Raw genomic sequence first — 548,756 nt, forward strand, 5'->3', positions numbered from 1 at the left:
CGCGCGTTACAGATGCGCTCCGCCTAGCCTTTCGAATCTGCTTACCCTCCCTCATTTGCATTCTCTACCAACAAATAAAATTCCCCTCCCTCCTCTTCCGTCTTTATAACCTCTGACTATCCTACATTACCTGTAAACTCGACAATACCCACCCTCTAATTTCCTCCCTACTCAGTGCTCCTGGGACTCTGCTGTGCCTCTACCACCACATTCCCCGAATGCTGCACCTCCACACTCTCCACATTCTGCTCCCAAGAAATTTTAGTCACCTTCCCTTACCTGATCATGAAATCTTCTCTCCACCCACATCCTATGCCTTTGTCCGGAAAAGCATTGCTCTTCACTCTCCTGAATTCCTCCTCTAAACATCTGCCCAAACAAACACCCTCTTACTATCGCAACTGCTACATTCCCACGATACCCTCCTTCCTAGCAGTCTAGGCACACTCATCACTTCACTCATCAATGTGTCAATTTTGATCACTCAACACACTGGCTTTTCACTTTTTTAATTTACGCACTTGTTTGTCTTTTATTTTTTGTGAAACATTCACTTGCATTTCTTCTGTGTCAAACTTTTAATTAACAACAAATCCACCTTTTATATTTTAAATTATGAAACTGAATCTATGTTTATTATTTCAAACATTCGTTTTGGGAATTGCTGTGTCCAACTGTATGCTGTGTTTTAAAATTCTTACTCTCATATGGCTGAAGAGTGGTGACTTGCATCACTGACAGCCCACCCCAATCATTGTGGGGCAAGAGGAATGAAATAACAATAAAGAAAAAAAATAACAGAACAGGGGTCGTAGGCTCTCCTCTCCCCCCCCCCCCTTCCCCCCCTCCCCATACACACACAAAATCACGAATTTTTTGTGCGAGCTATGGCTGTAATGCTGTCACTAGTGTTGGAAATCAGAGCTTCCATACTCCACTTTGGAATCTCACTTCACGTTTGATGTCTACAACTTGGAGACAACCACCAGCTGGGTTGCAGGGTCATAGCACAGCATTTTCCCTACATGTAGAGATCTATTTCCATGCGGTACAGTGTGGTGGCTGTTCGCTACCAGACACAGACCTCCTGAGGTGGCTGGTGCATGCAGACGGATCGCAGGGGTGGTTGTGTTTCCAGGGGGTCCTTTCCCTCCCAAGGTGAGAGATGCAGATTGAAAAATGTTTGGTTGTCAAGAGAGCAACATATGAAGCCTTCAGTGACTACTGTAGTAGAATACTGTAGATAGATCTTTCACAAAACCCAAATAAATTCTGGTCTTATACAATCGCTGTTAATGGTGCCAGAGTTAGTGTTCAGTCATCCACAGACAAGATGAGAACCAAAATTGAGGCTGGTAAAATAAAAGCAGAAATGCTTAACTCCTCCACTCGATTTTCAAGTGTTCCTCTATAAAGGAAAGTCCAAAAATCCAATACTATTGACCCAATTTAATTCTTGTACTATTGAAAAGATGTGTGAAATATATATTAGTGTCGGTGGTTTTGAGAAACAGTTGAAGTCACTAAAACTGAGGAGAGCTTCAGTGCTCGATGACTTCCTTATCAGATTCCATACTGAAATGCGTCTGAGTTAGTCTCTATCCATCATAGATCCATTGAACAAAAAACTGTGACCTGTAGCTGGAAGAACGCACAAGTTATACCCATCTACAAGATGAATAGCAGAAGTGACCCACAAAACTATCGTCTAATATCCTTGACATCCATTTCTTGTACAATATCAGTTCATATCCTGAACTCAAACGTGATGATAGAACAAAAGTAGGAAGGCAGAGCTGCCACAAGCACAGTTTGCGATGTTGCCAAATTTACTGCCCCTCCCCCACCTTGGTACAAGGTTGTAGTGGTAAATGTGGGAACATCGGAATTTAATAATGCAAATTAATGAATTCAGTTATGCAAATTAGCCCTTCTCTGACCCTCTCTCTCCCCTCCCCTTCCTCATCCCCACTACCCCACCTGTCCTATTCACAGGAACTTCGAATTTTGGCGGGAATTTCTAATTTTGTTAGGAAATTAAAAATCATGAGGGTTTCGAAATGGTAGGAATTGCTTTGTCCCAAGGCTGTGCTGACGTCACACCCCCACAGCCCACCCGCGAATTGCCAGGATTTTCAAAATGGTAGGTGACCTTTTTGGGATTCAAACCCCAGGCCTTCTGAGCAGAAAGCCCAAGTGCGCACCCCCCCCCCCCCTCTCCCCGAACACAAGGACACAAGGAAATGGACAGTCTGTATCCAGCTGTACGAGATGAAGGTTAGGTTAGTGAACTTCATTTATTTTGGGTGGGAAACTGAAGTAAAGATTGGTGATAATTACGTAATTAATCATAAAAATCGGTCCTAATTACACATGTACATGCATAACGCTACACAAGAAGCACCTAAAGTCGCAATACAGCTCAAAAATTGACGATGTCCCCTTCCTTTCCTCTCCTGTTCCCCCAAAAGTGAGCCGGCCGCGGTGGACGAGCGGTTCTAGGCGCTTCAGTCCGGAACCGCGCGACTGCTACGGTCGCAGGTTCGAATCCTGCCTCGGGCATGGATGTGTGTGATGTCCTTAGGTTAGTTAGGATTAAGTAGTTCTAAGTCAAGGGGACTGATGACCTCATATGTTAAGTCCAGTAGTGCTCAGAGCCATTTGAGTCATTTCCCCCATATGCCCTATTAGCGAGAATTTCGAATTTTGGTGGGAAATTCAAAAAAAATTGTAGCAATTTCAATATCGCAGCAATTTCTTTGACCCAAGGCTGTGCTGACGCCACACCCCACCGCCCACTCGGGAATTGTCGGGAAATTCAAAATGCCGGGTGCCCTTTGCGTGATTCAAACCCCGGGAGTTCTGGGCGAAAAGCTCTTGTGCATCCGCATACACAGGGAAAAGATCAATCTGTATCCAGCTGAAGGTGAGGAAGGTTAGGTTAGTATACATTATTTATTTTGGGTGGGAAACTGAAGTAAAGGTCAGTCCTAATTACGCAATTAATCATGAAGATCGGTCCTAATTACACATCTATGGGCATGGCGCTACACAAGGTGCACCTAAAATTGCAATACATCTCAAAAATTGACCATGTCATACAACTGGTATTATCGTACAGGAAAAAAGCTCACAATACCACTCGAAACAAGTGGCAGATGTACTCAAAATAAATAGTAACTTTATATAGGATGATCCCTTTACCTACAAGTTGAAATAAATCTCTATGCTCCACTTGTGAATTGGTGGGAGAAAGGCTGGAGTGGAAGGTAATATCTTTATTTTTGGCGGGGAAACCTTTTCAACTCACGGGCCGAGGTTGGAGGCTGTGTCCCTGGCTGAGCACACGGTCGGGAGCCCACGCTATCGATTCAGACCAACGTTACTCACACAATAGCCCGCGACTCCAGCAGAGCACTGAGCAAAGCTATCCCAAACAAAGACGACTATGTGTTGTTTGTCTAAACGTGCAGCTGCAGCTGAGATACACTACATGCCACCAACAGCGGCTCCTGCCATGGCACGCTGTTCTGAGAGAAAACATTTCAGTGTAACCACTACATTTAACGGCAACACACCTCGTATAAGTGAGCATCTATTTAAAAAAAAACACAATCTCACCGATAATAAAACAGTCCTGTTGCCACGAAAATAGGTGTCGTCCATTTTTTATTTTTTAGTTTTATGAGCAAAATCAGTATGATTTGAAATCATTCGTTATGCACGAGAATATTACACTAATTTGAGACAGTCAACTTATCAGTATAGAATGGCATCTACACAGCCATTTTTACGTTCGACTGCAGGATACAATTCACATCTCTCTCTCTCTCTCTCCCTCTTTCTCTCTCTCTCTCTCTCTCTCTCTCTCTCTCTCTCTCTCTCTCTCTCTACCTCCCTCTAGTTTGTTACAGCTCACGATGTGAAAATAAGAACTACAGCACTGGCGCCTAGTACAGATAAGCAAGCTGCAGAGACCGTAGCTCTATAGTGATAAATCTGACTGATGCATTAACTTATCTCACATCTCCTATATATGTCCACCTTACGTAAGATCGAAAGAGCTTCTACTATTTTGCTGGTAAAACTACCAATCACCGCACAATGTGCTTGTTATTTGGAAACTTTCATTGGAGGAAAAGTGAGAATTTAAACTCCAAGGAAAAAAAAACATGCAGTCTAACGAAACATCTATGTTAACCGATTTCTTCCAGTTTGATGGACAAAATTGCATGCTTTGAGAGTGTCCTGGCATTCAGATCAGTGTCCGTAAATAATCTGTCATGCGTGTGGGTACTACGAACATTTGAGAGATATGAAATAACATTACAGAATTCAGCCTTTCACACTATCTGTTTACATGTCGGAAAAAATACAATCATTTTTCGTTTGGCAACAAGAAGTTACAATTCAAGAGCACGTTCTTGTTTAATACACTATGGCAGATCCCATTTTACCAATGCTATGGTATATCATCCTGGCATTTACGTAACGTAAAAACCAAGTCGTGAGAGCATTCCTTGTCGAAGAACCTCCTAACGTCATCTGGTAGAGAACTTTATAAGATTTCACCGATACATCAAAAACAAATACCGTCTGCGTGCTTGCATCCAACACATTAGCTCCATAACTCGCCTCTACCGACCTGTGTGTAAAATTCCTGTCACTAGTACTTGAAGAAGAAGACCGCACCCAGCAGACCATCATTTGCAATAGCAGCAGATTCTTGTGTTGAAGTTTCGCAAGCAATTTGGTCATCACACAACAACCTGTTTCATGCAAGCCACACACATGTCTGGAAAAACACTACCATATCTAGGTTCCACGACAGCTATAACTCAGCTGGAGGAAGCTTTGTAATTAGAGGTTACGAAGTATGAAATAACACAGGACTTGCGGTAATACAAATTTTTAAACACACAATCGTGACCATAATAATAAAAACACTCATGATTCCACTAGAATAGACACAGTCGATTTCTGTTAGTTTTATGAGAAAATCGGCATAGTTTGAGTATGTTCCTCATGTTAAAATTACAAATTGTCATGCATGAGGACATTGCATTCATTTCAGACGTATGAATTAACGATACAGATCAGCATCTATACAGTCATTTATTACGTTCGAGCGCATTCCTCTTCGTTATTTTGTAACTCCAGAGAGGGTAAAAAAGTCTGCGAATTATCTGCAGCTGAACTTTAACTTGCCATACCGCTCCTTGTAATAGAATCACCTAACGTCATCATATAACATTTTACAGTATCTCTCTTCAGATACATCAAATACCGTCAGCGTCCCGACATCGACTATTTTGCTAAATAAGGCGCTTTCACAGACCTACATGTGTGTGTAAAGTTTCGTCACCTGTGCGGGAAAGAAGCGATACTGCTGGATACATCCAGCAGTATCACTCGTAATAGATGACTCTTGTATTACAGTGACAGGTCATAGATACCCATGTGTTCCATCTCGAAGAGGCCCTGAGCACTACTGCCTCATATTACAGACATGTGCATAATCACTGTTCCGGTGTTGACCACCCTCAGAAAGTGCGGCTCACAACATGCACAGCGCAGTATAAAACAAAAAGGGAGGTACTGTTATCTTGTTGCTGTTGTGGTCTTCAGTCCAGAGACTGGTTTGATGCAGGTCTCCATACTGCTCTATCCTATGCAAGCCTCTTCATCTCCCAGTACCTACTGCAACCTACATCCTTCTGAATCTGTTTAGTGTATTCATCTCTTGGTCTCCCTCTACAATTTTTACCCTCCACGCTGCCCTCCAATACTAAATTGGTGATCCCTTGGTGCCTCAGAATATGCCCTACCAACCGATGCCTTCTTGTAGAAAAGTTGTGCCACAAATTTCTCTTCTCTCCAATTCTATTCAATACCTCCTCATTAGTAATATGATCTACCCATCTAATCTTCAGCATTCTTCTGTAGCACTACATTTCGAAAGCTTCTATTCTCTTCTTGTCTAAACTATTTATCGTCCACGTTTCACTTCCATACATAGCTACACTCCATATAAATACTTTCAAAAACGACTTCCTGGCACTTAAATCTATACTCGATGTTAACAAATTTCTCTTATTCAGAAACGCTTTCATTGCCATTGCCAGTCTACATTTTATATCCTCTGTACTGGTTCATGGTGTGGGTTCCTGTAGCCATGTCCTAGTTCATGAACCACGGGCAACGTATGAGTGGCCAAGTAAGTGGTCCCGACAGTCGGGATACCAGTTACTTTGGAATAAGGCTGGGCATCTCGGACATATTCTGAGTCGTGGTCACCTTTGTGCTCATACGGCAAAGACTACCAAATCCACCGGTTAGTCCCTCAGCCGTTAGGGGTAAAACCCAATGGGACTCGGGGCAAGTAAGGCTAGCAACCTGCTTCCCTGGTACTTTAAATATGATGCTGGCAACATTCAGAGCAAAATGCCTCGGACCCTTGGAGGTGACGGAGTCCCACCTCTAACTGACAAACCAGGGACTCCTAAGATACGACTTGGCAAACAAATGGTAATGAGATGGGGAGCTATTAATATCAATGGGGGCTACTCTTGGAAGAAGGTAGAGCTGGCAGAGGCTGCAAGTAAGATGGGGCTGGACGTTTTAGCTGTTAGTGACATTCGGGTAAGGGGTGAGAAAGAAGCAGAAGTGGGAGAATACAAGGTCTACTTGTCAGGAGTCAAAGCAGGAATAGCACAATGGGGTGTAGGGCTTTACATCAGGTAAGAAATGGAACCCAGCGTAGTTGCAATAAGGTATGTAAACGAACGACTGATGTGGATAGATTTGACAGTGTCTAGCAAGAAAATTAGGATTGTGTCAGTATATTCGCATTGTGAAGGGACTGATCAAGATAAGATGGATAGTTTTTATGAGACACTCAGTGATGTAGTTGTTAGAGTAAAGGACAAGGACAGTGTTCTGCTCATGGGTGATTTTAACGCCAGGATTGGAAATTGAACAGAAAGGTATGAAAAGGTTATGTGTAAATTTGGAGAGGATATGGAGGCCAAAAGGAACGGGCAGCAACTCTTGGATTTCTGTGCCAGTATGGGCTTAGTAATCACAAACTCCTTTTTTAAACATAAGAACATTCACCGGTATACTTGGGAAAGCAGGGGAACCAGATCTGTCATTGACTATATAATAACAGATCAGGAATTCAGGAAGGCTGTGAGGGACACACGTGTATTCAGGGGATTCTTTGATGACACTGATCATTATTTAATCTGCAGTGAAATTGGGATTGCGAGGCCGAAAGTGCAGGAGGTCAGGTCCATATGTAGGAGGATAAGAGTGGAGAAACTTCAGGATAAGGAAATCAGGCACAAGTACATAACAGCGATCTCAGAAAGGTACCAGTTAGTTGAATGTAGTCAATTACAGTCATTGGAAAAGGAATGGACAAGGTACAGGGACACAGTACTAGAAGTGGCTAAAGAATGTCTTGGAACAGTAGTGTGTAAAAGTAGGAGGAAGCAAACAGCTTGGTGGAATGACACAGTCAAGGAAAAAGAAGGCGTATAAAAAATGGCTACATACTAGAACTCAGGTAGACAGAGAAAGTTATGTTGAAGAAAGAAACAAAGCCAAACAGATAATTGCAGCATCCAAGAAGAAATCTTGCGAAGACTTTGGAAACAGGTTGGAGACATTGGGTCAAGCTGCTGGAAAACCATTCTGGAGTGTAATTAGCAGTCTTCGAAAGGGAGGTAAGAAGGAAATGACAAGTATTTTGGACAGGTCAGGAAAACTGCTGGTGAATCCTGTGGATGCCTTGGGCAGATGGAGGGAATATTTTGAAGAGTTGCTCAATGTAGGTGAAAATACGATCAGTAATGTTTCAGATTTCGAGGTAGAATGGGATAGGAATGATGATGGAAATAGGATCACGTTTGAGGAAGTGGAGAAAATGGTCAATAGATTGCAGTGCAATAAAGCAGCTGGGGTGGATGAAATTAAGTCGGAACTCATCAAGTACAGTGGAATGTCAGGTCTTAAATGGCTACACAGGATAATTGAAATGGCCTGGGAGTCGGGACAGGTTCCATCAGACTGGACAAAAGCAGTAATCACACCAATCTTTAAACATGGAAACAGAAAAGATTGTAACAACTACAGAGGTATCTCTTTAATCAGCGTTGTGGGTAAAATCTTCTCAGGTATTGTTGAAAGGAAATTGCGAGTATTAGTTGAGGAGCAATTGGATGAAAATCAGTGTGGGTTTAGGCCTCTTAGAGGTTGTCAGGACCAGATCTTTAGCTTACGACAAATAATGGAGAAGTGTTATGAGTGGAACAGGGAATTGTATCTATGCTTTATAGATCTAGAAAAGGCATATGACCGGGTTCCTAGGAGGAAGTTATTGTCTGCTCTACAAGATTATGGAATAGGAGGCAAACTTTTGCAAGCAATTAAAGGTCTTTACATGGATAGTCAGGCAGCAGTTAGAGTTGACGGTAAACTGAGTTCATGGTTCAGAGTAGTTTCAGGGGTAAGACAAGGCTGCAACCTGTCTCCACTGTTGTTCATATTATTTATGGATCATATGTTGAAAACAATAGACTGGCTGGGTGAGATTAAGATATGTGAACACAAAATAAGCAGTCTTGCATATGCGGATGACTTAGTTGTGATGGCAGATTCGATTGAAAGTTTGCAGAGTAATATTTCAGAGCTAGATCAGAAATGTAAGGACTATGGTATGAAGATTAGCATCTCCAAAACGAAAGTAATGTCAGTGGGAAAGAAATATAAACGGATTGAGTGCCAAATAGGAGGAACAAAGTTAGAACAGGTGGACGGTTTCAAGTACTTAGGATGCATATTCTCACAGGATGGCAACATAGTGAAAGAACTGGAAGCGAGGTGTAGCAAGGCTAATGCAGTGAGCGCTCAGCTACGATCTACTCTCTTCTGCAAGAAGGAAGTCAGTACCAAGACTAAGTTATCTGTGCATCGTTCAATCTTTCGACCAACTTTGTTGTATGGGAGCGAAAGCTGGGTGGATTCAGGTTACCTTATCAATAAGATTGAGGTTACGGATATGAAAGTAGCTAGGATGATTGCAGGTACTAGTAGATGGGAACAATGGCAGGAGGGTGTCCACAATGAGGAAATCAAAGAAAAACTGGGAATGAACTCTATAGATGTAGCAGTCAGGGCGAACATGCTTAGATGGTGGGGTCATGTTACACGCATGGGAGAAGCAAGGTTACCCAAGAGACTCATGGGTTCAACAGTAGAGGGTAGGAGGAGTCGGGGCAGACCAAGGAGAAGGTACCTGGATTCGGTTAAGAATGATTTTGAAGTAATAGGTTTAACATCAGAAGAGGCACCAATGTTAGCACTGAATAGGGGATCATGGAGAAATTTTATAAGGGGGGCTATGCTCCAGACTGAACGCTGAAAGGCATAATCAGTCTTAAATGATGATGATGATGATGATGATGTACTTCGACCATCATCAGTTATTTTGCTCCCCAAATAGCAAAACTCGTTTACTACTTTAAGCGTCTCATTTCCTAATATAATTCCCAGAGCATCACGCGGTTTAATTCGACTACATTCCATTATCCTCGTTTTTCTTTTGTTGATGTTCATCTTATATCCTGCTTTGAAGACACTGTCCATTCCGTTCAGCTGCTCTTCCAGGTCCTTTGCTGTCTCTGACAGAATTACACTGTCATCGGCGAACGTCAAAGTTTTTATTTCTTCTCCATGGGTTGTAATTCCTACCCCGAATTTTTCTTTTGTTTCCTTTACTGCTTGCTCAATATACAGATTGAATAACATCGGGGATAGTCTATAACCCTGTCTCACTCCCTTCCCAACCGCTGCTTCCCTTTCATGCCCCTCGACTCTTATAACTGCCATCTGGTTGCTGTACAAATTGTAAATAGGCTTTTGCTCCCTGCATTTTACCCCTGCCACCTTTAGAATTTGAAAGAGAGTATTCCAGTCAATATTGTCAAAAGTTTTCTCCAAGTCTACAAATGCTAGAAACATAGGTTTGCCTTTCCTTAATGTATTTTCTAAGATAAGTCGTAGGGTCAGTATTGCCTCACGTGTTCCAATATTTCTACGGAATCCAAACTGATCTTCCCCGAGGTCGGTTTATACCCGTTTTTCCATCCGTCTGTAAAGAATTCGTGTTACTATTTTGCAGACGTGGCTTATTAAACTGACAGTTCGGTAATTTTCACATCAAAATAACTGTCATCTTATCGGTAAGAAAAAAATTTGGCGGGCATCGGAGCATATGGAATCACAATTAGTCTCCAGCATTGAGGAACGTCATCAAACAGCTGTCTCAAGGTGATGACCTCTTCATTTAATCCCATGTTACACAGTGACAAGCGGCTGGTGTCCAGTGGTCCACCAAGGCTGTCTCTATCTCAAACAAGTGATGTCAGTCAATCACAGCGTATCAGTGGATAGATTGGATGGAAAAGACACTGTCGGTACGGAATAATCAAATGTAACAAGCACCGCAGTTGACAGCATGATCAGCTTTACCAGTTTTCCGTAATTTCAACGCCAGACAATGACGCTGCAGAATGCTTCCTAATTTCTGTACCACCACTAGACTGCAAATGTAGATAGATGGTGTGGTACGTTCATATGGCCACATACACCAAAGTATTCCAGACAGCATCCTACACAGATGCAGTTAGGTTATATACATATTTCTGGCACATCGATCATAGTGCGGAATTTACAATTACGACTGGCCATCTTTCCTTATGTGAATGGGAGTCACAGAGCATTCCTGCATTCATAGGATAAAGTCAGAGATTGCAAGATGTCCCCGCATTATCCTTGACCAGCCACCCCTGAAACACTGTCGCTGATTTAATTTGCAACTGCCCGCCGGCCGGAGTGGCCGAGCGGTTCTAAGCGCTACAGTCTGGAACCGCGCGACCGCTACGGTCGCAGGTTCGAATCCTGCCTCGGGCATTGATGTGTGTGATGTCCTTAGGTTAGTTAGGTTTAAGTAGTTCTAAGTTCTAGGGGGATGATGACCTCAGAAGTTAAGTCCCATAGTGCTCAGAGCCATTTTGCAACTGCCCAGAAGTAGGAGGGTTTTTTGCCCGCTACATTCCAAGTCTCGTGAAGGAACAGAGCGAGCTGAGTCCATAACTGCTACTCAGACGACTGCCCCTCATCAGTCTTACTCATGGCACCCATCCAACAGCACAAGATCTCTCCAGATATGCGTATTCGAGGAGGTTGTGGTTTATGCACGATGGAGCTCTAGATTGACGGAGTTCGAAACATTTTACGTAAATCAACAGTGCTATCAATTCTGGAGTATTGAAATGAAATGAGCGTATGGCATTGCTGGCCGGGAGGCCCCATCCGGGGACGTTCGGCCACCGAGTGCGAGTCTTATTTCAGTCGACGCCACATTGAGCGACTCGCGTGCCGGTGATGAGAATGAAATGATGGTGAAGACAGCACAACACCCAGTCCACGAGCGGAGAAAATCTCCAACTCGACAAGGAATCGAACCTGGGCCCTCTGCATGGTAGGCATGCACGTAACCACTCAGCTAAGCAGGCAGACTCTGGAGTTGTATTCCACTGAAGTCAGTACCAAGAAGGTACTGGCAAGAGGCAAATGATCGTAGAACATAGACACGCGCACTCCTAAGGCTACACTGTTCTGCGATTAAAAAACGGTGTAATGCTAAAGCCATATGGTTTCTGAAGTATTAGTCGTGCAGAATGCCATGCTCTTAATACTCTAATGCAGGACGTAGATGTCCATCAGATATTAATGCCAGCCTACAAGTTCTCTATCGCAATTACTACGGTGACAAACTTTAAGATGATGAAGCTGCTTCGTTCTACACTATTCAGATGACCAAGGAAGTGACAGAGCTGTTCCTCACTACGAATGTATCGTCGGTGTATATCTGTAGCTCGAACTGCTTGTAAACAAACTGGAACGAAGTTAGGCGACTGCTGATCTGTCTCTTAGAAGGTAATGGATTTCATACGTCTTTTTTACGTGGGAAACGTATGTATCCTCAATCACATTTCCCATGTCAGTCGCGCTTATCAGAAGTAGTAGTGGTTTTGATGGATGCGGCCATACCTCACTAGGAAATAGAGCGAGGAAAGAAGACATGAATATCTTCGTTAGTTGATCCAATGAGTTACTTACTGTCCACGTCTTGCTGTATGAAAAGACACATCTAGAAACAGCGACTTCTTATGAGTGAGTTAACACAACGATCATCTACATCTACATCCACACTCCGCAAGCCACCTGACGGTGTGTGGCGGAGGGTACCTTGAGTACCTCTATCGGTTCTCCCTTCTATTCCAGTCTCGTATTGTTCGTGGAAAGAAGGATTGTCGGTATGCTTCTGTGTGGGCTCTAATCTCTCTGATTTTATCCTCATGGTCTCTTCGCGAGATATACGTAGGAGGGAGCAATATACTGCTTGACTCTTCGGTGAAGGTATGTTCTCGAAACTTCAACAAAAGCCCGTACCGAGCTACTGAGCGTCTCTCCTGCAGAGTCTTACACTGGAGTTTATCTATCATCTCCGTAACCCTTTCGCGATTACTAAATGATCCTGTAACGAAACGTTCTGCTCTCCGTTGGATCTTCTCTATCTCTTCTATCAACCCTATCTGGTACGGATCCCACACTGCTGAGCAGTATTCAAGCAGTGGGCGAACAAGCGTACTGTAACCTACTTCCTTTGTTTTCGGATTGCGTTTCCTTAGGATTCTTCCAATGAATCTCAGTCTTGCATCTGCTTTACCAATGATCAACTTTATATGATCATTCCATTTTAAATCACTCCTAATGCGTACTCCCAAATAATTTATGGAAGTAACTGCTTCCAGTTGCTGACCTGCTAAATTGTAGCTAAATGATAAGGGATCTATCTTTCTATGTAGTCACAGCACATTACACTTGTCTACACTCAGATTGAATTGCCATTCCCTGTCAATTCGCTGCAGATCCTCCTGCATTTCAGTACAATTTTCCATTGTTACAACCTCTCGATACACCACAGCATCATCTGCAAAAAGCCTCAGTGAACTTCCGATGTCATCCACAAGGTCATTTATGTATATTGTGAATAGCAACGGTCCTACGACACTCCCCTGCGGCACTCCTGAAATCACTCTTACTTCGGAAGACTTCTCTCCATTGAGATGACATGCTGCGTTCTGTTACATAGGAACTCTTCAATCCAATCACACAATTGGTCTGATAGTCCATATGCTCTTTGTTCATTAAAGGACTGTGGGGAATTGTATCGAACGCCTTGCGGAAGTCAAGAAACACGGCATCTACCTGTGAACCCCTGTCTATGGCCCTCTGAGTCTCGTGGACGAATAGCGCGAGCTGGGTTTCACACGACCGTCTTTTTCGAAACCCATGTTGATTCCTACAGAGTAGATTTCTAGTTTCCAGAAAAGTCATTATACTCGAACGTAATACGTGTTCCAAAATTCTGCAACTGATCGACGTTAGAGACATAGGTCTATAGTTCTGCACATCTGTTCGACGTCCCTTCTTGAAAACGGGGATGACCTGTGCCCTTTTCCAATCCTTTGGAACGCTACGCTCTTCTAGAGACCTACGGTACACCGCTGCAAGAAGGGGGGCAAGTTCCTTGGCGTACTCTGTGTAAAATCGAACTGGTATCCCATCAGGTCCAGCGGCCTTTCCTCTTTTGAGCGATTTTAATTGTTTCTCTATCCCTCTGTCGTCTATTTCGATATCTACCATTTTGTCATCTGTACGACAATCTAGACAAGGAACTACAGTGCAGTCTTCCTCTGTGAAACAGCTATGGAAAAAGACATTTAGTATTTCGGCCTTTAGTCTGTCATCCTCTGTTTCAGTACCATTTAGGTCACAGAGTGTCTGGACATTTTGTTTTGATCCACCTACCGCTTTGATATAAGACCAAAATTTATTAGGATTTTCTGTCAAGTCACTACATAGAACTTTACTTTTGAATTCATTGAACGCCTCTCACATAGCCCTCCTCACAGTACATTTCGCTTCGCGTAATTTTTGTTTGTCTGCAAGGCTTTGGCTATGTTTATGTTTGCTGTGAAGTTCCCTTTGCTTCCGCAGCAGTTTTGTAACTCGGTTGTTGTACCACGGTGGCTCTTTTCATCTCTTACGATCTTGCTTGGCACATACTCATCTAACGCATATTGTACGATGGTTTTGAACTTTGTACACTGATCCTCAACACTATCTGTACTTGAGACAAAACTTTTGTGTTGAGCCGTCAGGTACTCTGTAATCTGCTTTTTGTCACTTTTGCTAAACAGAAAAATCTTCCTACCTTTTTTAATATTTCTATATACGGCTGAAATCATCGATGCAGTAACCGCTTTATGATCGCTGATTCCCTGTTCTGCGTTAACTGTTTCAAATAGTTCGGGTCTGTTTGTCACCAGAAGGTCTAATATGTTATCGCCTCGAGTCGGTTCTCTGTTTAACTGCCCAAGGTAGATTTCAGATAAAGCACTTAAAGAAATTTCACTGGATTCTTTGTCCCTGCTACCCGTTATGAACGTTTGAGTCTCCCAGTCTATATCCGGCAAATTAAAATCTCCACCCAGAACTATAATATGGTGGGGAAATCTACTTGAAGTCGCCAAAGGAGATATAACAGTCTTACTACTGTTTCACAGTAGCATCTCCAAGGCCCTGGTAGCCTTCCTCTTGCACACAGAAGTCATGGTCTGATGTTAGGTAGTTTTGCTCATGTGCTGGATAATATAGCAATTTCGTCCTAACACCACATCTCTAGAGTACCTCCTCCTCACACTATTAAATAGGAAATATGTGGCATAAGTCTACTATCCTACACAATACGTTAGGAAATGGCTTAACTCTGTTAAACACATTGATTTTTCTCCTTAATACTTGTGGAACAACATTGCTTGTGAGAACCAGCCTCAATTCGGTAATATCTGTATTCCACTTCATGTGTGAGAACACTGTCTTGGAATGGGATACATATGTTTCGCCTGCTTTACTATAGCGCTTCTGTGTGATATTTATTTCGCCTTTGTTGAAGTATGCGTTACGACCGCCCACATGGTTTATAAGTGAGGAGAATTGAAACTGAATATAGTTTGCGCTCAATTTTTAGACTTTTCTAGGTCTTGAGCGTCCGGGTACACCTAACTCACCTCAATTCCCAGCATTTCATGGTATTTTTTCTCTAATTTTATGTATCATCAGCCAGTATACGCAATTTCGCTAGGTTTTCACGATTTTATGTATTTCGTCGTTATTTCCCACGATTTTACGTATTTACCACCCATTTGTCATATTTACACAACCCTTTCCTCGAATTTTAGCGATTTTACGTATTTCATGTATTTTTCGATAGTTTTCCGTGTGCATATGTTCTTATTGTTGACATACCCACGCGTTGTTTGATTATATACGAGGATATTTGCGTGTCTCGTACACCAACCTACTAAAAAACCTTAAGCAGACCGCTCTTCCCGATGATCTACATGCATACATTTTGGATAGGACGATCATAGTAAGTAACACCCGCTTCATACCTAAATGAGGCTCAATGAATTGTGCAGACGAAGGATACATTGGCAACTCGAAGTCTGGAAACAATTCTGGGTACCGCTACGACAGAGAGAGCTTGTCTGCAGACTCGTGTAGTGATGCACTTGATGGAAACTCAGTCTGGAAACAGTTCTACACGTTTGACTTCCACTCTGTCGTGCAGGGATCTGCAACAGGGAGCTGACATGTATACAGAGTTGATTTCTGTTGTTGCTCACATATGTTTTCCTTAAGTATATGCTCTTATTGCTTACCAGATGAGCTTCGCTACTTCTGTTTATACCTTCCAACTTTGATACGTACCCACAACCCTGTCAGAACATCTACAAACTGTAGATTTCATGTTTTTTTTACCCTAGTAATAAGTTATTCGTTAGTTGACAGTGTGTTGACTGTACTTGGCATCCTGAGCCGTAACAGTTTCCCTTCTCTCTACCTACAGAGTGCGTCTCCCAAGCAGCGTCATTTATACACGAACAGTTAGCAAGTTACGTATTCTAATCGCAACCATCGGCCGCTGATAGCTCTACACACACACACACATACTCTGGATACATATTACCTATCACGAATTCGCGATTTCAACCACTTGCACGTTATTTTCGACAATGCTACAGCTCTGCAAATTGCGAAATACTCTTCGCAAATCAATTCTGTACGGCGTGTGAGCACATTTAAATTTCTACTCCTAAAAAGTATAACATCTTCTGTATAAGTTATATTACCAATATTTGTAACAAGGTTGTCTAGATTCTACAGTAATAGCAACAAACCAAGACGTCCTGCTGCGCCTATCGCACCTCCTTTTATCCTCTTAAAGATCCACAATGATGGCACATGATCATCCCAGTTCCGATATTTTGTGTGCAAGACGCATGCTGGATGGAGGGAGACAGTCCTTTGTGAGTATTATCCTTGTGTACGGGATAGAACAACACATTAGTCGGATGGTATAGCATAGCACTCCACTTGAATGCACCCAGTCACTTACAATCATATATTCTACGGATGCAGTGCATTTGCTGTATTTTCTGTGTGTCTGTTCATGCATGTGTCTCAAATGGCTCCCATAAACCTGACCTAGTCTTCTCACTGATGGATCCACCTTCCAACACTGACCCAGATGTAGTGCATTACGGATCTCCTCCAGTCACCATTCTGGATATAATGCATGGTGGATCCCCCTTCGAACCCTGTCTCAGACATTATGCATTGTGTATCCACCTCTAGACACCGTTCCATATATAATGTGTGGTGGATCCTCCTTCAAACGCTGCCCCGGGGCGTAACAGATTGTGGATCCACCTCTAGACACTGTTCTGGATATAGCGCAGGGTAGATTCACATTCGAACGCTAACTCAGGCCTACTCTGGGTCATGGCAGCCATCCGTGACACATCTATTGACATAGACATACAGAAAATAGAGATAATGCACTGTATCTGTAGAATATATATTTGTAAGGCCGGCCGCTGTGGTCGAGCGGTTTTAGGCGCTACAGTCCGGAACCATGCGACTGCTACGGTCGCAGGTTCGAATCCTGCCTCGGGGATGGATGTGTGTGATGTCCTTAGGTTAGTTAGGTTTAAGTAGTTCTAAGTTCTAGGGGACTGATGACCTCAGAAGTTAAGTCCCATAGTGCTCAGAGCCATTTGAACCATTTTTTTATATTTGTAAGTGACTGGGTGCATTCGACTAGAGTGCTATATTATACTGTCTGACTAATGTGCTGTTCTATCTCATACATAAGAGTAATGAGCACAAAGGACTGTCTCCCTCCATCCAAAGGACGTCTAGCACACATAATAGCGGAATTGGGATGATCATGTGCCATCATCGTGGATCATTAAGAGTATAAAAGGAGGTGTGATAGGCGCTACAGGTCGCTTTGGTGGTGTTACTGGATAATCTAGACAATCTTGTCACAAATATTGGCAATATAACTTGTATGGATGATGTTACCTGCCTTTGCAGGAGGATTGTTTCAAATGGCTCTGAGCACTATGGGATTTAACTTCTGTACAAAACCGATTTACAAAAAGTATTTCGCTATTTGCAGGGTTGTAGCACTGTCGAAATTAACATGTAAGTGATTGAAATCTAGACTTTGTGATTGGTAACATGCATGCAGAGCCTCTATGTGTTTGTGCGTAGAGCTATCAGCGGCAGATGGTTGCAGTTCGAACGCATAACTTGCTAGCTGTTCATCTATAAGTGACACTGCCGGCGAGAAGGGAAACTATTACGGCTCAGGATGCTAAGTGTAGTCGACACACTGTCAACTAACGAATAACTTATTACAAGGGTAAAAGAAACCTGAAATCTACAGTTTTTAGATGTCCTGACAGGGTTTTAGGTACGTATCAGAGTTGGAAGGTATAAACAGAAGTAGCGAAACTCATCTGGTAAGCCATATGAGCATATAGTTGAAGAAAAGGTATCTGAGCAGCAACAGAAATCAACTCTGTACACATGTGAACTCCCTGTTGCAGATCCCTACACGATGGAGTGGAAATCAAATGAACATGTAGAGCTGTTTCCAGACTTTCAGTTTCCATCAAGTGCATCACTACATGAGTCTGCAGACAAGCCTTCTGTGTCGTATCAGTACACAGAATTGTTTCCAGACTTCGAGTTTCCAATTTATTCTTCATCCGCACCATTTGTTGAGCCTCATTTAGATACAAAGAGAGTGTTACTATAATTTTCATGATCATCCTATCCAAAATATATGCATGTAGCTCATCTGGAAGAGGGGAATTCTTAAGATTTTTTAGTAGACTGGTGTATAAGACACGCAAGTATCCTCATATAAAATCAAACAACGCGTGGGTATGTCAGCAATATGACCATATACATATCGAAAACTATCGAAAAAACATGAAAGGACATAAAATCGGTAAAAGTCGAGGAAAACTAGGTGTAATTACGACAAATTGAAGGGAAATAAGTGAAATTGAAGGAAGTATGAGGGAATACGTAAAATCGTGAAAACATAGGAACAATATGTAAATTGACTGAGAATACATAAGCATAAAATTAGAGAAAAAATACCATGAAATGCGGAGAATTGAGCTGGGTTGGGGGTACCTGAACGTCTCAAGACCGAGAAAAGCTTAAAATTTATGCTCTCCTGCATTAATTTTCGTTAGGGTCCCAGAGGACGGTGGGACACTATTTGTCCTTAGCTAAAGAGCGTTGTATTACCAGCTGCCGGGCTGGAATATAGAACTACACAATGGATGGCGTGTTTGACCCTGTGCAGGACTGTTTAGCTGTTATAAACCCTAACAAACAGCGTCTATAATGTGCTTCTCTATGCTCTCCGCCAGTCACAACCTGACGGTGTCAGCTAACAAATGCCTCACAAACGGTTGCTGTAAGATTTCTTTTAACAATATTCTACTTTATGTCTACTGAGGTAATAGTCATACATGCAAGTTGACTGCTGTCTTTGATGCTTTCCTGGAAAAGAGAACCATCTGCCTCTAAATTGACTTGTATCTGCTTAAAGGATGGTAGAAAGTGGATAGAGTGACCTGTTGAGATGAGGCTGTAATGACATATGATTTAATGGTAGACTGATGATGCATTCTAGAGAGAGGGAGACGTTGCTACAGGCCATTTATCACACATTCTCATGTGGTTTATCAGTTGTGTGGTATAACCAGCGTTCGACCTGTATACAATTGCGGTTTTGGTGTGTCACTTAGGGCATTGTCTACCTGCGACCGTTAACAGCAAACCTCTCCATACCCCAGTCATCACAGTGCTTCCACCTTATGTGTGATGAAACATGTCATCGACGAAAAACCTTTTTTTCACCCTCCTCTAGACGAACAGAGATTTATTCGACGTACTCCATTCCTCGGCCGCATCTTGGGGCATGGAATCTCGTCTTCAGTTTCGTAACTACAAGTTAGTGGCAGGTGTCTTACTGTAAGGTACTGCAATCCCTGTGTATGCATCTGCTTGACAGATGTCCTGGTTACAGAGTAAGTGGTAGCACGTCGTGTTATTTCTCATGTCGAAGAGCGCTGCTATGCCTTTGCTGTTTCCTTGTAAGAGGCATTCTCCATTGCTGATGATCATTATATAGGACCGATGCGTGTGTAGTATAATTTCTGAACTGTGATTGGATGTGAACAGTGGGCAGTACACACCTCTGTAAAGCTATATTGTTCATGTATGACAAAGACTTTTTTTTATTTGGCATAGAAGGAAGTAGATTTATCTTCCTAAACTTTGCCACCATAGTGAGTGGGATAGAAATCTTGCAGGGTGGATAGATGGCAGATGTTGGACATCTATGTCCTGCATTAGAGTGCATATGTTTATGTTCTACAATCATTTCTCCCTTACCAATACCTTTACAGTACTGACCCCAGACACTAGAACAACACTTTAGAATTGACAGTGCACTTGATTTACGTAAAATGCTTCAAGCTCCATCCGTCTGGAGCTCCATCATGCACAAAACCACACATTCCTTGATCACCATCTGTTAGATCATAACACACTCATATGTACTATACACAGATAAGGGGTACTAACTGCATCGACATGTGCGCATCTGGAGAGATCTTGTGTACTAGCATGGGTGTCTTGATTAAGACTGGCGTGGAACAGTCTTTGCTGATCAGCAGTTACGGACTCAGCTCGCTCTGTTCCTTCACGAGACATGGAATGTAGCACGTATAGTACCCTCCTACTCCTGGTCAGCTGCAAATTAAATTGGTGACAGCGTGTCAGGGAGGCGTGGTCAAAGAAGATGCGAGGAGATCTTTCAATCCCTAAATTTCTTATAAGAATGCAAGAATGCTCTGTGACTCCCATCTGCATAGGAAAAAAAGGGGCAATCGTAATCGAAAGTCCCCAAGAGTGTGCGTTTACGTTTCTGTGTAACCTGACACATCGTTTAATAGCAGTTACATAACATCTCTTTGCGTATTTGTTTATCGCATACAGGCTACAACGAGGTTACTCATCGTTACAAATAATGGCGTTAGATCATCAATTAGAGCGTTACTGCAGTGGTGCAAACCTCCATAATGTTGACCGGCCAGGGTTAGGCGAGCACGGAGCGGGAATCAATAGGCTCCGGGTCGTCGCCCGGGCAACACGTCACCAGCCTCCGGCTCGCGTGTTTGCCTTTCGAGCACACGCTGGCCGCGCCAGGGCTCGCCTAACAAGGTAAACCTCATATACGAGATTCAGTGGAGCCTTTATTGCCATCAGTCTTCCCAGCGTCTTCCAGACCAATCTTAATGAAAATATTGCAGGCCTGTGAAGCAAACATGGTTGTGGTGTGACCTTGCGGGGCATTTGAAGCATGATATAATTATAAACATTTGAATTGTAGACTGGTAGCTAGTTCAGCAGAGCCTTCCGAACAGCGGTGTCAGGCGTGAATATAAAAATCTTCAAAGGAGATTTGAAGGTGTTGCATGTCTATCAATGACAAACGGTGTACACCGAGATGACAAAAGTCAAGTCCTAATATGGTGTCGGACCTTCTTTTGCCCCACGTAGTGCAGCTACTCGACGTGGCATGGACTCAACAAGTCGTTGGAAGTCCTCTGCAGAAATGCTGAACCGTGCTCCCTCTACAGGGTGGTCCATTGATCGTGACCGGGCCAAACATCTCACGAAATAAGCGTCAAACGAAAAAACTACAAAGAACGAAACTTGTCTAACTTGAAGGGGGAAACCAGATGGCGCTATGGTTGGCCCGCTAGATGGCGCTGACATAGGTCAAACGGATATGAACTGCGTTTTTTTAAAAATAGGAACCCCCATTTTTATTGCATATTCGTGTAGTACGTAAAGAGATATGAATGTTTTAGTTGGACCACATTTTTCGCTTTGTGATAGATGGCGCTGTAATAGTCACGAACATATGGCTCACAATTTCAGACGAACAGTTGGTAACAGGTAGGTTTTTTAAATTAAAATACAGAACGTAGGCACGTTTGAACATTTTATTTCGGTTGTTCCAATGTGATACATGTACCTTTGTGAACTTATCATATATGAGAACGTATGCTGTTACAGCGTGATTACCTGTAAATACCACATTAATGTAATAAATGCTCAAAATGATGTCCGTCAACCTCAATGCATTTGGCGATAGGTCTAACGACTTCCTCTCAACAGCGAGTAGTTCGCCTTCCGTAATGTTCGCACATGCATTGACAATGCTCTGACGCATGTTGTCAGGCGTTGTCGGTGGATCACTATAGCAAACAGCCTTCAACTTTCCCCACAGAAAGAAATCCGGGGACGTCAGATCCGGTGAACGTGCGGGCCATGGGATGGTGCTTTGACGAAGAATCCACCTGTCATGAAATATGCTATTCAATACCGCTTCAACCGCACACGAGCTATGTGCCGGACATCCATCGTGTTCGAAGTACATCGCCATTCTGTCATGCAGTGAAACATCTTATAGTAGCATCGGCAGAACATTACGTAGGAAATCAGCATACATTGCACCATTTAGATAGCCATCGATAAAATGGGGGCCAATCATCCTTCCTCCCATAATGCCGCACCGTACATTAACCCGCCAAGGGCGCTGATGTTTCACTTGTTGCAGCCATCGTGGATTTTCCGTTGCCCAATAGTGCATATTATGCCGGTTTACGTTACCGCTGTTGGTGACTGACGCTTCGTCGCCAAATAGAACGCGTGCAAAAAAATCTATCATCGTCCCGTAATTTCTCTTGTGCCCAGTGGCAGAACTGTACACGACGTTCAAAGTCGTCGTCATGCAATTCCTGGGGCAAAGAAATATGGTACGGGTGCAATCGATGTTGATGTAGCATTCTCAACACCGACGTTTTTCAGATTCCCGATTCTCGCGCAATTTGTCTGCTACTGATGTGCGGATTAGCCGCGACAGCAGGTAAAGCACCTACTTGGGCATCATCATTTGTTGCAGGTCGTGGTTGACGTTTCACATGTGGCTGAACACTTCCTATTTCCTTAAATAACGTAACTATCCGGCGAACGGTCCGGACACTTGGATGATGTCGTCCAGGATACCGAGCAGCATACATAGCACACGCCCGTTGGGCATTTTGACCACAATAGCCATACATCAAGACGATATCAACCTTTTCCGCAATTGGTAAACGATCCATTTTAACACGGGTAATGTATCACGAAGCAAATACCGTCCGCACTGGCGCAATGTTACGTGATATCAGATACTTATATGTTTGTGACAATTACAGCGCCATCTATCACAAAGAGAAAAAGTGGTCCAACTAAAACATTCATATTTCGTGAGATATTTGGCCCTGTCACGATCAGTGGACCATCCTGTATACAAACGAAGTTTCATAGAGTTTCACGTCACGTGTTGAGACGCTGTAACACTAGTACACGTGTGCCATCGTCAGCCTTCACAACTGACAGGTTTCCTTCCAACTGCGGATTGTTTTTCCTCGCTCAGTGTAATCTTGATCCTAAGCAACAAATGCCCCTCAGTGAACGGTTTCGTTGAAACAATTTACGCATTGAGAACCTATCGTTTTTTCCAATGAGTTTCACATTGTTGTGGAGTACACCTGGAATGCTGAAGTGGTTAAGAAACTTCCTGGCAGATTAAAACTGTGTGTCAGACCAGGACGCAAACCTTGCAGCTTTACTAAACAGTGAGGCTGGGTTGTGAGTCGTGCCAGACAAACGTTTCATCTGTCAAAAGAGTTTTCAAATCAGCGCACACTCCGCTGCAGAGTGAAAAATCATTCTTGTGGTTGTAGAGATTGCTATATATCGTCCCAAATTGGACTCCTAAACGGTATCTTTCGCTCAACGTTCGGCACTAAATGTGTCTATTATACAGAAAAACATAGTCTAATTTAATGAAGTGGATGTCGAAGGTAGTGGAGTTCATTTGTATGGGGTTAGCTTATTCTTATGTGGTTCATTTAATTTATCTCGGCGCCATGCTGCTTACTCCAAGCCAATTAAAACTCTCATCAGTGTACACACAATCCTGAAAGAGAATATATCAGGAAAGTGATATGGAAATGTAGGGTACCAGGCAGTGAAATATTAAATTGCCAAGTAGATGTTTTGATCCACTGGAAATGAGCGTAAACAAAATCACTACCATGGAACGACTGACTGAGAGAAACAAATAAAATGCCTGACAAAAGAAGTGAAACATTCATAAGGGGAGAGGAAACGTGTTGAGACGATATGTGATGTTATTTCAGTGATTCCAAAATCGAGTCAAATTTTTAAAGAACTTCGCAGTAGGAGCCCACTTATAAGTATGACATTGCTTACCCCTGGCCCAGATGCATACACTGATTCGATAGGGTGGGGCATCATAAGACCGTTGTATCCTCTCATGAGGCAAGTTGGCCCACAACTGCTGTAACTGGTCCTCGATATCCAGGATATTAGCACTGGGACGGAGTTAACGACAGAGCTGGTCCCAAGAATGTTCTGTCGTGGACAGATTGGGGGTCTTGTTGGCCACTGGATTGCCTCAACATCACGCAGACAGCTCATAGATAAGCAGTGTCCAGGTGAAAAATGGCACAACGTTACAGTCGCTTGAGGGGCAGCACATCAAGATGCAGGCTGTCTGTTGTGCCATCAGAGTTCCCACAATCACTATCAGACGTGGCCTGAAGTCATATCCGATGGCTCCCCACACAATGACGCCAAGGGTGACACTGCTCCGCCTCTCTGAAACGTTGGAATAATGGAACCTCTCCAGAAGTACCTGCTACACTCATCCTGGGTAGTGCAGACGGCGATTAGTCCCTGCACACAATGAGATCCCATTCGTCAGTAATCTATACTTCCCCGTCATGGCACCACTACAAATGCAGTCAGACTGATGGTGCAGGATGACACATACGATTTCAGGAAGTCCATTACTTATTCTGTAAAGGCAGCGTGGATGTGGATGGCCTATGATGTGCTTGATACACAATATGGCGATCCTCGCTTGTTGAGGTCAGACTTGGTAGAGCAGAACTTCGACAACGAGTATATCTGCCCTCACGTTCCCATGCAGTCGCACACTGGGCCAGTCCAACACATGAACGCCTCATAAATCTTTTACTGCATCACTCAACCAGCCAGCCAAATAGAGACCCACAATGAGACCCCTCTCAAACTCTGTCAGTGCTGATAATGCTGTCTCATACGATTGCATCGCATCTCTGTGTCCTTCATCTACATCTACGTACATACTCCGCAATCCACCATACGGTGCGGGGATGGTGGGTACCTCGTACCACATCTAGCATCTTCTCTCCCTGTTCCACTCCCAAACAGAACGAGGGAAAAATGATTGCCTATATGCCTCTGTACGAGCCCTAATCTCTCTTATCTTATCTTTGTGGTCTTTCCGCGAAATGTAAGTTGGCGGCAGTAAAATTGTACTGCAGTCAGCCTCAAATGCTGGTTCTCTAAATTTCCTCAGTAACGATTCACGAAAAGAACGCCTCCTTTCCTCTAGAGACTCCCACCCGATTTCCTGAAGCATTTCTGTAACACTCGCGTGATGATCAAACCTACCAGTAACAAATCTAGCAGCCCGCCTCTGAATTGCTTCTATGTCCTCCCTCAATCCGACCTGATAGGGATCCCAAACGCTCGAGCAGTCCTCAAGAATAGGTCGTATTAGTGTTTTATAAGCGGTCTCCTTTACAGATGAACCACATCTTCCCAAAATTCTACCAATGAACCGAAGACGACTATCCGCTTTCCCCACAACTGCCATTACATGCTTGTCCCACTTCACATCGCTCTGCAATGTTACGCGCAAATATTTAATCGACGTGATTGTGTCAAGCGCTACACTACTAATGGAGTATTCAAACATTACAGGATTCTTTCTCCTATTCATCTGCATTAATTTACATTTATCTATATTTAGAGTTAGCTGCCATTCTTTACACCAATCACAAATCTTGTCCAAGTGATCTTGTATCCTCCTACAGTCACTCAACGACGACACCTTCCCGTACACCACAGCATCATCAGCAAACAACCGCACATTGCTATCCACCCTATCCAAAAGATCATTTATGTAGATAGAAAACAACGGCGGACCTACCACACTTCCCTGGGGCACTCCATTACAGTGATCACTCAACATCTAACAAAGTCCACGCCCCATATATACTCTACCGGGCATGGGAACAACAGCAAACACCAATAACACTAACGCGCTATGGTGGCCGTTCTACCTGTCACAGAAAACTGCATCTCTGGTCGTTTAGATACCCGCTGATGATGTATACTTGTACGAAGTTATATTGAAATCCGACCATGTATTCTAGTGCTTCACTTTTTTTGTGCAGGCATTGTAGTTATCATCTGCTCATGGTGCAAAATTCTCATACTTCATTTTGATTGTTATACACTAGAGACATGTGCTATATGATATTACAAGTTCATGTCTATAGTCATAAGACCTAGAGTTACTGCCTCCCGACTGGACTATGGTGAGGTGTGACTCAGTTGAGGCAATCAGGCCCATCACGTCCTTGGCTAGCTGTCATCTCGGACCGTTATAATGATCCGTGACGCCGCCAGCAGCGCAGTGACGACAGAGCGGAAGTGGCGGGCATTGAAAGAGCTACCATCTAAAGCAGCAGCGGCTAGTGAGGCGCCAGGACTTCTCCAAGAGCCCAAAATAACAGAAGTGTTTCCAATTCTCCTGCCAAACAGCGCTGCGTTCTCCCGCTCTTGCTCTTATTTTGTCATTATTAACTGTCAGTGATTCGTCCTTTGAAGTTCTCCAACCAGTGGGGGTGTGACGTTAAGAACTCACGGCCTGCAATAAGTTTTCTTGGTGTCTGCTGCAACCACGGCTGTTGTCTACATCACAGCCACTGACTACACAGTCAGGTGACATCACCATGTCCTCCCTAGGAAAAAGGGATATGGTATCCGTGACTGGCACCATAAAATCCAGCTACCATCCACACAGCAGAGAACCAGGAGTTACTGCCCTGCCAAGGCACCCGCAGTTCAATCACAGCTTATCTTGCCGGCAACAGCCGCCGCGGTGTCTGGGAGCATCATAGCATCGCTGTTAGCAATATTATCTCGTCGGGCCAATTGATACAAGCACGATTTCCCAGCATTCCTCCGCCGGATACCTTCATAAGATGCCACCCAGCAGCTCGCCAGTCAGTCTGCGAGTTCCAGTTCCAGTTCGCGAGTTCGAAATCGACGATCACTGACTGCCATTTGTCAGAGCGCAGAGCATGCCAGTCGGAACCTAGACATCAGTAGTGTAGCAGATATTGGCTTTGCACATGCACTGTTTCCCTACTGTAACAGACAGTGAGCAGACATTCCCCTTCAAGAACTGTTATGGGTATCCAGTTTCTCATCAACTCAGAATGACCATTTGGTTTCAGTCGTTCACAAACTGTTCATTTTCTATTTAGAACTCAGTTATGCTGTATTCTCTGTGTCAGTGATAACGTTCTAGTGTTCTTGGTTGCCTGGGCACATCTCTTTTTTTGCATGCATCACCCACATCAAAGGATAAAAATGTGTTACTTTATTCATCTGGCAAATTTACCCAGAAACATGCTGTGATTGTAATTTCCATGTTTCGCTGGCATTTGCTTTGGGTCACGTGAAAGTTCCTTTTGTGATGGACATGCTCCCACCGACTTGCTATTTCGTAGTGGCGTCTTTGATGGCGTTGTTCCACTCCGGTGCAGTCGTTATTCATGAACTCAATTCACTGTGAATGGCATAAAGCTCTGAGAGGTATGTCAAGTCTTCCGTTGACAAGCAGCTAATGAAAAATTTCTTGGAAGATTTCTTCATCTAGTAACATTATTACTACCTTCCCCACCAACTGTCGTTATGGAACTGAATCGTATACAGTGATCAGAATCAAGTCATACATTTCTGTTGCAGGAGCAGAGAATCTCTACAAAGTGCATTTTCCGTCAGTATAACAGACGAATTTGGGGCGCAACCATCCATTCTACGGATAGTCTCGTCGGAAAATATTCTGCCCGGATAGTTGTCGGCGACGAAATGTAAGTCTCCCTTCGACACATTCTTGTTTCTGTATTCCGAAACGACTAATCCTTTTCACATGTTGCAAAAAATGTGAGAGATTTTATCTCTTCATGACGGATAACGCTTCTTCTCTGCTCTGATTATTCACCTGTTGTTTTGTCTCGTGATTGAGGGAGATTTTTGTCGGTCTCCTCCTCACTCATAATTGTCAGTCGTTGCCAGAACCGGAATATTGTTGAGGCGGCACTGTGCGAGACTGGAGTCTGCCGCAGTAGCAAGCTGAATTACATCAGGCCGCGGCCTGATGTTACAACACGGACAGGGCCCAATTAGTATAAAGATGGGCATATCTGCCATAAACATTCGCCACTCAAACGTAGCAGTATATTGTCCCAGACCGTACCGACACTGAGGCGTACTCCGCACCAGCAGACAGCCCGATGTTCGTCCCTCAGTCTGGTCTGCATCTGTCTGCCACCTACGCTGCTTTCTGCTCTATGAGCCGCTGCTGGAACCGATGATGCCGGTGCTTGGACTGGCACCATCCAACTGGGGCCATCTCCAGGTGACTCCAACCATTGTCTAATGTCAACATTGGGTCTCGGGACCAGCCCGCCAGAGCTATTTTCAAAGTGTTTCCATGGTTAGTGCTCAGGCAAAAGGGTTAAGTAGTGTTTGTAAAGGTGTAATAGTGTTACTAATACTAAGTATTTCTCTGTATTTGTCCTATTATTTTTTGCTAGTGTTGTAGATACAGGCCTTACAACGAGCAAACCATGGGAACAAGTGATTACCACCACAGAGCCGGTTCAGTCTTTGCTAGAGCAAGTGTCTCAGATAAGAACAGATAACATAGACTTGGGTAGGCAATTAGGTAGTTAGAAGAGGATTGTACCTCGTCCAGTTTATCAGTACATATCCTAGATACTAACACCACTACCTCAGTTTCTCCTTTTTCATGTAAAGTAGGAGAGCTTCTGTTAGCATTTGTGGACAACCTGTTGACAGCTGCAAAACTGAGTTCTTGGTAAAAGGTACAGTTGTTACGTATGGCTATGTTACATATAGTACGAGATCCGAAAACGTATGTGATGTATGATGAGGAATTGATATTTTTATTCTCGAATCAGAAACATACAAATTTACAGTAGCCATACACATCAATAAATATGTACATATATATACACAAATTGTATTTATATTACATGTGCCCAGTACTTTGCAACCTCCAAGGCGCTTGGAGTGGCTTGCAGGAGATCAGTCTTCGTGCAGGATGTAGGGCACAAAAGGCACTGGAGCATGTGGCTTGTGGTTTGTTCTTGTCCATAATCACAGGACGTATCTTCTGTTATGAAGCCCCATCCCTTCAGGTTGTCTCTGGATCGTCCAACTCCTGATCGTAATCTGTTTAAGGATTTCCACACCAGCCAGCTCTCGTTGTGTACAGGTGGTAGTTCTTCAGCTTTTGGCGTCTGCAGGTGACGAATTAAGAAATGCCGAGACATTTGAAATTCTGAGGGAAAAGTTCTGGCTGCGTTGTAGAAGATTGAATAGGAGCAATATAGCAGTATGATAGCCGGCCGGAGTGGCCGAGCGGTTCTAGGCGCTACAGTCTGAACTGCGCGACCGCTACGGTCACAGGTTCGAATCCTGCCTCGGGCATGGATGTATGTAATGTCCTTAGGTTAGTTAGGTTTAAGTAGTTCTAAGTTCTAGGGGACTGATGACCTCAGATGTTAAGTCCCATAGTGCTCAGAGCCATTTGACCATTAGCAGTGTGATACAAAGACAGGGTGAGTCTGCCGAAAGTTTCTTACACAGAATTAGGAAACTTAATGTCAATATGTATAAGGTAATGGATAGTGATGACACACACACTCCTTCTGAACGTAGCAGAACAAAGGATGTTCGACACATTTTGCGGGGAATGCCTACTGCTGCGACCCGAATCCACAATACAGGGTGAAAAGTATTTAAACCGACAAACTCTGGGAGGTTGTAGGGGACATCAAAACAAATATTTTTCCCTAATTTCATTTTTTCCTATAAGGATTATTTTAACCGGTGGAGGCCGTATTTCGCTCTTCAGTTCTTAGAGCCCGTATTACGCTCTTCAGTTGTAGGCAACTGCTGTCCACCAGTGTAGTAGTGCATTGTCTCTGTTTACTAATGGAGCGATACCTGGAGTGAGTACACTGATATGGTTGGTGCGTACTACGTAGCGCACCACAACGGACGAACTGCACAGCGGGTTTATCAACAACAATATCCTAATCGCCGTATTACGCATCATACAACCTTAGGTGCTGTGTCCCAACGTCTGTGTGAGACCGGGTCATTTAGCAGGTTACCTGGACAGGGACGCCGTCGCACGGTAAGTACGCTGCAATTTGAGGAAGCTGTCTTGCAGCAGGTGGAGCGGGATCCTTTAATCAGCACTCGTGCAATTGCACGTCACATGGTGACGAATCAGACGAATGTAAGAACAGGCTTCGAGAGCAATTGTTACGTCCATTTCACTTACAGCGTGTCCACAACCTGGAACAAGTTGATTACCCGCCTAGAGCACAGTTTTCGTAGTGGTACCTGGAACATTTCCATCCTCCGTGTTGTTTACCGATGAAGCAACGTTCGGGCGTGATGGAGTCTTCAACACGCACAGTTCGCATGTTTGGAGTGAGGATAACCCACATGCCACAGTTACTAGCGCTCATCAAGTGCGGTTCTTCGTTAATGTGTGGGTCGGTGTTGTTGGGGACTGTTTAATTGGGCCGTATTTGCTACCTAGGTCATTAAATGGCAGACACTATTACAATTTTCTTTGTCAGAGCATTGCCAGAATTGCTGGAAGACGTCCCACTCCCTACAAGACAACGCATGTGGTTCCAACATGACAGGGAGCCGGCACACTTTAGCCGTCCTGCGTGTCGATTCCTGGACCGACGGTTCCCAGAAACGTGGATTGGCAGTGGTGGTTCTGTACCATGGCCTGCTCGATCCCCAGATATGTGCCCTCTGGACTTTTTGTGTTGGGAGAGATGCGCAACCTTGTTTACGCAACCCCTGTTGCATCGGATGAGGATCTGGTTGCCCGGATAGTAGCAGCAGCAGCAACAATTCAAGATACTCCTGGGGTTATTGCCCGTGTCAGACAGAACATGATCCGATGTTGTAACCTTTGTTTACGTGTCAATAGAAGCATTTTTGAAAATCCACTGTAATTGAAATTGGGTTGTGTTACTGTGTTGTCTCTTGGTCATAAAAAAATGGAAAAGTGTTTGTTGTTTTAATTAATTTGGCGCCAGCAAAATCGTCCTCTACCGATTTAAATACTCCTCGTAGGAAAAAATAACATTAGGGAAAATATTTGTTTTGATGTCCCCTACACCCTCCCAGTGTTTGTCGGTTTAAATACTTTTCACCCTGTAAAAAGGCAGTTTTTTTTCCGCTGACGTCAAATATTACTGATGTGGTCGATCAGGCCACATACGGCGAGACTGCCGTCAGCTGCTGAGTAGGAAATGTAGCAGGATTGGGCATTGGGGACAGGACTGCAGGAAGAATAGAGGTGAGGATAGGAATACATGGAATGGGAAACGTAACCTACCGTTAAGCAACAACGTGACCTCCAGGGCCCCCAAGCGGTGTTCCTAGTAAATTTTCGCACGAGTCAAATGTGTGCACAGGCAGAATTTTGCACAATGGCGTAATGGGTGGAAGGGAAAATAAATTTTTATTGGATACAGCTGCGCACACGTCTCTGGCAAGCTTTGACCTCGTGGTAAAGAGGTGGTTAGGCCCACCACGATACAATGTGTGGTGGTTTGTAATGGAGTGTATGGTATCAGCGATACTGAATTTTTAGGTGGGGACAAAATACTTCCGGTAATTTAGGGAAGTCTTACCTCGTATAGGCGATGGTTATTGCGCAGTGTTGGGGCTATATTTACTATATAAACATCATGCTAAAATTGCCTTGGACAACGTATAGTAAAATTTAGTGGGACACCGTTTCGACTTGGGAAAATTGTTGTCGGTGCTACACTGCCGCAAGATTCATTCATGGCACAATGGGGGCCAATTTAACTGCGTGAAAGATCATTAAGAATTAATATGTGCCATGAAATAATGCAAGGTACGAGAAAACTGCTGTATGTGGGCACAGGAGCCAGTTTGCAAGTAATTAAGTTACGTATGCTTGAGACACTGAGAGAGAGTAAGGAATTAGATAAAGTACCGTGTTTTTTATGCAGGAGTGTTGTACACATGTGGGAGATAGATGATGAACAGGTGGTGCCTGCCAGTGTAATTGTTTTATTGGAGAAACTAAAAATACTGAAAGGAATCGAAAAATTAGCAATGGAGGAGCTGAAGATGGGGTTTGAGAACCTGTTTAATCCTCATTGGGTTTCAGAGTGACCCTGGTGACACAACACAGTACCCCAAATGGGAATGAGCCACCTGTGTATTGGAAGTCATACTGTGTACCTCATCTACAGGTGGTGATGGAGGAATTCATTAGCAAACAGTTACACGGTGGCATTATTTGGTGAAGTACCAGTCCTTGAGGAATACCAGTGGGACTGTGCAGAAAAAAAATAGAGGTGGATGCAAAGCTTAAAATTTTAGCTGTGACTGCAGATATCTTATTTGTCCTATGACTATAGATGGTTATCCAGGACTGAATATGATGGCGACTTTGGAAAATTTGGGGCAGTGCAGATACCTATCTACTGTAGATCTGCAGTGTGACTATCGTCAATTGGAAATAGCACTGGAGTACCAGCTGAAACCGCATTAACGGTTCCTTCAATTCACTATCAATATCACTGTATGCCATTTGGGTTGAAAAATCCATTTTATCGTTTGTTAGATGGAGTTCTGCGAGGTTAAAACCAAAGCAATGTGTGGTATATTTGTATGACATTATTGTCTTTGCAAAACATGTGGAGGAGCATGTGCTGCGATTAAAACAGGCATCCTATTTAAGACTAAGTATAGAGAAGTGTCAATTCACCCAATGAGATGTACGGTATTTGGGCCATGTGATTAGTCGTGATGGATTTCAGACGGAGCCTAGATTAGAGAAGGCCATACAGGATTTTCCTATTCCTCATATGGGGAAGGACCTATGGTTATATTTGGGCTCAGAGAACTACTATAAAAAGTTCATCCCAAAATCTGCAGAAATAGCATGAACTCATACTGTCTTCTGACACAAGTAATCATGTGCTTGGTTCATCCCAATACAATACGGATCACCACACAAGGTAGCGGGAAAGCGGGAAGGAAGATAAAGAGTTCAATGTTCCGTTGACAGCACAGTCATTTCAGAAGGAGCACAAGTTAGGATTACGAAAAGATGGGGAAGGATGTTGGCCATGCTGTTTTCAAATGCACCATCCTGGCAGTTGCCTGGAGCAGTATGTCGAAATCGCAGAAAACTTAAATCTGAATGTCCAGATACGGATTAGAACCATCATTCTCCCACATGGGGATCCAGGGTGCAACCATCATGCCACCTCACTCAGTGTATAAAGTTGTGCCACACTGGAAAATGCCGTCACCATTTGAGACAGTAAAGCTTAAATTAGGGAAGAATAGGGAATTGGTGCATAATTTTCCAAGAACGCTATGGGAAGTACGGAAGCCAGTACAAGAAGCTAATACAAAGGCCTTCGACACATCAGGGACATATGGGACAGTGGAATGGAAAGCTACCTGAGTACCAAATAGAACAGTGGGTGATGTTAATTAGTCCATACATCCCAAAAGGAAAAAGAAGAAATTTTTCATGCAATATCAGGGTCCAAGTCAAATAGCTGAAATGATCTCACTGGTAAATGTGAAACTGCCTGTACTACAGTTGGCCATATGAGGCATATACTTCTGTTTCAGAGATCGCCAGACTCTTTATTGCTGTTCCCAGCACTACTCCTGAATAAGGGAGTAGGAGAAAACAAGCCACACCTGCACAAGCACAACATAGAATCCTTTGTCTGTCTGATACGAAAAACCATCAACACTCCCATTCTGCCAACCTAATGTCTAAGTTGGTCACCCCTAGGATTTAAGTAGACGTAAGTGTGCTCGCCTCCATGCAATATGAGTTAGATTGGTCTAAGACGAAAGACAGTTGGTGTGAAAAGTGTAAATGCGTATGTAAAAAAAATGTAAATAGTATTGTGTTGTTTCTAAGTGGCCCAACAATATAGCAGCAAAACGGTTTCAATGGCCTAAATCCTAATATGGGACAAGAAGTTTCACCAAGAACCCTTTGATAGGATTTCACAACACATCGCCAGGTGAGCCAGCTAGCTGCCTTTGTAATTTAGTTGCCAGAGCCATAATGTTGCTGATGTAGCATGATACAAGAACTCACTCTGTTACAATGGCAAGTTGAATTACTTCACACTATGGCCTGAGACAGGTCATAACAAAGGTTGACAAATCTACCATAAATTCTCGCCACCCAAACTTAGCAGTATGTTGTCCTCAACGGCTACTAACACAGAGACATACTCCGCACCAGCTGCCACTCTGGTGTGGTTCATCGAGCCTGGTCTACATCTCCATGCAACCCCCATTAGCTACTGGTCAATGGTCCGCTGCTATACCTAATGCTACTGAGGATTGTACTTGCACCATCCAGCTGGGGCACCTCCCAGCTACCTCCCGTCAGCTTCTAGGTGTCATCAGGGGGTCAGGTTTCAGGGCCACGCCTGACCATCCGCACATGTGCCTGGCTGTTTAACACATGCACCTATGGCTTGCCAGGTGGTTGTGACTTGCGAGGTGCCTGATGTCAGCCGTGACTCAGCAAGGCTTATTGCTGCCATTCTTCACCAAGGCAGCACACAGACACCTTTGCGTCCTCGCTTGCTGTCAGCAGAGAGCAATGTCTCGCACTTTGTTGAGGCAGGCTCGGCTGCCTGGGGATGAATGCACGCTGCCAGCAACCATTGTATGAAAGTCTCGACACACAAAGATTGTAACTGTTGACGCAGAATTTCTGATTTCGCGACCGCTGAGAAACTGGTAGTACTTACCTATCCTACGCGAATCAATACCACCACAGACTTTGAATGCAAGAACACATTCTAGAAAATGCCTCACATATTTCTTCTATCATTATACTTACAATTAAATCTTACGATCTAGGTCTCAACTGAACGGTATTCGGCAATGAGGGAAGTATTGGAAATAAACTCTGTTGAACGCTGTGGCTCTGGAAATACCTGTACCCTCCTTGGCACTAGACATACTCTTCCCTTCGCTATCACAGTACCCCAAGTCAAATCCACACCCACCCTACAACAGCACATAGACATTTCCTTTAGACAGACAGATATACTTTATAAACCTGATCCTCAAATGCAGATATATCACACACCCGCCCGATGAATTTTGAAAGTCATTCGGCTAAGGAACGTAGTATGTGACCGGTATTTGCAACTCCCTCATGCCGCTAGATATTTATCCAGTATGTTTAACATATTCTGTCTCGATACCATGTCAGATGTACCGTTATATATCCACTGAGTTAAAGGCGATGACTCATTGAGAAGGCTCACAGCCACAAGTGAATCATATCTCGAAACGAGTCACCTTTCTCGAACCTATCTGCCACAGTAAAAATCCTACATGGTCTTAGTCAGTCCCTACACATCTTGCAACTGCTCCCATTTATACAGCTTTGAACATGTTATCATACCATTTTAAGTTCGGACTGAGCAGAAGTTGGACAAAGCCATATCCACAACCTTCTGCAGCCCGTCTAGAAACAGAGTGAACTGAGTTACTGTGACAGGACCCTGTTTTGACCATTCGCCGGAAATGAGCGCATTGTGGTGCGCCTACAAACTACATACAAGTACTACAGATCCACACCCATTCAAATCTATAAGCCCAACATCCTGTCATCGTTATTCTCTAGCACCCCCCCTCCCCAGTAGACAAAAATTAACAACTATAGAAGCTCAAATAACTTCATCCGAAATAGAGCTCACATAGACACCATTACTCGCGCGTTGAAGCAAAGCTGCGTTGGAGGTACAGCGCGGAGGGAGACAGAGAGAGAGTGGGAGACAGAGAGAGAGGGAGACACAGAGAGAGGGTGACAGAGAGAAATACACACTTATTGATACACTACAGAGGGTAGTTTAAAGATTCATCACCTCTACTCTAGGAAAATGATCGTATCCCACGTACTATACTGTAAATCGCAAGAAACGCCCACTGTGACCCTGCTTACTTGTTCGAAACACTGTTTTTTACACTGTACACTGCCAAACATTTCTTTTTTTCTGCCACGACTTCGATCACTGTCACATTCTAAACTGGCATTAAGACGCTCTGATCCACTACCTCTCACAGAAAACTAGCTATCACATTATGTAAATCATATTCTTACCACGGATAGCATAGAACTGAATTATTTTTAAATAAAACACACTTAAAACATAAGGAAACTAGAAGAGTTTGGCAGCGTTGTGGAGAGGTTCCTAACTACCGTGCGAAAGTCTTTCATGGCCCCTACATTTAAGTTCATATGTCGCCGTGACGAAACAGATGATAGCTCGGCCTTCCATTTCGAGTTATTTGTAATTCTGCACTCACGTACGCGATCGCTGTTTAGCTGCTAGCAACCCCCAGAAGTGGTCTCCCACCCGCAAAACTTCTCCCCCCAACTCCAACAGGCTATCTCGCTCAATCATTATATGGTAACCGATGCGCGGATGTGATGCAAACGACACCTTCGATGTACTGTAATATTAAGCAACAGACCTGATAGTTCGAAGAATTTTACACTAAGCTCAGCACCGGTCATTGATGTGACATCATGGCCCCTCAATTTCAAATGGCTCTGAGCACTATGCGACTTAACTTCTGAGGTCATCAGTCGCCTAGAACTTAGAACTAATTAAACCTAACTAACCTAAGGACATCACACACATCCATGTCCGAGCCAGGATTCGAACCTGCGACCGTGGCGGTCGCTCGGTTCCAGACTGTAGCGCCTAGAACCGCACGGCCACTCCGGCCGGCCCTCAATTTCAGTATCACAGCTAAACAGCCCCTTTTACATCACTTTGCGAGTATGATTGCGAATGTGGGCAGATTACTGTGCAGTATGTCCATTAATTGTTAATTCTCGAACACAGACGTGATCAAAGTACATCAGACAATACTCTACATATTTGTAACACTTCGAGCATAATGTTTAATTTACGATCTATCTCTCAGCGTATGGGAGTCACAGAGCATTCTCTCCATCTTAGGGTAAAAGACCAACCACACACGCTCATTGACATACACACCCTGCAGCACCGTTAGAGAATTAATCTCCAAGCGATCAGAAGAAGAGCGCTACACTTCACGTCTCGTGAATGAATATAGCTCTCAAAGTGCCAACCCATCCAAGTGCGCGAGATTTCTCGAGATGTTACCATGTCGAGGAGCTTAGCACTCCTTATCCATGTATAGTAACACATTTTAAAGTGCCGTAATGTAATAGCATTCAGTTAACAATAATGAGAAAAGACTTATGGTTTTACGCGATGGAGTTAGAGACGAATTGAGTTCGATACATTTTTACCTAAATCAATGAAGTTATCAAGTCTAAATTATTGTTCTAGGGTCTAGGATCTGTACTTGGAAGGTATTGATAAGATAGAGAACATAAACACACACACGACTACGACTGCGACGATCTGCACTTGAAAACTGGCTATAATGTTAGATCGAAAACCTTTCTCCCCTATCAGATATACATCCTTCTTCACAGTTTCTCTGCGCTGAACTATCTTATCGAATGGTAAAACATTTCCTGTGCATCATACGAGCACAATATAGCTTTGCAGAGACACATAGTGTCCACTGTTCACATCCGATCATGGTCCAGAAATTATACGGTGCCAGCATGAGGCCTACATAAAATGATAGTTACTATCGGGGGATACATACTACAATGAAACAGATAAACGCAAAGCAGCAGCGTCTGACATGTGAAAATTGATTCCGTCACTAACTCTGTAATAAACAGTGCATCAGCCGGGCAATGCCTACAGAGGGATTGCAGCGCATCACAAGCTCTTACCGCTAAGTTGTGTGTGTGTGTGTGTGTGTGTGTGTGTGTGTGTGTGTGTGTGTGTGTGTCTCAACACGCCTTGAATTCAACAGCAGAGACGAGCCTCGAATGTGAGACTGGTGTGAGTGCTATTTCGAATGCAACTTTCACCGGTGTTTAGTGGCGGTGGCTGGCGTGTGCGAGCTATGGCTGCCTCACTTCGCAGGGGTTGTGGCGCTCGCGGTGAAGCGTCAGTCAATCGTCACTTATGGTCCGTTAGAATCGATAAGGGGGCACATAAGGTTCTGCTATTGTGGAATGGAATTCCGAAGAGTCTTCGCCGGACCGCAGTTAGAGTGAGAAAGGCCGACGCGCGCAGCTCTGCTTGGAGTGCGCGTTGTGTGTGTAAATAAACGCTCGGTCATTAAGAGTGCCTACATACAACTTTGGCCTGCGTTCGGCTGAAGCTCGGGTTTGCATTCCCGCCCAATTACATCAGTGCGTGTGTGTGTAGGTGAACACGTATTTGGATAGGAATTTCACAGGTGTCATGTATGAGGGAGGTGCCGCCACCTCATGTTTGCGGAAGCCGAGCAGGGGCTGTGCTCGGTTCGACATCTGAGGTATACGTTACTTATCGCTACCACCTGTCTACTCAATGGACTGTGCTTGCGAGCGTACATTGCATTATTTCGGTATCGGGTCGGTAGGCCTTCATATGCGCTATTTGAATAGTTTACGAGTACTTTGCGTGTCTACACATCGTTGTGCTGTATTATTTAGGAGCAGTTTGCAGGTCTGCACTGATATTATTTCCGAAAATTAGGAGTTGGTTCAAACGGTTCTAAGCACTATAGGACTTAACTTCGGAGGTCATCAGTCCCCTAGAACTTAGAACTACTTAAACCTAACTAACCTAAGGACATCACACACATCCACGCCCGAGTCTGGATTCGAACCTGCGACCGCAGCAGTCACGCAGTTCCAGAATGTAGTGCCTAGAACCGCTCGTCCACCCAGGCCGGCATTTAGAGTTGTTCGGCTATTTGGACGTAAATGTTTTTCTTTATTTACGAGCGGTTCGCATGTCTGTAGGCTGTGCTATGTGTTATTTTTAACTGTTTACAATATCAAGCGGATGTCTCGACCGTTATAAATGAGTTATGTAGGAGTGGTTTGCAGGTCTGTATGGTGTGGGATATGTCGGTGCGTGTGTTCTGTGATACATATACTCCATCCCTAAATAAAGTACATTCGTTCCTCCATCCATTGGCCTAGTGCAAGGTGAGTCCTTTTACCTAAAACTTGTAGGAAGGGGTTGTGTCCTAGAGGCTTAGGTTAGTGGTGATGAGCTTCGTTTGCCACAATTCTCTTAGGTTGGCGGTGGAAGCGCTAGTGACTTCTCTTTACTGGCAGAATTCAAACTTGGCGCTGGTTCCTAGGAGGAAGTGGCGGTTGGGTGGCTGAGGTTAGTACAAGTGTCCTTTCTTTCCAACAATTTTCTTAGATTGGTAGAGAAAGGGCAAGTGACTTTTCTTTACTGCCAGAATTCAAACTCGGCGCTGGTTCCTAGGAAAAGGTGGCGGTCTCGACCTTGAAAGTGGTTGAAATTAGATAATTAAACCGCTTTTCATACTTATATGAAATTGTAAATTGAATTATTTAATATGATTAAAACTGAAATGCAATTAAGTGCTTAGGCAATTGATAGTTTAGATGCGCGATGTGGGTGTTAGCATATTTACAGAAGACTATGCCCGGCGCGTGTATGCAGGCGGCGTTCGAGGGTGTGTGACATAAGTAGTCGGACGGCCACGGGGCGGCGGCGCTTGTCCGGTTATAACGCGCGCAATAGAGCATACGGTCTTAAGTCGGTTAGCGAGAGCGTTCTTTGTCGAGCACGCCGCTTGCTGTACCGAACGGCCGACCGTTGTGTGATGCGGTGGAAGATTCCACTCCCAGGCAAACAATTTTGCTGCGAAACGTGTGGGAGGGACGAATACATGTGGTGGACGGACAAACTACGGTTGTGACGTCAGAATCGGCAGGTTCTAGCGTGACGATTTGAACTAAATCAGTTGGAGTCTGAACCTAGTGGCGAGCGCACTGGGTGTTGCTGCGATCTCGAGGATGTGTACTAAGTTTGTTGGAGAACATGTGATGACTGTACTGCTTGAAATAAAGACTTCAGTCCTTTTTCCTTGCAAAATCAGAGAATGTGAATCAGGTTAGTACAAGTGCAGTTTATTATTTGAAGCAATTTTGATAGGTTATCAGTGAAAAAAAGATAAGTGACATTCAAGGTTCGTAGGATGTGGTCTATTTCGTACGTGTGATCGATTATGGTGTTGGAATTTGAACTTGTGACAGATTTTTGCTATGGATGTAAGGCAAATGGCTTTCTTCCTGCTGAAATCGGACATCTTGAATAAATAATACATGATTATAATAATAATAATAAATAGAAGTACATTTTCCGAGACATCTTGTTGGAATTTTAACTTGGCGCAATTTTCTAATGGATGTAGGCCAATAATGGATGATGATGGTGGATGATGGATGATGGTGGACAGAAGGATGGATGATGATGGTGGACGGATGGATGGATGATGATGGTGGACGGATGGATGGATGATGGTGGTGGATGGATGGATGGTTGATGATGGTGGACAGATGGATGGATGTATGGATGATGGATGGATGGATGGATGGATGGATGGATGGATGGATGGATGGATGGATGGATGATGGATGATGATGGTGGATGGATGGATGGATGATGATGGTGGACGGATGGATGGATGGATGGATGATGGATGATGATGGTGGACGGATGGATGGATGATGATGGTGGTGGATGGACATACAGACGGATGGATGGTGGATGATGATGATGATGATGATGATGATGATGGATGGTGGTGGACAGATGGACGGACAGACGGATGGGAGAGCGGGCAGACAGACAGACGGGCAGGCGGACGGACGGACGGACGGACGATAATAAAGACAAGTACGGTTGTTTGCAGCCATTATCCTATTTGAATTTGGCGTAATTTTCTAGTGGAGGTAGGCCAATAATAATACCGGGTCATCAAAATGTCAGTATAAATTTGGACACTGAATAAATCACGGAATAATGTAGATAGATGCAAATTGACACACATGCTTGGAATGACATGGGGTTCTAATACAACCAAAAAAATACAAAAGTTCAAGAAATGTCCGACAGATGGTGCTTCAGCTGGTCAGAATAGCAATAATTAGCATAACGAAGTAAGACAAAGCAAAGATGATGATCTTTACAGCGAATGCTCAATATGTACAACATCATTCCTCAACAATAGCTGTAGTCGAGGAATAATGTTGTGAATACCACTGCAAAACATGTCCGGAGTTATGGTGAGGCATTGGCTTCGGATGTTGTCTTTCAGCAATCCTAGAGATGTCAGTCTATCACGATACACTTGTGACTTCAGGTAACTTCAAAGCCAATAATCGCACGGACTGAGGTCTGGGGACCTGGGAGGCCAAGCATGACGAAAGTGGCGGCTGAGCACACGATCATCACCAAACGACGCTCGCAAGAGATCTTTCACACGTCTAGCAATACTTCCCCCCCCCCCCCTCCCCTAGAAACACCCCATGTCATGTGTGTCAATTTTTACCTCTCTATCTATATTTTTCCGTGGTTTATTTAGTTTTCAAATTTGTACTGACTTTTTGATCACCCAGTAAATAATAATAATAAAAAATATAATAGTGAATGATAATGAATGATGATAAATGATAATGAATAATAATGAACAATAATAAAGACAAGTAAGGTTTTTGCAACCATTATCGTGTTGGAATTTGAATTTGGGGCCAATTTTTTCTGGAGGGTTAGTTTAGTGGACATAGCACAATTAAATCTATTTTCACGCCAAAATTCAAATTTCGCACCAATTTTCTTGGGGGTTAGGTTAATGGAGGTAGCCCAGTTGGCTTTCTTCCCGCCAAAATCCGCCATCTTGAATGACATCACAGTGGCGCTCTCTGGTGGCAGGGGTATGAACTAACACACAGTTGGACTCCGGACCTCTTAGCGAACACACGTGCATCGTATAAGTGGTGGTGGTGGTGGTGGTGACAAGTACAGTTTTGCAGGCATTATCCTGTTGGAATTTGAATTTGCTGCCAATTTTTTCTGGTGGGTTAGGTTAATGGACATAGCCTAACTGGCCTATTTTCCCGCCATAATCCGCCATCTTGGATGACGTCATGCGCTGTTGCCAAGTCCACACGCCGCCATCTTGGATGACGTCTATGGCGCCATCTTGAATAAATTTGGCAACAATGCAGAGTGGAACAGTACACATGTTGTCTTACTACTGGCGATACTGTCGAAGAAGCCAATACAAACATTACCGCAATATTCCACACACTTGAACGACCACAATCACAATCGTCTACAATGACAGGTTAAGCGTTTCTACGCTTTCCGGTCAACGATTTCGCGTGAATTAACATTACTAACCTTCTCGTGGTCTCACAGTGATACGAATTTTCGGAAAAACACCCAATTGATATATGACAAAACATTCTGAACTCATTGTATTAAATACCGTAGAATTTCTCTTCTCCCCACACTCATGCAGATGTCTGCAAATGATTCGATTTCAGCGTCACATGAGAAATTTTGAGTTGAGATCCCATATCGAACACCACAGTTTCAGAAGACAGTTACGAAAGTCCTATTGTATTCCCGAACTTAAACAAACAGTCCACTTAACACATAAAGGCTCTAGTTCAGTTCAAAAGGTTTATGATATGCCTATCGCAATATCACCAGTGATTCTGCATAAAAGTCTCCTGTCAACAGTCAAATACAGCGTTAAAACTGTTGGTCAAATATTATTAACAAGTTGTCAGCACATGGAGTATAAATACCACAGCTATTATATGTTATGCTAAATATTTCACTTAATTAGAAGTGTTATGTCTGTGCTAATAGCAAGGGTAACGCAGGCGACATCAGTTGTCTGTTGCTATTTTTAATGTTACTGCTTCTGCGTTTCTGGTACAGCGATGTGTGAACCAGCAAACAACGCATCTGGTTATGATTTAAAGTGAGACTTTCACTTTTCCTGCCAGAAAAATTATTTCATTGAAAGGGTGTTAAGTTTACCTCTGCAAAGTTTAATCGGTGAACAAATGACGCGAGTAGTGTTTGAAATCCTAATAGAACGAAGCTCCTGAGTTTCTGTTAATGAAACCTGAAATGACACATTCATGATGTTGCTGGAATCCATACGAGATATAATTCGAGTAATTCATTTTAGCCCCAGGCTATCTTAATCAAAGCAGTTCTACGCTCATTAATATGCCAAACCACAAATACCGAATCCAATTTTTAGTTCCACGTTGCGTGGAAATTTCACCATTTCGCTCTGATATTCGTTTCGAGGCGAAATTAGCTATTTACATGTAATACAATACAGTGACCTTGACGAAGCCACCAACATGATCATATTGTGGACATTTCGTCCTTCCACTAATCAAATACCTCTCAGAATTCGATGAACCCATTCACAATTAAAACTCCTGCTCTCATAGTCCCAGTCATTGTGAGCAGTGGTTTATTATTGCAGCGTCCGTTTTTAGCCTTCAGGTACAGCTGACAGCACAGAAATAAAATATTAACGCTCTCACCGTTCCGTTGGTCAGCTATCGTACTTATGAATCTGTACAAAGAGTTTACTGTTCTCTGTTGGCGCAGGTCCCGTTGTAATACAAATATTACCATTTACGTCATAAAACAGAGCTGACAACTTTTATATAAAAAACTTCACATTCTATTAAAATTAAATATGAAAGGTACACAGTACATTAGCTTGCCGAAACAAAGCTTCCATGATCATTAAAAACACGCCATACACTATTTTTAAAGCCACATTTTTGTTACTACGGCAAGCAGTGTCTCAGTTGGGTAATAATGAGTACAGCCAGCTAGGAGTTTTAAGTAGGATCAACATGCAAAATATGTACATACTTATACAGTAAAAATGGGCGAAATATGTAGTAACATATGATATTTTATCAAATATTTAACATAAAACAATAATTTCAAATTAAATCTATTACTGAATTATACTATATTATTTTAATATGCCCTTAAATGTACTATAGACAAGAAAACCACATTAAGAAGCTACACTTTACATTAATTAATGTTTTTATTTTAAAAGACTGTACTGTGCAAATAAAAGAAAATTATTTTTGCCCACATTTGTTAAACAAAACGTACATCTTAACTAAATTTCTAAGGTGCCCAGTAAAGATGATACGAGAGTTCTGGCGCAATTCTGAAACTGTTTACATAAGAGTTAGAAGGGTTGACCTATAATTCCTTCCTCCCCCTCCCCCTCCCTTGATTTATTATCAGCCTTCCCTCCTATCCCCTTGTGAATCACAAAGAAAACAATAGGGTCCAAGATAATTTATTACCCTGCTGTAACTGGTCCTTATTCTCCTGGCTGACAGCTGAATTGTTTAAAGAGAAACAGTAGAGTCCTGCTTAATTTACTACCATGCTGTATCCCAGTCCTTACCCCCTGGCAGGCAGCTTAATTATGATCCCACGAGTTCTTGTGTGTGTCAAAATCCAGACCGGCAGGATCATATACAAAGGCCAAGATCAACCCTCCAGGCCAATTGCATTACATGTAGAATTATGGGAAATTCAAAGTGGGTGATGGGCTTTTGTGGTATTCATTGTCGATACTGTCACAGATGGCACGGTTGCCAGTTTTTTTCCAAGATGAAAGTCCAGGATGGCAGCCATTATGATATCACAATCCAAGATGGTCGAACTAGCTCACTTGCCCTTGACAGTTGTAAAGGATTTCACTGCTTCTTACTCTCCCCAAGTTCAAGGTTAAGGACATACAGGCCTTGTCACACACTTGCACCTGCCACAATGATTTATTTTTATTACGTGATACAACAGGGAATCTCCAGCACACCTGTGGAGCATCCAGGATGATTCATTATTATAACAGACATATTTTGAACAAGGATGAAAAGGATGGTGGGTCCAACCTAATTTTATGTGTGAGAGAGTTATTTTTAACAATTACACTCTTGCTATGTGACAATTACACTGTGGAGGAGCTGGATTCATTTTTTAACAAAGTAAAATCTTGCTATATAACAGTTGTGCTCTGGAGGTGATGGGTTCATTTCTAAGCAAAGTATACACTTGTTACTATACAGTTACACTGTGGACATTCATCTTTTATAAAAGGTAAATTCTTGCAATTTAACAATTACACTGTGAAGGTGCATGGTTTACTTTTATAAACTAATTGCATTGGCAGTCCCTCGTTCTATGTTTAACAATTACCACCAGCTCCAGAGGACGTTTTCCGTGTTTTCACCGTGTACTGTCGCGAATGGTGTTATTACAAACAATTGCAGCCGCTTTACATCACTGTACCACACAGTGAGCCCTAATGGCTGAGCGCCAGTTGCCTACAGCCTAATCTCAGTACAGATCACCAGGGGCACGTTCACCATACCGTTGACAGTGCACCCAGCAGCATGTGCCATGTGGTGCACACTAAGGCTTGATATGATGCACTTGCTTGCACTCAGGTGCATGAACTGAAGACCATGCTGCACAGCTATGGCTGTATGAGTTCATGTTTCTCATTCGTTTAGTGGTTTATAAAATCAGTTGCAGTAACACTATGATTTAAAACAGCATTAAGAGTTTATTTTCAGAATTTAAATACCAGAAACAAATTTAAAGAACTGAGTAATGTACCGCCGCCTATACCACCACAACCAGAAGCTTCTGGCTTCGACCACACACATGTGTAATTCTCTTAAAATTCATTACTTTTCAACACACACAATGTGCACTACTTATTACACGATCATGAGTTGCATTATTGTCACTTAAAACAATTCCACTACTTTATTTTAGCACAACCCACTCGGTAGCGGTTGTCTAAAATTTATATAAAAACTATAATTTACATTTTATTGAAGATATGACACTGGCTATAGAAGTTAGCGTACAAGCTTAGGCATTAGCTCACGACACCACGAATCTATCCCTGACAACTAAGTACCAAACGGGGTCAAATGTGTAACATAGATGTAATCCAGTCCATTAAGTGATATCCTCCCATTGACGGTGGATAGTGCGGTAACTTCAACTGTTCAGTAATAATTATACATTTCTAAGCAGCATCTGTCCATTCTGACGAAATATCATGACTGTCCTCTACAATTGTCATGTGGAAGGGTTAACCAATGACTGTCTCCTCTTGCCAGAACATTTCCAGGGTGTTGCAGATCTACTAAACAGACTCCTTCTCTATGCTGGACATGTCTCTTCTACAGTATTACTGAATGGTATGAAATCCTTACCAGATAGGACAGGTTGTTCCTTATGAGAAGGCATGCAAAACTCACCTCCTCGACCTTACCTAACCTTTGATTGGCTCCCTCCATTGATTATAACAGATCATGTCAGGTGCATTGTGCTGCCACGTCCTGCCAGGTACTCCATATCAGCGATCTCAGTAGTCATTAGACATCGTGAGAGAGCAGAATGTGGCGCTCCGTGGAACTCACGGACTTTGAATGTGGTCAGGTGATTGGGTGTCACTTGTCATATGTCTGTATGCGAGATTTCCACGCTCCTAAACATCCCTAGTCCACTGTTTCCGATGTGATAGTGAAGTGGAAACGTGAAGGGACACGTACAGCACAAAAGTGTACAGGCTGAGCTCGTCTGTTGACTGACAGAGGGTCGTAATTTGTAGTAGGCAGACATCTATCCATACCATCACACAGGAATTCCAAACTGCATCAGGATCCAATGCAAGTACTATGACAGTAAGGCGGGACGTGAGAAAACGTGGATTTCATGGTCGAGCGGCTGCTCATAAGCCACACATCACGCTGGTAAATGCCAAACGACGTCTGGCTTGGTGTAAGAAGCGTAAACATTGGACGACTGAACAGTGGAAAAACATTGTGTGGAGTGACGAATCAAGGTATACAATGTGGCGATCCGATGACAGGGTGTGGGTACGGCGAATGCCTGGTGAACATCATCTGCCAGTGTGTGTAGTGCCAACAGTAAAATTCGGAGGTGGTGGTGTTACGGTGTGGTCGTGTTTTACATGGAGGGGACTTGCACTCCTTGTTATTTTGCGTGGCACTATCACAACACAGGCCTACATTGATGTTTTAACCACATTCTTGCTTCCCACTGTTGAAGAGCAATTCGGGGATGGCGATTGCGTCTTTCTACATGATCGAGCTCCTGTTCATAATGCATGGCCTGTCGTGGAGTGCTTACACGACAATAACATCCCTGTAATGGGCTGACCTGCACAGAGTCCTGACCTGAATCCTATAGCACACCTTTGGGACGTTTTGGAACGCCGTCTTCGTGTCAGGCCCCACCGACCGACATCGATACCTCTCAGTGCAGCACTTCGTGAAGAATGGGCTGCCATTCCCCAAGAAACCTTCCAGCACCAGATTGAACGTATGCCAGCGAAAGTGGAAGCTTTCATCAAGGCTAAAGATGGGCCAACACAATATTGAATTCCAGCATTACCGATGGAGGGCGCCATGAACTCGCAAGCCATTTTCAGCCAGGTGTCCGGATATCACATAGTGTATATAAAGGCTGCAATGTCAAAGACTGTATCGAAAGACCTGAAGAGGATCAATGAGTTGTGCAGTTGACCCTAGAACGTAAATACACGCAACATATTGTGCATAAAACTAGATAAAGAGATCCATTACAGTTAGATGATGCGAGTGGAAGTAGTATCACACATAAATCTTCAGCAATACGTGGTTTGCGGCAGTGACTTGCTCAGTTTCCATCAGGGTACGGGCAAAGAAAGACGAACAGATACAGTTACTGTGTGTTCCTTATACCCTTCATCTTTTCAGCTTCCCGTCATTCTGAAGCTTCTATATGGAAACATTTTCTTGAATCCCTCCTACATAGGGGGAAATGTTTTACTGAAACATGAGGCGATTTGCTACAGTTTTGTTGTAACATGGTGAGGTATGGGGGGATTTGCTGCAATTTTGTGTGATGCTTATTTGTAACTTAGAATACTGTTTCTGATCAGGCGGCTGACATTATGGGGAAGTTTGTTACAAATTGGCTGTAAAATATCCATGAGTCGTATAGTCTCCAATATGTGATAGCATTAACAGCAGAAGACGACAAACGTTTTGTATTGCAAGACAATTTTTTTGCCGTAGCATGGGAGGCACTGTATCTACAGATGACTTCAATATCGGTCTTAGCAGGGAGTTTTTAACAATAATACAGACAGTTTAGATATGAGAATAACATTATTTACTGTGATACAAAGATCGGACTATTGTCATTGCCAAGCGCACTTTAAGCTGTAAGACAGCTCAGCAGCAGTGCCATATGTCTTTTTAAATGTTACAGAAGAAATCTTTATGGATTTTGATAAATACTACTGTTTGTTTCTTTAGTGTGTCGTACAAAACTTATCGACAAGTGCTGCTTGACCTGAAAGTAATATCCTTAGTGCCAATATGAGAGCTATTCGTGTGGTTTTTTTTTCTGCTGCTGTAGAACAATTACGTTACGACACTAGTGCAACATGGGAACAATATTGATTTTTTCGTTCAAATCAGAGATCTGCAATTAGAGGTATGTATTAAGATAAGCAAGCTGTTTGGTATTTGTACACATATTGTTTTTGTTTCATGGTTTTCTGTAACCAAGAACACTATTTCGAGCCAACAGTTGACATTGTATGGTGCAGTACGATACAATTTCGCTGTAAAATGTCGATGTATGGGGTGAAGTAGTAGTCTCCAATGTGGGATAGGAGTACCAGCAGAAGGCATACAGCCCAATGAGGAAGTATAACAGACTTGCTCAGTGAACTTTAAGTGGGATAATATGGAAAAAGTACAGCGTAGTTCTCGCGAATCCACGTTAGTTAAATTTCTAGGGCGATTTCTGAGTACACATTGGGTGCTGACTTGGTCCTGTAGTTCTCACTGTGTCTGCTACCTTTATGGTGGTGTTCATAAGCTGTAATATAGGACATAAAAGATTTACAACTAGAGCAAATCGTCAAATTGCCACAAATCTACTAGACGCATAAAGAGCTTCCGTATTTAGCGTTAATAACGTATTCGGCTCACATATGGTAGGTAAATTTTGATCGTAATTTCTCAATACATATTATGTGCAGACTAGGTCCCATAACTGTCACTGATTCTGCTTTCATTCCAGTATTGTTAATAAGCTGTAATATATGACATAACGGACACTAAATGAAGGCAAATCGTCACTAAATAGGATAAGATTGCCACAAATCCACTATAGACATAGCGAGATATTGTTTTTAGTGATATGGCAGCATACGTGGCTGACATACAGGCTACAACGGATTTTTTAACTGTGTGGAAGTAGAGGACAGCACCCAGGAGCCTTCTAAATTTTCGAGGTATAAATGAAATGGACATCTTGAACGTTTAGAGTTTATCGATAGCCGCGACTGATCTACATTGTACCGCAATAACGTATGAGAAAGTAAAATGGGAATCACGTTTGTTAGGTAGAGATCCTGTCAGAACAGTGGTGACAGTCTGGGTAAGAGGTGTTCTGAGAATCAGTAAATATAAATCTGTACTTAAAGTGGCTAAAGTCAACAGTCACCTATGATGCAGTAACTAACATTGTAACACACTCCACCTCCACCACAATCCATACACTGGAGTGCATATAGGGGCTTGCTTTGACAGCTAGCATTGTGTTGATGGAGGTTTTTCTGGGTACAGCTGAACCACACAGTTTGTATGTGGGTGGGAGGCTGCCGTTTGTTAGTGCCCCCACATGTACAGGATAATACGGCACATTACGACAATAATGCAGCATGGAACGAAAATGGTGCTCAGTTTGTGTAACACGCTAGCTGGATTACGTGAACGCACCAAGTTTCCACATTCTTGCAGTGAGCACTACCGGATTGCCACATTCTTGCAGTGAGTACATGCAGTTTCTGATCGTTTACCTCAGGGAACTACTTTATCTCTGTCGTAGTTCAATGTGTTAATAAGTCTGCTCTAAAGTGCTTAGCATCCATCAACTAAAAAACGCTTTGGTCTGTGGTTATTATTGGAGAAATTTGGAAACTGTGATACTGACTTTGGTTGTATAAATTACATTGTGTTCCTACGAGTGAACGACAACGTTGCAGCAAGAGGAATACAGATATAAAAATCGACTGGAAGGCGCCTAAAAATCCTGTGACCTTGCCATATGAACTGGAAGTGGCTGAGTTTAAAATGGGTGTTCTGATGAACCAATTTCCTGGAATATTGTAGCAGCTTCAAGTATGTGACTGTTACCTTATGCGTCTGGATATGAAACAAGATTTTGCTGGTACTGCTTAACAAATTGGGGACATATGACTACTAACATCAAACTATGATCCTGTGTGCAAGGAGACGGTCAAGGATGTAGCAATTTATGCACCCTAGTCTGTTGGATTCAGTGGAAGACTCTTTAACACCCACAAAATAATATTAGTGATTCTGATGTGAAATTCACTAATGTAGACACTGAATTAGTTGATTTCAACTCAAAAGTCGGTGATTACGACACAAAATTCGCTGATTTCGACAAAACATTTACTGATTTCGATCCATAGTTCACATGGCTTAAAATCTATGGTGTAACTGCGTTTAACGACTGTTCGTTCTCTTAAGTGGTAAACTCATACGTAAACTATATGGAAATGAACAGCACAGACAACAACTCTCTTTGGCTCTGCAGAAAAACAGATCCACTGGTATGGGAGAGGGGGTGTTTGGACTCCATCCTTTTCTCACCTCATTTCAGTCCGAGCACTTCTATTTAAGACATTCTTATGGTTCCATATTACATTTTGTACAAGAATATTTGTATCCTTATTCGTTACCCTACCAGGTAAGGGTCAGTTTATTCTGTATTCAACAGTGCTTCAGATTCACAATCAAATTCAGCCCGGGTATCTAAAAAGTATTTACAGGAATACTTGCTCTTCCAAATGTCTAGCCATAAAAACTTCCATCAACACAATGCTAGCTCTCAAAGCGAGACCTTATATATACTCAAATGCCTGGATTATGGTGGAGGTGGAGTGCGTTACTATGTTAGTATGTCATTTGCGAATAAAGCTTTATGGTTACGGATTCTTATAAAGTCTCACACCGTGACTATCGCCATTGCTCTAACAAGATCTCCACCTAACACTGGTGATATCCATTTTACTTTTTCGTATATTGACACCACAGAATACAAATCAGTTGCAGCTATCGTGACTTCTTACATACTCTAAAGATTCAAGATGGCTACATTTCAGGTCATATGAACATGTCACTTTCAAACATACTTCCTAAATTTAGAAAGCTCCTGGGTGCTGTTCCCTAGTTCCACATAGTTCAAAAAACTGTTACATACTGTATGTGAGCCATGTATGCTGGCAATACCTAAAAACAGTATTAAAATTATAAACAGCCGACCAGTTGCAATGGATAAAGAATTCTTTACCCAGTTTTCGACAGATGTAAATTTGTCTTCTTCAGAAGGTGGCCTAAGGACAATGAACATCATAGATTACATTACGGAAGGCACGGCGGGACCCGCGGAGAGGCCCGCGAACAACAACAAAACGGAAAACGACGGACACGACCAACGTAGGACAGAACGAATACAACAAGACCGAACAACAGAGTCACAAGGAAACAAACTCGTACACGAACCAGGAAGAAAGCAGTCTAGCGCAAGCGAGGTGTAAACCGACGTAAGCGAGATTAGACTGACTCGCTGAGCTCTTTTCTTTTTCCTTTATTGTATTTCTATTCCCCCCGAAGGGGGCGGGCTGGCAGCAGCTTATTACGCTGCTCTGCAGCCTACAGACTTTTTAAAACGTTAGAAAGAAGATAAGAAACAATAAAAGCAGGCGATAAAACGGTGACAAATTGTAAAACGGCGGAAAATTGTGGAAAGTTAAAACAAAAAGCAAAGGGTTGGCTAAGCTAATAAAATACACAGGAAGCAGGCAGGGAACATGGTAGATAGACAATTAAAAAAACATGGCGACAGACTGGTTTCTGTTCGCAAGAGGTATAAAAATCACCCCCAGCAACAGTATGATGGTCGTTCGCAACACTTTGGAGAGGACACGCAACACTGAACACTCACTGTAAAAACTGTACTAAAATTCCAGCACAAAGATAACACACCATAGCCGAGGGCAGATGGGAGGGGGGGGGGACCTGGGCAGATGGGGGGAGGGGGAAACAAGGAGGGAGGAGAGGAAAAACGAAAGAGGGGGAACCAAAGGAGGGAGAGGACTCATAAGGGGGGAGAAGGGGCAGGGCAGACGTGAGAGGGAATGGGAAAAGGCAGAGGAGGGAAATGCAAAAGGACTCGGGGGAGAGAAGGGGGCAGACAGACGGTAGACGGGGAAAAAAGAGGATGGAAGGGGGGGAGAGGAAGCCCAGGAAAAGGACAGAGGAAAGGAGGGGGAGTGAGGATCAGAGTTGATAGGAGGGATAAATGGAGGGAGAGAGGGCATCATCCGGGAGGGGGAGTTGATGGAAGCCACCATGGGAAAGGAGATGAGGTTGTAGAGATGGAGGGTAGGGAAGACACAACAGTGAAGACGTGGCAGGGGGTGGGCATGGGAGGGGAGAGGAGCAACTAGGGGGTGAGGGGGATCAAGGCGGTGGGAGGTGTAGAGTATGCGGATATGTTCAAGGAACAGGAGCAGATAGTGGAAAGGAATGAGGTCATGGAGGATCCGCACGGGGGACGGGAGGCGCATACGGAAGGTGAGGCGGAGTGCTTGACGCTCAAGGATCTGGAGAGACTTACAGAATTTGGGGGGGGGGGGGGCAGATATCCAGGTGGGAATGGCATAACAGAGGATGGGGCGGATTAAGGATTTGTAGGTGTGGAGGATGGTAGAGGGCCAGAGAGGAGTTTGAGGAGTCGGAGGTGGTTGTGGGCTTTGGATTGGATGGAACGGAGATGAGGGATCCAGGTGAGGTGACGGTCAATGGTGACGCCAAGGTAGGTGAGTGTGGGGGTAAGGCGGTCAGGACGGGCGCAGACGGTAAGGGAGAAATCCAGGAGCCGGAAGGAGCGAGTCGTATGACCTACAATGATTGCCTGGGTCTTGGAAGGATTGATTTTCAGGAGCCACTGGTTACACCATGCAGCAGAAAGGTCAAGGTGATTCTGGAGAAGGCGTTGGGACCGTTGGAGGGTCGGAGCGAGGGCGAGGAATGCGGTGTCATCGGCATATTGCAAAAGGTGTACTGGAGGGGGGTCTCGCTGAGCGAGTGGCCGGCGCTTAAGTACGCTCTCGGGGGCGCCGCTATTGGCCGCTGGGACCACGTGTTCCACTGTGGCGCCCCCACACTAAAAGCGGGACAGGAGGCGCGCGCCGCCACAGCTTAAGGCGCGATGGTGCAGAGACCTCTATGGGTCTTCGACGTCCATGAGGTCTGGCGCGGATTCAAATTCCGCGGCGCGCGGTACCAGACTTGTGGCAATTGTCTCCTATTTATTGATGCTCTCCTTGTTGGAAGCCTGTTAGGCCTGTATTACAGCTTATTAACATCACCATAAAGGTAGAAGACACCCTGACAGCTACAGAAGCAAGTCTGCACCTAACATGTAGTCAAATATTAAGCTAGAAATTTACCTAACGTGAATTCTCGAGAACTGCACTGTATGTTTTTCCATAGAATCCTATTTAAGATTCACTAAGAGTGTCTGCTAGACTTTCTCACGGGGCTGCACGCCTTCTGCTGGTAATCCTATTGCACATTGGAGATGACATGACACATCATCTAGTACGTTGAAATTTAACAGCGAAATTGTATCAGACTTCGCCATACAATGTCAACTGTTGGATCGCAAAGAATATTTTTGCGTACAGAAAACCATCAAACGGAAACAGTATGCAAACAAATCTCAACGGGTTGCTTATCTTAATACACAACTATAATGGCAGATCTCTGATTGTGAACGAAAATATCGATATGATACACAAAATAAATTCGTGTGCAGTATTTATCAAAAGATTTCGAGGACCAAACTCATGTTACACAACTTTCGTAACTTAATTGATCTACAGCAGTAAAAAACACACGAGGTACTCACATTGGCACTAAGGATATAATTTACAGGTTAAGCAGCACTTTTCGATGAGGTTTCTATGCTGTAGTAATTCTCAAAACATATAAAGATTTCTTCAATAACATTTAAAAACACGAATGACACTATTGTTCAAATGGCTCTGAGCACTATGGGACTCAACTGCTGTGGTCATCAGTCCCCTAGAACTTAGAACTACTTGAACCTAACTAACCTAAGGACATCACACACATTCATGCCCGAGGCAGGATTCGAACCTGCGACCGTAGCAGTCGCACAGTTCCGGACTGCGCGCCTAGAACCGCGAGACCACCGCGGCCGGCTGACACTATTGCTGAGCTGTATTACAGCTTAAATTGCACTTGGCAATGAGAGTAGTCTGATCTTTGTATCATATTAAATAATGTTATTCTCATGCCTTGTCTGTATTATTGTCAAAAACTCGCTTCTAAAACCGATATTGAAGTCATCTAAACATTATAGTGTTTCCCATGCTACGGCAAAAAAAATTACCTTGCAATGCATAACCCCTTTGTCATCTTCTGCTGATAACGCTAGCACAGTGAACACTACATGACACGTCAAATTTTACGCCAAATTGTAACAAATTGTCGCATAAAGTATCAGCTACTGGACCACAAACAGTATTCTAAGTTACGAACAGACATTAAGCAAAATTGTAACAAATCGCTCCACACCGTGTTACAACAAAACCGTAGCTAATCGCTGCACTCTACAGTAAAACATATCATCCTATGTAGGAGGGAGTCAACAAAATATTTCCATACAAGACTTTCAGAATGATGGGAAGCTGAAATGACATACAGATGATCGGTATAAGGAGCACACAATAATAGTAATTGATCGTCGTTTTCGTCTGTAGCTTGATACAAACTATGCAAGTAACTGCCGCAAAACCACGTATTGCTGACGAAGTTTTACACGGTTGATACTGTTTCCACTAGGATAATCTAACAGTAATGGATCTCTCTTCCAATTTTTGATTTACGTTCCAGGGTCAACTACACCAGTCATCGATCCTCTGCAGGCCTTCCTGTATTTCGTCAGTCTTTGACATTGCAGACTTCGTATAGACGATGGCATTGTCCGGGGAAAGCTTTACGGGCTTCCAACGTCATCTATTGTAAATGGTACAGACAGTGGATTAGGTAACGATGGCGATATAAATTGGTCTTGACCTTCTCTAAAGAACCAATCAGCCCAGTGAGAAAAGGACTCCATACCACGCATCAGTACCCTACAACAGAAGTGACAAGTGTAGTGCAAGCAGTCTCTTTAGTAGATCCGCTACATCTCCTAAGTGATCTGGTAATAAATATCTTTGGTTCACCCTTTCACATGATGTAAACAGTGTTGGAGAGGATAATCACGATATTTCACCAGATCTGTGTATGCCAAAATGCTATTTAGAATTGTATGATTATTACTAACTTAAACAATGAAAGTTACTGCACAATCAACACTTGACGAGAGTATACACTCTTAACAGGATGGATAACATCTGCTTTCCGCATCTGACCCTATATGGTAATCTGCTGTTGCGGATAGGTTATTGGTGTAAGGTGTTAATATATAAGCTTGTGTGGTAACTGCTATATACCATACCGTGTTTTAAATAAAGTGTAAGTTATGTGTTATCATATGCACTTTAGCCTACCACTGTCAAGCGTGCTGAACTAAATTAAAGTGATGGTGTTTTAAGTACAACTCTGCAGCACATGATTGTTTACTGACATGTTTCCATGTAATATCTAAATTTTTTATACATTACACATTAGTTGTGTTGAAAGAAGATGAAGATGTGGTGGTGGAGGAGGTGGAGCATTACTCCCTTCTTGAAACTTATCTCTAGATTTCAATAACCTAAAATTGCGCTTGATGCAATGTTATCTATGTTACTGTAACTGACTTTATAAACCACTAAACAAATGAGAAACATGAACTTGCCTTACTGAAACTGCGTAGCTTGGGTCTTCCGCTCGTGCATCTGTGTGGAAACAAGTGAACTGTGTTGGCACTGCCCCTGTTATGCCAGGCGCACAAGGCAGGGTGTTCTGAAGCCATACCTGGAAGGCTGCTCTGTTGCTTTGCTGGTGGCTGCAGAAACTCAGGAGTCACGACACTTGTGCAGCACTGTGGCTGCAGTTGTTTACAATAACACCATTCCTGGTGGTACATTGTTACTGCATAACAAATGCTCTCTGTAGGCAGCGGTAACTGTCAAACACACAACCAGTGGGTACCAGTGTAATTTGTTTAAAAATGAACTCTGAAACTCGATTGTGTGATGTTATATAGCGAGAGTGTAATTTATTTAAAAAATTAACGCAGCACTTCCACAGTGTAGCTGTTGCACGGCAAGAGTGTAATTGTAAAAAACAAGTCTCTCTCACGTACAAATTGGCTAGAACCGCCATCTTGTTTATCTATGTTCAAGAAAACACTCTGTAATAATAAACCTTTCTGAACACTGCACAGGAGTGACAAAAATTGCCTCCCTATTGTCATGTAATAACAATAAATCAGAGAGGCAGGTGCATCATGAGTGTGCTAGGAGCTGTCCCCCTTGAGCTTGAACTTGGCGGGGGGGGGGGGGGGGGGGGGAGAGCGGGTGTAATCCTTTTGAACCGACAATGGAAAGTGGACTAATTCCTCCATCTTGGCTTGTGAGATCATATTGGCCACCCTCTTATATAGCCATCCTGGAAAACATGAAGACTGTGCCAGTTCAAAAATGGTTGAAATGGCTCTAAGCACTATGGGACTTAACATCTGACCGAGCGAGGTGGCGCAGTGGTTAGACACTGGAGTCGCATTCGGGAGGACGACGGTTCAATCCCGCCCCCGGCCATCCTGATTTAGGTTTTCCGTGATTTCCCTAAATCGCTCCAGGCAAATGCCGGGATGGTTCCTTTGAAAGGGCACGGCCGACTTCCTTCCCCATCCTTCCCTAAATCGATGAGACAGATGACCTCGCTGTCTGGTCTCCTTCCCCAAACCACCTGAACCACCTGAACTTAACATCTGAGGCCATCAGTCCCCTACACTTAAATAGTTATTTAAACCTAACTAACCTAAGGACATCACACACATCCATGTCTGACGCAGGATTCGAATCTGCGACCGTAGCAGCAGCGCGGTTCCGGACTGAAGCGCCTATAACCTCTCGGCCACAGCGGCCGGCCCGTAGTGTCATCCATAAGAAAGAAGTTAAGGCCGAGTGCATCCATAAAAAGACGCACATGCGGAATGAGTACAGTGTGTCACAATAACGTTGACCGGCGAGAGAACCGTGTCCAAGGATTGTGGTTCGGTACACCCGGGTCACATTATGCCTCCTCACACCGTAACATTTGGACCACCAAAACGATCGTGTTCGACAGTGCTGGACGTAGCCTCATATAGACAGAGGAGGCAACATGCAATGCAACAAGGGTCGTGGGTGTATTCTGCCCTGACTTCCTGTTTGTGGATGCCAATGGTCGAGTCCATCGAAATGCGTAGTTGGAGCAGCTCTTGGCACAAAAGGATATTCGGAGGATTGACTGGCCTGCCAGTTCCACCGACTCAAATCCCATTAATTACGTGCGGAATGTCGAGGGATGAAATACTGCACCACGTTCACGAGCACCAGTGACCATCCAACATTTGTCATCCAGACTGCTGGAGAAACAGAACGCCCTACCACAAGAACTCCTTATCAACGTTGTGCATGGGAGCACACTGCAGACCACGCATTGTCGTCCGTGGTGATGACGCACACTATTAAAAACCCTGTCTCGCCTCTTTTAATGTCCAGGGGATCATTATAAATCACAGTGTCTACAGTTTAATTATTGTCTTTCAATAAAAATGTCATTTCTCTTCGGCCGGCTCTTTGCGTATTTCTTTCAGTTAGCTTCTGCATCTTTCTATGTATTGTCCAAGTTTCGCCGAGCTATGTTACTCGGCAGTGACACATCATGCGAAACTTATTTTCGTCCTTTAGTTCTGCGTACCAGTGCACCTTCCGACTTTGATGAATACTTCAGGGGAGCATGTACTTGGCTAAATGTTACTCTTCTTTAAATAACTAACTTAAATTATATTAATCTCAAATATACCATAATACTTCCACTCTGAAAACAAATCTTTGATATTTGTTTTTTCACAGGATATGGCATGTTTAGGATTCAAAAGTCTACTTTTAGCTCCAAAGTTTTTCAACAACTATCAGCTGGTCATATGAGTATAATTTTGCTCGCCTTTAAGTGTAAAGTTCTGGCAGAGCTAAGCTCGCCAGGCGGTATTTCACGTAGGCTGCACACAGAAGTTGAAGCAAATATTGAGATATCAGACGCATTTAATCCAAGTCACTTCAAGTCTCGTTCAAAATTCACACGACAAATAATGGATAACTATAACATAGTTGCCTCAGCGATACACTAGATTAATAATGCAGTCCAGGAACGTTACGAGCAACGCTCACGGACATGGACGGCAGAGGGAGCAGCCGTCATTGTCAAGGCGCTCAACTGACTAGACAATAAGAAGGGCCTACAGTGTAATCTAAAATCACGCATTACTTTTCCAGTTGAGACTCTAAATAGATGTCAGTTTGTGGCGCGGTGGAGCGTGTTTCTACGCCGAAGTTGATATAATTTCAGGCCTCTACTTTTATACACACATCAAAAAAATTTTTGTATCACCTCGGTTTCGAGACTTCCGGAACCTGTAAAGAAAACTGGAATAGAGATCAACATAAACACCATTTCTGCCCTTTTTATTCCTCATGAAAATCACACACTGCATATTGTACCACCAAACAGCGAGACCGTCAGAGACGGTGGTCCAGATTGCTGTATACACCAGTACCTCTAATACCCAGTTGCCCGTCTTTTTGCATTGATGCATGCCTGTATTCGTCGTGACATACTATCCACAAGTTCAAGGCACTGTTGGTCCAGATTGTCCCACTCCTCAACTCCGACTCGGCGTAGATCCCTCAGAGTGGTTGGTGGGCCACATCCTCCATAGACAGCCCGTTTCAATCTATCCCAGACATGTTCGATAGGGTTCATGTCTGGAGAACACCCTGGCCACTCTAGTCGAGCGATGTTGTTATCCTGAAGGTAGTTATTCACAAGATGTGCACGATGGGGGCGCGAATATTCGTCCATGAAGACAAATGCCTCGCCAATATGCTGCCGGAAAGGTTGCACTATCGGTTGGAGGATAGCATTCACGTATCGTTCAACCGTTACGGCGCCTTCCATGACCACCGGCGGCGTACGTCGGCCCCACATAATGCCACCCCAGAAGAGCAGGGAACCTCCACCTTGCTGCACTCGCTGGACAGTGTGCCTAAGGCGTTCAGCCTGACCGGGTTTCCTCCAAACACGTCTCCGACGATTGTCTGGTTCACGGCATATGCGACACTCATCGGTGAAGAGAAAGTGATGCCAATTCTGAACGGTCCATTCGGCATGTTGTTGGGCCCATCTGTACCGCGCTGCATGATGTCGTGGTTCCCAAGATGGACCTCGCCATAGACGTCGGGAGTGAAGTTGCGTATCATGCAGCCTATTGTCCACAGTTTGAGTCGTAACATGACGTCCTGTGACTGCCGAAAAGCATTATTCAACATGGTGGCGTTGCTGTCAGGGTTCCTCCGAGCCATAATCCGTAGGTAGCGGTCATCCACTGCAGTAGTAGCCCATGGGCGGCCTGAGTGAGGCACATCATTGGCAGTTCCTGTCTTTCTGTATCTCCTCCATGTCCAAACAACATCGCTTTGGTTCACTACGAGACGTCTGGACACTTCCGTTGTTGAGAGCCCTTCTCGGCACAAAGTAACAATGCGGACGCGATCGAACCGTGGTATTGACTGTCTAGGCATGCCTGAACTACAGACAACACGAGCTGTGTATCCCCTTCCTGGTGGAATGATCGGCTGTCGGACCCCCCACCGTATAATACGCGCTGTTCATGTATGGTTGTTTACATCTTTTGGCGGATTTAGTGACATCTCTGGTCTGTGAAAGGGACTGTGTCTGTGATACAATATCCACAGTCGACGTCTATCTTCAGGAGTTCTGGGAACCTGGGTGATGCAAAGCTTTTTTGATGTGTGTAAACACAGATACTAGAATTATTTACTCGGAGCTGTTTTTAATCTTCCAACTCCAAAGTGGCCTATCTTAATTTGACTGTCACTCAGTGTATTACAACTACGAAGATGACAATTGGTACAGCTTCATTAATTTACTGACTGAATGTGGTGCCAAAATTTCTAATTTCTAGGGTAATTTAAAGGGCTAGCTAAATTTTCAGTTTTACAGCCGAACTTTACGTTTTCCTTAATAATTCAGAAAACAGGGTAGATACCTTGAAATTACTTTCAGGGCAATGTTTTTTGCATTTAATTATAACTACCATGCAAGGTTTAATTTGATAGCTGATATTTGCAGCTCACTTCATAATTAGGAAAATAGTTTAATTACTCGAAAATTACTTACTTGGTTGACCTAAAACTCATCATTCTTCATTTTTACATCAGTCTGAACAGAATGAAATATATGTTGATATATATCGTCAAAAGAACTGCCTGATTGATTGATTGAACATGGTCTCCTGAAGTGATTTTTTTTTACACTTCCAGCTGCCTTCTCTGCATGTCTGCACATAGTAGCTACTGAAGTACCAAGTATTATCTCTCAAAATGTTACATAACTTCTCCATATTTTATAGATGGAAGAAATAATGTGTGTTATACGCTCCCCAGGTATTCTTCATACTTAGGCACGTTCTGCAATAGGAAATGGTGAAAAGTTCCGGTTTTGGGATTTTAGTAGTGATGAAACCTATTGCTTGCATTCATGTAGTACACTTAGGCTTTACAATAGCAAAAATACTAGGAATGTCTTGATTTTTGTAGCTCCTGTCACCATATTTTCGGTGATATTGTTTTATTGGGAAACATTGAGTTCATCAGTCACAATAATACTTCAACTCCAACCTGACAAGCAGTAAGTCAAATTTTCCCTGCACTCTGCGTTCACAGTCAACGCTTTTCCGTGACAGCTGTTTATGTTGCCATGACACTAGATAGAACAAATCGAACAATAAAACGTTTGGAAAAAGTAAAGTGTTGTCACATGTAACATTTCCGCAAATTAATCGGGATAACGCTAAGCTGTTACGTACAGTGCTTACATTTCATAAACCATAAAACTCTCTCACTGGTCTGCAGTGTGAACACAATGTTCGATGGATCTATAGATGCACGCGCGTGACGCTTCTGGTCTCAACCTTCTGTTGTCTTCCATATTTACGTCAAAACTTTGCTTTTTTGTCATCAATCTCTGTACACCACAAATACCGCTCACAAACACGCCAAGAGCAAAACAGTTTGCGAGATCGACGTACGACACTAGCAGCCCCTGCGACTTATCGTTTATCACATACCGTTAAATGGCTTCGTTTCCTCATCGAAAACTTAACACCTGCTTTCTACTGTTCCCGACGCTGTGTGTTACGGTCTTGCGAACGTCATGTGGCCGTATGCCAAACTTACGTACTCCCGCGAACGTCATGTGGCCGTATGCCAAACTTACATACTACGAAGGAGCCTATAGTAGTAGCTTTATTCATCCGTAGATCTCTTTTTACAAGGATATGACATGTCAAAGTATTTACAAGTTTAGACCAATTTAAAATAGGCTAATTCGTACACACATATATTTACAGACTTCTAGTTAGAGGCAATCATTAGATTTACTCCTGGTATACAATACTTTTTTTTAGAAATAACTTATTATATTAAGTAATGTAATGCCACACTGTTCACTCATATCTCACTATCAGTCACTGCACAAACTATGCGGACATTGTTTCACACACACACACACACACACACACACACACACACACACACACACACTGGTGATCTCTGGACCATTTTCTGTATCGCAACTTCCCATTTGCTAAACTGAAAAACTGAGTCAGCATCCCTCCACAATGAGTGAGATGTTGAGCTCAGAATGAGGAAGAGGTGTTAGTATTGTGCTATGCATAGCTTGGGGGTAAGTATGCGCAGAAAGGAAAAAAACATAAAGTGAAGGTGTTATGTGGAATGTTGGATATTTTATAATCATTATTATTATTTATTTGTATAACATTGTTTTATCAAACCCCTACTCTGTTTTATCTAAGTAATCCTTCAATGTATAAAATGTAATGTATAACAGGTACTTTCTAGACCCCTTTTTAAATAACTGTATTTTTGCAGTTTCTTTAATCTCTTTTGCTAATTTATTGTATAGTTTTATTCCTTGGTAGAAAATGCTGTTTTGACTTTTATGTTTATTTTTCCTTGGTAAATGTGAGTTTATCTCTTGTTGCATGGACATGGACAGAGCTCTTTGTGCAGTAATTACCAGTGTTATTTTTGATGTGTAAAGCTGATTGGTAAATGTATTCACATGGAGCAGTTAAAATCCCCAGTGTTTTGAACAGATCTTTACAATGAGCTCGACTAGTATTATTGGTTATTATTCTCATGGCTCTTTTCTGGAGTTTGAAAATTGTGTTCATCTTTTGTGCGTTTGTTCCCCAAAAAAGAATGCCATAGCTAAGAACTGAGTCTACATATGAATAATATGTAACTAAAAGACGCTACACTGATGACATTTTGTTTGCAAGTACCTTTGTGTGTTCACACCACTTCAACTGAGAATCAGCATTCATTCCTAGAAATTTTGCATTTGTTACACAGTCTACATTTAACACTGTCATTTTTCCTCTTCAAACTCATATTCATGGCATTTGTTTTCTTTATCTTCAGTGTCACTTTATTGCTTATTGACCAATCATTAATTTCCTTGAGAGTTTCATTTGCTTCCTCAGCAAGGTATGATCGAAACCAGTCATTAGCTACCCCTCTAACTCCTAATGCTTCTAATTTATTTAAGAGAATCTTGTGGTCGACTGTATCAAACGCCTTAGAAAGATCCAAAAATATGCCTGTGACACACTCATCTTTATCAAGAGCATCAAGTACAATTTTTGCGAATTCTACTACGGATGAATCTGTAGTTTTGACACTTCGGAAACCAAACGGTTATTCGCTTAAAAGATTGTATTTATTCAGATAATTCATTAATCTGTCTTTCATAACTGCTTCTGTTACTTTTAAGAATGCTGACAGCAGGGAAATGGGCCAGTAATTTTCTGTGTCTTCTGCATTACTTTTCTTAAGCAAAGGTACAACTCTTGCCTGTTTTAACTGCTCTGGAAATGTCCCTGATGTGAAAGATTCATTTATTTTGTTTGTTAAGGGGCCTTGTATAATCCCCATGCATTGTTTAAGTTCACACATTGGTACTTCATCGAAGCCTGCTGACTTTTTATTTTTTAGTTTTTGAACAGTTTTATTGACTTCTTTCTCTGTGGTTGGAAGTACCATCATTGTAGTTAGTGCAACATTATTTACAGGTCTGCGACAACTTAGTGTGTTTCTCTAGCACACGTGTTGAAACATGATCTCTCCTAAGAATCATCAGAAGCATTTTCTCTGTTGTTCCGGCAGATATTTTCAATTTAGTTTCTGAAGTGTGTAGATAGAATCGGTCCAAACGAACGCTCTCGTCACATTTTTCATTTGGAGCCCAACGTCAACGGGAAGCGAAGGTTTGTTTCTGGTTACAAACGAAATTGTTGTTAAAGTGGAATTGTATGCGGCAGTTCGATAGAGCGGTCCCGCATTAGTCTGGTGCGACATTCAATTTAGCGGTATGTCTTCACAGTAAAACACGAGGAACGACCAGTAGCGGTATTTCGGCGGAGACTCAGTAGTGCTGCTACATGGCGGTAGCAGACAGCGCGGGTCAGCGCGACACACGAGGCGAAGACATGGTGCACAAAAGTTCTACTGTCTTTCACAGGCCCTGTCAATACATATTTCTAAACCTAATATCGCACTAGACTAATCTGAGACCGCTTTATCGAAGGGGAACCTAAAATTTCGATTTAAAAATCATTTTGGTGGTAACGGCAGACAAACCGACGCTTTCCGTTGACACTGGGAGTTGCATGAAAGACTTGATGAGTAGTTTTTGTTGTAAAAACGAAACTATGAATATTTGCCGAAACACCACAGAAAATGCGCTTGAGGACTCTTAGGAGAGACGTTGGTACATAGGGTGTAAAAAAAAGGCTGCCTAGAGATCGTTTAAGTGTTTGTCGCTGTACTTATCCTATGCTGACGCCCATAGTTGTGAATGCTACTATTCGGCACTAGAATCCGATATGCATCACAATTACATCATCAACAGTGATTTTCCAAATATGTGGACATCTGACTGGGCCGCATCTTCTGCCTAACACGCACTGTGGAGAAACTTACGGTATTTTTCTCCATGAAGTACTACCGGAAATGAGAGAAATGTTGGAGAATATCCCGACTACATTCAGGAAACGAGCATGGTTCCAGCATTACGGGGCCCAACAGCACTTTTTCTCTGATATCACAGAACGTTAGACAATGTTTACCACAATTGTTGGATTGGGAGAGCTACGCCAGCGCGGTGGTCAATATGTTCTCCCGACCTCACTCCTATGAATGAGTGTGTGTGTGGGGGGGGGGGGGGGGGGGGCATGTAGCGTTTGGTGTACGAGACACCGACAGGCACTCCAGAAGAGGTCATTTCCCGTTTGGCTGAAGCTACAGCCATTTTCGCGAAACGCTTCGTTGTTCTGAGAGCGTTAGACGATCATCAGCACACGAATACCATTTGTGCGTTAGTGTAAACGTACTACATTATCGGCCACATCTCACAATATTCATCACACGGCAGTCTGAACTCCCTTCCTGAACATCAGCAGCGTCGAAACTACCTTGGGGTCCCATCGGGAAAACAGCGTACCTGTTACATTTTTGTCACATAAAAAACTGTTTCTTTTTATCTCCTCTAAAAACTCTAAAACGTTGTACATGTATTTTTTAGACACTGTATATTAGTAAAAGCTGTGTTAAATAGATATAGTATAGAAAATAGCTGCATTAAATATGTCTGTCTTCTTTTTTCAACAGATGCAGAGATTTTTGTTACAAAAACGAACTGCTGATACAACCCCAAAATGTTACTTTTTATCGCATCAGCAGTAACGACTGTGATATTTTTTGGATATATTCCATTGCAAGCAGACTGCGGCAATCCTACGTATTTTAATATTGGCGGCGTCTTAAGCAATAACGACAGTATATTTAACTTCCAGCAGACTATTTCCGTAAGTAAACTTTTCACAAAAACTGGACATTATAACTGTAAACTAGTTGTAAGTATTGGTAAGGACTTTTTCTCCAAGGGACAAAAATAAAAAGATAAGTGATGTGTTGTTTCCTTTGTAATTCAACCATATGAAATATTATTTACTGCACGATAGTCCACAAGTGTGATGTGTGACTGAGGGAGCTAATCGTGAGGCGACGTCTAACTCTGGGGCTTCCGCGACTTGAACAATGTTAACATGTGTGTGGAATAACAGGTATAATAAAGGACTCTACTAATAACATAAAATGTTTAGTGTACTCTGTGGATTTGAAGTACGTAAAAGATTAAATAAAATTCATTAAAAGAACCTTTTAATAATACACGACAAGAGCCTTACACCAATATTATTTGCGGATGATTTGCTAATCGTGAGCGGTTCAGAATCTCTACATATTATAAATATTGATGTATGTATGTACGTTCGGCATCACCTCCTAAGCTACTAGATAGATTTGAACCAAACTTGACATACATATCACTTCTCTCACGAAAGAAGCTCAGGGCGGGCAAGAACCACCACCCTCTGAAAGAGGTGGGGATGGGAATAAAATAGAAACACTACGCTCCACACGCAAATACCCAGAGTGTATTCATCCAGTATTTGAGAATGAGAGCACTTAGCGACTTGCTACAAACTTCACACATAATTTCAAACTTCCACGAAACTTTTTCTCTCTCGCTAGTCCCCCCCCCCCCCCGCCACCCCCCCCCCCCCCCCCCACCCCGCAATAGCTCTATTCGTAACACGTTTCGCAGAGAGTACTCACATTTACTACTGAATGTACCTCCGCACATAGGTCAGCAGGAGATATGACGTCATAAACACTGATACACATGATAGCAATGAAGCATATGCTAGGATACTATCATATCCACCAAACAATATTTGTGTAATACATTATTCTCGGTCAATTAATGTTTTCGCAATTATAATCGCCCGTCATTCAAATTAAAGTTAGAAGAACAGTGATTGCACTAGCAGAAAGGAGAGGTAATTTCCTATTAGAATAATAGAATTATCTACACAAAAGAATGCATAATCCTACTTAATTAGGCTTAAGCTACCATAAGGATAACTTTCTCCTGGGATAATTTGAGACTAATGATAAGTAATTTTAGGAAATGCACGCACAGGTTATTTAAGAGCCAGCATGATGCTAAAGAGGGGTCTCAGTTTGTGACAACGACAATCCTAGCTTCACATTAACGATATAGAAATTGTAATTTTCTTATGTGGCATATTGTGAGATCAATGACGGGTAATTTCGGAAAGTAGAACCCGAGGGTATTTGCAGGATCTGTGGCCAACGTTAAGATGGCTCCTCTATCTTTTTCCCTTGAGGAGCAAGGGATATTAAACGCCGGCCAAGTCCTGCGGTCCATCATTCGGAACTATCCAGCTGGGTCCATTCCTGGGGACCGCATCTACACTGCAACGTGGCGTCGCTCCAGCAGCCGTCAGCGATAATACTCAACAGCAGCCGCACCGAGTTTCCACCCATCTCCCTCGGAATCCTTGCCTCCACCGACACTGGCCTCCCTATGACACAGTGACACTAGACAGGTAGTGCTTCTGTGGAATTTAAGCTGTGTGCTTGTGCCACATACTAACCACCGCGACCCACATCACTACAGACTGATTCTGTCATACTAATATCAGATCAGGACGATCTTTCAGTAGCGTTACTCAGAATCTGCCTTATATTAAACTTCGCCTTTGTGTATTGTCCAAATGAAAGTGTACTTAAATGCTACCTTGGAATTCTCACTCAATAATTAATTGTTTGCATGTGCACTACGAAGGACGTAACAGTTGGCGATGAGGGTAGAAAGTCACCATCCCCAGTATAGTCGTCTGTCGTCACAGCAACTGGCTCGAGCTGCTGCCGTGTCCCGCCCATATACTGCCCTCATACGGCTCAGCCTGGTGCTACCCCAGCCACTTTGCGCCTTCACCAGGAAGTTGCAGCTACGCGCGGCCTTTCTCATGAAGACGGTGTAGCACTTAATGCCTCTTCTCTTCTTGGTGACTTGCGACAACTCGATATTTTCGTCTATCCCCTTGATGCTTCTCCTACTCTCCTTCATTTCCTGTGGTATAAATAACTTTAGTACCCCTTCACATGGATCACCTCTTTTGCATTTCATTCTGACAGTGTAGATCATTGCTTGTGTTCCACCATACACTTTTCATTGTGTCTTTCACATCCGCCGAGGTTCTTCTGGTCTTTTTACTCGTGTCCTCTTACGCATGTCACGTTTTCTGGGCCATCAATCCTGACTCTGGGGAAGCCCTTGCAGTTCTTTCCATGCGCTTCTCGCGCCCAGTTTTGTAGCTCAGGAAAAATCCACCAGTGTCCGCCCTCTGGGCCCTTGCAGGGTCTTCAACATGCATTCCATTTTGTGTCGTCATCCATGGCGTTTCAGGCCTCTTGGCCATTCTTTCTGTCAACACGCGCAGTCCTTCTGCCACCCATCCCCATCTCCACCCTCTTGGCATGTCACTCACCATTTTTTTTGCTTTTTTTCTGGTGACCACTGTCACATGGGATTAGTGACCATATCAAGTGTCAGGTGGCCACATTGGTCGAGCCCTATCTCCTAGTGCCACCTCGCACCGTCACACCTCAGGTGGTCTCATAGGCTGAGCCCTATCCCCCAGTAGTGCCATGCCAGCAGTACCGGGAGACAGGGCTCAGCTACTCTAGCTACTGACGCTACTCTAGCCTTGGCACTGTTGCGCCTCAAGTGGTTTCATTGGTTGAGCCCTGCCCCAGTACTGCCAGCGCCATGCTGGCGCTATGCTATCCTTTGCATCACTGTACCTCAGTCAGTCACATTGGTTGAGCCCTGTCTCCGAGTACCAACACCACCTCACCGACGCCACGTCTGCCATTGTCACCGTAACTCCTCCGGCAGCCACATTGGTCATGCCTTTCCTTCCATCTCTGCTGGAACACCACCAATGCCATTCCAGCCCTTCAGCAACATTACACCCTCAGTGGCGGCATTTATCAACTCTTGCGTTCCAGTGCTGTTGGCATCTGGCCAACTGCATGCTGGCCCATTGGCACCATCATGCCCCTGGCAGCTGCATTGATCAAGCCTTGCCTTTTACTGCCACCAGCACCCCAACGATGCCACGCCAGCCTGTCAGCATCATGGTACTGCAGGCAGATGGGTTGATGATGGAGCCTCTCAATGCTTCCAGCACCCCACCTAAACTGCACTGGCACATCAGGACCATGAACTCTGCCCCCAGCTGCACTGATTGGGTCTTGCCTTCCTTTGCCTATACAAAGACCGTGCAGATTTTTCTATAGGACAGCTGATCTACTTATGTTGTCGGTTAATGTATGGACATGTCTGAGTTTTGCATTTCTCACAGCTTGAGTTACACTGTTCAGCTCCTGCTTGAAGCCGGCCGAAGCGGCCGTGCGGTTCTAGGCGCTGCAGTCTGGAACCGCGAGACCGCTACGGTCGCAGGTTCGAATCCTGCCTCGGGCATGGATGTGTGTGCTGTCCTTAGGTTAGTTAGGTTTAACTAGTTCTAAGTTCTAGGGGACTAATGACCTTAGAAGTTGAGTCCCATAGTGCTCAGAACCATTTTTTTTCCTGCTTGAAGCAATACGATTTTCAGGTGTGGAGCACAGTTTGTATGCCCGATATTCAGTGTTTGAGATTCATGATCTGTTTCAGTTCTTCAGTTACCCAAGGTTCAGGGTTCCTTCTTATTTTTCCAATCTTTAGGGGAGCATATTTGTCATATAGTTGAATAAGTTTTTTAGTAAATCCATACAGTCTTTAGTTGTGCCTTAAAGGGAGTAGATGATGTCCCCCCACACTACTTCTTGGACGTCAGTTGCAAGTTCAGATAAATTAATGCGTTTTAAGTCACCGTCTACAGTCAGATGTAATTTTTTTCTGGGACATTCTACTCGTAGTGAGTACGTCACGGACAGATATTCCAGGTGAAGATATCTGAGAGGAATGAGTTGCTCTGTTGGGGGATTTCATTGCGAATATATCTATGTGAGTGTGATTCTTTGTATGATAGGTGGGAGAAAGTTAAAGTAGTGACACTTTTGCAGAAAAAAGCATCTGCTTAAATTTCACACTGGAACGACTATTGTGTAGAAAATTTTCTCGCATGTCGATCCGAGACTTGAAAGAGCAGTTAAGAAGCAGGCAAACCTGCTTGCTTTACCGTATTTGTAGAGTACACACATCAGGTACTTTCTGTTAAGGAATTTGATCTCTATGAACATATTTTTCAATCAGACCATAAGTACGCCCCTACTCCACTCTGTTATACGTGTCGTGTCTTAGGAAGATGTAGTTCAAAAATGGCTCTGAGCACTATGGGACTTGACATCTATGGTCATCAGTCCCCTTGAACTTAGAACTACTTAAACCTAACTAACCTAAGGACATCACACAACACCCAGTCATCACGAGGCAGATAAAATCCTTGACCCCGCCGGGAATCAAACCCGGGAACCCGGGCGCGGGAAGTGAGAACGCTACCGCACGACCACGAGCTGCGGACGAAGATGTAATCTTTTGGATTTCCTGAACTTGTGGGAATACTTGGTTTGAGCCTGGTTTCCCACTGAAGTATTACGTGGATGTCTGTCTCGAGATACATGGCAGAACTCGTCGATATCAGCTGACAATAACTGGATATTTGCGTGCGCAGTGTGGAGCTTGGTAAGTTCAGATGCAAAGCTCACGAGAATGCCGCTGCTAGATACTAGCTGTGCAAGTGCTGGCGAGGAAACAGAGCATAGCGAAGCTCGCTGCGCTAGGGGCGTGGGTTCGCAGAAGTGAGTGTGGCACGTACAAGGGACAAGGGAGGTTTAGTTGCCAAATCCAGCGGGCTTTGCAGCGGTCGTCAGGAAAAGACAGGAAAAGAAACACAGTAAACAGAGCTGGAATAATCTGTGCCCAACGGTACTGAATGCAAGATAAATGGAACAAAAACAGTGTCCTATTAATGGCGCTACTGATCAGTAGCAATAATAATACAATAATAAATTGTTAAAATAAAAATGGAAGTAGCCTTAAGTTGGTACAGTAAGTGACAAAGTAAATAAGAAATGATAAAAAACAGGACTTAGTAATGGAGCGGCAAACAAAAGTTAACATATTAGTTATGTTTAATTATAATGTACAATAACAGTATAGACACACAAACTACCAGCAGAAAGTTTTGACATATTCGTAGCTCCTAAATCACAGGTTTTCGAATTCATTTGTACTGCAAATTGATCTTTTTTCCATTTTCAGTCTTCACCATTATCATGCCATTATTTGTCCGTACGTTTTGTAGCCTAAATCTCGAAATCACGTTGTTGAAAATGCTTACTCTTTCAGATGCGAGATCCTCTCTTATTATCGGACTTCTTCGCTTAAAAATGAACACAAACACACAAACTTCTATTGTATGGTAACCGGCTTCAGTTAGTTTTTGACCATCTTCAGACTCTTGTACCATGACTGTCAGCGGTGCTGGTGATTGGTGCGGGTGTTATAACTCCACGGAAGTCAACTGCTCAACTGTTATAACACCCACTTCAGTCACCGCCACCACCTGACATCCAGGTATGAGGGTCTGAAGATGGTCAAAAACTGACCGAAACCGGTTACTACAAAATAAATTTTTTTTACTGTCGAGCCTGTTTGTGTTCATTTTTAAAGCACTTTATACCAGACCGCTGTTCTCCACGAGAAATGTTCTCAGAAATTACCTTCTTCTTCGCTCTTAAGATTTCGGATCTTTTCCTTCATGACACGAATTTCACTATTAGTGGCCTAGGTTTTGTAGACCCTGGTGTCCTACATCACACTCTGACTTCTATCAAAATCATGCAGTGTCACCTGCAGACGTAGCTTCTTCGCACAAGATTCGTCACTAACTCGTCTGTACTCTCTGCTATTCTTCGAAATCCCGAACAGTCTGAGATTATTGCTTCTCTGTTATAGTTATAGTTCGTCAGACTGTTAGACCAGTTTCTCTTCGAGCAATGGTCTTCCATCTCCAATTTCTTTTAGTGATTCGTTCAGAGCACGGTTCTCGCTCGCATTCGCCCACAAAGTTTGCTGTATTTTGTCCATCACTGCTGCAGCGACAGCATCAGTGATGGTCTGGACAGCAGTTCCAAACGTGTCCTGTGGTTGTAGAGCGGCACTAACCTCAGCCTTGACGAGTGCGGCGACTTCAGCGATGCTGGGCGATGCGGCCGCAACTGCTGGTGTCGGCTCGCCCCAGCATTCTGGGCGGCCTGGCCATTGACGGTGCTGCGCATTGCCCGACGCTTTTCCATTATGAGAGCAGATTCAGGTAACATACAGTCAAAATGAATTAATAATGTGACACAAGGCACTCGTAACACGAATCCTGAATATAGAAAACAGCCTAACTGCTTAATAACACCTCCAAATTTCAGGTAAATTTGCGAACTGAGCTAGGACAGATCACCCACTTGCCGCCATCTTATAAATCTAGGCCATTTTTAAGGGACCGGAAGAGTGATAATCGCATGGGGAGAGACTAGGACTACAGGGAGGGGGGGGGGGGGGGGTTGGATGTGTTCGAGTGTCCCCCCTCTTGAGTTGGCGCAACTTCTGCAGTATGGTGACGCGCGTTAGCATAACAGCAGCCGTTGTCTCATGGAACTTGTCGCACTATTTCACAAAGATGGTTTTCGACAGCCATGTTTCCCCCATACACGTTCTCCAATTTCCTATGGATGTCTCCCAGTGTTTGTTCTTCGGCAGCCAAGAAAAGAATAGCGGCATTCTGGTGCGGTTTGGACGAATTTGGTAATGACGTCACCATAGTTCAAGTTTCTCCATATTCCTCACGCACGTCGGAAAGATTAGATTCCCACACCAGTCCCTTGCTTGGTGCTTATACTCTATACCCGCATTGGCGTCGCGCTACATTGCATACATGCTGCAGCAACTTCCTCAAACGGAAACTTTTGTTTGCCCGTTACAGTGAGAAATGGGAAAGCCCAGAACAGATGTACATGTTGTTGCTTTCTGAGGCAGGCCTTTTCATTTCTTCACAGTAGTGCTGCGGGTCCGGAAATGGACTTTCAGAATCTAGATTTAATAATTTAACACAGTACTCTTCCGAATGTGAGTGACAAAATAAGCAAAATAAGTTGTGTGTAATAATTATCCCCGATAGAACACTTCACTCAACATATTGTAACGTAATACTGCTTCTGAGTACGGCATACACAGTAAGCATCGAGATGCACTTCTTAATTTCTTAGTTTATTGTATGGCTCCATATTTATATATGGTCCTTTTTTGTAGTTTTAATATCGAACCATAGGGAATCCTACAGAGCGGTACGCATATTCCACGGGTCGGGATCGATTATCTCCATGTGTAACGTTGTTCATTGCTTTCACTAACGTGAATGCTAGTATTTGGGAAAAGAAAAAGATTATCGCAGCGAGGATAAAACTACAATTAGTTCTTTCATTTTTTCTATTGTTCATTAACATTAGAAAGTACAATAACACCATACTGATGATGGTTAGGATTAGGAGGTTAAACACGCCTTCTGTTGAGTATAAATATTTGGTTACAGGCTCAATCCTGATACAACGTGACAACAGCATAACTGAGAACAAATATTTACTATTAATACCCAGTAACTTCTGTTTTCAGAACCTGAACTTCGCGGAGCATATAGTGCCGAAAGGCATCACGTACTATGCGACTGCAATGCAGATGGATCCAAATCCAATACGAACAGCCCTTAGCGTGTGCAACCTCCTCATAGCACAAAGAGTAAGTAAGAAATGACAATAATATGACTTTCTCTGTAATTTTGTATGTTAGACATCAAAAGAATAGACTGCAATCAGTTGTTTCGGAGGAATGGATCTCGCGTGCACATTTCAATTCTCTGTGCGTATTACGCAATTTAGTTAGCGCATTTGCCAATCACAGCTTTTTCTCTTTTAAAAATGTGGTTCGGAGCGAGAGAGGACACAATGGAAGTAACACAAAACGTAGAGCGAGCACTTCAAAATACGAATGTTGTGTTGTTAAGCACTCAAGCACAGCGAAAATCCATATTCAAAAATGGTTCAAATGGTTCTGAGCACTATGGGACTTAACTGCTGTGGTCATCAGTCCCCCAGAACTTAGAACTACTTAAACCTAATTAACCTAAGGACATCACACACATCGATGCCCGAGGCAGGATTCGAACCTGCGACCGTAGCGGTCACGCGGTTCCAGACTGTAGTGCCTAGAACCGCACGGCCACTCCGACCGGCAATCCATGTTCTCTCTCCTCTCTCTCTCTCTCTCTCTCTCTCTCTCTCTCTCTCTCTCTCTCTGTGTGTGTGTGTGTGTGTGTGTGTGTGTGTGTGTGTGTGTGTGTGTGTGTGTGTGTGTGAAACAGAGGTTACAGAAGTAAACAATGAGATGAATATAAAAATGTTGAGGAAATTTCTTCTGGATAAATTAATGTTTATTTCTATTCCGTCAAAAATTAGATACGAGGATTGGAACTTTAATAGTGGCAACAACTTATTTACAGCTCGTACAAAACAGGTACGTGTTTCAAAGTTTTACTGACCTTTAAAGTAGTCACCGGCATTGTGTATAACCCGTTTCCAACTAGGTGGAAGTCATAGGCTAGTCTTAGCAGAGCCAGTTGTGTTGACAGTTCGAGCGGCGCGGTCTATTGCCAAACGAATTTGTAGCAGTTCTGAAGCGAATGCCGTGAAGTGTTTCCTTCAGTTTAGAAATCGCGTTGAACTCACGAGGGCTTAATTCAGCGAAGTTCAGTAGGTTGTATAGCACTTAGCAGCCCAATCAGTCAAACAAATCAGTAACAGCTTGCACTGTACGTGCTTGAGCATTGTCCTGCAAAATGGCCAGGTCCTGCAGAAAGTGTCATCACTTCTGTCTCTAAGCTAGTCGTAGGTTGTGTTCCAAAAGTGATTAGCATAGAGACAGAAGTGATTACACTTTCTGCAGGACCTGACCATCATTTTGCAGGACAATGCTCAAGCATGTACAGTGCAAGCTGTTACTGATTTGTTTGACTGATGGGGCTGCTAAGTGCTGTACCACCTACTGCACTCCCCTGACGTAAGCCCCCGTGAGTTCAACTCGATTTCTAAACTGAAGGGAACAATTCACGGAATTCGCTTCAGAACTGCTACAAATTCGTCGGGAATAGACCGCGCCGCTCGAACTGTCAACACAACCGGCACTGCTAAGAGTATCCTACGACTTCCACATCGCTGGCAACGGGTTATACACAATGTTGGTGATTACTTTGAAAGTCAGTAAAACTTTGAAACACGTATATGTTTTGTAGATAAATAGTTGCCACTATTAAAGTTCCAACCCTCGTAGATTAGAAAAACACATACCTCAGAACTGACAGACTTAGACGCAGACGCAAACCAGTTTCTGTGAAATCTTCTAAACTTACAGAAATTTAATTTTTTCTGGATCAAAAATGGCTCTGAGCACTATGGGACTTAACTTCTGAGGTCATCAGTCCCATAGAACTTAGAACTACTTAAACCTAACTAACCTAAGGATGTCACACACATTTATGCCCAAGGCAGTATTCGAACCTGCGACCGTAGCGGTCGCGCGGTTCCAGACTGTAGCGCCTAGAACCGCTCGGCCACTCCGGCCGGCTTTTCTGGATCGAGGTAGGATGTTCAGTATGGTTCAACATTAATGTCTAATATTTTAGCCCTGCCCAAGATCTCTACTCATGAGATATAATGCCATCATTCCCGTAAGACAGCAGTACAAAATCGTTTCATCTGCCAATTCCACCCTTTGTAGCAGATTTGAATGTAAAAGAAATCCCGACATCAGCTATGCCGACTTTCCTAATACTCAAAAATAAGCTTGATGAATAACTGCCTCTGCCTATAAACAAGTTAAATGAACATTTCGATTCAGTCACCAGCAGACATTCACCACGGTCTGCTTCCTTGAAAGGCGTTATCAGTGAGAGATTAGACCACCAGCCTATTCAGCTGAATACTTAACGCTTCTGGCAGGAAAATTGGCAAGGAAGGACAGAGAATGGGAATTCTTCGCCTTCTGCAAAGTTGACTGTCAAGCCCCCATCAGATTAGTAGTTTACAGTTGCGAAGGCGAATGTTGGTAACTTGTGGGGTAGGAGAGAATTTCTTAGAAACGTGATGGACAAGAGAAATGAGCGAGGATTTACAACAATTTCTAATTTGTCATAAATACAGAACAGTTCCAACCAGTATTGCAAGGTGTATCATTGCCGGCTGCCGAAAGATTGCAGGAGTAAGAGCACTGAAGAATGAATATTCCCGAAACAGAAAAGAATTGGTTTTATTCTGCTGTTTTCATGTATTCCACCAACTTGTAATATTCCACCTGTTCATGGAAATTATCGCCTGAGTTGCTTGACTCTATGAGCACCAATGACACCGTCTGTCACACAACACATCAGGTCCACCAGCACTTACGCATCTTAACGCGATGCGCAATCCTATACCACAGGAAATAAAACCGAAAGCCACCACCGCCCATCGATCGCGTGCGTTTTCTCGAGCTCATTTGCAGAAGCAATCATCAGAAGTTTTCCTTGAGAGTGAGTTCCGAAGTCCTCGCCATCTCTGGGGATACTGATATTCGCTAAAATCCATCAAATTCGAATACAGCGTCCACTGCAGTACATATGTTTTATTTCGGCCATCCAACATACTCTTTTCAAAGCAATCTAACTGGCACACACAGTGTAAACAACACTGAGATTGCCTGACGAGACTCTAATGTGGTTGTTTCTTTTTTTATTTAAAATTAAAGATTTGTTTATACCATAAATATGTTTAGTTCGTTGTTGATCGCTGGAAAATCCCATCATTTTTCCCTCTCACTACAAATTCGACCACCAGTGACTTAAATCCCACACTCTGCTGTTCAGTATAACAACTGATTGTAGGAGACTGAACTGGAAATCCATGCGCAGGAGTGACATTTTTCTTCAAATAACTGGAAATCCGCAAGGGAGAGGGTGGGGATATAATATCTTTCTTCAAAAACTGCTTGAGCATAATTCTTTATTTCCAGGTCCATACTTGATTTCCATACTTACTACATTTTTGGCACTCTATGAATGGCTATATTTTGTGTTCATTATGTGACCTCTGTGTAATGTCTGCCGTGGCTCTCGGAGTCATAACCTATGTGAAATTAGTTTTTCCTCTCCATGTGGGATTAGTGGACGTGACAACTGTCATGTTACGAATAAAATACTTAACTCATATACATTTATTGTCGATTATAACCGCAAATGACAGTTCAGTATGAAATTACAACCAAACCTGTCTTCACATACAGAAGAGCGGAATTTGACGAACACACAAAATGGTTCAAATGGCTCTAAGCACTATGGGACTTAACATCTGAGGTCATCAGTCCCCTAGACTTAGAATTACGTAAACCTGACTAACCTAAGGACATCACACACATCCATGCCCGAGGCAAGATTCGAACCTGCGACCGTTGCAGCAGCGCGGTTCCGGACTGAAGCGCCTACAATCGCTCGGCCACAGTGGCCGGCACGAATACACAAGTTCAATGTGTAACCCTTGACCCGTCATTTCTGTGTAGTTGAGCTATCCAGTCCTTTCACTAGAGCTACAACGACGTTAGGTACATTAGGAGGCTTATACCATTTTGGTACCACCCACTGCCGGCCAATAATAATCTGATCGAGATGGAGATAATTTGTCATGAACTTCCTGGTGTAGAACATTTTATTTTAACGAGAATTTTTCTTGTGCCTTCACACTCAAAAGAAAACATTAAATGTTTACCCAGCACTGAATGGAGGCTTGGCTCATGATCCAAGCTAATTTCGATAACATCCATTGCCATACAGTACTGAAAAGAGTCAGAGTACATAATGACTCCACAATAAAATGAATTTTGTCCATAATGTTACGGTTGAACTCCGTGACCGTTTCTTTTTAGGGTGTAGAATAATAACCGCTACCATGCATTTTATTTAACACACCACCAGAGTCTGGTTTCTGCCCATCTTCAAGTAGTTTACATTCAATTAAATGTTTACGTACTCAAGGTTGGATATAATTGTTCAGATAAAAACCAAACCCGGTTGGCCACATAGATTTAGATTTTCTGTGATTTCCCTAAATTGCACCGGCCAGAGTGGCCGAGCGGTTCTAGGCGCTACAGTCTGGAACCGCGCGACCGTTACGGTCGCAGGTTCGAATCCTGCCTCGGGCATGGATGTGTGTGATGTCGTTAGATTAGATTAGATTAGATTAGATTAGATTAATACTAGGTCCATGGATCATGAATACGATATTTCGTAATGATGTGGAACGAGTCGAATTTTCCAATACATGACATAATTAGGTTAATTTAACAACATACTTAAGTTAATATAACAACTTTATTTTTTGTGTTTTTTCTTTATTTTTTATTTTTATTTTTTTATTTTTTATATTTTTGTTTTGTTTTTTTTTCTTAATTTATATCTAAAAATTCCTCTATGGAGTAGAAGGAGTTGTCATTCAGAAATTCTTTTAATTTCTTCTTAAATACTTGTTGGTTATCTGTCAGACTTTTGATACTATTTGGTAAGTGACCAAAGACTTTAGTGCCAGTATAATTCACCCCTTTCTGTGCCAAAGTTAGATTTAATCTTGAATAGTGAAGATTGTCCTTTCTCCTAGTATTGTAGTTATGCACACTGCTATTACTTTTGAATTGGGTTTGGTTGTTAATAACAAATTTCATAAGAGAGTATATATACTGAGAAGCTACTGTGAATACCCCTAGATCCTTAAATAAATGTCTGCAGGATGATCTTGGGTGGACTCCAGCTATTATTCTGATTACACGCTTTTGTGCAATAAATACTTTATTCCTCAGTGATGAACTACCCCAAAATATGATGCCATATGAAAGCAATGAGTGAAAATAGGCGTAGTAAGCTAATTTACTAAGATGTTTATCACCAAAATTTGCAATGACCCTTATTGCATAAGTAGCTGAACTCAAACGTTTCAGCAGATCATCAATGTGTTTCTTCCAATTTAATCTCTCATCAATGGACATACCTAAAAATTTGGAATATTCTACCTTAGCTATATGCTTCTGATTAAGGTCTATATTTATTAATGGCGTCATACCATTCACTGTACGGAACTGTATGTACTGTGTCTTATCAAAATTCAGTGAGAGTCCGTTTACAAGGAACCACTTAGTAATTTTCTGAAAGACAGTATTGACAATTTCATCAGTTAATTCTTGTTTCTCAGGTGTGATTACTATACTTGTATCATCAGCAAAGAGAACTAACTTTGCCTCTTCATGAATATAGAATGGCAAGTCATTAATATATAATAAGAACAACAAAGGACCCAAGACTGACCCTTGTGGAACCCCATTCTTGATAGTTCCCCAGTTTGAGGAATGTGCTGATCTTTTCATGTTACGAGAACTACTTATTTCAACTTTCTGCACTCTTCCAGTTAGGTACGAATTAAACCATTTGTGCACTGTCCCACTTATGCCACAATACTTGAGCTTGTCTAGCAGAATTTCATGATTTACACAATCAAAAGCCTTTGAGAGATCACAAAAAATCCCAATGGGTGGTTTTCGGTTATTCAGATCATTCAAAATTTGACTGGTGAAAGCAAATATGGCATTTTCTGTTGAAAAACCTTTCTGGAAACCAAACTGACATTTTGTTAGTACTTCATTTTTACAGATATGTGAAGCTACTCTTGAATACATTACTTTCTCAAAAATTTTGGATAAAGCTGTTAGAAGGGAGATTGGAGGTTAGGTTAGTTAGGTTTAAGTAGTTCTATGTTATAGGGGACTGATGACCTCAGCAGTTAAGTCCCATAGTGCTCAGAGCCATTTGAACCATTTTGAACCCTAAATTGCTCCTGGTAAGTTAAGGAATGATTCCTTTGAAAAGGTCAGGGGAGATTTCCTTCCCCATCCTTTTGTAATCCGAGCTTGTGCTCCGTCTCTAACAATCGAATTGTCGACAGGAAATTAAACTCTAATCTTCCTTGCTTTTAAAACGTTTGAAAGAAGAGTACAGAACGGACGAGTACAGAACGGACGAGTACAGAACGGACGAGTACGAGTACAGAAATTTAACGGTTGTTGATTTTGGTGTTCGCGTAAGGACCACGAAGATAAGATGAGAGAAATCAGGCTTCGTACGGAGGCTCGTAGATAGTGGTTTTTCCGTCGCTCTATTTGCGAGTGGAACAAGAATGAGATGCCTTGAAGTACTACGTCTGCCATTACCCCACGGTAGCTTGCAATGTATGTATGTAGATGCGGATGTAAAACGAGCACGAGAACCCCAATTTGTGGTATTTACACAGCAATAGGACGTTCCCGCCGCCTTGACTGTTAATTTTAGCACATTTCTCGAATACTTTTGTGAAAAGACTCAGCGCTAACAGTAACAAGAGTCATATGATTGTGATGAGACTGTACTCATCTTTCAAGAGCTTTCGAAGCCCCCAAAAAGTATACTGTAACATTTCAGTAAAACAAATACACTTCATTCAGCATCTCGATTGTCACAAAAGTTGAAGGTTTAACATGCAAGAAAATTACGTGCCCATCAGCGTACTTTCACTTGCCGAAAACCTCGTTTAGGTATCTTGAACTATTCAAGAAGTAAAATGAGCACTTCATCTTAATACAGTTGAGAAAGCATAATGATGTTCACAATTCAAAATCTGTAAAAACGGTGATCCAAATTAATCTTCATTAAACATTGTTGTCCAGGGGCATCTTCTGAGTAAATTGGTATGAGGAACTAGTGGTCTCCGGTGGTTCGCTGAGAGCTAATGATTTAATGGTTATTTATTTCGTACGTTACCTTTGCTTCTGTGAAAATAACTACACAACAGTGCAAAAGTCTATGTTACGCAATTATCTAAACGTATAACATAAAACAGAGTGAAATACAAGAGAACTCTCAGATGAAACACGAACACAGTTCGGCATGGCGTCGTCGTATCCATGTCCATACTGTTGTGCATCGTTGTTAAGTACGACTAATACCTAATGAAGAGTAGACCTAAGACAGAACCGAGCAATACTGAATCCAAGATTTCGGCCGAATAGTGACATGGGCGTTCATGCTGACAGCAGTAAGCACCGTGGATGAATGGAATATGTTCGATTTCACAGAGCGCATGCCGTCGACATTTGCACCGTTTTGCATTAGTTTTAGTGGAATAAAGATACGAACCAAAGTGGGGCAAGAAGCCAAACGAAGTCTAATAACTTCGCAACGAGCCACAGAGGACTGTGAGTCCTTCATATCAAAATACTTAAAAGGTATCCCTGACAAACGCTGAAAGTTTCTGTTTAGAAAACGATCAACACTACTGTTGATAAACATTTTAATGACTTGCCTAATAATATAAACTGCCTGACGGATAGCAAAGCTAAATTTGAAAGTCAGTAAAGTTTTCCCTTTTCAATACCTGTCTCATAGAATAATCTTTATTTACGTGAGCTTATTTTTAATTGGTAAATATGAAACTATATTCAAATATGAATAAAGATAATTAACTAGTAAAGTAGCTCTTTTGCGACTTTACTAGCTGGTGTAGTACTAAACTAAATTAATGCTTCTGTACTCGTGCAACATTCCACTATATACTGTAACATAGCTATTCATTACAATTTTCCGGCGTTGGTGATAATTTTGTGCTTAAAATTAGTTACTTTATTCTTAACTTTTCAAACGTGTTATAGTTAGCCGAAGTTATCCTGAATGTATTTAATATTTTAAGAGATGCAACTTTTCAAGATATAATTAAATTTAATAATTAAGAAAAGCTGATTAAAACGAAAAGCCTGAAATGTAACATTTGAGCTTTATCTCTTTCTTTTAGTGCAGAAAAAGACCAAAAAACGGTTCAGTATCATGTCATCTTTATTTAACTTCAAATTAATCTATATAAAGTGTTAATCTGAACGAGGAACGGGTATTAGTCAAGACCTACTGCTATAATATTATCTTGGAACTCTTCCATTTGGTCCGTGTTTGCATAGAAAAACAGTAATATCACAAAGCGAGTCCGCCTTGATACAAAACACCTTGTTATTCGTTTATTTCTTTATTATCCCAAACTAGTTTCGGCAACAAATATCACCATCATCAATGGGGTTTTTTAAATCTAAAACATGCAGAAAATGGTATGGTTGTACAAACACAGTAAAACATTATTACATTTTTACAAATCGTCAGCTGCTGACGTACGAAGTTCACCTTTGAGTATTTGTTTACTAACAGCCGCTCACATGGTTGCAGATGACATGATATTCGCTAAGTAAAAAGACGGCAACAGAAAAAAGAGAACAGAAAATACGTCACAAACAGCGCCAATAATTGCTTAAAACATGCTGTAGCGTACAATAAATAAGGTAGTATGAAAGTATCAATATAAAACTATATTTCAAGAAACGATTTATAAAAATGTAATAATGTTTTGCTGTGTTTGTACAACCATACCATTTTCTGCATGTTTTAGATTTTAAAAAACCCACTGATAGTGATATTTGTCGCCGAAACTAGTTTGGGATAATAAAGAAATAAACGAATAACAAGGTGTTTTACATCAAGGCGGACTCAGTTTGTAATATTACTGTTAGTCCTACTACTATAAAGAAAATTGGATTTACAGCTTCTAGATATGCCTTTTTGTGCACTCAGGTGTATGCAGTAATTGTCTCTCACCCGTTAACTGGTGACCTTTCTCCTGCTGCCGTGTCCTATACAAGTGGATTTTATCACATTCCTGTGATTGGAATTTCTTCAAGAGATTCAGCATTCTCCGACAAGGTAAAACTGTTCACATGCTTCAACTTTTCGTTTTAAAATATCAGTATATAGATGGAATAGTGACATGTTTCTCTCTGCATCTCGGTTCTACTTGTCGTTGCAGAGAAATTTGTTTCTTCTTCGATACAGTGTTCGGTGCCATACTATAATTATTAATAGTGTTACAAAGCAGAACCTGCCTCTGTTAAGTAAAGGAATAAAACACTTAATTTTCCGTTTCTATTTTAGTGTTTTTAAGAGCATTCTTCCGTACTGGAAACGGAGGTTTAAGTATGCAAGCTGCAAGTACTGCCATACATACGTGTTCGTCAGATCTTCACGTCAGCGATTAACCAATTCTTTGCATGTTTAGAAAGTACACTGATTACAATTTATTCAGCGTGAGTTTTGATATGATAAATTTTGTATGGTCACGCATAGGTGAGTGGCATTGCACGGCATCGCGTATGTAATCTCAAATGGGAAAATTTTACTTGATTTGTCTCTCACGCCGCCAACAAGTACCACAGTTTGGTCGACTTGATATCTGATAGATTTCTGGTAACGGTACAACCATTAGGATTTAGCCTCTGTACGTCCGACTTTTTAGAGATGGTTGCAGGACTCGGCTGTCCGATACAGGATGCCAAATTAAACACCTTTCAGTCGCCTGCTGTCCAACCTTATTTTATTTGGCAACCAGTTTCAGCGTTTTACTACGCCATCTTCAGGCCTCTGACCGACGTGTAGGAAGATTCTACCTCGGTTGTGATCAAAACAGTGGCCAGCAAATACTGGTATTAGTAGATTTTTGCTTTAGCGATCACTTCAACTATCATCTACCGACTGTCGGTAGTTGATGGTTGAAGTCATCACTATAGCAAAAATCTATTAATACCAGTATTTGCTGGCCACTGTTTTGATCACAATCAGGGTAGAATCTTCCTACATGTCGGTCAGGGGCCTGAAGATGGCGTAGTAAAACGCTGAAACTGGTTGCCAAATAAGATAAGGCGGGAAACTAGACGGCTGAAAGGTGTTTAATTTGATATCCTATTAGAAATTATGACGGCCCAGTGTTAAGATGCTAGAATTGTACTCTGCCTGACAGAAAAAAAGGAAAGCGTCCAGAAAGGGAGATGGAAACTGTTGTGTCGGTAGCTGTGCCGACACCGTGAAGTTAATTGCTGAAAATGAACTCTAGACTAACGCTGTAGCCGATAGTGCACGCACGGCATAAAGCAGACGGGCGTGAAGTCTGGAACATGAGAACTTATAAATGAATAAGAAGAAAAGTATGTAGATGCTTATTACTTATCTTTTAATTGTTCTTTGGAATACATCTCTCTTGAATACTCGTAAACTATAGGCACTGATACAAATGGCGCCTTGCTAGTTCGTTGCCATTAACTTAGCTGATGGCTATTCTGTCTCTCGGCTAATGAGAGAGAAAGGCTTCGTACAACTGGGCGGTAGCTAGGTTCTCGTACAACTGGGCGGTAGCTTGGTTCTCGTACAACTGGGGCGAGTCCACTCTCGTATCACGAGACCTGCCTTGGTGGTGGCGCTAGGTCTGCGATTACAGTGGCGACACGCGGGTCCGACATGTACTACATGGACCGCGGCCGATTTAAGCTACCACCTAGCAAGTGTGGTGTCTGGCGGTGACACCACATTCCTCCCCCGCAAATCGGCGAACGGTCGTGAGATAAGGCTTCCGCCCGCCGTGGGGAGGACCACATGTTGACGTATGCGATGAGGTGGGGAGCCTAACAACAGGCGAGGCTGTGCCACCCGCACCCGGCCATCCGGTCCGAGGGGAGCTAGGAAACGCCTGCAAAACTAGTCCAGGGTGCACGTCAACATGCGGTGTATGCGCCCGTAATAAGACAGGAGGGACCGAAGGGTCGATTTCCATGGCGTCGGGGTAGCCGACGCGCGATGACGTCATGTGGTCCGGAGCGGGCGGGAGTTCCATGGCGGAGGACAGCTGGTCACGGGAAGCGATCGGCGGCGCGTGACCCTGGGAGGCGCTTGGCGGCTGCAGCGAAGCGTCTAATGCTGGCGGCGCCGGCGGGAGAACAAGCGGCGGCGGCGGCGGCGGCTGCTGCTGCTGCTGCGGCGGCGGCGGCGCGTCGCCATGGGGCAAAATGGAAGGCATCGTCGGTAACACCTGGGGATGAGGCGAGCCAGTAGATGGGTCCCCAGGGCGCTGACCGGACGGCACCGTCGCTGAAAGCAGACGGGGAGCGGCAGAACCCGAGCGACGACAGAGGCGCAGCTGATTGAGATGCCGACGCACCTCACCAGAGGCCCCCAAAACCAAATACAACGCGCGGCCGAGGCAGCGAAGAATGCGCCCTGCGAGCCAACGCCGTGAACCTCGATAGTTGCGATAAAATACAACGTCGCCTGGAGCAAAAGCAGGAGTCTGCCGCTGCACAGGAACCTGATGCGGCGGATGCAGCAAAGACATCAAGGTGCGATGAGGACGACCGTGGAGCAACTCAGCCGGCGAGCGACCATCTCGGGGCTGAGAGCGATACGAAGACAAAAAGAGCAACAATGCGTCCTCCCGAGAATGCGACTCTTTCAATTTCAACATCTGTGACTGGAAAGTCCGGACCAATCGTTCAGCGGCACCGTTGGACTGAGGCGAAAACGGCGCGGATGTCAGATGTTGAATACCATTGGCCTGGCAGAATGACTGAAATTCTGCGGACATGAATTGTGGGCCATTGTCGGAAACAATAGTCTGCGGAAGACCTTCAATGCAAAAGATAGCAGACAACGCTTGGATGGTGGCGGAGGACGTCGTGGAAGACATCCGGACAACAAAAGGAAAATTACTGAAGGCGTCGACCAGAACCAACCATCGAGCATTCCAGAATGGACCAGCAAAATCAATGTGCAAGCGTTGCCAAGGGGAAGTGGCTTTTGGCCACGCAAAGACTTTCCGCGGCGGTGCGGACTGTTGTTCGGCACACGCCGGGCACGAAGAACACATAGTCGTAATCGCAGCATCGATTCCGAACCAAGTACAGTGCTGACGAGCAAGTTGTTTCGTTCGCACTATACCCCAATGTCCTTGGTGAAGAAGCCGTAAAACAGAGGACTGTAACGAACGTGGGACCACGACTCGGGACTGATCATTATCAGAACGCAACAACAAAACACCACGTCGAACAAAAAGTCTCTCCTTGTGAGCAAAAAATCGGCGAACCAACGGATCCTCGATCCGAGACTTTGACAAAGGCCATTGCGTAGCAACAAAACGTAAAACAGTAGCAAGGACAGGGTCAGCAGCTGTGGCTGTAGCTACACGACGAAAATCAATCGGAAACGATTCGACCACTTCATCGGTTTCCGAATCAATGAACATGCAAGCAAGTTCGGAAGAATCGAATGCTTTATCCTCAGCAACAGGCAAACGGGACAACGCATCGGCGTTGCCGTGCTTAGCAGTGGACCGATACAAGATATCGTAGCGGTACTGCGAGAGGAAAATAGACCAGCGAATGAATTTCTGCGCTGTACGTGGAGGTACAGGCTTGGTCGGATGAAAAAGCGATGTCAAAGGTTTGTGGTCTGTGATGATGGTAAAGCGACGACCATACAAGAAATCATGGAACTTAGTAACACCAAACACGAGAGCCAAAGCCTCTTTCTCTATCTGTGAATAATTGCTTTGCGCAGACGAGAGCAATTTGGACGCAAAGGCAATAGGGCGATCATGGGAGCCACTTTTGTGCGCAAGCACAGCACCGATCCCGAAATCCGATGCATCTACCATCAACAAAAGGGGTTTCTGGTGATCGAATGACGTAAGGCAAATATTAGAAAGCAACGCCGATTGCAACTGGCGAAAGGCGCGTTCGCATTCCGTCGTCCAGAGAAACGGAACACCTGCACGGCGTAAGCGATGAAGCGGAGCTGAAATGAAAGAGGCATTGCGCACATTCACTCACACCTTGGGATTCTACATTGTTCAATGTTCTTGCGACCTCCTGACGCAAAGCGTGGGGAACATTGCGCGCTCTGAAAATTTTCGGTTGCGCGTTTCCTTCCAGTTCCAAATGTGCTTCATAGTTTGTAGCGCAACCGAAGCCCGGTGCAAAAATGTCTGCAAATTCTTCACATACACTAGAAACACTGTCTGTAGGCACAGTCTGATTCACTGATAGGACCTGATGTACAATAGACATGTTAAACAACTTAAATAAATCTAGACCAAACAAGTTCACTGCAGAAGAAGAACGAAGAACGTAAAATGACACAAGTTTTGTTTGTCCCTTGTATGTTGCAAGAAGGCTGCACTGTCCTAACACAGGAATTTTCTGTCCGGAATATGTAGTTAGCTTAACATTTGCGGAACGCAACGGAGGTTTGCCCAGTTGTTTGTACGTGTCTTGATTGAGCAATGAAACTGCAGCTCCGGTATCGAGCTGGAATGGTATCACTTGGCCGTCAAAGTCTAAGTCCACAAAAAGTTTATTGTCCTGCTGACGACAAGAGCGACTGTTTTGTGCAATTGGAACAGACACTGGTACAGAATCACTTGCTAATTGACGTGATTTCCGGCGACGTCGACGCACAGTTTTTGTGGGACGAACACTGTTACTGTTAGAGACAGTGTCACCGGACGAAGTGGAATTAACGACATGAATGTCCATAGGCGAAGGTCCACGAGCCTGAGCGTCCTTGGTTCGATTCCGGCGCGAAGCAAAGGGCCTGGAATGATTGTGATTGTCTGATCTGAGCTTTTTCTGGCAAACACTTTGAACATGTCCTTTCTTATTGCAGAAAAAGCAAATAGCTTGGTGTGACGGGCAATGTTCACGCGAATGTCTAGTAGCACACCGCGGGCATGATTTCACTGCATTTGTGGGCTGGCGCGGCACACCTGGGTTAGCACGCGGCGGCAGCTGTGCGGACGGCCGCGAGGGCAGTTGACCGGGCCGCGTTGCGCGAGCGCGCCCGGCGGGCCGGTTAATGTTACACACGGCTGGCGAAGTTTCAAAAGATTCCTGAGCACAGTCAAGTGTGTCCTGTCTATCCAATATGTCTATCACTTGTTGAAGGGAGGGATTAACTAGTTTCAAAATTTGCTCCCGTATGCGAACATCAGAAACGTTCTGTGCAATTGCATCACGCACCATTGTATCTGAATAAGAAAGACCACAGTCACATTCAAAGGCACAGTCCCTAGTAAGTCCTTGCAATGTTGCTACCCACTCCCTATTAGTTTGACCGGCCGTACGTTTTGTACGAAAGAACGTATACCGTTTTGCAACCACATTAACTGTTTCTTTGAAATAGGCATCTAATGCAGACAAAATTTCCTCGTAGGACAGAGTTGCTACGTCTCGTCGGGGAAACAATTTCACTATCACACGGTATGTGGACACACCGACACAAGAAAGCAAAAACGGCTGCCGCTCATTACCTTGAATTCTGTAGGCAGCGAGGTGGAAGGCAAACTGGCGGGACCACTCTTGCCAGGTCTCTTGGTTCGGGTCGTAGTGCCTAAAAGGCGGTGCAACGGCAGGTTGTGGCTGCGGTAGCGGTGAAGCGGCTGCGGCCGCATCGGTGTGCAGCGCACGTTGACCCTGGACGAGCTGTCCAAGGGCATCCAGTAACGCCTGCGTCTGCTGATTCTGCAAGCGATAAAATTCGGACAGTACATCTGGAGAATGTGGCGAAGCCATGACACAATTAAATGTAAGCAATCAGAAAAAGTTCACTTTTCCCTCGTCGCCAATAAATGTTGTGTCGGTAGCTGTGCCGACACCGTGAAGTTAATTGCTGAAAATGAACTCTAGACTAACGCTGTAGCCGATAGTGCACGCACGGCATAAAGCAGACGGGCGTGAAGTCTGGAACATGAGAACTTATAAATGAATAAGAAGAAAAGTATGTAGATGCTTATTACTTATCTTTTAATTGTTCTTTGGAATACATCTCTCTTGAATACTCGTAAACTATAGGCACTGATACAAATGGCGCCTTGCTAGTTCGTTGCCATTAACTTAGCTGATGGCTATTCTGTCTCTCGGCTAATGAGAGAGAAAGGCTTCGTACAACTGGGCGGTAGCTAGGTTCTCGTACAACTGGGCGGTAGCTAGGTTCTCGTACAACTGGGGCGAGTCCACTCTCGTATCACGAGACCTGCCTTGGTGGTGGCGCTAGGTCTGCGATTACAGTGGCGACACGCGGGTCCGACATGTACTACATGGACCGCGGCCGATTTAAGCTACCACCTAGCAAGTGTGGTGTCTGGCGGTGACACCACAGAAACAAAATGCAACTTCACAGACAGTGTGTGTAGATGATAGTATTGCAGTGATTACAAAATCGATTCAAACTGACTAAGAAATAGGCAGATGGAGACCTCTTATCAGTATGACGTTGCAGCCATTCCGGCGTGGATGCATGCACTGATACGGTTGGGAAGGGTGCAGGGAATAGCAATTGAATCTCAAGGTAGAAAAGTGTAATGTGCTGCGAATACATAGAAAGAAAGATTCCTTATCATTTAGCTACAATATAGCAGGTCAGCAACTAGAAGCAGTTAATTCCATAAATCATCTGGGAGTACGCATTAGTAGTGATTTAAAATGGAATGATCATATAAAGTTGATCGTCGGTAAAGCAGATGCAAGACTGAGATTCATTGGAAGAATCCTAAGGAAATGCAATCCGAAAACAAAGGAAGTAGGTTACAGTACGCTTGTTCACCCACTGCTTGAATACTGCTCAGCAGTGTGGGATGCGTACCAGATAGGGTTGATAGAAGAGAGAGAGAAGATCCAACGGAGAGCAGCGCGCTTCGTTACAGGATCATTTAGTAGCTGCGAAAGCGTTAAGAAGATGATAGATAAACTCCAGTGGAAGACTCTGCAGGAGAGCGTTCAGTAGCTCGGTACTGGCTTTTGTTGAAGTTTCGAGAACATACCTTCACCGAGGAGTCAAGCAGTATATTGCTCCCTCCTACGTATATCTCGCGATATACACTTGGCGAATGGGTAAAAAGATTCTTCTACCTTGCTCGATTTAGGTTTTCTTGTGGATGTGATAATCACTCCCAAAAAAGTGATGAAAACATAAGAGTTTGTCACATAAACTGAAAATAAAAATTAAACTTCTCACTTGAGGGAAGACTTGAACCTAGGACCTCTCGTTCCGTAGCTACTCTCGCTAACCACGGGACCACGGAGCTCCTTGACACCCATTGTCCTTGATGTTGCCTATCTTCGCTTGGACTACTCAGTTTGTATATTTTACTAATTTTTTTCATAGTTCCACACAACTTCTTCCTGTTTTCTCGATTGATCTGTGTTCAGTTTTTCAAGGTCTATCCACTGTGCCAACTTATAACTAAATCTGAGGGGGGTGCGATGGGGAGGTTCCCTTGTAAGTTCTAGGGGACTGATGACCTCAGATGTTAAGTCCCATAGTGCTCAGAGCCATTTTGAATACTCAAACACCGCATCCCCCGGTACGTCAGCCTCTGGCTGCTGGCCATACGCACTCTGCTGGTGCGAGAGGCCCATATTGCCCGCTCGGAGTATGGAGGCCAGGCGGTGGTAGCTGTGTTTACGTCCGGTTACGTCACGCTCCAAAGCCCTAGAGCGAAGAAGTCATCCGTTGACACCACGGCTGAGACGGGTATGGCCAGGCGCTCGAATCGTACTCCCTAAACGGCGGTGAAGTACTGAGCTGCTCGAGCGTCCAGGTGCTCAGGCGACGGGCAGGGGAATCGTGACTCCATCGGCACGGCTCCGGCCGACGCAGACTGGACGTCAGGTAACGGCACCAGCTGTTCGACGATAACGAACTTGTTTCGTTAGGTTTAAATGCTGCTGCTGCTTGCTGATTTAATGATAGTACCTGTGTTTGTATGTCAAACCGAACAATTTGGAACAGACGCAACGACCAACTGGCCTGGTCATTGGTATGCGAAGGCCTGATGATACAGAGGGCGGTTACTTCCGCTGATTATGCAATTCAATGATCAGCACTGACCGGTTTTAGCTGTGGCCTGTTTACAGCTCTCAGGTCTCTAATAGTCATGGGCGACTGGAATGCAGTTGTAGGGGAAGGAGTAGAAGAAAAGGTTACAGGAGAATATGGGCTTGGGACAAGGAATGAAAGAGGAGAAAGACTAATTGAGTTCTGTAACAAGTTTCAGCTAGTAATAGCGAATACCCTGTTCAAGAATCACAAGAGGAGGAGGTATACTTGGAAAAGGCCGGGAGATACGGGAAGATTTCAATTAGATTACATCATGGTCAGACAGAAATTCCGAAATCAGATACTGGATTGTAAGGCATACCCAGGAGCAGATATAGACTCAGATCACAATATAGTAGTGATGAAGAGTAGGCTGAAGTTCAAGACATTAGTCAGGAAGAATCAATACGCAAAGAAGTGGGATACGGAAGTACTAAGGAATGACGGGATACGTTTGAAGTTCTCTAACGCTATAGATACAGCAATAAGGAATAGCGCAGTAGGCAGTACAGTTGAAGAGGAATGGACATCTCTAAAAAGGGCCATCACAGAAGTTGGCAAGGAAAACATAGGTACAAAGAAGGTAGCTGCGAAGAAACCATGGGTAACAGAAGAAATACTTCAGTTGATTGATGAAAGGAGGAAGTACAAACATGTTCCGGGAAAATCAGGAATACAGAAATACATGTCGCTGAGGAACGAAATAAATAGGAAGGGCAGGGAAGCTAAGACGAAATGGCTGCAGGAAAAATGTGAAGACATCGAAAAAGATATGATTGTCGGAAGGACAGACTCAGCATACAGGAAAGTCAAAACAACCTTTGGTGACATTAAAAGCAACGGTGGTAACATTAAGAGTGCAACGGGAATTCCACTGTTAAAGGCAGAGGAGAGAGCAGATAGGTGGAAAGAATACATTGAAAGCCTCTATGAGGGTGAAGTTTTGTCTGATGTGATAGAAGAAGAAACAGGAGTCGATTTAGAAGAGATAGGGGATCCAGTATTAGAATCGGAATTTAAAAGAGCTTTGGAGGACTTACGGTCAAATAAGGCAGAAGGGATAGATAACATTCCATCAGAATTTCTAAAATCATTGGGGGAAGTGGCAACAAAACGACCATTCACGTTGGTGTGTAGAATATATGAGTCTGGCGATATACCATCTGACTTTCGGAAAAGCATCATCCACACAATTCCGGAGACGGCAAGAGCTGACATGTGCGAGAATTATCGCACAATCAGCTTAACAGCTCATGCATCGAAGCTGCTTACAAGAATAATATACAGAAGAATGGAAAAGAAAATTGAGAATGCGCTAGGTGACGATCAGTTTGGCTTTAGGAAAAGTAAAGGGACGAGAGAGGCAATTCTGACGTTACGGCTAATAATGGAAGCAAGGCTAAAGAAAAATCAAGACACTTTCATAGGATTTGTCGACCTGGAAAAAGCGTTCGACAATATAAAATGGTGCAAGCTGTTCGAGATTCTGAAAAAAGTAGGTGTAAGCTATAGGAAGAGACGGGTCATATACATACAATCTGTACAACAACCAAGAGGGAATAATAAGAGTGGACGATCAAGAACGAAGTGCTCGTATTAAGAAGGGTGTAAGACAAGGCTGTAGCCTTTCGCCCCTACTCTTCAATCTGTACATCGAGGAAGCAATGATGAAAATAAAAGAAAGGTTCAGGAGTGGAATTAAAATACAAGGTGAAAGGATATCAATGATACGATTCGCTGATGACATTGCTATCCTGAGTGAAAGTGAAGAAGAATTAAATGATCTGCTGAACGGAATGGACAGTCTAAAGAGTACACAGTATGGTTTGATAGTAAATCGGAGAAAGACGAAGGTAATGAGAAGTAGTAGAAATGAGAACAGCGAGAAACTTAACATCAGGATTGATGGTCACGAAGTCAATGAAGTTAAGGAATTCTGCTACCTAGGCAGTAAAATAACCAATGACGGACGGAGCAAGGAGGACATCAAAAGCAGACTCGCTATGGCAAAAAAGGCATTTCTGGCCAAGAGAAGTCTACTAATATCAAATACCGGCCTTAATTTGAGGAAGAAATTTCTGAGGATGTACGTCTGGAGTACAGCGTTGTATGGTAGTGAAACATGGACTGTGGGAAAACCGGAACAGAAGAGAATCGAAGCATTTGAGATGTGGTGCTATAGACGAATGTTGAAAATTAGGTGGACTGATAAGGTAAGGAATGAGGAGGTTCTACACAGAATCGGAGAGGAAAGGAATATGTGGAAAACACTGATAAGGAGAAGGGACAGGATGATAGGACATCTGCTAAGACATGAGGGAATGACTTCCATGGTACTAGAGGGAGCTGTAGAGGGCAAAAACTGTAGAGGAAGACAGAGATTGGAATACGTCAAGCAAATAATTGAGGACGTAGGTTGCAAGTGCTACTCTGAGATGAAGAGGTTAGCACAGGAAAGGAATTCGTGGCGGGCCGCATCAAACCAGTCAGTAGACTGATGACAAAAAAATAAGGTCTATCTTCTGCTCCAGGTTCTGCTATTGTTTTATTCTCTTATACCGGCAATTCTCCCCTTCTAAGAAAATAAATCCGCTCATGGATTTCTGTTGAATAGTTTACTGTAACGTAGGCACTAATTAATTTAAAAGTCTTTACAGTTTCCATTTTCAACTTTACTCGTGTTGACAATGGGTTCTACACGATTTATATTTCTTTTTCAAACAAACTAAAGTTGGAGTCACGAACGATGGCTGTCGTGTTTACGCTTGATGTCTGACAGCCAATGACCTGTCAACAGTGTTTTGAGCGCTGCTATGTGAACGCCGTAGCCGGTATGAGCATCAGACACGAATGCAGGGAGTTGTTCAGTGAATTCATATTCCATTTTCCGTGATTTGGCATCACCGATGCTGGTGGCAAGTGAAAAATTCTACATAAATAACCGAAAGATATAATTTGCAGGATACTAGCTTCCTTAAAGCGCAGAGCAGGTGTATGCGCGTATCACAATTGTTGCTTGGAACCGGCAACAATGCAGTCCCCGTCAGTGGCTCGACCTATGAGAACGGTCATTGAGAGGTTTTGCTCTGTTCTTTGTTAGATTGTTTCTCACTGGTGCCGTTCTGATTGGTTGGAGGTTGGCAGGAATGGGATTTGGGTTACCATTCACTTGAACTGGTAGTAAGCAGTACTTATTACGGCAAAAATTATGCAAGTAGCTGAGATTAAAGTTCCAGTAGTTACGAGTTGGGATGATGTTCAGTACTGTACTTTGCCACGTGGTCTAGAAGGTGCGCCATTGAAATGCGGCCATTTTGCGCCGATAATATTTGATCTAGGGAGGCTAGCAGAGTCGGGTGTAGCGCGTTATGTAAGTAGGTCATGTTTTCCACAGGTAGAGTTTCAAGAGGTAGTTCGCTTAGGTTAATCAGTGGGTGGGAGATGTTCAAGGTGATAGTTCGAGTTACAGTGAAGAGCAATTGGGTGCGTGGTCCAGGGATATCACATCGGATGCCATTGACAAATAACCCTTATTCCTGCAGCTCTATGCGCTGTGCGACATCGTTTCGTCCTTGCTGGAAAGAAGTAACAATAATAACTACTGGATTTGCTACAGAGAATAACCAATGCAAACTTATTCTTTGGATGAATTCTGTTGTTAAGTTATTATTCTTGTTTGTGGCTTAAGTGCGTAGTGATGTGTAAGGATAACTGTGGAAGATAGTGGAGGCAGTGCATCTATAGTTCCCTTTAAAAAAACGAATGTGACTTGTTTGAACAACTGTGCCACGAGTTGGAAGTCATAATTTGATATTGAAAGGTGAGGTCATTTTGATCACTTCAAATCGTTGCTGATAAAGCGTCACGAACATTTTTGACTTTCCCCTAGTACATAGGGGTTGGTCAACATAATCCACTGCTTTCTTATTAGGAGTTCTTTCTTGGCATTTCAAAGTTTTAATGTTCATCTTTTTCATCTCACTGACAATATATCCTTTTCTGGCAGGAGGGGGGTGGGAGGAGGGGAGGGGAGAAGGGTAGGGCAGTTACAAAGTTCAAATGGAGAAGACTTCTTTTTTGAAGTTATTGTAATGTTAATGTAATATCTTAACATTTTTGCAGTCGTTCAATGGACTCTGCTTTAGATTGTTTGTCAGTGGGTGTAATGCACTAATCATAAGTTTCTTAATCTGCAATACCCAGCACAATCCCTTTGTTAAATCGCACATACATGCTAAGTCTTGTGCTGGTAGAGGTGCAATGAGAACACAGCGCAGATAAACAATGTAGAACAGTTTGACTGAGAAGCACATAAACCAAAATACTACTCCTTTGAAGAAAAGTAAGTCACTACAATAGTTGAGCTCGCCCGTCTAGCCGTGCGGTCTAGCGCGCTGCTTCCCGAGCGGGAAGGCGTGCCGGTCCCTGGCATGAATCCGCCAGGCGGATTAGTGTCGCGGTCCGGTGAGCCACCCAGCCTGTGGATGGTTTTTAAGGCGGTTTTCCATCTATCTCGGCGAATGCGGGTTGGTTCCCCTTATTTCGCCTCAGTTACTCTATGTCGGCGATTGCTGCGCAAACACTGTCTCCACATATGCGTACACCATCATTACTCTACCACACAGACATTTGGGGTTACTCTCGTCTGGTATCAAACTTTCCCGGGGTAGGAGGGGAGGGGGGAAGATGAGTCGGGGGGGGGGGGGCATCCCCTGGGGGCCGAACCACACAATAACCCTGGGTTTGGTTTGGTGTGGGGTGGTGGTGAGGTGGGTGGAATGCTGTGGCCTGTTGTGGGGATGTGAACCACTGAGGGCTATGGCAGGACGAAGTCTCCCTGTCGTTTCTAGGTCTTCGGTTTAATACACAATACACACACTACAATAGCTTGCGGAAATTCGTGATGGGCACCAAATTTATATGAGCCTGAACTTTGACTGTTTTATCATCATGGCCTTCAGTCTAAGTTTAATATTCATTAGGAAGTAGAACAAAATAATGGGTGAAGGTCAATGGCTGATACCAAATTCCCTGTCATCTGCGACACAGAGGCCACATCTTGATGATGGTGAAGGCAGACACTGGTGGCTCCCACAGTCAGCAGTGGCTGGCATGGCATTTCGTCATACATAGCAAAGGTTCGTATTGAGATTTTGGTGGAAGCACTGTGGGTGCAGTCAATGCCAGGCCCAGAGATCTACAGAAGGTCACTTGCATTAACTTTTTGCGGCCTTAAATACCCAGGACACACAGAAATAGTAGAGGAACTATTTGTGATCACGTGGACTGCAGAGGCAAACAGGTCCAGAGGGCCAGTTACCTCTGGCAGCACTCGCTGTGCCACCTGCTGGCCTAGGGAACCTGCATGATTAAAGATCTGTCATCTACTGATGTAATCCCTTTTAGGTTAGGCCGTTGGTACACCACTGCTGTGAGAAGGGTTACCAATCTGTTGGGTGTACACACCAAACACAGCTTCCCTCCTCTCCTAGTAGGGTGAGAGGGTGTGGCACATCTCGATGTCCAACGAACATGGCTCTTCGTAACTGGCTTCCCGTGAAACTGGTGAGCCCAGTGGGCTAAAGTCAGTGTCTATAGAAGCTGGTGTCTCGACCAGCGATGGGCTGATCTCCCTAGAGGCCAGAGAATGCGTACCCTGTGGGTGCTGTGGTTGTGCTGTGTTGTCAAAGGTTCTCCGATGGGGCATGTCCGACTCTAAAGCAAAAATTCATGACAATCCACTGCTAGGAGGCGTCGCTGCTTCCTGTGGGCACACCTGGTTGACATGCTTGCGACAAATGGATGATCCTTATGTAGTCATACTTCCACCATGGCCTGTTGCAGTAAATGGATGACTACAGTCAGGGCCCATTGGCGGCGATTTTTGGAGAAAACTAAAACTAACGTCACCTTTGACGGAACAATAGCTGCATTGAGACTGTGGAAGGCGAGACGGAGTTCTTGCAGGATAAAAAGCTCGGACTCAGGTTGCCATCCATGAAGTTTTCTGGTGGGTTTGATGCTGTCCAGAGGGGTGGACAAAAATAGAGTGAGGGCTTATTCTAAATCATGATGGTGGTGTAACTTTGCTAACTGAGACTTGAATATGTGGACAAAACATTCTGCTAATCCATCCAGTAGAAGGTATGAACTGAGGCCCATTGTTGGTAACCATGATTTCCCAGAGTCCTTCTATGGAGAAGATCAGTGGCAGAGCCTGGATAGTCTGTGCTGAGGATGTTCATGACATCTGAGAAACGTAGGGGAATCTGTTTCCCATATAAACCATAATAAATCATGTATAGCTAAGGAAGGGGCCTGCAAAGTCTAAATGGAGTCACAACGAAGGTGCTGAAGCATATGAACAAGGGAAGTATCTGTGAGTAACCACTGCCTGTTTGCTTTGGTGGGTCTCACATACCACCACCATGTTGGCAATGTGTGTATCAGTCCATCACCAATACACATGTTGATTGGGCAGCCTCTTCATGAACACAACTGCGCAGTGGCCCAGATGTAGGAGAGACAGGATGCGGTGTTGCAATACAGATGGAATCATGACGCGAATGTGGCGATTTTCTCTATGTAACTAGAGGACTGCATTGAGGGTGGAGGGTGGCACCTGTGCCAGAATGCATATATGTCTGGATAATCTGTTTCTGATCTGTTGGCCACCTTCAGTGCACCAGATGGAACATTTCCCAGATAACTGGGTCCTCCGAGGAGTGATAGGCGATGTTCTTTGCATCCAGGGGAAGGGTAGCTACAGCTTCTTCAGCTTCTGTGTCCATTCGTCAACAGACCTCTGATCCCGAATTGGAGGTCCGCAGCTCGTAGTCGTGCGGTCGCGTACTCGCTTCCCGCGCCCTGGTTCCCGGGTTCGATTCCCGGCGGGGTCAGGGATTTTCTCTGCCTCGTGATGACTGGGTGTTGTGTGATGTCCGTAGGTTAGTTAGGTTTAAGTAGTTCTAAGTTCTAGGGGACTGATGACCATAGCTGTTAAGTCCCATATTGCTCAGAGCCATTTGAACCATTTGAACCCGAATTGAATTGCATGTCCTGTCCCAATGGTAACCAGGAAAGAATGCTGAGCTGTGGAGCAATGTCTGACATATGAATAGCCAGACAGAAACAGTGTCCACCTCCAAAGGTAACACGCCAATTTGGTCTGAATGTTTGAGTCTTCCTCGAATAATGGTAAAAGAGGTTTGCGGTCAGTCGAGTGACATTAAACATTGGTAGTACACATAAGCATGGTATTTCTTGAGTGTAAACACAATAGCTAGGGCCTCCTTTTTTATCTGGCTGTAGTTGCATTGTGCCTGTGTCAGAGTTTTGAGTGTGAATGCAATAGCAAGTTGCACACCATCTACTTCATGAGATAACACCGCACACAAGCTGTAAACAGAGGCATCATCTGCTACAATTAAAGGTTTTGCTGGGTCGTTGGCCATAAGGTATATTGCACGGAACAGGGCTTCCTTGAGATCTCGAAGGGTGAGAGTCCAATCCCACTTCACACTTTTGCATAGCAAATGATGAAGTGGTTCGGCTATGGCAGTGGTATGTAGGATGAACTTTTGATAATAATTAAGTTGACCAAGCACACATAGCAGTTGCTTAATGTGATATGAGACTAGAAGTTGCTGGGCAGCTTGAATATATTGTGTTGTGGGTTGTATTCCTGAAGCACTGAGAACATGACCAAGATATTCCCAAAGTACAAACGAATGGCATTTCATCATGTTCCACTTTAGACTGGCTTGTTGGACAACAGCAAAATGGAATCATGGTTGACCACCAACTCCTGGGCGTTTTTACCAGTGACTAGAATGTTGTCCAGACAGTTCGCTGTCCAAAGTACAACCCATGTCAACTGTTGCAAGTACTGTCGAAAAATAGCTCGAGCAGTGGAAATACCATAAGGAAGCCTGTTACAGTGAAATAGTCCAAATGAAATGTTAATGATCATAATGCTCCGTGACGCTTCGTCCAGAGGGAGCTGAAGGTAAGCATACTGCAAATCAATCTCGGCCAAAATCTTGTCACCCGTGAGTCGCAGCATAATGTCTATTTTTGGAATCGGGTGGGCATCGATGATAGACTGTGCATTAACTGTGGCCTTCAAGTCACTGAAAATTCGAAATGACCCATTTGGATTTTTCACAAACGCCTTCCTGTTTGAGGTGCTATAGTTCCGACTGTAGTTGATTTCTAAGAGAGAATGGAACATTTCGTGCTCTGAAGGAACGGGGAGTGGATGTTGGAAGAAGGATGACATGAGCCTCAAAATTAGTGACGCCAGAGGCAGGCTGTTAAAAAGCTAACTTGTATTTGGAGCATAGGTCGTATAAGTAGCAGCTAGCCCCCAATGACTGAATGCTGTTGGTAGAGCCATGTACTTCCAAGCCCAAGTCATTAAAAAGTTCCAAACGAAGGATGTTTGTGGCTCCTACAGTGTTTACGATTAAGATGTGTGCCATGATTGCAGTAGAATGATACTGAATACGAGCCATGAAGTTTCCTTTCACTTCATCAGTATCATTGCTGTAGATATGCAGGTGTCTGGAGAATTCCTGTTGTGGAAGTGAGCACATATGGCAATAAGTCTCCCAAATAACAAGAATTGTGAAAGAACCCATATCAACCTGGAACTCCACTGGGACTGTGCTGACTTCCACCACAAGCATTAATAATCTATCAGACACACATCAAAAAAAGTTTTGCATCACCTCATTTCCCATAGTTCCGGAACCTGTACAGAAAATTGGAATAGCGATCAACATAAACATCATTTCCGCCCTTTTTATTGCCCATGAAAACCACACATTGCATGTTGTATCACCATACAGCGAGACCTTCGGAGGTGGTGGTCCAGATTGCTGTACACACCGGTAGACCTAATACCCAGTAGCACGTCCTCTTGCATTGATGCATGCCTGTATTCGTCGTGGCATGCTATCCACATGTTCACCATGGCACTGTTGGTCCAGATTGTCCCACTCCTCAACGGCGCTTCGCCGTAGATCCCTCAGAGTGGCTGGTGGGTTACGTCGTCCATAAACAGCCCTTTTCAATCTATCCCAGGCATTTTCAACAGGGTTCATTTCTGGAGAACATGCTGGCCACTCTAGTCGAGCGACGTCGTTATCCTGAAGGAAGTCATTCACAAGATGTGCACGATGGGGGCTCGAACTGTCGTCCATGGAGACGTATGCCTCGTCAATATGCTGCCGATAAGGTTGCACTATCGGTCGGAGGATGGCATTCACGTATCTTACAGCCGTTACGGCGCCTTCCATGACGACCAGCGGCGTACGTCGGCCCCACATAATGCCACGCCAAAACAGCAGGGAACCTCCACCTTGCTGCACTCGCTGGACAGTGTGTCTAAGGCGACTGATGACCTCAGAAGTTAAGTCGCATAGTGCTCAGGACCATTTGAACCATTTTTTATGTCTAAGGCGTTCAGCCTGAGTGGGTTGCCTCGAAACTCGTCTCCGACGATTGTCTGGTTCACGGCATATGCGACACTCATCGGTGAAGAGAACGTGATGCCAATTCTGAACGGTCCATTCGGCATGTTGTTGGGCCCATCTGTACCGCGCTGCATGATGTCGTGGTTCCCAAGATGGACCTCGCCATAGACGTCGGGAATGAAGTTGCGTATCATGCAGCCTATTTCCCACGGTTTGAGTCGTAACATGACGTCCTGTGACTGCCGAAAAGCATTATTCAACATGGTGGCGTTGCTGTCAGGGTTCCTCCGAGCCATAATCCGTAGGTAGCGGTCATCCACTGCAGTAGTAGCCCATGGGCGGCCTGAGCGAGGCACGTCATCGGCAGTTCCTGTCTCTCTGTATCTCCTCCATGTCCAAGCAACATCACTTTGGCTCACTCCGAGACACGTGAACTCTTCCCTTGTTAAGAGCCCTTCCCGGCACAAAGTAACAATGCGGACGCGATCGACCCTCGGTATTGACTGTCTAGGCATGGTTGAACTACAGACAACACGAGCCGTGTACCACCTTCCTGGTGGAATTGCTGGAACATATAGGATGTCGGATCCCCTCCGTCTAACAGGTGTTGCTCATTCATGGTTGTTTACATCTTTGGGTGGGTTTAGTGACATCTCTGAACTGTGAAAAGGACTGTGTTTGTGATACAATATTCACAGTCAACCTCTGTCTTCATGAGTTCTGGGAACCAGGGTGATGCAAAACTTTTTTTTTTTAATCTGTGGGTATGGAAGCACTGTGTGGATGTGTAAAACATCTGGAGCATGGGCATCAGGCAGGGGTAGGGGGCCCATCAGGGCGTAATTTAATTACTCTTGAGGGAAGATTAGCAAACTTCCATCTTGTGTCCTTTCTTACCTCAGGGAGAACATTTAACTCGGGAATAATAACTCTGTTCCCATGGACGAGAAATAAAACAGTTGCTGAATGAGGGTGACCACTACAGGCAATACAAATTGGTTGAGGGCTTGCCAGCCACAGGCAAATCAGAATGCTGTGAAGGCAGTGGCTTGAGTTGGGGCCGAGGTTTTGCTGTCTTTAAGGTTTCGTTTTCAATTACTTTTTTCTCAAAACATAAAACTGACTCCATATTATTATCCAGCTTAAAATCAGCGTGTACTGTACTCCTCATCTCGGAGAGTTCGAGAATTTTATTGTAACTGGTGTCAGTTTTAAACTGATTTTTCTTTTTCTCCGCATTATCTTCGTAGTTATTCCTGATACTGTATAACTCTGTTTCTCTCAACAGGGTGTAAATAGTGCCACGGAGTTAGTAAGTTCCATGTTTTAAAGCACCTCTGTCCAAAATTTACTGATCGCATATCTGATTATAAGAGTAGAAGTTATAGTTTCTCGACAAAATATTCGGTATGGAATAAGTTCAGTAAGGTAATTTTGTATGCGTGATGAGACAAGTTTTTCGTGGGGTTAAAGGCAACAATTGTATTTGAGTTTTGCATGTGACACTATCTGCTATCAGTATGTGCTAATGTGCTAAAAGACTTGCTGATATATCTAGAGTTCAGAAACTTTAAACAAACGAGGCCACATCTATATCGTTAGGTGACTGAAATGTATTGTAGTTATACTTTATTGTATAGTTTTGAAATACTTCACAAGTATTGTTCTTCTTCTTGTAAGATACCCATTGTGAACGTGGACCACTTTCCGTCTGGAAGTTAACAATCGCACTCTCAAATGTTTTAGGCATTTTGGATAAAGTATTTCTCATAAACACAGCAATAAAACGTGGTATTTCCTGTTTTTAGCATAATTATCTAAGTCAATTATAATAATTTCTTTTGTTGGAAGACTTCTTAAGGAGAACGTTTTTCATCAAATACAGACCAAACCTGCTTTTCCTATATAGTACTAAACACAGCCTATTTCCTTCTTAAATTGCTTTTGTATCTCATTTAGCTGTTTGCTAGCGGGTTTTGCACCATTAATATAATAACAGTATATATGTTAGCGCGTATTATAAGGATATAAAATGTCAATTCATAAGATATCAGCGAAGGAACGCTCGTATCGGAGCACAGAAAAGGCGAATATGCTCCTATTTAAAAGGCTCTGACTCAAAAATGAGATACCAGCTGCCTCATTCTACCTTCCTCAGCACCTTTAAAAATTTTCCGAAAAGTTCTAGTATGCGAACATATACGCGCTCTTTTCAACATGCAGATCTTCTCTCACTCCCACAAACTCCGCTAACTGTAACTCGCTCACACCCATCGCTGTAAATTGCCATACCCATCCACTCCCATGTATCCATCTCTCTCGTTCATTCATCCCAACTTATTGTATTATTTCTTTGTGTCTTTCTGCCACTGTCTCCTGCCTCACAGCCACAGTCTCCTCCTTTCTGTCCTACTAATACTGTCTACTTCAGTGTCACCATCTCGTTCTTGCTCTTTCTTAGTTCTACTATCTCATTCATTCCTTCCCACTCCTGCTCTATCTGCTTGTTGTCACTACCCCTCTCTTTTCCTCATTGTCACTCTCATAGGCTGTGTCTCTGATTATCACCAGTTCTCACCCACTTCCACTTTTTCCTTCTCTTTATTCCTCACCCATTGGCACTGTCTCCTTCAATCTTTTCCTTGCATTGTTCTGTCACCGTCAACTTTCTTCCACTGCCACTGTGTCCCTCTCGCTGTCTCTTTCGCTCTTTCTATACCACAGCCATCGTCTACCATCTTCCAGTATTTATTACTTTACCGTCTCTTTCCCATTACCACTGTTTCCTTCTATCTTAGGTTTGAATATGTTATACGCCAAAAATTTTGGGAAAATTTTTAAAGGTACCGGTACTGAGGAACATAGATTGATGCAGCTGGTACCCCACTTTTCAATCAGTCTTTTAAACACAAGCATATTCAGTTTTTTTGTGCTCCAGTGGGAGCATTTTTCTGCTGGTTCCCTTTTTTTCCTTGCTACAGCAGAACATTGCACTCATAAGAAAAGAACTTTATGAGACATAAAAATTTTGATGGTTTACTTATGTGAAACTGCGATAAACCAAAATTAATTTTCAGCCTCTGATTTTACGTGCACAAAATTTTTGCATGTACTTCAGTACTACAACATGGGGTTCCGAGACTCATTCTGATGATAACGGAGACACTTTAAGCATATTTCTCCGTGATATATCTCTTTAAAAATACGTTTTCGCCTCACACCCGATTTTACTTCAGTATTTTACGTGTACCTGTAGAGTGAATTTGAACCTCTGCATCTCGGAAACGGATTAAGAGAGCAAGAAACTTTTCGAGGTTGTCTGAGATGGGGACCTTAGAAATATATAGTAAAAATTTCAGCCATATGCTGTGCATGTCCATCTTGGGATCCGCGACCCGGTTTTAGTCCCCAGAAGTCATGATTTTGTGGTGATTTCGATAACGGGCAAAGATATTTGAAAGTGGAAGGATGGCATTTCTAGATGAATGCCTAGAGAACATACCGTTAAAATTTGAGCAATTTGCTACTGTTAGTTGTATATATATCCACTGCTGGCGGCGAAAAAAATGATGAAAAGGCTTTTCCGAGTTTTCTCAAGAACCGCCCATGATTTAAATGGTGCCTCTATAAGCCCCTCAAGGCGTACTATAGACCACATCTAATGCAAAAAGAACCAACCAATGTGCTCCATTTGCCTAAGAGGAGGAAGTGTGTAATATTCAACTTTTGACTTTCGATAGTTACAGTAAGACGATCCTTTGTTGGGTATACAAATGGTCCCTAGCCCAAGGACTATCCAAAATATTTGAGTCTACCTTTCTATCGCCAATAGAACCTGAGTTGTGATCCGAGGAAAATCCTATTTCTAAGCGAAATTTTGGAATATACTGGAAGAGCAAGCTGTGTCATTCGTATCGATCATATAGAGGAACTGTAAGATAAAATTAATATTCACTTTCTAAAAGATGATTGTCATAGTAATGTGTTTAATTGTAAGAGAGTTTATTTTACACATACAAAGTTCTGCCTATAATCTCGATGCCTTCTCAGAAGTAAATCTGAAAATAATTCGTTGCTCAAGAAAGACTGCTTTACAGAATCTGAATACTCTGTTTTATTTTAAGTGGGTGATTTACATCTACATCATCTATATCATACTCCGCAAGACACCTAATCGTATGTGGCGGAGGGTACTTTCGGTACCACTATCTGATCCCTCCAACCCTGTTCCATTCGTGAATAGTGCGTGGGAAGAATGGTTGTCGGTAAGCCTCTGTATTGACTCTAATTTCTCGAATTTTCTCCCCATGCTCAATACGAGAGCTGTATATGGGGGGAATTACTATGTTGTCCGATTCCTCCTGAAAAGCGCTGTCCAGAAATTTCAATAGTAAATCTATCCGTGATGCACAACGCCTCTCTTGTAACGTTTGCCAGTGGAGTTTGTTTAGCAACTCCGTAACGTTCTCTCGCCAGCTAAAAGATCCCGTGACGAAACGTGCCGCTCTTCGTTGGATCTTCTCTATCTCCTCTATCAGTCCTACCTGATAGGGATCCCAGATAGATGAACAATACTCATGAATCGAGGGAACAAGAGCCTTATAAGCCATTTCTTTCGTGGATGAGTTACATTTCCTTAATATTCTTCCGATGAATCTGAGTCTGGTGTCTGCTTTTCCCGCAATCTGTTTTATATGGTCATTCCACTTAAGGTCGCTCTGGATAGTTACGCGTAGATGTTATACGGCAGACGCTGTCTCCAGCTGTTTGTCATCAGTAGTCTGTCTGTACAGCAGTGGAATTCTTTTCCTATGTATGCGCAATATGTTACATTTATTGACGTTCAGGGTCAACTGCCAGTATACACCGTTCATCAACTCTCTGCAGGTCGTTCTGCAAAATTCTTACTGCCAATAGCCTTAAAGAGCATCCGACGCTTTCTACTAGATCATTTATATATATTGTAAACAGCAAAGGTCCTAACACACTTCCCTGTGGTACTCCGGATATTACCTTTACATCTGTCGATTTAGTCCCTTAGGGACGACGTTTTGAATTCTATCTGCAAGAAAGTCTTGAATCCAATCGCAGGTGATTTTTATGGAGGAGATGTTCACTTTCCGTAATGTTCCTTCGCATAATCTTTATTGAATCTTACAGGTATCTCATCTGATCCTCTAGCCTTTCCATTACTAAGCGATTGTAGATGCTTTTCAATTCCGCGATCGGTTAACTCAATATCTGCCATTTCAATGTTCGTACGGTTATTAAAACGAGGGACTGTGTTAAGATCTTCCGCGGTTAAACAACTTCGGAAGACCGAATTTAGTATTTCGGTCTTCTCTTAGCTATTTTCCATTTCGGTGCCGGTGTGGTCGCTGATAGAATGAGTAGATGATTTTGACCCACTTACTGATTTTACATACGACCAAAATCTCTTAGGGTTTTTACTCAGGTCATTGACAAGGCCTTACTTTCAAAGTCATTGAACGCTTTTCTCATTGGTCTCCTTACGCTCATTTTTGCTTCGTTCAGCTTTTGTTTGTCAGCTATGTTTTTACTTCTCTTGAATCTGAGATGAAGTGGTCTTTGTTTACGTAGCGCTTTTCTAACACGGCTATTAAACCATGGTGGATCTTTCCCAGCCCCTAAAACCTTACTCGGAACATACTTGTGTAGGGCATATTGAACGGTGCCTTCGAATTTTTTCCATTTGTTCTCCATATCTTCGTCCTCATCACCGAATATTTGATGCTGACTGCTGAGATATTCTGAAATTTGTACCCTGTCACCCTTGCTGAGCAAATATATCTTCCTACCTTTCTTAACATTCCTTGTAGGAACCGTCGTCATCTATGCTGTCACAGCCTTATGATCACTGATGCCTTCCTCGACGTTAACAGATTTGATAAGTCCAGGTCTGTTTGTTGCCAGGAGGTCTAAGACCCTCTCGAGTTGGTTCTCTAAATATCTGCTCAGGGTAATTTTCGGACAAGAGATCCAGAACAACGCCACACGATTCCCTGTCTCTGGCACCAGTTTTGACGGCATAACACTCCCAATCTATACCTGGCAAGTTGATGTCATGTATTACAATGAACCGATTCTGACTCAGTACAACGAAACTGGTTGATAGTTACATTAAGGAAATATTATTCATATCGTATACCAGTTGTATACAAAACGCAGTTCAGTGTCAGTTTCATTTTATTAGGGCAGACATAGATATTAAAACTTGGTTACCTGCTGGAAATGTTTTTATATAGTTACTCAAATTTGAACTAGCTTTTGTTTGCGATAGATGATATCGTAAAAAGTGCTGAAGGTGAATAATATGTTTAATTGTAGGATGAACAAAGAAAGAAATATAACATTTTTATAATAATTTTGTTTACAATGGGCCTGCAGCTCGATATACGTCGTGTAAAGACATTATGAATTAAGTCCAAAAAGCTGCTTCTTTTTTTGAGATGTTCATTTAATCACGACAGACATGTTTCTGCACTACTGCCATCATCAGGCGATCTGAAAGTCATGGTTTTATTATATACTATTTTCTAGGACAGACAGTAGCCTACTTGTCATATATGAGATCGACAACCATACATTTATGGAATTCTTAACTTACCTATAACGTCGCTGGTTCGTCACTTAAGCGTGTTTCTTACGTCTTTTAAATTGTTTCGTTGACTGGGATGTTAGTGCAGAGTTTTGTAATATCAAAGAATAACCATAACAGAAAATAATTTACTACAATATAGGAAAATTTCAGTAATGGGCACTAAAGAAATTATAGAATTATTCAAATTGGTACAACAAAATTACTTCTAGTTTAATGAAAAATTCTGCACACAAACTGAGGGAGTTGCCATGGGATGCAGCATTGCAGGAACTATATCAGATATATTCTTAAATTCATTAGAAGAAAAACTTTTCAACACCACAAACCCATCATTTAAAAAACTTGTATATTACTATAGATATGTTGATGACACCGTAATTCTACTTGATAGAAATACCACAGACATCCAGCTAATACACAATGCACTAAATGCACTACATCCAAAAATGAAATTTACAATGGAACTAGAAAACAACAAAGCGATAAACTTTCTAGACCTTACCAAAGAAAAAAATGTTGAAAATACACCCAAATTAGATATATACAGTAAACCTACCACCACAAATAACATTGTACATGCCACCCAAAAGCACATAAATACGCCTAATTTCATGCCATGATCAACAGGATAATAAACCTCCCACTAGAACAAGAAGCAATACATAAACGAATAAAAATTTAAAAATATGTGGCACTACAGAATGGTTATAACGCAAAATTGGTTCAACAGATATATGACAAAAACACCACACCATTAAAATCAAAAATACATAATGAAATAACACTTCAGCGAGAAACACAAACCAAATAAATTCACATATATACCGACAACATATGTAGGCAACATATCGCACACTGAACACAATGTTAAAGAAAACAAACGTACGCCTCGTATACCACACTAAAGGAAAATTAAAAATAAGATCGGGAAAAGTTAAATTGCCAATACACTCGAATCCAGGTATATACAAAATTCATTGTAAAGATTGTGATAAGTTCTATATAGGTCAGACAGGCCGGAACTTTAATATCAGATACAGAGAACACACTAGAAACACTGAACGCAACCCATGAACCTTCTTTCAACACCTACAAATAGAACAACATACCACAGGCAATGTAGAAAAAGAAATCCAAATTTTGCATACAACACCTAAAGGTCGCTTACTCGATATTCTGGAAGAGGTCGAAATCTACACACATGCACACAAATATCCACAGCAAATACTCAACGAGCAATTAGATCTAAAACATAAACACTATATAGAAAACTTTATTCAAATCATCGATCATGAAAACGGGTAAATACCAAAGACATGAGCTAAGCCAAACCAATCACACATTCACAGATAAAAATAAACAACACGGTAACTAAGTGAAATCGATAAGTAACTGCTCTGATGTAAACTTATAAAATCGTAGGTTGAATGTCAAACAAAAAACACACACAACAAATAAAATTCAGGCTATAACTTCCAACAAACATAGCCTATGAAAGCTACGTCCTAAAATAACTTTAAAAGATGTAAGAAAAACGCTTAAGTGACGAACCAGCGATGTTATAGGTAAGTTAAGAATTCCATGAATGTATGGTTGTCAATCTCATATATGACAAGTAGGCTACTGTCTGTCCTAGAAAATAGTATATAATAAAACCATTACTTTCAGATCGCCTGATGATGACAGTAGTACTGAAACAGGTCTGTCGTGATTAAATAAACATCTCAAAAAAAGAAGCAGCTTTTTGGACTTACTTGATAATAAAATATATAATAAATTAGACCTAGATTTTGTTTGTTTGCTTTTATTCCTTGCCCTCTGTAGCATATTTTATTGATAATGCTTCATTACGACGAGAGTTTGCTCTTCCCGTAGTCAGTATGTAAGCTCAGGAGGTGGACAGTAACTCATGCCTACTTCAAATATGCATGAGCCGCTACTCTAAAAAACGCTGAAACTGGTACTGAGATTGCAAATGCAGATACGTATAAAATGTATACTACAGTTAACTAAAAATATTTCACCAAAAAATATGCATAACGGATTGTCCTGGTGAACAGACTTGTTTTTTTTTTCATTTTGAATACTATCTTTATGACTTCATGTTCTATAAAATGAAAATGTCCACAGCTACCTAGGTAGATATAAGATTTGGCGTATTTTTAATCTCATTCAATACCATGAGATGCTCTAATATCTTACGTGCTTAATGTGGAGAACTATCGAGCATTTATTCTTTCGTTTCCGTTCTTTACAAATAATTGCAGTACAGTGTTTGACCACGGCACATAATCTCTCAGACAAGCCGTACTGAGCGTGAGTGCAAACAAGGTATAGGTATTATTATCTTTCCATATTTATTTCGATGTGTTAGTTCAGAAATGTGTTTGTGTGTGTGAGGTACGTACCATAAAGGTTTAATGTTTTCCTTTTTTTCCTTACAGAATATTCATGTATCGTTCCTGCGTACAGTGCCTCCATATTCACACCAAGCCGACGTGTGGGTGGAACTGCTGAAGCATTTCAACTACAAAAAAGTTATTTTCATACACAGCTCTGATACTGACGGGCGAGCACTGCTTGGCCGTTTCCAGACAACATCGCAAAGCCTCGAAGATGATGTAGAAATTAAAGTGCAGGTGAGTCGCCACGACTGTTATACACCGCACAAAATATGAATATGATGGCGAACTCAGACATACTATGTAACCAGAAAAGGTATAGCTATAATATTCGAATTCTCTTCACGTACTCTCGGCAGAAATACTTGTGCGTTTATTAATCGAAGAATCATTAAAATTGTATTCAACAGAGATAACGAATGAAAAGCACCGGAGCGAGCAGCCGAGTCGTCGTGGCAAACGCGCACAATATTTCGACAATAGAGCGAATTATCATTAGGCACGCTGATGGCCTGATGGAGAGCCCACCGTGAGCCTGGCGGCACCATCTCAATTCGTTGCCGAAATAATGTTCGTGTTTGGCGCTCGCCTGAGAACTTTTCATTCGTGATATACTTTGGAACAAACTGAAAAATCGCAATAAGGAAACTGTTTAGAATTCTTGTAGTCACGAGAGTATGGTTTCACAGAGTACGGTTTAACACATTTTAGACGCATAGGCAAGCGAATCACTAAGTAAATGTAAGAACAGTTGAAATACTTCCGCCTGCGAGAATGCTTCTGAAATGATTTGTTTCATTAAATAAGGGAGTGTAGTCTTTAATCTGTGTATTGGTTCACAATATTAATGCCTGTTACTCTCTGAATGCACACGTAACTCAGTTTATTTTTGTTACTTTTCTGCTGTTTGTTTTGAATGATGAAAGAGGTAAGAAAATGTGCTGCTCCAACCTTGTGACGTATGATGATGGCAGTGATACCGCAATCTCTGGTTCCGACATCTCTGTTGTATCCCACATAGCAACACTCCTGTTTCAGATAATACATAAGTTGTCGTTAAAATTATTGATGAAAATTTTTCCGTTCCATTGTGTAGGCTGCTACAGTAACTGGTTTCGAATTATTTCAGAAAAACAGATTTGGCTGCGAAGTTATTTAATATCAATAACGCGTTTCATCCTTTTGGGGCATCATCATATTGTTTATAAAAATATGCCACCAATCAATTAGAAACAAACAGAGGAAGGCACATGGTCCTATCTTCTACTACTACTCCGGAAAAATGAACTGAAAGTAATAGAGAATTGCGTAAAAATAGCTGGCTGAGTAACCTATCTGTCATAAAGCCATATAAAATGGAAAACTGACGCAAAATAAACCACATAAAATGTAAAGTGAACATAGTTAAAAGAAAAGACAACCGCCAGTATATCATTAAGAAGGTACAAGAAGAAAGCGGAAAAATTTCAACGACTATCGCATGTTACCTTGACTCCGCTATAGCAGCACGCTTATAAAATAAACGCGATATGAGCCGCACACAGCACAATGTGCATTTGGCGCGCACACAAATATTACTGTGACAGATGAAGATACAAACACCGCGTATAGTGTGCCAAGAGCTGCCCAAGTGGCGCCCATGACAGGCATAAGGCATATTTACGAAATACAAAAACTAAGTAAAACTAGTGAATTAAGATGTATATATGCAAAACATTGCGATCACATGAAGCCAAAAGTACAGTAAGGTATCACTATATAAAACAGAAAAAAATAGGTAAACTGATGACATGAAAGATAGCTAGCTAAAATATGTCATTTAAACTCTGTCACACAGAGAAAAATAGCCAAAGTTTCAAGTGCATGCCCAGATTATGCATACAAGATAAACAAACCCAAACATAAAGGTATCAGGATCAGGGGCACTCGTAAGCATTACAAACTAGAGGCAAAAACCTATTTTAGTATTTCTTTTGTAAATAAAAACAGCCAAATCTTGCTGCAGTTTATTGTATTTCTCCCAGACGCGTTTCGCCCTTTTCACTTTGAGGCATCATCAGCGGGATCTAGAATGATACAGCTTTGTTATTTTTAGATTATAAAACGGCTCACGTCTTGCTTTTTACGTAAATAAGCGATTACGTACTGTTCTTCGCGTTTCTGGTTGGCATCGGCGTTTACATCCTGCAGAGTCGAGGGTCATAGCCTGTTTCTGTTTCTACTTCGCACACGGTAACTGGGAATTCGTCAGAGGTGAGCCGCTGATTGTAGACCATACGGCAGAGGGAGAAAGTGTGTATGCATTTAACTGCTACGTGGGGGGGGGGGGGGGGGCTGTAATGAATCTCGTAGTTACAGCTACTGAGGAACAATACACACTGATGCTTCCGTTGCGCGGTTTTATGGGGGAAGTTTCGAGTGGGAATCGAATAGAAAAATGATAGGCTTGTGGTCGGTCATCAGGTGAAACTTGGTACCACAGAGTTTGACGCGGTGTATGACACCTAACGACTCTTTCTATCATCATCATCATCATCATCATCATCATCATTTAAGACTGATTATGCCTTTCAGCGTTCAGTCTGGAGCATAATCCCCCTTATAAAATTCCTCCATGATCGCCTATTCAGTGCTAACATTCGTGCCTCTTCTGATGTTAAGCCTATTACTTCAAAATCATTCCTAACCGAATTCAGGTACCTTCTCCTTGGTCCACCCCGACTCCTCCCACCCTCTACTGCTGAACCCATGAGTCTCTTGGGTAACCTTGCTTCTCCCATGCGTGTAATATGACCCCACCATCTAAGCCTGTTCGCCCTGACTGCTACATCTATAGAGTTCATTCCCAGTTTTTCTTTGATTTCCTCATTGTGCACACCCTCCTGCCATTGTTCCCATCTACTAGTACCTGCAATCATCCTAGCTACTTTCATATCTGTAACCTCAACCTTATTGATAAGGTAACCTGAATCCACCCAGCTTTCGTTCCCATACAACAAAGTTGGTCGAAAGATTGAATGGTGCACACATAACTTAGTCTTTCTGTCTTTGTGAATAATTTGACTGTGCCACATATAAAGTTTTAGATGCAACCTCAGTAGGCTGTTCTGTGCCATGATGTATTTATGGGACAGCAGTGTACCAATGCCGGAATATCAGGCATCAGTGCCTAGGGTAAAGCGTTTGCCCAGGCTATGCCGTACAATGCGATCTAACGCAGTTTTTAAGTTGCAAGAAAGCTTTCTAGCATGCCTCCGACCAGTAGGAAATTGTTGACATTATGAATGAATTTTGCATAATAATTAACTTTATCTAGGAATGAATACAGTAGTTCTTTGAGTTTTTTAGGAGTTGATAAGTTATTTACATGAATGCGTGGTGTCTGTTCTTGTACATGCCCGAAAGAATAGACACCACGCGGAATCCTCAGCCGTGTTACATATTATGTAAACTGAAGGTGGAGGGGAAAGAAAGAAACTACTGATGTCAGTTGCATCGAGATTTTGTGCCAAATCAATGGCGACGAGTGAAATTGCGTGCCGGACTGGGATTCGAACCAGGCATCTCCAGCCTACTAGGCAGATACTTTAACCACTGCGCCACTAGGACACAGTGCTTATTGCAGCTGAGCGACCTACCTCGGCATACCTCGCAGCCGACCCACATCCCCACGTAGCTCCACCTGTCCGCAGTCCCCCTCCATGTCTTCAATGCTCGCTACTTTGAGATGCCCACAGGAGGTCGAACGTAGTTGTGCATCCACAGTGAACGTGGTTGATTCACTGCCCATCGAGGCGAATCAATTATACCAATACGCGGTGGCTGTTCCTTCAGACATGTCCGAAAGAACAGAAACCACACATTCATATAACTGATTCGCCTCGACTGGCAACGAATCCACCACCTTCAGTGCGGATACAAGTAAGTGCGTTCTCCCGTTGCAATCTCAGAGTATCGAGCGTTTCCTACTCTCCCCATCCCCCACCTCCAAACATCGCCCACAGATTTTGCAGGTGCTGCTTCCGTGCGGCTCCGGTAATTACCAAGTCAAATAATACATGCCATATTGTCATGAGATACCACAACTCTATATTTTAATATTAAAAATGAAGAAATTCCTCTAGCTGTATTTAAGGTGTCGATTTTATTTTGGCAACTAGTTTCAACGTTGTAACAACGTCATCTTCAGGCCCTATAAAATATACCATGCATACAACAACCAATGTGATATCAGTAATCTATGAGTTATTATGTAAACAAATATATTATAAACATATTGCATAATGGTTGAATTCAATAAAATTAATTACTTTTTGGCCGTTTTCATTAAATGCAATCATTCTGGAAATTAACAATTCATGTGGTATCAATAAGTACAAATGAAATTTTATTTAAGTGATCGTTTTTATTACAGACCAATGTCAAGCATTAAATGAAATGGGAGTATATATATAAATACAGGCGACAAGCCGTCACGCTTACGGATAATAAACAGTGCTAAAGAGAATATGCATTCCTAATCAGACATAGGTAGGGCAAGATCCATTATTAAACAATAGTAAAGGGAGGGAAAGGTAGAAATAGAGTTATGCTTGCATAACAATGCATTGTCATCTTACCCTACATATGGCAGGAAAAAGATCCTGTAGCTGGACTAACGACGATTGAAGAGGATCGTTCAACGTGACAGAAGTGCAATGCTTCTACAAATTGTTGCAGATTTCAATGCTGGGCCGTCAACAAGTGTCAGCATCCGAACCATTCAACGAAACGTCATCGATATGGGCTTTCGGAGAAGAAGGTCCAATCGTTTACCCTTGATGACTGCACGACACAAAGCTTTACGCTTCGCCTGGGCCCGTCATCACCGACATAGGACTGTTGATGACTGGAAATATGTTGCCTGGTCAGACGAGTCTCGTTTCAAATTGTATCGAGCGGATCGGCGTGTACGGGTATGGAGACAACCTCGTAAACCATGAACCCTGCATTTCAGCAGAAGACTGTTAAGCTGGTGGAAGCTCTGTAATGGTGTGAGGCACGTGCAGTTAGAGTGATATGGGACCCCTTGTACGTCGAGATACGACTCGGACAGGTGACACGTACGTAAGCATCCTGTCTGATCATCTGCATCCATTCATGTCCATTGTGCGTTCCAACGGACTTGGGTAATTGCAGCAGGACAATGCGACATCCACACGTCCAGAATTGCTACAGAGTGGTTTCAGGAACACTCTTCTGAGTTTCAACACTTGCGCTGGCCACCAAAGTCCCGAGACATGAACATTATTGAGCATATCTGGGATGCCTTGCAACGTGTTGTTCGGAAGAGATCTCCACCCCCTCGTACTCTTACGGATTTATGGACAGCCCTACAGGATGCATTAAGTCAGTTCCCTCCAGCACTACTTCAGACATTAGCCGAGTCCATTGCACGTCGTGTTGTGGCACTTCTGCGTGCTCGCGCGTACCCTACACGATATTAGGCAGATGTATCAGTTTCTTTGGCTCTTCAGTGTAATTAATATTACTTAACGAAAGTCTTCTGATTCGATGAATCACGAGTTGCGGAACGTCGAATTTCTTTACAGAGAGTAAGTTATAAGCCGTTACATAAAAGGAACAGCAGTATAGTACACTTGTGACAATATTTCGTGGTATTCAGCATTTTACTCAAGACCACGGCCAATTACCTATCCTATCCCCGTAAAAAGTAACTTTATATATTTTTCGTGTGTATATTTTGAGCTGTATATTTTCATTTTATTATTACGATAAATATAATATAATTGTGAGATGATGCCTGGATGAATAAATACGTAAATAAATAAGTAGATTTATAAATTAACGTTTTTTGACAGGTCGAGTTTGCAATAGAGATTGAACCGGGACTTGACAGCTATACGGATTATTTGACAGAAATTAAAGGCGCACAGTCACGAGTCTTCCTTATGTATGCAAGGTAAGGGTTTCATGGTAATTCTACTCATTACTGCAGTACCTATTCGTATTTTATGTCCTAGTTACCGTAATATATGGAAAAATATTAAGACTTCATAATCCTTCAAGACATTTCAGAGACAAACATTTCTAGCGTTACTTGGATCTGAACTACAGAATGTGACTGGAGAAGTATGCTGCATTAATGTTGTGCCAATTAGTCAATAGCTGATCAACAAATTACCCTTATTTTGATGAGATTCGTAATAATTTTATTCAGAGGAAAATTTGATAAGACTGTACGGCATCCCCGCAAAATACGAGGGTAATCCCAAAAATAAGGTCGCCTATTGTTTTTGTAAGTACATAGACCTGTTTATTTCTACAATGGTTTACATGAGTTTACAGCTTGAACATTTAGCAATTTTTCGACATAATCACCATTTCCGTCGATGCATTTTTGTAGACACTGTAGCAGTTTTTGTATGCCTGTGTCATACCAGCTCGCCGCCATGCTGTTCAGAAAGTTATGAACATCTTCTTTCACTTCGTCGTCGGAGCTGAATCGCTGGGACCACAATTAACGCTGACAGGTACTGTGAGACTCTTAAAAAAACTCATACGGCCAATTCAGAACCGGAGAAGACGAATGTTGAGCAAGGGCGCACACATTCTCCATGACAACGCTCGCCCACACATCGCTCAGCAAACCGTTGCTCTCCTGCAATAGTTTCAGTGGAACATAATCAGCCACCCACCCTACAGCCCTGACTTGGCGCCCAGTGACTATCACCTATTCCCTAGGTTAAAAGAACATTTGGCCGGAAAGCGATACAGCCCCGACGACGAGGTGAAAGAAGAGGTTCATAACTTTATGAACAGTATGGCGGCGAGCTGGTATGACATGGGCACACAAAAACTGCCACAGCGTCTACAAAAATGCATCGACAGAAATGGTGATTATGTCGAAAAATAGCTAAATGTTCAAGCTGTAAACTGATGTAAACCATTGTAGAAATAAACAGGTCTATGTACTTATAAAAAAATAGGAGACCTTACTTCTGGGATTACCGTCGTATATCAGTCGCAATTGAAAATAATGTGAGTCAGTCACTCATCAGTGCGTGAGTGATTGCAATTCCCGTTTCTGTACCACCACGGATGCCACGTAACTGTACTGGAGTAGCAGCACATATAATGGGCCTAGTTGTCTTTTGCCGCGTTGAGCAAAGCACAGAATTTCTAAACTGTCTACCAACCTGGCGTCTTCAAGCGATGTTATCCCAGCACACATGTAATACGTAGATCTTGAGCTCGCTGTTTTTTCTGTGAGGTTTTAATGGAGCTAACAAGAAACAGGCTAAGGCTTCCTCTTACTGAAATAATAAATTCCAAAGTTTATACACATGCCAGCAGTTGTTTTACTATGCAGACTTCTTCAGATAAAATTACAAACTGTACAACGATGAGGCATAGTAATGCACACGCCAACAGTTCACAGGTAAAGTTACTAATCATTCTTATCATTCAAAATACAATTGTTTATCATTTTCAAACTGAGTAGCAACTATTGTTAACATTTCACAGACCAAATTACACTCTGAACTACCTGCTTAGTTTCGATATAAGAGGCGAACTGCAATCCAGCCAAGCTACCTGTTTGGCCCCTCCACTAACGACTGAACTGTTTGAAGCGAATCACTTTGCTAGACAGTCATTCGCTGCGAAGCTGATTACACGTGAAGTAATTCGGTTCTTTCTAGCTACTCAAATGTTTTCTGACAGTTGACAAAAAACACAATTATGAGTTTTGGCGCGCAGACCAGAGGGTAATTCAGTAACCTTTTATTACAACAGCTAATCAGAACACAAGGCGCTTCAGTTGGCATAGTTTCCCGCTACCGTTGTAGCTGTGTAGAAACATCTGTTGATCCTTCCTCACTCTATCTCATAACATCAAAAGATAAGTGACCCTCATAAAGCTGGAATGATCGATCAGCCACTCCAAAATAACTAAGATATGGCGATAATACGTATTCATTAGTTCAAAATACCTTTAAGGCCGGAATTATTCATCAAATAGTCATTCATTTACACTAGGAAATCTTAAATTTAGCACCAGGATTTTGTCATCATGAGACCTCTGCTGGAATTACACGCAAGCCAGATTTTCAATCACATAACTATCACAACACAAGTAGATTCAGTTTGTGAAATCTCCCACTATAGGTGTAACTGTGTAGTAGCCACTATAGCCACTATCAGAACACAAGTAGATTCAGTTTGTGAAATCTCCCACTATAGGTGTAACTGTGTAGTAGCGTCTGGCGTTCCTAGCTCACTCTACGTTATGACGTCTTGATTCAACTAATGTATGACTGAGACGTGATATGTGGGAACAACTATGGCTCCAAGCACCATAAGTGTTACAATAGTCAACCAAATAGACCACGTCACGGTAGGATATAAATCAAATAATTTGGTGGCATGAAGTACAGATTCAGAAGTCAGCTATATGGGCCAGCAAAACTCAGAGCTTGAGACAACGTGGAGAAAGTAGTTCGATAAAACGTCGAAATCCTTAATAACACCAACAAAAAAGAATATTTCCTAGTCCTACTGCTACTTGACGACCACTGAAAAAATACAGGAACAGGAAATTAATCTAGGACAGAATATCTAGCTATTAGTTGGGATCAAGCCTGTGCAAAAAGCCAACTTAAGCCACTGGAAGTGGAAGGGAATTCTAAGTGGGTCAGAGAATTTACGTAGCTGAAAGAAATATTCACATAAGACGTAACGTGCCAGACATATAGCCGGCCGCGGTGGCCGTGCGGTTCTGGCGCTGCAGTCCGGAACCGCGGGACTGCTACGGTCGCAGGTTCGAATCCTGCCTCGGGCATGGGTGTGTGTGATGTCCTTAGGTTAGTTAGGTTTAAGTAGTTCTAAGTTATAGGGGAGTTATGACCTAAGATGTTGAGTCCCATAGTGCTCAGAGCCATTTGAACCATTTGAACCAGACATATATCAAAGAGACGATGCAAGCTGTGATTCGATCCGATTTGCCTCACAAGGAATCCCTTGAGTGTGGGGTCGCAAGTTCAAGCTTTAGTAAGGCTCACTTGAAAGTGTTGTGTTAACTAACAGCTATGACTGGAAAAATACGAGGCGTGTTTTTTAAGTAAGGTCCGTTTTGTTGTAGACACTAGTAGTTCGCGCGCATACCGCAACGAGCGCGCGCGTCGTGTACCGGCATGCCTCGAGAAAAACTGTGCCCAGTTTCAGCTCTGTGGATAACCTGTACTGTTCTGTTCTGTGCTTTCAAAATGTTTAAGACTATCAACTCACCCGTCGCATATGAGGTTCGCTCAGTGATACGGTTTTTGTCAGCAAGGAACCCGTCTGTTGCAGAAATTCATCGACAGATTTGCGAAGTGTACAGTGATACTGTTATGAGTGAAAACAAAGTGCGTAAGTGGGTGCGAGAATTCAAAGATGGCCGTGACAACGTCCATGATGAGGACCGCTCCGGTCGCCATTCTTTGATTACAGATGATTTGTTGGCTCCAATTGAAGTGAGAATTCGTGAGAACTGGCACTACACAATAACAGGTCTCTCAAACGAATTTCCTGACATGTCGAGATCAGTGCTTTATAACATTGTTTCTGAACACCTAAGGTTTAGGAAACTGTGCTCCCATTGGGTCTCGAAACTCCTAACACAGGACCACAAAAACAAAAGATATTTGAGTGTGTGATGAATTTCTTGACTCGTTATCATGGAGAAGGTGATGGCTTCTTGAGTCAGATTGTAACTGGAGACGAAACATGGGTTTCGCATATCACGCCCAAATCGAGCAACAGAGCATGGCATGGAGACACACACACTCGCCTGTAATGGTGAAGGCCAAACTGATTCTGTCCCAGGGCAAAATCATGGCGTCAATGTTTTGGGATATGCATGGTGTTTGGTTGGTCAACTTCATGCAGTGTAGGAACCACTATCAATGCAGAAGCATACTGCCAAACCCTGAGAAAGTTACGCAGAGCAATTCAAAACAAGAGATGCAGCATGCTGTCAAAGGGAATTTTCCTGCTCCATGACAATCCAAGACCTCACACTGCAGGTGTTTTGGCAGTTTTGGCTGGGAAGTTTTAGACCACGCACTCTATGGTCCTGATCTTGCGCCAAGCGATTACCATCTGTTTCTCCACCTCAAACAACACCTCAGTGGCAACCGTTACAATGATGACTACGACGTGAAAACGGCAGTGAACGCTTGGTTATCGGAACAGGTGGCAAGTTTTTATGTAGAGGGTATTTTAAAATTGGTTGAGAAGTATATGTGTTTGAACAAACTTGGCAACTATATCGAAAAATAGTGAAGTATGCATTGTCTGAAAATAAATTTACTTTTTTGAAATAACCTTTCGTTGTGTACTTATGTTCAAACGGACCTTACTTAAAAAAAAAAAAAACACGCCTCGTATTAGCTGCTAATGACTCACCACGTGCATCTGAAGGGCCACAAAAAATTAGGGTACTGGAAGTGCAGAGATCAACCTTCTATGGCATGTATGTATTATACTTCACAAAATGGACAACGTCGACATTCAAGAAATGTTCAAAGCAAACCACTAACTTGCACCATGAACACAGAATGAAAAATGGCGCGCCATAGTGGTCAGAAAGACTTGCACCATCAAGATCGAAGGCGAAATCCTTAGTAGTTACAAACCGTACAGGACTTTCAGTTAGGTATCCACTCTTACAGAATGCATATAGAATCATATTGGTGTAACAGGGTGATGAGAACTGATGGAATTTGATGGCATGTAACTGAATGCGAAACAGTCTGTCGTGGAGCTTATCGTGAAACTGGCTACCCTTTAGGCATAGCTGCAGATAGTGCGAGAATTTGTTTTATAGATACAGAAAAAATAAATATCCACAGGCTGAATTCGTCTAGCGGTTCCGGGTGGTATGAATTACAATGTGACACACTTTTCAGGGGGGAATAGATTGCTCTAAAGAAGTGTGATTTTTATATGCAGACCAGAAATCAAGCGAAAGCAATTTGTTTTGACCAGCTATTGGCCAAAATCAGTGCTGATACCAGTTACAGTTCTCCTAGGCCCTAGCCCGCAGCTCGTGGTCGTGCGGTAGCGTTCTCGCTTCCCACGCCCGCGTTCCTGGGTTCGATTCCCGGCAGGGTCAGGGATTTTCTCTGCCTCGTGATGGCTGGGTGTTGTGTGATGTCCGTAAGTTAGTTATGTTTAAGTAGTTCTAAGTTCTATGGGACTGATGACCATAGATGTTAAGTCCCATAGTGCTCAGAGCCATTTGAACCATTTTCTCCTAGGCTCATTTTCCCACTCTTGCTTGCTGTGACCTAAACATTCCCTACTGCCCTAAAAAGACCACACACACGAGAAAAAATTATAGGTGGCAGAGCATCTCCAACTTCTCGTAGCACAATAAATAACTTTCTAGTCAATTTAAAATGTAGATTCGCAGTCGGTATAATTGTATACGGTGGCGTTTGTTTACCCCTGCTACAAATTTTTAGGCCCATTCCGCAGTTAACTGTGCACTGTCAAGTTGAAGCATTGTTTGAAATTTCGTTATTTTATGTGTTGAAATTCCGTAATACCGTTCGAAGTTATGCAGCTCTCCTCTGCTCTCCTTGAAATCACTGTAATCCATGTCGTGCACAATGTGCAGCATAGTAGGTCACTATCATGCAAATCCTGCATATTGCATCGAGCATCCTTGAAACTCGAAACACCAGTTTCTGTAACAAGTGTGCCTTGTCCTCCCTTGAATTTCCGTATTTTTTCTTATGCAATACACGGTCATACTGCTCCTAGCTTATTCGAAATATGTTTACAATTGTATTTTTACTATGCTGTGGATGATATTCCATGTATGCAATTTATTTACTACCCGCTCCTTGGACAAGGATTATTCTTTACTACGTTTCACTGGAGGGGAGATTTGTGGCGTCCTATGTGACAAGGATGATGAACTGTTTCAGTATCATCTTCACTTGGCAAAAACGTATTGTCATCATTGTATTCATCATGTACAACTTCCGCATAGTTTGGCATACACGACACCACACATTCCAATGACACATCTTGCAGAAATGCTGTTTCATCTGCCACTTTTTTGTCACTCTGTGAAATTCTTTGGGTTCCTTTTCGACGAAATGTCACTTTCAGCAACTGTTGTTGTAGATATAATGCAGTGTTTGCTTTGTTTATTGTTGCTATTGCCAATACTGTGGTTCTGTGGTAAACCCTGAGTGAGACATTGAGTGTCATAAATATTATTGGCCTTTTGCAACCTGGCACTGATAGAGTTCCTTGTCAGTCAACTTGTTCAGCCACAAAATCTTTTGTGGAAACTCAAAGTCCATATAAACATGGCACTAATTCAAGCAGTGATATTCTACATATCCCAGACAGGGAGTAAATGGAAACTAAAATTTCATGATCTTCTTGTGTTTGAACCAAAAGTCATAAGGGAAAATCTCCGATTGAGTACTCCACTGCAGTCTGGCGGTCCCAGTACACACGTGAGTTTTGTGGAAAACATAGCACTCCACACATCGAAGTTCTGATACGAAACAAAAATCTAGTGTGAGCATATACGATTCGAATAGGGATTCACTGATGGCGTAAAAAATAGATTTTGTTTGTAGCCAGTGACTGGAATAAGAGTTAGTGACTGAGTGACTGAAGCCCTCCGCTCAGCAGCGGCAGCCTAAATACTTGCTGTCAAGAGGGCATTGGTGGTGTGTTGCTTGCGAGTCTGTCTCTGACCTCTCTCGTGATAGGTGTGCTTGATCCAGCTCCTACTATCGATCTTCGCACTACATCTCTGCCGGCTGGTGTGTTGGCGGCAGCTTACGCCAACACATGCCTCTTCCCCCTCCTTCCCTCCCTCCCTCCCTCCCTCCCTCCCTCCCTCCCCCCTCCCCCCTCCCCAAAATGCTGCACCGTTGTCGGGTAGGGGAGATGCAAATGATAACAGGGAGGGAGGAGGGAGGCTGGACGCTGTACGTAGAGATGGGCTGGGAGCCGTGACTGGAGGATGGCATACTCCCAAATGCACCCCATCATCGGGCTTGTGAGGCAACAGGAACATCCTTGGGAAAATTGCTGCCAGGGCACATGTCCAGGCCTGAGGGCGTGTCCTAAGGCGATGTCGACGTCGCCGACAGGTCCACGTCCATCGGGTCAGCGAGCGGGGACGGCGGTAACGAAGGAGCATCGTCCATCCGCTCCTCCTGGGGTGCCCTGGTGGCACCAGAGGCTGTCTGGGAAGGCCGCATGGTCCCGCAAGGCCGTGAATCTGGGGGAAGAAAAGCAGTAAAATCATGGGGCAAATGACACGCGCAAATTTTGTTCTGGTGGCTGTGCTGCAAACCATTGGGGCCTGCAGTCAGGTACACAAAAAAGCTAATGTTTTCCTGGGTCATGCCTCTTTCCGAGCGCCCACGGTTGCCATAAACCCTGAAAAGAACAAGATTGTGTGACGCAAAGTGATACTTGCGGACCATTGGCGGCGCCAGATGCTGCGGTGGTTGTAGCAAATGTAGTAGCATCCGATGGCAGACGCCATTCAGAAGTTCCGCCAGTGATGGCCCGTCTCATGGGTGGGAGCAATAAGAGGCGAGAAAGAGTTACAGCGCCCGTTCCCATGTGTGGGTGGTGCGAAGTTTGGCCATCTGTTGTTTAAAAGTGATTACGAGGTGTTCTGCCTCTACGTTGGACTGGGGGTGAAACGGAGCACTTGTTAGCTGACGAATTTCTTTTCGTTCACAAAACAGTTCAAATCACGTGAAGTGAACTGTGGTCTGTTGTCCGACACAAGTACTTCTAGCTATCTCCAGTGCAAAAGGTTGAGGACAACACTTGTATGGTACTACGGTACACGGTCGAGTTCATAGGCATTGGAAATGGAAACTTGCTAAAAGAGTGTACCACTATGAGCACATGAGTGTTCCAAAATGGTCCTGCAATGTCAATGTACACTCATTGCCATGGCGATTAAGTCTTAAGGCAAGTTGCGAATGTCTGTGGTGGAGCGAATTGGTTTTCCGCACATGCGCGACACTTTGATGTCATGTATTCAATGTGTGTCCATGCCCTGCCAAGTACTGCGCCGTCGCGTTAACTGTTTAGTGTGAACAATTCCCCAATGTCCTTGATGGAGCAATCGCAATACATCCTTTTGTAACTCTAAGTGCACGCGATTGTCCACTGTCATTTTGAACTACAGTCACACCCTGTTGAACTGAAAGGTTACGCCGCCGTGCAAAATGTCGGCGCACAACTGACTTCTAGATACTGTTCAATGAACGAGGCCAACACGTGCGAATGTAATGAAACAAAATCTTGAGATCTGGGTCTTCTTCCATAGTCTGTACAATATTTCTGTAGTGCAAGTGAAAAGATTCAAGCAATTCGGAGTCATCGATTTGGCAACAAGCTGCGGCAGATGCATCAAAATCAGAGTCTGGGCCAATCGGAAGGTGAGATAGGTCGTCTGCTTTGCCATGCTTTGCCGTAGTTCTATGCACAATTTCATACTGATACTGCGAAAGCAACAAAGCCCAAAGTTGCAATTTTTGAGCAGCGCGTGTAGGAACCGGCTTTGACGAATAAAACAAGGACTGCAAAGACTTGTTCAAAATGGTTCAAATGGCTCTAAGCACTACGGGACTTAACATCTGAGGTCATCAGTCCCCCAGACTTAGACCTACTTAAACCTAACTAACCTAAGGACATCACACACATCCATGCCCGAGGCAGGATTGGAACCTGTAACCGTAGCAGCAGCGCGGTTCCAGACTGAAGCGTCTAGAACCGCTCGTGCACAGCGGCCGGCGCAAAGACTTGTGATCTGTCACTCAAAAGAACTTGCGGCCTTACAAATAATGATTGAATTTGGTCACACCAGACACAATAGCGAGATCCTCTTTTTCAATTTTAGAATGATTGCTCTGAGTTTGAGTGAGCAACTTTGAGGCAAAAACAATGAGTTTGCTTTGTGCACCAATTCTGTGTGAAAGCACTTTACCTGCGTGAGTTTCCTCAGAACCACGACCACCCTGAAGCAGCATATAATGGGGTTCAACCTGGAAAAGCTGTTTCAGAGATGATTTGCGCTATTTGTCTCAGTTCCTGCTCATTTTTTCTGTTGGACTAATGGTTTGCACGTAGCGATCAAGAGAATATGAAAATCTCTCGCGTAGGTTTCGAAGGCCTGATAGAACATCGGTTTGTCTAAAACGACGGCGATAGAGGCAGCGGAACCGCCCTGTATACTTATTGTCAAGTTATATTGTGTAAACTATTTTCCTTGTATTGGATAAGAAATTATTGTGATACCTGAAGTATTCTCCGGGATAGACTGTAATGTGGCTTGCAGAATTTAGACGCAGAAGTTGTTTTTATTACCTTATGCGCATATCTCATCAACATAAACTGCTGTTATTTAACGGTATTTGTCACTTCCTGTAATCTCCTGTAAAATTGTTCTGCCAAACTTTTTACTCTAGAATACATTGTATGTCTTACAAGTACAATACTCTTCTACAGAGTGATTTTTTCCACCGTGTACAAACTCTAGGGATTAATCGATGAGGGGATACGGAACAAAAAAGTCTAATGAACTTATATCTGGAATTGCGCTGTATCACATCCACTACAAGGTGAGTCAGCAAGAGAAGTGAATCGGAATCGGACACAACGTTACCAATTAATATGATAGGAGAGGGCGCTAGGGCACGACGTATGAGGAACAGTAGCGACCTCTAGAAGGGAACCATGCATACTGTAACTGTGGCTGTATGGTACAGCGCGGATTAGACCGCAGTTTCTGTAAAAAAAGTATGATTGAATAAATGGTCTCTAGCATGGAAATCATGCATTTACGGACATAAGTTCATTAGACCTTGAATCATACTGGAATCATTAGATCTTTTCTGTTCGTATCCTCTCATCGATCAATCCCTTGAGTTTGTACACGGTGGAAGAAATCACCCTGCGTACAGTATTTTGATGATGTCATCGTTAGTTATATATTTTTTACATATGAGATGAAATATTAAAACAATATGTTTCCTTAATAGAGAATAAAACACTGGACTCGCATTCAGGAATTCGGTGCTTAAAATCCCTATATGCCCATCCAGATAATTTTTCCCGTGATTTCCCAGAATCGCGTAAGGAAAATTTCTGGATGGTCTCCTAGCTTGTGCTCCGTCTTTAATGACTGTCGTCGAAACGACAATAAACCCTAATCGTCTTTCCTTGTTTTCGTAAATAAGAAAAACTTTTTAAATGTGCATTTCGTGACAGATATCTCATCCTATTGATTGTCTAAAGTGTTCTAATAGCTACAGTTTCTTTCTTCTCTTAAAAATTATATTTGTTGAAGTTGGAAAGCAACTGAATGGTGCATAAATTTGCATAATGTTTACAAAAGTATATTCATTTTCATATGCATAACTCAGTTGCTAATTAGCAAACGTGAGAGAAAAATCTTAATTCTGGTTGAGAAACTGAAATCGCTAATCATCAATTTCAGCTGAATTCTTACTCTGATACAATTTTCAGAGCAGTTTTAAAAACACATGTTGGCAATGACAGCATGATACTACAGAAAAAAAGGTACACATGCCAGAAAATAAATGCAATTTATATTATTAGAGTTAACTATCTAAAATTTTACGATTAGCAACGTTCGTTTATTTTTCTTAGAATTAATAAAATTGTTTCTGTTACAGCAAACAGGATTCTGAAGTGGTGTTTCGTGATGCTGAGTTACTAAACATGATGGAAGTTAACTACGTCTGGATTGTGACAGAACAAGCACTTGAAGCTCCAAACGTCCCAATGGGTACACTAGGGCTAAAACTAGTGAATGCTACAGTAGAAACAGATCACATTAAGGATAGTATGTGAGTTTTAAGTTGACTATTTATGGCATGGTGTATACGTAACATTACTGCACAAAATGTAAACACGTCAAGTGCTGATAGTTGTAATTTACTTATCCACAGGAAAAAATGTAATATTAGATCTCACGATGAAAATGGTTAAAATTTTCGGCGCCGAATTTAATTTTGTAGTTTAACAACAGATATGTACAAACTGTCAATGTGAGGTAGCTGATCCCTAACTTATTGCATTAACATCGCTTTAGTATTAGTTCTTAGTAATTGTGCAGTGCGGCAGTAGAGATTCATCACTAATATCGCAAGCAACGACATCTGAAAGCCAGCTAGTTATCTTCATACACTGCTTAGCATTCAAGAGGAGACCCCGTACACCCATCCGCGTCCTGATGTAAGTTCTCCATGCTATCCTTAAATCACTTAACCCAAGAACCACGATGGTTTGTTTGCAGATAACACTGCGCATTTTCTTCCCGATAACTGTCCAATCCCAATGTGTGCTTTATTTCCAATACATCCATCGTCCTCCCTTCTTTCTCTTTTTAGATCACATGCAGAAGGTTTTGTGTACAATATCCGTACTGCATTGTTGGCTGCGAGAACCCGAGAGGTTGACGCAGCCTCCTAATCGGAAAGGTAATGGTGTTGCTTCCATAGCACTGGAAATAGGGGACGCCAGCTGCATAATATTTCGTTATCGGGAACAGAAGCTACTCTCTGACCACTTTTCTTCCACTATAGTTTCCACTGATTTGCTCTCGGTTTTGAAGCAACTAAGGCTTTATCGTCAGTCACGTTTGCACTGTTATCGAAGTGATATGCCACTGTAAATATACCCTGTTTATGTCCCCCAAGTATCTCATAAGACTGCCTTATACTCACCACGCATATCCGACAGGTGGCTAGAAGATGGCGTCCACGTTCTCTGTGCATGCTGTGTTGTGATGTCCACCTAAAAAGTTGAAATAAGGCTATAAAGGGCCAATAGCCGCCATTCTTCATCTGTAGTGATGTTTTTTCCTATGTATTGAATATAAGTTAGCATAAGGTTGAATTTGCAATGATAATATACAACAGGAATGGAAATACTCTATTATTAGTTTGCTAGCGTTCATGGTGTAACACTTCCCGTTTCTGTCAGCGTACATTCCCCGACGCTTTGCCGAAGTGATTTCTGACGTTCCCCAAGGTAGCGTTGAAGGCCCTCTGTTGTTCCTTATCTAATAAACGATTTAGAAGACCATCTGAGCAGCCGTCTTAGGTTATTCGCAGGTGATGCTCTTGTTTATCGTCTAGTAAAGTAATCAGAAGATCAAAACCAACTGCAAAACGATTTAGATTAGATACTTGATGGTGTAAAAATTGACAACTGACCTCAAACAATCATCCACATGAGTGCTTAAACGAATTCGTTAAACTGCGTTTACACGATAAATTAATCAAATCTAAAGGCCATAAATTCAACTAAGCACCTATGAATTACAATTACGAACAACTTAAATTGGGAAGGATACACACAAAAAACGTTTTGAGGAAGGCAAACCAAAGACTGCGTTTGATTGGCAGAACACTTAGAAGGTGCAACAGATCTGCTAAAGAGATGCCTACGCTACGGTTGTCCGTCCTCTTTTGGAGTACTGCTGCGCGGTCTGGGCTCCTTAGCAGATACGAGTAGTATTGACGGAATACATCGTGAAAGTTCAAAGAAGGGCAGCATGGTTTTTACTATCGAGAAATAGGGGAAAGAGTTTCACAAACATGAAACGTGATTTCGGGTGGACATCGTTAAAACAAAGACGTTTCTTACTATGAAATTACAACCCTTAGCTGCTCACAGACGTTGACATATGTCAACGGGGACAGATGAAAATGTGTGCCTCGACCGGGACTCGAACCCGGGATCTCCTGCTTGCATGGCAGACGCTCTATCCATCTTTTTTTGGGGGGTGGGGGGGGGGGACAGATGAAAATGTGTGCCCCGACCGGGACTCGAACCCGAGATCTCCTGCTTACATGGCAGACGCTCTATCCATCTTTTTTTTTTAACGATTACCACTTTTTTTAATACCCAGACTATAAGTATCTGAACCTGTCATTTTTTTTGTTTAAAAAGAAAACAAATACTCCATTTATACTGGTTTCTCCTTGCAGTAAACGAAAATTAGTCTCTTTCGTCTTGATGGCGAAGAAGTAATCTTTTGGAACAAAAAAAAAACGTTTCTCAAAGCCAAAATCAAATTTCATTTTCCTTTAAGAAGAAATTATGAGGAATAAATAAGGAAAAGTTTTATATATATATATATATATATATATATATATATATATATATATATAAGGTCGTCGTGCGACTTGTAGTTAAAGACCAGTTCTTACAGGAGCGCCTGAAGTGTCTCCGCCTACAGCAGGCCAGCTCGTCCAAACGTGTCTTCTCGTTGCGTAGGCGTGGGTTCTGGGTAGCAGATCTATTCAGTTCGGTTCTGTTAATACAGTTTTCAGCTTCTCAGGGCTTGGACGTTCCAGCTACGAGGTGGGTCATCGAAGGTGCTCCGTAAGAAATTGGAAAAATGTTGCTTATAGCGTGGGTTGCGTATCAGGACGCAGTGTCGTTCGTTGACATAAGTCCAATATACTAGCATAGACTTGTCGCCAGAAGTAAAATGATAGCGGATCGTGTGGCCACAGATCCAGTTCACAGAGTGAGTTTTGGCGGAGGGGTGGAAAGTCTTATCGGGGTACAAAAGCATGCGGACGTCGATCTGAGCTGGTGTCTGTCGAGTAAGAAACGCCAAAATCCCCCGCAAGTGTCTAGACGTCGAACGCTGTGCCACAATGGAACCGGTGGACATCCGTGTCATCCACTCCACAGTGGGTGCAGAGGGATGAATCGGCGAGATGGATGCGGTGCAGACGCTCTCGGTTAACTTGTTTGCCATTCACGGTGTTGTACCACTCTGATTGAACGTCTGATTCGAGAAAACGTGCATGGATTGCCTTCCATATGTGTCGCCACACGTACTGTGGATACTTACGTTCGATGGGATTGGACGGGCGGCACTGTTGTAACAATTCGGAGACTGTTTTCGTGAGGTATAAACGCGTAAGTGGTAAGGACCGGTAGACATAACTGAACTCCAGGAAAAATCGTTGGATGTAATAAAAGGGGTTGGAATGGTCGATACCAGTGCTGGGGCGGACAAGGAGGCCGGCGCAAAGGTGTGAAGCAGGAGGCTAGTAAGGCTCTGCGGGCAACGATGCCAAAGTTTTAGTTGGGAGCTGACGTAAAGTGCCTTGACACGAGTCAGCACGTGGATGAGTCCCACCCCGCCACGATCTCGTGGCAGTGCAAGGGGTTCATATTGCACCTTGAATAACATCCCCGAGCTGACGAAGGAGCCGAAAGCGATTAACAGTCGTCGGGCCAGGAGATTTGGTACTGGTAGTACTCGAGCCACGTGTGGTATACGGGAAGCATGATACATGTTCACGTATTGCGCGCGTTGGATAACGTCGAGAGCTCGTAGCCGGTGATCTGCGAGAGTTGCTCTGATCCTCTGTAGCAAGCTTCTACCATTGATAGTCGCTGAGCGGCGCAGATCTGCTGCGAAATCAAGTCCAAGACATCGTATGGTGGCGGCGACACTAAGGGGGGCAACGCATCTCTCCGGCAAGTCCTCACCAATGAGCAGGACCTTTGATTTTGACACGTTGAGGTAGCTCCCCGACGCTTCGCCGTAAGTCGCTACCCATGTCAGTGCTGCTCGTACTTCATCTTCACTGCGCAGATATAGTACTATGTCGTCTGCGTAGGCTGTACAACAAAAACGGTGGCCGTGCACAGTCATACCTTCCAAACGTTGGCGCATGTCCTGGAGCAGGGGTTCCAAGGCGAAAGCATATAAAATCGTGGAGAGAGGGCAGCCTTGTCGTACAGATCGTGCGATGACCAGGGGCGGTGTGAGGCGACCATTGTACATGATTTTAGAGGTTGCACTACTCAACAGGCGCATAACCACTGTGACAATACCGCCAGGAAATCCCATATGCTCAAGAACTGTCCGCAAATAGAAGTGGTCAACACGGTCGAAAGCCTGGCTAAAGTCCAGTGAAGCCAAGGCGACAGGGAGACCTTGATAATGCGCCAATGCTATCATGTCTCTGTAACGGCAAAGGGCCGTACGGATGTTGTTGTCGCCTCCTAGGGACGTCTGGTCGCAGGATGTGACGTAACGTGCGACCTTCTTGAGTCGCGACGCCAATAGCCGTGTGAATATTTTGATGTCGCTGTTGAGCAAAGTAGTTGGTCGATAGTCCTGGACCCTCGATAACGCGCGCGGTTTATCTACGGGGATAATAATGCCATCTAGAAAGGCGCTCGAGACCACTGTCATCGGTGACATCAGCTCTTGTGCGATTGCCGTCCACGTGGAAGCCAACAAATAGTGAAAACTTTTATAAAATTCGATGGGTATATCGTCAGGTCCAGGAGATCTGTTATCGGAACCCGCCTTGACAGCATCTACCACTTCATCTGTGGTTACGTCGTCTTGGAGGTCATGCAGTGCATCCTCCGGAAGAGTGTTCGTAGTAAGCTGAGCGACTTCTGTGATCAGTGCTGCAGAATGCGGTACGGCTGCGTATAGCCCGGCAAAATGAGCACGGGGAGCACGACCGATGTTTTGTTGGGTGTCGTGCCGGCGCCCTTCCACATCAGTGAGCACTTGGACCAGAGCTCGTCGTCGTCGTTGTCTTTCCTGAAGGAGGTGGTACATCGACGGACGTTCTTGAGGGATACGATTAGAAGCACGAGAACGCACTACAGTTCCTTCCAAGGAACGCCGCATGATCGAGGAGATCTGCGCCTTCGTGCGATGGACCATCGACTGCCGTGCTGGAGAGAAAGGCATCGTCGCACAGTCACGTAGTATGGTGTAGCAGAAGTGCAGGGTATTAGTTTGCCACGCCTTATATTCCTTCATCAGTATCTTCCTGAGGGTCGGCTTTGCACAGGAGAGCCACCATGATAAGGTGGAGTCATAGGCTTCTCGACGATGGCGGCAGCGTGCCCACGCTTCTTCGACCATACGGCGACAGTCTGAGGAGGTCAGGTGAGCGACATTGAGTTTCCACGGTCCACGACTATGCCACACTCGCTGTCGGGCGAGAGTGACGCATCATGGTCTGAAAAGGCCAAAGGCCAGACTTCCGCATGACGTGTGCCATCAGCAAGGGAGCGAGTAACGTAGATGCGATCTATGCGGCTTGGCGAGTGAGAGGTGTAGAATGTATAGCCCTGTTGAATTCCGTGGAGCTTCTTCCAAGTGTCAATAAGTCGTAGACGGTCGATGACCACTGAGAGAGATGCACAAGGTGAATGTCGCGGGAGTTGGTCCGCGGGCTCTTGTGTCGAGTTAAAATCCCCACCGAGTACCAAATCGTCCTGCGGACCTGTGAAGAGGTGTGTGACGCTTTCGGCAAAAAAAGTTTGTCGGTCATGACGGCGGCCAGTTCCGGACGGAGCGTAGATATTAATAATACGAACGCCGAACAGTGTGAGGGCCTTACCTCGCGCAGTGGGGAGGTAGATGACGTCCTCTGCAGGGAGTCCGTCGCGTAGCAGGATGGCGACGCCGCTACCGGTGTCGGATGCGGGGGAAACATGTGCGTTGTATCCGGTGGGAACTAGGAAGTCAGCCACAAACACCTCTTGTAAGAGTGCTATATCAACATCCGCAGAGTAAATAGTGTCTCGGAACATGGCCAGTTTATGGGGGGCACGAATGGTGGCAAGATTCATCGTGGCGATACGATATTGCTGTGTACGGCCATCCTCAGTATTTGCCGAACGTGCGGTAGAAGTAGCCGGCAGGTGGAGACTCGCCGGTGGTGCCGCAGTGGTGATAATTACTGGCGGGGCGCCAGCCCCAGTGTCGCCGTGGTGGACTCCTGTGCAGACACGATGGCAGTCTGTTCCACTTCTTCTTCAACGTCATCGGCCCAGGAAGCTGACGACGTGGACATCTGACGGTCTCGTGCGTCCGGAACGAGTGTTGTGGATTCCTCAACATGAGTGGCAGGGGGACCGCCGTCATCATTCGTTGACAACGGCGAGGACACGTCCCAGGCTGGCAGAGGAGGCGTCACAGGAGGGGCGCCTGTTGCTTCCACATCGCGTGACTGGACACAATGTGGGAGATCACCGTCAGACATCAGGTCGTCATCTCGCGAGGCCGTCTGAGAGAGGGTGTCATCGGAAGGCGTTCGTCGTCGTTTCCTGTGTTTGCGAGGCGACCGCTGTTTTCTGATGTGGCCTTCTGAATCAGAATGTGGTCGCCCGTCGTCTGACGCCGAACCCGTCTGGACAAAGGCAGACGTCGGCACGACACCGAGGTCGACGTCCATGGTTCCAACAGGAACATCGGTTTCGGTCTGCAAACCGGACGGTCCTGAAGCGAGCACTGGAGGCGACGCCGTGCTTGTGTCGTCGGCGCGTCGTGCTGCGGCGGGTGGTGTTGACGATGCTGCTGGCGCAATCGGGAGTGGCACGACGGGGTCCTGTGCAACCTTGGCGTAGGTGATGGGTAAGGACGTGACCGTCGAAGCCTGGGTCTCTTCACGTAACGGCGTCTGTATTAAACGGCGGTGTAAGCATTCGGAACGTACATGTCCCTCCTGGCCACATCCTGCGCATGTTCGTGGCTGTCCATCGTACATGACGATGGCCCTCACACCGCCAATCAGCAAGTACGATGGGACATGTTTCGTCAGCTCAATTTTTATTTGCCGAACGCCATTTAGTACGGGGTAGGTGGTAAATGTTTTCCACTTCTCCGCGACGTGACCCAAGACGGTGCAATATGGCTGGAAAGCGGCAATGACCACATCCTGAGGCACCTCGAACGGAAGCTCAAACACCCGCAATGTCCGAAGACCGAATCCAGCATGGGCGACTGTCACAGCACCCATATGTCCATCAGGGTGTTTAAATTTTAGTCCGGTGCCATGACGGTGAATTATGTCAGTGCAAATTTCCTCCGTCGACATCTTGATGTAGACAACACTTCCAGTGATGGAAAAGTGTATGCCGATTACGTCCTGGGGGTTTAAACGTAGATCCTCTCGGATGAACTGTTCGACTTCGAAAGCTCTGGGTCGTGGATGTTCGGCCTGAAACGTTACTTTGATCGTTGCACGGCGGTACGAGTGCGCCATGGAGTACGTTAGTACTGGACTCGATATACACAAACACCGCGACACGGAAGTAAACACCACCGAGAGCGGAGCGTCGGACGGCGCGCGGAGCAGCTCCGCACGCTAACACGGCTGTGAGCCGACTGACTCCATCTGAGCCACCGAAAGAACAGATACCATATTCGTATATACCGGGTGATCAAAAAGTCAGTATAAATTTGAAAATTGAATAAATCACGGAATACTGTAGATAGAGAGGTACAAATTGACACACATGCTTGGAATGATATGGGGTTTTATTAGAGCCTAAAAAATACCAAAGCTCAAAAAATGTCCGACAGATGGCGCTTCATCTGATCAGAATAGCAATAATTAGCATAACAAAGTAATACAAAGCAAAAAAGATTATGTTCTTTACAGGAAATCCTCAATACGTCCACCCTCATTCCTCAACAATAGCTTAGTCGAGGCATAATGTTGTGAACAGCACTGTAAAGCATGTCCGGAGTTATGGGGAGGCATTGGCGTCGGATGTTGTCTTTCAGCATCCCTAGAGATGTCGGTCTATCACGATACACTTGCGACTTCAGGTAACACCAAAGCCAATAATCGCACGGACTGAGGTCTGGGGACCTGGGAGGCCAAGCATGACGAAAGTGGCGGCTGAGCACACGATCATCACCAAACGACGCGCACAAGAGATCTTTCACGCGTCTAGCAATACTTTGGTTCTTTTTTTTTTTTTGTTCTAATAATAAAACCCCATTTCATTCCAAGCATGTGTCAATTCTTACCTCTACATCCACATTATTCCGTGGTTTATTAAGATTTCAAATTTATACTGACTTTTTGATCACCCGGTATATATATATATATATATATAAATCGATCATCATAATAACATAAGGGAAATCAGAGTTCGCACGGGTACATGTATGTGTTAGCTTCTTCTGATGCGTCTTGTCACGCTTCTTCCGTCGGAGGTTCGAGTCCTCCCTCGGGCATGGGCGTGTGTGTTGTCCTTAGTGTAAGTTAGTTTAAGTTAGATTAAGTAGTGTGTAAGCTTACGGACCAATGGCCTTAGCAGTTTGGTCCCATAAGATCTTACCACAAATTTTAAAAAAAAATTAATTTTCCCGCCCGCTGTTCAAGAGTAGATTAACAGAAATTACTGTGAATGCAGTTCGATGATCCTCTGTCAGGCACTTACGTGTGATTTGGTGATTTGCAGTGTGGCCATGTAGATGTAGGTGCAGATGTATGGAGGGACATACGATCAGCAAATCTCTCTCCTAATCTTTATCAGCTTTTCAGAACCTGTAACCACTACTTCATACTCAAGTAGCTCCTCAGTTGGCCTTATGAGGCTGAGTAAACTTTATTTAAATGCTTATAATTAGATAATTTCGCCCCTTTGGCTATTATTAAGCTACATCCAAATAAAAATTGGTTTGCTTACATGTTGCTTTTTCCTTACACTGATGTGTGGAATAAAACTTGCCGTCTGCATAATTTTTATTGTGATGTAACTTGATAATACCCAAGGTAATGACACAAAGATTTGTTTCAAAACAAAAGAAGAGTATACCCAAGAAAAACACATTCTTTAAGCAATTTAGAGCAACTATGGGTTCATACTCAAAAATAAATTTAAGAAAATGCAGAAGAAGTTAAATAGTATTTACAATGTTTTTGTATGTGCGTAAATGTAAGATAGTGACCATAAACAAATTGAATAATATCACAGTATCCGCTTACAACATTAGTTGTGAACGTTTGGAGTCTATCACATTATATGAATACTTAAGCCTGACATGAAGCTTTATGCAACACAAATTTGTGAAATCAGCGGTAGGAAATATGAATGGAATACTTATATTTTTAGGAGGACTCTGGGAACGTGCAGAGCATGTGTTAAGGAGATTGCATACGAAAAGCTAGCGGCACATGTTCCAGAGTACTGCTCCAGTATCATGAAACCTTATCAAGTAGTCATGACAATAAATATGAACGAATTCAGAGACGCACTAATAGTGACTTAAAAGATTCGCTGGAAGGAGATAGGAGTTCTGCCTGTTTCAAACAGGAACGAACTTCAGATAGATTCGTAATGTCTGAGTGGTGTCAATACTTTTTCTCTGAGCCGAGTGTAATCTCGTGGCGACAGCTGAAATACAATGTATCTAAAACGTCGTCTGGTCCCTATTTTGCAGAGTAGCACCATCTAACGCCTTGAAGCAATTCATGTACGGACTGCAGTCTTAAAAGTTAGCATCGATGAATTTACCACTAAGTGTCGTTTCAAATCATTTGGGACAGTACCGACACAAAGGAAATGTTCGTCGTAGGTTATTACAGATTTTTGGAATCTTCTAAAGAAAGGCTACGTAATCTCGCAAAGCCCTGATCGTTAGCTTTATGAAACTGGTATTCGAAGGTGAACTGTGCAACAGTGTTACTGTCTTCGTCATCAGAATAAGACAAGAGACACTGAGGTGAGTATTGGAAACAGATACGATCATTCGCCCCCAACCCATATGTGCGTAGAGCACAACAGAATATGGCACAAAGTAACGTTCGTACAGTGATTTGTGGAGTACCGGTATAACATAGATGCTAGACCAATTCACGAGTATTGCTCGTTAGTCCATTATCCTTCCAAGGCATCTCCAATAGAGAAAGTAGAGAAAATCCAAAGACGAGCAGAGGTTATCTTCACGGGTTCCTTTAAAAAGCGCAAGAGCGTCACAAACGTGTTCATCAAATTCCAGCGGCAGTCGCTACAACAGAGCTGTTGCGCATGGAGAACTTGGATAAGGTAGCTACTCTAAGTGGAAATAATTTCTAACATCACTGAGGAACAGTAGATATTGTACTTCATATTTTAACAAAAAAGAGGTTATGGAAAATTTATTATTTCGTCTTCAATAAAGAGATGTATGCGGGATGTGAATGCGCTGTACACTTTATTTTCACATTTAATACACATCAATTTAAAACACGTATAAACTCCACAATACAATGCAGACACAGACCCAAAGTCGACTATTAAAGAACAAAGGGACAAAGGTAACATTCGCATTCACAAAATAGTCTTAAACTTTAACGCTCACACTGTTTCGACTTGTGTTAATCTTATTGTCTCATGTCACCACATTAGCCCCCCCCCCCCCCCCTCATTTTTGTGTTTTGGAAGGCAGAGTTTGGAAGAATTTCACGTTACGTGGCTGAGATCTGTGAGAAAATTCTGCAGCCCCCTGAATATGTGTAAAGCGACAAGAAATCTGCCTACTGACACGCGGAAAAACGATCGTTAGATTTCCAAGAGGGAAAGAAGGAGAGTGTGAGACTGACTGAGGCACTTGTCGCGCCCATGGGGTAACCATAGAACCTGAATACTCCTCCATGTAAGCCAGCTTCGATCAGTCAATTGACACAGTATCTCAAAAGTCCATTTACATCCAGGACAAAGGTCTTGTCCAAATGGTGTAACACCTTAAAACGGCCTTTATCTAATCGGGAGAGTGGAGGCTTGACAGCTCCCTCTCCCTGCCAGACAAAAGAGCATGTATGTAAATCATTACTACATAAAAAAGGTTTTTGTACCGTGACATACGGGTTTCTGCGGCGAAAGAAATTGCATATACGATTGCAGCTTCTGTAACAAGAGTTCAAATTCTCTAAAATAAAGGTCAGGAATAGAGGAGAGGAAAAAAATTACTTTGGACCCTCACGTCTCTCTGTAGACAAGCTAGGTTATAGAGCACCCAATATCTTCTTTTACCACAATGTGAAGGCCTAGAACCACCATAGGTAATGTATCAGGTCCACATTCAAAGTACTGTGTAAGTGCACTACTATCCCATTATTGGTGAATGTGACTACAGCCACACCGAGGCACAAAAAAGGTAGTCAAATTGCCTACCTCTGCCGGTAGTAAAAATCTAAGGGTTGTCAAATAGTGAAAAGCAAAAAGTAAACAGAGCTTAGGCGACAGAGAGAGCAGAAATGTCTGTGACCAGAACAGCCACAGGCCACCTAGTGAACCTGTCTATTATTGTCACTATGTAGCGGAAACCACGATAAAGGGGAAGGGACCAACAATATCCAAGTGGATGTGTGAAAATCACCCTGAAGGGTAGGGGAAAGAAGATCTAGGAACAGAAATATGACCAGCAACTTTTGAAGATTGAAATTTGTAGCAACACTTCACCCACTGCCGACAATCCAGCCTGGGACAGACGACCTTATCAACCACTAATTTAGCACTAGCCTTAACACCTGGGTTAGACAAGGTGTGAAAAATGTCAAAACTGGGGCAGAACTATTGAGCCAGAATAAGTAGGAGAACCCTATTGCAGGATATGTCACATGGTACCTTTTGACGAAAACTTGCAGAGGAGGGAGTCCAAGATGCAAACTAGTTGATGGTGGATTCTGCTGGCATTGAAGAAGGAAGGGATCTGAATCTCGATAAACAACCAGGGCTGCAATCAACGCACAATCCAGAGACAAACAGCCAGTGACGACATTATTCTGGCCAGAGATATGTCAGATTTTGGTTGTAAATTGTTCAATGAAATCTGCCTGCCGACACTGACGTGGGGAGCTCAGCTCCATGACTCTGTGAAACATTGACATAAAGGCTTGTGATCAATGAACACAGTAAAAGTATCCCTCAAGCTACTGCCAGAAATGCTTGATGGCCAAGTAGATGACCTACAGCTCCCTATCAAAGACGCTCCGACGTAATTGTTACAGGGACAGATCTTTTGAGAATAATGCCAGAGATTGCCAGGAAGAGGAAACACATTGCTGCAAAACAGCACCGACGGCCGTCTAGCTTGCAGCAACCAGTAAGGCGATGAGTGCCGTCGCAACCGTATATGCGAACAATGCGGTGTTAGCAAAGCGTAGTCTTCATGGAGCTGAAATCAGTTATGTTTTTGGAAGTCCACTGGATGCGTCGGTTGTCCAAAGTGCTTTTGCCAGTTATTAGGTTTTTGAAGGGGAGCCAAGTGATGCAGATGACATCTGTAGTAATTAAGCATTCCAGAACATGCTGGTGACATCTGAAGGTGGTTGGTGGCGACAGCTGCATAATGTTCACTCTCTCGGGCATCGACGAAATACCAGCACGTGAGGTTGTGTATTCAAGAAACTGAACTTGTTGTCTGGCGAATGTGCATTTATCAATATTTATCATAGTGCCGAAACTCTGTAACCTGTCGAACGTTGACACAAATGTTGGCGGTATTGCTCATGGCTCTCCGAGAAGATCACAATATTGTCCGTATAGCAAAAGGTGAAAGACAGCCCATGGAGGACCCCAGGCATAAAGTGCTGCCAAGTTTGTGCGGCACAAACTGAAAGGCATAGTGTTGTGCTCGAAATTCCAAATGGTGTAGCAAGGGCAGTTTTAAGTTTGTCCCTCTTAGATACTGGAATCTGAAAAAAATACTTTGGCGCAATCGACAGCACTGAAGACACATGTGTCAGCCACATTGCTATTGAAATAAGTCATGTTTGGGACGGGGTATCTGTCAGAGATTGTGCGGGCATTCAACCATCTGTAATTGCCACACAAACGACAGGAACCATTCCTTCTTTTGATATGTGGCTCCTTGTATTGGCCGTGTTTGCAGTTACAATTTTTGGGATTTGAGGTCCGCCAGTTACGTAAAACACCGTTTTTCTCAGTACCCTAACATGTTTCGGCACCACTGTGCCATCATCAGTGGGTTTTCGTTTTTATTTATTCTTTACATTTGGTGAGCATGAATTTTCTGGACCACTTTTGCGTTAATTATTACAGGTAGCTTGTCATGTTTTCGTGTGGCAAGCACTTCCATTCTCCGCATCATGCTGAGATGTTGTGATGCATACATAGCTATAACAAGCATTTTCCACAAATAACGGCGTCACAAAACATCCGAACTGGCACTGTAGAGTGAACACGAGATTGTGGCATTCTAACTAGACACTGGTCCGCTAAATCAGGCATTATGGAGAAATAATTTAATAAATCAGCATCCAAGATAGCACCGCTAACATCTGCCACAATGAAGGTCCATGTGGGGCGGAAGTTCTCATCCAAATCAAGAGTCTAATTTATCCTTCCTAATGTAGCAATTGATGAATTGTTGGACGCTGTGAGAATAGGTACTAGTCCGGCAGAAGGGTTCACAGCTTGTGATTTTGGGTACACACTTTTCTCTGACCCAGTATCAATTAGGAAAAGGTCACTGGTTAATCTGTCTTTCACAAAAAGTCTAGCTGAACCTGTCACTGCACAAACTGTGTTGTTTCACATTGGTTGTAGGCACTTCAAATAGTGGAGACGAATGTGTGGATCTACTTGCACTCATCTTTGCAGTTTGGGTAGGCACATGGCTTGGAACGTCTTCTTGCAGCCTTATCGAAAGGTCAGTGAAAGCGACACCATTAGTGGCCTCGGTCTCCACACCGGCACACGTGCTGCTTCTTTCTGCTTCTGCAGTCTAGCGTTGTGGGCGACCTAATTCATTGACTAAGTTGGCCTTAGATGGCTCCGGTGTCGAACTGTGAGGGGGCGGCGTTGCAATACACGATGCGGGACCGTCCGAAGCAACTGCCGCTACTATGCATGGTTCGGGGCCACCGGCCATAACCTCTGACACGACTGCACTCATATTTACTTCTGTATAAGTAATAGCAATAGCATCAGCTTCGTGTGCGATTTCGGCTACAGACAAATTTGTGAAGGCAAAGAAAATATCCCGAACATGCAGAGGCAATCAACGGAGCCAAAACAGTTTGAGAGATTGTTCCGACAGTATGCCCCGTCCAGCCAATACGCGCAGTGAACGGAGCACTTGGGAGGGGAACAACTGGCACTCTCTTCACTATCAGTGATCTTATGCAATTGTAAATCTGTCGACAGCATAAAACGTTGCAAAATCTTTTCCTTTACATCTGCGTAAGGCTGTCGACTGAACACTTAGGTCCAATTGTGCAGCAGCTACTGTGAATTGTTCGGTGTCCGACATAATGCCATGGAAACGGAAGACAGCTTAGCTTCTACTTTGGTTAACCATAACTGAGCGTTTGTCGGTGAAAATGGGGGAATCTTGACGTTCCTGTTGACCATGTGATTGCCGTTGCTTGCAGTCACTGCAGGTGTGGTAGTAGAATCTTGCTATTCAGTTTGAGGTTCGTCTTTTTTTTTTTTTTTTTTTTTGTTGGAAGCTATATCGCGAACGGTTTGTTGCAATACACTTGTAGAAGGTAATTGTCCAGTTTGGGGTCACCACTGCGGGGAAATTTATGCTTCAATGAAAGGATGTACACTGGATGTGAATGCACTGTACACTTTATTTTCGCATTTAATATACATTAACTGAAGACATCCATGAACTCCACAGTACAACGCAAACAATGAACCACGCTCGGCTATCAAAGAACAGACACTTTTCTTTAACATACACTTTTACAAAAGGCCTTTAAACCTTAGTGCTCACACTGTTTCGAATTGTGTCAGTCTTACTGTCTGACGTCACCACAATGTCCATAACGTAATAAATGATTCATTTGTAATTCCGGTAACGCGTTTCGACCTATACCACTGTTATAGTGTGAGTCGGTAACTGTTATGTTCCGATCAACCAAATGTTACGTCCTCGTTGCTAACGATAAATTGCTGGAAGGTGGCCAAAGGGGTCTGCCACCGTGGGAACCAGGATAGGCAATCAAAAGATTAGTTGACATTAGTGCATTTTAAATAAATGTATTTTACTCAGCTTGTTACTGAATTAGTTTTACACTGTTGACAACATGCGGCAGCTGTGGCTAGCTATAAGCAGAGGCACGACATGGACGTGCGTCTGTGTACAATGAATGTTTGGCGGTAGTTCGGTGAAACGTTCGGCACCAACTAGCAACAGGGAACTACGAGAGTTGCCCAGAAACTAATGCACCATATTTTTTGTTTCTTCAACTATTCTTTATTGAACTTACTGAGAATTACACACATGAAATGATGGTGTTTTATCTACACACCCTATTTTTCCACGTAATCTCCATCTCATTCTATGGCCTTCCTACAGCGCGAACAAAGGCGTACATGCCCTGTCGGTACCAATACTTGTCCTGATGGTGGAGCCAGTGCTTCACTGTGTAAATCGCCTCCTCATCGTCCGCAAAATGTCTTCCACGAATGACATCCTTTAACGGCGAATGACTAGATGTGCTCCTGCAACATGTCACGTGTGACGGCCGTGGATGGTCTCCCGACCGCTGTAAATCGTGGAGCTCCGCCGAACCGCCTTCTGTTGACCTCACCCTCCGTGTTCAGCGACTAACTGTACTTCTGCCTACAGCAGATGCTCCATAGACTTTCCACGAGCGTTTGTGAATATTCCTCACAGTTGCTTTCTCTACAGTGAGAAATTCACTGGCGGTACGTTGCTCGTAACGTACATCACCTACAGACGTTATTTTGAAACTGTCCTGCTGCTACGCAGTTTGTCAGAAGTAACGGAAATTTGGCGCGCTCACTCAGGAGACTTCAAATAATACATACGTAAGGCGTCGCATTCGTAGCATTATTTTCGGATGAGAAAAAAAACGCGGTGCATATCTTTGTGGGCAACCTTCGTAATATTGAATTGGAAGAAGGCGCACAGGTGGCCGCTGATTAGAACACCGTCCTGGCGGACTCCATCGGTCGGCGGCCTGGAGGATCTTCATCGGTGAGGTCATCCTATTTGTGGCGATCTTCAAAGCGCTGCTGGCAGCGCCCGCAGGTATCTTCATCTCGGCGCCGGCTCAGGCAATATCAATAAGCTACGACACTACGAGGTGCATTCAAATTCTAAGGCCTCCGATTTTTTTTCTAATTAACTACTCACACGAAATCGATGAAGCTGGCGTTACTTCTCGACGTAATCGCCCTGCAGACGTACACATTTTTCACAACGCTGACACCATGATTCCATGGCAGCGGCGAAGGCTTCTTTAGGAGTCTGTTTTGACCACTGGAAAATCGCTGAGGCAATAGCAGCACAGCTGGTGAATGTGCGGCCACGGAGAGTGTCTTTCATTGTTGGAAAAAGCCAAAAGTCACTAGGAGCCAGGTCAGGTGAGTAGGCAGCATGAGGAATCACTTCAAAGTTGTTATCACGAAGAAACTGTTGCGTAACGTTAGCTCGATGTGCGGGTGCGTTGTCTTGGTGAAACAGCACACGCGCAGCCCTTCCCGGACGTTTTTGTTGCAGTGCAGGAAGGAATTTGTTCTTCAAAACATTTTCGTAGGATGCACCTGTTACCGTAGTGCCCTTTGGAACGCAATGGGTAAGGATTACGCCCTCGCTGTCCCAGAACATGGACACCATCATTTCTCAGCACTGGCGGTTACCCGAAATTTTTTTGGTGGCGGTGAATGTGTGTGCTTCCATTGAGCTGACTGGGGCTCTGTTTCTGGATTGAAAAAGGGCATCCACGTCTCATCCATTGTCACAACCGACGAAAAGAAAGTCCCATTCGTGCTGTCGTTGTGCGTCAACATTGCTCGGCAACATGCCACACGGACAGCCGTGTGGTTGTCCGTCAGCATTCGTGGCACACACCTGGATGACACTTTTCGCATTTTCAGGTCGTCATGCAGGATTGTGTGCACAGAACCCACAGAAATGCCAACTCTGGAGGCGATCTGTTCAACAGTCATTCGGCGATCCCCCAAAACAATTCTCTCCACTTTCCCGATCGTGTCGTCAGACCGGCTTGTGCGAGCCCGAGGTTGTTTCGGTTTGTTGTCACACGATGTTCTGCCTTCATTAAACTGTCGCACCCACGAACGCACTTTCGACACATCCATAACTCCATCACCACATGTCTCCTTCAACTGTCGATGAATTTCAATTGGTTTCACACCACACAAATTCAGAAAACGAATGACTGCACGCTGTTCAAGTAAGGAAAACGTCGCCATTTTAACTATTTAAAACAGTTCTCATTCTCGCCGCTGGCGGTAAAATTCCATCTGCCGTACGGTGCTGCCATCTCTGGGACGTATTGACAATGAATGCGGCCTCATTTTAAAACAATGCGCATGTTTCTATCTCTTTCCAGTCCGGAGAAAAAAAATCGGAGGCCTTAGAACTTGAATGCACCTCGTACAATGGCTGAAGTAACTCTTTCTTAGATTTGAAGTTACCACAGTATTGCGAACACGTGAGATATTTAACATATTATTTACACAATGTGCAGAAAGTCCATTTCTTTCATCCATCGACTGTATATGTAACAAGGAAAATATACTTTCCACTGCTCCATTGTAAGATGGATTGCAAGTATTAAACAATTTTCAAAAGTTGCGGATACTCATCTCCAGAGCGATTGTTGATTAAATCACACCATCAAGTCACCGTGTCACGAGAATCGACGATCTCTGAAGTGTTTCCAATCTGCTATTATCTCTGGCAATTTATTCCCAGGTTCAGTTCCAGCCTACCAGATGACAAGTGACATCACAGAACAGAAACTTGACATAGAAGTCCAAACATTGGGGTTTTTACTGTTTCATTAAGTTGCAACCGGGGGCTGAAGATACGAGTGCTTGTGCGGCGTTCAGTTTTAAACTGCTAGAAAGTTTCATTTGTTATTCCGTTATAAATCTAACAATTTGCTCGAGAATATAAATGTGCAGCGAAACTCAGAGAAATGGTGATTCCAGTTGTAAGATGGCAGCTGATGTGCTTATCGGTAGCAGTCTGCGTTGCTGGCCCGTTCATTACCCAATGTTCCTTCAGTCTAGACGGCAGTAACACAGCAACAAAAGACTTTCGCGTTTCTGTTTCAACAGGTGCAATCCATTTACGACTGTGCGCAGTGATTTCCATTGCTGTTCCTACTTAGGGATCTCACACTGCGCCATTGAGCTCCAAAGTGGCCTGATCTCAAGATATGCCACTTTTTTGTGGGGATTTTGCAAACGACTCCGACTTTGCCTCCTCTTGCACTTGCGATGCCATATAGCAAGGACATGGTATGCAGCAACTCCAGATGTGCTTTCAAATGAGTGGGAGAAGTTTGACTACCGACTGGATATTTGTAGTGTGTCGAGTGGATGCCATATTGAACATTTGTGAAAAGTAAATGGAAACTTAGATCCTACAAGTAATTTTAGAAAGTACTCCGTAGCTGTGCATCCATGTAAAAGTATATCCTTGTAAATTCGGATTTTTTTAAATAACATCTTTATAGTCTTATGCGTAAGTTAAAATTTAGCCCAAGTTTCTGCCTTCATTCATAAGCGCTGCTCGCGCCACCCGCAGATTGTTCATATCGGCGCCGACTCCGGCACTATCAATAAGTTACGATACTACAACGACCATCTGCAGATCACAGCCGATGGAATGTACGAGGGGGAGTTGGAAAATAAGGTTCGGCTGTTTACTATGGGCAGAGTTGTATGATATGGGCGAAATACGACACGGCAGGTGGATGCGGACGTGCAAGGCACCGATACACCATTGGGTAGAGGGTTGACCGCGATCAAGCAAATGGCGCAGTCGCAGAGCCTGCGCAAAGAGGCGGCCAGCCGCTCAGTCTTTTCCCGGAGCTATGGAGATAAGGTGCGTTTTGGAGTCGTTGTCAAGGGCGGAAGTGAGAGCTGTTATCCGCTATGAATGGGCACGTGGAGTATCAGGCACAGAAATTCATAACCGCCTTGTTGCGACGTATGGGTCAGGCGTGATGACGAGACAAGTGGTGTGGAGATGCCAGCAATTCAGTGATGGACGTTAGCAAGTGCAAGACACACAGAGACCTGGACGGACGGGTTGAGACAAATGGTGTGGAGATGCCAGCAATTCAGTGATGGACGTTAGCAAGTGCAGGACACACAGAGACCTGGACGGACGCGCTCGGCCACTACAGATGCAAATGTCAGGAAGGTGGAGGACATGAATAAAGTGAAACGGCGTATCACCATCGATGGAGTAGCGGCACAACTTGGAATCGGACGTGAGGGGAGCTCACAAGATCATCCATGACATTCTTCGATACAGGAAGGTGTCAGCACGATGAGTGCCCAGCCAACTCACCCCGACACACATGGAACAACGCATGGCGTTCAGCCTGGAACAGCTCGTGCATTACCATGAATCTGGCAGTGACCTTCTGTTTCGGATTGTGACCGGGAATGAAACATGGGTCCACCATTACACGCCCAAATGGAAGGCCGCATTCATGGAGTGGAAACATCAGTCGTCGCCTGTCCGAAAGAAGTTGAAAAGTACTCCGTCCGCAAGTAAAGTTTTACTCGCCGTTTTCTGGGACGCCAAAGGAGTTTTGCTGCTGGACTTTCTGGAGGATGTAACCATCAATGCTGCGCAGTACTGTGCCAGTCTGTCGAAATTGAAAGAGGTGATTCGGAAAAAGCGGCCAGGCCTTCTCAGAGTCGGCGTTCAGCTCATGTATGACAATGCGAAACCACACACGGCGACGGCAACGCAAAACCATATTGCAACTATTGGTTGGGAGCGCCTACACCATCCGCCCTACAGTCCGGATCTCGCACCAAGTGACTTCCATCTGTTTCCTGCTTTCAAGAAGACTCTCGGCGGAAGGCGCTCTGGCAGCAATGCTGACCTCAAACAAGACGTTCAACGCTTCTTCCATATGCAACGTCCTGATTTTTTCCTGGAAGGCTTTTTGAAGCTTATAAAGCGGTACGAGAAATGTCTCAATGTTCTTGGAAATTATGTAGAAAAATAAAGATATGTCTTATCTTTAATGTCTTATTCTCTTTTTTCGTTTCACACACAACTCTGACCACATTCGACAGGAGAAACTTATTTTCCAACTCCCCCTCGTATAACAGAATGGGCCATGTATCACAAAACTTACTCACCTTAAAAAGTAACACAAGAGCAACAACGTTATAAAATAAAATGGTGTGCTACTCAGATGACACGAGAAGTCAGTTCACCGAGCGGCTGTGAGTACTAACCGGTAGTTGTCACCAACTGCTAACTAGCCAACAAAGGCTGAGCGTTATAAACGGGAAGCTCTGGCTACCGTTTACCACGTGATCCATAGTGAAAATGTTTCAAATTCATCAATAGCGTGTGTATAAACAGGAAAACATCGTACTATCCTTGCAAACGTAGCACAAAATACACTCCTGGAAATGGAAAAAAGAACACATTGACACCGGTGTGTCAGACCCACCATACTTGCTCCGGACACTGCGAGAGGGCTGTACAAGCAATGATCACACGCACGGCACAGCGGACACACCAGGAACCGCGGTGTTGGCCGTCGAATGGCGCTAGCTGCGCAGCATTTGTGCACCGCCGCCGTCAGTGTCAGCCAGTTTGCCGTGGCATACGGAGCTCCATCGCAGTCTTTAACACTGGTATCATGCCGCGACAGCATGGACGTGAACCGTATGTGCAGTAGACGGACTTTGAGCGAGGGCGTATAGTGGACATGCGGGAGGCCGGGTGGACGTACCGCCGAATTGCTCAACACGTGGGGCGTGAGGTCTCCACAGTACATCGATGTTGTCGCCAGTGGTCGGCGGAAGGTGCACGTGCCCATCGACCTGGGACCGGACCGCAGCGACGCACGGATGCACGCCAAGACCGTAGGATCCTACGCAGTGCCGTAGGGGACCGCACCGCCACTTCCCAGCAAATTAGGGACACTGTTGCTCCTGGGGTATCGGCGAGGACCATTCGCAACCGTCTCCATGAAGCTGGGCTACGGTCCCGCACACCGTTAGGCCGTCTACCGCTCACGCCCCAACATCGTGCAGCCCGCCTCCAGTGGTGTCGCGACAGGCGTGAATGGAGGGACGAATGGAGACGTATCGTCTTCAGCGATGAGAGTCGCTCCTGCCTTGGTGTCAATGATGGTCGTATGCGTGTTTGGCGCCGTGCAGGTGAGCGCCACAATCAGGACTGCATACGACCGAGGCACACAGGGCCAACACCCGCCATCATGGTGTGGGGAGCGATCTCCTACACTGGCCGTACACCACTGGTGATCGTCGAGGGGACACTGAATAGTGCACAGTACATCCAAACCGTCATCGAACCCATCGTTCTACCATTCCTAGACCGGCAAGGGAACTTGCTGTTCCAACAGGACAATGCACGTCCGCATGTATCCCGTGCCACCCAACGTGCTCTAGAAGGTGTAAGTCAACTACCCTGGCCAGCAAGATCTCCGGATCTGTCCCCCATTGAGCATGTTTGGGACTGGATGAAGCGTCGTCTCACGCGGTCTGCACGTCCAGCACGAACGCTGGTCTAACTGAGGCGCCAGGTGGAAATGGCATGGCAAGCCGTTCCACAGGACTACATCCAGCATCTCTACGATCGTCTCCATGGGAGAATAGCAGCCTGCATTGCTGTGAAAGGTGGATATACACTGTACTAGTGCCGACATTGTGCATGCTCTGTTGCCTGTGTCTATGTGCCTGTGGTTCTGTCAGTGTGATCATGTGATGTATCTGACCCCAGGAATGTGTCAATAAAGTTTCCCCTTCCTGGGACAATGAATTCACGGTGTTCTTATTTCAATTTCCAGGAGTGTATAGGGGACGATGGAAAAGTTTCTGTCTGAAGACATTGCTGCAGCGTATATACAACGCAGCGCTACTCCTATGCGGGTATATAAGCATCAGAATGTAGCAAGAGAGTAGTGTGTCATTCATGGCTTTCCCACGTGCGTGCAGTAAATGCGGAACTATGGTTACGTTATTAGCAAATGCGTAACGTGAACATGGCGACCTTATTACGAAACGCGTCGAAACAGAACCATCGCGTTGTTATTTTTTTCTTGGCTGCCGAAGGACTTACCTGCGCTTGATAAATTGCGTTTTGTTGGCGATTTTCTTGATGCCACTTTCAATAACAAACATTGTTGGAAATCAAAGGTTGTTGGAACAGCATCAGCCTTCAAGCACGCATTTCCGAACCTCTCCCTATCAAAACGTCCTCCTACGACGTGTTTAGAGCAACTTTTGAATCTTTTTTTTTTTTTTGTTTTCTGGTCCAATATTTTGACTCTGTTCATCTTTTGGGAATCTAAAATAAAAAAATCACATAATGTAGGAAGCCGTCTCATACAGAAGTAGTTAGATATTCAGAAGGGTTTGAGAACCTACATGAAACAGGGTTAATTAATTTGACTTTCACGTATAAATTTTAAATGCAGTTTGTGAATATGTGTATACTGAAACATACTTCAGATTTACCTAGCACCTGTCTCGTAAACACATCGCCAAAATGTCGCAAAAAATAGCTTTAAAATATAAGATCCTGTACTGTAGTGTCTCGATATTTTGCAACATATAAAGTTCCTCGTATCAAGACGACATTTACATGTACTCATAAGTTGTACCTATCTATGAATAGTGTATGGTCCTCCTTTCACGTACTTTTCCTTGCATCTGTTGCAAAAACAGTACTACGCCGTAACTGATACTAATACGTAAACATACGGAAAGGCACGTAAGACAAGATAAATGTTTCGCTGCTATCACAGTATGCAATCAAGCAGCGTCGTCCCAGTATTACGTGACTAACCAAGACTGATATTGAGAAGATGCGCAGTATGCTATGCTCACTCCATAGATATTTATACTCTCTTACCCGCCAAAATTTGCGGGTTCGAGTAAGTTTACCATATTCCAAATGAAAAAGCAGGAAGTAATGCAAACAACCTTCATGTGTACCGCAAAGACTTACTTCTTTTACAAAAGCATTCTTCTCGCTTCTTCGACGTTCTTAAGCAACTCTTTCTGAGATTTGAAGTTATCAGAGTATTGTGTACACTTGAGATATTTAACATATTACTTACACAATGTGCAGAAAGTCCATTTCTTTCATCCATTCAATGTATATTTAATTAGGAAAATATACTTTACGCAGCTGCGTTGTAGGAGGGATTGCAAGTATTACACAATTTCGAAAGTTGCGGATACTCAATCTCCAGAGCGATTGTGCCACGAGAGTCGACGATATCTGAAGTGTTTCCAATCTGCTTTTATCTCTGGCAATTTATTCCCAGGTTCAGTTCCAGCCCACCAGATGACACGTGACATCACAGAACAGAAACCTGACATGGAAGTCCAAAAATTGGGGTTTTTCACTGTTTTATTAAGTTGCAACCGGGGCTTGAATTAGAGCGTTAAAAACCGGGTTGAATCCGGATAAACCGGGTGATTCGGTAACGGAAGGTACAAGTGCTTGTGCAGCGTTCAGTTTTAAACTGCTAGAAAGTTTCATTTGTTATTCCGTTATAAATCTAACAATTTTCTCGAGAATGTAAATATACAGCGAAACTCAGAAAGCGTGGTTTCAGTTGTAAATGGCAGTTGATGTTGTTGTCGGTAGCAGTCTTCCTTGCTGGCCCGTTCATTACCCAATGCGCCTCCAGTCTAGATGGCGGTAACACAGCAAGAAAAGACTTTTCCGTTCTCTGTTTCAACAGGTGTAATCCATTTACGACTGTGCGTCGTGATTTCCACCACTGTTCCTACGTACGAATCTCGCACTACGCCATTGGCTTCCAAAGTCGCCTGATCTCAAGATATGCCACTTTTTTGTGGAGATTTTTGTAAAAGACTCCATATTTATGCTTCCTCTTCCAGTTGCGATGCCATATACCAAGGATACGATATGCAGCAACTCCAGATATGCTTTCAAACTTGTGGGAGAAGTTTGACTACCGATTGGATATTTATAGTGTGTCGAGTGGATGACATATTGAACCTTTGTGAAAAATAAAGGAGAACTTTGATCCTACAAGTAATTTTAGAAAGTACTCCGTGGCTGTGCATCCGTGTAAAAGGTATATCCTTGTAATTTCGGATTTTTTTAAAGTAACATCTTTATATTCCTATGCGTAAATTAAAATTTAGCCTAAGTTTCTACCTTCATTCATGTGTATGATAGTTTTGTGAAGCAGCAGGCAGTTTCAGCTGTCGGTGCATGAAGTCCTCTATTCCCCGCTGTCTGCCGCAGCACCAATGCGTCAATACTGCGGGGAGAGCAAATATGATTCACCCGCTAACCACATCCGCCTGTGTGTGACAGCGAGGTCCTTTGACAGCAACGAAATTGCTTTTCACTCTGCACGGTTAGAGCCACAGAGCGGCGGAAATTGTGCGCCATCTCAGTCCCACAATGATGCGAGAATTTAAACGACGGCCTGGATGCTTTCATCTCTCATGAAATTGTGGAAAACCGAGGCATCCTTCTTACGTTCTACACATTTAATCAAGTTACGTGCTTAAATTAGCTGCTGAACTAAAACCCTTCTAGGCGCTTCAGTCTGGAACCGCGCGACCGCTACGGTCGCAGGTTCGAATCCTGCCTCGGGCATGGATGTGTGTGATGTCCTTAGGTTGGTTAGGTTTAAGTAGTTCTAAGTTCTAGGGGACTCGTGACCTCAGATGTTAAGTCCCATAGTGCTGAGAGCCATTTTTGAACTAAAACACCTTTCTTAGAATGGGATGCCTTGTCAGAAGTAACACCAGGGTCGAGTGTGTCTCAGGGAAATGACAGGGCTGTTAAGACTGACGATGAATAAAACTGACCTAGTATGCATCGCTGCTGTCTTTGTGAGGCTGTCAGTGGACAACGCAGTTTTACACGCGGTTGACGTATTATTTAAAGTTATTGCGAAATTCGCAACGATTAGTGCTTGGTGCAAAAAATGGCATGTTTCCCTGGTTCTAAGTAAATGTAAAGCTCATAGACCGGGTTAAAAACGTGTCCTGTTTGATTTCGCAACGCACACCGTCGTAAAGCTGTCAGTAAACCTCCCCGTGAAGCACTACGCTTCCGTTGTAGCATCTGTCACTGGTGTTGGTGACGTAGCATCCCACTCCTCTTTGAATCAACCTGTCTGTTTTATTAATCATACCTGGAAATGGTCTCAGACTGACGAGCGATACTGAAAGATCTGTCGAACGACCACTTTGTAAGCAACGTCTCTCTTGGGGTTGTTACATTTCCTTAGGAGCCTACCAATGATCCTCAGCTTGATATCTTATTTTTTCTGCAGTACTTCTATGTTATCGTTCCACTTTGGGTGTCTCCGGAAACGTATTCGTATTAGGCCTTCCGAGGTCTGTTCGGACAGAGAGAGAGGGGGGGGGGGGAGAGAGGGGAGGGAGGGAGTATAATCTAACAAATGTCCTTGATACAAAATGCATTGCTTTGTATATTAGATGAGAATCACCTGTCAGCCTCTTGCATCAAGGATCGATCATCTGCAGATCGTTCTCCATTTCAATAAAATTTCATGGTGTCGGGACTTTCCTGTATACATCAGTTGGAGGTCACCAAATAACGCGTCTGGCTCGCTCATGCTCGTTCGAACCCCCAGCGCGTGGGAACGGCTTGCCAGAGTACTAATGCTCGAAGCGGACAGGCTCTGATTGGACGTGAAACTGTACCACAAGGTCGATTGGTGAAAAAGTACGAGCTTATCGTGCATCGAACCAGATTTGCGACTATAGTCAAGTCTTCCTTGCAGATAGAACTCAAAACGTGGCTCTTAACGGAACAGAATCGACAGATGTAAAGGTAATTTCGGGAGTACCCAGAGGAAGTGTGGTAGCACCGTTGCTGTTTATAATGTATGTAAATGTCCCAGTAGAATGCCCGGAAGCTCTTTAAGGGTGTTCGCAGATGATGCGGTTCTCTGTAAGAAGATAGCAACGCCATTCAGACAGTAACGACATTCAGAAGGACCCACGGAGGATTTATGAATGGTGCAGGGGCTACCAGTTGATCGCCAACATAAATAAATGCAACATACTGCGCATACATAATCCAATGCGGGAAACAGTAACTACCGTCAACATCTTGGTGTATCTGCCTGGAGCGACATTCAGTGGAATGATCGAGTAAAACAAACACGAGGAAAAGCAGATGACAGACTGAGATTTGTAGGAAGAATGTCAAGGAAATGTAATTCATCCACTAAAGAAGTGGCTCACAAGGCGCTTGTTCGACCGATTCTTGAGTACTGTTCATCACTCTGGGATCCTTACCAGGTAGGACTGATAGAAGGGATACTGAAGGTCCAACGAAGAGCGGCGTGTTTCGTCACGGGATCGTTTAGTCTTGTGATAGAGTTGGAGAGATACTCAGCAAATTCCGGTAGCAGACGCTACAAGAGAGGCGTTGTGCATCACGGAAAGGTTTACTGTTGAAATTTCACGAGAGTACTCCTAGGAAGAGTCGGACAAAATATTGCTTGCTCCCACATATGTCGCACGAAATGGACAGAACGAGAAGATTCGAGGAATTAGAGCTGATGCAGAGGCTTACCGACTATCATTCTACCCACGCGTCATTTTAAAATAGAACAGGGAAGGTGGTAATAGCGGTACCAGAAGTACCCTGCGCTACGCACCATCCGGTGGATTGCCGAGTATTGATGTAGACGTAGATGTAGAACGAGGCGCTGTGCGGAGGGGAGAGACCGGCCGCTGCAGTTGCAACCGTTTAAATAGCAGCTTTGTTTGTCTGCTGGCTGTGTCGCCTCTGACGTACTCCAATCAGCTGATGGATCTACACTCAGGTCAATTTAGTTACGATGTACTCGCATGTTCCTGGGTGGTAGTGCCTAATGGCGACATCACCGTGATCCGTAAGAGAAAACAGCTTGCTTTACAGTACAACGAAACTTTGGAAACAGTTGGGAGTTTGTCAGGAAAACTATATAACTGCCAACTTTTGTAATGAGGCTTTTTTTTATAGCACCATCTGCTTTATTGATTCAAACATAGTCGGCCATATAAATCGCAAGATCCCTCGTCTCATCGTTATGTTGAATCGCACAGCTTTACTATCCGTTAACAAAGCATAACATGCAAAGAGACGAACTACTATCAACATATTGTTTATAGGCGCGGAGTGGAAAAACTAGCCAAACACTGTGAGGCTGTTTCAAACAGTGTGGGAGACTATATCGCTGCTGATTTATTTCTCTCTTATCTTTATTTGCTTTGTTCAATAAAGTAACGAAAATCGCTATTTAGTTTGCAGTGCATTAATACAAATGAATTAATATTTATGATGATAACTTAGTCCGCCCCTGGTAACTGAGTGGACGCCGGCACGTGTTCGGTCAGATGGCCTAGCTATCCTCTGTAATAAAAAAAACTGAGTGAACGGATCAACGAACAACCTGAACGGCTGTCATCGGACGTCCGCCACCAACAAATTCAACGAACAGTATAGAACAAAATGAGATAAAAAAAGTGGGGTCAGCGCGACAGAATGCAATTCTATGGGCCCGGGTTCGATTCCCGGATGGGTCGGAGATTTTCTCCACTCAGGGACTGGGTGTTGTGTAGTCCTAATCATCATCATTTCATCCCCATCGACGTGCAAGTCGCCGAAGTGGCGTCAAATCGAAAGACTTGGATCCGGCAAACGGTCTACCCGACGGGAGGCCCTAGTCACACGACATTTATTTATTTTTATGATAACGTTACGAGAAAAGTCTTTTTTTAATAAAACACAGAATACCAAACTGTCAAGAACTAGCAGGATAATACACACTTCTGGCTTCTAAACGATCTGAGTCTACGTTCAGCCAGTCATAATGAAGTAACTTTAAAGGACTACCACAAAAGTACGCGAATATAGCAGTATGGGTAGCTACATAACAAAATCCAGTTAACAAATCATTCAGTGCCACAATGACGCAAATACAATTGGCAGAAGCAGAAAAAACACACACTAACAAGTGGGCAATTTAACAAGTTTTCCACCTATGGGGGAAAAGTTATCTTAAAATTTATTTACTGATTGTCGATGTACCTGCCAGGGGCTCTTTCACATAAGAGGTAAAAATCTTGTCCCCAGCATAATTAGAACTGGAAAACTGAGTCAAACAGCACTCCCTTGTTGTCCCAGTGATAGCTAAGAATCTGGAACGTAAATGGCGAAGTAAGCTGCAGTTTCTATTGGAACGAGATACCTGGATTCAAAACCATATTATTTTCTACCCCTCTGTGATGCCTTGAATGAGAATAATTTGGAATAATCGATCCAGATGACAAGAAAATATCAACTGAATGTACCAGGATAATTCTGAAGCAAACCAGAAGTGAACTGACTGTCACGTAGCTGCCAAACGTATTCTACAATGTTTCCAATTCTGAGAATAATTCTGAATATTTAATATCCAAATGACAAGAATATTGACGGAATTTACCAGGATCGTTTGGAACAAAACCGGTAAATAAATCGTGCCAATCTGTCTTAGAATAGCCATAGGCAAACTAAATTTGCTCAGCCGATGTGTTTCTTGAGCTGAATGGCGCCAGGAAGCTCGCCCTTCGAAGACGCGATGTCGCCACCTGCCACTGCATCGACTAGGAGCAGAAATACGTAGTACCAATGACTGTTCTTAGCATTTCTGTAGCTGTGGTTTGCGTCTAAAGCGTAGTTAGGAATAATATTTAGAGGCACCGATTGCAACTCGAACATTGTAAATAAAGGGCAGGGAAAACTGTTTCAGTGGTTCTACTCTTCTTTAGCTGTCATACGTATATTGTTTTTCTGCCTTAAGCAAACTGAAAATTATAAACCTGGTTGTCTGTACGCGATTCGCTTTCTTAGTATTACCAGACGAAATTAATTTGATGTGTAAGTAACATTCATTTTAATATTATATACTAGAAAACAGTTTTCCTTACGAATGCTTGAATTAACACCACTTGTAATACACAATAGCACAAGTGAAAAGACAATATAGTACTGCTTGTGGATGTCCACATTTTGCAATCAAATTTTATATGCTGTGGATAACACATAGTTTCAACTCACAAAAGTGAACCGTGCAAGGGAATTTTTCGCAGTGGTCGAAAAATAGAATTCAAAACCTATGAAGTTAAGTTAGCAAATGAAGCAGTGCTGCGCAAATCCGATTCCAAGTTCTGATAACATGAAGGGAGAAGCGGTTGTGATGAGAATGTGAAACAAGGAGCAAAATGTCAACATTAATGTGTCAAATATGTCATACTTAAGCAAAACTGTCATTCATTTCACAGCAACTAAAGAAATGAAAGGTTGAATTTAATTGAACTGAATTTTATTTGATTCTGTAGAATTACATGGTGTACAGTGAATATACATGTGATGTAGGACATGTCAAAAGTACAAAAACCTTCATTTTCACATTCTTCCTAACTGTTGTAACATCATCGATTATAATTAAAAATATTTACAATACTGTAAAATTCATTTTTAATCAGATAGTATTTTAAGTTCTTTGAAAACTTAGTGTCATGTACATTTTCATGCAGTTTCTTAGGCAGACTTCATAGTAAACTAATACCTGAGTACTGGGGTCCTTTTTCAAGCATTGTCAGTCAGTGGGGTATGCTTTGTATGTCATTCTTCCTCCGTATGTTGTCTGTGTGTACACTAGCATTTGTAGTCCACTTTGCACTGTCTTTTGTGACACATAGTACAGTTTTATATATGTACAAGGAATTAAGATGGCTTGTCTTTTGAAGCAGTTTCTGCATGTTTCAGAAGTCTTTCTTCTTAATGATTCTGACTGCTTTTTTGTGTAATGTGAACATCCTTTTTATGACACTGGAGGTATGAATTATAAAACGTCTTCAGTCACAAATTTTCGTCTTTTATTAAGTACGCAATGCATTTCGGACCCTGTGGTTCCATCATCAGATGTAATTTGTATTAATACATGCTTTATTTTTTCCCTTGAATGGGGTGAAATGCATATTCCTGTCACAGAAAGGTTATGGACTTCATAAGTCAATCGGGGAAAATATGTGCGAAATAGTAGAAGAGATGAACAGTGTAAACTTACCACGTAATCCAAGAAAAGCGTTTTTAACGTTTTAGCACCATCAAACATTCTTTTCTCCATGAATTTTGAGTTTCCCCACACTGTCACTCCATATTGCAGGAAACGTTCAGAGAGTCCATAGTATACTCTGCACAGAAGCTGTTTGTCTGCATACAGTGGTAGCTGCCTCATTATAAATATGACGGAGATGATTTTCTTACAGACAGTATAAATATTTTGTTTCCATTTCAGCTTGTTATCCACGGTAATAGCTAAGAATGTATTGGATTTTACTTCTTCTAGTCTCGTTTCATCCACCTCTAAACCCATGTGTACAGCATTGTCTTTATTTCTGAACACTCCAAACAGTCTTTTTTAGGTTTATAACGAGTCCATTTTCCAGGAGCCTTTGAGACGTGGTGTTTGCAGATATGTATGCTCTTCTCTCAAGCTGAGCCACAGTTTGGCCATTGTTCAGTATTGACATGTCATCTGCATACAATATTTCCATTTCTTTTTCTTCAACACTTACCTCATTAACAGACAGATTAAACAGCAAATGCCCCCATTACCGACCCCGCGGCACTCCATATTTGATGGTATTGGTTTCTGCCTGATAGGCATCCCTTATTGACACCTATTGCTTTCTGTTGCATAAGTACGATTCTATCCACTTCCCTACTTCCCCTCGAATGCCTTGGTTTTCTATTTTTCTTATCGGTATTTCATGGTCAATAGTGTCGAGTGCTTTGGAGAGATCCAGAAACATTGCAGATACAACTCATTTTTCATCTAAGAAATATATAATGCATTCTGCCAGACTGGCAACTGCTGAGTCTGTAGATCTACTATATCTGAAACCCTGCTGCGATGGTATGAGAACGTTGTATTTGTCCACATAATCAACTAATCTATTATGCAAATACATTTCCAGGCTTTTTTGAGAAAACTGATATCAGTGAAATTGGCTTGTAGTTGTTGCAGTCGTCCTTTTCCCCCTTTCTTGTACACTGGTACCACCCTGCTAATCTTCAGTTTCTCTGGAAAAATTCCATCTCTGACAGAGCTGTTTGCTATGTTCAGCAAAGGTGAAATTATTGTCTCACTTACTTGCTTTATTACATGATTCGGTATTTTGTCGTCACCATATAATTTCTTGGACTTCATTTTCTGTATAGTTTTCCTCAGTTCATCTTCTGTGACTGGTTTCAAGAACATGGTTCTGCTTGAATTTTTGTGACAACTTAGTAGCCTTCTTTTGTGGACTTTTTCGTTCCAGTTTTAAGTTCTCTACCACATTTGTACAGTTATCATTGAGTATGTTAGCTATTTCTCTACCATCTGTAACCACTGTGTTCTTTATTTTCATTGACCTGATATCTGTTTCTTTGTTTTATCCTGTCTTTCATCATTAATTGCGTTCCAAGCTGCCTTTGCCCTGTTTCTTGAGTTCATTATGGCAGCATTAATTGCTCTTGATTTTACCTCTCGTATTATTTTCCTATACTTCTTTTGCAGCATTTTATAATTTTCAGCTTCACCCCTCCGTCTCAGATCCTGCAGCTTCCTTTACAATTTTATTATTTCACTGGTAATCCACTTCGTCTGATCCTGCATCTTTTCTTACCTCTTTACTTTGGGGAATGCTGTATTAAAATGGTGTTTAATTGTAATAAATGAAGCATACTTTTCATTTACATCCTGCATCTGTAGGGCTTCATTCCAGGTTTCCCTGCTTAATAGTGTATCAAAGATGTCATAATTTTGTTCACTATTGTTCCTGATTCCTTTAGTTGTTTGTTTTGGTTCATATATTATGTCTGTACTTCTGCAGAAGCCGATCAGCTGTCCATGATGATCAGTTATTTCTGTTTGGACTACATGTGACTCATAGTTAGACCAACTAATATTAGTAATGATGTCAGTAACTGTCTGACTTTCAGAAGTCACTCTTGTTGTTGCAGATATTGTTGCCTCCATACTGCACTGAATTAACAATTCTTCAAAATCTTGTCTTGGTTTTGATTCTTTTCCCATGTCAATATTGACGTCACCACATATAATGTTTTCCTTCATATTCATTCTTAGTAAGTTGGGCAATTTTTCCACAAAAAATGCTTCAATCTTGCCTCTTTGTGATCTGTACACACAAAACAATCTAAAGTTATCAGTCTCTACACCAGTAATTTCAAAGTCTTTTTCTCTAGTTATAAGTAACCTCGTCACTTCACTGTTTGCAGTCTTTCGGGGCTTTCCTGTGTCAATAGATATGGAAACTGCATCACTTTTATGTTTAGATCTACAGAAGTAACTGGATAAGATATAGTTCTTTATTGTCAAGTTAGCTATCTGGGTTTTAGTTAGACAATGTTTACTCTTACATAGTATGTCTGGTTGTATTTCACTTAGGACTACTTCTGCTACTACTTTGTTGTTACCAACGTATTGAATATTCTGCTGTAGTACTTTTATATAACATTTCTTTTGTTGACTTACATGCTGTGGGCTGCATTCTGAGAGCATATTCTGTAGTCCCTCCTTTTTTCTGTGGTTCTTATATTTCCTTTCTCAGCTGTAACAATAGGTTTTTCACTCCCATTGCCTGCTCGTAATTACACCAATATAATGGTCGGTGATGCTTTGTCAGTAACAGCGAAAAGTGACTGATGAATGGGTTTCTCAATTTTCAGGTACAGTAAAATCATAAGGACAAATAGGCATGGAGACTATGAAACGTACTAATATACGATCGTTAGGATACGGATGACATGAAGTGTTGACCTCAGGTGCCAGGCTGCCACATTTACAGCCTTATATAACTTTTTTTAACCACCTCATTTCAATTATCTGGTCATTTAGAATTCAGTTTATTATACTGATTCATACTCCATCATTGATTTCATTCCGACTTTAGCAAGCATACATATATCTCTGCACTAGTTCAGTTCATACTTGAACATAAAACATACACAATTCTCATTTTTTAATTGCAGGATAATTTTTGTAAGTATCCAAATTATCGTACCGTTTGTATTTGTATAATAAACTCACAGAAATTTTAGGAACAATTTCGAACTAATAATCTTCATGATATAAACAAAGTCATAAAAAAACGTTGTTAGAAAACGTACGAATTTCAGTACTAAAAGCTAAAAGCCGTGTAAAACTTTATGTTGCAACGTGAGAGTAACGAATTAATGCTTAACTGAATGACAATAGTCTGTGTACTCTAACAAGATTTTGATTGTAATCCATAAATTTTCTGTTTCGAATGATGGATGACGTAGGTAGTAATTATATATATATATATATATATATATATATATATATATATATATATATATATATATATATATATATATGAGTAGTCATCAGTTTTTCGATAGTTTTGGTGAGCTAGTTTTATTACAGTGTTACACGATAAACATGCGATTTTGAAAGCGGACATCGTGTCAACCCGAATTTCTTGAAATTTCTCTTAGCACTTCCAAACCTACAGCTACACTGTCAAGAACTCAACACGTTGCAGCAAATTTTGTTGGAGCAGATAGCCCGCAAATTCTTTTATGGCTACTGCAGCATCGGAGATCGCCGAGAAATGAAGATGAGTATTTGCTAATTAATTGTTACTCCTACACAGTTGTTACGCCCTGATATATTTCAGTTCTGGTGAAGGATCATGGGATTACAGCTCCGCTGCTAAGAAAGTTTTGCTGACAGAATTTTTTGAGTTTCAGGTTGATTTATGCAATAATGGACGCTGATACAATGGACGATTTTAAAGAAATCACTGGTATAGTCGTCTGAAACGAACTATACATTAACACAAAAAAGAGGAGTCGAGAGATGATTACTAAAAAATGGACACAAAGAAGGAAATGATGTTTATGGCATGGAACTACATACCCACAGACAACTGAGATAAGTATTTTTGATTGTTCATTCTTTTTTCTGTGTGCTAGAAATTCCGCTTGAAGACTAAAATTACAGTGTGAGGACTGCAATTTTCGTTCAAAGCGTTTAGAACTATGTTTGTTTATCAGTACGGTGAGTAATAGTAGCCAAAACTGTGCGCTACTAAAAAATCAGGAATAGGTAGCAGGCAATGTTGCGAGTTTAAACAACAACTTCACTGTTAATGAAAACGAAATCAAAGTAAACCGTGACGCATCAGATTGATTGAGGGGGGGGGGGGGGGGATTTATGGGACTGGACGGCGAGGTCATTAGTCCTGCAGTTCCAAAGTTACATGTGTAAAATAGAGGTGTCCGCTAAACGTGGGCGGGTCCGTTCATAGGGGTCAAACTACAAAGCGAAGAAGCTAAAAACACGCACAGTAGAAGGCATAAAATGGTAGGCCAAATTTAAAAACTGGAAAAACAAAAGGATAAAAGAGCGGTCTGTGCAAGGGGAGTGCTCATGGGTCCCAGACCCAGAAAACACGGAGAGGCGCCAACCACAACCACACTGCCCCTGCTCCAAGAGTTAAGCAAAACCTTATAACTGAGAACAAAAACCACTTTCACGTAGGAAACTGAGCACCAGTTCCATCATCCTTGAGTCGTTTGCTAATATTAAAGACAAGGAATCTGGAAAGCTATACATAGCGTGAACGGCCAAAAATAAGGGACATTCCACCAATATACGAGATACCGTCAGTCTGGCTCCACAGCCACATTGTAGGGGTAGCTCGTTACAAAGAGATAACAATGAGTGCGCCTAGTATGACCGATGCACAGACGGCATAAAACAGTGGATTTCTTCGGAGACGAGCGGAAGGAAGAGCGCCAGACTGCAGTAGTCTCCTCGATTGTGCAGGGTTTATTGCTTAGAACAGTAGCGCACCAGATGTCATTCCACTTTTGGGCAAAGAGAGATTCAATGTCGATCCGCATATCTCAACTTGGAATCATGAAAGGGAATAGGAAGCAAGTATCTGCCTCTCTAGCCAAATGAGACTGATAGCAGAAAAGGTGCTATGAGCATCACTGAAGTGGGTAGGAGAACCGTCATTGAGGAGACACAAATCAAAGTCTGTAATAAGTTAGTCAATTAGAAAACCCCTACCCATCGAAGTGGCACTCCCCCACAGAGTGTGGTGTGCATTGAAGTCCCTAAGGAGGAGATAGGGGGAGGGGGTTGCTGTATTGACGTAGGCAATTCAACATAAGGAAGATGACCAAAAACGTTGGAGAGTGGTCATCGTGGAAGTGCATTTCTTGAAGAGGGAGACTGAATGCAGAATAAGAGGAAACAAGTTGTTATATTTCTGGTAGGTGACAGTAATATCTATTACAATTCCACTGGATTATCGTGTGATGAGAGTCCAGGTTAGACATAAAGGAGGTGAGTGGAGGTCATGTCACTGGATGAGTGGTCATCATGGACAAGGATGGAGAGACATCCATAAAAATTGGGTCTGATTTGGAGTTAGGAGGAGACGACATAGCCCCTTGGGGTGCCAGGGAAGACTCGTCCTTGGATTTGCGCTGCTGCTTCTTCTTCTCCCTCAGAGGGAGGGAGGAAGTGTTATCAGCGACGTCCAGATCAGACAGAGAGCGAGCGGCTTTGGGGCCCTAAACCCGAGGTTGCAGGCTTCTTACATCGAGAACGCCAGGGAGGGGTGTTCTGAGAGGAAACCCCAGCCCTAGAAGGGCCCAGGAGCTAGGAAAGAGGACTTCTTCTCTGGCTGAGGAGGAGGAGGAGGAGGAGGAGGAGGAGTTCCTTGAGGATGGTTGTTAGGATGAGGGGGTAGGAGGCAAAGGTAGATAAGAGATTCACAGGGTGAAGTCTGTCAAACTTCTTCCGGGCCTCAATGTAGCTGATATGGTCAAGAATCTTTATTTCCTGGATTCTTTTTTTCCTTTGTATACACCAGACACCCCAGTCAGCTGGGACAATACAGACCAGAGCAGTTTACAGAGTTAGGCAGTTGGGTCCAAGGGCTCGCCATATGAAGAGGGCGGCCACAGTCACCACAGGTGGGAGCAATATCGCATCACAATGACAGTGGCCAACTTGAGACAATGGAAGCAAATGCATGGGAGATAAAATGAATAGCTAAATACTGCATCAGTATACCATCATCTTGACCTTTTCGAGCAGGGTATTCCCCTCAAAGGCCAGGATTAAAGTGCCAGTGTCTACACGATTGTCCTTAGTGTCTCTCTGGACACACCACATGAAATGAACGCCAACTCATTCTATATTAACCCCAAGTTCATCATCAGACACCTAAGAGAAGGTCCCTATGGAAAATCATACCCTGTGTCATATTGAGAGACTTGTGAGGAGTGATAGTCACTGGGACATCTCCCAAGCAGTCACAGGCATGGAGAGAGGCTGACTGGTTGGTATAAGTTGTCTTTATAAAGAGATTTCATCTTGCTCAAGGACTCAACTTCACCAAACTTGTCCTCAACGTGCTCCACAAAAAAAATAAGGATTGGTGGCGGCAAAAGTCTCCCCATCAATCCTGGTACAGACCACGAACCGCAGAATGGGTTTCACCCAAAGCCAGTGGGCCTGGCCCTCCTCCCATGGGGTAGCCAGGGGGGGGGGGGAGGAGGAGGGTGAGAAGGCAGAAACAGGAAATGAGACAGAACTATTCCTAGGAAGAGATGCGGGCACAGAAGAGAGGTCAGACTTCAATATGTGTCATGTGCTGAATGTCTACCAAGGTACCACCCACTCCGATCAGGGTCTCGCTTCATGGGCGTCATCCAGCCAGAGCAATGGCCACCTGGCATGACAGTCATTGCTGGAAGTTCCGACGCCCCGAAAAGATAGGCAACCAATCCTAGGCTTTCATGAGGCATTCACATTGCAGGTTCCAGCAGTGTGATCCCTATGGTGCCAGAGGACTCAGCCAGTTGGGTACATAACACCAGCCCCCCCCCCCCCCAAATGGACTGGCTACCGAGCTAGTGACCTAACAAGGAGGCGAAAGGGCTATGGTGGGGTGAAAGGGAAGGGGGAAAGGGAGAGGGAGAGGAGGAGTGGGGGAAAGGAATCCAGGCGAAAGTCGCTAGGGACGGAGTTCTTCCCCTTAAGGCTCACGCTACAGATTTCAAATTTAGAGACAGAGCTCAAACCCCAAAGGAGGACAAAAAAACAAAAGTCGAAAAGGAGGAGGAAAAGTAAACAAACCAAAACTGCAAGATTAAACGAAGTAAGGAGGATAGCCGGGCTGACATAAATAAGAACACCAAGAGAGGGGAAAGGAAGGGGCAAAGGGAATGGGATAAGGACAGGGAGGGAGAAGGAAGGGGAGGACAAAGCATTCCTGAAAAGAAGTAAGGCTGCAAACGCTTAGGGACCTGTGCATACCACACACATACCCACAAAGGTCCTGTGGGCCCTCTGGGGGGGAGCGAGATACCAGACAACCAGATTCGTGACAATGAGACAGTGGGGGGTGTTAATGTGATTGGTTGTTCATTGTTCCTTGGTTTTGACGAAACTGCAGTTACAGGTTCAAAACTGTGGAGTTGTAGAATTATTGTCAAGATTATTAGGTGAAACTGCTAATATCATAACTAGTACCTTAGGTGGCCAAACTTGTGAAACAAAGAATACTTTGAAGGACCTCAAAACAGGACTGGAAAATAGTAATACAAGAATTACAGGTTTCTGACTGTTCTTTTGCTCTATTCTTGCTGCTGATGCCTGTCTTGTGAGTGTCAATTTTCATTTAACTAATACTGTGGAATTACGGTCAAAAGGTAGTTACATAGCAAAGTTACTCAGTAATAAAAGATGAAATGTTATTCTTACATAAAGTGTCAGTCTGTGTGCTGAGACTTTATTTGCTTTCTGTATTAATTTCAACTTACTTGTATTCTGTGTGTTTGCTAATGACACAACTATATACTAAAAATTGTCACTATGTAAGTGAGACACATTTTGCTTGGCATTGGAAGAGTTTGTTGAAAGAGTGGACTGCACACACTACGTAACCTAAAAAAACTGTGCTTAGTTGTTTTGAAGTGAATACCTGACTATACATGCAGAATTTTTTACATGAAATTAGTCAGTTTTGTTAGCAATCTTAATAAATAAACCAGACACATGAATTACTATTGACACTGAAAGATACATTTCCTTACATTATTAAGAGAAATGGGAGCTGTTTTATTCAAACAATGACTGTCTGAGAATTACTTTGATACTGGCATTATATTACAATGAGAATATTGCTGTGAATTTTTGCTAACACAGTTCATGTACATCCTGTGGATAATTTGTTGTTCAGTAGTAATTAGTAAAAATGGGATGGATACTGTTCTGAACTAATGCACACTTGTTGGACTTGAAACCATTTTGTAGATACATGTTGTCTTTTATATGCTATTTCACAAGATTTATATTGTAGTGCTAAAGGAAAAATGAAGTTAGTGATACACAATGAGTATGATCAATACTACTTTCCACTATTGTTCTTGCTCTCAAGCTGCTGAGTGACTGGTAGACTATTAGGAAGAACTCGTTGTAGTTTACCAATAAAATGTGTCAAAATATTCACCTGGAAGAGTTCTACATTGCTTATGCTGGACACACTACTAAAAAGTGGTTTTAAATTACCTGAATGTATATAGTCTATTATGTTATTGGTAATAGCTGATTGACAGAACGTAATTATCTGTATTTTATAGCGTACACACACACACACACACACACACACACACACGCGCACACACACACACAGAGAGAGAGAGAGAATCTCTGTAAATATTGAATAATATACAGAAAAGATTGTCTGACTGATATGAGTCACAGCAGTTTGTGAAGCTGTTTAGTCAATACTCTTGTCAGACACATACATTCTTACTTCCTTGTATTTATGAGTTGCTGAATGTTCATGTACTGTAAAATCAGTCGTCAAGGATAATGATGACTGCAGAGTTTTGCTGTGTATTGCGGTGTTTTACTACACTTATATTTCACATTTTACTATGGTAAAGGCACATAGTCGCAGTGGACTTACACTTGAGTTCATTTATTTGTCAAGAGATGCATTTGTATATGCAAGTTTAATTTTTATTGCATTTTGAGAAATGTGAATTATTTATGGGAGATAACGAAAATGCTGAAATGCATGTCTACTATGGAGCCATGATGTGTGCATTTCCAGTATATTATGTCGAAAAAAAATAATTGTGTGACAGACACAATGAATGCTATTTACACAGTACATTTATGGGAATTTGAAAGGAAGATTACTTCAGATAAGCTATGGTAAGGAATAGTTGTCACCTTACTGAAATCTGTGTTGGATCAGAAAAGGAGATAGCTGAATAAAATTTCCATACAAGCTGTCACTTGTAATAAATCTGACTGGATTAATAATTGTCAAGCACATCATTTGTATATTGAACATATTGATTTGTCATTATATGAAAGTTTTATTACATATCAATATGAGCAATCCTTGCACAAAACATGTGCCTGCACAGTATTCCTTACCTTAGATGACCACAAATCTTCAATACTGAGAAACTGAAGGAAGAAAATTATTAATTGCTAATTTTATTACTTTACGAATATACACATTACTTTGATACATGAGAGGGACACTAGCACAAAAGTATGTGCCCATACCGTGCTTCATTCTTCTGAAAAAATCATTACTTAATATTTTAATGTTTTCTTAATTATGGACTACTTTGCAGGGAGAGCAAGTATAATGTCAAAATAACTTATATCAATGAAAATACAAACTGATTATCTTGCTATCTACACACTGTTTTAACTTCTATTCTATCTTGGAGGTGATATTCAAGAATGTACCTGTTACCCACAAATGCCATTTGAGGAATTCATGCACCCATATTGGAAGAATCGACCAAAACGTAACTTGCTAGTAAGCTAATGTCTATGCAACAGTATCTGTGTAACGATAATGAAATTTTAGACTTTAATATAAAAACCATGTCAGGGTATTTGAGCATCAACCATGTATAACTGTGCAGTTGAGGTAACATGTGTCACTAATAACATATGTTTTGATGGAAATACATTTATTAAACAATGAATAACTACAGACAATGCAGCACAATACATGAATGTTACAGCATGTGAGAAAGCTGGTATCTGACTGCTCCAAAGAAAGTCCTTCACAGATAAAACACACTTTACACTTATCGATAGTCACCAAATGGCCCTCCCCCCCCTCCACCCCTCCCCCAGCCCCCAGAAATACAGAGCATGATAGAGAGGTTGTCTCGAGGCCATGTGGTGGTACGTAGGACACTGGCTGCAGTGAGACATAGTATTCTTCGTGTCAGTGAGGCAGTTGAATACAGCGTCTAGCTCTGGAGATGGGAGGCATATCAGCTTGCATTGGTTCAGCAGGAGCACTGTTATCACGTTAGTGCACTGAGGGGAGGCCCAAGGGGGTGTCAGCTTGGAGCAACAGTGGAGCCAGTGGCGCAGGAGAGTCTTCTAGGGTCCAAGAAGGTTTTGCGCAGTGCACGAATACTGTTCAAGGTTTACCGTTGAGCACGATACGCATAGTATTGGTGCTGCGAGTGAACACTTTGTGGCCTCGAGTAGGGGGGTTGAAGAGCTGCATGTATGGAATTATCCCATAACATGATAAAGTGGCGTGTTTCCAAGTCCTTATGGACATGTGTGGAGTGGTGTAAGGCTTAGCTGGTGGTGTCCAAAGGAGATGTGCATACAAACATGCTCGATCAGGGCAGGTAGTGAGCCTTGAGAGGAAGGTGGGACGTCATCCACGAACTTGTTCGGCAGGAGTAGTAGCTCACCGTACAGTGTTTCTGTGAGTGGTGCATTTGAGTCGTCCTTGTGCGCTGCACATATGCCTAGAAGTATGCAGGGTAGTGCCTTGGACCAGAGTCCACCATGGTACATGAGCACAGCCTTGAGTGTCCTGTGCCAACACTCCACCAGGCCATGCTCTGTGGGTGGAAGGGTATGGTGTATAATATCCATCTTTTTGATTTGCAGTTCCTTGTATTGGCCATGTTTGCAGTTAAAATTTTTGGATGTGAGGTCCGCTAGTTATGCAAAACACCGTTTTTCTCAGTACCCAAACACGTTTCGGCACCACTGTTCCATCAACAGTGGGTTTTCGTTTTTATTTATTCTGCAATGTGAACATTTTTGTTAAATGATTATAAAATTATGTGCATTTTTAGTTCAAACAACCGATCGTTTCTTTTTGTAAATACCTTTACATTTGGTGTGCATGAATTTTCTGGATCACTTTTGTGTTAATTACTACAGGTAGCTTGTCATCTGCAACCAAACGATGTTGATGAGAAAGTTTTTTGCTGGGAGTTAACCTATCTTCTAAAATGTAATTTAATTTTACGCGATGTGTTCGCGCCTATTTTCGTATTTACTTACGTTTTCGTGTGGCAAGCACTTCCATCTCCGCATCATGCTGAGATGTTGTGATGCATACGTAACTATAACAAGTAGTTTACACAAATAACGTAGTAAAACACTTTTCAGTACACCAGAACACAGTGTGATTGTGGTTTGTTATGTGTCCCAGCGCAGTCACCAGAGAGTTCGGCGCCAAATGTGAATTTGTTTGCATTTTTATCTCTCTCTCTCTCTCTCTCTCTCTCTCTGTGTGTGTGTGTGTGTGTGTGTGTGTGTGTGTGTGTGTGTATGTATGTAGACTTCATCTGTTCGTGCTGTTTTCGTTTGTAAAGTTCCTTTAATGTATTAAATAGTGTGCCCTTGCAGAGTGTAGTGTGTTCGTTTAAGACCTGTTTCCCTTCTGCTATTGCCTTCTGTATATGGAAGTTTTCCTCAATGGTCAGTTTGCTGTATAGGCTGTGGCTCGTTTTAGTATTCTTAAGTCTGTTTCTCTTGTGGCTGGGTGGTGATTGTTGGCTATAAGCTGGTTAGCAAATGTGCTATGGGAGCTGTTGCTTTTTAAAGCTCTGAGATGTTCCGAATATCTTGTCTTGAAGTTTCTGCAAGTTTGTCCTATGTATACTGACTGGCAAGTGTTGCATGTCAGTTCATATATTGCTGATCTGTTAAATTTATCTATGGGTGTTTCTTGTGTTCTGATCTTTCTCTGTGTTGTGTTCTCTGCCCTGTATCCTATTTGGAGTCCCTGTTCATTTAATATGTTGCCTATTCAGTGAACAATCTTGTTACTGTAGGTGAGTATGTGCCATTTCGTTTTGTGTGTGTGTTGTTGCTCTGTTGTGTCTTGTGTGTGGTCATTGTGTGTTGTTTTGTTCTGTGCTGGGTGAGGATTTGTGTGTGTGTGTGTGTGTGTGTGTGTGTGTGTGTGTGTGTGTGTGTTCATTTTTGTACTGTTTGCATATTTTTTGATTTAACTTGTTTACCTTATGGGTAATATAACCATTTTCTACCGCTATTTGTTTTATCGTGTTTAGTTCTTGTGTGTAGTTCTGTTTGTTGATGGGTGTTCTGTTTAATCTGTGGAGCATGAATCTGAAGTTTGCATGCTTGTGTGTCAATGGGTGGTTTGATAGGTTGTGAATGGTAGTGCTTGTGGTTGTCGGTTTCCTGAATATTGTGAATGCGTATGTGTTTGTTTTTTGTATGGTGAGATCTAGAAAGTGTAGTGTGTTGTTAGTTTCTGTTTCTAATGTGAAGTTAATTTTTGGGTGTAAGTTGTTTATTTCATTGTGTAGCTGTTCTATGTGTGTATGTGGTTCATCAATCAGGCATATTATGTCATCAACACAACTGTACCAGTATATAACTTTGTAGTTCTTTGGTTTTATTATGAGTCTGAAGATAATGTTCTCCAGGTTGTTCATCAATATGTTAGCTAGGAGGCCATTAATTTGTGCATTGCGTAACTGGCGGACCTCAAATCCAAAAATTTTATGGTGTGTAACTTCAGCACAGCACACAGAGCACGCAGTTGGTCGAACGGGTTAGACTCTAACTGGTGGGCCTGGTACGTCATCAGGGACAAAGAACAGCCACACTGGGAGATCCACCTGTTGATGAATGCGCAGGCAATGATGTAAACCGTGATGTCCTCCAGAGGAACTGCCTCAACCCACTGGGTGCCCCAGTCAATCACAGACAGTATGTATTTGAAAACCTCAGACGGAGGAAGCCGACTCATGAGATTGAAATAGCTGTGCCTCAGCTGCTGGGGGCATAGCAAAGGTGCTGAGGGGGAGCAAAGCCGACATTGCTATGTTGGCACGGGGTGCATGCCCTCGCCCACATGTGACAGTCATTCTTGACTCCCAACCAGACATAACGTTCAATTACCAGTGTGATGGTTGCTCTTTCACCTATGTGGACCAAGTTGTGTACGGCGTGGAAGATGTCACTACGCAGTTCAGTCAGAATGACTGGTCGAACCCTGCCTGTCGGTGTGTCAGAGAGCACAGGTGTTGCCACTCTTGGAAGGTGGCACATTTCAAGCACAAGTGAACTTGATTGATTGGTGCGTAGCTGTTGGATTGATGTGTTCATGACCTGCCTATGTGGCATGTCTTTGAGATTGATAAGTGCAGCGATGATATTGACCCATGAGTGGTAGTCCACAACCACCCCCCCCCCCCCCCAGATGTATAGTGAGTCTGTGGCATGCTGGCAGATGAGGCTGAGGTGACGAAACTTGCAGGGAGGGAGATCCTGAGTCTGGTTTGCGAATGGAAGTGTTTTAAGATCTGTGCATATAGTGAAGGGATGTCCTTCAATATTGTTATGGAAGTATTTGATCGCCTCATAAACCACTAAAAGTTCTCGATCAAATGCAGACACTTTGCACTGAGACAATGTCAGTGTCTTTGAGAAGAAGTGTTTCCATAGTGTCACTCACATGCTGTTATAGCGCAGCACCAATGGCTGTGTCACTAACATCTGCTGTGATGCTGTGAGTGACACGTGTGCTTCTGCGAGGGGGGGGGGGGGTAAGAGGGAGCAAGGGTAATGGCCTTGGAAAACACAGTCTTCAGACAGTTGAACACATGAGTCATGTCTTAACCAAGGGAGATGCCCTTTGCCTGACGTTTTATTCATGGCCAATGCATCAATCAAATGTATCTCTATGAAAGGTACATGGGAGAGGTATCAGCGATAAAAACTGACCATACCTAGAAAGCATCTTGGTTCAGAATATTCTGGGATCAGAATGAGATCGATGCAGTCCGAAGTGGGGTGCACGCCATCAAACGAAACTATATCACTCAGAAAAATGATAGTGGTGCCACTAAGCTGCGACTTTTCTCCGTTCGCTGCCGCTTGATTCCAAGGCTGCGTGGACTTCTTCAAGGCGCTGCTGATGCTCGCTGACAGACGATGAGAACATGAGAATATCATCGAGGTAAGCATAGGCAAATGGAAAGTTAAACAGCACCTAGTCAACAAACGTTGCCACCTCTGGGCGGCGTTTTTAGTGCCATAAGTCATGATTTGATACTGAAAGAGCGCAAACGGCACAATGATAGCAGTCTTAGAAATGTTGGGTGGGTGCATGGGAATTTGGTGGTACACTTTACAACCATCAAACACTGTAAACACTTGGCCACCATGTAGCAACTGTGTGAAGTCCTGGATGTGGGGAGTTGGGTAGATATCAATTATTGTATGAGAATTTAGGTTTTTGTAATCACCGCACATATCGAATGTACCATGTCTCTTTAACATGAGTTGTATTGACAAGGACCAGTTGCTGTCCGAGGGTCGTAGGAGTGGGTCTTTGACAATGTCTCTAGTACAGCATAGCTTGAATGTGTTAAGCCACTGAGCCTTGTGTCGAATCAGAGCCTCCTCCGTGGTATTCGTTTTATGCCAGGTGCCACTGGTGATGGTGCCTAAGCATTAGGTGAGGCAGGAGGGGGCCAAGTGGCATGAGCTGCAGGTTGCTGGTAGCTGATGAAACATAACACTGACAGGAGACAGATTGCTGATGCACGGGAGATGGGGGTGAGTCTGCCAGCAGTGTGAGTGATGTGTCAGATGATATCGGGAGATCCTTGGTGGGCGCTCTGTGATGGCAGATAGCGAGTGTGGTGGCATGTTAGCAGCAATGACAATGTTGCAATCACTATGCATGCCATGTGTAAGTGGGTGCAGCTGCTGGGCCTCATGTAGTGGCATCCGTGTAGTTGCTGAGGATAGAGGAAGCAGTGTGTTGGCCTGAGTCGCAACCATCAGGCCAAGATTGGGCTCAGAAGCTTGGATTTAGATAGAGAGGCGATGTAAGTCCGCCAGCACTCGTTACAGTTTGTGGGACGTCGCCTTAATTCGTGAGAGCAGCTCTGACTTTTGTGCATGGAAGGCTGCTCATGCGAGGGCTAGGAGAGCATGGTCACAATCTCAGAGGCCAGTGACATGCATTCCGTGAGGATTGCCGAGTGTGGAGCCGAAGGGATAGGCATTTGGTGCAGCACATGGCTGTCGTAGGAGATAAAAACATCTGAAGAGTGGAGAAGTGCCACGGCTTGAAGGTCAAGTGAGAGGGCATGGTGGTAGAGGAAGTTCAACCTTCTGATAGGTTCATCCGTTTCAGCCATGTAAAAAGTCCATGGAAAAAGATTATTGTGGGAAAGACAGAGAAATAACCTGAAAGAGCTGTGAACAGTGATATGTGATCTGTTCACAGCGGTGAGACGTAGTGAAGTTGGAGAGGGATCAGTAGGTGTCACAGTGGCAGGGATGAGGCTGACACCTGCTCCTGTGTCCACAAGGAAGGAGAGGCTGGACACAATGTCATGCACATAGAGATGCTGAGTGTGTGCCTGGGGCAGATTCTGTGTGACCTGGGCTGGTAGGCGCCAGGAAATCGAGGATATCATTCACTAGGGCAAACCACGTCTTACGATTGTCCTTTCACTGGGCTGGCAGCTTGGAAAACCTCAGAGGGGTAGTATTAAGAATTGATGAGGAAACAGCCGACATGCACTGAGGCAGGGGAGCCATCGCTGGCGATGGGGCATCGGAGGGTGGCGCAGGAGGGGCAGGCGCGGGCAGAGCAGGGATGGCGTAGTCCATAACAGCAGGGCTGGGTGTGTGGGCAACAGCAGCGAGCTGAGCAGGTGCACACGAGACAGTGGCGCTATAATTGGAGGCAGCAAGTGCAAACGATGCAGGTGCAAACAGAGAAGAAACATTGTAGTCCATAGCAGCATGAGTGGGAACGAAAGATGCTGTGGCATGTGGACCGGTAGGTTTGAAGTGGGTAGGAGCAGAGGATGGGCGTTATAGGTCGGTGTGCCAGGAGCCAGCATGGAAGCCGCGAGAGCGAAGGCATCCAGCGTGGCAAGAGTGACAGGCATCGCCGAAAAGCCGTGTGGGTGGGAGACAAGATGCGCGGAAGTGCGAGTGTCCGATGCTGTGGAGGCGATCGGCGTCGCCGCTAAAGCAGATGGTAGAGCTCACATAAAAGAGGCGAAATGTGATACCTGGTGAACATGCAGGCGAACCTATGTGGCAGAGGCGACCGGCATCGCCGAGTAAGTGGGACCGGAGCCCATCATGGCAGGGTGAGGGGTGGGCGTTGTCTAGACGAATTGTGAAGACACTGCAGAATGAGGAGCCAAGTTGGACAAGGCAGTACGCTTTGGACTCACTGAATGGACCATGTAGCTCCATCTTTGTCTATGGGCCAGCAATGTGGTGCGGAACACTCTAGCGACATCCTTTACAGAGATGAGGTGACCCAGCAGGCCATTCGGCCCAGCGTGGTCGGCATGCAGGGCCGCAGGCGAGGTCGGCCATATTGTGCCGGATGAGGCTGGCATGGTGGCGTCGGAAACCAGTGAAACAAAGTCACATAGTTCCACCTGAGCCATGAGTAGGTACGATAGCAGATTCACAGAAAATCTTCACTTTACGTATGGAGAAGTCCGAACACAAAGGAATAATAAGATCCTTCGTGGCAGTGAACAGTGGGAAACGAAGCACATGAAACAAAGGCGGTAAACAGTTACAGTTTTTTAATGTTACTAACGCTTGTTGGGGTCAACACTGCGATTATTAATGCAGTTACGGCAAAATACATGACTTATGACATACATCTCTATGGAAATTCATTTATTAAACACTGAATAACTAGACCCAATAAAATACAAAGCATGAGTCATACAGCATGTGAGAAAGCCAGCATCGGACAACTCCAAAGAAATTCGTTCACAGATAAAACGCATTTTTCACTTTATCGATAGTCATCACAAGTGTTTCCTTGTTCACTATGCTGTGTATGTTGCAGTGGTGAATAGTGAGTGACTAAAAGTCATTTGTTTGTATTTGCAGCAATTACTGAACGCAGACTGCATGCCTAAGAACGCCAGAGGAATATAAAGAGAGTGGAAGGAGGAGTTACCACAAATAGACAGGAATCTTCTCAAGCAGTGAGACAAGCATATAAGAAGAATATATACATTTTTCTTTATAGTTTTGTGTAATTGATTCATTTATTTATTTTTCAAATTATGTGGAAATGGACAATGTTTAAATTTGAATCTTTGTATTAAATTTTTCTTTGAGCATGAATTCATAATTTTTTCATATTTGATCTACTACACACTTGTCATATTTTATGTTCACTAAAGTCAACTTCATGTTGTGCTGACTGGTAATTTTTGGTGAATTTTATACTATGTTTCTGGCAACTGATTGAAGTTTCATTTGTGACAGAGCATCGTGTCTCATTCTCAGCTGCGATACTCTAGGGGAGAGGGGGGAAGGGCGTTGTTGAAACGTACCATACCAATATATGGCTGCTGAGCGTGGCTAATATTCTCTCAACTGCTGTAAATAAACATTTACAGATACTACGAAAACAGAGTAAGATATTAGTACAACATTATGATTTTGTTCTAGTTTAACAGGAACTGATGTTTGGTCACATATTTGGAGCACCGTATTTAACGTCTCATCTCTATCAAAATAGACATCATTTCTAATAATCGGAAGAGTGGCCACATAAATGATACTATTCTGTGCAACGCCCGAATTTCGACTTGCTCGTCAAGTAGCATCTCTAGTTAATAAACGATAATAAGACAGCAGTACTGTACTGCCAACATACCATTGACGATGAAACTGGCGTTTTCAGACTAAGTGCAATTTTCATTTGCTGCACATGCAGAATGTATTCGATAAGAAAACTGGGTCTGTAGTAGTTTAGCCTATCTCTGTATCTACAGGCCTTGTATTACAATGGCTTTTCAGTTTGGGCACCCGTAACCAAACAAAAACATCTCGTCTTCCAGCACGCCTATTGCATCTTCGAATGGCTCTGAAAATGTCATGAGTACTTTTGCAATGTTTTTGTCATAATCATAATTTCTTTAGAAAGGCCTGTCTCCAGAAGCATTTCCATGATTTTATCGTACTGCCTGACTACAGACTGTAGCATTCCAAAGAAGCTGTGCCACCTACTCTCCATTTGTTTTCTGTATCGAATTTGTCACCAGGTTTCTTATGAGAGGGACAGCACCTCTGGCAACGTAAGTAATGGAGTAAATCATTGCAGCGTCGTGTTATCAAATAGTTGTCATAGAAAATGTGTATGGCGATAGTATTGGGTCAAGGGCGGTCCTGAGCCACTCTGCATTGTTGCCAGTTGTATCCAAGATGGCGGCGATGACGTAATCCAAGATGGCGGATTTTGGCAGGAAGTTTCGAACCCCAAAGTATCATTATCCAAGATAGCGGCGATGACGTCACCCAACCCCCCCCCCCCAGTTCTGCCCCAAAGTATCGTTATCCAATATGGCGGCGATGATGTCATCAACTGACATCAGCTGATATCATCCAAGATGGCGTCTGTGACGTCAGTTGATGACGTCATCTAAGATGGCGGCCACGACGTCAGCTGATGATGCAAGTACCATTAGCCAAGATGGCAGGAAAGTGCTATGGCCCCCTGCCATGCCTCCCATGGTGGGAAGTTCAAATTCCATAAGAACAATGCAACCTCTACCAACCCAAAGAAATGGTGGGTAAGAAAGGACACTTGGGCTACCTCCACTAACCTAAGTCACCCGACCACCACTTAATCCTAGGAAATGGCGGGGAGAGGACTCGACCTGTGCTTGATGTAAGTCTTTATTTTGCATGCACTACTTATTTAAACAATTAGAGGCAGTATGACCATCAAGTGTGTGCACCATCAGGTCTTGGTCTAGGGCACAGTACCACACCAGAGGGCACTGTCGTCCCTTCCATGACGTAATCCAAGATGGCGTTCTCATGGTGTAGAGAAAGGGCCACGTAACAGGGAAATTCAGGGGTATATTGTTTAATTATAAAAAAATCAATTTGTGGGGTTTGGATTCCTCTTGCTCATCATTCTCTGCCGTAAGAAGTAATTACATGGAGCAAACATGATGCATAAACTAATGTTCGGCACTGTACTCTGGGTGTCTTAACCTAATGTTGTCCCATTAAGTGGTTTTCGATGTCACCCCCCATTTTCTTAAACTATTGTACCGCCATTGATAGCAAATTAAGTAATTAGTTACGTCCTCCCACCATTTCCTGGTATACTTTTCGAATTTCACATGCTTTTGAACGCCATTTCTGACGCACTCTTCTTTGTCACCCATCCCACTAAACTTTTGCAATGCGTATTACATAAAAATTATGCAAATTAACCCAGTGTTCTGCTACATGTCACCCACTCACGCACTCCCTCCCCATAACTATTGTACTGCTAAAACCACGTTGATATAAAAAATCTATGGAAATTAATTAAATCGATATTTTGCACATGTATGGGGTAGTTTTTTTTTTTAAATTTGTAGCATCCTACTGGTCGGTGAAATCGCTGGAATAAGGTTTAAACAAAAGATCGCTAATAAAAAACTCATCCCGCCACTCGACGCCCGTCGCTGCAGCTGCCTCCGTCGCTGCCTCAGTCCCCGACCCCATGCCGGCCGCGGCCGCCACAGCATCGCTCTGGCGTCCATGGGTCGCCCTCCCTCAGGCTTGTGGGTTAGGGATACAGCAACTAGGCTGCTCACAATGGCCCATTTCAACAGCGTCTCCGCCTCCGCCGTCAGGTCCTCGCTAATCATGTGAGGTATAGCACACACCCCTATCCACCTCGCCACAGAACTCCATGGCGCGCTCGTACCGATCCCATACGCGAAATGCCTCCGGGCGACACCTGTGTTTACCATTGCTGCCGCTATACCTATGGATACTGAAGTCACAGACCGCGCTATAGAAATTTGTTCTAGAATAGCACAGGCAGCTTTCTCCCTAGCGATCCTAACGGAACATGCGAGCTGTGTCCAGCCGTGCATACCTGCCCCAGCGTGACTTATACCTCACCGCAAAACGTCCACGTGGCGACTCACCATCTAAAAGATTCTCAGTGTTATTATGACGTCACACGGTTATGTAAAATAAGAGCCAAGTCGACCTCTCGGAAATTGTATAGTGTCCCAGAAATAGTTAACGTTCGCTTACTTGATGTCTCAGGTTGTATGCAAGGAAATTCTTGCCCTAACAGAACTTGTTTACGAAAATAGCGCAGAATAACGTTGAATGCAGTCTTCCTCGCGTTCCTGACTTGGTAACCCGTCCATCATGTGTTACCCTTCCCATGTTCAACACACACAAACGTTCCCACCACTGTGTAGAGACTCCTATATCCCAGCACAAAAGGATGTCTTGTGAATGAATCCAGCATTATGATTGGCTCTTACCGAATTTACCCATCGAATTACTGATGCCGCCATTATCGAAGTACCATCTGCCTTTTTTTTTTTCTTATTTGAACAGTTCTCGGGTATCCGACCGGGTAGCGTCGTAATTTCTCCGCAATATTTCGGCAGACGTACACGCTGCCATCTTCAGCTGGTTCCTGACGAATGCTGCGCTGTTCCTCTCGGCGCCCTATGTATACTAGCCGTTACCCCCTCCACCCTTCCTCTCCTGGTGTTCCGGTGCGGCCGGCGCGGCGGCTACTGAAGGTGGTGAGGGAAGCGGCGCCTGGGTCTGAACTGGGGCCTGCAGTCTCCCTGCTGCCGCCGTTGGGGGTGGTCCTCGTTCTCTGGGACCGCGTCTTTCTCTCCAGGCTGAGCGCAGGGTTCCAAGCCTGACTAAGTTGAAGGGAGCTGTCTTTATTAATTAGATCGTCCTGTAGTCGGATTTCAATGGCCTCTTAAGTTACGTAGTCCCAGAAGTAGAAGGATTGACAGAGTATTTTTGTTTTTTCATAAGCCGTAGTATGGCCATTCTTTATACAATGGTCAGCCACGGCTGATTTAGTGGCCTGGCGTAATTCGGTATGGCGCTTGTGTTCGCGGTACCTCTCTTCTACAGTGCGGACTGTCTCCCCAATGTACGATTTTCCGCACTGACAGGGAATTTGATAAACGCCTGGTTTTCGAAAGCCTAGGTCATCTTTCACTGAACCCAGTAGAATCAAGGTTTTTGCAGGGGGTCGGAGTACACATTTCACATTGTGTTTCCCGAGGATTCTGCCGATTTTTCTTGAGGTGTTTCCGACAAACGGAATGTACACAAATGAGTTGTGTTCTTCTGTTTCTTCTTCTTGTTCTCTTGGCGCAGTCTGTCTGAGTGCGTGTCTTATTTGCTTCTGGTTGTACCCATTTTTCCGAATATTGTCTCGAGGTGCTGCAGTTCTGCTGGAAGGCTCTCCTGATCGCAGATCGATCGAGTCCTCTGAACAAGTATGCGCAAAACGCCTTCACGCTGGGAGTTGTGGTGGCAACTGAAGGCATTTAGGTAGAAATCGGTGTGTGTAGGTTTTCTGTATACACTGTGTCCAAGCTTGCCGTCAGGTTTCCGTTTCACCAGGACGTCAAGAAACGGTAGGGCACCATCCTGCTCCACCTAGATCTTGAACTGTATGTTGGGGTGCAACGAGTTGAGGTGTTCGAGAAATTCATTTAAGCTGTCCCGTCCATGTGACCAAACAACGAACGTGTCATCCACGTAGCGGAAGAAACAAGTTGGTTTTTGTTTGGCTTGTTCTAGTGCCTTCTCCTCGAAATTCTCCATAAAAAAGTTGGCTACAACCGGTGAAAGCGGCCATCCCATGATCCCACGGCGACGCCAACTGTCTGTTCATAATAATTTCCGTCGAACAGGAAGTATGTTGAGGTGAGCACGAACTCGAAGAGCCTTGTTAGGTTGTTGTAGAATTTCTTGCTTATCAAATCGATGGAGTCTTTCAGTGGTACCCTAGTGAAGAGGGCCACTACGTCGAAGCTCACTAACAAGTCGCTATCCTGGAGCCGAAGTTCTTGTATACGTTGCACGAAGTGGATGGAATTGCGGATGTGGTGTTCGCATTTTCTCACAAATGGACTAAGGAGACCCGTCAGGTGTTGGGCCAGTTCATAGGTTGCTGCTCCTATGTTGCTGACTATTGGACGCATAGGTGTCCCATTCTTGTGGACCTTTGGCGGTGCAGCCACTCGTGGTCGAAGTTTCTTGACAGTTTTTCCATCAAAGGTACTGCGAAGAAGTTCAACGGTTCTTCTTTGAAGGCGACTTGTCGGGTCTCCTTCTATCCTCCTGTACGCTGCGTCATCGAGAAGTTTGTACATTTTTCTCTTATATTCTGAGTGCAGGAGCAGTACTGTAGCATTGCCTTTGTCAGCAGGCAAGACCACCAACTCAGGATCGCAGCGTAACTCTCGGATGGCCGCTCTCTCCTCCTTCGAGATATTCTGTTTCAGTGGTGCGGCCCTGGTGAGCGCACGGCACGTTTCACGACGTATTTCTTCTGCTTCATTGGCTGTCAGAGTGTATGTGACCTGCTCCACACTGCTTATAATGTCCACAATCGATAGAGATGTCGGGGTCGGGGCGAAGTTGAGTCCTTTCTTGAGTACCGACATTGCTGCGTCATTGATCGTTCTTCCTGTATGGTTGATGACAGTACGCTTAGGTGGTTCTTGCGTAGTCTTCTGTCGTGCCACAAGGCGTTCAAACTTCGATGTCTGCTTACTCTCAGCTTTTCTTCGTACGCCGTCTGCTTGTTTCCAGGTGGCAGCGTCAGCCCATTCCCATGATATGAGAGATAGAACTGAAGATATCCTGATGTGGACATCCAGCAGTTTCTTCGAAGTGTCATCCAGGCAGCGGCGAGTATAATGAATTCCCTCTCTTACCAGCGCTAAGCTGGCCCGTCTCATGATGCGCCTGGCCGCTGCAGTCCTTATGTGGTGAGTTATCTTAGCGAAAGGCGGCACGACAGTACCGTCTCGGCATCTAAGCAGGAATGCAAGTGAGCACAGCAGTCGCTCCTTGTTCCGCAGCTTGTCCAGCATCTTCATCTGTTGAAGCATTTCCTCCCCGTAGAGGTACTTGATACGCGATATGAAGTTTTCCCGGTGTATTTCCAATTTGAACAGTTCTCTGTATCTGACTGGGTAGCGTCGTAATTTCTCCACAATATTTCGGCAGACGTACACGCTGCCATCTTCAGGTGATTCCTGACGAATGCCGTGCTGTTCCTCTCGGCGCCCTATATATACTAGTCGTTACCCCATCCACCGTTCCTCCCCTGGTGTCTTCGGTGCGGCCGGCGCGGCGGCTACTGGAGGTGGTGAGGGAAGCGGCGCCTGGGTCTGAACTGGGGTCTGCAGTCTCCCTGCTGCCGCCATTGGGGGCGGTCCTCGATCTCTGGGACCGCATCTTTCTCTCCAGGCTGAGTGCAGGGTTCCAAGCCTGACTGAGTTGAAGGCCGCTGTCTTTATTAACTAGATCGTCCCGTAGTCAGATTTCGATGGCCTCTTTTTCTTTCTGCAGGTGAGTTTTAGCGAGAAAATAACTATTTTACACAGATCGCCATATTATACCGACAATTGAACCATGCAAAGTACCCCTACATATCATCAAATATGGAAAGACCCTTACTCAATTACACTGCTCTCTCACCGAGGACAGCAGCTTGAACATTAGTGCGCAAAACCGATCTCCAACCCAGCAATATATCATCACGTACCCTGTCGATGTAGTAAACATACAGTTTGTGTCCTGCACCAAACAAAATCATCCCTTTTGCAACATTACTACATATACCACGAAGACTGACAACACCGTATACACTCCTCATAGCACTAGATATTTTGCTGCAACTGACGATCCCAAGTCATCCACCCCCAACGCGATACCAGAGCAACCTCAGTGGACCGAAGTCGCTCTCAGAACAGTTATACAAATTTGGGCTCATTTCCCGTCGACACAAACGCGTTACTGTTTCTGTTCCGAACCTGCTTCCTTGCTTGCCCGCTTTTCTACACCCAACTCCAGACTCGTGGATTGTAAGAACACACGTATTTTCGCATGGTTTGCCATAATGTTATAGCATTTTCGCGGTACTTGTCGATATCATGCGCTTGGCAGCAACCTACTGATTGTGTGCGCAACATAATTCCCAAGATATAGATGGAAATTATTTCTCTAGAAACCTGAAACTTTAGCTAGGTGGGGCGTGCTGTAAACCACTCGGCAACTCGAAAAAAAAGAGAGAAAACTAATATTTCCTCTCGCAGATACCCATGTCAGTGATGTAGTAGATTCCAAATGATCCCTATAATTTACAAGGGCAACTAAAGTGTTTCTTATGTCTAGAGAACCGGCAAACGTGTCGTCCACATGCTAGATGCACACACCACAATCTATCTTCTCTCAACTAAATGTAGGCGCAAAAAGTGCAGAAGCAGTCAACTGAACAGTTTACATGGGAGGGAATAACGATCCAGCACTAACGCACCTCCATATTCAATCTTCTGAAATTTCCACGCAATCACGAAAGCTATCCAACACATCCTAAGTATTAGTTCGCTATTCGGTCGTCTAGAGGACAACACGGTTAATTCATCTACATTCCTACACTCCAAGAGGCCTCTCCAGTCTGACAGCTCCTACCGTTAATGGGAAACGTGAATCCCCCCCCCCACACACACAGCTCACTGGTGCTGCAGGCCGAGCACATACAGGTAGAATGTATATCGTAAGAAATCGGTCACATATATATTTTCTTCCTGTACTTACAACTAAATGTTGTGATCGCGGTCTTAGTTGAACAATATTCGACAATGAGCAAAGTATCGGAAATACACTCTGTTGATGGTTGTGGCTCTGGAAATAGAAGTATCAGTACCATTCTTATGACTTGACATAACTCTTCCCTTTGCTAACACGGTACTCGACGTCAAATCCATACCTTCCTTTGCACATGCTTTATAAGCCTGATGCTCAAGGCAAACCTGTCTCGCACTCCCTACTACTAAGTATAATACTTCGTCAATAACTGATCGCTGGCGATACGAAATAATACTGACCGAAAATCAGCGATGGGTGGACATGTCTCAAAAGTTTTTCTTGCGAGTGTTACCACCTTGTCTTAGAAAGAGAGGTTTAATCATCTTAAAAACTGCCAGATGTTAAAAAAAATCCAATCCCAACAACTACTGTATGTTACTGTCACAAGCAGTCGTTTTTCCAGACAAATACTGAGATGGGTGATCTCCGGAGTGTATAGTATCAGACCAATACCTCGCCGATGGCGCAACCTCGTTATAAAATTACTACATTTTGAAAGCAATGCGACTGAGGAGCACGATATGAACCGGTATTTGCAACTCCTTCACGCCACTGCCGCGAGATATTTCTCCAGTATTTGTAACGCATTCTATCTCGATGCAATGTCAGAGGGTCGGTGATATATCCACTGGGCTATAGCCAATGGTTGATTGGCTCTGAGCACTATGCGACTTAACTTCTGAGGTCATCAGTCGCCTATAACTTAGAACTAATTAAACCTAACTAACCTAAGGACATCACACACATCCATGCCCGAGGCAGGATTCGAACCTGCGGCCGTAGTGGTCACGCGGTTCCAGACTGAAGCGCCTAGAACCGCACGGCCACACCGGCCGGCCAATGATTGATTCAGAAGGATCACAAACAGTAGTAGATGATGTGATGATTGAGGTCGTAAGAAATGTACACAAGCTTTTCAGATCTCTAATGCCGCGCTATCCGCTAGAAATGCTGTCAGGGATTTGGAATCAAGTCTTTCCATTGAAGCACATACCTGTGTTGGATCCTATGGAGAAGTCCATTAATGATTACACCCACTAGTGAATCATATTTCTGGCAGTCACATATCTCGAAATGAGTCACGTTTCTCGAACATATCTGATACAGTAAAATTACTACTTCGTTTTAGGTAGCCCCTATGCATCCTGCATCTGCCCCCTCAGACTCTAAACTACCATCCCTGCAGCTTTGACCACGTGATCGTTCCAGTGTAAGTCTGAACTGAGTAGGGATCAGAGGAAACTATATCACCTCCTGCAATCCGTATAGAAACAGGCGAAGCCGAGTTATTATGACAGAACTGTGTTTTGATCATTCAATGAAGCCTGCTCCTGCAACACGAAGTAGTATAAAAGACAGTATGGGAACTGGGGGAAGGATGTGGATTTTGCTACTGCATTGTGGTGCTCCTCCAAATTACATACAAATACTACAGATCCATGTCCATTCACATCTATCTCCCCAAAATACTATCTTCGTTATTCTGTACCTTCCAACAGAGAAAAATTACGAACTATAAAAGCTCAACTAACTTCATCCGATAGATAACTAGATAAGATTTTTACTGCACCTCCCTCCTCCCATATATCGAAAGCAAATACTGCATGCATGCAGGCATCGAGCACATGTGACGCTCCTATTAAATATACAGGTATTGATCAACTGCACAGACCAGTTTAAAGTTCCATCACCTGTACTGTAGGAGGATGATCGTATCCCACACACCATACTGTAAGCCGCAAGAGACGCTCCCTGTGACCCTATCTCGTTGTTTGAAACATTTTGTTTTCTGCTCTAACACGCTTTGTCCACTGATAAACATTTTGTTTTTCTACCATGACTAAGGTCTGTGTCAGGTTCTAAACTGATATTAAGATATTCTGATCCACTGTCTCTCGCAGACAACAAGGAATCACCCTAAAGTACAGTTATCCAAGAAATCGCACTGTGACGTGATTGACATCATTCAAGATACCTGCTGCGATGTCAGCTGATGACGCGATTGACGTCATTCATTTAGACGTTCTGATCCGTGGCCTCTCGCAGACAACAAGGACTCACCCCAAAGTACAGTTATCCAAGACGTCGCACTGTGACACGATTGATGTCATTCAAGATGATTGCCGTTACGTCAGCTGATGACGCAAGTACCGTTACCCAAGGTGACTGGAAAATGCCACACCTCCCTGCCAAGCCCCCCAGGTGGGAAGTTTGAATTTTGGAGGGAAGATAGGTCAATTGGGCTACTTCTAGATGTTGAACTGAGTAAATCATATTATTACTGCTGTTACCATAACACACCTCATACACTGTATGATTTTAAATCAAAGTCATTTACAAGATAGGGAAATTGAACGAGTTTTACGGTGTTGGTGTAGGTTTCCAAACTACGTTTAAACTCATCTGTCACATTGACCGAATAGCTGATGGCTCTGCGTTCCGTTTCGACTGATTCCTCATATTGCAGTCATGTATGCAATCACTGTTTCGGATCTAACCATCCCCAGAAGGTGTCACACCGCCACAAAACTCCTCCTCCAACTCAAACAAGCGCTGTCAGTCAACCATTATGTCGTAACCAACAGTGTGCCAGTGGACGGATGAAAAGACACCGCCGATGTACTGAAATAATAAGCATCACAGCTGATACTGTGAAAAATTTTAGCAATTTTACACTAATTTCAACATCGACCAATGATGTGACATCGTGTTTTTCAATTTCAGTATCATAGCTAAACCACCCCTTCTCCAATTTGCGAGTATCATTGCGAATGTGGATAGATGAGTATGCAGTACGTCTATTCATTGTTAATTCTCGAACACATACATCATCAAAGTATATCAAACAGCGCTCTACATATTTCTAACACCTCGAGCGTAGTGCATAAGTTACGGTCTATGTCTATGCTGATGGGAGTCTCAGAGCATTCTCACAGTCTTAGCGTAAAATTAGAGACTGAAAGACCCTCCTCACACTGTCATTGACCAACCGGCCCTGCAGCACCATCACCGATTTAATCTGCAACCAACCAGAAGTAGACAACACATTCCACATCCCGTGAATTAATTGAGCTTACCGAGTCCTCACCCATCCAAGTGCACAAGATTTCTCGAGATTCGCCCATGTCGAGGAGGTTAGCACTCCTTATCGATGTATAGTAAGACATTTGAAATGTCGTGATGTAATAGCTGACGGTTAAGAAGAACAAGAAACGGATGATTTTTATACGCGATGGAGCTCTAGGCGGATGGAGTTCGACGCATTTTTAGGTAAATCAACCAAGCTATCAACTCTAAAGTATTGTTCTAGAGTCTTAACCGTCAGTCTTTTCCTCAGTCTGTCTTTCACTTCGTTTACTCTGTGAGTTAATGAGTTCACTCGTTAGTAAGTAGGATGTTTGGTTAGTTAGTTATCTAGAGAGATGATTTGTTTGATAATTAAAAGTTCTGTGGCCTCATGACCACGAAACAAACAAAACTTATTCGAATCTGCGGAAAAAATTAATATTTGGGGCAACATTTGTAAAACTCTAATTCCTCTCTCTCAAACCCCACCCTATGGGGAGAGAGGGAGAGTTTTAGTTTTAGCGAATCAAAATTTACGAAGTAAATAAGTATTTTTTTTTCTTGAATTACAGCGCTAACTACCAAGAATGAAAACAAATGTTTAAGACAAAATGATGTAGTTTTTTATGTATAATCTGATTCTGCAATAAAAAATGGGAGTTCCCATTTGAATTTTTAAAGTTGCCTCCCGCCCAAATACCAGGGGCTGGGTTGGCGGGCTAATTTTAGCGCCAGCAGATGTCCCCCTCGAAAATAATCAACTTTGGATTCTACACATTTTTTCGTGTGAAGCTTATTTTTCGAGTTATTCTGGTTTGTCAACTTAAAATTTACACCCTGTATAAGGCATACATTTTGATAAACACCGTCAGTTTTCTAAGCTCACTGCCACTAAAGAAAACGTGAAATTTGAGTAACTCATTGCGGCCTTGAGAGAATAACAAGGATAGTTTACTAAACGTTTTGAGGGCACTACCAGTCTTACATCGAGAGCGTTTGCTGTTTCAGTTGAGCCGGCCGGAGTGGCCGAGCGATTCTAGGCGCTTCAGTCTGGAACCGCGTGACCGCTACGGTCGTAGGTTCGAATCCTGCGTCTGGCATGGGTGTGTGTGATGTTCTTAGGTTAGTTAGGTTAAGTAGTTCTAAGTTCTAGAGGACTGATGACCTCAGAAGTTAAGACCCATAGTGCTCAGAGCCATTTTTTTTCAGTTGAAAGCGCCTCCGTGCATGTGCAGATGTAACTGACTTGCTAGGCAATTCCCTTACGTTAGAACTGTCCAGGACGTCCTTCTTTTCATGAGGTAGTTTCCATATCTCCATAATGAGGTTGCAAAAATACTACAATATTTCGATCTTTTTCGATTATGAAACTAAATACGTCTCTGTTACGTGGAAAAACTAATGCCAAACTCTGTGAAACGTCAGCGACTGTCCGCATGCTGACAGTTTGTGCCAGCTAAAAATTTATATTACGACTTCTGCGCACCAGGAATGATTAAACAATACTGAAAGTTTGTCTTGTTTGTGATCTGTGTTGTTCCGAAATTTGAATTAGATAAACCGAATCGTAAACAGTGCGACTGCACTGCCATTTGTCCGCAGCTCGTGGTCGTGCGGTAGCGTTCTCGCTTCCCGCGCCCGGGTTCGATTCCCGGCGGGGTCAGGGATTTTCCCTGCCTCGTGATGACTGGGTGTTGTGTGATGTCCTTAGGTTAGTTAGGTTTAAGTAATTCTAAGTTCTAGGCGACTGATGACCTTAGATGTTAAGTCCCATAGTGCTCAGAGCCATTTGAACCATTTTGCACTGCCATTTAAATACGGGCTGCTTGCTGGCGTGGCAGTGGGAGAAGTGTGCTCTGAGGTCGAGCACTGTGCCAGGACATGGCTCACGAGCCACGTTCTTGGCCGCACATGGCCTAGATGATTCTGGATATCATACTCGCTCGTATAACATCGGCTTGTCTTCCAATGTTTCATGCTACTGTCATGAGCCCAAACGTTGGTGACTTCTAGATGTCCCAATTCTGAATTGACATTTAGAACCTCCTGACGTAAAGCGCGAAATCCTACAACTAATATTCATATAAATGGACTAAGATATCTGTCACATTTCTGTGCGCCTTTTTAATTAATACAGCTCTCAACGAAACCGGTAATGCTACGGAACTTAAACAAATGTCGTGTTCTGCAGACATGTGCCTTGAGATATGTGGTGGCAGATCTGTAACACAGGAGGGAAAAGCACTCGCCACAGTACATGTAACCAACATCCTTACCAGTCACTAATGAATATCTACTTCTACCTTTACAGCTACATGGACACACTGCAAATCACATTTAGGTGCCTGGCAAATAATTTACAATAATTCTGTTATTCCAATCTCGTAGAGCACGCGGAAAAAACGGACACCTATATCTGATTTCCCTTGTTTTATTATGATGACCCATTCTCCCTATGTAGGTCGGCGTCAAAAAAATATTTTCGCATTCGGAGGAGAAAATTGGTGACTCGCATTTCGTGAGAAGATTCTGCCACAACGATTAGCGGCTTTGTTTTAACGATGGCCACCCCAAATGTCAGTGACTCTCTCTCCCCTATTTCGCGATAATACAAAGCGTGGTGCCCTCTTTTGAACATTGTCGGTGTACTGCGTCAGTCCTATCTGGTAAGGATCACACACCGCACAGTAATATTCTAAAAGACGACGGACACGCGTAATGTATGCAGTCTCATTAGCAGACCTGTTACATCTTCTACACTACTGGCCACTAAAATTGCTACAATAAGAAGAAATGCAGATGATAAACGGGTATTCATTGGACAAATATATTATACTAGAACTGACATGTGATTACATTTTCACGCAATTTGGGTGCATAGATCTGAGATATCAGTACCCAGAACAAACACCTCTGGCCGTAATAACGGCCTTGATACGCCTGGGCATTCAGTCAAACAGAGCTTGGATGGCGTGTACAGGTACAGCTGCCCATGCAGCTTCAACACAATACCACAGTTCATCAAGAGTAGTGACTGGCGTATTGTGACGAGCCAGTTGCTCGGCCACCATTGACCAGACGTTTTCAATTGGTGAGAGATCTGGAGAATGTGCTGCCAGGGCAGCAGTCTAACATTTTCTGTATCCAGAAAGGCCCGTACAAGACCTGTAACATGCGGCCGTGCATTATGCTGCTGAAATGTAGGGTTTCGCAGGAATCGAATGAAGGGTAGAGCCACGGGTCGTAACACATCTGAAATGTAACGTCCGCTGTTCAAAGTGCCGTCAATGCGAACAAGGGGTGACCGAGACGTGTAACCAGTAGCACCCCATACCATCACGCCGGATGATACGCCAGTATGGCGATGACGAATACACGCTTACGATGTGCGTTCACCGCGATGTGGCCAAACAGGGATGCGACCATCATGATGCTGTAAACAGAACCTGAATTCATCCGAAAAAATGACGTTTTGCCATTCGTGCACCCAGGTTCGTCGTTGAGTACACCATCGCAGGCGCTCCTGTCTGTGATGCAGCATCAAGGTTAACCGCAGCCATGGTCTCCGAGCTGATAGTCCATGCTGCTGCAAACGTCGTCGAACTGCTCGTGCAGATGGTTGTTGTCTTGCAAACGTCCCCACCTCTTGACGCAAGGATCGAGAAGTGGCTGCACGATCCGTTACAGCCATGCGGATAAGATGCCTGTCATCTCGACTGCTAGTAATACGGGGCCGTTGGGATCCAGCACGGCGTTCGGTATTACCCTGCTGAACCCACCGATTCCATATTCTGCTAACAGTCATTGGATCTCGACCAACGCGAGCAGCAATGTCGCAATACGATAAACCGCAATCGCGATAGGCTACAATCCGACCTTTATCAAAGTCGGAAACGTGATGGTACGCATTTCTTCTCCTTACACGAGGCATCACAACAACGTTTCACCAGGCAACGCCGGTGAACTGGTGTTTGTGTATGAGAAATAGGTTGGAAACTTCCGCCATGTCAGCACGTTGTAGGTGTCGCCACCGTTGCCAACCTTGTGTGAATGCTCTGAAAAGCTAATCATTTGCATATCACAGCATCTTCTTCCTGTCGGTTAAATTTCGTGTCTGTAGCACGTCATCTTCGTGGTGTAGCAATTTTAATGGCCACTAGTGTAAGTGTCCTGCCAATAAAACGTAGTCTTTCGTTAGCCTTCTCTACAAAGTTTTCTGTGTGTTCTTTCAAATTTGTGTTCGTAATTGTAATTCCTGGGTATTTAGTTGAATTTACTACCTTTAGATTTGATTGCTTTATCGTGTAACCGAAGTTTAATGGATTCCTTTTAGCACTCATGTTTATGACCTCACACTTTCCATTATTTAGCGTCAACTACCAATTTTCGCACCATACAGATATCTTTCCTAAATCGTTTTGATCTTCTGGTGACTTTACTAGTCGATAAACGACAGCATCATCTGCAAACAACCTAAGGCGGCTGCTCAGATTGTCTCCTAAATAGTTTATATTGTCACGTAGAAGGAGGTGTAATTAGATGAATGACGAACATTAACTTCACTTAACGAAGGTTTATTCAGCACTTGCACATACAAGACCACGTAGCGAAATGCCTCCGGCTAGAACACGTACAGTATATATACATTTGCACAACATTGAAGTACAATGATTCTTGACATTTGTGGATACTTCTAGAATGTACTCGAACCGAATATAGAAATTAAAATCGTACAGTCCATTTGAGTTTTGAACTGACGACTCTTCAGGCAACAGTTTAGTTTCATAACCACTACACCACGGTGCTACTGCGCTTATTGTGCGACATTGCTCCCTCTTTAAGAGAACAGCGTCTCTGTGTTACGCCGTCCTAGACCAGGAACGACTAATCGGTCCTGCATACTCCGACTCCCGATGACTGATTCTCGCCCTGGTGGTGATCTTCTTAGAACTTCGTTTGCCGCAACGCTCTTCGCTACCTTTCCGCTTGTTGCCTGTCGCTGGCGCTTCGAATTTACCCTGGGTTGCAGGATCCTTATAAGGCTTCATTCGAAGGACGTGGACCGTATCTCTGATCTTTCGTCGTCCTGTGTCGGGGTCGAAATCTTCAACTTCATAAGTAACATCAGACAACTGTCTTACAACCTTATAAGGTCCAAAGTAGCGCCTGAGGAGCTTCTCAGAGAGACCGACCTTCCGAACAGGAGTGAAGATCCAGACGAGGTCACCAGGCTGGTACACAACAGGGCGTTGGCACGCGTCATAACTTCGGCGATCGTTTTCTTGAGCCTGCAGCGTGCGGAGTCGAGCTAACTGCCGAGCTTCCTCAGCTCTGGCTAACACCTGGCTGATGTAGTCGTTGTCCACGTCATCAGGATGTAACGGAAACATGGTGTCCATCGTGGTAGTCGCCTCACGCCTATGCACCAGGAAAAATAGCGTAAATCCTGTGGTGTCTTGTTTGGCGGTGTTGTAGGCAAACGTCACGAAAGGTAGCACATCATCCCAGTTGCTCGGCTCAACATTGACGAACATTGATAGCATGTCGGCCAAGGTCTTATTAAGGCGTTCAGTAAGCCCGTTAGTTTGCGGATGGTAGGCAGTCGTCATGTGATGAGTAATGTTTCACCGACAGTTTATCTCTGTCACAAGCGATTGAAAAAGTTTCCCTCGATCCGTAATTAACGACCTTGGGGCACCATCTTTTAATACAATATCTTCCACAATGAATTTAAATACCTCGGATGCTTCGTCTGTTTTCATGGCTTTTGTAACGGCATAGCGTGTCAGATAATCAGTGCAAACAATAATCCATCTGTTGCCACTAGCAGACGTTGGAAATCGTCCGAAGAGGTCAATCCCAACACGCTGGAAAGGCGTTTCGGCTGGTGCAATTGGTATGAGTCGGCCATGTGGTTTCTGAGGAACTGCCTTTCTCCTCTGGCACTCTCGACAGTGCGACACATAGTGACGGACACTCCTGAATAAACCAGATCAGAAGAACCTCTTGCGGATTATGTCGTATGTCTTAATAAATCCTAAATGTCCGGCCTCAGGTGTGTCATGGAATTTCTGTAGAACATCTAAGCGCATGTGTTTAAGAATCACTGATAGCCACCTCTTTCCAAACGGATCAAAGTTTTTCTTTCAAAGTAATCCATTAACTACCTTAAATTGTCCTTTCACATTCTCTGACCGATTTAAGGCAAGCATAATTTGAGATATCTTGGCGTCCTTCTTCTGTTCAGCAAAGAGATCCTGGACTGCAGCGAGTCAAAGTCTTGATGGGCTTGCACAGGGTTTCTTGAGAGACAGTCGGCATCTTGGTGTTTTCTTCCACTTTTGTACACTATGGTACCCTTGAAGATGTAGTGCCCACCTGGCGAGTCATCCTGTTGGATCTTTAAGACCTGTCAACCACCAAAGTGAATGATGATCTGTAACAACTGTGAATGGTCTTCCATAGAGATACTGTCGAAACCTGCACATGGCCCATATCACAGCAAGAAATTCGCTTTCTGTAGTTGAGTAGTTTCTCTCGGCTTTTGTAAGTGTCCTAGAAGCATAGGCTATAACCATCTCTTTTCCATACGAAATTTGCACCAGAACAGCACAGATCCCATACCCGCTGGCATCTGTGTGTAGGTCTGTAGGTGCTCTCTCATAATACAGACTAGGTACAGGGTCAGTAGTCAGATTTTTCCGCAACACGTCGAAAGAATCTTCTTGAGCACCACCCCAGATAAATTTTGCATCAGTTTTAACAACTCTTGGAGTGACCTGGCTTTGATACAGAAGTGTTTGATAAAACGATGGTAATAAGAACATGATCCAAGGAAGCTTCTCACATCTCTAATACTTTTAGGAATAGGAAATTCTGTTACAGATCTCACCTTTTCTGGGACTGGCCACCTTCAGCAAAGATGTTCTGTTGTCGACGAATACGGTTTTCTGCAACTAGCGACAGTACTTCTCCGAAGTGACTGAATATGATGCTCCAGAGTCCACAAGAGCTTGGGACGGTCGACCATACATGAAGATATCGACGTAGTTTACTATCATTTTTGTAGCGATCGACGGCGGAGGATTTTTCTCTTCGGCGGCCTCACCTCCAAGGAAGGTCTCACGCTTTAGTTTTCCAGGCTGCGGCGGCTAGGTGATCGGCTGGAGTTTCTAAGCGGCAATGGAGACCTTCATTGGCGTGTTGGGGAGCGTCCTCTCCAGCGGGTAGCTTGCGGCGATGGTGACCTACGTCGTCCTGCACCCACATCTTCTTGTTCATCTTCGTCATCCCGGAGTTGGCGTCCGCTAAGATCGGTCTGCTGTTTTCTGGCGTGGGCGTCATCAAATATCCGCCGCCTTTCTCGACAAAAGCGCACCACATGTCCCGGTCGTCCACAGTGGAAACACAATGGTTGGTTATGCTGGGTCCTCCAGACGACTGTCTTCCTTGGTGCCCAAACACGTTCCTCATGCGGCATTGTAGGAGCGTAACTCCGCCTGGGACCCGACTTTTTCACCGTTTAAAAGGGAAATGAAGGACACGAGATTGGGTTCAATGTCTGTTCAACTTCCTCCCTTATGACCTCTTGAAGTGTCTCGGTTTTTTGCTCGCCACGCAATACAAGTGCCGTCTGATCTTCCCCCGTCACTATCTGAGGAAGAACACTTGTGAAATCAGTTTCTTTCTCCAACACTTGTGAAATCAGTTTCTTTCTCCATCACAGACATCGATACGTCTTTTGAAACCCGTTCAAACTACTTGTGTGTAATTCTTGTTTGATGTATTGTCTCGATATACTGGCACCATTTTATAAAGTCGTCTTCTGTCGAAACCTCCTTCAGGAGTAGGGCTTGATACATGTCCTCAGCAACACCCTTCGTGAGATGTGCAACCTTATCTTCCTCCTTCATTCTAGGATCCACTATTTTACACAGCTCCAAGACGTCTTGAATATAGGATGCTGTTGTTTCTCCTAGACGCTGTGCCCTGCACTTGAGTTTATCTTCAGTCTTGCCGTTACGTCGTTGTGTGTTGCCGAAATACTTGCGCAGTTCCGCCTGGAATACTTCCCAGCTTGTGAACTTCTCCTCGTTGTTCTCTTACCATTGCTTGGCAGTGCCCGCCAAGTAGAAAAATAAGTTAGCCAAACACACGGTGTCATCCCATTTGTTAAATTTGGCTATACGCTCATGTACCTTCAACCACTTGTTTGGATCTTGACCATCGTCGCCAGAGAACCCGGAAGGATGTCTCATGTGGTAGCACACAGTTGCTGTCATCGTAACGTCCTCTTCTTCTTCTCTCTGCGATAGATTGCGATTTGTTGAATATGGCTCGAATTTGGGATTCTCGCCACTGTCTCGTCGATAATGTGCGCTATGACAAGTTCCAATATGCAGCGTCTCCACCAGAATAATGTCACGTAGAAGAATGTGTAATTAGATGAATGACGAACTCTAACTTCACTTAACGAAGGTTTATTCGGCAAATGAACATACGAGAGCGCGGAGCGAACTGCCTCCGGCCAGAACACATACAGTATATATACAGCTACAGAACATTCCAGTACGATGATTCTTGATATTTGTGGATACTTCTAGAATGTACTCGAACCGAATATAGAAATTAAAACTGTACAGTTCTGGTGGGTTTTGAACTCACGACTCTTCATGCAACGCAATTTCACTACAATCCGCTTCTATGGTACAGTGTCAAAAGCCTTCTGGAATCTAGAAGTATGGAATCAATTTGAAGTTCCTTGTCAATAGCACTCAACACTTCGTGTGTGTAAAGAGCTAGTTGTGTTTCACAAGAACGATGTTTTCTAAATCCGTGTTGACTGTGTCTCAACAGATCGTTCTCTTCGAGGTAATTCATAATATTCGAACACAATATATCTTCCAAAAGCCTGCTGCATATCGACGTTAATGATATGAGCCCGTAAGTTTGTGGATTACTCCTACCTTTCTTGAATATTGGTGTGATCTGTGCAACTTACCAGTCCTTGGGTTTGGATGTTTCGTCGAGCGAACGGTTGTATATGACTGTTGAGTATGGAGCTACTGTATCAGCATACTCTGAAAGGAACCTAACTGGCATACAGTCTGGACCATAGGACTTGCTTTTGTTAAGTGATTTAAGTTGCTTCACTAATTCGAAGATATTTACTTCTGCGTTACTCATGTTGGCTGCTGTTCTCGATTCGATATCTGAAATATTTACATCGTCTTCTTTTGTGAAAGCATTTCGGAAGGCTGTGTTTAGTAACTCTGTTTTGGCACCACTGTCTTCGATAGTATCTCCATTGCTATCGCGCAGCCGGCCAGTGTGGCCACGCGGTTAAAGGCGCTTCAGTCTGGAACCGCGCGACCGCTACGGTCGCAGGTTCGAATCCTGCCTCGGGCATGGATGTGTGTGATGTCCTTAGGTTAGTTAGGTTTAAGTAGTTCTAAATTCTAGGGGACTGATGACCTCAGATGTTAAGTCCCATAGTGCTCAGAGCCTATCGCGCAGAGAAGGCATTGATTGTGTCTCGCCACTAGCATACTTCACATACGACCAAAATCTCTGGACTTTCTGTCAGGTTTCGAGGCAAAGTTTCGTTGTGGAAGTTATTGCAAGCATCTCGTATTGAAGTTCGCACTAAATTTCGAGCTTCTGTAAAAGATCGCCAATCTTGGACATTTTGCGTCCGCTTAAGTTTGGCATTTTTTTTTTTTTTTTTTTTTTTTTTTTTTTTTTTTTTTTTTTTTTCAGCAAGAATGTTCTGACCCTTTCGAGTATCAAGGAGGATCAGCTCCGTCGTTCGTTAATTTATTTGGTATAAATCTCTCAACTGCTGCCGATACTACTTCTCTGATTTCAAGCCACATTTGGTCTACACATACATTGTTGATTTGGAGGGAGTGGAGATTGTCTCTCAGGAAGGCGTCAAATGAATGTTTATCTGCTTTTTTGAATTGGTTTATTTTTCTTTTATTTTTGGAGGATTTGGGGGTTACAATATTCTATCTCGCTACGACAACCCTGTGTTCACTAATCCCTGTATCCATTTTGATGTTAGTTATTAGCTCTCCCAAGCATTGTTACGACCACTGTCTTGGATACTCAGGATATATTCTCTCGAATCGCACACTTCTTCACCTCACATTGATGTGCATGATCCTACAGGGATGGAATGAGCTTCGTTTGGGTAACTATTGTAATGAGTAAAACATGAAAGGCTGTCAGAAAGAGAGAGAAAAAATCATCCAAGTTTGAATAAGTCTTAACTTAGGAAGAGGCGCACAGTGGAAGCCGCTTTCGTCAGTCCAGTAAGAGACAGACGCATTGAGAAATCGCTAATTTCACGCCCACCGATTGCGAATTGGACGTAAAAAGCGACGTACTCACGTATCATCTACGAGCAAACAGCCTCAAACGCCGTATATAGAGGCCCTCAAACGCCAAACAAGGCGGGGTTCGGGAGCTAAAGCAACCAACGTCGGCCTCGGATGGACGAACCTACTACAAATACTATGTATGTGAGCAGACTCAGTTAACTACGTGTACCAAGGAGGACATGCAAAGCTTGCTTGTACGTACCTCTGGGCCAAGGTTACTGGTTCTCATCGTACACGGACCTATATCTGTACATCACTTTCATTGTGATGGGTATTTGAACCTAAGGGTTCGATTAGAACAATGCAGTTTGGCACTTCCATGGTACATGGTCTCTAGTACCATACGTTACTGTGTATACCCGAATCTTAATTAAGTTATAGCCCAGAGTGGCCGTTCTGATAACTGACTGCAGAATCTAGTAAGCTCCATCAATGTTCTAATAAAACCAGTGTCCGTTATCTTCTGCATGTCCCTTGCTAACATATCAGGAAGCAAAAAGAAGCAGACGAGTAAGCCAACCCAGTGACTCGTTAATTTTCTCCTATCATCACATATGTACCTCCTTAGTCTAACAGCTGAGTCATTCTGTACTGTCTCCAACCACAGAGACCTGGAAAATCTTAGCTTGAACTCATTACTTCTGTATGCAGCCGCTCGTGTACCAGGAAACAGATCATCAAAATTCCCACTTCACCTTTGATCTGATCGTGAACTTGTAAAGTAAGTATTTCGCGATCCACATCGGGTTACGACATATAAAACTGATGTCAGTTGTGGGGTCCAGGTTTCTATTCCTTGCTAAGTACGTTTAATAAGAAGTAAGTTGCCTTAGAGCACAGAAGACAGGATTTTCTCATAGGAGAGCTAGTAAGTCCTGTCTCAGGACGAACCGGCTTGAGGTTTCAAGGTAAATCAGATGCGGTCCACAGGAAGGAAAGGTCTTTAACGTACAGCACTAGCGAGGCAAGAAGAAGTAGAAGTAGAGACGGTGTCACCATCCCGTGTCGAAGAATTACGTGACCACAGGAAGCAGCTCGCAACAGTAAACAGAACATGACACTGTCGCAGCAATTACGACAGCCGATGTCAGGGCAACAGACACTCGCATCAGTGGCACGTATGTGCTCACTCCACCGAATTCCAACCTTGGGCCTACACGTGATGTCAACACAGCGCAATGCCTGACCGAGAAACAGGTTCAGTATACCACAACATAGTATGGAAACAAGATGTACAGCTGCGAAAAGGCACGAAATAACATCTAATATGAATGTGGAAGGTACTGAGGTTCCCGTTAAGCACAAAATCTTGTCTGACGCATTTCCGTTAATCCAAAGAGTTTTTGATGGAAATAAAGATGAACTTAGAGAATTCGTAGACAATTTTGACCCGGCATTCAAACTAACGATAATCCAAAGTGTCATTAAAATTTCCTAAAACTACTTGTACATTATTTGACAGCAACTTGGGCTGCTGTGAAGTGAATTCTCTTGGAGAACTATGAGCTAAAACGGCCTTTAGATTACCATACGTGTTTATTATTATCTAGAAGAGAGAGAAGGGTCGAAAGTATGGCCGAATGAGCGAGTCGCATTGACACAATGCAACATCAGTTTCGAGAAGCCATCGAAGGAGGGATGAACAGTAGGATAGCAGTGTATGTTCGGACCAAGTTAACGATCTTATCACATCTGGTATCATGTTACGCATCCAGTATCAGGTTACACACTTTGGCTCCTTGGTCCCCCCAACTCCCTTTCCGCTGGGTAATACACGGGAATTAGTCAAGATCACCCAGGGGCCTCCCACATAGGCAACAGTACGAATTATGGAAATATGCTTCTCGGGTTTGCCGCCGGATCGTATTGTGTACATCGCACAATATTTCTTCGATGCAATTGCTCGACATCATCAGGTGGTGGTAGCTGCTGCTGTCACTGCTGCTGCAAGGCGTCCTACGAAGTCCTCTGAATTCCGGATATGGTGATCACACTTGTCTGTGAGAGGTCCCAACAGTGTAGTAAGATATTTGGCCAGAAAATAAGTAGGAGCTCCAATGTTGCTCACTATTGGGCGAAGAGGTGTCTCATCCTTGTAAATCTTGGGTAGGCTGTACAGTCTTGGGGGAACTGCAGCCTATTGGCGTAGGCTTTTGGTCACTTTAGAAGGAAAGAACTCTCCTTGAGAAGATCTAATGTTTTCCTCTGTATTTTGCCAGTCGGATCCTCTCTTAGCTTGCGATAGGCAGGATCGTCGAGCAGCGCCTCCATCTTGCTGTTGTATTCAACTCGTGAGAGGAGGACAGTGGCGTTCCCCTTGTCGGCAGGTAAAATGACGAGTTCTTTGTCCGCTCTCAAGTCTCGCAGGGCCTTCCTTTCTGCTGAGCTGATGTTGTACTTTCTCGGTGGGGATCGTGTTAAAATTCGGCAGGTGTCTCTCCTGATCTCTTCTGCAACGTCACTGGGAAGCTTCAAAATTGCCTGTTCTGTGCCAGCTATGACTTCTCGGATTGGAGCTGTCCGTGGTGTTGGTGCATAGTTCAAACCTTTCTCGAGCACTGCAACAGCTGCGTCGTCCAGGATTCTACCCGTGAGATTAAACACGGTGCGTCGACGTGGTGCATTCCCATCTTGCTGTTGGGCCTCGAGACGAGAATACTTGGACATTTGGCGGACCTTGGCTTGTTGTTTTGACCAGTCTGCTAGCACCCAGGTAGCGCTATCTACCCAATCCCATGATAACGCTGAGAGTTTCGAAGAGATGTTCAGATGCAGTGATAGCAATTTTGTGGACACCATGTGCAGTTCCCGTCTTGTATAACGTACCCTCTCTCTCACTAGGGCTGCACTCGCCCGTCGTTTAATTCTAACAGCGGCCGCAGTGTCAATACGATGTTTAAATTTAGCAAACGTTAGGACAGTTTGCTTGTCACAGCATCTCAATAAAAACGCCATAGTGCACAGCAGTCTACCTGTCTTATTACGTAACATGTCAAACTCACGTACGTCGTTGGCCATCTCCTCCCCGTAGAGGTACCAGATGTGACTTTTCATGCTTTCCCGACGGATCTGTTGCAAATACGCTTCTCGGGTTTGCTGCCGGATCCTATTATGTAAATCGCACAATATTTCTTCGATACAACTGCTCGACATCATCAGGTGGTGGTAACTGCTGCTGTCACTGCTGCAAGGCGCGACTGATGATAATCGCGCGGCGGCGTCGGAATTTAACATGACGAAGAAATATTGTGCGATTTACACAATACGATCCGGCGGCAAACCCGAGAAGCGTATTTGCAACAGATCCGTCGGGAAAGCACGAAAAGTCACATCCAGTACGAATTATATTCAAAGATATGACTAACTCGATACTGATCATGTAGTCCTACTCACGCTCCTTATGCAAGTGGAGTCGATAATGGTGAAGTGATATACGCCAGGATTCGGAAGGCGACCCCTGCCCTCTTTGCCCCCGACTCTCTTCTCGGGCTTCCTTTTTTTTTATGTGATTGCGGTGTTAGACTGTCAAACGGACGAGCCATGTTCGAACCTTTACCTTTTTTTTTTTGTCGCTCTTCGTTTCATTCAAATTTGTGTCTGTGTCTGGGTGTAACGCCAATTTGCAACAGTGAGGCGTAAGGTAGGGACCTATAATGACAGTTACTTACTTTCCGTGTCCGGAACTAGACTTCAGACTTCCAAAAATCAGCAGCCAATATGGCCTTGTCATTTGCCTACCATAAGTCATTCATTGTGCAGGGCTGGTCTAAATATGGACAGATAAGCAGGTGTTTAGGATCCTGGACAGAACCACACAGACAGAGTGTGCTCTCATTCTCTTTTAGGAAACCCCATTGCTGCAGGTTTGTCTTGCACTTTGGCACTTCTACCCTCATACAGTTTAGGGTTCTCCAGACTGTGTATGGTAGGTCTCCACCAGGCGCCAGTTCTTCTCTAACATCTTTATGGGGTTTCTCAGGTCGATTTCCCACCTTTTAAAACGATTCTCTGCAGCCGACCCTTCCAGGGCTCGGGTACGTGATAGGAAACTCTTCCTCGAACAAAGCCGTCGGTCAGCAGGCTGGTGTCCATATAAAGGGTGACGCATGTCCTTTTCTTGCTTTTTTTTCGACTTCGGCAGCGATGTCACGTCGTATGTTGGGCGGTGAAATCCCCATGATTAAGTACATCTTGTGCACTGGGGTTGGCCTCAAGCATCCGGTAACAATCCGCGCCATTTCATTCACCGCGACATCAACTTTTCTCGCGTGTGTCGATGCAGACCATACTGGAGCGGCGTATTCCGCGGCTGGCACACTGAGCGCAAGGGCTGAAGTTCTCAGGACTTTTGGGTTTGCACCCCTGGATCCGCTGGTTAGTTTCCTGATGATGTTGTTTCTAGTTGAGACTTTTTCCCTTGTGGCATTGCAATGATGTTTATACGTCAGTGTGCGATCCAACGTGACACCAAGATATTTGGGCGTTTTACAATGCTCGAGACGTTCACCTCTCCATATTACATTTCATTCACGATTTGCCTCCCTGTTCTTTAAGTGGAATGCACAGACCTGCGTCTTGGAAGGGTTCGGCCTTGGGTTGTTTGCCTCATAATACTGAGAGAGAGCTTCCAAGGTGCTGGTTAATTTCTCCTCTACGACCATAAAATTGTTACCTTGGGCTGCATCTGCAGTATCATCGGCATACATAAATTGGCGCGTGATGTTTGGCACTGGTTGGTCGTTTGTATATATATTATACAGAGCTGGGGCGAGGACGCTTCCCTGAGGTAGGCCATTCCCCTGATTTCTCCACCTGCTATTCTTGCCCTGGAGACAGACGAAAAATCTCCTATTATGCAGGAAAGTACCTATCAGTGATGTTAAATGGTAATCTCTTTTCACATTATATACTTTCCTAAGGAGCTTCCGATGGTTTACAGTATCATATGCAGCTGAAAGGTCTATGAATGCCACTCTCGTGATCTCTTTCCTCTCAAACCCATCCTCGATATGTTGGGTCAGGTTCAGGACTTGACCGCAGCACGATTTGCCTGGTCGGAAACCTGCCTGCTGTGGGATGATCTGTTGTTCCAAGACGCTTTCTATGCGACTTAGCATCAGGCGTTCCAAGATCTTAAAACAGTGACGTAGAAGAGACACAGATCGGAAGTTTTTTGGATCATCAGAGTCCTTTCCTGGTTTCAGAAGTGCAACCACTCGGGCTTTCCTCCACATCTTTGGAATATGGAGCCTTTCTACACATGCGTTTATCAAATCTAGCAGTCACTGTAGGGTATTACTGCCAAAGTTTTTAATTTGCTCGACTCGCTAAGTTCATCGATACCAGGAGCTCTGCTGATCTTCAAGCTGGAAATGGCTGCAGTAAGTTCTGACATTGTAAATGGTGCCTTGATGTGATGATTTTCCTCTGCCGAATCACGTACTAATGGTTACTGGTACTTTCTGCCGTGGGTTTTGCCATTCATAAGGAGTGTAGTGGCGACTTGGTCTGCCGTGACGTTAGTAAATTTATCATCTGACTTTGTGGCGTCACCGTTAAGGTTCTTTAACAGTTTCCACACCCGCCTAATGTTCACTTTCATATCCAGGTTCTCCACGAGGTCACACCATTTGGCTTTGCGGTTCTCAGCTATGACTGACATGAGTTCATCGCCTGCTAGAAGTGTCTCATCATCAAATGGGTCGTTATCGAAGAGCTTCTGGTATCTTTCCAGTAGTGGCTTTGCGTCCTCAGATAGTCCCGTAATATACTGTGTTCTGCATCCTCGCGGTATTGTTTTCCTAGACACCTTCTAAACGAGGTTGACAAGTCATACAGCTCAGGTTGCAGGGGGATTTTTGTTATTTCTACATCAATGAGCTCTCTAAATTTCTTCCAGTTGGCCTTTTTAAAATTGAACCTTCTTTTGAAAGGAACTTGTTCAGGCTTAACAACTGCATTGAACATGCAAATTATGGGCCGATGCTGCGTATGGGGAATTGGCTCCCGAATCAGTTTTCCACATTGGCCAGCGAGTTTCTTGCTAACAAAGACGTTATCGGGATTGTACCCTTTCTTCCATCTGCCACTATTAAAAGAGCTTGGCAGTTTCGGGTCATGTATGAGCAGTAGATCGTGTACCTCAGTCCAGGTCTCTAGTTCCACTCCACTGCTGTTAGTTTCTTTATAGCCCCATGAAGTGCTCTGACAGTTGAAATCGCCCAATACAAAATTAAAGTCTTGGTAACTGAAATTGCCAAGCTCAGTGAAGACAAAATCTGATTCTGGGGGTTTTTACACAGAGGTAACATTATACTGCTGAGTTCGAACTGTTAATATCTCAATGTCTTGCCTGTCAGTCAGTGATGCAGAAGTGACTCTAATTCCTGGCCTGGCGAAGATGGCATTACCGTACCGTTCATGTGGTCCCTCCAAGATCATCTTCATTCCATATGTTTTGGGTGTGGGTCTTGTACTGCCCCGATGAGTTTCTTGAATCAGGAGGAGGTCACATTGATATTCTTTACACAAGTCAGATAATAAAACTTCTTTGTCTATCGATATTCCTTCAATGTTTATCACCATCGTCACAAATGGCCTTAGAAAAGACCGTTTGGGTAGGGTCTTATTGGTCTTCATTTTCTCAGAAGTCCGTTCCGGTTGTTGAAGGATTAGCTGCTGATAAATCAACGTTGCCCGGGGTGCGCCCGATAGCGGTTCTCGTTTGTAACTTGCTGTCGCAATCTTCGGGGAGGCTCCTTCATTGCAGTGACAGTTGATTCTGCACAACTACTCTGTTAGCATTTGAAAGGAAGTCGCTTTCGAATGGAAACCGCAATCGTTTGGTGACAAGTCGACAAGTAAACGGAATCATCCCGTGCAAAATAGGTCTGGTGTGTCATACACGGCGTTAGTGACAGTACGTGTGTCATATGTGAGCGAGATTTGCCTCCTTGCCCGGTATACACACATCAAAAAAAATTTTGCATCACGTCAGTTTCCAGAACTCCTGAAGATAGACGTTGACTCTGGATATTGTACCACAGACACAGTTCCTTTGACTGTTCAGAGACGTCACTAAAGTCCCCCAAACATGTTAACAACCATGCATGAGCAGTGCCTATTAGACGGAGGGGTCCGACAGCCGATCAGTTCCAGTCATTCCACCAGGGAGAAGGTACACGGCCCGTGTTGTTTATAATTCAACCATGCCTAGACGGTCAATACCGTGGTTCAGTCGCGTGCGCATGGTTACTTTATGCCAGGAAGGGCTCTCAATAAAGGGAGTGTCCAGGCATCTCGGAGTGAACCAAAGCTATGTTGTTCGGACATGGAGGAGATACAGAGAGAGGAACTGTCGATGACATCCCTCGCTCAGGTCGCCCAAGGGCTATAACTGCAGTGGATGACCGCTACCTACGGATTATGGCTCGGAGGAACCCTGACAGCAACGCCACCATGTTGAATAATGCTTTTCGTGCAGCTACATGACGTCGTGTTACGACTGAAACTGTGCGCACTAGGCTGCATGATGCGCAACGCCACTCCCGACGTCCATGGCGAGGTCCATCTTTGCAACCACGACACAATGCATCGCGGTACGTGTATAACAACATGCCGAATGGACCACTCAAGATTGGCATCACGTTCTCCTCACCGATGAGTGTCGCATATGGCTTCAACCAGACAATCGTCGGAGCCGTCTTTGGAGGCATCACGGTCAGGCTAAACGCCTTAGACACACTGTCCTGCGAGTGCAGCAAGCCAGAGGTTCCCTGCTGTTTTGGGATGGCATTATGTGGGGCCAGCCGGCCGAAGTGGCTGTGCGGTTAAAGGCGCTGCAGTCTGGAACCGCAAGACCGCTACGGTCGCAGGTTCGAATCCTGCCTCGGGCATGGATGTTAGTGATGTCCTTAGGTTAGTTAGGTTTAACTAGTTCTACGTTCTAGGGGACTAATGACCTCAGCAGTTGAGTCCCATAGCGCTCAGAGCCATTTTATGTGGGGCCGACGTACGCCGCTGGTGGTCATTGAAGGCGCCGTAACGGCTGTACGACACGTGAATGCCATCGTCCGACCAATAGTTATCGGCAGCATATTGGCGAGGCACTCGTCTTCGTAGACGGAAATTCCCTCCACCATCGTGCATATCTTGTGGATGACTTCCTTCAGGTAAAGACATCGCTCGAATAGATGGTCAGCATGTTCTCCAGACATGAACCCTATCGAACATGCATGGGATGGATTGAAAAGGGCTGTTTATGTACAACGTGACCCATCAACCGCTCTGAGGGATCTACGCTGAATCGCCATTGAGGAGTGGGACAATCTGGACCAACAGTTCAAATGGGTTCAAATGGGTCTTGGCACTATGGGACTTAACATCTATGGTCATCAGTCCCCTAGAACTTAGAACTATTTAAACCTAACTAATCTAAGGACATCACACAACACCCAGTCATCACGAGGCAGAGAAAATCCATGACCCCGCCGGGAATCGAACCCGGGAGGACCAACAGTGCCTGGATGAACTTGTGGATAGTATGCTACGACGAATACAGGCACGTGCTACTAGAGTGTTAGAGGTACTGGTGTGTTTAGCAATCTGGGCCACCATCTCTGAAGGTCTCAAAACATGGCTCTGAGCACTATGGGACTTAACATCTGAGGTCATCAGTCCCCTAGAACTTAGAACTATTTAAACCTAACTAACCTAAGGACATCACACACATCCATACCCGAGGCAGGATTCGAACCTGCGATCGTAGCGGTCGCGCGGTTCCAGACTGAAGCGCCTAGAACCGCTCGGCCACACCGGCCAGCCTCTGAAGGTCTCGCTGTATGGTGGTACAACATGCAATGTGTTGTATTCATGAGCAGTAAAAAGGGCGAAAATGATGTTTAAGTTGATCTCTATTCCAATTCTGTGTACAGATTCCGGAACTCTCGGAACCGATGTGATGCAAAACTTTTTTTTTTATGTGTGTAGGTGTATTAGTAGCATTCAAAGAACCGCGACTGACGCCGAACAACACGGACTTACATGCACTGGGAATAAAAAATAGCGCATTGAGAATGGCTACCTACTAGCTGAAATCTGGATTTGATTAATAAAATCTAAAAAAGGACGACTGAGTGCTGCACTCTATAATTTATAAATATTCTATGCCGGCCGTTGTGGCCGAGCGGTTCTAGGCGCGTCAGTCTGGAACCACGCGACCGCTACGGACGCAGGTTCGAATCCTGCCTCGGGCATGGATGTGTGTGATGTCCTTAGGTTAGTTATGTTTAAGTAGTTCTAAGTTCTAGGGGACTGATGACCTCAGAAGTTGAGTCCCATAGTGCTCAGAGCCATTTGAACCATTTTTTAAAATATTCTATTACCTAATGATTCAATAAGGTGTCATGCTGGCCTCGGAGCCTTTCGCGACGGCATACATGAACAAAACGTTCTCGGTTTTCCATCCGCGTAAATTCGAATGAAATCCTCGAGCTTTCGATGACCATCGCCGCCATCGTCGTCAGGAGTTCACTGAGTGCCGGGGCTACTACGGTTTTTCGCTTATATAGGCATGATGTGACCCGGACAGCTAGAGGAGCTATTGCCTGTGGCAGCACCGGTGACGTCAGGTGGCGCCAAGGGCAGGCACCACATTTGAAACTGACGCTCCCGCGTCGTCCATCTGTCTTTGCTTTCTTTCGATGTCCAACGCCCACCCCCATGCCCTGCTGAGTGTGTACCCCTGGTCTCTGTTGAAATTGTTATTGTTTAAACGAATCTCTGTCGCTTCCTTTATAATGGAGTCCCAGTATGTAGCTGCATGAGCCAACACTTTTGTATTTTCGAAATGTATCTCCGCTAGCTGCCCGGGTCTATCTGATTGGCTGCTGATAATGTCATCATGACTATATAAGTGAGAAATCGTAGCAGCCCCAGCAGCCAGTGAACTCCTGACGACGATGGCGGAGATGGTCATCGAAAGCTCGAGGATTTTATTCGAACTGACGCGGATGGAAAACCGAGAACGTTTTATTCAAGGTTTCAAGGTGTCACACTGTCATCGTTCAGTATTTTTTTTTTTTTTTGAGGAAACGATGATCCGATGTTTAACTGTATACACTGATAGTAGTTTCAATTTACTATATCTTTTAAACAAATCAAGTTACATAATTGATACTGACAACGCTTGTCATTTTAATGGTGCTTTTCTACATGAAATATCGATCGCTAAATCGACAAAAGCGTTCAGAGTTTAGCAGTCAGTTCTTTGTTACAAAACTTGTTATTTTAACTTTAACAGTAAATCCTAAACTATTATAGATATGATCAATATTCAAGTTTTATTGGAATCGCCATGAAAATTTATGGAGGATGGCTGATTAAAATTGCTTTGGCTTGATTCCCTGCATTACTACAGAATTAAATATTTTTCATAAATGTTTCCCTTTATGGCTGATCTTAGGTCCGCCATATTTAACACTGCTACGTCTCCTTGGCCACAAAAGGCTTCTATTGGGTTTCCCTTTGACGTAGGTTCTCGTCTGTCTCACTCGCACACTACATCGGTTAAGCCTCAATAGACAATAGACGCTTGAGAGTTCCCCATCTCGTGGTGAATCTGAGCCCTTTGTGGCATGCGGTCCTGAACGTCAGGGTTCGTTTCACAATTCCTGTAGGCTGATTCTTTCGGCCATATATTTAAATGAGAGCGCAATGCTCGTTAACTCACAAGCTCTGTAATGGAGTGATGACAAGGAAAATTTGTGCCTGACCGGGACTCGAACCCGTATTTCCCGCTTATTGCGAGCGGTCGCCTTACCATTTTTTGTGCTCTTTATTGTTAGTTGTATTTGATCGTATCCGACATTGAAGTTTGTTTTTCATCCCTTCACTCAGTTTTTTTATTTGACATTTTACCTCTCTGACCGAACACGCTGAGCTACCGTGCCGACTACCATTCGGCTATCCGAGCACAACTCACATCCACACCCAAACTGCGATATGTCGTCAACAAGGTGTCTACAATCTGTACTTGTACATCCATTATGTATATTTCCGTACAGAGGAGACATTTTACTTGAAAGTAGCTTGCCCTGTGTCGGCGGCTAAGTACTATACTGCATCTCCAAAGGAACATCGCATCGTGATTCGAAATAACATAAGAACTGCAATATCGTATTTATCCACCGACACCGGGAAAGCGACTCTGTAGTATAATGTTTCTGCTGTACGAGAATATACATAATAGATGTTAGAGTACAGGTTGTAGACAAATGGTTGGCGACATCTGGAAGTTTGTGTTATGCTCTATCTGTCAATAGTTTTAACTGTTTAACGTGCAAATCGATTACCTGAGCTACGAAACGGCGACGCTGACAGCTCTATTGTTGACTATATGTAGGCTGGATGACTGATTGTTCGTCGCAAGCAAACCAATATGGGTTACATTACATTCTCAGCGGCTTTTTTTTTTTATATGCAAGATTCTAGTGAGCTCAAGTATGAGATTGCGCTGAATAACTATACATCTGTAGGGGGTGTGACTGTCTTGCTGGCAGAAATATAGAACAAATTATACCTTCCTGACACATAATGGAGGCAGTGTTCGTTGAGCAGACCTGTTCTAATTATGGTATATGTTACCGTAAGTTCGTTATGCAATTTGTCTATTGGGGGAAGTAACACTAGCTCTAATGGCATTGTTCATGATGTCTTTTCTGGTTATAGATCCTAAATTTCGAATACATAAGTGTTGTATAATCCCTTCATACTCCACTTACAAAAAAAGTCGATCATGACCTATAATGACTCGCTAATGGTGGAAGGATGTGGCTGTCTGTGCATCTAATCGTTTCGTAAGCCAAGTTACTGGTGTCGGAAACATGTTATTTGCGGTTACGATGGCTATCAAGCGCATAACTCCTCCCCAGAAGATTTTGCTGTTGTGTTAAGAATACGGATAAAAATATAGTGACAGTAATTCTAACAATGTATAGGTGAGTCCTGGATGTGTTACTGGTAACGATATATAGAACAAATATGCCTTACGTAAAAGAGGACTGTCTGCCATGCAGACCTAGACTGTTACCTAGTTTTTGTATGTGCATCCCTAAGAGCGTTCTGCAACTTGTTTACTGGGTGAGTAATACTACATCAGATGCTGTTCATCATGACGTCTTTTCTGATTATAGTTTCTAAAACTCGACTACATAAACGTTATATTTTTTAGCTGGATGTGTACGTGCTGTGAAAGGCTGTAGTTTTAATGGATTATTAGGTAATGCGGACTTAATGCCTGCAAGAAAGACAATCAGGATCTACAACGGATTATAAAACAATTCGCTGTAACATGTAAACCGATTGCACAAAAACAACGATACTAACAGCCAATCTGATGATGGAATTGAGACTTATTCCACCTCATGACTGACATCATCTCATCTGCTCACGATACTTCTTTTAAAATCAAGACTGGGAGATTGGCTTTCTTATGCTGTCGCAGTTATTTCTGGTGGAAACACCATCTTTCCGAATCTGTTACGGTTCCACTACACACTTTTAATGTCTGTATGGTGCTACCTGTGATTAGTATTCAAATCAATAATTATTTATCACGTACATAACATGTTTAGGATTTTCATGGTGTGTTACGACAAAATACGAGATTTGATCGACACTTTGAGACACCAGAATGGTTTAATGGAAGAGGGATATAATTATCACAAGAACTACTTCCATAGAAGCCTATTTTACTGAAAGTCCAGTGCTTACATACGTGTAATTCTGAACATATACTAGATCCAGATTCATTGCGTCTCTTTTTTTAAATGCTTAACGATTTCTAGGCTGCATATTGCTTATAAGGGGATCATGTGAACCTGAAATCTCCCTTTCCAAGCCACACACAAAATATGGTCCCTTATGCCGTTCACAAAAAAACAGAGCTAGAGAGAGGAAGGCGTCTATCTGTACGAATTCAGTTTTCCCTCATATTACATTGACTGTGAATGTTAGTTCTCAATACCGTTTTTCACGAAAAAAACGCTTTTAGTAATTTCGGTCCAAGTAATACTATTGTGTTGATTGATGATACCAGAACGAATCCAGCATTATGATTCTGGTTTTCAGGAGAAGTCTTCCGCGATAGTAAGGAGTGTGTCACAACATTACCGCAAGCAACCAAAGATTCACTTCAACGAAGTGTGGTCAGCAACTTTATAAAACATATGGGTTGGTCATAGCTCTTGTTTTTCTTCTTCGTAGGATACTGTGTGAGAGTCTGTCTTGTGGTACATTGATCGCAGTCAAAACTACACACGTTGTCAGAACGCATTTTTTAAATGAGTCCCATCACTATGGCAGACATGACACAATTCACTGCCTCCTTGTCTCAGAACGTTGTTTTCCTAGTAGCAGTTAATAAAACCACGATGTGCTGGTTGACTCTGCTACCTTTTCTTTCAAAAGTATTTGGCTCCAGGATCAACTGATTTGTGGTTCGTCGTCGGCGATAATTGCTTAGGATGGACGGTGTCGGAGCTCTAACGATAAGTAAGAGGTGGATTGTGGTATAATTTTAACGTCCAACACGTAGTGATGCTATTGTAACTAGTACAAATTGCGTGTATTTTTACTATTAAACAATGCTTTTTTGTTAATAAGAGTGTTGTGCTGAATGACATAATAAGTATAAACACACGAATCAGGCGTTACATCAATGAACAGCCTAAAAGAGATGTGTTCCATAGTCACGAAAACATAGCAGCGGCTGAAGGATTTTTAATTTTTTTTTTTAAGTGGAGGCCCTCCATGCTCACATCGGCGTGGTGACCGTCACAAAGGTTCTGCTGTCACCTCTGTATGGTTAGTTAGAACCAAGGAGTTCATCGGATGTGGGGCCCTGATGTCCATATGTATGGGTAGGATTACCCACCAACATGGGAGCATCGAGGAGATGGAAGTGGTCGAAAAGTGAACGAAGGGTACAAGTTTTAAAAAAAAAGTGCTAAGGCAAGGGGAAAAACCTCTGAAATAGTCCGGACGGTTAGTACGAGCAATAGCGATTTTTGTGCTATCTGCGAGAGATAGTGCAAGATTTAGGTTTTGCAATGCTCGGTACCGTCGTCATGACTTACGTCGTCTCATAAGGAGGATCAGTCCTATCGAGGAGGGGTACTGCTGGGCTGTACATCTATGAAGTCTCCTGGGCCAGCTGCAGCGTCTGTACCTATAACAAGTCAAGGTTGTTACATGGGTGGTCTATTGGCCACATATCGATCGTATTGTGTGAGAGGTTTGGTTGGATTTTTTTTCGTTTAGCGTGTAATAAGGATTCCCTGCATTGTCAGTTGGTCGGCTAGGTATTTTCAGCTGGCAATGCCAGTTATTTTTGCTGTAATGCAGGCGTTCATCAGTATTCGCTTTGTTTGTGAGCTTGTGCTGTCCATAGATAGTTAATTGTCCCCAGCTATAAGTTTTTTTTTTTTTTTTTTTTTTTTTTTTTTTTTTTTTTTTTTTTTTTTTTTTTTTTGAGAGAGGTTGTGTTTCAACCTGTGGCTGTAGTCGTAGTTTCGCAGGTTAAGTGTGAAGGGATTGTTCGAGTGTGTCGAGTTTCAGTACAGTCCTGTGGAGAGTTTGTTCAATACCACCGTGCGGGTCTCTGAGACGGTCCGCGGTACGTTTGTATCGCGGAGCATTGCCTACGACACGTAGTAGTTCATTCTGTACGACCTGCAGGCGGCGCAGGCGTGTTGGAGCCGCGTATCCCCAAATTGGAGCTGCGTGCGTCATCAGTGGTCTAATTAGTGTCATGTACATGGACCTCCATACCTTCCCATTCAGCGGGCTCTGCCTGTTAAGCATATTGTAAAGCTGTCTCGCGTTTGCTTGATTGGTTACGTATTCAATATGGCCCCTCAGGTAAGTTTCTGGTCAATCCAGACACCGCGGTATCTGACTTTCGCACAGAAACGTATTGGGCGTGTGTGTAGTGTTGTTCGTCTACAGTCTCGATGTTTGCGCAGTTGTTTTGGTTTGCGTGGGAACAGAACTGCTTCGCATTTGTCGATATTTACTTTAACAGACCGTCGTCCCAGCGAAGGCTTGGCAATTCTGAGTGCACGCTGTAATCGTGAATCAATGTTTGATGGCCTCCAATCCTGAGCTAGGATGATGGTGTCATCCAGGTAGATGGCTACCATCGCGTTTTGTGTAGTTACAAAACCATTTATGTAGAGATTAAACCAGAGGAACCCTAGGATGCTGCCCTGGGGTACTCCCACTTGTATGCCATGTCGTGTTCACTGTTTGCCCTGAACGGCAGTGTTGAAACTTCTGTTGGTGAGATATGAGTGTATGAGACGTACGATACGACCTGAAAACCAGCATCGCTGCGCCTGCGAGTAAGATCGTTGTGCCATAGACGTTCGAAGGCCTTTTGGTGTCCAGGAACACCGCCTCTGTAGCTTTGTTGGTGTTGTAGCAGTGAGTAATATGTTGTGCTACGTAGAGGAGTTGTTGTGTTGTGGAGTGGTGATTTATGAATCAGAATTGCTCCGGTTTCAGGGTGTCAATGGTGATGCAGTGTCTAGTGAAACGTTTGAGGATCACATTCTCAACAACATGGCTGAGTGAACACAGCAGACTGATGGGTCCGTAATTTTGTGGTAGGGAGTGGTCTTTCCCCGGCTTCCTGAACACCAGGACCTTTGCTGCCTTCCAAAAGAGAGGGAAGTGTTGGTGCTATAAGATGGCATTCGTGATATGTGTGAGTTGCTCTGTAACTTTATCTGTGAACTCCTAGAGGATACGGTTTTGAACACCATTGGGACCTGGAGGTTTTCTCGCTGTGGTGTTCTTAATAACTTTTGTAATTTGGTGTGTACTGGCACGCCGTATCACATCATGTGTGGGCTGGGCCACAAGTCGTGTAAACTCCTGTTCCGTTTCATGTGTACATGTTGAATCGGAAGGAACTAGATTCTGTGTGAATGACGCTGCTAGTGTTCTGGCCGTCAGCTCAGATTTCTTCTCAGCAGAGTGTGCTGGTCCGTCAGGTCCTTGTGAAGTTGGTGTGAAGTATTTCTCCTTGGTGAACACTCGTCACATTCTAGGTCATGTGGTATCCAGCCCTGCGAGTGTATTGTCCCATTGCGTGGTTCTAAATGTTTGAATATTTCCATGCGTAGTCCCCATGAGGTTATTAACGTGCTGTTTGTACAGCGGGCGCCTGCCACTGTCTCCTGAGACGGTTTCCGCGGGCAGGGCCACTGAACATTGTTGTGGCGTAAATACTGGAATGGTACCAGTTATCGCATCGACAGCTTCATCAATTTGTGCAGTTTGCGTAATTTCGTGAATTTCTGGGATACGACTATCAAGCGTTTCCTTGAACAGCGCCCAATGGGTCAGTATCCTGCATGGTTCATTGTACTGCAGTGTTAACCCTTATAGGTGTGTGGTCTGAAGCGGCTGAGTGCACGGCGCCATCTGTGACGATGTGAGGAGGCTTCTTTAGGCCGGGCGAGGAGGCGCCCGCTGTTTAATTATGCGCACTCACTGTATAGGATCACAACAATCCTTCACCCACGGAGAAAACTGTTCGCCATGGAGATGTCCATGTCTTCATCGGAAAGGGACGACTGCTGGAGCAGGTGTCGTGCCGTCAGGGTAGAATACGGTATGAAATGTCGCTCTGTCCCCGACAAGAGACCTTAAATGAGCACCAGTGATAGAGGAGCCTGTGGCCAAAACAAGATATTGGCCTAGTTGGAAGGTAACTAAGCAAGGCATCGAGTGTAATTTTGACTTCAACAGGGTGAAAGCACTCTCGCTGGCGGGCGACCAGTGGAAAGTAACACCTTTACGTAAGGGAGCATGCAGGGGATGAGCCACCATGGCCAAATCAGGAAGAAATTTATGGTAGTAAACAACCTTTCCTAGAAAGGCCTGCAACTCTTTGCCATTGGTAGGACGCGGCAAAGCCGCGACGGCATCGAGATGCTGGTGTAATAGCTTGACGCCAGCGCGCGAGAATTCAAAACCGAGACAAACGATGTACGGCTGATAAAGCTGCGATTTGTCCATGATAATAGTTACTTCCAATGGAAGGTGCTGGTATTGATATAACCCTAAGGGGGTATTCCTTACGAGGATACGTTTAGAATCATCGTCCACAGGTAGTTGGAAGTAGGCTTCAGACAAGTCTATTTAGGGAAAACATTGGCCCTCGGAGAGCTGAGATAGGAGTCCATCCTGGCGGGGTAAGGGATATGTACCAATAATAGACTGTGAATTTACAGACTTTTTAAAATCACCACATAGCCGGAGGTTGGCCTTAGGTTTTGCTACAATTCCCAACAGAGTGGACCATTCACTAGAGGAGTCAGGAATAATAACACCGAAGGACGTTAGTCGATCTAGTTCCACTTTGACTTCCTCCCGTGAAGCTATGGGGATTTAGCGGGTACGAAAGAAACGAGGTCGCGCCTTCGGTTTCATTGTGATGGGAGCCTTAAAACTAGTAGCACACCCTAAACCGTCCAAAAACGGTGAGAAAATTCCGAGCAGAGCGCGTCCAGTTGTTAGTACGAAACTTGATGCAATATCTGATGCACTTCGTCAGAAATAGAGAACCCAAAAATTTTGAAAGCGTCTAATATAAACAAGTTTTCAGTGTCGGCATCGCGTAACACTAGAAAGTTCAAACGCCGAACAAGTGTCCTATACACTACGGGAGTAGAAAACTGTCCCAATTTGTTGTTTGTTGTAACTCACCAACCGACGAGAGATGTGGGACAAAGTTGGTGATCAAAGATTCACATAGATTTGAGAATTTACCAAAGTCACTGCCGCACCCATCTATACTTGCATTTTAAACATCTTGTCCATAACATGTACTTCAGTATAAAGTTTGTTTGGGACTACCATCATTTGGGAGACACTGTTCACATCCACATCCAAGTCTGATGAATGAGGTTGAGAGTTACACACAGACGCAATATGACCCTTGTTGGGCACGCAGCCCGCTCGTGATGAACAAAGCAATAATGGCACGACAGGAGAGAAGCACGCCGCCGCTGATGTGATACCCGTACTGACTTCTGCTGTGTAGCATAGCGCTGCCCATGCATCATGGAGACCGCGACTGCACGGCCGCGATGTCATCTTCCCTCTGTGAGCTAACCGACGACGGCGGAGGAGGAGACGCAATGGCGGCTTCTTTACACCTAGCTTCTATCTGGTGTCCAGCCTAGATACTTTAAAAGACTGCGCAATGTTCGAAACCTCATTGAGAAAGATTTTCACATTGTAAAGGGCGTTCACGAACTTCTCTATCAGAAGCCAAGCGTATTATAGTATATTAAAAACTAGAAACCCGCCTCGATTGTGAAAAAAGCACCTAGTGTTAACCTAGGTTTCGGCGTAGATAACTACACCTTCTTCAGAACAATAAAACCCACAAGTGCCTAAGAGGACCTTTGTCAATGATTAAAAGAACACCATAACTATACATTTAAAAACGAAAAAAGGAAAACACAAACAGTACATACGTACAAAGTCAAAACCACTACTTAACTTAATGGTGTACGGTCCACCTCACACCGGTCTATGTTCGATGGGCCATGACCCGCCATAAACTGCAGCTACAAATGGTCGCTCACTTACACGCCCGACCCGCTACCTATACACATGCGCAAGACAAGGGAAGTTACTTGAATGCAAACCATAAAGCTACAGAGCAACTCACACATATCACGAATGCCATCTTATAGCACCAACACTTCCCTCTCTTTTGGAAGGCAGCAAAGGTCCTGGTGTTCAGGAAGCCGGGGAAAGACCACTCCCTACCACAAAATTACGGACCCATCAGTCTGCTGCGTTCACTCAGCCATGTTGTTGAGAATGTGATCCTCAAACGTTTCACTAGGCACTGCATCACCATTGACACCCTGAAACCGGAGCAATTCTGATTCATGAATCACCACTCCACAACACAACAACTCCTCCACGTAGCACAACATATTACTCACTGCTACAACACCAACAAAGCTACAGAGGCGGTGTTCCTGGACACCAAAAGGCCTTCGAACGTCTATGGCACAACGATCTTACTCGCAGGCGCAGCAATGCTGGTTTTCCAGGTCGTATCGTACGTCTCATACACTCATATCTCACCAACAGAAGTTTCAACACTGCCGTTCAGGGCAAACAGTGAACACGACATGGCATACAAGTGGGAGTACCCCAGGGCAGCATCCTAGGGTTCCTCTGGTTTAATCTCTACATAAATGGTTTTGTAACTACACAAAACGCGATGGTAGCCATCTACCTGGATGACACCATCATCCTAGCTCAGGATTGGAGGCCATCAAACATTGATTCACGATTACAGCGTGCACTCAGAATTGCCAAGCCTTCGCTGGGACGACGGTCTGTTAAAGTAAATATCGACAAATGCGAAGCAGTTCTGTTCCCACGCAAACCAAAACAACTGCGCAAACATCGAGACTGTAGACGAACAACACTACACACACGCCCAATACGTTTCTGTGCGAAAGTCAGATACCGCGGTGTCTGGATTGACCAGAAACTTACCTGAGGGGCCATATTGAATACGTAACCAATCAAGCAAACGCGAGACAGCTTTACAATATGCTTAACAGGCAGAGCCCGCTGAATGGGAAGGTATGGAGGTCCATGTACATGACACTAATTAGACCACTGATGACGCACGCAGCTCCAATTTGGGGATACGCGGCTCCAACACGCCTGCGCCGCCTGCAGGTCGTACAGAATGAACTACTACGTGTCGTAAGCAATGCTCCGCGATACAAACGTACCGCGGACCGTCTCAGAGACCCGCACGGTGGTATTGAACAAACTCTCCACAGGACTGTACTGAAACTCGACACACTCGAACAATCCCTTCACACTTAACCTGCGAAACTACGACTACAGCCACAGGTTGAAACACAACCTCTCTCAAAAAAAAAAAAAAAAAAAAAAAAAAAAAAAAAAAAAAAAAAAAAAAAAAAAAAACTTATAGCTGGGGACAATTAACTATCTATGGACAGCACAAGCTCACAAACAAAGCGAATACTGATGAACGCCTGCATTACAGCAAAAATAACTGGCATTGCTAGCTGAAAATGCAAACCATTCAAGTAACTTCCCTTGTCCTGCGCATGTGCATAGGTAGCGGGTCGGGCATGTAAGTGAGCGACCATTTGTAGCTGCAGTTTATCGCGGGTCATGGCCCATCGAACATAGGCCGGTGTGAGGTGGACCGTACACCAGTGAAGTTAAGTAGTGGTTTCGTCTTTGTACGTATGTACTGTTTGTGTTTTCCTTTTCTTCGTTTTTAAATGTACAGCTATGGTGTTCTTTTAATCATTGACAAAGGTCCTCTTAGGAACTTGTGGGTTTTATTGTTCTGAAGAAGGTGTAGTTATCTACGCCGAAACCTAGGTTAACACTAGGTATTTTTTTCGCAATCGAGGCGGGTTTCTAGTTTTTAATATATTAACCAACGATTGCTGACGCGCTGCGATGTTGAAGGTATTATAGTATCACGAACCAACGAATCAGCATATGAGTCCGGGTGTGCTTCAGTAAGAAACTGACGACTGCCGTGAAGTTCCGCTGCCCAAGCTGTTGCGGCCGCTTCTGACAACGGTAGAACTCAACGCGAGCAGCAGTCACATGAGCACATTTGCAATGATAATTAGAGAGCAACTGACACATTTCTACATCTACATGGATACTCTGTAAATCACATTTAAGTGCCTGGCAGAGGGTCCATCTCTTTAGTAGATCTGTTATATTTTTTAAGTGTCTTGTCAATAAAACGCAGTCTTTGGTTAGCCTTCCCCACAACACTTCCTGTGTGTTCTTTCCAATTTAAGCTGCTCGTAATTGTAATTCCTAGGTGTTTAGTAGAATTTACGACCTTTAGATTTGACTGATTTATTGTGTAACCGAAGTTTAACGAATTCCTTTTAACACTCATGTGGATGACCTCACACTTTTCGTTATGTTGCCAATTTTCGCACCATACAGCTATCTTTTATAAATCGTTTTGCAATTTTTTTGATCTTCTGATGAGTTTGTTAGTCGATAAACGAAAGCATCAGCTGCAAACAACCTTAGACGGCTGCTCAAATTGTCTCCCTGCCTGTAACACTATCTTGGGGAACGCCAGAAATCACTTCTGATTTACTCGATGACTTTACGTCATTTACTATGAACTGTGACCCCCCCCCCCCCCCCTGACAGGAAATCACGAATCCAGTCACATAAGTGAGATGACATTCCACAAGCACGTAATTTACGCAAGTTACGTTTTAACATAAAGATAAGAAAACTTGCGTCTTTTGCTACTGAAATTTATTCTTGACTACCAAACGTGTTTCGCCTGTTTATGTTAGACACTTTCAGTATGTAAAATTATTTAATTATACAGACCTTTATGTGATATTTGTAGTGATTTTTTATCAGTTTGTTTAGATCTAGCTAGTTCCATTTGTAATTATATGTTTTTTTTTTACTTACATTAATTTTTGTGTGCTGTTCATCCCGTCATTTGGTGTTCTATATGTAGTAAATACACATGGTATAGGTTTTGTGCCCTGTTCACACAGACATTTGTTCTATATGTGCTGAGTGCGATACTTGTAAGACATATGCAAAGCCATTTTATCAGCCTTAATGTAAGTACGTTAGCTTCTTTTATATTTTATATTTTTAAAAAGTTTTTATACGCAGGTCTATAAGTAACTAGCATATGTATCACTACACTTGCGTCCTCTTGTTGCTGACTTGAATTAATACCACGTAGCATTACGAGCAGTTCGCACGTGGCTGTGGTACACAGCATATGACGAGGTATAATGTACCCATATGTCAATATTGTCAACAGTATTTTAGCATTAAGGTTATTTGTATTGTTAAAAGTTTGCACTGTCATTGTAACATTCATGTAATCATTACCTATTTATGATACTTTGTATATACTTCTTTGTAACTTTCGCAAACGATGTAACATGGAAAAGCATAAGCCAATTTTCATCCAATAAAAAGTGTGACTGAGAAAAAACAGTTTCAAGTGACGTAACATGCCACGCTCCAACCACAGACTACGCCAGTTTAGTTTTTCCTGATGACGACATCCACTTAATTAGTCCTCACCCGGGGATCTGAATGGAGGATTAATTTACCTCTGGAATATTTTACCCAAGAGGACGTCATCATCATCCAGCCATACATTAGAGCTACATGTCCTCAAGGGAGATAACGGCCATAGTTCCCTCCAAGGCAAGGTCAGTCAATCATCCAGACTGTTGACCCTGAAACTAATGAAAAGGCTGCTGTCTTTTCACAGATATACCTTCGTTGTTACGGTATATCTGTCTGTATCTTTGAGGCACGCAAGTGACCCTCCCTCGCCAAGATCCATGGTTCATAGGGAACTTCAAATAACAAATTCAAAAGAGATTTTTAGATTTAAAATTTAATGAGTGGCATTAGTCCTTATTTTCGTAGATGTGATAAAAAGTGTTAGGCATTATGGATGAAAGTTGAATTATTATGACAGGTTTAGCATTAGATCTGTTTCGGGTATTTATTTTTTCTCGAGACATAAGCTGAGAACAGTGTTTAGCACGCACACACGCACACACTCAAGTACCAACGTGGGCTTTTGCGAAAAGTGACATTTTCATCTTGTATACTACACCAAAATTCCGTTATCGGTATCAATTTAATATACCTTTTGCTTCCATCTATGTATCAGATGTCAGTAAATAAAAGCTTCAGCTTCGCATTCTTCTGCTGACATGGTCGAAGATCGTGCACTGACAATACATGGTCTTGAAAACACAATTCATTTTGATACTTAATTTGCTGTTTATTGAGAAAAAGTTGATGATAGATGATAAAGCGATAAGGACTGCTGTAGATGTAGTGTGAGATGGAAGACTGTGGCAATTTGAATAGCCTACTGCAATTACGCCTTCTTCAGGCGCTCCCTCATTGTTGAGTTCTCCATATGGAAGACCGCCATCTGGTCTGTGACGATTCTTTTTTTTATATCATTTAGCTGTAAAATAACCACATCAAGCTGTTAACAGGTTTTTTTTAAGTTCTGCTAGATGACCGCTAGGTCGAAACTACCGGCAGAGTATTAAAATCTTACAACAGATAGATGTCGTTCATTTACGACAAAATGACTTTCATGCAAGCTGTGTCGCACAATTTTAGGACGATTTTTTAAAAATTTTCCTTGAGGAGAAAATTTGTTATTTTTTGAGGTTACTTTCTTGAGTGTAAATAAAAAAAATCTCGTAAGATTCGTGGAAGTCTAATACGATTCTAAGTGTCGAAAACACTTCCCCTACCATGTGGAACACCTGTTCTCAGATGGTTCAGATCCCCGAACTTAAACTTCTGTGGACAACTGAGTTTACTGTTAACAGTCAACTTGGATTTAGTGATTAACTGTTTCGCGAAAAATTGTACAATGTTTTATGAGAAACATTAATGATGAAGTGCAGCAGTAGTCGGCATTGGTGACCAATTCCAATATGCCTGGTATTATAACCATCTTATCTCAAATAACATACTGTCAAAGTCACAGTTTGGATTTCTAAAGGGTTCTGATATTGAGATGGCTATCTACACTTACAGTGAAAATGTGCTTAAATCATTAGACAAAAAATTGCAGGCAACTGGTATATTTTGTGACCTGTCAAAGGCATTTGACTGTGTAAATCACGATATCCTTTTAAGTAAATTAGAATATTATAGTGTAACAGGAAATGCCGCAAAAATGGTTCAAATCTTATATATCTGGCAGGAAACAAAGGGTGTTATTAGGAAAGAGACATGTATCAAGCTATCATGCGCCATCCAACTGGGAATTAGTTACATATGGGGTCCCACAACGTTCCACTTCAGGACCCTTACTTTTTCTTGTGTATATCAATGACCTTTCATCAGTAACATTACCAGAAGCCAAGTTCGTTTTGTTTGCCGATGTTAAAAACATTGCAACAAATAACAAATCAAGTGTAGTGCTAATAAAGTAGCTAATAAAATATTTGTGGACATTAATCACTGGTTCCTAGCCAATTCTTTGTCTCAAAACTTTGAAAAACACACTACATGCAGTTCAGAACTTGTAAGGGGTGTCCAACGAGTATATGCATAACAACGATGACAAGCAGATGGAAGAAGTGGACAGTGTTCAATTCTTGGGATTACAGCTTGATAATAAATTCAACTGGGAGGAGCACACCACAGAACTGCTGAAGCGTCTTAACAAATCTCTATTTGCAATGCGAATTGTGTCAGACATAGGGGATATAAAAATCAAAAAGGTGGCATACTATGTTTACTTTCATTCCATAATGTCATATGGGATTATTTTTTGGGGCAATTCATCAAGACAAGCTAAAGTTTTCCGGGCACAAAAACGTGCAGTAAGAGTTATATGTGGTGTGAACTCAAGAACATCTTGCAGAAGCCTGTTTATATACTTATTCCTTAATGAAATTTGTCATTAAAAATATATCACTTTTTCAAACCAACAGCTCTATTCATGGAATCAATATTAGAAATAAGAATAATCTTAACAAGGATTTAAAGTCACTTACTCTTGTACAAAAACGTGTACATTATTCAGGAACACACATTTTCAATAACTTGCCAGCAGGCATAAAAAGCTTAACAACCAATGAAATTCAGTTTAAGAGAAGCCTAAAGGATTTATTGGTGGCCAACTCCTTCTACTCCATTGATGAATTTCTCAGTAAAACCAACTGATTTGTATATATATATATATATATATATATATATATTTATATATTTATATATATATAAAAGTACAATATAACTTCTGCACAATTTCATTGCAGTAATGTGTTCATTGTAAATAAGTATTTAGTAGTTGTATTACACATTTATTGCCTTATAAATAAATAAAAACCTTTTTTATTTTAAATTCAGTGCATTACTATTTGTAAAGTGATTCTTTCATTTAACGTTCATTAAAAAATGACGACCATGGCACTTGGGACCTGTTGAATGGTACATTAGCTTATTTGTTTGAGTTATAAATAGTTGTCATGTATTGTTGTTTTTCTGACATGTTCTACATCCTGAAGGACCTCCTCACTACGGATCAATTGGAATGAAAGTAAATCTAATCTAATCTAATCAATACCGCGGTTCGATCGCATCCGCATTGTTACTTTGTGCCAAGAAGGGTTCTCAACAAGGGAAGTGTCCAGACGTCTCGGAGTGAACCAAAGCGATGTTGTTTGGACATAGAGGAGATACAAAGAGACTGTCGATGACATGCATCGCTCAGACCACCCAAGGGCTACTACTGCAGTGGATGACCGCTACCTACGCATTATAGCTCGGAGGAACCCTGACAGCAACGCCACAATGTTGAATAATGCTACCGGCTGGAGTGGCCGTGCGGTTCTAGGCGCTACAGTCTGCAACCGAGCGACCGCTACGGTCGCAGGTTCGAATCCTGCCTCGGGCATGGATGTGTGTGATGTCCTTAGGTTAGTTAGGTTTAATTGGTTCTAAGTTCTGGGCGACTGATGACCTCAGAAGTTAAGTCGCATAGTCCTCAGAGCCATTTGAACCATTTGAATAATGCTTTTCGTGCAGGCACAGGACGTCGTGTTACCACTCAAACTGTGGGCAATAGGCTACATGATTCGCAACTTCACTCCCGACGACCAAGGCGAGGTCCATCTTTGCACCCATGATACCATGCAGCGCGGTACAGAAGAGGCCCAACAACAAGCCGAATGGACCGCTCAGGATGGGCACCACGTTCTCTTCACCGATGAGTGTCGCATATGCCTTCAACCAATCGCCGGAGACGTGTTTGGAGGCAACCCGGTCAGGCTGAACACCTTAGACACACTGTCCAGTGAGTGTAGCAAGGTGGAGGTTCCTTGCTGTTTTGAGGTGGCGTTATGTGTGACCGACGTACGGCGCTGGTGGTCATGGAAGGCGCCGTAACGGTTGTACGATACGTGAATGCCATCGGCCGACCGATAGCGCAACCATCCCGGCAGCATATTGGCGAGGCATTTGTCTACATGGACGATAATTCGAGCCCGCACCGTGCACATCTTGTGAATTACTTCCTTCAGGATAACGACATCGCCCGACTAGAGCGGCCAGCGTGCTCTCCAGATATGAACCTTATCGAACATGCCTGGGATAGACTGAAAAGGGCTGTTTATGGACGGCGTGACCCACCAGCCCTTCTGAGGGATCTACGCCGAATCGCCGTTGAGGAGTGGGACAATCTGGACCAACAGTACCTTGATGAACTTATGGATTGTATGCCACGACGAATACAGACTTGCATCAATGTAAGAGGACGTGGTACTGGGTATCAGAGGTACCGGTGTGTACAGCAGTCTGGACCACCACCTCTGAAGGTCTCGCTGTATGGTGGTACAACATGCAATGTTTGGTTTTCTTGAGCAATAAAAAGGACGGAAATGATGTTTATGTTGATCTCTATTCCAATTTTCTGTACAGGTTCCGGAACTCTCGGAACCGAGGTGATGCAAAACTTTTTTTCGTGTGTGTATTTAGTTCGGTAAATGTAAGAAATGTTACTCTTTCTATTGTTTATATAGCATATTTTATTTTCTTTAGAGTTGCAGTAACGAGCTATGGTTTTTTTAAATAGTACACTATTTGTTTCATCGTGTAGCTGATGCATTTAAACCAAGTGTATGTGAACCAGTTCAAATCAAGTTTCCACCAATTTTAGATAGAGAACTAGAAACGTTCAAAGTTTTACGGATGGCAGCAACATGCTGTATCTTATTATCTATGTTCAGATGCATGTTCTGATGACAAAAGGTTGAATAAGTGAGAGATTCAAAGGTTTGCCCATTTTCGTGAATACACAGCTCAATGTGGCTTCTAAACAAGTTGCAGACGAGATGTATAGCTGTCGGTGCCACGGAACGACAAGCTTCCTTGGTTTGCTGTTTGAAGTCCTCTGCGATTGTGCGTTCGGGGGTGTAAAGTGGTCTAGGGTGTAGGGCCACTTCTATGTGGGGCTGGGTCGTGGCAGCGAGTAGAGTTGGTGGAAGTGGGCCTTAGATAGCTCAGGCAGATAACATCAAAACGTTAAAACATATCATTAGCACTCATTTGTGTGCCCTGGTAGCGTCTCGGTGGAGGCGGTGACCCACATTCTCGAGCACATCGCGAGGCGGCGGAGAGCTGACGTTTACCGCGCTGTGACGTAAGCGCCCTGCAGTGCTGACTCCAGTGGCTTTACGCTGCGACGTGTGGCCTCGTTATTGGGCACGGATGCCCGCAGTCGGAGCCAGTGTTGTTGAAGACTGCCGAGTTTCGTGCAGCGGATGCCAGTCTCCGATGAAACTCGCCCCAGCGAGTGACGCCTGCACCTGCACGGAAGGTTTAGTAGCGGTACCGTCCAGCTCCCGAGCTGCTTCCTTCCAGGGAAGGGGCCAGGCAGCGACTTGAACTGGCCCAGATGGTGGAGGCAGACTAGTACCTTCGTTCGAGGATGACGACTTGCCACTAGCAGACGGTGCGGCAGTAGAGGCCCGAACTTCTAGTGGCTGCGGGCCGTTCCCCTAGTCGTCTTGCGTGGCCCTCCAGTCTCTCTTGGTGATGCTGGACTGCTAACGCCCCGGCCTACGTGTTGTGCCAACGCGCTGCTTCCAGCTGTTCCCAGTATAACAAATCTTTGTCCTGGGCGTGTGGTAAGGGCTTGCCTCGCGCTGTAAGAGTCCCATTCTAACGCCGCGGTTGCAATATTGAGATTCGTGCCCTAGTCTGCCTCGTGCTGTCTAAAATGACCCCGATGATGCATTCGACATTCCAGCACATGAGCATCCTCCGACTGCCTTCCACTGCTGCGGCAGAACTGCTAATTTGCTTAGCGATGCCATCCCCGCTTCGAAAGACCTTGGTCCCCAGGTCTCTTTTTAGACCGGTCTGCAACGGAACTCGGCATACGTTGACTCAATGTACGATATTTTACAATATTTCGCCTAAGCACTAGGTGGATTAAACCATGAGGTTCAGATGCTGTGAATTTACTCTACTGATTTAGCTCTTAGGCTCCACAGTCATACACACTCTACAATTATCCCCGGCTTACCTTAATAACTTATAACTACACACTACTCCCTCCTTACTCTGTCATGGCACCATGGCCTCTGATCTCGTGTGGCTTGACGTGGGGCCCTATACTCAATGCAGAAGTGTTCAGCGTCATCCTAAATACTAGTGTATACACTGAGATGACAAAAGCCATAGGACTGCGATATGTACATGTCCAGAAGACGGTAGTATTGCGTACACAAGGTATAGAACGACAGTGCATAGGCGGAATTGTCATTTGTGCTCATGTGATTCACGTGAAAAGGTTTCCGACGTGATTATGGCCGCACGACGGAAATTAACGGACTTTTAACGCGGAATGGTAGTTGGAGCTAGAAGCATTGGGACATTTCATTTCGGAAATCATTAGGGGATTACAGTGTCAAGAGTGTGCCGAGAATACCAGATTTCAGGCATTACCTCTGATCATGAACAACGCAGTGGCCGACAGCCTTCACTTAACGGCCGAGAGCAGCGGCGTTCGCATAGAGTTGTCAGTGAAATAAGAAATGAAATCATCGTGTGTCTTTGATGACCAGGAGTCCTCACCGGGGAAAGTTCCACCGCCGAGTTGCAAGTCTTTTCATTTGACGACACACTGCACGACTTTCGTTTCAATGATGATGAAAGGATGAAGAGGAAAACACAACAAACACACCCCGAGGGGATAAAACCTCCAAGCCGGCCGGGAGTCGATCCCAGGCCCACTGTGTGACAGCCAAACATGCTGACCTCGCAGCTAATGGTACGGACAGAGTTGTCATTGCCAACAGACAAGCAACACTGAGTGAAATAATAATAGAAATCCAAGTGGCACGTACGAAGAAGGCATCTGTTAGGACGATGCGACGAAATTTGGCGTTAATGGGCTATGGCAGCAGGCGACCGACGCGAATGCCTTTGCTTACAGCACGACATCGCGTGCAGTTCCTCTCCTGGGCTTGTGACTATATCGGTTGGACCCTAGACGACTGCGAAACCGTGTCCTGGTCATGAGAGTCCCGATTCCAGTTGGTAAGAACTGATGGCAGGTTACGAATATGACGTAGACCCCACGAGGCCATGGACCCCAGTTGTCAATAAGGCACTGTGGCTCGATAATGGGGTGGTTTGCGTTTACATGGAATTGACTGGATTCTCTGGTGCAAATGAACAGATCATTGATTGGAAATGGTTATTTTTAGCTACTTTGAGACAATTTACAGGCATACAGCGAGACCTTCAGAGGTGGTGGTCCAGACTTCATGTTTCCAAAAAGCGATGGAATTCTAATGGATGACAATGCGTCATGCCACTGGGCCACAGTTATTCACGATTGGTTTGACGAACGTTTTGGATAATTCGGGTGAATGATTTGGCCACCCACGTCGCCCAACGTGAGTCCCACTAAACTTTTATGGGACACAATTGACGGGTCAGTTCGGGCACAAAATCCTGTATTGGCAACACTTTCTCACTTATGGGTAGCTTTAGAGGCAGCTTAATATTTCTGCAGGAGACTCCCATCGACTTGTTGAGTCCATGCCATGTCCAGTTGCTGCACTACGCTGGTCAAGAGGATGTCCGACACGATATAAGGAGGTATTCCTTCACTTTCGTCACCGCAGTGTACATTTCTCAATACGACTCATTGTACAAGTTTCATGCACACAACAATAGTAATTCTTTCCATTTACATTTTATGTCACACATACACTGTTAATGATGCAGTCTATTGGGATCTGTACTTCCAGGGGTTCATTTGGTCGGTCGTCTCTCCATCGCAGCTAAATGAAGGCTGCACGAAACAGAGTCACATCTGTTAGGATGCCAGAAGTTGTGACACTCAAGGTCACAATACTTCCCGATACTTCTGCAGATGCGGTAGCGCCTGTTCTGCCGAGATATACCCTTCTTAGGTCTCGGTTAGCTTGTTCAGGGAGAGGATTGGTTCAGGTTTCAACGTATTATTGAGATAGGTCAAATCTGTGCTGGGAACACTTGCAACGATTTTTCTGGCCAGTATAGCTGTGACTTACGTTCAAACTGGTAGTCCTTGTACTATCAGGTCAGAGATGGGAAGTCGATCGCTTTATGTAGCACGTTGTTCCGTTAATTAACAACCCAAACAATCCATTACCGTATAAATCTACTGTAAGCCTACCCCATTCGTAGCATATCGCTACTGTGTTGTAAATCGGTTGTCGCCCCACTTGTGGCTCCCAAATGTCACGCGGACGAATCTGTCTATCTCTTTTGTCTAGGTACAACTGAACCTCACATGTGCCTGTGCTAGTCAGGATTACTGGAGTCCAGCAGACTGTAACACTATCCTTCTGACAGTGCTGAAGTTTCTGCAATGTGATTACCGTATGAGGAACGGCCTTTCCGCAGTGGATACGCCGGTTCCCGTGGGATCACCGAAGTTAAGCGCTGTCGGGCGTGGTCGGCACTTGAATGGGTGACCATCCAGGCCGCCATGCGCTGTTGCCATTTTTCGGGGTGCACTCAGCCAAGTGATGCCAATTGAGGAGTTACTCGACAGAATAGTAGCGGCTTCGGTCAAGAATACCATCATATCGACCGGGAGAGCGGTGGGCTGACCCCTCGCCCCTCCTATCCGCATCCTCCACTGAGGATGACACGGCGGTCGGATGGTCCCGGTAGGCCACTCGTGGCCTGAAGACGGAGTGCATTACCGTATGCTTATACCTGTCCAACGATATTAGAAAGATGCCTCCCGTCCTGATCCACACAAATTTTCCCGTCTCTCACTGTAATGGGTAAGCATTAATGGTGAAACACCTGAACCGTGTTTGTCCTCTTATAACCGGGAACCAAACCTACACGTATGGCTGTGCTTGATCTGTCCTAACTTCCACCGTTGCTATGTGATGATACAGGGGTAAATTTTACCTGAGGAGCTCTGCAATAAGTTCCAACTCAGGTGGCAACTCCTTCTACACTTTCTGCAACACACCCTAGTATTGTTCTGGTAGTAACAATGCTGAACTAAGCTGTCCGTACATGACAGGGTGAATGGCTTCCTGCAGATCTGCTATACCCATTCGTATGTCTCAGAGGCTGTCGGCCAACGACAATAATAGTCTTTCAATTGCAGCCCTCGTATCTAACATTTCTATTCGAGTCTGTAAAATTCTTAGAACCAGGTTGATGACGTCGACTGATGACTTTTCACACTCCATCATCTCCATCGTAATTTTTTGTAGTGCACGTATGTTATTCATCACCTCCTGCTCCAAGCTTGTCATTTGTGTGGTATGCCACTCCACTACTGATTTGCTACCCCTGGCCATTTTCTTCAGCCCTTACACGGTTATGTTTATCTCCCTAACATTGCTCTTATCTATCTTCTGAATACTGTTTTCAATGATCATCCCACAGCATCCAAACAAGCTAGCTTCCGTCGCTGCAACGTGAGTGGCAGCACGTCTGTTGCTTACTGCATCTGTTCCTGCAGCTGTGGGACCTGTCATACTCCCCTCATACTTCTTTAAATATATCCTTCTCCACTTTGGATCGCAATTCTATAAGTGCATCCTCCAATCTCCTCAATTCATTTCTCATCTGTCGTGCCCGTTTTCAATCTACCAGTCGTCAAATCCTTTCTACCTCTCCTCTGCATATTCTGCAGTTACTCTATTGCAAAAATCTCAGCTCCGCTCTTCCTTCTTCATAGAATCTGCTCCAAATCTCTTAGACAATTATATTTTGTCCGCTTGAATCGTCTCTGCTTCTCGTGTTACAATTACCAACACCTCCTCTCTGGTAGCCCGTTATTATATTGAAAACCTTGGTCCCGGCGGTGCTGTCCATGATATGAATACCCTTTGTCAGCTGCACAAACACAACTGACAAATACACTTAAACGTTCTGCTACCTCAACACTTTCCACTACTTCACATGCTTACATTCTTTTTTTTTGGTCATCAGTCTACCGACTGGTTTGATGCGGCCCGCCACGAATTCCTTTCCTGTGCTAACCTCTTCATCTCAGAGTAGCACTTGCAACCTACGTCCTCAATTATTTGCTTGACGTATTCCAATCTCTGTCTTCCTCTACAGTTTTTGCCCTCTACAGCTCCCTCTAGTACCATGGAAGTCATTCCCTCATGTCTTAGCAGATGTCCTATCATCCTGTCCCTTCTCCTTATCAGTGTTTTCCACATATTCCTTTCCTCTCCGATTCTGCGTAGAACCTCCTCATTCCATACCTTATCAGTCCACCTAATTTTCAACATTCGTCTATAGCACCACATCTCAAATGCTTCGATTCTCTTCTGTTCCGGTTTTCCCACAGTCCATGTGTCACTACCATACAATGCTGTACTCCAGACGTACATCCTCAGAAATTTCTTCCTCAAATTAAGGCCGGTATTTGATATTAGTAGACTTCTCTTGGCCAGAAATGCCTTTTTTGCCATAGCGAGTCTGCTTTTGATGTCCTCCTTGCTCCGTCCGCCATTGGTTATTTTACTGCCTAGGTAGCAGAATTCCTTAACTTCATTGACTTCGTGACCATCAATCCTGATGTTAAGTTTCTCGCTGTTCTCATTTCTACTACTTCTCATTACCTTCGTCTTTCTCCGATTTACTCTCAAACCATACTGTGTACTCATTAGACTGTTCATTCCGTTTAGCAGATCATTTAATTCTTCTTCACTTTCACTCAGGATAGCAACGTCATCTGCGAATCGTATCATTGATATCCTTTCACCTTGTATTTTAATTCAACTCCTGAACCTTTCTTTTATTTCCGTCATTGCTACCTCGATGTACAGATTGAAGAGTAGGGGCGAAAGGCTACAGCCTTGTCTTACACCCTTCTTAATACGAGCACTTCGTTCTTGATCGTCCACTCTTATTATTCCCTCTTGGTTGTTGTACGTATTGTATATAACCCGTCTCTCCCTGTAGCTTACCCCCACTTTTTTCAGATTCTCGAACCACATACCGAGCCATATTCCATGCTCAACGTCAGTGTTCGTTCCAAATGGCGCAAACTATGCACACCTTTCCCCCAATTATCAGATTCTGGCGTCGTGAAAACACTGTTCACTAAACACAACAAAACAGCAAAACAAAAGCCAATTATTAGGAAGACATTTAACTGTAACCCTGTCATAACACTTCTTACGTAACTTAACCACTCTGCCTGAGCGGCTGCTTTAAACACTGAATCAACGAATACTCCTCTAAAGCAGTTGTTGTTGTTGTTGTTGTTGTTGTGGTCTTCAGTCCTGAGACTGATTTGATGCAGGTCTCCATGCTATTCTATCCTGTCCAACCTTCTTCATCTCCCAGTACCTACTGCAGCCTACATCCTTCTGAATCTGCTTAGTGTATTCATCTCTTGGTCTCCCTCTACGATTTTTACCCTCCACGCTGCCCTCCAGTACTAAATTGGTGAGCCCTTGATGCCTCAGAACATGTCCTACCAACCGATCCCTTCTTCTAGTCAAGTTGTGCCACAAACTTCTCTTCACCCCAATCCTATTCAATACCTCCTCACTAGTTATATGAGCTACCCATCTAATCTTCAGCATTCTTCTGTAGCACCACATTTCGAAAGCTTCTATTCTCTTCTTATCTAAACTATTTATCGTACACGTTTCACTTCCATACGTGGCTACACTTCATACAAATACTTTCAGAAACGACTTCCTGACACTTAAATATATACTCGATGTTAACAAATTTCTCTTCTTCAGAAACGCTTTCCTTGCCATTGCCAATCTACATTTTATATCCTCTCTACTTCGACCATCATCAGTTATTTTGCTCCCCAAATAGCAAAACTCCTTTACTACTTTAAGTGTCTCATTTCCTAATCTAATTCCGGCTTAATTCGACTACATTCCATTATCCTTGTTTTGCTTTTGTTGATGTTCATCTTTCAAGACAATGTCAATTCCGTTCAAATGCTCTTCCAAGTCCTTTGCTGTCTCTGACAGAATTACAATGTCATCTGCGAACCTCAAAGTTTTTATTTCTTCTCCATGGATTTTAATACCTACTCCGAACTTTTCTTTTGTTTCCTTTACTGCTAGCTCACTATACAGATTGAATAGCATCGGGGAGAGGCTACAACCCTGCCTCACTACCTTCCCAACCACTACTTCCCTTTCATGTCCTTCAACTCTTGTAACTGCCATCTGCTTTCCGTACAAATTGTAAATAGCCTTTCGCTCCCTGAATTTTACCCCTACCATCTTCAGAGTTTGAAAGAAAGTATTCCAGTTAACATTGTCAAAAGCTTTCTCTAAGTCTACAAATGCTAGAAACGTAGGTGTGCCTTTTCTTAATCTTTCTTCTAAGATAAGTCGTAGGATCAGTATTGCCTCATGTGTTCCAACATTTCTACGGAATCCAAACTGATCTTCCCCGAGGTCGGCTTCTACCAGTTTTTCCATACGTCTGTAAAGAATTCGCGTTAGTATTTTGCAGCTGTGACTTATTAAACTGATAGTTTGGTAATTTTCACATCTGTCAACACCTGCTTTCTTTGGGATTGGAATTATTATATCCTTCTTGAACTCTGAGGGAATTTCGCCTGTCTCGTTCATCTTGCTCACCAGATGGTGAGTTTTGTCAGGACTGGCTCTCCCATGGCTGTCAGTAGTTCTAATGGAATGTTGTCTACTCCCGGGGCCTTGTTTCGACTCAGGTCTTTCAGTGCTCTGTCAAACTCTTCACGCAGTATCATATCTCCCATTTCATCTTCATCTACCTCCTCTTCCATTTCCATAATATTGTCCTCAAGAACATCACCCCTGTATAGACCCTCTATATACTCCTTCCACCTTTTTGCTTTCCCTTCTTTGCTTAGAACTGGGTTTCCGTCTGAGCTCTTGATATTCATGCAAGTGGTTCTCTTACCTCCAAAGGTCTCTTTAATTTTCCTGTGGGCAGTATCTATCTCACCCCTCGTGAGATAAGCCTCTCCATCCTTACATTTGTCCTCTATCCATCCCTGCTTATCCATTTTGCGCTTCCTGTCTATCTCATTTTTTAGACGTTTGTATTCCTTTTTGCCTGCTTCACTTACTGCATTTTTGCATTTTCTCCTTTCATCAATTAAATTCAGTATCTCTTCTGTTACCCAAGGATTTCTACTAGCCTCGTCTTTTTACCTACTTGATCCTCTGCTGCCTTCACTACTTCATCCCTCAGAGCTACCCATTCTTCTTCTACTGTATTTCTTTCCCCCATTCCCGTCAATTGTTCCCTTATGCTCTCCCTCAAACTCTGTACAACCTCTGGTTTAGTCAGTTTATCCAGGTCCCATCTCCTTAAATTCCCACCTTTTTGCAGTTTCTTCAGTTTTAATCTACAGTTCATAACCAATAGATTGTGGTCAGAGTCCACATCTGCCCCTGGAAATGTCTTACAATTTAAAATCTGGTTCCTAAATCTCTGTCTTACCATTATATAATCTATCTGGAACCTTCTAGTATCTCCAGGGTTCTTCCATGTATACAACCTTATTTCATGATTCTTGAACCAAGTGTTAGCTATGATTAAGTTATACTCTGTGCAAAATTCTACCAGGCGGCTTCCTCTTGCATTTCTTGGCCACAATCCATATTCACCTACTACGTTTCCTTCTCTTCCTTTTCCTACTGTCGAATTCCAGTCACCCATGACTAATAAATTTTCGTCTCCCTTCACTATCTGAATAATTTCTTTTATCTCATCATACATTTCATCAATTTCTTCATCATCTGCAGAGCTAGTTGGCATATAAACTTGTACTACTGTAATAGACGTGGGCGTCGCGTCTATCTTGGCAACAATAATGCGTTCACTATGCTGTTTGTAGTAGCTTACCCGCACTCCTATATTTTTATTCATTATTAAACCTACTCCTGCATTACCCCTATTTGATTTTGTATTTATAACCCTGTATTCATCTGACCAAAAGTCTTGTTCCTCCTGCCACCGAACTTCACTAATTCCCACTATATTTAACTTTAACCTATCCATTTCCCTTTTTAAATTTTCTAACCTACCTGCCCGATTAAGGGATCTGACATTCGACGCTCCGATCCGTAGAACGCCAGTTTTCTTTCTCCTGATAACGACGTCGTCCTGAGTAGTCCTTGCCCGGAGATCCGAATGGGGGACTATTTTACCTCCGGAATATTTTATCCAAGAGGACGCCATCATCATTTAATCATACAGTAAAGCTGCATGCCCACGGGAAAAATTACGGCTGTAGTTTCCCCTTACTTTCAGCCGTTCGCAGTACCAGCACAGCAAGGCCGTTTTGGTTATTGTTACAAGGCCAGGTCAGTCAGTCATCCAGACTTGCCCTTGCAACTACTGAAAAGGCTGCTGCCCCTCTTCAGGAACCACATGTTTGTCTGGCCTCTCAACAGATACCCCTTCGTTGTGGTTGCACCTACGGTACGGCTATTTGTATCGTTGAGGCACGCAAGCCTCCCCACCAACGGCAAGTCTACATGCTGGCACGGAAGCGTCTTCCGACTGCCTTTCACTTCTGAGGCTGACCTGCTAGTTTCTGTGGTAACGCCCAAAAAATAGTGGCGGCGTTACAGGTGATATAAAGACATTTCTTTAGATATCCCCACAAAAAGAAATCTGCTGGTGGTAAACCGAGGGACCGTGCGGTCCATTCCTGAGGTCTACAACGTCCTTACCGTCTTCCAGAAAACCGGTTGTATTTCCCGCACAACACCATGCCCTAAATGGATTGGGTGCCCGTCATGCTGCATCCAACTACGGCCTTTCGTGTCTAGACTGACAGTTTCAATGACGGCACCAAAATTATTGACGTTAAAGGTCGATACGTCTTACATGTTAGAGGACGTCGGAAATGGTGCGAAGTGATAATTTCATGTTCAATGATTCCACACCGTATATTAATGGACCACCTCCTTTGATGATCGACATGATGCACCAGCCTAGGATTCTCTGTTATCCAGTAATACGTATTATGACGGTTCACTGCTCCAAAATTTGCCAGCAAGGATTCATCAGAGAGCATAGCACTTCGTAAGGCATCCGGAGTGAAATTATTCACGGCCCATTCACAGAAACTGAGTCCCATTAAAATCGTTGCCATGCAGCTTAAGCGTCAAATGTCAAGGGCAGTTGTGGGGAAAGCAGTCCCTGGGACTCGATCCGCTGGCCCCAGCCCCGCTGCTGGACGCGAATCTCTGCCAGCGCGGTGACAATAATCCCCTTTCCTCTTCAGCTGCGACGACGGGACCGGATTTCCACGTAAATTACCGTTGTGCTTTGAGTATACTCAATGTTGGGTCCCAGACATTGCTTAATTGAAAACCGTTGTCTTTATTTACTAGTGCCTTGTGAAGATGGATTTCTACGGCATTTATTAGAATGCAGTCCCAGAAAGTGTCGAACTGTTGCAACAACTTGGTGTGATCCTAACGCCTGACACGCCCGTGGGAGATGCAGTGCTCTTCCGGAGCGGGCGTCGTCGGCTGTTCGTTTTCTGTGTGCCGTTTATGCTCGCCTGCACTGCCAGATAGCCTGACCTACATACGAGGGTCACTGCAACAGAAATGCACACTATTTTTTTTTTAAATATCCATAATTTGTTCTACATGTTTGAAAGTTTTACAGTGTGTAGATACATCCTTTAGGAACGATATTTTCATTTCTCCACATAATTTCCATCCCTCTCAGCTGCCTTCCGCCATCTTGGAACCAGCGCCTGTATACCCGCACGGTAAAATTCTGGACCAACCTGTTGGAGCCACTGTTTGACAGCATGCACAAGGGAGGCCATTTTCAAACCTTGTTCCATGAAGAGAATCTTTGTTTCCCAATGAGATGATAGTCATATGGAGCTAGGTCAGGACTGTAAGGCGAGTGTTTCAGTGTTGTCCATCCGAGTTATGTGATCGCTTCCATGGTTTTTGACTGACATGTGGCGGTGCATTGTCGTGCAACAGCAAAACATCCTGCTTTTACCGATGTGGTCGAACACGACTCAATCGAGCTTGAAGTTTCTTCTGTGTCGTCACATGTGTATCAGAATTTATCGTGGCTCCACTTGGCATTCCTTCGGAATCGAAAAACACCGTAGCCATAACTTTTCTAGCAGAAGGTGTTGTTATGAATTTTTTTTTCCTCGGTGAATTTGCATGATGCCACTCCATTGATTGCCTCTTCGTCTCTGGTGAAAAATGATGAAGCCATATTTCATCACCTGTCACAATTCTTCCAAGAAACTCATCCCCACCATTCTCGTACTGTTCCAAAAGTTCGCTGCATATCGTTTTTCTTGTTTCTTTGTGAGCCACTGTTAACATCCTGGGAACCCACCTGGCACAAACCTTTTTAACGCCAACACTTCCAGTATTCTGCAAACACTTCCTTCCCCTATCCCAACGTAGAATGACAATTCGTTCACTGCGATGCGTCTGACAGTAGTCACCAATTCGTTAACTCTCTGCACATTGGACTGTGTGCAGTAGGAGGCCTACCACTGCGAGGACAATCCTCAATATTGCCGTGCCCGCTTTCACCACGTAACCTGCTTGCCCATCGACTAACTGTAGTGCGATCGACAGCAGCATCTCCACACACCTTTTTCAACCTCTTGTGGATGTTTCCCACTGTCTCGTTTTCACAGCACAGTAATTCTATAACAGCACGTTGTTTCTGACGAACGTCAAGTGTAGCAGCCATCTTGAACACATGCTGTGACGGCGCCACTCACGGGAACAGGTTGAACTAAGTTTGAAAACAAGCGGGAAGGATGTATCTACACACAGTAAAACTTTCACACATGCAGAATGAAAACTGTATTTTTACAGAAATACTGTGCATTTCTTATGGAGTGACCCTCGTAAATTTCCCTGCCCTGGCAGCGGTTGCAGTGGACTCCTAGTTTCCGAAGTCTGGGTCATGCTTGACTGATCCCAATAAGGCTTTCGTCTCTGCTGGTGGGCGGAACAGAAAGTTGACGTTATGTTTCTGGTGCATCCTTCCGATTTTGCTGAGATGTTCCAGGCGTATGAAAAAATTGCCGACGCAACAAGTTCATCTTCACCTTCAGTAGGCTGTAGTCAATACTTCTTTGGTCTGATGGCACGTTGTCTCTGGCAGTTGCTGTAACCGTTCGCATGGACACTGCCTGTAGATGCTGCAATTCGGCTGTTAGACTGTCTGGGTCCAAGATTTCGTGTGCACTGCGCACTAGTGTGCTTAGGACACCTACTCGTTGTGATGGTGCATGACACCTGGCGGCATCCAAGTAGAAATCTGTATACGTCGGTTTACAGTAGATGCTGTGTTCGCCTGGACCTTAAGGTAGTCTTTAAGTCCACAAGGAAGGAAAGGCACTCTGCCCAATTGTTAGTAATACAGGCATACCAACATATGAATTAGTTAAACAACTAACAAAGATATTCATCCCCTTTGCCAGTACCAGTGTGGAATAAGGCACATTTCATCCAGCAGCTTCAGAAATTTCGACTGGGCCAAGAAGAGCTAACGGTGTGCTTTAACGTAACTGTTTGTACTTGTGCTTATGTTAACCTACTTTTTATTTGAAGGAAAGTACTAGGAACAGACGAAGTGGCGATCAGCTGCCCGCTATCATCAGTCGTGGCCAAAATATTTACGGAGGCATTCAAGAAAGAAGCCCTTGAGTTTTTTTAATATGTACATGATACATTCGTAATGTGGCCACACGGGTGACATCATTTACAATACTTCCTACAAAGCCTGAATTCGCTGCACCTAACATCAAAATCCTGATGGAGACAGAAGAAATAGTGAACTTTCACTTCTGTATGTGATCGTCAAATGAAGTACAGATAACACGCTAGGAGAAAGCGTATACCATAAACTGGCATTTGCACTTGCAGCTGTCATGCATCTTCGCAACAAGAAAATGTTCTAACAAGGGAACCTCCCCATCGCACCCCCCTCAGATTTCGTTATAAGTTGGCACAGTGGATAGGCCTTGAAAAACTAAACACAGATCAATCGAGAAAACAGGAAGAAGTTGTGTGGAACTATGAAAAAATAAGCAAAATATACAAACTGAGTAGTCCAGGCGAAGATAGCCAACATCATGCACAATGTGACCTTACGAGCGCTGTGGTCCCGTGGTTAGCGTGAGCAACTGCGAAACGAGAGGTTCTTGGTTCAAATCACCCTAGAGCGAAAAATTTTTCTTTATTTTCGCAAAGTTATGATCTGTCCATTTGTTCATTGACGTCTCTGTTCACTGTAATAAGTTTAGTGTTTGTGTTTTTCGACCGCACCGCAAAACCGTGCGATTAGTAGACGAAAGGACGTGACTCTTCAATGAGAACCGAAAACATTTGATCGCAAGGTCATAGGTCAACCGATTCCTCCACAGGAAAACACGTCTGATATATTCTATACGACACTGGTGACGGTATGTGCGTCACATGACAGGAATATGTTGTCCACCCACATAACTTGTACACTTGGCGAATGGGTAAAAACATTCTCCTATGTTGCCCTATTTAGGTTTTCTTGTGGTTATGATAATTACTCCCAAAAAAGTGATGAAAATATAAGAGTTTGTCACATAAACTGCAACAAATGAATCCAACAGTTTCACAGGCGCTCACTTTTCCTTGTACTCTGTCAAAACATATGTTTTTAACGCTTTCAAATTTTTCCGTGTGTAGACCGAGAAATACTGCATATGACCAAGCAAATCTGAACATGTCCTGGAATTTTGGAGAGCGAAGTTGATTATGTGTGAGTGCCTGAACTTTGATAATTGTCTGAAAATAAAAAATTAAAATTTTCGCTCGAAGGAAGACTTGAACCAAGGATCTGTTGCTCCGCAGCTGCTCACGCTATCAACGGGACCATGGCGCTCCTGAGTTCAGTCTGTCCCAGATGTTGCATATCATTCGCATGGATTACTCAGTTTGTATATTTTGCTTAATTTTTCAGAGTTCTACACAACTTCTTCCTGTTTTCTCGACTGATCTGTGTTCAGTTTTTCAAGGCCTATCCACTGTGCCAACTTATAACTAAATCTGAGGGGAGTGCGATGGGGAGGTTCCCTTGTAAGCACACTAGTGCACAGGGCACGCGAATTCTCGGACGAGGACGGTCAAACAGTGAAATTGCAGAACCTGCAGGCAGTATTCCATACAAACGGTTACACCAACTGCCAAATACAACGTGTCATGAGACCAAAGTAGCTGAGATCACAGCCTGCTGTGGACAAAGGGACACTTGCAAGATCACCACAAGGCTCCAAATGGCTCTGAGCACTATGGGACTCAACTGCTGAGGTCATTAGTCCCCTAGAACTTTGAACTAGTTAAACCTAACTAACCTAAGGACATCACAAACATCCATGCCCGAGGCAGGATTCGAACCTGCGACCTTAGCGGTCTTGCGGTTCCAGACTGCAGCGCCTTTAACCGCACGGCCACTTCGGCCGGCCCACAAGGCTCCAAATTGAAGTTCGATAGAAGAGTTAACTCTAGCTGGGTCTACGTGAGACATAACTCCCATGAACCCAATTATTTCTTAAAATTGTTACACAGCGGAAATGCTAGTTTTTTAATGACAATTAATTGTTTAAATAATAAGAAACCAGGCCCAAGTAAACGGGTTACAGCCTCGGTACCTCTACTTTTACAGTATGTAGCATGAAATGAGATATAATTTCTATATACTTACGTTGAATTCAAGGGACAGTGGAATTACAAGATTTATTTTCTCTGTATGCGTTCACATGATGTCAACAAAGTACAGTTATTTGATGTCACAAAATCTGATGCAATAATGAGATCATACCATAAACAAACGTTCATACAGATAATTAGCACAGTACAAGGGCCACGAAACCATTCTGGTAATAGTCGCGCAAGTTAATAATACCATATTGGATATGAAAGATAACCACAGAATTTATCATTAGTAGCTGGTTGTGTGAGTGATTGCACGAATCTGACCACGATGTTATCCATAGTCCCAGGCACCACACTTTACCCAGCAATTCATTGGTGACCCACACGAACATTTACATGTAAGAAACGATGGTTACAAATTGAATAAAATCGATGGTCTGATCGCACCTAAGTTTAACCCCGTGCCGGAGACACATCTTACCAACTGACTGCTGAAAAATAAAGGTGCAAGACGTGCACTTCCGCAACTGGATGATCCTCAGACATCAATTGATGGATGGTCAGATTTTCCTCATCTCGGATGTCCTTCACATCTACAAACGTCACCTGTTTGAAATTTTCTAGTTCCGGAGCGAGCACAAAAAGTGCTTAAAGAAACTCAAGACCTGAGACAATTACACTCCAAGAGTGCTTTTCACCTTATCCTCCGAGGCTCCTCAGCTTCTCCACTCCAGAGTTCTGCACCTTCCTCTATCAGTCGGAGGCATAGCTCTCAAACTTCTGTCCAATGGAATGTTTAACGACAAAGTTACATCTCCTACCTACAGACGTTTTCTGAATGAATCGATGGGCAACATTCCAACACATCAAAAAACATGTGTACAAGTATTTCCCATGCTCAATCCAACTGGCACTTTCTGCTCCCAAAAAACAGAATACAAAGTATTTTACAAAAATGCGTCTGTTTCTCACTGAACACTGAAAGATCCTATCTAGGTGAAAACAATTTCAGCAAGCATTCCAGACGGCATCCTTTGAAAAATATTATCTGGCCCAGCTGAAATACGAGCACTGTCCATATCTACGTTTCTTGAGAAAGCCCCGAATCCACAGGTACTACTCCATTGTACAGACGAGGAACGCTGCTGATAGCATCATCCTGGCGCCTGCTATTGCAGCACTCAGCCGTTGTTGACTCCCTGCTGCCCTAGAAATCTTCCCTTCAGGATGGCCACCAGGTCTATGGCGACCAACTTCCTCCTTCCGCTTGTTCCCGCTGCTCACCCAGAATCACAAAACTAGCATGCAGTTGGCGGTACAAAGAACATGCACTATCTGCGCTTGAATCTACAAGAAATTAGAAGGAAAAGATGAAGTGAAACTGCGGGTGGATAACGTAACCACTCACCAATTCTTGTGAATCAGTTTAACATCACAAGCACCATCTCGTCAGTTTTTCGAAAAACATATCAACATGAAGAAATGAATTCAAAATGACAGGACACAGCCCAGCCTCAGGCAGACTCCTCTCGTCACTTCAGCAATCGGGACAAAAATTTATTTGGGGAATGTTACACTGAACAAGGTATGATGTGCCATCACCAAATCAATTTTTCCTTTAGCCCTTGACCCCACTGAAATAAATTATCAGGTAAAGAAGCCAGAAGGTTCCCTTGCCAATATCTAAATGAGCTGCTCATATCACAATCATACACTTGAGCCATCAGTTCATTCATACACAGTGCTGGACAGTCTCCTCAATAGTTTCATCATTGTTACATTACTCAAAATGGCGGATAGTTACACTAGCTGCATTTACATTTGATAATCTTTACAATAGTAGGGTGATCGAACACACCGTCGTGTGTATTTACTTTATAAATTTTGAACTCTCTGGTCCTATCAACATTAACACTCCTCGATTACCAGATTCACACAAATTGCTTGGTCACAGAGCGGCAATAAAGGCAGTCACTCATTAATTTAACAGTATTCAACTGCTACTGCGAAATACATACACTAATGTTCACACTCACCACCTGAAACGCACTATTCATTAGACGAGGAACCAACATTAACCAAACGTATTCAGAATTTAAATTACTTATACAGAACGAAAAATAATATTGACTAACACGTAATAGACGGAAATGAACCGAGAGATAATTGTTGCCATAAACGTCCAAATACATACCACAATCGCAAAAATCGGTTCCTAGAACATACATCTTCATAAACACTCTAAATTAATATACGCAACATTGAATACAATCTATTAACTGACTCGTGTGTTTGACAAAACACTAGTTGTATATTCCTGACATTGTTAGTCTGGGGGGCAATCTGCAGTGTGTGATAAATGAAGGAAACTTTACACGCCAAAATCGTTGCAAAGCATTTTATTGGATGATCGGTTTCGACACAGCTATGCTATCATCATCTAAACTTACGCTATAACATTTTCACAACATATTGTCTGTAAGTATTGCAAGTCCCACTACCAAGAAGAACACTACGCAACGGCGTTTCCAATATAAAAGTTTTATGTACAAACATAAGTGTAACTCTGTTGCGCCTTTACATATGTTCATTTTCACAACCAGCTGGCAGTTATCAGCATTTTCTCTTCTTTACAATGTATCTGATTTCAATTTTATCAAACAAGTGGAACTACTCCATTTGCACTATGTGTTTTATAGTTTATTCTGCGTGACACTTGATATGTTTTGACATCGTCTAAGGTTTGTTTGGAAACCTTCACTTCAAGATATCAGGAGATTTGAAACACCATGCCTCAACAAACGGTTAGCTACATTTACTTCAGTGGAGGGATAAAAACCAATCTTACATAATGGCCTCATATATCGTCTTTCGCATAGAAGTAATGATGAAGGAGCCGGAGAAAATGCAGAATCTGCAGTTGTTCGACGAATCTGAAAGCAATATGCACAGCACTAAATACAACACACGAACTGAATCATGTGTTAAATAAAACACTAGCTACATATTCCCGAGATTGTCGGTCTGGGGGCATCTGCTGTGTATGATATCTGCAGGGAACTTAATAAGCCAAGATTGATGAAAAGCATGATCACCGGTCTCCACAGGATTATACTGTCATCATTAGATTCTATGCTATAAAATTATTACAACTTTATGTTCATCTGTGTTGCCAGTTGTTTCACACTGTATATGCACATCCCACTACCATTAAGATCACTACACATTAGTATATCAAACATAGAACTGTTATGTACAAACATAAACTTAACGATATTGAGCTGGTTACAAATGTTCACCACCAGCTGGCACTTTTCAGTTTGTATTCAAAGTGTTTTCTTTCTTTTGTAATTTGTCTGATTTTGGATTTGTCAAGCAACTGGAGTTTCTCTGTTTGCTGCAGCTCTTTTACCATTTCTTCCGCACGAAATTCTACATATTCCGCCATTGTATGACTTTAGTTTTGGCCCTTAACTTCAAAATATCAGGAGAATTGAATTAACTACACCACAACAAACTATTAGCTATATATTTGCTTCAATAATTCCCGATTCGAACCAACACTGTCATAACATTATGGTGTTATGACAGTGTTGGTCTAGTGAACTGGGATATATTGAAGGAATTATTTATGCATGAACGTTTGTTGTGGTGTAGATAATTCAATTCTCCTTATATTGAGAGGCAACGGCCTTGCCGCGGTGGATACACCGGTTCCCGTGAGATCACCGAAGTCAAGCGCTGTCGGGCGTGGTCGGTACTTGGATGGGTGACCATCCAGGCCGCCATGCGCTGTTGCCATTTTTCGGGGTGCACTCAGCCTCGTGATGCCAATTGAGGAGCTACTCACCCCAATAGTAGCGGCTTCGGTCAAGAATACCATCATAACGACCGGGAGAGCGGTGTGCTGACCACACGCCCCTCCTATCCGCATCCTCAGTTGAGGATGACACGGCGGTCGGATGGTCCCGGTAGGCCACTCGTGGCCTGAAGACTGAGTGCTTTTTATATTGAGAAGTGAAGGGTACGGAACTAAACTTTCCAATGGCGGGATGTGGAGTTTCGGGCGGAATTAATGGTAAAAGAGCTGGTGCAAATGGAGAAGCTCCAGTTGGGGGACAAGAGAGGTGCCTCCACGTGCGGTGTTCTTACCACGAAGCAAAACACCCGGCGTCCCCTGGTAACAGTGCCATTGGCCTGGCCAAACCTCTCGCCACGATGACAACCAATGATTTACACAATATATTCTTTTAAGACCACCCGTTAGGCTAAACTCGATTACATCGAGAGATTTTCAACAGCCAAATCAGTTTTATTGGTATCAATTTTATTTATCTGACATATATCACAAACATGACTGTAATAATTTATGCATACAAGAAACACAACGTAGTACAAACGACTGCCGACCAAGAATTGATGGCGTGAGACTAGTTACATAGAAAGACCTCACTCGAAGTGTGGAAGTGCAACAGTCTGCAAACGAAGCCTAGTGATAAAATCCGTTTGTCTAGCAGATGGTGACTACATCAAAAGCCTAACTATAGAACGTGACAAATACGATGAAACTTCTGTCTACATACAATCTGTCGCTAATATTGTGCTACAACCACCAGGAAATCATCACAACTAGAAAATCAAGTAATTATCGGTGAATTCAGCAGCCACCACATTGATTAGGGATATAATGCGTGTAACAACAATTAACTTGAAGTTGAGTTGTGGGCAGAGGACCAACAACACAAACTCATTAATCACCGAAACAAACCAAAGATATTCTATTGGTGTCGATGGGAGAAGATCTACAACCCTGCTCTCCTTTTTGCATCTGTGAAATCAGTCAAATAATAAAAAGCAGCAGTACCCTTCACACAAGACATATCAGTTATGTGCACCATTAAAACCGTTTTACAACCTCAAGTCGCACACTTCAGCTGTAGATTCAACTTTAAAAAGGACAAGTGAGATGTCTTGCCGAAATTGTTGAAGACATAGTGCTGGAAATAGATTCCCATCCAAAAAAACTGCAATGGATTCTTCAAGCTCTTGCTTAAAGCTGCTTGTCAGAACATCCAAAGGGGCGGCAGAACCAGCTACACATCATGACACATCAAAAGAGCTACTATGCATTCTTCAATCTCCCGATTAAACCTGCGCGTCAGAGCATCCTAATGGCCTACAGAACCAGCTACACACCATGACGATGTGGAACTATACGCCGGATACTGCACAGTTTTAAAGTGGACCCTCTCTGATGCAAAGATGGGTAAGACGCTAGTGCAGAGAATAGGTCCCACTCGCAGAACTGAGTTGTGTAGGCTCGTGACAGACATCGACGTTACTCACAACAACAAGAACGCATCGCCCACAATAAAGACATTATCCAATGGCCCTCACAAACCTTTACGATTAAGAAACGTCACTGCAAGTGAAATCGCCCATCAACGTCTACTTACTGGGAAGTGCAGCAAGAAACGCCTGAAGACTACTTGTAAAGTAACAAGCGATATAAAATCAGAAACTGACAGCATCTGCCACCCCATCACAACAGAAGAGATCGCTAATTGTATCCGAGCTCTAAAAGATGGTAAAACATTTGGGGCAGACAAGGTACGTGTAGAAATGCTATCACTGCCTCTAAAGGAGTACTGGCTGCCTCCGCCAAATTTTCAACAACACACTGGGAATGTTCAACATTTCTAAGCACTGGAGACAAGCTCATGATGTCGTTCTGATCAAGCCACGAAAATCATCAGACGACCCAAAAAAATTTCCGGCCTATATCTTTGTTCTTCCATCCGTTCGAACTACTTGAACGAATTCTTCTAGCTGATCTCACCCCAATCATAGAAGATAAGCTCATAAAAGAACAAGCTGGCTTCGGACCTGGTCGGTCTTGCACAAGGCAGGTACTGAATCTTACCCACTATATCGAGGACGGCTTAGAGAAAGGTCTTGCCACCGGTGTTTTCCTTTGTTGACCTGAGTGAGGCCTACGACACGGTAGACATTAGGACACTTGTACCAGAGGTGTCACAAGAAAAGATTATGGCTTCATGAAGATCACTGCAGAGCTTCTCAACAGCAGAAGATCCTATGTTAGTTTCCAAAACATCAAAATTTAGTGGTGCAAAACAAAAATGCTCATCCCCAAGGAAGCTTACTTGCTTCCAAACTATTTAACGTGTACGCCAACGACCAACCAAGTAATAACGCTTGAACCTAATTTGTTTATGCTGACGATATGGCCCCCTCTGCCCACCATAAGACATCTGAAAGCGTTCAAAGACAGCTTCCGTCTGTCCCTGAAGACATCGGAAATTATTAAGAGGCCAACAGCCCGAAGCAAAACGGTAGTTAGCACTTTCCATCTCTGTAAAAAATATGCAAACTAAAGTTTAAAAGTCTCACAGCAGGGAACTACTCTCAGTTACTGCTCAGCCCCAAGTTACCTCAGGGTTATTCTTAATACAAGTTTGACATTCAAGGAACATTGTGACAGAGCCATAACGAAGGTCGCAGCACAAATCAGTATCGTAAAAAAAACTCTAAAGTCTCAAAGGCGCAAGTTGGGAAGAAGCACACATGGCTTTAGCCTTCTGCTATCCAGAAGGACAATATGATTCCCCTGTATTGTATCAGTCCAGCCAGTAGAGCCAGGTTGATATTGCTCTTTACCAAACTCGCCGCCAGGCGACAAGATACTTGACACTAAACCTGGCCGGATTAGCTCCACCCGTTATCAGGCGGGTAGTAACAGCGAAATCTGAGCAAAGTCTACACTGATGACAGACAGCCCCTATATCGACGTGAACCTGTTGCTCGACGCCTTCGCAGCAGATAAAGCTTCGTCTCAAGTACCTCAACCTTAATGAAGTCAAAGGTAGATGAGTTTCAACAGTGGCAGGAAAAACTAAAAGTAGTTGGATACCACCGAAAGAGGAGCTACACCCAGGAAATAGCCTGTCATGACCAACACGGAGATCACTAAATCGTCTTCGCGTGAGCTTTGGTCGAAGTAAAACTTCCATGTTAAAATGGGGACTCTGCAATAACCAAGATGTGTTCCGTGCATGTGGGGCTGAGCAGACGGTGGTTCATTCCCTTCATTGCCCTGTTTACTCTACCTCGTCAGTCATCACGATCCAAGAGGACTGGGCATCAGCAAGGTCAACAACAATGCTCCTTGCTGAGGCGCTACGCTTCATTGAAATGGTTGAAATGGTTGTCATCGACACGCTAAAAACAAGAAGTTGTTTGACAAATCCAAAATCAATATACACAACACTGAATGCAACATATTAACTGAATCACGTTTTAAACCAAATACTAGTTACATATTCGTGACATTGTCCGCCTGGGGGCGATCGACCCTGTATGATAACTGGAGGAAACATCAGAAGCCAAGATCGCTAGAAAAGCATTTTATTGGATGACCAGCTTCGACAGAGTTATGCTGTCGTCATGGGATAGGATGCTTTTAAAATTTTTATAACATGGTGTCCATCATTCTTCCATGTCGCTTAACATTGCATATGCACTTCGCACTACCTCATGCACCACTAGACATCGGCATATTCTTTCATCACTTCTTCTGTGCGAAATTCCACATATTCCTCCACCTGAGTAAGATTGAGGGTGATGTTCGGGTGAATTGGGATATATATATATATATATATATATATATATATATATATATATATATATATATAGAGTAAGGCACTAACTATTGCCACCAAGACTAACTCCGAAAGTACTAACTCCGAAAGTATGACAGGAGCTGAAAAGTTTGTGGGACAAATGTTGCATGGGACAATGAGGGACATAATGTGACGTTGTTTGTTTGTTTCTAGGTGGGATCGCGTTAGCGATATGAAGATTAGCTTCGTTTTTTAAATGGGATGCTATGGTTTGGTACTTATTTTCTGATAGCGCCTATCGAGCCGAAGCCAATGTTTCGTAACAGTAAGGTCTTTGAAGGTCAACGAAGGTCACGAAGGTGGCATGAACGGCCATTTACAGAAGGTGTTCGAAGTGATGATCATTGATATCAATGCATTGGCGCAATCTTCTTATCGTAGACTGTGAGGTGTTCCTTCTCACATCAGCACTTATCGAAGCATATGCTCTGACAATTCTCTCTCGCATATCTTCAGGTGTAGTTGGAACGTCTTTATAAACAATGTCTTTCACGAATCCCCACAAGAAAAAATCTAGAGGCGTCAAGTCTGGCGAAGGAACCGGCCACGATACATCTCCTCCGCGTCAAATCCAACGATTTGGAAATTGTTTGTGCAACTCATTTCTAGCCATCAGCGAAAAATGTGCCGGACACACATCGTGTTGATACCACATTCCGTTCCTTGTTCCTAAAGATATTTCTTTAAATAACAGACCTAATGTTTCTTCCATGAATGTGATGTATTTCCTACCATTAAGATTTCCTTCGATGAAATAGGGGCCTATAATTGTGCCCTCCAGAATCCCACACCATACATTCACCGACAACGGTTTTTGGTGTGCAACTTGCCGCAGCCAACATGGATTTTCAGTTGCCCAATAGTGCATGTTATGCAAATTAACATTTCGATGATTCGTGAATGTAGCCTCGTCAGTAAATAAAATCAAATTAATAACTGTGTCATCCCTCTGGATCTGATGTTGAGCCCATCGGCAGAATTCAATGCGACGCATACAATCCATACCAGTTAATTCTTGGTGAAGACTGATATGATAAGGATGATACACTCCTGGAAATGGAAAAAAGAACACATTGACACCGGTGTGTCAGACCCACCATACTTGCTCCGGACACTGCGAGAGGGCTGTACAAGCAATGATCACACGCACGGCACAGCGGACACACCAGGAACCGCGGTGTTGGCCGTCGAATGGCGCTAGCTGCGCAGCATTTGTGCACCGCCGCCGTCAGTGTCAGCCAGTTTGCCGTGGCATACGGAGCTCCATCGCAGTCTTTAACACTGGTAGCATGCCGCGACAGCGTGGACGTGAACCGTATGTGCAGTTGACGGACTTTGAGCGAGGGCGTATAGTGGGCATGCGGGAGGCCGGGTGGACGTACCGCCGAATTGCTCAACACGTGGGGCGTGAGGTCTCCACAGTACATCGATGTTGTCGCCAGTGGTCGGCGGAAGGTGCACGTGCCCGTCGACCTGGGACCGGACCGCAGCGACGCACGGATGCACGCCAAGACCGTAGGATCCTACGCAGTGCCGTAGGGGACCGCACCGCCACTTCCCAGCAAATTAGGGACACTGTTGCTCCTGGGGTATCGGCGAGGACCATTCGCAACCGTCTCCATGAAGCTGGGCTACGGTCCCGCACACCGTTAGGCCGTCTTCCGCTCACGCCCCAACATCGTGCAGCCCGCCTCCAGTGGTGTCGCGACAGGCGTGAATGGAGGGACGAATGGCGACGTGTCGTCTTCAGCGATGAGAGTCGCTTCTGCCTTGGTGCCAATGATGGTCGTATGCGTGTTTGGCGCCGTGCAGGTGAGCGCCACAATCAGGACTGCATACGACCGAGGCACACAGGGCCAACACCCGGCATCATGGTGTGGGGAGCGATCTCCTACACTGGCCGTACACCACTGGTGATCGTCGAGGGGACACTGAATAGTGCACGGTACATCCAAACCGTCATCGAACCGATCGTTCTACCATTCCTAGACCGGCAAGGGAACTTGCTGTTCCAACAGGACAATGCACGTCCGCATGTATCCCGTGCCACCCAACGTGCTCTAGAAGGTGTAAGTCAACTACCCTGGCCAGCAAGATCTCCGGATCTGTCCCCCATTGAGCATGTTTGGGACTGGATCAAGCGTCGTCTCACGCGGTCTGCACGTCCAGCACGAACGCTGGTCCAACTGAGGCGCCAGGTGGAAATGGCATGGCAAGCCGTTCCACAGGACTACATCCAGCATCTCTACGATCGTCTCCATGGGAGAATAGCAGCCTGCATTGCTGCGAAAGGTGGATATACACTGTACTAGTGCCGACATTGTGCATGCTCTGTTGCCTGTGTCTATGTGCCTGTGGTTCTGTCAGTGTGACCACGTGATGTATCTGACCCCAGGAATGTGTCAATAAAGTTTCCCCTTCCTGGGACAATGAATTCACGGTGTTCTTATTTCAATTTCCAGGAGTGTATTTATGACGATTCAGAACACGAACAACACTAACCTGGCTCATGTCAGCGTCCCTTGCGATTTGACGAGAACTAACACAAGGATCTCGAACCACAGTGGCAAGAGTACAAAATTCCGCTTCCTCGTTAGTAACTTCCCTTTGCCGGATATATTTCCGATGTGTTAAAGATCCAATTGTTCTCAATTTATCATACACATATTTAAATGTACGACGTGTAGGGTGACTACGTTGAGGATACCTTTCAGCGTATAAGTCCCTAGTTCTCACTGAATTTCGTTGACCTACTCCGTAAATGAGAAGCCTATCGATTTGTTCTTCCAAGGAATACATCATTCACATTCGCTTGATTCGACGATACTAGTCTTACCGTTCCTATTAGTGTTGTATTTCGAAACAAATCGAATGATGTTTGCATGTCAATGGCACGTTAGATGGATACGCCGTATTAGGCTAATATTTACTATTTGCACGATATACGAGAGAGAATTGTCAGAGCGTGTGCTTCGATAAGTGCCGAAGTCATAAGTAATACCATTCAATCCGTGATAAGAAGATTGCAGCACTGCACTAATACCAATGGTCATCACTTCGAACACCTTCTGTAAATGGACCTTCATGCCGCCTTTTTGACCTTCGTCCACCTTCAAACACCTTACTGTTACATATCATTGGATTCATCTCGATAGCTTCTATCAGAAAATAAGTATCAAACTATAGCATCCCACTTTAAAAAAAAGTTGACCTTCATATCTCCGACGCGACCCCACCTAGCAACAAAAGACCAACATCATATTGTGACCCCCGTTGTCCCATGCAACATTTGTCCCCATAAACTTTTCAGCGACTATCATATTTTTTGGAGTTATTCTATCTGGCGATAGTTAATGACTCACCCTGTATAGCTAATCGTTTGTTGAGGTGTAGGCAATTTAATACTCCCGATATTTTCAAGTGGAGGGTTCAAACAAACCTTATACAAGTGGCAGAATATGTGGAGCTTGCCACAATAAATAGTAAGAGTTGGAGCAAATGGAGATGCTCAAGTTGATTGATAAACCCGATATAAATGTAAGCAACAATAAATACAACATGTTAACTGAATCATGTGTCAGATAAAACGCTAGCTATATTTTGCTGACATTGTCACTCTGAGGCTCTCCAGTGTATGATAATTGAAGGGAACTTCACAAGCCAATACCGTTAAAATGGTATTTGATGGATGACAAGTTTCGACAGAGGTGTGCACTCATCTTCGGATCTTACACTATAAAATTTTTACAACATATTATCTATCAGTGTTAGAAGTCGGTTCACACAGTTTATGCACTTCCCACTACCATGGAAATCACTACATATCGATAGCCAGATACAAAAGTACTATGAAGAAACATAAAATTAACTACACACATCAAAAAAAGTTTTGCATCACCCCGGTTTCATGAACTCCTGAGATATACGTTGACTGTGGATATTGTATCACAGACACTGTCCCTTTGACTGTTCAGAGGTGTCACTAAACCCGCCAAAAGATGTAAACAACGATGCATGAGCAGCGCCTATTAGATGGAGGGGGGCCCGACAGCCGATCTGCTACGGTCGCAGGTTCGAATCCTGCCTCGGGCATGGATGTATGTGATGTCCTTAGGTTAGTTAGGTTTAAGTAGTTCTGAGTTCTAGGGGACTGATGACCACAGATGTTAAGTCCCATAGTGCCCGGAGCCATTTGAACCATTCGACAGCCGATCTGTTCGAGCCATTCCACCAGGAAGGAGGTACACGGCTCGTGTTGTCTGTAGTTCAACCATGCCTATACGGTCAATACCGCCGTTCGATCGCGTCCGCATTGTTACTTTGTGCCAGAAAGGGCTCTCAAAAAGGGAGGTGTCCAGGCGTCTTGGAGTGAACCAAAGCGGTGTTGTTCGGATATGGAGGATATACAGAGAGACAGGAACTGCCGATTACATGCCTCGCTCAGGCCACCCAAGGGCTACTACTGCAGTGGATGAGCGCTACCTACGGATTATGGCTCGGAGAAACCCCTACTTCAACTCCATCATGTTGAATAATGCTTTTCGTGCAGCCACAGGACGTCGTGTTATGACTCAAACTGTACGCAATAGGCTGCATGATGCGCAACTTCACTCCCGACGTCCATGACGAGATCCAACTTTGCAACCGCGATACTATGCACCGCGGTACAAATGGGCCCAACAACATGCCGAATGGACCGCTCAGGACTGGCATCACGTTCTCTTCACCAATGAGTGTTGCATATGCCTTCAACCAGACAATCGTCGGAGACGTGTTTGGAGGCAACCCGGTCATGCTGAACGACTTAGACACACTGTCCAGCGAGTGCAGAAAGGTGGAGGTTCTCTGCTGTTTTGGGGTGGCATTATGTGGGGCCGACGTACGGTGCTGGTGGTCATGGAATGCGCCGTAACGGCTGTACGATACGTGAATGCCATCCTCCGACCGATAGTGCAATCATATCGGCAGCATATTGGCGAGGCATTCATCTTCATGGACGACAATTCGCGCCCCCCATCGTGCACATCTTGTGAATGACTTCCTTGAGGATAAAGACATCGCTCGACTAGAATGGCCAGCATGTTCTCCAGACATGAACCCTATCGAAATTGTCAGGGATAGATTGAAAAGGGCTGTTCAAGGACGACGTGACCCACCAACCACTCGGAGGGCTCCACGCCGAATCGCCATTGAGGAGTGGGATAATCAATGTAAGAGGACGTGCTGCTTGGTATTAGAGGTACCGGTGTGTACAGCAATCTGGACCACCACCACCTCCGAAGGTCTCACTGTATGGTGGTACAACATGCAATATTTGGTTTTCATGAGCAACAAAAGGGGCAGAAACGATGTTTATGTTGATCTCTATTCCAATTATCTGTACAGTTGCGGAAGTCTCGGAACCGAGGTGATGCAAAACTTTTTTTTATGTGTGTATACTGCGTTGATGACAGATGCACATCTTCACCACTAGCTGGCTATGATTAGTTTGTATACAAAGTCTTTACATTGCTTTATAATTCGTCTGATTTCTGATTTTTCAAAAAAGAACTGGAGCTTCTACATTTGCTCTAGCTCTTTCACCATTTCGTCCTTGTGGAACTCCACATATCCCGCAATGTTTTAGTTGACCACTTCACTTCAAAATTTCAGGAGAATTGAATAACCAACACCACAACAAACGATTAGGTACATATTTCCTTCAATGTACCCCAAATTAACTGGACAAACACTGTCATAACACTGCGTTTGTTGTGGTGGGACGTAGACAGTCGTTTTTCCCTCGCGCTATTTGCGACTGGAACAGGAAAGGAAATGACTAGTAGTGTGGTACAGGGTACCTACCCTCCGTTACGCATCGTACGGTGGGTTGCGTAGTATCTATGTAGATGTGGATGAAGATGTGATACCACCACAGTGTTACTAACACCAGAGTGTTATGACTGCGTTGGCTTATTGAACTGGAGATATATTCAAGGAAAGGTGTCCAGTGGTGGAATACATGGAGCTTCCCTGGGAGGAGATGATAAAAGAGCTGAACAAATGAATAAGCTAATGTGGTTTCATATATCCGATGTCAATATACACAACACTGTATGCAGCGTACGAACTGCATCGTGTGTTAAACAAAAAACTGTTTGCAGTTTTGGTGTGGGGTAGATTTGCAATACACATTCTGTATATTATTAAATTCTCCTGATATTTTGAAGCGAATCGTTCAAAACTAACTTTATACAACGGCAGAATCTGTGGAACTTCGTGTGGAAGAACTGGGGCATACTTAGGAAGTACAGTTGTTAGACAAATCCGAAATCAATAATCAATGTACACAGCACTGAATTGAACATATTAACTGAATCATGTGCTAAGCAAATCACTAGCTACATATTCCCGAAAATATCAGGCTGCAGACGATCTGCAATATTTGATAACTGAAGGAAACTTAGCAAGTCAAGGTCGCTAAAATAGCATTTTAGTGAATGACAGGTTTCAACATGGCTATGGTGTCATCGTCCGATCACATGCCTTGCAATTTTTTCAATATTTTATCGATCAGAGTTGCATGTCGCTTCACATTTCATATGCACTTCCCCCTATCATGAAGATTACTACACATATCATATCACTATACATCGGCATGTAAAATACGAAAGTATTATGTACGCACATAAACATACTATATTGTGCTGATTACAACTGGCACTCATCGGTTTGTATTCAAACTCTTCCTCTCGTTATAATCTGTGTTTTCAGATTTGTCGAACAACTGGAGCTCCTCCATTTGTTCCAGCCCTTTTACCTTTTCTTCTGCGTGATAGTCCACATTTTGTGCCATTGTATAAGGTTAACTTTTAACCCTTCACTTCAAAGTATCCGGAGAAGTGAGTTACTTACACCTCAACAAACGATAAGCAATGTATTTCCTTTAAAATATCTCGATCTTACTGTGGTGTTATGGCAGTGTTAGTCCAGTGAGTTGACATATATTGTAGGAAATACCACTGTGTAACGACTGTGTTGGTCCTTTTACTTGGGGATATACTGAAGGACGTATATAGGTAATCCTTTCTTGTGGTATAAGTATTTAATTTTGCCCAGAATAAATGGAGCAAATGGAGAAGATTTAGTTGTTTGATAAACCTCATATCACTATGCACAAAGTTGAATACAACATATTAAGTGAATGGTCTCTTTAAAAAAAAACACTAGTTGTATAATCCTGATATTTTTCAGTCTGGTGGCGATGTGACATGTATAATGCCTGAAGCACATTTCACAAGCCATATTCGCAAAGAAGCACTGTATTGGTTGATTAGTTTTGACAGAGCTTTGCTGCCATCATCCCATCCTATTCTTTAAAATATTTTGAACAATTTGTCAATCAGTGTTGCAAGTCGCTTCAGATTTCAATGCTCTTCCCACTACTATCAATCTCACTACCCATCGGTATGTAAACATAAAAGCATTATGTTTAAACATAAATACAACTATATTGTGCCGATTACAAGTGTTCACAACCAGCTAGAAATCATTAGTTTGTATCCAAAAAAATTTCTCTCGTTTATAATTTATTTATTTATTTTTTTTTACTTTTGGCTTTGTCAAACAACTTGGGCTTCTCTATTTGCACCAGCGCTTTAATCACTTCCTCCATGTGGGACTGCACATATACCGCTATTGTACCAGGCTTGTTTTTAGCCATTCCCTTCAAAATGTCAGAAGAATTGAATTACCTACACAACAACAAACGGTTAACCATATATTTCCTTCACTGTATCCCTGATTCACTGGACAAACATTGCCATAACATCGTGGTGTTGTGACAGTGTTCGTCTGGTGAATTGGGGGTTACATTGAAGGAAATAGATAGCTAATCATTTGCTGTGGTGTATGTACTTCAATTCTCCTGATATTCTTAAGTGATAGGTTCAAAAGTAACCTTAGACAATGGTGGAATATGTGGAGTTCGTGGTAAAAGAACTGCAGCAAATGAAGAACCTCCACTTGCTTGGCAAATCAGAAATCGGATAAATTATATAGAATAGAAGAGACCTTGAATACTAACTGATCATAACCAGTCCGTGGTCCAATGTTGCTGGGATACTTTAATGGAAATGTACATAGCTAATCTTTTGTTGTAGTGTACGTAATTCAACTCTCCATATATTTTTAAGTGAAAGCGGTAAACCATTAGAATGGCGGAAAATATGGATCTTTGCTTAGAAGAAATAATACAAGAGCTGGAGCAAATGAAAAAGTTCTAGCTGTTTGACGAACCTGAAATCAAAATACACAACACTGAATACGAGATATTAACTGACTCACGTGCTAAACAAAACACTAGTTACATATTCCTGACATTTTCTGTCTAGGTGCCATCTGGAATGTATGATAACTGATGGAAAGTGTTGTATCATATCTCTGATACAACCACAGGAGGATATTTTACTCATCGCCACCCTCAACTCCACTATGTGATCAAAAGTATCCGGAGTACCTAAAAACACACGTTTTTCGTATTAGGTGCACTTTGCTGCCACCTACTGCCAGGTACTCCATATCAGCGACCTCAGTAGTCATTAGACATCGTGAGAGAGCAGAAAGGGACGCTCCGCGGAACTCACGGACTTCGAATGTGGTCAGGTGAACGGGTGTCACTTGTGTCATATGTCTGTACCCGAAATTTCCACACTCCTAAACATCCCTAGGTCCACCGTTTCCGATGTGATAGTGAAGTGGAAACGTGAAGGGGCATGTACAGCACAAAAGCGTACAGAGCGACTTCGTCTGTTGACTGACAGAGACTACCGACTGTTGAAGAGGGTCGTAATGTGTAATAGGGAGACATATATTCAGACCATCTCACAGGAATTCCAAACTGCATCAGGAACCACTGCAAGAACTATGACAGTTAGGCGGGAGATGAGAAAACATGGATTTCATGGTAGAGCGGCTGCTCATAAGCCACACATCACGCCGGTAAATGCCAAACGACGCCTCGCTTGGTGTAAGCAGCGTAAACTTTGGACGATTGAACAGTGGAAAAACGTTGTGTGAAGTGACGAATCACGGTACACAATGTGGCGATCCGATGGCAGGGTGTGGGTATGGCGAATGCCCGGTGAACGTCATATGCCAGCGTGTGTAGTGCTAACAGTAAAATTCGGAGGCAATGGTGTTATGGTGTGGTCGTGTTTTTCATGGAGGTGGCTTGCCCCCTTGTTGTTTCGCGTAGAACTATCACAGCACAGGCGTACATTGATGTTTTAAGCACCTGCTTGCTTCCTACTGTTGAAGAGCAATGCGGGGATGGCGATTGCATCTTTCAACACAATCGAACACCTGTTCGTAATGCACGCTCTGTGGCGGAGTGGTTACACGACAGTAATATCCCTATAATGGACTGGCTTCCACAGCGTCCTAACCTGAACCCTACAGAACACCTTTGGGATGTTTTGGAACGCCGACTTCGTGCCAGGCCTCACCGACCGACATCGATACCTTCTCCGTGCAGCACTCCGTAAAGAATGGGCTGCCGTTCCCCTAGAAACCTTCCAGCACGTATGCCTGCGAGAGTGGAAGCTGTCATCAAGGCTAAGGGTGGGCCAACACCTTACTAAATTCCAGCATTACCGATGGAGGGCGCCACGAACTTGTAAGTCATTTTCAGCCAGGTGTCCAGATACTTTTGTTCACATAGCGTATTTATAGTGCACCGAGGAAAGCATCATGAGAAGAGAACGTGGAGGACACTGCAACACTGAAACCACTGATGATGGTTAGTGATAAGAACACACATATTTACTGACGAATACTCAACTTCGTACAAATCGGCTCAACAGCAGATCGTAAAGTTCAGCTACCATTCCAGAAGCTAAGGCTGGATAGTAAACACTTCTTGTCCAACTAGAATGTTCACTGAAGACGGACAGGTGTGCACTTGGTAGAAGCAGACGATGAGGCGCTAAGTACACGAATAGAAGGCAGTCTTCCGGGTAGTCGAGCTGATTTGGAACTACCCGGTCTGCAGTGGTGCAGACGCATATCATTTTTCTAGGGGCGCCAACGTTGCAACTTGGAGCAGCAATCGCTGGGTTATACTCCGTCTCTGGTGTTGGTTGTCGACCTATCAACGCCTGTGGTGCTGCCCGGTGGTACGTGATGTCCTTACGACACCACATAAACTTTACAAGCCAAGACCACTAAAACAGCATTTTATTGGATAACTGGTTTCAAGAGAGCTATGCCTTAAAATTTTTACACCATGTTAACAATAAGTGCCGCAAGTCACTTCACAATGTACATGCACTTCCCACTACCATGAAGAATTCAACACATCGGCATGACAAATCTAAAAGTATTATTATAAACATAAACACTACTCTATTGCACCTATTACAAGTGTTCATGTTAACCATCAGCTGTCTCTCATCTGTTTCCATTCAAAGTCGATAATTTGTCCCATTTCGGATTTGTTAAAAATCTGAAGCTTCTCCAGTTCCTCTCTGTCTCTTATCACTTCTTCCGCACAATTTTCACATAATCCACTACTGTATGAGGTTAGTTTTCAGCCCATCCCTTCCTCAAAATATTTGGCGAATTAAATTACACACACCACAACAAACGATTAGCTATATATTTTCTTCAATGTTTTACTAATCCACTGGATCAACACTGTCATAACACCATGCTGTTGAGGCAGTGTTGGTCTGGCGAGTTGGGAATACATTGGAGCAAATATTTAGCTAATAGCTTGTTGTGGTGTAGTGGTGTAGGTCATTAAATTCTCATAAAACTTTGAAGTGAAGGAGTCAAAACTAACATGATGCAATAAGTGGTGTTTTGCATGGATGAAATGATAAAGGGCTCGTGCAAATGAAGAAACTTCAGTTGTTTGACATATCTGAAGTTAATATACACAACACTGAAAAATATTTAATGGATCATGTGCTAAACAAATCACTAGTTGTACATTGCTGAAACTGTCAGTCTGTGGCGGATCTGCAATATGTGATAACTGAAGGAAACTTCACAAGCCAAGATAGCTAAAAATCATCTTATTGAATGACCAGTTTCGAAAGAACAATTCTATCAACATCGATTCTTAAAAGTTTTACAACACATTGACCATCACTGTTGTAGGTCACTTCACACTGCATACGCACTTCACACTACCATGAATATCACTATACATCAGCATATCAAATATAAAAGTGTTATGTGCAAACATAAACGTAACTATATTGTGCCAATTACAAGAGTTCATGTTCACCATCACAGACACTTATCAGTTTGTATGCATAGTATTTTCTCTTCTTCATAATTTATCTGATTTCGGATTTTTCAATGAACTGGGCTTCTTCATTTGCTTCAGTTCGTTATCATTTCTTTCACGCTAAACTCCACATATTCCCCCATTGTACAAAGTTAGTTTTGAACACTTCACGACAAAATATAAGGAGAATTGAGCTACCCACGCCACAAAAAACCATTAGCTATGTATTTCCTTCAGTATATGGCCAGTTCACCATGGTGTTATGACAGTGATGATCCAGTGAATTTTGGATATAATGAAGGAAATATATAGCTAATTCTTTTGTTGTGGTGTAGATAAATCAATTCTCTTGATATTCTGAAGTAAAGCGATCAAAACTTCAAAAATGATTCAAATGGCTCTGAGCACCATGCGACTTAACTTCTGAGGTCATCAGTCGCCTAGAACTCAGAACTAATTACACCTAACTACCCTAAGGACATCACACACATCCATGCCCGAGGCAGGATTCGAACCTGCGACCGTAGCGGTCGCTCGGTTCCAGACTGTAGCGCCTAGAACCGCACGGCCACTCCGGCCGGCTGCAATCAAAACTAACCCGATACAAAGACGAAATATGTAGAGTTCCACAAGGAAGAAACGATAAAAGAGCTGGAGCAAATAGAGAAACTACAGTTGTTTGATGAATCCGAAATCAATCCACAAAACACTGAGCAGAACGTACTGACTAAACCGTGTGTTACACAAAACACTAGTTATATATTTCTTATATTGTCGGTCTAAGGGCAATCTACATTGTGTGTCAACTGAAAGATCACAAGCCAAGATCGCTAAAGAAGCATTTAGTTAGATGGCCGGTTTCAATGGAGCTATGCTGTCATCATCGGATCGTATGCTTTAAAATTTTTACAACGTATTGTCCACCAGTGTTGCTAATCGCTTTACACTACAAACACAACCATTATGATCTTTGAGATATGTGCGTGACCAACGTACTGTTGGAAAGAGCAAACTCTCGAGTTTTACATGGTTCCCGCTAGGTAGCAGCAGTGTGCGCCCACTTCACTTGTGGTAAAAATGGTGTCGGGACAGCAGAAAGCGTTTTGTGTTACACCTAATGCGCAGTGCGGGCCAGTAATAACTGTTCAGCGTGACTGTCGTACTAGGAATGGTGTGGTGGTGTGGATCCTCCTACAGCACAGAGCATTAGACGATGACATGAACAATTCCGAGAAACAGGTTGTTTGTGTATAGGCAAATCGCCGGGTCGTCCTCGAGTGTCTGACAGACATCGAACGCATCCGCCAGAGTTTCTCAAGGGGTCCATAGAAATCTGTTCGCCGAACAGCTCGATAGCTCAACCAACATGCGCCCAATGTCCGTCTGGCGTGCATTGCGTCGAGGTTTATACACGAAACCATACAAAATTCAGCTACTGCAATCTCTTCATGAAGCTGATAAACAACAACGTGTGGAGTTCTGTAATTTCGTTCATGGCAAGATGGAGGATGACAGATTTCATCCACGCTTAGTGTTTAGTGATGAGGCAACATTCCATTTAAATGGAAAGCTGAACCATCATAATGTGAGAATATGGGGTACGGAACAAACACATGAACTTGTAAAACATGAGAGGGACTTCCATAATTTAATGTGTTTGTACCGTTTCATGGGAAACTGCCGAGAACACTGTTACAGGAAGCACACATCTCGATATGCTTGAGAACTTCCTTTTCCCACAGTTGGAGACTGATTCGAACGACTTCATTCACCAACAGGATGGGACTCCGCCACAATGGCATGGAGTGGACCAAATAATTCAGCCTTACATTACTGGCCTCCAATGTCACAGGACCTGACGGTATGTGATTATTTCTTGTGGGGGTTTATAAAAGACTCTGTTTATGTGCTTCCGTTACCAAAAACAGTGAATGAACTGAGACATCGCATAAAAGCAGCTGTGGAGGCTGTAACTCAAGACGTACTCGCTGTAGTGTGGGAACAATCTGAATACTGTACTGGCATATGCCATGACTTCAAGGGGGCATATTGGACATCTATGAAAGGTATGAAAAAACTTTGAGTTTCCTGTTCATTAGAAAACAAAATTCATTCTGTATGTTTATTAGTTTCAGACGTGCCAAATCGGATGATTCTTTTCGATACAGCCTGTATTATATGTATTATGTACAACGTTAACATTACTGTAATTCGCCGTTTGCAATTTTTTTTCACCACCAGCTGGCAATTGTCAGTTTTTTATGCAAAGTTTTTCTCACGTATATAATTTGTCTGGTTCCAGATTTGTCAAACAACTGGACCTTCTCATTTGCCCCAGCTCTTTTATCGTTTCTTCCACATGAAGCTACACATATGCTGCCATTCCTGTATATCAGGCTTGTCTCTAACACTTCACTTCAGAACATCAGTAGAATTGAATTGCCTATGCCAAAACTACCAATAAGCTTCATATTACCTTTCAAATAACCCTAGTTCACCTTGGTGATATGACAATGCTGGTCCAATGAATTAGGGATATATTGAAGGAAGTATATTACTCGCACAAAAAAAGTTGACACTCGGCGCGGTGGCCGATGGGCTCGACTGTAAATGGGAAATGCCTTTACAGTCGCTCCCATCAGCCACCGCGCCGAGTATCTGCTTTGTTTGCGCGTGTAATATCTTATATACTGGTGGAACACATGGAGCTCCACATGGAAGAAGTGGTAAAATAGCTGGAGCAATTGAAAAGTTCCAGTTGTTCGACAGATCCGTAATCAATATACACAACATTTAATACAATATATTAACTGAATGATGTGTTAAACTAAACACTTTATATTCATGACATTACAATCTGGAGGGCGATCTGCAGTTTATGGTAACTGTAGGAAATTTCACAAGCCAAGACTGCATTTTATTGGATAACCAATTTCGAGAGATCAATGCTGTCATCATCTGATCTTATGCTTTAAAATGTTTACAACATGTTGTCCATCGGTGTTGCAAGTCGACTGACACTGCATGTGAACTTCTCATTATCATGAAGACCACTACATATCAGCATGTCAAATGCTGTATTAAAGTATTATGTACAAACATAAACATAGCTATAGTGCGATGATTACGAATGTTCATGCTGACCACCTGTTGGCTCTCATCAGTTTCTATTCAAAGTTGTTTCTCTTCTTTATAATTTGTCTGAATTCGGATTTGTCAGAAAATTGGAGACTCCCAATTTGCTCCAGCTGTTTTAACATTTCTTCAACGTGAACTTCCACATATTCTGACATTATATAAGGTTAGTTTTGAACCCTTAACTATCAGGAGCATTTAATTACCTACACCACAAAAAAACCATTGTCTATATATTTCCTTCAGAACATCCACAGTTCACCGGACCAGCACTGTCATAATACCATGATGGTAGACTGTGAGATCCATCGTGCTGTAATCGAGTTTCGAATTCGCAGCTTTAGACCACACATGGAGAACCCTCTCCTTCAACATGACAAGGCCATACGACACACGAGCGCTGAGACCCCTGCAACAATCCGACGCCTTGGGGTCACTGTCATCGTTCATCCTCTATACCAGTGGTTCCCGACATGTGGTCCGCGGACCCCTAGGGGTCGCGAACTATGCCAGAGGGATCCGCAAAATGCTATTAGAATAAAAAATATATTAAATATATTTCGTATGATAACAGATTTTTCTTGTTTTGGCTGCTTCCTGCATTAGCAGATCCTTAGCGAACGCTAACTTCTGCGTCTAGCGTCTTACTAGAGTGTAAAGAGATCGGCAGTGAGCATGAGCAACTTCTTATTGACATGGAACCTAGAGACGAGGTTCGTGTCTTCCTTCTTGATACAAAGTACACGGATTTTCTCACTAACTTCTCGGCTTTGCTCAGTTGCGTACTTAGCTGATGTGTTTGAACACCTGAATGTGTTAAACTTGAGTTTACAAGGAAAAAATGTAGACATGTTCAAAGTTGAGGATAAGATTAGTGCTATGGCCAAAAAGTGTCAGATATGGGCGTCAAGGATAGAAAACGAGTCACAAACCAACTTTTCTACTTTAAAACAATTCTTGGAGTCATCAGAGAAAAATTTGCCTGACCAGATCAAGATCAATGTAGCCGAGCATCTACGCAGACTAGCCACCACTTTTATAGAGTATTTCCCTGAACCTGACCCTTACGACAGCTGGATTCGAAATCGCTTCAGCTGTGAAGAAATAGACAAAATCCAAGGCCTCACTGAAGAAGAGCAAGATCAACTTGTGGATCTGTCCAGCTGTGGTACGATACGATGATAAACATTTTCATCGGTGATAAAATTACAGACTTCTGGGCATCAGCACGCAAGTACTACAAGGAACTTGGAGATAAGGCAATGAAAATGATCCTTCCATTTGCAACCACATATCGGTGTGAGCAAGCATTTTCTTTCATGTGTTTCATGGAAAACAAATATAGGAATCGGCTCGACGTGCGGTCGGATTTCAGAGTGAAAGTTTCAAGTTTGGAACCTAATACTTCAGAAATAATGGACGCAAAGGTCAGTTTGAGCTCATCTAATTAAGAACTGAAAATTAAAACTAACTGTGTACTGATGGAGTACTCTGTTATAACTGTATTTTTTCAAATAAATAATACCTTGTATGAAATTAGTGTTTTCTTATTTTTCACACATGTCTACTCAATGCAATCTCAAGTGTAATACACTTGAAAAACCAATACACTCAGTTTTAGTTTTTTCCTGTAATTTTCAGTTCGTACTCAACTTTTATTTTTTTAAGGAGTTTGTTGTACTAAACACCCAGATTTGAAGACAAAGATTTTGAGCAATAATCAAAAATTTAACAATAACAATGTTCTTTCTAAGTGCCAAAAATAGAAAACGTATAAAAAGATTCTTAATTTGGCTTTTTTAGGTACTTGATACTGTGATATGACAAGGTACCAATCAAGCTCGATGAGGGGGTCCTCGAGGAAATTTTGTTGGGAACCCCTGCTCTATACAGTCTCGACTTACCTCCATCCGATTTTCATGTGCTTAAATCTCAAAGATTACCTTCGAGAACTTCATTTTGATAGTGATAACGTGGTGGAAGCAGAGGTGAATTGTGGGCTTGTCAGTGAAGTCAAATATGCAACAGTGACGGTATGAACCAAGTGCTCTCTCATTGAAATAAATGTGTTAGTCGCCAGGTTTACTATGTTGAGAAATAAAGATTTAGAATGTTAATAAAGTTTGTTTTACATGAAAAAATTAAAGAGTTTTCACGTATTAGGAGGTTTTACTTTTCAGCACGTCCTCGTAATTAGGCATGAGTCCAAGTCTGGTTGAATTGTGCCATATTTTTCCAGAACAACAACAAGTGCACAGTTGCACAATGAAATCGCCATTTGAAACATCGTGTGATCGAGCATTGCTTGGATCTCTTCCAAGCCCTTCCGCTAGTAGGCCAGCAGTATCTCTAAGGACGTACGAGAAGTTTTGTGTGTTCTTTTAACTTGAATTTATACTGGAAATCCTTTTGGACCCTAGTGAGGGTGAAAATACGGTCGCATTCTCCCACAAAATTCCTGATAGCCCCTCTTTATACTGCAGACGGATATCCTGAATTCCATCAAACTCTTTTTAAATTCTGAATCCTAACTGTGCATCCATTGACTCTGTGTGGCACTCCTGCTGAACCACTGAAATTCTCCGCACAACTGCATCAGTCGCATCAACTTCGACTCGTAATTTTAGACAACTAGGTGGAATTTGTGCATGAGTTATGTGCTCCTTGAATCTATGCACACTGGCACATGCTTCCTCAAAACTATCTCTCTGTGCCCCAGGTCCAAACAGCCTTGTTACTCACACATAAAATCCATACTGAATACGACGGTAACAGAGAACTTTCCTACCACTGGAAAATTCCAGTCTATGTTACTTCTTGGCACATAAAATCTAGCAGCACCTGCCGACTCGCATCGTCACTCTTTCCAGCTGCCACCCCATGCGCTTACGTCCTTTGCAGTCTCAGCACTGAACATTCGTTGTTGGCAGAACACTTCCTTAATGTGGTATGGGATATGGCCGAAATCAGGCTGCTGCTATCTAAAATCGCCAATAGGCTGGTCCTCCCTATTGAAACAATAATCGCTGGGTGTATAGTCCAGACACCCTCACTCCTCACTTTCGTTTTGCTCCAGCAGTGCCTCTAGTATAACATTAAAATGTAATAAATTTATGTCGATTGTTCCGAGGCAATCCATGGTTTCGTCTGGCTCCAAAATATTCATGATGTCCTCCCGTCATTTCGGGGATGGATTATTATAATTCTGATCTCTCTCGGGGCAGGAGATAGAAATATCAACGACTTCAACTGGCAGCATGGAACCTTTGGGGCCATTAGCTCCTGGCCCAAATATGTACCCCTTGTTGCCACGATAATCATTCCACTTACACTAGTTTTGTTGATACAGCCAACAGTGCATACGGCCAAAAGATTGGAAGAGCTCATTCTTTCACTCGTTATAGAATCGCTGAGGTTCCATTACATACCATTCTGGCTCCCTCAGACAATTTCCTGTATCTTTATCACCTGTATATATTCTAATTCTTGCAACAGCGATTTGAACACCTCGATGTGCTCTTCGTATCTCCCTACCAACGTTTTTCGGTAGTTCCGTGGCAGCTTAACGTAGCAAAGTCGGATTGATTCAGCCAAGCTAAATGGAGTATTCACAAACTCAGTTTCTAAGTATTTTTCTGGACTGTAGAACCATGAGCTTGTTAGGTTCAACTCCATCATAATGAATGTCCTCTAGTACTCTGTCTTGTACCTTTGATGACCAGTAATTAGGCAGGACGCCGTCTGTGAACTCTTTGCAAGTGCTGCGATATGATGTCGTCGAATGCATTACTGTTGTGTATTTGCCCAAAAGTTACCCTCACATGAATTCTAGACAGTGGTGCAATGGCCATGTAGATGTCAACGAAAATACTCAGGCTTTAGAATGAAATGTTGTACCCATTTCTCTAAATGTTTGGAACTTTCTGAGTGACAATGAGTGGGATTCGCAAGTTCAACCTTTAGTAAGGCTCATTTGAAAGTGTTGTAGTAACAATTAATACAGGAAAAATATTTGCTGCCAATGGCTCAGCATGTGCATCAGGAGAGCGACAGAAAACAAGTGTCCGGGAGGTGCAGAGATCAACCTTCAATGGGTTGTATGCAATACATTTCACAAAATGGAAATCGTCAACATTCAAGAAATGTTCAAAACAAATCATTAACTCGCACTACGAACACCGAATGAAAAGTATCGCGTCACAGTGATCACAAAGGTTCGCACCATCGAGATCGAAGGCGAACTCCTTGGGTATTACAAACTGTGCACGACGTTCAGCTTCGTATCCACTTTTAAAGAATACGTATAGAATCATATTGGTGTAACGGAATGGTGAGAATTGATGGAATGTGATGGCATGCCACTGAATGCGAAGCAATCTGACGTGGAGCTTATCATAAAACTAGCCGTCCTTTAAGGCGTATCTGCAGATAGTGCGATAATATGTTTTATAGGTACGGAAAAAAATCAACATCCAGAGGCTGAATCTGTCCAGTAGTTCCAGGTGGTATGAACTGCAATGTCACACACTTTTCAGGGGGGACAGCTTGCTCTAAAGGAGTATGATTTTTGTACACAGGCTAGGAATCAAGCAAAAGCAAGTTATTTTGACCAGCTATTGTCCAAAAGCAATGTCCATACCACAGTTGCAGATCTCATACACCCACTTTCCCACTACTGCTTGCTGTGACGTAAGTATCCCCTTCTGTCTTTGCAAGATCATCCACACGAGAAAAAATCGTAGGGACCAGCGCACCTCCATCTTCTCGCAGCACAATAAATAATATTCCAGCCAATTTACCAACCAGACTAACAATCGGCATACTAGTTTAAGAATGCATTAAGGCAATGATGTTAGTTGATATTCATACAACTCTCTTGTTGCCTCTAATTTCCAGTGTTCTTTTCATAGGCATTTCCTCTTCAAATTCAGATTGGGCAGATTTGAAAACAAATTCCTTACTGAACGATGGGATAAGTTTGTTTAGTTGATCTGCAAATTTTCTGGCCGATTCGGCAGTTTGCTGTGCATCGTCAAGTTCACGCTTTGTTTGAAATTTCGTTATCTTACGCCTTCCAACTCAGTAGCACTCCTTAAAGTTATGCAACCGTCCACTGCTTGAAATGACTGTAATCTATGTCACGCATAGTTTGATGTGAATAACGTAGTAGATCACTATCATGCACATCCTGAATGTTATATCGAGCATCCTTGAAACGCGAAAACACCAGTTTTTTGTAACAAGTGCGGCTCGTCCTCTCTCGAATATCCATAGTTTTTTTCTGCACTAGACGTTCATATTGTAGTAGTAGTAGTAGTAGCAGTAGCTTTATTCATCCGTAGATCTCTTTTTACAAGGATATAGGACATGTTAAAGTATTTAGACCAATTTAAAATAAGCTAATTCGTATACGCATGTATTTACAGGCTTCGAGTTAGAGACAATCATTAGATTTACTCCTGGTATATAAAACTTTTTTACAAATAACTTATTTAATAATGTAATGCCACACTGTTCACTCATATCTCACTATCAGTCACTGCGTACACTATACACACATTGTTTCATAACGCCTAACTCACGACGCACACACACACACACACACACACACACACACACACACAGTGGTGATCTCTGGGCCATTTTCTGTTCCGCAACTTCCCATTTGCTAAACTGAACCACTGAGTCAGCATCCCTCCATAATGAGTGAGATGTTGAACTCAGAAAAGGAAGAGGTGTTAGTATTGTGCCATGCATAGCTTGGGGGTACGTATTTCTAGAAAGGAAAAAAGAAGGGAAAAAAAACAAAGTGAAGATGTTATGTGGAATGTTGGATGTTTTATAATTATCATTATTATTTATTTGTATTGCATTTTTTTGTCAAACCTCTACTCTATTTTATCTACGTAATCCTTCAATGTATAAAATGTATTGCATTACAGGTACTTTGTAACTGCCTTTTAAATACGTGTATTTTTGCAATTCCTTTAATCTCTTTTGGTAATTTATTATACAGTTTTATTCCTTGGTAGAAAATGCTGTTTGAGTTTTATGTTTATTTTTTCTTGGTAAATGTAAGTTGAGTCTATCTCTTGTTGCATGGTCATGGACAGAGCTGTTTGTGCAGTAATTATCAATGTTATTTTTTATGTGTACAACTGACTCCTAAATGTATTCATATGGAGCAGTTAAAATCCCGTGTTTTGAACGGATCTTTACAATGAGCTCGACTAGTATTTTTGGTTATTATTCTTATGGTTCTTTTCTGGAGTTTGAAAATTGTGTTCATATTTTGTTCGTTTGTTCTCCCAAAAACAATGCCACAGCTAAGAATTGAGTGTACATACGAATAATATGTAACTAAAAGACACTGCATGTTACACACTGATGATAAGATTCTAAGGGCATAACATGCTGATGACATTCTGTTTGCAAGTACCTTTGTGTGTTCACACCACTTCAACTGAGAATCAATATTCATTCCATGAAATTTTGCATTTGCTACACAGTCTATAGAGGTACCATCCACATTTAATTTAACATTGTAATTTTTCCTCTTCAAACTGAAATTCATGACATTAGTTTTCTTTATGTTCAATGTCACTTTATTGCTTATTGGCCAATCATAAACTTCCTTGAGAGTTTCATTTGCTTTCTCGGCAAGGAGTTCTCTTGTTTTCTTAGTGACTATAATATTGCTGTCATCAGCAAAGAGAATTTCTTCACCATGAATAACACTACTGGGAAAATCATAGATGTATATCAGGAATAGTACTGGTCCTAATATGTTACTTTGAAGTATGTGTCATCTCTACTCCTTGTACCCTATCTGCTAGGTATGATCGAAACCAATCACTAGCTTCCTCTCTTATTCCTAATGCTTCTAATTTATTTAAGAGATTCTTGTGGTCGACTGTATCAAACACCTTAGAAAGATCCAAAAATATGCCTGTGACACACCCTCTTTATCAAGAGCATCAAGTACAACTTTTGTGAATTCTACTATGGCTGAATCCGTATTTTTGCCACTTCGGAAACCAAACTGTGATTCGCTTAAAAGATTGTATTTTTTCAGGTAATTCATTAATCTGTCTTTCATAATTGCTTCTATTATTTTTGAGAATGCTGACAGCAGGGAAATGGGCCGGTAATTGTCTATGTCTTCTGCGTTACTTTTCTTAAGCAAAGGTACACCTCTTGCCTGTTTTAACTCCTCTGGAAATGTCCCTGATATGAAGGATTCATTTATTATATTTGTTAAGGGGCCTTGTATAATCCCTATGCACTGTTTCAGTACACACATTGGTACTTCATCTAAGCCTACGGCGTATTCGAAATCGGTTCATAATTGTTTTTTTACTATGCTGCGGATGATCCTCCGTGAGTTTAATTATGTTTATTACCCGCTCCTTGGACAACTATTGTCCTTTATTACGTTTCACTGCATATGGGGCCTGTGGCTCCCTGTTCGACAAGGACGATGAACTGCATGGCTCGACACATGCCTCAGTATCACAGTCACTTGTTAACCGCGTTTCGTCATCGTTGTACTCCTCGTGTGCCTTGTCCGCATAGTCGATCATATACGGCACCACACTTTCCATTAACTCATCGTGCAGAAACGCTAATATTTCATCTGCGACTTCTTTCTGACTCTGCGAAATTCCTTGGGCTCCTTCATGACGAAATTTTAACTTCGGCAAATGTTGCTGAAGATATAATGCAATGTATGCTTTGTTTATCGTTGCCATTGCTCTGGTTTGTATCAACACCACTAGCACAGTAGAACTGTTGTGAGTTACTCATCGACTAAGCATCTCAGCTGCGTTCCATAGCCCCATACTGTATTCACCATTGGATAGCTTCAGTCCCGCCCTCTGTTGCCATTAGCAGCCAATTTTGTGGTTGCATGGTAGACAATACGTGGGGCGTCGAATGGCGTAAACGTCATTGGCATTTTGCGACCTCGCACGCAAGGGGCTCCTTGTGATAAATTTATTTTCATTAGTGTAAGCCAAGTTTCCTGTTGCTACTTATGTCTAATACTACAAAGCTCAACAAAAATTTCTCCAAAGTGCTGAATCCGACGATACAATGCTGCAAGTAAAGCTAGAGTGGACTAGAACCCACAAACACACAAAGAAAATATATATTAATGATTGTACCAGCAACTTAGGTTCAATTCACTTCCTTTTTTTTATTTGCTGTCAACTAAGAAACCTCATAGTAATTGTATCAGTGTTGGCCTGAAGTAAATTTTCTTCAGTAATCAAAAATTTCTTTAATCAATTAACATGAATTGTGCTTGCTTAGCAGAAGAAAAGACAGATGAAAGCCATTTTAATGCGAGATAACAAGCGAGCTCCGGACCATATTTCGGTAAAAGAGTCCACTCCACTGCGTGAAACAGACAGTTCGCGTGAACCCAACTGTCAAAATAGCCCTAAGTAACTGGGTTATGGTGTCGGTACCTCTACATTATCATTAAATGGTTAGAATTTCTAAGTAATTTAATTTAATACTAGGGCCAGTTGCATTATAACATTGATTTTCTCCATATGTGCTCATATGAGATCAACAAGGTACAGCATTTTGATATCATGAGGTCTGATGGAATAATGAAATCATACCACACACAATTATTGACACAGTTAATTAGTATGATATAATGGGGATGAGACTGTTTTGGTAATGGATGAGCAAATTTGTAATACCGTGCTGGATTTGTAACACAACCACAGAATTTGTCGTTAGTAATAGGTTGAATCTTGACACGATATTACACATAGTCCCAGGCACCATGCTTTGCCCAATAAATCGCTGGTGGGTTACACGTACTTCTATGGAATGATGCTTATAAATTGAATACAACCCATGGTCTGATCATGCCTAAAGTCTCGAAACCCCGTGCCAAAGATACCAGTTATGGGCTGGGAACTACATCTGTAAGACAAACATTACCACAATAGGATGAGCCCAAAATATCAATTATAGGATGGCCAGATCATCCTCATATCCAATGTTCTTCCACCTCCGCAGTTCATCAGTATCCACAGGCACCACTCCCTTGTACAGACAGGGTACCCCGCTGCTGGACTCATCCCAGCACCTGCTTATGTAGCGCTCAACCATTGGTGCTGATTCTAAGCTGGCGAAATCCTACTGCGTCAAATATCTCCCCGCCAGGTAAGTAGTGACTAACTTCCTCTGCCACTTTTTCCCACAGCTCACTCAGAATCACGAAACAATCATGCAGCTGCTATAGCTACAACTGTGCACTAAATGCGCATGAATCTAAAATAAACTAGAAGAAAGAGGTGAAGTGAAATTCTCGATGTTTTGAATACCAGTGTTCCACACAAAACGCACTTGCATGAAAGAATGAAGAAACTAGGGCAGGACTGTTCCGAAACTTGGCACATGACGTCACTGTCCATCGGTGTGTATCAACCATGGTGTGGCTGACACTCTCTGGAGTCAGGATCCACCTATTTACTTACAAGGGAACCTCCCCATCGCACCCCCCTCAGATTTAGTTATAAGTTGGCACGGTGGATAGGCCTTGATAAACTGAACACAGATCAATTGAGAAAACAGGAAGAAGTTGTGTGGAACTGTGAAAAAATAAGCAAAATATACAAACTGAGTAGTCCATGGGCGACATAGGCAACGTCATGGAGCCCGTCAGCTTAGGAGCGCCGTGGTCCCGTGGTAGCGTGAGCAGCTGCAGAAAGAGAGGTCCTTGGATCAATTCTTCCCTCGAGTGAAAATTTTACTTTCTTAATTTTTGCATAGTTATTATCTGTCCGTTCGTTCATTGACGTCTCTGTTCACTGTAATAAGTTTAGTGTCTGTGTTTTGCGACCGCATCACAAAACCGTGCGATTAGTAGACGAAAGGACGTGCCTCTCCAATGGGAACCGAAAACGTTTGATCGCAAGGTCATAGGTCAACCGATTCCTCCACAGGAAAACACATCTGATATATTCTGTACGACACTGGTGCCGGCATGTGCGTCACATGACAGGAATATGTTGTCGATCCACCTAACTTGTACACTTGGCGAATGGGTAAAAAGATTCTTCTACCTTGCCCGATTTAGATTTTCTTGTGAATGTGATAATCACTCCCAAAAAAGTGATGAAAACATAAGAGTTTGTCACATAAACTGAAAATAAAAAATTAAACTTTTCGCTCGATGGAAGATTAGAACCAAGGACCTTTCGTTGCATAGCTGCTCACGTTACCACGAGACCACGGCGCTCCTTCTTTTCCATTCTCCTTGATGTTGCCTATCTTACCATGAACTACTCAGTTTGTATATTTTGCTTATTTTTTCGCGGTTCCACACAACTTCTTCCTGTTTTCTCAATTGATCTGTGTTCAGTTTTTCAAGGCCTATCCACTGTGCGAACTTATAACTAAATCTGAGGAGGGTGCGATGGGGAGGTTCCCTTGTTAGAGTGTAAGAGGAGCCAGGAAAGTAGAGAGACTAAGTGTGTACGTTATAGCAAAGTGACAAAGACACATAATACATAAAACATATATAAAGCATAAATGTCGCCCACCCCTTCAATACAATCCACTGCTATTGTGAAGGAACTGGAGCGGGAATGAGCATGCTGATTAAGACTGATGTAAGCGAAAAGACCTACACTGGCAAGTACACTCACAAAGCAAATGACCTACAGCAACCAGCGAACAAAACCTACATTTATCACAAGTATATGTAACAGCCAAAGGCAGATCCATTAGCATATCTGTTATGGTTAAAAACAAAATACCTAATAAGCTGATAGATGTCTCAATCTTAGTTTTATTTGACGAATTTTCAAACACTATTGACTTGGAACCATGGAGCCCCTCATGCAGTTTCTCCATCTGTTATACATCACCCAAGTTGATAACAGGATTACGGGGAATTAAAAAGAAAATCGTCATCACACATATTACTTCCTTATTGTAGTATACCATTAAGTGTTTAAGGACACAGGACGATTCCAGTGCTTTTGTTTACAAGAAACACATTCTAAATTCGCAGATGTCCTTTTGCAGTTAGGACATTCTCTATCACATAGTTGATCTTAAGTCTGGTCTGGGCCCATCATCCCATTAATGATGCCTTAGAACAAGAAAAAGGTGAAACGCGCCTGGGAAAAGAAGTGGCAGCAGGACTAGGTGGATTTATTTACAAAACAAGTATTTCTGAACTTGCTGCGGAAGATGGCTACGCAAACAAACTTATTGTCTTACTGTGCTTACGAAAACGTATAACACTCCAATGAGAAGCTCAGGCAGGCAGGTGCTAAAGAGGTCCAAAACTCACAAAATTCCAACAACAGGAAACTAAATAATAATGTTACCATATTTAACCAACATATTGGTGGATTAAAGAAAAAAGTATATTCTTACAAAAGTAAAGTAAAAAATAATGTTGCCATTTTTCACCAAAATATTCCGGGATTGAAGAATAAAGTAGATGAGCTCCTGGTTTGTTTAGATGGCATTGAATCTGATAATTTAATGGATATACTATGCCTGTCTGAGCATCACATTGTGTCTGACATGGAAAAGGAAAATATCAGTGGATATAAACTAGCTGAACATATGAGTAGAGAGAATAGGGTGGGAGGAGGAGTTGCCACATATGTCGAAAGTTATCACTGTGTAGAAAGCTTAGATGCAAAAAAGTTTTGTCTAGAGCAACATACATGTGCCTGTCAACTTAAACTGAAGGAGGGCTCTTTTATAATTGTAACAGTATATAGGTCCCCTTCAGGAAACTATCATTTATTCCTGGAAAACTTGGATGCCTTGTTGTGCTATCTGTCAGATAGGGAAAAGCAAATTATTATTTGTGGGGACTTTAATGTTGATTCACTGAAAGAGTGTAATAGGAAGAATGACCTGGAAGTCTTGCTCGGTTCTTTCAATTTGACATCTGTCATTAATTTTCCTACTCGAGTAGTAAAGGACAGCAGCACATTGATAGATAACACTTCTATAGACCAAGATAGGTTTAAAAACATAAATTCTTGTCCTCTTGAGAATGGGCTTTCTGATCATGATGCTCAGCTAGTTACAGTATATGGCATAGCTCCATTCAATAATTCAAAACTATCCTCCAAAGGTGTGCGTTCAATTAATGACTCAACAATTAGAAATTTCAGAGAAAATTTTCAGCAGTTAGACTGGGATGAGATGTACAAGGAACCCAATGCTAATTTAATATATAACTTATTTCATGATACACGTGTAAGAGAATTTGAAAACTGTTTCCCCAAGAAAGTAGTTAAATCTAATTATAAGAAACCATGCAAAAAACCTTGGCTTACTAAAGGAATAAAAATATCTTGTAACCACAAAAGGGAACTGTATCTAACAACAAGAAAGGGTAATGACCCAGAAACAGCCAAATATTATAAAAACTACTGTGCTACATTAAGAAAGGTTATTAAAAAGTCCAGAAGCATGTGCATCATATTCTGAGATTAATACTTCTGATAACAAAATCAAAACAATTTGGAATATTATTACAAGGGAGACAGGACAACCAAGAGTACAGGATGACAGCATCATGACCAAAGCGAATGGAAACTTGATAAACAACAAGCTGGAAGTCGAAAACATTTTGAATAATCATTTTTAAATGTCATAGAGAAAATAGGATCTAAATGTTCATTAGAAGAAGCAAGGCAGTTAATGGAAGACCATTTGATGCAATTGAAATTCCACCCACCTCTCCTTCTGAAATTAGGAAGATAATAAACTCTCTCAAGAATAAAAGCTCACATGGAATTGATGGCATTTCCAGCAAGATAATAAAAGCTTGTTCCCAAGAAATAAATGGGATTCTTAGCCACATATGTAATAGCTCTCTGAAGCAGGATATTTTCCCAGATAGACTGAAGTATGCCATTGTTAAACCACTGCATAAAAAAGGGATACATCTGATGTCAACAACTACCGCCCAATCTCTCTTCTGACTGCCTTATCCAAAATTCTTGAAAAAGTAATGTATTGTAGAGTAGCTTCACACCTTTGTAAAAATAAAGTTTTAACAAAATGTCAGTTTGGTTTCCAGAAGGGTTTTTCAACGTAAAATGCTATATATACTTTCACTAATGAAATATTAAATGCTCTGAGTAACCAGCAGACACCCGTTGGGGTTTTTTGTGATCTATCAAAGGCTTTTGATTGTGTAAATCATGGAATACTTCTAGATAAGCTCAAGTACTGTGGTATGAATGGGACAGTGCTCAAATGGTTTAAATCATTCCTAACTGGAAGAGTGAAAAAGTTGTAATAAACAGTTCACATAATATGCAAAAAACTGGTGATTTCTCAAACTGGGGAACAATCAAGAATGGTGTGCCGCAAGGTTCGGTCTTGGGTCCTCTGCTGTTCTTAATATATGTTAATGACTTGCCATTCTATATTCACGAAGATGCAAAGCTGGTACTTTTTGCCGATGATACAAGTATAGCTATCACACCCAACAGACAAGAATTAACTGGTGAAATTGTAAATGATGTTCTTCAGAAAATCATTAAGTGGTTCTCTGCAAATGGGCTCTCATTAAACTTTGACAAAACACAGTATATACAGTTCCACACAGTAAATGGAATGACCCCATTAATAAATATAGACTTCGATCAGAAATCGGTAGCAAAGGTAGAATATTCAAAATTTCTAGGTGTGTGCATTGATGAGGGGTTTAACTGGAAAAAAAACACACTGAGGATCTGCTGAAATGATTGAGTTCAGTAACTTATGCTATTAGGGTCATTGCAAATTTTGGCGATATACATCTGAGTAAATTAGCTTACCACGCCTATTTTCATTCTCTGCTTTCGTATGGCATCATATTCTGGGGTAACTCATCACTGAGTGAAAGAGTGTTCATTGCACAAAAGCGTGTAATCAGAATAATTGCTGGAGCTCATCCAAGATCATCCTGCAGGCACTTATTTAAAGAGCTACAGATCTTCACTGTAGCCTCACAATATATATATATATTCACTTATGAAATTTGTTATTAACAATCCGAACGAATCCAAAAGTAATAGCAGTGTACATAGCTACAACACTAGGAGAAAGGATGATCTTCACTACTCAAGGTTAAATCTAACTTTGGCTCAGAAGGGGGTAAATTATGCTGCCACAAAAGTCTTTGATCACTTACCTAATAGCATCAAAAGTCTGACAGATAGCCATATAGCATTTAAAAGGAAATTAAAAGAATTTCTTAATGGCAACTCCTTCTACTCATTAGATGAATTTTTGGATATAATAAGTGGGTAATTTCCTCAAACCCCACAAAAAGTAAAAATATTGAGTGTCATGTAATATTTTGTCTAATGTAATATCTTGTATAGACACCTTTTATTAACCTGACACTTTCCACATCATTACGAAGTGTCGTATTCATGATCTATGGAACAAGTACTAATCTAATCTAATCTAATCTGGTGTCGACCTGGTTCAAAACATTCAAGTAATTGCTTCTGCAGTTCACATGCAATACAGTACAATAATATGATCACTTTACCTACTGCCGTAAGAGGCTTTGGTCTCACTTATGGTGCATCACAACTCACCCACCACCTCCTGCTATTGGATCGTTCCAGTGCCACAAAAGTGTTCCAGGTATGGAGTAGAGAGCTTTGTGGTTTCTCAGGCGCTATATATACATAACAGTGACAACAACACCCACTTAAGCAGTGCTATATTGTCATCCTCAACCAGAGACATCTTTCTCTGCTCTCCAGCTGTCACAAACTCTATTCAGTGGGAAGTGACTTATTATCCCCACGCCATTAATCGATTCCCAGCCTGGGTCCACTAACAAACAGAACAACTCACTGACAAACAGGGTAGTCGCCAAAATGACGCCCCCAAGTCGGATTATCAGCTGAGAAAGTTGTACAGCTCGTTGGTTACTTTTAAACATCAGGAAAGCGTTCAGCACCAAATGAATCTCTCCCCCGTGGTATCCTACACTCCTTAGTCCACACAAGGAGGCAGCCTGTGTAGTTTAGGTTAGGTGTGTGGAAGTGCGACCATTCATATGGCGACAAAACGCAGCCAAGGCCCAACTAAAAATTAAAGACAGACAAAAGTTTTTTGTTATATGTTTCTTTTTCATGCCACTTAAATGGTATGCTTACAGATTTTGACTCCTTATCATGATTAAGTCATTAAGAATTATGTCTAAAAAACAGAAAACAGGGCATAGTAAAATGCTAGGTAACTAAATTATAAACCAAACAAGCTTTTATACAAAACTACACGTATTTGAATCGTTACGTAGTAACTCGTTAGAGAAAAGTGCTGTACTCTCATTATAAGCATTCTGCGTATCGAAATCCAAGGGAACGAATTAGCACTTGTGCACCTTGTAGCGAGTACCGACAGTCCGGTGGCTGTATGTTCTCTCTTTCCTGTCACTTGAGGTGCTTGCGTCAGTGGGAAGAAGAGTGGCTGGAAATGATGGATGATAAGCTATGGCAAGTAAAGACGTCAATGAGCACGAATTTCTGCTCAAGAAAGACCTACCAATGCCTGTTTCTTGCAGCACACACATATCTGTACGTCAATTGTAACTGAATGTATCTTATATTTAGTCCGGAAAACAGAATAGCTTGTCATTTGATCTTGTCTTTATGTTATCAGACGAAGAGATTACGGTATTTTAACAGAAACCATCGAAACAATTGTATAACATGTATGGCTGAACTTATGTGAATGAGATAATATGAGTGAAAACGGGATAGAGAGAACGAAATATTGCCAGAATGTTATGTTAAATGTTCTTAGTTTTAACATTTTACCCCACATTTGTCTTGGAGTATGTTGAGTATTTTAGCATAGACACGATACTGAGGCTTGCACACACACACACACACACACACACACACACACACACACACACAGCACAGCACACACTTGCACATGCATGCACACACCATACACACTCTGTATGCAGACAGATGCTTCTTCAGTACACGCTTTACCCACTAAAGACAAAATTCCACTGTGTGCACCACAAATGCAAACACACCAAATGACCTGAAGTTCAGTAACATATGCCATTATTAACTGAGGTTTGTTCTCAAACAATATGCTCTGTAGTTTACTAGCTGAGTACCCAGTGTTCCCCATGTGTGTATTTATTCCAATCTTCTGTTAGCCCATCTACCCTTTCCCTCCTTGCCTCCATCTCCTCCAGCCTCCTCTCTCTGTTCATCTCCTCTGACCCCCTTCTCTGTCCTACACCTACAGCCCCCCCCCCCCACTTTCTGTCCATCTCCACCTGCCTCCCTCTCTGTCCATCTCCTCCTCGCCCTGTCTCTATCCATCTCCCCTAACCCCCTCTCTCTGTCCTTCACCTCCTCCCCACCTGCCACTTCCCCACCCAGTTTCTGTCCATCTCCTCCTGGCTCCCTCTCTGTCCTTCTCCTTCTCCCCCTCTCTCTGTCCATCTCCTCTGACCCCCTTCTCTGTCCTACACCTCCACCCCACCCCACACCAACCCCCCAGTTTCTGTCCATCTCCTCCTGGCTCCCTCTCTATCCATCTCCTTCTCTCCCTCTCTCTGTCCATCTCCTCTGATGCTCTTCTCTGTCCTACACCTACACTCACCCCCCCCCACCACTTTCTGTCCATCTCCACCTGTGTCCCTCTCTGTCCATCTCCTCCACCCCCTCTCTCTGTCCATCTACTCTTCCCTCCCCCACTGTTCATCTCCTGCTCCTTCATCTTTTTGCCCATTCCTTCTCTATCATCTCTCTGTCCAGCTCCTCCTCTTCCTTTTCTCTGTCCATTTCAGCCTCCCCTTTCCCTGTCCCTCTCTTACTCCACCTACCTGTCTCCATGTCCTCCTTTCCCCTCTCCATCTCCTCCATCCCTTTCTCTCTCCATGTTATAAACCCCAAACCAGTAGGAGGCTGCTGCCCACAGTATTTCCTTCCAGATTGTAACAATATATTTATCAAATCTGATTGAAATTGACTCATGGATTCAGAAAGAGCTTTATAGCCACGAATTTCCCCATGTACGCACATACACTATGTGATCAAAAATATCTGGACACCTGGCTGAAAATGACTTACAAGTTCGTGGCGCCCTCTATCGGTAATGCTGGAATTCAGCATGGTGCTGGCCCACCCTTAGTCTTGATGACAGCTTCCACTCTCGCAGGCATACGTGCTGGAAGGTTTCTTGCTGCACTGAGGAGAGGTATCGATGTCAGTCGGTGAGGCCTGGCATGAAGTCGGCGTTCCAAAACATACCAAAGGTGTTCTATATGATTCAGGTCAGGACTCTGTGCAAGCCAGTCCATTACAGGGATATTATTGTCGTGTAACCACTCCTCCACAGAGCGTGCATTACGAACAGGTGCTCGATCGTGATGAAAGATGCAATCGACATCCCCGCATTGCTCTTCAACAGTGGGAAGCAAGAAGGTGCTTAAAATATCAATGTAGGCCTGTGTTATGATAGAGCCACGCAAAACAACAAGGGGGAAAGCCCCTCCCATGAAAAACACGACTACACCATAACACCACCGCCTCAGAACTTTACTGTTGGCACTACACACGCTGGCAGATGACGTTCATGGGCATTCGTCATACCCCCACAATGCCATCGGATCGCCACATTGTGTACCGTGATTCGTCACTTCACACAACGTTTTCCCACTGTTCAATCATCCAATGTTTACGCTCCTTACAACAAGCGCGGCGTCGTTTGGCATTTACCGACATGGTGTGTGGCTTATGAGCACCCGCTCGACCATAAAATCCAGGTTTTCTCACCTCGCGACTAACTGTCATAGTACTTGAAGTGGATCCTGATACAGTTTAGAATTCCTGTGAGATGGTCTGAATAGATGTCTGCTTATTACACATTACGACCCTCTTCAACAGTCGGCGGTCTCTGTCAGTTAACAGACGAGGTCGGGCTGTACGCTTTTTTGCTGTACGTGTCCCTTCACGTTTCCGCTTCACCTGCACATCGGAAACAGTGGACCTAGAGATGTTTAGGAGTGTGGGAATCTCGCGTACAGACATGTGACACAAGTGACACCCATTCACCTGACCCCGTTCGAAGTACGTGAGTTCCGCGGAACGCCCCATTCTGCTGTCTCACGATGTCTGATGACTACAGAGGTCGCTGATATGTAGTACCAATGCAGCTAATACAAGAAACGTATGTTTTTGGGGGTGTCCAATTATTTTTGATCATATAGTGTATCACAAATATTTCACCCATTTCACCAACATTTGTTGAGATATTTGACTTCTATTTCTAGCTAACATGTATAAGTTGAAGGAACCGTACGTTGTTGAGATTTCCAAAGGGATAATTAGGCAACAGGGGAAAGGAATACGGTAAAAGGTGGATGGGTATTTTTAAGAGATGAAATAGCGAAGGCAGCGGAGGATCAAACACGTAGAAAGACAAGGCCTATTAGAAATTCAATGAATTTAATTGATGGTACGAGAAAATATAAAAATGCACCAAAAGAAGCAGGCAAAAGGAAATACAAACGTCTAAAAAATAAGATTGACAGGAAGTGCAAAATGGCTACACAGAAGTGACTAGTAGACAAATGTAAGGATTTAGAAGAATATTTCATTAGGGGAAAGGTAAATAGCGCCTACAGGGAAATTAAAGAGTCATTTGGAGAAACGAGAAGCACCTGCTTGAATATCAAGAGCTCAGACGGAAAGCCTGTCGTAAGCAAAGAAGGGAAAGCTGAAAGTTGGGAGGAGTATATAGAGGGTCTATACAAGTGAAATGAACTTGAAGGCAATGTTACAGAAATCGAAGAGGACGTAGATGAAAATGAAGTGGAAGACATGATACCGTGAGATGAATTTGACAAAGCACTGGAAGACCTAAGTCACAACAAGGCCACAGGGGTAGACGACATTTCATGAGAATTACTGACAGTGATGGGAGAGCCAGCCATGACAAAACTCTTCCATCTGGTGATCGAGATGTATGAGCCATGTCCTCAGACGTCAAGAAGAATTCAGTAACTCCAATTCCAAAGAAAGTAATTCCTGACAAGTATGAAAATTACCAAACAATCAGTTTAATAAGTCACAGTTGCAAAATACTAACACGAATTCTTCACAGAAGAATGTAAAAACTGGTAGAAGCAGACCTCGGAGATCAGTTTGGATTTCGGAGAAATACTGATCCTATGACTTATCTTAGAAGATAGGTTAAGGAAACGGAAACCTACGTTTGTAACATTTTTATAGTTAGAGAAAGCTTTTGACAATGTTTGACTGGAATAGTATCTTTGAAATTCTGAAGGTATCAGAGGTAAAATACAGGGAGCAAAAGGATATGTACAACTTGTACAGAAACCAGACAGCAGTTTTATGAGTCGAGAGGCATGAAAGGGAAGCAGTGGTTAGGAAGTGAATGAGACGGAGTTGTAGCCTATCCCCGATGTTATTCAAACTTTATATTGAGCAAGCAGTAAAGGAAACCAAAGAAGAATTTGGAGTAGGAATTAAAGTTCAGGGAGAAGAAATAAATACTTACAGATTTGCCGATGATACTGTAATTCTCTCATAGACAGCAAAGAACTTGGAGGATCAGTTAAAAGGAATGGACATTGTCTTGAAAGGAGGATATGGGAATGTAGTCGAATTAAATCAGGCGGTGCTGAGGAAATTAGATTAGGAAACGAGACAGTTAAAGTGGCGGCGAGTTTTGTTATCTGGGCAGCAAAATACCTGAGGACTGCCAAAGTAGAGAGGCTATAAAATGTAGGCTGGCAATGGCAAGAAAAATGTTTTTGAAGAGGAGAAATTTGTTATCATCAAATGTAATTTTAAGTGTTAGGAAGCCTTTTCTGAAGGTATTTGTCTGGAGTGTAGCCACGTACGGAAATGAAGCATGGATGATAAATAGTTTAGACGAGAAGAGAATAGAAGCTTTTGAAATGCGGTGCTACAGAAGAATACTGAAGATTAGATGGGTAGATCACGTAACTAATGAGGAGGTACTGAATAGAAATAGGGCGAATGGAAATTGGCGGCACAGCTTGACTGAAAGAAGGGATCGGCTGATAGAACACATCTGAGACATCAAGGGATCACCAAATTAGTATTGCAGGGAAGTGGGGGGGGGGGGGGGTGGAGGGGAGGGTAAAAATCTAGAGGTAGACGAAGAGAAGAATACAGTAAGTAGATTCAAAGGATGTAGGTTGCAGTAGTTATGTTGAGATGATAGGCTCGCACAGGATAGAATAGCTTGGAGAGCTGCATCAAACCAGTGTTTGTACTGAAGACCTTAATAACAAAATGGATACCTTACTGCTGCTATTTGCTATACAGAGTGAATGATTCAAGTTTATTTTCGAAATCTCTGAACTGTATTTAAAAAAAAAACCAAATTATTAAATCCTCCTTCCTGTTAGATACTCTTTACATACTGAGGTTTTACTAATTCATACTAAGAAGCATTCCATGAAAATTAAAGACGTAAGGTATTCATATGGGCATATAATAATGGTAACTGTAATGTTTTGTTTCAGCTATGTGCTGGCATCAGCTCTAAAAGCAATGAATCAAACGGAGAACATAACGCAAGCTCCAAACGACTGCGACACGTCTGGCTCTATCTGGGAAACTGGGAAAATATTATTCGAGTAAGTGCAAACACAATCGCACTTACAATAATTTTTTGTGTAGTTTTAAGACAGTGTTCCAGAGTAGATGGCTATTTTTGTCTGATTTTATTTTGCAATGAGTATTGCTATAAATCAGTATATTCAGTGTGATACAGCAACATCTCATTTAAGGAAGGCGTGCTGAAAAGTAACACCCTCAATTTTTTTATGTTAAAACTCTTAAAGCTTTTTAAATAAAATAAACCTTGTCGACATCCTACATTTTTATTCTTCATATTTACATATTCATGTCTCTACATTGTCACTCTGGCGACGAACAAAATTTTGCCAACGAGAGACCGTTTTGTTGATACTTTCATTGTAAAATGTATCACTTTGTTGATCCATCCACGCTTTGTCACAATCAAAGTGAAGTCCTTGAAGGTATTCTTTAACATTTAAGCAGATGAAAATCGGATGGAATTACATCGGGACTGTATAGAGGATGAACGATGACAATGAACTGAAGTCATGGGTTATTGCAGATGTCGCAGCGCTCATCTATGGACTGGCATTGTCATGCTGAACGAGAGAGTGCTCCATGGGTGGACGAACTCTTTGAATTAGAAACTTGATTTCAGCACGATGTGCCTCACGCCTCGACGTGTGCGGGCCGATCAAATTAAAATCGAACAGCCGTCATAGGGAGCGGGTTCATACACTTCTGGCCATTAAAATTGCTACACCAAGAAGAAATGCAGTTGATAAACGGGTATTCGTTGGACATATATATTATATTACAACTGACATGTGATTACATTTTCACGCAATTTGGGTGCATAGATCCTGAGAAATCAGTACCCAGAACAACCACCCCTGGCCGTAATAACGGCTTTGATACTCCTGGGCATTCAGTCAAACAGAGCTTGGATGGCGTGTACAGGCACAGCTGCCCATGCAACTTAAACACTATACCACAGTTCATCAAGGGTAAACTGGCGTATTGTGACGAGCCAGTTGCTCGGCCACCATTGACCAGAAGTTTTCAGTTGGTGAGAGATCTGGAGAATGTGCTGGCCAGGGCAGCAGTCGAACATTTTCTGTATCCAGAAAGGCCCGTACAGGACCTGCAACATGCGGTAGTGCATTATTCTGCTGAAATGTAGGGTTTCGCAGGGATCGAATAAAGGGTAGAGCCACGGGTCGTAACACATCTGAAATGTAACGTCCACTGTTCAAAGTGCCGTCAGTGTGAACAAGAGGTGACCGAGATGTGTAACCAATGGCACCCTATTACCATCACGCCGGGTGATACGCCAGTATGGCGATGAATACACGCTTCCAATGTGCGTTCACCGCGATGTCGCCAAACACGGACGCGACCATCGTGATGCTGTAAAAAGAACCTGGATTCATCCGAAAAAAGACGTTTTGCCATTCGTGCTCCCAGGTTCGTCGTTGAGTACACCATCACATCCTATCTGTGATGCAGCGTCAAGGGTAACCGTAGCCATAGTCTCCGAGCTGATAGTCCATGCTGCTGCTGCAAACGTTGTCGAACTGTTCGTGCAGATTGCAAACGTCCCCATCTGTTGACTCAGGGATCGAGACGTGGCTGCACGATCCGTTACAGGCATGCGGATAAGATGTGTGCCATCTCAACTGCTAGTGATGCGAGGCCGTTGGGATCCAGCACGGCGTTCCGTATTACCCTCCTGAACCCACCGATTCCATATTAAGCTAAATGTCATTGGATCTCGACCAACGCGAGCAGCAATGTCGCGATACGATAAACCGCAATCGCGATAGGCTACTATCCGACCTTTATCAAAGTCGGAAACGTGATGGCACGCATTTCTCCTCCTTACACTAGGCATCACAACAACATTTCACCAGGCAACGCCGTTCAACTGCTGTTTGTGTATGAGAAATCGGTTGGAAACTTTCCTCATGTCAGCAGGTTGTAGGTGTCGCCACCGGCGCCAACCTTGTGTGAATGCTCTGAAAAGCTAATCATTTGCATATCACAGCATCTTCTTCCTGTCGGTTAAATTTCGCGTCTGTAGCACGTCATCTTCGTGGTGTAGCAATTTTAATGGCCAGTAGTGTAGAATGGTTCCATTCAAAAGTAATAACTACACGCGCTAAGACTTTCATCTCACTTGGAGATGAGACGATCAATTCCTGTTTCTTTGAAAGCAGTCCGCCGCTGACGGATCCAAAACCGCATCCACTCTTTCCTCGTCCGACTGAAACCGACTTCCACACATGTCTTTCTTCAGGTCGCCAAATATGTGAAAATCACACCGTGAAAGATCGGGGCTATGCGGAGGATGTTACAGGGTTTCCCAGTCAAATCCCTGAAGCGTAGCTTTCGTCCAATTGGCAGTGTGGGGTCGAGCGTTATCGTTCAACTGGTTGATTCCATCCGACAGCATTCCAACAGCCCGAGGGCAAAGGCAAAGGTAGCAGCAGAAACATCCGCACATCCCCCGCCAATGAAATCTAGAGCTGTTCACACAAGGTTCGTCAAGTTCCTCGAATGTGAACCACAGCCAATGCGCAGCGTGTGAAGACAATTTGCAGAAACTGCGACACGCCATAATATCAAAACGCTCAGGATTGCTGTCGGACCGAATCATCTTGTAGCACGATGACGCCCTCCCCCACACTGCCAATCAGAAGAAGGCCACACTTCGGCGATTTGGTTGGGAAACACAGCAACATCCTCCTTACAGTCCGGAACCTTCACCATATGACTTTTACATTTTTGGCGACCTGAAGAAAGACATCTGTTGACGTCGGCTTTACTCAGACGAGGAAGTGCAAGACAGCGCGGTTGTCGATCTGTCAGCGGTCGATCCCTTTCTACGAAACACTTATTGATCGCCTTGTCTCCCAGTGTCTTAATGGATTTGGGGATTGTTGTGACAGACAATTTGAAATTTTTCACAAACACAACTTTTATTGGTGTAAGTTCGCAAGGTTGATGACTGAACATACAAACGAAAGGTAACAATAACGAAGCCAGTAAGAGTCTCCTAATTGAGGCAAACAAAAGTTCACTTCTAATTTTCCACAAAGGTTCGTGGTAACACACTCGCACACTAGTAACAGTCCAATACCGAGACGAAGACGTAATCTTTAACGGTCGTAGTACATGAGGTCGGCATCTGGCGTGAACTGAACTTTGGGACTGGTTCTCAGCCCTAAATAGCTGTCTCCAGCCAATCAGGTTTTGGCGTAGTGATACTTCCTGCAGGCCGTGACTCAACCTCCCGCTGCAGGAAGTAGTGCTCGGATTGTCTGTTTCCATTATCATGTATGTACACTCCTGGAAATGGAAAAAAGAACACATTGACACCGGTGTGTCCAACCCACCATACTTGCTCCGGACACTGCGAGAGGGCTGTACAAGCAATGATCACACGCACGGCACAGCGGACACACCAGGAACCGCGGTGTTGGCCGTCGAATGGCGCTAGCTGCGCAGCATTTGTGCACCGCCGCCATCAGTGTCAGCCAGTTTGCCGTGGCATACGGAGCTCCATCGCAGTCTTTAACACTGGTAGCATGCCGCGACAGCGTGGACGTGAACCGTATGTGCAGTTGACGGACTTTGAGCGAGGGCGTATAGTGGGCATGCGGGAGGCCGGGTGGACGTACCGCCGAATTGCTCAACACGTGGGGCGTGAGGTCTCCACAGTACATCGATGTTGTCGCCAGTGGTTGGCGGAAGGTGCACGTGCCCGTCGACCTGGGACCGGACCGCAGCGACGCACGGATGCACGCCAAGACCGTAGGATCCTACGCAGTGCCGTAGGGGACCGCACCGCCACTTCCCAGCAAATTAGGGACACTGTTGCTCCTGGGGTATCGGCGAGGACCATTCGCAACCGTCTCCATGAAGCTGGGCTACGGTCCCGCACACCGTTAGGCCGTCTTCCGCTCACGCCCCAACATCGTGCAGCCCGCTTCCAGTGGTGTCGCGACAGGCGTGAATGGAGGGACGAATGGAGACGTGTTGTCTTCAGCGATGAGAGTCGCTTCTGCCTTGGTGCCAATGATGGTCGTATGCGTGTTTGGCGCCGTGCAGGTGAGCGCCACAATCAGGACTGCATACGACCTAGGCACACAGGGCCAACACCCGGCATCATGGTGTGGGGAGCGATCTCCTACACTGACCGTACACCACTGGTGATCGTCGAGGGGACACTGAATAGTGCACGGTACATCCAAACCGTCATCGAACGCATCGTTCTACCATTCCCAGACCGGCAAGGGAACTTGCTGTTCCAACAGGACAATGCACGTCCGCATGTATCCCGTGCCACCCAACGTGCTCTAGAAGGTGTAAGTCAACTACCCTGGCCAGCAAGATCTCCGGATCTGTCCCCCATTGAGCATGTTTGGGACTGGATGAAGCGTCGTCTCACGCGGTCTGCACGTCCAGCACGAACGCTGGTCCAACTGAGGCGCCAGGTGGAAATGACATGGCAAGCCGTTCCACAGGACTACATCCAGCATCTCTACGATCGTCTCCATGGGAGAATAGCAGCCTGCATTGCTGCGAAAGGTGGATATACACTGTACTAGTGCCGACATTGTATGCTCTGTTGCCTGTGTCTATGTGCCTGTGGTTCTGTCAGTGTGATCATGTGATGTATCTGACCCCAGGAATGTGTCAATAAAGTTTCCCCTTCCTGGGACAATGAATTCACGGTGTTCTTATTTCAATTTCCAGGAGTGTAAATAGCCTGTGTTTACCATGGTGCGTTTGGTACGCCTTGGGCGTAGGCAACCTCGTCCTCTGTAGTGTAATGTGGGTTGCCGGCCCTCAGGGGCTACCTTGGCTCCGGTATAACAGGGATTATTTTTGAATGGAACCATTCCATGGTCGCCTTGTGGTGGGCGTTCGGTTTTCATTTGGCTGACCCATATAGTTACGTTACACACAGCCATGTTACATCCGACAATTCGGAGCTCTCTAACGGCAGAGGGCCGAAAATAAGTAGACGTGAAGGATAAAGGTGTGGAATGTTAATAACGTTTATTTTATTTAAAAAGCTTTTAAGAGTTTTAATACAAAAAAATTCGGAGGCGTTACTTGTCAGCATGCCCTCGTATGAAATATATTACTTCTAAATCATTTCAGTCGGCTCTCAGATACATATGACCTTCTGCAATAAAATGACTGAGTGAAGCTTTCAACTATGAACTTGAACAGATGAAACGATGAAGAAACAGATACCGGTAAGTTGCCTTATTACAAATTCAAAGGTCTGAGGTTCGATCCCCAGACAGTGCTAGGATTTTTATCTGTCAATTATCACTTCTTTCACCTCTCGGAGCTGCACCATGGTTCCGAAAAGACATTAAGTTCTACGTGCCCCTATAATTGGTTGTGAAAGTCAGTTCAAAGGTCAGAGGAACGCAACGGCATACCACTTCCAACTGGACCACGTCTATTAAAGCACTGCGTTGTTCAAAACAATATTTGAATTGGTAACAACTTTCTATACAAACATTAAAAAGGTGCTCGGCTATTCCTATAGATAAGAAGGAAAAAGAATACTGTCGTGAGTCAGATGTGACATACTTAAAAAAACAATCTCTCTGATAACATGTTTTTAATATTTGCAAGCTACAGAACACCACATGTTCAAGACATTCTTATCGAAAATGTGTTAAAATAATGGGTAAGTTACATAATCCTAAATCAAAGCAAAGACTTTAATCAACATAGAGGAATGACAATAAGGAATACACTGAGGTGACAAGTGTCATGAGATACCTCTTAATATTGTGTCGGATCTCCTTTTTCTCGGCGTAGTGCAGCAACTCGATGTGGCATCGACTCAAAAAATCGTTGGAAGTCGCCATGCTGCTTCGATAGCCGTTCATAATTGCGAAAGTGTTGCCGGTGGAGGATTTTGTGCACGAACTGATCTCTCGGTTATGTCCTATAAATGTTCGATGGGAGTCATGTTAGGCGATCTGGGTGGCCAAGTCATTCGCTAGAATTGTCCAGAATATTCTCACATGGCGCGTTGTCACCCGTAAAAAATCTCATCTTGTTTGGGAACATAAAGGTCATGACTGAATGCGGATGGCCTCCGAGTAGACAAACGTAATAGTTTCCAGTCAATGATCGGTTCGGCTGGACCGAAGGACCCAGTCCATTCCACGTAAACACAGCCCACACCATTATGGAGCCAACACCAGCTAGCACAGTGCCTTGTCGAAACCTTGGGTCCATGGCTTCTTGCGGTCTGCACAACACTCGAACCCTAAAATCAGCTCTTACCAACTGAAATCTGGACTCATGTGACCACGCTACGGTTCTTCGGTCGTTTAGGGTTCAGCTGATGTGGTCACGAGCCCAGCAGAGGCGCTGTAGGCGATATCGTGCTGTCAGCGCCGGTCGTCTGCTGCCATAGCTCTTTAACGACAAATTCCACCGCACTGACCTAACCGGATACGTTCGTCGTACGTCCCACATTGATTTCTGCGGTTATTTCATGCTGTGTTGTTTGTCTTTTAGCACTGACAACTCTACGCAAACGACACTACTTTCGGTCGTTAAGTGGGGGCCGTCGGCCACTGCTTTGGCCGTGGTCAGAGGTAATGCCTGAAATTTGGTATTTTCGGCACACTCCTGACACTGTGGATCTCGGAATACTGAATACCCTAACGATTTCTCAAATGGCATGTCCCATGCGTCTGGCTACAACTACCATTCCGCGTTCAATGTCTGTTAAATTTTTACAAAAGTTCGTAGTATTAGAATAAAAATTTCCGGAGCGTATTTGACGAGCACCGTGTTTATAGTATCAGTTCCAGATGTCTTGTTCCATTCGTAGTTTAATTACTTACCTCTAAAGATTCGTCTTTTGTGATAGGGTCAAACGGAAGCTTGTTTCCATGAAAGCTGTATCTAATAGGACGAAGAAGACAATAAGGAAACGATTCTATAGATTCAGTAGGAATGACTGTACAGCGGTAAAATACATAGTGCTTAAGCTGTTATAAGTTGTGCATACCGCGACATGAGAAGAGGCAGCATTGTCTCTGTAGAGGGAGAAAACTTCTATGCAGCTCAGCTGCTTTACAAAGATGAGATGTTATCACAGAGTTTTCGTGGTAGTCCATTCTTATGCTCAACAGATAACTTCACGTCAGCTGAAACACATTTCGCAACGATATTTTCTTACGCCTAAGTTTCATATCCTGGAGTTAAAGTCAGAAATGGATAGAGAAAAGTCGGCTGGATCGGACACGCAAACCTTTTCGAAATTATATTTACATTATAATGTCTTATGAAGCTTATGTTGGAATGTTCTTCACACAAAAAAATACTATGATACGTTATTTAATATAATTATAAACCGATGTGTCATAAGAATATATGTTCGTGAATTTTTTAAATATTTTTGCCACCATTTACATTTTGGTTGATTAATCTTTAGAGGGTTGTATTGGACATGAAATTGTAACGTGTAAAGAAGTCATTTTCGTTGCAGCAAACATTTAATTGGATTGTAAATGGTTATAAATTTGAATTTGTCCATCAGCTCATCTAGATTCTAAAACAATCTGTCGACATGTTCCTTGCTGAAATCTGCTGCTCTCTACAGACATAGATTCAGCTGTCCTCATCTATAAGTTTCCACGCCTTTTCATGAAATCATAGCAATAGCCTTTACCCCCTTCACTTATGTGTTTACGACAGATGCTTCATTTTCAGTTGCTCTGCATGTTTCTGCACTAAATTTAAGAATTCATCGTTAATAACAGGCACAAACTATCTAAATTTTTGACAGAATCGTTCAATATTGATTCCTGTTCATCACTGCATGTTCTAAGAGAAAAACCTTATTATTTTCTAAAACAGTTTTCATGACCACCTATTTGTTTTTCCGTAGAGTCTATTACATAATGTACTTCTTGGAACTGAATATTCCCTGCTTGATTCCCTGATTGTCATTTCGAGAAGTGTGACCTTTTCTACAGGTTCCATCATGTGATTTTCATCCCAGTTATGTGCTGACTTCTCAGTCTTTGGCTGCTGAAGAAACAAACCGTAAACATTTAGGTTTGTGTGCTGTCTGTTTTGTCCAATACAACCCGATATTGTTTTGTCCGTTACAAACTACTGAGGTAGTTTAACATTCCGGTTATTATTACTTGTGGCAGACATTGTAATTCTTCCCCAACAGGCCATGAAGGCCCAACGGTACTGACCGGCCGCCGTGTCACCCTCAGCTTATAAGTGTCACTGGATGCGGATATGGAGGAGCATGTGGTCAGCACACAGCTCTCCCGGCCGTATGTCAGTTTCCGAGACCGGAAGACATTGTAACAGCCTACAATATAAAGCTTAATATCATGTTCCTCTATATTCTTAATTCAAACTGCACGTGGATGGACGCCGATATTCTATAAGGTTGAGAAGCTTACGTACTGCATTTCATACCAAGAGGGTCGGAGATCTTAAAGTCCCCGTCCCACGAATGTGTCACCATCAACAAAGTCGGAGGGTGTCACTTCAAGGGACGCACTTTCGTTAACAGAAACTACAATCTTTAAGGCACTGGACAAGCTATGGAACGGAGCGGGAATCAAACCCCAGAGAGTCAGCCACGTTCAAGTTTTCCGCGGTTGCCCTAAATAGATTAAGGCAACTGACAGCCTGCTTTGTTTGAAAAAAAACTCGGCCGACTATCTTCTCAAAGTTCGTCCAAGCCGAGCATTTGCTCCGTCTCTAACTATCTCGTCACCTGCGGGGCTTTAAACTCGAATTTTAATTTCCTATTTTCCAGCCTTTGCCAACCAGATACGGATTGTGAAAATCCTCCAGTTGTTTGCATTCTGTCCATCTCTACTACATAAACTCGTCATTTGGGAATTTGTTTAGCATTTCCTCCCTTCAGAAAATTTCAGATATCTGCTGTCTCTCTTTGCCACTGTCCAGCCGTAACTATATCTACTGTTGGATACATTTCCGCTGTGCAAAGAACATTATCTCTGTTTACCGAAATACTTGTTTTTCCTACGTATATACTGTGCTAGAGATAAACGGAAATCAATCTCAAATTTGTGTAGCACCAAGTACGTGTAATTATACTGAGTTGTGCAGCACTACAAAAAAATACTGACCTTTCTCAAAGTTTGCACTGAAAGTTCAGCTGGGGCATCAGTAAGCGATTCTTTTAGTTAACATTTATTTCTGCAACAATTTTAACATTTACAATATTCCTTAAAAAGTATAGAAATATACTTATGCAAAACTTTCCAACTAAAGAATCAAACATTTTGCAGGTACATACGAAAGCAGGAATTACTTGATGGAGCTACAGGAAAGGTGGCATTTGATGACAATGGTGATCGTATTAATGCTGAATATGATATTGTTAATGTCCAAGAGAACCAACGCAAAGTCTCAGTTGGAAAATATTTTTACTCGCACGTAAGTAGTCACTTGCTCTAACACAGACAACTGACTCTATCATTTATTCTCTCGTTTTCAGTCAATTGTGTCAAAAGAGCTTTTAGTCACCTAATAACTTGCACTAACAGCTAAAAGCTGATTTTCTAAAAAAATTGTGCTACAAATAATTAGTTGTCACTTTATAGCCATAAGAAATGAGTGTCCATTTGTTTAATTATACGATCTTCTTGTCGCTTCCTCAAATAACTACATCTGTTATTTATCTTATGTCATGATTTTACTGCATAGTATTCGAAGCGGGTAATATTTTATCTAAAATCGTTCCTTGTAAAAAATAATAAGAAAAATTGTTCGCCCCCACGGACCATAGATCTTGCAGAGGTGGGGTGGCTTGCGTGCCTCTACCATACGGATAGCCCTACCGTAGGTGAAACCACATTGCAGGGCTGGCAATGGAGATGCCAGTCGAACATATAATTCCTGAAGAGCAGCAGCAGCTTCTCAGTAGTTACAGAGCCAACAATCTGCATAATTGACTGGTCTGTCCTCGCAACATTAGCCACCGTGCCCTTGCTATGTTGGCACTGTCAAAGACATAAACCAATCGAAAACTACAGTCGTTACATTTCCCGAGGACATGCAGCTTTACTGTATGGCTCAATGATTATGGCATCCTTTTGGGTAAAATATTCCGGGGGTAAAATAGACTCGAAATGGATCTCTGGGAGGGCACTACGAAAGAGGAAATCGTCATCAGGCAAAACGAAGTGGTATTCTACGGGTCGGAGAAGGTCGATTAGGTAGGTTAGAGAATAGAAAAAGACAGAGAGACAGGCTTAATTCAAATATAATGGCAATTAGTCAAGTGCAGTGATAGGATGAACAGCACCTTTGGTCAGTTCAGTACAACGTTATCAACACACAATCCGATAGGGGTAGTGCAGGACAAGGTCTAATAATAAATAAGAAAATAGGAATGCGGGTAATCTAGTATGAAAAGCATAGTGAACGGATTATCGTAACCAAAACAGAAACAAAGCTAACACCACTATAGTAGTACAAGTTTATATGACGACTACCTCCGCAGATGATGAAGAGATTGAAAGAATGCGTGATGAGATAAAAGAAATTATTCAAACAGCTGGAGAAGATAAAATTTAATTTTGATGAGGAACTAGAATTTCATGGTACGTAAAGGACGAGAACGAAAAATAGTAGAAGGACAAAGAGTGGAAGAAAGGAATGAAAGAGAAAGTCGCCTGATATGGTTTCGTGCAGATCATAATTTATTAGAATTGCGAATACTTGGTTTAAGATCCATGAAAGAAGGTTGTATAAAATACCTGGAGACACTGGAAGGTTTGAGACCGATTACATACTGCCCAATCACACTAGTCTGACCACCTGTCACCCGGGTTCGATTCCCGGCGGGGTCAGGGATTTTCTCTGCCTCGTGATGACTGGGTGTTGTATGATGTCCTTAGGTTAGTTAGGTTTAAGTGGTTCTAAGTTCTAGGGGACTGATGACCATAGATGTTAAGTCCCATAGTGCTCAGAGCCATTCGGACCATTTGAACCACCTGTCAAAAGCTCAAGACCCACCTTTTGCAGCACAGACCAATGCGAGATGTGCAGAAAGAGAGTCAGTGAGGTTCTGGAAGGTACCGACAGAGATGTTGAGCTATGCTCACTCAAGTGCTACGGTCAGCTAGGCTAGGTTTCTCAGCTGAGGATCCATGGTGCGAATAGCCCTATCGAGGCCATCCCACAGATTCTCGATGGATTTTAAATCCGGAGAGTTTGGTGGCCAGGGAAGTACAGTAAACTCATCCCAGTGCTCTTCAAACCACGCATGTAGACTGCGAGCTGTGAGACACGTTGCGTTGTTCTGCTGATAAATACCGTCGTGCAGAGGAAAGCCAAAAAGCATGTAGGGATTGACACGGTCCTCAAGGATAGACGCATACTTGCATTGATCCATTGTGTATTCCAGAGTGACGAAATCACCCAGGGAATGCCACGAAAACCTTCCCTGGACTATGACGTGTGCAGGGTGTCTGCCTTCAGACGTTTCACGCCGTTCACGCCAACGGCCATTTGTCCAATGGAGCACAAAACGTAATTCATCAGAAAAAGCCACCTGTCGCCATTCAGTGCACGTCCAGCTCCAGTACTGGTGTGTAAATTCCAGCCTCTGTCGCTGATGAACAGCTGTCAGCATGGATGCATGAACCAGGTGCTTACTTCACTGGCCCATACGCAGCAACGTTGGTGGAATGGCTCTTGAGGAGACACTGTTGGTATCCCCTTGGTTCGTCTGGGCCGTCAGTTACTCAACAGTTGCACGTCTATTTGCTCATACAGATCTCTGTGGCAGTCATGCACCCCGGTCATCTATGTCCCATGGTGCACTACAGTTGCCTCAGCACTGGTTTTGGATAGTGCAATGTTGTCACGCATGGTATACTTCAGTCACGCCGGCACACAAACAGTTTAAAAATGTAGCCGATTCGGAAATGCTTCCACCCTTGACCCTCATGCCCATTTGGACGTCAGATACACTGATGAGCCAAAACATTATGACCACCTGCTTAATAGCTTGTTTGTCCACAATATATCATTGATTCTGCATATCAGGGATCCGACAGTTTGTTGGTGGGTTTGTAGAGGTATGTGGCATTAGATGCCTACGCACAGGTCAGGTAATTCGCATGAATAACGGGCCACTGATATGCATATACAGTGATGGCCCTTGACAGCGACCCAGATGGGTTCCATAGAATTTACATCAGTCGAATTTGGGACATCGACGTGAGTTTACTGTAACGCTCCTCAAGCCGCTGTAACACGGTTATGGCTCCGAGACACGCACAATAATACTGCTGAAAGATGACAGCGCCACTAGGAAAGACATCAAGCATAAAACATGTGTCTGAGTAGATAATATATCGCTCACAGAAATCCAACCTGGTAAGGGTACCAGGGTGACAAGCAATACCTGAAGATCGTTTCAATAAGTCTTATTTGTAATCCATATCATCTTCTGCGGATGAATTAGACTTCCACATGCAGTCATTCTATATATTATCTCAGTCTGAACGACTCTCCCATAGGTAGTGTAGCCGAAAAGTAATGGACATTGTCACCCATTTATGTCCAATAGCTGCATTTACAAGCATTTTTCGAAGGAACAAGTAGCATTATGTGTTTAATTCCATCCTGCAAATTATTATTATGCATCTTTGGGAGTAGATGAGACTTAACAGAACATAACACCATACTCTTTAGTCAGGAAGATGTGTATCAGGGTACTTTTTTTGTTTTATAAGGTGACTATTTAATCTTAAGTCTCCCCCATGTCCAAAGTACCATGTAGGCTAGTATGTCTATTGTGGTATGTCAAAATACCATCAGAACACTAAGAATAAGATGTAGGCAATCTGCTAAAGATAGCGTCCAAACACTATACTTGCCATTTTATGCATACTGTGACTCGCTACCCCAGCAGTGCTACATGTATCTTTGTTTATTTTTTCCTACTGGTATAAAAAAATTGAGCTACAGCTTCAGCGTTACATGTATTTGGTTTCTTTCTTACTCAACATTTTTAACAGAGAGTGGTTTAAGTCTGTTCCATACAGTGGTTCTTTTTCTTAAGGCCTATGAAATAACATTGCTTCTGTCATAATTCAGTAATATCTACAACACATACAGAATAACACTGCTTAATAACAATCCGGCAATATCTCTACTTGATAGTTTTGTGCTGAAGAAATATGTTTCTCCCGCCTTAATATAACATTTCTGTATCACTACGATAACCCTCCGCAATGTCAAATTCGAACTGTCTATTCCATAGTAACAAATGAGAGATTAAAAAATCATGTTCTTTTTAGCGAAGGAAAATGTAAACGTTTCCGAATCCATAAGCTAGTAGTCATCTACATAAAGCCATTGCAATAGTCCAGGTTGGTGATTCATTTTAAGTTCAAATGGTTCAAATGGCTCTGAGCACTATGGGACTTAACAGCTGAGGTCATCAGTCCCCTAGAACTTAGAACTACTTAAACCTAACTAACCTAAGGACATCACACACATCCATGCCCTAGGCAGGATTCGAACCTGCGACCGTAGCGGTCTCGCGGTTCCAGACTGACGCGCCTAGAACCGCACGGCCACACTGGCCGGCATTCATTTTAAAGTCAGCTGATTCTGCTTTATATGGATTTCTTATATTCCACCTGCTTCCATCCTGATTTCTCCTAATATTCCTCAGGTCTGTTCCCTTGTAAGGAGAATGGTACACTTCTGGCCACCGTAAATGCAACACCCTGAAGAAAGCATCGGAATCGAGTGAAATTTGCACCATGAGTTCGCAGCGATGAGATATGCAACTGATTAGAATTTCAGCGCAGACGCACATCACGCGCGCCTGTGGCGCCACCTCATAGCGCCATTTAAGGCTTGGCGATTTCGACGAGTGTACGTTCGGCACGTGTGTTTACCTTGTGGTTGTTTCACAAGACGATCAGTTATGCCTCGTAGACAACAGCGAACATCTTTTGATCAAGTATCCGAGTTCGACAGAGGAAGGATAGTGGCTTACCGAGATTGTGGATTATCATACAGAGAAATCGCTAGTCGTGTTGGACGAAACCAAACAACTGTAATGCGGATATGTGACCGTTGAATGCAGGAGGGTACGACGGACCGACGTGGTCGATCGCATTCACCTCGGTGCACCACTGCACGTGCTGACAGGCAAATTGTGCGCATGGCAGTGACGGATCGCTCAGTGACATCCCGAACCATAGCACAGCACATTGCGTCTGTAACGCATCATCCAGTGTCTGCGCGTACCATTCAATGCCGTTTACAGCAGCGTGGTCTGTCCGCAAGACGTCCATTGCTTCGTCTACCATTGACGCAGAACCACAGACGTCTCCGTCGCCAATGGTGTGATGACAGACGGATGTGGACGGCAGAATGGAATGACGTTGTCTTTACTGACGAGGCACGCTTCTGTCTGCAGCACCACGATGGTCGGATTCGAGTGTGGAGACACCGTGGAGAGAGGATGCTGGACAGCTGCATTATGCACCGCCACACTGGTCTTGCACCGGGTATTATGGTATGGGGCGGTATTGGATATTACTCTCGCACGCCTCTAGTACGCATTGCCGGTACTTTAAATAGCCGGCGCTACATATCCGAGGTGCTGGAGCCAGTTGTCCTTCCTTACCTTCAGGGCTCGGCCACAGCCATATTTCAACAGGACAATGCGCGACCACACGTGGCACGCATTGTCGAAAGGTTCTTCGTCAATAACCAGATTGAATTGCTTCCCTGGCCGGCTCGCTCTCCGGATCTTTCGCCGATAGAAAACATGTGGCCCATGGTTGCTCAACGAGTGACCCAGATTACATCCCCAGCTGCCACACCAGATGATCTTTGGCAACGTGTGGAAGCTGCTTGGGCTGCTGTACCCCAGGAACACATCCAACGTCTCTTTGACCCAATGCCGAGACGTGTGGCAGCGGTGATCTCCAACAATGGCGGCTACTCTGGCTACTGATTCTGGCAGGAACCACATGTCACAGACGTCTGTAAACGTAATCATTTGATACTTGGTCAACATGTTATCTACAAAATAAATTGTGTTGTGCTGCCTCTTGTCTTTCTTGGTGTTGCATGTACGGTGGCCAGCAGTGTACACTGTCTCTAGAATATCTCCACTTCCCCCATTAAAGTATTGATGTGTGACGTCATACTTCTGTCCTACACCGACTGCTTACATTAAAAAAGTCTGGCTCTTCTACTGCCAGTTCCGATTACATCCATTGTGTAATGGTTTTTACTAAAGCAATATGTCGTATGGCTGTAGGCAGCACTCTATAATTTATATGTTACGGATGATTTTTTGTGGTGGCAGAATCAGATTTTATTTCTTCTACATGAAATATACCCCAATACTGAATCTAGTCACTACTAACTGAGTGAAATGTACATGACACAAAGCTCTTGTTACCAGATCACATAGAGCTGTGCAAAATAGGTCTTAACAGTAGTATTTTCCTGGGCACAAAATGATGTTTTTAAGCCCGTGTAAGACTGCATACATTGACAGGACAATGGTATTGTCTGTCACTTCTATACTTCGACACTAAAAACTCGCGATTCCTTAATGCATATCAGAAGGAGTTAAGATCACAGTGTAATCACAGCTATGACATTAAGAACAGATCTACACTACTGGCCATTAAAATTGCTACACCACGAAGATGACGTGCTACAGACGCGAAATTTAACCGACAGGAAGAAGATGCTGTGATATGCAAATGATTAGCTTTTCACAGCATTCACACACGGTTGGCGACGGTGGCACCACCTACAACGTGCTGACATGAGGAAAGTTTCCAACCGATTTCGCATACACAAACAGCAGTTGACCGGCGTTGCCTGGTGAAACGTTGTTGTGACTCCTTGTGTAGGGAGGAGAAATGCGTACCATCACGTTTCCGACTTTAATAAAGGTCGGTTGTAGCCTATCGCGATTACGGTTTATCGTATCGCGAAATTGCTGCTCGCGTTGGTCGAAATCCAATGACTGTTAGCAGAATATGGAATCGGTGGGTTCAGGAGGGTAATACGGAACGCCGTGCTGGATCCCAACGGCCTCGTATCACTAGCAGTCGAAATGACAGGCATCTTATCCGCATGGCAGTAACGGATCGTGCAGCCACGTCTCGATCCCTGAGTCAACAAATGGGGACGTTTGCAAGACAACAACCATCTGCTGCAGTTACCCTTGACGATGCATCACAGATAGGAGTGCCTGCGATGGTGTACTCATCGACGAACCTGGGTGCACGAATGGCAAAACGTCAGTTTTTCGGATGAATCCAGGTTCTGTTTATAGCATCATGATGGTCGCATACGTGTTTGGCGATATCGCGGTAAACGTACATTGGAAGCATGTATTCGTCATCGCCATACTGGCGTATCACCCGGCGTGATGGTATGATGTGCCATTGGTTACAGGTCTCGGTCACCTCTTGTTCGCATTGACGGCACTTTCAACAGTGGACATTACATTTCAGATGTGTTACGACCCGTAGGTCTACCCTTCATTCGATCCCTGCGAAACCCTACATTTCAGCAGCATAAAGCACGACCGCATGTTGCAGGTCCTGTACGGGCCTTTCTGGATACAGAAAATGTTCGACTGCTGCCCTGGCCAGCACATTCTCCAGATCTCTCACCAACTGAAAATGTCTGGTCAATTGTGGCCGAGCAACTGGCTCGTCACAATACGCCAGTCACTACTGTTGATGAACTGTGGTATCGTGTTGAATCTGCATGGGCAGCTGTGCCTGTACACACCATCCAAGCTCTGTTTGACTCAATGCCCAGGCGTATCAAGGCCGTTATTACGGCCAGAGGTGGTTGTTCTGGGTACTGATTTCTCAGGATCTATGCACCCAAATTGCGTGCAAATGTAATCACATGTCAGTTGTAGTATAATATATTTGTCCAATGAATACCAGTTTATCATCTGCGTTTATTCTTGGTGTAGCAATTTTAATGGCCAGTAATGTATGTTACAACGTATTCTCCCTTGCGGTAGGTCGTAACCAAGTATTTGGCAGCCGGGCAAAAGGCCCTCGTTCGCGGCCCGCCACGTGACCAGCTACAGTGGTGGCACAACGCGAAGTGACCACATCTCTGTTGGTCCAGTGAGCTTGACATACAAGAACAATAACCAGTTGTTCATTTGTTCCAGTACCGGCGTGCCGTTCGATGACTGTGCCATGTGTCCGTGGGTGGGTGAGGAAGGCAGGGTGAGGGTGGGGGGGGGGGGGGGGGGTCCAGCCATGGTGCCAATAGGTCGCGTCTCGGCACCGGGGAAATGCGTTTTAATAAAGTGCATTTCCTCTACCATTCCCTATCCTACACAGTGTTTAGAGTGCGATTTATTGCCCGTGTGCTACGCAGTGATATACCGACTTCGGCAGGGCGGTAGGCGGCCATCCAATGGAGCAGTGCTGAGCAGTAGCAGCAGAGCATGAGCGATGGTGTAAAGGTAGTGCTGACTGGGCGGGGTCTGCAGATCACAGTCTGGCAGCGTCGGTCGTTGTTCAGTGACTGCTAATAAGTAGGGAGAATGCAGCAAGTGCATATTTGTTGCATTGCTTATATTCTTTTATTAATATATGGTGCTGTGCTAATGTGATGCAGTGCTGGTTAAACGTGTTTCCTTAGAATGGAGGCTTAGGTATTTGGGGACATTATAGCAACGTGCTGTTCTCCACGCCCTCGTACTCTTACGGTTTTAGGGACAGCCCCGGAGGATTCATGGTGTCCATGTAATTCGCTCCGCGAAAGGTAACATGGAGGCGAAAGTGGATATCAATGCTCTAAGGAATTGTAATGTTTAATTAAGGACTATTTATCGTGAATATTTACGAACGTACTTCCTCTTCGTTGGAGTTCCTCCTTGACAATTTTTAAAGCCTGGTTATTATCCTTTAGTCATCGAACTATCATCACGATGATTTCAAATCGAGGCAATCAGGATACTGCAGGTATTACCGTCTGTAACGTCACTACTGCAGATAATCCAGATGGTGTTGTCTTGCACGAAGCGTCATTGGTTACAGGTGAGCAGCTCCTGGTTGCTGTGGATGAGTGATACAGGGGAAAGTACAGAGAGAGTTTAGGGATGTTACGAGGGAGCTGTGCACTGCAGTTGGTGGATGTTCAGTGTATTAGCCTCGGATTAATGGAATATGAGGTTATGTAGGTAATGATTGGGATGACGCGGAGGTGATGAGCTGAAATAAGTGTAGTGAGGAAGGAACTAGCTAAACTTATGTGTCGAGTCGGCTGAAAATAAAGTACAATTGGCTGTGGAAGAAGGTAGTTTTTCATTTAAGTGGAAAATTGTGTGCACAGCAAGGTTTGTTTGGGACAGGATATAAGGACGTTAGAAAGGGTGGATTTTCTGGAGAACAAGGGGTATGAAACTTCTGATGTCTTCAGTTGTAAGTGGAGGGCGGAGGGAACAGTTTCTTTGCAGTAGAGTGTTAACTGACTAGATTGGTATGTCAGCTCTGGTTCTGTTCAGGGAACTGACATCTGGACATTGCTTGAGGAAGTGAGGTTCTTTGTAGTGGGTACAGGCAGGAAGTTTTCTACATTTATGTTAAGTAATAATTATATGTAAAGCATCATTGGCAACAACATGATTGGGGAACTGATCTAGATGGTTCCAACCTATACCGGTGATGATATATGAATGGACCATGTTGAATGAGGTTGTCAATAATGATGAAAGGTTCAGCTAAAATCTTATCAAGAATTTTTGTTAATTCGCAGGGCTTTTCTGATTCTGAGACCTGGGTGTGTCATAGGTTCTAACTGCATTTCTTCGTTTCCGATATCCGGTGTAATCCTTTGGATAACAGCAGTGAATGTAGGAGCCCGTTGAGGAACTTGGGGTTGTCTGTTAGGAAGATTTGTTAATGGTGTGAGGATTGCTTCTGAACCAAAGGCAATAAAAGGTAGGACTGCAGAATGGAAGTCGCGGAGTAACGATTTGATAATGAAATCTTTGCAAGGAATAATTTGGGCTATGTGAATATTGGGCATATATTATCAGATTTCAAGGGTAAGAAATTTTGATTGTATGAGTCTTGTATCAGGGGGAGAGGGGAGGGCACAAGGAAGATGTGGATTTGTGATATTATGAGCTGGTCTGATGTAGTAGGGCGACGTTCCATATATTCAATTTTGTCAATTTGGAGTTAGATTATTTTAGGATCAGGGATTCTGGCTGTTTTAGTGCTGAGGCGTTTCTGCTTCTTCTTCCTGGTGGATAGAATGGAGTATGTTAACTTAGGATTAGCAGGATGTAGCAAATGATAGGTTCAAATGGCTCTGAGCACTATGCGACTTAACTTCTGAGGTCATCAGTCGCTTAGAATTTAGAACTAATTAAACCTAACTAACCTAAGGACATCACACACATCCATGCCCGAGGCAGGATTCGAACCTGCGACCGTAGCCGTCGCTCGGCTCCAGACTGTAGCGCCTAGAACCGCAAGGCCACTCCGGCCGGCGCAAATGATAGGTCTATGAGCTACTGCCATTCGTGATATCACTTTATTAGATGCTACAGAGTCGAAAATTGAGTGTCATGAGCCCATAGGCTCTCCCCCTGTAGGGACTGTAGTGGATGATGGTCCTATCAATGGGCCTGAAATGTTGTCCGTCTAATATGATTATGATTGTAAAGTTGATATCAGTGCTAACGGTGTAGGTGCTGGTGAAGCTGGTGCTAATGTTGCTGGTGAAGATGAGAGTGGCACTGTTGTTGATAACTGTAGTCCGGAACACAGCAATGCAGTTGCCAGGTACTCTCGTGTAGCAGATGCTGTGAATGGAAAAGTTGATAGGTTTAGTAGTTCTGAGATTGTGTGACGAAATGAAGGAACTGCCACAGCTGTAAGCTAAGTGGATTATGTTGGAAGAACTACATCTACATCCATACGCCACAAGACACCTGACGGTGTGTAGCGGAGGGTACCTTGAGTAACTCTATCGGTTCTCCCTTCTAGTCCGGTCTCGTATTGTTCGTGGAAAGGAAGATTGTCGGCATGCCTCTGTGTGGGCTCTAATCTCTCTGATTTTATCCTCATGGTCTCTTCGCGAGATATACGTAGGAGGGAGCAATATAATGCTTGACTTCTCGGTGAAGGTATGTTCTCGAAACTTCAACAAAAGCCCGTACCGAGCTACTGAGCGTCTCTCTTGCAGAGTCTTCCACTGAAGTTTATCTAGCATCTCCGTAATGCTTTCGCAACACAGCAATGCAGTTGCCAGGTACTCTCGTGTAGCAGCTACTGTGAATGATCCTGTAACGAAGCGCGCTGCTCTCTGTTGGATCTTCTCTATCTCTTCCATCAACCCTATCTGGTACAGATCCCACACCGGTGAGTAGTATTCAAGCAGTGGACTAACAAGTGTACTGTCAACTGCTTCCTTTGTTTTCGGACTGTATTTCTTTAGAATTCTTCCAATGAATCTCAGTCTGGCATCTGCTTTACCGACGATTAATTTTATAGGGTCATTCGATTTTAAATCACTCCTAATGCCTACTCCCTGATAATTTATGGAATTAACTGCTTCCTGTTGCTGACCTGCTATACTGTAGCTAAATAATAAAGGATCTTTCTTTCTATGTATTCGCAGCACATTACACTTGTCTACATTGAGATTCAATTGCTATTCCGTGCTTCATGCGTCAATTCGTTGCAGATCCTCCTGCATTTCAGTACAATTTTCCATTGTTACAACCTCTCGATATACTACAGCATCATCCGCAAAAAGCCTCAGTGAACTTCCTATGGTATCCAGAAGGTCATTTATACATACTGTGAATAGCAACTGTCGCCGCGCGGGATTAGCCGTGCGGTCTAGGGCGCTGAAGTCATGGACTGTGCGACTGGTCCTGACGGCGGTTCGAGTCCTCCTTCGAGCATGGGTGTGTGTGTTTGTCCTTAGGATAATTTAGGTTAAGTAGTGTGTAAGCTTGGGGACTGATGACCTTAGCAGTTAAGTCCCATAAGATTTCACACACATTTCAACAATAGCAACTGTCATACGACACTCCCCTGCGGCACACCTGAAATCACTCTTACTTCGGAAGATTTCTCTCCATTGAGAATGACATGCTGCGTTCTGTTATCTAGGAACTCTTCAATCCAATCACCCAATTGGTCTGATAGTCCATATGCTCTTACTTTGTTCATTAAATGACTGTTGGGAACTGTATCGAACGCCTTGCGAAAGTCAAACACGGCATCTACCTGGGAACCCGTGTCTATGGCCCTCTGAGTCTCGTGGACAAATAGCATGAGCTGGGTTTCACACGATCGTCTATTTCGAAACCCATGCTGATTCCTACAGAGTAGATTTCTAGTCTCCAGAAAAGTCATTATACTCGAACAAATTACGTGTTCCAAAATTCTACAACTGATCGACGTTAGAGATATAGGTCTATAGTTCTGCACATCTGTTCGACGTCCCTTCTTGAAAACGGGGATGACCTGTGCCCTTTTCCAATCTTTTGGAACGCTACGCTCTTCTAGAGACCTACGGTACACTGCTACAAGAAGGGGGGCAAGTTCCTTCGCGTACTCTGTATAAAATCGAACTGGTATACCATCAGATCCAGCCACCTTTCCTCTTTTGAGCGATTTTAATTGTTTTTCTATCCCTTTGTCATCTATTTCGATATCTACCATTTTGTCACCTATGCGACAATCTAGAGAAGGAACTACAGTGCAGTCTTCCTCTGTGAAACAGCTTTGCAAAAAGACATTTAGTATTTCGGCCTTTAGTCTGTCATCCTCTGTTTCAGTACCATTTTGGTCACAGAGTGTCTGGACATTTTGTTTTGATCCACCTATCACTCTGACGTAAGACCAAAATTTCTTACGATTTTCTGCCAAGCCAGTACATCGAACTTTACTTTCGAATTCGTTGAACGCCTCTCGCATAGCCCTCCTCACACTACATTTCGCTTCGTGTAATTTCTGTTTGTCTGTAAGGCTTTGGCTATGTTTACGTTTGCTGTGAAGTTCCCTTTGCTTCCCTAGCAGTTTTCTAACTCGGTTGTTGTACCACGGTGGCGCTTTTCCATCTCTTACGATATTGCTTGGCACATACTCATCTAATGCATATTGTACGATGGTTTTGAACTTTGTCCACTGATCCTCAACACTATCCGTACTTGAGATAAAACTTTTGTGTTGAGCCGTCAAGTGCTCTGAAATTTGCTTCTTGTCCCTTTTGCTAAACAGAAAAATCTTTCTACCTTCTTTAATATTTCTATTTACGGCTGAAATCACCAATGCTGTAACCGCTTTATGATCGCTGATTCCCTGTTCCGCGTTAACTGTTTCAAATAGTTCGGGTCTGTTTGTCACCAGAAGGTCTAATAATATGTTATCACCACGAGTCGGTTCTCTATTTAACTGCTCAAGGTAGTTTTCAGATAATGCACTTAAAAAAATTTCAATGGATTCTTTGTCCCTGCCACCCGTTATAAACGTTTGAGTCTCCCAGTCTGTATCTGGTAAATTAAAATCTCCAGCCAGAACTATAACATGGTCGGGAAATCTACTCGAAACATTTTCCCAATTTTCCTTCAGATGTACTGCCACAACAGCTTGTGAGCCAGGGGGCCTATAGAGACATCCAATTACCATGATTGAGCCTGCTTTAACCGTGACCTTCACCCAAATTATTTCACATTTCAGATCTCCGTCAATTTCCTTCGATACTATTGCACTTTTTATCGCTATGAACACGCCTCCCCCTTCACTGTCCATCCTGTCTCTGCGGTATACATTCCAATCAGACTTTAGAATTTCATTACTGTTTACATCTGGTTTCAACCAACTTTCCGTCCGTAGTACTATGTGGGCATAGTGACCGTTTATTAATGAGAGCAGTTCTGAGACCTTTCTATAGACGCTCCTGCAGTTTACTATTACCACATTAATATTGTCATTCCTTGTTGCGTTTTGCCTACTGCTACCTTGTCGCGTCTCAGGAGGCGTCTTGTCGGGCCTAGGGAGGTAATTCTCTAACCTAAAAGAGCCACATGTGCACTCCACACATACTCCGCGACCCTTGTAGCCGCTTCCTACGTGTAGTGCACGCCTGACATATTCAGGGGGACCCTACATTTCTCCACCCAATAGCGGAGGTCGAGAAATTTGCACCTCAGATCTCCTCAGAATCGTCTGAGCCTCTGGTTTAAGCCTTCCACTCGGCTCCAGACCAGAGGACCGCGATCGACTGTGGGAACGACACTACAAATAGTTAGCTCAGATTCCACCCCGCGAGCTAGGCTTTCCGCTTTCACCAACTCCGCCAACCGCCTGTATGAACTGAGGATGTCCTCTGAACCCAGGCGCCAGACAGAAGTCATCGGTGCCGACATGAGCCGTCCGGGGTGGCCGAGCGGTTCTAGGCGCTACAGTCTGGAACCGCGCGACCGCTACGGTCGTAGGTTCGAATCCTGCCTCGGGAATGGATGTGTGTGATGTCCTTAGGTTAGTTAGGTTTAAGTAGTTCTAAGTTCTAGGGGACTGATGACCTCAGAAGTTAAGTCCCATAGTGCTCAGAGCCATTTGAATCATATTTTTGCCGACATGAGCAACAATTTGCAGTCGGGTGCACCCAGTGCTTTCTATCGCCGCCGGCAGGGCCGCCTCCACATCTCGGATGAGACCCCCCGGCAAGCAGACAGAGGAAAAGTGGCCTTCTACCCCGACCTTTCCGCTATTTCCCTAAGGGGCTCCATCACCCGCCTAACATTGGAGCTCCCAATCACTAATAAATCCCTCCCCCCTTGTGCCTGCTCGGACCTAGCTGAAGGAGCAGCCTCACGTCCACTCACAGGCAGAGCGGGCGATGCCACACGGCCAGCCTCCACATTGACCCTCTGCCTCGTGGCGACGCGTACGCCGCTGAACCCGTAGCATTTATAACAATTGCCTCCCAAAATGTATCATCTTGTCCCAAACTGTGATTACTTACCCTGCACCTGTAACAGCTTGCCCTACAACTATGAGAATTTGCCATGTAACTGCAGCAATTTGCCACCCAAAACTACAACAGTTTGCCCTAAAACTAACTATCAATGCCCCCCCCCCCCCCCCCCAATGGTTTCTGAGGAATGCTTTGTGCAACTTGTTATAGTTTCAGCTCAATTTGGTACAGTTTTGGGGCCAGGTTGATTCAGCTTCTGGATGCAAGTTGATACAGATTTGGGGGAAAAGTTGATACAGCTTGTGGGGGGGGGGGGGGGGGGGGGGAGTTGTTACACTTTCAGAGGGCAAGTTGATACAGTTTCAGGATAACTTGATACAGTTGTGGGGCAAGTTGACACAGTTTTGGGTCAAGTTTCTATAATTTTTGGAGTAAGCTGATATACTTTTGGGGACACATGTATACAGTTTTGGGGCACTTTGTTACAGTTGCAGAGCACGATGTTACAGCTGGGGGGCATGTTGATACAGTTTCAAGGCATATTGATACAGTTTTGGGACTTGTTACAGTTTTGGAGCATGCTGCTACAGTTATGGGGCAAGTTGATACATTTTAGGAGCAAGTTGATGCATTTTTAAGGAAAAGTTGATATAGGTTCCAAGGCAAGTTTTAAAGTTGTGGGGCAAGTTGTCACAGATGCTGACTTTGGCTAATTTAGACGTGAAAATAACATTGTTTACTTTGGTAATTCTCACTGACAAGTGCACTTTAAGTTGTAAGTCAGATCAACAGTAGTGCCAATGTGTGTTGACTGCCCCGTTATCCTTCCCTCTACGGATAACTACTCCATCATTGCTCACTCTGTAATCGAACTCCCCTCTCTCTCAACTTCCTTTTCCTCCGTCACTTCTGGCATGTTTTCCGCTTGCCTTCTGGCGTGTTTTTCCCTCAGGGGTTTATTGTTCCACAAGCACACAGGCCATTGGACTTTAAATTCTTGAACAGATCATATGAAGTAAAATAATGGTCCATAGAAATAATATAATTCTTTCTATGAAGATGTTGTTGTTGTGGTCTTCAGTCCTGAGACTGGTTTGATGCAGCTCTCCATGCTACTCTATCCTGTCCAAGCTTCTTCATCTCCCAGTACCTACTGCAACCTACATCCTTCTGAATCTGCTTAGTGTATTCATCTCTTGGTCTCCCTCTACGATTTTTACCCTCCACGCTGCCCTCCAGTACTAAATTGGCGATCCCTTGATGCCTCAGAACATGACCTACCAATCGATCCCTTCTTCTAGTCAAGTTGTGCCACAAACTCCTCTTCTCCCCAAATCTATTCAATACCTCCTCATTAGTTATGTGATCTACCAATCTAATCTTCAGCATTCTGCTGTAGCACCACATTTCTAAAGCTTCTATTCTCTTCTTGTCCAAACTATTTATCGTCCATGTTTCACTACACTCCATACAAATACTTTCAGAAACGACTTTCAGACACTTAAATCAATACTCGATGTTAACAAATTTCTCTTCTTCAGAAACGCTTTCCTTGCCATTGCCAGTCTACATTTTATATCCTCTCTACTTCGACCATCATTAGTTATTTTGCTCCCCAAATAGCAAAACTCCTTTACTACTTTAAGTGTCTCATTTCCTAATCTAATTCACTCAGCATCACCCTACTTAATTCGACCACATTCGATTATCCTTGTTTTGCTTTTGTTGATGTTCATCTTATACTCTCCTTTCAAGACACTGTCCATTCCGTTCAACTGCTCTTCCATGAAGGTAACTATTTAAATTTAGTACCACTTTCGATCCGAATCCTGCTATTATAGATGGTGAAACTTTTTCTGTATAAATATCAAAATTCAAGTTGTATGCCGATTTATCACATGATAACAACACTTTGTACACTTTGATATAGGTTTGTCTATCGTGTACTGCCTTGGAAATTAACCTTTGCTTAATCAATAGCGAGATTCTAACGTGGAGTAAAGCAGTCTTGGAATTTTCTGGTGAAATGATACGGCAACGGACGTAGTTTGTATAGTTTTTCATAATTCTGACTGTTTCTGTCAGAAGCCACAGAATTTTCATTGTGGCGCAAGTTACTCAGTAACCAACTAAACCTTTTTACTGGCATTAATTTCGATATACACACATTAAAAACAGTTTTGCATCACCCCGGTTTCATGAAATCCTGAAGATAGACGTTGACTGTGGATATTGTATCACAGACACAGTCTCTTTGACTGTTCGGAAATGTCACTAAACCCACCCAACGATGTAAACAACCATGCATGAGCAGCACCTATTAGACGGAGGGCATCCGACATCCGATCTGTTCCAGCTATTCCACCAGGAGGAGGTACACGGCTCGTGTTGTTTGTAGTTCAATCATGCCGAGACGGTCAATACCGCTGTTCGATCGCGTCCGCATTATTACTTTGTGCCAGGAAGGGCTCTCAAAAAGGGAAGTGTCGAAGCGTCTCGGAGTGCACCAAAGCGATGTTGTTCCGATATGGAGTAGGTACAGAGAGACAGGAACTGTCGATGACATACCTCGCCCGGACCGCCCAAGGGCTACTCCTGCAATGAATGACCGCTACCTACGGATTGTGGCTCGGAGGAATCCTGACAGAAACTCCACCATGTTGAATAATGGTTTTCGTGCAGCCACAGGATGTCGTGTTACGATTCAAACTGTGCGCAATAGGTTGCATGATGCACAACTTCACTCCCGACGTCCATGGCGAGGTCCATCTTTACAACCGCGACACCATGCAGTGCGGTACAGATGGACCCAACAACATGCCGAATGACCCGCTCAGGATAGGCATCACGTTCTCTTCACCAATGAGTGTAGCATATGCCTTCAACGAGACAATCATCAGAGACGTGTTTGGAGGCAACCCGGCCAAGAATTAGACACACTGTCCAGCGAGTGCTGCAAGGGGAGGTTCCCTGCTGTTTTGGGGTGGCGTTATACGGGGCCGACGTACGCCGTAACGCCTGTACGATACGTGAATGTCATCTTCCGACCGATAGTGCAACCATATCGGCAGCGTATTGGTGAGTGAAGCATTCGTCTTCATGGACGACAATTCGAGCCTCCTCGTGCACATCTTGTGAATGACTTCCTTCGGGATAACGCCATCGCTCGACTAGAGTGGCCAGCATGTTCTCCAGACATGAACCCTATCGACAATGCCTGGGATAGATTGAAAAGGGCTGTTTATGGACGACGTGATCCACCAACCACTCTGAGGAATCTACGCCGAATCGCCGTTGAGGAGTGAGACAATCTGGACCAACAGTGACTTTAATGAACTTGTGAATAGCATGCCATGACGAATACAGGCATGCATCAACGCAAGAGGACGTGCTGCTGGGTATTAGAGGTACCGGATAGTACAGCAGTCTGAACCACCATTTCTGAAGGTCTCGCTGTATGGTGGTACAACATGCAAAGTGTGATTTTCATGAGTAATAAAAAGGGCGGAAATGATGTTTATGTTGATCTCTGTTCTAATTTTCTGTACTGCTCCCAGAACTCCCGGAACCGAGGTGATGCAAAACTTTTTTTTTGTGTGTGTGTCTAACTTTCACCAAGATCTGGATCAGTGCATCAGTATTCTCTGTAGCTAGGATTTTTTAGTGATTTCTATGTAAAAATTTATTTCGATAATTTTTTATTTCATGTTCGTTGTTGGAGAAGAAAGATTTGCCTGTCTGTGTTGCATACAAATTCGTTTGAAACACTATATGCTTTATAAGTGGTTCATCAAGAAACTCTCAAAATAAGTTAGCTGGTTTTAGATTCAGTTTGTCCTTTATTTCTGCAACCACACCGCTTTGTTCAATAAATAATGGCACTTGATCAACACTTGTTGCAGGGCTCCAGTTCATCGTGGCTGCTGATGGAACACCGAGTGGTACCGCTTTGTTTTCACTTGTCTCATGACTTTCACTGTTATCCTCAGAATCATCGCTGTTTGACACACGACTATAAACACCACTAGAACTTGTACAATCTGTACGAATGTTGAGTCATTGTCATCATTTTCATCACCGTCAATACTGTTGTCACTATAAGGAACTTCATCAAATAATATTCCGTAATATTCTCCCTCTGTTGTTCTTTTTTGGCGAGGCATACTGGATGGAGAAGAAAATATACTGGATGGGGAAGAAGGGTGGTGGTAAGCGCCCTCAACCACACAGAAATCCGTCTGTTAAGTATAGAAAATTCTATTCGAATACAAAATAACATTACTTGTATATTTATGGAAGGCCAACACAAAAAATTTTACTTACCAAAAACAGTCGTATAAAGAAGAGCTATAGAGAGAAATAGGCGACACTTTCATGAACAACACCAACAATATATACGAAGACAGTAACTTGTTCTCGAAAGAACAGTTACTGTTGATGACCGTGCAGCTTTTCCCTGTTCTAATTTTCTGTACTGCTCCCGGAACTCTCGGAACCGAGGTGATGCAAATTTTTTTTTTTTTTTTTGTGTGTGTCTAACTTTCACCAAGGTCTGGTTCAGTGCATCAGTAGTCTCTGTAGCTAGGATTTTTAGTTCAAATGGTTCAATTGGCTCTGAACGCTATGGGACTCAACATCTATGCTCATCAGTCCCCTAGAACTTAGAACTACTTAAACCTAACTAACCTAAGGACGTCACACAACACCCAGTCATCACCAGGCAGAGAAAGATTTTTTAGTGATTTCTATGTAAAGATTTATTTCGATAATTTTTTTTATTTTATGTTCGTTGTTGGAGAAGAAAGATTTGCCTGTCAAGTGTGTGCGAATGCGCACAGGTTTCCCAAACTCTTACGGGAATCGCCACAGCGTGCGCGAGTAATGAGTGGGTGGGCAAATGTCTATAAGGTACAATACTTATGTAGAATTGTGGACAGTTGGGAATGTGAGTCTCACGGGAGGCGTGCAAGGGATATGTCCCTGCAGTCGCGCTATGCATCTGTGTCCTCGGTGGCTCAGATGGATAGAGCATCTGCCATGTAAGCAGGAGATCCCGGGTTCGAGTCCCGGTCGGGGCACACATATTCAGCTGTCCACATCGAGGTATATCAACAACACCTGTCGGCAGCTGTGGTTGTCAGTTAGTCACCATTTAACACCAACAATGATTGAAAAATCAGCATGTGTCGTAAATAAGCAGCAAAGATACTGCACTGTGATTCGCCTGCCATCTAGTGAAATTTTAGTCGAGAATTAGATTATTAGTTGAGGGAACGGCAGACTGAGAAAAATATGTGGTTATGCACAGTGACCACCGCCCTTTCAAAGCGTCCACATATTTGGTAGGTTACAATGATGCCCGCCCTTCGAAGAGTTGCAGGATAGCCAGTTTCACGATAAGCTCCACGACAAACTGCTTCACACTTGTCTTCATCCCATCACATTCCATCAGTTCTCATCACCATGCTGCATCAACATGATTCTATATGCATACTTTAAGAGTGGATATCTAGCTGTACGTCCTGTATGATTTGTAACTCCCAAAGAGTGCCATTCGATCTTGATGGTGCGCGCCAGTTTTCATTCGGTGTTCGTGGTGCAAGTTATTGGTTTCTTTCGAACATGTCTTGAATACCGGCGATGTCCATTTTGTAAGGTGCACCTCCCGGACATTCATTTTCTGTTGCCCTCCTGAAACACATGATAGTTATTAGCAGCTAATATTTTTCCTGTCATAACTGTTAACACAACACTCACAAATGAACCTTACTGAAGATTGAACTTGTGACCTCGCAACAAGAGGTCCCTTGTTAGTCAGTAAAGAAATACACTACGTCCACAACCAGAACATGTGCATCCACTTTCTGAACTGAGTTAATTTAATTTCCACGTTATTTTCGTAAATTACGAGGGTCAAGTAGCGGGATGATTCCATAATGTAAAGTTCTGACGATCCTCAGCCACAAAAAGTTTTCATGAAACTTTTGTACCTCTTGTGCGAGAGTTATATCAAAGTTCCTATTACAGGCTTTTACAGGCTATTAGATGAAGTTTTAATAAGGAACCAAAGTCCAGAACTGTACCGTTTGAATGTAAAAAACACACACGACGGAGACAATGAGTTGTGACCTGTGTGCTGTAGGAGCAAATGGCACGGGCAGTGTTACGAGTGCTTGTCCTCAGGTTCTCTTCTACGTGACGAAAGACGTCGTCTTCAAAGTCGAGAAACCTAGCGCGTCCCTGAAGCACCACAGCCAACCTCCTAGCTTCGAACGTACCGATTTCTCGCAGCCGTTGTTTGTTGTCAACGGACGAAGGTGTAATATAATGTTATAATTACAACAGGGGCTGCCGAAGACGCCCTCTTCTCAGCTTGTGTGCTCACCGCTAAGTGGAAGATTTGAAACTGAACCGATCTTCAAAAATTTTTTATATTCAAGTGGCACATTTCTAGACGTAGGTCCCTTATAACACTTCATCTATTATGTCCCTCGTACAACCTCTAGAACCCTCTAACAGGAGTTCTGAATCGCCCTCTATGATTAAAGTCAAACCCACAACTAGATAGTCCTATTTTAAACACTTTTAGCGTCATATGAAAGATGATACTGATATAAGATAATAATTACTGGGGTCTGTGCAGCTCACGTTATCGTCGGGTAACAAAAAGAAAGATTTCTGTTTATACTGCAGGAGCAGAATCGAATGAAGCTGAAAGTGAACGATAGCAACATACTGTGGCCAGGAGCGACCCATGCAAAACCAGAAGGCTTCATGATCCCCACTAACCTAAAAGTGCTTACCATAGAGGAGAAGCCTTTTGTGTACGTGCGAGAGCTTGTGCACGAAGGAGACACCTGTACACCCGAAGAAATACCTTGTCCGCATTTCAACTCTACGGAGGAAGGTAAGACTGAACATGCGTCAGCTAATCAAAAACCTACAGTTTCACTAGCAGTCTTGCTGTTTGCTTGTTTTAGGGAAGAGGCGTGTAACAAGGCCACCTCAAGGAGATTAATGCCCAAAAATTTAAATAATTGTAAGAATGAGCTACATTGTGACAGTGCAGATTGTTAATACAATAGCTTTGCGAAAAATACAGAAAATATGGGATTCATCAAGAAAAGAACAGTTTGTAATGCTTCTAAATTACCACTATTTACTTGCTGATTTTGTTCTGATTTCTGTAGTGGTCCACAGTAAAAGCACTAATACATTAAATGAAAAACGTTTCCTTTCCATATACAATACAATTTAATTTTGCAGTAGCATTCGTTACATTGTTCAGTGTTTTTAATAAATTTTGCCTGCATTGTTGGTTCTTAAATTTGCTATAATTCCGATAACAATAAATCAAAAATCTGGAATGGTAAAAGGAAATCGCCTGTAGATAACTGAATCAAAATTCCATCAACCACAGGCTTGTTAAAAACTACAGAGCGTATTAAACTGGTTGAATGCGGCTTCCTGTAGTTTAATTCGTGATGCTTTCTCATTAATATTATGTAATAATCTTTTCCCTGCTGAAACTTTGTAATAATCTGTATCTTTCTGCAAGGCTCTGGCAAGGTTATTTCTTGGTACACTCTACCTTTCTGTTCAAACTTCAACAAATATTTTGTGCTCTAACACACATGGAATTTCTAATTTCATGCACTCTTCAGTCCAATCCTCATCGGCTGCTCCTGCTGATTTTTTCTAAAATCGACTCTGAAAAAATCTCTATTCATATTTAGGGGTTGGAGAAAAATATGGAAAAACAGCGAGAAACACTTGCTTGAACATGAACGCAGACGCTAGCCGAATTAGCAGATTGTGCTGCCGTATTTGAAAATGAACGACACCTATACAACTGCCTCAAGTGGCAGTCGTGGTCAGAACTGCTGTGGCCGCCCACTTCATACATCGTAGCGCCTACTGCGTCGGTATCCCGCTTCACGTCCAGCCAACACGGGATGCCTCCATCACAGGGCGTATATTCACCAGGAAACCCTATGTCGTTTGTGTTGTCAAAACAAATACTTACCGGCGGTCACAACACAACACAACACCAACGGCCGCCACGAACCGCTACCCGTTCACGGAGCCTGCAGAACAGCTTCACCAGAGGTCGCAATTACCCCAAGAACTGCTTTGATACGCCAGGCACGTGATCCCAAATAGTTCCGGCATCCGCCAACGGGCTTTATAAGGCGGCTCACTGCCGGCAAAAGGCAGTTCGGCACACCGCTTGGAAGGATACAGAGCTGCCGTCCTGGCAACCATGGCCAGACGCCTCTTCTAGCAGCCCGATCTGTTGTAGATCGTCTTGGTATAGTCGACGAACCTCTTCACATTGTACAATTGCTCATTGTGTTCGCTCCCCATGAAGAGTCTGGTCTTTCCTATTATTATTGGTTATTTTGTATTTGTGTCGATGCGCGCAGTTGAGGTTGAGTCGTTCGTTCTTTTGGTGATTGTATTATTGTTTCGTTTTGGTAAGTCCAGTACATTGTTTTCGGACTTGCTTTTTCCGCATTTCTATTCTGCTAGCGCAGATACTTCAAGAACAGTGTCCTGGATAGTTGTGAGTGCAAGTCAGTTCAAACGTGGACAAATTGTTGGTGCTCAAAGGCATCATATCGAAGATTTATAGCGCAGACAGGGAAAGCGGAAAAACATCATCCGCTAAGTCACAACGTGGACGAAAGTATGTGTTGAGTGATCGTGACAGGCGGTCATTGAAGAGGACTGTGACAAAAAATAATGGGACGGTAGCTGTAAAAGTCACTTCAGAACTGAATGTCGCTTTCTCGAACCCTTTCAGTTCCGAAAAAACACGAAGGGAGCACCATAAGTGGGGAATTGAAGAGCGTACTGGAATTCAAAAACCATTAATCAGTGATATAAATGCTCATAACAGGAAAACGTGGTGTTGAAGCAATAAAACCTGGACTATGGAGCAATGGAAGAAATTCATTTGATCGGATGAGTCTTGTTTCACATTGTTTCCAACTTCTGGCCGAGTTTACGTCCCAAGAGTGAAACATGGCGGGGGTTCAGTGATGATTTGGGTAGCCATATTGTTGCATTCGATGTGCCCCATGATACTCTGCAAGGTCGCGTTATCCCAAGGATGTAGCAATTTAGGCTCATTAGGTACTTCCCATGGTACAATGTTTGTTCCCCAATGATGGTGCTATGTTCCAAGAAGACAGGGCCTTTGTTCACACAGCTCTTATCATCCAGGACCAGTTTATGAGCACGATCTCTCCAGACCACCACAGGCACCAGATCTCAGTATTACTGGACCTTTGTTGTCTGCTTTGGAGAGAAGGGTGCGTAATCGCTATCCACTTCCACCATCGTTATCTGATCTTGCTATTATTTTGCGATAAGAAAATCATACAGGATCTGTAACCATTCCGATACGACTGGAAGCTGTTTTGAATGTCAATAGTTTTCCTACACTGTGTTAGACATGGTTATGTGTTGTGTTTTTCAGTGGTTCCATATTTTTGTCTAACCCCTGTAGATTCTATCTGAATCAATCGCGGGCCATACTACCCAACCGAGTCTGTAAAGATAAACGTTGAGTAGTCTCAAGGCAAAGTGAGACATTTGTTTAAAATTTTGACAATCTAGTTTACACTTAACTACTTTAGCTTTTCGTGGTACCCGACTCCATAGACTCGGTCAAAAATGTAAACTGAGATAACGAGTTGCAGGAACAAAAGCAAACACGTACAGCCTGGTCCACAACACTGAATACAGCCTATCTTTCGTACGAACAGATCTAATCCACCCTCATAATTGGCACTTCGTGCACAGCACTGTAACGTTCTACCGCCTCCTGTGAGATGCTAGAAATTCTCAGTGGGCTGTACTATCCAACCAGCTGTACCAACAGCCTCTCCCCTATACATCTATTAAAGTAAATGTGTGAGATGACTTACACATTCTTTCAATGTGCGTAAATATTCTGATGAATCGAAACATTATCGCCACCGCCGACCATGAGATTAAATGCCACCTGCTGGCTTTTCTAGTACGTAAAGCGGCAAGAAACGTTTATAAGCAGGGGAGATATCAAGCAGAAATCATTCTAGGGATGATATAGGACGCAAATGGAGAAATCCACAGAAACAAGTGACTTTAATAAAGGGCAGACTGTTAAATCCCGATGCCTGGGAATGAACATTTCAGAAACGATAATAATGGTCAGGTGTTCACTTGCTACTGTCGTGAGCATCTACGAAAAGTGGTTGAAGAGCAATGAAACCACGAGTAGACGGCAAGGTGCTGGACGTCCACTCCCGATCATATAACGTGGAGATTGGAAGGATTCCCACCCTCTCAAGCAGGACAGACATATATCTGTGGCAGCTCTAACGACAGAGTACAATGCTGGTGCTGGTACAGGTATTTCAGAGCACACCGTTCAGTACACATTGTTGAACATGGAGCTCTCCAGTAGTCAACCCCTACATGTTCCCACGCATTATCAATACAGTTGCATCGGGAGTGTACTCATCGAGATAGAACAGCGAATCAAAGGAAACGTGTCAACTTTCTTGTTAGAGCAAGTTGATGATTGTGTCTGGACAAGCCATCATCCACAGACGCAGGACGGTGCGGGCAGTATTATGCCACAGAGTTAATTCACCTGAACTTTAATGGTACCTGTGGTAGTAACTGAATGTACCATGACAGCTGTAGACTACTTGACTATCGCAGATCACCTGCAGCTCTCCATGCTCCATGTCTTTCCTGTCTGTGATGGAATCTTCCAGTAGGATAACTGTCCATGTCTCAAGGCCAGAAGCGTGCTACAGTGTTTTGAGAAACTTGACAGTGGAGTCACGTTGATATCTTGACCGCCAAATTGGTCTGATCTGAAACCGATCGAAAACATCTGGGACATTATAGGGGGGTCAGCTCCTCGCACAAAAGTTATTATTTTTGTTTGTTTTTGTATTAACACTCCGTCTTCAGACCACGAGTGGCCTACCGGGACCATCCGACCGCCTTGTCATCCTCAGTGGAGGATGCGGATAGGAGGGGCGTGGGGTCAGCACACCGCTCTCCCGGCCGTTATGATGGTATTCTTGGCCGAGGCCGCTACTATTCGGTCGAGTAGCTCCTCAATTGGCATCACGAGGCTGAGTGCACTCCGAAAAATGGCAACAGCGCATGGAGGCCTGGATGGTCACCCATCCAAGTGCCCACCACGCCCGACAGCGCTTAACTTAGGTGATCTCACGGGAACCGGTGTATCCACTGCTGCAAGGCCGTTGCACCCCCCACAAACCACCAGCCAATTAATTTCGGATGTTGCGTGACCTGTGCATCGGTATCTAGTGCCATATACCGAGAACTTGTGCAACTTGTGCTACACAGAATCGTTACTGTGTCACATTCCAAAGATGGACCAACACGCTATCAAGCAGGTGGTTGTAATGTTTTCGCTAATCAATGTATTTCAGTACAATGACAAATTTATAGTAAATATTGATTACAGTAGCATGTAAAATCTGTCTTAAGCATTTTGATCAATTCTCTAATATGAAATATTCGTTTTATTTTAGTCTTCTGCTGTAAAGGATTCTGCATGGATCTCTTAAGGGAGCTAGCACGCAACATAAATTTTACATACAATCTGACATTGTCACCAGACGGCCAGTTTGGTAGTTACATCATCAAGAACAGCTCAGGTAATTCATCGACATACTAGAGTAAAAATTTTCTCAATCTTTCATTAATGAAGACGGAAAACAAATTCAGTTCAATTGTTTTTATAATGTTTACTTTAAGCGTATTAGTAGCGTTATATGAATGTGGACTGTAGCATTTATGGCTTTGTTTTGCAATATGTGGAATTTGTCTGTCCCTGTATCCCAGCAGATGTTCACACAACTTTTCCGCTGAGTGGACGTCTGCATCTACAATCACAGCCATACTGTGAAACTACTGTAACGAGCGTGAGAGAGGGTATCCCTCATTAGGATTTCTTCCCATTCCACTCTCAAATGGGGTTTGAGAAGAATAAATTCCCAAATTTCGTTTGGTATTCCATAAAATCGTATTTTCGTTGATTAGCATTGGTATGGTACTGAGTCAAACACTTTTCGGAAATCAAGAAATACTTCATCTGCCGGTCTTCTTCGATGTCTGGATTTCAAATTGTCATTTAAGAATAGCACGAGATGGGTTCTTCATGACCATTGCTATTGGAATCGAGGCTAAATGGCATGGAAAAGGTTATTCTGTTCAAGATACCTCATTCTGTTTGAGCTCAGAACACGTTCTCAGATTCTACAACAGATCGACGTCAGTGATATTGGAATATGGCATGCACAAACCATAACTAGAGGCATTTTGTAGAGCACCTAGACTTAGGCAGATAGTACCAGTTCTGGAACAATAATGAATGCCAGCCCCCTTCCCCCATGATTTCATTGACGACGTAATCGATTAATCCTCAGATTCCACCACCCCTCCCCCATGACATCACACAGTTGTCAGATTTCCCCCACCCTCTATGCCATAGGCCAACTTCTCTCTGTGTAAAATGGGCGCAAATTCAAAATCCGTGGGAAATTCAAAGTTTGGTCCAAAAGGCTGGTTCAAATGGCTCTGAGCACTATGCGACTTAACTTCTGAGGTCATCAGTCGCCTAGAACTAATTACACCTAACTAACCTAAGGATATCACACACATCCATCCCCGAGGCAGGATTCAAACCTGCGACCGTAGCGGTCGCTCGGCTCCAGACTGTAGCACCTAGAACCGAACGGCCACTCCGGCCGGCAAAGTTTGGTGCAAATTTCAAAATGGCTCAATTGTACTAGAGGGTTTTCAACCTACTCCTATTCCGTCACTGGGGAAGTGGGGCTGTTGTACAAAGTACAAATTGGTGAAAAATTTTTAAAAATCCAAGATGGAGTATTCTCATGTTGATGGTAGTAGGTCAATTGTACTAAATATAAAATTTAATATGGCCACTGGCTGACATTACTGTGGAAGTAGGTCACTTGTGCAAAGTATAAAATCCAATGTGGCTGATATGGGATACTGGTAACATCTTTATGAGACCAGAATTCAAGATGCTATGACAAAGGGAAATAACCTGTCTGTTGTCCTAGTTAACATGTTTTCCCCAAGCTATTTCTCACTCAGACTATTTACAGGAATCGTATCACTTATAGAATTTCTGGGTTTTCCCCTCTGATGTCAGCATTTAAACAGTTGTCACCCAAAGTCTTTAAGTTCGGTGTAAAATTCAAAATGGTCAATACATACGTCATACAGCCTGTTACTATGGAAGTAGGGCTGTTCTTCTAAGTATAAAATGCTGGGATATCCAAGATTAGGTGTTGTCATGTTGATGTAAGTAGGTCACTTGAGTTAAATGTAGAATTCAAAATGACCACTAAGGTTTCTCCCCCAGCATCACTCGCCTGATGCAAAGAATGTTTGTCCCCCCCCCCTCCCCACGTCCAACCCTGTCCGTTAGACAAAAGATGCCAGTCTGGGTAGGGCAGGGGAAATTAACCTGTCTTCTGCCCTACCTAATACGTTTTCCCCAAGCTGTTAATCACTCAGACCTGCAAGGCTATTTATAAAAAGCAGATCACTTACAGGATTCCCTCCTACATCGCCTGCAAACTCAACGTTGGCCACCATTACCACTGTGCTGCCATCTGTTTGTCAGTGTACGAGGCAGTGCTGGGCCAATGCCGCCACCACCACTGCCACCGTCACCACCACCACCACCACCACCACCACCACAAGAGACTGGACCCCTGTGTGACACTCCATAGCTATCGTCCAAGTGCTGACAAAACCCTGGAAACTGAATGACACAGAGAGCACGATGTACTATTATAGAGACGCCACTTCTGCCTACAATTTCAGGGCACCTGGCGCCCCATGATACAGTTAGGAATGCAGACAGATGCTAGCCTGTTGTCCACTACGACAGTACATCCCCAGCAGAGCCAGAGCAGTCTACGAGATGACACAGCTTTCAGATGTATTCCAAAGGGTACACAATTTTACACCTAAACATACTCGAATTTTATGACAGGACTGCGTCCTATTGTGGTAGAGGAAGGTGCTGTAACAGTTCTGACATTCCATAATTCGAGCAGCCTACATGACTCTCTGAAAACTGCTATTCAGTTTTCAACTGATACACGTTTGGTGCGAGCTAACTACAGTTACTTGATTGTTTCTCCATACCTATGGCTATATGACAGATTAATGAATTACCTGAATAAATACAATCTTGAAAGCGAATCACAGTTTAGTTTCCAAAGAGGCAAAAATACAGATTCAGCCATAGTAGAATTCACAAAAGTTGTACTTGATGCTCTTGATAAAGATGAATGTGTCACAGGCATATTTTTGGATCCTTCTAAGGCGTTTGATGCAGTCGACCACAAGATTCTATTAAATCAGTTAGAAGCATTAGGAATAAGAGGGGTAGCTAATGACTGGTTTCGATCATACCTAGCAGATAGGGTACAAAGAGTAGAGGTAATACATACTTCAAATACACTCCTGGAAATTGAAATAAGAACACCGTGAATTCATTGTCCCAGGAAGGGGAAACTTTATTGACACATTCCTGGGGTCAGATACATCACATGATCACACTGACAGAACCACAGGCACATAGACACAGGCAACAGAGCATGCACAATGTCGGCACTAGTACAGTGTATATCCACCTTTCGCAGCAATGCAGGCTGCTATTCTCCCATGGAGACGATCGTAGAGATGCTGGATGTAGTCCTGTGGAACGGCTTGCCATGTCATTTCCACCTGGCGCCTCAGTTGGACCAGCGTTCGTGCTGGACGTGCAGACCGCGTGAGACGACGCTTCATCCAGTCCCAAACATGCTCAATGGGGGACAGATCCGGAGATCTTGCTGGCCAGGGTAGTTGACTTACACCTTCTAGAGCACGTTGGGTGGCACGGGATACATGCGGACGTGCATTGTCCTGTTGGAACAGCAAGTTCCCTTGCCGGTCTGGGAATGGTAGAACGATGCGTTCGATGACGGTTTGGATGTACCGTGCACTATTCAGTGTCCCCTCGACGATCACCAGTGGTGTACGGTCAGTGTAGGAGATCGCTCCCCACACCATGATGCCGGGTGTTGGCCCTGTGTGCCTAGGTCGTATGCAGTCCTGATTGTGGCGCTCACCTGCACGGCGCCAAACACGCATACGACCATCATTGGCACCAAGGCAGAAGCGACTCTCATCGCTGAAGACAACACGTCTCCATTCGTCCCTCCATTCACGCCTGTCGCGACACCACTGGAGGCGGGCTGCACGATGTTGGGGCGTGAGCGGAAGACGGCCTAACGGTGTGCGGGACCGTAGCCCAGCTTCATGGAGACGGTTGCGAATGGTCCTCGCCGATACCCCAGGAGCAACAGTGTCCCTAATTTGCTGGGAAGTGGCGGTGCGTTCCCCTACGGCACTGCGTAGGATCCTACGGTCTTGGCGTGCATCCGTGCGTCGCTGCAGTCCGGTCCCTGGTCGACGGGCACGTGCACCTTCCGCCGACCACTGGCGACAACATCGATGTACTGTGGAGACCTCACGCCCCACGTGTTGAGCAATTCGGCGGTACGTCCACCCGGCCTCCCGCATGCCCACTATACGCCCTCGCTCAAAGTCCGTCAACTGCACATACGGTTCACGTCCACGCTGTCGCGGCATGCTACCAGTGTTAAAGACTGCGATGGAGCTCCGTATGCCACGGCAAACTGGCTGACACTGACGGCGGCGGTGCACAAATGCTGCGCAGCTAGCGCCATTCGACGGCCAACACCGCGGTTCCTGGTGTGTCCGCTGTGCCGTGCGTGTGATCATTGCTTGTACAGCCCTCTCGCAGTGTCCGGAGCAAGTATGGTGGGTCTGACACACCGGTGTCAATGTGTTCTTTTTTCCATTTCCAGGAGTGTAGATCTAAACATTTAGTAAGATACTTAACAGAACCAAAATACGTTAGTATAGGGGTTCCCGAAGGTAAAATATTAGGACCAATACTGTTCATGATATACATCAATGACTTCCACAATAGTGTTACTCATGGTGAAAAAATTCTCTTCGCTGATGACAGCAATATTATAGTCACTGAGAAAACAAGAGAACTCCTTGCCGAGAAAGCAAATGAAACTCTCAAGGAAGTTTATGATTGGTCAATAAGGAATAAAGTGACATTGAACATAAAGAAAACTAATGCCATGAATTTCAGTTTGAAGAGGAAAAATGACAATGTCAAACTAAATGTAGATGACACCTCTATAGACTGTGTAACAAATGCAAAATTTCTAGGAATGAGTATTGATTCTCAGTTGAAGTGGTGTGAACACACAAAGGTGCTTGCAAACAGAATGTCATCAGCATGTTGTGCCCTTAGAATCCTGTCATCAATGTGTAACATGCAGTGTCTTTTAGTTACATATTATTCATATGTACACTCAATTCTTAGCTATGGCATTCTTTTTTGGGGAACAAACGCACAAAACACGAACACAATTTTCAAACTCCAGACAGAGCCATAAGAATAGTAACCAAAAATACTAGTCGAGCTCATTGTAAAGATCTGTTCAAAACACTGGGGATTTTAACTGCTCCATGTGAATACATTTACCAGTCAGTTGTACACATCAAAAATAACATTGGTAATTACTGCACAAACAGATCCGTCCATGACCATGCAACAAGAGATAGACTCAATTTACATTTACCAAGGAAAAAATAAACATAAAACTCAGATACCATTTTCTACCAGAGAATATAACTGTACAATAAATTACCAAAAGAGGTTAAACAAATTGCAAAAATACACTTATTTAAAAAGGCAGTTAGAAAGTACTTGTTATGCTATACATTTTATACATTGAAGGATTACGTAGATAAAACAGAGTAGGGGTTTGACAAAAAAATGTTATACAAATAAATAATAATAATGATTATAAAACATCAAACATTCCACATAACACCTTCACTTTATGTTTTTTCCCTTCTTTTCTCCTTTCTACAAATACTTACCCCTAAGCTATGCATAGCACAATACTAACACCTCTTCCTCTTTCTGAGCTCAGCATCTCACTCATTATGGAGGGATGCTGACTCAGTTTTTCAGGATAGCAAATGGGAAGTTGCGGTACAGAAAATAGCCCAGAGATCACCACTGTGTGTGTGTGTGTGTGTGTGTGTGTGTGTGTGTGTGTAGTGAGTGAAGTGTTATGAAACAATGTGTGTATAGTGTGTGCAGTGAATGATAGTGAGATATGAGTAAACAGTGTGGCATTACATTATTTAATAAGTTTTTTGTAAGAAAAGTATTATATACCAGGAGTAAATCTAATGATTGTCTCTAACTAGAAGCCTGTAAATATATGTGTATACGAATTAGCCTATTTTACATTGCTCTAAACTTGTAAATACTTTGACATATCCTATATCCTTGTAAAAAGAGATCTACGGATGAATAAAGCTACTATTACCACTACGACATACTCTAGCGCCATTTGTGGTCTTTGTTGGAGATTGGTTAATCTTTTTTAACAGATGCAGCCTGATTCCGATTCAATGAACCAATGCTTTATTATTGTACTATTCTTAAACTATAACTGCATTTTATTATATGTGGACAGGATGGACAGCATGAGTAAAGACATCGTTGATACACATTTTACATAGGATACCATAATGATTGTGCGTAGTACAAGCCATTGGTAGATTTCGGTGTCTGGAGACATAAGGCATCAATTTATTCACGAAACTCGCGTAAACTGCGTGCGCAGAGCGGTTTCTCAGCAGAATGGACGGTAACCGCGAAGGGATGGGGAATTCTCGTCAGACACTTGTCAGAGTATTGCGAGCAAAGTGAAATCCTTTGTACAGAAATCCAACGACACAGTTTTACACTTAACACACTATTAATATGATTTTAGAACTGCAAGGTTTCTGGACTCTTACTCATCCGAAATGCAACGCTGTTCACATTCCGATGTAGGAAATCTATTCCCATAACACGACATACGTTCACATAACGAAGTTGTCTTCTACAAAGCTCCATACGTTATGGTCGTAAACTTAAAGAGGGCGAGAGTAATACCTTGCACACCAAATAGAACATTAATTCTTCAAACTGTTTGCAGGTTTCTGGAGGTGTATGACAAAATTCACATCCAGGTGTGGTTCAGACATTATGTTATGTTCACATCACATCAGAAAGGGGTAAAATACGCTGCTATAAAAATTTTCGACAAATTACCGGATGCAATTAAATGTCTGACAGACAGCAGTAATAGCTTGAAAATAAATTGAAATTATATCTGCTTGACAACTCCTTCTATCTATACCATAGATGAATTCTTGAATAGGAATAAATAAATCTATAAATATAGTATATGCATTGTGTGCCATTTAAGGGAATGGAGTAAATAATAGAAATATTAATCTTTAACTCTGTATTGTAATATATATATATATATGAAATCTTGTTTCATAAGTGCATTTCCTGTGCACTTGACACGTTCCACATCATAACGGCTACCATACCGTGCGATTGATGAATGGAACACACAACCAACCAACCAACCAACCGACTTCTCTAAAATGATCGTCAGCGAATATTTCAACTTAATTATAGACATCTGGCTTTCGCATATACGAAGGTACAAAATGACGTATGCGTTTTCAGCTACTTTCAGCGTCATTTCAGTTACCCAATTTCAACTACTTTTGAATGTCTTGAGGAATTTCTAAATAATTTCTGTCCAATGCGAATGTGCTTCCCTCAACAACAGCGCTTGTGTAGAGTATGTAGTACCTACAACCCCAGAAAAATTTGAAAGGAGTGCAGTGAGATAATGCTTGTTAATGTTTTTGCAGTTCAGATGATAACACTTCCCACTCCATACGATGTATGCACACAAGATGAAAGTGCAGAACATACAGAGATGTTTATTTAACGCCATCCAACAGCCCTTATATCCATGTGTTAAAGTAAAATCAATAGAGCAATTCTACAGTGGCTCCAGGACACACAGAACTGCAGTCATCCCTCCTATAAACAGAAAGCGATATAGTATTCAGTCGATATTAAGCTATTACTCACATAAATTATAACTGTTTTATGTTGTACATAGGACATCCAATTTCTCCATGAGAGTTCGTATGGTACTGTCATCTGGGGTTTAACATCAGGTGGACCTGTTAACCACTAACCTCAGTATCACTGTAAGGAAGATGAAAATAGGTACTTTAAGGAGAGACCTCATGATAGTAGATCTAGAATATTGTCTTGATTAAGACAGTGGAAGCGGAGACGGATATGTGCTGTTTGTGATTTTGGTCACTCAGTGTTTCTAAGAGCAGTCTGATGACAAGTGTCACAGGTCTGCGACTGAAGATGCATGATAGCACAGGATATCCATTCGGAAGTGTTGCAGAAGATGTGCAGTGAGTTAACTGTGAGACATATGCAGTGCATGTTTCTACAGGATTTCTTAATCATTCCTGATGGATCCAGGTGTGATTCCTTCAACAACATGCTTGTGTTGGCATTCTTTTGCTGATCAAGGTTGCAAGATATACTAGATGTGATGCAGAAGATTCATCGAGAAGTTTGTTACAGCATTTCACAGTAGGGCATTCCCTGCAGTTTGTCTACATTACTGCATCACCTTCCAGCCAATAGCACACACTTAACGCTGCTGAAGTACTGAGACTACCATCTCAGTAAACTATTTATATTCTTCCTCAAACCAAAGTAGACCAATGCAACCCTCATACCTTAAGACACTTATCCTGCTGGAAAACAGAACTCAGTATGTAATAATAGACTACAAATGTCAGACATCTCAGAACACATAACCAACAAACACAGACATCAAGTGGTTCCAAGGGATTTCTGTATCACTTGTGATGAACAGCGGAGTTTGTTGTATTGCTCTACTCTATCATGATTGAGTTTTATATCAATTATAAGGATGTTTTTGCAGTAAAATGTTCTATATCAGTTCTTAAGAGATGTGTGGCCATTGTGGCTCGGTGGGTGGTGTACTTGTACGAGTACAGGGTGCGGCAGTCAAACCTGCATTTATTATTAGTGCGCCGAAGTGTTGGAAGTAGTGAGGGGCGAGTATCCAAGGTCACCACTGCGTTCCCAACACAAAGCATTTCAGTAGCCATGGAGCAGTGGACCAAGCAACAACGGTCGTTTGCAGTGAAAGCGTTCTACCAAAGCGGTAGCTATGTAGCCGCTCAGCGTCTTTTCCAGGCGCATTTTCAAATTAATCGTAATAGGCCAGTGCCTTCAGTTAACTCAATAAGAACTTGGCTCGAAAACTTTGAAAACGTCGGTGAAACAACAAAGAAAAGAGGTGGGACAGCAAAGACAGTGCATGCTCCCGAGAATGTGAAACGTGTAAGAATTGCTGTGGGAAGAAGCCCCTGGAGATCATCGCGTAGACAGAGTGCTGCGCTTGGAATTTCTGACAGGACTGTCAGAAGGATCCTGAGGTTAGACTTGCATCACCACCCATACAAAACCCAAGTGGTTAACGCTTTGAATAATAACGACTTCGTGGTCCGACATCATTTCTGTGAAAGTCTTTAGCAAATGGTTGAAGAAAACGAGGAGCTTGTTCACAACCTCTGGATGAGTGACGAGGCACATTGTCACCTCAATGGATATGTGAACAAACAGAACTTTAGGTACTGGTGTGATCAGAACCCTCACCAACTCCATGAAAAGCCCCTGCACTCAACCAAGGTAGCAGTTTGGTGCCTCATCGGGAATAATAGACACTTTTTTTTTTCAGAACGAAGGAGAGAAATCTGTTGCTGTGAATGCTGAGCGCTATTCAGCAATGTTAAGGACATTCTTCATACCTCAACTTCGTCAATATGCAGCGAATGATGAAACATTATTTCAACAAAATGGAGCAACAAATCACACAGCCTGCGTGAACACTAATGTTCTCAATGAAATTTTTCCCAACCGAGTGATTTACAAGAATGGAGCGATTGCTTGCTTGCCCCCATCCGGTCACCTGACCTTACACAGCTTGTGATTTTTTTCTTATGGGGTTACGTTAAGAGCAAAGTGTAGACCTCATAACGCTGGTGATCTCAAAGCAAGAATCCGGTGCGAGAATGCCGAGATCGAGAAGTACGCCATCCTGCTGATGTTTTTTCCAAACACTGCAAAAATGTTTTGATGTTTCTTAAATCCTTTTTAACGTAGCAGAAGGCTGTATGAATAAAATTTTGATATCTGCATCCGTGTTTATTTTACATTCATTTTAAAAATGCAGGTTTGACTGCTGCAACATGTAGTTGTAGTAGTATTACACTACTGGCCATTAAAATTGGTACACCACGAAGATGACGTGCAACAGACGCGAAATTTAACAGACAGAAAGAAGACGCTGTGATATGCAAATGATTAGCTTTTCAGAGCATTCACACAAGGTTGACGACGGTGGCGACACCTGCAACGTGCTGACATGAGGAAACTTTCCAACCGATTTCTCATACACAAACAGCAGTTGACCGGCGTTGCCTGGTGAAACGTTGTTGTGATGCCTTGCGTAAGGAGGAGAAATGCGTACCATCACGTTTCTGACTTTGATAAAGGTCGAATTGTAGCGATTGCGGTTTATCGTATCGCGACATTGCTGTTCGCGTTGGTCGAGATCCCATCACTGTTAGCAGAATATGGAATCGGTGGGTTCAGGAGGGTAATACGGAACGCCGTGCTGGATCGCAATGGCCTCGTATAACTAGCAGTCAAGATGACAGGCATCTTATCTGCATGGCTGTAACGGATCGTGCAGCCACGTCTCGATCCCTGAGTCAACAAATGGGGACGTTTGCAAGACAACAACCATCTGCACGAACAGTACTGTCATGTACGGGCCTTTCTGGATACAGAAAATGTTCGACTGCTGCCCTGGCCAGCACATTCTCCAGATCTCTCACCAACTGAAAACGTGTGTCAATGGTGGCCGAGCAACTGGCTCGTCACAACACGCCATTCACTACTCTTTATGAACTGTGGTATCGTGTTGAAGGTGCATGGACAGCTGTACCTGTACACGCCATCCAAGCTCTGTTTGACTCAATGCCCTGGCGTATCAAGGGCGTTATTACGGCCAGAGGTGGTTGTTCTGGGCACTGATTTCTCAGGATCTATGCACCCAAATTGCGTGAAAATGTAATCACATGTCAGTTCTAGTATAATATATTTGTCCAATGAATACCCGTTTATCATCTGCATTTCTTCTTGGTGTAGCAATTTTAATGGCCAGTAGTGTAACTATAACAGCCCAGTACATACGCCCTCAAATCAAAGTCGAACAATCCAGCCCTTATACCATAGACACTAGTCATATAACACAGTCAGTTATAAGGGTGTTTGTGCAAGAAAATGCGCTATATTAGTTCTTAAAAGACGTGTGCTCTTTGTAGCCCAGTTGGTTGAGTACTAGTGGCTGTAGTAGTGCTTGTACATTTATTTCATAGATTCAGACAGGGAGTCCAGTGGCAAGGTCAGTAAGCTAGATTCATAATATAAATTTAAATAGGTTTTTAGAGGGATGTAGTAGATTCATACTGTAGATTCTCAACTAGCTGTACCACAGCGACAACACAGTCTTTTGATAGGTGACAGTATTATTTTTACCTAACACTCATTTTCGCTGTAGGCATGCCTTGGTGTGAGGGAAATGTGATTGCAACACTGACAAATCGTTGAACTCTATCCATCCTTTCTATAAACAGAATACGACGTAATTTGCAGGTCAGCACTGCATTTTTAAATGTTTTTCACATACATTGTAAATGTTCTACGTTATAAATGGGCCTCCTAACAGTTCCAGCAGATTTCTAACCACCTGTCACCCCCAGCATCCAGGCTTACTAGCCATCAAGAATATACTGCAGCAGTAAACAGAACTGTTTCCAGACATGGTCAATGAAACACACAGTTGTTTCCAGGCTTACCATTATCTTAAGCATCTATGCCACAAGCATCGCATAGTGCATCAAAGAATGTGGTGTTAGTCTCTGCAATGCTAAATGAATTGTTACAGGATTCTAATCAGATCGAGATTTCAATGTAATGTTAATTAATAAACACTGATGCCACCATCATGATGCTGTAAACAGAACCTGGATTCATCCGAAAAAATGACGTTTTGCCATTCTTGCACCCAGGGTCGTCGTTGAGTACACCATCGTACGCGCTCCTGTCTGTGATGCAGCGTCAAAGGTAACCGCAGCCATGCTCTCCGAGCTGATAGTCCATGCTGATGCAAACGTCGTCGAACTGTTCGTGCAGATGGTTGTTGTCTTGCAAAGGTCCCCATCTGTTGACTCAGGGATCGAGACATGGCTGCACGATCTGTTACATCCATGCGGATAAGATCCATGTCATCTCGACTGCTATTGATACGAGGCCTTTGGGATCCAGCACGGCTTTCCGTACTACCCTCCTGAACCCACCGATTCCATATTCTGCTAACAGTCATTGGATATCGACCAACGCGAGCAGCAATGTCGCGATACGGTAAGCCGCAATCGCGATAGGCTACAATCCGACCTTTATCAAAGTCGGAAACGTGATGGTACGCATTTCTCCTCCTTACACGAGGCATCACAACAACGGTTCACCAGGCAACGCCGGTCAACTGCTGTTTGTGTATGAGAAATCGGTTGGAAACTTTCCTCGTGTCAGCACGTTGTAGGTGTCGCCACCGGCGCCAACCTTGTGTAAATGTTCTGAAAAGCTGATCATTTGCATACCACAGTATCTTCTTCCTGTTGGTTAAATTTCGCGTCTGTAGCACGTCATCTTCGTGGTGTAGCAATTTTAATGGCCAGTAGTGTATATTGCAGCTACTCATGGAGATTCAGTGTGGGCTATAACTATTGTACAGCAGCGAAACGTGGTAGACATGCTGCAGTAACGAGAAACCGATTTATGTAGGAAAAAATTAGTTCCAGTTTTGGCCATCAGCTATATATCTGGCGTTGTACACTGTTTGTAGTGAAAGTCCTTTATGTGAATGGCAGCAGTTACAAAATCGTTCAACTGGCTCTGAGCACTATGGGACTCAACTTCTGAGGTCATTACTCCCCTAGAACTCAGAACTAGTTAAACCTAACTAACCTAAGGACATCACACACATCCATGCCCGAGGCAGGATTCGAACCTGCGACCGTATCGGTCTCGCGGTTCCAGACTGCAGCGCCTAGAACCGCACGGCCACTTCGGCCGGCTGGCAGCAGTTACAGTGATACATTGAGTGATTATCGCCGCCGACGCGAGCCACGCGGTTCTAGGCGCTGCAGTCCGGAATCGCGCGACTGCTACGGTCGCAGGTTCGAATCCTGCCTCGGGCATGGATGTGTGTGATGTCCTTAGGTTAGTTAGGCTTACGTAGTTCTAAGTTCTAGGGGACTGATGACCTCAGATGTTAAGTCCCATAGTACTCAGAGCCATTTGAACCATTTTTTGATTATCGCCGACTGACAGGTCTGAGCAGAGGCTTAGTGTCATTAAATGGTATAAAGAAGATTATAATAAAATTCAAAAACACAAGTGAGCTTGGTGTTGTACCTGGAGGAGGAAGGCATCCTATCCCGATGTAGGCTATTGGCGAGATTGGTTTTGCTGTCATTGACCTTGTAGCACATGCCCCATGTAGTGGTAGTACTCATGCAGTGTCACAAGAATTGTCCATCCCATGGTCAACGATACACAAAGTTTTGCAGCCTATTTTACACTGGTACCCATACAAGATCCTGATGGTGCAGCAACCCACATCCTATTCCTAATCCATTACACATGGAAACATTGCTATAGCTCTTTCTTGCATTCAGAGCACCCGATTTGCACTTGGTTTCCAAAATTGTAACTAACATTTTCCAGTACAAATCGGTTCCACATAAATGCATTAGAATGTCTACCAAGTTTTGCTGCCATACGATAATTTCAGAACACACTGGACCTCTTTGAACAGGTACGCTATAATTACAATCACGAGGTAGTTTACTGTGATAGTCATGGTACTTCTGCTACGATAGGTTTGTGCTATTGGCTGGAGAGTGATGCAGTTATGTACAGACATGGCAGGGAATGCCTGACTGTGGAACATTGTATAAAACTTCTAGAAGGGTCTTCTCTGCCATATCCCGTATACGTCCCAGCCTTGACCAGCAAAAGAATGCCAGCACAAGTGTCATGTTGAAGGAATAAATGATTAAGAAATCCTGTGGAAATATGTGCTGCATATGTCTGAAAGTTAACTCACTACGCATCTTTTGCGACATTTTTGAATCGTGTCCTGTGCTACCATGTATCTCTGACTGCAATTCTGTAGCACTTATCATCAAACTTTGATCTTAGAAACTTTGGGTGCCCAAAATCACAAACAGTACATCTCCATCTCAGTGCTTCCACTGTCCTGTGCTAGACAGTTCTATAGATCTGCTATCACAATGTCTATTCTTAAAGATCTACGTTCATCTTCTTACAATGACATTGAGCTCATTGGTTCACAGGTCCACCTGATGTTAAACCCCAGATGACAATAGCATACGAACTCCCACTGGAGAAATTGGATGTCCTATGTACAAAGTAAACAGTTATAATTTATGTGATTAGTCGCTTAACCCCGACTGAATACTATATCTTACTGACTTAGTTCCTGTCGTTCCCTTTGAACACAGGGCCGTGACGAAATTCCTCCACCGCGCACGATTTGTAGCAAGTCTCTTCACTTCATTCCAGGTTTCTCCCTCCTCTGCAGCTTCTCTCTCGACGGTCCTTTTCCAGGTTTTGGGACGACCGCTTTTTCTAACCTCTTGAGGGTTCCAATCCAACGCCACCGTTTCAACAGCTCCATCTGGTTTCCTCAATGTATGCCCAATCCAGTTCCATTTTATTTCCTTGATTTGTATATTGATTGGTTGCTGATTTGTCTCCTTCCAAAGATCTTCATTTGTCATTATATCTGGCCATCTCACATTTAAAATACGCTGGAGGCAGCGATTGATAAAAACTTGGAGCTGGTTTTTGATGTGGTTAGTCGCCTTACAAGTTTCGCAACCTTACAACAGAACAGCCTTCACATTGCTATTCAAAAGCCGGAGTTTGATCTTCTTTGAGATGTTCCTATTTCTCCAAACAGGGTACTGTTGCACAAACGAACCATTTGCTTTGCAGATGCGACTACGGACGTCCTCCTCAGCGCCTCGGGGTAGTCATGACTATACTTCCGAGATCCATTAATGGACAGCCTATTCGTGATGGTCGAATTTATCTGCATTTCTTTGATTTTGCAAACATTTATCTTCCTTACAGTGACATTGAGCTCAGTTGTTCACAGGCACATCTGATTTTAAACCCCAGATGACAGTACCATATGAACTCTCATTGGAGAAATTGGGATGGCCTATGTACAACATAAAACAATTATAATTTATCTGAGTAATCACTTAATATCGACTGAATACTAATCGCTTTCTTTTTATAGGAGGGATGACTGGAGTTTTGTGAGTCCTGCAGGTCAGGGAAGAATTGCTCTACTGATTTTACTTTAACGTAGGGACCTAAGGCTCTTTGAATGACGTTAAATAATCATCAGCCTGTTCGCACTGAGTGTTCTGCACTGTCACCTTGTGTACATAGCTCTTATTCAGTAGGACGCCTTTTCATCTGAATTGCTGAAACATTAACAAACCATTATACGACTGTGCTCTTTTCAGATTTTACTGGGCTTATAGCTACTATGTTCTCCACACAAGCGCCCTTGTTGAGACAAACACAGCCACATTCGAAGGAAATTACTTAGAAATTCCTCAATATATGCAAAAGTAATTGAAATTGGGAAACTGAGTGACGCTGAAAGTAGTCCAAACTGCATGCTTCGTTTCTTACCTATATATATGAAACCCAGATGTCTGTGCTTAGGTGAAACATTCGCCGACGATCATTTTATAGCAGTGATGTAAACATACCATCATTTTTCAACAATAACTGGAAGTGAATTTCGTCAAGCACCTCGAGAAACCTATAAAGTGTTTGTGCCATTTAGAGTTGATGTTGTATTTGCTGTACATCTTAGTCGTCTCACCCTGTTAATGTGTGGAACTCTGAACAAGAGAACCTTGCTAGGTGAATGTATGCCAGGTGCTGGAAATAGATTTTCTATATTGAAATGTCGCATTCCAGACGGCAAAGAGGCCAGAAACTGTGCAGTTCTAAAATTATATTAATAGTGTGTTTAAGTGTAAAACCTTGTAGTTGGATTTCTGTACGAACGGTTCCACTTTTCTCGCAATACTACGGCAACTGTCTGAGGAGCGTCCTCCGTCCCTAAGTGAATTTCTTGATTCCATTGATGACTCATATCTCCAGAAACCAACCTATGGCTTGTGTCACGCGAAGTCATCACGGTATTCTATGTGAAACGTATACCAGTCAGAACTCATGCTATCCATCCAGTCCACATGCAATAAAACGCCTTAATAACTAAAGAACACTGCAATAATAAAGTTCACTTTCATCGAATCGGAATCAGGCTTCATCTGTAAAAAATTTAACACGTGCGAGTAGGACTGACGCACTGGGGCTACCGTACAAATGCAATATTCATGCAGTCCGGCAACCGATAATCTTGACGACTTTTGCCTGTTATCGACATTGATACTGGCAAGATATCTATCTATCCCTCGGATTCCAAGACTTGTGAGAATATTTTAATTTCATGTTTGACGATGTAAAACGAATGTCAAAAGAAACATTTTGTTCGTGTGATATAGTCACAAATCAACAATTTTCTGATTTTTTTTTCCTTTACTTGTACTTTGAAACTTCGCTTCTTGCCAAATTTCACGATTCTACGTCAACAGGAATCATTCTATAGGTTTTAATGAGTGAGATTTCGAATATCGAAATTTATGACATAAATACCCGCATCTTTAGATGGCACCAACTTAGAAGGTTAACTTTTTCACGCTACTAAAGCACCTGAGACGTCAGTATGGACATAAATTTCAACCTGATACACCTACACGTTCCTCACAAAAAAGGGGGTTGTTGTTGTTTTTGGGGAAGGAGACCAGACAGCGAGGTCATCGGTCTCATCGGATTAGGGAACGACGGGGAAGGAAGTAGGCCGTGCCCCTTTGAAAGGAACCATCCCGGCGTTTGCCTGGATCGATTTAGGGAAATCACGGAAAACCTAAATCAGGATGGCCGGACTCGGGATTGAACCGTCGTCCTTCCGAATGCGAGTCCAGTACAAAAAGGGGGCTTAACCGACGCACACACAATCAGATAACAAACAACAAAAATTTTTCGTGTGATATAGTTACAAATTAATAATTTTCGGATATTTTTCTTTTAATTGTACACTACTGGCCATTAAAACTGCTACACCACGAAGATGTGTTACAGACGCGAAATTTAACCGACAGGAAGAAGATGCTGTGATATCCAAATGATTAGCTTTACAGAGCATTCACACAAGGTTGGCGCCTGTGGCGATACCTACAACGTGCTGACATGAGGAAACTTTCCAACCGATTTCTCATACACAAACAGCAGTTGACCGGCGTTGCCTGGTGAAACGTTGTCGTGATGCCTCGTGTAAGGAGGAGAAATGCGTACCATCACGTTTCTGACTTTGATAAAGGTCGGATTGTAGCCTATCGCGATTGCCGTTTATCGTATCGCGACATTGCTGTTCGCGTTGGTCGATATCCCATCACTGTTAGCAGAATATGGAATCGGTGGGTTCAGGAGGGTAATACGGAACGCTGGATCGCAACGGCCTCGTATTACTAGCAGTCGAGATGACAGGCATCTTTTCCGCATGGCTGTAACGGATCGTGCAGCCACGTCTCGATTTCTGAGTCAACAGATGGGGACGTTTGCAAGACAACAACCATCTGCACGAACAGTTCGACGACGTTTGCAGCAGCATGGACTATCAGCTCGGAGACCGTGGCTGCGGTTACCCTTGACGCTGCAGACAGGAGCGCCTGCGATGTTGTACTCAACGACGAACCTGGGTGCAGGAATGGCAAAACGTCATTTTTCGGATAAATCCAGGTTCTGTTTACAGCATCACGATGGTCGCATCCGTGTTTGGTGACAACGTGGTGAACGCACATTGGAAGCGTGTATTCGTCATCGCCATACTGGCGTATCACCCGGCGTGACGGTATGGGGTGCCATTGGTTACACGTCTCGGTCACCTCTTGTTCACATTGACAGACTTTGATCAGTGGGCGTTACATTTCAGGTGTGTTACGACCGGTGGCTCTACCATTCATTCGATCTTAGCAAAACCCTACATTTCAGCAAGATAATGCACGACCGCATATTGCAAGTTCTGTACGGGCCTTTCTAGATACAGAAAACGTTCGACTTCTGGCCCGCCCAGTACATTCTCCAGATCTCTCACCAATTGAAAACGTGTGTCAATGGTGGCCGAGCAACTGGTTCGTCACAATACGCCAGTCACTACTCTTTATGAACTGTGGTATCGTGTTGAAGCAGCATGGGCAGCTGTACCTGTACACACCACCCATGCTCTGTTTGACTCAATGCCCAGGCGTATCAAGGCAGTTATTATGGCCAGAGGTGGTTGGTCTGGGTACTGATTTCTCAGGATCTATGCACCCAAATTGCGTGAAAATGTAATCACATGTCAGTTCTAGTATAATATATTTGTCCAATGAATACCCGTTTATCATCTGCATTTCTTCTTGGTGTAGCAATTTTAATGGCCAGTAGTGTATTATGAAACCTTGCTTCCTGCCAAATTCCATGATTCTAGGTCAACGGGAAGTTCTCTGCATGTATTAATGAATGAGTTTTCGAATATCAAAATTTGTGACATAAACGGCCGTATGTTTTCATTGCATTGACTTGGAAGCCTCAATATTTTACGCCACCAAGAGACTGTAGACCTTGGTATGTGGCATAAATTTAACTTGATACGTCTACTCGTTCCTGATAAACAGGGTTTTTAACAGTTGGACAGACAGAGAGACGGACAAAAATGTGATCCTATAAAGGTTCCGTTTTTACGAGCTGACGCACGGAACCCTAAACATTGTTAATCAGACTCCAACGAAGATCCAAAATTGCGCTAGTGTTTGTCATCACTCAGTTAGGATCGATGCTGAAACCATCAAGTAACTACATTTAGCTCACGCCAAATGTGAATCAGTTTAGCCGGCCGGAGTGGCCGAGCGGTTCTAGGCACTACAGTCTGGAACCGCGCGACCGCTACGGTCGCAGGTTCGAATCCTGCCTCGGGCATGGGTGTGTGTGATGTCCTTAGGTTAGTTAGGTTTAAGTAGTTCCAAGTTCTAGGGGACTGATGACCTCAGAAGTGAAGTCCCATAGTGCTCAGAGCCATTTGAACCATTTGAATCTGTTTAAAACTGAGTAGCAGTCTTCACAGAGCTATGTAAGCTGGTCTAGCTATGGAATGTCAGAATTCTCACACGGCCTTCTCCTAGTACAATAGGACGCATTAGATTATGTTTAGGTGTAAAGTCGTTTAGTGTTAAGAATACGTCTGAAAACTGCGTCGTCACGTAAAGCATGCCGGCTGTGTTTGGAATGCACTGTCATAGCGCACAACAGGTGAGCACCTGCCTGCATTTCTAACTGTATGGCGTGGCGCCGACTGCTCAACACTTACACGTGAAAGCGGCTTCTCTATAGAGGTGCATCAGGCGCCACGTTTTGTCAGGAGTTGGACGATAGCTGTAGAGTGTCACACAATGTGGCGCAGTTTCTGGCGGTAATGGTGGCGGCGAAGGCGAAGCGGTCCAGCCCTGCTTGCCACGTTGGCAGCCTGACGGCAATGCAGCGGTGGTTGTGCCTGACGCTAACAAGGGAAACTACCCATCATACCGCCTTCAGATTTTGTCATAAGATGGCTCAGTGGATAGCCCGTCAAAAACTGAACCGTGAACAAAGAAATAAAATAGAAAGAGTGAAAGGTCCAAGCTGACAATGTGCAGCGTCGAGCACAGAGGTGCTGCAGTTTTGTAATATCGCAGACAATTATTTCTAGAAATGCGTAAGAATTCTGTAATTAATTGAAGATCTGCAGCCCAGGGGTAAGTTCCCCTTCTTGCAGACGGCTATATATCCTGCCGAACAGCATTTCCCGGGATGTCTTGTGTCGACAGTGAAACACTATGACAGCTGTTTGTCTGGGGATGTTATTCTAGATTTGGATCATTCGTTTCAGTGAATGGAAAAATTTGCATAAGGTTTCAGGAAATTATTAACGTCTTGTAATGTGCGTGCACAATCACTATAAATTACTCAAATGACGTCATTTCCGTTTTTGACTAAGTATTTCTCTTGTGTTATTGCAATTTTACCTTATGTGCCATTCTCAGGCACTATAAAAACAGTTACATCCAAACGCAAAAATGATATCGTTTAAAATATTTTAGAAAATCATTTTACATAATAGCCTGTCTATGCATTATGCCAACAGCTTCAGTGATTGCATTATTTGGCTCAAGGCTGATGTACAGTTGTGGAACTCCTAGATGAGTGTAGGAAGGTTGCACTAGACACTTCTTCATGGCTTGAAGAAATGAAACCCCACCACCACAAAAATAATAATAATAATAATAATTTTCGTAAAATCACTTACACTTTTATATACTGGCATATCATTTTTCCAATTTCCCAACTAGATTATGGAGGATAAAATAGGTCTAAAACTAAGAGTTTCAAAATTGGTATAGCATTTTAGAAATGACTTTTCACACATGATACTTTTCTGTTGCTTGGGTGAGGGCCTATCTGTGTGGATAGGACTGAGACCTGACTGCCTGCAGAGAACATTTCAGCTAGGAAAGGCACCCATTCACAATGTCGCTGCAGCTACTTACAGAGTTTGTGAGTCCACATAACAACTGGCAAGCTATGAGAAGTTAAGTAACACAGGGCAGAAATGGAAAAACTGTTCACTAAGAGCATGATATTGCCAACAGATATTCAGACTTACCGAATGTTGGCCAAAATGACTAGGGGCTTGATAACAAGTTGGATTACAGAACACCACAAGAAAAAATGAAAACTTGCCATGCAAGGCAGTCTAGGGGGAGCATAAAGTCCAAAACTGCATAGAGACATCCACATGGGTAAATACAACACACGAATGGTGTGGGTGGCTGATGACCGATCACACAGAAAGGGCACATGGCACTCGGCCCAATGATAAGGTGAGGTCCACGGTGGTTGAACTCAGCATTAGAACCATCCTGCCAAGCTTACTACTACCAGCAGGTAAAAACTTCTGTCAGCATGGTTGTAATACTGCACATTACGTACACTCCCAAAGGAAGTTCTCCACACTATTTCACAAAGATTACCACACTAACTCATCTGCCTCCATTGCGATGTCCTTTAGTGGAGATACTAAATGCCTCCCCCCTCAAATCAAATGGCTCTGAGCACTATGGGACTTAACATCTATGGTCATCAGTCCCCTAGAACTTAGAACTACTTAGACCTAACTAACCTAAGGACATCACACAACACCCAGTCATCACAAGGCAGAGAAAATCCCTGACCCCGCCGGGAATCGAACCCGGGAACCCGGGCGCGGGAAGCGAGAATGCTACCGCTCGACCACGAGCTGTGGACGCCTCCCCCCTCACTAGGCCATGTAGAGCTGAAAATGGCCAGACTTGGGCTACGACCTCTGGCAGAGAACCAGAGAAAGTGTTGGGATCCAGGCAGTGGACTGATCTCCAGAGGAGATAATGACAATACTACTGGCTCCATTAGAGGGGCAAAAGGATGCAGAGGCAGAGGCAATAATCAGTCCACCAGCTGTAGTGAAGGTGATGCCAAAGCCACTGGCAGGGTGGTAGGGGGAGAGGAGGAGGAGGAGGAGGAGGAAGAGGAGGAGGAGGGCAGGTCAAGTCCATGGGCTCCAGATCAGTAGGCATGGGAATGTGTCTCACTTTGGTCCAAGGTAGCAGGCAAAAGGGGGAGAGGGGCATGAAGTGGTCAACAACATGGTAGGAAACTGCTGCAAGTGGGAGTCCGCACCTGGAACAACTTCACAACAAACCCTGCTGCTGGCTGACTGGAAGACTGTGGTGGTAATGACCCAACAGGGTAACTGATTTGGATGATGGGTCAGCTGCCCCCAGCTGACATCCACCAGAGACAACTGACCACCTTTGCAGCCCACCATGTCTGCCCTGTTGCTGGCCAAAAGACTGGGGCCAAACTGCAGTTCCAGGGCGAAAATGGTGGTCTGGGGCAGGTGACTTGGGGACGCAACAAATGAAGAAGACTCCACGACTAGCGCCCATGCCAATGTTCCACTCAACTGCACCCAATGACTGGCGTTGCCCAACATACAGCCAGAAATTTTGACAATGCATCATAGTGTGAACAAGGAGACATGGACTTCTTCATATGGATCTTGAACATAAGCATGAAGTGCTCCAACTCTGAGCTACGCCAGGTAAAACTGCATGGTAGCCACATGTTGGATAACATTGTAAATGCAAAAGTCTTCAAACTCCCATGATACGGATTGCCAACTGTTATCAGACACAAGGGTCCTGGGTGTCCCTCAATGGCAAAAATGACTCACAATGCCCACAGTGGCTGTCAATGACGTGGAAGTCAGCTTGGCTATATACAGGAAGTTTGACAAGGCGTTGACCACCAATAACATCGTGCTCCCCAAAACTGGACCCATGAAATCAATGTGCACCCTGCAAGGGGAAAACAGCGTGGTTCTGTTTTGTGAGGACACAATACTGAGGGATGACCACTCAACAGTTGGCAAGCATGAGGACCCCCTGGACAACATATAGGAGAAAAATCATACACTATGCCAGATCTGCACCCAAAAAAGATGCACTCCACTCAATCCACATAGATCACTGAAACAATTTTCTGGAAAAGCGGGTTGGCGGCCATGGTGGTTATAACTTCCTACATCATCAATGGAAAATCCAACAAGGTTTTCTGCAAGGTATCAACCAATATGAACAGGAGAGCCTCCTGCCAATAAACCTCTGGATCAGGCTCCACAGGCAGTCACAATAATGCATCAGCGTTTGCATGCTGGGTGGGAGAGTGGAAATGAAAGTCAGCAATAATTACTGAGAAATATGGTCCATCTCCAAAATTAGTGGGCTGTCTATCTGGGAGCTTGGAATGAGGGCTAGATTAGGAAACCAGCAGCTTTTGAGGAGGAATCTTGCCCATACAAGAAGACATTAAACTTTTGAATTACGAAAACAATAGCCAGCACATGCTTTTCCACCTGTGAATAATTATGCTCCACAGAAAGCGTCATTGATATGTAAGTGATAGGATGTTCAATGTCATCTGGGATCTGATGGAACAGAACTGTACCATTGCCATACTTCGACTTGCCACAGGCCAGGTTTAAAGGTTTCCTGGCATAAAAGAAGCCATACCGGAAGCAAGGGACAAACACTACTTGAGGGACTGAAAAGCCCATGGAAAATCCGCTGACCAGACAAACTTAAGACCCTTTTGGTGAAGCTGGTTAAGAGGATGGCAAATGTGTGGGGAATGAACATAGCATAATATGAAATCTTGCCCAAAAAGACCAGATCTCTTTCAGGTTCCTGGGTGCTGGCTAGTAGATGATGACTTTTATGTGTTCACCTGTAGCAATGAGGCCATCTTTGCCAAATAAATATGCCAAAAATGCACCTTTTGGAAGGAAAAGAGTGTACTTTTCCAGTCTGAAATGAAGGCCATTTTCCAGAAGGCATTGAAAACCATCTGTAGGTTCTGAAAATGGTCCTCTTGTGTAGAACCCATAACCAGTTATGTAGTTTATGCAACAGGGAATGCCCTGAATCAACTGATCCAAATGTCACTGACAAATTCCTGGCGCAGATGAGATTCCAAAAGCCAAGTAATCAAATTCGTAAAGCTCAAAAGGGGTGTTGAGTACAAAGAAAGTCTGAGAAGCTGCATCCAGTGTCAACTGTCGGTATGCATCACACAAATTGATGTGTGAAAAATACTGAGCCCCTAAAAACTTCACCAACGACTCCTATGGCCATCGAATGGAACACCAATCCCCAACACACTGTGCACTGACCATATGTTTAAAATTGCCGCAAATGTGCATGGTGCCATCAGATGCTGAATCATCACCAAAGCATCGCTCAGTGACATGCTAAAATAGGAGAAATGACTCCCTGATCATGCCAATTCTGCAACTCAGACTCTACCTTGTCATCCATGGAGAAAGGAATGCAATGTGGGCAACAAAATTTAGGTGCCACTGATGGCTTATGAGAAACAAGTTCCTTGAAACTTTCTGTTCAGCCCAAGTTATTCTCAAAGAGCTGGTTGTATGACCATAGTAAGGAGTCCAAATCTAGAAAATGGACTGACTGAGATACTAAATGGACTATGTCAACTATCTGGAAGCCCAAAACAGAAAAAGCATTGAGCCCAAAAACTTTTTTCCACCATTGAGGAATTGAGCACTAACAATGTAAGTTGTTGTTCCACTTTCATATAACAGCCAGAAATGGAGAATGCCCCCTCAATTGACTACACTGTTTACTTTAAGAAACAACTTGATGTAGCAGCCATACCATTGGCTGGATGCTCAAGACCCTGTATGTATGTATGTATCTAGGTTAATGAGGATGACCATTGCTCACATGTCTACTTGAAATACAACCAGTCACATAACCAGTACCAACATAAGCAAATATGCAACGTATGCAGGATGTCAAAGAAGGCTGGTAGACAAGTCAAAATGTGAGCTACCGACCACCAATCCCCTGCTCACTGAGTGTCACAAACAGCATAACATCATACCTCACGTGTGGCCTCCACATGACAATGGTTCAAATGGCTCTGAGCATTATGGGACTTAACATCTGAGGTCATCAGTCCCCTAGAACTTAGAACTTCTTAAACCTAACTAACTTAAGGACATCACACACATCCATGCCCAAGGCAGGATTCAAACCTGCAACCGTAGTAGTCATGCGGTTCCAGACTGAAGTGCCTAGAGCCCCTCGGTCACATCGGCCGGCCCTCCACATGTGGAAAGGCAAACATGGCAGGATAACTGGCTTTCCCAATGACAGCAATGGAAAGCAACACCAAGGAGACAAAAAATGCTACAAGTGAGAATTATGATGCAGTGATCAATGCAAACCTGCCAAACATGATGAGGGGAAAAATGGGCAGTGCCTTAACATGACTGTTCCGGATGACTTGGTAGAAGGGAAGACCACTTAGGGAACACCACAGGGCACTGGGAGCTGTTTACCATGTACACCTAATTGCACCACCAGTCAATTTTCAGGAAAAAGTCCCTCACTGCTGCTGTAAGCTGACATGATTCTTCAATCTGGGCAACGTGGTCCAAAAAAGGGTCAGGCAAGGTTAACACTCCACTTTGAACGTCAGGATGAGGTGTTTACAGGATAAACATGTCCTGAATTGGAGAATCTACATAGGAGGTAACACATTTGGGACACTCAAAATGACGTTTTTGTGAAGTCCCCTGCAAATCAGCCATCCAGGCCATGTATAAATGTGAAACTGGTTAAACTGCAGCTGTGCTGCCACCACATGGATTTGATATCTGAAATACTGCCTAAGCTACCAACAAAGTTCATCAAAAGGGATTTTCTCAGGCACTGTGAAGGGCTTAGAATTTTCCACAACTTCATATAACCTTACAGTGCTGAGCAATAACAAGGTGGCTTTATTGCCTGGATCGACGAAACACCTTACTTGGCAGTGCAGCAAGAACCAGAGTAGGTAACTTTCCCTGCTGTCCATAGGCTCACTGAAACCAACAAATGACATGGGGAATGGCAGCAGTTGGAAAGAAACTGCACAGTGGGAGCCTCATCTACCACCTGCCATCTGCATGGCACAGGTGCAAAGCAGTTCCACATTCTCGTTTGGCAGTGTCTACATCTGCTCATGCTACTGCTACTGCTCCTTCTTCAGTCACAACTGTTCCTTTCAGCAATGCAGAAATACTGGGTGCATGGTGGCCCTAATTAATACTATTAAAATGGAAGGAAAAAAATGGAAGTGTCACACCTGCATGGCATAGGAGCAAACAGTTCCACATTCTGGTTTAGCAGTGTCTGGATCTGCTCAAGGTGCTCCTGTTGCTGCTTCTTCTGCAGTCAAACTTTTTCTTTCAGCATTGCAGAAATACTGGGTGCATAGTGACCCTAAATTAATACTATGAAAAGGAAAGAAAAAATGGAAGTATCACATGCATAAGAACATCCTTAATGCCAATAAACCACACTGTTGGCACAAGGTAATGTGTGGGCTGATGGTGACTAGAGAGCAAGACAGGGAACAGAAACTCACAAGAAGAAATGAAACCTCACAATGTGAGTCAATCTGCAGGGAAGCAGAAAGGCCGAAACTGTGTAGAGATATGCACAGGAATAAACACAACACATAGCCAGTGTGAGTGGCTGATGACTGAGCACATGGAAACAGCGTATGGCACAAGATACAAGATTAGATCAGCAGTGGTTGAACTCAGTGTTAGACTTACCCCACCCAGCTTAGTGGTACCAGCTGGTATGGACTTCCCATCAGTGGGTCTGCACGTACCACATGTTGGGTGCATCCTCCATGGCAGTTGTCCTCACTCTTCCACTGTGATAACCACTCCAACTCATCTGCATTCATTGCAATACCTACTGGTGGGTGTACTAAAATTGTAAACTGACTGCTAAAAGCAGGCCACCAGTGATGTGTCCACTCTGGAGTTTACCATTGTTCTCAGTTCATGACTGTTTGCCAAAGATGGAGTACTGCTCATTGCAGGAACTTGACAGATGTGCACTCATTGCATTGTGCAACAGGATTCAGTGCCTGGAAAGCCTCATGAATGTAGAGAGAAAAGTTACACTACAGGTCTCATCCCCAATGGAACAAATTTATCATCACAAAGAGAAAATGGGTTGTGCTGAGGACACAGTTTCTCAACAATGAATTGTTTGCTCAGTAGAACTCAATTAGATAGTGTTACCTTGTGTGGTACATGATTCATCAATAAGCACTCTTCATTGAAAAGCACCCTTCAGTGAATACAGTGTGGAAGGTACTGCTGGAGCACGAATAACATCTCTACAATAAACAACATGTGCAAGCACGAACAAATGATTTTGTACTCTAAGTTCAATTCAATTGAAGGATTATCCATCACCGTGGTGCAGTGTGAAACTCTCTACAGTTCTTACCAAGATGATGTTTTAAACTGCTATAATATCCAGGTCTGGACTGATGAAAATCAATATGTTGTACTTGTCTCAGATTTTCAGCAATGATTCTCAAGCAACTTGTAAGCTGGCACTGAGCAAGATAAATTAATAGGACATTAGTTTTTGGTTGCTTGTTTGAATTGAGCAAGTTAGCTAGTGTTAATTTGTGATATTCTGCCCACAATTGTTAGGACTAATGGTTACCACTTTGAACAGCTGCTATGAACTTAATTTGTTGATTTAAGCTGTAAGTCATTTATGTCAATAAAAACCTACCAGTAAGTATTCATTCCTTGTAATAGTTCTTTATTGCAAAATACTCAGTTTGAAATCCTGTTCTGTTTTGTATAATTTTGACCGTAAACATTAAGGACACCCTCTAAAAGGCATTACTGAGTTGTTCAGATCTTTTGAAAGTTGTCTTTTGGGAGGGTCTGATGTGTGTGCCCAGATGAAAATTTTATACACATGGAATTATGGACTTGTAGTACTTTACAGGAGTGACTAGATTCAAAACACGGAATTTTTTTATCATTTATTATATGCGAACATAAAATAACTGCTGAATAGTGCCATCACAGATTTAGTAAATTTTCGTGTGAGCATTGCAGTTTGTAGACAGTTGATGTTGAATGGAAATTAAAAACTGCTAATATCTCAGGGATGGTCTTGTCTACAGACACATTCAGTTGACAATACTAATCATTTCAGCAATATGAGGCTGAAATTTCTTTAAAGTACTGCTAGGGAAGTGTTCCATTTCATAAATCTAATAAATTAAGTGAACTCACCAAACAGTGGAGATTCTGAGTCACAGATAGGCATGGTCATGTGTGTGTGGTGTGTGTGTGTGTGTGTGTGTGTGTGTGTGTGTGTGTGTGTGTGTGTGTTTTGCCTATTTCTGATGAAGACCTTGTTGGCCAAAAGCTTACTTTCAAAAAATGGCTCTAAGCACTTCTGAGGTCATCAGTCCCCAAAGCTTACTTTCTGACAGTCTTTTTGTTGTGCCTATCTGCAACTCAGCATCTCCACTATATGGTGAGTAGCAACTATCCTTTTCATAATATTGTCATATTCCACCATGATTTTCCATTGTTTAAATTAAGTGAACACACTTTATGAAATACACTGAAGTGCCAAAGAAACTAGTGTAGCCACGTGTATTCAAATACAGAGCTATGTAAATAAGCAGAATATGGCACTGTGGTTGGCAATGCCTATACAAGACAACAAGTGTCTGGCACAGCTGTTAGATTGGTTACTGCTGTTACAATGGCAAGTTATCAAGATTTAAATGAGTTTTAACATGGTGTTGTAGTCAGCGCATGAGCGATGGGACACAGCATCTCCGAGGTAGTGATGAAATGGGAACTTTCTCATATGACTATTTGACGAGTGTACCATGAATATGAGGAATCCAGTAAAATATCAAACCTCTGACATCGCTGTGGCCAAAAAAGGATCCTGTAAGATTGGGACCAATGACATCTGAAGGGAATCATTCAATGTGACAGAAGTGCAGCCCTTCCGCAAATTGCTGCAGATTTCAGTGCTAGTCCATCAACAAGTATCAGTGTGTGAACCATTCAATGAAACATCATCAATATGGGCTTTCAGAGCCAAAGGCCCACTCGCATACCCTTCATGACTGCACAACATGAACTTTTTCGCCTCACCTGGGCCCATCATTGCTGACATTGGATTGTTGGTGACTGGAAACATGTTGCCTGGTTGATAAGTCTTATTTCATATAGTGTTGATCAGATGGATGTGTACAGGTATTGAGACACTCTCATGAATCTGTGGACCCTGCATGTCAGCAGGGGACTGTTCAAGCCAGTGGAGGCTCTGTGATGGTGTGGGGCACGTGCAGTTGGAGTGATATGGGACCCCTGATACATCTAGGTGACTGGTGACACATACATAAGTATCCTGTCTGATCACCTGGATCCATTCATAACCATTGTGCATTCTGACGGACTAGGGCAATTTCTGCAGGACAATGTGACACCCCACATGTCCAAAACTGCTACAGAGTGGCTCAAGGAACACTCCTATGAGTTTAAACACTTCCGCTGGTCACAAAACTCCCCAAACCTAAACATTATTGAGAATATCTGGGATGCCTTACAATATGCTGTTCAGAAGAGATCTCCAACCCCTTGTACTCTTATGGATTTATGGTCAACCCTGCAGGAGTCATGGTGTGAATTCCCTCCAGGACTACCTGAGACATTAGTGGAGTCCACGCCACATCATGTTGCAGCACTTCTTTGTGCTTGCGGGGGCCCTACATGATATTGGGCAGGTATACCAGTTTCTTTGGCTCTTCAGTATAGTTTCACTTACTGTAACTTAATTTCAATCTGTCTTCATTCTACTTAACTTGAACAAACTACACTTATTGGCTGATAGTGATTTACATGGAGTGTATCACCACATTATGCAGTTTCCTTTAGACACATTCCAATCAATAGGTTACACATTAGCCCTAAATAGACAGCAGTGGAAAACTTGCTTTCCCTATTAGCTTCAGAATTTTGTGCATGGTCCCCACAAAACAATGGAAATGAGAGGAAGTCATGGTGGTATATGACACTGAGTGAGATGGCACAGGCAGTTAGCACAGTGGAGTTGCATTCAAGTGGACGATGGTTCAAATCTGCATCCGGGCCATCCAGATTCAGGTTTTCGATGATTTCCCTAAATCACTTCAGACAAATACTAAAAACTGTTCAAAGATGTGTGAATTCCTAAGGGACCAAACTGCTGAGGTCATTGGTACCTAGACTTACACACTACTTAAGCCAACTTAAACTAACTTTTGCTAAGAACAACACACACACCCATGCCCAAGAGAAGACTCGAACCTCTGGTGGGAGGGGCTGCGCAATTCGTGACATGGCGCCTCAAACCATGCGGCCTCTCTGCACAGCCCAGGATAGTTCCTTTGAGAGGGCATGACTGATTTTCCTCCCCACCCTTGAAACAATCTGAGCTTGTGTTCCATCTCTAATGACCTACATGACAACGGGATGTCTTCCTTTCTTACTTTTCATGATCTATGGCCACTCAACAGCTGCCCATCACTCACAGACACTGTGAGTGTCTATGGGGTATCCTTAAACTACTCTGACACAGCTGAGGAACACCTGAATGAGTGCTCTGTGTAAGGAGAATGTATAGATCTCCAGTGGTATTGTACAGCTAAACAAACAGATTCATATGCCATTCTGGCAGACCATTGTAACATTTGTCTGTGGCGTACAATGACAGATGCACCCAGTGGCCCAATTCCTCATACATAAATCTTCCATCAATATGTAACAACATGTACTTCAAAACATCAGGAGTTGCATTCCAAGTTTCAAGTGTCCAGTCATGGTGGTGCTGCAGCATGCTAATTTATGTGCCTTGTAAGATGAAGTTAGCAGAGGTACTAGGTAGGGCTGTGGTGTCTGTACCTCACAGTGGTATCATCCTGAATGGTACAGCTATTGTCTAGCTTTGGATTGCCGAGTGACCTTTTTCAACTCAGCCTGCTGTACCTTGGACTTGCTGTCTGTTGTTACAGTCTTGGTGGCCGTTGGCAAGAACCCTTGTCTGCATATTGTTGACTGCAGGAGACTCACTGTAAATCCTCAGTGTCCTGTGAAATGCCCAAACACCCTAATGATGTCACAGACAGTGTGTGTGTGTGTGTGTGTGTGTGTGTGTGTGTGTGTGTGTGTGTGTGTGTGTGGTGGGTGGGTCTGTTGGTGGATGGGTGGATGTGTAATGTCTTTTCCTGGTACTGTCAAACAGCCCTATTCTCTCATCTCGTCCATCTCATGTGTGCTTGTCACAGATACATGCTGTGTGACATCTCTCACTGACAAGGCTGCCAGTTGAAATACTCATATGGTATTTATTTGTGACTGATATTCACCAATCCGATGAACCGCTCTCTCATTGTCAATGCCAAGAATTCCTATTTTCTTACCATACAAGTACAACATGGGTATTACTTTGACAATTGCTTACACAGATATACTAAGAGATAATTAAAGTCTATGTTTATCATTACTACTAAACAAGTGTCATTTGTCAATGGAACCTTTGAGTTATTTATATTTTAGTTACAAAAATTCCAAGAACCCAAAGTTCAGAAAACAGGCAAGAAGCAGTTCTCTTCATCCAACACACATCTCATATAATTAACACAATGCTAAAACCAAGCAAATTTGGGCTGATACATATTGGTATTGATTGTCATTTTTCCTGCATACCATCTGCATAAGGAATAAATGGGAAGAGGGGGGGGGGGGCGAATTACACTGATACAATTTGTACCTTATGCCATACACCATACAGTGACTTGCAGAGTTCAGATTTAAATGATGCAGGTGAACATGTAGATTTGCAATTTCCACCCATAAAAACATTCTAACATAACTAATTGTGGGCTATAACTAGGGCTCTGGTACCAAAAGTCAGAGCTAAATAATTTTCTGCTCACAAAATGCAGAAGTAATATGATGTCCTCTGTACCTCATTTTTTTCTCTTGTCACTGCAGTCTAACTTACAGTTTCATCTTCTCCAAGGTACTCACTGAACATAGTTACACTCTATTAATAGCTATTGTTGGGAAAAATAAGTATCTTCAATTCTCTGTAGAAAGTTAGAAGCTAAACATTCTAAAAGTAAAAACTTCCTGGCACATTAAAACTGTGTGCCGGACCGAGACTCGAACTCAGAACCTTTGCCTTTCGCGGGCAAGTACTCTACTGACTGAGCTACCCAAGCATGACTCATGCCCCATCCTCACAGCTTTAATTCCGCCAGTTCCTGCTGTGAGGACAGGGCATGAGTCGTGCTTGGGTAGCTCAGTCGGTAGAGCACTTGCCCGCGAAAGGCAAAGGTCCCGAGTTCGAGTCTCGGTCCAGCACGCAGTTTTAATCTGCCAGGAACTTTCATATCAGCACACACTCCGCTGTAGAGTGAAAATTTCATTCTAGATTCTGAAAGTAGTTACAAAATGTTAATTCTTTCTTGTCACGACTGAAGGTTATGTCTTTTCTTAAATTGATATTCTTAACACCCCTACCACAAAAAAATTGTTTTCACAAATTTTTTTCCTTCTGCAGCTGGGGGAAAGAAAGAATGGACAGGACTTATTGGAGAATTGGTAAATGACAGGGCAGACATGATTGTTGCACCACTCACCATAAATCCAGAGAGAGCAGAATTCATTGAATTCAGCAAGCCTTTCAAATACCAAGGAATAACAATTCTTGAAAAAAAGGTAGAAAATATCATTAAATGAGTGAATTATGTACTACACTAGTTAAAATAAATACTATTCTACCTATATATCTCAACTTTGCAGCCTTCCCGCTCCTCAACACTTGTTTCATTTCTACAACCATTCAGTAATACCTTGTGGATCTTAGTTATGGTATCAGTGCATGTAGTTGCTTTGGTACTCTATCTCCTGGATCGTTTCTCACCTTTTGGCCGCTTCAAGCTAGCTAACAATGATGGAACTGAGGAGGATGCTCTAAACTTGTCCAGTGCAATATGGTTTGCCTGGGGAGTGTTGCTGAATAGTGGAATTGGTGAAGGTAAGAGGCTGCACTTTTCTTTATTTGCTAATTAACTAAATTATTCCAGTTAAACTAAGTGACCAACAACATGAAAAAATTGAATATGTCAGTACCACTTCGCAATAATTCCACTTCCTGCACAGTTTACTTACCACTAAGATGCAATGTATCTGTTCATCAGTCATACGTTGCCCAGCTGGCAGCTGGATAAATGACTTCATGCAGTTCTACAGTGCTGCTTATTGCAAATCCTTCCTCCTGACTGAACATGAGCTAGTCAGTTACCAACTTCACCACCAGTGTCCATACACACACACATGCACATATATACAGCCTCTGTAAAATTTTAGAAAATTAATGAAATATTGCATAGCCGCGATACATCTGATGTGAAGCTTTTAAAAATTCTGGTAGGACATGATATGTCTCCTGAAGATCCACCATCACCTGCTATCAAGTTTATATGTTATTATTATATCAGACACAACCACTCTAAATGGACACTGGTTCTGCCTACATTTGTTAAAGGTACAGCATTTCCATAAAAACGTGATGTTAAGTAGTCACTTGTCAAAAGTGATCATGGCAAAAAAATTGTCATGTGACTGGAATGCTATTTAATTGCTATATACTTCTACAGTTGCATAATGGCCTTGTGTATTACATTAGTTGTGGACAAAACAATTACTGTTATAAGTAAAATAGTAATAAAACCATTGACATACAAGACTACACATAAGAATAATAATGTATTCAGTAATGGCTCATTTCATAATAGAAGAGAGTAATGGAGAGTCAGTGTTATGAAACATTAGGAGAAGACTGCATATTGCACATTTGGAAACAAAAATAACATTCACAAGTTATTTCCAACTGATATTCCTCAGAAGGTTCCCATAGCTACTGTGACTAATAAAACACATGAAAAATTGAAACCTAATACAACTACACTTTTTGTTTTCTGTTAATACTAGGTACACCCAGAAGTTTCTCAGCACGTGTCCTTGGCATGGTATGGGCTGGTTTTGCTATGATAATTGTTGCCTCGTACACTGCCAATCTGGCTGCCTTCCTAGTGTTAGAAAGACCTAAAACAAAGCTTACAGGAATAAATGATGCAAGGGTATGTATGACATTCTCTGACTGCACAGAGTTTCTATAATTTACTCTCTTATGTAGTATTTTTATTTTATCATTGTGTTACTCATCCATTTGCATATCATGTTTCATATATGAAGGCAAATTAGAAAGTGTTTGCACCTATTTTTTTAGCCAAATTATGACTATAAATGTGAAGTCAACATATCCATTCCCAGTGTTGGACATTTCTTGGTTCACACTGGCCTTATGTGCAAGTAGCTCTAGCACACGGCACTGGTGTCAGTTGTTAAAGGTGGTCTTTGTGCTTCACACATCCATGGCATTAGAGCCACAAAGTGTGATTCATTTTCTATAGAGCAATGGACAAACACCAATTGAGATCTACAGGAAAATGCAGCCCACATAAGGGGAAAACTGTCTCATTTTGAGAACTGTGAGGTATTGGTCATGTGAGTTTGACATAATCCATGAAGTCTTGCATGACAATGAGTAGTCGTGGAGGCTGTGTTTGTCACTTACTAATGACAACATTTCCCACATAGATCCAATGGTGAAATCATATTGGCTTAGGAACATCATGGCCATTTTGTAGGAGCTTGTCATATCAAATGGGAGTACTTATGACATTGCTGATGAGTCGTTATGGTACCAGAAGTTTTCATGTTGGTGGGTGCCTAAGCAGTTGGATGACATAATGAAAGGTAAGAAAATTATGTCTTCACAGAATCATCTGGATCAGTACTCCAAGGAGGATGAAGGTTTCCTGGACTGCATTGCTACTGGCGACGAAACATGGATATTGCATTTCACACCAGAATCCAAGCAGCAGAAACATCAGCAGAGTATAGTGTGGAAGCATTCAGGTTCACCTGTGACAAAAAGGTCCATTCAGTGCCACCTGTTGGGAAAGTGGGATAGCCATGGACCACTCCTACTGGATTTCATGCCACAAGGTGCAACCATCAATGCCGACAGCTACTGTTCCACACTGTCGTGTCTGAGGGCTGTCATCAGGCAAAAGCATCAAGGGTGTCTTGATGTGGACAACTGATTTTGCTCTATGATAATGTGAGACCACATGTAGCAATCAGAATTCCTGAAAAGCTCTGGGCATTTCACTGGGAGATTCTGGACCACCAACCATACAGTTCAGACCTCTTCCCTAGTGATTTCCACGTTTTTGGACTGCTGAAGAAGTTCCTGGCAAGACAGCAATTCACAAGTAACAATGAAGGTAAGACAGCAGTCCAACGGTGCTTCTATAGTCAGCCGGATGAATTCTACGACATAGGAATCTCAAATTTAGTGCTGCAATGTGACGAACGTGTGTACTGGTGTGGGGACTATGTGGAAAAATAGTGTAAGATATGCAGAATGGGATGTATATTTGTCATTACCTGTGTGTACCTTACTGTGGCTAGTAAAAAATAGGGGCAAAGACTTTCTGATTTGCCCTCATATCTTACCATATCTGAAAACTTCCAGGGATGCTGAGTGAGTCAAAAGTGTGAAGCAAACATTTACTAGATATTGTAATACTAAAGGTGATACATTATAATCTTCCAAAAAATATGATATAATTGTATGGATAAAAAAATGTACTCACCAAACGGTGGCAGAAGAAAACATAAAAATTAAGGACATGTACAAGCTTTTGGAGCTAGTGGCTCCTTCTTCTGGAAGAAGGGTTGAAGGGGAAGGAAGGGGGATAAATAAAAAGGACTGGTGGGGCTTAGGAAGTGGGGAGAGTTATGGGAAAATTAGGAAGAACCCCAGGTCAGGAGAGACTTACCAGACATATTCCTATTACATATGGACCAACTAGCAGCCATGAGTGACCTACAAGTTAACATGAAATCTGGATTATGGTGACACTTAGCATTTTCTGTACAACTTTGACAGAAGTTAAAATTGTGCTATGTGCCAGAAAAAAATCTGGCATGATATCCTTTAGACAAATTGTCTTTCATTTACCCATCAGTTACTTAACAGAGTGAGTGCCTTAGAAAATATTGTTGCTCTGCTGGTTATACGTCTCATTTGTGCAGTTTCCATTAGTTTTGAGGATATTATTACTTATTCATGGGAACACTTATCTGTGTGCCACATGAGGTGGTGTACTAGTAAGTCAGTGGACTCACATTTGGAAGGTTGAGAGAACAGGGTTTCAGTTCACCATCCAACCACCCAAGTATAGGTTTTACATGTTTTCCCTTAGTTGGTCATGACAAATGCCGAGATGATTGGTTTGAAGAGAGCATAGCTGATTTTCTTTCCTATCCCTCTCTAACTGAAGCTTGTGCTCTATCTCTAATGACCACATCACTGATGGCACATTAAAGTCAGATCTTCCTTCTTCTCTTACTGCTCTATGTACTGTAAGCGTGGAGGCTTGCTGAGTTACTACTGCATTAGCTGCCATGTGTAGACCCAGGATCTTCATATTCATGAAGTTTGTAGGACACTAATGAGGTAAATATTAAGTTTAATTTTTGCAAATTCTGAATTAACATCTTTTGCATATGGGTAATTTGTATTGATTTTTGTACCAGAACACACAATACTACCCAGAACATCAGACAAGTATTAGTTTTGTAGGTTGCCTATACCACACTTCATGTGACACTCTGATTATTAGCCCATAATATTACTGGGCATACAAATCAAACATACTTGGATGTACTGGTCTTAGGGGTGCAAGGACTCTTAAGTGCCTTGCAGAAGCTACAGAAAAATATTAAGTTACAAGCTATCAACAGCATTCTTACTGTTTCCTTTCAGAGAATAAATAGTTATTTATTTCTTTGTTTCCTCAGAAAACTACACTGTGTGACAGGGAGTAAAAGTACATAAAATTTGTATAGATTCTGCTGCAAATCCAGCCAAGACAGGTTTTTTGATCACCTGACCAACATGTTGATTTCACTTCTGCATCTACATACATTCACTGTGCAGTGTATAGCAGAGGGTACTTTGTAAAATTGCTAAGCATTTCCTTCCCTATCCCACTCACAAATGCAGTGAGGTGTGTGACTGCAAGGAATTTTACTGAGGAAGATTCATTTTAATTGTGAAGATTAATATTTATTTCTTGACCAATTTGGTTTTTGTTAGATAAAGAGTTAAACTGTTTGTCAGAAACCAGTTAGAAACTGCTTCAGCTAAAGTCTTCACTAAGTATGACAATGATATCTGCACTTGCAAATGTTACATCTTTGGAGAAGCCAATTAAGTGAATTTGGTAGATAATACTTATATGTTTAAAACATGATCCCTTAAGGGATATGATTATGTACATCAGAACAGGAACAAATTGTAGTTTTGTCTGGGAAGAATGGTGGGAACATGGCAGAGGTGTGTGAAACATGTAGGTTAATATGGGGAAGCTGGCTTGCACCTACACAGGGATCAAGGTAGGGGCCTGCTATTAGAACTGGTGAGAAGGCAGTATAGGGGGAAAGAGAAGGATACAGAATAAGAGATGTTGGTAAGATAAGGAAGAACATATGGTTAATAATATGATACTGGAATGTACTGGTTGATATATAAATAATGGAAGGAGTAGTGGTAACGACTCACTGTATGGTCGAGACATTGAGCATTTGACAGATCCATAAACAAAACAGAAAATGTTGCTGAGCTTTAAGACAAGCTTTTCCAAGCTAATTAACACAAAACACACCTACACATATTGGTGTATCTAACTACATGTCTCCACAAAGCAGCTCCACACAGCAGCTATTCAGCATGGGCAAGAGGAGAAAGGCGGCAGGGAAGGGGTGATAGAGGTGGAGGAAAGGATGGCTGTTTATTGGGAGGAAGAGGCACCAATGGAACAGAATAGGAATGTGACACTGGTGACTTTACCCTGGCACAGACAGGGGGACTTTCATGTGGTTTACAATGATGTGGAAGAGTCGGTTAGGAGGAGATAAGTGACACGATACAGAAAGAAGGAAACTGTGAAGGAGAAAGTGTGCTACTGGGTATTAGAGTGTGCTACTGGGTATTAGAGGTACCAGTGTGTACAGCAATCTGGGCCACAACCTCTGAAGGTCTTGCTGTACGGTGGTACAACATGCAATGTGTGGTTTTCATGAGCAATACAGAGGGTGGAAATGATGTTTATGTTGATCTCTGTTCCAATTTTCTGTACAGGTTCCGGACCTCTTGGAACCAAGGTGATGCAAAACTTTCTTTGGTGTGTGTATTTTGGCATTCAGAAAACAGGTTTCTGATTGAAATTTTGTGAAATGATTTTCCATGACAAAAAACATCTCTGTTTTAATGATTAGAAACCAACTTGCATATCATATTTACAACAATCTCTCCCATATTTCATGATAATACAAAAGAAACTGCCCTTTTTTTTAAATTTTTTGATATTTTCCATCAGTTCTGTATGGTAAAGAGCCCATACCACCCAGCAATACTCAAGAAGAGGACCAAAATGTGTAATGTAGGCAGTCTCTTTAGCAGATATGTTGCACATTCGAAGTATTTTGCCAATACAATGAAATCTTTTGTTTGCTTCCTCACAACACTTTGTACCTGATGGTTTCAATTTAAGTTACTAACAATTGTAGTCCCTATGCATTTAGTTGTATTGTCACCCTTTAAATTTGTGTGATTTATTGCGTAAGCAAAAGTTAATGGTAATTTTTTTAGCAATCATCTGGAGGACCCCATGCTTTTCTCGTTTAGGGTTAATTTCCACTTTTCACAGCATACAGATATCTTGTCTAAATAATTTAGCAATCAGTTTTGATCTTCTGATGACTTAAATAGATGGTAAATGATAGCATCATCTGCAAACAGAGTAAGAGAGCTGCTCATACTGCCTGCTAAATCATATTTAAAGATTAGGAAGAGCAGAAGACCTATAACACTTCTTTGGACAACCCCAAATATCACTTCTGTTTCATTTCATGGCTTTCTACCAATTACCCTATGAACTGTGGCCTTTCTGACAGGAAATCACATATCCAGTCACACAATTGAGACAATACTTCCATAGGCACACAATTTGGTTAGAAGTTTTTTTTTTGAGGACTGGTGTCAAAAAACCTTCTTGAAATCTAGAAATATGGAATAAATTTGAGGTCCCCTGTGGCAGTATTCATTACTTTGTGTGAATAAAGAGCTAGTTGTGTTTCACAAGAATGATATTTTATGAATCTATGTTGCTTATGTGTCGGTAGATTATTCACTTTCAAGTGTTTGATAATGTTTGAACATATCACTCCTTCTACTCATTAGATGAATTTTTGGATATAGTAAGTGGGTAATTTCCCCAAACCCCACCAAAACAATATTAAAAATAGTAAGTGACATGAAATATTTTGTGTAGTATAATATCTTGTATAGACATCTTTTATTAACCTGACACGTTCCACATCATTACGAAGTGTCGTATTCATGGTCTATGGAACAAGTGTTTATCTAATCTAATCTAATCATATATTCCAAAATACTACTCCAAAAATTATTTCAGTGATATGGGTCTATAATTCAGTGGATTTCTTATACTTCCTTTTTTGTGTATTGGTGTGACCTGTGCAACTTTCTAGTCCTAGGTATGGATCTTTAATTGAGCAAGTCATTGGACTAAAAAATAGAGCTATTTCATCAGCATACACAAAAAGGAACCTAACTGGTGTGCAATCTGGTTCAGAAGACTTGCCTTTATTAAGTTGCTTGAGTTGGTTTGCTACACAAAGGGAACCTACATCTAAATTACTCATAGCAGCAGCTGTTCTTGATTCAAATTATACAATATTTATAGCATCATCTTTGGTGAACGAATGTCAGAAAAACATGTTTAGTTTCACATCTAAATTAATGTAAGTCCAAGCATGGCTACTTCATTGTGCATGGTTATTACAGTTATAACATTAAGCACAGTTCCAAAGAAATGGAAACTCACCGACTCATTAAGTACATGGTGCAGTCACATTAATGTGACCACCACTAATGTCTTACACCAACATGCAATAATCAGTTACAAACAGCAGGTGGCAGCACTAGCAGTGGAGGGTATATTAAACATGTTGGGAGGAAGCAGAAACAATGCAGTCATTGTCATGATACAGAAATTGAGTGATTTATCTGATGCACAAAACAGTATTATTATTGACTTTTGGGACAAGATTGGAAATATTTCCAAAATGGTTAAGTTTGTAAACTGTTCGCATGTTATCATGGTTGAAGTATACCATGCCTGGCAAAATGGCACTATCCAAAATCAGTGCCAACGATACTGTGGTACATCATGGGCTATAGATGAATGGGGTGAACAACATCTGTGGAACATGTATGGGCAAAAGGACATGGAACTGTAGAGCAACTGACCACCCAGGTGAACCAAGAGGCTACTAACAGTGTCTGCTCAACATCTGATCAGCAAAAGTTGTTGTGTATGGGCCTCCTCAGTAGGAACCTGGTTCATGTATCCATGCTGGCTACCATTCATTGATTACAAAGGCTGGAATTTGCATGCCAACTCTGTAACTGGATGTTCACTGAATGGTAACAGGTGGACTTTGGCATGTATGGGCCTGCAACAACAGTTGGAAGGGTCCAGGCTGAAGGAGGGAGCATTGTGATCTGAGGAATGTTTTCATGGCATTATCTGGGTGATCTCATGACGCTTGAAGGCACAAAGGATCAACACAAGTATGCATTTATTCTTGGAGCCCATGTCCCCCCTTTATACAGTTTGTTTCTTCCTTAGCACTATGGCATCTACCAGCAGGTCAATTCAAAGTGTCATACAACTCTCAGTATACACGTGTGGTTCAAAGAGCACCAGGATGAGTTTACTGAAGTCCCCTGGCCACCAAATCATCTGGATTTAAACCCAGTCAAGAATCTGTGTGACAACCTCAATCGGGCCGTTCGTTCCACTGATCCTCAACCAAGAAACTTAGCATAGATGACCACAGCACCTGAGTTTTCATGGCTCCACATCCCTTTTGGCACCTTCCACTACCTCATTGACTCTCTTCCTGCATACCCATGATGCCAAAGGTGGTTATTCAGGCTTCTGACAAGTGGTCACATTAATGTGACTGGACCATGTAGAAACACTATACAAAAATTTTATACCAGTTCACTGAGTGCAGGTAACAGGCCCATCACTAGTCATGAAACAAATGCAAAGCACAGAAGACACTATCCACACAATAATCCAATCCAGTCAAAGTAAGCAGCAGCAGTAGTTGTAGTTCACTTCATAGAGGTGGTCAGATAACAGCAGCTAGCAAAGGAAAACTGAAAGTGAATCATCTTCCACACAGCCTTATATTGCCCCATATTTCACATGGCCAGCCTTAAATATTGGAAGCTTCTTCACTAGGACTTTCTTCACTGGTCACAGATGATGTTGTGCATATCAGTAGTCCATATCTTCCATTTGCATGTCCTGCAGAGCTACTAAATCACTCCCCCTCCCCCCATGAACAAGTGTGTAGGACTGGAACCTACTTGGCTGGGAGGCAGGGGAGGATCATGTGGCAGAAGTGGCCAGGAGCTGAGCTATCATAGCCATCAAGACAACCTGGCACCCCTGCACTTCCATCAGGGACCCCTGGATCCACCCTGAATTCTGTTCAAAGGTGCATGCCCATACAACTACACCCAAACAGAACTATGGCTGTATCAGCATCATGTTCCATAGGTGAAATGGGAGATCCAACAGCGTCCTGTGAGGGTGCCCATGTAAGAGGGCCACCAAACCTCAACAACTGATGGGTGTACATCTGTAAGAAGGCAGGAATACACTGAACACAGAAGCCATTGAGCACAGAAACCAATTTCTTATTGTATGAAGAAACTGTTCTGCCAGCCCATGCGAGCCTGAAAAGTGTCATGACATGGTAAGATGTTTAAAACATTTTGAAATTGTTAGTTGTGAACTGGGGACCATTCTTAGCCACCAGCATGTGGGGTGCACCCTCTATTATAAAAATACATCCCAAGGTTAACATAATGGACAGTAACAAAGTCTGCTGGAGGCAGATAACATAGGAGAAATGCGGCAAGGGCTCCACAATGATTAACCACATGGAAACCAAGAAAGCACCTCCAAAGTAAGTGTTAATTTGGACTTGAGACTGCATCAGTGCTGGCTATGAAGAGAATGACAGGGGTGGGGCCATCTGGTGTGCCTGGCAACTGACACACTGTTGATCCACCCATGCAACATTATCATCAAGACAAAACCAGTAGATGTTGTGACATGCTAGCTATTTCATCCTGGAAATCCCCCACTAGAATTAATCCAGGAGTTGGAGCACCCAGCATTGCAGACAGGATGGTACCACCAGCTGGAAGCATTTAATCATCTTCTGTAATGAACACCACACCTTGGCAGACCTGAAGTTGGTGCCACAGAGGGAAAAAAAACAACAAAAGCCAGGCAGTTCCACACAAGAGAGATTGATAGGTCAACACAACTCAACATACAGCACACCCATTGAAGAAGCTGGTTGTGCCTAATCACTGTACCAATGTCCTGGGAATTTATAGGGAACTCATCAAGTAATTGCTCCACCTCCATAGTGGAATGGGCAACACAGTTGACTGCCATACAGAAGATCTATGTTTGATTTCTGGTCCAGCTAGGGATTTTTCCTTGGTAGGAGGACTGGTACAGGGTACACTCTGCCACATAGGGCCAACTGAGGAGATACTTGACCAGTTAGTAGCAGTTCCAAGGTGAAGAAGCTCAACAATGACAGGGAGAGCGGCATGCTGACTTCATGCCCCTCCATACCACATCCAATGACACCACTGGCAGAGGATGACACAACAGTCAGTTGGGCCCAGTTGGTGCAACTAGGGCCATAATGCAGAACATCAAGTGATTGCTCCAGTTGATTGTCTAACTGAAAGCAAACTATCTCCTGATTACCAAATTCAGGATCCCAAGGCAACAGAATGCATCTGCACTAGAATGTTGAGTGCAAGTGTGAAAGTGGTCATAATATTGGAAATCTGTGAAATTCAGAGCCCATCCATGAATGTGATGTGCTATACACAGTGGAAATGTTTCCTTAGGTCCAACCAATGATGAGAACAGTCTGTGATCAATAATAAGATGAAGTTTTTGACCATGGAAAAAAATATGAAACTTATGAACTGTAAATATTAAGGCCAACAGTTCCTTTTCAATCTGTGAATAATGTACTTGTGTTGGAGTAAGCATCTTTGACATAAATGCTATTGGCCTTAAGAACAACCCTGATACTGTTTTTGGACACATCTCTTGCCAACACTAGTGGTAAGTGAGGCAATAAGTCATAAGAGAAGGTCATGACTAGAGGGCCAGTTTCAGTTTCTGAAATGTAAGAGGGGAAACTCCTTTTATGGAGTTTAGTGGGTGATATATGGAGAGTACCTATGGAATAAACTGAGCATAGTAATTCATTTTTACTGTGAATGCTTATTTAGGTACAGTCATGTTGTGAATAGCCACTACATATCCTTTTGTGAACCAAAGGTCCTCTTAATTGAAGATATTGAGTAAATAAGGGGCCACTAGTTGAAAGAAGGCATATTTTTAAAAAATAGCTCTTTTTTCTTTCTGTTCAAGGGCTGCAAAATCCAGACGTAGATTGTGCAATTTTCTTCTGTCATGTGCCCAGTGACCAAAATATCATGAAGATAATTCCTGAAGCAGTCTGTTCAAGAAACCTCTTCAATATGGTGAGGTGCTGGTCACTACAAAAAGCAACCTATTTTATTAACACAGTCCAAATGATGTGTTGAACATTAAAATCTTCCTTAAGTCTTCATCAAGAAGCAACTAAAAATGCACCTCTTATAGATCAATTTTACAAAATAGTTTTCCTCCTGAAAGTATAGAAAAAAGTTCATTTGGACTAGATGAGAAAGAAGTATCAGCTTGTGCATTAATGATTTGCTCGAAGTCTTCACACAGCCAAAGAGAGACCCCAGACTTCCTAACCACAACTAAAGATGAAGCCTACTGACTGCAGGAAATGGGGAACAAAACCTGTACTTCTAACTTAAGCTCATCATTAATGGGCAACAAAACCAGGCAAACTTCACAAAACCATGGACTTGTTGTTGTCTTTAATTCATTTGCCTGAAAGTCAACAACCTTCCCCAAGAATGGTTCAAACAGTGACAAATTGCATACAAAGTGTATCAATGGTTTCACAGAGTACTGACAATCCAATGGAGGGAACTTTATAATGTTATGAAGATTCAAAGGCTGAATATGCATCAAGACCTAAATGTTTCCAGCCAACAGATCCACCACAATGAAACATAACAATATCTGAGAAATCTGATATTAAGTGACCATCAGTTGCACATGACCTGAAAGTGGCACCTCATTGTGACCATATGTCCACAGCATTGATTAATGATTGACACTGATATCCCATTATGAAAAATAAAAAGTCACTGGAATATCTTGAAACATTGAATGTAATAAAATTTTATAAAGTGTCAACATGCCTGCCTGAAATGTTATTAATTTGAATCTGCTGGGGCCATTACAAGGTGCTCAATAAGCTACAGCCTACTTCTGGACTGTGACCTGTACATAAACACTAATAAAACTTGTCCTTATAATGTGTACAATCCTATATGGGACACAAGGAAAAACAGGCCAGGCAACTTGCAAACAAAGTGTATCAATGTGAACAGTGCTTAGTATTGGTGAGGGTTTGTGGAGAATGAGGTCAGTTGGCCGCATTGAATCCAACATGTTGTTTATAGTCTGTTACAGAAACCTGACACACTGTATCACTATGACTTTGAGATTCCTGTAAAATGTCAAAGTCTTCTGGAAAAGTTTATTGTGCAGCTTGTACTACTTCAAATGCATATGCAACTAGCAACATTTCAGCCAGGGAGAGATCAGCATGTTGTTAGGCTTGCATGCAGACATCCTTATTCAAGGCTAAGTGAATGACAACATTACATATTAAACTTTCTGTGTATGACTGACCACACACACACACACACAGATCTGCAGTCCAGGATGCATAGCTTTCAACACCTGACTTTTGGTGTAAGAATTCTGGCCTTGCCACTACTGCACACATTTGGTTGGAAAATTAGGAGAATATGTCAAACAATGGTAACACAGATGGATCAAGCAATTTGCAACCATATAATATAATTGGGAATTTGTAGGAAACAAAAAGACCTATAGCCAATTCTGACATTTGACATCACTTACCTGAAAGTGCTGCATGAGGCATTTTTGACATACTTTAGTCTTCTCAATCCTCATTAAGTGACTTAAATGCTGATATGATGCAGCAAATGTGACTGCTGTAGCATAGAGCTATTTAAGAACTTGACCAGTTCCTGATGCTGGTTAGCTGTAGATGTGAATGTCCAAAAAATTTCATATCCATAGTAGCGCTTAGTGACCCAAACCTGGGACCTCCTTTTCACCAAATTTGTAACCTTCACTTTAGGGCCAACAAACATTAATTGAACACAACATTAATGTTCTGTAACAATAGATAATATTACTCATTAGTTTACAACACCAAACAATAGTAGTTCCTGACAAATTAATATAAGCACAAGCATGACTACTTTGTTGTGTGTGCTTATTGCAATTCTAATACTAAGCACAGTTTGACAGAACTCTTATGATGGTGAAAACCACACATTCAACAATTTGAAGCACTATACAGAATTGTTACATCAGTTCTTGGAGTGCAGATAACAGGCCCATCATTCTAGTCTTGCAGTAATTGGAAAGCATGACAGTCATTATTCAAACATAAGTCCAGGTAAACAACATTACCAGTTGTAATTTACTTCATAGAGAAAGAGTCAGATAACAGCAGCTAACAAAGGAAAACTGACAGTGAGTCATCTACCAGGTGACTTTATATTGGCCCACCACTGAATTTCACAGGATCAGTCTGCAAGATTGGTGGCTTCCCCATTAGAGGTGCCCTCGTCAGCTGTGGACAATGTTATACATATCATTACACCCAAACCTTCCATTTGCAAGTCCTATGGTGTCACTAAAGAATGATTAAAAATTTATAAGCTTGAAGTTTAATTTTAACAAGAGATCATATTTGCTCACACTCATTAATAACTGAAGACTTTCTTCTGAAACATGAACTCTGTTGTTAGATGAAGATCACAAACAGCAGGATCATTGTTGACTTTCTACAAATACTTAGAAAAAAATACAGAGGCAAACAACTGTGACTCATTGCTTCAGTTTCACAATTTACAAATATGATCTATTTTCCAAAACCTTATTAGTGCTGTTCTTTTTGCCTAAGGCCAAAAACAACACTACTCATAAAAAATAAAGCACCTCATATCTAGCTCTGATCTGAAGTGTGTGAACTCATGGGAAAGTTCGTTTATTTTCAGATTAGTGACTCTCATCATATCCTTTCAGTGTCAATGCAAAAGTGCCACAGTAATAAGTACAAGTTATTATCAAATTTAAAAATACTATTTCTGAAAACCTGCCCATTATGTCTGACAACAGATGCTCTGTAAAAGGAACTCAATTGCACTACAGTATTGGCTTCATTCAACACTGTTGTATTTATGGCATTGTTTGAATGCTATCTTTATTTTACATGAACCTTCATTTTTCATCTATATATTCACTATATCTGTAATGCTTGATCAAACAATATGTTCATATGGTAAATACAGCACTGAAATTTTCTCTTCACAACCACATAATTTGTTTTTTTAAATGCACCTCATTACTGAACTATCAACAACTGTGAAACTTCCTGGCAGATTAAAACAGTGTGCCCGACCGAGACTTGAACTCGGGACCTTTGCCTTTCGCGGACAAGTGCTCTACCATCTGAGCTACCAAAGCACGACTCACGCCCGGTCCTCACAGCTTTACTTCTGCCAGTATCTGTGGCTAAGCCATGTCTCCGCAGTATCCTTTCTTTCAGGAGTGCTAGTTCTGCAAGTTTCGCAGGAGAGCTTCTGTAAAGCTTGGAAGGTAGGAGACGAGATACTGGCAGAAGTAAAGCTGTGAGGACTGGGCGTGAGTCGTGCTTTGGTAGCTCAGATGGTAGAGCACTTGCCCGCAAAAGGCAAAGGTCCCGAGTTCGAGTCTCGGTCGGGCACACAGTTTTAATCTGCCAGGAAGTTTCATATCAGCGCACACTCCGCTGCAGAGTGAAAATCTCATTCTGGTACCAACAACTGTCATAGCACCACCTCTCCTTTATTAATGGATAGAGAGACAAAATATAGATTGGGACTCTTTTTCATCATAAAGGAACCCAATTCTCATTTATGTTTAAATTGTATGAGAGGGCGACTGAGTTCCTTCATGGAGAAAAGAGTTCAGAACTGTATTTTGTCTCTCTGTCCATAAATACAGGAGAGGTTTTTAGTATTTTTTCTGAATCCTGAGGGATCAAAAATTTTGTTTGGACATAACTCAGGTTATTTATGTCACTAGTAGGTAGCCCCAACTTAGATTACAGACACTATCACACTAAAAGTAGTTCCTTTAGCAATAGCAGCTGCTCTCAAGGGTACAATTCTCATTATTGCCCTCCCTTTCTTTACTTTATCAAAAGCAGAGTGTTTAATTCTGCTTCTTAGTGGTTTAAATTTGATAATTACAAAATTTTCTCGACTGACTGTTCACTGCAAATTTAGATTTTCTCAACAAATCTCGATGATGAAGTCTTCTTGGACTATCAGCCAAGTCAAAGCATCATTCTGTGGCAGTGTTTCAACAAGTAGGAAACTTGTGACTCTAAGCTTTCCTGGCGTATGTGTTGTAAATAGTCTTCACAGGTTTGCTGGTGGCAAACCCGTGAAAACTGTTTACAAGTAGGAAACTTGTTGAAATGTTGGTGCAGAATGACACCTTGACTCAGCTGATAACCTGAGAAGATTTAACAATCAGATTGTTCACTCTTCTGAAAACTTTTGTGTGTTATTTGAACATCATATGTCACTAATCCACTTCAATCATTGAATCATTCAATATCCTAAATATTTTCCTTACACACACACACACACTTATGTTGTTGTTCAGTGATTTATTAATAGAATACTTACCAAAAATGTCTCTCTAGTGATGTTAGTGGTATGTATTTATGTAACAGTGTACACCAGCTTTGTATGATTATGTGACAAAAATCCTTTAGCAAAAGGATGGAAAGCAAATTTGATAACCCAGGGCGATAATAGGAATAGATTTTGGTTGGTTTGTGGGGATTGAAGGGACCAGACTACAAAGGCCATTGGTCCCAATAGATTTTAATGATCATAAAAACTTATATAACCACATTTCAGAATAAGATTTATTTGATGACTCAATTTTTGTAAATTATGACTCTCGATAGACTTATACTAAAATATTCTGTAGGAACTATAGAGTAACATAAAACAGATTATTTCTTTGTAGATAGCAGGTTAGATCATGCATTAAAAATGCACATGTAAAACATTATTCATCCATCCTTATAATGTGTATTATCATAAAAATACTAATTATTTTAAATGACATCACAGTAAAATAATTAACATTTGATTAAAAAGGACAATTTTGCCTCTTTACTTTCAAACTGACACATTTATTTTTGCACATGAACCTCATTTAAGCTTCTATTAATAGTTTTTTAAATTGATCGTTGGCATATATTTTCATATTTCTTGATTAATATACATATTGATGGTATCTGTCCAGCTTCATTTATTATTTTTACTTTTGTAGAATGTAGCAGGTAATATTCTTTAACCAAATGTGTGTTTTTTTCTTTTGAAATGAAACCCTCCATTTACTAAAAGGTATGTCTTTCAAAGACAGAAACGCTATATTTGTAGAAGGGACTACTGCAACAATTAAAAAATTCACACTTGTGCTCCATAATAAAGTTTCATTGATAGCATATTAAACACATGTTTTGTGGAATCACAGAGAATATTCTTTTTGTATAATTCAATTCTCTATGCACTATTAATTTTCAGTCTGAGTACCTATTGTTAACTTTACTTAAATTCTACAGTTAAGGAATACTATGGAGAACTTAACATGTGCGACTGTAAAGGGGTCAGCTGTAGATATGTACTTCAGAAGGCAAGTTGAACTGTCAAACATGTATCGTACTATGGAAGCAAATAACTATGATACTGCAGAAGAGGCAATAAGGGATGTTAAGCAAGGGTAAGTTCTTTGACCGAATGAAAAGGCACATCTAGATAATTAGATGCAACTTAATTTTTTAGTGTCCAGGATACCACACTGAATGATTTCTTATGCTATTGTACAATGTGCAGTTCCATCCTCAAATAAATATATGATCAGTGCAACATAATAAATTTGTTACAAAAAATTTTACATGTTGTGGAAACTATCTCCCATATCTGGTGGTTTTCAATTCATACACCATTCTTCACCAGTGAGAGGAATCTGTATGTATAAGTTTATTGATTACTTTAAAATAGGTATCACAGAGTGTACTAGGCAGCTCAAAATAATAATAATCTAGTTATGTTAAAACTCAGCCAATGGCCACATCAGCAAATGGCAAATTCGAGATGAAAAATGAACAAGCATAAAAAAGGCAGAATGTCAGTCACCATAATGTCAAACTTTTAAGAGATGTCTAGATATATGTAAAAATTGATATATTTCAGTTTTGGAACATCATCATCAGAAGGAGGTAACTCAAATAAATAATACACATTTCCTTCCTGTGCCACAGAGAAACTACTGAAGCCTGAAACTGGTTGTACAGAGAAGAATGATGGCATTAAGGGAAAAGAGGAGTGGTAGGGGCTGGAAGTAGAACAGAAAAAACTGAGGCATAAAAAGGCAGCAGTAAGGGTTGAAGAGAGGGGACAGAGGGAGAAGATGTTGAACCCTACTTATATACTGTACCACTCCTATCCCATTAGCTGAAGAATTAATTTAAAATAGAGAGCCTCCCCTACTTAAGGTATTTCATCAGCTTGTCAGTAAAATCACTCCACATTTTGCTCCCAGCCAAGCGAAAAGACAGATCCAATTTAGTCCACAGTAGATATAATGGTAAGAAAAAGTGAGACAGTCACAAACAGTGAATGAGAAAAATAGGTCTTTTAAGAAAGTAATTGATCCAAAAAAGAGAGAATGACAGAAAGAGAAGTAAACAATGTAATGAAATTTCAAATTTAATTATAAAATGCCTATCTACACAGTTTAAAGGTACTGGTGTTGTGGAACAAGAAGGGGGTTGAGACTCTAAATTCACAGATTGCTGGAGCTCCTGGACATAATCTTCTGGTGGTTGTTCATGCATGTTAATAGCTGATTGGTAATTTTTATTGTGTGCACTATTTCTATCCTCTATCCTATTTTCTGACTCAACCGAAGAGCATTTTTGAACTACACTTTTTTTCCACTACTTCCCCACTTCATTTAATCATTATCCCCACTCTTTTCTTCAGGCATGTGTATACTTCTTGGCCTTTATGTACACAATTATTCACTTGAATCTCACTGCATTCTCAGAATATTTTGTACATTGGTCTTAGTAATTTTAATTCTCTAAAGAAGAACAAAACTCTACACAGTTCAAGAAGAAGTAACTCACTTTTCTACTTGAGTATATGGGTGGTGTTTTGCCCTGGTGTCATTCTATTTCTGTTGTTAGTTGTGATAGGAATCTTTCAGATCACACAAAACTATTATTTTTTAGTCTTCATAGTTTTCAAGCAGCTCACATTTTTTTCTCCATGGGTTCTTTTTAATTCTTCAGTCCACTGTGTTCCTGGCTGATGGCAACTTCCCTCTCTGGCAGTACTTCTCCTTTGTTATTTTTTGTCTGTATATGTTTCTGTTGAAAATGTCTGATGAACTTATATGAGCCTTTTCTAAATACTTTTTCACCTGCTGGATGCATGGTATGGTTTTGAGTTGAGTTATTGATGTTGCGGTTTTGTGAATGATGCTGTCTGTGAATAAGCCCATAAAATTTCTATCCCCATTTTCGTAAATCTGCCATGGGATTTGACAATTTTGCAGTTCTTATTTGGCATTATAATCTGTGTTCATCATCTGTTGTTTTGGAGCTGAGTATTCTGTGTTTTCAATCTACTAATTTTCGTTACTTTAAAGGGATGTGGACTCAGATTTTCAACGAAAATAACGAATTTTTTACTATCTTATAATATTTTATAAGACCAACTCTTTGAAATTATGTATTGAACATGGTTGTACTCCAGATGTAATCATATTAATTTATCAGTTTTCTGATTTGGTGCATACAGTTTTTTTCACTGAAAACTTTTGTGACTGGCTGGAAATCTGTCAGTCTTATTTCCCATTGATTATTTTGTGTAGTATATGACATACATGAAGTTCCATTGTTTGCCAAAATAGAAAATAGGCTTTTCTCATTTTCATTTTATATCTTTGAATGTAGTATTCTTTGTAATTTGGTGAACATGGTTATTATTTCAACAACATTCTTGCTCACTGTTGCACTGCTTGTGTTTCAGACACTGGGTGTGAAATTAGAACACTTTCAGAAACATTTTTAATTTTATGAAAGAGTATAATGAGATTATGGACATACCAAACCATAGTAGCTAAAGGAAAATTGAGTAACACAGTCAAACGATGAGTATTTTTGGAATGTGAAATCAGGGGTAGAATTTTTTTTATACATGTTTTGAGTGCAGGCATAATTTTGCAGATGGATTGGTTAAGCTTGTAAAGCAAAAAAATTGTCGATAAAATTTGATGATGTAATAGTAGATGGGAGCTATTAGTGGGTATTACAATACTTTATTTTCATGTATATGATGCAGTGGTACCATTTAAACAAGACAAAATTACAAAATGCTAGGTTCTTGAGATATTGGGATTTCCTCTTGGCTCCAAGATGGTGAGTGCCATGTTGGCCTTAGATTATGCTAGGTTACAAAATACAAACTACTCTCTCAAATGTTTACTAAGGAGTACAAGATAGTTGAAATATCAACAATATTAGAAAAGAGCAGTTTGCTGCTCACCATAAACGTGACATGTTGAGTTTGTAGACAGGTACAATGAAAAGAATGCTACATATTAGCTCTTGGCCAAAGCCTTCTTCAGTAAAGAGAAGTGCTCACACATTCACATAGGCAAGCACACATTACATACACAGAATCGTTACCTGTGGGTATCTGACCAGGAGTCTGGCCAGAGTGGCCAGGGGAAGTGGTAATGTGTGTGTGTGAGGTGTGACTGCTTGTGTAAATGTGTCTGCACGTCTCTTTTCTGAAGAACATTTTGGCTGAAAGCTAATATGTAATATTCTTCTCATCACACCTGTCTGCAGTTCAGTGTGTCATCTTTACAGTGAGGGGCTGCCTCTTCTTTTCTAATATCACTGATGTTCCAACCTGGAGTTTCCATTGTTTCAAACAGGACAGTTGATAAGAGGTGCTGTGAGAAGACTCCAGCATGCATTTGAAGATGAAAACTGTAGCTATGCAGTAGGATTGCTTTATCTTTGAAGTTGCCTTTTTCCATATGTAATGTATCATTTTTCAGCTTTCACTAAAGGGTGAATCATCAGCTTTTCTGTGTATGAATGGACAGCTAATGTGTATGCACTGAAAAAGTATTATGTCCATTACTTGCACAATAAAAAATTTACAGAAATCAAAGGAAGAATCTTTGTAAATCTAGCTCATATAGAAAAAAAATTTGAGTCATCTAACAAGATTTTACAATCCCATAGTTCAATGTTGACAGGATACATGTGAGCATACATAATATGTAAAAAATTAGCTCACTAGCTAACACAGAGACTGAGAAGTTTTACATTACTTCAAAAACAATTTTATATTGCAAAGGTGTCAGTTCCACTTTCCCCTTAATAATATTACTCAATACATGCTCAGATGTTTGTAACAATTACAGCACTTGGGAAAAAGTACTCTAGAAGAATTCACACTCAAAGAATGTGTAGAGTATACCAGCAGTAAGTGTTGCAGATTGCATACGAATGCCAACAGGGTAGCCCTCTCATATATTAGTGAAAAAGATCTGTGCTGTGCCAAGCTAAAGAGCCGATGTGTAAATATGGAAGTGAGTGTCAGTATGTCTTGGCAACATCAAATGGTGAAACATGAGCATATGAGTGATTTCAGACAAAGCAGAATGAGTTGAGTGGTCTTGTGAAATGCCTTTTAAGAGTGGGTAGTGAGGAATGGGTATTGAACCATGAATTATGACCACTATTTTGTCTGCAGCATCAAAACACATTTTTCAGCTTTCTGTTAGTCAGCAAGAAGCTGAACAATCTGATTTGCTGGTGCAGACAAAATGGGACACTAGGACCATCTGTGGACATGTCTCCTTCAATGGTCTGACTCTACTTGCTGCAGACTAGATTATTAATAGGCATTCCATTGAATCAGTATTGTTATTAAGAAACCAGAAGCCTATCAGACTACAATAGGAACATAAACACTGTCACTTGCATGCTGGTTGACAAAATGTAGTGCTTTCGGGTGAATCCCACTATATCCAGCCCTGCAGTGAAGTACTATGTTGGCCATTTACATATAGTATTTCTGGATAACAAAGTGGGCAAATGTCAAGTGTAATAAGTCACTGGATATGACTTGCAATTTCAGCAACAACATAATTTGTACAATATGGACAGTAGTTAATATATCAGGGAGATATTATAGTCAAAAGTATTGATTATTTGTGGTTATTAAGTTGATGGGATGGGAAATAAGTGACTTATAGGATTTGGTTTGCTGAGGAGGTGGGACAGATGGCATTTTGATCAACAGCATGAGGAATGTGCTGGTTTAAGGGTTTATGAATGCAGTGGGCAAATATAAATACAAAGACTTTTCTAAACACTTAAGGTGTGAATCCACTGTATAGGCTGTGGCGATTCAAGCTGTATGGCAATATGGCAACATCTGTGTTCCTCTCCAGTGGGTTTCCTTTAATGTAACTGAATACAAACCCTTTCAAAGGACACACATGCACAATTAAAGATGTGACATTGGGAAGGGTTGTACTCGATCATATTAAAGGAGTGACACTGAACAGGCGCGCAGCTACTGCTTCGCTGCATGTATCAGCACAGCCACTGCATTGACATCATGTTAGGCTAATTGTTCAGTAAGAGGAGACTTCTCTATCAATGAAAGGTAGAATTTCAGAGGTTTCTCATGGTTCAGGTTAATAACCAATACAGAGGTGTCATCCAGGGTGGCAAAGATTACCAGGAAAATATGTGAATGCTTTTTAAGACATCATCTGGTAGTGCAGTCATAAATAAGGGCAGTAATGGCAGTGTAGTGGTCCTTTTTCTAAAGTGTGCCTGTAATACCATGTGTTTGGATTAATGTGTTAAGTATATTGTCTAAGTATTGGAAGTTGAAATGCGAGTCATTGTGAAACACTGGAGAATCAGAGAGTTGTAATGCAATGTGGTTTGCTTCAGTCAGGTTATCAGCTACATGTTTCTTATTGAGGAAGCAGATATAGTGCCAGTGAAATGATGGAAAGCTCTCCAGTACTTTGGGACATAATAGAAAATGTAGTACTACACTTGTTAAATATTTGGTGTAAGTCCAGAAATAATTTCCAAAATGTCTTTGTATTTTACAGTGGAATGTTGCTACTTCCCAACTCTAAGTTCCTCATGAGGAACAACATAACTGCTGAGTTTCATGCAAATGGAGTAGATATCATGAAAGGAGTTTGGGATGCTTATGACCAATAAACACAATTGGGATGCGGGTGGATATGGAGTAATTGTAATTGTAATTGTAATATTATTAATCCTGTAGATCATACATTGTGTGCAGAGAAGCACATGATGATATAGGACAAGTCAAAAATGGAGATGAGATGATACATGGTTAAAATTATTATGAAAGTGATCTTATAATGATACAAGTGCTCATATAATACATGTGTAATGCCAAGAAACAGAAAAGTGTATAGGTGGATGTTTTGTGAAAAATTCAGAATTGCACACTATTTCTAAATAAGTTCATGTTATTAAGGGAAAGAAACATATAAGCAAGTAGCATGGAAATTCAAAAGTATCAAATTCATTACTAAATTAAAACAGTAAAGGTGACACACTTCAGTATTAAGCTGTTCGGATTTGCATACGAAGTACAGCACATGAACGGAATACATTTTTATGTTTCAATAAATTCATCTATACTATGAGGGTAATCCCAAAAGTAAGGTCTCCTATTTTTTTATAAGTACATAGACCTGTTTATTTCTACAATAGTTTACAGCCTGAACATTTAGCTATTTTTTGACATAATCACCATTTCTGTCGATGCATTTTTGTAGACACTGTGGCAGTTTTTGTATGCCCATGTCATACCAGCTCACCGCCATGCTGTTCAGAATGTTATGAACCTATTCTTTCACCTCTTTTAACCTAGGGAACAAGTGATAGTCACTGGGCGCCAAGTCAGGACTATAGGGTGGGTGGGTGATTATGTTCCACTGAAACTGTTGCAGGAGAGCAATGGTTTGCCGAGCAATGTGTGGGCAAGCATTGTCATTGAGAATGTGTATGTCTTTGCTCAACAATCCTCTTCTCCAGTTCTGAATTGCCCGTTTGAGTTTTTTCAGAGTCTCACAGTACCTGTCAGTGTTAACTGTGGTCCCAGTGATTCAGCTCCAACAACGAGGTGAAAGAAGAGGTTCATAACTTCTGAACAGCATGGCAGCAAGCTGGTATGACATGGGCATACAAAAACTGCCACAGTGTCTACAAAAATGCATCAACAGAAATGGTGATTATGTCGAAAAATAGATAAATGTTCAAGCAGTAAACTGATGTAAACTATTGTAGAAATAAACAGGTCTATATACTTATAAAAAAATAGGAGACCTTACTTTTGGGATTACCCTCATGTAACAACACTCTTGTAATAAATATTTATGGAGAGCACTTTTAAATTTTGAAGTGCCTTTAGTGTTTTAATGTTATTAGGTAGCTTATTGTACAATCTGTTTCCTGTTTGCAGTGGTCCATTCTGTTTTATTGTTGTGTATGCATGTTGAACATGTATATCCTGCTTTCTCCTTGTGTTATACAGATGGATTTTCTGGTTAGTTGATACAAGATTGTTGCTATTTTCTAAGACTGTTGCTATTTTCTAAGATCTTCCTAACAAATATTATTACTTGTAAGATATATAGACATGGTAGTGGAAAGACGTGAAGTTTCATAAATAAGGTCTTGCATGAGCTTCTTGTGGCAGCATTTTCTATGGCTCTTGCAATTCTTTTTTGGCAAATAAAACAACTTTTGCTGGCAGATGCATTTCCCCAAAAGATTATGCCATATCGCAATAACGGTTCTGCATCAGCAAAGTATACATTTTTTAGTGTCTCTTTCAGTGTGCAACCAGAAAGAATTTTGATAGTGTAACAAATGGCATTCAATTTATTTGTAATGTATTTTGCATGTTGGATCATCTTAGATCCATATTCCAAGAAGTTTTGTGGAGCTTACGTTTTCAAGAGTTCTGGTAAACAACTCTATGTCTGTTGTTAGTGGGCATTTATTTTGCACTGTGTGTAAGTGCACTGTAACTGTTTTTTCTGTGTTTATTACTAAATTGTTTCCAGAAAAGTAGTCTGTAATGTGGGTGTACACTTTTTAATATCATACAGTAATTCTTCTCTGGTCCTTCCTTTTATTATCACATTTGTGTCATCTGTGGATTTTATATAATTAAGGTGTGGATTGGTTGGTTCCAAGTCATTTACAAACAGTAGAAACAGAATTGGTCCTAGAATGGAGCCTTGTGGTACACCGTAATTAATGCTCTGCTTTTCTGAGCAGTAGGACTTTATCTTGTTTCCTTCTTGGATAGCAAGCTCAACTACTTGCTCTCTATTTTGGATATATGATTTGATCCATTCATAGGCTGGGCTCCTAATACCTACAGATTCAAGTTTCTTAAGCAAGATGTTGTGACTGATGACATTGAATACCTTAGAGAGGTCTAGAAATACGGCTGATATATGCTCTTTGTTGTCTACTGCATTTAAGGCTTCATTTAGGAATGCAAAAAAGAGACATCTCAGTAGATGTAAATTTTTGGAATCCGTGATATGTGTTTGAGAAGTAATTATTTTTTTCTATGAAACTGATTAATCTTTTATAATAAAGTTTTCAATTATTTTGGAAAAACCAGATATTAGTGAAATAGACCTATAGTTTGATACTTCCGTTTTTATCCCTTTCTTGAACAGAGGTTTTACTTTTGCCTCTTCAATTTTTCTGGGAATACCCCTTCTGATAGAGAACAGTTACAGATGGCAACAAGTGGCCTGGCTATGGGGGGAGCACATTTCTTCAAGATGTAGTCAGGCATAATGTCGGCACCAACTGAGGATTTGGGCTTCAGTTCTTTGATTATAGCAAGTATTTCCTTTTCATTGGTGGGGTAGTCTGCCCCCGGTAGCTGAGTGGTCAGTGTGACAGAGTGTCAATCCTAAGGGCCCAGGTTCGATTCCCACCTGGGTCGGAGATTTTCCCCGCTCAGGGACTGGGTGTTGTGTTGTCCTAATCATCATCATTCCATCCCCATCGACGCACAAGTCGCCAAAGTGGCGTCAAATCGAAAGACTTGCACCAGGCGAACGGTCTACCCGACGGGAGGCCCTCATCACACAACATTATCATTGAAACTTCCTGGCAGATTAAAACTGTGTGCCAGACCGAGACTCGAACTCGGGACCCTTGCCTTTTGCGGGCAAGTGCTCTACCAACTGAGTTACGCAAGCACGCCTCACGCCCTGTCCTCACAGCTCCACTTCTGCCAGTACCTCATCTCCTACCTTCCAAACTTAACAGAAGCTCTCCTGTGAACCTTGCAGAACTAGCACTCCTGAAAGAAAGGATATTGCGGAGACATGGCTTAGCCACAGGCTGGGGGATGTTTCTAGAATGAAATTTTCACTCTACAGCGGAGTGTGCACTGATATGAAACTTCTGTTAAGTTTGGAATGTAGGAGACGAGGTACTGGCAGAAGTGGAGCTATGAGGACAGGGCGTGAGGCGTGCTTGGGTAACTCAGTTGGTAGAGCACTTGCCCGCGAAAGGCAAAGGTCCCGAGTTCGGGTCTCGGTCCGGCACACAGTTTTAATCTGCCAGGAAGTTCCATATCAGTGCACACTCTGCTGTAGAGTGAAAATTTCATTCTCGAAACGTCCCCCAGGCTATGGCTAAGCCATGTCTCTGCAATATCCTTTCTTTCAGGAGTGCTAGTTCTGCAAGGAAAGCGTTTCTGAAGAAGAGAAATTTGTTAACATCCAGTATTGATTTAAGAGTCAGGAAGTCATTTCTGAAAGTATTCGTATGGAGTGTAGCCATGTATGGAAGTGAAACATGGACGATAAATAGTTTGGACAAGAAGAGAATAGAAGCTTTCGAAATGTGGTGCTACAGAAGAATGCTGAAGATTAGATGGGTAGATCACATAACTAATGAGGAAGTATTGAATAGGATTGGGGAGAAGAGAAGTTTGTGGCACAACTTGACTAGAAGAAGGGATCGGTTGGTAGGACATGTTCTGAGGCATCAAGGGATCACCAATTTAGTATTGGAGGGCAGCGTGGAGGGTAAAAATCGTAGAGGGAAACCAAGAGATGAATACACTAAGCAGATTCAGAAGGATGTAGGTTGCAGTAGGTACTGGGAGATGAAAAAGCTTGCACAGGATAGAGTAGCATGGAGAGCTGCATCAAACCAGTCTCAGGACTGAAGACCACAACAACAACAACAACAGTTCTGCAAGGTTCACAGGAGAGCTTCTGTTAAGTTTGGAAGGTAGGAGACGGGGTACTGGCAGAAGTGGAGCTGTGAGGATGGGGCGTGAGGCGTGCTTGGGTAGCTCAGTTGGTAGAGCACTTGCCCACACAAGGCAAAGGTCCCGAGTTCGAGTCTCGGTCGGGCACACAGTTTTAATCTGCCAGGAAGTTTCATTTCAGCACACACTCTGCTGTAGAGTGAAAATTTTCTAGAGACATGATTATTATATTATTGGTGGAATATAGAAAAATTTATTTATTATTTATATCACATCTGGACTGATTTCTGGGAGTACACTGTAAATTTTAATTTGCAAGATGTTCAGCTATCTGTGTAAAATAGGAATTAAATTTATTTGCAATTTTTGTAGGTTCAGTTATCGCAGCTGACTTCTCCATTATGCAGTTAAAATTATGGAAATCTGTCTGTTCTGTTGTAGTTTCCTTCCTTACAATATTCCATATGGCTTTCATCTTATTGGTGGAATTTTTTTATGTATGTGTCATTTTTACTTGTTTGACAACATTTTTGAAGATCTTTGTATAGGTTTTGTAATAAGTATCAAATTCAGGTGACGTGAGATGTTTGGATAATCTGTGTGGTAATCTATTTTTGTTTGATGGTACCATAATTCCAGAAGTGATCCATTTATTTTTTTATTTTCCATGTGTATATTTTCCTCTGTGTTGGAGGAAGTAGAATTCAAAATAGTAGGAAAAATTACTGATGAAATTATATTTTCCATCTGTGTGTCTGCAGTTATAAATCTCTTTCCAGTTTTGTTTGATCAAGTAATGTAGAAAGTCATTTATATTTTCATTACTGTATTTTCTACTGGTGGTAGTTAAGCTGTGTTTAAATTGCAGTTTAGTTTCTGTACTCAGTGAGAGTTTTTGAGCTGTGTGATCCTCAAAGCCCATGTTTAGTGTTTCTATTTTATGGTACACTTCTACATTTACAAATATCTGATCAGTGGTGGTAGATAAAGTCTTTGTGATATGAGTTGCTGTTTCTGCAGTAGATTTTATGTTAAACGTTTGCAAGAGATTCAGTAATTCATTCTTTTCTTTGATGTACTTTGCAAAGTCAATATTAAAATCACCACATAGAATAGCTCTTCTGTTTCTTTGTGTTAGTCTATTAAGTGAATATTCTAAACTTTTTAGGAAAGTATTTATGTCACCAGTTAGAGCTCTCTGTAAACAAATAATGGCTAGAGTCCACTATCTCAACTCCTGAGAGCTCGACATCTTTTTCCATCATTATTTCAACACAAAATTTTATATTTACAAAGCTTATATTATTTCTTATGAATATATAGCTGCCACCATGTTTAAAAATTTTTCTACAGAAATAACCACCTGGCACAATGTTAGGTAGGGATATAATATGTAACTTGTCCTCATCAAGCCAGTGTTCTGTTAGACACTATAATGAGGTGGTTTTTAAGTTGTTTTCTAAGAGGATTTGGATTTCACTTATTTTACTAGTTAGTGACTGCACATTTTGATGAAAAAGAACCAAGTTCATATTTTTCTGTTTTATTTGTGAGACTAGATACAAGATGTTACTGTGACGTATCTGTGAGTTGTCAGGCTGATTTTTCACATTTTTATTTTTCCCTGGCTTGATACCATAAAAAATTTTCATTGAGTGACACAGATGTATTTTGCCTTTAGCTCTTCCTTAAGCTGTTCTGTACTGCTGCTCCAGTTGTTGTCAGTTCTGCTGCTGCTACTGTTGTTGTTGTTGTTGTTACTGCTGCTGCTGTCACTGCTACTGCTTCTGGTGATGCTGTTGCTGGTATTACACTTATTGCTGGTGTTTGCTCTTCCACAACTACTGCGCTATTCTGTGAGCTGCTTGCATTTGGGCTGTTTGTGTTAACAGAATCTCACATGGAAGGTTCTAGCTTCACTGACACTAACACACACTTCTTGTCCTTGAGAGGTATGACTCCTGTATTATCACACTGCATGTTTGAGATTTTATTTACTACATCTAAAATTTTTGTTTCTATAACGTTTCTGCCCCCCTCCCCCCCCCCCCCCCCCCCAGAACCATGGACCTTGCCATTGGTGGGGAGGCTTGCGTGCCTCAGCGATACAGATAGCCGTACCGTAGGTGCAACCACAACGGAGGGGTATCTGTTGAGAGGCCAGACAAACGTGTGGTTCCTGAAGAGGGGCAGCAGCCTTTTCAGTAGTTGCAGGGGCAACAGTCTGGATGATTGACTGATCTGGCCTTGTAACACTAACCAAAACGGCCTTGCTGTGCTGGTACTGCGAACGGCTGAAAGTAAGGGGAAACTACAGCCGTAATTTTTCCTGTGGGCATGCAGCTTTACTGTATGATTAAATGATGATGGCATCCTCTTGGATAAAATATTCCGGAGGTAAAATAGTCCCCCATTCGGATCTCTGGGCAAGGACTACTCAGGACGACGTCGTTATCGGGAGAAAGAAAACTGGCGTTCTACGGATCGGAGCGTCGAATGTCAGATTCCTTAATCGGACAGGTAGGTTAGAAAATTTAAAAATGGAAATGGATAGGTTAAAGTTAGATATAGTAGGAATTAGTGAAGTTCGGTGGCAGGAGGAACAAGACTTTTGGTCAGGTGATTACAGGGTTATAAATACAAAATCAAATAGGGGTAATGCAGGAGTAGGTTTAATAATGAATAAAAAAATAGGAGTGCGCGTTAGCTACTACAAACAGCATAGTGAACGCATTATTGTGGCCAAGATAGACACAAAGCCCATGATTACTACAGTAGTACAAGTTTATATGCCAAATAGCTCTGCAGATGATGAAGAAATTGATGAAATGTATGATGAGACAAAAGAAGTTATTCAGATTGTGAAGGGAGACGAAAATTTAATAGTCATGGGTGACTGGAATTCGGTAGTAGGAAAAGGGAGAGAAGGAAACGTAGTAGGTGAATATGGACTGGGGCTAAGAAATGAAAGAGGAAGCCGCCTGATAGAATTTTGCACAGAGCACAACTTAATCATAGCTAACACTTGGTTCAAGAATCATAAAAGAAGATTGTATACATGGAAGAAGCCTGAAGATACTGACAGGTTTCAGATAGATTATATAATGGTAAGACAGAGATTTAGGAACCAGGTTTTAAATTGTAAGACATTTCCAGGGGCAGATGTGGACTCTGACCACAATCTACTGGTTATGAACTGCAGATTAAAACTGAAGAAACTGCAAAAAGGTGGCAATTTAAGGAGATGGGACTTGGATAAACTGAAAGAACCAGAGGTTGTACAGAGTTTCAGGGAGAGCACAAGGGAACAATTGACAGGAATTGGGGAAAGAAATACAGTAGAAGAAGAATGGGTAGCTTTTAGAGATGAAGTAATGAAGGCAGCAGAGGATCTAGTAGGTAAAAAGACGAGGGCTAGTAGAAATCCTTGGGTAACAGAAGAAATATTGAATTTAATTGATGAAAGGAGAAAATATAAAAATGCAGTAAATGAAGTAGGCAAAAAGGAATACAAACTCCTCAAAAATGAGATTGACAGGAAGTGCAAAATGGCTAAGCAGGGATGGCTAGAGGACAAATGTAATGATGTAGAGGCTTATCTCACTAGGGGTAAGATAGATACTGCCTACAGGAAAATTAGAGAGACCTTTGGAGAAAAGAGGACCACTTGTATGAATATCAAGAGCTCAGATGGAAACCCAGTTCTAAGCAAAGAAGAGAAAGCAGAAAGGTGGAAGGAGTATATAGAGGGTCTATACAGGGGTGATGTTCTTGAGGACAATATTATGGAAATGGAAGAGGATGTAGATGAAGATGAAATGGGAGATACGATATGCGTGAAGAGTTTGACAGAGCACTGAAAGACCTGAGTTGAAACAAGGCCCCAGGGGTAGACAACATTCCATTAGAACTACTGACGGCCTTGGGAGAGCCAGTCCTGACAAAACTCTACCATCTGGTGAGCAAGATGTATGAGACAGGCGAAATACCCTCAGACTTCAAGAAGAATATAATAATTCCAATCCCAAAGAAAGCAGCTGCTGACAGATGTGAAAATTACCGAACAATCAGTTTAATAAGTCACGGCTGCAAAATACTAACGCGAATTCTTTACAGACGAATGGAAAAACTGGTAGAAACTGACCTCGGGGAAGATCAGTTTGGATTCCGTAGGAATATTGGAACACGTGAGGCAATACTGACCCTACGACTTATCTTAGAAGCTAGATTAAGGAAAGGCAAACCTACATTTCTAGCATTTGTAGACTTAGAGAAAGCTATTGACAATGTTGACAGGAATACTCTCTTTGAAATTCTGTAGGTGGCAGGGGTAAAATACAGGAAGCGAAAGGCTATTTACAATTTGTACAGAAACCAGATGGCAGTTATAAGAGTTGAGGGACATGAAAGGCAAGCAGTGATTGGGAAGGGAGTGAGACAGGGTTGTAGCCTCTCCCTGATGTTATTCAATCTGTATATTGAGCAAGCAGTAACGGAAACAAAACAAAATTTGGAGTAGGTATTAAAATCCATGGAGAAGAAGTAAAAACTTTGAGGTTCACCGATGACATTGTAATTCTGTCAGAGACAGCAAAGGACTTGGAAGAGCAGTTGAATGGAATGGACAGTGTCTTGAAAGGAGGATATAAGATGAACGTCAACAAAAGCAAAACGAGGATAATGGAATGTAGTCGAATTAAGTCAGGTGATGCTGAGGGAATTAGATTAGGAAATGAGACACTTAAAGTAGTAAAGGAGTTTTGCTATTTGGGGAGCAAAATAACTGATGATGGTCAAAGTAGAGAGGTGATAAAATGTAGACTGGCAATGGCAAGGAAAGTGTTTCTGAAGAAGAGAAATTTGTTAACATCGAGTATAGATTTAAGTGTCAGGAAGTCGTTTCTGAAAGTATGTGTTTGGAGCGTAGCCATGTATGGAAGTGAAACATGGATGCTAACTAGTTTGGACAAGAAGAGAATAGAAACTTTCGAAGTGTGGTGCTACAGAAGAATGCTGAAGATTAGATGGGTAGATCACATAACCAATGAGGAAGTGTTGAATAGGATTGCGGTGAAGAGAAGTTTGTGGCACAACTTGACCAGAAGAAGGGATCGGTTGGTAGGACATGTTCTGAGGCATCAAGGGATCACCAATTTAGTATTGGAGGGCAGCGTGGAGGGTAAAAATCGTAGAGGGAGACCAAGAGATGAATACACTAAGCAGATTCAGAAGGATGTAGGTTGCAGTAGGTACTGGGAGATGAAAAAGCTTGCACAGGATAGAGTAGCATGGAGAGCTGCAACAAACCAGTCTCAGGACTGAAGACCACAACAACAACAACAACAACAATAAGTTGTTGAAGTAGTTCACATTATGCTGATTATAGCTTCGATATGCTGTTCTAAAAGACATGTTGTTAATAATACTGCCTTGTACTTTTATGCTTAATATTTGAGCAACATGATCACTAAAACCTGCATTGAAAATTTTTATTGAGGTGTTGTGTAAACTCTTCTTTACTAGAAACTGATCAAGAGCTGTTTGACAAGTTTCTGATACTCGGGTAGCTGCTTTTACTTCAGCCTTTAAATTGTAGGACGTTGCAAGGTTCAAAATGGTCTCCCTATTTCCACTATTCATGAGGAAGTCAATTTTGAAGTCACCACAGATTATCAATTCACAATCCATTTTATTTACTTTATTTAGCAATGACTCCATTTTGTTTAAGAAAAGTTCAAAATTCCCGGACGTTGATCGGTAAACTGTAGCAATAACCAGGTTGAACTGAGTAATTTTTATAGCTGCAATTTCATAATCCTTTTCGACATTTGCCCTAGTTAAGTCAGGTAGTGTAATAAAATCTACACTATCCTTTGTGTAAATTGCTACCCCACCCTGTTTGCTGTTTTTCCTGCAGTAGTAAGCAGCCAAGACAAATTTGTTTATTTTCGTATTCTGGATTAATTCTGGGTTAAGCCAGTGCTCTGAAATGCATAACACTGAGATATCATTAAGTTCATGTGTTAATAGAACGTTAATTTCATCGATCTTATTACGCAGGGATTGCACATTATGGTGATAAATTTTTAGTTCGGGCGTATTCACGATTTGGTAATTGGGAATCATATTTACAGCATCACATACCTCTAGTTTAAATTAGGAACGTCAGCAGCGTTGTATTTTCGTTCTTCTTTCTTGTTTATTTTGTTTTCCTCGCTGTTGGAAGGATGTTCAGGAAGATGATAAATCGTTCTATCCCTTACAAGTCTTTCTTTGATTATTTCACTAACACGATCACAAACAAATCTATTCCCATCATAGTTCAAATGCATTCCATGCTTCATGTGCAGATTTCCATGTAGCTTGCTTATATCCAGTACATCGCACTTAGTGTATTGAGAACACAGTTTCCTTATTTTAATGTTTGTTTTCCGAATTTCTTTGTTTACACACGAATTATAAATTATAAATCAGATCATGCCTATGAGGAAGTGTGGCAACTACTGTGTTTCTGCATTTATTGGCTTTTAAAAAATTCTGTAGCGTTTTCACGCAAACCTCTGCTTCATTTTTTGCCACATCGTTTGAACCCATTATACAGACAATAAAGTCATTTTCTTGCATTAATATGGATACTATCTCAGCAACACGACTATATACAGAAACAAAGGCTGTGTATGATAATTCAGTTGTTTTCCATCTAGAAATGCATACTTATACAGACATGCAGCCATGTTTCCATTACTGTTCATGCAACAGTTCTTAAAAGTTGTACATACCCAGGGTAGATAGAACTTTAACAGTAGGACCACTCCCAGCTAATATGCTGCTGCTAGCCAGCACCATCTGACATCACCAGGGAGACAGCAATGCTGTGAGCATTAGTTCTTTGTTATGCTAAGCAGAGACCATGATATTTTTTCCACAGTGTATTTTTCATACTGATAATAAACAGTTTTACCTTTTAGCTCTGCTAGATTTTAAAACAGCTACTGTTCTACTTATTAGTCAATCTATAAGAGTTGTACAATATCAGGGTTAAAAACAGAATTCTGCTGCACAAAGTAGCAGAACATTGCACACCTGGCTTTAATGGCTCTCAGAGGTATGTGTGTTTACCATGTATAATAATTATTAGTTCAGTGTGAACTCCAAATTAAACATAGTCCCATTTCACATCAGTTATTTTACACAATTTAATTAGTAATGGTGATGCTACTTTAAATGATATTTTCAAAAATATTCTCAGATTCTACAAGTGTAGTCAGCCATTCAGGTAATGGAGATGTGAGACCCACTTCAGAAAATCACAGTATTTTCAGCCATGATCCTTGATCTCATTTGTAGTGGGATGAAAAATTTTGACCTCCTAGTGAGATACTTGAATGTACTGAATGCCACATCTTCACTGAGACATGTTGAACAATTGAACAGAATGTTTAGAAGCAAGTGGTCTTTGCTTCTGTTTTGGCATTAATGTAATATGAATTACCAATTAAATTGGCACCTAGTTTTGATGTGTAACTGACTAGAAAGACAGGTTTTCTGATCTCCATTGGTTTATTCCAAAGCACACAGTTATTTGAAGAGACAAAATTATCCTTTGTTCTGCCATTCAAAGCTTCAAATATAGATGAGGTAGCTTAATTAGAGCTGAAGTAACACTGTTGGAAACCTTCAAAGAGGTAGCCTTTTTGTCAATAAAATGAAAACTGATAGTTGAATAAATTACATCTGCTAATATGACACTGCAGCTGATGGTGGCCCACAGCTTATTTGCAACATGCAAGCAACCAGTATACAATGACTAGTGAGCTCTTGGAAAGAATAATAAAATATCCGGAAGGAGGTCAGCAACATGTTGTAAATATTGCTTGTGACATGAGATCCAAAAATTTTAAAGTATGCAAGCAGCTTTGGTTATCAACTAATGAAATGTATTCCACCAACCATACAGATCATGACAGAACAATATGGATATTCTGTAATGTGCTCCTTTTTTAAATTGTAAAGAAATCACTGATTACATGAAGGACTCTTTTTTTTCCAGACATCATGAGTGTAATAAATACATTAATACAAGGGTGGTCTTTCACTTGTATTTCATATTTCAGATGTGTGCCTGAGTATTACTAGACATGCTTGACAGAGTGTGAGAATAATCAAACAATGGAATCTCTGGGTAGGAATATCAACAATGTAGGAAAAGGTAGTTTGCTACTTACCATAAAGAAGACACATTAAGTTGTAGACAGGCACAATTAAAGATACTTACATTAAGCTTTTGACCACAGCCATCATCAACAAAAGAAAAAGTCACACCATTCACACACGTAAGCATTGACGAAAAATTTTTGGCATACAGTCACTTTACTATAGCATACCATTTCTTCCATCCTAATAACTGTTTGTGTTGTGACACAGCAATATTAATACCCTATTGCAGAACAACCACTTTCTATCCATTAATACTAGTATTTGCATGCATTTTGGGAAAGTGACAAGTGCAGTGTGAAAAACGAACTGGAAAGTAAGCTAGGAGCAAGATCATGCTACTATTTACACAGTCTAATTTCAGTTCTTTAACCTCTTTGGTTTCCATTCACAAAAATAATTCAGAGTTGGTTTGCAACTAATTTGCTGCAAAATTTTATCCTACTGAAACTGTTGTAATGACACCTCATTAACATTAAAGCATTGTAACAAGTTGTAATTGGAGGTGGTGGAGATGATCACATTTTCATTCAATAAATTCCACTCATTCCTAACAATTTTTCCTTCTACTTTCCACATGGACAGTTTGTTGTCAAGGACTATCTTGAGACCATCAGCTGCTTCTAATCAAACTAGCTCTATATGGTTCTTTCCCCTGCCAGTGTGAAAATACTGCAGTTGTCTTTATCCGAAGCATTGAAATACCAAACATTGTTTGAATTTTATAATAAATTCAAAACTGCCTGATGAAGATGCAGTCCGAATTTTGCTTGAAGCAAAATATGTTTGTCTGCATGACAATTGTACAAATACAAATTTTTGAATGTATGAAACTGTAGGTACTGCTAGTAGTCAAATATTTCTGGAAGAAAATGAAAAATTCTGAATTTTAAACAGGAATTCAAGGTTGTGTGAAAGTTTTGTTTTGTTTTGTCATTTTCATGTCAGAGTTTATCTGAAATTCTTTTTGCTCTTGAAATGAGTAGTTTGCTGAACTATGGTACAGAAAGCTTCTCAAATATAATACTATCTAATACATTAAATTAAATGTAAAATTAGATAAAGTTGATTTAGTTTGTTCACCCAGTTGATATGTCAGTCCAAAATCACAGATAAAGTGTTTGGAGCAATATTATATTTCCTTCCCATCCTACTAAAACCTAGTCTATACTGTCAAATTTTCGTACTTCAAAAATACACATAGCCTGAAATCTTGCATACATGTAGTGCTCATGAAATAAGTCCATTCTAATCTTATATCTGCCTATTGTACATGTTACTGGTTTATATATAGAATTGTTTAATGACACACTACTTCAGATTAAACACTGAATTTGCAGCAGGACAGAATGTGTCTGTCATATTATGTTATTTTCCTAATGATATTAATACATAATGATGATGAAAGTTCCTTTAACATCCTCAAATCACAAATTAGAACTTAATGTTTTATATAACTGTAAAATTAGTTTGCCCTACTACCTTAATGTCTATGCAACTAAAGTATGTAATAGACGCAATACTTACATAAACCTTGTATTATAGTAGTATTACTGATCTAATATGGAGAAATATTGCATATGTTTTTTTGCTATGACTAGCATCTGTCAGCCTGTAGGAAATTTATGAAATAGCCAAAAATATATTTATGCATCTGTGATTGGAAAGAGCGCAATTAAACAACAGCAACCTAAAGTAGCTTTTAAACTATTTTTAAATTTTCACTGGACTCATTATTGACTTACTTTCAAATACTGACTGTAAAACAGATAGAGACAAATCTGGATAGAAAAAGATGTAAACTTATATCAGTCCCAAAAACTAACATGTGCCTGTTAGAAAATGCAACACAATAATGCAGAAGAAATAAAAGAGAAGCAGAAGGATGAAGAGTAGTTGGAGGGGAAATGTATATTCAGAGCTGTAAGTACCAGATTGAAAGTTACATAACTTAATTATAATTATTATGATTGTTGCAGAAAACTAATGGCTTTTATATGGGACAGCTCACGCTTAGAATTTGAAGCAGCTCAAGACTGCGAACTTGTGACTGCTGGAGAGCTCTTTGGTCGATCTGGATATGGAATTGGACTTAAGAAAGGCTCACCCTGGGCTGACTCAGTCACTCTTGCCATTTTAGACTTTCATGAAAGTAAGTAAACATTGTTTAGAAAAGAAGCATACAGTTTGACAATGGGCAACTTTTAATTACTTGTGAAACCTATTTCAGTGACCAGTGAAACCTATTTGTTTTAATTAAATGTCAGAAACCTACTTACCACATTCCAGACAATGGAATTAACAATTGGCAAGCTGTTCCATTCCACATAACTTTGAAAGATGCTAAGTATCCATCAGAAGTAATAAAAACCATCAAAAGGCTCAGGATGCATCCATTCATTCATTTATTCATTGTGTTCCGTTGACTCCACCAAGAAAAATAACCTTCATGGGTGTGGACTGAGTTAAGATATGCATTAACAAAAGACAAGGAAACTATAGAAACTTAATACACACACTGTATAAAAATGAACTCCCATTATAGGCCTTCTGGTTAATGATATTAACGCTTACACCGTCCAAATTTAAACATGTAAATGGGAAAGAACACTTGTTTCTGCCACTGTCTGGCTACTGTGTAAAGTAAATATGGTTTTCAGAAAGGGATTAACACATGTTTTTGCATGCTAAGCCCACTGTGTAACAAAAGTGGTGTATTGTCAGAAGAGAGTACATGTTCCAGGTTCCCTGTAGTCCCAGCTCTGCTGTGGTATGGATAACTGGTGCATCACAGTGTACAAATGAAATGCATGGCAACCGTAAATGTACTGCAGAATTGAGATACATGGGGCAGTATGATTCTTTTGCGGAAAAAATCTAAATTGCATACTGATTAACCATGAAATTCTGGTGGTATAAATAGCAAATGCAATATCACATCCGGCCACAGTGAAATGGTGTCAACAGTTTGACCAGGGCCACACAGATGTGGATGAAGCTGATCAGGAAGGAAAGCCATAAACATCAACCATAAAGGACAATGTCCAGGCAACTGAAAAAGAACATCTGGGGGGAGGGAGTGATTTTCTAATGATGAAGATATAACATGGAGGCTTGTAATGGCTCCATGACCCATGGAGTGGATTTCTATCATTGAGAAGCTGAACAACTGGTAGAATGCTCCAACCATTGTTTACAGAGACTTGATGACTATGTTGAAAAATAGTCAAGTATCTGTGTCACTTTGAAGTGTAGCACAGCAATCAAACAAAAGCTACTTCACCTGCCATAATAATGAGTAATGAACTTTTTAGCATCCTCTCATGCTAATGTGGCACAGTTGGAACACTTATCTCACTATAATTCCACCTGTAGATGTCAAAGCTTTACATATTATTGTATTCACCTACTTTAAGTGATAGCTTGACTTGGCTGTCTGCAGTTGTGCTTCAATTGTGGGAACACAGAGGTCACAATGAAAGTTGGGCAACACAGCATTAACTTTCACTATATTTTAACATAATTTCCATCACACATATAAGGATGTGCCAGGAGGAATAGTCAATATTCAAGGATATGACAAAAATGCTCATCTGAAGCAAAAAACTTCAAGTGGACATACACCCTATTCCAAATGGTCTCCAAGATAGAACATGTTTAATGTACATTTCCGTTTGGGCTAATGGCACACATGCATGTCTTGCTCACCCAACCCCTTTTACATTTCATTCAAGCCCAACATACCTCATTGCTTTCAACCTCTTTGAAGTTGACAACGGGGTACTTGAACATTTGATGTGAACTCTTCAACAGCAGTAATGTGATATGTGCAATAATTCTTAGAGGTAAATGTGTTAAAAATATATATTTTTGATGCTTTGTAAACTGTATGTTGTAATGCTTACTAATTGTTATGCATGTGTACATGTATGAACCAGACAATGTGTTGATTACTGCTCACCACATAGCAGAGATGCTGAGTTGCAGATAGGCACAACAAAAAGAATGCCAAACAAGTAAGCTTTTGGCCAAAAAGGTGTTTATTGGAATTAGACAACATATACATACACATACGTACTCATGCAAACAAAACTCACACACATATGAGTAACCAAAATGTACAACACACAACAGAGTAATACTACAATCCTCAGACAGATGCAAAAGTACTGTAATGTGGCTACAGTCAGTGAAGGAACAGCTCAGCATAGCATTATTCTGCTGCTCTTCCACTGCACTCAGTATACTCATTCACAAGGTGCATATTGGCCAACTCTTCATCATTAAGCCTATCCATAGCACTGCTGTGTGTCACTGCTAATGCACAACTAACACTGCCAAATAAACAAAACCCTAGACAGAACCTACACGGCAGGATGCAGACTCGAGGCTACCAAGTTAAAGAAGGCATCACTGCTTCCAACGTTACTACTGTCAATGGAAGCAAGACACACAGTGCATATCATTGATATCTGGGCTGTTGTGCACTGTTTTCTGTACAACATAGATCCAAAGCTAATTTGGGGCAAGAAACTAAATGAAATGCGATAACTCCATAATGGACTGCTGGAGACTATGTGTCCCTTGTACCTATCAATAACTATAGGCAAGCACTGTTACAATGTGTTTGGCTTGGTATGAACTTAGGACTTCTTGCTAATGTCACAGTCTAATGCTATAATGAGAACTCCTGAGAGAATCTATACGTTTTCTCTTTCTTAGATCTGATATCCAATTCAGCTGTGTACATAATTTTAACAAACAACAAATGTTTGTCTTCCATGTCCGTATACACAGGATGTATAAAAACATGTTAGAAGCTTTATCAATTTTTTCTTGATGTCATTACATTAAAAAGTTCATATGAACATGGCTGTGAAAATCCTCTATTAAGGAGGTGTGAAATGATTTATCATTCACCCATAAAAATGATGCATTTACCAAACAAATTTACAGGTATGAAAGGATTTATTACTCATAGTAAAAAATGGTACATTTAATGAACATATATAGATTTAGAAGAATTGCTCAAAGTGACCACCTCTTGCTTCCATGAATCCCTTGAGCCTGCATTCCATACTTGGCTGTAAATTGTGGAAAATTCTTGCTGTGTTCTATATTTGGTCAAATCCATTTTGGACTGACTCCCGCAGAAACACAAAGGATTTTAAACACCCCCAAAGGAATAAAAATCCACTGGATTCAAATCAAGTGATCAGGCAGACCATGCAAGTGATCCCTTCAACCAATCCACCTGTTTGGAAACTAGTTGTTGACATTTTGGTGAATAATCCATGTAATGTTATGCTGAGCACCATAATGTATAAACCACTTTCGTTAGATGATGACCAGAGGCACATCATCAAGTAAACAAAGCAACTCATGTTCGTGATACTGCAGATACATTTGCCCAATAAGATGTTATGCCACACCACATGTTGAGGCTGAACTGCTGCTAATGTCTGATTTGCTGCACTTCTTGAAAGCTTCCATGATCCTAAATATGAGTGTTATGGTAACTGAAGATACCATCACATGAAAAGTCATTCTTATCAGTGAATAGTGAAAGTCTGCCTCATTTAATCTATGCACCCATTGAAGGTGGTAAGGATACAGAATATTTTCATGCAGAATGTTCCAGCTTGTCATGTGATTAATGCTTTCCCTTGTCACAACTTTCCTTGTACTAGTTGATGCATTTTCAGCCACAGTTTGAAGAACCCATTGTTTAAAGTTGGATTTTCAAACACTGTGTGGTCCCCCACCATCCACAGCTCTCTTCTCAAATCAGACTGTCTCTAGCAAGCATTACTGGAGTCATTCAAATGTTCTTGCACAAACTAATTGTCTCCCAGGATAATGTTCAGCATAATGTTGATGTGCCATTTTGCGAACTGTCATTTCAGTCACCAAATGTGTCATTGTGATTTGTTGTGATGGAAGTTACTATAAAACAGAACACACAACATTCAGACAAAAAGAAGCAAATACCATGAACAACTGTCAACAAGAAAGTGATTAAATGTAACAATTAAATGGCCGAAAGCTTTAAGTGTGAAAATAATTTTGTTGTGCCTATCTGCAACTCAGCATCTCCACTATATGGTGAGAATCAAATTTCATTCTCATAAATTGTTACATTCCGTTCTGGATTTTCCATTGTCTGAGAAAGTGATTAAAAATGCACAGTTGAAGTTAATTATACAACCAGGAGTCACTACAGGGAATTCATTTCATACCTTTCTTACAAAGGATTTTTGGAACCATGTCCATATGAACTTTTTGTAATGTTTTGATGTCAATAATAGAGTCTTAAGATTTCTAACATGTTTTTACATGACTTGTATTTTCAAAATATTTCACCATGTAACTATAAAATACTGAAGGATATTATTGCATTAACGCTAACAAATAGCAGGGATAATAAACATTTACTGAACACAAAATTAGCATTCTATAGCAACATATTAAACTGTCCATTAGTCTACAAAGGAAAACAGTAATAGTTCCTGATTGAAATTAATTCAAGTCCACACATAACTTTTTTGTGTCTGTATACTGCAGTTTTATTAAGCACTGTCTCAGAGAAATCTTTCTTATTTATTTATTTATTTAACCTGATCAGATTAGGACCTTCAGGCCCACTTTCACATGGGAGTGGGGTTTCACACATGTAGTATCTATTTTATATCATAATTGGAAATAACAATAGTTGTAATACGACAAATAGTAATAAAATGATTTGTGTGTCTGTAGAGGCAATGTAAATAGTACTTATTAAGAGCCAATAAAATTAATAATGGCAGTACTTCTACTGCTGTTCCAATAATAATAATAATAATAACAATAATAATAATTATTATTACTATTATAGTGGCAGATATAAAAAGAATTTATAGGTGTACAAAATATATATTTTCTGATGTGGCAAGTTCTGAAGAAGGGAATTTAAGGAGACTGCACCAGCTAAGAATACTGGGAAATGAGGAAGACCTTGAAACTTCCTGGCAGATTAAAACTGTGTGCCAGACTGAGACTTGAACTCAGGACCTTTACCTTTGGTGGCCAAGTGCTCTACCATCTGAGCTACCCAAGCATGACTCATGCCCTATCCTCACAGCTTTACTTCCACCAGTGCCTAATCTCCTACCTTCCAAACTTCACGGAAGTTCTGGAGGAAGACTTGTTGGAAGAAAGAATATAAAGGGTTAATGAGTGTATACACGGAAAATAGTAGTTATTATTGTTGCTTCAGTAGATATGTCATTACCTTTCTTTTGGAACTGGATATATCATTCAGTTCTCTGATGCAATGAGGCAGGTTATTCTAGTGTCAGGCACCTGCTACTGAAAATGAATTTGAGAAAGTGTCTGAACAATGATGTGGGACAGAAAGGATTTTGCTCTGATGGCAATGAGTGTTTCTGCCATGTTGTTCAGGCAAGAGCATTAAGGTTAAGGAGAGGTATGTGGGGCAGTGTACATTGATAAAACAGTAGAGGAGATAGAGTGTACAGAAACCACTGTGCTTGTCCGCATGCAGCCATGATAGATGTGCATATGATGGTGATATATGGTCAAAGAGTTGAAAGTCACAGATAAATCAGACACTGGCATTTGTAACCTGTTCCATGTCCCATGAGCTTTCCTGGGAAAATCCTTACAGGATAACATAGCTGTAATCACTAATCTGAAGTGTAAGTATTTGTACAAGTTTCTTTTTCAGGTCAAAGATGCTGATGCCTTTTTCCACATTGCAGCTATGTGGTTAGACCAATTTAGATTTTCATCTATTATTATTCCCAAACTCTTTGCTGATGGAGAGAGGTTGATATTTGTCCCATTTAGGATTAAAAGATGGTAGGGAGTCCCAATATTTTGAACTAATGAGCCTAGAATGACAAACCAGTATCACTTGGATTTTGAAAGGGTTGAGCTTAAACCCTATGCTCTGTGCCCATTTTGACAGTGCCCACAGGTCAGTACTGAAATTCTTGATAATTCTCTTCAGGTTTATTGGTTTTGTACTTAGATACAACTGGACACCATCAGCATATGTGTGATATTTGCAATAGGACAAAGGTGGTGGAAACAACACGATCATTAAATAGAAGCACTGTACATAAATCTTACACCAGCCACATAACAGACCCATCACTCTTAAGTCACAAAGCAATCAGCGAGTCTGGCAATCCCTGTCTAAATCTGTTCAAGGTAAACAGCAACTGCAGTCATAGTTCACTTTATAGAGGCAGAGGCAGAGGCAGATAGCAGCAGCTAATGAAAGAAGACAGAGTGAACCAGCTGCTGGGTGATATTATATTGGAAAGCTACAGAATACTATGTGACTGGCCTGTGATATAAGTGGCTTCCATGTCAGGAGGGCCCTTGGTGGACGTTGCTGATGTCATGCATACTAAAATACCCCTATCTTCCATTTTCATGTCTAGCGGGAGTTCCTGAAACCTTCCTTCAATGAAATGGGTGATATCATGATGTAACATTCCTGAGAGGCATCTAGGTATGCCAGTGATCATGGTGCCTGATCTAGAATATCCTCCATGGGCCCAGAGTCCTCCAGGATCAGAGGCATACCTGCAGGATGTGGCGGATCAATTTGCCAATCAATATCCATGGACGTGCCCCTCAGTTTGTAGTAAATGGGAACCAGGCAGACAACCTCTGTAACCAAGGAGAGAAGAGCGCCATGAAGTGGTTGTGACAGAAATGATGGTGGACTCAGTGACAAGGAAGATTGCTCACCAGGGTTCCACAACCAGAGCTAATTATGATGTTGGTAAAGTATCCCAAGTACCGTAGCCAGCAACTCAACCTGGAAACTGCGCTATTCTGCCACAAACCCCAGATCCACTCCAGATTCTGCCCAAATATGCATGCTCACACTGGGGCACCCACACAGAATGGTGTGTTTTGCATATATTTCATGTTCCAGTCCTGTGAGGGCACACATATAAGAGCTCCATCAGGATTCAACCCTTGATGGGTATGTACTTAATAGAGGCTATAAAGGTATTTGGTGCAGAAGCTGATTTGGAAGGTCTTAAAATTTTCAAATTTGAATTTTTGAATGTATGAACGAAATGTTCTGTCAGCCAATTTGAGGCTGGATGGAATAGCAGCTTGGCAAGATGTTAATTCCATTGCGAGTGTAAAACTTTTCAAAATCTGTAACTGTGAATTGTGGACCATTGTTGGTTGTGAAATCCATTGCAAGGCTCACACCATGACCAATGCTGTTGCCTGCTGGATGTAGCTGACATATTGGAAGTGAGAGAAGGAGCCCATGATGATTAACCCCATGGACCTCAACAAAGACAGCCACAAAGTTAGCATGAACTCAGACCCACGGCTGTGTCCATGCTGGTGACATAGAAAAATACTGGGGTTGGGAAGGCTGGTGTGTCTGGAAAACTGCACACTGTCAAACCACCCCTGCAACATCATTATCCAGACAATGCCAGTAGATGTAGTTGTGTGCCAGTTATTTCACACTGGAAATCCACCAGTGCAGTTACTGTAGGAACTGGAGCATGTGACATAGCATGGAGGATGACACCATCACCTGGTACTGTTTGCTGTCTTTTGTAAGGAACATAACACCTTCTGAACCTGAAGTTGGTGCCACCAATGAAAAACTAGTGAAACCTATGTGATTCCCCACCAGGGAGCTTCATAGGCCAACCCAACCAGATATACTGCAGGCCCACTGAAGAAGCAGGTCACAAATAGACGTGTCAGCAACATCCCGGGAATTAACAGGGAACTTGTTGAGCGAATGCTCCAGTTGGCTGTCTAACTGAAAGCAAATTGTCTCCTGACAGTCAGATACAGGCTACAGACCTGCTGGAAGGCAGGAGAATGCATATGTGTCAGCAAGTTGTGCACAAGTTTATGTTATTGTTGTAGTCTTCAGTCCAAAGACTGGTTTGATGCAGTCCTCCATGTTACTCTATCCCATGCAAGTCTCTTCACCTCTGAATAACTACTACAACTTATATCCTTCTGAATCTGCTTATTGTATTCATCTCTTGGTCTCCCTCTACAATTTTTAACCCCCACACTACCCTTGGCATCTCAAAATGTGTCCTATCTACCAATCGCTTCTTCTTGTTGGGTTGTACCACACTTTAGTTACATGATCTACCCATTTAATCTTCAGCAGTCTTCTCTAGCACCACATGTCAAAAGTTTCTATTCTCTTCCTCTCTAAACTGTTTATCTTCCATGTTTCACTTCCATGCATGGAAACCCTCCATACAAATATATCATGTTATTTTGCTGCTCAAAATACAAACCTCATCTACTCCTTTAAGTGACTTGTTCCCTAATTTAATTCCCTCAGCATCACCTGATTTAATTTGACTACATTCCATTTTGCGTTTGTTGATGTACATATATATCCTCCTTTCAAGACACTGTACATTCCATTCAACTGCTGTTCCAACTCCTTTACTGTCTATGACAGAATTGCAATGTCATCAGCAAACCTCAAAGTTTTTATTTCTTCTCCCTTAACTTTAATGCCTTCTCCTTATTTTTCTGTGGTTTCTTTCACTGCTTGCTCAATGTGCATATTGAATAACATCAGTGATAGGCTACAAACCTGTCTCATTCCCTTCTCAACTGCTGCTTCCCTTTCATGCCTTTTGACTCTTATAATTGCTGCCTAGTTTCTGTACAAATTGTATATAGCCTTTTGCTCACTGAATTTTATTCCTGTTGCCATTAGAATTTCAAATAGAGTATTCCCCTCAACACTGTCAAAAGCATTCTCTAGGTCTACCAATGCTAGAAATATAGGTCTGCCTTTCTTTAACCTGTCTTCATAGGGACAGTATTGCCTCATGTGCTCCTACATTTCTCTGGAATCTAAACTGATATTCTTGTGCAAAGAATTCATGTTAGTATTTTGCAACCATGAAATATTAAACTGATAGTTCAGCAATATTCGCACCTTTCAGCACTTGCTTTCTTTGGAATTGGAATTATTACAATCTTTTTGAAGTCTGAGGGTATTTCATCTGCCATATACATCTTGCACGCCAGGTGGAAGTGTTCTGTCAAGGATGGCTGTCCAAGGCTTTCAGTTGGGTTGACCTATGAAGCTCTCATGGAGTATTGTTTTGACTTACATCTTTCAGTGCTCTCTCAAATTCTTCTCACAGTATCATCCCTCCCATCTTATCTCCATCTATGTCCTCTTCCATTTCTATAACATTGCCTTCAAGTTAATTCGTCTTGTATGGGCCCTCTACACATTCCTTCCACTTTCCAGCTTTCCCTTCTTTGCTTAGGACTGGTTTTCCATCCGAGTCCTTAATATTCATACAGCTGCTTCTCTTTTCTCCAAATGCCTCTTTAATTTTCTGTAGCGAGTATCTAGCTTCCCCCTAATGAAATATGCTTCTAAATCTGTACATTTGTTTTCTAGCCATTCCTTCTTAGCCATTTTAGACTCCCTGTTTGTCTCATTTTTTGGAAATTTGTATTCCCCTTGGCATACTTAACTTGCTGCATTTTTATGTTTTCTCCTTTCATCAGTTAATTTGAATATCTCCTGTACGTCCCCGTTAGCAGAGTGGTCAGCACGGCAGAATGCCACGCCAAGGGGCCCGAGTTTGATTCCCGGCTGGGGCAGGAGATTTTTTTCTGCTCAGGGACTGGGTGTTGTGTTGTCCTCACCATCATTTCATCCCCATCTCCAATGCACAAGTTGCCCAATGTGGTGTCGAATGCAATAAATACTTGCCCTCGGTGGCTGAACTTCCCCGAATGGGAGACTCCCAGCCCACAATGCTGTACACTCATTTTCATTTTGAATATCTCCTGTGTTATCCAAGGACTTCTACTAGGCCCTGTCTTTTTACCTATTTGATCATATGCTGCCTTCACTATTTCATCTCTCAAAGCTACCTGTTCATCTTTTACAGTATTCTTTTCCCTTGTTCTAGTCAATTGTTGTCTAATGTTCTGTCTGAAACTCTCAACAACACCTTCTTCTTTCAACTTATTCAGGTCTCATCTTCTTAATTTCCTGCCTTTTTGCAGTTTCTTTAGTTTTAATCTACAGTTCATAACAAATACATTGTGGTTAGAGTCCATGTCTGTCCTTGGAAATGTCTTGCGATTTAAAATATGGTTCCAAAAGCCCTTTCTCACCATTATATAATCAGTCTGAAACCTTTCACTGTCTCCAGGTCTCTTCCATGTATACAACATTCTTTCATGATTCTTAGCAATTATTAAATTATGTTCTGTGCAGAATTCTGCCAGGCAGCTTCTTCTTTCATCCTCTTCCCTCAGTCCATATTCACCTACACTTTTTCCTTCTCTTCCTTTTCCTGTTTGCAAATTCCAGTTCCCAATCACAATTAAATTTTCATTTCCCTTAATTATCAGAATAATTCCTTTTATCTCATCATATATTCCTTTAATCTCTTCATACATCTTCAGAGCTAGTTATCATATAAACTTATACTACTGTGGTGGGTGTTGAGTTTGTGTCCGTCTTGGTTATGATAATGCATTCACTATGCTGTGCATAGTAGCTTACTCACATTACTGTTTTCTTATTCGTTATTAAACCTGCTTCTTGTTTACCTCTGTTGGATTTTGTATTTATAGTCTTGTACACATTTGACCGCACCTGCCACTGAACTTCACTGATTCCCACCGTATCTAACTTCAACCCATCCATTTCTCATTTTAAATTTTCTAACCTACCTGCATGATGAAGGGATCTGACAGTCTGTGCTCCAGTCCATAGAATGCCATTATTAATTCTCCTGATGATGACATTCTACTGAGTAGTTTTTACCTGGAGATGTGAGGGACTATTTTACCTTCGAAATATTTTACCCAAGAGAATTCCATCATACACTAGAGTTGCATGTCAGTGGGAAAAATTACAGGTGCAGGACGTAGATTCCACACACAACACAGACTTCACCTGGATGGCTTGAAGAAAGAATATCTGGCAAACCTGATAACCAAGGAAATAAAAAACCACCAAAATAAATTAAAACCCAAAATGATAATTACATCACCACCACCAGACTCCAGAACGAAAACACTTCAAGAAAAGGTAAAAGCATTAGAACCTCATCAGCACCAGCAAAGCCTGTAAAAAAAGATGAAGTTTAATAGAGAGAACAGTAGACAGTGATTTCAACGAAAAGAGAACTATAGTTCTTCATCATCCAAATATTATTTTAGACAAAAATGAGAAGACTTAAAGTTCACAAGAAAACACAGCAGTAGTGGCAGAACCAACATTTGAAGTGTCAGAAACAGCATCGACATCATCATCAGCAACAACAACAACAACAGAAATAGTGGTATTAAGTACATTAGCAGCAGGACCAATTGCAGCAACAAGCAACTCACCACAGCCCAATGTACAGGTACGTCCTCGGAGGTGCAGGAAACCTGTCTTTCTTAGGGATTTTTGGTATCTCACCAGACACGGGAACAAATATGACAGCACAAAATGTAAATAAAACTGTAACCAGTTCTCACCCTAGTCATCTACAGATTTTAAGTCTAAATACTCAGTGCCTTAGAAATAAATCACTACAACTTGAGGTAGCAATGAATGATGCAAACATTGACTGCATGTGCATCATGGAGCATTGGTGCAGAGATTTTGAACTACGTATCATTAATATTCATCCATATAATTGGCAAGTCAGTATTTTAGGGAAAAAATGTCAAAAATGGAGGTGTATGCATCACTAAATCAAGTATCAGGTACAAAAGAAGATGTGAAGCTGAATTATTGAGTGTGGAAAATCGTTTTGAAGCAGCAGCTATACACTTGTATGAAATACAGGGAAAGGTCATAGTAATAGCTATATACAAACCACCTACTGGGTACACAGACATATTCATTGATAAATTAGAAACACTACTTAATATTCTTTTTAATGAAAGAGCCACTGTAGTTGTCTGTGAGGATTTCAACATATATCTTATGAATGAAAGTAGGCTAAAAAATCAATTCCAATATCTATCATGTAGTTTCAATCTGTTTCAACACATACACAAACCCACAAGAATAATGTAAAATACAAACAGTCTTATTGATAATATATTTTAAAATGTACAACCCATAGAAGTAGAAGTAACAAATACTGATTTGGGATTATCAGACCATATTGCTCTTGTCCTCAAAATTCCTTCAGTGTCACTGCAAGAAAAAAAAGAGAACTTCATGTATAAAAGAAAATTTTCCACTGAAAACTGTGTAGAATTTACAAATATCCTAACTAGTGAGTCCTGGGCATAAGTACGGTCCCTACAAATATGAATGATGCATATAACACTTTTTCTTCAGTTTTCATGGGATATCTTGAAATCTGCTTTCCAAAGAAACTGTCAAGAATCACATCACATCACAATACAAAGCCAAGTTCTTGAATAACAGTTGACATCAAAACTTCTTGTGGAACTCTAAAGAGACTAAATTCAAACTTGAAGACATCTACAGATCCACAATTCATAGAATATGTTAAGAATTACAAGAGGGTATATCAAAAAGAAATTGCCAAGGCAAAATTTATGAGTTATGACAACTTCTTTCTAGCCACACCGAAAGGTAACCTGTTATCTTGATATAGTTCATTTAAACTTTTCAAAAGTAAAATCTTCCTTAAGTCTTCATCAAAAGGCAACTGAAAATATGCCTCTGCAAGATTGATTTTAGAAAATAGTTTTTGTCCTGAAAATATAGAAAGAAGTTCATCTGGATGAGGTAAAGGATAATAATTAATGTCTGCTTGCATTTCAATCATTTCCTTGCAGTCTCTGCACAACCTAAGGGAGCTCCCAGACTTCCTAACCACCACTAGACATGAAGTTGACTGACTGTAGGAAATGAGGAAGAAAACCTGTTGTTGTTATACTGTGCCTAGTTCAATCTTAACCTCATCCTTGATGGCCAATAGAATTGGGACCACTTGGCAAGATCACGGACTTGCTGTTGGCTTTAAGACAATGTGTGACTGACAGTCAACTCTGGCCCCCAAACCAGATTCAAAGAGTGGCACAAACTGCATATCAATTGTAGTGATGAGCCAATGGACTACACTTCATGATGTAATGAGTATCTAAAGGCAGAATATGCACTGAGGCAAAAATGATCTCAACCATCTGAAATGTTACTAATTTCAATCAGCTGGGGCCATTCCTAGTGCCCATTGTGATACTGCATACTTCTGCAAAATGACCTCTTCAGAAAGACTAATAACACAGGTCTGCAAAAAAATATTTTTTGAAAGTTGTTTGAAATTTGATAACTGACTTTTATGTACTTTTCAAAAATGTAATCCATTTTTTCTATCATGTCAGGTTTTCTCACAATAAGGGGAGTAATTTTGGGTGTAATAACAAAATTTAAGCAATTTATCGCACTTTTTCCAACGTTATAAAATTTTATTTTATTTATAAATCATGTTCTAAACTACATTTCCAGTACACTTCCAATTCTCTTTAAGCTCATAAGTCCTTATAATAACACTTTCGCTTTCTGTCAAAGCTTCTTTTATTGCTTTTCCGGCTGTGGATTCATTGAGGATCATCTCTTTTTATCATCCAGCAGTAGTCCACTATCATGTTGATGTTCCATCTTCCTTGATATCTTTTTTCCATTTATTTGATATCTCAGTGGAATCTTTTGCCCTGTTCTTCACTTACATCACCAAGGTTTGCATGGAAGTAGTCAAGATGTGAGTGGAGAAAATGAACTTTAATGCTCATGTTACAGCTGAGCTTCTTAAAGTTGTTGAGCATGTCTACGATGATTCTCTTGTAGTTTGGATTGTCCATGCTGCCTTTTCTTTTTGTTTCCATGAAAAGGATGTACCCGGAGCCAACGTATGTGTGTCTTTCAATCTAGATCCTAAAACTTCTGCCAATTCTTTAGAAAGGCCTAGGTCTTTAACTAAATTGTTCAGTTCAGATTGTGAGAATAAAATGGGATCAGTTGTGCCAGGATCATAGCAATCTCTGTCTTCTTCGCTATCACCTTGCTGAGCCAATGGCTCGTGATCGTCTATATTATCCAAAGAATCTGGAGGAGAAGGTATTGGTACTTCAGGTCCATGAGGAACAGAGTAAATGGTTGATTGAATGTTAGGTTAAGAAATATCCTTTTTGTTTTTCAAATTGAAACCTCGCACATTGCAAGAACAAAATTAGCAGTTGTCACTATGATTTTTGGGCTCCCTCCAAACCACTGGTATTCCAAAATGTAAGGACTGCTTTTTACATTGAAACCATTGTCTCAATTCTTCAACACACACTAAACAAACTTTGTGTGGGGCCCAAGGCTTATCTTGATTGCATAACTTTATACCAAGATAGGCAAAATATACTTTTTCAACAAAATCGGAAATGTTTCTTTGTTACTTTTTAACGGTATATTTACCACAAATGTAGCAGAAGCAATTTGGTGAGTTTATATGCCCTCTTGTAGCCATTGTCCACTGTCCATAAAAAAACTTCACAACACAAGAAAACAGTCACTACTTTAAAGCACTAGTAACAACAACACATGAACAGCACAGAGTGAAGAAGTACTGTGAACTCAAGGAGAATAGCAGAAGCTCACTGCTTGGTGATGGCGGGGGAAGGCGAGCATGACAGATAGGCACTGACATGAAAATACTGCTATTTTCTCCTAATTACTCTTTATTTTACGTATATCTAGCATAAAAAATGGCTATATAACAGTTTATGGAGATCCTAAAACCAAAATTCAAACTCACAAGAGTGCTGAAATATTGAAAAAAGCTAAAACTAGACACGCTGTTTGTGGAATAACTGTATGTGATGAAATTTTTTCACCTTCCATTGACCTACGGGTACTCGAGACAAAGCTCATTGACTTTATCCGGAACACCACCCCGGGAATAGACAACATTCCATTGGAACTACTGATGGCCTTGGGAGAGCCAGTCATGACAAAACTCTACCATCTGGTGAGCAAAATGTATGAGACAGGCGAAATACCCTCAGACTTCAAGAAGAATATAATAATTCCAATCCCAAAGAAAGCAGGTGTTGACAGATGTGAAAATTACCGAACTATCAGTTTAATAAGTCACAGCTGCAAAATACTAATACGAATTCTTTACAGACAAATGGAAAAGCTGGTAGAAGCGGACCTCGGGGAAGATCAGTTTGGATTCCGTAGAAATGTTGGAACACGTGAGGCAATACTAACCTTATGACTTATCTTAGAAGAAAGATTAAGAAAAGGCAAACCTACATTTCTAGCATTTGTAGACTTAGAGAAAGCTTTTGACAATGTTAACTGGAATACTCTCTTTCAAATTCTGAAGATGGCAGGGGTAAAATACAGGGAGCGAAAGGCTATTTACAATTTGTACAGAAACCAGATGGCAGTTATAAGAGTTGAGGGGCATGAAAGGGAAGCAGTGGTTGGGAAAGGAGTGAGACAGGGTTGTAGCCTCTCCCCGATGTTATTCAATCTGTATATTGAGCAAGCAGTAAAGGAAACAAAAGAAAAATTCGGAGTAGGTATTAAAATTCATGGAGAAGAAATAAAAACTTTGAGGTTCGCCGATGACATTGTAATTCTGTCAGAGACAGCAAAGGACTTGAAAGAGCATTTGAATGGAATGGACAGTGTCTTGAAAGGAGGATATAAGATGAACATCAACAAAAGCAAAACAAGGATAATGGAATGTAGTCTAATTAAGTCGGGTGATGCTGAGGGAATTAGATTAGGAAATGAGGCACTTAAAGTAGTAAAGGAGTTTTGCTATTTAGGGAGTAAAATAACTGATGATGGTCGAAGTACAGAGGATATAAAATGTAGACTGGCAATGGCAAGGAAATCGTTTCTGAAGAAGAGAAATTTGTTAACATCGAGTATAGACTTAAGTGTCAGGAAGTCGTTTCTGAAAGTATTTGTATGGAGTGTAGCCATGTATGGAAGTGAAACATGGACTCTAACTAGTTTGGACAAGAAGAGAATAGAAGCTTTCGAAATGTGGTGCTACAGAAGAATGTTGAAGATAAGGTGGGTAGATCACGTAACTAATGAGGAGGTATTGAATAGGATTGGGGAGAAGAGAAGTTTGTGGTACAACTTGACTAGAAGAAGGGATCGGTTGGTAGGACATGTTTTGAGGCATCAAGGGATCACAAATTTAGCATTGGAGGGCAGCGTGGAGGTTAAAAATCGTAGAGGGAGACCAAGAGATGAATACACTAAGCAGATTCAGAAGGATGTAGGTTGCAGTAGGTACTGGGAGATGAAGAAGCTTGCACAGGATAGAGTAGCATGGACAGCTGCATCAAACCAGTCTCAGGACTGAAGACCACAACAACAATACAACTGTGGATTTGTCAAATGCAAAAACATCTATTGACAATCTAGACATTTGATTTCACTTGCCTGTAAAAGCAGCACAAGGCATTTTCAACATACTTCTAAGTTTTCAAACACAAAATTAATGTCCTGTAACAACAATTCAGTGATATTCCAGACCATGGCTTGTATCTTGTTAGTGGAAGATCTCTTTCACAAATGAGTTACACTTATCCAGTATTTTACCAATGGACATAAACATGAAACTTTTTAACAAAGAATTTAGTTCCCTCAAATTAAAGTAATTTTTAATTTTAAATCTCAGCTATTTATATATACTATTAATTCTAGATGTGGTTGTGAGCACTGCAGAGGTTGTTATATTTTTCCATCAAATGTAGTGTAATTTTTGTTTCTGTGTAGTTATCCTGTTGAGGTGACATTTTATCTGGAATTATGCATGTTTTCCTCATATCACTCTAAAGTAATTGCATTGTCTACAAAATTTCTGATTTAGAACAAACACTATTTTTCGCACAGCTCATAGACACTTTCAGAAGTATACGCAGTTTAGGTGTCACTCCATCATTGATCTAATGCCCTCAGATAGTAATTACACTAGTAACAGAAACTTTCCTGGCAGATTAAAACTGTGTGCCGGACTGAGACTTGAACTCGGGACCTTTTGTGGGCAAGTGCTCTACAATAAAGCTATGAGGATGGGGTGTGAGTCGTGCTTGAGTGGCTCAGCCTTGCCTGCGAAAGGCAAAGGTCCCGAGTTCGAGTCTCGGTCCGGCACGCAGTTTTAATTTGCCATGAAAGTTTCATAACAGCGCACACTCCTCAGATGGTAGGGCACTTGCCTGCAAAAGGCAAAGATCCCGACTTCGAGTCTCAGTCTGGCACACATTTTTCATTTGCCAGGAAAGTTTCATAACAGCACACACTCCACTGCAGAGTGAAAATCTCATTCTGGCCTACACTAATAACATATATAACATTGTTTGTTAATGTGTGTATTTTGGCAGTAATATTACAGGGTTCTTAACACAATGTTTCCAACATATGAGGGCATGTTGAAAAGTAATGCCCTGGAATTTTTTATGTAAATACCCTTAAAGCTTTTTGAATAAAATAAATGTCATTAACATTCTACATCTTTGTTTTTCATGTCTACATATTTGCAGCTCTCTGATGCTAGAGGCCTCCGAGCTGTAGTGTGTAACATGGTGGTGTGTAATAAAATTACATAAATGCTTGAGAAACAGCATACTATAACTGAGTTTCAAATTCAGAGAGTTCATTCACACCTGGAGCAACTTCTCCTTCAGCTTGACAATGCCAGACCACACACAATTTCTGTGACATCAGCAACAATACAATGCCTTGGGTTCCCTGTCATCAATCATCCTCCATACAGCCCCAACTTGACCCCGTCTGGCTGTCATCTGTTTTGAAAACTTAAAGAACACCCTCAAGGATTTCACTTAAATACTGATGATGGATTGCAAGCAAAGCTGAAGCTGTGGCTGCATCAGCAAAGTCAAATGTTCTATAGTGAGGGTGTCAACAAACTAGCCTCTCATTGGGAGAAATGAGTTAAGAGTTTTCACATAAAAATTTGGAGGCATTACTTTTCAGCATGCCCTTTTAATTTGTGGATTTATGGACAAAGTTTGCAATACCTAGGAGACATCAGAAACATATATAAAGCAGGAATGAGTTTGCTCCAACTAAATAAACAATCTAACAACATTTACCAGTTAAAATCACCGGTATACAAGGAAAACCACATGTTGAAGAAGAATATAATAAACTCACAATAAGAAGTGTATTAACATTTCCATGACAATTTCCTACTGGTGTTCTATGCATATTTTAATGCTTTGTTGAATACTACAAGAAAATTATTATATGTTTATCTTACAGGTGGCTTCATGGAAAGTTTGGATAATCGTTGGATCCTGCAAGGAAATTTACAACAGTGTGAACAGTTTGAAAAGACACCTAATACCTTAGGTTTGAAAAACATGGCAGGTGTTTTCATACTAGTTGCTGCTGGAATAGTTGGTGGTATTGGGCTTATAATAATTGAAATGGCCTATAAGAAACATCAGATACGGAAACAAAAGAGAATGGAACTAGCTCGCCATGCTGCAGACAAATGGAGAGGTGCCATTGAGGTAAAAAATTACAAATGCTCTATAAAGTGTTTCTGAAAGGTTCTGTATTTCTGTGACAGACTAATTTTGTTTACAATTAATAATTTTAACACACTTATGCTTTGGTTATACAGGCACATAAAATGTCTGGCAGTGAACACAAATTATTGCTGCAGCAAAGAAGATGAAACATAAAAATTATGTCAGTTTAGAATTTTCTCTGATGTACTTAAAAGTTTGACCATCATTACTGAAAAGAGTTCTGCACCACTTCACTGATGTGTTGTGCTTAATAATTAACTTAGGAGTTAGTACTACAGCACATTATGTTGTACTGGGACCACTGTTAGAATGTAAACTAAAGTTGCTATAATTGTTTTACCAATGTACTCTCGAAATTGTCAAAGAGACAAATGAAGTCAGGGTGTAGTCTCCTTGGTGTGTTTTACCTGTGATATGCAAGGGACATTGAGTGGAGAAGGTGTAGGACTGCAATACTGGCAGTAGTGAGCCACAGATTAGGCTGACTTCGTGATGAAACTTTGACGTGATTTGGATTTGGAGTCTGGTGCACTTATGGTATCAGCATTGTCTACTGGATTGAGACATGCCAAAGCAAAAGCAAGTTTCACAACAATGTTACATAATAGTGGTCAGCTAAAAGGATAACATCAGTTGTGGGCTGCGTCCATTGGTAGCCACAGAAAAACAGTGATGGCACTTGATGTAGGCTAAATAGTAATGGCACAATCTTTGAAAACATTACCCTGGTAGCGTGCTATCAAACAAATTGTCTCAGCTATCACTGTTTTACTGCTTCATCTGATGTTGAGGAAGAGTTGGCTCAGGGAAGGGGTGGGGAATGGAGGGAGGTGGGGAAGGGGAGGAGTAGAGAAAGATTTCATTGGCTTCTGCCCTCCTTGAATGCAACTGTCACTTCATGTAGAATGCTGGTTCCACACGGCCATCTGTCAGATGATATGGATGATATGCCCTCTCAAACATGGATTTAGAGTTCAGCATCACAATAACTTAGGAATCACACACTCTTGGCAATTTCACATACCTCTCACAGAAGAAAGCAAAAAATTGGGTTGCCCTCAGGGGATGTATCCTGGTATGTCTCTGCAATTCCCATTTCTGGGGACAGTTCTATATTTCGCCTGAGATGGGCCACGTTCTTCTTCTCTGTAACATGGGTTGAAACCAGGATTGGAAATGACTAGGAAGACACAGTACTTTGTGAAGATATTGCCTAAATAGAGTACATGCAATTAGGATGTCAATACTTGATGCTTTGCATGACCCAACACCAGTTTCCAGGATCCGCACCTTCCACGTCCAAGAATTTCAGGTTATCATTGGATAATTCAGCTGAAAATTAGGTTAATGCCATGTTGCCATACTGTGATCCCAAAGATGCATCAAAAACAATAAGGTTCATGATTGTTGGCAATGTAAAATTTCAACAGCGCCTCTTCCATTTAGCAGGGTTGTCCTATAGGTACTCTTTTGACTTTCTCTCTTGACTTAGCACAGATTATTTTAAACATTTGGTTTTCTAATGTCCTTAATAGTCTTTCTGTTTCTCCATTTGACTGGGAATAAAATGGAGTTGAGGTAATTGTGTGATTCCGTTTTGCACACAAAATTCTTAAAACATGGGGATGACACTGAAAAAAATTAAGAGAGCATCTACAACGAACAATCACAAGGGCCATAAAAATAGCTAATGAAGTTCACATGTATTCTTTCCTATGGTTCTGGTGAGATGGACAGTAGGGATCTGCTTGGATGCTGGTTGATGCTTCACACAAATTTCACACTACCGGGCTAGCCACTCGTCCTCAGTATTGTCACAAAGCTAATAACTGTTTCATATGAATGATGCCCCAGTATCCCAACATAAATAACCTCCTCTTCTCTCCTCCCCCTCCCCTCTACCCCCACATCATCAAACTCCTTTATTAACCTTCTGTCGGGCGCGGTGTTTGTCGCAGCGAGATCGGGTGCAGTGTATCAAGTTGATCACACTGTTTATTCACGTGATCATTTATTAAATTCTGTTCAAAAAACATATTATAACTGCCAGATATATTTAAAGAAAGACAAAGATGACATACGAGCACAACTGCAGTAGAAATATTCATCATTCAGATTTCTTATCGTCAATGTTGGACTGCAGTAACAAATGATAAAAACGTCGCTTTTTCATTTGCTTCTTTATTATATTTCACTAATAAAACACATTACAAATGACAATTATCTTTACAGAAAGGCTATTATGACACTGGAGCAGAACAACAATGATATTAAAACTCATTCATTTGTTTCATCGTCACTTTTTGACTGTGGTAACAAATGCGGAGTTTTTCCACATTCAGAGCAAAAAGGTTCAATGTGTATCAAACAGATAGGCTTCTGACACATTTTGCAACAATATTTTGTCAGTCTTTTTTTTCTGTGCAAGTATTACACCTTTTCCTCTTGATCCCAGTCCCATGTTCTTCGTTTCTGCTTGTGTCTTCTGCTTCTTCTTCACACCTTGGCCTATATTGTTGTAGCCGCAGTTGAAGGTCTCTGTGAATTCCTGAGGTGTCCAAGCATCTACGAACCAAGTGAGGTAGAACTAACGCATGTGAGAGTTGCTTCAGGAATCCTTTTCTTCAGGTACAATTCTCATTGTTTCCATAGTAAATTACTTGTGAATTGATTCCACTCATATTGATCACTGCAAAAAATATGACCATGGGCCAACGGCACACATTTCTTGCTACATTGTATGAAGCGGTCAACTTATCTGTAGTGTCAACTCCACCTTTGGTATAGCACAATGTTACAATGGATGGCTTCTGTTTATCTCCAGTGTCAGCATCTACTGAATTATCTTCATGCAAACTTGATGCCAAGATAAAACACTTCCCCTTTTTAGGAATGTAGGAAACTAGAGTACAGCCTTTCTTGAAGCCAAAAAGTGAACTATGGACAGCCCTGCCTTTACTGGTAGCAAACTCCAGAGGAATCTCACGCTTGTTTTTCTTCATCGTCCCAACAAAAGAAAGATTTTTTCTTCTTAGCTCTTCTATCAAACCAATACTAGTAAACCAATTGTCTGCTGTCACATTTCGACCTGACTGGTAAATTGGTTCACATAGTCAAAGAACAACATCTGAAGGTTTATTGCTAATTTGGTACAATCCTTCTGGCTGCAGCCCAGCATATATTTCCAGATTATAGAGATAAAATACTTGGGAATCCACAAGAGCATATATCTGAATTCCATATTTGTTTGGTTTGCTAGGTATGTATTGGCAAAAACTGCACCTTCCATGGAATACTTCAAGTTTCTTATCTACTGTAACGTTTTCTCTGAGGGTGTAGGATTTCTGGCAATTCTGTACAAACAGAGAAAATATTTCCCAAATTGCTGTTATCTTGTCTAATTTTCTCCTTTCATCGCAAGTCACATGATTGTCAAATCTAAGGCACCGCATGATGAATTTGAAACGTTTTATGTTCATAACGAGACAAAATTTTTCAATTCCATCCCCATCACTTCCCCACAGATCTTCTAAGCTTTGTCTGTTACTTTTGTTAACACCAGCCAAAAACAGAAGACCAATGAAAGCTTTTAATTCAATAATATCTATAGGTTTTACGTCTCTCTCTCTCTCTCGCTGAAAAGAAGCTTTGATGCTCTCAATATACTGATTAGTATACAGAACTATAATCAACAAAATGTCATTATCTATGAGGCAATTCCAACATTCCAAAGGCATTCTCAATGCTTTCACCGCACCTATAGAACCAGGTAACTTTCGAATAATATTGTGGGCACTGAAATGTACTCTCTGCGATGGTGGAACTTTATTCCATTTTGTCTCTTTGTCCCTACCAGTATAATAATGCTGGCTTTCTTCAAGTACTTCCTCATCATTTTCACTGTCGTTTTCCTCTGTTTCTGAATCTTCCTGCCGAACTTCAACTGCATCATCACAATCTGAATCTACTTCATCTTCAAAATCCTCTTGAACTTCATCATTATCCTCTTCGAACAACATTTTTTGTATTTCTGCAACATGATTTGGGTCAAGGAGGTTGTACGTCTTACTGTAGCCTGCCATGATCAAGTGTCTCACACCTAAAATGATAAAATTCCTATAAAATAATGCAGTCAGGCGCAGTGTATCAATTTGATGCCTGATACTCAAACATTCTTAACTGATGATTAAATGGTCCAAAAAGAAAATAAGTGCACTACACATTATATATTAACATTGTACTACTTACTAAGTTATGTTGATAACCAAAGAAACAAATTGTTGAAATGCAACACAAACGGGCGCAGTGTATCAAACTGATCAATCAGCACATATATCAACAACAGAGCAGTCGTATTGACACTGAAGCACACAACAATGACAAGCATTCGGAAAAGGCTAGCTGCTAGCGAGTAGGTGTCAGTGCTGCCACTCATTGACAAATAATTTACAGTAAACTTCGAGGTGTATCAATTTGAACAGCCACACCCGACGGAAGGTTAATAATGAGGTATTGCCACCTGGCACTCATGTGAGAATGACTGCAGTAGCAGAACATATCATTTTATCATCCGCTGGTGTTGTAAGTTACAATGGCTATTCCCAATGTAGGGCTTCCCACAAAGATGGATCGGCTCCATCTGTTGAACAATGTATGAGGTGTGATCAAACAATATGCAAATGAATTTTTTAGCAGCAACTGATGTTGCTGCAACAGCTTGAGGAAATTTGTCCAATAGCCTGATCTGGTGAGACAAGCAACATGTTCTCACTTATCAGTCAGCATTCAGAGAGGCTAGAGTGAGTTTGTGCTTACGTATCTGTCACACATCATGGATTTTGAACAATTCATGAGCATTAAGTTCTGTTTCAAGTCACAAAAAAGAGCCAGGGAAACTCGTTAAATGTTGAAATTGGTGTATGGCAATAATGCTTTAACTCTGAAGACTATTTGCAAGAGCCATGAGCAATTTAAAAGTGTAAATGAGTTGGTAGAAGATGAGCATTGTTTAGGACATACATTAACCTCAAAAACAGAAGAAAACATACAAAAATTGGAAAAAATTTTTGTTCAAACAGGTGAATAACTATTTAAGAGCATACCAAAGAACTTAGCATCTCATAAACGTCTGTGCAAAGCATTTTTATCAATAACTTGCAAATGGGATAAGTTAGTGTAAAATTTGTTCCCAGGGTTTTGAGTAATTAACAGAAGAAAAATGGTGTGTCAGTTTGCATATAGTTGAAGGATTGTCTTCTTTTAGATTCAGGCTTCATGTTCAAAAATTGTAACTGGAGATGAAACTTGAATCTATGTGTATGGCCCTGAGTCATGAATTCTAAGAGTTCCCAATGTAAAACCAGTGACTCTCTTCCCCATAAAAATGCATTGTCAGTCAAAATCTGATATTAAAGTCACGCTCTCCTTTTTCAGTATTCAGGGCATAGTGTGATGAGAGTTCATTTCAATGGGAACAACTGCAAATGCTGAATTTTACAAGGGTATACTGGAACTTTAGCAAAATGATGTATAGAGGAAGAGACCAGAACAAGTCTTTGGCTTACTTCTTCATCACAACAATGCACCTTGCCACACTTCATATTGATTTACAAGTTTTTGGCTGGAAAAAGTGTTCCTGTCTGTCCATATTTGCCCTACTCACCAGATTTAGCACCATGCAATTTCTGGCTCTTCCAAAAAATTAAAACTATGAGGGGCGTTTGAAAAGTCCATGAAAAGTCTGAGAGATGGCACCAACAGTGCATATTGAAATTTTTGTGGCAGTGTTCGTAGCGACAAGCACTTGGCTGTAGAAATGGCTTACGAAGTCACCGCCACACTTTTAATAGCGGGCCGACCGGTCCGCTGGAACAGTGAACAGAAAGATGAAAACCCAAACACTCATATTAAATAAAGGTCGGTACTTATCTTTTATTAATGAAGATACAGTAACACAGTAGTGAACTCGGTGTCTACAGAAATCTGTCTAGTTCGAGTCGGAGCGGCTAGGTCAGCGTCGGCTGACGACAAACAACAACTCTGCTGCGATGAACACACAACTGACTAGCAAGTACACAATTCGGTGGCGAGTATACAACTGAGCGGCGAATACAGAACTGTCCTAGCGCTCGCGACTCCAGCGCTTAAGAAGCCAGAAGCCAGCGGTGGCGCGCGCAGACTTGCGGCGATTTGCTGTCTCGCTGGCGCTGCTTATGCGGACGGCATCCGGACTTTGATGCTGCCAACCTTTTGGCAGCGGGCTCGGGTGGCATTACTGGCTAGGACATAACACTCCTCCCCCCCAAATCGCCGCACCGTCGTTGAGTAATGACGTGGCGAGCGTCGACGGCGGGGGAGGGGTCTGGCCGCAGGCGTAGCAGAAGAGACCGGGGCGGAGACTGTTGTCGGTGGCAGTCCCCGGTCCGCACCCCAGCATTGGCCGTGCGGGGCCTCGGGAAACACCGACTGAAAACCGAGGTCAGGGTGCACGCCTGTGACCACGGGTGCAGCTTCTGGTACTGGACGCGACGGGGCGTCGGGACCCACGAAGAGAGGCAGCGTCTCCTGACGCTGCGTCGACGGCTGCTGAGTGGGCGCCGGACAAGGCGCTGTGGTGTCAGACTCCTTGGGGTTGCCCAAGGAAAGCGGCTGCAGGACAGGCTGCACAGCCACCGCTTGGGAAGGCGGCCCGGCTGAGGGGTCGACGTCCATCAGCTCCGAAGGCGGTGGCGACTGAAGAGGGACCGCAGGCGCCCTAGCGACCACCTGGGGCGCTCCCGGATGAAGCTGCGCGGGAGGCATCAACGGGACGGGCAGTCGGCGTGGTAGCGGCGACAGCTGCTGCAGCTGCGCTGGGGGTGGCAGCGAAGTCGGAAGGCGCGGCTGGAACCCGCCGCGGACCAAATCTGTGGACAAAGAACGAGCGGCAGAATCCGGGCGGCCAGCGCGGCGCAACTGGTTCTGATGCCTCCTGTGCACCCCAGTAGCACCTTGAACAGTATCAAAACCGCGACCCTGGACACTTATCACGGTACCACGTTCCCAACGACGGCGACCGTGATAAACTCTGAAAAAAACGGCGGCGTCGCACTGAAAACTCGTGCGATGCTCAGAAGCGGCGGGTCGATCCGGGGGTTGCAACAACCGTAGTAGGGTGCGATGACGACGGCCGTGGAGAAGCTCCGCAGGCGAAGGGCCGTCGAGTGGCGTGGTCCGGTACGACGACAGGAACGTGATGAGGGCCTGCTGACGAGAGTGCGTAGCACGAAGGCGATCCATATGATCCTTGAATGTGCGTACAAAACGTTCCGCTGCACCATTCGATTGAGGGTGGAACGGCGGAGTAAGAACATGGCGAATGCCATTGGCAGAACAAAAACTTTCAAATTCAGCAGAGGTAAATTGTGGACCATTGTCAGACACTAAAACTTCTGGAAGACCCTCAATACAAAAAATTGAAGTCAACGCCTGTATAGTTTGTGCAGACGTCGTAGACTGCATGGGCACAACAAACGGAAAATTACTAAATGCATCTATCACGATGAGCCAACGAGAATTCCAATATGGACCAGCGAAATCAATATGTACTCGCTGCCAGGTACCGGCAGGGCGTGCCCACTCAAAATAGCGTTGAGGCGGAGCAGCTTGGTGTTCGGCACACGTCGAACAATCTGTAGACATCTGCGTAATCTGCTTATCAATGCCGATCCATGTACAATGACGGCGGGCAAGCTGCTTGGTGCGGACCACTCCCCAATGACCTTGATGCAACAAGGCGAGGACCTTGGATTGGAGCACTTGGGGAACCACTACACGAAGCTGGTCATTCTCGGTGCGTAACAGCAAAACTCCGTGCGAAACAGACAACAGATGACGTTGCGGATAATAGCGACGAACCACAGGATCCGATATGTCCTTTGCCTTGGACGGCCAACCACGTTGAACAAAACGTAATAGTAACCTCAGATGAGGATCCGTAGCTGTCTCACGTGCCACCTGACGATAATCAATCGGAAAATCCCGGAGGGATTGATGCTCATCGGCGTCAATCTGATGGCAAGAGTCGTCAGAGGAATCGAAGACATCATCCGCAGCAATCGGCAATCTAGAAAGCGCGTCAGCGTTTGCATGCTGAGCTGTAGGGCGATACAGTATCTCATACTGGTATTGTGATAACAAAAGAGCCCAACGTTGTAGTCTTTGAGCTGTCCGCTGAGGAACTGGTTTAGACGGATGAAACAGTGACGTCAGGGGCTTGTGATCTGTTACTAAGTAGAATGGTCTACCATAGAGGTAGTGATGGAATTTTGTGACACCGAACACAATAGCCAACGCTTCCTTGTCCAATTGGCTATAATTACACTGAGCTTTGTTTAGCAATTTAGATGCGAACGCAATAGGACGTTCAGTGTTACCGACTCGGTGAGACAACACAGCACCGAGGCCGTAAGAAGAGGCATCACAAGCTAACACCAGAGGCTTGTTAGGGTCGTAATGGACCAGACAACGATCATTCAATAAAGCCTCTTTAAGCTGCTGAAAGGCTGATTGGCAATCAGCTGACCACACAAACGGAACATTCTTACGGCGGAGACGATGCAACGGTGCAGCAATCTGTGATGCATTAGGTATAAACTTGATATAATACGTCAATTTGCCAAGAACTGCTTGCAATTCATGCAGATTGCGAGGGGCGGGCAAATCACGAATAGCTGCTAAATGTGACTGGGAGGGATGAATGCCTTGAGCATTAATAACATGTCCCAGATACTCCATCTCCGTAAGGAAAAATGAACATTTATCGATGTTGCAACGTAGGCCTGCCTGAGACAACACTTTAAACAAACACTCCAAATTACGGAAATGTTCAGCAGGCGTCCGACCGGACACAACAATATCGTCTAAATAGTTGCAACACGATGGCACATTAGCCAGAAGTTGTGACAAAAAACGCTGAAAAACAGCTGGAGCTGACGCACAACCAAAAGGCAAACGCAGAAAACGGAACAACCCCAACGACGTGTTTATGACAAAATACTGTTGTGATTGCTCGTCGAGGGGTAATTGCAAATATGCTTCACAGAGATCAATTTTGGAAAAGAAACGAGCTTCCCCTAACTTATCCATCAGCTCGTCCGGCCTAGGCAAAGGAAAAGAATCAATGACAGTCTGAGGATTAACTGTCGACTTAAAATCAGCACACAAACGTAACTTGCCAGACGGTTTCTTTATAATAACTAAGGGAGAAGCCCACTGGCTCGCTGAAACGGGTTGAATAACACCGTTGTTTTGCCAACGACGAAGTTCATCTTCTACAGGTGCCCGGAGGGCGTGAGGCACTGGACGAGCACGACAAAATCGAGGCTGAGCATTATCTTTTAACGTAATATGAGCGGCAAAGTTCGCAGCACAACCTAGTTCGTCTTTAAATATGTCACTGTATCGTTGACACAAATCGGTTATGCTGTCTTGAGGAACAACAACAGAATTAATTTGCAACACATTGTCTTGGATAGACAGGCCAAACAAGTCAAAACAGTCCATTCCGAAAATGTTTGCACTGTCTGTAGCGCGGAGCACTGTAAATGAAACTGTTTTTGTATTGCCACGGAATATGGCTGGCACGCTACATACACCTAACACAGGAATTCGTTCTCCACTATAAGTAGCCAAAGAATGTTTTGCCGCTGAAAGTTTAGGGCGGCCGATAGCCGCATACGTAGCACTATTTATGAGAGTCACAGGCGCACCAGTGTCTAATTGAAAACTGAAGGTCTTATCCTGGATGCGTAGCTTCACAAATAGTTTATTACACTGTCTCTGGATCGGTGCAGTGGAGGCGGAAGACACAAAATCAGCGCGTTTAGCGCGTGCTCGCTGCTTACATCTCGTGGGTTGGGCGGGTGGAACAACAACTCCCGCTTCACTTGCAGTCTGTACATTACTTTTTACAGCGTTTGAATTACGCTTGGGTCGCATAGCAGAGGGCTGGGTGGGTGGCTTATTGCGAACAAGTTTATTACCCACACGAACCGTGGAAGAGTCTTTAAACGCGACCTTCTGGGCGGGCTGGCTTTGAAGAACATGAATATCCATGGGCTGGGCAGCACTAGAATTGTTCTTGCGTTTACGCAAACAAACAGTCTGGATGTGTCCTTTCCTTTGACAAAAGTGACAAACCGCGTTTCTTAACGGACAACGGTCACGAGGATGAGCAAGAACACACTTAGGGCAAGACTTAACTCTATCATTTTGCACACGCGGCTGACGAATGTGTTTAACATGACGCGGCCGGCTAGTGTTTACAGTCTGACTCTGCCGGTGGGGCCGCTGGCGTGACATAACTTGCTTAGCACAGGCAATTTGAGAAATACATGGCTGATCTAACTCACACTCAGCATAGTCAAAAGTATCTTGGGCTTCAATGATGTTCATCACAGTCTCTAAGGACGGGTCAGGCAACTTTAAGATAGCAGCACGAATACGAGAATCTGCAATGTTTTGCGTAATAGCGTCTCGTAACATGACATCACTGTAGGAAGCTCCACACACACAATTAAATCGGCACTGATGGGTGAGGCCCCGTAAATCTGTTAACCACTGTTTATTAGATTGATCTGGCAGTTTCTTTAATCTGAAGAACTTGAATCTGGCTGCTGCCACATGAACTCGCGACTCGAAATACTCAGCAAGCTTGTTAACAACAACGTCATAGTCTAAAGCTTCTGGCTGGGATTCCGGGAACAACTTACAAAGTAGTCGATAGACTTCCACGCCTGCAGTGGAAATTAAATAAAGCTGCCGCTCAGTACCTGTGATTTTGTAGACTGTCATGTGCGCCTGCAACTGCGCGAAATATTCTCGCCATTCTTCTCTGGATTCATCAAAAGCCCGGAACGGTGGTGCTGCCTGTGCTTGTTCCTTTTGTGTTGGAGGATTAGCCGCTTGTTTGGCGATTGCTTCCACCAGACTTTGTATTTGCTGACTCTGTAACAAGATCAACTGTTGTAATTCGGCAGACATAGTGAACACAAATTAAACCAGCCCCCAAAAGTTTATCTCGACAATTAGTATAACAAGAACAAGTTGAACCAGCCCTGCACACGAGTTCGGAAGTCCTCGTCGCCAGTTTTGTGGCAGTGTTCGTAGCGACAAACACTTGGCTGTAGAAATGGCTTACGAAGTCACCGCCACACTTTTAATAGCGGGCCGACCGGTCCGCTGGAACAGTGAACAGAAAGATGAAAACCCAAACACTCATATTAAATAAAGGTCGGTACTTATCTTTTATTAATGAAGATACAGTAACACAGTAGTGAACTCGGTGTCTACAGAAATCTGTCTAGTTCGAGTCGGAGCGGCTAGGTCAGCGTCGGCTGACGACAAACAACAACTCTGCTGCGATGAACACACAACTGACTAGCAAGTACACAATTCGGTGGCCAGTATACAACTGAGCGGCGAATACAGAACTGTCCTAGCGCTCGCGACTCCAGCGCTTAAGAAGCCAGAAGCCAGCGGTGGCGCGCGCAGACTTGCGGCGATTTGCTGTCTCGCTGGCGCTGCTTATGCGGACGGCGTCCGGACTTTGATGCTGCCAACCTTTTGGCAGCGGGCTCGGGTGGCATTACTGGCTAGGACATAACAGAAATCATTTTTAGTTAGTAGCATCTTTGGAAAGAACGCACACCAAATTTTAGCCATATTGGTCCATTTCTTTGTGTTTGGAATTCGTGTGAATCAAGGAAGTCGAGTGGTTGTCAAAAAATGGACAAAAAAGAATGTTGTGTGGTGATTAAACATTACTTTATGAAAGGCAAAACGCCTCAGGAGACTAAAGAGAAGCTTGGTAAACATTACAGTGACTCTGCACCTTCGATTATAACAGTTTATAAGTGCTTTCAAAATTTTCGGAGTGGCCATATGGGCACAAGTAATGCTAAACGTTCTGGATGCCCTGTGGAAATAATTGATAAAATCCATTATATGGTGATGGATGACAGAAGAGTTAAGGTGTGTGAGATTGCTAGTGCTGTGGACATCTCAAATGAATGGGTACATAATATTTTACATAAACATTTGGACATGAGAAAGCTATCCGCAAGGTAGGTTCCACGATTGCTCAAGCTTGACCAAAAACAGAATCATGTGAAGTGACAGCCAAATCTAAGTATGGTACAGAACGGAGTCCATTTCAGTGGCTGTAAGATTTTTAATGCCCTCCCTTCAAGAATTAAGTGTTTGGTAGATGATGATCTCTTGTTTAAAAAAACCTTAAGGCAGTTCCTATTGCAAGGATCATTTTATACAATAGAAGAGTTCCTGAACTACAGTGTTTAACATTTCTTGTATTGTAAATTGCAAATGTATGCCCAAATTTGTATTTGTAATACTGAATATTTTTATTGTAAACATATGTTTTGCAATATTTATTTCTCTGTAACACTTATTACTTTGTAATCTTTCTCTATCTCTAAAATGTATTTTTTGTAGTGGGACCTAAGTTACTGTTTACTGTTTTTGTTTTGTAATCTCTATCTATTTCTAAAATGTATTTTTTGTAGTGGGACCTAAGTTACTGTTTACTGTTTTTGTTTTGTGTAATGTATTACCATAAATTCTGGCCAAAACTTGTAAAATTGACACATTCCATATCCTGTGATAGTGTCATAACATGGATCACCGGAAAAAGAGATAAATAAATAAAAAAATGAGCAAAATTTATGTAAATAGGTTGAAATTTTCACTAAGCTTATGGACTCTCTCCTTCCTTGGAGCTAACAGACTAACAAAAACATACATATAAGCAGAGGATGCAGTGCTGGGATAATGTTGCCAGTATAGCACTGCATGTGTATGTGTGTGTTTTGGTTAACCTTTAAATTGAGGAAGGATTTTGTTCAGAAACCTGGCTTCAGTTTCAATCTGGTTTACATGCCTGTTTGCCATTCAGAGTCTCAACTTTATGATGAGTGATTAACTATACACCTCTCATTATTTGTATTTCACCTGCTAGAGACTAAAGCTTGTGGATGTGACTTTGTCAGTTTGATGGTGATAGTCAGGTTTTTAAGATATTGAATGCTTCAGGAATGCAAACTTTGACAGAAAATGTAGGATGTTCTGATTTCAGAGAAAAAATATATGGAATACTACTAACAAACTCCATGGTTCAAACACCCTTGAGCTATGTGACTGGAGCAGCAGGAATGTAGATTTTTGCTCATTTATTCAACACCCTTATTTTTAAATGACATTACTGATAGATCACTTCTTTTTTTTTTCAGAGAAGAAAAACGCTAAGAGCAACTGTTGCAGCTCAAAGAAGGCTTAAAGCAAATGGAGTGAATGATCCAGCAACAGTAAGTTTATCAGTAGACGCTCTGCCACAACTGGAAGCCAGAAGTCCAGCAAGAGCATGGCCTGGGGGTTGTGATGTAAGGCAACGTGGATCAAGAACTGATGAAATAAGAGTTGCCACTACTGCCCAGAGCAATCCAGCTTATACCTCCAATCTCCCCGACATGATAGTATAGAAATACTGCAAGTGGAAGTGGAGAAACTATGTATCACACAATCACTCTTGTGCACAAAACTTATTTGAATTTACTGATTTTTATATATTTATTGTACGTTAAGTAGCTCTGAAATTCATACAATTGAATACAATTAAAACACCAAAGTTGTACATTATATCATGGATAAATACGAATTCATCATCCCTCCCTTCTTCCCCCCAACCCCTACCCCCTCTGCCCTGTCCTCTCCCCCTACTGCCTCCTCTCCTCCTCACCAGTCATCTTCATTTTTCAGTCATTAGATCATTTACCTACTACATCATATTCATAGCATTAATTCCTAGCTATAGCAATCCAGCAACAGAAAAAATTTTAGAAAATATATTGTAATTGGCAGGTTAAACTTACTATCAACTTTACATTAGAAATCCTTTGTATCAGTACTGATTAAGTGTGTTTAAGAAATCAGTTCATTTTTGTTTACTGTGATATTTTTTACAATTACTGATCATGAGCATTTAGTGCCAACTTAGGAGTAGACTATATTGCTGGAAGATACCACTGCCCATAAATATGTATAGATGCATATGCTTATATACATTTACAAAATGAACTGATGCTGGAGCTGGCTCTAGTATAATTTTCTCTGTTGCATAAAATAAAAATTACTGAGTGAGATTATTTTTCTTATGTCAATTTATATACAATGCATCATGTTGTGATTTATTAAATGAATGATACAACTACTGTTGACTTCCTTACTTTCGTATTGTATAACTGTGGTATTTAATATTAAACATTGAATTCTGTAACATATGTGAGTTATTATTTTAAAACTTGCAATGATACAAAACATAGCAGCAAAAATATAAGAAACTATTGCATCCCTCAGGAAGATAAATATACAGAGTGATTCAAAAAGAATACCACAAGTTTAAAAATGTGTATTTAATGAAAGAAACATAATATAACCTTCTGTTATACATCATTACAAAGAGTATTTAAAAAGGTTTTTTTCACTCAAAAACAAGTTCAGAGATGTTCAATATGGCCCCCTCCAGACACACGAGCAATATCAACCCGATACTCCAACTCGTTCCACACTCTCTGTAGCATATCAGGCGTAACAGTTTGGATAGCTGCTGTTATTTCTCGTTTCAAATCATCAATGGTGGCTGGGAGAGGTGGCCGAAACACCATATCCTTAACATACCCCCATAAAAAAAATCGCAGGGGGTAAGATCAGGGCTTCTTGGAGGCCAGTGATGAAGTGCTCTGTCACGGGCTGCCTGGCGACCGATCCATCGCCTCGGGTAGTTGGCGTTCAGGTAGTTACGGACAGATAAGTGCCAATGTGGTGGCGCTCCATCCTGCTGAAATTGTGGAATTTGCAGCTCTCTGCTAGCTCTGCGAGTCGATTTTCCTGGGCTGCGAACAAATGCTTGCTGGATGTGTGCTACATTTTCATCACTCGTTCTCAGCTGTCCAGAACTTTTCCCTATGCACAAACACCCATTCTCTGTAAACTGTTTATACCAACGTTTAATACACCACCTATCAGGAGGTTTAACACCATACTTCGTTCGAAATGCACGCTGAACAACTGTCGTCGATTCACTTCTGCCGTACTCAATAACACAAAAAGCTTTCTGTTGAGCGGTCGCCATCTTAGCATCAACTGACGCTGACGCCTAGTCAACAGCGCCTCAAGCAAACAAATGTACAACTAAATGAAACTTTATAGCTCCCTTAATTCGCCGACAGATAGTGCTTAGCTCTGCCTTTTGTCGTTGCAGAGTTTTAAATTCCTAAAGTTGTGCTATTCTTTTTGAATCACCCTGTATATTGTAAACGAGAATTGTCGACATTTTCTAATGTTATGACCACAGGAAAATTTTTATGTATGAAATTTCTTTATAGTTTAAAATGTCTTAAGTTTTATCAAGCAAAAGAGCTTATCTAGTAGAACACCTGCTAGGATGCAACAGAACTTAAAACATATTAGTGATTTAGGTGATACACTTCTTATTATTTCAAAAATGAAATGAGTGTAATGCAGATGTAAAATACCAGAAAAAGTATTTAAAATGGCATACACTATACATGTTGGAAACAGTCACTTTGGATCTACAGATTTGAAATAGAAAAATTTCAGTTAACTCATGTTGTTGCAAGTGGTAGAAAATTATAGTCTCATTTATCACATAGTCAAGACTTTTCTTGTGGTAAAAATAAATTACTCTGCACTAAAAGTATGGCTGCATAATGTTAGATGGCATTAAGTTTCCATTATATTGCCTTTCCACATATTTATTGCATCAGAGAGCACATCACTGACCAAAACACTGTCAACACTTTCATATGGTGCACCACTTTGTGGCATTGTTAGATCCAAGTATTTTTCTGATTTTCCACTATTAACACTTCAAGCAATTCATTTGGGAATGGAATGTGTGTATTTTAGAGTGAGGAAACGATCCATATGAGTTTTCCTTTGAAGATTTTAGTTCCAACTTTGAGAGATCACTTGTCACAGGTTTGGTAATAATGCGAGCTTGATGTAGACACACCTGTCCAAGACTAGTGAACTTTTTGTTTGCTGGGTCTCAGACAGTGCACTCTGAAGTGCTATATAATGATGATATTATGAGATTATCTGAAGTGCAATCACACTGATGCTGCAACAAAATAATTTCTGTTTCCTTTCCACAAAATCGTCCCTTCATAGATTCAGGCAACTGAAACAATTCTTGCACTATTGCAACACCAAGATGTATGATCTACACTAAATTAAACAATATGTGTACTGTATTTCATTATCTGAGAAAAGGATGTAGGTACACACATCAAAAAAAGTTTTGCATCACCTTGGTTCTGAGTGTGCCAGAACCTGTACAGAAACTTGGAATAGAGATCAACATAAACATCATTTCCGTCCTTTTTATATCACATGAAAAGCACACATTGCATGTTGTATCACCATACAGCAAGACCTTCGGAGGTGGTGGTCCAGATTACTGTACACACCAGTACTTCTAATACCCAGTAGCACATCCTCTTGCATTGATGGATGTCTGTATTCGTCGTGGCATACTATCCACATGTTCATCGAGGCACTGTTGGTCCACATTGTTCCACTCCTCAATGGCAATTTGATGTAGATCCCTCAGAATGGTTGGTGGGTCACATCGTCCATAAACAGCCCTTTTCAGTCTATCCCAGGCACGTTCGATATGGTTCATGTCTGGAGAACATGCTGGTCACTCTAGTCAAGTGATGTCATTTCACTGAAGGAAGTCATTCACAAGATGTGCACGATCGGAGCGCAGATTGTCATCCATGAAGACGAATCCCTTGCCAATATGCTGCCGATATAGTTGCACTATCGGTCAGAGGATGGCATTCATGTATCGTACAGCCATTACGGCGATTCCATGACCACCAACGGTGTACATTGACCCCACATAATGCCACCCCAAAACAGCAGCAAACCTACACCTTGCTGCACTCACTATACAGTGTGTCTAAAGCTTTCAGCCTGATCAGGTTGCCTCCAAACACGTCTCCGACGATTGTCTGGTTGAAGGCATATGTGACACTCATTGGTGAAGAGAACCTGATGCCAATCCTGAGCGGTCCATTTGGCATGTTGTTGGGCCCATCTGTACCGCACTGCATGGTGTAGTGGTTGCAAAGATGGACCTCACCATGGACGTTGGGAGTGAAGTAGCACACCCTGCAGCCTATTGCGCACAATTTGAGTCTTAACATGATATCCTGTGGCTGCACGAAAAGCATTATTCAACATGTTGGTGTTGCTGTCAGTGTTCCTCTGAGCCATAATCCATAGGTAGCGGTCATCCACTGCAGTAGTAGCCCTTGGGCGACCTGAGTGAGGCATTTCATCGACGGTTCCTGTCTCTCTGTATCTCCTCCATGTCAGAACAACATTGCTTTGGTTCACTCCGAGACGCCTGGACACTTCCCTTGTTAGGAGCCCTTTCTGACACAAAGTAACAATGCGGATGCAATTGAACTGCAGTACTGACCATCTAGGCCTGGTTGAACTACAGACAACACTAGCTGTGTACCTCCTTCCTAGTGGAATGATTGCAAATGATCAGCTGTCAGAGCCCCTCCGTCTCATAGGTGCTGCTCATGCATGGGTATTTACATCTTTTGGCAGGTTTAGTGACATCTCTGAACAGTCAAAGGGACTGTGTCTGTGATACAATATCCACAGTCAACGTCTATCTTCAGGAGTTCCGGGAACCGAGGTGATGCAAAACTTTTTTAATGAGTGTAGTTACACATTCCTGAAATATATCTTATGATAGATACATTTCTGTTACTATACAATGGCACACTTAACTGATACAATACATGCTACTAAAAACATCCTAATTTGCCATCACACCATCTGTACCTTGTGAATACAGAAATTGATATGTAAAATTTGTCACGATGTACACTGGAGGACAAAATGTTTGCTGAAGAAGATCTTACCACATTTTCTCATGTTGTAATGAGAATGATAAAACCTTTTTGATCAAGTTATTTTGCCTGAAACTCATAATAACTTTTGTACAGATGTGCTGCTAACAGATATGTTTTTGGTCAACAATATGGATTTTACATCACTGTTAAGCTGAACAGGGGAAACACGCTATCATGAATAAGGACCAAAAATTTGGGTATGAGAAATGTCATGACCCTCCAACAAAGCAAGTTCAGTCCTTAATATTGAAATGGTATAAGCAAAAAACTGTCAAGAGAAGACAAGATAGACTGCTACTCACAAAATAAAGGAGACAATGAATGGCAGACAGGTACATTGAAATATAATAGCTGCCAGACTAAGTCCTTTGTCAGATGTAGCTGGAACACACACACATTCACAAATGCATAATTCACACACATGGCCATTGTTATCTCCTGTTGCTAAAGATTGGCCTATTTCATTTTGGTAAGGTTGGTAGAGCAACAGCATTAGCATTATAGGGACTGTGAGAAGCAGATAAGGTGTGTATCAAGGCTAGCATGGTTGAATTTGATAGTGAGGCAAAAGATGAGGCCTTTGAAAAATATTCATACTTCTGTGGGACTGAGGCTTTTGTAGGACAGGTTCATGACTGTGCTGCAGGTTTGATTAGGCTCTGGATTTTGTAGCATGAGATAATGTATTTCCTTAGTGTCTGGAAATGTATGTTGTCTGTAAGGCAAGGTTTGGCAGCTATGAGGGGATGTGGGGGAGGTTTAATGGGGGCTCTTGTATTGGTGATGACTAGTGGTACAATAAGACAAGCTTGTGAGGTGAACAGATTGGACAGTTTTTTGATGTGGCATTTTGCACATTGATCTAGTTCCTAGCGGGCAAGTGTTTCAATCTGAGTGATGGGGTGCAGCATTCCATTGTTTGAGCTGTCAAAAGAGAATGATGAAAGTACAAGTAGCTCTGCACTATAACAATGCTATGTGTTGAGTAGGCTGTGTATTCCAACACCTGTTTTACTCTGCCCAGGAAATGTATTGTGTTGCCACTGGCCAACAGTTGCGATAAAGAAATGAACTCATTGACATCATAGATTTAACTGCTACTCTGACTAGTTCCAAACACAGATTGCATTGGGTTCACTGCAGCCACTACAAGTGTGAACCATGTGTGAAGCAGAGACTACCACATGCTGTTAAGTGCAGCCCTCAATACAGCCAAGTCAGTTCACTGCAGTTTACATTGTGTATTGTTGTGCACCACACACTTCTGTTTTCAACTTTAGCACCAGATCTGTTTGGACTGTACTCAAAAGCTCACAACATCTTTGGCTTACTTCACACTTCAGATGAAGTATGAAGTTTGGATGTTGGTGTTTCTCTCACTTTCTTTGAAAGTACAAGATTTGAACTTTGTACATCATATGCTTAGAACAGCATTTGTGTATCTGCAGAGATACTAAAAATGAGAAAGCAAATGGTATAAAAGTTGTTTTGAAAATGCTATTGTGTAATTTATATATTCTCTTTCATAAATCAGTGGTAAAGAGAAGCCCTTGCAGTTCATACTGAAATTAATAGAGGTAAACATCTCAAAGTATCGCACAAATTCATGTTCTTCAAAATCTGCATATCCAGGAAAATTACTGACATCTCTGTCTCTCTCAGGAAAATATTTTTTCCATGCTCATATAAAATTCATAAGGAAAACCACTCAACAAGGCACTATGCAGTGTATAACAATGCATATCATGCAGCTGCGAAGAAAACTGGTTGAGAGGGATAATACACTCCTGGAAATAGAAAAAAGAACACATTGACACCAGTGTGTCAGACCCACCATACTTGCTCCGGACACTGCGAGAGGGCTGTACAAGCAATGATCACACTCACGGCACAGCGGACACACCAGGAACCGCGGTGTTGGCCGTCGAATGGCGCTAGCTGCGCAGCATTTGTGCACCGCCGCCGTCAGTGTCAGCCAGTTTGCCGTGGCATACGGAGCTCCATCGCAGTCTTTAACACTGGTAGCATGCCGCGACAGCATGGACGTGAACCGTATGTGCAGTTGACGGACTTTGAGTGAGGGCGTATAGTGGGCATGCGTGAGGCAGGGTGGACGTACCGCCGAATTGCTCAACACGTGGGGCGTGAGGTCTCCACAGTACATCGATGTTGTCGCCAGTGGTCGGCGGAAGGTGCACGTGCCAGTCGACCAGGGACCGGACTGCAGCGACGCACGGATGCACGCCAAGACCGTAGGATCCTACGCAGTGCCGTAGGGGACCGCACCGCCACTTCCCAGCAAATTAGGGACACTGTTGGTCCTGGGGTATTGGCGAGGACCATTCGCAACTGTCTCCATGAAGCTGGGCTACGGTCCTGCACACCGTTAGGCCGTCTTCCGCTCACACCCCAACATCGTGCAGCCCGCCTCCAGCGGTGTCGCGACAGGCGTGAATGGAGGGACGAATGGAGACGTGTCGTCTTCAGCGATGAGAGTCGCTTCTGCCTTGGTGCCAATGATGGTCGTATGCGTGTTTGGCGCCGTGCAGGTGAGCGCCACAATCAGGACTGCATACGACCGAGGCACACAGGGCCAACACCCGGCATCATGGTGTGGGGAGCGATCTCCTACACTGGCCGTACACCACTGGTGATCGTCGAGGGGACACTGAATAGTGCACGGTACATCCAAACCGTCATAAAACCCATCGTTCTACCATTCCTAGACCGGCAAGGGAACTTGCTGTTCCAACAGGACAATGCACGTCCGCATGTATCCCGTGCCACCCAACGTGCTCTAGAAGGTGTATGTCAACTACCCTGGCCAGCAAGATCTCCGGATCTGTCCCCCATTGAGCATGTTTGGGACTGGATGAAGCGTCGTCTCACGCGGTCTGCACGTCCAGCACGAACGCTGGTCCAACTGAGGCGCCAGGTGGAAATGGCATGGCAAGCCGTTCCACAGGACTACATCCAGCATCTCTACGATCGTCTCCATGGGAGAATAGCAGCCTGCATTGCTGTGAAAGGTGGATATACACTGTACTAGTGCCGACATTGTGCATGCTCTGTTGCCTGTGTCTATGTGCCTGTGGTTCTGTCAGTGTGATCATGTGATGTATCTGACCCCAGGAATGTGTCAATAAAGTTTCCCCTTCCTGGGACAATGTATTCACGGTGTTCTTATTTCAATTTCCAGGAGTGTATTATTGCATTGATTGCAAAATTCCCTACTGTGTTACTCCGTCCCTTCATGTTCATACTATTGTGTTGTTTCCAATGTGTACTACAAGCTGCTTTTTACTGAGATGTGTATTACACTCCAAAAATTATTTTAATAAATATTTTCTACATATATATGATGTTTGCTCAAAACATATCAAACCTTTCTTAGACAAAATACATTTATTGATCTGGATGTGTAGAATCCTACTCCTCTTCAAAGTATTCACCTTGATAATGCAGACACTTGTCCCAGTAATCCAGCCACTGTTGGAACCACTTCTGGGACATGTCTTTTGGAATTGTGATCAGCTAGTCTGTCACATTCTCCATTATTTTTTCTCTTGACTGAAGTTGTGTTTCTTACAGGGGCATTTCAGCTTAGGAAACTGCCAAAAGTTAGATGTGGCTATGTCAGCAGGCTATATCTACATCTACATATGTACTCCCAGACCACCATATGATATGTGACAGAGATTATGCTGTACCACTACTAGTCATTTCCATTCCTGTTCCACTTGCATGTAGAGTGAGGATAATGACTGTTTATATGCCTCCATATGAACCCTAATTTCTTGTATCTCATCTTCATGGTCCTTACACTAAATGTATGTTGGCAACAGTAGAATTGTTCTGCAGTCAGCTTCAGATACCAATTTTCCAAATTTTCTCAATAGTTTTCCTTGAAAAGAATGTCCCATTCCCTCCAGGGACTCTCATTTGAGTTTCCAAAGAATCTCCATAACACTTGTGTGTTGCTCGAACCTACCAGTAACAAACATAGCAACCCGCCTCTGAATTGCTTCGATCTCTCTCTTTAATCTGACCTGGTGTGGATCCCCAACAGTTGAACAGTACTCAACAATGGGTCACACTAGTGTCCTATATATAGTCTCTTTTACAGATGAACCACACTTTTCCAAAATTCTCCTAGTGAATTGAAGTCAACCATTCATCTACAGCTGCATCTACATTTATGTAGATACTCCGCAAGTCACCGTACAGTGCATGATTGAGAGTACCCTGTACTCTGCTATATGCCTCCACATGAGCCCTAATTTCTTGAATCTTATCTTCATGGTCATAACGCACAATGTATGTTGTGGCATTAGAATCATTCAATAGTCAGCTTCAAATGCTGGTTTTTTTAATTGTCTCACCCGTGTTTCTCAAAAAGAACATCACCTTCCCCCCAGGGATTCCCATTTGAATTTCTGAAGCATCTCCATAACACTTACATGTTGTTTGAACATGTTGAATCATATGAGAAAGAATAGTTACAAACCGAGCAATCATATTTAGAGCTAATATAAGAATATCAACAGAATGATTACAAAATAATCCACCTGCAGAACATAGTTACTCAGAATTACCATTAATTTCTAGATTCTAATATGGCAGATTAGTGCAGTAGATTCAAACTCTACAAATAAATGTTTGACCTTTTATTAGAAACCCAAAATGGCAACATGATCAAATTTATCACTTCAAAATGGACCTTCACCATTAATGAAGCAATTATCATTCTTCGATGACCATACTATGGTCGTATTATTATTAATTACAGTAATTGTAGGCTACACCCTAAGATATATACTATTTATTGCCTACACAAACCGGAATGGACATCTAATTGAAAATATTTGAACAGCATTACCAGCAGTCACCTTAATTTTTATTGCACTCCCCTCACTACGACTATTATATTTACTTGATGATTCAGTAGACACAATAATCACAATCAAAACAATTGGATGACAATGATACTGAAGATATGAATATTCAGACTTTATTGATGTAGAATTTGATACCTACATACCACCAGAGCAGGATTTAGAAAACGATGGATTTCGGCTTCTAGACATAGGTAATCAGACAATTCTTCCAATAAATACAGAAGTGCGAGATTAACAAGTGCCTCAGATGTCCTTCACTCATGAACAGTACCTGCTCTAGGGGTTAAAATTGATGCCACACCAGGCCTACTACATCAAGGAACATTCACAATAAACTGGCCTGGACTATTCATCAGCCAGTGCTCAGAAATTTGTGGAGCAAACCACAGATTCATGCCAATTGTAATTGAAAGAACTTCAGTAAGTTTATTCATCAAGTGATTATCCAAGATAATTTAAGGAGTTAGTTAAAATATATAACAATAGAGTGTCAATCTAAAATAACTAAATAATCAGTACACCTTGAAACATCAGATGACTGAAAGGTCTTAAACCAAATAATAGTAAATTAATGATTACTTCTGATGGGGAAGATAATCCAAATTCCTCAAATATCTCCTCTCATATGATTCTCTCTATTCATTAGATTTTCAACCAATTTAATTCTATTTAATAAAATAAACTTTTTCTCATTTAAACCTAATCTTATTAAAAGAGCAGAAAAAAGAACAACTGAGATAAACAATCTAACCTGAAAACCTTATTCTCAACATTTGATCCATCAACTACTATCTTCAACTTATCATTAAATTTGACTAGAACATTTCTAGGATTACTATTAATCCCATCGATATTTTGACTTACACCATTACAAATTAATATTATCTGAAATAAAATGAACTTAACCCTACATAATGAATTTAAAACATTATTAGGACCAAAATCATTTAATGGAACAACATTCATCTTTACCTTAATTTTCATTATAATATTATTCAATAATTTCATAGAACTATTCCCTTACATTTATACTAGAACAAGCCACTTAGTATTAACATTTGCAATCGCTTTACCTAAGTGATTAAGATTTATACTACACTCCTGGGAATTGAAATAAGAACACCGTGAATTCATTGTCCCAGGAAGGGGAAACTTTATTGACACATTCCTGGGGTCAGATACATCACATGATCACACTGACAGAACCACAGGCACATAGACACAGGCAACAGAGCATGCACAATGTCGGCACTAGTACAGTGTATATCCACCTTTCGCAGCAATGCAGGCTGCTATTCTCCCATGGAGACGATCGTAGAGATGCTGGATGTAGTCCTGTGGAATGACTTGCCATGCCATTTCCACCTGGCACCTCAGTTGGACCAGCGTTCGTGCTGGACGTGCAGACCGCGTGAGACGACGCTTCATCCAGTCCCAAACATGCTCAATGGGGGACAGATCCGGAGATCTTGCTGGCCAGGGTAGTTGACTTACGCCTTCTAGAGCACGTTGGGTGGCACGGGATACATGCGGACGTGCATTGTCCTGTTGGAATAGCAAGTTCCCTTGCCGGTCTAGGAATGGTAGAACGATGGGTTCGATGATGGTTTGGATGTACCGTGCACTATTCAGTGTCCCCTCGATGATCACCAGTGGTGTACGGCCAGTGTAGGAGATCGCTCCCCACACCATGTTGCCGGGTGTTGGCCCTGTGTGCCTCGGTCGTATGCAGTCCTGATTGTGGCGCTCACCTGCACGGCGCCAAACACGCATACAACCATCATTGGCACCAAGGCAGAAGCGACTCTCATCGCTGAAGACGACACGTCTCCGTTCATCCCTCCATTCACGCCTGTCGTGACACCACTGGATGTTGGGGCGTGAGCAGAATACGGCCTAACGGTGTGCGGGACCGTAGCCCAGCTTCATGGAGATGGTTGCGAATGGTCCTCGCCGATACCCCAGGAGCAACAGTGTCCCTAATTTGCTGGGAAGTGGCGGTGCGGTCCCCTACGGCACTGCGTAGGATCCTACGGTCTTGGCGTGCATCCGTGCGTCACTGCGGTCCAGTCCCAGGTCGACGGGCACGTGCACCTTCCGCCGACCACTGGCGACAACATCGATATACTGTGGAGACCTCACGCCCCACGTGTTGAGCAATTCGGCGGTACGTCCACCCGGCCTCCCGCATGCCCACTATACGCCCTCTCTCAAAGTCCGTCAACTGCACATACGGTTCACGTCCACGCTGTCGCGGCATGCTACCAGTGTTAAAGACTGCGATGGAGCTCCGTATGCCACGGCAAACTGGCTGACACTGACGGCGGCGGTGCACAAATGCTGCGCAGCTAGCGCCATTCGACGGCCAACACCGCGGTTCCTGGTGTGTCCGCTGTGCCGTGCGTGTGATCATTGCTTGTACAGCCCTCTCGCAGTGTCCGGAGCAAGTATGGTGGGTCTGACACACCGGTGTCAATGTGTTCTTTTTTCCATTTCCAGGAGTGTATTTGGATGAATCAATCTCATCATATATTCACACCCCTTGTACCCCAAGGTACACCACCTGCATTAATATCATTTATTATATTAATTGAAACAATTAGAAATGTTATCCAACTAGGTACATTATCAGTATGACTAGCAGCAAATATAATCACTGGACACCTATTATTAACCTTATTAGGAAATACAGGACCATCAATAGCAATAAATTTAATTTCATTACTAATTATCGGACAAATACTCCTACTAATTCTAGAATCAGCAGTAGCTATAATTCAGGCTTATGTTTTCTTAGTTTTAAGAAGTTTATATTCTAGAGAAGTATACTAAACTTACATTAACAACTCACTCAAACCACCCATTCCACTTAGTAGACTATAGACCTTATTAACTATAACTCAATGATGTCGACATGTAGTCCGGGAAGGAACATATCAGGGATTACATACAGGATTGTATCAACTGGATTATGATGAAGTATTATTTTATTTATTGCCTCATTCTTTGTATCATTCTTTTGAGCCTTCTTTAGCAGAAGACTAGCACCAACGATTGAACTAGGAATTCTATGACCTCCAATAGGAATTCAAGCTTTCAATCCTATACAAATTCCATTACTTAATACAGCTACTCTTTTAGCCTCAGGAGTAACCGTACCATGAGCACACCACAGTCTTACAGAATCTAACCACACTTAAGCACTACAAGGCTTATTTTTCGCAGTACTATTAGGATTGTATTTCACAATACTTCAAGCATATGAATATTGAGAAGCACCTTTCACTATTGCAGATGCAGTAAACGGATCAATATTCTTTGTTGCAACAGAATTTCGTGGACTCCATGTAATAATAGGAACAATCTTCTTAACAATATGTTTACTTCAACACTCAGTAAAACAATTCTCACCAAGACACCACTTGGGATTTGAAGCAGCAGCATGATATTGACACTTCGTAGATGTAGTATGATTATTCCTATATATCTCAATTTATTGATGAGTTAGATAATTGTTTTTCTAGTATTTTCTAGTACTTTCTAGCAGCCCACCTCTGAAGTGCTTCAATGTCTTCCTTCAATCTGGCCTAGTATGGATCCCAAACACTTAAGCAGTACTCAAGAATATGTTGCTCCAGCATCCTACATGTGGTCTCCTTTACAGCTGAACCACTCTTTTTTACAGTTCTCCCAATAAACCGAAGTCAACCATTCATCTTCCCTACCACAGTTCTCACATGCTCTTTCCACCTCATATTGCTTTGCAACATACACCCAGATACTTAAGTGACCAGACTGTACCAAGCAGGACACTAGCAATTTTGATGAAGGTTTCTCGGGTCTCCAGCTGGGTGGTAGCATTGATATCTCGCGACGTTTCGGGAAGTGTCATACTACCCATCTTCTGGTGAAGTGTCGAGATTCGCGGAGAGCGGGCTATTTATATGCAAGGTCACCCCCCTCCACTAGACCTCGGGTGGCTGCGGTGGACCAGCGGCATGCACGTGGTGGTGGGGATGGCGGGCGCCCCCCGGCGGCCGTGTTCGGTTCTCGGTGTAAGCAACCTGTCTGCGTCCACGGCAGAGGACGTTGACGGGCGCGCTCCCGACGGATTGCTGCTATCGCAGGGTTCCATGCTGTGCTGAGTTGGTATCCCTCATCTCTGTTGACCAGATTCTCGTGAATCCTTATTTCTGTGGATTATGTTAAGGTTCAGTGCGTCTTTGGCAGAACCTAGGAGCTCCCTCGTCTTCGGTGGTGGTCGGAGAATGGTTTTGATCTTGTATTTTCCCAGAAGTCGTGCAATTTTGGCCGAGAGCGGACCCAAGCATGGAAGGAATGTGAGTCGTTTATATTCTTCTTCTCCTTCATTATAATGGACCTTAACACACCAGGAGTATACAGTATACCATGCAAATGTGGAAAGCAATACATTGGGCAAACACAGCCTGCATATCTAAACGCTGCAAAGAACATCTCAGATGTGTGCGACTAGGCCACACAGAAAAATCAGCCATAGCAGAACACAGCATCAATGAAGAACACACCTTCAACTTCGAAAACACAAAGGTACTGTGCCGAGCATCTGGCTTTTGGGAAAGCGTTATCAAAGAATCCATAGAAATAAGAATTCACGAGAATCTGGTCAACAGAGATGAGGGATACCAACTCAGCACAGCATACCAACTCAGCTGCAATAGCGGCAATCAGTCAGGAGCGGACCCGTCAACGTCCTCTGCTGCGGACACAGACAGAATGCTTACATCGAGAACCGAACGCGCCCACAGGGGGCGCCCGCCATCCCCACCACCACGTGCACACCGTTGGTCCACTGCAGCCACCCAAGGTCTAGTGGAGGGGGGTGACCCTGCATATAAATAGCCCGCTCTCTGCGAATCTCGACACTTTGCCAGAAGATGGGTAGTATGACACTTCCCGAAACGTCGCGAGATATCAATGCTACCACCCGGCTGGAGGCCTGAGAAACCTTCATCAATAGTTTATGCCAGTAAAGCCTACAGTCACATATACTAGCAATTTTGTAACTAAACATTATGGTTTTGTTCTTCCTACTCATCCACATTAACTTACATTTCCCCCCATTTAGAGCTAGCTGCCATTCATCACACTAAGTAGAAAATTTGTCTAACTCATATTGTATTTTCCTATAGTCACTCAATTTCAAAACCTTACCATACAGCACAGCATCATCAGCTAACAACTGTAGATTGCTGCCCACCCTGTCTGCCAAATCAGTTATGTATGTAGAGAACAACAGCTGTCCTATCACACTTCCCTGGGGGCACTCCTGATGATACCCTTGTCTCTGATGAATGTACCTTTGCTAACAGCCTGCAATCTATGTCAAATGTTTTCCGGAAATCTAGAAATATGGAATCTACCTGTTGCCCTTCATCCATAGCCCATAGTACAGGGTGAGGCAGTGAAACGGCACAATTTCGATAGTGGTTGTTGGGCGCAGAGGGGGGTTGCGAGAGTGGGGGAAGTGACCTTGGGCGTCTAGAGTGGTGGAAGTTTCAGTAGCCATGGAGCGTTGGTCGAGTGCGCAACGTGCATATGCCATAAAGGCATATTACAAAAACGCGGATAGTGTGGTTGGTGCTCAACGCGCCTTTTGTCGTGAATTCAACCTGCCGCCACGGGCTCCCGTGCCATCAAGGAAAGCCATTCTCCTTTGGGTTAAAACCTTTGAAGCTACTGCTAGCACAACAAAGAAAAGAGGCGGCAGCACAAAAACAATCCGGACACCCGAGAACATTAATCATGTGCGCGAATCGTTGGGACGAAGTCCGCGAAAATCCGCGAGACGGCACAGCGCAGAACTTGGTCTCAGCAATCGATCAGTAAGATGGATTTTGAAGAGTGACCTTCACTATCATCCATACAAAATTCAGGTAGTGCAAGCCCTTAAACCTAATGACTACAATAACCGTATACGCTTTTGCCAGTCAATGCTTAACGTTATTGAACGAAATGAAGAAAGAGTGCATAACTTATGGATGAGTGATGAAGCCCACTTTCATCTTAGTGGGTACGTGAATAAGCAAAACTTCAGATATTGGTCCTCAGATAACCTGCACGAACTTCATGAAAAACCTCTCCATTCTGAAAAAGTAACAGTCTGGTGCGCAATGTCATCGCGTGGAATCGTGGGGCCCTATTTTTTTGAAGATGAAGATGGCAACACAGTGACGGTAAACTCTGGACGTTATGCTGACATGTTGTCCATTTTTGGTCTGCCTGGAATTGTTCGACATGATCCAGATGCTGAAACACTCTTCCAGCAAGATGGTGCAACAAGCCGTACTGCTAATGTCTCAATAGAATTGCTCAGACTTGCATTTCCACGACGTCTAATCAGCAGGAATGGCGATTTCCCCTGGCCTGCCCGTTCACCAGATCTGACGGCACCAGACTTTTTTCTTTGGGGCTACCTCAAGTGCAAAGTCTTCCAGGAAAATCCACCAAGAACAAAAGAAGACCTGAAGGAGCGAATTCGACAGGAAATTAACAACATTCCAGTACAGATGCTACGAAACGTCATGGGACAATTTCATCTCAGGCTTAGACAATGTGTGCAAAACCAAGGACGACACCTCACTGACACCATATTTAAAAAATGATTGTTTTTAAGTTAAATCTTTAATTTCCACTCTTGTACTTGAGATCCATGTTCAACTATTATGATTTTACTTGTAAATAAATCTTTGGTGGTTTTACAAAATCGTGCCGTTTCACTGCCTCACCCTGTATATCTCATGAGAAAAGGGCTAGCTGAGGTTCTCATGAACAATGCTTTCTAAAACCATGCTGATTCATGAACATATGCTTCTGAATCTCAAGAAAGTTAACTATATCTGAACTGAGAATATGTTCAAGGAATCTGAAGAAAACTAAAGTTAGGGATATTGGTCTGTAATTATGTGGGCCTGTTCTTTTACCCTTCTTATATACTGGAGTCACCTGAACTTTTTTCCAGTTTCATGTGACTTTGTGCTGGATGAGAGATTCACAATAAATGAAAGCTAGGTAAGGGGCCAAAGTACTCTTTGCAAAACTGAATCCAGATTCTATTCAGACCTGATGATTTATTTGCTTTCATATCTTTCAGTTGTTTCTATGTGCCAGGGATGCTTATTACTGTGTCATCCATATGGGATTCTGTCAAATGATGGCATGTTTGTATGATTCTCCTGTGTGCACAATTTCTTGACTGTAAAATCAAAACTTTGGCTTTCATTTTGCTATCTTCAGCTGCCACACAGACTGGTCAACAAGGGACTGCTCTGACCTTCCCTTCTTAGCAATTTTACATAGGACCAGAATTTTCTTGGTTCTCAACCAGATAATTCACTAAGGTGGGATGATGGTAGTTGTTGTGTGCTTCATGCATAGATCCTTTCACAGATACAAGCATTCCTATTAAATTTTGCTTGTTGTCATTTGTGGATTTTCTTTTGAACCAAGAGTGCAACAGCCTCTGCTCCCTCAGCATCTTCTGAATTTTGTTATTAAACCATGGTGGGTCTTTTCCATCTTTTATCCACTTACTAGGCACATAACTCTCCACATCAAAATTTACAATCTGCTTAAACTTTGCCCATAATTCCTCTACATACATCTTACTGGAACTAAGTGATACCAGTTCACTGTCCAAGTGAACTGGTGTTCATAACTGCTTATCTATTCTAACTAGGAGAAACAATATCCTACCATTCTCAACTGATTTATTTACTTTTGAAACCATAGCTGCTATAATGACGTCATGATCACTAATCCCCATTTCTACACTGTCATTGTCAATAACGTCCAGCCTATCTGTAGCTACAAGATCTAAGATATTCCATTGTGTGTGGGCTGCTGAGCTAGCTGCTCAAGACAGTTTTCAGAAATCATGTTCAAAACATGTGACTATGTCTGTAGCCCCCTGCAATGAATCCATTGACATCCCAGTCTATACTCGGTAGGTTAACATCACCTGCAACTAGTATTGCATTATCTGGGTATTTCCATGCCACTGACTGTAGACTTTCTTTGAATGATCCTAAAGCTGTCACGGCAGAGTTGGGTAGCCGGTAGATAGGTCCAACAATTAAATAAGTTTCACCTAAACCTGTTACATGCAACTAGATAACTTCACTGTCACATTCAGTTTTGACCTCTATGGAGACAATATTTTTGTCAACTGCAATGAACGCTCCTCCTTCTATGGGCTCTAATTTGTCTTCCCAATATATGTTCCATGACTCACTAAATATCTTAGAAATTTACACTATCGGTTTCAGTCAGCTATCGGTCCCAAGAATAATTTAAGTGGATGGCAGTAAATTTGATAACTTTATTACAAATACTTTGACAGTTTACAGATGAAATTTTGACAGTCAAAGTGTCTTTACTCTGGATGGCACCAGACTTCCCTTACTGTGTAATGACTGGCAGGTGTTAATCAGGGCACCTCAAACTACCGTCTTGCCTATAAAATCCTCATGGGCATTCCACAAGTACTCTGCTACTCTAGTAGCTGCTTCCTTTCTGTAGAGTTCCCTGACTTGTCAAGGGGACTACTACAAACTCAACTTGATAATGTAGGTCTAGAAATCTGCAACCCAGACCATCACAGATTCAACAAAGCTCTTAGTTGAAACCCTCCACTTTGCTCCAAACCGAAGGACCCTGATCAAGTCTGGGAACATTGCTGCACATTGTGAGCTCTGCTTGCACTCTGTATGTGAGGCCAGCAGTCATCACCACCTCCACCAGCCGCCTATATATACTGAGGATGGCATCAGAACTCATGCGACAGACATTGTTGGTGCAGATGTGAGCCACAACTTGCAGATGATTACACCATGCATACTCGATAGCTGCAGGCAAGGCCACCTTCACATCTCAGATGAGACCCCCTGGCAGGCATATCAAGTGCACATTGGCTTTCTTTTCAGCCCTGCATGCTATCTGCCTAAGGGGCTCCATAATGCACGTAACATTGGAGCCCCCAATAACTAGTAAACCCCTTGCCCTTGTGCCTTCATCTTTCCTACCACAATCCACACATGGTTGGTACATTTCATATCTCTTTTCAAATTTGCTTGTGGGTATTTGAACAAAGTGACTGTCTCAAGCAGCACACTACTAATGCTGCATTTGTACATTATGGGTTTGTTTTTCCAACTCATATGCATTAACTTACATTTTTCCATATTTAGAGCTGGATGCCATTCATCACACCAACTAAAAATTTTATCTAAGTCATCTTGTATCCTCCTGCAGTCACTCAACTTCAACACCTTACCACACACCACAGCATCATCAGCAAACAACTGCAGATTGCTGCCCACTCTGTCCAGCAAATAAATTATGTATGTCAAGAACAACAGCGGTCCTATCACACTTTCCTGGAACACTCCTGATGGTACTCTCATCTTTGATGAACACTTGCTGTTGAGTACAATGTACTTAGTTCCAGTATCTAAGAAATCTTCAAGTCACTCACATATCTAAGAACCCATTCCATATGCTCATATCTTCGTCAACAGTCTGCAATTGGGCACTGTGTCAAATGCTTTTCAGAAATCCAGAAATATGAAACCTGCCTGCTGCCCTTCATCTGCAGTTTGCGGTACATCATGTGAGAAAAGGGCAAGCTGAGTTTCACATGAGTGATGCTTTCTAAAACTATTCTGAAATGCGGACATAAGCTTCTCGGTCTCAAGGAAAAATTATTATATTCAGACTGAGAATATGTTCAAGCATTCTGCAGCAATATGATGTTAAGAATATTGGTCTGTAATTTTGTGGGTGCATTCTTTTGCCCTTCTAGTACACAGGAGTTATCTGCACTTTTTTCCAGTCACTTGGGATTTTGGGCTGGGTGAGGAATTCATGATAAATGCAAGCTAAGTAAGATCCCAGTGCTGCAAAATACTCTTTGTGAAACAAAACTGGGATTATATCTGGATGTGGCAACTTACTTGTTTTCAACTCTTTCAGACTTTATCCATGCCATGGATGCCTTTTACTATGTTGTCCATATGGAACAGGCAATGGTCAGATGATGGTATATTTGTATAATTCTCCTGTGTGAGTGATTTCTTAAGTGCAAAACTTAAAACTTCAGTTTTCATTTTGTTATCTTCTACTGCCACATCAGGCTGATCAATGAGTGACTGGATAGAAACCTTAGACCCAGTTAGTATTTTTGCAAAGGATCAGTATTTTCTTAGGTTTTTGGCCAGATTTTAGGCTAAGGTATGACAGTGGTAGTTGTTGTATGCTTCATGCATAGATCTTTTTGCAGAGACCTGAATCTCTACTAAACTCTGCCTGTCATCATTTGCATGTTCTTTTTTTGACTGAGAGTGCAATAGCCTTAATAGCCTTTCCTTCCTCATTATTTTCCAAATTTCATTGTTAAACCATGGTGGGTCTTTACCCTCTTCAATCCAGGTACCAGATACATACTTCTCCAGAGCACAATTTACAGTCCATATAAGCTTCACACATAATTCTCTATGTCCATTATACTGGAACTAAATGATGTCAATTCATTGCCTAAGTCAGATGCTAACAACTGCTTACTTGCACTTTCTAATGGAAAAAATCTCCTAGCCTTATTCACTGACTAATTAAATTTTGTAACCATAGTTGCTATGATGACAACATGATCACTAATCCCACCTCTATACTTATGCCATCAATAGGGTCAGGCCTGATTGTAGCTGCAAAGTCTAAAATATTTCCATTGTGTATTGGCTGTCACTCTAGGTGCTCCAGACAGTTTTCAGGAAACATGTCAAAAAGCAGAAGAGCTTCTGTAAAGTTTGGAAGGTAGGAGATGGATACTGGCAGAAGTAAAGCTGTGAGTAACGGGCATGAGTCGTGCTTCGGTAGCTCGGATGGTAGAGCACTTGCCCGCGAAAGGCAAAGGTCCCGAGTTCGAGTCTCGGTCGGGCACACAGTTTTAATCTGCCAGGAAGTTTCATATCAGCGCACACTCCGCTGCAGAGTGAAAATCTCATTCTGGATGTCAAAAAGCAATTTGAGAGTCTCTCTGTCTGTAGTCCTCCAATGAATTCATAGACATCCCAGTCTATGCTCAGTAGGTTAATGTCACCTCCAACTAGTACAGCATGATGTAGGTATTTATGGGCTACTGAACATAGACTTTTTTTGAATGGCTGAAATAGTCACAGCACAATCCAGCAACAAGTAAAAAAGTCCAAAAATTAACTGGGTTTCACCTAGATCTGTTATACATGACCAAATAAATTTGGTATGTGAGGTAACGGGTGAGTTGTGGCACCCTGAAAATATTCTAAGTTCAGAGTGTAGAGGAATGGGCTTTGTGTCGATGTAGGAGATTTGTATGCTGTGAGTGCCAAAGATGGCAGACTTTGTGAAACCATAATGGCAGACATTTCACAGTTCATGTAGAAATTAATAACAACCAGAGGAATCATGATACCTTAAAAAGAAACATGTACATTACCATTATTTGCATGATGATTCTGATGGTGTAATCAGATTTTCAATATTTTTGTTAGTTTAAAGTTTAGTATCTGACTGTAAATTATATAAGTAGCACCCAGCAATGAATTTCCAAAATCTAAATGATTCATCTGATTTTGTCATTTAACATGTCTTTAGAAAGCTATTAGTGTAAACCTAAATTGGTATGAATTACAGGCATGTCCCTTCAATAGTACATGAGATATTGAAGGTCAAAGTGGCTGATTGCTATTGATCGCGTCAGGCCATAAATACTCCACAGTTACAAGAAAAAACTGAAAAAACTGTATAAGCATGCTTATAAATATTTATTCATCTATGTCTCTGTTTATATCCAATATACAGGGTGAGTCACTTAACGTTACCGCTGGATATATTTCGTAAACCACATCAAATACTGACGAACCGATTCCACAGACCAAACGTGAGGAGAGGGGCTAGTGTAATTGTTTAATACAAACCATACAAAAATGCACAGAAGTATGTTTTTTAACACAAACTTATGTTTTTTTTAAATGGAACCCCGTTAGTTTTGTTAGCACATCTGAACATATAAACAAATATGTAATCAGTGCTGTTTGTTGCATTGTAAAATGTTAATTACATCCAATGTTCAGTTGCATGTTGTAATAAACATGGGCCACGGTCAGCGAGCAGCATCTGCAGGGACATGTTTACGGTGACGACCGTGTTTACGAGTGTGGCTGTAGTGCACTTTTGTGGTTTGGTCTAGCTGTCACAGTGTCCGCATGTAGCGCTTGCTGCTATTGTTATTCTGCACGCAGACCAACTGTAGTACACCGTGTTACCAGACGTCTGTGATAGTGTAGTGTTGTAGGAACTGTGACCATGGTGTATTCGAACTCTGAAAAGGCGGAGATGATACTCATATATGGTGAGTGTCAACGAAATGCAGCTGAAGCCTGCAGGGTGTATGCAGAACGGTACCCGGACAGAGAGCATCCAACGTGCCGCACATTGCAAAACATCTACCACCAACTGTATGCAACAGGTATGGTCGTAGCATGCAAACGGATCAGTAACTGGCCCGTCACAGGAGAAGCGGGTGCAGTTGGTGTGTTAGCTGCTGTTGCCATGAACCGACACATGAGTACATGGGACATTGCGAGAGCTGGTGGACTGAGTCAAAGTAGTGTCATGCACATACTGCATCGTCACCGCTTTCACCCGTTTCATGTGTCGCTACATCAGCAATTACATGGTGATGACTTCAATCATCGAGTGCAATTCTGTCAATGGGCATTAACAGAGAATGTGTTGCAGTTCTATCTGTTTACCGATGAAGCGGGTTTCACAAACCATGGGGCAGTGAATCTATGGAACATGCATTACTGGTCTGTGGACAATCCTCGCTGGCTCAGACAGGTAGAGCGACAGCAACAGTGGACTGTAAATGTATGGTGCGGAATCATTGGCGATCACCTCATTGATCCTCACTTCATTGCAGGGGCCCAAACAGCTGCAACATACATCGCATTTCTACAGAATGATCTGCCAACGTTGCTCGAAAATGTCCCACTGGAAACGCGTCGACGTATGTGGTATCAGCATGATGGTGCACCTGCACATTCCGCAATTAACACTAGGCTGACCCTTGACAGGATGTTCGACGGGCGTTTCATAGGACGTGGAGGACGCATAAATTGGTCAGCCCGTTCTCCTGATCTTACACCTCTGGACTTCTTTCTGTGGGGTACGTTAAAGGAGAATGTGTACCGTGATGTGCCTACAACCCCAGAGGATATGAAACAATGTATTGTGGTAGCCTGCGGCGACATTACACCAGATGTACTGCGGTGTGTACGACATTCATTACGCCAGAGATTGCAGTTGTATGCAGCAAATGATGGCCACCACATTGAACATCTATTGGCCTGACATGTCGGGACAAACTCTATTCCACTCCGTAATTGAAAACAGAAACCACATGTGTACATGTACCTCACCCCTCATGGTAATGTACATGTGCGCCAGTGAAAAAGACCAATAAAAAGGTGTTAGCATATGGATGTAATGTGCTGTTCCAGTCTCTTCTGTACCTAAGCTCCATCACCGTTCCCTATGGATCCCTACGTAATTCGGTGCTCTCCGATACACACGATCGAACAGCGGAGGAGTGGTGCTCAAGCGTCAACTTTAGGTTACAATATCTCCGGATGTAATTAACATTTTACAATGCAACAAACGGCACTGATTACGTATTTGTTTATATGTTCAGATGTGCTAAGAAAACTAATGGGGTTCCATTTAAAAAAACATAGGTTTGTGTTAAAAAACATACTTCCGTGCATTTTTTTTATGGTTTGTATTAACCAATTACACTAGCCCCTCTCCTCACATTCGGTCTGTGGAATCGATTCGTCAGTATTTGATGTGGTTTACGAAATATATCCGGCGGTAATGTTAGGTGACTCACCCTGTACACTATTAATGAAGAGATTGGTCAAATATTACCTGTGTTTTAGAAAGCACAGAGGCATTAGGCTACTGACATACTTTTGTTTCTATTTCTTTGATGTATGTTTATTATATCTGTTTATGTATTAAATAATGTGTGTTAGAGTGTGTTTATGGTCCAGCCATAGGAACATTTATTTAATTTCAAGTTATTTAAATGTAAATCCAATATTTCATATGTGTTTCAATATGTTTGTGAGTGTGCATTGGCTTGGAGACATGGCGGGATCGCTTTAGCCAATCACAGTGCTTGTTACTATGGTAAGCAACTACCAAATTCAATGGAGAGGCTGTATGGAAGTGGGGGAGGAGGATTGGGTTGCACAGGACACTGGGGAGTGCTGGACGGGAAGGCACAATGGACGGTTGCAGGAAATACTTGGAGAGAGTTGAGCAGTTTGCTAGTGGTCGCAGGAGATAGAAATATTTCGTAGTGCCAACTTGTGCACTTCTGAGATATCTGTGGCTTCTGCAGTGAAGACGTAGTATGCATTTATAGGTGAATATCTCATGATCTATGTTGTTGTTCATAACTGATTACATGAAGTAGGAATCTACTGTTTTCCTGTTATTCAACTTATATTTTATTTAATTGCTGGGCCATCGACACCAATAAGTGTTTTGCAGTAATTAACAGCATTCGTAAAGGTACTTCTGCTATCTTACTCATCATTTCAAGTCGTTAAAAGTAGTTCCTGCAGATTTTACTCAATTGCAATCTTTCATTTATAAATTTCTATGTTATACTCAAATTTGCAATTGCTGAGTAATAGGAACTTCAATCATTCGATTCTTGTGTATATTCATATTGTATACTGTGGTATTTGGCTTGTATTGCAGCAACTACATATCCCAGCCCCTAGACAATGAAACCAAATAAAACTTTTAACATTTCAACTCTGATTCTGAGGATACATACATAAGGGCCACCATTAATGTTTATTGAAAGCCCACAATTGGGGGCTCGTCCAGTATTTGTGTCCTGCAAAGTGGTAATTCCTTTGCTCTATGTTATTCAGCGTACAATGTGAAATTTAAAAACCTTTGTAAAACCAGTAGAGATTTCTGTAGAGTGAACCTCTCACAAAACACAGAGTGAGATTGTTTTTTTTCTGCAAGTAGGTTTCTGGAAATAGTGAAATTATGCAGTAATTTTCACAACTAACACATGCTATCAATAGAGGTCTTAATCTATCACCTTAAAGGCAATTTGAGTGGGGGCTCAGAGTCTATAAAAGTTGAGTGTGGGGAATGGAAGCGGTTAGCGCTTTTAACGGGCAGCGGTATCCGAGACGGTTGGAACACGTGGTAACCGGCAGCTACTACAGTTACATCAGGCGACTTCTCCAGTGGCAGATGCAGTTCAACAGCAGTATGACAACAGTACTCCAGGGCAGTCTTCAATGTTGACTTCCACTACAACCGATGGCATCACCACGGCAGAGGGAACCATCTCAGATCAGATAAGTGCCTGCGCAAATAGTGAGATAGTGTTTAACTATGAAGTTCAAGTTCTACTTCTAGATCTCGTGAATATAAAACAGTCACCTAGTATGTGTAATTCTGAAAACAAAAGTGAGCCAGTTAGTCTGAAGTCAGAGCGCGAAAGTGTAACTACGGGAATGAATGTGAGGGAGATATCATGTCTCAGCTAATGCAAATGATCCAGGGATTGGAAAATAATATGAATACAATGGAAAATAACATCAATACAATTCAAACAGATATGGGTAGATTGGGAACAGATATGGACGCATTGTAAACAGTTATAGATACAATTTGGACTGATATTGGTACAATGCAAACTGAAATAGGTTCTGCTATGAAAAAGGAGGTTGAAAAAATTATGGGTAACCTTGAAAAAGCAATTGATGATAGATTAAAATGTGTCTGAGTAGACATGGGGAAAATTACAGACAAGGTTGTAATAGTAAAATCTAAAATAGAATCAGTGGAAAGAGATCTCGGGGAAAAAATGGATAAGATACAGACAGAACTTGGGAGGCAAGGTAAGAGACTGTATAAAAGCACAAGATGCTTATAAAAGCGATATAAATTTAGCAATTAGTGACATTGCCAATCATGTAGGTGAGGGTAAGAAAGAAGTGGGCAAAATTAAAGATAAAATAGAGTCCGGTATCACTAGTGAAAATGAATTTAAAAAACAAATGTAACAGATAAAAAGTGGTTTAAATTTGTTAGCTTCCCGACAGGCCACAACAGTTAAAAATATCCCTTGGGCAAACACCAGATCTGTGAAATGTTACACAGATAACAGAAGATATCACCCAGTAAATTTCTTGGCTGCGTGTAGGGACGCTTTTGCGCATGGCATGTCAGAAGAAGTGAAAATAAAATACGTTAAATGACATTTGGAAGTAGACACACAGTCTTGGGCAAATGTTAATGTAGTTCGTGTGAATCACACAAAGAGTTTGAAAAGTGGTTTTTGAATAAGTTCTGGAGTGAGGCAAAACAGAAGTAGATCCAAAATTAATTTTTAAATGGGTCGATTTACAGATGTGGCAATCTGGCGATGAGGGATTTTTGCAAGTGCGAACTTGGCAAGCTCATGCAGGTGAAACATCCATTGGAAGCTTCAATGGAAATCACCATTTTAAAAAGGCAATTATCTGAAAACTTGCAGTGGGATCTTGTCTATAGTCCGTGTGATTCCATGGACGAATTTCTAGAATTTGTAGGAAAATTAGAGAGAGCTTTGAAGTTCCAACCTCAGAGCAAACTGGGTGGTAGTTATCAAAATGGGAATCCAAATAATAATCATCAAAATAATAATCATGAGAGAAAGCAAAGAAATTCTCAGGGAGATAGTAACTGGAATGAGCAGAATGGTGAGAGAACGAATGGGAGTGGTAACTTCTGTGAACGTGACCCAAGTAAAGAATGCAGATTTGAAGGGGGAAATCGATGTGAAATGCAACCACGTAACAACCAGCCAGGAAACTGATGTTTGCCAAATCTCAGGTCTGTGGATGGTGATCTGAACAGGCAATGAAAAGGACTGGAGACAATGGTAACTATAGAAATGTTGATAGGTTTGGAGAAAGGCAACAAATATGTAAAACAGAGTATGTTAAAGAGGAAGGCCATGTAGATGGCTCTTTCAATGAAAGCAGGCATGAATGGTGGAAGCATAGATTTGTGAGAAATTTAAGTAAAAGTAATGGGAATAAATTTGTGGGAAATGGTGTAAGTTATGAATGTGTGAATGATGATGAATGGAAAGATTTAGTGGGTCAAAAAGAAGTTAAAGAAGAGATGAATTTTGTGAAAGCAAATTGTGTGGAGAGTTCTGAAGAGGTATTAGCAAATAGTAGCAATTGCAGTAAGAACTGTGTTGTAGTAGCAAGTATTCATGACTCAGCAGAAAATGTCAATGTTAGTGAAGGCAGCATAGCTTTGGTCTCACCAGGTGCAAGTGGGAGTGATTGTGTTTCGGTGGAAAGCGTCATTGTAACTAAGGGAGGCTTAGCATTGATCTTGCTAGCAGTTGGAGTTTAAAGGAACAGAGTAACGGTAATTTATGTAATGATGTGAAAGCTACTGGTATGTGTGGAAGATCTAACAGAAAATTTAGAGAGGACTGAAGTAAATAGTGTGGATGGGGATAGTTTGTGTAATGAAGTTCACACAAATTGGTTTATGAAGGAGGAGTGTGATTTTAGTGTGACTGATTGGCGTTGGTACGGCAGAACATTATGGTCATTACTGCCACATATGTGGAAATGAGAGAAGTTTAAAATTGCTTGAGGTTTAGAAAAGGGAAGGAATTAATTTGGGGCAAAGGAAATATTTAATGAATTATTTTGGGATTAACATGAGATTTAGGGATGGATAGAACAGGACGTGTGTACACTAGAATTGGAAGAGAAGGGATGAGACATAGAAAATGAATTATTAAGGGAGAAATATTTGGAATGAAAGGAAATGGTAAATGTACAGCCAATTACAGAACATGATCAAAAATAGGAAACTAGTAATCTTCCCAATCACTAGCATTCAGATTAAAATGGTAGTTGGTGGTATGAGCAAGCCAATAAGACAACAAATACTTTTAGAATTTAAATGTGGAGAAAATAAATTCGAGATAGAATGTTTTTTAGTGAGTGGTCAAGTAAAGGAGGTAATTTTAGGGACTGACTTCCAGTGCAAACACAATACTTCACTTAATTGTGTAGGGAAATGCCTAGAATTTGAATTTCAGAGTGGAAAAGGGCAAGTAAAATTTAAAAGATTTTTAACAGGTGAATATCAGATTGCTCATGCCATAGTTACTGAGGGTTGGAGTGAGGAAGTCGATATGCATAATAGAATTAAGGAAGTGATTGATGTAGTCAAGGGTATATCATAAGGGGAAAAGAAAGAGTTGTGTAGGTTGTTGTACCACTACAAGGATGTATTCTTGGATAAATCTGGTAAAGTTACCAATTTTGAGTACTTGATAAAAGTGAAATCTCATGAACCAATAAAGTGCAAACTGTATGTAATACCTATAGCTGATCAGGATGCTGTCAAAGTTCAATTAAAACAAATGTTGGATTGTGGTACAGTTGAACAATGTAGGAGTGATAACTGCTATCCTATCATTATTGTTAAAAAATGTGATAACTCAGTCAGAATTGTATTAGATGTGAGAAAATTGTAAGGGGTTTAGACCAGCCTGTCAATATGGAGGAACTGCTGCAGAATTTTAATAATGTCAATTTAATGTCCAGTGTTGATTTGACCTCGGGATTTTGGCAGACCCCGTTGGCAGAGGAAAGCAGACAGTACACTTCTTTCCATTTTGAAGGGCAAAGCTACAGGTTTAGGGTAGTACCATTTGGACTTACAATTTCTGTGGCAGTTTTTGTAAGAGCATTGAGTCATGTCCTGGGGGATAGTCTAATGAACAAACTCATGATATATGTAGATGATATATTGATTGCTACAGAAACGTGGAATGAGCATTGTCGAGTTTTGGAGGTACTTGTGGCTCTGAGATGAGGTGGAATGACTTTAAAGCTTGCAAAATGTGAGTTTGTTCGAGCAGAAATTCAATTCCAGGGGCATATGCTTACTTTGGAAGGAATTTTACTTACTTCTGAAGTCCATCACCAAATGTAATAGACCCTAAAGTGGGAAACAATTGAAGTCTTACTTGGGCTTGTGAGGTTTCTACAGAAAATTCTTGTGGGAGGGAGGAATGAATATTCCAATTTAGGCCAATTGTTGAAGAAAAACGCAGCTTGGAGGTGGATCAAGGAATGTGGAATGGAATGACAGGGTATAAAGGATAAATTGTGCAATAGTAAGATGCTATACTACCCAGGTCCGAATCCCCCTGTCTGTTTAGCAATGGACAGTTTGGACTATGTAATAGGTTGTGAGCCATTTCAGGAAAAGCTAGTCGATGGAAAAAATGAACACTATAGTGTGGCATTCTCCAGCTGCATGCTAAATAAGCACAAACAGAGATACAGCATATCGCAGAAGGAGATGCTCATGATCATGCATGGATTTAAGAAATTCTGCATGTATTTTGAGGGCAGAAAAGTGACAGCATTGTTGGACCACAAGGCACTGAGTTACCTGCAGGACTACAGTATACTGAATGACTGCTTAATGTGTTGGGCAGCAATTTGAATATGAAATCCACTACATCAATGGTACAGAAAATTGTGTTGCCATGCTCTGTCCAGATTACCAGTGGGGATGGAAGATGATGGAAGGTAGGAGCCAAATGAATTTAAGTTACTGTATATGAAGGGTGTAGCAGGGGAGAAGGAAATTCGTGTGGTATGTGAAGATATGCGGCAAGCACAAAATGATGATCTTGAATTGAAATACATTAAGGTGAATTTTGACAGCAAGGGAAACGAGAAAGTACCCAAATCTTTTAAGATACACAAGAGATGGACAAATGGAGACTGTATTTTCCCAATAGGTATGTGGAACAGTTAATAGACTACATCCATTTAAGTCATGGACATTACAGGGCCAAAAAGTGCACTGAAATCACTGAGGAATACGTCCACCTAAATAACCTGGCCAGACAGGTCCACGCACAGCTGGTGGCATGCAACCATTGCCAATGGGTCAAATACTGCATGACCGCACAACAGGGGGTAATGCAAAGCACTATACCTACTAAAGTGGCCGAGTTACTGGCTATGGACAATTTTGATCCACTACCCACAGGATGCGGCAGCATGAAGTACGTCTTTGTTGTGGTGGACGTGTTCTCTAAGTTCATTAAACTGTATCCAATATGGAAAGTGAATACAAAAACTCTTATCACCAAACTGGAGAAGGATTTCTTCAAAAATATGGTAAAACCAGTAAGGCTGTTGTCTTACAACGTATTACAACCCATGTGAATGGTATATGCGAGAAGTAGGACATTTATGTAGGACGTATGCCAGCAGTTGTCATTGCAAGTGAGTGGAGTACGTGAGCGCATTCGCGGATGTACTCAATGGCGTAAAATGTAAGGCTATGGGGAACTTACCTTTGGAAGTCATGACCGGGGTGAAACCAAAGTTTCTACTCACAGAAATGGTAGAATTCCCACCATGAAAAGTGGAATTATCTGCTGAAAGAGAACAGGCAGTAATGGACCCCATAAAAAAGTTAGCTGCTGAAAGGACAAGGCAACATAATGGGTGATACAAACCAATGAAGTACAAAGTGGGGGACAAAGCGCTTGTATGCACCAAAGAGCATTCCAGCAAAGTGGGTAGGGTGAGTAATGAATTATTTTAGTTATACTATAGACCATTTGTTGTGGCAGAGTGCACTTGCCCAAATGCATACCATTTAAAATACCCTGTCTCAGGTAAACCTTTGGGTCTAAGAAACTGACAGAGTTCAGGCTGTATATAGAGAAAGGGGAGAAATGAAAAGCTGTTGTAATTTTTAATTAGTGGTAGTAATTTTGGAGGGATAATTTTATATGTTTTACTTGGGGATTCATTAGTAATTTGTTAGTGTGTTGAGGCACTGTGCATTTGCAAGATGGAGAAGTTTAGGCACTGAAGGTGCGTGGAGGTCAGTGACCTTGTGGATTTAAGTAAAATATGTATTGATTTATGCTTTTTATAAGAGTGTGGCAAAGAATTTATTGGTTAATTTGTAGGGTATTAAAATTTTAATTGTTTGCACATGCATTTTTTGGTGCATGGAGGCAGGAAGGATTTATTAAAGTCAATTAAATGGAACTTGGGGGAATTTGAGCTTACTGTGATTCAGTTGTTTGTCTTGTGACTTTGTTCCTAAAGTATCATTTTCTGCTGGAGAGAATCTTTAGTGATTATCCTGGTTGTGTTTGGGAAATGGTTTGTTGACGGGTTTCTACTTTTGGTATTCAGTGTAGACAGATTTGTCATGACAAATGGTGGCACTCGGAATTCAGAGGCAGACATGATTTCTGCAAGGCACTTGGTCAAATGATTCATGTGAGTTGATCAATACCTCATGTTAAAATTCGTGTGAGCATGTGCAGTGTGACAGAAAAATTAGTGCAAGAAGGTGCCTTAGTGCTGAGTGAGTGCCACAAGAATTGCTTACAAAATCGCACATAAGTGAAAGTGCATTTAAAAAAAAAAATTTCTTGTCCAAAAAATTGTTTATGCATAACTGAAATGCAGATATTTATTTAATATACCATTTCGTTCATAATTTGTGTTAGTTCAATTTTATTTCAAAATTCATGCTGCTCCCACACCACTACAAAAAATTTGTAAACACTATTGGCCTGGAGTTTTAATCATTTAATTCTGTTCTTTGTAATTTGTTTTATATTTACTTGTCTGAACTGAAAGGTGCTACATCTGAACATTCTGGCAAGCCAAAATGTTAATAAGTTGGGGTGTGTGAGGTAACGGGCGAGTTGTGGTGCCCTGAAAATATACTAAGATCGGAGTTGGCATGGCTGCACGGGCCGCTCGGCAAGCTGGGGCTTGACAGCAACTGTGTGGTACCGAACATTAGTCGGAGCAAGAGGGGTAGCCCCAGCACATGATTCAGGCTGACTGTGTGGCTGGGAAATGGGCTTTGGGTCGATGAAAGAGATTTGTTTGCCGGGAGTGCCAAAGATGGCAGACATTTCACAGTTCATGTAGAAATTAATAATAGCCAGAGGAATCATGGTACCTTAAAAAGAAACATGTACATTACAATTATTTGCATGATGATTCTGATGCTGTAATCAGATTTGCAATATCTTTGTTAGTTTTAAGTTTAGTATTTGACTGAAAATTATACCAGTAACACCCAGCAACAAATTTTGAAAATCTAAACAGTTCATCCAATTTTGTCAATTGACATGTTTTTAGAAAGCTATTAGTGTAAACCTAAATTGGTATGAATTACAGGCATGTAACTTGAATAATACATGAGTTATTGAATGTCAAAGTGGCAGATAACTATTGGTCGCATCAGGCCACAAGTACTCCACAGTTACACGTAAAAAAGGTATCAGCACTCTTATAAATATATTTATTCATCTATGTCTTTGTTTATATCTGATATATACTATTAATGAAGAAATTGGTCAAATATTTACTGTGTTTTAGAAAGCACAGAGGCATTAGGCTATTGGCCTTCTTTTGTTTCTATTCCTTTGATATATTTTTATTATATCTGTTTATGTATGTAATAGTGTGTGTTAGAGCGTGTTTATGGTCCAGCCATAGGAATATTTATTTAATTTCAAGTTATTTAAATGGAAATCCAATATTTCATATGTGTTTCAATATGTTTGTGAATGTGCATTGGCTTGGAGACATGGAGGGAGTGCTATAGCCAATCACAGTGCTCGTTACTACGGTAGGCAACTACTAAATTCAAAGGAGAGACTGTATGGAGGTGGGGGAGGAGCATCAGGTTGCACAGGACACTGGGGAGTGCTGCATGGGAAGGTGAAATGCACGGTCACAGGAAATACTTTGAGAGAGTTGAGCAGTTTGCTCGTGGTCGCGGGAGATAGAAATATTTCGTAGTGCCAACTTGTGCACTTGTGAGATTTCCGTGGCTTCTGCAGTGAAGATGTAGTATGCATTTAGAAGTCAATATCTCGCGAACTATGTTGTTGTTCATAACGAATTATGTGAAGTAGGAATCTATTGTTTTCCTAGTATTCAACTTATATTTTATTTAATTGCTGGAGCATCAACACCAATAAGTGTTTTGCAGTAATAAACGGCATTCTTAAAGTTACTTCTGCTATCGTACTCATCATTTAAAGTTGTTAAAAATAGTACCTGCAGATTTTATTGAATTGCAATCCTTCATTTATAAATTTCTACGTTACATTCAAATTTGCAACTGCCGATTGATAGGAACCTTCAACCATTTGATTCATGTGTATATTAATATTGTATACTGTAGACTCAGCAGTATTTGGCTTGTACTATGTGCAACAATGTATCCCAGCCCCTAGACTACAAAACCAGCCAAAACTTTTAACATTTCAACTCTGAGCCTGAGGGTACATAGTTGAGGGCCACCATTAATGTTTTTTAAAAGCCTGCAGATGTCACACTCAATTTTGAGCTCAATAGAGAAAATATTTTTGTCATCTGCAATGAACATTCTCCCTCCTGTGGCATATAATCTGCTTTTACAATATATGTTCCATGACTTGCTAAATATCTCAGAGGTTTCTGCTTTGGCTTTCAGCCTGCTATTGGCCCCAAGAATAATTTTAGTGTGAGAATTTTCCTGAAAAACAGTAAACTCTGGAACTTTGTTATGAATACTTCAATAATTTATGGATGAAATTTTGAAAGTCGAAATACTTTTACTCTCAATGTGGTCTTATTTTATTACCTGCTTCTAAGAACTAGCAAGTGCTATGTCTGCTCAGACTCTGCTGAAGGAACAGCTACCTGTTCACTCACAAGCAAATAGGCAAGGTCGGATGGCTGGTCTCTGCATTGGCCCTCTGCCTTAAACACTGGGAACACATTATCACCTGCCACTCAGCCTGTAATTAGGGTGGATCCACCATGTCAGGTACACTTGGAAGTGCCTTGGCAGCTGAGCCTGTGGGCAAAACAAGCAGCACCTGAGATGTCCCATGTGACATGCCAGACTCTCCATCACTGCTCCACCCCAAGGCAGCAGCCTGAAGGTGGTTGATCATAGCCAAAAGTGCATTCAGATATTTGTGAACTGTGGCCAGCTGCCCCTGGGTCCACACACAGCCTACACTCATCGTACTCTTCCTAGGAAGACTAACTGGTAGATACGTGACTTGCTACATTCCTCACATGTCAGCAATGGATGCTGATATCTTAATGAGCTGTGTAGCTGGCTGATTAGAAGAAATTAAAACTGCACTACAGACTTTCTGGTATACACTTATAGTTAAAATGACATGAGATTAAATGTCTTAAATACAAAAACATGCACGAAATTTAAGAAATATACTACTAGGAGAACACAGGAAAGGCTACATACGCAACTTGCTACTTTGGAGGTGTGTAACAGGTGACAACTGGAGCCTTACTGACTGACATACTAGGCTTAAAAGAACAGACACTTGTCTTCAAAACAAACAAATGAGCAACATTTCACAACACACTCAATGAATTTACACTTACAGTTAGTTACAAAACACAATATTAAACCTCTTAAATAGAAAAGCACACACAAAACTTAAGAAATATACTACTTGGAAAATACAGGAAAGACTAAATATGGAACATAACTTATCACCTTGGAGATGTGTAACAGGTATCAGCTGGTGAAGAAAGTCAGAAAGAGATGTTCAGAATTGGTTGGTATGTTATCATGATGCAGCTACCAAGATTTTGCTGCCCTCAAAGGCAGTGATTTGCACTGCACAGCAAGTTGAAAGTGATTAAAAACCACCATTCCTTTTTGATGGCATGGCCTTTTGGTACATGTTCATAATGCTCCACCTCAATAGATTTGAATAAAATGGTCAACAGGACCTCAACATTGTTGCAGACCTGCTATGCTTTTTTTGACCTTGGGTAATATACATAAGGCCACCTCTAATCACTGTCTTCAGAAAGTTGAGGTACCTGTTTCCCCTGTCCAGAATGTTCTTAGTGATTCCTGGATGGTGTTTCTTCTGTTCCACTGTCAGCAGTTTTGGAAAAAACATCTTACACACTCTCTTTGTGCACAAATCGTCAGAAAAAACTGAAATTACTGAGCCAGTTGTTACCCTTATCTTGTTCACAAGTTCTTGTGGTTTGATACAACAGTCTTCCATGACTGAAGTCCACACTTGCTCAATGACATTGTCATTTCAACTTGTTGAGGGTGTTCCTGAACATGGTTCTGTGTCCATTGGTGTGTGGCCATCTTTGAAGCATCTGTACTGCACTTCTCTGGTTTATGCAGAAAATAAGATTTCATACATTTGAGAAAAAAGCACCACCACAACTGTATCTTGAGAATGTCTTTATTCTATCACATGACTAGTTTTGGCAGCACATTACTGCCATCCTCAGGCCCACCCACTGTATTCCCTTGGCACATTTACTGTGCTTAGTTATCCAACAGAAGCTGAAAATAAGATTCCTAAAGATCAGTTTTGGAAAAAAAATTGATCCCCGACAATTTAGAAAGATTATGTTGGGCTTTGATAATAGATATCCATCTACTTATACCTGTACACTGACTGAATTTAAAATCATGGTGAAGTCCATTCGCTAAAAAAGATGGGAGAAAGGACTTGTTGGTGTTTCAATTCTATCTTAACTTCATATGAAAATGCTAGCAGAACTGAATACACATCAAAGAACTTTGGCACTGTCAAAGGTTTCTTCACTATGTGGACATGCAAGTTCAAAGCTTACCCTAATCCTGACTCAAACAACAGTGCAAATTGAGAAGAAATAATGTCTGTTGCTTAATATCGCACCAGGGTGACCCATATGAGGGGCAACCCCAAAAAAATGTCTCTCTATATGTATTTCTGTTCTTTATTCAGTTGTAGTTTACCTGAAAACTGAAATTTTTGCCAAACTGTCTGTGCTGCACTGTCATATAAGAATGTATGGCCAATGTTGCTAGTGATGCTTTTGTTTACAAATTTAAAACAACAGCAAATAAACAGATGCAACAAAAAGATTTCATAGCTTATACATCGTTTCTTGAGGCAATGCCCTCTAGTACCACTTGGCACTTGTCAACAGAATTTGCAAGGTTTCTGAAGCTTGCTACTGTGTTTGTCGCTGATGCCAGTCTATGCAAATTGACCCTGAGTGGCATTGAAGTAGTTATTATGTAGTACTCTGCTTGTTGTTTGACCTTAGGCTGTGACCTTAGTTTAATTTCATTTCACTTTCATTGCCACAAATAAGTACAAAATGTGAACATGAAAGTTGATTTAACACACTTTCACAAAATTATTACTACCACATGTCATTTCCTTTAAGGCAAGTGGTTAGAATATAGTGTGAGCTGCAAATGTTGTCAGCACAGCAGGAGATGTTTCCTGCACAACATTCCTAGCCCCACATCCACCACAGTTTATATTCATTCATTCCCCGCACTAGCATATGACACAACTCGAGGAAAGTTGAACAAGCTATCGCCTTCTATCACAATCAATTTTACAACACAAATTGATAATTGATTGTGGCAATGACTGAACAATAATATCACCAAATTAAATGATAAATCCCCACATCCAGTATTTGGCATGTTTTGCAGTAAGATATAATCATAACTTTCTGGAGGTTAAGTATATTTACATATGGACTTAGCAACTCTCCTAAACCCTTTTGGTGATGAGAACAGCATTTCTGTCATTGATAACAGGCCAATAGAAATACTGACTTTAGCAATCTAACTTTGCTTTGTTCACAAAAATAACATTGTTTTCATGCTTTGGCATTGATTTTTGGTTTGATTTATTGATCCATTTCACCTATAGCTCCACCATGTGCAAGAGATATTTGGATTTTTATGTTAATATTAACAATTTTATATGTAATTATGCATTTGTTCATAATAAAACCCATTAATATATAAATTAATGATCAATACTTAAATAAATTTTGTTATGCTATATACAGAGACAAATATACAGATGTTCTTCTGTATGAGACTACATTATGTAAACATAGAAAAATTTATTTTTGTAGGCATCAATGTCAGTGGAAATCAAGCACATAGGCAGGCACACCACAGGTATGTATGTATGTATGTATGTATGTTAACCGGGGACCTAGAAACGACAGAGAGACTCCATCCCCGCTGCAGCCGCAGTGGTCCACAACCCCACGACGACTACCGCAGTCCACTTCACCCCTGTGCCACACCACACCGAACCCAGGGTTATTGTGTAGTTCAGCCCCCAGGTGACCTCCCCAGGGAATGTCTTACACCAGCTGAGTGTAACCCCTATGTTTGCGTGGTAGAGTAATGGCAGTGTACACATACATGGAGAACCTGTTTGTGCTGCAATCGCTGACAGAGTGTAGCTGAGGCGGAATAAGGGAACCAGCCTGCATTCACCAAGGCAGATGAAAAACCACCTAAAAACTATCCACAGACTGGCCAGCTCACCAGACCTCGACACAAGTCCATTGGGAGGATTTGTGCCGGGGACCAGGCGCTCCTTCCCACTCCGCTCGGCTAACTGGGCGGGCTCACACCAGAGGTACTTCCATCTCAAATGAGGTGGGCTGTGCAGGTGGAGTGGCGAGAGGCAGGTCCACTTCATAGTCAGTCAGCCACCACGGCCAAATGAGACCAAGGCCAGCCCGGGAGTAAGCGGGCAGGGCAGTCGATGGAGTGGTGGAGGCGTGTGTGACCCTTAAGTGGATCGAGCAGTCCATAGAAATGAAAGCATGTAGAGATGCCTGGTCACACTCACACTGGAGTGTGAGTTTGTGTGCAATGTTGACGTGTAAGGGACTGTCCGATGGCTGGACCTCGGTATCTGTCAAAATAATGAGCACTCGGTCATCGAACATCAACAATGTCGTTCACTCATGCAGTAGCATGCTGCAGGACAAACTGATAGTAGGTATGTGTGTCTCCGATGTTGGAGGTGAAGGTGTGAAACCAGCGCAGGGTGAAAACGGGGGGCGAGGTCGGGAAACCAGCGAACTGTGACGAACAGTCTTTGGCAGATGAGGTGTGTGGTGACGTTTATGGGAGCACGTCTTCATTCTCAATCAAGGATGGATCATCTGCAGAGTCTGACTGCAGCAGTGTGAGACCATCAGGGTTGATGAAAGCCAGTTTCAGGCAATGCAGAGAAACTGTGGGTGGTCTTTAATCATGATATCAAAAGTCGTGTCCCCCCACCGCAGGACCTTGTAGGGGCCAAGATAAGGAGGCTGAAGAGGCTGCCTAACCACATGATCACGCAGCATGATGTGGGAGCAGTTGGAGAGTGCTGTGGGAACATAAGTCTTGGACTGTGAGTGACTAATGGGAGGGTGGAAACACATTTGTTGAAAATGCATGCACATCCGGATAATGAAATATGGTGAAGGGGGAAGATCCTTGCTAACCTGGGGAAGAATAAGTTCCCCCTGAAGGACCAGATTCTCGCCAAAAACAAATTCGGATATAGTCCCCTGTAGGTCAGGTTTATAGGTTGAGTGTAGACCAAGTAGCACCCACGGTAGAGCTTCCAACCAGAGACAATCATGGCATCAAAGGACCATCTTGAGGGTGCAGTGCCATCTCTCCACCAGCCCATTGCTTTGTGGGTGATAGGCGGTAGTGTGTATTTTTTTAATACCGCAGATATTGCAGAGAATGGTGAAAAGGGAGGATTCGAACTGTCAACCCTGATCGGTGGTGATAGTGGTCGGGCACACGAAACAAGGGATCCACGAACCAATGAAAGCCTTGGCTACCATCTCGGCAGTAATATTAGGGAGAGGGACAGCCTCGACCCAGCAAGACAAATGGTCGATATATCTATCACCCTCCAAAGAAGGAAGAGGCCTGATGAGATCAATATGTACGTGACGGAATTGTCCTACGGCAATGTCAAACTTGCCCAGAGGCGAGGAGGTGTGGCAGTTGATGTTGTTGCACTGGCAAGCATCACAGCTGCATGCCCAGGTTTGACAGTCCCGTTTGACATTCTTCCAAACAAAACGTTCTGACACGAGACGTGTGGTGGCTCGAATGCCCAGGTGGGCTAGGTTATGCAGGGCATCAAAAGCCTGTTGACACAGCCCAGGTGGGAGCAAAGGGCATAGGGTGCCAGTCAAAGAATCACAGCACACCTCATTGGACACGCCAGGATATTTAGCCTTTGTGAAAACAAGTGATGTTTGTAGGTCTCGTAAGAGAGCCTGAGAATCTTCGTCATAAGTTTGGAGGGAGGCTAGATTGGAAAGATCAAAGATGCGAGAAACAGCACTGATCCGTGAGAAGAAATCCGCAGCAACATTATCTGCACCCTTGATGTAACGGAAGTCTGTTGTGAATTGAGAAACCAGGTCAAAGTGGGGGTAACGTCGAGGGAATGGGTCCTCAAGTGGGTTGCAGAATGCTTCTGCCAGTGGTTTGTGATCGGTGAGGATGAAAAGCGAACATCCCTCAACATCGGGGTGGAAACATTTGATTGCCTCGTAAAGAGCAAGGAGCTTTCTATCGAATGCAGAATATTTTCTCTGAGCCATAGATAGTTTCTTGGAGAATAAATGACGTGGAGAAACCGTGTCGCTCTTGTGTTGTTGCAACACTGCCCCCATCGCAATGTCACTGGCATCCATAGTGATGAATAACTCGGCCAAGGGGTCAGGGTGGGCAAGTGTCACAGCATGAGTTAAAGAAGTCTTCAGAGCCTTGAAGGCCTCTAGCATTGGAGCAGTCCAAGAGACAGGTTTGATACCAGAAGTTTGTTTGTCTGATAGTGCGTCTGTCAGGGGTGCCTTTTGTCAGGGGTGCCTGAACAGCAGCGGCGGAAGGCAGATGGCAACGATGGTAATTGATGGTGCCAAGGAAACGGCGTAGCTCTTTGTAAGTAGCTGGGGGCGGCAGAGATGTGATAGCCTGCACACGAGATTTGGAAGGTTGTATTCCATCAGCAGAGACAGTGTAACCTAGGGAGGAGACTGACACTTGGTGCAACTGAGACTTGTCTTTGTTGATCTCGACACTGTTGGAGTTCAAGGTCTAGAGACCTAGGCAGATGATTTTCATGCTCCTCTGCTGAGCTGCTGAAAACAAGAATGTCGTCCAGATAAGCAAAGCAAAACTCGAACTGTAGCAAGATAGAGAAACGTTGCCACATTTGAGCCGCGTTCTTTAGGCCGAACGGCATGAAGTGTTATTGGAATAAACTGAGCGGCGTGATAATAGCCATCTTAGGAATGGCTTCCGGTGCCACGGGAATCTGGTGGTAGGCTCATTTACAGTCAATAACACTGAAAATTTTGGCGCCAGATAACATATGAGTGAAGTCATTGATGTTCAGCACTGGGTAATTGTCCATGATGGTATGAGCGTTTAAGCATCTGTAATCACTGCACATTTGAAAAGATACGTTGTGTTTGGGGATGAGGTGGATTGGTGAAGACCAGTTGCTGTCTGAAGGTTGCAGAATACCTGCTGCCAAAAGTTCATTAATCTGCTGCCAGGCCATGCGCAACTTTATAGGGTTGAGGCGTTGGACCTTATGCCTAATAGGAGGGCCGGCAGTGGTAACTATCTTGTGTGTCGTTCCATCAGTGACGGAAGAAACTGAGAACTGCACATGAAATTGGTTAACGTCCTGGCGCCGAGTCCTCGGATGAGTAGGGTGCGATGAGGCGTAGCCATTTGCGCGAGTGGGGAAAGGTAGCACGAAAGTCACTTGTCTCTTACAGGAGTGCGTCGTGTGGAAGGGGTGGGTGTGCGCACAGCACTGAGCGAAGGGGAACAGTCGGCGACTGCCCGCTGTTAATCTTGCACTGGACAACCGGCGCGGGCGAGAGCAGTGCTGTCATCACACATGGGGCCACAATGGCCACTGGGTTATGTGGCCGGTGAGTGAGAGAGGGGGAATGTTTATCAACATGGTTGGTAGCTGTTCAAGAGGTGGGCATGGTCACAATACACACGTGACTGTCATTAGCAGCTCTGTTTGAAAAACACAGCACTGGATGAGGCAAGCGTGATGAGGGGGTTGGAACTTCACGTGCCAGTAAGGTTTGTGGACTAACCTGGTGAGAGTTCGAGCTAGGCTCGGCCGAGCAATCTCGTTTAGGTGGCAGCACCATGGACTGCAGTTGCAGAAGCGAGGTATGAGCCATGACGAGCTCGCTGTATGTGTATGCGATGCGTTGTTTCAGCTTCTCATTGTCCTGGTGGAGTTGTGTTGCTAAGTCGTATTCTTACAGTAGGTTGGTAACACAGGTCACAATGTTGCCTGAGAGGGGGGAGCACTCGCATATGATATCGTATGTTTTGGTGGAAACAGAGCATTGGACATAGGTGCGGGTGCACAGTATGTGAGTGTTCGTAGGATGGTGGAGCATTGAACCCTGTACAATGTTTGGAAATAGTTTGTAATGAGACAAAAAAATCCATACCTAGGATTGGTTCATAGATGTTGGTAATGTAGAACGTCCACAGAAAAAGTAGAGAAGGAGATGGGATCACCGTAACTTTTAGTGAGCCTGAGGTGGTAACGTCGACACATTGACAGCTTGTAGAAGTGACTTCGTCTGTGGAGAAGAGGGTGGAGCCATCGAAGTAGGCATGACTGACATGTCAGCACCAGTGTCGACCAGAAAAGCCAGACCTGATGTAATGTCAGTCGCATAGACACGACCACTCAGCCGGGCAGACTAGTGAACAGAGTGTAATGTAAGAGGATGCCTGTTAGGTTCGCAACAGGACTTGGCATCTCTTAGTTCCTGCAGCCGGCGTTTGGATGTTGGCATGGCAACCTGCACTTCTTGGCATCGTCGCCAAACACTTTTTGGTACCAGCAGAAAGGGTGAGCAGGGTGAGGAGGAGGTGGAGACTGCAACAGCGGTGGCAGCTTGTCCTCGTTGATTTGTTCCGGTAGATAGACCGGTATGTAAGGTGCATGGGCGATCCTGAGAGTGAGCTGATGCCGCCAGGAGAAGTAGATGAGGTGACGGTGGAGCAAGCCCTGCCTCTGCCAGCCAAAGGTTGGTATGTGGGGAAGGCTGTGCCGACAAACGGTGTGGAATAAACCGGCTAATGTTACCACAGCAGTGAATACAACTGGTCAGCGATGCGTGGGTGGGAGTCGATGGACCAAAACGAGTGTGGTAACAGATGGATCTGTAGATTGGCAGGTAGTTTGACAGACCACACAGCCCATAGTGTGGCGTCAGGCATGGTATGCTCGTTCACGAACAATCGAAGGTGGCGCCAGAGCTGTGAGTGGGTGCATTCCCGCAGGTGCTCCTGATAGAGAATCTTGATTATTAACTCTTGCGGCGAGCAGGCAAGTCGTTCCACTATAGTCTTCTTTGCAAACTCGTTATTTTGGTGCAGGCGAAAGGAGCAGGTCACAAATCAGATCAGAGTGGTTGTGGAGGTGTGTGATGAGGCAGAGAAACTTTGAGTTGTTGTCAGACACATGATGTAACTCGAACAGATGCTTGAAGAGCGCGAACCACGATTCCAGGTTGTCCTCATATAAGGGCAGTAGCTTCAGCAGGTGGCCAGGAGAGGGTGACAACAGTGGCTTCGGTGTCTCCTAGGGTAGCGGCTGAACTGAGGTTAAGTCAGAGGCCAGTACGGTAGGCCCGGATTTAAAACAGGTGAGCGAATCCATAGTAGAGGCAGCTGTCATAGCTGACTGTGTGTCACGGACGGTACCATGGAAATGGGCAGATGGACGGCACACAAGAGGGGGCCCAGAAACTGGAACGTGAGTGACGAGTGCTGGATGGAAATGACCCACTTCCGGAACAGGGCCTGAGACCGGTGCAGCAGACACAGGTGGTGCTGTGGGAGTTGCAGGCAGTTGAGCGACCAGAAACGGGGACCCCCACAAGTGAAAGGGGGGGGGGGGGGGGGGGTTGAGAACGCCAATCTGATGCATAACATGCCAGTAGTGTGTGCGGCGGGCCACTGAGGCGAGGTAAGGGGTCCATGTTACGCGAAACACTGAATTGTGCATTTAAATTAGACACAACTGGAACACCATGTGCGTGGAACAGATCCAGCACAGTTTGTAGTAATGACAGCGTTGCACATGGCCTGACAGTAACTTATGTAGTATGCCGGTGGGTGGCTAAACACGTGTTTGAATGGAGATCACTTTGTTCTTGAAACACTCGATTTCAAGAGACACAATTCAAAATATTGTTCAGTTAACATTTCACTCTCAGATGGGTATAATCTGGTGATGCAAAGCCTGAGTCCATTGTTCTCTCTATCGGTGTAGTTGTCAAACTTCCTGGCAGAGTAAAACTGTGTGCTGGACCGAGACTTGAACTTGGGATCTTTGCCTGTGGCTGTGGCTAAGCCAAGTCTCCGCAATATCCTTTCTTTCAGGAGTGTTAGTTCTGCAAGGTCTGCAGGAGAGCTTCTGTAAAGTTTGGAAGGTAGGAGATGAGGTACTGGTAGATGTGAAGCTGTGAGCACAGGTCATGAGTCATGCTTGGGTAGCTCAGATGGTAGAGCACTTGCCCGGGCAAGGCAAAGCTCCTGAGTTCGAGTCTCGGTCCGGCACACAGTTATAATCTGCCAGGAAGTTTCATGTCAGCGCACACTCCGCTACAGAGTGAAAATCTCATTCTGGTGTAGTTGTCGACTGATGAAAACTAATGAGGTTAGGACACAGCATTGGTTGAGAACACGAATCACTGCGTAAATGATGAATGCGCCATTGACGAAGAAATGATGAAACTCAGTGAGCGGAGTTGTGCTTCCACATCTTTGAATAAGACATTGTTTGGTGTGGCCATTGCATAGTGCATACAACCTGTTGCATAAACACCGGCATGGAAGACGTAAAACACGAACGAACTGCGGGATCACCACTATGGGAATGGGATCGGTAATCGGGATATAGAAAACTTAATTCCCATATATGTTGTAGCTTGTATATATTTATGATTGACACTGCGTCCATACAAAATGAAGTATAACAAAGAACTGATTAAAATAAAGTTAAGATGGGGGCTCGACAGAGCACTTAGATTTCACAGATATTAAGTTTTGTGGTCAATATGAACTATCAATGCCACAATGTATATCCATAGCTACAGTTTTTCTAGTGTTTATTATTAAGTCATTGTTATAAAAGTAAAATGTTAACCTGTCAGTGGCTTTTCTTATGTTTTTTACAAGGATTTCTTCTGAGTTTCCTGTAATTACAGCACTTGTATCATCAGCAAATTGAAATATTTTACTGCTGTCATTGCTTATGTTTCATCTTTACATACAGTAAGAACAGAATAGGACCTATTACTGATCCTTGTGGCACACCGTATTTAACAGTCAGTAGCTTGAAATTATATTTCCTAATGACATTATCCCTTTCCTGATCTATTTCCACGTACTGTTTGTGTTCAGAAGATAGGTTACATATGTGAGTTAAGGGCTCAGTAATCAGGTCCCCACATTTCTTTATAATGAAATGAAGTTATCATCTACTCCTACAGTGTATTCATTTTGAGACTTTTTATTGTAACCTGCACTTCTTCTACATTTGTTGGGTACATGAACATCGATCTGCTTGAGCCTTTTTCTCTCTTTCTGTATGATGTTTTCTATTGGAGGTCTGTTGTAGTAGTAGTAGTAGTAGTAGTAGTAGTAGTAGTAGTACCTTTATTCGTCTGTAGATCTCTTTTTACAAGGATATAGGACATGTCAAAGTGTTTACAAGTTTAGATCAATTTAAAATAAGCTAATTCGTATACACATATATTTACAGACTTCTAGTTAGAGACAATCATTAGATTTACTCCTGGTATATAATACTTTTTTTACAAATAACTTATTAAATAATGTAAGGCCACACTGTTCGCTCATATCTCACTATCAGTCACTCCACACACTATACACACATTGTTTCATAACACGTCACTCACTACACACACACACACACACACACACACACACACACACACACACACACACACTGGTGATCTCTGGGTCATTTTCTGTACCACAACTTACCTTTTGCTATCCTGAGAAACTGAGTCGGCATCCCTCCTTGGGGGTAAGTATTTCTAGAAATGAAAAAAGAAGGAAAAAAACATAAAGTGAATATGTTATGTGGAATGTTGGATGTTTTATAATCATTATTTTTATTATTTATTTTTATAACTTTTTTATCAAACCCCTACTTTGTTTTATCTAAGTAATCCTTCAATGTTTCTTTGTTACAATTATAAAATAGTTATTAAACATATTAACTACTTCCTCTGGGTTATTAATGTTTTCCATGCCAGCTTTTAATACAATATTATTAACTCTATTTTTGTCAGATTGGGTTTCTTCCACTACAACTTGCCAGACTGCTTTGGTTCTCTTTGAAGACATTAGAGCTAATACAAAGGCTTACAAACAATCATTCTTCCGAGGCACCATTGGTGAGAAGAACAGGGAAGGGGACATCAGTCAGTGGTACCAGAAGTACCTCCACCACACACCATTAAGTGGCTTGTACAGGTAGGAAGCTTTGTTTTTCCATTTAATTGTGATGCTATGCCAGATGTGTCTAAGACCAAACACTGTCTTTTTGATTTTAAGTCATGTTTTTCTAACAAAGAGGAAAATAAGTAGGAAATTTATGAGAAGTTTTGGGATTGTTTTGACTTGCAGAAAAAGGCAGATTATGGAATTACTTATGCCATCATAGAAGTTGGCTGTGCAAGTAAAAGGTGTGTAAGCAAAAATTAGAGACTCCTTTTGTGTGCCATACTCTGAACTTAGTAGGATTACATGTTACAAGAAGTAATGAAGTAGTAGGTACATTCTTCAACTGTGTGCACCAGTTGCACAAATTCTTCAGTTCTTCAGTGTAAGCCCACAGAGATGGGAGGAGTTATTAAAACACACTAGCTGTCGATCTCTTTATGTCTTGTCCAAAACAAGATGGAGTGCAAGAACTGAGACAAGAAGTGTATAGGAAAAGAAGAAATAGAAACTTTAAAACACACAAATAATCAATGCAGTTTGTTTTGTGATAGGATAGCAGAAGTAAATGGGCTGATCAATTAGTTCTCCAAGTTTGAAATGTTGATTCTCTTGAATGTTGGGAGTGATGTTTTACAACATATGCATGTAAGAAGTTTGATTCTTCAGTCTACATGTACTTCCCTTGATACTGAAATGAAATATATGAAAGCCGTTACAGTTACCGTAGTTAATGATGTAAGAGCCCTCTGGCCTGAATTCTTAAGCAGAGCTAAAAAAAATGGTTATTGAAATTGAGACTGTGGCAGTTTTTCCAGAAAAGGGAGGAAGGAAAAGGAGGGTTCTCTTTGGTGAATCTGACTGGAGTATTAGTGGAGCACCTGACACATTCTTAGATGAAACTGAAGAATAACATTTTCAGACAAAGACTGTTTCTCAGATGGATTCTCAGTACGAAAAAATGAGAAATATTTCTGCAGTTTTTGAAGCTATTCTTAGAATAAATACAACTTTGGATGATAGTGACATGATTCAGAAATTAATTAGAACTTATCCTGATTATTTGAGTCATATTTTATCAACAAGATACAAATGTTTAAGTCTGTAAGTACTACTTTTCTGGGTTTGACAAAGTCAACAGAAGGAACAAAGGGTTTCCATTTCTTCTTCTAAATGAAGTTTTTAAGTTGAGATTACACTCTTTGTTTCCTGAACTCTGCATTGCACTCAAGATTTTCACAATTTTTGTTTCCTGAACTCTGCATTGCACTCAAGATTTTCACTACCCTAGCAGTAACTTTTGCTTCATGTGACAGAGTATTTAGTAAATTAACATTAATGGAAAATCATTTAATATAAACTTTAGCCAAAGAGAAACTTAGCTGTCCCCCATTGTTATAAGTAGAGCATGAACTTGTGTCTAAAATGAGCTTCAGTAATGTAGTGGATAACTTCATCAGCTGCACTTGTCTGAATGTGTTTAGATGACAATGACAGTTTCAACCAGACTTTTTAATTCAAGATAATGAATAATGATGCAAATGTTTCTCACTAAATGTTAGGTTTGTTTCTTTTACTACCTATTATTATTATACATGATAATATTTGTATCTTTTCAAATATGGTGCGTTCAATTAAGAAATTTATTACTGATAGAACACTGTGTAGGCAGCATATATTTGTTATGAGTAAAACAATATACTGAAAATCAGTATTTGTAATAATTAACTCCTATGGGGTGAAAAGGCTAGGAGGCCCTCAAAAAATTGTGTCTAGGGTCCTACGAAATCTATGGGTAGCCCTGATGGCATGAAAGATTGAACAGAATGCACAGAATGTTGAACATAGGAACCAAATGCAGAATATGCACTCATCCAGTCCAAAAATGTTTTCCACATATGGCTCTGCAACCACCAGGGAAGGCAGTGTCTCAGTAACTTGGTTGTATTTCACTGAAAGCTGCACTTAGCCTAACAGTGGAATCTCATTGCCCAGTGGCAGAGCACCAATTCTGAAATATGTTCATTGATTCATCACTGAGACTGATGCACCAATATGAAAGAGAAATGCCACTGGCACATAAAAGCATCTTCCTAGACACTATTACAAGATCACTGTCTGTAATATTATTAATCTGAAGTGCTGAAGGACATTGCATGGTACTTGCCACACTTTGACACATTTCTATAATATGCCTTTTTCGAAAACAGTGACAACATTCTGCTTTGTAATGACAACATTAATGGGCTACATGCAATGTAAAATAGTCTGAACAGCTAGGGAGAAACCAAATTCACTGTGACTGGCACCTCATAACAATACAGGTGGGCTGCTGCCAGGTGAGACATGATTATCACACTAGGATCCGATGTGGAAGCCCATTGCACTGGTTCTGTTCTTACTAGAGCCATAGTAGAGATTTCAAATTAAAAAAAACCATCTGCTGTGCAGCCTGTGAGGTTTCAACAGGATGTGCATTGTGCAACACTTATGCTGGAGTCAGATCTGACTGTTGTAAAGCCTGTGTGCACGTCTTTACTAAGGGCCAGACAGATGACCACATCTCAAATTAATCATTCGGTGTAGGGTTGTCCACAAGCATACACAAATATACACTTTTTCCATAAATCTTTAAGATCAGCAGTCCATAAAGCACAGCTTTTGCATTCAGAATTTCAATATTGTAAAAACTCTAAATGGACTGCTACTACATGCATCTTGGTGTAAAAATGTTACAAAAGTAAGGCAAAAATATCTGACAGGGGCAATATCAATAGGATTTTGCTCTAAGTAATACAACTTATGGCTATTGACAAAAAAAATGCCCACTTACAGTGCAGACATTATATCACTTCCCCCAAAAATGCAGCACTAACCATTTTTGGTACAATTCCTGACCTTATTAAGCATCACTGAATCATTAAAAAACTGGAATACCTACATTTGTGACTATTGTAGTGTTGAATCTATAAAAAGCTTTACCAGTTCTTGATTTGACTGAGTTGTTGTTGCCAAACTACAAAAAAAAAATTGCATTGATGATAGTTATTCTGTTGATATGAAAGTAACCACCTTGTCACCAATTTTGTGACTTGCTTGCTCTTCTATTGTAATGGTTATCTAGATTCTAAGACAAAAAAAGATGATGCACTTTGAAGAACTTATCTGAATGGGATGGAAATTGGTAGATGTAATGACATGTACAGACAAACAAATGATTACAGTTTCAGAAAAATTGGATGATTTATTCAGGAGAAAGAGCTTCACAAATTGAGCATGTCATTAATGTGTTGGTTCATTTCTGGTCTTTATTCAGACAGTTATTAGGCCTGGCATTGATTGTTAACAGTTGTTCAATGTCCTCCTGAGGGATATCATGCCAAATTTGGTCTAATTGGCACATTAGATAATCAAAATCTCTAGTTGGCTGGAGGGGCCTGCCCATAACGCTCCAAATGTTCTCAATTGGGGAGAGATCCAGCAACCTTGGTGGCCAAGGCAGGGTTTGGCAAGCATGAAGACAAGCTGTAGAAACCCTCATTGTCTGCAGGTGGCCATTATCTTGCTGAACTGAAATGCATTCCCAGGATGGCTTGCCATGAAGGGCAACAAAACAGGTCACAGAATATTGTCTACATACTGCTTTCCTGTAAAGATACCACCGATGACAACCAAAAGGGTCCTGCTACAAAAATAAATGCCACCCCCAACCATCACTCCTGGGTGCTGGGCCTTACGGTGAACAATAGTCCAATGGTATCCCACCACTGCCAGGGCATCTCTAGACACATCTTCACTGCTCATCAGGGCTCATCACTGGAGACAATTCTACTCCAGTCATTGACATTCTTGGCTGAAGATGTGTCTGGAGATGCCTCAGACAGTGCTAGGATACCAAACTGACTGTTGCCCATCATATGGCCTGACAGCCAGGAGTGATGGCCTGGGGTGCCATTTGTTTCATAGCAAGGCCCCTTTGGTTGTCATCCATGGCACCCTTTCAGCATAGTGGTACGATGGTGATATTCTACACCTTGTTTTGTTGACCTTCATGACAAGCCATCCTGGGCTCACATTTCGACAAGATAATGACTGCCTGCACATGGAGAAAGTTTCTGCTGCTTGTCAACAGGCTTGAAAACCCATAACTTGTCCAGTAAGGTCACCAGGTCTCATCCCAATTGAGAACATTTGGAGAATTATGGGCAGGGCCCACCAACTACCTCAGGATTATGACAATGTTACACACCAAGTGGACAGAATTTGTTATGCCCTCGGGAGACATCCAACAGCTCTATTAATCAATGCCTAGCCAAATAACTGTTGCATAAGGGACAGATATGGACCAATCATTCTTAACTTGCTCAATTTGTGAAGCTCTTTTCCTTGAATAAATCATCCAGTTTTTCTGAAACTGCAATCATTTGTTTGTCTGTAAATGTATATCACATCTACCAGTTTCTGGCCCATTCAGATAATTCCTTTGTAGTGCATCATTTTTTATTTTAGAGTGTATTACACTTGTGCAAGTACACTGCAACATGACAAAATACCAATAATTTCGAAATTTATTCACTGACTGTGAATTCCTTGTCATCAGATGTATTAAATTTAGATCTATTACACACTAGTGACATATGAAAATTTGTGCCAGACCACAGCTCAAATCCAGGTTTCCTGCTTACTGTGAGTGGTCACCTTAAGCACTGTGGCTATCCGTGCACACGCCACAGAATGACATAAACTTCCATATTTCACACTGTCTACATCCTCATATCAGGAAATTACTGCAAAAGCAAAGAGAGCTTCACTGCAAATTTAAATGCACCCAAAACCTCTCAGACAAACAGAAGCTAAACGATGTCAAAGTTAACGTAAGGAGGGCTATGTGTGAAGTGTTCAGTGAATTCGAAAGTAAAATTCTATGTACCGACTCGACACTAATTCCTAGGAAGTTCTGGTCTTACATTAAATCAGTAAGTGGATCAAAACAGCATATCCAGACACTCTGGGATGATAATGGCATTGAAACAGAGGATGACACGCATAAAGCTGAAATACTAAACACCTTTTTCCAAAGCTGTTTCACAGAGGAAGACCACACTGCAGTTCCTTCTCTAAATCCTCGTACAAACAAAAAAATGGATGACATCAAAATAAGCGTCCAAGGAATAGAAAAGCAACTGAAATCACTCAACAGAGGAAAGTCCACTGGACCTGTCAGGATACCAATTCGATTCTACACAGAGTACGCGAAAGAACTTGGCCCCCTTCTAACAGCCGTGTACCGCAAGTCTCTAGAGGAACGGAAGGTTCCAAATGATTGGAAAACAGCACTGATCTGTTGTAGAATTTTAGAACATGTTTTTTGCTCATGTATCATGTCATTTCTGGAAACCCAGAATCTATTCTGTAGGAATCAACATGGATTCCGGGAACAGCGATCGTGTGAGACCCAACTCGCTTTATTTGTTCATGAGACCCAGAAAATATTAGATACAGGCTCCCAGGTAGATGCCATTTTCCTCGACTTCCGGAAGGCATTTGATACAGTTCCGCACTGTCGCCTGATAAACAAAGTAAGAGCCTACAGATTATCAGACCAGCTGTGTGGCTGGATTGAAGAGTTTTTAGCAAACAGAACACAGCATGTTGTTCTCAATGGAGAGATGTCTACAGATGTTAAAGTAACCTCTGGTGTGCCACAGGGGAGTGTTATGGGACCATTGCTTTTCACAGTATATATAAATGACCTAGTAGATAGTGTCGGAAGTTCCATGCGGCATTTCGCGGATGATGCTGTAGTATACAGAGAAGTTGCACCATTAGAAAATTGCAGCAAAATGCAGGAAGATCTGCAGTGGATAGGCACTTGGTGCAGGGAGTGGCAACTGACCCTTAACATAGACAAATGTAATGTATTGCGAATACATAGAAAGAAGGATCCTTTATTGTATGATTACATGATAGCAGAAAAAACAGTGGTAGCAGTTACTTCTGTAAAATATGTGGGAGTATGCGTGTGGAACGATTTGAAGTGGAATCATCATATAAAATTAATTGTTGGTAAGGCAGGTGCCAGGTTGAGATTCATTGGGAGAGTCCTTAGAAAATGTAGTCCATCAACAAAGGAGGTGGCTTACAAAACACTCGTTCGACCTATAGTTGAGTATTGCTCATCAGTGTGGGATCCGTACCAGACTCTGCAAGAGAGGCGCTCTGCATCATGGTGTAGCTTGCTGTCCAGGTTTTGAGAAGGTGTGTTTCTGGGTGAGGTATCGAATATATTGCTTCCCCTGACTTATACCTCCCGAGGAGATCATGAATGTAAAATTAGAGAGATTCGAGCACGCACGGAGGCTTACCGGCACTCGTTCTTCCCATGAAACGTGCATGACTGGCACACGAAAGGGAGGTAATGACAGTGGCATGGAAAGTGCCGTCCACTACACACCGTTGGGTGGCTTGCGGAGTATAAATGTAGATGTAGATGTAGTTCACTGAATTCATCACCTAAATTTTGAAATATTTTGTACAGATGTTATGTGTCTGTTCTTTAAGACAAACAAACATCAATAAGTTCACAATGGAATATAGTAATTGTCCTGAACAACAAGAAAACTAAAGAATTTGGATAACTAATTCACTGTGCATGCAGGCAATACTTAATACAGGCAAGTTTCTGGATACCAACATAGGTGGGGATCATCAAAATAGTTAGTTAGTTTGCTTGGCTGTGTAAGGATACCAGTCTGTAGGCACCAAAGAATAATTTCATTCTAGCAGTCTCACACACAGGTGCAGGGACCTTGCACAACAGTAACAGCAGTCCAATTTGTTATCCAGTGGAGTCCATACATATAACACCACAATCTAGAGACATGTCAGCTAAGATCAGAACAAGGCATCAGCTGACTTACAGACAATGAGAGCCAGCTCATGGCCATTCTGGCTTAAATAGTTCAGGTAGCTGGTCTTATATGATTGATACATGGGAGATGCTGTATTTTCCTTACTAGCAGTGCCCTTGGTAGATGCAGACATAATGACATTTGTCAATAACTCTGCATCTTTCTTTGAAGCGTCCTGTGGGGCTATAAGAGCATTAACTCATTAGGGAACTTAAATTTTCTTTCTACGACACCTCTCTGCAAATGAATAACTGCATAAATTCACAGACTGGGGTTACTTTAAGCTGTTTTTATATGTCAAAATGACATAGCTCCATTCAGCATTACTAAACAGTCCTCCAAAGTAGTACGTTCAATCAACGATTTAACAATTGCAAATTTCAGGGAAAGCCTACAGCAGTTAGACTGGGATGAGGTGTACCGTGAACCTGATACCAATTTAAAATATAATTTATTTCATGACACTTTTGTAAATGCATTTGAAAACTGCTTCCCCAAGAAAATAGTTAAATATACTCGTAAGAAATCATGTAACAAACCATGGCTTACTGAGGATATAAAAATATCTTGTAACCAGAAAAGGGAAATGTATCTGACAGCAAGAAAGAGTAGTGACCCAGAAACTATCAAACATTATAAAAACTACTGTGTTATATTAAGAAAAGTTATTAAAAAAATCCAGAAGTATGTGTATCATGTCTGAAATCAGCAACTCTGATAATAAAATTAAAACAATTTGGAATATTATTAAAAGAGAAACAGGTCAACCAAGAGCACAGGAAGACAGTATTACCATCAAATTGAATGAAAACTTTACGAACAAAAAGTCAGAAGTTGAAAATATTTTTAATAATCATTTTCTAAATGTTGTGGATATAGTAGGATCCACGTGTTCGTTAGAAGATGCTAGGCTATTAATGGAAGAGGCCATACCTACGCAATTTGATACAATTGAAATCTCACCCACTTCTCCCTCTGAAATTAGGAAGATAATAAACTTGCTGAAAAGCAAAAACTCACATGGAATTGATGGCATTTCCAGTAAAATACTAAAAGCTTGTTCTCAACAGATAAGTAAGATTCTCAGCCACCTGTGTAATAGCTCTCTGGAACAGGGCATTTTCCCTGATAGACTGAAATATGCTATTGTTATACCTTTGCGTAAAAAATAGGACAGATCTGATGTCAACAATTACCGTCCAATTTCCCTTCTAACAGCTTTATCCAAAGGTTTTGAGAAAGTAATGTATTCAAGAGTAGCTTCACATATCTGTAAAAATGAAGTACTAACAAAATGTCAGTTTGGTTTCCAGAAAGGTTTTTCAACAGAAAATGCCATATATGCTTTCACCAATCAAATTTTGAATGATTTGAATAACCAAACACCACCCATTGGGATTTTTTGTGATCTCTCAAAGGCTTTTTATTGCATAAATCATGAAATTCTGCTAGACAAGCTCAAGTATTGTGGCATGAGTGGGACAGTGCACAAATGGTTTAATTCATACCTAACTGGAAGAGTGCAGAAAGTTGAAATAAGCAGTTCTCATAATATGCAAAGATCAGCACATTCCTCAAACTGGGGAACTATCAAGAATGGGGTTCCACAAGGGTTGCTCTTGGGTCCTTTGTTGTTCTTAATATATATTAATGACTTGCCATTCTACATTCATGAAGGGGCAAAGTTAGTTCTCTTTGCTGATGATACAAGTATAGTAATCACACCTGACAAACAAGAATTAACAGATGAAATTGTCAATAATGTCTTTCAGAAAATTACTAAGTGGTTCCTTGACACAGTACATACAGTTCCGTACAGTAAATGGTATGATGCCATTAATAAATATAGACCTTAATCAGAAGCATATAGCTAAGGTAGAATATTCAAAATTTTTAGGTGTGTCCATTGATGAGAGATTAAATTGGAAGAAACACATTGATGATCTGCTGAAACATTTGAGTTCAGCTACTTATGCAATAAGGGTCATTGCAAATTTTGGTGATAAACATCTTAGTAAATTAGCTTACTACACCTATTTTCACTCATTGCTTGCATATGGCATCATATTTTGGGGCAATTCATCATTGAGGAATAAAGAATTTATTGCACAAAAGTGTGTAATCAGAATAATAGCTGGAGTCCACCCAAGATCATCCTGCAGACATTTATTTAAGGATCTAGGGATATTCACAGTAGCTTCTCAGTATATATACTCTCTTATGAAATTTGTTATTAACAACCAAACCCAATTCAAAAGTAATAGCAGTGTGCATAACTACAATACTAGGAGAAAGGATGATCTTCACTATTAAAGATTAAATCTAACTTTGGCACAGAAAGGGGTGAATTATACTGCCACTAAAGTCTTTGGTCACTTACCAAATAGTATCAAAAGTCTGATAGATAACCAACAAGTATTTAAGAAGAAATTAAAAGAATTTCTGAATGACAACTCCTTCTACTCCATAGACGAATTTTTAGACATAAATTAAGAAAAAAAAGAAAAAAAACCAAACAAAATAGTTTTAAAAAAAATTAAAAAATAAAAAGGTTGTTATATTAACTAAATTATGTTGTTAAATTAACTTAATTATGTCATGTATTGGAAAATTTGATTCGTTCCACATCATTACGAAATACCGTATTCATGATCCATGGAACTAGTATTAATCTAATCTAATCTCTTATACCATTTATAGGTGAAAGGAATATACTGACAATCTGTGATCATTCTAATTGATCAGCATTTACTGTGGACCACAGTAAGAACCTTACACTTTGTCTGTTATACCCATTTTATGAGAACTATTTTGTAATTTCATGTGTGACTTATTTGTTAGACAATAGCAGATTGAGTGCTTAGTCATAGGCAGATTGCCTACCTGTATTAAGTACACCACGTAAAAACTTTCAGTAATGTACAGATGTTGCTGTCCTTTGTAGTAAATAATCAAAGAGCTGCTTTAATTTTGGATCATTCTCAGTGAACTGAAGATGGTTGACTGTCAGTCAGTAAGCTTTCTTTGGGATAGCAATGCTTAATTTTTAGTATTTTGTACCTAATTTATGAAATAAAAAGTTTACAACTTGTCAGCTTAATATGTCAAGAACAACAGACCTTACTTCTCTGCAGGAGACTGAATGTCCCTAATTTCAATATTGTGATATATGCAGGGGTTAGCAAAATGTTGTCTAGACCCTCTAATAAGGTAGATACTTCATATTTAAGATTATCCTTTTCAGGCTATGAAACACATTTTTTGAACATCACCTACAGGAATTTGCTAATCACTTCTGTGCCTGTGTTCACAAAATACATCATCTCTTTGAATCTTCTCTCTTTCTGGTAACACTATATGATGAGGATCCCATACAAAGAAACAATAACAATACTGTTTACTGAGAGCAGCTAAACTTTTGTCAGTTTTATGGATGGTTAGTTTACTTAGCATTCCAGCTACTCAGTCTCCAGTGAACTTGCACAAAATATTAGTCAATGTGGTTAAAATGCTCTAAACAATGCAAAAAACAATAAAAAAACCCTGTAACTGCTACACATGCACAGAAATATACACAGAAACGTCCATAGAACAAACCACTTAAAGGATAAAATCCTTTCTATGGGCAGAAACATACAGATGTCATGAAAGTATACAACCCATTATAAGGGAAAGAAATACAGCCATCATGAAACTCCAAAAACAATAACCATTTGTATATAGCTGACTGATCATTGACAAAAAATAAATGAGTTTGACACTTTAACATGTTAAAACATTCCCTATCAGTTTATGAAGAAACTATGATTTAGTATCCGCCAATGATATAGATTCACCACCAAGCCCAACTGATGTGGAAGAAATGTCAGGTACTCAGGCTTCATACCATGGTTGCATCTCACTCTCACAGAGGGTGCTGCCACCATCACCATTGTCATAGTACATGGACCTGTCCACTAATGTGACAGACACCATAAGTACCATGGCCCCATACTTGTCCAGGAGATCTCACTGTTCTCTGAAGCCTTAATTACATGCCATTCATAGTAGAGTAATTGACTTTGTCTGTGTTTTCATTTTCTGATTTTAGTCACTAACTGGACTGTTTGTGAGTGCTATGCTCTGGACTTTGCTTCTGACTAGTCATTCACTTCACAAGCTCCACTGTCATTGACCACAGGAACTACCAGTTTGTTCCCGATCTCTGCATGATCTCCAGTGTCAGTAATCATAAACTGTGTTCTACTTATGCTGAGTAGGACAGAAAAGTGGTGTCAATGACTTCCCACCATGCATCTATTCACTATGGGGCATGGGTCCTGAGTTTCTAAATTTATGGTGGCAGCAGTTATGGCTGTAACAGCAACGACAACTGGAGCAACAGCAATGACAACAGCAAGAAAAGCAGTGGGAATTTGAATGACACCAACAGCAGGGATTGCTGTTACAACGACTGCAGAACCAACAACAGTCTTCAGTTGCAGCAGTATCGTCTCCCCTGCAACCAGTTACTTGTTTTGATGAGATAACAAGAGTTGGGAGGTCTGTTTACATTGTTTTCTTCTTCACTGCAAGGCACGCCAAATAACTGACCCTGGAAATCAGATTACAGTCCTACTGTCTTCTAGTTATATGAGGGTGTGCTAAAAAGTAAAGCCTCTGATTTTTTATGTGAAAACTCTTAGAGCTTTTTAAATAAAAAATGTTATTAATATTGTAAATCTTTATCCTTGATGTCTACATATTTGCAGCCCTCTGATACTAAAGGGCTCCAAACTGAAGTGTGTAACATGGAGGTGTGTAATGTAACTATATTGGTACGTGAGAAGCAGCATGTGGTAATTGAATTCTGAAATCAAAGAGTTCATCCATACATGGAGCACCCTCTCCTTCAGCATAACATTGCCAGACCACACATGAATGCTGTGACATCTGTCATAATCTAACACCTTGAGTTCACTGTTATTGATCATCTTCTATAATGTCCCAACTTGTTCCCATCCAATTGCCATATGTTTCAAAAACTTAAAGAACACTACAAATGTAATCCTTCCTGTAACCAGCGCATCACATCATATGCAGAATCATTAATCCATGATGTTATTATACATCTGGTTCCTTACAGAGAAGTTAGTGTGAAGGATTTAGACTCATCTGTTTGAACCCAGTGTGATATGCTAAAAATTACAAAAGCTCGCAGTGTAACAGCATCAGTGCAAGCAATTCTTCATGATACTTCTGGTGTTGACTTTCTTTTTTGTAGTGTTAGCCATAGTGGTAGTAATCACTATTGTGTTCTATAATCAACTGATGGCAGCCAAGCAACATAATTATCTGATTTACTGAGCACCCGACCATCTAGTAGACCAGTGAGGCAAGATTAACTAGTTACAGCAATAGCTAATCATCCCTGCCCTCATCATTGGCAGCCAGCACAAATAGGAATGCTTTGTTTGCCATTGTTGCCACACAGTAAGCAGAAGCTCATACAAAAGTTTCCTCATTATCAGAGTCAAAGAAAACCAGAAAAGTTGGTGCAATCAAATCATGTTCAAATTGTGGCTCAGGGCATCTCAGAAGTGCCTGCCATGGCTAGTGGGGAACAACAGCAAGAGCTGCAAGCACACTGCATGCTATCAAAATGGTGCCAATAGCGGCAGCAGACAGGATGCAGAAGCTCACACTGCAGATAGAAATTAATTGAGCAATGGCAGAATTATAGCTGGACACATCTGCAGTGAAGTCACTGATATTTGTTGGCAAAATTAGCTGGGGTCATTATTTTTAGTGATTTATCCCACTCATGCCTATTTTCAATTACCTGTAGATACTAAAAAAAACACACACACAAATTTTAGATTAATATACCACTTGCCATGTAGTGTAACTTCCTGGCAGATTAAAACAGTGTGCCCGACCGAGACTCGAACTCGGGACCTTCGCCATTCGCGGGCAAGTGCTCTACCAACTGAGTTACCAAAGCATGACTCACACCTGGTACTCACAGCTTTACTTCAGCCAGTATCTCGTCTCGTACCTTCCAAACTTTACAGAAGCTCTCCTGCGAACCCTGCGGAACTAGCATTCCTGAAAGAAAGGATATTGCGGAGACATGGCTTACCCACAGCCTGGGGGATGTTTCCAGAATGAGATTTACACTCTGCAGCAGAGTGGGTGCTGATATGAAACTTCCTGGCAGATTAAAACTGTGTGCCTGACCGAGACTCGAACTCGGGACCTTTGCCTTTCACGGGCAAGTGCTCTACCAACTGAGCTACCGAAGCACGAATCATGACCGGTACTCACAGCTTTACTTCTGCCAGTATCTCGTTTCCTACCTTCCAAACTTTACAGAAGCTCTCCTGCGAACCTTGCAGAACTAGCACTCCTGAAAGAACGGATACTGCGGAGATGTGGCTTAGCCACAGCCTGGGGGATGTTTCCAGAATGAGATTTTCACTCTGCAGCGGAGTGTGCGCTGTGAGTACCGGGCGTGAGTCTTGCTTCGGTAGCTCAGTTGGTAGAGCACTTGCCCACGAAAGGCAAAGGTCCCGAGTACGAGTCTTGGTCAGGCACACAGTTTTAATCTGCCAGGAAGTTTCATATCAGTGCACACTCCACTGCAGAGTGAAAATCTCATTCTGGAAACATCCCCCAGACGGTGGCTATGCCATGTCTCCGCAATATCCTTTCTTTCAGGAGTGCTAGTTCTGCAAGGTTCGGAGGAGAGCTTCTGTAAAGTTTGGAAGGTGGGAGATGTGATACTGGCAGAATTAAAGCTGTGAGTACCGGGCATGAGTTGTGCTTCAGTAGCTCAGTTGGTAGAGCACTTGCCCACGAAAGGCAGAGGTCCCGAGTTCGAGTCTCGGTCGGGCACACAGTTTTCATCTGCCAGAAAGTTTCATATCAGCACACACTCCACTGCAGAGTGAAAATCTCATTCTGCCATGTAGTGGTTCTCCTACTTTGTTTCTTGATTTGTTGTCCTCGGTGTTGATGTACTATGTTGGCTGAAATATGGGGTTTTTAATTCCGACACTGAATACTATAAATAATGTAGGTTACAGGTGCACTGTTGTATTTTGCAGTACTTTAATTTCACTGTTCACAACCCCCCAATAATACACAGTTATATGGCCAGTGCACTCTTGTTTAACTTTCGATAAGCCTCATTAATAGTTTTCAGGCAAATCTCCATATACTGCTACAATAGTTTACTATTGATCATCTATGAGCAGTAAAAACCTAACCACAAAAATCACTATTCTTTCAGAATAATCAGATACGTATGGAACAGACACTGTCATTGCTTTAACACATGGCCTATTGGTGTAACACTTATTTCACTGTTAAGTTGATTCATTGTTGTCATTCTAACCAACACAGGTCCCATGTCTGAAACTCGGCCATGAACAGACTGTCTTGGGACCAAAAATTGGGCCCTTCTATATCATCACAATAATAAGTACTTAAACTACACATTGTTTAAAGTTAAATTTACAGAAATTACAATTAAAACTTATTGAATTAACTGAACATCAAAAAATTCCATCTTTGTTAACAGGTTCTTCTTTTGCAAGGTTTCATCTGAGTTATTTGTTTAAATGATGAAATTAACATATATAGTTATGTAAACAATACTTTTGACAAAACTGGAAACTACTTTGGAATTAATGTAGGGCTGGTTTTGCTAATATGTTTTCGAATGGAGCCAAATAGGTCCTTTAAGGATGCTATTGTTTCGTCGCCCAAATGTTTATAATTAGTACAGAATTTATATTTCTTTATACGTCAACAAAAGAATTTAAGTTGCAAAACAATTACTGATTTCACCCTATAACAAAAGATACTACCTATGAATAGTCCAAATAAATTAGAAAATCAATTACATACCTAAAACTATGCGCTAAATGAGATCTGGTGTTAAATACTGTAAAACTGAGGGCCAACCTTTCTCTTATATGAAAATGCAGGTTATATTCACATATGTTAATGGTAATTAGTTGAAAATAAAAAAATTAATTTTGAGGAGTAATATGGCAAAACAAGAGGGGACGTAAAAATGTCCCAGCTTGTTTCGTCACATCACCCCCTCATTGGATTGACCAGATAGATATTGCAAATAGCTACCTTGACAATTCAATGACCACAAGCAACCCCAGAAATTTTGTTTAAAATCTACACACAAGCAAATATTACATAAGAAATCATATCAAAACTACAGTACAAATGTTTTTTTTTCAAATTTATACTTATGTGAAGTGGCCATACAAAAATCCCCATACAAAATAATTACATACAGTGTATTGTACATTTACATAAAATATCCACAAGTTATACCTTTAACAAAAATTAGGCATCTTCATCATAAGTGATGTCCTTTTTGGGTAAGCAAAGATTACATGTTAAGATACATATCACTTTATACAAGTCCTGTCTTGCTAAACAAAATAAATCCTCATGGGTTGAAAAAACTAAACTATACTGCACTTCTTTTTTTTTTTAAAAAAAAAAAAAAAAGATAGACAGTTTCACTTTCTCAATGTTCAGTATTTTTCACAAGCACTTTCACTTTTTCTATGAGCTTTTACACACTTTCTCACCAAGTTGTCCATGCCTTCAACAGGTCCTAGTGGCAGTTAGTAAGGAAATTCACCGCTATCAGTTCCCTTGGAGGTGGTTCTCCTCCACCACAGTACATGAAAAAATGAGACAAAATATCCTGCTTTAATACACTTACTTTTACATCTAACTAAGTATAAAAAAATGTTTAACAATAATGGCAAATGATAGTCATTACATCATAAATAAATACATAGTTCTCATAACATTACAATAATTAGCTCTAAAATTGACTATAGTATGAAAGATGTGGGCTACAAAATTTTTTAAAATCAGTTGCACACACTACCAAAATATTAATCTAAGTCATAACTGTCTGAAACTGGTTAAACTTGAAAGATTTGGGTCTCTTTCTCATCTGCAAAATAGCGAAAACTCAAGATGTGTAGTAGCATAGATTTACTAACCATTGCATTATGAAAAAAGATTAGAGTCACCATCAAATAACTTAATTACTATTCAGATCAAGATTAAGGGTATGGAAGTTGTACTAAATCATAGCCCCACTAGTCTACCCAAATCTGAGCACTACCGGTACTCTCATTCAACCAGAAAATTAAATCATCACAAAATGCTACGAAATACTTAACATGTCAGAATATTCACATCAGGCTAGCACCAGTACCTTAATCCTGCTGTTTACATTGCATGAAAACCAGGCTAGCCCACACATTCAGTGGTAGTTTCAGTGGACACATTTGTCATGAAACTCCCAACCTCAAAAATCAGTTTGTAAAGCACTGTCATCTGAGCAGAGTTACTTACTAACATCACCATTTATAATAATTAAGGGTATAGTTACAACTGCTACTCTGAGATGAAAAGGTTGGCACAAGAGAGGAATTCATAGTGTGCTGCATCAGACACATCTACAAAGTGCCATCTGGTAAACACAATTTATGCTCACAACAACCAAAAAAAAAGTTTCTGTAGATGAAAATTGCACACAGCTGTATGATCAATGAGTAAAATGATATGGACATATTAATTTTCCCGGAATATGATGACAAACACACTTTTATATCTTTCAATTAATAACTTGATCCAAATGAGCACCAACTTACACTGAAAAGTTAGCATAGTACTTTTTAGGCACCAACTTCACAACACAATTGTGGATACCAATATAAAAATGTTAGCATGTTCCTACTTCAACACAAACTTGACTACATGATATGAACCAAGTGGTGTTACTGGTGTAACAACTAAAACGGCTTCTGACATCAAATGTAACGGTTGTGTTACTAAATGTGACCTTCTGTCACTCAATGTAACTGGGTTTTCTCTTTTGATGCTGTCAGTTGTCAGGATGAGCATTCTAAAGCATTCTGTCAGGGTGAAAATATTAAATAAATTAACTTTTCTCTCTTAATAACATGTGGGCAGGGTGGGTTCTCCCTTGGCTCGGGTATGAGGTCGAATGAAACATCATTTTTACATAAGATAACTTTTATTGAAGATTTGTACAACTGTATCTTACGGGATGTTCTGGTTCGGAGAGCGGCAGCTGTGTCGTTTGTGAATCTTCTGCTGCGGCAGCGGCGGCGGCGGCGTCTGATTACGCGTAGCGGTGTGAATCTCGTGTCGCCGTCTCGCCCAGCTGACGGGAGACGCGCAGCGCGAGGTGGCCCGTTTAATTATTGCGAGCGAAATCGTGCATCGGATGATACCTTGGGTGTGGCGTCCCAGTGTTTCTCTTCTCTAAGCGGCCGCGTGTGTTGTGCGTCGGCCAGCGGAGCGGTGCGGCGGGAGAAGGCCAGTGTGGCGGACTCGAACCACGGACTCCCGCTTGCCAGTCTTCGGCTGTCAGCTCTTCATCCCAGCTCACAGGTGACTACTGATGTGAGGCCGTCTCCTTCCCGTCCTCACGAGTCACCCGGGTATGTAAAAACCAGACTTCAAATACCTTTTAACTTTTGTTTTCTGGCGCCGCGGCTGCTGCTTGCTATTCCATTACAGCGGCAGACTTGGTGCGTCTGTGCATGATGCAGTCTCTTCTTGCATGACGGTCTTCAGCACCGAAACTGACTGAAAACTACTGCTACTCTTCTTTTCTTCCTTCGTCTCTCGTCTTCGTCTCCGTCCCCGTCTCCGTCTTCGTCTTCGTCTGTCTTCATCTGTCTTCATCTGTCGGGCCCACCGCGTCTCGCGTTTTTATTCACTTCAGTTCACTGGAGGTGAACGACTTCACGGCCATTGCCTCTTCTGTCACGTTGAAAAGCTTCTCGAAGAATCTTCTTAACCTCGGTCATTGGCTCTTGGAATGTAGGCGGGGGCCTCTGATCGCATGTGACGACTGAGAAACACGTGAGCCGGTCATTGCCTCTTCCGTCACGTTGAAAAGCTTCTCGAAGAATCTTCTTGACGTCGGTCATTGGCTCTTGGAATGTAGGCGAGGGCCTTTGCTCACATGCGACAACTGAGAAACACGTGAGCCAGTCGGGCGATGCCCTGACGGCTGAATCGACAGCGCCCGCTTATGTGGAACTTGCTGACTTCATGGTCATTGTTTCTTCTGTTCTGCTGTTCTGCCCACTGAATGCGAGTATGTAACTCTCTAAACTAAACCAAGTTTTCCATTTATATTCTAATTTCTAGTTCACTTTGATTTCACTAATTTATTTACTTAAGTGCCACTCAACACTGGGAATGGACTGAAGATTTTTCGGTTGGGTAGACTGCTTATAGACATGAGTATGAATATTTTTGGATTTTGAAATATATTTGTTTATAAAACTGCTAGACGTCTGTGTACTAAATTTTATGAGATATATGTTCAGATAATAATTTGGTTTACATAATGCATAGTTACTAAATTACAAAAGGTTACATAAATATTTTGTGTATTTATGCTCAGAACTGGCTATTTACAAGTATAGTTGCTGTATCTGAAATAATGCCAATTTATGCAAATTCTTAATCAATGGCTTAATTTTGTCATAAAGGGTGTCATTCAGTCCTTAGAAATCAGGAAAAATAAATTATAATGTCAAACTTGGGATTTAAGCAGGTATAATTGCTCAAAAAATAAAAGTAATACCGGATGTATTGAACTTTAATACTGATTATCTGTTAATTACTTTTCAGAAAATTTAAACATGTTACTGTGAAGCCTGGAGTCATAGCTTTCTAATGGTATGCATCAGTATCTCCAAAATTACTGCTTAGCTCAGTCAGAATCCATCATTACACACCATTACGATAATTCCTATTGTCCACTACTATTAATCAATATGATTTACAGTGCAACTAAACGCATCACTGTAATCAATGTATTGAATATTATTATCTGAATAACTCCTTTGCATGAAATATTATCTTAATAATATTTTGACAGTTTGGGGTAGTATACTACATAATACACAAAAATCTTAGCAGTAATCCATGCTCTTTCAAATTAAAACTGGATCATTCCTTCTGTTCTGTCGAGGAGTTCCTGAAAAATTAAGCTGATTCTTGCTGTATTGTTCATTGTGTTTACTTCAACTTATGGATTGACTTTTTTTCAGGTTCATAAATATTTTATTTTTATCTATTACTACTTTTATGTTGTAATTTTATGTACTGACATGTTCAATGACCTTGGAGATTTACTCCTCAATTTCGTCCTATGGAACTTGACATGTAAATAAATAAAATTAATAACACTATGTGAACAACTAGACTCAAAATGAAAAATGAGAAAAAATATAGTTATTAATAGGAGCCCAACGACAGCAGGTGGAAGATTTCCACCTCACTCCATTTCAGGGTGAACATGGGGACAGCACACAAAATCCACAGTAGTTGTTTGAGTGGTTTCAACTACTTGGTTTTAATTCTTGACCAGCAAATGTAGTTTCTTTGAATCAAGTGTAAAATACCCAGGACATATTAACTAAAGAAGGGCTCACACCCATGTAACATCATATGGATACAATGAGTAACTTACCATTCCTAGGAACCTTAAAGGAATAGTTGTGCCTGGCCAAAGTTAATTATTATGCAAAATTCATTCCCAACTTGGTCCAGATTTCCTACCAATTTAATCAAAAGCATAAAAAGTAGTTAAATTTGTGTGGTCAGAAGCATGTCAGAAAGCTTTCTTGCAGCTTAAAAAGAGCCTTGTGGTGGTCCCTTGTTTAGCAGTGTTCAGTCTGGTAAAATGCTCAGTGTTTGCCACTGATGCGTCAAAATGTGGCATAGTGCAGTTCTTTCCCACAAATATGCCAAAAGTACAGAGCAGTCCATCAATTTTGCATCCAAAATATTAAATGGAGCACAGCAAAATTACTTGCAAACAGAGAAACAGGCATTGGCTGTCACATACAGTGTCAAGAATTTTCACATATATCTCTGTGGGAAAATTTCACCTGGTTACTATTCAGCCTCCACTCATAACTTCTTGAGAAGAAGTGGCTGCAACAGTAGGCATTGTCCCTTAATAACTATAACTGTGAGATACATTATAGGTCCACAATGCAGCACTCAAGCACAGACACACTTTCCTGCTTGCTGTGTGGCCCAGAATTTTGACAGGCACAAAACATGATTTATTCCTATGAATGGTGTACAAAGTAGCAACAAAAACAGGTTGTAATCTGCTACACACAGGGTGTTGTGTACTATACAGTTGGGTTGGTGGGAGCACGTGCCTTCAGACAGAGACCTGTGATTGGATACTGGCTTTGTGCAACCAATGGTGTCTTTATTTTTAGCCACAGATGAATCTGAATGCTGGGTGTAATTCTGCCATTGCATACTAAAGCTCCTCCACACTACACATTGGAAAATATACAGACTGAAGGCAATAGCATGGCTTCATGTGTATTGGTTTGGTGTTCATGCAGTCCAAACTGCCAGGCCTGCAACAATCAGTTAGTCCTGGTGCAGCATTTCAACCACTGTCCATGCCTTGACCACCCTTGGCAAAGAGTGCATATTAATTTTTCTGGACCATTCCGAAGAGCAATTTGGTTTCTAGTTGTCAATGTCCTCTTCATACATGATACCTGGCCTGGATGGCTACTGTCAGATCTGTGCCCTCTACATCATATTTGCAATATAAGTATCTGACAGATTTGGATTCTTCATCCAGCTTGAGTACTGGTATGGAATGAAGATCAGAGATACACAGGCTTCATACCACAACTGCTGCTTGCTCACATGGAGGGTGCCAATGCAGCACTGGCATATCATATTGCAGCGGCACCACCGTTTAGGATAGGGAAAGTTAGTTTTGTGCAATATTCTAAGCACAAGTTACAGCCAAGTGCAGGTTGGATTGCAGTAAGTTACACTGACCAGAGGTTGCAAAGTGGAATGGAGGCCACAGGGGCCATCGAACCGCTGAAAAGGGTAAAAGCAGCAGTTTGCATGTCGCAAGTTACAGGAAGAAGGGGCCCACTGGCGCAAGTGGAGTGTGGGGTGTACATGACTCGGAGCGATGTGTTAGCGAAACACAAGTATAAATAGGTGTTGTTTTCTAGCAAGATTCATTCAAGTGTGGCAGCTCTCCTGGATGGCGGGGCATGTCACACTACCGATGAAACATGGCAACAGATGGAGCGACAGCATCCCAGTCCACGGTGGGTCATTGGTTCGACCCTCTGAGGCCGACACAGGATCCGCAGCCAGCCAGGGCGGGCCACTCTTCCGCTCTCTACCAGACAGTCGTCTCGACTCCCGCCTCACGCCGGAGACTTTCGTGGCGAGAGGCCGCAAATTCCGACAATGGATCGCGGGCGGTCATTGCCGCCGCATTCCCACCTATGCCAGCCGAGGAAGAAGCGGGCCAGCCTATGGCTCCCGGCAAAGCAGCGAGGCATCAACGGGGATGGTGGCTGCTGAGTCAGCTGCTGGCACAGCCATCCTGATGTAACTGGAGCTCTACAGCTGGCAAACAAGGCCAGCACAACACAGCATTGCATTGCACAGGTCCCTGGGGCAGCGGCCTCAGCATTGCGGGGCCTGTGACACAGACCGAGGTCAATGAAGCACCGTAGTGGAGACGAATAAATCATTTGGAAAGCTTGGCCGAGCTTTAATACAGCACCTCCTGGCATCCATCCACTACATTTGGTGTCAGTACGCCACATTTGGTGTCTGACGGCACAACATTTGGTGTCAGAATAGCGGACGTCATCTGTCCAGTATGACGTTCGAACCCACCGCCTACAGAGTCATAAGATGTGGCGAGTGCTGTCAAGATTGTTCTTTCTTGTTGGTGTTTTGAGTATGGCTTGCCAGAAGCCACATTTTAGGTGTTTTGCGTATGCATATTATTTATTTTGTCAGGATAAGTGTTAGTGTATTTGGGACAGTAAGATGTTGTTTTTGGTGGCATTTGATTACTTTGTATTGGTTTATGATGTTACTGAGTATGATGATACGAAGTTGTAGGAAGTCAGATTATTCTTGAACTTAGTCCTTAAGGAAGGCAGGACAGTTTAAGCAGTTAAAGGAAGGGCTTTTACAAAGGTACAAGAAACAGAATAGCGCTTGGTACTTTAGGGAGAGGTTAAGTACAATGACAAAGAGACAGGGGGAGACGGTGGAGAAATTTGCGGACAGGATAAGGGAAATTAAGAGTACACTTACGAGTTGAGTCAGAGCGTTGAAGCAAATAGTGTTGTGTTGCAGGTGGCCGAGCAAAGGGCACTTGATGTATTTTTGAGAGGGTTACCGACACATATGTCACGGAAAGTGCGTGAAGGGACTCCAAAAGATTTGTATTCGGCCATTCAGTTGGCAATTCAGTGTGAGGAAATAGACATGGCAACAGGAGCACGCGAGAGGCAAACAGTATTTGTAATGGGTATAAAATGTTATAAGTGTGGTCGTATGGGACATGTGCAGAGGCAATGTAGCCAGTCACCAAGGAATAGAGGAAGGGGTGGAAATCAGCAGTGTGGAGGATGGAGAAGTGGAGATAGGAGAGTTGGACAATCGTCAAATGACAGAGGGGGCCCAAGATCCACCTAAAGGTGCTCCCGTTTAATTTCAATGCTATAAATACATATGCAGAGGTGGAATGCTCGGTGGTAAGATCCGTAGGAACTAACAAGTTTAAGATTTTGTTAGACACAGGGGCGCAAGTGTCAGTGGCTGCTAAGAATATAATGGGACGAAGGAAGTTAGACCCACCACGTTATAGGTTGCGTGGAGTGGGGGATAAGGAGGTCACTCCTTTGGGGTCGGTGACAATTGACTTTCGAATAGGGAAAGTCCGATTTAATGCATGCATGGAGGTAGTACCATGGGTAAGCGAGGGCTACGACATGATCCTAGGCGTAGATTTCTTGCATCAACATCATGCCAAAATTGACCTTGGACAACGAACTGTGGAACTTGGTAGAATGTTATTTCCGCTAGGGGAAACTGTTGTCAATGCAGAGCTGTCGCGAGGGGCGTTCAACGTAATGAACAAACCAATTGAACCACGTACATTAGCATTAAGTCTTAATTCGCATGAGTGTGTGTCTAGTGGCACCGGGAAGTTGCTTGTGGTAAGTGTGGAGTCAAATCAACCTGTGGGTACAGTATGTGTTATTGAACCATTGGAGGATAATGAAGATTTGGGTTCACTGGGTTGTTTTGTGAAACATAGTGTTGTACGTGTACAGGAGGGAATGATGGGCAAGTAGTTCCCGTGAACACGGATAATTTTAGCGCTTTAGATGCGAATTTGAGGAAAGGAGTTTTAGTAGCAAATCTGGATGTGCCAAATGATGAAGACCGGTGTTTGAGAGGTAGGCGAAGCAATCAACCACTAACTGCCGATAGAACTGCATTGCGTGCCAAAGTTACGCATTTGAAAGAAGAAGAAAGGGAGCAGACGGAAGAATTATTGTGGGAGTTTAAGGATTTGTTTTTTCCACAATGGCCATTACCAGCAACTCCATTAGTTCAACATAGGATACCAACAGGGAATGAAGCACCTGTTTACCGTAAACCATAGTGAATACCAAGGTATTTGCAGCCGATTGTGGAGGATTTCATTGATCAGAAGCTTGAGGACGGTATTATACAGCATACTAATAGTTGCTGAGGAGCAGGCATTGTCGTTGTGCCTAAAAAATCTGCGGATGGAACAAAGAAATACAGGTTCTGTTGTGACTACCGATACCTCAATAATGAGACAGTAACGGACGCATACCCCATTCCAAACATATCGGAGACTTTGGATCTCTTAGGACAGTGCCAGTACTTTTCTACGATGGATTTGACAAGCGGTTATCATCAGTTAGAGGTGGCTCCAGAAGATCGTCCAAAAACTGCTTTCTCTACAGCTGGAGGCCATTACCAGGACATTAGAATGCCATTCGGTTTGACAAACACTCCGGCAACGTTTCAGAGGTTGCTAGACAGTGTCTTGAAGGGTTTGAAACCACATTATAGTGTTTTCAAGTAGTATGGAGCAAACATAGACAGCGGTTAAGGGAAGTCCTTATGAGGGTAAGAGCAGCTCATTTGACGTTGAGCCTGGAGAAGTGTCATTTTGCATTAGAAGAAGTAAAATATTTGGGTCATATTATCAGTAAGGACAGAGTGCGAACAGATCCGAGGTTGGTACAGGCTGTCAGGGATTTTCGGAAATCAAAAACAGTTAAGGAAGTGCAGTCATTCATCAGAATTTGCAATTTCTATTGAAAGATCGTGAAGGGTTTTGCAGATTTAGCACAGCCGTTGACACAATTGTTACGGAAGGGTGTGAAATTTCAGTGGACAGAAGAGTGTCAGAAAGCGTTTGACAAACTGAAAGAAGTTTTAACATCAAGTCCGGTTCTTGTGTTTTGAGATTTTGAAAAGGAGTTTATACTAGCATGCGATGCATCGAATCAAGCATTAGTGTGTGTTCTTAGTCAGGAAATTGATGGGAAAGAACATCCTGTAGCCTATGTGTCTAGGCAGCTGAATGCAGCAGAGAGGAATTACTCAACAACAGAGAGGGAAATGCTTAATGTAATCTATGGAATCACATATTTTAAATGTTATTTATATGGGAGAAGATTTCGGGTAGTGACATATCATGCTGCATTGAAGTGGTTGTTGGGGTTGAAGGATCCGTCTACTACACTCGCTAGACGGGCTGCGAGGCTTAGTGAATTCTACTACGAGGTGGTGCACAAGCCTGGGAAGAAGCACGGTAATGTGGATGCACTAAAGTAGGAAGGTGGCAAAGGTAGAAGTCATAGGTTATGAGCTAGCAATATGGCAAAAATTACAGGATACGGACGACGATTGTAAATTATATCAGACATAGCACAATTTAATATGTACTATGGTCTCCTGTGCAGGGAAACAAAGTTAGGGCCAAAGGTAGTAGTGCCAGCGAAACTCAGGGACGAGGTTTTAAAGGAAGCACATGATCACTTGCTATCCGGTCATGGAGGGTGTAGAGCGACGAATAGGAGAGTGGCGGAGACATATTGGTGGAGAGGTAGGAAAGGAGATGTGGATCAGTACATCAAGAATTGTATACCATGTGCACAGAGAGCAGATTTGAGTCGGAAACAGATACAGCTACAACGATTACCGGAAGCAACACATCCATTCTCTTTGCTCAGGATCGATGTCTTAGGACCTTTCAGGTGAACACCATCGGGGAACAGGTTCATTCTCACAATAACAGACCATTTTTCGAGGTATGTGAAGATGGTGGCTATACCTAATCAACAGGCAGCCATTTTCGCACAAGCGTTACTAAACAACTGGATTTTGAAGTTTGGTTTACCAGAGACAATAATTAGTGACCAAGGGACCAACTTCATGTCGGATTTAATGAAGGAACTATGTAAATTGTTTTAATACAGCACCTCCTGGCAGCCACCCACTACATTTGGTGTCAATACGCCAGATTTGGCATCTGATGCCACAACAATATGGACCTATCCACTGATGTGATAGAGTTTGTAAATACCACAGCCCTTCACTTGTTTGGAACTTCTTCTTATCCTCTGAAGCCTTTGACAGACACCATTCATAACAGTGACTGACCTCACCATTGTTTAAATTTTTTGATCTGGATCACTATTTAGATCATTTGCACGCACTTATGAAGACTTTTGCTCAGCTGAGTTTTAATACAGCACCTCCTGGCAGCCACCCACTACATTTGGTGTCAATACGCCAGATTTGGCATCTGATGCCACAACAATATGGACCTATCCACTGATGTGATAGAGTTTGTAAATACCACAGCCCTTCACTTGTTTGGAACTTCTTCTTATCCTCTGAAGCCTTTGACAGACACCATTCATAACAGTGACTGACCTCACCATTGTTTAAATTTTTTGATCTGGATCACTATTTAGATCATTTGCGCGCACTTATGAAGACTTTTGCTATGCCCTGGGCTTTGCTTCTGGCTAACAGCTTGCCTTGTGAGCTCTGACATTATCAACTCTAGGAACCACCTGTTTGTTTCCAGTGTCTACATTAGCACCAGTGCGAGTGATCGTAAACTGTGTTCTACCTATGCAGAGAATGATAGAAAACGTGACTCCACAGAGATCCTTAAAACTTGCAGCACACTCATCTGATGATCATCTCACACAAGTGGGATACCTCTTTTTCAGTATATAAAACACTGTTAAATGCAGCCCAGTAGGACAAGGAAACTATCAGCATCAATAAATGAGGGAACCCCTTACTCGAGAAGGCAACCATTTTTTAAGGTGCAGTCGTTTTATGGACACTTATTTCTATATTAGAAGCTACTGAGATGTCCTCAAGGGCCAATACCCAGTTTCACACATCTGAATAAGATATTCTGTAAATCCAACCATTATTTCCCATTGCATTTCTTCTCACATGTGAGGTGACTGCATGCAAGGGGATGGCATATTTTTGCAGTGACCCTTTCACATGCATCTTTAACAATTCTGTCAGCTTCTTTTTATCTATGTGAACTGATACACATCTGTTTCTCAAAGACAGAGCTGCAAATAACTAGACATCCTTGGAAGAATCAATGGAGAAACAAACAATGGCAGCTTGGGCAGCACAGGGGATAAATATGCACAAAAAATGGAATAAAGGCTCTGGCTACACACCTACACACCTAAACGAGTACTGGACTGAACAGAACTCTGAGTTCAATATTTCAGGAGCAGTAGTTTCTTACAATGTACAGACTTCTAGTAAGAAATGTTTTTAACTTCATTAAGCAATTAGAAATGGTAAGAATAAGATTTAGAAGAAATGACTGGTAAGTCATTCAGTGTGGAGATTTTAATACTGATAGATTCTGATCAAGTGAGCTGACACAGAGTTGCTTATGTCCAGCTTTGATTTGATCCCCATAGTAGCATTCCCAACAAGAGTAGATCTTAGTGCAACAGCAACTGTTTATTTATTTATTTTGTAATCCAGCTCTCCCTGTTTCCTGTAAACAGTGCTGCACAGCTTAAATGTTAATAAACGAGTGCCTTGTGATGGTGTTTTTTAAACCAACTATGTATCACAAAATAGATGTGTGCTCCGTAATAAAGACAGAAATATAAGGCACGGTCAAATGAAAACCAAACACCTACCATGATGAGACCAGAATTAAAGCTGTGAGGATGCAGTGAGAGTCACACTTGGGTAACTCAGATGGCAGAGCACTTGCCTGCAAAAGGGGAAGCTCCTGAGGTCATGTCTCAGTACACCACACAGTTTTAATCTGTCTTGAAGTTTCACAGTCAGGTGCTGATGGATCCACAACCACATCCCCTCTTGCACCTTTTCATTTGATTAAAATCAGTGCCCACAAATATGTTTCTTCAGGTGGCCAAATACATGAAAACCAAATGGTGGAGAAGATTCTTCAGTTTCTCCCAGCACATTTGTTCATCAAACAGTCCATGTGTGTACCGCAGGTTCATAGTGATCAATGGGCATAACATTTTGATGATCAGAATGTTGCCATCATCAGGTGTGCTGATTATGTGAGCTCCTGAAAATGCATGGCTGACTAATATCCCTTTTCCCCATGAGCCATGTCTGTGGTCCATGCCCATGATTGCATGTCGGTGGTCATAGAGGTGCTAATGCCATCATCTGTGATGGTGTTGATGTAAGTTCTCTGTCCACCTTGGTTGCCAGATCATTTTGTTCACAGATTCTTCTTAATTAAACTCAGTGCTGGTTCCCAAGCTTTGCTAAGATTATAGCCACAGTCTCAATTGATGAAATCGTCATTGGTATGAATTTCTATAGTCTCTCTAATGACACTGTCCCAGTATTTGGGAGTATGTGCCAACACCCTCCAATTTTTGTACTCCTTTGCATGAGGGAAGCTATAGAGGAAGAGGCAGCCATTGTCGTTATACTATACACTTTTGCACTATTGGTAAAAAATGGACCCATATTGAAGAAGCACTGAGTAAAAACCATCTTTTGCTCACCCAATAAAACAGAAGCATTATTGGGAAGTGTCGAAGATGATCTTGGTTTACAGAAGGCCAGCATATACCAGATTCCATGTCAATGTGGGAAGACATATATTGGACAGATAGTGTGCACTGTTGAAGATCATTGCCAAGAACACAAGACACACACTTGACTGATGTATCCCAACAAATCAGTGATTGCAAAGTCTGTTTGTCTGAGAATCATGCAACGGAGTATGAACATACCACAATCTCGGCTCAGACTTCCAAATACTGGGACAGTGTCATTAAAGGGGCCATAGAAATTCATACCAGAAACGATTTCATCAACTGAGATTGTGGCTATAACCTTAGGAAGGGTTGGAAACCAGCACTGAATTAATTAAGAAGACTCTCATCAAACAAAATTGTCTGGCAATTACAATGGACAGAGAAATTATATCAACGCCACCATAGACACTAACACTAGTGCCTCTGTGACCGTGATGGAGCAGCTCATGGGGGCAGGGTATTTTAGTCAGCCATGAGCCCTCAGGAACTCTGTTCGCTAATGCACCTGACAATGGTGACATGTCTCATCACTGAAATATTGTGACCACCAACACACAGCCATGGGCATGGATCATGGACAAAGCAGCTCATTGGCACAGGAGATATTATTCAGCCACACACCCTCAGGAGCTAAGTTCGTCAGTACACCAGACATTGACGACATGTCTGATAACCAAAATATTGAGCCTGTTGGGCCAACTGAAGAATCACATCATATACCTATACAAGGAGGAGATGTATTGCAGCGTGAAGAAATTCAGCAGGCTGTGCCACTGAAGATGCCGTTTGCTGAGTGCTCTTTCATTTCTGAAGAGATGTCTTGCCAAGCACATTGTACCGAACTTCACTATGGTCATATGTCACATTGATTCTGCATCATCCATCAGATTGAATAAGGGGACCAGCCTTCCTCTTGTAAGTGAAAGAATGCACTTCACCCACCAAAGCCTTGAGTACAATTTCCAAAAATTATTTACACAACATTTACAACTGACCAATCATTTAAATTCCTGGACCTGAGATTGGATTGATGGTGTTACCTGAGTGGCAGCTGATTCCACCCATAGAAAGGCCAAAGGGTGTCAAATATCAAAATTCTCACGTCTCTGTGACCAACCATCACTGGAGGCTCCATACAAGATGGTCTCTGGCTGACATGGAGCTGAGTGACAATGTGTTTCAGCTCTGGAGAAGGGCTTAACTCTGTTCCCACCCTAAAATATACACTGGTTGCAGATATTGTCAGCACAGTTGAACAAGTTGCAACTTGACAACCATCTGAAGTAGCAGAAGAGGTACATTGTGAAATTGTGGTGCTCTGATAGGAACTAAGCCTACAAAGTCAAACATTACCAGCACAGAGTCAGCAGCAATTTGGGACCTGAGAGAGTGCCCTGAGATTGTTGTCTTACCTGCTGAGAAAGGCAATGTTCCTATTGTTCTTTCCTACAAGGTCTACATTAAGAATATGCAGAGTCTGCTAGATGATGAATCCTACAGGAATATAAACACTGACGCCTCAAGGAAGGCGGAGAACAAGACTAGGTAGGACTCTTCTCAAGGATGCAGATCTGCCAGAGGGCGCCACCAAGAAACTGTTACCTCAAAAAGCTGTACCGGCAAGACTTTATGGATTCCCAAAAGTTCACGAAGAAGAGGTGCCATTGCACCCCATTGTCAGCAATATTAGAGCAACTACATATTTGCTGTCAAAACACCTGATGGAAATATTAAGTCCTCATGTGGGTAAACGCACTCACCACATCCACAATTCTGTGGATTTTGTGAAACACCTTGACAACTTCAGGGTGTAAGATTCAGATAGCCTGGTGAGTTTTGACATCATTTTGTTATTCAGCAGAGTACCTCTACAAGAGTAAGTAGAGCTTATTGGTCATAAATTTGGCGTGAATCCCACTGGCCTTTTCAGGCATGTTCTGATCTCCACTTATTTTTGTTTGATGGAGAATACTACAAACAAATGGAAAGAGTCGCAACGGGCAGCTCACCACCACCTTTGGTTGCAAATTTTTATATGGAGTATTTCAAGGAGGAAGCCCTGGCATCATCCAAATGGAAACTCATGTGTTTTTTTCCATTATGTGGATGACATGTTTTTCATCTGGTCCTATGGAATAGAAAAACTCCTTGACTTCTTTACACATTTGAACTCCATATATCCCAACATCAAATTCACTATGGAGACCAAAGCAGATGGAAGATTACCATTCCTGGACATCATGGTCTAGGGAAGAGCTGATGGCACTCTGGGCCATGGTGTGTATTGGAAGAAAACATGCATTGACCCATATTTGCATACAGAGAGCTGCCGCCACCCTTCGCAAAGGAATCAGGTACTATAAACACTAATATACAGGGTGCACACCATTTCAGATGCAGAGGAGTTGGAAAAAACCCAGAATGGCAGATCACGTGAGCTCTCACCCTCACCACAACAGTAAAAACTGTAGACATGGAAGAAACTGTGGAGGAAGAGGCAGTCACTGCCTTTGTACCATATACTGGTGCGGTATTGGAAAAAACCAGATGCATATTGAAGAAGCACTGAGTAAATACTGTCTTTTGCTCACCCAATAAAACAGAAGCAGTACTGGGAAGTGTCAAAGATGATCTTGGTCTGTGCAAGGCCAGTGTATGCCAGATTCCATGTCAGTGTGGGAAGACATATATTGGACAGATAGTGCGCACCATCTAAGATAATTGCCAAGAACACCAGAGGCACACTCAACTGTGGTATCCCAAAAATCTGTGGTCACAGAGCACTGTTTGGTGCAGAATCATGCAATGTAGTATGAATGTACCAGAATCTTGGCACAGACTTCCAAATACTGGGACAGCATTGTTAGAGAGGCCATAGGAGTTTGTAGCAGGGACAATCTCATCAACTGAGATTATGGCTATAATCTTAGCAAGGCTTGGGACCCAGCATTGAGTTTAATTAAGAACAGTCTCAGCAAACAAAAAGCTCTGGTATCCAGGGTGTGCAGAGATCTTACATCAATGCCATCAAAGACACTGACGCTAGCATATCCATGACTGGTGATGTAAGGCCACAGGTGTACACTGCAGATGGAGTGGCTCACAGGGGAAGGGGATTTTAGCCAGCTATGCGCCCTCAGTAGCTCAGGTAGTCAGTGTACATGATGATGGTAACATGTCTGATCGCTGAAATATTGTGCCCGTTGAACACTATGAACTAACAGTACACCCATGAACTGTTTGATCATGTGGTAGAAGATCTGTGCTGTACAGAGGATGTTGCAGTGTTTCCCAACCAAATTGATGAAATGCAGACTTCATCCAACTGGCAGTGTGGCAGCAGGTACTATTTTACAGCAGGATAATTCAGTCCAACATCATTCCTAGATGTTTTGACTTTATGGTGCATTGTAGTTTCTGCAAAGTGTCTTCATAGCACTGCACATTGATTGTGGTTCCAAGCTTGAATACTCAATGAGCAGTGGGCCTCTCCAGTCAAAGAAGAAAATCATCATGACCTTACTGGAAATTGTGTGAACAGCTTTGTATTTCTTTGGTGGGGGAGATGTGGGATTTTTTCACTGTCGGCTTTGTCATTTTTCCTCTGGCTGTCAGAATGCTGTCTGATGGAATCATTGTGTTGCATGATAATATCTGCCCCCACACTGCCAATTGGCTGAAGGCTACATTTCTTTCTTAATATTTATAAATGATTTGCCAAGCCATTTATCAACAGCAGATGCATTATTGTTTGCTGACAACACCAGTCTATTTGTCAAAGCTACAAATGAAACTGACTTACTGGAGAGAGTCACAGTAGCCACAGAAGAAGCAAACATGTGGTTTACAAACAACAAATTAATTGTTAATGACAAAAAACAGTTTGGATGAACTTCAGATATACACTCCTGGAAATGGAAAAAAGAACACATTGACACCGGTGTGTCAGACCCACCATAATTGCTCCGAACACTGCGAGAGGGCTGTACAAGCAATGATCACACGCACGGCACAGCGGACACACCAGGAACCGCGGTGTTGGCCGTCGAATGGCGCTAGCTGCGCAGCATTTGTGCACCGCCGCCGTCAGTGTCAGCCAGTTTGCCGTGGCATACGGAGCTCCATCGCAGTCTTTAACACTGGTAGCATGCCGCGACAGCGTGGACGTGAACCGTATGTGCAGTTGACGGACTTTGAACGAGGGCGTATAGTGGGCATGCGGGAGGCCGGGTGGACGTACCGCCGAATTGCTCAACACGTGGGGCGCGAGGTCTCCACAGTACATCGATGTTGTCGCCAGTGGTCGGAGGAAGGTGCACATGCCCGTCGACCTGGGACCGGACCGCAGCGACGCACAGATGCACGCCAAGACCGTAGGATCCTACGCAGTGCCGTAGGGCACCGCACCGCCACCTCCCAGCAAATTAGGGACACTGTTGCTCCTGGGGTATCGGCGAGGACCATTCGCAACCATCTCCATGAAGCTGGGCTACGGTCCCGCACACCATTAGGCCGTCTTCCGCTCATGCCCCAACATCGTGCAGCCCACCTCCAGTGGTGTCGCGACAGGCGTGAATGGAGGGACGAATGGAGATGTGTCGTCTTCAGCGATGAGAGTCGCTTCTGCCTTGGTGCCAATGATGGTCGTATGCGTGTTTGGCGCCGTGCAGGTGAGTGCCACAATCAGGACTGCATACGACCGAGGCACACAGGGCCAACAACCGGCATCATGGTGTGGGGAGCGATCTCCTACACTGGCCGTACACCACTGGTGATCGTCGAGGGGACACTGAATAGTGCACGGTACATCCAAACCGTCATCGAACCCATCGTTCTACCATTCCTAGACCGGCAAGGGAACTTGCTGTTCCAACAGGACAATGCACGTCTGCATGTATCCCGTGCCACCCAACGTGCTCTAGAAGGTGTAAGTCAACTACCCTGGCCAGCAAGATCTCCGGATCTGTCCCCCATTGAGTATGTTTGGGACTGGATGAAGCGTCGTCTCACGCGGTCTGCACGTCCAGCACGAACGCTGGTCCAACTGAGGCGCCAGGTGGAAATGGCATGGCAAGCCGTTCCACAGGACTACATCCAGCATCTCTACGATCGTCTCCACGGGAGAATAGCAGCCTGCATTGCTGCGAAAGGTGGATGTACACTGTACTAGTGCCGACATTGTGCATGCTCTGTTGCCTGTGTCTATGTGCCTGTGGTTCTGTCAGTGTGACCATGTGATGTATCTGACCCCAGGAATGTGTCAATAAAGTTTCCCCTTCCTGGGACAATGAATTCACGGTGTTCTTATTTCAATTTCCAGGAGTGTATAACAAACAAAGTAATATCTGACCTAACTGTAAAACTTGGGCAGTGTAAGATAGAGCAAACCTCCAACACTAAATTTTTAGGATTATGGCTAGATGAATATTTTATGTGGGAGACACAGAAATGTTAAACAAAAAATTAAGTCAGTATTGTTGTGTTCTTAGAATACTAAAATGTTCATGTAGTGTTGATGCAGTGTCATGTTCATACTTTGCACTCACACATAGCACACTAAGATATGGCATCATATTTTGGGGGAATACCAGTTTGGCCAAACACTCGTTTGTGCTTCAAAAGAAGACAATAAGGATAATCAGAGGTATGACACACAGAGAATCATGAAAATAAGTTTTCAGGGAACTACAAATCATGACTCTACCATGTATCTACACTCCTGGAAATTGAAATAAGAACACCGTGAATTCATTGTCCCAGGAAGGGGAAACTTTATTGACACATTCCTGGGGTCAGATACATCACATGATCACACTGACAGAACCACAGGCACATAGACACAGGCAACAGAGCATGCACAATGTCGGCACTAGTACAGTGTATATCCACCTTTCGCAGCAATGCAGGCTACTATTCTCCCATGGAGACGATCGTAGAGATGCTGGATGTAGTCCTGTGGAACGTCTTGCCATGCCATTTCCACCTGGCGCCTCAGTTGGACCAGCGTTCGTGCTGGACGTGCAGACCGCGTGAGACGACGCTTCATCCAGTCCCAAACATGCTCAATGGGAGACAGATCCGGAGATCTTGCTGGCCAGGGTAGTTGACTTACACCTTCTAGAGCACGTTGGGTGGCACGGGATACATGCGGACGTGCATTGTCCTATTGGAACAGCAAGTTCCCTTGCCGGTCTAGGAATGGTAGAACGATGGGTTCGATGACGGTTTGGATGTACCGTGCACTATTCAGTGTCCCCTCGACGATCACCAGTGGTGTACGGCCAGTGTAGGAGATCGCTCCCGACACCATGATGCCGGGTGTTGGCCCTGTATGCCTCGGTCGTATGCAGTCCTGATTGTGGCGCTCACCTGCACGGCGCCAAACACGCATACGACCATCATTGGCACCAAGGTAGAAGCGACTCTCATCGCTGAAGACGACACGTCTCTATTCGTCCCTCCATTCACGCCTGTCGCGACACCACTGGAGGCGGGCTGCACGATGTTGGGGCGTGAGCGGCAGACGGCCTAACGGTGTGCGGGACCGTAGCCCAGCTTCATGGAGATGGTTGCGAATGGTCCTCGCCGATACCCCAGGAGCAACAGTGTCCATAATTTGCTGGGAAGTGGCGGTGCGGTCCCCTACGGCACTGCGTAGGATCCTACGGTCTTGGCGTGCATCCGTGCGTCGCTGCGGTCCGGTCCCAGGTCGACGGGCACGTGCACCTTCCGCCGACCACTGGCGACGACATCGATGTACTGTGGAGACCTCACGCCCCACGTGTTGAGCAATTCGGCGGTACGTCCACCCGGCCTCCCGCATGCCCACTATACGCCCTCGCTCAAAGTCCGTCAACTGCACATACGGTTCACGTCCACGCTGTCGCGGCATGCTACCAGTGTTAAAGACTGCGATGGAGCTCCGTATGCCACGGCAAACTGGCTGACACTGACGGCGGCGGTGCACAAATGCTGCGCAGCTAGCGCCATTCAACGGCCAACACCGCGGTTCCTGGTGTGTCCGCTGTGCCGTGCGTGTGATCATTGCTTGTACAGCCCTCTCGCAGTGTCCGGAGCAAGTATGGTGGCTCTGACACACCGGTGTCAATGTGTTCTTTTTTCCATTTCCAGGAGTGTATATTAATGAAAGTACATGTTTTATGAAGGCACACCAGGAGCATTCTTTGTTAAACAATCAAGTTCATAATAGAGACGACTTTCATAGAGAAAGTCACACAAAAGCTATGTATCAAAAAAGTGCTCTTTATCGACCAAAAATCTTATTTAGTGCACTACCAAAGGAAATTAAAAGTATACCAAAATTCCACATATTCAAAAAAGAACTTAAAAAAATGTTAATTAGCTAGAATTTTTATAGTGTCATGGAATACATAAATCATCAGCATTCAATATAGAGTACCTTACTTCCTTCATCATAATGACCCAAAATGCTCATTGAAAACCAAATTGCTTTCATTTATTATTCTAATTTAGCATATTATGAATGTTGTTACGCATATGGTTTCATGTTATATGTAATAATATTTTATTTATGGAAATATAATTGTAAATCTTTTCATGTCCTATTTTCTATGTAAGGCACTGTATGACAGATCCTATATCATTTTTATAATTATGAGAGACAAGAATGCTAAGTAAATAAATAAATAAATAAATCTGTCACCATGTGATTTTCATATATTTTTTGAGCTGTAGAAAGACATGCATGGACGTCAGTTTCAGTTGGATGAGAAATTTTAAGAGTGGGTGTAGTTGTGGATCTCCCAATGGGCGATTACATTCTATGAAACAGGAATTGACTGTCTTGTCTCCCAGTGCGATAAATGTCTTAACAAGTGTCATGATTACTTTTTGATGGAATCACTCCAATGTCCCATTGTGGGAGGAATTCAGTTTTCACTTGACTGCCACTCATAAGTCATCCCCATCTGTTGAGTTTCACTCAGAAGGGAAACACACAATCTATTCAGCTCTGATATTCAGGGAGAATTTACACATTGCCCATTGGGAAGAAGTTTACCAAGCACACACAGTAAATGATATTTTTCTTTCTTTCTTACAACACTAACAATCAATTTTCCTTCATAATGGTTTGGAAATAATTGTAGTGGAATCCAAGAGAAATGGTTACTAACAACTTGGAACAAAGTATATTGTGCCAGGAAGAGCTTTATATTAAGCAGTGGACTAACTCTAATCAAGAAATGAAGGGGCACCACAAGCATCATTCCTTGTCACATCATCAAAGAGGTAAAACCATGTATTAGTCACAAAAATTCAAAATTCCAAGAAGAAGCAAAGACAATTTAGACATTATCAGATATGAAACAAATAACATTGGCATGAAAAATTAAATTAAAACTCCCTTACGAAAGCAGCACCAAGACAGATGATATCAAATTCAAGTAGATCTTGGCTGTGGGATACTGACTTCAGTCATCTCTTCCTAATAGTGGCTGAAAGCACAGGAACAAAAAGTGGACCATTGAAAGGAGTTTCATTGGGCTTACAAATACAGGTATAGCATACTCTCTTACCAGACATCCGCTTGGTCAAATAATCAGCCAGCGAGATTAAAAAATACTTATGCCATTCAAAAGTAATAACTCTGACTATCTTGGTATTTCAACATATGCAATAAAATCTTGACCTGACCCAGTAGAACTACCCTTAAGTTACCATATCTTTGTAACTAGCTGGTGAATCAAGATGTATTTACTGAAAAACTAAAGTAAATAGCAGCATCACTCATTTATAAAAGTGAAAATAAGCAAGTGATCTCTAATTATAGACCAATGTCTCTTATTACTTTGCTTTCAAAAACTTTTGAGTAGATAGTTCACAATAGAACATTGAACCACATCTCTGAAAATAACATTTTGACAACAGCAATAATTTCTCTATAGAATATGCCTCCCTACCTATGTTTCAGAACAGAGTTTTATATTCTAGTGGGTGGAAAAATGTATACCAAATTGCTAGCAGACATCAGTTTTTCTCAAAACTCAATCAGAGCTTAGAGGAGGTAACTTGTCCAAAAATGAACATTCTCATATTTGGGGATTTAAACATCAACACAATGAAATCAGATGATCTTAGTAGTACCTACTTGAACATTCTCTGCAGCTATGGCATAACATCACTCGTTAACTCTCAAACTAGAGTGACCAAACAATCTTCCTCAGTAATAGACCATGTAGCAAGACATAGAAAGAAAGCACTGCCACTTACTTGCTCAAAATCTAGGCCTATCAGATTATCTCTGTCAGACATTAAAAGCAAATATTTGTGTAGAAAAGTCTGCTAAATTTAACGCATGCAAGAGGGTGTTCTCGGAATCAAACCTATGTCATTTCCCATCTCAGTTACAACATGAAGGGTGGGAGGAAGTGTATGCAGAAACAAATGAACACAAAATGTGTAATAAGTTCATGACAATATTTAAACTAAAATTTGAGGAAGCATTCTCCAAAACACTGCATTCAACTGGAGCAACAAACAAAAATAAATGGATGACCAGAGGGATCAAAAAATCCTCTGATATCCTAAGGTATCTCGCGTCCATCAAAAATAGCCAAACTGACCCAGCTTGTTTAGAGTTCTACAATAATTACAGGAGAACTCATAGAAAAGTATTGCTAGCTGCAAAAAAAATTACAAATGGCAAAATGTTACTGACAGCAGATAACAAAAGTAAAGCAATCTGGAACATAATTAAACAGGAGACAGCAAATGACACTCAAAAAATCTGGAAACACAGATTAAAAGCAAAGATGTTGGAATCAGCAACTCAAAGGAACTAGCAAACTTTGTGAATGAATACTTTGGAGGAATTGCTAAGAAATTACCAGAGAAATTTCCAGACACATATGTTCTACACCAACAGGACCAGCCACCACACTCAATGGTGCTCTTTCCAACAACAGAGCAAGAGGTGGCACAGGTGATACACCATCTAAAGAATAAAAAATCCACAGGGTTAGATGAGATCCCAGTCAGTGTGCTAAAGAAATGTATACATAAGATAAAATCTCCATTAACAATAATAATTAATGAATCTCTCAGATCTTGTTGCTTTCCTGTAAATCTGAAACAAGCAAAAGTAATACCAGTATTAAAAAAGGTTTGGTAGTAAAACACTGATCTGATCCAATATAAATTAATATAGGTGTCCCCCAGGGAAGTGTACTGCACCCAATCCTGTTCCTTATATATATAAAAGATTTCCCACAGAGTGTCAAGCATGGGGAAAAAATACTATTTGCTGATGACAGCACTGTAGTGATTACAGACAAAAGCTCAACACTGTTAATAGAAAAATCCAATGAAGCTCTCAGAGACATCCACAACTGGCCACTAAAGAATAAACTAACTCTAAATGTCAAAAAGACAAACTATACAAACTTCTGACTACATAAAAAACCCATTGAAATTACACTGAAAGTAAAGAATGAGGTACTTGATTGTGTAACATACAGCAAATTCTTGGGGATGAATGTAAACTGTCACCTAAAATGGACAGGGCATGTGAGAATTTCAGCAAAGAAGCTATCTTCACCACGTTATGCCCTGTGAATCCTTGCACCAGTGTGTAATATTTCATCCCTCAAAGTAGCCTACTTTGGGTATTTGCATTAAGTCCTCAGTTTGGGATAATGTTTTGGGGAGTAAGTGCTGGAAAACACAAACTATTTTCAAGATACAGAAAAGAGCTGTCCGAATAGTAACAAATAGCAGAAACAGGGCACACTGTAAAGAGTTGTTCAAAAAGTTAGAAACTCTGACAGTTCCGTATGAATATATTTATCAAAACATATTGTATATAAGGAAAAACACTAATCTCTATACCACAAGCAGCACAATTCATGACCATGGAACCAAATCCAGACACTGTTTACATCTAAACAGAAGATACAAGTCAAAAACTCAAAATAGTGTATTATATCATGGTATTATTATCTTTATTATTACCTTTATTACCAATTCTATGTCATTCACCAGCCACAGCTGGACAGACAACGTCAAGAAATAAAAGGTGTAAATGATCCCCACACCTTTAGTCAAAGGTTAAAAAAATATTTACTAGATAATAGCTATTACACTGCAGATTAATATTTAAAATAACTATGAACATTGTACTGTGTCACAAATTTAACTTGACATGATTAGAAAAGTAGAACTAAGTGTAGGAGTTGTATATACTGTAAAGAGACATGTTTATTTTTTAAGAACTAATGTACAAACATTTGACGACATCCATTCAATGTATATTGTTCTATGGATGAATAAATCAATCAATCAATCAGGCCAGAAACTGAAAATCCTTAGATATTTCTAAACAAATTGTGAGTAGATTAGCACTCATCACAATTTATTGTTAATACACTTTATAGACATAGGTTACAGTAGCTCCTTGTGCATATTGAAGATTAATTTCACTTGTTCCACTATATCTGTGTTATTCAGCACTACTTTTTTATACTTAACAAACAGAAAGCAAAAAGTTGTGCTGAATAACACAAATAACGTTGGTAGGGTGGTAAATTCTAGTGAATGGGGAGTTATCACAAAGGGAGTCCCACTGGGTTCAATTTTGGGTTCTCTGCTGTTCCTTATTCATGTGAATGATCTCTCACTTAATGTTCAACAAGCAGAACTAGTACTTTTCGCAGATGATACGAGTGTTATAATAAATCCCATTCCAGAAAAAGCAGCTGAAGATATTGTTAAGGATGTCTTTCAAACAATTATTAAGTGGTTCTCAGAAAATGGACTCTCCCCTAATTTTGAAAAAACTCACTATATCCAGTTCTGTACACGCAATAGAGTCATACCAACAATTGATGTAGCATATGAACAGAGCTCAGTTAACAGGATAGATTTCTCCAAATTTTTGGGCATTCGCATTGATGACAACTTGAGCTGGAACAAGCATATTACTGAGCTTCTCAAACAATTAAGTTCAGCTTCTTTTGCTCTTCGTATAATCGCTAGTCTTGGTAATAAACAGATCAGCTTTCTAACGTACTTTGCATATTTCCACTTAATAATGTCTTATGGAATAGTTTTCTGGGGTAACTCATCACTTACACATAAAGTATTGATTGCACAAAAGGGAGCAGTGAGAATAATTAGTGGTGTTCACCCAAGGATGTCATGTAGGCACCTATTCAAGGAGTTAAGTACTTTAATGGCACCATCAGAGTACATATATTTGCTAATGAAATTCGTTATAAATAATCCATCTCAATTTGCGAAGAACAGTGATGTTCATACACACAACACTAGAGAGAAAAATGATCTTTCCTATCCATTATTGAAGCTGTCAGTTGCTCAAAAAGGAGTACATATTTCAGCAACAAAAATGTTTGATCATTTGCCCAACAACATAAAGTGTCTGGCAGGTAGCAGATCAAGTTTTAAATCTAGCTTAAAATCATTTCTTTTGGACAACTCCTTCTCTTCCATGGGCGATTTTCTGTTTCAGAACTGATAAAAACATGTACCTCTAAATGTAGTTGCATGTGTAGAACTAAAAATTACAGTAATATTAATATTAGCATTGTTCATGTGTGTGTACATATCTTCTAATCTGACTTGTTACACATCATATCAATAAAATAATTGTGAAAATGATCTGCAGAACATGACACAACCAAACTAAACTAAACTAATACCTGAAGGCTCACCTTTAGGATAGGATTTACAGAACACAACATGTAAATGAATGAATAAGAGTTCCTTCCATCATTGTTAATGGAGTAAACTGCCCTGCATAATTTGAATCTTTTTCTTTGGTGGGTATATCTGTGTATTAGTCTAATGGTACTCAGGGGATATGAACAATTGAGATAATTAGTGTTGATGATTAAGATGATGATAGTGAATTCAACTTAAAATGTTGGGCTGGAGTGTAGGCAGCAAACAAAACTGTAAAAGTTTTATCACTCTCATCTCAGTACAGGTAAAATTGAGGGCACGTGGCCACACAACTTTGTTTTTGACCTCTGGCCAAAATGTGAAATTTACTACCTTAAAATGTGCCAAGCAGTGATTCACGCACCACAAGCAAATGTGGAGGACTTATCTCACTACAGTAATGTGTCCTGTATTAATGTACAGTTTCTATTCAGAGACTTACTGGGGTAAATGGCACATTGAAGTTACAAATATGAAGTAAACCAAGATAAAATAGTTGGTTTCACAGATTACAGCTTATTGTGCCTCATTTGTACAGCTCTGACTGAAAAGTGAGATGACAATTTACATGAGAATATAACATGTTCTGGTCCCTGCAGGTGTCTGGCTGCTGTATCTACTTTCATATTTCCCTGAATTATTACACGCTCGAATACCTAGAAAAAAGACTTTTTTCATATTACATTAGTTGTAATGTTTCTATAGCATGGAGACAATTGGGCAGATGAGAAATTTCTTCCCCCATCTACTACAGTGTGTTTCAGAATTGCATAAAGTTAACCTCTAAGGTTGGTCATCCACTGAAACAATATTTGAGTGCAAACTGATTGGTTGATTAAGCCCTAATATGGCTGTAAAATTGTAGTAAAAGTAAAAGTGTTGCACAAAATCAACCTGGTCACATGTGGATGAGCACAGTTGACTAATTGATGGATTACACTGAAATTTAATTAAATGAGCATATTTATGTGATAGAGAACTTGATCTGCTTTGTGTTTCATTTTTAATTACCCAGTATGGATACTAACTAACTTATAAACCTTGTGAATTAGAATAAGTCAGTGTGGGATATACAAGACAAAAGATATCTCCACTGGGATTGGCAAAGAAAAGCGTGGAGAGGATGAGTGTGCAGGTAAGGCTTTAACTTGCTGATTTTGAGTGTTAGCACTTGTGCCTGCTCAGGAGTGAGAGGAAAAGTGCACGCACTATTTGGGCACAACAACACGGGAGATGCACCAACTGTGAAATATGGGAGGGCCAGTTTTGACATAAATGCTATCTAATAACTGCAGTCATAGTTAACATGTCTTTGCATTTCAATTTGTAGTGTGAGGAATCTCATCTGCTTACACAAAAGATGGGTTCACAAAATGCTTAGTTTATCATAATGCAATGAATACTCACAGGAAATTCATTTTACAGTACCATTGCATGTCTTACAATGTCAACGAATATGGAATCAAGAAATGTGTGCAAGATCTGAACGTATACAAGAGATTTAAAAGCTCTCTGAAGAGGAAGGGAAATCAAGTGAGAGTGCCAATCAAATGAACAAAAAATTTAACTACTTTTATCACAGTCCTTTTACCATTTGAAACAAATCCATACTTTTGTTATATCCATGCAATAGTTGATGATGATACATCTGTGTCATATGAGCCTCTTGTTAGAACTCTCGTTCTAATGATTTTTCTTGATATTTTCAAAGTTTATTTTCTCTGTGTGACTTTGCAGATTCATTTTAATGTTGGTGACTAATTTCTGACATTTCTTTTACCATTTTATATTTTTTCCATCACATTTTCAAAATCTGTTTCTTCACATTTTTGCCTTTTTCTCAAAACATTAATTATCGTACGTGATCAGTTTTGCTTTCTATACCAACTATCAGCAGATAAACTTATTCTTGGGAAATGTAAATTACTAAAAAGCTGTATTTAGAAATCACATAACAATTTATAAAAAAAATTTATTTTGCAATATGTGCTTGTCATTCAGTTAATATTTGCTACATAAAAGTAATTGCAGCTGGATTGTATCAATATCAATTAAACTCTGTGAACTGATGAAATGTAATATCTTTGTTTTACTTTATGTTATTCTCAAACTGAGATAGAGTCTGTATGAAGAGTTTATAGTGGGCTGATATAGGGAGACAAATCTGACATGTCTTCGGTGTAACTGTGTAATATGAAATTGTAAAGATTTGATAGTATATGGAAAAAATTTTTATTCAACAGTGCTTTGATTCTGACTGTAGTAAAATACAAGAAGTGTTAAGTTAAAGAAGTCTTTTTTTCATACTGTTACTTACTTATCCAGTTGCATGATTACAAAAGTGAACAAAACTTCATTATTGACAGTGTTATCGCAGGAAGGCATTACATCAAATCAAGATTTTATTCATAAAACATTTGAAGATTTTTATCTTTTACAGAAAGCATACCTCATTTATCTTGCAGGACAAGAAGATGAGCCAGTTTCTATGAAATCAACAAAATACAGATGAGGATGATTTCTTATTTGTGACGTCTTTGACAGTCAACATAAGCATTGCTTGAAACTTCCAGGCAGATTAAAACTGTGTGCCAGACCGATACTCAAACTTAGGACCTTTGATGGGTACTGGCAGAAGTAGAGCTGTGAGGACAGGTTGTGAGTTGTGCTTGCATAGCCCAGTTTGTAGAGCACTTGCCCATAAAAGGCAAGCTGCCAGGTTTCGTATCAGTGCACACTCCACTGCAGAGCGAAAATTTCATTCTGTAAGCATTTCTTATCTGCATTCCATGTCCCATAAAATGAACAATATATATTTCTATGTCTGTTTCTCTAGACAGAAATGTTGCAGAAATAATTTTTTGTTAGTTAATTTTCATCATCAATTAGTCTGTGGGAATAGTATAGATGTGTGGGCTCTGTCCAACATTACAAAGGGCATCATTGTTAAAGCAAAACGTTTAAAGTACTGCACAGAATCATTAGATATAAAACTGAGTGCATACATTTAAAACGGTACTGTAAGCCATATAAAAAAATCTACATCAAAGGAATAAAACAGGCAAAGGAAATGGAGGTTGAACAGGACATTATAAACTCAGACAATAAGGCAAAAACAGGGTGGATGATCAGAGATTCAGAAACAGAAAAGGCAACATATAAAAATAACTCAAGGAAATCAGATGGGAAAATTCACTGCAAAGAAACCCAGAAGCTATAGCGAAAACATTTAATGACTACTGCAAAAATTTATGCAAAACTCTAACAAAGGATATGTCAACTCCTACAAGTGCTATGAATGCTTTTATAGAGAAAAGATATCCACTACAAAATTCTATATTTTTGTATCCAACAATTGAAAAATAAATAACGAAAATCATGAAAAAATTGAAAAACACAAACCCAGGACATCCATGGTATCTCAAATAAGATTGTTAAACTTTCATCCAAATTCATTATTAAACCTAGATCATCACAATTAATGAAGTGATCACAGGAGGTATGTATCCTGATAGTTTACAAATTGCTAGGGTGCTACCACTGTTAAAAATTGTGACACTGCAGGACCTGAAAAGATACAGACGTGTTGGCATCATGGCACAGTAACATCTCCATTCTTCAAATGCATTCTATAGAACGGATTAACAAGCTTCTCCATGTCACAGAACATCATAGAAGGAAGCCAACATGGATTGCAGAAAGATCTGCAGCACAAGAACTTTTGGACTATGTACTGCAAACACTTACAGGAAGGAATCAATACCTGGAGTATTCTGTGACATATCAAAAGCTTTCAACCTCATATTTTTGATAAACTAAAATTCCATGGATGAGAGGGGATGCATTCAAACTCATAAAATCCTACTTAATGAACAGATAGCAAAAACTAGAAATAACAGATGAGGAAACATGGGTATCATCCAGAACAGCATGCCACAGGGAAATGTGCCAGAGCCTCTGCTGTTCTTGATATATATTTGTGAGCTACAGCATGAAATTCAATAAAAATCAATACTTATTATGCTTATCCATTACAGATATTTTAGAACCGTGACTGTATTTTGAATGTAAATAAGTTATACAGAAGTGGAACCAGTCAGAAGTGACTGCTTGCAGTTCTGTATAACTTATTTACATAAAATCAATACTATTTGTGGATGACACAAACATCTTAAGTGAATGGATCTAGAAGAAGCTACATGTAGAACTGAAAATGCGTTATTCAGACTAGAAAAATGGTTTAAAATAATAAACTGACTATAAATTACAAATAAAATATTATGGGCTTTAAAAACAATCAACAAACAGATAATGAGTTAGTGTTAAAGAGCAAGGAAAACAAACTTGAACAAGTACCATGTGTAAAATTTCTGGATCTCAGCCTTGATGGTAAATTAATATGGACGGAGCATATCAGTAGCATAAACAGTAAATTAAATTCAGGTTGCATTGCACTACAGAATCTGATATTACAATTATTTGTGAAAATGTGAAATAGTGCTTGCAAAGTTTCTTGAAATTATGTAAATTATATTTTATTATAAAGTATTGTTTCTTCGAATTGAACTCAAAAAGATTGTAAATTTGTATGAAAATTGTAGTATAAAATTTGGATGATGGTCAGAAGTAAAGCAGCTACATTGACTCTAGTGGTAGTCATGTGGCTGAGCTTATAAGTAAACATGCTCAGCAGACCATGTGGCCTCTGGTTGTTGGTGCTTGTCTTGAAAGGTTGTCATTTGGGTGGCGTGTGTGCTGTAAATTCAATAAATTTCAGACTGATTTTGTGAACTTAGAGATATGATTAACAAGAAGACCTTCGTAAATTTTCAGACTTTCGATACTGATGTGATTTAATTAGTTCCATTGTATTACACTGTAAATAATTGCAATTTTAGTGCATATAACTTCTAAGAAATCATAAGTGCTGCTAAAACATATACATATGAGGCCACCATTCAGAAATTTGTGCTGGTAGAAACATAAATAAACCTGCTATAATCCTGTGGACATTTTGTTATTCATTAACTTGACACTATTTACACAAGGTAACATGAATTCTGCCCGTTGTGGAATAATAAGGGCTTTAGAGTGCCGGTGTGTAGCTAACCCCTTTTGATCGAGCCATGTGATCTGCTAATGGCTGCACATTGCCCTTACTCACTTGGATGTGCTGCATGAAAATTCGACTGTAGCAAGTAGCAAGCACCCGCAAGTAACATCATAAGAAGTTAGCCAAATCGTAAGTATTGAAGTCCTCAAAATGTTTTCCTTTGTACACTTTGATTCAATAATGTCATTTGGAACAGAACTATGGAGAAGATCAGTATGTATGAAGAAGGTAATCACCGTACAGAAAAGGACTACATGCATAATGACCAATGTGAGACGATGAACAAGTTGCAAGTCAAAATTTAAACTGCTTAACATTGTAACAGTAAGATGATGTTTACATATATGAAATAATAGTACACATCAAGAAAAACATAAGGGATTTTAAAGAAAAATGAAGAGGGTCATCAACATGAAACAAACTGTTGGAAACAGAGAGCAACCAAACACAGGAGAAGTAACTATGAGAGAAGTGTAACATGCATGGGGATGTTCCTACTCAATTCACTTTCTAACAGTATCAGCCAAATAAAGAACACAAAATAAGAGAAATACTGGAGAAAAATCTATTTTATTCCTTAAATGAATTTACTGATTATTGCAAGGAAAACAAAAATATGATGAAAGCAAGAGATAGGTGGAATGAAGTAACCAGCATTCAATTCAAAAAGCAATATAAATGTATGTGCATAAGTTTAAACGTATGTACACAAATTTAAACACAAGGGAAATAGTTATATACCATGAAAAAGAATTGAATTGAAGATACTGTAAAATACCATAAATGTATTATGCGATATAAATGCACTGGACTGTAGAAAACAAAATGTAAAAGGTAAAACTGATTATTACATGTATTACATACATTGTACAGATCTGCTGTACAGATCTTTTGTAAAGGAGCCATGTCAAGTTTAGCAAAAATATAATGATTTACAAAATTCTTTTTACACTATTTTAAGAACAATGCCAATAAATACAACACTATAATATTTACTATAAATTAACAGTTTATCAATTTCATTTATTGTACACAGCCCAGATAGCACAGTAAGCCGGTTTCAAACTTGTTTCCAGATGTAAAGTTCAAGTATATAAGCTTGATCAAAGCTGGAATATTCAGGCCTGTTAGTTGGATTCAAGCTTGAAACAAACATCAAAGTTGGCAGAGTTCAAGCTATATTTCAAGCTTGATTTATCAAGTTTGGCTCCAGCTGTATCTACACGCGTGGAATACAGCCTGGTATTTACAGCCTGTTTTAAGCTACATAATTATTAATCTGAATTTATTGAACCTAATTAATTAAATAAATATCACAATGGAAATGGTGTGAAAAAAATTATCAAGACATGTATGTTTAAAATTGTTTTATTTTCAAAGTGTTTAAAATTGTTTTATTTTAAAATTTAATTATTCTGAAGCCCCTCCGGCCCCAGCACACAGACCAGAGCAGGATCAAGTATCGCTGACTTCTGCTGGTATAATGATCCTGTAACAGGTAAAAGAAAATGTTAGCCATACCTAAACATAAAAAATGTAAAAAGTTGAAACTGATCAACCTAAATATAATTTATGCCCCAGATAAGCAAAAAAACTTCAAACTCACTGACATAGTAAGAATCATTAACTAGTATAAACATCACTGAGTAAGCAGCTGCTTCTGGTGACTTCATTCCAAAGAGTTTTTAAAGTAATTTGAAATAACTTTTTGTTGAAATTTTTAAAGTGAAGATGACATTTGCGTAATTTTGCGATGACTTCACGAAGAAGCCACACATCACTATTTCTAACAGTTTCAGGGCCATTTAATCTGAATTATAAAGAAACAATTACTTGAAATCATATACACCTCATACTGAAAGCTTATAAGGAAACTACCGTTTAGAAAAATGTAGACTTTTATTCTATCCACAATTACTTTTGGTGAGTAAAACTGAATCAAAATGAAATAAAAGATAAAATCGAAATGAATTTAAGAAATTACCAGTTCAGTGGAACTGAAATGTAAAAGAACAAAAAAGGTTCTCCTTGTCATATTTTAATATTACCTTTTATTAGATTTCAGCCACATTACAAATAACGATAAAAGTAAGACATACCAGTAGGCCTTGCAGTATTATTTCACCTAGGGAACAACAAAATTACGAGCAATTGGAGACCAGTCAAAGCTACGCAAATAAAAAAGACTGACACCTATGTAGTGACTGGTTCTTGATGCACTTTTTGCGTTCACCGTGTCATTACTATTTGTATTCGCAAAGAAACTTTTCACACTTCACGATTATTCATTCATGGTGTGACACACGCGAGTATTTACAAGTAAACAAATGTAATAGGGCGATATATATAAAAGGACGAGATTTTAAAAAGGTAAAATAACATTAAGTTTTAATTTATTGGTGCCACGTACTAGAGAGCTGGTTTAAAATGACCTCTTTTTGCTGAACAACTTGTAATATGTTTTCTTAGCTGGTAACCCAGCTCACTTTCTTTACGTTACGTAATAATATAACATTTGTAATATTAACGTACCACTAGAGAAAAATGCACCAGCGTACCTGTAATACACCATATATCTTCTTCAGACCCGGTGTAGCAGAAGGGCAGGGGACGCCACACACTTTCCGAACTATTTTCCAGTGTAAAACAAACTTCACAACAGTCAACAATCATTAACGCACGTCACAAAAATAAAATGGCCGTAAACCTAGCAGAGTCAGTGCAAGGCTTATAAACGCTTGTGGCGCTTCCCGTGGACGTCTATGGAAGCTATGCTGCGCGCGCATCTGCTGTACAGCCTTCCAGGGAAATTACAGTTTATTTCAAGCTTGGGAAAATTATTTTAATTCAAGCTAAATTTTTACAGCTTGATGTAAACTGTGTAACAGGTTGATTTTTCAATCTTGAATTTTCAACTGAACCTAAACTCAATATCCACCTTGAAATAAGCTGTGTAACAGGTTGATTTTTCAATCTTGAATTTTCAACTGAACCTAAACTCAATATCCACCTTGAAATAAGCTTGAGTGCCAGCTGGGAGGCAACACTCCAATATTATCTACAGATTTCTATTGTTCAAAGTGTCAGACTGCCTTCCATGGATTCTTTAATGGTGTAGTAACATTTCTCTATTAAAATAGTTTGGAGTAGACTTCTCTGCAAACTAAGGTCCATTGTTAACATATTTCTTCCTTTCAATTTGTTACATATATCTTTTTTAAATTTGCTACATATTTTTCTCATGTACAGTGTCGCCTCAGCATGAAGCTTTAAGTGATGCGAAGGAAATTTGAAGTCTTCCTTGTGACGCGTACCATAGCCATGCTTAAAACAGAACGTTTTATGATTATGTTGATTGTTATACACAACAACCAAAATTTCAAAAATGTAGAAATAATTAATAGTTAGTATTTTTAATTTCTTGAACAATGCGTGACATGACTCATTTTTGTGGGAAACACATATGTTTCTAATGTTTTTCTTCTGAAGAATTAGTAACCTTGTCCCGCTTCTAGAGTTTCCCCAGAAAATTATCCCCTACTGAATAACAGATTCAAAATAACTGTGGTAGACTGTCTATCTTGTGTCCATATGAGTAGCACCAGAGAAAATAAACATTGTAAAAGCTAGGGAATTTACTTTATTTGCCAGGGTGTCTGCATGTTTCGTCCAGTTTAAACTTTCGTCTAGGTTTTAGGTCCAAGCACTTCACATGGCTCAGTTCTGTCATCAGTTGATTATTATGGGCTATTTGTACAGGACAGATTGCTACAATTTAGAGACAAACTGAATTATCTGGGTCTTAGTGACATTGAGCTTTAGTCCATTTTAATGGAACCAGGATTTCAGTTTCCCCAGAACATTTTCTATACTATCTGGAATCTATTCTATTGTATCATTTTCTATCAGGACTGAGGTCTCATTTGTGAACAAGACTGAATGAGCATCAATATTTAGTGATAAACCATTTATATACAACAAGAACAGGTAAGGACCCAGTACTAAACCCTGTGGAACTAATGGAAAAAATTGTTTTCCATTCAGAGTGGTAGTTAACTGAATTTGATGTTAAGATAACTCTTTGTTTCCCTTCAGTCAGATAAGAGTTGAGCCACTGTAATGCAGTTTCTTCGATCCCATAGTTCTTCATTTGTGAAGTAATAATTAGTCATTCACTGAGCAAAAGGCTTTCGTTAGATAACAGAATATCCCTGAGACTTTTGTATCCTGGTCTAGTGATATGCTTACTTTTTCTGTAAATTCTCTGATGGCATTTATGGTGCTTTTTCCTCTTTGAAAACCAAACTGATTTTTCAAATATTTTAGAACAAACAGGAAGGATAGAGATAGGCTGGTAGTTTCCCATATCTTCTGATGATCCCTTTTTAAATAATGGCTTAAGCTCTGCTTATTTTAGGACATCTGGTAAAGACCCATGTCCAAAAGACTGGTTTACAATACTAGTCAGTGTGTATGAAATAATATGGCGTACCTCCTTGATTACCATGGAAGGTATTCCATTGAGCTGAATTTTTGTTTTTTAATGATAATATTGTGTCTTCCACATCTTTCCGAATGATTTTTCTCCATTTTAAAAACAAAAGTTTTGTATGTCATCTCTCTGTCTGAAAATCATATTGTCTTGATGGGCTGTCATGTCTACATCAGATATTGCTATATTGACAAAGAAATCATTGAAGCAGTTTGACAAATTGAAAATGTTTTATAATAATACCACCCTGAAACCTAATTTGAGAAATTTCTTGACTTTTAACATTGACTTCCAACTCTGATTTCACAACAGACCAGACTGCCTTTACTTTATTTCTTTGTTTGTTTATGAATATACTATTTGCCAGTTTTCTGCTGCCAGTATAAGTTATCTGAATATAGTCTTAATGCATTTAACGTAAGACACAAAATTAGGGTTTCTATTTACTTTGAGCTCATTGTGCAGCTGTCTTTTTCTGGCACTTGATATTTTTATGCTTGGTGTAATCCAATTTCGTTTATTCCTGACACTCTTATGATACCGTAAAGTGGGGTCACTCTGATTATTTTAAATTCAATGTTGTAAATTAAACAGAAACTTCTGAAGATACTGACTTGAAACTTTTTGGGAAGTTGCAAGAGGTGTTGTTGAATACGATAAAGCAGATTATAGATTTTTATCCCCCCCGCCTAGTTTATTTTTTAAAAATTTTTCACTGTTCAATTTCACCCCCATGTGTCGGGGTCACTTTGAACTTGAAAACATTTGCTTATTCTGTGGAAGTCATGTCAATTACTGTTAAATGACACACCTATCATATAAAACAGCATGATATTTTGTATATAAATATAGTTTTGAAAGTGACTTATTTAGAAAAATTTGGGTATTTTTATGAGTTTTCTTTAATCACCTGAAACTGTTCCTATGATTACAGCTTAATTTTGCTAATAATGGAAAGGGGTGCTGAGCTAGTTATAAAATAAGAAACTTATTTAGAAACAGATATTTTCAAAACAGTCTTTACGGCTTTAATAAAAGAAATGAAAGAACATTATCACATTTTAAAGAATTACATATCTAAACACTCTACAGGAAAGGAAGAAAACAGTTACCACACTAACAGATGTCATAGCCATCAAATTTAAACTCAAAATAAAACCTTTCCCTTCTATCTACCTTAGAATCAGATAGAATCCTACAAATGTCATCTTTCGCAAAATCTGACACATTGGGAACATTAGGTCACAACAAAAAGCTTCATCGGATTCCACCTTGGAATGCCATTTCCTCAGAAGTGTAATTTCATCATTGGTGATAAATTGTCCAACACTATTTTACACTTTTCCTTGAAGGAAACTTCACTAAAACATGTGTTCCATGGAACTTATGTGTCAAAGACTAGGGAAGGCACTGTTCAAAGTCACCCCTTGAAAGACAAGCCTTCATATTTTATTTTTTTAAGTCACCAAAGAATAAATTTAACACTTTATGCTTGCTGTAAATGTTCATTCAAGTGTTAATCTTGGCAATAAAAACTTGTTTCAATTTCTAAACTCAAAAATGCTTCTAATAACAGGCAAACGTTTTTGCAGTTGAAGGAACTTACATTTCCAGAGAATTATTTTATTTTCTAGCATTGGTATACAATGTTATTTCATATTGACTGTCATATCACCGGAAAGTATCGATTATAATATTTAGCAACTCTCGCCTTAGTTCCATATTTACACACTAGAGTGTAGGATTTATTTTAAAAAAGACGAGAAGTTACTGTTAATACGCCTCGCTGTTCAAAGTCACCCTCCTTTACGTTAAGATTTTGAGCAAATATTTCATTGAATGCACTCAAAAAACAATTTAGAAATTTATCAAAATTTTCATTGCTTGGAATACAGTGGTCTAAAGGAGAGCTTATAACAACTTATCACAAAACAACTCTACATTTTCTTTGCTAAAGTTCCTTCATATATAAGATTAAGATTTTAGTTCCTCTGTTTTGGGGTACTCTATAAACAAAGCTGAGTCATCAGATATCCTTAGATCTAAGCTAAACTTCCTTGCATCATCAAAGTGATAATTTGTAATAATACTATCTATGCAGGTTACTGAGTGGAAATTTTCTCTTTTGTACATAGTAAAGTTTAAGTTGAAACCAGATTTTTGGATTAAATCGTGAAATTCTTCAATGTCAGTGCTTTCAGTTAACGTATTAATAATTTCAGAAAGTTTGTTGGTCACATTAACTTCACATCAAGGAAACGACAATGAAGAATTAAAATCTGCACAAAAAGCAGTAGAGAGAAAGGTTAACAATTTACGTTCGGAATCAGAAGGAAAAATAATTAAGTTAGATTAAAAAGTAAATAAGGCATCTGAAACTGTAATAAACAGTGGAAATTTAGTAGGAAAAATTAATGAAATTCAGGAAAATTTAGTAACAAAAATACGTGGCACTATTTGGACCTATCACGTGTTTTCTTTTCAATAATTTACAGCCTATTGATTTCTTGCAGCATTGTAAAGATAACTTTGTTTCTGGTATGCCAGATAACTAAAGATTAAATTTGTCAAAAACTTTCATGAAGGACAGGTACTGTCTTGGCGTAATCAACATTTGGAATAGGGTGAAACCTTTAATGATTTTAAGAATGGAATGACTGAGATAGATGTACTAAAAAGAGAAGGTTGCCAGATAGAATAAGTGGAATCTAGTTCATGGGTGAAACAACTCACTTCATCAACTTCTTTAATGTGCAAACAAATTATATATGGCTAGGGAAAGGAATAGTTCATACAACTTTCACAAAAAGGGGGGCTGGAGTTCTGGTTACAATGAGGAGAATCTTAGAAGCAGTGATATAGTAATTTTAGCCATCAAGATCAGGACAACAGGATAAGATAATGTAATGTTAATGGAAGAGGGGAGGCTGGGAAAGAAATGATGATACCAGAAACAGAAGCTGGGATGGGGAAACATAATGCAAACAAACTTGAGACCGAATTACAGGGAAAACTATCCAGAATACTTGGGATCACCTCAACGAGGTTCCACACTTTTGGGGTAAACAAAAGATATTACAATAGGGTCTCTAACTTTTACTGGAAATCATCACATAAGTTTTGAATATTTTGGGATGTAAGTGGAAAAGTATCCATAACAAAATAAGTGTACTGAAAAACAAATAGAGAAACCAGACTTTTTACAACTGGGCTGAATGTGAAGTACAAAATAATTATGAGGAGAGTTATAAGTACATTGGTTGTGAACTAGGGGGATTGCTTGGAAAAGAGAATCATAATGACTTGGTTAATATTGGTACTAGGCCACAATAAGCTGTAATGATGATGGGATGGAGGGAGGGGAGTTGGGGGTGGTAGTTGGTGGAGGAACGAATGAAGGTAATACTCTTGAAGGTGTAAATCAATGATGTTAACTGTAGAGGGGAAAGATGTCGAGGATTCTTAAGGTAAGTACAGAACGTTTATTGAAATAAATGATAACAAAATGATAATACTAAGTGATGATAGCGTTTTTGTTAGTGAATTCCAGGAACATAAAGAGAATGATGAAGTTGCATCTGATAATCAGTTATTCCCAAACCATCACCTAATCCACAGTCACTGAAGAATCCTATTACAGAAATAGAGACACGTTGTGTCATTTAAAACTGTGTGCTAGTTTAGAAGGAAAAGGGGAGAAGTTCTTACAATTTCTATGAGATCAGTTTGGAGATAATGTTGACAGAGAATTATTTTAGAACCAGTTAGCAAAGATCAGTAGAGTGTTATATCCAAACAGGTGGAATGGAGTGAAAATGGGACTGAGTGAGTAATGTATAGGTAATAGTGATCTGTTTCGCATCCAACCAGTGTCCAAAACTACTAGCTTTAATGTAGATTCCTATGATCTTGTTAATTTAATCAAAACTAGAAAGGATGGAATTAAAGGAAATTTTAAAGATGTTAAAAATGATTTGTTATGTAAGTTTCTAAACGGAAAGAAGATGAAAAGGAATGAAGTTGTCCTTACATTAAAGCCAAAGTAGATCAGTAGGAAGGTAAATGCTTAATTGACACAGGAAGTCTTGTTTGTGGAATTTCAGATAAATTTAGGGATAAAATCAGGAATGGGAAAAACTTTGTGGAAATGTGAATAATTGGAGCAAAAATTAGAGGAGCTCCTGTGAGATGAAGGAAATCAGTAAAAAGACAAGAAGAGAATTTTTTAATTGGTGTAGTTAAATACAGTGATCCTATTTTTAAGAAGGTAATAGCGGAAGGAAAATGAGAGTGTCATAAATATTCAGGATTTAGAAATTTAAGAAAGAAAAAAGTACTTTCACTTAAGATTAAGGTATGAATTTTATGGAGTTTCTGGTTTATAATTATAACTTTTTAGAAAACGTTTCTTAGCTTTTCAAAATTGTAATGAAAATTGAAAACTTGTTACTAGTAATCTGCCTACAACATTATGTACTCTTAATCTGAAAGCTAGCATAAATAAGAAACCAAAAAAGATTCAGTGTAGAAATCTTACTAAGAATGCTAATTGTGAAACTTTAGACAGAAATACCAGCACTTTCTTAATGCACTTCAAAGTAAATGGATTAGGTACAACCAGTCATAAAGGTAGGGCGAATGAAATTGATGTACTGCAGATTTTACTCTTAGAATGCAAAAGTATTAAAATTATTTGTTCCATTAAACATTGACTTACAAAAGATTGTGTCACAATTTTAAATAAGCTAAACAATTTCAGTGTAGCCTCAAGTTTCTGTAGTACGAATAGTACATATGGAGGCTCAAGCATACGTGTAAATAACTCTTTAGAATACAAAGTGAAAGACGATTTTAATTTTCTAAACGAAGAAGATGTATTTAAAAGCTGCTCAGTGGAATTGGAAAAACAAAATATTTTCGTTACATCAATATACAAAATTCAAGGTGTAGCAGTAAGAAAATTATTTTTACCAAAGGTAATGGGTCTTTTACAGAAAGTCAGTAATGACATAAAGAAAAGGGGTCTAATAGCCACTGATTTCAATATAAATTTATCAAATGAAACCAGTGGCTCAATACAGGTTATGGACCTAATCCAAAATTTGGGTTCAAGGCAAACTTACTGAGTTCACCAAAAAAAATGAGAATAAAGAAACCTGTATCGAAAATATTCTAACAAATTATAAATTCGATGATGCAAGGAAACTATGTGTAGATTTAGGACTTCCAGACCATTGTGCTTTGTTTATTGAAATGACTAATACATATGAACAAAGTACTAGAAAAATGTACAGCAAAAGACATTTTACTGTTGAAAACTTAAAATTGGTATTCTCTAAATTAGAAGAGATGGAGCGGCAAGTCCAAGATGAGATTGCAATATCTGTACATTTTAACACATTTTTCGAAATTTTTTTACATATATTTAATGAAATGTTTTCGATTAGAGTGTGGCAGACAAAAGTATCTAATAAGCTTAATTGGATCACTGCTAGAATAAAAATATCCTGTGAAAAAGAAGCCAACTGCACAAGAAACTGAAATACAACAAAGACCCTGTTTTCACTATGTTAAACAGAACAAAAGCATTTTAAAAGAGTAGTGAAAGCAGCAAAAGAAATGGTTAATAATAAATACATCCCTGCCCATGGAAGAAAATCAAAGGCAGTATAGTCCATCATAAAATAAGAACTCGGGATTGGAAGTGACAGCAAAGATATTTCCAAAATTATGGTGGGGAGAAAAATTGTAACAAACCCGGTTCAGATGTCAGTGTCAGTCAACACGTTTTTTTATAAATGTATATAAATCAGATGTAAATATTGATGTTATGCAGAGAAAGAACATTTAAGACACAAGACAGAAGACTACTTTAACAAATTTGAGAAAATTTAAGTTAAAGATGTAGAGAAAACTATATTATAGCTAAAAAAACAAAAATTCTGCTGGGTGGTCTGGCATACCAACCAAAGTAGTTAAAGCAGCTGCCAGGATAATAGTTCAATAGCTAATAAATCAGTCAAAGAAGCTCACTTTCCTGATGTCCTAAAGTATGTGGAGGTAAAACCTTTGTTTAAAAAAAGCTCAAGAGAAGATAGGGGGACCTACCACCCGATTACTAATCTCCTGATTTTTTTTTTCAAAAATATTTCAATAAGTGGTGGTAAAAACGAATTTATAGAGAAATCAAACATATTTGCAGTTAATCAACATGGCTTTCAAAAAGGCAAGAGGACAATAGAGGCCATTAATGAGTTTGTGGAAATAAACAGTTCTGCCTTAAACAACTCAAGAAAAGATGCAGGGGCACCCTGTGATCTCACAAAAACAATTGATTGTGTAACCCATCACTTGCTCCTGTATATAATGGAAAGATAGGGAATAGGGGTTGTGCTTTAGAATGGTTTAGGTGTTACTTCATGAACAGAAAACAAAGGGTGGTTATATCATAAAGTAAGGGAAATTCCTTCTCTGATTCGATGATTATTTCACAAAGAATTCCACAAGTCTCAATTCTGGGTCCAATTTTGTTTTTACTTTATAGCAATAATCAACCCCTGAATATAAATTCACATGCAGTTTTATTCACTGATGATACTTCTGCCCCTGTTGAAAGCAATGACCCCAAACAATTTTCTTCAACTGTCACAAAACTATTGGACAGTTTGGAAAACTGGTTCCAACTAAATGGGCTAAAATTGAATATTGGGAAAACACATTTGCTGCAGTATAAAACTAAAAACTCTAAGGTAAAAGAATTCCACATTAGTCATAGAAACCAAGAACTGAAAGAAGCAGACTGTGTTAAATTTTTAGGCATGCAATTGGACCAAAATCGATCCTGGTCTTCACACATAAAATGTCTAGCGAGTAAATTAAACAGCCTGACACTTGCAATGAAGATTATGTCATATTCAGCTATTATGGAGACAAAAAAATACTTTACCACAACTACTTTGAATCAGTTATAAGGTATGGCATTATTTTTTTGGGAGGCACAAAATCAATAGTTAGAAATATGTCTAAAGCAAAACCGAAATTATCCTGTCGCCACTGTTAAGAAATTTAAAAATATCGAGTGCTCCATATCAGTACATTTATGAACGGATTATCTTTGTATACAATAACCTCAAGTTATTCATAGACAATAACTTCAAACATCAATAGAGTATTAGGAGCAAGGAGAATTTCATGCTTGCCACTCATAGATTAAAGCTGTTTGCACAAACTCCAGCATACATGGGCATGAAAATTTACAACAGTCTAAAAAAGAAACAAATCCTCAGCATGGAGACTGTTAGTATAGAAATCTTATTATTCGTTACAAGAATTTCTTAATGATAATATGAATATCTGAGCAAGAAAGCAAGTGGCTAAAATGTATTAACTGCTATATGGTTTCTGTACAACTTGAAAATAGCCTTTTGCTCCCTGTCTTTTACCTCTACCACTTCCAGAATTTGAAGGAGAGTATTCCAGTCAACATTGTCAGAAGCTTTTCTGAGTCTACAAATGCTTTAAAAATAGGTTTGCCTTTTCTTAATCTATCTTCTAAGGTAAGTCATAGGGTCAGTATTGCCTCACGTGTTCCTACATTTCTACACAATCCCCTGATCCTCCCCGAGATCAGCTTCTACCAGTTTTTCCACTCATCTGTAAAGAATTCGTGCTAGTATTTTGCAACTATGACTTATTAAACAGATAGTTCACGAATTTTCACACCTGTCAGCACCTGCTTTCTTTGGAATTGTAATTATTATAGTCTTCTTGAAGTCTGAGGGTATTTCGCCCGTCTCATACATCCTGCTCACCAGGTAGAAGAGTTATTTTGATGGGGTTATAAAGTGATTCAAATATTTTACATTGACTGTGACAAGCTAGTCAGTTACTTAGGAGTTCCACAGAGGTCAACAACTTAACTAAGCATTCAGATTCCATGTGCAACAATATTAATGTGCCACCTCTGGAGAGTGGTGAGTATGAAGGACTTCATCTTTGATATTGATCTTATGTAAATTACACAGCCACAAACTGACTACACCACAGGCTAACTTACACAATTGATGACACTTGCACTAGGATAGATTGAGGAAGCAGAAGAGGCATGACAGAGGAGGCAGGGAGAAAAGACAGCATGAGGCAAAACAATTAATGAAGAAAATCGCTGAATATATGAATGAGTTTGGGGACAAATTACAGAAATATGCAAACTTAGTGCAGAGGCAAAAAAAGATGAATTTCTTAACCAAATAGAGGCAACAGGGGCTAAGAAAATTGCTCTTATTGCTGACAATCATGAAAAACTAGCGAGGTCCAGGGCAAAAAAGAGACCTAAAATCTTGGCATAGGGGCAAAATGCAGTAGTGGTGAACACCGGAAGTGATACCAAAGTGGTCAATTGTTTAGCTCATGTTGAGCAAGCATTGAGAACAGTAATGTCAAGAACTTGTGCTGTGGAGTTGATATGCAGGTATTCAAGCCACTTGGTATGGACAGTGCTGACAGGTTGTGCAGACAGCTGTAGTAGATAAGCGACATCATGTGCCCAGTCCAGTGCACACCCACATGATCTCATTGTGCCAATGAAGGAGATTACACCTGACAATTTTTTTTGATAATTCAGGTAGATGTGAGAACCACAGAAAACATGAGCTTTCCCACGATGTGGAATAAATCTATATGACAGACTCAGTGAGATGCACAAGTGTGAAGGATGAACCCACATTCGACCACAGCATTTTCTTTCTGTATTGAAATTTCAAAATTTTAAAGAAAACTCTAACACACTCCATCCAAAGATTTGGATAGGACAGTTGAGCTGCTCAATACCATATTAATGGCCCCTCAGTGCAAAGCTGAAATTCATACATGTATATATGGATGGAAAGACCACAGAAAGAATGTAAGATGTTGCAGAAAATTCCAGCACCTTCAAGGAGGTCAGGCAGACAATTCTCACTAACTATTGGTCACAAGAAATACAGGATATGGCAAAGCAAGAAATCATAATGTAGACTGAACTCAAATCATCAGGATACAATGGACCAATAAAGATGTTTGAAATTTTATTAAAGAGGAATCAGTTCTTGAATGTGCCGTGTAGCCCAGCGAAGGTAATGAAAGGCGGCAAGTTCTTCTGGCCAATCCTCTCCCACTGGAAGGACCATCAGGCCCTCCCCCTTTCATTTTTTTCTTTCTTTATCATGCAAATTTTGTCAGAATCATTATGTTAAAATTTCTTTTCCTTTATTAATATAAAATGTGAAGGATGATTAGTGGTGACTGACTGCACTGTTCCTGCATGACTTGGGAGTCCATAATGGAATGAAACTCTTTTCTCTATACTGTTTTTCGATTGATGGACGTGACTGCTGCATTTAAGGTGAGAGGCAGCAGCCAATGAGTGTGTGTGCATGCCACAGATAGATACACAGTGGGCATCGGTAGTAGAAGAGCCACTCTCTCTGCTCATGTGTATGATGGATGTAATGGTAGATACATTTTTGGGAGTTTTTGTTGGAGAGTAGAGGCTTGACACTCACTGCTTTGCTATAGCGGAAGTAAGTCATTTTATCTTGTCCATATCTATGGAGAGTTTTCTCTTCCCACCATCTGGCCGAAACTTAATTTTTTTCTCGGCCACAGCCGGCCGGAGTGGTGTCCTTAGGTTAGCTAGGTTTAAGTAGTTCTAAGTTCTAGGGGACTGATGACCTCAGATGTTAAGTCTCATAGTGCTCAGAGCCATTTGAATCTAAGCAATCTACTGATCGGAGATCATCTGCTGGCATGTAACACAGCAGCCTACTTTACTGCATTGGCATCATCCTCACACAGCTGACAACTTCACACTGTATGACTGCTGCACTGGTAAAGTTTTGCTGCTTTAGCAAGTAGGGCAATTATAAGCCATTAACCTGCTCTCTCATTGCGGTACTGTTTATGCAGTGGCTGCACTGAGATTCTTTATTGCGTGCTCACCTAATCTTCCACACGTGTGATCAACTACTTGGACATAATAGGCAAATCTGTATGTTATGATTAGCAGTGTGCCACTCACCATAGGTTGGAAACCAACACTTATTTTCAATTTAAAATTTTCGTTTTGATGCGAGGGGTGGGCGGAGGGTGGGGGGGTGGGGGGGGGGGGGGAGTCCACAGCCTCAATGTGTTTTGTGAATTAAAACATGGTACAAGTAGCTTGTATCATTACTATTACTGTTATTATTATTATTATTACTATTAATATTATTATTATCTATTTGATTAACTAGTTTCAATCTGTAGTCATTTTTAAGCACATACCTTAAGCTTACACGTCCATTTTACATTACAGGTAATATATCACTGGTACATATCTGCCACATACACACAGAAGCAAGATGTATTCCCGTCAACATGTACCAATGATATATTATAATGTAAAATGATGATGGAAGCTTGATTTGATTTGATTTTAGCAGGGAAGCTAAAACAGCTTTGGTCTAAACCACTACTGCCCGCATCAAAACCAAGTTCATTGTGCGGTATTGCTCCCTGTATATCTAGTAAAGCCAATCAGTGCCCTTAAATATTGCAAGGAGTCCCTTTAACAGTTTTTTGTTAGATACAATTTCTTCAGGTCTAGTTGTCTGTGTTTCTTGCTCTCCAGTGCCTTGCGTTCGAAGATTAGGCATGATGCAGTTTCTTCACTCTTGTCACAGATCCTACATTCAGGGTCTTCTTCTATTATACCCATTGTATGTAGGTGTTTTTTGAAGTTCCCATGGCCGGTCATCAGTCCAACCATGAGTTTAATCTCTTTCCTGTTCAGGCCCACGATTACACGGCTTCTTTTAAAACTTGGCTTCGGCATCATTAACTTACCATGTTTTTGTTTATAGACCTTGGTCCGTTATTCTACATGCTGTCTTCTAAGCCAGTTCCACAGTTCTAGTTTGATCATAGCCTTGGTGATTGTCAGGACAGGTTCTGGTCCAATGAAGGGAATCTATGCCCCCATCCTGGCCAATCTGTCAGCTTGTTCATTGCCACCGATCCCTGAGTGGCCACGGACCCACACTAGGTTTACCCTATTGCTTCCCTCTAACTCCACCGGAGCCATGTGACATTCTGCAGCAATCTTAGATCTTGTTGCAGGGGCTGCCAAAGTGTTCAGGGCTGCCTGGCTGTCTGAATAAATGTAGATGCTATGGTCCTTGTAGCATCTACTCATATTCTCCTCCACACGTGCCCTGATTGCAGTAATTTCAGCTTGGAGTACCAATGCCAGTTTTCCTAAAGAGATGATGCCTTCCAGTCTTGGCTGAACCACATACATCTTTATTACTTTACTTTATTACTATATCTTCGTCATTTACCAGCCATGGCTGGACAGACTGCGTCACAAATACAATGTTTATCAACTAACATTTATACAACACCATATACAAAATTTATATTACAAATAAAAGAAAATATTTATGCAGTGCACAAAAACACATAGAACATAGAGAAAATGAAATATAACTAAACAGGAAAGTAAAACTTCATAGCACCAAATGAAAATACCATAAAGCAAAATGTTTACAAAACCATGTGGGTCACACATATAAAGTTTCGTTTTGGCAAAATATGTACTTTAAGTAAAACACAAAATTAAATGTGCAGTTAACTGAGAACATAAAAAGAAGATTAAATTTAGGCAAAATTATATATAAAACATAACAACAATTATTATTTTGTCCATTCACTAGAACCACTGTTGAAAAACTCTTCCAAGGAATATAGTGGTTGTTGTTTCAAGTCCTGAGCAATTTTTTTCCGAAATAATTCAGATGGCAGGGATTTCACTTATAGAGGCAGTTGATTGTACATTTTTATGGCAACTGTTGGAAACCTGTCTTGTGTGCTTGATAGGCGACACCTTGGCACTTCAATGATCCTCTTACAGCGAGTGTCATGATTATGTATTTCTTGTCTTATGCTAAAATTCCTTTGATTTTCTTTTATATAAATGAGGCAGAAAAACACAGACTGGCTGAAAACAGTCATTATGCCTAGCCTGGTGAAAACAGACTTACAGTGGTCCAGTCTTTTGCTAGAGGATATGATCCTGATGATTTTTTTTTTGTAATAGCAACACATCTTTGCAGCCTGAGGAGTGTTCCCACAACAACAGTAAATAGCTAATGTGGCTGTGGAAGAGTGAATGGTAGACTATTGTGAGAAACTGGTCAGTTATTACCCTCTTCAGCTTCCTCAGGAGGTATATCACATGAGAAAGTTTGGTGCATACATATGCAGTGTGATCATTCATGGAGAGTTCGCTGTCAATCATGAAGCCCAGTAGTCTGACAGTCTCCATGTTTTCTTGCTCTTCAATGTTGGTCAGACTACATATCAAATGTTGGGTTTTTTCTTCATTGATCTTCATTTTATGTATGATGAACCATTCTTTTATTTCTACAAACATCAAATTTGATGCACCAAGAGCTTCTGCGGCTGTATGTCCTTTGGCAATAAGGGTAGTGTCATCTGCAAACTGCAACATTTGACTATTTACAGCTCATATCATTGGCATATATGAGGAATAGGAGAGGTCCTGAGACTGATGCTTGGGGCACTCCATGTTCCAGTTTTTGTTCAAGAGAAGTTGCTCTGTGCACTGATACTACCTGCTTTCAGTTTTCCAGATAAGATTGGAGTGTTGATAGAACAACACCTCCAATACCATAGCATCTTAACTTGGCTATTAGTGTTGTGTGTGAGATGCAGTCAAAGGCTTTTCTGACGTCGCAGAGTGTCAGTGCCACACTCTCTCTCTTCAAAACTCTGTCGAATCATTTTTAATAAGTCCAGTGTGGTTGTCACTGTTGATCTCCCTTTGCAGAATCCGTGCTGTGTGTTTTGGAATAAGTTGTTTTCCTCAAAGTAATTCAGTAACTGGCAGCGCATCACAGACTCGGTAACTTTGGCTGGTACTGGTACCACTGAGATTGGTCTGAAGCTGGACACTTCACATGGATCCCCCTTCTTATATATTGGTACTGTGCGTGCCAGTTTAAGGAAGTCTGGGAAGACACCAGAAGATAGACATTTGTTTATTACTATGGCTAGTGGCTGAGCTAATTCTGCAATAATTTTCTTTAGCAGTGTGCAGGACATGCCATAGATGTCTACACTTTCTGAGTGTTTGTAGGAGTTTACAGTTTTTATCATGTCTTCAGGGTGTACTTCCTTCCAGTTTTGAATACTGCAACTATCTGTATTTCTTATGTTTGCAGTCGGATCTAGGTCAGAGTGTGGTATTTCACTCACTGTCTTTTCCACTATTCTGACAAAATATTCATTGCAGTCATCAGGGCTACATGAATTTAAACAGGAGGTAGTCTTCTTTCTGTTCTCATTTACAAGATTCCAGGCAGCTTTACAAGGATTTTGGGCCACTTTAATGTACATATCAATATATTTCTTTTTTGCTTCCTCTACTGCCTTCCTATAAGCTTTTTTGGCTTTTAGGTAGTTGTGGTGATGTAATTATTTAGCTGAATGTCTAAAGCTGATTTCATTCGGTCCTTGCACATTGTTACAGTACACTTCAATTTATTGAGCTCAGGTGTGTACCATTGTTTCACATTGATAACTTTCTGCCTGCCTTGTGATTTGTCCACATGATCCTTCACTGGTCTTACCAGAAACATGTCATCAAATATTGCTTTTAAGGTTTGGAACAGACATAAGAAAGAATCACTGCCTACTAACTCTGCAATTTTCTGCTGCCAGTTTACGCAATAGAGAACTGCTTTGAGATCATTTAGTCTCTCTCTTTTAACAAATCTTCTTTTGAATGTGTAGTTTGAATGCCATGGGCCTATCTGCAGTTTGCTCCTCATACTGGTTTCCATTACTAGCGCACAGTGATCTGCTATCATAGGTTCAACTACACTGAGTTTATAATCCCAGATGTTGAAGTTAGTGATTATGGTGTCCAGGCATGCACCACCCCTTGTCGGGAGCTTATTTGCAATAAACAACCCATAACTGGTAATTAATCTCATAAAGACCCTCTCTCTGGCATCTCCATCTCCCCAGTGCCTTGGTCTGATTTCGATGCATCAGTGAACCAGCTACTGCCCTCTGTATGGTGTCGAACTGTTTTTTCCCACTGTATCCTGCTTCCAGTTATTATGTTGTAAGGCTTGTTGAAGCAGTTGAGAGTTACTATATAGTCAACCAGCATTTCCCCAGTCATTCCTATATTTACCTCACTCACCATTTTAGTGTGTGATTCTGGATATCCCAATGAGATCCAGTTTTTACCAGTTTTGAATCTGTAAGCACCAGCTGCTGCCTTCATCTTGACCCAAAGGTATAGTGGAGGCATGTCCAGCATGGCTTCCATCCCAGCCGTTGGTGTGCTGCTAATTCTGCCTGTTATGGCTAAGCAGGCCAGCCTCTGCACCTTAGCAAGCTCCTTAGCTGCAACCTGCTGTTCTACCTTCTTCCACCACACTACTGCCCCGTAGGAGATCCTAGGTCTAACCACCATGGTGTATATCCAGTGACATACCTCTGGGGCTTAGTCCCCACTTTTTGCTATAAGCCCTTCTTTTATTCACTAGAGTGCCTTTCGCATTGGAGCAGATACTCTTAATGTAGGAGTACCATGTTAGTTTCTCATCTAAGGTTACCCCTAGATATTTCACTATCGCCTTCACAGGTAGAGTTTCATCGAAGAGCTTTAGATTCCAACTTGAGTGTTGGAAATGCTTCTTCATGAATGATACAACAACAGTCTTCTTAGGATTACCCTTAGATCCTGTTTAATGCACCAGTCTTGCACATTGTCCAATGCATCTTGTGCCACATTCCTAACTGTGTCAGTAAATTTGCCAAGTATTTCCACGGCAAGGTCATCTGCATATCCTTGGCAAAAGCACTGTTTGGAATTTACTGCCTCAATGAGTTTGTTCACCACTAGATTCCACAGTAATGGGGACAAAACTTCTCTTGTGGACAATCTCTAGTGGTGTTAATTACCATTTTTTCATTCATCACGGTGGCCTCTCCCTTCCTTCCACTAAGCATGGGCCTAGTTCAGCTACATACAAGATGTTACAAAAAGGTATGGCCAAACTTTCAGGAAACATTCCTCACACACAAATAAAGAAAAGATGTTATGTGGACATGTGTCCGGAAACGCTTAATTTCCATGTTAGAGCTCATTTTAGTTTCGTCAGTATGTACTGTACTTCCTCAATTCACCACCAGTTGGCCCAATTGAAGGAAGGTAATGTTGACTTAGGTGCTTGTGTTGACATGCGACTCATTGCTCTACAGTACTAGCATCAAGCACATCAGCACGTAGCATCAACAGGTTAGTGCTCATCACGAACGTGGATTTGCAGTTAGTGCAATGTTTACAAATGCGGAGTTGGCAGATGCCCAGGGGGCAATAGCCATGACGCGGTACGTTTGTATCGAGACATTTCCAGAACGAAGGTGTCCGGATAGGGAAAACCTAGAACGACGAGGACACCTGCAATGGGCGAGGCAATTCTTCGTGCAGTTGACGATAACCCTAATGTCAGCGTCAGAGATGTTGCTGCTGTACAAGGTAACATTGACCACGTCACTGTATGGAGAGTGCTTCGGGAGAACCAGTTGTATCTGTACCATGTACAGCGTGTGCAGGCACTATCAGCAGCTGATTGGCCTCCACGGGTACACTTCTGCGAATGGTTCATCCAACAATGTGTCAATCCTCATTTCAGGGCAAATGTTCTCTTTATGGATGAGGCTTCATTCCAACGTGATCAAATTGTAAATTTTCGCAATCAACATGTGTGGGCTGACGAGAATCCGCACGCAATTGTGCAATCACGTCATCAACACAGATTTTCTGTGAACGTTTGCATAGGCATTGTTGGTGATGTCTTGATTGGGCCCCATGTTCTTCCACCTACCCTCAATGGAGCACATTATCATGATTTCATACGGGATACTCTACCTGTGCTGCTAGAACATGTGCCTTTATAAGTACGACACAACATGTGGTTCGTACATGATGGAGCTCCTGCACATTTCAGTCGAAGTGTTCGTACGCTTCTCAACAACAGATTCGGTGACCGATGGATTGGTAGAGGCGGACCAATTCCATGGCCTCCACGCTCTCCTGACCTCAACCCTCTTGACTTTCATTTATGGTTGCATTTGAAAGCTCTTGTCTACGCAACCCCGGTACCAAATGTAGAGACTCTTCGTGCTCGTATTGTGGACATCTGTGATACAATACGCCATTCTCCAGGGCTGCATCAGCGCATCAGGGATTCCATGCAACAGAGGGTGGATGCATGTATCCTCGCTAACAGAGGACATTTTGAACATTTCCTGTAACAAAGTGTTTGAAGTCATGCTGGTACGTTCTGTTGCTGTGTGCTTCCATTCCATGATTAATGTGATTTGAAGAGAAGTAATAAAATGAGCTCTAACATAGAAAGTAAGCGTTTCCAGACACATGTCCACATAACATCTTTTCTTTCTTTGTGTGTGAGGAATGTTTCCTGAAAGTTTGGGCGTACCTTTTTGTAACATCCTGTATAATTGTCCCTAGGTCATGCACCTCTGCTGCACTAACCATGGAACTGAACGTTGTGTTACTAAAGGCCCCATCAATGTCCAGGAAGATGCAGAGGGCTATTTTATGAAAGTGAAGTGCTTTCTCCACCCTCCCAGTGAGTTGATGGAGAGCTGTCTCACATGATTTACCTGGTTGATATGTGTGTTGGTTTGAATGTAGAGAAGCCCTAGTTAGTCTCCTCTCCCCAACAGTATATTAACCAGTTTTTCCAATGTTTTAAGAATGAAGGAGGACAGACTGATTGGTCTCATATCCTTGGTCTTAGTATCATCAATTCTCCCTGGCTTTGGAATAAAGACAACCTTCACTGCCCTCCAGGCATTGGGAATGATTCCTGTTGCTAGGCTAACCCTGAATACTCTGCATAGGACTCTTATGGAATTCTCTCCTGCCTGTTGCAGGAGAGCTGGAAAGATTCCACATGTGCCAGGTGACGTGAACTGTTGGGATGTTCTCACAACTCGTTGGATCTTATTGAAGTCGGCACACTCCTTAGCCAATTCCCAGTCCTCTCTTTGAGTATCTGAGAACCATTGTCTCTCAGGGATCCCATTCTGTCTATGTTATCTGCCAGAGCATATTGAGGAAAGTGAGTTTTGAGAAGCGGTTCCAGCATCTCATGTGCTGTCTTTGTATATCCCCCATCCTCCCTCGACAAGCCTCCTGGATTAGTTGGTACTCTAGTGAGAATTCTGTGACATCTGGCTTGAGCAGCCGTGCCATCCACTTCCTCACAGAATGCCTTCTGGGGTGTCTACTTTGCTTGTCTAATTGCATAGTTGTAGTTGACAAGGGCCTCACGGTATTTTGTCTTTTACATTACAATACGTTGCGTTACAATATTTTTCCTTTACGTCTCACAAGATTAAACAGTCTTCATACCTGTTTTCTTTGCATTTCCAAGTTATTGTTCCACCAAGGCACACTCATATTTGTGCACTTCTTGGTGATTGCACAGTTGTCCTGGTATGAGGTCACTATGGCAGATTCCTCAAACACTACTGGATTCCTCATCTTGGTTATAACTTCTGATAAACTTAAGCCAAGGTCCCTCCTATATGTCTCCCAGTCTCTTTTCCTGGGATTCCTATAGACCATGGTCTGTCTGATTTCCATTTCGACCTTGAATTTAATATACATATGGTCTGATGAGGATGCCGCTAATGCCACATGTCATTGTTTGACATAGCTGCCCACCATCACGGAACCAAAGGTTATGTCAATTACTCCTTCCCTTCTGTTATTCCTGAATGTAGGTTAATCACCCCTATTCATGACCTCCAAGTTATTGCACAAGAGAAATTCAAGAAGGTGATTACTTCTACTGTTGGTGTTTTTGCTGGCCACACTAAGTGTGGTTGGTCACCTTGCCGATGGCAAGCTTCTGTTGGTCTCCTTACCTCCAATGGAGGAAGAGAGCTGTCTTCATAAGGAAGGTATTCTGAGGCCACAACAATTTATCTCATGCTACCTTCCTCGCATTGCTGCTTCCTGATGGTCACCAGGACGCTGGAGCAGAAATCCATCATTGGCATTAAAAAAATTCCATTTCTCGCATAGATGCATGTTTTGGAGTTTTTTTAATTTCTAGCATAAATCAGCTTACCTCCAGTGCCACCGAGGCCCAATACGTCCCCTTTATATAAGTAGGGTTCTTATATCAGGGCCATGTCCACTTCCTGTCTCTCCAGACAACGGCTCAGGGCAGCAGTGGCCCCTTTACTGTACTGCAGATTAATCTGCAGCAACTCCAGTCTCCATCTGGTTGCCATCATTGCCTTTGAGATCTTTCATTACGCTGACAGCGACCTGTAAGAAACATAAAAACAATTTTAGTTCTTGCTCTCGCATCACCTTCAGGGACTTCTCTCCGACCTCCACCACCACGGTTCGTCCTTCTGGTACAGCCCTCTGGTTGATTACTCTCCAATCCTGTGTCGAGACTTTTGGATTCTGGGCCCCTATTTTCTCAAACAGAGTCTTTGGAGAGATATCCTTAAGGATCTTTGGTACCCATATTGACACCTTTGTGGTCTTAAGAAGCTCAGCTGCCATCTTGACTAGCAGCTTCACATCCTCCCATGGGGAATATCATAGGCACCTTGTCCTTGAGCCATTCCACCGTATGCATCCCCTTGCAGACAAAAATGAGGACACTGTGATCTAGATAGACCCTCCTGAAATTGGGTCCTGGGCCAGTCTTGCTCCTCCTGCAGCGAGGTGATGCCCACCAGTGGATAGCCTTCCTGGATAATTGCCATCTTAAAAACCAAGACTGCAGTACTATAGGTCTATTTCCATATTATTTCTTGCCTTGGCTTTTTCTGGGCTCACTTATCCTGAGAGGAGGGAGTCTTACATTCCTCACTTACCTGCTTGTTACCTGTCTTTGACGTTGTAGGGGTCTGTGTGTCCCCTTCAACCTGAGACAGTTTTTTCTTGGGGGTCTTGGGCTCAAGCCATTTTATTTCCCTCCACTTATGTTTGGAAAGACATTCTTTTCCTTTCTTTTGTTTCTGTTCACTGAAAAGTTACCTCCTCTGGGTCCCAGATAAGGCTTCAGTCTTGATCTGGTCCTACTTCCCAGTTACAGTTCCCACTTCTTGCTCTGGTCTAGACCCAGATTCAGTAGTGTTAGTTCATTCCATCAGTTGTGACCCCAACAATTGGGCGTCTGAGGTCTCAGTTTGCCCCTCAGTTTGTTTTAATTTATTTTCATCTGTCATATCCATCTTGGTCCCATGAGATTTATGGATCTACATGGTCCACACCATGGCAACCTCAAGTTGTGTAAGGCCACTTACTCTGGGAAATCGTCCAGTATACCTGAGGCTCCATTTGCAACACATCTTCCCATGTGCCACGCACCTCTCGGCATGGATCGCTTCACACCTTGCGTTGGGGAAGAGAATTAGGTAAGGACTAGGAGTGGATAAGGAAAACAGGACGTTGTGGGACACTCATAGTATGATCCATCAGCTAAGGCCTTTTCGTCAGTAGGTCCTCTACCTTCGGCATAGCCTTCAGCTTCCTGCAGATACGCAAGCCTCTCCACCTGCATGGACAGTGCTTCGTCAATGTGCAGCCCAGAGCGGGAGCTGGAAGCTTAAGATATGTGCTTGATAATGACCAAAGGTCGAAATTGGCCAATCACATAGATAATAAAAAATAATAACACAGCCTACCTGGATGAAGTTTTCATTCACAAAACTTATTTTCAAGATAGGATACCCATTATTATTCCTAGTCATCCAACCACATATGACACTGAAATTGTACACACTATAAGCATCTGTCATTCAGTATTGTATACCTTTACCTAAGTCATGACCTAGATTAGATTCAATAAATCTAGCTGTGATGTTGTAAAGCATCAAAGACTCACTTCCCTTATCATGCCACTTATTTTGCTGGAGTTATCAAGTGATTCAAATATTTCACATTGACTATGTCAAGCTAGTCAGCTCATTAGGTCTCACACAAAGGTCAACAATTTAACAAAGTGTTCTGACTGCATGCGCAACAGTATCAATGTGCCACACACTACTGATTTTTCTTATTTATTTCATGTGTGCTCATTAATTTAATATAATCCCAAAGTAAACTGTTGGGGAAGGGGAGGGGGCAGATAGAATTTGTATGTCATATATTAAAATGATGGTTTTTTGGTTAGGTCAGATAAAAATGAAACAGTTTGATTCCTCTAAGTATGATACTTGTCTTATACTTTATAAAAAATCCTTTTGTCTTCTTTTGAAATGTATAAGTGATTTTATGTTTTTTGTAAAATCTGTGCTTACATTATGTAAAGAAACTTGAGAACTTTTCACCATTTATTTGTACTTAGTTCTAGTAACTGCTGGAATTCAATCCTTGTTTAAAGCCTTTTACTGCCATGAACAATTTTTCCTTTCAAACATTTGTTTAAATCTGCTGAAAAAATGAAACTAGAGGAAGGGACATGTTGAGGGAAATTTGAACACTGAAATGAACACAAAGAAGAAACTCAAAGAGAATGTGGTGAAGGACACCATTACCTTGAATTACAAATGGGCCAGAAAGAGGATGAGTAAATGACAGAAACTTTTATACTGATACTAATAATTATGACATTATTGTTATTAGAATCAGCATACAACTATGGTTAATAACGAAGAAGAAAAGTTTTGGAGACAGGGATTAATGACAAAATTTTATAATCTCTATATTTTATTTGTACTAATTTAGGTGAATATAAATGAACACTAATGCATGAACAGTGGCGTGAAAAATGAAAAAATCGTAATAATCTTTTTTTAAAATGCAAGATAACTTTGCTATACTTTATTATCTTCCCTGCATGTAAGTTAGGAAAAGTCATGTTTAAACTTCATATGAGTATGATCTATAGTAGCACAAAGATTAGTAATATCTTTGTTTACTATATAAGTATATCATTATACCACTATCAAGATAATGAAAGTGAAACAGTCAACAATTTATATGGTCAAATATCGCCAGTTTACACTATTCATACAAAAAACTGTTTAAAATCTTGAAAACTAGAATCAAAGAAAAAGTCCATGGGATAAGCAATGCTATTACAATATATTTATGTTCCATAGCCTCACACAACCCCATACATAATTCTGAATAGTAATGTGTGTGTGAGGAGGGGAGCAGGGATGCATTGAAAAAAATCTATTTTTTTATGATATCTGTGCAATAGCAGACAATAACATAGCTTTGTTGTATCACTCTCTCGATAGCATTTTATTATAATTACATTTCTCCGCATTGGCAAAATTTATTTTCTCTTGTTTTCAGGTCCATTTTGATGTTGGACAGATATTTTTTAGAATTTCATTTATAATTATTATTTTGGAAATTCATTTCTTCATATGTATATTTTTTTTCTGAAAACATTAGTTATCCGATGTGATCGTTGATGGTGGATAGTGGCGTGGACAAATCTAGGGATATGACACCATTGCATTTACAAAATTGTACAAATTCAGTGATGTACGTATAATGTTTATATTCAACAGTGTTTTGATTTTGATTCTGTGAAGTTGAAAAAGAGTTTCATTCAAGAGTATTTCTTATTTATCCGAATGTATTATTACAAAAGTGAACAGAACTTGATTACTAACAGTACTGTTGCATCAATCATCAGTTTCAGAAAAGAATTTTGTACATGAAACAAATGAAGACCTTGGCCTCTTATGGAGAGCAGACCCCAGTATCTTAAAAGATAACAAGCAGAGCTAATTTCTAGAAATCAAGAAAATGAAGATTCCATGTTCCATAAAGTGAACAATATAAATTTCTGCGTTTGTTTCTCTATGCATAAATGTTGAAAAAATAACTTTTGCTAGTTAATTATCATCATTTTTATTTTATTTTTCTATTTTTCTGTTAGGACCATTTATGGATGGTGACTTTTTAAAACTTGGTAGTTGCTGCTGAACTTTTATGTTCACTTTAGGTAGAAGAGTTTCACATGGTCCCATTATCAAAATTGACAATCGTGTATCCCACACAGGTTATGACAGATGACTTTCTGAATGAGCTCACAAAATTTTTTAAAGGGTTTGCTGCAAATTCTTTAGCACTCCATGTAGATATCACAGGCAAACAGCTGGATGCAACATCCATAGCAGTGTTGAAGTAAGCATAGAAAATGTAGGTTTGTCATGGGATTTATTAGTTTATGTGCCACCAGACAGAGCACCAGCCATGCTGGAAAATAAACCAGGGTTTGTAGAGTAATGGAATAGGAAAATAAAAAAGCTTTCAATACCCAATGCCCACTGATCTGCAGCTTGAAGTAACTGACATACAACACAAAACAGCATATAAACATGTTCTAGATTTCTCCAAGCATTTCACTCAGGATTGATTCTCTTGTTTACACAAGTCTCCACACAGCTCTCCATCCTATTCCCTATGACAATGGAAGGTATTATAGTGCTCAGTACTTGCAGACCTGGACTCACCATCTGCTTGTGGAGCACATTTGCTGTGAAGCCCTGCTTTAGTACATAGCCTTAATTTCCAAGCAGAACATGAAAGTCTCATCTTTGTTCCTGGAATAGTGCAGTGGTGTTAAACACCTAGCAATCTCTCTCTAGTCTTCATTGTAAGGCAGCAGTAAAAAAGACTCACCACAACTCTTTTTTCAGCATATCATACAATTTAAAAGCCAGACCTACAGGTCTAGACCAGCTAAGGCCTGTATGTTAACTGAAGATTAAAGCTGTTTATAATTTCTGCACATAATATGTCTATTGTTGCATGCTTGCTGTACACACACTCATAAAATTTTGAAACTGCCATGCCTCTCACCACAGCCTTCTACTATTGTTTCACATCATCTTGTTCAGGGAAGATACATGCCTAAACTGTGAAAATTACCGTAAGTTGCATGGCAAGCAAGTTTCCTTCATTATTATACCTGCTGTAATGTTAGATATTCTAAATGAATATCTCGGTGATTTGAATTATGAACCACTTTCCAACTATCCTCAGCAAGCAATAACAGCATGTGCCGTTTAAGGCTTTCCCATTGTGTTGAGTAATTTTCAAGTGCTCCACTTTATAGGGTTCCATACCTCAATCAGTAAAAACGGAATGCTGATAGGATCACATTGTTGTCCGTTCATCCGTCTGTCTGTCAGTCTGTATGTCTGGTCACCCGTCTGCCTGTTAAAAAATCTTTCTCTCAGTAACAGGTTGATGTATCAAGTTGAACTTTATGTCACCGACTGATGTCTATGGTCCTCTGGCGGTGTAAAACATTCAAGCTTCCAAATCAATGCTATCAAAAGATAGAGCAATTTATGTTACATATTTTGATACTCGTAAACTCTCTCCAAAATAAAATCTATATGATACTTTTCGTTGTATTAGAATCATTAAATTTGGGAAGAAGTCAGATTTTCCATTGCAAGTAAAAACCCAAAAATTATTACTTTGTAATTATATCACATTAAAAATTGTTTCTTCTGTTATTTGTTATGTGAAGTGAAACTTGAAATTAAAACAATCACCGACCGCTGTGGCCGAACGGTTCTAGGTGCTTCAGTCTGGAACCGCGCAACCGCTACAGTTGCAGGTTCGGATACTGCCTGGGGCATGGATGTGTGTGATGTTCTTAGGTTATTCAAGTTTAAGTAGTTCTAAGATCTAGAGGACTGATCACCTAAGATTTTAAGTCCCATAGAGCTCAGAGCCATTTGAACCATTTTTAAAACAATCAGTAATTCTGCATTCAGGCACACTGGGTCACAATGGTAAAAATCAAACATCAGGCGATGAGTGACTTTATTACCAACATGACTTGTTTTGTAATTTATCCATCATCAAATATATAGGAACTCCATGTAGATATGGTGTTACAAATACAACTTTAAAGGCTCCTGGATATCTGATGATGGATAAATTACGAAACATGTCATATGAACAACTAAGTCATTCCTTGCCTGATATTTGACTTTTACCATTGTGATCCAGTCCCTGAAAGGGGAAATACTGATTATTATAGTCATTATCCGCCTCCTGCATGACTTTTTGTCAGATCTATAATATTGAACTCAAAACCTTCTTGAAAATATTAGAATTCCTGGGACCAATACCCTGGCAGTACCAGGCAAAAATATTAAAGATTCTCAATGCCTGATATGGATGAACTGTCTGTACACATAATTAACTTTGAAAGGAAACCTCAGTGTGTATGTCCTACTCGCACTTGGTCAATTTTTGTTGAATGGGCTTGCTCAACAGTAGTATATTTATGACAATTCTGGACCTAAGAATATATTTATTCAAAATTCTCAGATTTAAAAACAAGATTTTAGTTTTGCTGTTTTCTCCAATTAAAAATTTATTTATATCTGTGAACCAAATTTTCATTTATTTAAAAAATAAAAATATGATATTTCTTCTTTATAAATAACAGACAATCTTGTAGGTATGACAAACACAGTTATGAGTATTCACCCTGGATAATAATACCACTTCAGCTGTATTTGATACTTTATTACTATACTACTGCTGGTTCCATGGCACTAAAAGCTACGTCTTCTTGTGTTATATGATTAAAGCAGAAAACCTTGGAATCTTTTATCCCAGCATTTGTTGTCCATCAGAAAAAAACACTGCTAAAAGACGGTATGTCATGGATTAAACACTGCCAGATTCCAATATAGTGAATGGGTCCAAAACAAATTCTGCCCTAGTGATCACTTCTCGGATCTATATGGAACTGCATACAGGGTTTGTGGCCACATTCTCAGTCATACTCTTATGTTTTAATCATATATCACCTGAAGATGTGACTTTTAATGCCACGAAACTGGTAGTGGTAGAGTAATAATGCACCAAATACAGCTGAAGTGGTTATTAATACCAAAGACTTTATAAATAGTTTCTCCAAGATTGTGTTTATCTATACCCACAAAAGAAATTTTCATTTATTTAAAAAATAAAAACCTAATATATTTTCTCTTCGTAAACAAGCTCTCCAAGATCGTGTTTATCTATAAACATAACAGAAATAAGCTCTGTAAAACCTAGTCCATCTATATCATTTATCGAAATTTTAATTAAAACTCAAAGTTCCTTTCCATCATAAATGTTTTAATTTTTTGAAAAAGTTAAAAGTTAAATTTTTACAATATAAATCAAAACAACACAAATTGTACTCCAACGATGAGCTATTTTATAACTTAGCAAATTATTGTAAAGAAAAACATGGATTAAGTTATACTGATTTGGAAAATTTTTGTAATGAAAAAGGTTAATCAAATGTTACTAAACATGATCAAAAGGAATTTAGTAATTATTTTAATATGAAAGAAATGAAGAAGAGAGAATAAAGATGTAAAAATATAATATAACTTTGAACAATTACTAAAACAAGAAAATTAAAAAGGTTATTCCAAACTTAATAAAGAAACATAATACCTCTTATTCTAAAAACTGTTAGCAATATTAATAATAACGATTACTAATAGAATAAAAAATTTCAAAGGAACTTCATGAAATGTGTAGAACAAAAAATTTAAAAAAAATATTCCAGACATAGTAAACAACAATTAATCCCTCATATCAAAGCATCTGAAGACAATATTAATAGCAACTATGATGTACTGAATAAAAAATCTTTAAAAGAACGCCATTATATCATAAAACGATAAATTTAAAAAATATTCTAAGTGTAATAAACATTAATTAATGGATCTTATCAACAGATCTGAGGGTAATATCATTAATATCAATAATGAGAATAATTTTCGAAAACCTCTAGTAAATAAATATCAAGAAATTAAACAAAAACTATCAGAAAAATTTATCTGCTTTCAATTTTTAGAAAATGATGATTTTGTTAAACAACCTAAACAAATGAGTAGAAAACCTGATACTTTTAAATCTAGAATAATAACATGAGAAATAAATAATGTCAATAATATTATCAAACCACAAGACCTTCTTAATCAAATTAAAAAAGAAGTAATCAGTAATTGTATGAATATTTCAATACAAAGAAGAGTGGTTGACGCTAACAAGAAATTTTATACCCAATTTTGAAAGACAGGACGAAATACAAGAATCTCATTTTAAAAAAAGTGTGGGAGTCGCCAAAAGAATATCTGTGAATGCACAATGGGTTGTAGCATTATTCTGTGTCAATCAGCCCATGGACAATCTGCTTTACTCTTTGATTTTTATAAGTATTCTTTGTATTGAGTTAGGTTACCCAGTTGATTGGTGTTTGAGCTTGAGTAAATAAAAAGTTATTGCTTGACTACTAGGCTGCATCTCTTCAGTACACAGAGAAAAGTTGTAGTTGACCAAACAAGTAATGAAGGTTTCTTTAGAAGACTATTATCAAAAATCAACAAATAAACTATTGACTGAAATGGAAGACCTGCTGAGAACAAAACTCTGGTTGATCTTTATATGTATAAATAGTTTAGAATTAAGTGTTAACAGACACAGTCCAAATTCTGGTTTTTCTTATACCCATTTTCAAAAAGAAATTAAAAGCTTTTTTAATGTAAAAAAGGACATAAAAATGCATTGCTTATTCAATAAACTCAGCTTTATATCCAGCAAATTGATCATGTGGAAAAAGTTAAAAACTATAAAAGCAAGGATTAGAATTCGGTGAAATTTTTGAAAAAGACAAAATTAATTTTCGTATTCAGTTAACATATATGATAAAAGATTTATCTAGATTAATTAATTCAGAAGCAAGTAAACATGATGGAAAAATTTATCCTTGTGATAGATGTTTAAGATATTTTCAGTCATACGAAAAATTAGGCAGTCCTGAAAACGACTCCAAAGAACAAAAAGCAGTATAAATAAATATGCCTTAAAGGGAGTAAAAAATGAAATCTGAAAAATACAATAATTTATTATACATACATATTTTATTTTATGCAGGTATCAAATGTTTTTTAAGAGTTATTAATGCTTGTCAACCAAATCTTGAAAAATCTTATACTTATAAATATCTAAAACATATTCCATTTTGATTTAGTTATAACAGCGATTATAAAAATCCTGGTACGTATACTGGTAAATATCCAGCAAAAAAATTCGTTGAAATATTAAAACAAGAATTTAGTGAAAGTTAAAGAAGTATATGATCGAAATATTCCAATAATAAAGAAAAATGAAGAAAAAATAAATTTTAAAAATAAAAAAAAATTGCTTTATTTGTGAAAAGAAATTTTCTAAAGCAGAAAGAAAGTCAAAGTTAATTTCCATTTAAGAGGAAATTATCCAGAAAGCTTCCATGAAGAGTCTAATCTTAATTATCAAAATCCTAATTTTACTCCTATTTATATTCATTACACTTACAATGTAACAGATAATCAAGATATTTATGCTATTACAAATAATGAACAAAAATATATTTCGTTTGTAAAAAGGTTGAAGATGAATAAATATCAAGAGTTTTAGATATGTTTAAATTTATGGATTCAAGTATTGATGAATTACCTAACATCTTCCAAAAGATTAATTTAGAGAGAGAAAAATTATTTTAAAGGTGACAATTACATTTAATATTTAAAAAGGGTCTATCCCTACAAATATATGGATTCTGAAGTAAAATCACGGAAAACAAACTTACCTAAAGAAACAATGAATAAAGACTGAATAAAGAAAATATTTCTAATGAAGCGTATAATTGTGAGGAAACAGTTTGCAAAAAATTCGATGGTAAAAATGTAGGTGAATATACAAGAGTATATAATAAATCTTACATTTTCATTTTAATGGATATCATCGCTAATTTTAGAGATACTTGTATTATATCTAATAAACTGAATCCATCGTGGCATTTTACAGCACCTGGTTTATCTTGGTATCCTATGGTAAGAACGAAAAAAGGTAAATAAGATTTATTAAACGATTATGATATGGTTTGATTACTTGAAAATGGACTTTGAGACAGAATATCATGAGGTATTAGAAGATATGCTATATCTAATAATAAATATGTAAAAAATTATGAACCAGAAAAACAATGAAATTACATTGCATATTTAGATGAGAATAATTTATACGGTTGAACAATAAATGAACTTTTACCAATCGAAGCTTTCAGTTGGTTAGAACCAAAATATATTAATTCTAAAAAATAACAGACAATAAATGGTATATTTTAGAAGCTGATACACAAAAATTACATGATTTACACAAATATTTACCATTAACATCAGAAGGAGGAAACAAATTATTAACAAAATCAGATTAAAAGGGAAAATAATTTACATTATAGAAATCTTAAACAATATTTAAAATTCTGATTTAAATTAACAAAATTTCATAGAATCTTATCACATCAACAAACAGATTGGTTGAAAAATCAATTGATTTTAGTACAGGAAGGAGAAAAATGCTGTTAACGAAAAAGGTTTCTATAAGCTGAATAATTTAATATTTGGTAAACGATGTAAACTATTAGAAAAAATACTAAATAGCGAACAGATCCAAAAATATATACAAAATACACTTCAACGCCAAATTTTGAACATACTACTGTACTTTCAGATAATCAATTTGCAGTTCATTTGAAAAAAACAATAGTGAACTTCAATAAAACAATTTATATTGGAATGAGTGTTCTAGACATTTCAAAAATAATTATGTATGATTTTCACAGTAAAGATATCAAATCACAGGGTAATATTTATTCATGTCATATGGATACAGATTAGTTTATTTATGATACAAAAACTAAAGATTTTTATAAAAATGTTAAATAAATGAAAATCGAATTCTATACAAGTGATTATTCAAAAGATAATATTTATGGAATTCCACAAGTAAACAAAGAAGTAATAGGAAAACTGAAAGATGAAAATGGTGGAGAAATAATGTTATAACATGTCAGTTTAAGATCCTAAATGTGTGTTTAAAAGTCTGGTGATAAAGAAGAGAAAAAATCTAAAGGAGTTAAAAACCTGTTCTAAAATTTGAAATTAGTTTTAATGATTATAAAATCATTTAGAAAACAGAATAAAAAAATATATAGAAATGAATTTAATTAGATCATTTAAATTGTATACAGCTGAATATATTTAAATTGTTTTAAGTTCTGACCTCTTATATTTCAAGATGGAATTAATACATTACCATATACTATCTATGAATTAAACTCAATAAAATAATAGATGATTACATTGATTTATTACAAAAATTAAAGAGTTGCATAGAAGAATAACTAAAACAAATAATGACATAAAAATCAAACAATTTTTAATATTTTTTCAAGACATGCTAATTTTTAATGTGTCTTCAGGAATAGTTTAGAAATTAATTTACGACAAAAATTTTCGTCTTTTTCATGATAATTTTCTTTATATTTTTGATTATAGTTAGTGTTATGATTATATTTAGAAGAATTTTTGATTTATTTTTATAATTGTCATAAATAATTCCTTATTGCTTATTAAAAATTATTCCTTTTTAATAAGTTCCTTATATGTCTAGATTTATTTTCTTTGTATGCCATTTGTTTCTTCTTTATAGAATCAGTAAAACCCTTTTTAAAGTGGACTGTCATTTGTAACTGTTATTTCTGTAGGAATTACTTTTTATAGTTTGCACAATGGACAAATAATGTTATGTTCATTTTCCGTTTATAAAGAACCAATTTAATTGGAATTTAAAAAAATAAAAGTCTAGTTATTTTAGTATAGATAAGTCGAGTCTTTTTAGATCCAAGAAATAACAAATTCGTACATATCAACAAAGAATTTAAAGAAATACTAATGAAACGAATACTCCATCGTTTAAAGCAAAATATGTGGCTAAAATTTCAGAAAATAAAAAAATAGATAAAATGTCAAGCTTTTTTTAATGAAGATATTATTACTTCGCAAAATTCAAACCCCTCCAATTTGGAGGTTTCGAAAGGATATGAAAAAAACTATTTTCATCAGTGTAGGATGTCTTCAAACTTTAGGTGTAATATCTAAGAATTAAGAAGTAAATCAATTTAAGAAATGGGTTAGTCATGTTGTTTGTCCTCAATAAGAAATTATGGATAATAAAATTACAACAACTCTATGAATGTCAAATACGCCATTTTAAAGATATAAATAAATTTTATGATAGTTATATAAAAAAACAAGTGAAATATATTTTGGAACTCTCGAAATGTTAAGTGAAACAATGAAAAAATAACAAAGTACCACCTGTTGTTTCTCAATTAACTATGACAATTCAAAACCCACATTAGTCATTATAAGATTAAACGATAATAATTTTAATTATGATTATTATGTTATTCAAACATAGTTTAAAAGTGTTGAAAAACAATTAAATAATACCAGAAATAGACATCGAAATTGTGAAGAATTGTTAAGAATTAATTATGTACCAAATTCAGTAAATTTATATTAACAAATGAATGAAACTATCAAATTATTAGTTGTGAGTATAAAACGAAATTTTCAATAATTTTTTGTTATGTAAAACGTAAATCACATTAATAACGACTTTTATACACATCTAATAAACAAAATTCATTAAAACCAATTGATTCAATTACTTACAATTTTGAATTAAGAAATAATTTTTGTTAACCTTCATTGACATGTAACAGTATACTCTACCTTCTTTAATAAAACAATGCGCATATTGAAAAATGAAATATATACCTAACATGTTAAATTTTCAAATATCTAATTCTTTTTATATATAAGTTTTATACAAATTTTAAAAAAGGACATTACTTTTATTTTCCCAATTAATATAAGAATTATCAAAACTTAACCATTTAACATTTACTTTATTAACTTCGATATTTGAACTTATCTCAAAGAGGTAAACATCGGGAAATATCGTTTTCAATAGTATTTGTTGATAAAATTTTCCTTTTCTTTCGTCAACAATTAAATCTTTCAATTTATATGAGATTTGATTTGAATGAATAACATCTTCAACTTCAGTAATTTCTGTTGACAATCTGCTGATTTTCCCTTTTCTAAAATTATTTTCATTTACTTTTTCTTACATTATCACAAATTCTATATTTAGATTTAGAATCTAACAAATTTATTATATAAGTGGTTTTCAATATTTTTTCATTTTCTTTGTTTATATCTTTTGGTTTCCTTTTCACTTTGTTGAATGTTTTGTGTTCTTATATTCATCAACTAATTTCCTGTCTTGTTCAACCCATTTACATTTTCCCTGTAATTCAAACATGTTTCCACATTTTTCCTTTTAATGTTCTATTAAATCTTTCAACAACAGATGTACAAAACTCCCAAAATGTTAAATAAATACTAATATTATTTTTTATTTTTTAAATCCTTTATTATAAAATTCTTTACCATTATCTGTATGTAAATCTTTTGGTTCTCACGACTCTTAATATTTTTTCAGAAGAATCAACCATATCTTGAACTGAATTAGCCATCATCAGGTGAACTGACGGACTGAGCTCCTGTGAACGTGCCGGCACAGAGATCGGTACGCTATGGCTGCTCAGAGGGAACTGGGTTCGGTCGCAGCGGCAGCCTATTTAAATACCCTCCGCCCGCGGCGCGCTCCCTCCGCCGTCCGCGCCCCGCGCCACGGTCGCGCGGTGGAACAGATTGCGACGGCGACTGAGATGACGTTGGTGTGATTGCTCTGTCCGCCGTGGTCGTCACAACTATACGTTTGCTCGATTTACTCTTGATTAACCCAATCGCTGGTTCCCAAGCCTTGCTAAGATTATAGCCACAGTCACGGTTTATAAGGTCGTCATTGGTGCGAATTTCGATGGCCTCGCTAACAACGCTATCTCAGGGGAAAATCGCCCGCATTTTGAAGAAACACCGGGTCGGAACTGTGTTTTGTCCTCCGAATAAAACTCGTGCACTGGTGGGGAGCGCCAAAGATGACCTCGGTTTGAGGAAGGCCGGCGTGTACCAGATTCCGTGTCAATGTGGCAAGTCGTATATTGGTCATGCGATGCGTACCGTCGAGGATCGGTGTCGTGAACGCCAGAGGCACACTCGACTGATGTATCCGAGCAAGTCGGCGGTCGCTGAACATTGTTTGTCGGAAAATCACGCCATGGAGTATGACCGCACGAGGATTCTGGTACAGACGTCGAGATACTGGGACAGCGTTGTTAGAGAGGCCATCGAAATTCGCACCAATGACGACCTCATAAACCGTAACTGTGTCTAACATGCCTCTGCAATGCCTTTGCGACATGGTACTGTCGCCATTGATGGTGCAGTGTTTCTGTGTATAAGATACTGAGAGCAATAGACTTTGATTTGACTGGACAATTTAATAAGCAACAGCTGATGAGAGGCCCTAATATCTTTTCTGCACTATGAATGCAGTTTACGTGTGATGTCCAAGCTGATTTTTGAACCAGTACATGGCTGACACTGACGGTAGTATGTGGCAACCACAGAGACTGTGGTGGCCTTGAGGCATTTCCCGATGCAAAAATCTTGGCTTGTAGGACATAGACTATAATGGAGAGTACAGGACTGCTTGCCAAGATTCCCTATGGTACTTTGGTGCCAGACATGCTGCTCACACTGACTACAACAAAAAGGAAGAAGCTCAATGCAGGCGAGTATCTGTTTATATGGGCCAAAGCAGGGAACAACAATTGTAAAACAAAGATTACTGGTGACTGTATGTTTTATTATAGACAATAAAAATCCCTTATCTCCTTCCCTTATCTCTCCCATATTTTTTTTAAAAAAAGAAATTCACTTATATATGCTTTTTAGCATGTGGTTACGAACTAGGCTTAGAGTGACCTTGAACAGAACTTAGCCTGTTATACGTATAATTCATATGTAACACTTTTAAAACAAATAACCACAAATAAATTCGTAAAAAAATTTGTATCCTTTCCCTGTTATAAGTAATTTTTTCCTAAGCAATTTACTAATTGTTAAGAATATTTCCTCCAAAAGAACGAAAAACAAACCTTATATCTTTTTTCGTATAATAACAAATCCAATGAGAAACAACATGATCACATGTATCTAAATTTAGATTGTGGAATAGTAAATTTAGATAGATCTGATCATGTATTTAAATTTATTGTCCACATTCTAAATTTTTTGGTTTATCGTGTAGCTCAGCATTCATAAAAATGCCACGAAAATATTTAATTTTTTACTGTTTAACTAATTTTTCTATGTAAAAAGTAGATAAAGGTTTATTCAATTTTTAATTATTTCTTTTATTTTTTCATACCTTCTCCATTATTTTCCATTTCTACACCGTGCATTTTTTTTGTAATCCCATTCAGTTTCAACTACATATATTGCAGTCCTAATTTTTGTCCTCCTTACATAATTCCTCTAACTGTAGTTGCAGCTAATTTTTCACTAATTGAAGTGTCTGAAGCAAACATTCTTTGTTTTGTACCTGACTGAAGTTTTTTATCAGCTTGACGTATTTTTCTAATTCCTTATTATCTCTATAAAAATATCATTTTCTTTACATGCTTCATCTACTGGCTTCCTCCAATTACCTATTCCTTTTTCATATTCAACTTTCCCTAAATGTACATGGTAAATTATTCAAAATTCTAATAAAATATGGAATACCTTTTGAATTATTAATTATAAAAATATTAAATTTGTTAGTAAATATTTTAGTTATTCTAACTTGTTCATTATAATAATTTTTATTTCCAGCTAATCTTTCTCAAGGGATTACTGTTAAACTATTAATTAATAGATGAACACCATCATCCAAATATATACAATGGATTTTTCCATTTCTTTAGTAAACCATCACCAACATTTTCAAATGAGTCATTAAGATTTATTTCTGAAAAACTAGGAAAATATTCTTTAACAATTGTTTTTATCAAATTAATATATTTATTTCCTATACTTGATTTTATTTTATTTTGATTATTCTCACAACATACAGCATTTGAGTCGAAAAATATTCTACAATAATTTTATAATACAAAAGACTCAAATTGTTTTCCTAACTCACACAAAGTAATTTGTTTTTTTGTTAAAGTGCTCTTGCCCGCAAAAGGCAAAGGTCCTGAGTTCGAGTCTCGGTCAGGCACACAGTTTTAATCTGCCGGGAAGTTTCAATAAATGACATATAGCATTGTTGAGCTTTTCAATTCAAACTATGCGAATGAACTTCAGTAACCAACATATTTAGTACATTGTTGTCGAGTGCTAAGAATAGATCCGGGGACTGATGCACAACAATCTTTAAATAATCAGTTTTCAAATATATATGTAATGTGGCCAAAGTGACCACTGGGCAGTTTTAAGTATAAGTGGTCATTTAAAGAAAGCTAATGAAGATAAAATAAATATTGGACTATTTAAATGATCTACATAAACATTTAGGAAAAGTCATTAACTCACAACAGCATAGATTACAAATTGACTGAATAATAACATGTTAAAATATAAAATGTGGTTAAATTGACCACTCAGCAGTCCTAGTGTTCATGCTTTTATGTTAAAAAATCTTATGTCTAACGTTTTATGTTCAACATTTTTATGTTTAAAACTTTGTATATCAATATAAACGTAACTGCAGGTTTCACAGCGAGTCTTCACACTTTTTATGTTTGATAATTAAAAAATTCTTAATCTTTTCTCTAAATTTTCCCATTATTAATTTTCATGTCATATCTATTGTCATAAAATTAAAATTCATCTTTATTCCAACATTTTCTACATACTTCTTTACAATCTTCAAATTTTAAATCACCCCCAACAGATTCAGCTAAATATGATTTAAATTTGTATCATCTTGCCTGAAAATATTTAAAAATAAAGATTATCTCTGTTTTGGTAGTTTTGGAAAATTTGATCTAAGCAAAAACATCTATTTCTTTATGCCTACCTCCAATAAAATGTTTTCTAACTATATCTTGATTTTCAATAATGAAATCATTATAAGCTACAAATGAATTATTTTCACATTCATCTAATGCAATAATTTCACCATTATTTTCCATAAAAGTAGCAATTTTTTCGTTAATTTTATCTCTGCATTTCATACCTTTTTATAAATCCTTGATATTTGGGTTGAGCTAAACTTTTTGAATAAACACACAATTTCCAATTTAACCAGTCAGGTGCTAGAATATAATTATGAGTCATTAGTGTTTCTTCCACAACCACTTAGTCCTGCTACTGAACATCAAATGGAATTTGGTACATGTTTACCATGTTTATTTTTAAAAAATTTTTAGGAATTTTTTTGGTTCCCAATCTGTCATTTAAGTACATAATTTTTATTAACATAAATAAGTAGATTATTTCAATTGAGCGATTGTTCATCTGCTCTTAAAAGAAGATTAAGTGTTCTAATAAAAGAAACTTGTAAAAATGTATCACTAGTCGATCATTATTGAACTTTTTTAACTGCAAACATTACATCAAAAAAATTTAAATTATACACTAACGAAGAAAAGACAGAAATTCTTGTTGGTCAATGTATTTGGAAAACTAGGAACATTTTATTTAGTCGAAAAAACCTAATATACACATTAAAGAATACAAAAATTTTAAAGACATTTGTCATCATAAGTGATGTGTAATTATTTATGAATAAAGATGATTGTATTGGTCAAATTTTAGGATTTAATGATGAAATTAATAAATCTAATGAAAAACAATTGCCAATAATGCTTCTAAAATAACTGCATTTGAATTAATAAATATTAATTTTAGTTTAGCTGATGGAATATCTGTTATACATAACGATTATTTTCATAGAGAAACTAATATTATTTCTTCATTTAAACTAGATGCTGAATGAGGAGGACCAATAATTTATGAACCAAATGATCCTATAAATATTCCAATTTTTAATACTCTTCAAAATGACTATCACAGACGAAAATGATAATTTCATTGACTTGAATGACAGTTGTGTGACAGTAATTTCAAAAATAAATTCATAATTTTTTCCTGGATACATTATGAACAGAATCAAGAGTTACCAATTTTACTCATTTGCTGTTAATAAGAAAAAAATTTTTAAAATCTTCCTAACAGAAATTAATTTTAATTGTTCACAACTTTATATGATATTTGATGTAATTCACATAGATGGAACAGATTGTTCAGCATCAATGCTAAATCGCATATTAAACTATTTGATAATTGTGTGTTGAAATTGTTTGATGTTGTTACAATTAAAAAAGGGAACAATATTTTATCTAGAATAGAAGACCCATTTATTTCTTCAGCAACTCTTATTCAGTTAACTTCATCTATATCAAATGAATTTACTATTGAAGGACATATTCTTAACAATGATGAAATTAAAAACAAACAAAATAAAGTACTTTATCCACAAGAATTTTTTGTGGGTATTTTAAAGATTTTAAAAAAATAATTTAGAAAGGGGGTTTAACAATAATTTTGAATTTGAGTTCAAGAAAAGATCAAGAAAAATCTTTTCTTCAATGGACTACTTATAATGGTAACAGTGTACTTCCAAAAGGGGGGTAAATTTGTTGTAAAAAGTATGGAAATTCGTCATCTTGTTGTTAAATATGAACCAGACTATTTGCCTGAACTAGAAGAAGAAAGACTGAAAAATTAAAAAATTCCAGTTTCTTGCTTTGAGCTACAAGCAATTGAATTTGCTGAATTAAATGGAAAAAAGATATTTTGAACTAGATATTACTAATTATTATAATTCCAAACGTCTTGGCAGATTAAAACTGTCAGCCGGACCAAGACTCGAACTCAGAACATTTGCCTTTTGTGGGCGAGTGCTCTACCAACTGAGCTACCCAATCATGACTCACAACCCATCCTCACAGCTTCAATTCTGCCAGTACCTCGTCTCCTACCTTCCAAATTTCACAGAAGCTCTTCCGTGAACCTTGCAGAACTAGCACTGCTGGTGGAAAGGATATAGTGGAGATATGGCTTAGCCACGGCCTAAGTGATGTTTCCAGAAGAAAATTTTCACTCTGCAGCGGAATGTGGACTGGTATGAAACTTCCTGGCAGATTAATTATAATTCTGCTGAATTTGATATAACTTACTTTATATTTGTTGTTTCCAAACTAATCAAAAAACCACCAGTTCAGTGATTTTTCTTTAGTCAATCATGTTAAATTGGAAAATATTTATGTAAAAAAATGGAAGAATTATGAACTCTTGATCCCCCAAATAACTTTTTAAAAACTTATGATGCTTTTAGAGATTTTTAAAGAATTACACAACTGAATATCGACGTAAATATAAATCCATTCAATTTTATTCAAAATTATACTATTTCATAAATATGACTAGAAGAATGAATGTTTTAATGACTCAAAAAACAATGAAATACGTGCATTTTTAATAAAAATATTCCTAATGATACAATTACACATATAATAATTTATGGCAAAAAAATGTAACTTATGATTAGCAACATAGTATTTTAACTGAAAAATTTTAATTAGATAAATGAATAAAAAATTTAAAATGTTATATTCGAGGATTAAAACGTTCGATAAACATTTTAATTTTTTAAACTCAAAATTTTTTAAAATCTAAATAATTTTTTCTGTACAAGCTGTAAACATACACAAGAAAAAAAAATTCATGGATTTTTCCCGGGTCTCCCAGTTGAAAACACACTTTTTCCCACATGAAAATATACTTCTTCCAAGGTGAAAATACACTTTATTCTGTGATAAGCGACGTTGTAGTTCCCTCAGTCCTTTCAATAGTAAAGGTTTTATACACCAGCGTAGATCTTCCTGGCATTTCAGAAAACGGCTCTCTTCAAGAGAGGAAAAAAAAAAGAAAGAAACGTGTTTAGGAAAGATCTTTACTGTGGAGCAGCATGTACGCTGCATATTTTCATATTACTACAGTATAAATTCGAATTCCACTACCGCACACCACATTAGTTTCCGAGGCATTGAAAAAGAGATTTCAATGCACTTTTGTAAGCCAGTCATAGGTCATGTCACGTGACCTTGCTAGCCAATGACAGCACATTGTCAGAGCATAGGGCATGTGATGTAGTCAACCAATAGCAACATTACTGTTTAAGTAGCATGAACACACAAATAGGAAAAGTTTATGGTTCAAATTAATGTATATAGTGGAGCTACAAGTAAAGCTAAGCTTTTATATATAATATTGATCTTTTTAGCGTGTGTTACACTTTAGGATATATCACACAAATGTGCTTGTAAAATTTTTAACAATGACATTGATGTCTGGTCTGCTGGGCTCGAAATTATTCTAAGTGGCTGGTCCTCAAAGTGTTAAGTTTTAAATGAGAGTCAAATGCTCTGCGATTTAAGCAATTCATTGCACTTAACAGAATTCATCTTGCGTAAAAGGAAATTTCCTCTGAAAATAACGCTTTTCAAAGAACCATTCGCAATATTTTCCCGCGACCTCTTAGGCATGGGTTCGTTTCAGCAGTTGCCAGAGTGCACCAAAAAAACAGCGTTACTGCACGTGGGCAGTTACAATGACGAGGAAGCCCGTATGTTCGTACACATATAGCATTAAGAGATCTTACATGACGTCATAAAACAATAGGACATCAGGGGATACTCCAAGAGCATAAGAATTTCGTAAACCATACTAACATCCATAATTCGGC

At 41.7% G+C, this 548,756-nt stretch overlaps 1 protein-coding gene, 1 non-coding gene and 1 pseudogene across 2 annotated transcripts; all 3 read left to right on the forward strand.

Moving 5' to 3' along the window:
- Nucleotides 1-65,027: 65,027 nt before the first annotated feature.
- On the forward strand, nt 65,028-415,454 carry LOC124722080 (glutamate [NMDA] receptor subunit 1). Its single transcript, XM_047247275.1, has 17 exons — nt 65,028-65,219; nt 72,953-73,075; nt 82,047-82,175; nt 108,713-108,907; nt 114,532-114,632; nt 125,413-125,586; nt 278,574-278,687; nt 287,970-288,117; nt 309,358-309,571; nt 314,232-314,357; nt 346,147-346,304; nt 346,389-346,623; nt 347,580-347,728; nt 362,727-362,884; nt 382,710-382,882; nt 401,018-401,271; nt 414,579-415,454. The coding sequence occupies exons 1-17, from the start codon at nt 65,070-65,072 to the stop codon at nt 414,825-414,827; spliced, it is 2,850 nt and encodes a 949-aa protein (XP_047103231.1). The 5' UTR covers nt 65,028-65,069; the 3' UTR covers nt 414,828-415,454.
- Nucleotides 239,584-239,701, forward strand: LOC124723611 (annotated as a pseudogene).
- Trnat-ugu lies at nt 307,669-307,742 on the forward strand. Its single transcript has one exon. It is a non-coding gene; the product is annotated as a tRNA-Thr (tRNA).
- Nucleotides 415,455-548,756: the final 133,302 nt, after the last annotated feature.

The sequence above is a fragment of the Schistocerca piceifrons genome, chromosome X (assembly GCF_021461385.2).
Source record: "Schistocerca piceifrons isolate TAMUIC-IGC-003096 chromosome X, iqSchPice1.1, whole genome shotgun sequence".
Lineage (NCBI taxonomy): Eukaryota > Metazoa > Arthropoda > Insecta > Orthoptera > Acrididae > Schistocerca > Schistocerca piceifrons.

Bases quoted from the DNA above. Each gene is read 5' to 3' on its own strand.
- LOC124722080 (XM_047247275.1), top strand. From the start codon at position 65,070: ATGTTACTTTTTATCGCATCAGCAGTAACGACTGTGATATTTTTTGGA. The intron at 65,220-72,952 runs GTAAGTAAACTT...TTCTGTTTTCAG, and splicing joins ACTTCCAGCAGACTATTTCC to AACCTGAACTTCGCGGAGCA. The intron at 314,358-346,146 runs GTAATTCATCGA...TTCCTTCTGCAG, and splicing joins CATCATCAAGAACAGCTCAG to CTGGGGGAAAGAAAGAATGG.